The 487,587-nt window shown below is 32.8% G+C and overlaps 1 protein-coding gene across 2 annotated transcripts; it reads right to left on the reverse strand.

Moving 5' to 3' along the window:
- Positions 1-109,745: 109,745 nt before the first annotated feature.
- On the reverse strand, positions 109,746-482,197 carry LOC126865483 (SAM and SH3 domain-containing protein 1-like). Of its 2 annotated transcripts, XM_050618045.1 has the most exons (15): positions 479,921-482,197; positions 194,960-195,148; positions 190,613-190,773; positions 183,563-183,609; positions 161,046-161,185; positions 133,702-133,863; positions 133,288-133,344; positions 129,474-129,540; positions 126,891-127,056; positions 125,929-126,157; positions 121,234-121,332; positions 118,517-118,855; positions 116,354-116,569; positions 115,199-115,349; positions 109,746-114,717 (listed from the first exon to the last, which is right to left on the reverse strand). In XM_050618045.1, the coding sequence occupies exons 1-15, from the start codon at positions 480,416-480,418 to the stop codon at positions 113,981-113,983; spliced, it is 3,258 nt and encodes a 1,085-aa protein (XP_050474002.1). In that variant the 5' UTR covers positions 480,419-482,197; the 3' UTR covers positions 109,746-113,980. The 2 variants fall into 2 exon arrangements, with proteins under 2 accessions (XP_050474002.1, XP_050474003.1); XM_050618046.1 differs by lacking the exon at positions 121,234-121,332.
- Between the last annotated feature and the right edge of the window lie 5,390 nt (positions 482,198-487,587).

A 487,587-nucleotide genomic window follows, 5' to 3' on the forward strand; every position in this document is an offset into this window, starting at 1 on the left:
TACGTTATAACGTAATACGTTATAACGTTATACCATATAACGTAATACGTTATAACGTCATACCATATAACGTTATACCTTATAACGTAATACGTTATAACGTCATACCATATAACGTAATATGCTATAACGTCATACCATATAACGTAATACGTTATAACGTCATACCATATAACGTTATACCATATAACGTAATACGTTATAACGTTATAGCATATAGCGTAATACGTTATAACGTTATACCATATAACGAAATACGTTATAACGTCATACCATATAACGTAATATGTTATAACGTTATACCATATAACGTAATACGTTATAACGGCATACCATATAACGTTATACCATATAACGTAATACGTTATAACGTTATAGCATATAACGTAATACGTTATAACGGCATACCATATAACGTTATACCATATAACGTAATACGTTATAACTTTATACCATATAACGTTGTACCATATAACGTTGTACCATATAACGTAATAGGTTATAACGTTATACCTTATAACGTAATACGTTATAACTTCATACCATATAACGTTATACCATTTAACGTAATATGTTATAACGTTATACCTTATAACGTAATACGTTATAACGTTATACCATATAACGTAATACGTTATAACGTCATACCATATAACGTTATACCATATAACGTAATACGTTATAACGTTATAGCATATAACGTAAAACGTTATAACGTTATACCATATAACGTAATACGTTATAACGTCATACCATATAACGTAATACGTTATAACGTTATACCATATAACGTAATACGTTATAACGTCATACCATAAAACGTAATACGTTATAACGTTATACCATATAACGTAATACGTTATAACGTTATACCATATAACGTAATACGTTATAACGTTATACCATATAACGCAATACGTTATAACGTTATAGCATATAACGCAATACGTTATAACGTTATACCATATAACGCAATACGTTATAACGTTATACCATATAACGCAATACGTTATAACGTTATACCATATAACGTAATACGTTATAACGTTATACCATATAACGTAATACCATATAACGCAATACGTTATAACGTTATACCATATAACGTAATACGTTATAACGTTATACCATATAACGTAATAAGTTATAACGTTATACCATATAATGTAATACGTTATAACGTAATATGTTATAACGTCATACCATATAACGTAATACGTTATAACGTTATACCATATAACGTTGTACCATATAACGTTGTACCATATAACGTAATAGGTTATAACGTTATAACTTATAACGTAATACGTTATAACTTCATACCATATAACGTTATACCATTTAACGTAATACGTTATAACGTTATACCTTATAACGTAATACGTTATAACGTTATACCATATAACGTAATACGTTATAACGTCGTACCATATAACGTTATACCTTATAACGTAATACGTTATAACGTCATACCATATAACGTAATATGTTATAACGTTATACCATATAACGTAATACGTTATAACGGCATACCATATAACGTTATACCATATAACGTAATACGTTATAACGTTATAGCATATAACGTAATACGTTATAACGTTATACCATATAACGAAATACGTTATAACGTCATACCATATAACGTAATACGTTATAACGTTATACCATATAACGTAATACGTTATAACGTCATACCATATAACGTTATACGTTATAACGTCATAACGTCATACCATATAACGTAATACGTTATAACGTTATACCATATAACGTAATATGTTATAACGTCATATCATGTAACGTAATACGTTATAACGTTATAGCATATAACGTAATACGTTATAACGTTATAGCATATAACGTAATACGTTATAACGTTATACCATATAACGCAATACGTTATAACGTTATACCATATAACGTAATACGTTATAACGGCATACCATATAACGTTATACCATATAACGTAATACGTTATAACGTTATAGCATATAACGTAATACGTTATAACGTTATACCATATAACGAAGTACGTTATAACGTCATAAAATATAACGTAATATGTTATAACGTTATACCATATAACGTAATACGTTATAACGTTATACCATATAACGCAATACGTTATAACGTTATACCATATAACGTAATACCATATAACGTAATACGTTATAACGTTATAGCATATAACGTAATACGTTATAACGTTATACCATATAACGTGATACGTTATAACGTTACACCATATAACGTAATACGTTATAACGTAATACGCTATAACGTCATACCATATAACGTTATACCATGTAACGTAATATGTTATAACGTTACACTATATAACGTAATACGTTATAACGTCATACAATATAACGTTATACCATATAACGCAATACGTTATAACGTTATACCATATGACGTAATACGTTATAACGTTATACCATATAACGTTATACGTTATAACGTTATACCATATAACGAAATACGTTATAACGTCATACCATATAACGTAATACGTTATAACATTATACCATATAACGTAATACGTTATAACGTCATACCATATAAAGTAATACGTTATAACGTTATACCATATAACGTAATACGTTTTAACGTAATACGCTATAACGTCATACCATATAACGTTATACCATGTAACGTAATATGTTATAACGTTACACTATATAACGTAATACGTTATAACGTCATACAATATAACGTTATACCATATAACGCAATACATTATAACGTTATACCATATAACGTAATACGTTATAACGTTATACCATATAACGTTGTACCATATAACGTAATACGTTATAACGTTATACCATATAACGTTGTACCATATACCGTAATACGTTCTAACGGTATACCATATAACGTAAAACGTTATAACGTAATACGTTATAACGTTATACCATATAACGTAATACGTTATAACGTCATACCATATAACGTTATACCTTATAACGTAATACGTTATAACGTCATACCATATAACGTAATATGCTATAACGTCATACCATATAACGTAATACGTTATAACGTCATACCATATAACGTTATACCATATAACGTAATACGTTATAACGTTATAGCATATAGCGTAATACGTTATAACGTTATACCATATAACGAAATACGTTATAACGTCATACCATATAACGTAATATGTTATAACGTTATACCATATAACGTAATACGTTATAACGGCATACCATATAACGTTATACCATATAACGTAATACGTTATAACGTTATAGCATATAACGTAATACGTTATAACGTTATACCATATAACGAAATACGTTATAACGTCATACCATATAACGTAATACGTTATAACGTTATACCATATAACGTAATACGTTATAACGTCATACCATATAACGTAATACGTTATAACGTTATACCATATAACGTAATACGTTATAACGTCATACCATATAACGTTATACCATATAACGTAATACGTTATAACGTTATAGCATATAACGTAATACGTTATAACGTTATACCATATAACGGAATACGTTATAACGTCATACCATATAACGTAATATGTTATAACGTTATACCATATAACGTTATACCTTATAACGTAATAGGTTATAACGTTATACCTTATAACGTAATACGTTATAACTTCATACCATATAACGTTATACCATTTAACGTAATACGTTATAACGTTATACCTTATAACGTAATACGTTATAACGTTATACCATATAACGTAATACGTTATAACGTCATACCATATAACGTTATACCTTATAACGTAATACGTTATAACGTCATACCATATAACGTAATATGTTATAACGTCATACCATATAACGTAATACGTTATAACGTCATACCATATAACGTTATACCATATAACGAAATACGTTATAACGTCATACCATATAACGTAATATGTTATAACGTTATACCATATAACGTAATACGTTATAACGGCATACCATATAACGTTATACCATATAACGTAATACGTTATAACGTTATAGCATATAACGTAATACGTTATAACGTTATACCATATAACGAAATACGTTATAACGTCATACCATATAACGTAATACGTTATAACGTTATACCATATAACGTAATACGTTATAACGTCATACCATATAACGTAATACGTTATAACGTTATACCATATAACGTAATACGTTATAACGTTATACCATATAACGTAATACGTTATAACGTCATACCATATAACGTTATACCATATAACGTAATACGTTATAACGTTATAGCATATAACGTAATACGTTATAACGTTATACCATATAACGAAATACGTTATAACGTCATACCATATAACGTAATACGTTATAACGTTATACCATATAACGTAATACGTTATAACGTCATACCATATAACGTAATACGTTATAACGTTATACCATATAACGTAATACGTTATAACGTTATACCATATAACGTAATACGTTATAACGTCATACCATATAACGTTATACCATTTAACGTAATACGTTATAACGTTATACCTTATAACGTAATACGTTATAACGTTATACCATATAACGTAATACGTTATAACGTCATACCATATAACGTTATACCATATAACGTAATACGTTATAACGTTATAGCATATAACGTAATACGATATAACGTTATAGCATATAACGTAATACGTTATAACGTCATACCATATAACGTAATACGTTATAACGTTATACCATATAACGCAATACGTTATAACGTTATACCATATAACGCAATACGTTATAACGTTATACCATATAACGTAATACCATATAACGCAATACGTTATAACGTTATACCATATAACGTAATACCATATAACGCAATACGTTATAACGTTATACCATATAACGTAATACGTTATAACGTTATACCATATAACGTAATAAGTTATAACGTTATACCATATAATGTAATACGTTATAACGTAATACGTTATAACGTCATAACATATAACGTAATACGTTATAACTTTATACCATATAACGTTGTACCATATAACGTTGTACCATATAACGTAATAGGTTATAACGTTATACCTTATAACGTAATACGTTATAACTTCATACCATATAACGTTATACCATTTAACGTAATATGTTATAACGTTATACCTTATAACGTAATACGTTATAACGTTATACCATATAACGTAATACGTTATAACGTCATACCATATAACGTTATACCATATAACGTAATACGTTATAACGTTATAGCATATAACGTAATACGTTATAACGTTATAGCATATAACGTAATACGTTATAACGTCATACCATATAACGTAATACGTTATAACGTTATACCATATAACGCAATACGTTATAACGTTATACCATATAACGCAATACGTTATAACGTTATACCATATAACGTAATACCATATAACGCAATACGTTATAACGTTATACCATATAACGTAATACCATATAACGCAATACGTTATAACGTTATACCATATAACGTAATACGTTATAACGTTATACCATATAACGTAATAAGTTATAACGTTATACCATATAATGTAATACGTTATAACGTAATACGTTATAACGTCATAACATATAACGTAATACGTTATAACTTTATACCATATAACGTTGTACCATATAACGTTGTACCATATAACGTAATAGGTTATAACGTTATACCTTATAACGTAATACGTTATAACTTCATACCATATAACGTTATACCATTTAACGTAATATGTTATAACGTTATACCTTATAACGTAATACGTTATAACGTTATACCATATAACGTAATACGTTATAACGTCATACCATATAACGTTATACCATATAACGTAATACGTTATAACGTTATAGCATATAACGTAAAACGTTATAACGTTATACCATATAACGTAATACGTTATAACGTCATACCATATAACGTTATACCATATAACGTAATACGTTATAACGTTATAGCATATAACGTAATACGTTATAACGTTATACCATATAACGAAATACGTTATAACGTCATACCATATAACGTAATATGTTATAACGTTATACCATATAACGTAATACGTTATAACGGCATACCATATAACGTTATACCATATAACGTAATACGTTATAACGTTATAGCATATAACGAAATACGTTATAACGTCATACCATATAACGTAATAGGTTATAACGTTATACCATATAACGTAATACGTTATAACGTCATACCATAAAACGTAATACGTTATAACGTTATACCATATAACGTAATACGTTATAACGTTATACCATATAACGTAATACGTTATAACGTTATACCATATAACGTAATACGTTATAACGTTATAGCATATAACGCAATACGTTATAACGTTATACCATATAACGCAATACGTTATAACGTTATACCATATAACGTAATACGTTATAACGTTATACCATATAACGTAATACGTTATAACGTTATACCATATAACGTAATACCATATAACGCAATACGTTATAACGTTATACCATATAACGTAATACGTTATAACGTTATACCATATAACGTAATAAGTTATAACGTTATACCATATAATGTAATACGTTATAACGTAATATGTTATAACGTCATACCATATAACGTAATACGTTATAACGTTATACCATATAACGTTGTACCATATAACGTTGTTCCATATAACGTAATAGGTTATAACGTTATAACTTATAACGTAATACGTTATAACTTCATACCATATAACGTTATGCCATATAACGTAATACGTTATAACGTTATAGCATATAACGTAATACGTTATAACGTTATACCATATAACGAAATACGTTATAACGTCATACCATATAACGTAATAGGTTATAACGTTATACCTTATAACGTAATACGTTATTACGTTATACCATATAACGATGTACCATATAACGTAATACGTTATAACGTTATACCTTATAACGTAATATGTTATAACGTTATACCATATAACGTGATACGTTATAACGTTACACCATATAACGTAATACGTTATAACGTAATACGCTATAACGTCATACCATATAACGTTATACCATGTAACGTAATATGTTATAACGTTACACTATATAACGTAATACGTTATAACGTCATACAATATAACGTTATACCATATAACGCAATACGTTATAACGTTATACCATATGACGTAATACGTTATAACGTTATACCATATAACGTAATACGTTATAACGTTATACCATATAACGTAATACGTTATAACGTCATACCATATAACGTAATACGTTATAACGTTATACCATATAACGTAATACGTTATAACGTCATACCATATAAAGTAATACGTTATAACGTTATACCATATAACGTAATACGTTTTAACGTAATACGCTATAACGTCATACCATATAACGTTATACCATGTAACGTAATATGTTATAACGTTACACTATATAACGTAATACGTTATAACGTCATACAATATAACGTTATACCATATAACGCAATACATTATAACGTTATACCATATAACGTAATACGTTATAACGTTATACCATATAACGGTGTACCATATAACGTAATACGTTATAACGTTATACCATATAACGTTGTACCATATACCGTAATACGTTCTAACGGTATACCATATAACGTAATACGTTATAACGTAATACGTTATAACGTAATACGTTATAACGTAATACGTTATAACGTAATACGTTATAACGTTATACCATATAACGTAATACGTTATAACGTCATACCATATAACGTTGTACCTTATAACGTAATACGTTATAACGTCATACCATATAACGTAATATGTTATAACGTCATACCATATAACGTAATACGTTATAACGTCATACCATATAACGTTATACCATATAACGTAATACGTTATAACGTTATAGCATATAGCGTAATACGTTATAACGTTATACCATATAACGAAATACGTTATAACGTCATACCATATAACGTAATATGTTATAACGTTATACCATATAACGTAATACGTTATAACGGCATACCATATAACGTTATACCATATAACGTAATACGTTATAACGTTATAGCATATAACGTAATACGTTATAACGTTATACCATATAACGAAATACGTTATAACGTCATACCATATAACGTAATACGTTATAACGTTATACCATATAACGTAATACGTTATAACGTCATACCATATAACGTATTACGTTATAACGTTATACCATATAACGTAATACGTTATAACGTCATACCATATAACGTTATACCATATAACGTAATACGTTATAACGTTATAGCATATAACATAATACGTTATAACGTTATACCATATAACGGAATACGTTATAACGTCATACCATATAACGTAATATGTTATAACGTTATACCATATAACGTTATACCTTATAACGTAATAGGTTATAACGTTATACCTTATAACGTAATACGTTATAACTTCATACCATATAACGTTATACCATTTAACGTAATACATTATAACGTTATACCTTATAACGTAATACGTTATAACGTTATACCATATAACGTAATACGTTATAACGTCATACCATATAACGTTATACCTTATAACGTAATACGTTATAACGTCATACCATATAACGTAATATGTTATAACGTCATACCATATAACGTAATACGTTATAACGTCATACCATATAACGTTATACCATATAACGAAATACGTTATAACGTCATACCATATAACGTAATATGTTATAACGTTATACCATATAACGTAATACGTTATAACGGCATACCATATAACGTTATACCATATAACGTAATACGTTATAACGTTATAGCATATAACGTAATACGTTATAACGTTATACCATATAACGAAATACGTTATAACGTCATACCATATAACGTAATACGTTATAACGTCATACCATATAACGTAATACGTTATAACGTCATACCATATAACGTAATACGTTATAACGTTATACCATATAACGTAATACGTTATAACGTTATACCATATAACGTAATACGTTATAACGTCATACCATATAACGTTATACCATATAACGTAATACGTTATAACGTTATAGCATATAACGTAATACGTTATAACGTTATACCATATAACGAAATACGTTATAACGTCATACCATATAACGTAATACGTTATAACGTTATACCATATAACGTAATACGTTATAACGTCATACCATATAACGTAATACGTTATAATGTTATACCATATAACGTAATACGTTATAACGTTATACCATATAACGTAATACGTTATAACGTCATACCATATAACGTTATACCATTTAACGTAATACGTTATAACGTTATACCTTATAACGTAATACGTTATAACGTTATACCATATAACGTAATACGTTATAACGTCATACCATATAACGTTATACCATATAACGTAATACGTTATAACGTTATAGCATATAACGTAATACGTTATAACGTTATAGCATATAACGTAATACGTTATAACGTCATACCATATAACGTAATACGTTATAACGTTATACCATATAACGCAATACGTTATAACGTTATACCATATAACGTTATACCATATAACGTAATACGTTATAACGTTATAGCATATAGCGTAATACGTTATAACGTTATACCATATAACGAAATACGTTATAACGTCATACCATATAACGTTATACCTTATAACGTAATACGTTATAACGTCATACCATATAACGTTGTACCTTATAACGTAATACGTTATAACGTCATACCATATAACGTAATATGTTATAACGTGATACCATATAACGTAATACGTTATAACGTCATACCATATAACGTTATACCATATAACGTAATACGTTATAACGTTATAGCATATAGCGTAATACGTTATAACGTTATACCATATAACGAAATACGTTATAACGTCATACCATATAACGTTGTACCATATAACGTAATACGTTATAACGTTATACCATATAACGTTGTACCATATACCGTAATACGTTCTAACGGTATACCATATAACGTAATACGTTATAACGTAATACGTTATAACGTTATACCATATAACGTAATACGTTATAACGTCATACCATATAACGTTGTACCTTATAACGTAATACGTTATAACGTCATACCATATAACGTAATATGTTATAACGTCATACCATATAACGTAATACGTTATAACGTCATACCATATAACGTTATACCATATAACGTAATACGTTATAACGTTATAGCATATAGCGTAATACGTTATAACGTTATACCATATAACGAAATACGTTATAACGTCATACCATATAACGTAATATGTTATAACGTTATACCATATAACGTAATACGTTATAACGGCATACCATATAACGTTATACCATATAACGTAATACGTTATAACGTTATAGCATATAACGTAATACGTTATAACGTTATACCATATAACGAAATACGTTATAACGTCATACCATATAACGTAATACGTTATAACGTTATACCATATAACGTAATACGTTATAACGTCATACCATATAACGTATTACGTTTTAACGTAATACGCTATAACGTCATACCATATAACGTTATACCATGTAACGTAATATGTTATAACGTTACACTATATAACGTAATACGTTATAACGTCATACAATATAACGTTATACCATATAACGCAATACATTATAACGTTATACCATATAACGTAATACGTTATAACGTTATACCATATAACGGTGTACCATATAACGTAATACGTTATAACGTTATACCATATAACGTTGTACCATATACCGTAATACGTTCTAACGGTATACCATATAACGTAATACGTTATAACGTAATACGTTATAACGTAATACGTTATAACGTTATACCATATAACGTAATACGTTATAACGTCATACCATATAACGTTGTACCTTATAACGTAATACGTTATAACGTCATACCATATAACGTAATATGTTATAACGTCATACCATATAACGTAATACGTTATAACGTCATACCATATAACGTTATACCATATAACGTAATACGTTATAACGTTATAGCATATAGCGTAATACGTTATAACGTTATACCATATAACGAAATACGTTATAACGTCATACCATATAACGTAATATGTTATAACGTTATACCATATAACGTAATACGTTATAACGGCATACCATATAACGTTATACCATATAACGTAATACGTTATAACGTTATAGCATATAACGTAATACGTTATAACGTTATACCATATAACGAAATACGTTATAACGTCATACCATATAACGTAATACGTTATAACGTTATACCATATAACGTAATACGTTATAACGTCATACCATATAACGTATTACGTTATAACGTTATACCATATAACGTAATACGTTATAACGTCATACCATATAACGTTATACCATATAACGTAATACGTTATAACGTTATAGCATATAACGTAATACGTTATAACGTTATACCATATAACGGAATACGTTATAACGTCATACCATATAACGTAATATGTTATAACGTTATACCATATAACGTTATACCTTATAACGTAATAGGTTATAACGTTATACCTTATAACGTAATACGTTATAACTTCATACCATATAACGTTATACCATTTAACGTAATACGTTATAACGTTATACCTTATAACGTAATACGTTATAACGTTATACCATATAACGTAATACGTTATAACGTCATACCATATAACGTTATACCTTATAACGTAATACGTTATAACGTCATACCATATAACGTAATATGTTATAACGTCATACCATATAACGTAATACGTTATAACGTCATACCATATAACGTTATACCATATAACGAAATACGTTATAACGTCATACCATATAACGTAATATGTTATAACGTTATACCATATAACGTAATACGTTATAACGGCATACCATATAACGTTATACCATATAACGTAATACGTTATAACGTTATAGCATATAACGTAATACGTTATAACGTTATACCATATAACGAAATACGTTATAACGTCATACCATATAACGTAATACGTTATAACGTCATACCATATAACGTAATACGTTATAACGTCATACCATATAACGTAATACGTTATAACGTTATACCATATAACGTAATACGTTATAACGTTATACCATATAACGTAATACGTTATAACGTCATACCATATAACGTTATACCATATAACGTAATACGTTATAACGTTATAGCATATAACGTAATACGTTATAACGTTATACCATATAACGAAATACGTTATAACGTCATACCATATAACGTAATACGTTATAACGTTATACCATATAACGTAATACGTTATAACGTCATACCATATAACGTAATACGTTATAACGTTATACCATATAACGTAATACGTTATAACGTTATACCATATAACGTAATACGTTATAACGTCATACCATATAACGTTATACCATTTAACGTAATACGTTATAACGTTATACCTTATAACGTAATACGTTATAACGTTATACCATATAACGTAATACGTTATAACGTCATACCATATAACGTTATACCATATAACGTAATACGTTATAACGTTATAGCATATAACGTAATACGTTATAACGTTATAGCATATAACGTAATACGTTATAACGTCATACCATATAACGTAATACGTTATAACGTTATACCATATAACGCAATACGTTATAACGTTATACCATATAACGTTATACCATATAACGTAATACGTTATAACGTTATAGCATATAGCGTAATACGTTATAACGTTATACCATATAACGAAATACGTTATAACGTCATACCATATAACGTTGTACCATATAACGTAATACGTTATAACGTTATACCATATAACGTTGTACCATATACCGTAATACGTTCTAACGGTATACCATATAACGTAATACGTTATAACGTAATACGTTATAACGTTATACCATATAACGTAATACGTTATAACGTCATACCATATAACGTTGTACCTTATAACGTAATACGTTATAACGTCATACCATATAACGTAATATGTTATAACGTCATACCATATAACGTAATACGTTATAACGTCATACCATATAACGTTATACCATATAACGTAATACGTTATAACGTTATAGCATATAGCGTAATACGTTATAACGTTATACCACATAACGAAATACGTTATAACGTCATACCATATAACGTAATATGTTATAACGTTATACCATATAACGTAATACGTTATAACGGCATACCATATAACGTTATACCATATAACGTAATACGTTATAACGTTATAGCATATAACGTAATACGTTATAACGTTATACCATATAACGAAATACGTTATAACGTCATACCATATAACGTAATACGTTATAACGTTATACCATATAACGTAATACGTTATAACGTCATACCATATAACGTATTACGTTATAACGTTATACCATATAACGTAATACGTTATAACGTCATACCATATAACGTTATACCATATAACGTAATACGTTATAACGTTATAGCATATAACGTAATACGTTATAACGTTATACCATATAACGGAATACGTTATAACGTCATACCATATAACGTAATATGTTATAACGTTATACCATATAACGTTATACCTTATAACGTAATAGGTTATAACGTTATACCTTATAACGTAATACGTTATAACTTCATACCATATAACGTTATACCATATAACGAAATACGTTATAACGTCATACCATATAACGTAATATGTTATAACGTTATACCATATAACGTAATACGTTATAACGGCATACCATATAACGTTATACCATATAACGTAATACGTTATAACGTTATAGCATATAACGTAATACGTTATAACGTTATACCATATAACGAAATACGTTATAACGTCATACCATATAACGTAATACGTTATAACGTCATACCATATAACGTAATACGTTATAACGTCATACCATATAACGTAATACGTTATAACGTTATACCATATAACGTAATACGTTATAACGTTATACCATATAACGTAATACGTTATAACGTCATACCATATAACGTTATACCATATAACGTAATACGTTATAACGTTATAGCATATAACGTAATACGTTATAACGTTATACCATATAACGAAATACGTTATAACGTCATACCATATAACGTAATACGTTATAACGTTATACCATATAACGTAATACGTTATAACGTCATACCATATAACGTAATACGTTATAACGTTATACCATATAACGTAATACGTTATAACGTTATACCATATAACGTAATACGTTATAACGTCATACCATATAACGTTATACCATTTAACGTAATACGTTATAACGTTATACCTTATAACGTAATACGTTATAACGTTATACCATATAACGTAATACGTTATAACGTCATACCATATAACGTTATACCATATAACGTAATACGTTATAACGTTATAGCATATAACGTAATACGTTATAACGTCATACCATATAACGTAATACGTTATAACGTTATACCATATAACGCAATACGTTATAACGTTATACCATATAACGCAATACGTTATAACGTTATACCATATAACGTAATACCATATAACGCAATACGTTATAACGTTATACCATATAACGTAATACCATATAACGCAATACGTTATAACGTTATACCATATAACGTAATACGTTATAACGTTATACCATATAACGTAATAAGTTATAACGTTATACCATATAATGTAATACGTTATAACGTAATACGTTATAACGTCATAACATATAACGTAATACGTTATAACTTTATACCATATAACGTTGTACCATATAACGTTGTACCATATAACGTAATAGGTTATAACGTTATACCTTATAACGTAATACGTTATAACTTCATACCATATAACGTTATACCATTTAACGTAATATGTTATAACGTTATACCTTATAACGTAATACGTTATAACGTTATACCATATAACGTAATACGTTATAACGTCATACCATATAACGTTATACCATATAACGTAATACGTTATAACGTTATAGCATATAACGTAAAACGTTATAACGTTATACCATATAACGTAATACGTTATAACGTCATACCATATAACGTTATACCATATAACGTAATACGTTATAACGTTATAGCATATAACGTAATACGTTATAACGTTATACCATATAACGAAATACGTTATAACGTCATACCATATAACGTAGTATGTTATAACGTTATACCATATAACGTAATACGTTATAACGGCATACCATATAACGTTATACCATATAACGTAATACGTTATAACGTTATAGCATATAACGAAATACGTTATAACGTCATACCATATAACGTAATACGTTATAACGTTATACCATATAACGTAATACGTTATAACGTCATACCATAAAACGTAATACGTTATAACGTTATACCATATAACGTAATACGTTATAACGTTATACCATATAACGTAATACGTTATAACGTTATACCATATAACGTAATACGTTATAACGTTATAGCATATAACGCAATACGTTATAACGTTATACCATATAACGCAATACGTTATAACGTTATACCATATAACGTAATACGTTATAACGTTATACCATATAACGTAATACGTTATAACGTTATACCATATAACGTAATACCATATAACGCAATACGTTATAACGTTATACCATATAACGTAATACGTTATAACGTTATACCATATAACGTAATAAGTTATAACGTTATACCATATAATGTAATACGTTATAACGTAATATGTTATAACGTCATACCATATAACGTAATACGTTATAACGTTATACCATATAACGTTGTACCATATAACGTTGTACCATATAACGTAATAGGTTATAACGTTATAACTTATAACGTAATACGTTATAACTTCATACCATATAACGTTATACCATTTAACGTAATACGTTATAACGTTATACCCTATAACGTAATACGTTATAACGTTATACCATATAACGTAATACGTTATAACGTCGTACCATATAACGTTATACCTTATAACGTAATACGTTATAACGTCATACCATATAACGTAATATGTTATAACGTTATACCATATAACGTAATACGTTATAACGGCATACCATATAACGTTATACCATATAACGTAATACGTTATAACGTTATAGCATATAACGTAATACGTTATAACGTTATACCATATAACGAAATACGTTATAACGTCATACCATATAACGTAATACGTTATAACGTTATACCATATAACGTAATACGTTATAACGTCATACCATATAACGTTATACGTTATAACGTCATAACGTCATACCATATAACGTAATACGTTATAACGTTATACCATATAACGTAATATGTTATAACGTCATATCATGTAACGTAATACGTTATAACGTTATAGCATATAACGTAATACGTTATAACGTTATAGCATATAACGTAATACGTTATAACGTTATACCATATAACGCAATACGTTATAACGTTATACCATATAACGTAATACGTTATAACGGCATACCATATAACGTTATACCATATAACGTAATACGTTATAACGTTATAGCATATAACGTAATACGTTATAACGTTATACCATATAACGAAGTACGTTATAACGTCATAAAATATAACGTAATATGTTATAACGTTATACCATATAACGTAATACGTTATAACGTTATACCATATAACGCAATACGTTATAACGTTATACCATATAACGTAATACCATATAACGTAATACGTTATAACGTTATAGCATATAACGTAATACGTTATAACGTTATACCATATAACGAAATACGTTATAACGTCATACCATATAACGTAATATGTTATAACGTTATACCATATAACGCAATACGTTATAACGTTATACCATATAACGTAATACATTATAACGTTATACCATATAACGTAATACGTTATAACGTTATACCATATATCGTAATACGTTATAACGTCATACCATATAACGTAATACGTTATAAAGTTATACCATATAACGTAATAGGTTATAACGTTATACCTTATAACGTAATACGTTATAACGTTATACCATATAACGTAATACGTTCTAACGGTATACCATATAACGTAATACGTTATAACGTAATACGTTATAACGTTATACCATATAACATAATACGTTATAACGTCATACCATATAACGTTATACCTTATAACGTAATACGTTATAACGTCATACCATATAACGTAATATGTTATAACGTCATACCATATAACGTAATACGTTATAACGTCATACCATATAACGTTATACCATATAACGTAATACGTTATAACGTTATAGCATATAGCGTAATACGTTATAACGTTATACCATATAACGAAATACGTTATAACGTCATACCATATAACGTAATATGTTATAACGTTATACCATATAACGTAATACGTTATAACGGCATACCATATAACGTTATACCATATAACGTAATACGTTATAACGTTATAGCATATAACGTAATACGTTATAACGGCATACCATATAACGTAATACGTTATAACGTTATAGCATATAACGTAATACGTTATAACGTTATACCATATAACGAAATACGTTATAACGTCATACCATATAACGTAATGCCATATAACGTAATACGTTATAACGTTATAGCATATAACGTAATACGTTATAACGTTATACCATATAACGAAATACGTTATAACGTTATACCATATAACGTAATACGTTCTAACGGTATACCATATAACGTAATACGTTATAACGTTATAGCATATAGCGTAATACGTTATAACGTTATACCATATAACGAAATACGTTATAACGTCATACCATATAACGTAATATGTTATAACGTTATACCATATAACGTAATACGTTATAACGGCATACCATATAACGTTATACCATATAACGTAATACGTTATAACGTTATAGCATATAACGTAATACGTTATAACGGCATACCATATAACGTTATACCATATAACGTAATACGTTATAACGTTATAGCATATAACGTAATACGTTATATCGTTATACCATATAACGAAGTACGTTATAACGTCATACCATATAACGTAATATGTTATAACGTTATACCATATAACGTAATACGTTATAACGGCATACCATATAACGTTATACCATATAACGTAATACGTTATAACGTCATACCATAAAACGTAATACGTTATAACGTTATACCATATAACGTAATACGTTATAACGTTATACCATATAACGTAATACGTTATAACGTTATACCATATAACGCAATATGTTATAACGTTATACCATATAACGCAATACGTTATAACGTTATACCATATAACGTAATACATTATAACGTTATACCATATAACGTAATACGTTATAACGTTATACCATATATCGTAATACGTTATAACGTCATACCATATAACGTAATACGTTATAAAGTTATACCATATAACGTAATAGGTTATAACGTTATACCTTATAACGTAATACGTTATAACGTTATACCATATAACGATGTACCATATAACGCAATACGTTATAACGTTATACCATATAACGTTATACCATTTAACGTAATACGTTATAACGTTATACCTTATAACGTAATACGTTATAACGTAATACCATATAACGTAATACGTTATAACGTCATACCATATAACGTTATACCTTATAACGTAATACGTTATAACGTCATACCATATAACGTAATATGTTATAACGTTATGCAATATAACGTAATACGTTATAACGTCATACCATATAACGTAATACGTTATAACGTTATACCATATAACGCAATACGTTATAACGTCATACCTTATAACGTAATACGTTATAACGTTATACCATATAACGTAATACGTTATAACGTCATACCATATAACGTTATACCTTATAACGTAATCCGTTATAACGTCATACCATATAACGTAATACGTTATAACGTTATACCATATAACGTAATAGGTTATAACGTTATACCTTATAACGTAATACGTTATAACGTTATACCATATAACGATGTACCATATAACGTAATACGTTATAACGTTATACCTTATAACGTAATACGTTATAACGTTATACCATATAACGTAATACGTTATAACGTTATACCATATAACGTAATAAGTTATAACGTTATACCATATAACGTAATACGTTATAACGTAATACGTTATAACGTCATACCATATAACGTAATACGTTATAACGTTATACCATATAACGTTGTACCATATAACGTCATACCATATAACGTAATACGTTATAACGTAATACCATATAACGTTGTACCATATAACGTAATAGGTTATAACGTTATACCTTATAACGTAATACGTTATAGCGTAATACCTTATAACGTCATACCATATAACGTAATACGTTATTACGTTATACCATATAACGATGTACCATATAACGTAATACATTATAACGTTATACCATATAACGTAATACGTTATAACGTTATACCATATAACGTAATACGTTATAACGTCATACCATATAACGTAATCCGTTATAACGTCATACCATATAACGTAATACGTTATAACGTTTTACCATATAACGTAATAGGTTATAACGTTATACCTTATAACGTAATACGTTATAACGTTATACCATATAACGATGTACCATATAACGTAATACGTTATAACGTTATACCATATGACGTAATACGTTATAACGTTATACCATATAACGTTATACGTTATAACGTTATACCATATAACGAAATACGTTATAACGTCATACCATATAACGTAATACGTTATAACATTATACCATATAACGTAATACGTTATAACGTCATACCATATAAAGTAATACGTTATAACGTTATACCATATAACGTTATACCATATAACGTTATACCATATAACGTAATACCATATAACGTAATACGTTATGACGTTACACTATATAACGTAATACGTTATAACGTCATACAATATATCGTTATACCATATAAAGCAATACGTTATAACGTTATACCATATAACGTAATACGTTATAACGTTATACCATATAACGTAATACGTTATAACGTTATACCATATAACGTTGTACCATATAACGTAATACGTTATAACGTTATACCATATAACGTTGTACCATATACCGTAATACGTTATAACGTTATACCATATAACGCAATACATTATAACGTTATACCATATAACGTAATACGTTATAACGTTATACCATATAACGTTGTACCATATAACGTAATACGTTATAACGTTATACCATATAACGTTGTACCATATACCGTAATACGTTATAACGTTATACCTTATAACGTAATACGTTATAACGTTACACCATATAACGTAATACGTTATAACGTTACACCATATAATGTAATTCGTTATCACGTTATACCATATAGCGTAATATGTTATAACGTTATACCATATAACGTTATACCATATAACGTTATACCATATAACGTAATACCATATAACGTAATACGTTATGACGTTACACTATATAACGTAATACGTTATAACGTCATACAATATATCGTTATACCATATAAAGCAATACGTTATAACGTTATACCATATAACGTAATACGTTATAACGTTATACCATATAACGTAATACGTTATAACGCTATACCATATAACGTAATACGTTATAACGTCATAGCATATAACGTAATACGTTATAACGTTATACCATATAACGTTGTACCATATAACGTAATAGGTTATAACGTTATACCTTATAACGTAATACGTTATTACGTTATACCATATAACGATGTACCATATAACGTAATACGTTATAACGTTATAACTTATAACGTAATATGTTATAACGTTATACCATATAACGTGATACGTTATAACGTTACACCATATAACGTAATACGTTATAACGTAATACGCTATAACGTCATACCATATAACGTTATACCATATAACGTAATATGTTATAACGTTACACTATATAACGTAATACGTTATAACGTCATACCATATAACGTAATACGTTATAACGTTATACCATATAACGTAATACGTTATAACGTCATACCATATAACGTAATATGTTATAACGTTATACCATATAACGTGATACGTTATAACGTTACACTATATAACGTAATACGTAATAACGTCATACAATATAACGTTATACCATGTAACGTAATATGTTATAACGTTACACTATATAACGTAATACGTTATAACGTCATACAATATAACGTTATACCATATAACGCAATACGTTATAACGTTATACCATATAACGTAATACGTTATAACGTTATACCATATAACGTTGTACCATATAACGTAATACGTTATAACGTTATACCATATAACGTTGTACCATATACCGTAATACGTTATAACGTTATACCTTATAACGTAATACGTTATAACGTTATACCACATAACGTTGTACCATATAACGTAATACGTTATAACGTTATACCTTATAACGTAATACGTTATAACGTTATACCATATAACGTAATACGTTATAACGTCATACCATATAACGTTATACCATATAACGTAATACCATCTAACGTAATATGTTATAACGTTATACCATATAACGTAATACGTTATAACGTCATACCATATAACGTAATATGTTATAACGTTATACCATATAACGTAATACGTTATAACGGCATACCATATAACGTTATACCATATAACGTAATACGTTATAACGTTATACCATATAACGTAATACGTTATAACATCATACCATATAACATAATAGGTTATAACGTCATACCATATAACGTAATATGTTATAACGTTATACCATATAACGTGATACGTTATAACGTTACACCATATAACGTAATACGTTATAACGTTACACCATATAATGTAATTCGTTATCACGTTATACCATATAACGTAATATGTTATAACGTTATACCATATAACGTTATACCATATAACGTTATACCATATAACGTAATACCATATAACGTAATACGTTATGACGTTACACTATATAACGTAATACGTTATAACGTCATAGAATATAACATAATAGGTTATAACGTCATACCATATAACGTAATATGTTATATCGTTATACCATATAAAGCAATACGTTATAACGTTATACCATATAACGTAATACGTTATAACGTTATACCATATAACGACGTACCATATAACGTAATACGTTATAACGTTATACCTTATAACGTAATATGTTATAACGTTATACCATATAACGTGATACGTTATAACGTTACACCATATAACGTAATACGTTATAACGTAATACCATATAACGTGATACGTTGTAATGTTATACCATATAACGATGTACCATATAACGTAATAGGTTATAACGTTATACCTTATAACGTAATACGTTATTACGTTATACCATATAACGATGTACCATATAACGTAATACGTTAAAACGTTATACCTTATAACGTGATACGTTGTAATGTTATACCATATAACGTAATACGTCATAACGATATACCATATAACGTAATACCTTATAACGTCATACCATATAACGTTATACCATATAACGTAATACGTTATAACGTTACACTATATAACGTAATACGTTATAACATCATACAATATAACGTTATACCATATAACGCAATACGTTATAACGGTATACCATATAACCTAATATGTTATAACGTTATACCATATAACGTAATACGTTATAGCGTTATACCATGTAACGTATTACGTTATAACGTTATACCATATAACGAAATACGTTATAACGTCATACCATATACCGTAATACGTTATAACGTTATACCACATATAACGTTGTACCATATAACGTAATACGTTGTAACGTTATACCATATAACGTATTACGTTATAACGTCATACCATATAACGTTATACCATATAACGTAATACGTTATAACGTTATAACATATAACATGATACGTTATAATGTTATACCATATAACGTAATACGTTATAACGTTATACCTTATAATGTAATACGTCATAACGTTATACCATATAACGTTGTACCATATAACTTAATACGTTATAACGTCTTACGATATAACGTTATACCATATAACGTGATACGTTATAACGTTACACCATATAACGTAATACGTTATAACGTAATACGTTATAGCGTCATACCATATAACGTTATACCATGTAACGTAATACGTTATAACGTCATACCATATAACGTAATATGTTATAACGTTATACCATATAACGTAATACGTTATAACGTTATAACATATAACATGATACGTTATAACGTTATACCACATAACGTAATACGTTATAACGTTATACCATATAACGTGATACGTTGTAATGTTATACCATATAACGTAATACGTCATAACGATATACCACATAACGTAATATGTTATAACGTTATACCTTATAACGTAATACCTTATAACGTCATACCATATAACGTTATACCATATAACGTAATACGTTATAACGTTACACTATATAACGTAATACGTTATAACATCATACAATATAACGTTATACCATATAACGCAATACGTTATAACGTTATACCATATAACCTAATATGTTATAACGTCATACCATATAACGTAATACGTTATAGCGTTATACCATGTAACGTATTACGTTATAACGTTATACCATATAACGAAATACGTTATAACGTCATACCATATAACGTAATACGTTATAACGTTATACCATATTACGTTGTACCATATAACGTAATAGGTTATAACGTTATACCATATAACGTAATACGTCATAACGTTATACCATATAACGTTGTACCATATAACGCAATACGTTATAACGTTATACCGTATAACCTAATATGTTATAACGTTATACCATATAACGTAATACGTTATAGCGTTATACCATATAACGTAATACGTCATAACCTTATACCATATAACGTTGTACCATATAACGCAATACGTTATAACGTTATACCATATAACCTAATATGTTATAACGTTATACCATATAACGAAATACGTTATAACGTCATACCATATAACGTAATACGTTATAACGTTATACCATATTACGTTGTACCATATAACGTAATAGATTATAACGTTATACCATATAACGTAATACGTCATAACGTTATACCATATAACATTGTACCATATAACGCAATACGTTATAACGTTATACCATATAACCTAATATGTTATAACGTTATACCATATAACGTAATACGTTATAACGTTATACCATATAACGTTGTACCATATACCGTAATACGTTATAACGTTATACCTTATAACGTAATACGTTATAACGTTATACCACATAACGTTGTACCATATAACGTAATACGTTATAACGTCATACCATATAACGTTATACCTTATAACGTAATACCATCTAACGTAACATGTTATAACGTTATACCATATAACGTAATACGTTATAACGACATACCATATAACGTAATATGTTATAACGTTATACCATATAACTTAATACGTTATAACGGCATACCATATAACGTTACACCATATAACGTAATACGTTATAACGTTATACCATATAACGTAATACGTTATAACGTCATACCATATAACGTAATACGTTATAACGTTACACCATATAATGTAATTCGTTATCACGTTATACCATATAACGTAATATGTTATAACGTTATACCATATAACGTTATACCATATAACGTTATACCATATAACGTAATACCATATAACGTAATACGTTATGTCGTTACAGTATATAACGTAATACGTTATAACGTCATACAATATATCGTTATACCATATAAAGCAATACGTTATAACGTTATACCATATAACGTAATACGTTATAACGTTATACCATATAACGTAATACGTTATAACGCTATACCATATAACGTAATACGTTATAACGTCATACCATATAACGTAATACGTTATAACGTTATACCATATAACGTTGTACCATATAACGTAATAGGTTATAACGTTATACCTTATAACGTAATACGTTATTACGTTATACCATATAACGTTGTACCATATAACGTAATATGTTATAACGTTATACCTTATAACGTAATACGTTATAACGTTATACCATATAACGTAATACGTTATAGCGTAATACGCTATAACGTCATACCATATAACGTTATACCATGTAACGTAATATGTTATAACGTTACACTATATAACGTAATACGTTATAACGTTATACCATATAACGTTGTACCATATAACGTAATATGTTATAACGTTATACCTTATAACGTAATACGTTATAACGTTATACCATATAACGTAATACGTTATAACGTTATACCATATAACGTAATACGTTATAACGCTATACCATATAACGTAATACGTTATAACGTCATAGCATATAACGTAATACGTTATAACGTTATACCATATAACGTTGTACCATATAACGTAATAGGTTATAACGTTATACCTTATAACGTAATACGTTATTACGTTATACCATATAACGATGTACCATATAACGTAATACGTTATAACGTTATAACTTATAACGTAATATGTTATAACGTTATACCATATAACGTGATACGTTATAACGTTACACCATATAACGTAATACGTTATAACGTAATACGCTATAACGTCATACCATATAACGTTATACCATATAACGTAATATGTTATAACGTTACACTATATAACGTAATACGTTATAACGTCATACCATATAACGTAATACGTTATAACGTTATACCATATAACGTAATACGTTATAACGTCATACCATATAACGTAATATGTTATAACGTTATACCATATAACGTGATACGTTATAACGTTACACTATATAACGTAATACGTAATAACGTCATACAATATAACGTTATACCATGTAACGTAATATGTTATAACGTTACACTATATAACGTAATACGTTATAACGTCATACAATATAACGTTATACCATATAACGCAATACGTTATAACGTTATACCATATAACGTAATACGTTATAACGTTATACCATATAACGTTGTACCATATAACGTAATACGTTATAACGTTATACCATATAACGTTGTACCATATACCGTAATACGTTATAACGTTATACCTTATAACGTAATACGTTATAACGTTATACCACATAACGTTGTACCATATAACGTAATACGTTATAACGTTATACCTTATAACGTAATACGTTATAACGTTATACCATATAACGTAATACGTTATAACGTCATACCATATAACGTTATACCATATAACGTAATACCATCTAACGTAATATGTTATAACGTTATACCATATAACGTAATACGTTATAACGTCATACCATATAACGTAATATGTTATAACGTTATACCATATAACGTAATACGTTATAACGGCATACCATATAACGTTATACCATATAACGTAATACGTTATAACGTTATACCATATAACGTAATACGTTATAACGTCATACCATATAACATAATAGGTTATAACGTCATACCATATAACGTAATATGTTATAACGTTATACCATATAACGTGATACGTTATAACGTTACACCATATAACGTAATACGTTATAACGTTACACCATATAATGTAATTCGTTATCACGTTATACCATATAACGTAATATGTTATAACGTTATACCATATAACGTTATACCATATAACGTTATACCATATAACGTAATACCATATAACGTAATACGTTATGACGTTACACTATATAACGTAATACGTTATAACGTCATAGAATATAACATAATAGGTTATAACGTCATACCATATAACGTAATATGTTATATCGTTATACCATATAAAGCAATACGTTATAACGTTATACCATATAACGTAATACGTTATAACGTTATACCATATAACGATGTACCATATAACGTAATACGTTATAACGTTATACCTTATAACGTAATATGTTATAACGTTATACCATATAACGTGATACGTTATAACGTTACACCATATAACGTAATACGTTATAACGTAATACCATATAACGTGATACGTTGTAATGTTATACCATATAACGATGTACCATATAACGTAATAGGTTATAACGTTATACCTTATAACGTAATACGTTATTACGTTATACCATATAACGATGTACCATATAACGTAATACGTTATAACGTTATACCTTATAACGTGATACGTTGTAATGTTATACCATATAACGTAATACGTCATAACGATATACCATATAACGTAATACCTTATAACGTCATACCATATAACGTTATAGCATATAACGTAATACGTTATAACGTTACACTATATAACGTAATACGTTATAACATCATACAATATAACGTTATACCATATAACGCAATACGTTATAACGGTATACCATATAACCTAATATGTTATAACGTTATACCATATAACGTAATACGTTATAGCGTTATACCATGTAACGTATTACGTTATAACGTTATACCATATAACGAAATACGTTATAACGTCATACCATATACCGTAATACGTTATAACGTTATACCACATATAACGTTGTACCATATAACGTAATACGTTGTAACGTTATACCATATAACGTATTACGTTATAACGTCATACCATATAACGTTATACCATATAACGTAATACGTTATAACGTTATAACATATAACATGATACGTTATAATGTTATACCATATAACGTAATACGTTATAACGTTATACCTTATAATGTAATACGTCATAACGTTATACCATATAACGTTGTACCATATAACTTAATACGTTATAACGTCTTACGATATAACGTTATACCATATAACGTGATACGTTATAACGTTACACCATATAACGTAATACGTTATAACGTAATACGTTATAGCGTCATACCATATAACGTTATACCATGTAACGTAATACGTTATAACGTCATACCATATAACGTAATATGTTATAACGTTATACCATATAACGTAATACGTTATAACGTTATAACATATAACATGATACGTTATAACGTTATACCACATAACGTAATACGTTATAACGTTATACCATATAACGTGATACGTTGTAATGTTATACCATATAACGTAATACCTCATAACGATATACCACATAAGGTAATATGTTATAACGTTATACCTTATAACGTAATACCTTATAACGTCATACCATATAACGTTATACCATATAACGTAATACGTAATAACGTTACACTATATAACGTAATTACGTTATAACATCATACAATATAACGTTATACCATATAACGCAATACGTTATAACGTTATACCATATAACCTAATATGTTATAACGTCATACCATATAACGTAATACGTTATAGCGTTATACCATGTAACGTATTACGTTATAACGTTATACCATATAACGAAATACGTTATAACGTCATACCATATAACGTAATACGTTATAACGTTATACCATATTACGTTGTACCATATAACGTAATAGGTTATAACGTTATACCATATAACGTAATACGTCATAACGTTATACCATATAACGTTGTACCATATAACGCAATACGTTATAACGTTATACCGTATAACCTAATATGTTATAACGTTATACCATATAACGTAATACGTTATAGCGTTATACCATGTAACGTATTACGTTATAACGTTATACCATATAACGAAATACGTTATAACGTCATACCATATAACGTAATACGTTATAACGTTATACCATATTACGTTGTACCATATAACGTAATAGGTTATAACGTTATACCATATAACGTAATACGTCATAACCTTATACCATATAACGTTGTACCATATAACGCAATACGTTATAACGTTATACCATATAACCTAATATGTTATAACGTTATACCATATAACGTAATACGTTATCACGTTATACCATATAACGTAATATGTTATAACGTTATACCATATAACGTTATACCATATAACGTTATACCATATAACGTAATACCATATAACGTAATACGTTATGTCGTTACAGTATATAACGTAATACGTTATAACGTCATACAATATATCGTTATACCATATAAAGCAATACGTTATAACGTTATACCATATAACGTAATACGTTATAACGTTATACCATATAACGTAATACGTTATAACGCTATACCATATAACGTAATACGTTATAACGTCATACCATATAACGTAATACGTTATAACGTTATACCATATAACGTTGTACCATATAACGTAATAGGTTATAACGTTATACCTTATAACGTAATACGTTATTACGTTATACCATATAACGATGTACCATATAACGTAATACGTTATAACGTTATACCTTATAACGTAATATGTTATAACGTTATACCATATAACGTGATACGTTATAACGTTACACCATATAACGTAATACGTTATAGCGTAATACGCTATAACGTCATACCATATAACGTTATACCATGTAACGTAATATGTTATAACGTTACACTATATAACGTAATACGTTATAACGTTATACCATATAACGTTGTACCATATAACGTAATATGTTATAACGTTATACCTTATAACGTAATACGTTATAACGTTATACCATATAACGTTATACCATATAACGTAATACGTTATAGCGTTATACCATGTAACGTATTACGTTATAACGTTATACCATATAACGAAATACGTTATAACGTCATACCATATACCGTAATACGTTATAACGTTATACCACATATAACGTTGTACCATATAACGTAATACGTTGTAACGTTATACTATATAACGTATTACGTTATAACGTCATACCATATAACGTTATACCATATAACGTAATACGTTATAACGTTATAACATATAACATGATACGTTATAATGTTATACCATATAACGTAATACGTTATAACGTTATACCTTATAACGTAATACGTCATAACGTTATACCATATAACGTTGTACCATATAACTTAATACGTTATAACGTCATACGATATAACGTTATACCATATAACGCAATACGTCATAACGATATACCATATTACGTAATACGTTATAACGTTATTCCATATGACGCAATACATTATAGCGTTATAACATATAACGTAATTCGTTATAAAGTTATACCATATAACGTAATACGTTGTAACCTCTTACCATATAACGTTATACCTTATAACGTAATACGTTATAACGTTATACCACATATAACGTTGTACCATATAACGTAATACGTTGTAACGTTATACTATATAACGTATTACGTTATAACGTCATACCATATAACGTTATACCATATAACGTAATACGTTATAACGTTACACTATATAACGTGATACGTTATAACGTTATATCATATAACGCAATACGTTATAACGTTATTCCATATGACGCAATACATTATAGCGTTATAACATATAACGTAATTCGTTATAAAGTTATACCATATAACGTAATACGTTGTAACCTCTTACCATATAACGTTATACCTTATAACGTAATACGTTATAACGTCATACCTTATAACGTAATACGTTAAAACGTTATACCATATAATGAAATACGTTATAACGTCATACCATATAACGTAATACGTTATAACGTTATACCATATAACGTTATACCTTATAACGTAATACGTTATAACGTTATAGCATATAACCTAATAACTTATAACGTTATACCATATAACGAAATTCGTTATAACGTCATACCATATAATGTAATACGTTATAACGTTATACCATATAACGTAATACGTTATAACGTCATACCATATAACGTAATATGTTATAACGTTATACCATATAACGTGATACGTTATAACGTTACACCATATAACGTAATACGTTATAACGTAATACGTTATAGCGTCATACCATATAACGTTATACCATGTAACGTAATATGTTATAACGTTACACTATATAACGTAATACGTTATAACGTCATACAATATAACGTTATACCATATAACGCAATACGTTATAACGTTATACCACATAACGTAATACGTTATAACGTTATACCATATAACGTGATACGTTATAACGTTATACCATATAACGTTATACCATATAACGTAATACGTTATAGCGTTATACCATGTAACGTATTACGTTATAACGTTATACCATATAACGAAATACGTTATAACGTCATACCATATACCGTAATACGTTATAACGTTATACCACATATAACGTTGTACCATATAACGTAATACGTTGTAACGTTATACCATATAACGTATTACGTTATAACGTCATACCATATAACGTTATACCATATAACGTAATACGTTATAACGTTATAACATATAACATGATACGTTATAATGTTATACCATATAACGTAGTACGTTATAACGTTATACCTTATAACGTAATACGTCATAACGTTATACCATATAACGTTGTACCATATAACTTAATACGTTATAACGTCATACGATATAACGTTATACCATATAACGCAATACGTCATAACGATATACCATATTACGTAATACGTTATAACGTTATACCTTATAACGTAATACGTTAAAACGTTATACCATATAATGAAATACGTTATAACGTCATACCATATAACGTAATACGTTATAACGTTATACCATATAACGTTATACCTTATAACGTAATACGTTATAACGTTATAACATATAACGTAATACGTTATAACGTTATAACATATAACATGATACGTTATAATGTTATACCATATAACGTAATACGTTATAACGTTATACCTTATAACGTAATACGTCATAACGTTATACCATATAACGTTGTACCATATAACTTAATACGTTATAACGTCATACGATATAACGTTATACCATATAACGCAATACGTCATAACGATATACCATATTACGTAATACGTTATAACGATATACCATATAACGTAATATGTTATAACGTTATACCTTATAACGTAATACGTTATAACGTTATAGCATATAACCTAATAACTTATAACGTTATACCATATAACGAAATACGTTATAACGTCATACCATATAATGTAATACGTTATAACGTTATACCATATAACGTAATACGTTATAACGTCATACCATATAACGTAATATGCTAAAACGTTATACCATATAACGTGATACGTTATAACGTTACACCATATAACGTAATACGTTATAACGTAATACGTTATAGCGTCATACCATATAACGTTATACCATGTAACGTAATATGTTATAACGTTACACTATATAACGTAATACGTTATAACGTCATACAATATAACGTTATACCATATAACGCAATACGTTATAACGTTGTACCACATAACGTAATACGTTATAACGTTATACCATATAACGTGATACGTTGTAATGTTATACCATATAACGTAATACGTCATAACGATATACCATATAACGTAATATGTTATAACGTTATACCTTATAACGTAATACGTTATAACGTCATACCATATAACGTAATACGTTATAACGTTATACCATATAACGAAATACGTTATAACGTCATACCATATAACGTAATACGTTATAACGTTACACTATATAACGTAATACGTTATAACATCATACAATATAACATTATACCATATTACGTTGTACCATATAACGTAATAGGTTATAACGTTGCACTATATAACGTAATACGTTATAACGTTATACCATATAACGTTGTACCATATAACGTAATATGGTATAACGTTATACCTTATAACGTAATACGTTATAACGTTATACCATATAACGTTATACCATATAACGTAATACGTTATAGCGTTATACCATATAACGAAATACGTTATAACGTCATACCATATAACGTAATACGTTATAACGTTACACTATATAACGTAATACGTTATAACATCATACAATATAACATTATACCATATTACGTTGTACCATATAACGTAATAGGTTATAACGTTATACCATATAACGTAATACGTCATAACGTTATACCATATAACGTTGTACCATATAACGCAATACGTTATAACGTTATACCATATAACCTAATATGTTATAACGTTATATCATATAACGTAATACGTTATAGCGTTATGCCATGTAACGTATTACGTTATAACCTTATACCATATAACGAAATACGTTATAACGTCATACCATATAACGTTATACCATATAACGTAATACGTTATAACTTTATAACATATAACATGATACGTTATAATGTTATACCATATAACGTAATACGTTATAACGTCATACCATATAACGTAATACGTTATAACGTTATACCATATAACGTAATACGTTATAACGTTATTCCATATAACGCAATACGTTATAACGTTTTACCATATAACGTAATACGTTATAACGTTATACCATATAACGTAATACGTCATAACGATATACCATATAAAGAATACGTTATAACGTCATACGTTATAACGTTATACCATATAACGTAATACGTTATAACGTTACACTATATAACGTGATACGTTATAACGTTATATCATATAACGCAATACGTTATAACGTTATTCCATATAACGCAATACATTATAACGTCATACCATATAACGTTATACCATATAACGTAATACGCTATAACGTTACACTATATAACGTAATACGTTATAACATCATACAATATAACGTTATACCATATAACGCAATACGTTATAACGTTATACCATATAACCTAATATGTTATAACGTAATACGTTATAGCGTTATACCATATAACGTAATACGTTATAACGTTATACCATATAACATGATACGTTATAATGTTATACCATATAACGTTAAACGTCATAACGATATACCATGTAACGTAATACGTTATAACGTTATACCATATAACGTTATACCATATAACGTAATACGTTATAACGTTACACTATATAACGTAATACGTTATAACGTCATACAATATATCGTTATACCATATAACGCAACACGTTATAACGTTATACCATATAACGTAATACGTTATAACGTTATACCATATAACGTAATACGTTATAACGTCATACCATATGACGTAATACGTTATAACGTTATACCATATAACGTTGTACCATATAACGTAATAGGTTATAACGTTATACCATATAACGTAATACGTTATAACGGCATACCATATAACGTAATACGTTATAACGTTATAGCATATAACGTAATACGTTATAACGTTATACCATATAACGTAATACGTCATAACGATATACCATATTACGCAATACGTTATAACGTTATACCATATAATGTGATATGACATAACGACATACCATATAACGTAATACGTTATAACGTTATACCTTATAACGTAATACGTTATAACGTCATACCATATAACGTTATACCTTATAACGTAATACGTTATAGCGTCATACCATATAACGTAATATGTTATAACGTTATACCTTATAACGTAATACGTTATAACGTCATACCATATAACGTAATACGTTATAACGTTATACCATATAACGAAATACGTTATAACGTCATACCATATAACGTAATACGTTATAACGTTACACTATATAACGTAATACGTTATAACATCATACAATATAACATTATACCATATTACGTTGTACCATATAACGTAATAGGTTATAACGTTGCACTATATAACGTAATACGTTATAACGTTATACCATATAACGTTGTACCATATAACGTAATATGTTATAACGTTATACCTTATAACGTAATACGTTATAACGTTATACCATATAACGTTATACCATATAACGTAATACGTTATAGCGTTATACCATGTAACGTATTACGTTATAACGTTATACCATATAACGAAATACGTTATAACGTCATACCATATACCGTAATATGTTATAACGTTATACCATATAACGTGATACGTTATAACGTTACACCATATAACGTAATACGTTATAACGTAATACGTTATAGCGTCATACCATATAACGTTATACCATGTAACGTAATATGTTATAACGTTACACTATATAACGTAATACGTTATAACGTCATACAATATAACGTTATACCATATAACGCAATACGTTATAACGTTATACCACATAACGTAATACGTTATAACGTTATACCATATAACGTGATACGTTGTAATGTTATACCATATAACGTAATACGTCATAACGTTATACTATATAACGTTGTACCATATATCTTAATACGTTATAACGTCATACGATATAACGTTATACCATATAACGCAATACGTTATAACGTTATACCACATAACGTAATACGTTATAACGTTATACCATATAACGTAATAGGTTATAACGTTATACCATATAACGTAATACGTCATAACGTTATACCATATAACGTTGTACCATATAACGCAATACGTTATAACGTTATACCATATAACCTAATATGTTATAACGTTATATCATATAACGTAATACGTTATACCGTTATACCATGTAACGTATTACGTTATAACCTTATACCATATAACGAAATACGTTATAACGTCATACCATATAACGTTATACCATATAACGTAATACGTTATAACTTTATAACATATAACATGATACGTTATAATGTTATACCATATAACGTAATACGTTATAACGTCATACCATATAACGTAATACGTTATAACGTTATACCACATATAACGTTATACCATATAACGCAATACGTCATAACGATATACCATATTACGTAATACGTTATAACGTTATACCTTATAACGTAATACGTTAAAACGTTATACCATATAACGAAATACGTTATAACGTCATACCATACAACGTAATACGTTATAACGTTATACCATATAACGTTATACCTTATAACGTAATACGTTATAACGTTATACCATATAACGAAATACGTTATAACGTCATACCATATAACGTAATACGTTATAACGTTATACCATATAACGTAATACGTTATAACGTCATACCATATAACGTAATACGTTATAACGTTACACTATATAACTTAATACGTTATAACGTCATACAATATAACGTTATACCATATAACGCAATACGTTATAACGTTATACCATATAACGTAATACGTTATAACGTTATACCATATAACGTAATACGTCATAACGATATACCATATAAAGAATACGTTATAACGTCATACGTTATAACGTTATACCATATAACCTAATACGTTATAACGTTACACTATATAACATGATACGTTATAACGTTATATCATATAACGCAATACGTTATAACGTTATTCCATATAACGCAATACATTATAGCGTTATAACATATAACGTAATTCGTTATAAAGTTATACCATATAACGTTATACCATATAACGCAATACGTCATAACGATATACCATATTACGTAATACGTTATAACGTTATACCTTATAACGTAATACGTTAAAAAGTTATAAAATATAACGAAATACGTTATAACGTCATACCATATAACGTAATACGTTATAACGTTATACCATATAACGTTATACCTTATAACGTAATACGTTATAACGTTATAGCATATAACCTAATACGTTATAACGTTATACCATATAACGAAATACGTTATAACGTCATACCATATAACGTAATACGTTATAACGTTATACCATATAACGTAATACGTTATAACGTTACACTATATAACGTAATACGTTATTACGTTATACCATATAACGATGTACCATATAACGTAATACGTTATAACGTTATACCTTATATCGTAATACGTTATAACGTCATACCATATAACGTAATACGTTACAACGTTATACCATATAACGTAATATGTTATAACGTCATACCATACAACGTAATACGTTATAACATTATACCATATAACGTAATACGTTATAACGTTATTCCATATAACGCAATACGTTATAACGTTATACCATATAACGTAATACGTTATAACGTTATACCATATAACGTAATACGTCATAACGATATACCATATAAAGAATACGTTATAACGTCATACGTTATAACGTTATACCATATAACCTAATACGTTATAACGTTACACTATATAACGTGATACGTTATAACGTTATATCATATAACGCAATACGTTATAACGTTATTCCATATGACGCAATACATTATAGCGTTATAACATATAACGTAATTCGTTATAAAGTTATACCATATAACGTAATACGTTGTAACCTCTTACCATATAACGTTATACCTTATAACGTAATACGTTATAACGTCATACCATATAACGTAATACGTTATAACGTTATACCATATAACGAAATACGTTATAACGTCATACCATATAACGTAATACGTTATAACGTTATACCATATAACGTAATACGTTATAACGTTACACTATATAACGTAATACGTTATAACGTCATACCATATAACGTTATACCATATAACGTAATACGTTATAGCGTTAAACTATATAATGTAATACGTCATAACGTTATACCATATTACGTAATTCGTTATAACGTTATACCATATAACGTAATACGTTGTAACGTCTTACCATATAACGTTATACCTTATAACGTAATACGTCATAACGATATACCATATAACGTATTACGTTATAACGTTATACCATATAACGTGATACGTTATAACGTTATACCATATAACGTGATACGTTATAACGTTATACCATATAACGTTATACCATATAACGCAATACGTTATAACGTTATACCATATAACGTAATACGTTATAACGTTATTCCATATAACGCAATACGTTATAACGTTTTACCATATAACGTAATACGTTATAACGTTATACCATATAACGTAATACGTCATAACGATATACCATATAACGAATACGTTATAACGTCATACGTTATAACGTTATACCATATAACGTAATACGTTATAACGTTACACTATATCACGTGATACGTTATAACGTTATATCATATAACGCAATACGTTATAACGTTATTCCATATAACGCAATACATTATAACGTCATACCATATAACGTTATACCATATAACGTAATACGCTATAACGTTACACTATATAACGTAATACGTTATAACATCATACAATATAACGTTATACCATATAACGCAATACGTTATAACGTTATACCATATAACCTAATATGTTATAACGTAATACGTTATAGCGTTATACCATATAACGTAATACGTTATAACGTTATACCATATAACATGATACGTTATAATGTTATACCATATAACGTTAAACGTCATAACGATATACCATATAACGTAATACGTTATAACGTTATACCATATAACGTAATACGTCATAACGATATACCATATTACGCAATACGTTATAACGTTATACCATATAATGTGATATGACATAACGATATACCATATAACGTAATACGTTATAACGTTATACCTTATAACGTAATACGTTATAACGTCATACCATATAACGTTATACCTTATAACGTAATACGTTATAGCGTCATACCATATAACGTAATATGTTATAACGTTATACCATATAACGTAATACGTTATAACGGCATACCATATAACGTTATACCATATAACGTAATACGTTATAACGTTATAGCATATAACGTAATACGTTATAACGTTATTCCATATAACGAAATACGTTATAACGTCATACCATATAACGTAATACGTTATAACGTTATACCATATAACGTAATACGTTATAACGTCATACCATATAACGTAATACGTTATAACGTCATACCATATGACGTAATACGTTATAACGTTATACCATATAACGTTGTACCATATAACGTTGTACCATATAACGTAATAGGTTATAACGTTATACCTTATAACGTTATACCTTATAACGTAATACGTTATAACGTCATACCATATAACGTTATACCATATAACGTGATACGTTATAACGTTATACCATATAACGTAATACGTCATAACGATATACCATATTACGCAATACGTTATAACGTTATACCATATAATGTGATATGACATAACGATATACCATATAACGTAATACGTTATAACGTTATACCTTATAACGTAATACGTCATAACGTTATACCATATGACGTAATACGTTATAACGTTACACCATATAACGTAATACGTTATAACGTTATATCATATAACGTAATACGTCATAACGATATACCATGTAACGTAATACGTTATAACGTTATACCATCTAACGTAATACGTTATAACGTTATACTATATAACGTTATACGTTATAACGTAATACCATATAACGTAATACGTTACAACGTTATACCATATAACGTAATACGTTATAACGTTACACTATATAACGTAATACGTTATAACGTCATACCATATAACGTTATACCATATAACGTGATACGTTATAACGTTATACCATATAACGTAATACGTCATAACGATATACCATATTACGCAATACGTTATAACGTTATACCATATAATGTGATATGACATAACGATATACCATATAACGTAATACGTTATAACGTTATACCTTATAACGTAATACGTTATAACGTCATACCATATAACGTTATACCTTATAACGTAATACGTTATAGCGTCATACCATATAACGTAATATGTTATAACGTTATACCATATAACGTAATACGTTATAACGGCATACCATATAACGTTATACCATATAACGTAATACGTTATAACGTCATACCATATAACGTTATACCATATAACGTGATACGTTATAACGTTATACCATATAACGTAATACGTCATAACGTTATAGCATATAACGTAATACGTTATAACGTTATACCATATAACGAAATACGTTATAACGTCATACCATATAACGTAATACGTTATAACGTTATACCATATAACGTAATACGTTATAACGTCATACCATATAACGTAATACGTTATAACGTTATACCATATAACGTAATACGTTATAACGTTATAGCATATAACGTAATACGTTATAACGTTATACCATATAACGCAATACGTTATAACGTTATACCATATAACGCAATACGTTATAACGTTATACCATATAACGTAATACGTTATAACGTTATACCATATAACGCAATACGTTATAACGTCATACCATATAACGTAATACGATATAACGTTATACCATATAACGTTGTACCATATAACGTAATAGGTTATAACGTTATACCTTATAACGTAATACGTTATTACGTTATACCATATAACGATGTACCATATAACGTAATACGTTATAACGTTATACCTTATAACGTAATACGTTATAACGTTATAGCATATAACGTAATACGTTATAACGTTATACCATATAACGAAATACGTCTTAACGTCATACCATAATAACGTAATACGTTATAACGTTATACCATATAACGTAATACGTTATAACGTCATACCATATAACGTAATACGTTATAACGTTATACCATATAACGTAATACGTTATAACGTTATACCATATAACGTTGTACCATATAACGTAATAGGTTATAACGTTATACCTTATAACGTAATACGTTATTACGTTATACCATATAACGTTATACCATATAACGTAATACGTCATAACGATATACCATATTACGCAATACGTTATAACGTTATACCATATAATGTGATATGACATAACGATATACCATATAACGTAATACGTTATAACGTTATACCTTATAACGTAATACGTTATAACGTCATACCATATAACGTTATACCTTATAACGTAATACGTTATAGCGTCATACCATATAACGTAATACGTTATAACGTCATACCATATAACGTAATACGTTATAACGTTATACCATATAACGTTATACCTTATAACGTAATACGTTATAACGTTATAGCATATAACCTAATACGTTATAACGTTATACCATATAACGAAATACGTTATAACGTCATACCATATAACGTAATACGTCATAACGTTATACCATATAACGTAATACGTTATAACGTTATACCATATACCGTGATACGTTATAACGTTATACCATATAACGTGATACGTCATAACGTCATACCATATAACGTAATACGTTATAACGTTACACTATATAACGTAATACGTCATAACGTTATACCATATTACGTAATGCGTTATAACGTTATACCATATAACGTGATACGTTATAACGTTATACCATATAACGTTATACCATATAAAGCAATACGTTATAACGTTATACCATATAACGTGATACGTTATAACGTAATACTATATAACGTAATACGTCATAACGATATACCATATAACGTAATACGTTACAACGTTATACCTTATAACGTAATACGTTATAACGTCATACCATATAACGTTATACCATATGACGTAATACGTTATAACGTTACACCATATTACGTAATACGTTATAACGTTACACCATATAACGTAATACGTTATAACGTCATACAATATAACGTAATACCATATAACGTAATACGTTACAACGTTATACCATATAACGTAATATGTTATAACGTCATACCATACAACGTAATACGTTATAACGTTATACCATATAACGTAATACGTTATAACGTTACACCATATAACGTAATACGTTATAACGTAATACCATATAACGTAATACGTTACAGCGTTATACCATATATCGAAATATGTTATAACGTCATACCATACAACGTAATACGTTATAACGTTATACCATACAACGTAATACGTCATAACGATATACCATATAACGTAATACGTTACAACGTTATACCTTATAACGTAATACGTTATAACGTCATACCATATAACGTTATCCCATATGACGTAATACGTTATAACGTTACACCATATTACGTAATACGTTATAACGTTACACCATATAACGTAATACGTTATAACGTCATACAATATAACGTAATACCATATAACGTAATACGTTACAACGTTATACCATATAACGTAATACGTTATAACGTTATACCATATAACGTGATACGTTATAACGTTATACTATATAACGTAATACGTCATAACGATATACCATATAACGTAATACGTTATAACGTTATACCATATACCGTGATACGTTATAACGTTATACCATATAACATAATACGTCATAACGATATACCATATAACGTAATACGTCATAACGATATACCATGTAACGTAATTCGTTATAACGTTATACCATCTAACGTAATACGTTATAACGTTATACTATATAACGTTATACGTCATAACGTTATACCATATTACGTAATTCGTTATAACGTTATACCATATTACGTAATTCGTTATAACGTTATACCATATAACGTAATACGTTGTAACGACTTACCATGTAACGCTATACCTTATAACGTAATACGTCATAACGATATACCATATAACGTATTACGTTATAACGTTATACCTTATAACGTAATGCGTTATAACGTCATACCACATAACGTAGTACTTTACATAGTGTAACGTCATAAATATAACGTTATACCATATAACGTAATACGTTATAATGTTACACCATATAACGTAATACGTTATGACGTCATACAATATAACGTTATACGATATAACGCAATACGTTATAACGTTATACCATATAACGTTATACGTTGTAACGTCTTACCATATAACGTTATACCTTATAACGTAATACGTTATAACGTCATACCATATAACGTTATCCCATATGACGTAATACGTTATAACGTTACACCATATTACGTAATACGTTATAACGTTACACCATATAACGTAATACGTTATAACGTCATACAATATAACGTAATACCATATAACGTAATACGTTACAACGTTATACCATATAACGTAATACGTTATAACGTTATACCATATAACGTGATACGTTATAACGTTATACTATATAACGTAATACGTCATAACGATATACCATATAACGTAATACGTTATAACGTTATACCATATACCGTGATACGTTATAACGTTATCCCATATGACGTAATACGTTATAACGTTACACCATATTACGTAATACGTTATAACGTTACACCATATAACGTAATACGTTATAACGTCATACAATATAACGTAATACCATATAACGTAATACGTTACAACGTTATACCATATAACGTAATACGTTATAACGTTATACCTTATAACGTAATGCGTTATAACGTCATACCACATAAAGTAATACGTTACATAGTGTAACGTAATACAATATAACGTTATACCATATAACGCAATACGTTATAACGTTACACTATATAGCGTAATACGTCATAACGTCATACATTATAACGTTATACCATATAACGCAATACGTTATAACGTCATTCCATATAACGCAATACGTCATAACGTTATACCATATAACGTAATACGTTATAACGTTATACCATATAACATAATACGTTGTAACGTTATACCATATAACGTAATACGTTATAACGTTATACCATATAACGTGATACGTTATAACGTTATACCATATAACGTAATACGTCATAACGATATACCATGTAACGTAATTCGTTATAACGTTATACCATCTAACGTAATACGTTATAACGTTATACTATATAACGTTATACGTCATAACGTTATACCATACTACGTAATTCGTTATAACGTTATACCATATAACTTAATACGTTATAACGTTATACCATATAACGTAATACGTCACAACGATATACCATATAACGTAATACGTTATAACGTTATACCATATTACGTAATTCGTTATAACGTTATACCATATAACGTAATACGTTGTAACGTCTTACCATGTAACGCTATACCTTATAACGTAATACGTCATAACGATATACCATATAACGTATTACGTTATAACGTTATACCTTATAACGTAATGCGTTATAACGTCATACCACATAACGTAATACGTTACATAGTGTAACGTCATACAATATAACGTTATACCATATAACGTAATACGTTATAATGTTACACCATATAACCTAATACGTTATGACGTCATACAATATAACGTTATACGATATAACGCAATACGTTATAACGTTATACCATATAACGCTATACGTTGTAACGTCTTACCATATAACGTTATACCTTATAACGTAATACGTTATAACGTCATACCATATAACGTTGTACCATATAACGTAATACGTTATAACGTTATACCATCTAACGTAATACGTTATAACGTTATACTATATAACGTAATACGTTATAACGTTATACCATATAACGTAATACCATATAACGTAATACGTTACGACGTTATACCATATAACGTAATATTTTATAACGTTACACTATATAACGTAATACGTCATAACGTCATACAATATAACGTTATACCATATAACGCAATACGTTATAACGTTATACCATATAACGTGATACGTTATAACGTTATACCATATAACGTAATACGTCATAACGATATACCATATAACGTAATACGTTATAACGTTATACCATATAACGTGATACGTTATAACGTTATACCATATAACGTAATACGTCATAACGATATACCATATAACGTAATACGTTATAACGTTATACCATATACCGTGATACGTTATAACGTTATACCATATAACATAATACGTCATAACGATATACCATATAACGTAATACGTCATAACGTTATACCATCTAACGTAATACGTTATAACGTTATACCATATGACGTAATACGTTATAACGTCATACCATATAACGTTGTACCATATAAGGTAATACGTTATAACGATATACCATATAACGTAATACGTTGTAACATCTTACCATATAACGTTATACCTTATAACGTAATACGTCATAACGATATACCACATAACGTAATACGTTACAACGTTATACCTTATAACGTAATACGTTATAACGTCATACCATATAACGTTATACCATATGACGTAATACGTTATAACGTTACACCATATAACGTGATACGTTATAACGTAATACCATATAACGTAATACGTCATAACGATATACCATATAACGTAATACGTTACAACGTTATACCTTATAACGTAATACGTTATAACGTCATACCATATAACGTTATACCATATGACGTAATACGTTATAACGTTAAACCATATAACGTAATACGTTATAACGTTATACTATATAACGTAATACGTCATAACGATATACCATATAACGTAATACGTTATAACGTTATACCATATACCGTGATACGTTATAACGTTATACCATATAACATAATACGTCATAACGATATATCATATAACGTAATACGTCATAACGATATACCATATAACATAATACGTCATAACGATATACCATATAACGTAATACGTCATAACGTTATACCATATAACATAATACGTCATACCGATATACCATATAACGTAATACGTCATAACGATATACCATATATCGTAATACGTTATAACGTTATACCATATGACGTAATACGTTATAACGTTACACCATATAACGTAATACGTTATAACGTTACACCATATAACGTAATACGTTATAACGTCATATAATATAACGTTATACCATATACCGTGATACGTTATAACGTTTTGCCATATAACGTAATACGTCATAACGTCATACCATATAACGTAATACGTTATAACGTTATACTATATAACGTAATACGTCATAACGATATACCATATAACGTAATACGTTATAACGTTATACCATATACCGTGATACGTTATAACGTTATACCATATAACATAATACGTCATAACGATATACCATATAACGTAATACGTCATAACGATATACCATATATCGTAATACGTTATAACGTTATACCATATGACGTAATACGTTATAACGTTACACCATATAACGTAATACGTTATAACGTCATATAATATAACGTTATACCATATAACGCAATACGTTGTAACGTTATTCCATATAACGCAATACGTTATAATGTTATACCATATAACGTAATACGTTATAACGTTATACCATATAACATAATACGTCATAACGATATACCATATAACGTAATACGTCATAACGATATACCATATAACGTATTACGTTATAACGTTATACCTTATAACGTAATGCGTTATAACGTCATACCATATAACGTAATACGTTACATAGTGTAACGTCATACAATATAACGTTATACCATATAACGCAATACGTTATAACGTTACACTATATAGCGTAATACGTCATAACGTCATACATTATAACGTTATACCATATAACGCAATACGTTATAACGGCATACCATATAACGTAATACGTTATAACGTTATAGCATATAACGTAATACGTTATAACGTTATACCATATAACGAAATACGTTATAACGTCATACCATATAACGTAATGCCATATAACGTAATACGTTATAACGTTATAGCATATAACGTAATACGTTATAACGTTATACCATATAACGAAATACGTTATAACGTCATACCATATAACGTAATACGTTATAACGTTATACCATATAACGTAATACGCTATAACGTCATACCATATAACGTAATACGTTATAACGTTATACCATATAACGTAATGCGTTCTAACGGTATACCATATAACGTAATACGTTATAACGTAATACGTTATAACGTTATACCATATAACATAATACGTTGTAACATCTTACCATATAACGTTATTCCTTATAACGTAATACGTCATAACGATATACCATATAACGTATTACGTTATAACGTTATACGTTATAACGTCATACCATCTAACGTAACACGTTATAACGTTATACTATATAACGTAATACGTTATAACGTTACACCATACAACGTAATACGTTATAACGTCATACAATATAACGTTATACCATATAACGCAATACGTCATAACGTTATTCCATATAACGCAATACGTTATAACGTTATACCATATAACGTAATACGTTATAACGTTATACCATATAACGTAATACGTTATTACGTTACACCATATAACGTAATACGTTATAACGTTACACCATACAACGTAATACGTTATAACGTCATACAATATAAAGTTGTACCATATAACGCAATACGTTATAACGTTATTCCATATAACGCAATACGTTATAACGTTATACCATATAACGTAATACGTTATAACGTTATACCATATAACGTGATACGTTATAACGTTATACCATACAACGTAATACGTTATAACGTCATACAATATAACGTTATACCATATAACGCAATACGTTATAACGTTACACTATATAGCGTAATACGTCATAACGTCATACATTATAACGTTATACCATATAACGCAATACGTTATAATGTCATTCCATATAACGCAATACGTTATAACGTTATACCATATAACGTAATACGTTATAACGTTATACCATATAACATAATACGTTGTAACATCTTACCATATAACGTTATTCCTTATAACGTAATACGTCATAACGATATACCATATAACGTATTACGTTATAACGTTATACGTTATAACGTCATACCATCTAACGTAACACGTTATAACGTTATACTATATAACGTAATACGTTATAACGTTACACCATACAACGTAATACGTTATAACGTCATACAATATAACGTTATACCATATAACGCAATACGTTATAACGTTATTCCATATAACGCAATACGTTATAACGTTATACCATATAACGTAATACGTTATAACGTTATACCATATAACGTGATACGTTATAACGTTATACCATATAACGTAATACGTCATAACGATATACCATGTAACGTAATACGTTATAACGTTATACCATCTAACGTAATACGTTATAAAGTTATACTATATAACGTTATACGTCATAACGTTATACCATATTACGTAATTCGTTATAACGTTATACCATATAACGTAATACGTCATAACGATATACCATACAACGTAATACGTTATAACGTCATACGTTATAACGTTATACCATATAACGTAATACGTTATAACGTTACACTATATAACGTAATACGTCATAACGATATACCATATAACGCAATACGTTATAACGTTATACCATATAACGTTATACGTTGTAACGTCTTACCATATAACGTTATACCCTATAACGTAATACGTTATAACGTCATACCATATAACGTTGTACCATATAAGGTAATACGTTATAACGTTATACCATCTAACGTAATACGTTATAACGTTATACTATATAACGTAATACGTCATAACGATATACCATATAACGTAATACGTTATAACGTTACACCATATAACGTAATACGTCATAACGATATACCATATAACGTAATACGTTACAACGTTATACCTTATAACGTAATACGTTATAACGTCATACCATATAACGTTATACCATATGACGTAATACGTTATAACGTTACACCATATAACGTAATACGTTATAACGTTACACCATATAACGTAATACGTTATAACGTCATATAATATAACGTTATGCCATATAACGCAATACGTTATAACGTTATTCCATATAACGCAATTCGTTATAATGTTATACCATATAACGTAATACGTTATAACGTTATACCATCTAACGTAATACGTCATAACGTTATACTATATAACGTAATACGTTATAACGTAATACCATATAACGTAATACGTTACAACGTTATACCATATAACGTAATATGTTATAACGTCATACCATACAACGTAATGCGTTATAACGTTATACCATATAACGTTATACGTCATAACGATATACCATATAACGTATTACGTTATAACGTTATACCTTATAACGTAATGCGTTATAACGTCATACCATATAACGTAATACGTTACATAGTGTAACGTCATACAATATAACGTTATACCATATAACGCAATACGTTATAACGTTACACTATATAGCGTAATACGTCATAACGTCATACATTATAACGTTATACCATATAACGCAATACGTTATAACGTCATTCCATATAACGCAATACGTTATAACGTTATACCATATAACGTAATACGTTATAACGTTATACCATATAACGTAATACGTTATAACGTTATACCATATAACGTAATACGTCATAACGATATACCATGTAACGTAATACGTTATAACGTTGTACCATATGACGTAATACGTTATAACGTTATACCATATAACGTAATACGTTATAACGTTACACCATACAACGTAATACGTTATAACGTCATACAATATAACGTTATACCATATAACGTAATACGTTATAACGTTACACCATACAACGTAATTCGTTATAACGTCATACAATATAACGTTATACCATATAACGCAATACGTTATAACGTTATTCCATATAACGCAATACGTTATAACGTTATACCATATAACGTAATACGTTATAACGTTATACCATATAACGTAATACGTTATAACGTTATACCATATAACGTAATACGTCATAACGATATACCATGTAACGTAATACGTTATAACGTTATACCATCTATCGTAATACGTTATAACGTTATTCTATATAACGTTATACGTTATAACGTTACACCATACAACGTAATACGTTATAACGTCATACAATATAACGTTATACCATATAACGTAATACGTTATAGCGTTACACTATATCATGTAATACGTCATAACGTTATACCATATTACGTAATTCGTTATAACGTTATACCATATAACGTAATACGTTGTAACGTCTTACCATATAACGTTATACCTTATAACGTAATACGTCATAACGATATACCATATAACGTATTACGTCATAACGTCATACCATATAACGTAATACGTTATAACGTTATACTATATAACGTAATACGTCATAACGATATACCATATAACGTAATACGTTATAACGTTATACCATATACCGTGATACGTTATAACGTTATACCATATAACATAATACGTCATAACGATATACCATATAACGTAATACGTTATAACGTCATACGTTATAACGTTATACCATATAACGTAATACGTTATAACGTTACACTATATAACGTAATACGCCATAACGATATACCATATAACGCAATACGTTATAACGTTATACCATTTAACGTTATACGTTGTAACGTCTTACCATATAACGTTATACCTTATAACGTAATACGTTATAACGTCATAACATATAACGTTGTACCATATAAGGTAATACGTTATAACGTTATACCATCTAACGTAATACGTTATAACGTTATACTATATAACGTAATACGTTATAACGTTACACCATATAACGTAATACGTTATAACGTCATATAATATAACGTTATACCATATAACGCAATACGTTATAACGTTATTCCATATAACGCAATTCGTTATAATGTTATACCATATAACGTAATACGTTATAACGTTATACCATCTAACGTAATACGTCATAACGTTATACTATATAACGTAATACGTTATAACGTAATACCATATAACGTAATACGTTACAACGTTATACCATATAACGTAATATGTTATAACGTCATACCATACAACGTAATGCGTTATAACGTTACACTATATAATGTAATACGTCATAACGTTACACTATATAACGTAATACGTCATAACGATATACCATATAACGCAATACGTTATAACGTTATACCATATAACGTTATACGTTGTAACGTCTTACCATATAACGTTATACCCTATAACGTAATACGTTATAACGTCATACCATATAACGTTGTACCATATAAGGTAATACGTTATAACGTTATACCATCTAACGTAATACGTTATAACGTTATACTATATAACGTAATACGTCATAACGATATACCATATAACGTAATACGTTATAACGTTACACCATATAACGTAATACGTCATAACGATATACCATATAACGTAATACGTTACAACGTTATACCTTATAACGTAATACGTTATAACGTTACACCATACAACGTAATACGTTATAACGTCATACAATATAACGTTATACCATATAACGCAATACGTTATAACGTTACACTATATAGCGTAATACGTCATAACGTCATACATTATAACGTTATACCATATAACGCAATACGTTATAATGTCATTCCATATAACGCAATACGTTATAACGTTATACCATATAACGTAATACGTTATAACGTTATACCATATAACATAATACGTTGTAACATCTTACCATATAACGTTATTCCTTATAACGTAATACGTCATAACGATATACCATATAACGTATTACGTTATAACGTTATACGTTATAACGTCATACCATCTAACGTAACACGTTATAACGTTATACTATATAACGTAATACGTTATAACGTTACACCATACAACGTAATACGTTATAACGTCATACAATATAACGTTATACCATATAACGCAATACGTTATAACGTTATTCCATATAACGCAATACGTTATAACGTTATACCATATAACGTAATACGTTATAACGTTATACCATATAACGTGATACTTTATAACGTTATACCATATAACGTAATACGTCATAACGATATACCATGTAACGTAATACGTTATAACGTTATACCATCTAACGTAATACGTTATAAAGTTATACTATATAACGTTATACGTCATAACGTTATACCATATTACGTAATTCGTTATAACGTTATACCATATAACGTAATACGTCATAACGATATACCATATAACGTAATACGTTATAACGTCATACGTTATAACGTTATACCATATAACGTAATACGTTATAACGTTACACTATATAACGTAATACGTCATAACGATATACCATATAACGCAATACGTTATAACGTTATACCATATAACGTTATACGTTGTAACGTCTTACCATATAACGTTATACCCTATAACGTAATACGTTATAACGTCATACCATATAACGTTGTACCATATAAGGTAATACGTTATAACGTTATACCATCTAACGTAATACGTTATAACGTTATACTATATAACGTAATACGTCATAACGATATACCATATAACGTAATACGTTATAACGTTACACCATATAACGTAATACGTCATAACGATATACCATATAACGTAATACGTTACAACGTTATACCTTATAACGTAATACGTTATAACGTCATACCATATAACGTTATACCATATGACGTAATACGTTATAACGTCATATAATATAACGTTATACCATATAACGCAATACGTTATAACGTTATTCCATATAACGCAATTCGTTATAATGTTATACCATATAACGTAATACGTTATAACGTTATACCATCTAACGTAATACGTCATAACGTTATACTATATAACGTAATACGTTATAACGTAATACCATATAACGTAATACGTTACAACGTTATACCATATAACGTAATATGTTATAACGTCATACCATACAACGTAATGCGTTATAACGTTATACCATATAACGTAATACGTCATAACGATATACCATATAACGTATTACGTTATAACGTTATACCTTATAACGTAATGCGTTATAACGTCATACCATATAACGTAATACGTTACATAGTGTAACGTCATACAATATAACGTTATACCATATAACGCAATACGTTATAACGTTACACTATATAGCGTAATACGTCATAACGTCATACATTATAACGTTATACCATATAACGCAATACGTTATAACGTCATTCCATATAACGCAATACGTTATAACGTTATACCATATAACGTAATACGTTATAACGTTATACCATATAACGTAATACGTCATAACGATATACCATATAACGTAATATGTTATAACGTTATACCATATTACGTAATTCGTTATAACGTTATACCATATAACGTAATACGTTGTAACGTCTTACCATATAACGTTATACCTTATAACGTAATACGTCTTAACGATATACCATATAACGTATTACGTTATAACGTTATACCATATAACGTAATACGTTATAACGTTGTACCATATGACGTAATACGTTATAACGTTATACCATATAACGTAATACGTTATAACGTTACACCATACAACGTAATACGTTATAACGTCATACAATATAACGTTATACCATATAACGCAATACGTTATAACGTTATTCCATATAACGCAATACGTTATAACGTTATACCATATAACGTAATACGTTATAACGTTATACCATATAACGTGATACGTTATAACGTTATACCATATAACGTAATACGTCATAACGATATACCATGTAACGTAATACGTTATAACGTCATACCATATAACGTAATACGTTACATAGTGTAACGTCATACAATATAACGTTATACCATATAACGCAATACGTTATAACGATACACTATATAGCGTAATACGTCATAACGTCATACATTATAACGTTATACCATATAACGTAATACGTCATAACGATATACCATGTAACGTAATACGTTATAACGTTATACCATCTATCGTAATACGTTATAACGTTATTCTATATAACGTTATACGTTATAACGTAATACCATATAACGTAATACGTTACAACGTTATACCATATAACGTAATACGTTATAACGTTACACTATATAACGTAATACGTTATAACGTCATACCATATAACGTTATACCATATAACGTAATACGTTATAGCGTTACACTATATCATGTAATACGTCATAACGTTATACCATATTACGTAATTCGTTATAACGTTATACCATATAACGTAATACGTTGTAACGTCTTACCATATAACGTAATACGTCATAACGATATACCATATAACGTAATACGTTATAACGTTATACCATATACCGTGATACGTTATAACGTTATACCATATAACATAATACGTCATAACGATATACCATATAACGTAATACGTTATAACGTTATACCATATACCGTGATACGTTATAACGTTATACCATATAACATAATACGTCATAACGATATACCATATAACGTAATACGTTATAACGTCATACGTTATAACGTTATACCATATAACGTAATACGTTATAACGTTATACCATATAACGTAATACGTTATAACGTTATACCATCTAACGCAGTACGTTATAACGTCATACCATATAACGCAATACGTTATAACGTTATTCCATATAACGCAATACGTTATAACGTTATACCATATAAAGTAATACGTTATAACGTTATACCATATAACGTAATACGTCATAACGATATACCATATAACGTAATACGTTATAACGTTATACCATATACCGTGATACGTTATAACGTTATACCATATAACATAATACGTCATAACGATATACCATATAACGTAATACGTTATAACGTCATACGTTATAACGTTATACCATATAACGTTATACGTTGTAACGTCTTACCATATAACGTAATACGTTATAACGTCATACAATATAACGTTATACCATATAACGCAATACGTTATAACGTTATTCCATATAACGCAATACGTTATAATGTTATACCATATAACGTAATACGTTATAACGTTATACCATCCTACGTAATACGTCATAACGATATACCATATAACGTAATACGTTATAACGTCATACGTTATAACGTTATACCATATAACGTTATACGTTGTAACGTCTTACCATATAACGTAATACGTTACAACGTTATACCATATAACGTAATATGTTATAACGTCATACCATACAACGTAATGCGTTATGACGTTATACCATATAACGTAATACGTCATAACGTTATACCATATAACGTATTACGTTATAACGTTATACCTTATAACGTAATGCGTTATAACGTCATACCACATAAAGTAATACGTTACATAGTGTAACGTCATACAATATAACGTTATACCATATAACGCAATACGTTATAACGTTACACTATATAGCGTAATACGTCATAACGTCATACATTATAACGTTATACCATATAACGCAATACGTTATAACGTCATTCCATATAACGCAATACGTCATAACGTTATACCATATAACGTAATACGTTATAACGTTATACCATATAACATAATACGTTGTAACGTTATACCATATAACGTAATACGTTATAACGTTATACCATATAACGTGATACGTTATAACGTTATACCATATAACGTAATAAGTCATAACGATATACCATGTAACGTAATTCGTTATAACGTTATACCATCTAACGTAATACGTTATAACGTTATACTATATAACGTTATACGTCATAACGTTATACCATATTACGTAATTCGTTATAACGTTATACCATATAACTTAATACGTTATAACGTTATACCATATAACGTAATACGTCATAACGATATACCATATAACGTAATACGTTATAACGTTATACCATATTACGTAATTCGTTATAACGTTATACCATATAACGTAATACGTTGTAACGTCTTACCATGTAACGCTATACCTTATAACGTAATACGTCATAACGATATACCATATAACGTAATACGTTACAACGTTATACCTTATAACGTAATACGTTATGCTGTCATACCATATAACGGTGTACCATATGACGTAATACGTTATAACGTTATACCATATAACGTAATACGTTATAATGTTACACCATATAACGTAATACGTTATGACGTCATACAATATAACGTTATACGATATAACGCAATACGTTATAACGTTATACCATATAACGTTATACGTTGTAACGTCTTACCATATAACGTTATACCTTATAACGTAATACGTTATAACGTCATACCATATAACGTTGTACCATATAACGTAATACGTTATAACGTCATACAATATAACGTTATACCATATAACGCAATACGTTATAACGTTATTCCATATAACGCAATACGTTATAACGTTATACCATATAACGTAATACGTCATAACGATATACCATATAACGTAATACGTTATAACGTTATACCATATACCGTGATACGTTATAACGTTATACCATATAACATAATACGTCATAACGATATACCATATAACGTAATACGTCATAACGATATACCATATAACGTAATACGTTACAACGTTATACCTTATAACGTAATACGTTATGCTGTCATACCATATAACGGTGTACCATATGACGTAATACGTTATAACGTTACACCATATAACGTAATACGTTATAACGTTACACCATACAACGTAATACGTTATAACGTCATACAATATAACGTTATACCATATAACGCAATACGTTATAACGTTATTCCATATAACGCAATACGTTATAACGTTATACCATATAACGTAATACGTTATAACGTTATACCATATAACGTGATACGTTATAACGTTATACCATATAACGTAATACGTCATAACGATATACCATGTAACGTAATACGTTATAACGTTATACCATCTAACGTAATACGTTATAACGTTATACTATATAACGTTATACGTTATAACGTAATACCATATAACGTAATACGTTACAACGTTATACCATATAACGTAATACGTTATAGCGTTACACTATATAATGTAATACGTCATAACGTTACACCATATAACGTAATACGTTATAACGTTACACCATTTAACGTAATACGTTATAACGTCATACAATATAACGTTATACCATATAACTCAATACGTTATAACGTTATTCCATATAACGCAATACGTTATAACGTTATACCATATAACGTAATACGTTATAACGTTATACCATATAACGTGATACGTTATAACGTTATACCATATAACGTAATACGTCATAACGATATACCATGTAACGTAATACGTTATAACGTTATACCATATTACGTAACACGTTATAACGTTATACCATATGACGTAATACGTTATAACGTTATACCATATAACATAATACGTCATAACGATATACCATATAACGTAATACGTCATAACGTTATACCATCTAACGTAATACGTTATAACGTTATACCTTATAACGTAATACGTTATGCTGTCATACCATATAACGGTATACCATATGACGTAATACGTTATTACGTTACACCATATAACGTAATACGTTATAACGTTACACCATACAACGTAATACGTTATAACGTCATACAATATAACGTTATACCATATAACGCAATACGTTATAACGTTATTCCATATAACGCAATACGTTATAACGTTATACCATATAACGTAATACGTCATAACGATATACCATATAACGTAATACGTTATAACGTTATACCATATACCGTGATACGTTATAACGTTATACCATATAACATAATACGTCATAACGATATACCATATAACGTAATACGTCATAACGTTATACCATCTAACGTAATACGTTATAACGTTATACCATATGACGTAATACGTTATAACGTCATACCATATAACGTTATAACGTCATACCATATAACGTTGTACCATATAAGGTAATACGTTATAACGATATACCATATAACGTAATACGTTGTAACATCTTACCATATAACGTTATACCTTATAACGTAATACGTCATAACGATATACCACATAACGTAATACGTTACAACGTTATACCTTATAACGTAATACGTTATAACGTCATACCATATAACGTTATACCATATGACGTAATACGTTATAACGTTACACCATATAACGTGATACGTTATAACGTAATACCATATAACGTAATACGTCATAACGATATACCATATAACGTAATACGTTACAACGTTATACCTTATAACGTAATACGTTATAACGTCATACCATATAACGTTATACCATATGACGTAATACGTTATAACGTTAAACCATATAACGTAATACGTTATAACGTTATACTATATAACGTAATACGTCATAACGATATACCATATAACGTAATACGTTATAACGTTATACCATATACCGTGATACGTTATAACGTTATACCATATAACATAATACGTCATAACGATATATCATATAACGTAATACGTCATAACGATATACCATATAACATAATACGTCATAACGATATACCATATAACGTAATACGTCATAACGTTATACCATATAACATAATACGTCATACCGATATACCATATAACGTAATACGTCATAACGATATACCATATATCGTAATACGTTATAACGTTATACCATATGACGTAATACGTTATAACGTTACACCATATAACGTAATACGTTATAACGTTACACCATATAACGTAATACGTTATAACGTCATATAATATAACGTTATACCATATACCGTGATACGTTATAACGTTTTGCCATATAACGTAATACGTCATAACGTCATACCATATAACGTAATACGTTACAACGTTATACCATATAACATAATACGTCATAACGATATACCATATAACGTAATACGTCATAACGATATACCATATAACGTATTACGTTATGACGTTATACCATATAACGTTATACCATATGACGTAATACGTTATAATGTTACACCATATAACGTGATACGTTATAACGTAATACCATATAACGTAATACGTCATAACGATATACCATATAACGTAATACGTTACAACGTTATACCTTATAACGTAATACGTTATAACGTCATACCATATAACGTTATACCATATGACGTAATACGTTATAACGTTAAACCATATAACGTAATACGTTATAACGTAATACCATATAACGTAATACGTCATAACGATATACCATATAACGTAATACGTTACAACGTTATACCTTATAACGTAATACGTTATAACGTCATACCATATAACGTTATACCATATGACGTAATACGTTATAACGTTATACCATATACCGTGATACGTTATAACGTTATACCATATAACATAATACGTCATAACGATATATCATATAACGTAATACGTCATAACGATATACCATATAACATAATACGTCATAACGATATACCATATATCGTAATACGTTATAACGTTATACCATATGACGTAATACGTTATAACGTTACACCATATAACGTAATACGTCATAACGATATACCATATAACGTAATACGTTATAACGTTATACCATATACCGTGATACGTTATAACGTTATACCATATAACATAATACGTCATAACGATATACCATATAACGTAATACGTCATAACGATATACCATATATCGTAATACGTTATAACGTTATACCATATGACGTAATACGTTATAACGTTACACCATATAACGTAATACGTTATAACGTCATATAATATAACGTTATACCATATAACGCAATACGTTGTAACGTTATTCCATATAACGCAATACATTATAATGTTATACCATATAACGTAATACGTTATAACGTTATACCATATAACATAATACGTCATAACGATATACCATATAACGTAATACGTCATAACGATATACCATATAACGTATTACGTTATAACGTTATACCTTATAACGTAATGCGTTATAACGTCATACCATATAACGTAATACGTTACATAGTGTAACGTCATACAATATAACGTTATACCATATAACGCAATACGTTATAACGTTACACTATATAGCGTAATACGTCATAACGTCATACATTATAACGTTATACCATATAACGCAATACGTTATAACGGCATACCATATAACGTAATACGTTATAACGTTATAGCATATAACGTAATACGTTATAACGTTATACCATATAACGAAGTACGTTATAACGTCATACCATATAACGTAATGCCATATAACGTAATACGTTATAACGTTATAGCATATAACGTAATACGTTATAACGTTATACCATATAACGAAATACGTTATAACGTCATACCATATAACGTAATACGTTATAACGTTATACCATATAACGTAATACGCTATAACGTCATACCATATAACGTAATACGTTATAACGTTATACCATATAACGTAATACGTTCTAACGGTATACCATATAACGTAATACGTTATAACGTAATGCGTTATAACGTTATACCATATAACATAATACGTTGTAACATCTTACCATATAACGTTATTCCTTATAACGTAATACGTCATAACGATATACCATATAACGTATTACGTTATAACGTTATACGTTATAACGTCATACCATCTAACGTAACACGTTATAACGTTATACTATATAACGTAATACGTTATAACGTTACACCATACAACGTAATACGTTATAACGTCATACAATATAACGTTATACCATATAACGCAATACGTTATAACGTTATTCCATATAACGCAATACGTTATAACGTTATACCATATAACGTAATACGTTATAACGTTATACCATATAACGTAATACGTTATTACGTTACACCATATAACGTAATACGTTATAACGTTACACCATACAACGTAATACGTTATAACGTCATACAATATAAAGTTGTACCATATAACGCAATACGTCATAACGTTATTCCATATAACGCAATACGTTATAACGTTATACCATATAACGTAATACGTTATAACGTTATACCATATAACGTGATACGTTATAACGTTATACCATATAACGTAATACGTCATAACGATATACCATATAACGTAATACGTTATAACGTTATACCATATAACGTTATACCATATGACGTAATACGTCATAACGTTATACCATATAACATAATACGTCATACCGATATAGCATATAACGTAATACGTCATAACGATATACCATATATCGTAATACGTTATAACGTTATACCATATGACGTAATACGTTATAACGTTACACCATATAACGTTGTACCATATAAGGTAATACGTTATAACGATATACCATATAACGTAATACGTTGTAACATCTTACCATATAACGTTATACCTTATAACGTAATACGTCATAACGATATACCATATAACGTAATACGTTACAACGTTATACCTTATAACGTAATACGTTATAACGTCATACCATATAACGTTATACCATATGACGTAATACGTTATAACGTTAAACCATATAACGTAATACGTTATAACGTCATATAATATAACGTTATACCATATGACGTAATACGTTATAACGTTACACCATATAACGTAATACGTCATAACGATATACCATATAACGTAATACGTTATAACGTTATACCATATACCGTGATACGTTATAACGTTATACCATATAACATAATACGTCATAACGATATACCATATAACGTAATACGTCATAACGATATACCATATAACGTAATACGTTACAACGTTATACCTTATAACGTAATACGTTATAACGTCATACCATATAACGTTACACCATATAACGTAATACGTTATAACGTTACACCATACAACGTAATACGTTATAACGTCATACAATATAACGTTATACCATATAACGCAATACGTTATAACGTTATTCCATATAACGCAATACGTTATAACGTTATACCATATAACGTAATACGTTATAACGTTATGCCATATAACAAAATACGTCATAACGATATACCATATAACGTAATACGTCATAACGTTATACCATATAACATAATACGTCATACCGATATAGCATATAACGTAATACGTCATAACGATATACCATATATCGTAATACGTTATAACGTTATACCATATGACGTAATACGTTATAACGTTACACCATATAACGTAATACGTTATAACGTTACACCATATAACGTAATACGTTATAACGTCATATAATATAACGTTATACCATATACCGTGATACGTTATAACGTTTTGCCATATAACGTAATACGTCATAACGTCATACCATATAACGTAATACGTTATAACGTTATACTATATAACGTAATACGTCATAACGATATACCATATAACGTAATACGTTATAACGTTATACCATATACCGTGATACGTTATAACGTTATACCATATAACATAATACGTCATAACGATATACCATATAACGTAATACGTCATAACGATATACCATATATCGTAATACGTTATAACGTTATACCATATGACGTAATACGTTATAACGTTACACCATATAACGTAATACGTTATAACGTCATATAATATAACGTTATACCATATACCGTGATACGTTATAACGTTTTGCCATATAACGTAATACGTCATAACGTCATACCATATAACGTAATACGTTATAACGTTATACTATATAACGTAATACGTCATAACGATATACCATATAACGTAATACGTCATAACGATATACCATATATCGTAATACGTTATAACGTTATACCATATGACGTAATACGTTATAACGTTACACCATATAACGTAATACGTTATAACGTTACACCATATAACGTAATACGTTATAACGTCATATAATATAACGTTATACCATATACCGTGATACGTTATAACGTTTTGCCATATAACGTAATACGTCATAACGTCATACCATATAACGTAATACGTTATAACGTTAAACTATATAACGTAATACGTCATAACGATATACCATATAACGTAATACGTTATAACGTTATACCATCTAACGTAATACGTCATAACGTTATACTATATAACGTAATACGTTATAGCGTAATACCATATAACGTAATACGTTACATAGTGTAACGTCATACAATATAACGTTATACCATATAACGCAATACGTTATAACGTTACACTATATAGCGTAATACGTCATAACGTCATACATTATAACGTTATACCATATAACGCAATACGTTATAATGTCATTCCATATAACGCAATACGTTATAACGTTATACCATATAACGTATTACGTTATAACGTTATACGTTATAACGTCATACCATCTAACGTAACACGTTATAACGTTATACTATATAACGTAATACGTTATAACGTTACACCATACAACGTAATACGTTATAACGTCATACAATATAACGTTATACCATATAACGCAATACGTTATAACGTTATTCCATATAACGCAATACGTTATAACGTTATACCATATAACGTAATACGTTATAACGTTATACCATATAACGTGATACGTTATAACGTTATACCATATAACGTAATACGTCATAACGATATACCATGTAACGTATTACGTTATAACGTTATACCATCTAACGTAATACGTTAAAAAGTTATACTATATAACGTTATACGTCATAACGTTATACCATATTACGTAATTCGTTATAACGTTATACCATATAACGTAATACGTCATAACGATATACCATATAACGTAATACGTTATAACGTCATACGTTATAACGTTATACCATATAACGTAATACGTTATAACGTTACACTATATAACGTAATAGGTCATAACGATATACCATATAACGTAATACGTTATAACGTTACACCATATAACGTAATACGTCATAACGATATACCATATAACGTAATACGTTACAACGTTATACCTTATAACGTTATACTATATAACGTAATACGTTATAACGTAATACCATATAACGTAATACGTTACAACGTTATACCATATAACGTAATATGTTATAACGTCATACCATACAACGTAATGCGTTATAACGTCATACCATATAACGTAATACGTTACATAGTGTAACGTCATACAATATAACGTTATACCATATAACGCAATACGTTATAACGATACACTATATAGCGTAATACGTCATAACGTCATACATTATAACGTTATACCATATAACGTAATACGTCATAACGATATACCATATAACGTAATATGTTATAACGTTATACCATATTACGTAATTCGTTATAACGTTATACCATATAACGTAACACGTTGTAACGTCTTACCATATAACGTTATACCTTATAACGTAATACGTCTTAACGATATACCATATAACGTATTACGTTATAACGTTATACCATATAACGTAATACGTCATAACGATATACCATATAACGTAATACGTTACAACGTTATACCTTATAACGTAATACGTTATAACGTTACACCATACAACGTAATACGTTATAACGTCATACAATATAACGTTATACCATATAACGCAATACGTTATAACGTTATTCCATATAACGCAATACGTTATAACGTTATACCATATAACGTAATACGTTATAACGTTGTACCATATGACGTAATACGTTATAACGTTATACCATATAACGTAATACGTTATAACGTTACACCATACAACGTAATACGTTATAACGTCATACAATATAACGTTATACCATATAACGCAATACGTTATAACGTTATTCCATATAACGCAATACGTTATAACGTTATACCATATAACGTAATACGTTACAACGTTATACCTTATAACGTAATACGTTATGCTGTCATACCATATAACGTTGTACCATATGACGTAATACGTTATAACGTTACACCATATAACGTAATACGTTATAACGTTACACCATACAACGTAATTCGTTATAACGTCATACAATATAACGTTATACCATATAACGCAATACGTTATAACGTTATTCCATATAACGCAATACGTTATAACGTTATACCATATAACGTAATACGTTATAACGTTATACCATATAACGTGATACGTTATAACGTTATACCATATAACGTAATACGTCATAACGATATACCATGTAACGTAATACGTTATAACGTTATACCATCTAACGTAATACGTTATAACGTTATACTATATAACGTTATACGTTATAACGTAATACCATATAACGTAATACGTTACAACGTTATACCATATAACGTAATACGTTATAACGTTACACTATATAACGTAATACGTTATAACGTCATACCATATAACGTTATACCATATAACGTAATACGTTATAACGTTACACTATATAACGTAATACGTTATAACGTCATACCATATAACGTTATACCATATAACGTAATACGTTATAGCGTTACACTATATCATGTAATACGTCATAACGTTATACCATATTACGTAATTCGTTATAACGTTATACCATATAACGTAATACGTTGTAACGTCTTACCATATAACGTTATACCTTATAACGTAATACGTCATAACGATATACCATATAACGTATTACGTCATAACGTCATACCATATAACGTAATACGTTATAACGTTATACTATATAACGTAATACGTCATAACGATATACCATATAACGTAATACGTTATAACGTTATACCATATACCGTGATACGTTATAACGTTATACCATATAACATAATACGTCATAACGATATACCATATAACGTAATACGTTATAACGTCATACGTTATAACGTTATACCATATAACGTAATACGTTATAACGTTACACTCTATAACGTAATACGCCATAACGATATACCATATAACGCAATACGTTATAACGTTATACCATTTAACGTTATACGTTGTAACGTCTTACCATATAACGTTATACCTTATAACGTAATACGTTATAACGTCATACCATATAACGTTGTACCATATAAGGTAATACGTTATAACGTTATACCATCTAACGTAATACGTTATAACGTTATACTATATAACGTAAAACGTTATAACGTCATACCATATAACGTTGTACCATATAAGGTAATACGTTATAACGATATACCATATAACGTAATACGTTGTAACATCATACCATATAACATTATACCTTATAACGTAATACGTCATAACGATATACCATATAACGTAATACGTTATAACGTTACACCATATAACGTAATACGTCATAACGATATACCATATAACGTAATACGTTACAACGTTATACCTTATAACGTAATACGATATAACGTCATACCATATAACGTTATACCATATGACGTAATACGTTATAACGTTACACCATATAACGTGATACGTTATAACGTAATACCATATAACGTAATACGTCATAACGATATACCATATAACGTAATACGTTACAACGTTATACCTTATAACGTAATACGTTATAACGTCATACCATATAACGTTATACCATATGACGTAATACGTTATAACGTTAAACCATATAACGTAATACGTTATAACGTTACACCATATAACGTAATACGTCATAACGTTATACCATATACCGTGATACGTTATAACGTTATGCCATATAACGTAATACGTCATAACGTCATACCATATAACGTAATACGTTATAACGTTATACTATATAACGTAATACGTCATAACGATATACCATATAACGTAATACGTTATAACGTTATACCATATACCGTGATACGTTATAGCGTTATACCATATAACATAATACGTCATAACGATATACCATATAACGTAATACGTCATAACGATATACGATATATCGTAATACGTTATAACGTTATACCATATGACGTAATACGTTATAACGTTACACCATATAACGTAATACGTTATAACTTTACACCATATAACGTAATACGTTATAACGTCATATAATATAACGTTATACCATATAACGCAATACGTTATAACGTTATTCCATATAACGCAATATGTTATAACGTTATACCATATAACGTAATACGTTATAACGTTATACCATATAACGTGATACGTTATAACGATATACCATATAACGTGATACGTTATAACGTAATACCATATAACGTAATACGTCATAACGATATACCATATAACGTAATACGTTACAACGTTATACCTTATAACGTAATACGTTATAACGTCATACCATATAACGTTATACCATATAACGTAATACGTTATAGCGTTACACTCTATAATGTAATACGTCATAACGTTACACCATATAACGTAATACGTTATAACGTTACACCATATAACGTAATACGCTATAACGTCATACAATATAACGTTATACCATATAACTCAATACGTTATAACGTTATTCCATATAACGCAATACGTTATAACGTTATACCATATAACGTAATACGTTATAACGTTATACCATATAACGTGATACGTTATAACGATATACCATATAACGTAATAAGTTATAACGTTATACCATATAACGTGATACGTTATAACGTAATACCATATAACGTAATACGTCATAACGATATACCATATAACGTAATACGTTACAACGTTATACCATATAACGTAATACGTTATAACGTCATACAATATAACGTAATACGTTATAACGTCATACCATATAACGTTATACCATATAACGTAATACGTTATAGCGTTACACTATATCATGTAATACGTCATAACGTTATACCATATTACGTAATTCGTTATAACGTTATACCATATAACGTAATACGTTGTAACGTCTTACCATATAACGTTATACCTTATAACGTAATACGTCATAACGATATACCATATAACGTATTACGTCATAACGTCATACCATATAACGTAATACGTTATAACGTTATACTATATAACGTAATACGTCATAACGATATACCATATAACGTAATACGTTATAACGTTATACCATATACCGTGATACGTTATAACGTTATACCATATAACATAATACGTCATAACGATATACCATATAACGTAATACGTTATAACGTTACACTATATAACGTAATACGCCATAACGATATACCATATAACGCAATACGTTATAACGTTATACCATTTAACGTTATACGTTGTAACGTCTTACCATATAACGTTATACCTTATAACGTAATACGTTATAACGTCATACCATATAACGTTGTACCATATAAGGTAATACGTTATAACGTTATACCATCTAACGTAATACGTTATAACGTTATACTATATAACGTAATACGTTATAACGTCATACAATATAACGTTATACCATATAACTCAATACGTTATAACGTTATTCCATATAACGCAATACGTTATAACGTTATACCATATAACGTAATACGTTATAACGTTATACCATATAACGTGATACGTTATAACGTTATACCATATAACGTAATACGTTGTAACGTCTTACCATATAACGCTATACCTTATAACGTAATACGTCCTAACGATATACCATATAACGTATTACGTTATAACGTTATACCTTATAACGTAATGCGTTATAACGTCATACCATATAACGTTATACCATATAAGGTAATACGTTATATAGTGTAACGTCATACAATATAACGTTATACCATATAACGCAATACGTTATAACGTTACACTATATAACGTAATACGTCATAACGATATACCATATAACGTATTACGTTATAACGTTATACCTTATAACGTAATGCGTTATAACGTCATACCATATAACGTTATACCATATAAGGTAATACGTTATATAGTGTAACGTCATACAATATAACGTTATACCATATAACGCAATACGTTATAACGTTATACTATATAACGTAATACGTTATAACGTTATACCATATAACGTAATACCATATAACGTAATACGTTACAACGTTATACCATATAACGTAATATTTTATAACGTTACACTATATAACGTAATACGTCATAACGTCATACAATATAACGTTATACCATATAACGCAATACGTTATAACGTTATACCATATAACGTGATACGTTATAAAGTTATACCATATAACGTAATACGTCATAACGATATACCATATAACGTAATACGTCATAACGATATACCATATAACGTAATACGTTATAACGTTATACCATATAACGTAATACGTCATAACGATATACCATATAACGTAATACGTTATAACGTTATACCATATACCGTGATACGTTATAACGTTATACCATATAACATAATTCGTCATAACGATATACCATATAACGTAATACGTCATAACGTTATACCATCTAACGTAATACGTTATAACGTTATACCATATGACGTAATACGTTATAACGTTATACCATATAACATAATACGTCATAACGATATACCATATAACGTAATACGTCATAACGTTATACCATATAACGTAATACGTTATAACGTTATACCTTATAACGTAATACGTTATGCTGTCATACCATATAACGGTATACCATATGACGTAATACGTTATTACGTTACACCATATAACGTAATACGTTATAACGTTACACCATACAACGTAATACGTTATAACGTCATACAATATAACGTTATACCATATAACGCAATACGTTATAACGTTATTCCATATAACGCAATACGTTATAACGTTATACCATATAACGTAATACGTCATAACGATATACCATATAACGTAATACGTTATAACGTTATACCATATACCGTGATACGTTATAACGTTATACCATATAACATAATACGTCATAACGATATACCATATAACGTAATACGTCATAACGTTATACCATCTAACGTAATACGTTATAACGTTATACCATATGACGTAATACGTTATAACGTCATACCATATAACGTTATAACGTCATACCATATAACGTTGTACCATATAAGGTAATACGTTATAACGATATACCATATAACGTAATACGTTGTAACATCTTACCATATAACGTTATACCTTATAACGTAATACGTCATAACGATATACCACATAACGTAATACGTTACAACGTTATACCTTATAACGTAATACGTTATAACGTCATACCATATAACGTTATACCATATGACGTAATACGTTATAACGTTACACCATATAACGTGATACGTTATAACGTAATACCATATAACGTAATACGTCATAACGATATACCATATAACGTAATACGTTACAACGTTATACCTTATAACGTAATACGTTATAACGTCATACCATATAACGTTATACCATATGACGTAATACGTTATAACGTTAAACCATATAACGTAATACGTTATAACGTTATACTATATAACGTAATACGTCATAACGATATACCATATAACGTAATACGTTATAACGTTATACCATATACCGTGATACGTTATAACGTTATACCATATAACATAATACGTCATAACGATATATCATATAACGTAATACGTCATAACGATATACCATATAACATAATACGTCATAACGATATACCATATAACGTAATACGTCATAACGTTATACCATATAACATAATACGTCATACCGATATACCATATAACGTAATACGTCATAACGATATACCATATATCGTAATACGTTATAACGTTATACCATATGACGTAATACGTTATAACGTTACACCATATAACGTAATACGTTATAACGTTACACCATATAACGTAATACGTTATAACGTCATATAATATAACGTTATACCATATACCGTGATACGTTATAACGTTTTGCCATATAACGTAATACGTCATAACGTCATACCATATAACGTAATACGTTACAACGTTATACCATATAACATAATACGTCATAACGATATACCATATAACGTAATACGTCATAACGATATACCATATAACGTATTACGTTATAACGTTATACCATATAACGTTATACCATATGACGTAATACGTTATAACGTTACACCATATAACGTGATACGTTATAACGTAATACCATATAACGTAATACGTCATAACGATATACCATATAACGTAATACGTTACAACGTTATACCTTATAACGTAATACGTTATAACGTCATACCATATAACGTTATACCATATGACGTAATACGTTATAACGTTACACCATATAACGTGATACGTTATAACGTAATACCATATAACGTAATACGTCATAACGATATACCATATAACGTAATACGTTACAACGTTATACCTTATAACGTAATACGTTATAACGTCATACCATATAACGTTATACCATATGACGTAATACGTTATAACGTTAAACCATATAACGTAATACGTTATAACGTAATACCATATAACGTAATACGTCATAACGATATACCATATAACGTAATACGTTACAACGTTATACCTTATAACGTAATACGTTATAACGTCATACCATATAACGTTATACCATATGACGTAATACGTTATAACGTTATACCATATACCGTGATACGTTATAACGTTATACCATATAACATAATACGTCATAACGATATATCATATAACGTAATACGTCATAACGATATACCATATAACATAATACGTCATAACGATATACCATATATCGTAATACGTTATAACGTTATACCATATGACGTAATACGTTATAACGTTACACCATATAACGTAATACGTCATAACGATATACCATATAACGTAATACGTTATAACGTTATACCATATACCGTGATACGTTATAACGTTATACCATATAACATAATACGTCATAACGATATACCATATAACGTAATACGTCATAACGATATACCATATATCGTAATACGTTATAACGTTATACCATATGACGTAATACGTTATAACGTTACACCATATAACGTAATACGTTATAACGTCATATAATATAACGTTATACCATATAACGCAATACGTTGTAACGTTATTCCATATAACGCAATACATTATAATGTTATACCATATAACGTAATACGTTATAACGTTATACCATATAACATAATACGTCATAACGATATACCATATAACGTAATACGTCATAACGATATACCATATAACGTATTACGTTATAACGTTATACCTTATAACGTAATGCGTTATAACGTCATACCATATAACGTAATACGTTACATAGTGTAACGTCATACAATATAACGTTATACCATATAACGCAATACGTTATAACGTTACACTATATAGCGTAATACGTCATAACGTCATACATTATAACGTTATACCATATAACGCAATACGTTATAACGGCATACCATATAACGTAATACGTTATAACGTTATAGCATATAACGTAATACGTTATAACGTTATACCATATAACGAAATACGTTATAACGTCATACCATATAACGTAATGCCATATAACGTAATACGTTATAACGTTATAGCATATAACGTAATACGTTATAACGTTATACCATATAACGAAATACGTTATAACGTCATACCATATAACGTAATACGTTATAACGTTATACCATATAACGTAATACGCTATAACGTCATACCATATAACGTAATACGTTATAACGTTATACCATATAACGTAATACGTTCTAACGGTATACCATATAACGTAATACGTTATAACGTAATACGTTATAACGTTATACCATATAACATAATACGTTGTAACATCTTACCATATAACGTTATTCCTTATAACGTAATACGTCATAACGATATACCATATAACGTATTACGTTATAACGTTATACGTTATAACGTCATACCATCTAACGTAACACGTTATAACGTTATACTATATAACGTAATACGTTATAACGTTACACCATACAACGTAATACGTTATAACGTCATACAATATAACGTTATACCATATAACGCAATACGTTATAACGTTATTCCATATAACGCAATACGTTATAACGTTATACCATATAACGTAATACGTTATAACGTTATACCATATAACGTAATACGTTATTACGTTACACCATATAACGTAATACGTTATAACGTTACACCATACAACGTAATACGTTATAACGTCATACAATATAAAGTTGTACCATATAACGCAATACGTCATAACGTTATTCCATATAACGCAATACGTTATAACGTTATACCATATAACGTAATACGTTATAACGTTATACCATATAACGTGATACGTTATAACGTTATACCATATAACGTAATACGTCATAACGATATACCATATAACGTAATACGTTATAACGTTATACCATATACCGTGATACGTTATAACGTTATACCATATAACATAATACGTCATAACGATATACCATATAACGTAATACGTCATAACGTTATACCATCTAACGTAATACGTTATAACGTTATACCATATGACGTAATACGTTATAACGTCATACCATATAACGTTGTACCATATAAGGTAATACGTTATAACGATATACCATATAACGTAATACGTTGTAACATCTTACCATATAACGTTATACCTTATAACGTAATACGTCATAACGATATACCATATAACGTAATACGTTACAACGTTATACCTTATAACGTAATACGTTATAACGTCATACCATATAACGTTATACCATATGACGTAATACGTTATAACGTTAAACCATATAACGTAATACGTTATAACGTCATATAATATAACGTTATACCATATGACGTAATACGTTATAACGTTACACCATATAACGTAATACGTCATAACGATATACCATATAACGTAATACGTTATAACGTTATACCATATACCGTGATACGTTATAACGTTATACCATATAACATAATACGTCATAACGATATACCATATAACGTAATACGTCATAACGATATACCATATAACGTAATACGTTACAACGTTATACCTTATAACGTAATACGTTATAACGTCATACCATATAACGTTACACCATATAACGTAATACGTTATAACGTTACACCATACAACGTAATACGTTATAACGTCATACAATATAACGTTATACCATATAACGCAATACGTTATAACGTTATTCCATATAACGCAATACGTTATAACGTTATACCATATAACGTAATACGTTATAACGTTATGCCATATAACAAAATACGTCATAACGATATACCATATAACGTAATACGTCATAACGTTATACCATATAACATAATACGTCATACCGATATAGCATATAACGTAATACGTCATAACGATATACCATATATCGTAATACGTTATAACGTTATACCATATGACGTAATACGTTATAACGTTACACCATATAACGTAATACGTTATAACGTTACACCATATAACGTAATACGTTATAACGTCATATAATATAACGTTATACCATATACCGTGATACGTTATAACGTTTTGCCATATAACGTAATACGTCATAACGTCATACCATATAACGTAATACGTTATAACGTTATACTATATAACGTAATACGTCATAACGATATACCATATAACGTAATACGTTATAACGTTATACCATATACCGTGATACGTTATAACGTTATACCATATAACATAATACGTCATAACGATATACCATATAACGTAATACGTCATAACGATATACCATATATCGTAATACGTTATAACTTTATACCATATGACGTAATACGTTATAACGTTACACCATATAACGTAATACGTTATAACGTCATATAATATAACGTTATACCATATACCGTGATACGTTATAACGTTTTGCCATATAACGTAATACGTCATAACGTCATACCATATAACGTAATACGTTATAACGTTATACTATATAACGTAATACGTCATAACGATATACCATATAACGTAATACGTCATAACGATATACCATATATCGTAATACGTTATAACGTTATACCATATGACGTAATACGTTATAACGTTACACCATATAACGTAATACGTTATAACGTTACACCATATAACGTAATACGTTATAACGTCATATAATATAACGTTATACCATATATCGTGATACGTTATAACGTTTTGCCATATAACGTAATACGTCATAACGTCATACCATATAACGTAATACGTTATAACGTTAAACTATATAACGTAATACGTCATAACGATATACCATATAACGTAATACGTTATAACGTTATACCATCTAACGTAATACGTCATAACGTTATACTATATAACGTAATACGTTATAGCGTAATACCATATAACGTAATACGTTACATAGTGTAACGTCATACAATATAACGTTATACCATATAACGCAATACGTTATAACGTTACACTATATAGCGTAATACGTCATAACGTCATACATTATAACGTTATACCATATAACGCAATACGTTATAATGTCATTCCATATAACGCAATACGTTATAACGTTATACCATATAACGTAATACGTTATAACGTTATACCATATAACATAATACGTTGTAACATCTTACCATATAACGTTATTCCTTATAACGTAATACGTCATAACGATATACCATATAACGTATTACGTTATAACGTTATACGTTATAACGTCATACCATCTAACGTAACACGTTATAACGTTATACTATATAACGTAATACGTTATAACGTTACACCATACAACGTAATACGTTATAACGTCATACAATATAACGTTATACCATATAACGCAATACGTTATAACGTTATTCCATATAACGCAATACGTTATAACGTTATACCATATAACGTAATACGTTATAACGTTATACCATATAACGTGATACGTTATAACGTTATACCATATAACGTAATACGTCATAACGATATACCATGTAACGTATTACGTTATAACGTTATACCATCTAACGTAATACGTTATAAAGTTATACTATATAACGTTATACGTCATAACGTTATACCATATTACGTAATTCGTTATAACGTTATACCATATAACGTAATACGTCATAACGATATACCACATAACGTAATACGTTATAACGTCATACGTTATAACGTTATACCATATAACGTAATACGTTATAACGTTACACTATATAACGTAATACGTCATAACGATATACCATATAACGCAATACGTTATAACGTTATACCATATAACGTTATACGTTGTAACGTCTTACCATATAACGTTATACCCTATAACGTAATACGTTATAACGTCATACCATATAACGTTGTACCATATAAGGTAATACGTTATAACGTTATACCATCTAACGTAATACGTTATAACGTTATACTATATAACGTAATACGTCATAACGATATACCATATAACGTAATACGTTATAACGTTACACCATATAACGTAATACGTCATAACGATATACCATATAACGTAATACGTTACAACGTTATACCTTATAACGTTATACTATATAACGTAATACGTTATAACGTAATACCATATAACGTAATACGTTACAACGTTATACCATATAACGTAATATGTTATAACGTCATACCATACAACGTAATGCGTTATAACGTTATACCATATAACGTAATACGTCATAACGATATACCATATAACGTATTACGTTATAACGTTATACCTTATAACGTAATGCGTTATAACGTCATACCATATAACGTAATACGTTACATAGTGTAACGTCATACAATATAACGTTATACCATATAACGCAATACGTTATAACGTTACACTATATAGCGTAATACGTCATAACGTCATACATTATAACGTTATACCATATAACGCAATACGTTATAAAGTCATTCCATATAACGCAATACGTTATAACGTTATACCATATAACGTAATACGTTATAACGTTATACCATATAACGTAATACGTCATAACGATATACCATATAACGTATTACGTTATAACGTTATACCTTATAACGTAATGCGTTATAACGTCATACCATATAACGTAATACGTTACATAGTGTAACGTCATACAATATAACGTTATACCATATAACGCAATACGTTATAACGATACACTATATAGCGTAATACGTCATAACGTCATACATTATAACGTTATACCATATAACGTAATACGTCATAACGATATACCATATAACGTAATATGTTATAACGTTATACCATATTACGTAATTCGTTATAACGTTATACCATATAACGTAATACGTTGTAACGTCTTACCATATAACGTTATACCTTATAACGCAATACGTTATAACGTTATTCCATATAACGCAATACGTTATAACGTTATACCATATAACGTAATACGTTATAACGTTATACCATATAACGTAATACGTTATAACGTTACACCATACAACGTAATACGTTATAACGTCATACAATATAACGTTATACCATATAACGCAATACGTTATAACGTTATTCCATATAACGTAATACGTTATAACGTTATACCATATAACGTAATACGTTATAACGTTACACCATACAACGTAATACGTTATAACGTCATACAATATAACGTTATACCATATAACGCAATACGTTATAACGTTATTCCATATAACGCAATACGTTATAACGTTATACCATATAACGTAATACGTTATAACGTTATACCATATAACGTGATACGTTATAACGTTATACCATATAACGTAATACGTCATAACGATATACCATGTAACGTAATACGTTATAACGTTATACCATCTAACGTAATACGTTATAACGTTATACTATATAACGTTATACGTTATAACGTAATACCATATAACGTAATACGTTACAACGTTATACCATATAACGTAATACGTTATAACGTTACACTATATAACGTAATACGTTATAACGTCATACCATATAACGTTATACCATATAACGTAATACGTTATAACGTTACACTATATAACGTAATACGTTATTACGTCATACCATATAACGTTATACCATATAACGTAATACGTTATAGCGTTACACTATATCATGTAATACGTCATAACGTTATACCATATTACGTAATTCGTTATAACGTTATACCATATAACGTAATACGTTGTAACGTCTTACCATATAACGTTATACCTTATAACGTAATACGTCATAACGATATACCATATAACGTATTACGTCATAACGTCATACCATATAACGTAATACGTTATAACGTTATACTATATAACGTAATACGTCATAACGATATACCATATAACGTAATACGTTATAACGTTATACCATATACCGTGATACGTTATAACGTTATACCATATAACATAATACGTCATAACGATATACCATATAACGTAATACGTTATAACGTCATACGTTATAACGTTATACCATATAACGTAATACGTTATAACGTTACACTATATAACGTAATACGCCATAACGATATACCATATAACGCAATACGTTATAACGTTATACCATTTAACGTTATACGTTGTAACGTCTTACCATATAACGTTATACCTTATAACGTAATACGTTATAACGTCATACCATATAACGTTGTACCATATAAGGTAATACGTTATAACGTTATACCATCTAACGTAATACGTTATAACGTTATACTATATAACGTAAAACGTTATAACGTCATACCATATAACGTTGTACCATATAAGGTAATACGTTATAACGATATACCATATAACGTAATACGTTGTAACATCATACCATATAACATTATACCTTATAACGTAATACGTCATAACGATATACCATATAACGTAATACGTTATAACGTTACACCATATAACGTAATACGTCATAACGATATACCATATAACGTAATACGTTACAACGTTATACCTTATAACGTAATACGATATAACGTCATACCATATAACGTTATACCATATGACGTAATACGTTATAACGTTACACCATATAACGTGATACGTTATAACGTAATACCATATAACGTAATACGTCATAACGATATACCATATAACGTAATACGTTACAACGTTATACCTTATAACGTAATACGTTATAACGTCATACCATATAACGTTATACCATATGACGTAATACGTTATAACGTTAAACCATATAACGTAATACGTTATAACGTTACACCATATAACGTAATACGTCATAACGTTATACCATATACCGTGATACGTTATAACGTTATGCCATATAACGTAATACGTCATAACGTCATACCATATAACGTAATACGTTATAACGTTATACTATATAACGTAATACGTCATAACGATATACCATATAACGTAATACGTTATAACGTTATACCATATACCGTGATACGTTATAGCGTTATACCATATAACATAATACGTCATAACGATATACCATATAACGTAATACGTCATAACGATATACGATATATCGTAATACGTTATAACGTTATACCATATGACGTAATACGTTATAACGTTACACCATATAACGTAATACGTTATAACTTTACACCATATAACGTAATACGTTATAACGTCATATAATATAACGTTATACCATATAACGCAATACGTTATAACGTTATTCCATATAACGCAATATGTTATAACGTTATACCATATAACGTAATACGTTATAACGTTATACCATATAACGTGATACGTTATAACGATATACCATATAACGTGATACGTTATAACGTAATACCATATAACGTAATACGTCATAACGATATACCATATAACGTAATACGTTACAACGTTATACCTTATAACGTAATACGTTATAACGTCATACCATATAACGTTATACCATATAACGTAATACGTTATAGCGTTACACTCTATAATGTAATACGTCATAACGTTACACCATATAACGTAATACGTTATAACGTTACACCATATAACGTAATACGCTATAACGTCATACAATATAACGTTATACCATATAACTCAATACGTTATAACGTTATTCCATATAACGCAATACGTTATAACGTTATACCATATAACGTAATACGTTATAACGTTATACCATATAACGTGATACGTTATAACGATATACCATATAACGTAATAAGTTATAACGTTATACCATATAACGTGATACGTTATAACGTAATACCATATAACGTAATACGTCATAACGATATACCATATAACGTAATACGTTACAACGTTATACCATATAACGTAATACGTTATAACGTCATACAATATAACGTAATACGTTATAACGTCATACCATATAACGTTATACCATATAACGTAATACGTTATAGCGTTACACTATATCATGTAATACGTCATAACGTTATACCATATTACGTAATTCGTTATAACGTTATACCATATAACGTAATACGTTGTAACGTCTTACCATATAACGTTATACCTTATAACGTAATACGTTATAACGTCATACCATATAACGTTGTACCATATAAGGTAATACGTTATAACGTTATACCATCTAACGTAATACGTTATAACGTTATACTATATAACGTAATACGTTATAACGTCATACCATATAACGTTGTACCATATAAGGTAATACGTTATAACGATATACCATATAACGTAATACGTTGTAACATCATACCATATAACGTTATACCTTATAACGTAATACGTCATAACGATATACCATATAACGTAATACGTTATAACGTTACACCATATAACGTAATACGTCATAACGATATACCATATAACGTAATACGTTACAACGTTATACCTTATAACGTAATACGTTATAACGTCATACCATATAATGTTATACCATATGACGTAATACGTTATAACGTTACACCATATAACGTGATACGTTATAACGTAATACCATATAACGTAATACGTCATAACGATATACCATATAACGTAATACGTTACAACGTTATACCTTATAAAGTAATACGTTATAACGTCATACCATATAACGTTATACCATATGACGTAATGCGTTATATCGTTACACCATATTACGTTATACGTTATAACGTTACACTATATAACGTAATACGTCATAACGTCATACAATATAACGTTATACTATATAACGTAATACGTCATAACGATATACCATATAACGTATTACGTTATAACGTTATACCTTATAACGTAATACGTTATAACGTTATACCATATAACGTAATATGTTATAACGTCATACCATACAACGTAATACGATATAACGTTATACCATATAACGTAATACGTCATAACGATATACCATATACCGTGATACGTTATAACGTTATGCCATATAACGTAATACGTCATAACGTCATACCATATAACGTAATACGTTATAACGTTATACTATATAACGTAATACGTCATAACGATATACCATATAACGTAATACGTTATAACTTTACACCATATAACGTAATACGTTATAACGTCATATAATATAACGTTATACCATATAACGCAATACGTTATAACGTTACACTATATAATGTAATACGTCATAACGTTACACCATATAACGTAATACGTTATAACGTTACACCATATAACGTAATACGCTATAACGTCATACAATATAACGTTATACCATATAACTCAATACGTTATAACGTTATTCCATATAACGCAATACGTTATAACGTTATACCATATAACGTAATACGTTATAACGTTATACCATATAACGTGATACGTTATAACGATATACCATATAACGTAATAAGTTATAACGTTATACCATATAACGTGATACGTTATAACGTAATACCATATAACGTAATACGTCATAACGATATACCATATAACGTAATACGTTACAACGTTATACCATATAACGTAATACGTTATAACGTCATACAATATAACGTTATACCATATAACGCAATACGTTATAACGTTATTCCATATAACGCAATACGTTATAACGTTATACCATATAACGTAATACGTTATAACGTCATACCATATAACGTTATACCATATAACGTAATACGTTATAGCGTTACACTATATAATGTAATACGTCATAACGTTATACCATATTACGTAATTCGTTATAACGTTATACCATATAACGTAATACGTTGTAACGTCTTACCATATAACGTTATACCTTATAACGTAATACGTCATAACGATATACCATATAACGTATTACGTTATAACGTTATACCATATAACGTGATACGTTATAACGTTATACCATATAACGTGATACGTTATAACGTTATACCATATAACGCAATACGTTATAACGTTATACCATATAACCTGATACGTTATAACGTAATACCATATAACGTAATACGTTATAACGTTACACCATACAACGTAATTCGTTATAACGTCATACAATATAACGTTATACCATATAACGCAATACGTTATAACGTTATTCCATATAACGCAATACGTTATAACGTTATACCATATAACGTAATACGTTATAACGTTATACCATATAACGTGATACGTTATAACGTTATACCATATAACGTAACACGTCATAACGATATACCATGTAACGTAATACGTTATAACGTTATACCATCTAACGTAATACGTTATAACGTTATACTATATAACGTTATACGTTATAACGTAATACCATATAACGTAATACGTTACAACGTTATACCATATAACGTAATACGTTATAACGTTACACTATATAACGTAATACGTTATAACGTCATACAATATAACGTTATACCATATAACTCAATACGTTATAAAGTTATTCCATATAACGCAATACGTTATAACGTTATACCATATAACGTAATACGTTACAACGTTATACCATATAACGTAATACGTTATAACGTCATACAATATAACGTTATACCATATAGCGCAATACGTTATTACGTTGTTCCATATAACGCAATACGTTATAACGTTATACCATATAACGTAATACGTTATAATGTCATACCATATAACGTTATACCATATAACGTAATACGTTATAGCGTTAGACTATATAATGTAATACGTCATAACGTTATACCATATTACGTAATTCGTTATAACGTTATACCATATAACGTAATACGTTGTAACGTCTTACCATATAACGTTATACCTTATAACGTAATACGTCATAACGATATACCATATAACGTATTACGTTATAACGTTATACCATATAACGTGATACGTTATAACGTTATACCATATAACGTGATACGTTATAACGTTATACCATATAACGTTATACCATATAACGCAATACGTTATAACGTTATACCATATAACGTAATACGTTATAACGTTATACCATACAACGTGATACGTTATAACGTCATACTATATAACGTAATACGTTATAACGTTGTACCATATAACGTAATACGTCATAACGATATACCATATAACGTAATACGTTATAACGTTATACCATATACCGTGATACGTTATAACGTTATGCCATATAACGTAATACGTCATAACGTCATGCCATATAACGTAATACGTTATAACGTTACACTATATAACGTAAAACGTCATAACGTTATACCATATTACGTAATGCGTTATAACGTTATACCATATAACGTGATACGTTATAACGTTATACCATATAACGTTATACCATATAAAGCAATACGTTATAACGTTATACCATATAACGTGATACGTTATAACGTTATACCTTATAACGTAATACGTCATAACGATATACCATATAACGTATTACGTTATAACGTTATACCATATAACGTGATACGTTATAACGTTATACCATATAACGTGATACGTTATAACGTTATACCATATAACGTTATACCATATAACGCAATACGTTATAACGTTATACCATATAACGTAATACGTTATAACGTTACACTATATAACGTAATACGTCATAACGTTATACCATATAACGTAATACGTTATAACGTAATACCATATAACGTAATACGTTATAACGTTATACTATATAACGTTATACCATATAAAGCAATACGTTATAACGTTATACCATATAACGTAATACGTTATAACGTTACACTATATAACGTAATACGTCATAACGTTATACCATATTACGTAATGCGTTATAACGTTATACCATATAACGTGATACGTTATAATGTTATACCATATAACGTTATACCATATAAAGCAATACGTTATAACGTTATACCATATAACGTGATACGTTATAACGTAATACCATATAACGTAATACGTCATAACGATATACCATATAACGTAATACGTTACAACGTTATACCTTATAACGTAATACGTTATAACGTCATACCATATAACGTTATACCATATGACGTAATACGTTATAACGTTACACCATATTACGTTATACGTTATAACGTTACACCATAGAACGTAATACGTTATAACGTCATACAATATAACGTAATACCATATAACGTAATACGTTACAACGTTATACCATATAACGTAATATGTTATAACGTCATACCATACAACGTAATACGTTATAACGTTATACCATATAACGTAATACGTTATAACGTTACACCATATAACGTAATACGTTATAACGTAATACCATATAACGTAATACGTTATAACGTTATACTATATAACGTAATACGTCATAACGATATACCATATAACGTAATACGTTATAACGTTATACCATATACCGTGATACGTTATAGCGTTATACCATATAACATAATACGTCATAACGATATACCATATAACGTAATACGTCATAACGATATACGATATATCGTAATACGTTATAACGTTATACCATATGACGTAATACGTTATAACGTTACACCATATAACGTAATACGTTATAACTTTACACCATATAACGTAATACGTTATAACGTCATATAATATAACGTTATACCATATAACGCAATACGTTATAACGTTATTCCATATAACGCAATATGTTATAACGTTATACCATATAACGTAATACGTTATAACGTTATACCATATAACGTGATACGTTATAACGATATACCATATAACGTGATACGTTATAACGTAATACCATATAACGTAATACGTCATAACGATATACCATATAACGTAATACGTTACAACGTTATACCTTATAACGTAATACGTTATAACGTCATACCATATAACGTTATACCATATAACGTAATACGTTATAGCGTTACACTCTATAATGTAATACGTCATAACGTTACACCATATAACGTAATACGTTATAACGTTACACCATATAACGTAATACGCTATAACGTCATACAATATAACGTTATACCATATAACTCAATACGTTATAACGTTATTCCATATAACGCAATACGTTATAACGTTATACCATATAACGTAATACGTTATAACGTTATACCATATAACGTGATACGTTATAACGATATACCATATAACGTAATAAGTTATAACGTTATACCATATAACGTGATACGTTATAACGTAATACCATATAACGTAATACGTCATAACGATATACCATATAACGTAATACGTTACAACGTTATACCATATAACGTAATACGTTATAACGTCATACAATATAACGTAATACGTTATAACGTCATACCATATAACGTTATACCATATAACGTAATACGTTATAGCGTTACACTATATCATGTAATACGTCATAACGTTATACCATATTACGTAATTCGTTATAACGTTATACCATATAACGTAATACGTTGTAACGTCTTACCATATAACGTTATACCTTATAACGTAATACGTTATAACGTCATACCATATAACGTTGTACCATATAAGGTAATACGTTATAACGTTATACCATCTAACGTAATACGTTATAACGTTATACTATATAACGTAATACGTTATAACGTCATACCATATAACGTTGTACCATATAAGGTAATACGTTATAACGATATACCATATAACGTAATACGTTGTAACATCATACCATATAACGTTATACCTTATAACGTAATACGTCATAACGATATACCATATAACGTAATACGTTATAACGTTACACCATATAACGTAATACGTCATAACGATATACCATATAACGTAATACGTTACAACGTTATACCTTATAACGTAATACGTTATAACGTCATACCATATAATGTTATACCATATGACGTAATACGTTATAACGTTACACCATATAACGTGATACGTTATAACGTAATACCATATAACGTAATACGTCATAACGATATACCATATAACGTAATACGTTACAACGTTATACCTTATAAAGTAATACGTTATAACGTCATACCATATAACGTTATACCATATGACGTAATGCGTTATAACGTTACACCATATTACGTTATACGTTATAACGTTACACTATATAACGTAATACGTCATAACGTCATACAATATAACGTTATACTATATAACGTAATACGTCATAACGATATACCATATACCGTGATACGTTATAACGTTATGCCATATAACGTAATACGTCATAACGTCATACCATATAACGTAATACGTTATAACGTTATACTATATAACGTAATACGTCATAACGATATACCATATAACGTAATACGTTATAACTTTACACCATATAACGTAATACGTTATAACGTCATATAATATAACGTTATACCATATAACGCAATACGTTATAACGTTACACTATATAATGTAATACGTCATAACGTTACACCATATAACGTAATACGTTATAACGTTACACCATATAACGTAATACGCTATAACGTCATACAATATAACGTTATACCATATAACTCAATACGTTATAACGTTATTCCATATAACGCAATACGTTATAACGTTATACCATATAACGTAATACGTTATAACGTTATACCATATAACGTGATACGTTATAACGATATACCATATAACGTAATAAGTTATAACGTTATACCATATAACGTGATACGTTATAACGTAATACCATATAACGTAATACGTCATAACGATATACCATATAACGTAATACGTTACAACGTTATACCATATAACGTAATACGTTATAACGTCATACAATATAACGTTATACCATATAACGCAATACGTTATAACGTTATTCCATATAACGCAATACGTTATAACGTTATACCATATAACGTAATACGTTATAACGTCATACCATATAACGTTATACCATATAACGTAATACGTTATAGCGTTACACTATATAATGTAATACGTCATAACGTTATACCATATTACGTAATTCGTTATAACGTTATACCATATAACGTAATACGTTGTAACGTCTTACCATATAACGTTATACCTTATAACGTAATACGTCATAACGATATACCATATAACGTATTACGTTATAACGTTATACCATATAACGTGATACGTTATAACGTTATACCATATAACGTGATACGTTATAACGTTATACCATATAACGCAATACGTTATAACGTTATACCATATAACGTGATACGTTATAACGTAATACCATATAACGTAATACGTTATAACGTTACACCATACAACGTAATTCGTTATAACGTCATACAATATAACGTTATACCATATAACGCAATACGTTATAACGTTATTCCATATAACGCAATACGTTATAACGTTATACCATATAACGTAATACGTTATAACGTTATACCATATAACGTGATACGTTATAACGTTATACCATATAACGTAACACGTCATAACGATATACCATGTAACGTAATACGTTATAACGTTATACCATCTAACGTAATACGTTATAACGTTATACTATATAACGTTATACGTTATAACGTAATACCATATAACGTAATACGTTACAACGTTATACCATATAACGTAATACGTTATAACGTTACACTATATAACGTAATACGTTATAACGTCATACAATATAACGTTATACCATATAACTCAATACGTTATAAAGTTATTCCATATAACGCAATACGTTATAACGTTATACCATATAACGTAATACGTTACAACGTTATACCATATAACGTAATACGTTATAACGTCATACAATATAACGTTATACCATATAGCGCAATACGTTATTACGTTGTTCCATATAACGCAATACGTTATAACGTTATACCATATAACGTAATACGTTATAATGTCATACCATATAACGTTATACCATATAACGTAATACGTTATAGCGTTAGACTATATAATGTAATACGTCATAACGTTATACCATATTACGTAATTCGTTATAACGTTATACCATATAACGTAATACGTTGTAACGTCTTACCATATAACGTTATACCTTATAACGTAATACGTCATAACGATATACCATATAACGTATTACGTTATAACGTTATACCATATAACGTGATACGTTATAACGTTATACCATATAACGTGATACGTTATAACGTTATACCATATAACGTTATACCATATAACGCAATACGTTATAACGTTATACCATATAACGTAATACGTTATAACGTTATACCATACAACGTGATACGTTATAACGTCATACTATATAACGTAATACGTTATAACGTTGTACCATATAACGTAATACGTCATAACGATATACCATATAACGTAATACGTTATAACGTTATACCATATACCGTGATACGTTATAACGTTATGCCATATAACGTAATACGTCATAACGTCATGCCATATAACGTAATACGTTATAACGTTACACTATATAACGTAAAACGTCATAACGTTATACCATATTACGTAATGCGTTATAACGTTATACCATATAACGTGATACGTTATAACGTTATACCATATAACGTTATACCATATAAAGCAATACGTTATAACGTTATACCATATAACGTGATACGTTATAACGTTATACCTTATAACGTAATACGTCATAACGATATACCATATAACGTATTACGTTATAACGTTATACCATATAACGTGATACGTTATAACGTTATACCATATAACGTGATACGTTATAACGTTATACCATATAACGTTATACCATATAACGCAATACGTTATAACGTTATACCATATAACGTAATACGTTATAACGTTACACTATATAACGTAATACGTCATAACGTTATACCATATAACGTAATACGTTATAACGTAATACCATATAACGTAATACGTTATAACGTTATACTATATAACGTTATACCATATAACTCAATACGTTATAAAGTTATTCCATATAACGTAATACGTTATAACGTTATACCATATAACGTAATACGTTACAACGTTATACCATATAACGTAATACGTTATAACGTCATACAATATAACGTTATACCACATAGCGCAATACGTTATTACGTTGTTCCATATAACGCAATACGTTATAACGTTATACCATATAACGTAATACGTTATAATGTCATACCATATAACGTTATACCATATAACGTAATACGTTATAGCGTTAGACTATATAATGTAATACGTCATAACGTTATACCATATTACGTAATTCGTTATAACGTTATACCATATAACGTAATACGTTGTAACGTCTTACCATATAACGTTATACCATATAACGCAATACGTTATAACGTTATACCATATAACGTAATACGTTATAACGTTATACCATACAACGTGATACGTTATAACGTCATACTATATAACGTAATACGTTATAACGTTGTACCATATAACGTAATACGTCATAACGATATACCATATAACGTAATACGTTATAACGTTATACCATATACCGTGATACGTTATAACGTTATGCCATATAACGTAATACGTCATAACGTCATGCCATATAACGTAATACGTTATAACGTTACACTATATAACGTAAAACGTCATAACGTTATACCATATAACGTAATACGTTGTAACATCATACCATATAACGTTATACCTTATAACGTAATACGTCATAACGATATACCATATAACGTAATACGTTATAACGTTACACCATATAACGTAATACGTCATAACGATATACCATATAACGTAATACGTTACAACGTTATACCTTATAACGTAATACGTTATAACGTCATACCATATAATGTTATACCATATGACGTAATACGTTATAACGTTACACCATATAACGTGATACGTTATAACGTAATACCATATAACGTAATACGTCATAACGATATACCATATAACGTAATACGTTACAACGTTATACCTTATAAAGTAATACGTTATAACGTCATACCATATAACGTTATACCATATGACGTAATGCGTTATAACGTTACACCATATTACGTTATACGTTATAACGTTACACTATATAACGTAATACGTCATAACGTCATACAATATAACGTTATACTATATAACGTAATACGTCATAACGATATACCATATAACGTATTACGTTATAACGTTATACCTTATAACGTAATACGTTATAACGTTATACCATATAACGTAATATGTTATAACGTCATACCATACAACGTAATACGATATAACGTTATACCATATAACGTAATACGTCATAACGATATACCATATACCGTGATACGTTATAACGTTATGCCATATAACGTAATACGTCATAACGTCATACCATATAACGTAATACGTTATAACGTTATACTATATAACGTAATACGTCATAACGATATACCATATAACGTAATACGTTATAACTTTACACCATATAACGTAATACGTTATAACGTCATATAATATAACGTTATACCATATAACGCAATACGTTATAACGTTACACTATATAATGTAATACGTCATAACGTTACACCATATAACGTAATACGTTATAACGTTACACCATATAACGTAATACGCTATAACGTCATACAATATAACGTTATACCATATAACTCAATACGTTATAACGTTATTCCATATAACGCAATACGTTATAACGTTATACCATATAACGTAATACGTTATAACGTTATACCATATAACGTGATACGTTATAACGATATACCATATAACGTAATAAGTTATAACGTTATACCATATAACGTGATACGTTATAACGTAATACCATATAACGTAATACGTCATAACGATATACCATATAACGTAATACGTTACAACGTTATACCATATAACGTAATACGTTATAACGTCATACAATATAACGTTATACCATATAACGCAATACGTTATAACGTTATTCCATATAACGCAATACGTTATAACGTTATACCATATAACGTAATACGTTATAACGTCATACCATATAACGTTATACCATATAACGTAATACGTTATAGCGTTACACTATATAATGTAATACGTCATAACGTTATACCATATTACGTAATTCGTTATAACGTTATACCATATAACGTAATACGTTGTAACGTCTTACCATATAACGTTATACCTTATAACGTAATACGTCATAACGATATACCATATAACGTATTACGTTATAACGTTATACCATATAACGTGATACGTTATAACGTTATACCATATAACGTGATACGTTATAACGTTATACCATATAACGCAATACGTTATAACGTTATACCATATAACGTGATACGTTATAACGTAATACCATATAACGTAATACGTTATAACGTTACACCATACAACGTAATTCGTTATAACGTCATACAATATAACGTTATACCATATAACGCAATACGTTATAACGTTATTCCATATAACGCAATACGTTATAACGTTATACCATATAACGTAATACGTTATAACGTTATACCATATAACGTGATACGTTATAACGTTATACCATATAACGTAACACGTCATAACGATATACCATGTAACGTAATACGTTATAACGTTATACCATCTAACGTAATACGTTATAACGTTATACTATATAACGTTATACGTTATAACGTAATACCATATAACGTAATACGTTACAACGTTATACCATATAACGTAATACGTTATAACGTTACACTATATAACGTAATACGTTATAACGTCATACAATATAACGTTATACCATATAACTCAATACGTTATAAAGTTATTCCATATAACGCAATACGTTATAACGTTATACCATATAACGTAATACGTTACAACGTTATACCATATAACGTAATACGTTATAACGTCATACAATATAACGTTATACCATATAGCGCAATACGTTATTACGTTGTTCCATATAACGCAATACGTTATAACGTTATACCATATAACGTAATACGTTATAATGTCATACCATATAACGTTATACCATATAACGTAATACGTTATAGCGTTAGACTATATAATGTAATACGTCATAACGTTATACCATATTACGTAATTCGTTATAACGTTATACCATATAACGTAATACGTTGTAACGTCTTACCATATAACGTTATACCTTATAACGTAATACGTCATAACGATATACCATATAACGTATTACGTTATAACGTTATACCATATAACGTGATACGTTATAACGTTATACCATATAACGTGATACGTTATAACGTTATACCATATAACGTTATACCATATAACGCAATACGTTATAACGTTATACCATATAACGTAATACGTTATAACGTTATACCATACAACGTGATACGTTATAACGTCATACTATATAACGTAATACGTTATAACGTTGTACCATATAACGTAATACGTCATAACGATATACCATATAACGTAATACGTTATAACGTTATACCATATACCGTGATACGTTATAACGTTATGCCATATAACGTAATACGTCATAACGTCATGCCATATAACGTAATACGTTATAACGTTACACTATATAACGTAAAACGTCATAACGTTATACCATATTACGTAATGCGTTATAACGTTATACCATATAACGTGATACGTTATAACGTTATACCATATAACGTTATACCATATAAAGCAATACGTTATAACGTTATACCATATAACGTGATACGTTATAACGTTATACCTTATAACGTAATACGTCATAACGATATACCATATAACGTATTACGTTATAACGTTATACCATATAACGTGATACGTTATAACGTTATACCATATAACGTGATACGTTATAACGTTATACCATATAACGTTATACCATATAACGCAATACGTTATAACGTTATACCATATAACGTAATACGTTATAACGTTACACTATATAACGTAATACGTCATAACGTTATACCATATAACGTAATACGTTATAACGTAATACCATATAACGTAATACGTTATAACGTTATACTATATAACGTTATACCATATAAAGCAATACGTTATAACGTTATACCATATAACGTAATACGTTATAACGTTACACTATATAACGTAATACGTCATAACGTTATACCATATTACGTAATGCGTTATAACGTTATACCATATAACGTGATACGTTATAATGTTATACCATATAACGTTATACCATATAAAGCAATACGTTATAACGTTATACCATATAACGTGATACGTTATAACGTAATACCATATAACGTAATACGTCATAACGATATACCATATAACGTAATACGTTACAACGTTATACCTTATAACGTAATACGTTATAACGTCATACCATATAACGTTATACCATATGACGTAATACGTTATAACGTTACACCATATTACGTTATACGTTATAACGTTACACCATAGAACGTAATACGTTATAACGTCATACAATATAACGTAATACCATATAACGTAATACGTTACAACGTTATACCATATAACGTAATATGTTATAACGTCATACCATACAACGTAATACGTTATAACGTTATACCATATAACGTAATACGTTATAACGTTACACCATATAACGTAATACGTTATAACGTAATACCATATAACGTAATACGTTATAACGTTATACTATATAACGTTATACCATATAAAGCAATACGTTATAACGTTATACCATATAACGTGATACGTTATAACGTAATACCATATAACGTAATACGTCATAACGATATACCATATAACGTAATACGTTACAACGTTATACCTTATAAAGTAATACGTTATAACGTCATACCATATAACGTTATACCATATGACGTAATGCGTTATAACGTTACACCATATTACGTTATACGTTATAACGTTACACTATATAACGTAATACGTCATAACGTCATACAATATAACGTTATACTATATAACGTAATACGTCATAACGATATACCATATAACGTATTACGTTATAACGTTATACCTTATAACGTAATACGTTATAACGTTATACCATATAACGTAATATGTTATAACGTCATACCATACAACGTAATACGATATAACGTTATACCATATAACGTAATACGTCATAACGATATACCATATAACGTAATACGTTGTAACGTCTTACCATATAACGTGATACGTTATAACGTTATACCATATAACGTGATACCTTATAACGTAATACGTCATAACGATATACCATATAACGTATTACGTTATAACGTTATACCATATAACGTGATACGTTATAACGTTATACCATATGACGTAATACGTTATAACGTTACACCATAGAACGTAATACGTTATAACGTTACACCATATAACGTAATACGTTATAACGTCATACAGTATAACGTTATACCATATAACGCAATACGTTATAACGTTATTCCATATTACGTAATTCGTTATAACGTTATACCATATAACGTAATACGTTATAACGTCATACCATATAACGTTACACCATATAACGTAATACGTTATAACGTTATACCATATAACGTAATACGTTATAACGTCATACCATATAACGTAATACGTTGTAACGTTATACCATATAACGTAATACGCTATAACTATATACCATATACCGTAATACGTTATAACTCTATACTATATTACGTAATACGTCATAACGTTATACCATATAACGTAATACGTTACAACGTTATACCATATAACGTAATACGTCATAGCGTCATACCATATAACGTAATACGCTATAACGTTATACCATATAATGTAATTCGTTATCACGTTATACCATATAACGTAATACATTGTAACGTTATACCATACAACATAGTACCATATAACGTAATACGTTATAACGTTAAACCTTATAAAGTAATAAGTTATAACGTCATACCATAAAACGTTATACCATATAACGTAATACGTTATAACGTCATACCATATAACGTTACACCATATAACGTAATACGTTATAACGTTATACCATATAACGTAATACGTTATAACGTCATACCATATAACGTAATACGTTGTAACGTTATACCATATAACGTAATACGCTATAACTATATACCATATACCGTAATACGTTATAACTCTATACTATATTACGTAATACGTCATAACGTTATACCATATAACGTAATACGTTACAACGTTATACCATATAACGTAATACGTCATAGCGTCATACCATATAACGTAATACGCTATAACGTTACACCATATAATGTAATTCGTTATCACGTTATACCATATAACGTAATACATTGTAACGTTATACCATACAACATAGTACCATATAACGTAATACGTTATAACGTTAAACCTTATAAAGTAATAAGTTATAACGTCATACCATAAAACGTTATACCATATAACGTAATACGTTATAGCGTCATACCATATAAAGTAATACGCTATACCGTTATACCATATAACGTAATACGTTGTAACGTTATACCATATAACGTAATACGCTATAACTATATACCATATACCGTAATACGTTGTAACGTTATACCATATAACGTAATACGCTATAACTATATACCATATACCGTAATACGTTATAACTTTATACTATATTACGTAATACGTCATAACGTTACACCATATAACGTAATACGTTATAACGTTATACCATATAACGTAATACGTTATAACGTTATACCATATAACGTAATACGTCATAGCGTCATACCATATAACGTAATACGCTATAACGTTATACCATATAACGCAATACGTTATAACGTTATACCATATAACGTGATACGTTATAACGTAATACCATATAACGTTAAACCATATAAAGTAATACGTTATAACGTTATACCATATAACGTAATACGTTATAACGTTATACCATATAACGTAATACGTTGTAACGTTATACCATATAACGTAATACGCTATAACTATATACCATATACCGTAATACGTTGTAACGTTATACCATATAACGTAATACGCTATAACTATATACCATATACCGTAATACGTTATAACTTTATACTATATTACGTAATACGTCATAACGTTACACCATATAACGTAATACGTTATAACGTTATACCATATAACGTAATACGCTATAACGTTATACCATATAACGTAATACGTTATAACGTTATACCATATAACGTAATGCGTTGTAACGTTACACCATATAACGTAATACGTTCTAAGGTTATACCATATAATGTTATCCGTTATCGCGTTATACCATATAACGTAATACGTTATAACGTCAAACCATATAACGTAATACGCTATAACATTATACCATAGAACGTAATACGTTACAACGGCATACCATATAACGTAATACGTCATAACGTTATACCATATAACGTAATAGGTCATAACGTTATACCATATAACGTAATACGTTATAACAGCATACCATATAACGTTATAACGTATAACGTAATACGTTATAACGTAATACCATATAACGTTATACCATATAACGTAATACGTCATAGCGTCATACCATATAACGTAATACGTTATAACGTTATACCATATAACGTAATACGTTGTAACGTTATACCATATAATGTAATTCGTTATCACGTTATACCATATAACGTAATACGTTATAGCATCATACCATATAAAGTAATACGCTATAACGTTATACCATATAACGTAATACGTTATAACGTCATACCATATAACGTAATACGTTGCAACGTTATACCATATAACGTAATACGTCATAACGTCATACCATATAACGTAATACGTCATAACGATATACCATATAACGTAACACGTTGTAACGTCTTACCATATAACGTTATACCTTATAACGCAATAGGTCATAACGATATACCATATAACGTATTACGTTATAACGTTATACCATATAACGTGATACGTTATAACGTTATACCATATGACGTAATACGTTATAACGTTACACCATATAACGTAATACGTTATGACGTTACACCATAGAACGTAATACGTTACAACGGCATACCATATAACGTAATACGTCATAACGTTATACCATATAACGTAATACGTCATAACGTTATACCATATAACGTAATACGTTATAACAGCATACCATATAACGTTATAACGTATAACGTAATACGTTATAACGTAATACCATATAACGTTATACCATATAACGTAATACGTCATAGCGTCATACCATATAACGTAATACGCTATAACGTTATACCATATAACGTAATACGTTATAGCGTTATACCATATAACGTAATACGTTATAACGTTATACCATATAACGTAATACGTTGTAACGTTATACCATATAATGTAATTCGTTATCACGTTATACCATATAACGTAATACGTTATAGCATCATACCATATAAAGTAATACGCTATAACGTTATACCATATAACGTAATACGTTATAACGTCATACCATATAACGTAATACGTTGCAACGTTATACCATATAACGTAATACGTCATAACGTCATACCATATAACGTAATACGTCATAACGATATACCATATAACGTAACACGTTGTAACGTCTTACCATATAACGTTATACCTTATAACGCAATAGGTCATAACGATATACCATATAACGTATTACGTTATAACGTTATACCATATAACGTGATACGTTATAACGTTATACCATATGACGTAATACGTTATAACGTTACACCATATAACGTAATACGTTATGACGTTACACCATATAACGTAATACGTTATAACGTCATACAGTATAACGTTATACCATATAACGCAATACGTTATAACGTTATTCCATATTACGTAATTCGTTATAACGTTATACCATATAACGTAATACGCTATAACTATATACCATATACCGTAATACGTTATAACTTTATACTATATTACGTAATACGTCATAACGTTATACCATATAACGTAATACGTTATAACGTTACACCATATAACGTAATACGTTATAACGTTATACCATATAATATAATTCGTTATCACGTTATAACATATAACGTAATACGTTATAACGTCATACCATATAACGTTATACCATATAAAGTAATACGCTATAACGTTATACCATATAACGTAATACGTTATAACGTTATACCATATAACGTAATACGTTGTAACGTTATACCATATAACGTAATACGCTATAACTATATACCATATACCGTAATACGTTATAACTTTATACTATATTACGTAATACGTCATAACGTTATACCATATAACGTAATACGTTATAACGTTATACCATATAACGTAATACGTTGTAACGTTATACCATATAACGTAATACGCTATAACTATATACCATATACCGTAATACGTTATAACTTTATACTATATTACGTAATACGCTATAACGTTATACCATATAACGTAATACGTTATAACGTTATACCATATAACGTAATACGTTGTAACGTTATACCATATAACGTAATGCGCTATAACGTTATACCATATAACGTAATACGTTACAAAGCCATACCATATAACGTTATACCACATAACGTAATATGTCTTAACGTTATACCATATAACGTAATACGTTATAACTTTATACTATATTACGTAATACGCTATAACGTTATACCATATAACATGATACGTTATAACGTTATACCGTATAACGTAATACGTCATAACGATATACCATATAACGCAATACGTTATAACGTTATTCCATATTACGTAATTCGTTATAACGTTATACCATATAACGTAATACGCTATAACTATATACCATATACCGTAATACGTTATAACTTTATACTATATTACGTAATACGTCATAACGTTATACCATATAACGTAATACGTTATAACGTTACACCATATACCGTAATACGTTATAACGTTATACCATATAACGTTGTACCATATAACGTAATAAGTTATAACGTTACACTATATAACGTAATACGTTATAACATCATACAATATAACGTTATACCATATAACGCAATACGTTATAACCTTATACCATATAACGTGATACGTTATAACGTTATACCATATAACGTAATACGTCATAACGATATACCATATAACGTAATACGTTACAACGTTATACCATATAACGTGATACGTTATAACGTTATACCATATAACGTTGTACCATATACCGTAATACGTTATAACGTTATACCATATAACGTTGTACCATATAACGTAATAAGTTATAACGTTACACTATATAACGTTATACCTTATAACGTAATGCGTTATAACGACATACCATATAACGTTAAACCATATAACGTAATACGTTATAACGTTACACTATATAGCGTAATACGTTATAACGATATACCATATAACGTAATACGTTACAAAGTTATACCTTATAACGTAATACGTTATAACGTTATACCATATAACGTGATACGTTATAACGTTATACCATATAACGTTGTACCATATACCGTAATACGTTATAACGTTATACCATATAACGTTGTACCATATAACGTAATACGTCATAACGATATACCATATAACGTAATACGTTACAACGTTATACCATATAACGTGATACGTTATAACGTTATACCATATAACGTTGTACCATATACCGTAATACGTTATAACGTTATACCATATAACGTTGTACCATATAACGTAATACGTTATAACGATATACCATATAACGTAATACGTTACAACGTTATACCATATAACGTGATACGTTATAACGTTATACCATATAACGTAATACGTCATAACGATATACCATATAACGTAATACGTTACAACGTTATACCTTATAACGTAATACGTTATAACGTCATACCATATAACGTTATACCATATGACGTAATACGTTATAACGTTGCACCATATAACGTAATACGTTATAACGTTACACCATATAACGTAATACGTTATAACGTCATACAGTATAACGTTATACCATATAACGCAATACGTTATAACGTTATTCCATATTACGTAATTCGTTATAACGTTATACCATATAACGTAATACGTTGTAACGTCTTACCATATAACGTTATACCTTATAACGTAATACGTTATAACGTTATACCATATAACGTAATACGTCATAACGATATACCATATAACGTAATACGCTGTAACGTCTTACCATATAACGTGATACGTTATAACGTTATACCATATAACGTGATACCTTATAACGTAATACGTCATAACGGTATACCATATAACGTATTACGTTATAACGTTACACCATATAACGTGATACGTTATAACGTTATACCATATAACGTGATACGTTATAACGTTATACCATATAACGTTATACCATATAACGCAATACGTTATAACGTTATACCATATAACGTGATACGTTATAACGTTATACCATATAACGTAATACGTCATAACGATATACCATATAACGTAATACGTTGTAACGTCTTACCATATAACGTTATACCTTATAACGTAATACGTCATAACGATATACCATATAACGTATTACGTTATAACGTTATACCATATAACGTGATACGTTATAACGTTATACCATATGACGTAATACGTTATAACGTTACACCATAGAACGTAATACGTTATAACGTTACACCATATAACGTAATACGTTATAACGTCATACAGTATAACGTTATACCATATAACGCAATACGTTATAACGTTATTCCATATTACGTAATTCGTTATAACGTTATACCATATAACGTAATACGTTATAACGTCATACCATATAACGTTACACCATATAACGTAATACGTTATAACGTTATACCATATAACCTAATACGTTATAACGTCATACCATATAACGTAATACGTTGTAACGTTATACCATGTAACGTAATACGCTATAACTATATACCATATACCGTAATACGTTATAACTTTATACTATATTACGTAATACGTCATAACGTTATACCATATAACGTAATACGTTATAACGTTATACCATATAACGTAATACGTCATAGCGTCATACCATATAACGTAATACGCTATAACGTTATACCATATAATGTAATTCGTTATCACGTTATACCATATAACGTAATACATTGTAACGTTATACCATACAACATAGTACCATATAACGTAATACGTTATAACGTTAAACCTTATAAAGTAATAAGTTATAACGTCATACCATAAAACGTTATACCATATAACGTAATACGTTATAACGTTATACCATATAACGTAATACGTCATAGCGTCATACCATATAACGTAATACGCTATAACGTTATACCATATAACGCAATACGTTATAACGTTATACCATATAACGTGATACGTTATAACGTAATACCATATAACGTTAAACCATATAAAGTAATACGTTATAACGTTATACCATATAACGTAATACGTTATAACGTTATACCATATAACGTAATACGTTGTAACGTTATACCATATAACGTAATACGCTATAACTATATACCATATACCGTAATACGTTGTAACGTTATACCATATAACGTAATACGCTATAACTATATACCATATACCGTAATACGTTATAACTTTATACTATATTACGTAATACGTCATAACGTTACACCATATAACGTAATACGTTATAACGTTATACCATATAACGTAATACGTTATAACGTCATACCATATAACGTAATACGCTATAACGTTATACCATATAACGTAATACGTTATAACGTTATACCATATAACGTAATGCGTTGTAACGTTACACCATATAACGTAATACGTTCTAAGGTTATACCATATAATGTTATCCGTTATCGCGTTATACCATATAACGTAATACGTTATAACGTCAAACCATATAACGTAATACGCTATAACATTATACCATAGAACGTAATACGATACAACGGCATACCATATAACGTAATACGTCATAACGTTATACCATATAATGTAATACGTCATAACGTTATACCATATAACGTAATACGTTATAACAGCATACCATATAACGTTATAACGTATAACGTAATACGTTATAACGTAATACCATATAACGTTATACCATATAACGTAATACGTCATAGCGTCATACCATATAACGTAATACGCTATAACGTTATACCATATAACGTAATACGTTATAGCGTTATACCATATAACGTAATACGTTATAACGTTATACCATATAACGTAATACGTTATAGCATCATACCATATAAAGTAATACGCTATAACGTTATACCATATAACGTAATACGTTATAACGTCATACCATATAACGTAATACGTTGCAACGTTATACCATATAACGTAATACGTCATAACGTCATACCATATAACGTAATACGCTATAACGTTATACCATATAACGTAATACGTTATAACGTTATACCATATAACGTAATGCGTTGTAACGTTACACCATATAACGTAATACGTTCTAAGGTTATACCATATAATGTTATACGTTATCGCGTTATACCATATAACGTAATACGTTATAACGTCAAACCATATAACGTAATACGCTATAACATTATACCTTATAACGTAATACGTCATAACGTTATACCTTATAACGTAATACGTTATATCGGCATACCATATAACGTTATACCATATAACGTAATACGTTATAACGTTATACCATAGAACGTAATACGTTACAACGGCATACCATATAACGTAATACGTCATAACGTTATACCATATAACGTAATACGTTATAACGGCATACCATATAACGTTATACCATATAACGTAATACGTTATAACGTTGTACCATATAATGTAATTCGTTATCACGTTATACCATATAACGTAATACGTTATAACGTCAAACCATATAACGTAATACGCTATAACATTATACCATAGAACGTAATACGTTACAACGGCATACCATATAACGTAATACGTCATAACGTTATACCATATAACGTAATACGTCATAACGTTATACCATATAACGTAATACGTTATAACAGCATACCATATAACGTTATAACGTATAACGTAATACGTTATAACGTAATACCATATAACGTTATACCATATAACGTAATACGTCATAGCGTCATACCATATAACGTAATACGCTATAACGTTATACCATATAACGTAATACGTTATAGCGTTATACCATATAACGTAATACGTTATAACGTTATACCATATAACGTAATACGTTGTAACGTTATACCATATAATGTAATTCGTTATCACGTTATACCATATAACGTAATACGTTATAGCATCATACCATATAATGTAATTCGTTATCACGTTATACCATATAACGTAATACGTCATAACGTTATACCTTATAACGTAATACGTTATAACGGCATACCATATAACGTTATACCATATAACGTAATACGTTATAACGTTGTACCATATAATGTAATTCGTTATCACGGTGTACCATATAACGTAATACGTTATAACGTTATGCCATATAACGTAATACGTTGTAACGCTATACCATATAAAGTAATACGTTATAACGTTATACCATATAACGTAACACGTTATAACGTTATACCATATAACGTATTACGATATATGTTATAACCTTATAACGAATTATGTTATATAATATAACGTTATATGGTATAACGTTATAACGTAATTCGTTTTATGGTATAACGTTATAACGTATCACGTTATATGGTATAACGTTGTAACGTAATACGTCATATGGTATAACGTTATAACGTATTACGTTATAAAGTATAACGTTATGTGGTATAACGTTATTACGTATTTCGTTATAAAGTATAACGTTGTAACGTATTACGTTATATAGTATAACGTTATGTGGTATAACGTTATAACGTATTACATTATGTAGTAGATCGTTATAGTCTGTTCCGTTATATACTATTTCGTTACATGATATTACGTTGTAACGTATTACGTCAAATATTATTATGTTACAACGTATCATGTTGTATAGTATTATGTTATGTTATAATGTATTACGTAAAATGGTATTTCGTTATATAGTATTACGTTGTTTAGTATTACGTCTTGACGTATTGAGTTACATGGTATTGGGTTATGTAGTATTACGTTATAACGTATTGCTTTATATAGTATTGCGTTATATGGTTTTACGTTATATAGTATGACGTTATTTTCCTTTACGTTATATTACATCATAAGATGTTATATTATGTTACATTATAATATATTCAGTCTACCTGCCTATATATATCTTACATATGTATCTTATATATGTCGGAGGTAAGAGGATACTGACGCCTGAAACTTCGGGAAAATCCATAAAAATTGTAATTAAAATTTACAGTTGTAATTAAACAATTTGCCGTCATTCTACCTAATTGTATTTGTTTGTGATTTGTGACAATGAGCATGGGCTCAAGGCGACAATCAGTCGCCGACCGTAGCCGCGGTCAACGGGACGAACCCTCCGTTTTACAAAGTTATGGAGTAATTTTATAGCTCTCCTTAAAAGAAATATTTGTAGCGGCACGCGACAGTAAACATTCCAACGGTTTCTGTCCCGTGGCTCGCCACACGCAGATCCTATTCTTCGGTATGATGGTTACCAGATGCCAACGCGTCTCCACAGTACGTAATCAACTAGCCCGAGGGCCGTTATAAACACTAAGATCTAGTTACCAAAAGTCCTTCAAACAGACAAACAGTCTTTGCCTCAACTATGGGAAGATAGGAGAGATCTATTGTTTTCAACGAACGATGTCTCCCACTAGCAACTTTCCGTCAAGGACGGCTAGCATCTTTTTCTAACTACCGATATGGAGATTGACCAATTAGTAGCAACGTCAATTTCCCTTACTTTCCGAACGTAGGCTATCCCCGACGAATCCGATGATCTCGTGCCCTTAGACACACCCCATCATAGTTTTCCTCTGAGGTATCGCCGGGACGGAAAGTCATTCTCTCTGGCGATCTCATCGACGAAAAGGTTAACGCCTTACGATCAGTGAATATTAACAAAGAATCCGACTGAAATTTTGTGCCCAAGACCCCAAGACCATTGTCACTAGTGTCGCGAGTGCGTGACCATCGTGAGTTTGCGTCAACTTTGTAACATCTTTGTTTGTGTGAATAAAAATCACTTCATTGGTGTAACTAGATGGATAGCTGCAGTGAAGAATCATTACCTATCCCAAGCCCTCACCATGAGAACGACTCCGGCCCGGATTCGGATCGTTATTCGACATATATAATATACATATATATGATATTTTGAACCATACTCATAATTATTTACATGACACATATTTAACATAAAAACCATGATAAATTCGTTTTTTTTTGGGGGGGGGGGGTCCCATTTTTACGTTAGCCGGTGGTTAGAAATAAATTGTCATCGTAACACGAAATTTGACGAAATTATTTGGTATAATCGATTTTCTTTACTATTGGTTAATAATTGTTTGCGTTTGAAATTTGAATTATTCAAACAACGTCCATCGACATCTGAAATCATTCGAATAATTATGAGTGACAACCTCGTATATGTATAACGAAGCAATCGTCTTACTTTTCACTTTGTAGTATCTAGTTGCGTATTATTTGATGTTCTATTGATCACTGGTAGAACATGTTTGAGGATATTGTTAAAGGATACTTGTTGGTGATCAAACTCCTCTTAACTTGAATAATTATCGATAGTGAACTTGTTGCGTGTAAACTGGACAGGACAATCGTTATTCAACAGGCTGTGGTTTGTTGTTAAACTTTAACAGGATTCTGCCTTTGAGTATCCAATTAATTGACAAGCCAAGTAGATTTGCTGTAATATGAATTCGTTTGACGCTGTAACGGGGGTGAAACTCACTACGAAGATAATATGAATATTTAAATAACAAAAATAATTATTGTTCCTTATGAAATTGTGTGCAAGCTTCAAAAACTACGCTTAAATATTTAATTTGAAATACTGTTCCTTTTACTCTATTCTACATATCCATTTTCCTCGATTTATAATGCAGTATTTGACGTTCCTTATTTTTCAAGACACTCAACCCTGCACAAATATTTCTTGAAAACTCACAGCTATATGTATAGAGGTTTATCCAATCCTTTTGTGGAATTATCTCTCGTTATTTGAAAAGATGTTTCGACAGGAATATTTTTTCTAAGTATTCTTGAGATTTCAAACTGACTATTAAACCGATTCATTTTCTAGCGTAGGTGTTCGACAATATTACTCTTTAAAAAGTTTTTATTAAAATTTACAATTATTAATTGTCAAAAGTGAATATTATCAGTTTCTTACAATCTGTTACAGAACATTTTATAAATTATCTGGAATCCTATAATCACAATAAAAGTTAAGATAGATTTTATCTTCACTGAATGTCTTCTTCACTGTATCTTTATTGAAACAACTTACAAACTCTAAAAGATTTGCAGGCAAAGTACAAATTCTACTGAAAGAAGGAAAAAATATATCCTCATCGAATTAAGATAGCTTTCTTCTTTTTCGAAGTCGGTATAAAAATATTCATGAACATTAACAAGCATTTGTATTGATCTGTGATAGTCTAATATGAATTCGTAACTATTGAAAATATTACTAAACGCTCCTGATGAATCTCTTTTAGAGTTCTCAGGGTAAACAATTGCTCTTTTACAAACATTTGTCGTCGATTGATAGACAGACGATGGTCTTCAGTTTCTACCGAACGCTATGAACAACAAATATCGTTTGAAGTACGGAAACTTCTCGGAAACACTCGTTAACGTTAGTAAGCATTTATACGTACGTCTGCATTTCCATCGACTATACAGAAGGCTCGCAAATTGTACGGACGCCGTGAACCACTTACATGGTCCGTGGAGCGCGGCTTTAAGTCTTAGGAACGCTTGAGACTGCACTACTATTGTTGTTCTGCACATCTGTTTTATGGCTGACGATGTCACTTGACCGCGGCTTTACCCAGTTCTAGCTACAAGCGATGGTCGATGCTAGTGTCCGACAGAACTCAGTTCTCCAGACATGTCCCAGTCTTACTGCTGTTAGTGCTGTTCAAATTTTAGGCACACAAGTCGGTTGTTACCACTTGCGGGTACTGTCTTTTGTTTCAAATGGAAAAACAGGAAAATCTTATGAGGCTCTTTGATTTTTCTTTGAGTACAATTTTTCTTGGGTGAAAGGGAACTGAAATATGTAAGAAGCTTCATTTCCTTGGGGTAATAGGGGGTGAGTATTTACATTGCTTTGAGATAAGAAGTTGCACTAATAACTAAGATATTAGTGTTGAACTTAAATGTTTTATAAAATAGGATTTTTCCATAACATGTTACTGTACGCTATTAGAGCATATAACGAGAAAGATCATCATCGAAGATGATTCTTAAAGTCATAAAAAATAAATCATAGAAAACGAAATAGAGGGTGATTATCTTTCTCTTATGCATAAAGGATAGTAGAATATGATCATCCAAAGTTATATTTTTCAATTATTTCGGTGGTGTAAAAGTAACAGCTTAAAAATACTGCACATGAAATTAAGATCAGGTAATTACAGAATGAAGTTAAGCATTTTATGCGAGCACTATAATACGATGAATGTTTTAGACGAAACAATAAATAAAGTATTAATGCATTAGCAACAAACATTATATGGTGACTTGGAATTTACGAAATAAAATATATAGTGGTGCGCCAATAAATACATTTTATACTGACTCAAATGAAATAATATAAAATGTTCACTTACTTTCGTTACATTAACATGTCATCTTTTGGACGATGTTTTATTAATAGATGAAAGGAGGACCGAGATGATTATATTCATAAATTGATATTGTCTCCTTTTTTAAATTGAAAATAGAATTATATTGCGAATACATAATTTGTACTTAACTGTATTTCATTGTGTGTAGCAAAATTAGCGTCTATACTTTCTTCAATATTAAGTTAAAAATTAATACTTAAAATAAAAATCCAGTAAAATAAAACAATCCTTTTCGTTCCAGTGGTGAACGTTTATGTATTATGTTTTTAAATAATGTAAAACGACGCAATATACAGCAGAAGGTAATATGTGGAAAGAAACTCGACCTTGCTGGTATCGTGTGAGATTTTCAAGAGTGTTTTGTAGTAACGATAACTTTTGGAAACTTGAAAATATTAGCATAATTGATAGAAACGTAAAAATATTATTCGTTATTTTTAGCTAGAGAATCTCAGTTTTATTAATTTCTACCGCGCCCAGTTTGATTTAGAGTAAATTGAACATGAGTGGCTAGTTTTGGTGTAAAATATTACATTTTACGATATTTGTAATAATCCTGATCGAAACGATGCGGCGCATGAACTCTCGATTTAAAAGAATGCAGTTTTGAACTCAGGATTCCATAAAGGCTACTGAAATAAATCAGAATACATGAAATTTAATAATTACATTCCAGAAATAGTCAGATGAAGCGTTGCGCTTCCGAAGTTTAAAGCAACAACAATTCCCCCCCCCCCTCCGTTTTATAGTTAAAAATTGAAACAAACATGTATATTTACAAAAGTATTTTAGACACACTTTGTCTATACCCGTGGTTCAATGCGAGACTCCAAACATCGTGAATCAAAATTTTTGGCAAGCATCAGCTTTTTTAAGAATTTTATACTATCGCGTATTTATAGGGACGAAAATCGCAGTTACACACAAAAGAGACTAAATTCACAAATCATGGACAATACAACTATTACGTATTTCACGCTTAATACTAACTATTTGTAGATAAATTTCAAAACCATAGTTTCCTTTACTAATGATTTCTTGTTAACATATTCTTTTACATATCAACAAGGACGATAATCAGTTCTTGAGTTATATACCAAATATTTAAAAATGAAATTCCATTTTTCCGAGAAAATCTCGGAGAAGGCTGAAGATATTTCCAATTATTCGTCTCATCGTTCGAAGAAAATTGGCGAATAGGGGGAAGTTAAAAAGTTACACACACGCGGCAATCCGGTATTGTCGGAAATCATTGTAATTTCGCCGGGTGACTTTAAAAGTTAAATTAGATTTCAACCCCAACGGGCAACGAATTTACTTACGCGGTAGCCGCCGTTAGCGTGGAAAAGAAACTTGTCGGGTTATTACCGCCATAATCTACTATACTAAAAGTAACTCGAGTTCTCTTACGGGTCTCAAATAAAGGTTACGAATAGACACGTACATGCCGTAACGTTCGAAATGATTCTCGGAGGGTGCATTTACATACATTACTAAACGCTTTTTATCGCATTTTCTTTGAAAGTTCATTCGACTGACGAGCATCCCTTTTATGACACACTTTTCGGTGAACGAGCCCCATTCAAAAGACCAACTGTGCACTCTGACAGCGTATTTTCTGCATTTCTCATCTCTAAAAGCTCGCACGTATAATCTGAGAAATGTTTTTTCACAACCGAGTGAATAACGAATGGAAACACTACGACTAAATTCTTCTGATTAACTTTGACATCGTCTGTTCCTAATTTACTATACTCCGTGTACTCTGTTTTCATCTGAGTTTCGAATGTTTGCATTTTTGGCAGTTTCTTCCTATCTTTGCTCCAAAAGAATTTGCTCCAAAGTTATATTACGTGATCACTTATGCGATTACAAAGTTGTCAGTTCTTGATATTCCATAAAACAGTAGAAAAATTCATAATTTTCATAATGTCCACTACATTATGATTTATGCGGCACATTTTACATGAAATTCTAATAATGAATTCCCTAATGTATTCTGATAATGGATTAAATGCAACAGATCTTTTGCAAAATCAATCCTACCCACCTTGCACATTGACATTCTGTGATATTTCGCGTTTTATCAATATTTCTGATAACAAATATAAATATGGATTTATTCACGGAAAACCATAAACCCGTAAAGGTACTAGAATATCCCAGAGAATATTACACAGCTTTGATTATTTTATTTTCATTTATTTTAAACCCTTCTACCGGAACGAGGTACCTACGTATTGGTACATTTTCACTTGTTCATCTCTCCATTCTTCATTTGATCTAATGCTTTTTGAATAAATTATGAACTTACTGTCTCCTCCGTTTCGTACCATTGTTATATCACTCTTGGAAAACCTCTCTATTATCCCCATTAGATACGTTCTTTATTTATCATGGTATACTTCAACTGTCATTTTGAATCAATGGAATAAATGAAAATGTTATTGCTTTTTGATATTTTTAATAAACACTCGAATTAACCAAAATTATGAATATATTATTATTATTAAACAATATATTATAACTTTAGTCTAAATATATAAAATTACAGTAAACTGATATGATAAGTTCAAGTGGTTTTATACTCGAAAGAGGGAAGTGCATTGACCAACTTCCAGCAAATATAAGCATATTATGTCTTAATTATAAGACGGTTGATAATCGAATTGCCACTGTCGAGTGTAATACAAGAAACAACTTCATTTTCAAGAGTTTCCACTTAGAGAGAAACCCTTGTAAAGATCGAGGCAAACAACCAATGTATAAAGTTTGTTCAGTTGCAAGTAAAGGACCAGTAAAGGATGAATCATTCGTTACTCGAAGCTTCCTTCTTCATTGTTGGGCCAATTGCTGATATAATTTATAATACAGCTCAATATCTAGCTATTTGAAAAATTATTTTCTGAACATAGAATTCTGATTCATTGCCATTTGGTTGGCAATAGATTAGGAATTAATAATATACTTACATGTGTGATTGTACCTATAAATACTGAATTACATAGAATTATACTTTTATATACTCTGCAGCCTGTGGATGTTTCTGCAAAATCATATTTTCATGAATATATCGCTAGATAAAAATTTGTTTCATTTTTTGAATATAAGAAGCACTCCACTTTGAATATTTTATATATTTTTCCATATTTTCCAATTAAATTTCCTATAAATGCATGAACATCCACGAACTAATTATAATAATTATCACATATAGAAGCGATAAGAGATTGGGGAGCAAAAACAACGTCGTTCGTTTGAATCTTCCGCCATTTTATTTCTATTCACAGTCAATAAATTAACACTTGTTGGAAACCATACAAGAACTGAGAGACGATAAGAATTACGAATTCGTTACCTCTATAAAACCCGCAATTAATCAATAAATATAAAATCAGCTTATAAAAACGTTTCAGCAACTCACGCCGACGCGATTGCCATTTCCTAATTCTGTTTCCTTTTTTTCATTTATTTCCTTACTTTATGTACATTATACATATATCGCATCAAATTGTAAACTTTGCAAGAAAAAATGGACTAGACCGCTAAGTAGATGCTTAATAATTTTTATTTTCATTTTCACTAGCGATTTAGCGACTCTCTTAAACCACCGTGCTTTCGTCGAATTTCCTCACGGTGACCACACATTTTTCTCAATTAATCGATCGTTTAGATCAAGATGGATACCGTCCGTTCGTTTCACTTCACATTCGTACGAAATCCGAATCGCAAACACACTTAATGCTTTTACTAAGACACCTTTACCCTCACGTATCTATCTCTTCAAATTACTTATTTCGATTATAATTCACTGCATCTATTTTTATAACGAATCTGACTTTTTTACATCAAATGTTGCGTACTTTTTCTCGAACTAATAAAATTATTTGTATTGCATCTAATCATACTCTCAAAACGTTACTAATTTTAACATTTTTTCCATGCACTCTCACATTCTCTCTTTTTTCCTCACTCTCTTTCTTTCCATTTAGTCTCGCTCGTCGCCACTATTCATTCTGCTTTACTGTTTCGTTCTTACGTTTTTTATTTTTTTATATATTTTTTTCTTTTTTTTTTTTTTGATTCGTCCTCTACACGTAATATTATTCTCGATGGAACGGACAAACTATGCCATTACCGTAATTTGCGTACAAGAAGTAACGAGGATTTTGGCTTCATAATTCGTTCTGCAAAAATTCGTAAAATTGTTCTCTCTTTCTTCGTATAGCGTCTCCGTTGGAAATATCAACCTCACTTAATGTCATGTTCAAGATCAACGTAAATCAACTTTCGTCTCGTCGCTTGGACACGATCGAACCTTGCAATACAAATCACTTAATGCGGTATATTGATAAAGTACGTATTTAAACAATCGCTATTATCATGGAAGCAGCGTGTGTCAACTTATTTATTCTCCGGGATCTCCCCGAGTCAAATCATGGTTTAGAGTTTCACGTATTCCTAGAAAGTTTCGTTTCTACGTAGAATCGATGCTCTATTCGTCAATGGTCGTACGAAAAAGTGTAACAGACTTGTTACAAAAAGGGATAAACCTTCTAACAACTACCTTGTAAATCGATAATAATGAAGAAGATAAACATGCATCTTAAAAGCCTATATAAAGATTTCCTAACATTTGCTCATCAGTCCGCTATTTTGGATAGTCATCGAATCGCTTTTGTGTGTTTCATTTATCCTTTCGAAACGAATATATATTTTTATATATTCTATTTACAGTATAATAGAGTTCTTAGACCGTATTTTGATAATCGTACCATTTTGATAATTTCTTGTTGTTTTCTTTTTATTCACGAATTCCCATCGGTTTTCATTCCTGATCTCGTACTGCGTCGCTTTATACTTTTTTTAAATTCGTCTATCATTTTACACTATACAAAAGATATACATAAGAACCAACGGTATGATATATGTAACATATGTATATTTATGTATAGAGATTTGTATAGTCTAAAGTTTTGGCAAAGGATTGGATCAATATAAAACATCGTTAGGTTTCTATGCGTGCTGTATATGTACATACAAAAACTTTATAACTTTGAACGTCTCTTTTTTCTCTCTTTTGCAGGTATAGTCAATATACACATGTACAGATTTACCATCTTGTCGAAGAACTAAGTTGCATCGATGATGGGGATTGTCGATCATGTACTAATAATGTAGTTCTTTCAAATAAAATATTATCATCGAAAGAATAGAAAACATCGATGAAGTCAATTGTGTTACAAGATTGGACAAAATATTATTGTACAAGGAACTTCGATAAATAAACTTTCGATTTAACAACTCGTTATACAATTTCACGTGAATTGACTATCTTTTTCCAAAGATTCGAGTAAGTATCTCTAAATAAAATTGATTATTTGTTTGAGATAAGAAGAAGAAGAAGCTATACAATTTACAACAAAATATCATTACTATTATTATCATTATTATAAAAATTAGAAAATTTAATTGAAGGAAGAAAAAATGTCATTTAAATTTTGTAAGTACCTAATACTCCACTATTTTACCCAACTTGATTACACTCGAATTTCAAATATTTTCTAGTTAAAAAAAAGCTATAATATATATATATATATATATATATATATATATATATATAGTAGCTTTTTTTAATATTATATATATGTATAAAACTGGCAATAAAAAAAAAGTTTCTAAATTATAACATTTAACGACAGATCATTACGATTATCACTTAGCTTTCTTATGGCATTAAAGTAAGTCAAACTCGAACATAGAAAAAAATGAATGAACACCGTACCCCATGGGAAAGTTTAAATTGTGTTGGCAGTCTTTAATCTAGATGTTTCTGGCTAATAATCAGCCACTTCTTATAGAAAAAGATTAAATAGCTGACTAAAGCCCAACGTCGAGTAGGATCGACGGATCAACGTGTCTTTTCTCGTTTAAACATCTCCTTTAGTCTCTGTTCTCGTAGCTTAGTATTGTATACAAATTGCAAAGACGAATCTTTCTATTGCATATTTTTACCTATTTACAAATTATTTAGACGTAAATGCAATCTTATCACAATATTATTATTAGTAATTATACGAGCGTCGAAAACGATAGACGAGATCATGAAATGACTGGCAGTGACATGGCAAGCATTTCATTTGTTTCCTGTCGAACATTACTGCCAAATTCTTTCCATTCACGTACAAGTACAAACGTCGAAACACTTTGCTCACTTTTCTCGTCAAAGATGCTTAAGTTTTCTTTTTGTCCCATTTTGCCTTTTTATATTTTTTTCGTCGATAATGAGAGTTATGAAAATTCAGAACGAGAATAATCACGTAATATTCTAATCTAATATCGAAACAAAGTTGAAATTCTCGTTTAAGAAGGCGAGCAGTGCGGCAGACTTTTGATTATAAAGTAACGAGGACAAAGAATCGATAAGGCAATAAAAGTTAGCGAAGCACCGTGCTATTTCTTTCGACTCGAAGCTCGAATGAAAACGAAAGAAACCCTGCACTGTATCATTCACGGAATATATTGGACGTCGAGCAGCATTATATCGCTGATTTCAAGCAAAACAATAAAAAGATTCATATACGAATCACACATCTTGCGTTTAAGCTCGTTTTTCAATTACAACCATTTTCATGCTTTCCGATATAAATCTTCGCTTGATAAATCAATTAAAATGTTAAATATTATTACATAATCAATCTCATCATCAATCAGTCATATTCAATCATTCAGATCATAATCAATCAGTTATATTCAATAAGCTTCAACAATTCACCTTTCTGCAAAGATTTCTCCTTTAAGCTTCGATGAGATTAGTCGAGTTGTTTAAATTCAAGTTTTAACATCAAATTACCTGACATATAAGTAGTAACTTGAAATCTTTCAATCAGTGTGAATTTTTGTTTGACTTAAAATCCCCTTTCAAGTGAAATCGTTTGCATCGGGTAGCTTCCTTGCAACCAGGTTGATTAATTGAAACCGGATTTTAGATAGATAATTATTATCTTTTACAATAGCTTCGGTATATTACAGGAAAGCTACAACTTATCAAACGAGCTAAAACAAGACGTACCGATATACCAATCTTTCTATTGTATTCTACTAATACATTGTACTTACTCCACATACTTTCAATAATTATCTCCATATATCTTCGAATACTCATCAGAACATTCGAACCTACAAAGAATTCTGATACCAAAATTGTTTTTTATGGTATATTTGCTATCAGTCCACCTATCTAAACTCGTGTCGAATATCCTAACCCCTATTAAGTGTAGAGTACTTATGACGCGGCAGAAGAACTCTCTCCAGTCGCCATTGTACAGTCGCGTTGATGTATAAAGTTCGTCCAAATTCCGCGTGAAACGGCGAGTAAGTCATCAATAATTTGCGAATGGAAATTTACAGAAACACGTAAGAGTGCAAAGTATGAAGGCAAAAGGAAATTTCTATAAGTCTCGTTCGAACTTCACTCGTATTGCGCTCTACTGGTAACTAGTCTCACCGCTTTGACTCTTATTGGTAGCTGGCTGGGAAGTCGGTGATGCCCTGGTGAAATTACTAAAATTCTTGGTAGGTGAGTCCGATGCAACATTGGCGAGAACTTTATCTCTTGGTGGCGGAGCCGAGCTGATGCTGGATGAGCTAACACCGGAATCGCTGGACTTCTCACTGAGGCAACCCCTCTGGCCCAAACCGGTGATATTGCCGGTACCTTCGAGGCCAAGGTCACCGCTGCCAACCACATACTTCACCATGCCGCCGAGTTTCTGCCCGCTCTCGCAAGTATCCTCTATCACCACCGTTTCGCCGAAATTCCCTCTCTTCGCGATGAACCGGACGTTGCCGCTACGGAGCAACGGCGATTTGTCGAACTGGCCCTCCTTCTGGCTGGTTACGTTGCTAGTAATTGGTATGTTAGGATGAAAGTCGTCCTTGCTATCGGAAACAGTGCTCCCTTCTGTGCTGACACCGCTGACGTTCTTCGTGGATGCTGTAGCGTCGAGATTGTTCTCTCTGGGCAGCTTGGTAGTCGTGGTCGATTCCGGGCTTACGGTTCGTCGACTGGTAGAATTCTTGTGAGCGTCGTAACAACCGGAGTCCCGCGGGAACTGGCGGCGATTAAACGGTGAACAATGGCCGGATGTCTGGCCAGAGGTTAAGACCAGTCGACTCACCTCGTCGCCCTCCGAGCTCGAAGCTAAATCGCCTTCGCTTCCGGCTATTAGGACAGAACAAAAACCAACTTACAGTTTCGGATTTTACCTTTGGTTTTGCGCGTTTAGAAGTGGCCGAAGTACGGGTGTAGTCGTAAGTGATCGGGGTAAGTGACTTTGGATTAGGTCGGAGTAATGTCTGATTTTGGACGAAGTGCACGAATTAATGATGAGTTAGCGAGGAGAAGTAAATTATATAGTGAGAGATGTGGCGATGGTGTACTTTGTTATCTATTATACAGCAGCTACGAAAAGTATTTATTGTAGAATTTAAGTCGAAGTATGTTAAGTTCTGTATCATTCAATACGGCTAGAAAAATTTCGTACTACGAAAATAAAGTATATGAAGCCTGATGATTATGAAACGCTTCATTGGAAAATAATGGTGCGTGTCCTTGTATAAATAAAGAAATAAATAAATAAATATAAAATAAAAACACGATCTACAAAAATAAAAAATTTAAACGATCTGATATAATAACTTACATTGAAGGTCATTTAATAGTTGCACAGCTGTGAGTATCTTCGCGCGATGTTCTGGCTGATGTATGCGCAAGTAATCAAGATCCGCAGCCTCAATTTCCCTGAAGAGCTCCAAATCCTCGTATCCGTTAAATACAAATACAGGAATGTGTTCCTGGAAAACACATTATTCAACATTTCAATATTTTTAGTTTGTCTTATTTAATCAATGTCTTTGTCTGAAACAGGACAATACTGTTTCTTTAAACTATTTACATTTAAAAGTTAAGCTATTATAAGATTTATGATATGCATACTATACTACTATTGTTATATATTATTATTAGTATACTATATACATGTTTTGATATTTTATATATATTTTTTCCACTAAATGGAAAATAATGCTGCCAGCCCATAGATATTATATATATTTATATTTTAATGACATATATTCTTATTGCGATGCACTATACCGTTTTCACTAAAAGTATTATGTTTTAATCATTTCGTACCGTTCTTAAACCAAACGTGACATCTTTTTAAACATGGACCGGACTTGAAATTTGAAGCCAATCCAATCTTCCTACATCCAATTCATCAACAAACTACTATATTCGCGAATGTAATACGTTTTAATCACACATATTCTCCTTGCGATATACTACTATACTCTTTGCCAAACAAAACCACTATATCTGAATCATCTCGTTTATTTTTTTAAAAATCAACGTAACATCCTCTTAAAAATGTACCAGATTTAAATCTCGAAGTCAATACAAATCTCCTAACACCCGCCATATCACCATTTACGAGGAAAGAACGTACACATTTATCACTAAAAACACCGACCAATAAAAAAGGAGGAACAAGGAAAGGGGAGAAAACATGAAATCGATGAGGTAAGATAAGGATGGAAAGAAACAGATGGATATAAAAAAGGGAAGTGTCGACGAAAAAAAGGAACACGCGACGTTTCAGTGGTGCTGTGTATTGTACGCGGTATAAAAGGTGCACGCAAGAAACGAGGGGAGCGGGCGGGCGAAGGTTGGATATGGATGAAAAGAGAGAAGTCCAGGAAATAAAGAAACGTATAAAAGCAAGGTTCCCTGCTTTGCATTCGAAGCGATGCAAATGCGAATCAGTTTGTTCGAGCCGTGGCAAGATATTGCTCTCTACCTGAAGATTCATTCTCTGCAAGAGCTCTTGAACGGAACCAGGCTTCTGCCTATACCTCTGGCCCCACTTCCCCCGGCCTTCGGGTTCGCCGCGCCTTGGAACCCTGTCGTTTAGTATCTCGACGTTTATGAACTTGAAGTGGCCTATCCTGTTGTGCAAAACACCCTTCCATAGGCCGCTCTTGTTCATTTGTACCACGTCGATGATGTCTCCCTTCTGCAACAAAAACCGTGTTGCAATTTGCTTGGTGCTTTCCACGTGAGAAAACATTGAGAACTCTTGCGCCTTCTAATTCGAAGAAACCAACAGATTCGACGCTTTGTATTTCTGTTCGCACTAGCTGGTATTATCGTGAAGTCATGTAGGACTAAGGAATATCGAGGAAAAGAGAAATAAGGGTTTGTTTTCACGAGGAGGTAAGCGTCGAGTTCTGGCAGTAACGATACTTTCTAGTTCTGGCAGGGACTCTTTTCAAGGGTGTACGTATATGGTGCGATCTATAGTTGATCAATATGCGTGTTTCAGCTGGTTTTGCTACTTTGGTAAAAATATGTTCCGTATCTACAGTAGTTGCAAAAAATATCCCCCCCCCCCGCCCCAGTGCATTTATTATTGCATCTATTTGCCAATTAATTCGATCCGATTATAATAAATTTCATATCGGTTAGTAGTACCTTTGGATCATTACAAACATTTGATACTATGAAAATGATATGTGGAACCTAAAAAACACTTCATGGGAAAGTAAGAGTATGTATAAATACTTTATATAGTCACTGCATATAAGTCGAAACCATTGGCAGACAAATATACCTGATTGCAACTAAGTATCTATGATTTTTTTCTTTATATGCATAATAATAGCTCACGTTTGGATAACTGGGTGCAATAAATAGAAGATCATTTAATTGGAGACGAATTAACATTTCGTTGGAATAAATGGAATTCTACTGTAAGTTTATTCTTATTGAAGTAGTTATTTTATATGTTCTGTACGAAAGTTTATTCGTAAAGAACGTATGTATTGTCAGAAAAAGAGTTTCATGAATATTTTTGTCTCATAAAAAGTTGAGTTTTACATTATACGTTATCATCGATTCGGTGTTTTATGATATAAAGATATAAAAATAAAAATATATATCGTGGATTCTAAATCGTGGTACAAGTAGGGTGACGGAGATTCTACGATTCAAAATAAGAGAAAAATCGAGGAAAGTAAAACAATGTTGGAGGTTTTACTATCCAATGTGTGCATTTGACAGTTACAAATAATTATTGTGAGTTTTATATCGAATGCAATCTTTGGGTTTATTTATTATCAATACTTACTCATTAATACGTTCTTAGGGCGTGGAAATGAACATAATGAACAAAATAAGGGACAAGTAATAAACTGCTCATTTGAAGTGTCCATTTTAGTTTTAATTGAGTCTAATCTATTATTTGCATTAAAATATTGTACGTTTGCATCACGAAAGTGTCAAATGTCAAGATTTTGAACAATAGTGAAATGATACTACATAGTGCTATTTAATATATATGGCGATTTAACATAATGCGTTATAATACTTTGATCACGCAATAATTGATTACTTGAAAGCCATTTAAATTAAACAAATTAATTGAGATATAATTCATGAATACGTGCTTGTTCAAGGATTCGTATCAATCACAGACATACAGGCGCGCACATGCAAACATGTCTGTGATTAAACTAATCTGAGAGTTATTGTGTATCATGAATATTTGCGTGTATATAGAATGAATATTATGATGTATTCCTACAAAATCACTCAACTGTAAATTTCTTTTTCTCTTAAATAACCCCAGATATGCTCGAATTTTTATTATAATAAGATAACAAATATAATTGGACCTCGGATGTTAGCATAATAAAACTTATAAATACCATATTAAAAGCTCTACATTAGACATTTTATACATTTTTGCAAATTATACACGTTGTGTAAAGAATTTTGTTCCTAAAAATTCATGAACATCCATAGTCCAAGATATAATGACATGAATACATTTTATATTTGAAAAATTACTAGCGTAAGATTATAAAAGCTACCTGTATAGAAATTATACTATAATATAGAAATAAGCAATGTAAATTTCTGTAACGGCTAAGTCATTTGTGATAATAGTTTGCAAACAAACCTTAAACTTTAGTGCTTCCTTGTCATAAGGGCTAGGCGTATAATCGACCAGAGCCCTGGCTCTGCAAAGTACAGGCCCGATAGACGTTGGACTGATAGCATCCCTGTCTTCGCAGGATATCGAGCTGTGATTGCTTCCTGCACGCACAAGTGCCTGCGTGCTCGAGCCACTTCCGCTTGGGAGACTTTCCACGCTGCTCGCGCTGCACGGGAACGCCTCGGATGATGTGCGGTCCTGACGCAACCTTGAAATCTTCCGTTGCACGTCGTGCCTCAAATTTCGTGCTCGTCCTGCGATCCCCGCCCTCGTATCGCCCTCAAGTAAAGCACTAGCTTCCGACTGGAAATTTTAACGAACGATTGCATAATATTGAAAAATAATGAACATCGTTCCGACTTTTTGCTTGTATCGATGGAAATGAAAAGAGGTAACACAATGGTAATAAGTGAATTAGGTCGAAGACTTACACGCAACGAATGCCCGTTTCTTCTTCTTTTTTTCTTTTCTTTTTTTTTTTTTCTTTCTTTTATCGGATATGAGATATTAAATAGCGTACTTTTGGAGTTATGGGGAAACGAAGATTAATTTTAGCATTTTGCTTTTCTCATGATATGGTAACGTATGACAGCATATTAACATCCACATTAACATATTTTGTATAGATCGTATAAAGATATGTCTTTTCCATATTTTTACTTTTCCACTTCATTTCGGATTGCACGGAAATGCCCGTATACATTTTATATGATTCTTTTGAATTATATAAACTCTTTACTCATTTATTTGAGTTACATCTCTTGTCGAAGTACTAGCGAACGCTATTTTTATGTACACATATATATCAAATTTCTATATTTCGATTTATAATTACTTTTTACAAAAAATTCTATACCCGATGGAGCACACAACATATCAATAGAAAAAAAGACACATGTACTTTTATATAACCAGTGGTCGAATAATAATATGAAAAGAACGTATTCTTAGCTCTTCTGGTGTAAATCAGTTTACGAACAGATTGCTCAACGACCATTTAACTAAACGAGCACAATCAGACGCTCTCCCTCTGTGTCTTTGCTCGTTTGGTCTAAACGCACCTTACTCGGCCATACGTTACGAATTCTAGGCAGTTCGTTTCGCGTAGTTCCTCGATGATCGATGCAAAGTCTGTCAATGAAATCTTTTTACAACAGGGACTGAGATCTGGATCCTTTTTCGTGATTCGAACGAGATCGTTCTGTGATACTGAGAACATGCAACGATTATGCGTAAGGCACGACCGTGGAAGATTCACAGAGTCTGACGGACCTCGAGCTGACGTCGTTGTCGACTTGTCGGTGGAGTAGACGCACTTGTGTAACTGTATATCTTGGTGATAATGTACAAAAGCGTCTACTTTTGTGTTTTTCGATATGTGTACGTCTTTAACGAAACGCTAGCTACTCGGTTAAAGTGTATCTGGCAAGTAATTCAATGAAACAGTACGAATTCGAATGACAAAAGCATGCATGCAATCGATTCTACTTTGAACTGATATCGACTTCACCGATCTGGTTTGAGATTTAAAAGGAAGTGACTTTTTTTGGAGAGAGTAAACCGAACGTGTGTTTTACAAAAATTATTGCAGAGAAGTCAAACGTGACTAAATGTTATTGCCATGTAAGCGTTGTACGAGAGATCAACCAGATGAGTGAAAATGAATATTAATAATGTGAATAAATTACTTACCCTAGAGGATAGGTAAGATACAAGAAATTAAGGAAGGAACTATCCTAGATGTCTATGTATAGTAAACATTAGAATAACCACAATTATAGTATGTTGAGTTAAAAGAAAAATAATGTCGGTTTCATTTTCATTTTTATAGACGTTTTGACCCATTCAATTCATTCTTAATTGTTGATTCTTAAAAATGACCAAGTTTCATATTGGTGATATGGTTGGATTTCAGAATTCAAAATTTATTTCAACTTGTTCAATAAGAATTTTCTTCTAAATTACTTACGACATAATAACAATTTATATTTTTAAACATATTATAACAAATAGTTTAATATTTATTTAAATATTGTTTGATCATACATAATGTTGAATTATCTTCTGCAGAGTACTTCGCGTCATTGATCCCCTTATTAATTAGTAGATTAGTAGATAAATATATAAAACATTCAATGTGAAATGCTTATTATAATGCTTTTAACACTAGAACTGCCGATTAAATTTGTACCAAAGTAATCGAAATCCGTATATTTTATCAAAAATTATTCGAATCCTCAAACATACACTTCTATAATTCTTTACACAAAAATCTAAAATATATTTACGTATTAACCCTTCTCGCTATTTTGGTAGTTCTAGTGTTAATCATATTCATAAGTACATGAATTCGAATAATTAATCACAGTCCATTAACCAATATAAAACCAAACAAGAAAGAAAGAATAATTACTACAAAATAATCTTCCCTAAAATAACTAAAAACGGATAACGAACAAATCATCCTTTCCTACAAACCCCTTGAACATGCATCAGTTCAGCAAGAATAAACATCGCTGGTTAGTGTTATGTACCGTACATTTAAACACTCGTTCTAAGTACAGCCACGGATCATGCAAACATACTGATGCAAAAAAAAAAAAGAATGAAACGACAAAGGACAGAAAATTCGAGAGAAAGGAGACACTTTTGTGAAAGGAGGACTTGTATATGTCACGTACTGTGTGTACGGCGGCCGAGTGTTGATTCTCGAGTTCTTCTTGATCCTCGTAGTCGCTGCTTTGGCTCGGCGATAGTCCTTCCTCGCCGCTACTCCGGCTCTAAAATGTTGATACTCGCAGAGACAGTTCTAATTCATGGATATGTAAAAGGAGAAGCGGGCTCTATTTTTGTCTAGTAGCACGTAAAATGCTCGTTAGAGAAAGAGGAGATCAAGAGTCGTTATGGAAAGAAAAAATGCTAGTTCAAAATCAAACGTGAAAAGATACCATGTAATATATAAATGTAGATCGAGTAGTACAGCAAAACGTGTTACAATATGTGTCGTGAATATAATAAAGTAGTTGCTATACGTGCATATACGAGGGTCAGCCCAAAAGATGTGCATGCCATGAGCTTCGTAGAAGATGAAGTTAGGTCACATTTAAATTGTTTGTGTCGGTTTATTTTATCCATTCGATGTATCCTGATTAGTATTAATATTGAAATTTTCCAATTTTAGTAAGTTACCTATTCTCTTGGAGATTTCTTTTATTATCTTTGAATTTATTTATTGCTTTTAAGAAGAGTTTTATTTAAACTAATCATTTAATATTATTTCGTGAATTATTTTAATTGATTTAAATTAATCGTTATCAATTTTATTTAGAATTACAGAAATACTAACTATTCAATAGAGTCAAAACATAATTTGAAACATAAGTTGGTTTATTATGTAAGCAACGCTGTTGTGATTTTAAAGAAGAAAATGGAAGGGATTGGTGGACCTGAATTCAATGTTTTAAATTCCGCGAGAGAACGTAAAAAACTGTGCTGATAACACCAACAAACGTTTTATAGATTTTTAGAACGATCGGACTCTTGACTTTTTGAGTCGCAGTTGTATAAAATTCATCCAGCATTTTGACATTTTGTTATTTATACAAATTATTCAATTTTTAATTTCTTCAATTGCATGAAAATATTTTATTTTATTAAAACATTATTTCAAACCGCAAAACACTTTTAGAGGTAACTGTTTTTTATTAAAATAATCTTCGTGTAAAAATATAATTGACGTATTACATGTACATGTAGAAGTGTGAGAACCTAATCACTTTAAAGTATTATAATAGCAAAAAATAAAATGTATCAAATTTCCATCGAAACATGCCCCAAGGAAAACTTAAGATAAAGCATTCTCTTGTGAATTGAAAGTATGCCTTTATGTACAAACTCCTGATATATTGTTAATATCGTAGGGCCGTACAACTTGCGATAAGACACCTTAATACGTAGCAGAAACTGAGAGCAGCGCACTAGATGTTCCAAAACTTTGAATTAAATTTCTGAAAATTGCATTCTCAGCCATTCACCGTGAAGTTCATGAAGCACTGCTGTCAATTAGTCTTCGTATGAAAAAACTTTCTTTTCCATTGAAACACACTCAAATTTTACTTTGTCTCGTTGGTAGAAACTAAAAACGTTAAATTTGATATGAAAAGAGATCTTACAGGCGTTGCATAAGTTCTTGTGAAATCTTACGTGATAAATTGTAAGTAGCTATAAACATGATATAGAATTATCATTCTTGATAGATTAAGCCAATTTGATAATCATTGTCAAATGTTTCGTGCGTTATTCTTGTCTTCGTATAATACTTCTATTATTTATAACAATAATACTAGTACTATACACAGCACTGGTTATTGCGATGATTCGATAAAGATCCAATACTTTGACAGTAACAGAATTATTAAGAAATCACACGGCAATCGATTGTTTGGATTTCGAATATGTCAGACTTTTAAATGCTTAGATGTTATTCGAAGAGTTCACTGAACAAACGACAAAAGTAATCTTTTTTAAAGACGGAAGCTAAATTAAGTTCGAAAACAATTTCCAGGAGCATGGAAAAATTACAGTATGATAAGAGGTTATTTTAATCCTAAAAGGGTATGAGAAATCTTCATATTTTGTTTAAATGATTAGCACAAGTCACTCCTAAAACGTTTGAATTAAATAGAAATAATATTTTCTTACGGGAAAAGGTAAACAATTACACACATGAGAAATCCATTTTGTACAAATGATTATGAAGTGAGAAAATGATTCCTAATGGCTTGTTGCATTTTTATTTAATACCTCTAATTTGCATGATTTACCGAAGTTGCTTGTAAGAAAGTGTAGTTGCATTGTTTAAAGCAGTAAAACCGTGGCGACCATTTAGTACACTAATAAAAAGAAATTGCATGTTACACAAGTAGATAGCAACTGCAGGCTACGCATATCTACATGAATTAATGATACACTTAGTATTCGGCGTGTCAATGTATGAGTATATGTATGGAAAGAAATAGAGAATGAGGTTGTCAGTTCTGCCTAGATGTCAGAATAGGAAACAGGGGCTACATATTCCGCTTCCACGGTCAGATTATTCATCCCAAGGATTCTGCTTAAAGTTAATCACAACTCAAATTCATTAATTTAATAGTATAAACTTATAAATTAGTTACGATGATAAATAGATAATTGACCTGTATTAACAATAAGAAAATTGGATTTTTTATTATAATACTAATAATATTAAGCAATATCAATAAAGTGGGTTTTTTAATTACAATATTGTGCTGTACAAATGCAGCGATGGACGTCAACAATAAGGAGGTCAAGATGAACCACTTGTGAGCCAACTTTACCAGCAAAAAGTTTGTTGGAAAACAGTTTGGTTGAGATGAAGATAAAAGATTGAAATTCATAATTCGTAATGCATTCATTGAAATGGGAGAAAATTAACGATAAATTCATAAGAATAGGTAACACTTTAAATTAAATGTTACATGTTAATACAATTTGAGGGAAATCTAAGAAACTGTGTAGATCAAATTCTTTGCAATAAATTAAATTTGTAAAGCTACAATCTCTGCGAGGTTATTATAAAAATTAATTATATTGTAAAACACCTTCCTACCCTTTACCTTTGCACAAATCCCAATATTCCATATTCCACATTCAATAATAACCAAAAATACTGAGTACAAAATATCTGATATCCGTTCAAAGAAAAATATTCCAACATAGCTTTAGTTGTGTAAAAATAAATACGCACAAAAGGTACCAAAGCCTACTGAAAAAGAATGTTTTTCGTTAAATGCATTTTTTACTTAAACAGTGGCATCTGCAGTTTTGGAATATTCGATTTGCAAAATTTCAGAACATCCAATTCGTTATGTTCGGTTCGTTAAGCGAACTCAACGAAAAGAGTGTTGCGAGGACGGGACGTATCGTTTGATTCGCATAGATACACATATAACTGTGTTAGTTTACACAGTTATCTATTTGTACGTGAATGCGAGAGAGAAAGAGAGAGAGAGAGAGAGAGAGAGAAAGAGAGGCAGATTTGTTAATAGATAGTACCAGCGAGACCATACTAAAGACGAAAGCCTCGATGGTGCACAGCTAACTGGTAGGAAAAATCCATATTCATGAATACTAGACCCGTCTGCTTAGCTATGCGTCTAATCTGCAGAAATCTCCGATTCTAGACTCCAAGATGTTGATGCTTGTTCCCTGGATGTGTACGTACTGCTCGCGTAAAAGCACCACGCTCGAAACCTATCCGTAAGTTTCGACAATGGTATTGCGTATGCGAAGTAAATGGAACGGTATGCAGTTCTGGTTCGGTTTCATTAAGTAAACGAGAAGGTAGTGGTTAGGAAAATGTAATCACACCTCGATATTAGAAATTGGCGAATATTGAAATGATCTTGTGTGGAACTGAATTTTTTCACCATTTTGTGTCTCTATTTAGATAAGATTGAAAATTGACATGTAATATATTGATTTTCATTCTTATAAGTTATTGTTCGTTTCTCGTGTCCACCGACACAGTCGACAGTTTTAAATTCATACGCTGCATTCTAAAAACTGAACGATTCATGTAACACGGCGTAAATATTAATGATTCTGACATCTCTTAGCGATGACAAAGACAGGATGAAGATAATATTATTAGACGTATAATTTCCCCTGACACGTAAAATTTGAATTTAACGTGATATTGAAACGTGGATTTATTTCTGTTTTGTGATAGATTTCCAACATATCTACGATGTCAATATTTGGAAATAAACGCAAAGTAAATTTAACATACGTAGTAAGCTACTACAGGAAAATTTATCGAATCGTATATACTCGTATGTAGTAAAACAGCAAAATTAATAGATAAATCTCTATCGTTTGATACGTGTCTTATTCGATTTACGTATCTGTTCATAACTGATAAAAACTTTCTTCATTTTACTTAATGTTCTAGCAATATTTGATTTTAAAGCGTTATAGTTCTATGTCATATATTTACCAATATGTTAATAATACATCTCTCATAGTATGTAATAAAGTACAAGAGGAATATATACAATCTTTTGATGCTATTAAACCAGTTGTAACACAAATATGTAAATTTTATATTTTTTAAAATACTGTAATATAGGAAAAAATTTCTTGTACAATATTTTACCAGAATCCTTTGAATTTGCCTCTAAAATAAAAATTTCATGAACTGCTTCACGAAGAGTGCTTAAGAATACCATTTGCGTTATCGCGAGCTACATATATGTATAAAGTGCTTGAATGTCGCCTTAGAGTTCACACCATTTGTTGCTGTGATAAGACTATATGCAATATCTTTCGAAAGGGATTTCTTTATGCGAACTTACCTGGACGTCGCTACTCGCGTAGTCTCCACTTTCTCGAGAAGCTCTCGAGTGCGTAAGTGGTATGATAGCTGGTGGATTATTATGACCTTGTGGCACAATAAGACCTCGCATTGTCGAAGTTGCACCTTTCCTGGAACGATCTCGCGGGAGACTGATGTCTCCGGCAGTTCGAAGCGAAATAATTCCCTCACCTCTGTTTTCTGGCCTTAAATTCAGCGTGAAACATACTCTGAAACAAAATACAAGCATTTTCTCAAGCTCTCGAAAATTTCTTCTACATACTATTAGTTTCAAAATTGTATCCTTAAAAATGAACTATACTAAAATTTTATGCTTTATGCTATCATTAATCACTAATCATTTATTACGTGTCCATTTAGAAAAACTAATATATGAAAGTAATATATTGTGAAATTAAAAGCACTATACTTATATAAGAAATTTATATTATTCAATACGTCGAAACTTTTTAAAATGAAGAATAAAAGAAAATATGTAAAATATTATTTGTAGCTTATATTATTTAATAAAGGTGTTGCATTATTCAACATCATACAAAAATTGTATTGTATTTAAAAATAATTTATAAAATATGACGCAAACGTTAAAGAAGAAAAGTTGGAAAGGCCGCTTTCATTAAAACTTATGTTTTATATTTGAACAAGAAACATAAAGACAATCTGGAGAAAATACTTATTTTCTAACTTTTTAGTAATTTCCTTTGATTTCGCGCAATAATACTTCATGTTATGTATACGTTAATATTGAAGATCTAATACTTAGTTGAATCAAATATTATGAGAAATTTACATTAAAATTTTCAATAACGTGAAATAATCTGCAAGTACGTTTTATAGACATGTATGGTTCTTATTCGTTTTGTTATTAAACTATAAGACTAGCACTATTCATAAACTTTATGTATTTTGTTATATATGATTAAAAATGTTTGCGGGCTTCACCTTCCATTTTGAATAGTCGCTGTTGGTACAGGACCACCACTGGCTCCCATGAGGAAGTCTTCGGGGTCTGACTCATATGGAGGTTCGTCATACCAGTGTTGACCTCCAGGACCCAAACCCAGTCCTCCTCCGCAACGTGCATCCTCGTCGTACATGTAAGTGTCATCTGAACATTAAAAATACATTTGTCATTACTTTGAAATATTACGATAAATTCTTTTACTAATTTCTTAATATTAATATTAGTGAATTTGAAGTTAAACGACGACAATAAGTATTTATTTTTCTCTACATTTAATTAAAAACACATGTTCGCTGATATCGAACGCAACATTGGCCAAACTTCATTTAAAAAATATTTATTACGTTTAAAATACAAATATACAAATAAAATAAAATCTTAAATATATAATAATATAAAAATTTTAGAATTTCGATCTATTCAATGAAAATACAAGATTTTAATTAACTTTAAATATAGAAAAATAAGCCTATCTCTACTACCATTTTTTTTTAACATCATTAAGCATATTTTTTAACATCTTTAAACATCTGTTAAGCATATAAATCATTGACAAGACACATTGATCAATTTCATAAATTCTTAATTTATCTCGTAATTTGCTATTATTTACGTCATACGTTTTTAAAAAACGATCTCACGAAAATAAATAATTCGTTTTCTCAAAATTGAACGTCAATCGAGCACTTATATAAAAAAAATTGAAAAATTGATAAAAAGTAGAGCTTTTCAGTTCGACCGATATATAAAAAAAATAATGTATGAAATTGATAATTCAACAATAATATTAAAAAACGAATTGAAAACAAATATGCAATTTAATAAAGCCAGTCTTACTGCTCTCTTCCTCTCAAGCAATTTGAACCTCCATTCTGTTTCTTCCTATTTTATTCTTACTCCTAAAGAGAAATTCTATCAGCATCAACTTATCAAACGGTTTTTATCGTTTCGCGCAGCAATAGTGGATGGTAAAAATTCTTCTCGGAGAAATTGCACGGTGTTTCGTTTGGTAAAGTGTAGCATGGCGCTAATGCGTGGTAATTCGAGACGCGAGAAGACCTCGAGTGCCGTTGCTGGTGCGAAAGACTGAGCGAAATCAAGCGTCTGAGGATCGTGCACGTGCGTGTGGGCGCGAGAAAAAATGAGGGGATCGGGAAAGCGAGCCGCGGAGAAAGCAGTCGACGGTTGTTGACGATAACGAGATTAGCCAGAACATAGAAGGGGCTTCGTGGCTTGGTACCATTGCCTTCGTCGACTACGTGATCGCGAATAAAACTCCCCAAGTCAGTGATAAATCGGTAATAGGAAATTTAAAGGATCCTGGAAACATTACTCTCGATACTTTATTTGATCTTCTTTATGACACCCGATATATGTTATTATATTTGATCAAGTGCTTTTTTTGATATACCTTCATAATGGAGAAGATAGGTTGATTTATAGGATTTATAGGATCAAGTAGTAAAATAATGCATATAAGTAGGAATAAATAGAATCGCTTAAACAGAGTATTATTATAAGATAATTAGGTAGTTAGAAATAACGTCGATTTAGCTACAAACAATTTATAGATATAATAAATATACTCACAATTACTACATAACTAGAGATCAAACGTAAAAAAGATTTTTGTGATTTAAAAAGGAATATGAATGTAAATAAGAAGGTTTAACATAAAGCTAGCAATACTTAGATTTCATATAAACTTTATAAAAGTACAAGAACTAGGAGAAAGAAAAATAACGACGAAAGACTGTTAAGAATATCTTTGAAAATTGTTTTCATAAATAAAAAAGTATTCAATGATGTAATTTGTCTGAAAAAAAGTGATACCAAAAAATTAATGCAACGTTATAAATCTTCGGATTGATAGTGGATTCTTAATGTTTCACACACGTGAGCTACTCAATATTTATGCTATTACTTTACTGAAAATAATTACAGCGTGTTATCTGATTGAAAACTATTAAAAGTCAACAAAATCCTAAATGTGCACACCAATTTTGATTCTTAATATTCATTTATAATACGAATAAAAGCAGATTGAGAATCCTAGAAGAGTTGCAAGGTATTTTACAAAAGATTCAAGTAGAACGAGAAGAAAGATATACATATCGTCTTTAACATCTCACAACAAGATTAACCTAAACTTCCATTCGGATCCTAAAACAAGCAGAAGACATTCCTTCAAAAGTTTTTCCGTTTAAGAGAATTTTTGTCTACGGCGACAATTTCGTTTCAGTGCACTGAGATTTCTTGAAAAGAAAAAGAAAGCGGGAAAGGGACAGAAGAAGAGGCATCGTAGAACGAACGCGTTAAATGAGTCCCTAGAGGGTGCGGGTGAAACGTACGAAGTGTCAGGCGTTTGGGAGTCGATTCTCAGACTGGCTGGCACGTGCAAGTTCTGCTCAAGGTAGACACACTGGTCGTGTACTATAACAGAAGCACGCACACAGGAACGTACCAAGGACGTGGCCTGGTTGGTTCGAGGAGACTGGGCTATAAGTTGCAGAGAGACAAGGCGACAACTAGCTAGAGGTTACACTCCTTGACGTACTTACCTCCAGGGAGCTGACCCCGTCCGTCTCGGCCAAGCTGCATTAAACCCTGCCGGATGTCCCTCAGTATCTGAAACAGGACAATAACGAGGGCGTGAATGAATCTCCGTTCGACTACGTGATTAGAATATACATTAATTTACAATGGAAAATTTGTTGAAATATTTTGAAATAGACTGAACCTGCAGCACGGTGACCCCACTACTCTGAACTCTTATTATAAAAATCTTGGTCCGCCACTGCACTATTATGAAAATATATTTATTTATTTATAATAGAACATTCTTTATCTGAACTTCATTTTTTTTTTAAATTTTTGAACTTGATTCAATCTGATTTAGTCGTGAGCGATTTCGTTTGTTGGAATTTCTTTAAATTGATTGAATCTGAACCATCTATAGACGGTTCCATCTATTGGAATTTTTTGAAGTTGGTTGAATTCTAACCACGAAGAAATCAGCGAATTCTTATTATATAAATTTTTTGCCTTTCTATGGTGACTATATGGTTGTTCCTCGCATCGTAGAAGGAAAGGTGCTCAAATATCGATTCATCGATATACATTATATAGAATTTAAAATCTACAAATCCGTCAAATTGTAAAATTGTAGATAATCGTAATTTATATATTTTATTACTTTTCTATTTGTTTTCCTATGCTGTTTACCTATATCACGCGAAAGATTAAAATAAATAAGTTAAAAGAAGCACAGAAACAAAATATAATATTATAAAAAATACCAAGTTCCGTGTACAATAGTCCATCCCAGAGGATACATTGTTACAACGAAACATTGCCAACGTTCATCAGGAAGTTTGTAACGGAGAAAGAACGAAGGGTAGTCGTTGTATCGCGTCTACATGTACAGTTTATGGTAACGGCAGGCGGGGTCCGAATTTTAATTACGCGAAACTGACGATTCCATACACGCATATGCGAGAAAAGTTAGCCTGGTCCTTTCAGAGAATTGAAGGGATTGAAAAGGGGCCCCCCAGAAATTAGCCGAAACTGACTGGCTTCTCTTGGCCCTAGGCTACTCAAACAGGCAGAAAAAGATAGGAAGAAATAAAACGGAGAGTTTCCTTTGAGGTTGCGAACAATATGGAAATAAAGGTCTGTATCCGTGTAAAAGTTTTAGTGTCACTTCTACCTTCGAAGGTTTACTGCTCCCTAGGGAGGATCTTCTTTTCTTCCCTCCCTATTCCCTACCTTCTATTTTCTCCACCAACCGGTTGACTTCTCCTTTGCCACGCGAGAAACTGCGGGATAATCCCGTGGGCGACCACCTCGTCAACTATCCTCGTCATCATTCTCCCCTTTCTCCACTTTCTGCTTCTTTTCTTGTTCCAAGTATTATACACGTCATTGATATGACATTTTAGACGCGTAAGTTCAACTTTTACGCGGATAATTCGTGTCATTTGTTTAGTGTGAGAAGCTATTTCTTATTTCAGGGTTATTTGCGATTATATAGTACATACATAGTATACAGTTACATTACTATAGACGACCTTCCGGATAGTAATTCAGTGAGAAGTTCGAAGTTGAATCATTGTTATTTTCTTATAATACTTGCTAATAACAAATGGTGGATGATCGCTAGACGGAGTTAAGATGACAAACGATTAAAACGAGATAAGTGACAGAAGTTAAGATTTCCAATAGAAATAAAGCATTTCTGTTAATCTCCCTACTAATGTCATTTATTGTTTGAGTAGTATTCATGGAAGAATATATATTTGATGGTATTATATTCAACGAAGATATGTTAGTACTCACAAACACGGATTAGTATCTTAGCTCTGTTTCTATTTTTATATTCCCTGATAGCTATAATTATTATAAGTAACAGTATATGTAATAAATACTCAAATATTTTTCTATGTCAAATGGAACTACAAAAAATATACCTGGATTTATTATATGTTTCATAGTAATAAGTACAATTATTCTTATTATAAATATTTGAATACAAATTAAATGAATAGTTATAACGTAAATGGACACGAGCAACACTAAGAACCCATGAGGGTAACACTTGATGATAATGCTACAGCATCGATCATACATATGTGATTCGCAAGCGTGATAATTATAGTCGGACGCATCGAATTCACACCTGTGTAGGAATTGAGGTGTTGAAACATAATTAACTAACCTGTTAACTCGAGAATTACTTGATCAGAAACAACTCCTATGCATGCAACTCCCAGTCCATACCAGAAACAGTTCCATTATTTCGTAATCTATTATTGAAGTGAATGACGAATCTACTTTTAAAAATAACTAACGTGTATAAAAAAACAGCGATAACAATATAGAAAAGCGAGATAAAATATCAAACCAATCTGAAAATGTATAGGTATAAGAGCGATGAAAAAAATGTGTAAAAAGCAAAGTCAATCAGTTCTGAGAATTTGTTTCTCAGATAAATCAATAGTAATAAAATGAGATAATATAGTAAAGAAATTTCGATAAAGTTCGTACTGAATTTTAGTCAGTAAATTGGATGACAAACTCTGCTATTACGAAGCAGCTTAGAAACTTTTGTCAAATAATCCCAGATGATCCAGTTGGTCCCTCACGTTGCCCGTTCCAAATCTTGACCAGTCCTTTCCGCAAACTTCAACGATACCATTCCGACTTCCCTCTCGAGCTACGAGCTCCTTTACGAGTTTCAACTTCCTTCCACATGTGTTTCGTCCATCTCACTCGAACAGGAGGAAAAGGGGATTAGTGCTTTTAAAAAGTTATCAGTAATCTTCTGCGAGACTGGCCTTATTACTCAAGGTGTACACCAATCTTATCTCCATGTGATAATTTTGATACAATTATCACAGTACTTACTGCTTATTATATTATTACACATAATATTATATATATTATGTATACATGTATTGTATACAATATAATATGTAATATATTACGTATAATATATTATATATAATAATATAATTAATCAAGATATATCAAAATATTTTCATCACCAATTTAGTTGAAATTTTGCATACTCGCTCTTTCTTTATACAAAAATAGCCCGTTATAGTATTATTATAAGAGTATACTCAATATTTGCGAAAATATGTCATATTTTTCGAAATCTTCATGATTCAAGATTCATTATTGTATTAAAGTAAAATAGAAGTATTTAAAAATCAATATGTTTATGCAGGATTTCAAGTCTAAAATCTCAGCTAGATTATTTCTCGCAATCAATTTCAAATAAAATTAGTAGAGAATTGCGGAGGGCAGATTGGGTTTTTAATAAGTTCTATCACCCTCTGCCGTCATTTATTGTGTAAATTATTTTTAAATTTATTCTGTTCTTAAATTATTCGACAATTAAATTATCCTCGTTTTAATTGTCTCTATATTATTCCCAAAATTTATTCGATGAAATTGTGAGAAAGATATATACATACGTTGCATTCGCAATATGCTGTGATTCGATAAAATAATTGTCTTTATATAATACTTTGTTATATCATTTATACGATTGCGCTTTAATTGTCAATTGCTCATTAATCATTACAATTAATTATATCTTATAGATAATACTAATAGCAAAATATATAACATATTTAGAGGAAAATAATATAATTTTCAAGATATAAAGGTTGATAAGCTTTTGATAAGAACGATAACAAAACTAAAAGCTGAACCAATGCACCATTAAATTGATCATGTTTATTGCTTTTATTCGTTTCTCTTATGAATTGAATCTAACTCACTTCCTTTCTTTGGTATTCGTACAAACAAAAATTCATTAGTATATAAAAAAAAGGAAGAGTGAACATTAATTTAAATTGCACTCACCTCTTCGTGTTCTTTATGAAATCGTTCCTTCTTTCTCAGCGCCTCTTGAACCTTCAGCTGGAAAATATAAACCAGTAAAGTCTTCTCTACATACCGTATTGACCAAAAATTCAATAATAGTACGAACAGATATTTCAAAACTTTTGAAGAATTTTATATAAAACAAACGTACCTAGGTGAATCAATTTCAATTAAGATAACAAAAGACGTGGATAATTAAGATAACAAAAAACTCGCAATCTTTTTTTTTTTTAAGAATTACAATGTTTAATAAAACGAACAAATTAGACAAAATTATTAATTAAATTTTATATTTCAATTTTCCATTATCTCTGATAAAATGAAAACTGTAACTTATAAGTTATCATTTAATATTTATAAAATATAAATGATACATATAAATGAAAATCATACCCTATGTATGGTTTCCTCGAAGCTATTTGGCTGACCACCGTTCATTTGCAAATATCTTAATCGATCGTAATCTCTTGGATCCACCATAGAACGTAAAATTGTGTGTCCCATATCTGGTCCCAAGCCTAATCCACTTTGCAGAACACTATCTGGTGTGTCCACCTATCATTAACAAATCGAACAATACAAAATTATTTAAAGTTTATATACAACAACATTTTCTTACATATAGATTTTTATAACTTTGCCTTTATTTAAATATGAATTATTCTACGACATTTGTGACAGTGTAAGTAAAAAATAAACTATGAGAGGATATAATCGTTTTACTTCATTACTCTACAGAATGGTAAATTCCAGGAATAACCGAATGAAACCAAAATACTGTGTACGAAATTATTTAAGGAGCGTGTAATTAGGAATCATAATGAAAGTATGAAATAGTGTTTCGTTCTGCACATCATTAGTCGAATAATTAAGACAGAGACTGGAGTATTTTGACAGTGATAACTTGAGGCAAAACGTTCTAGGCGTTTGTAAAGAGCGTTCTGCTGCGAACGTGATTTTAACTAGAAAATTCATCTCTGCCGCGAAATTATATGGGACATTAAATAATAAATGTCATATACAGAATATTTTAAAAAAGAAAGGGTAATGAAACATCATGGTGAACATAATAATAATGATTAATAATTATCAATAATGGAACACTTTCTTCATCAGAATATCTTAATTTGACAGTGAAAAATATCATAAATATTTTAGTAATAGAATTAAAAAATCCGAAAACGGTAATAATTACGAATGGAATATAATTGGGTAAGGTTGAACAAAAAGGAACAAATGGCAATTGCAAAACAGGAAATCAAAATTTGTGAGGTGTGACATGGACGGAGAAAAAAATCATTTTCACGAACGCAAAGGTTATTATCTCCTGGCTGAAATTTAATTAAACCGCGTGGCATTTATGTTAAACGGATTAAAACCATTTGTTTGCGTTCACAGGCTGAACTTCGCAAATACAACGGTAGAGGTACAATTCCTAAGACTGAATAATTCCAAGAGACAAGACTGGGAATTTACGTGATTGTTCCCTGTTTACTGGCAGCATGTTGACTTTTACCATACTACGCCATATGTATAGCTAAGATGAAGGAAAAGTGAATATATTATGCAACCAACATAGAAGCTACTATTGAAAAATCTGTCAACTCTTGTCAAAAACAAGGTACGTAGCGATAAAGCTCGGAACATGACAAAACGAATCTAACATAAGTACTATATTCTAAAATATACTTCATATCTAATATAAGTACTATATTTCAAAATATACTTCATTAAAATTTACATTCTTTCATTAATATTTACATTCTATGTGTTTTTTTATATATCATCTATAAATTTTACTTTATTTATTTTTATTTTATGAAGCTAATATATAAATTTATATTCTATGCATTTCATAAAGGTATAGTTTTCGCTACATTTTTTACTTTCATTAAATTTATTCGTCTAAAAAAAATCATTTTTATTGTAATGAAAAGTACTACAAAGTTAATGTGCTTTATACCGAGATAACTAAAATTCTGTTTTATTAGATTTTTGTTATTTAGTATAGTAGGAAATATATATTATTATAGGACTTTATATAAATATGCCTTATTTAAATACAAATGGTCTTTTTTATGAAGTCTGTAGACTTCTGAGATTAATTATAATAAATATAAAATGCTCAATAATAAATCCAGTTGTCTGAACTCGACCAAAACAAAACTATGATATTAATTAATTAAAGAAATCATTTATTCCTTGCAATTTATGAGTTTTCGGTTCTTGGAGGTGAATAAAAACTAGACGCCAGTGGGCAACGACAGTTTTATCATGCGGTTCAAATCCATCAACAGGATAATGCCCGTATAAATCCGTCATAGACATGCACCATTAACGAGCATTTAATTCTAGGAATTCGAGCCGCAACGGACGAAAATCACGGAGAAATCTGTATATTAAAAGAGGGTTTGTCTTACCCAGCACTGGAAAATCTGTTTAACTTTTAGAACTCGCTATTAGACGCAGTATGGCCAATGAGCTTTGACTCGAGTAAACCAACAAACTCTGTGTGTTACGAGTTTATAGCACACCTAAAATTCTTCCGGCGAAATTTTATTATTGAACCGGAAAAGTGCAGCACTAGTCGGTTACGTAATATTGAAACATTTTGGTTCGTAAAGTTGATATTAACAAATACTTGGCAACTTTCGATTTGTGGAATTTCCTTAGCTTATTGTTAAATTAAATTGCTGAGATAAATATAGAGGGTGAGCGAAGACACTGTAGTATGTTATGTTATAAATATTAAAATTTATATACAAACTGTATGATTCTAACAAAAATTAAAATTAAGATATTTATAGTCACCGAAGTATCTTTTATTAATTTCAATGATTGTCTTTCATTTTTTAGTCATTCTGTGTTTCATTAGTTCCTGTCGCCCTTGGATCTCGAATTTTATTTCTAGAAATTTTCTATTATTTAGAGTAAACATGGTAGAGATGGATCAGGTTTTTAGAAACACTCAAAAATCGAGCATTTTAGGAATATTATATATTTTTCACTCGTGGGTTCATGTGGTGAACGATCCTTCTTGAAGTATGTAAGAATCGCAGCATAATATTTTCATAAATAACTACAGAAAGAGGAAAATAAAATTTTAGCTTCTGGGCTATTCCTTGCACTACGGGTGAGATGGGCCATTTTCACGTAAGTTATAATCGCTCATGAAATTGGTTTGCGGTAACTACTTTTATTGGAAAAGCTTTTTTAATAAGGAGAAAAGAAGACTCTCTATTATTATCTACTATCACAACTACTATTATTACAGAAGTACAAAATATACTACTTATAAAAATAAATAAAAAACATTTTTAGATACTATGAAAGTTATTTATTAAACACTTGTTTTTTTTTCCTTTTTTGCCACAATGCTCAGACATAATGTTAAATATCGGACATCCTTCAGGAATACATCGAGAAAAGACAACACATTTAATTCAATCATCTTCTTTCGTCGAATCATTATAGTTTTCACCGTATCTGATGCATACATCTTCGTTCCAGTTCTCAAAATCATTATCAATTTGTTGTTTTGTTTGAAGGATGTTTAATTAAATTTAATTAAAACACCTCTAATTAAATCAATTCAAAAGACGTACGCCTAACGGATATTTTTTAAATTAGATACGTACTCCGTTTTTTCCGGACTCACTTATATTGAAAAAGCGACTGAAAATAAGAAGGTAAGTAAGGAATAAAATCGCTTGAAATTTTCACAAAAGGTATATTGAGAGCATTTTAATCATTTAAATAGAATAGATTAATTTATCTTCTATCACCAGTTCATCCAATGGTCTTCGTACTTTTTACTTCGCAACAAACTTCTAAATTATTCATTCATTTCATAGTAATTATGTATAAAAGAAATTTTTAAGGAACGAGTCTTGCAATATAACATTAATTAATTAGTTGCAAAGTGAAATGTGTATAAAAGTAAAAGCGAGATAAATAAGTTATTTATGTACTATGTAGTGCATTCTTCTCGTCACTATGTTAATAATGGACTATCATATTTTTATGTAAAGCTTTACTGAAGTTTGAAAACAGATCACTAGTATTTTTATATTAAAATTGATACAGAATTAAGAAATAATTAATCAATTTGACCCGTTCCAATTGTTAATTTTCCAATTAACGAGGAACAAGATCCCTTTTGGAAATATTATTCGATTATAAATTCGATGTTGAAGTTCGTAAAATAAATTTGTAGTAACAACTCACATTTTTATCTCATTTCTTTGGCAGTATCTTTTACGAGACTACACCAAGAAATGATAAATTAATGAAAGTGGCGACAATTTCCTTCGCTCCAATTTACAATAATTAGTGTAATTGTACGGTATCTAATGCCATGATATTAATCCTAAGACCACTGTAATACGAAAAGTAGCTAATTTTCTGCAGTATATTTAACGAGTAATTTTAGCTGGACAAAGATATGCGTATATAACACTTGCTATTCTTTTTGTCGGAAGTAAATGTACAATATGTTATTACAATAAAGAAGTTTCATTTCTGAAAAGTATCGAGTAGGCTGAAGCGATAGAAATAAATTGTGCAATCCAATCACACAATAAAATTGAACTTATCAGTAAATAATAAAAATCAAATAAAATCAATAAACGTAACGATTACCAAATATGTTCAGCTCTTCTAATTCAAAATTCATTGTTTCCATGTGTATTTTTATGGAAAAAAAATTAATTTAAATTTCATAAAATTAAATTGAACTCATGGTAAGTATAATAAATGGAACGAAAAAAATTAGATAGAGCAAAGTTATGAAAATAGCGGGAGTAGCAAATTCAAGATGGAATTCCACCAAACGTACACCTAGGTCTAAGCGTATGTTCTTCAATATTGGAAGCTGGCACCGCAAAAATTCTAGTCAGGGCTCTAAAATAAAAGTGCTTGTCAATAAAGAATCCAGTAAGGGCTTTCATGGGTATTGGGTATCGTTCCTATACAATACAACAATTTCAGAAAGAAAATAACTGAAAAATAATGTATTTATACGATATATTAAATAGCATTATCATAACAGTTTTAGCGCGTTTATCATCTTTCAATACATATAAAATTATTTTATTATTTAAAACATTTAAAACAGCACTCTAAATTGTTAAAAAAAATAATCTTATTATATTCTAATGAAATCAGTATATAATATTCATTTTTCGATATTATATAAGAAATTTATACAATGTTGTAATATTATAAAAATAAGACTGCAAAGAATATATCTGGAAAATTGAAATAAAAATAATGACAATACATGTGATAGTTGTGATATTTGATCATTATGAAACAATTACGGTGAATCGTTCTATTCAAAAACGCCATAGAATAGAATGTTACTACATGAAAATTTTCTTAAAGGAACACGTTATTCGAGGCACGCGGTTTCCAGTTCAAAATTACAAAAGCAGCGACCGCACGAAATGCACGTCCTTCGATATCCCAGGCAGCTATTGCAAAGAGATTCTAGTCACGAGCCTCGACATGTCACTCAGGTAAAAGCGTTTTGCAGCGAAGAAATCTGTGGCTTCCTTAAATCTGATGAAGGTATTGCGACAATGTTGTAAATTTTACTTGAAATTGCAACTAAATGTAAAATGTTTCTTGCTTGTTTAAACTTTTAAAAAATGACAATACATATATAATATAACATTCAGATACATATAAGAAAGATACATGTAAGATACATATATACTATAAATATTTTTATATCAAGATTTTATATTAATATATTCTTTTATAAGACACTGAAATTTTACATATTTTATATTTATCATTTTATTTACTTAAACAGAAATTAATGAACTAGACAAAAAATTGACCGATACGATAATATAAGGTATATTTCATTCTTTATTTTGTTTCTTATAAGAAAATTCGCGAAGAAACTTGTTATTTTTGAAAGAACAAGAAAATAGCGAAAACTTCATATGATACACTTATCCGACATAATAGTAAGTTGTTCGAAAAGTGTCTTTCTTTTACAGACACGTCTTTTACAACGACGCATCTTTATACAAACATGAAACCTAATCTGTCAAACACTATGATCTTTATTTTGATAGAACAAAATGGATCACACGTAATTCTATAAAATAATATAAAACGAAAAATGTTGTGCATCCGTTATCTCCTTATAAAACGAAACAAACATTTCGGACGACCTAGTAGATCTACAATTCTTACATATCGATAATGTTATCTTATCGAAAACTTTTCAGCTCTCTTTTTACATCAATCAATTTAGAATTTTATCAGCTCTTAGGTCCATCGCGAAATTTTTAATCTGTCAGAACATTAATAATGATCATTTAGTTTATCATATATCATTTTTGATTTAGTTGTTTGTCTATTGTATGATTTAGTAATTTGCTTCAGTATAAAATATCGGTCGCCTCTTGTAAATTCGGTTGTATCCTACAAGGTTGATCGCATAACTGGAAACAGTTCAATAATTCGGAAACTACGCCACTGCCTTTAATCTTTCTGGGCTCAAATTTTATAGGTCCTAGGGGCCTTTACATATGTGTCAGAGTTGATTCATATTCATACCCCGTAGGGGCTGAAACGAGGGTCGACTTAGAAATTTCAAATGGGAGAACCTATATAAATTTGTTTGTAAATAGTATGAATTTACCCCGTCTTAATTTTTTGATTTTATCCTGCATGAATTTCCAAAAAGAATGAACTATATTAAAGACTGGTGAATCTGAAAATCGATGAAATTCACAAATTTTTTCACGACTTGATTATGCGCATTCCAGAAAATTGAGAAAATAAGATAGTCTCATTTAAACAGTATTTATTTTTCCTACAGGACGATTCTGTTAATAATTAAAATGTATCGTGCAACTTCTAGTTTTGTGAGACTATCATATTATAAAGAAAAAGAAACGAATACGTACGTTCCATAAACAAAAATGATAAAAAATAAATAGTTACACAAGCCAGATGTTAGGAAATAAAAGTGGTACGTGGAACATAAGGTGTACGAGTTATAAAGAAGCTAGATAGTATGTGAAGCCAAAACCGTGACAGTGGTTTCTGTTTACCGAAAGGATGGGGGTAATCTCTGCAAACGTCACCAAAACTACGTACACGTCGAGGACTATGTGTGTATATCGTAACTACCTAATAAAACTCGAATCTACGACGTGGCGTCGCGACGGCTCGCGTTAATGTCTCGCGAGACAGGCAACGAGTTAGGCCATGTGACGTTGACACGCTGCGGGGAAAATTGTTGACGTGGTAACGCGGATTTCCACGTGATAAAACGTGTGCTACACCACACCGAAACAAATCCTTATTGAACAGTAAAAATTTTATTTTCTTTCGTAGAAAAGTAATCTTAACATTCGTTTCTACGGAAAATTAAATTCTTTGCAAGGTATAAGATTTCTTGCAAAGTGGTTAACTCGACGTGTATTATTCATCCTTCTATTGTCACATTTGTATCACGTTTGTGTCATTCGTGGTATTAAATGTCTTATACATTCATCAAAACACTGTCCCCATTGATAAGTAGATTACCGATATTTTTAGAAATTTGTATTTCTATGAATACAATCTGTAGAAATGAAAAGAATAGAGAAAAGAATTGTTTGAGTATAATTTACAATAATATATAGCCGACGAATTTTAAGAAATAGAATATAAACGAGAAATTTAAAAAATTGAATGTGAATGGAAATTGTTTGATGTAATTAAAAAGAAATTTTCGCATTTTCAAATTACCCACAAATGAATAAGAATCCGCAGTCTACAGATAAGTATGAAATATTTTTCCGTGCATTTTCGAAAAAGCGAAGTAAATTTTTTGTGCGCAATAGTACTTTACTTTGGGTAATATCTGGACATAGAAATATCACACACATATATACATCTAGGTATCTTTCAACCGATACAGAAAATCGTTCAGGATACATCGATGCAAATGAAACGGCGTGGTCACGGAAAGAGCTATGGTTCTCGTCAAAATGTTTTACGCGATATGGAAGATATATGTCATGAGTATGCAATCATATTTCATGCAAATTTAGTAAGCTGTCTTGCGACAAGTAGCTCACAATGCCGATTTCAGTACGTTTTGTCACGACAATTGAACAGATGGTACATATATCCATTTTGTCGCTCTTCATTCTTCTATCTGTCCTGATATCAATGAATTTGTTAATATATTCCTGTTTGCATATTCTTATTAGATGTCATTTTAAACTTTTATTAACGAATTTTTTACAGAATAATATTAAACATATTTTTTCTGTTTTCTTTGTCTGTGCAATTAAAAAATTATCCCAACAAAATTGTAATAAATATCGTATGGTATAGATTAAACACAGAATATAGCTAGGATAGAATTTTGAAATTTATTTAATCTTACTGATGTTCAATATTTGGATTGATTCTTCCTGATTTCAACTTTGATAGGTTCCTTTTAAATAGATTACTTGTTAACACTAAATATAGTATACTATAATTACAAAAGGTTGAATTTTTGAGACTATATTTATCGAGGCAACGTATATTTTATGGAAAGGAAGATGGATTGTTTTAATAATGCATGAGCGATGAAATACGTAGATTTATCGATAAATCATCAGATGTAAAATTAAAGAGATATAAAATATACCAAATAAGTGATAGAATAAGTAGATTTATCCATAAGCGATCAGAGATTAAATAAATATAGAATAAGCTATGCTACTCTATTATTTGATAACAGCTTTGTTCGCGACTGACACAAGTAAAATACGAAATATAACGCCAATACACTTTTTCGTTTCAACTGTATTGTTCATTGTTATTTCTACCTCACAATCTACATAAATAATTAGTTTAGATCGCATAATAGAACTTTCAGATTGTAATATGGGTTGCCGCAGTAGCTGCAACTCGTTTCGAGGTTATTTCTGTTGGCAAAACAGCTCTTTTGGAATAATATACGCGTAATTGGTTGTAACCAATTTAATTAAAGTTGAACCGTTTAAACGGCACGCTTTCCTGTATGAAACTTCAGATAAGCGAGAACATAGTTAAGCAAGCAGTTAGATGACTAAGCATATTATCGTTTAGATTCTTTATAACCATAACTGCATAATGTGGTAAACACTGCGGAACTTTGATTCTCGAGTTAAAAGCACATTCTCGTAATGATAATTAGATACTCTATACCAATGTGTGAACTTAGTTTGTGAATTACTTAATATACTTCATACTTTTATATTATTGCGAATTTGCCTGAAACATAGAATTAAGAATTATAGAAATAAAGTATTAACACTTTGGAAGATATTAATCAGATAGTTAGACAAAATTATTATTTTGTTTGAAATAACAGGAATTACAAAGCTCGAAACCTACAATCAAAGTATAATTGAAGGAAATACATATTAGCAAGATAGTTTGAAAAAAAAAAAAAAAAAACATAATTGCTACATAGAAAATAATAGTATCAAGAAAATAATTGAAGAAGTCCAATAAATATATTTTTGCGAATTTCAGTAACCGACGACATTATAATAGTGTAAATTGTATTTCATGTCTTGTAGACAAATCTATTTATTCCCATTACTCTTTCAATTAGTATACTTAATTGCGTATATTTATTGCTTCAGAGACGTAAGGTTTAATCAATAATGATTTATATTATTCTCATGATGCTGTATTTTAATATCTGTTCGTTTTTCTTTCTAAATATTTTAAAAACGCAATTTTTTGAAACTATTTTTAAGAGAAGGTCAGCTAAAAGTTAAAAATCTAAATATCCTGCAATTTATTGGTGCATTTTCAAAATCCACTAGTGCCAAGTAATTCCTAAAACATTTTTTAAAAATTCAAGTCACAAATATATTTTCTCAGTTCGATAGTCTATAATTTATCAACGTGCACTGGCAGCAGTTTTCAGAGATCAATTCTAAACCTGGCTGTCCATGCGCGCCTGATCGACGCGTAACATTTAAATTGCACGTAATTCAGTAATGAATTAACGCGTTGAATCTCGACCGTATAATTTACGCGCAGCGGTTCATTTTCGTTCTACGCTTTTATCGGGAATCGGCGATTTTAAACACGAGACACAGGAAATGCACAATCAACGAATTATTCATCCAAAATGTATTGTTTTTTACATGTTAATCGTGAACATTGATTTATTTCGATAACGGTTTAGTATTTAATTGCGATTCTCTTAATCGTAAACGTACAGTAGATTCTCTTATCAAATAAACACAGTTTAATTTATATTTCTGAAATAAATTTGCTTACTGAGGTATCTGATAAATTCGGTTACTTTCGTTTAAAAGCAATATTTCACCACTTATCTGACAATGAGTCATCTCAGATTTATAGACCGACCGTTCTATGGTTTGGACGTTTCTCATGATAATTTTCTTATTACATTCTCTTGATGGTTCGCGCAATTATTGTCAAAATGTTAAAAGAGCTAGCTTATTAAGGACGATGTTGATTATTGAGTGTCCAGTTGAGAATCATGGTGCTGTGACTTATTGCTAGTTCAAAATAACTTGAGTTGTATTATGATATACTATGATTGAGTCGTATTGACATTTTTCATAAAATGGTGTCTTGTATTTCTTATCACAGAAGATTCGATATACTTCTTCAAATTACATATCTTGACCGAAGATAAAGTCATAATCCAGTTAAATGAATTGAAGGCACTCGTTAACTTACATTTTCGGAATTTTCAATCGCAGACAACTAAATATTCAAGTACACATGAAATGTTTTACGAGTAGTTGATATCGTCTTTTATTACAATAATATTGAGCAGTGCAGTATTTTTTGGACACGTAATTTTAAAAATAGAACGACTTTGTAGACTGCTTTTAGTCGTAGAAAGTTGGATTTATAAAGGACCAGCAATAATCCTGGAAGTCATGTCCTGGAACAGCACGTGTTTGTCACGTGCAGTTACCAACTAAATTGTATCCATTGTTCACCACTAAGTTACTGAAGCGAATCAGAAGGGCAAGAAAGTGCATTTTGTCTTCTTCCATCTACGCATCAAAAAATTGCACCCTCGCAAATACATCGAACAAAAAACTATGACAGCACAAACTCACCGACATAAATACACTAACATTGACATAAGACATAAGATATTTTCAGAGAAACGAACGGAGCTCCATAAATATTTCTTAATAAATTCACATCATGTAACTTATTATTAGTACTTAATAAGTTGCGCAGCACCGGTCATTTTAATTCACAATAAAATGATCAACTTTATTCGAAGGTCGCAACTGCTCCCAAATGGTTGCTGATTTGAAACGATTGTTATTTCGTGCCACAACAAATACACTTAAAATGTTTCACGTCCAATAATCCAATATTCTAATTTGTATCGCATATTTATGATACGCACGTAATTAAACATCGTGATTCATACATTTCACACAATGAATTGTATTACTAAGTGCAAAAATAAATAAAAATTATTGAATATGTAGAAACACTGATAGAAGACAACTGCATAAAATATCATCGGTACGAATTCATAGTAAAATTAATATAAACGTAAGTAAAAGGAAAGAGATAAACATAACGAAAACTACGCCAAGTTGGAAGAAGAGCGCAAACAAAAATTAAAATCGAGCTTAAAGCGAACGAAAAAAAAGGGAAGGGAATAGAGAGAAAAATATTGAAGGAAAAGAAAGAAGTCGTCATTAAGGAAACGAACACGTGGAAAGAGCTGGCTGAGAGTTCGGGTTGAAGAGTTCGATAGAGAAGAGTGGCAGAAAGCAAGGGGTAGCGCAAGAAAAAGGGCGAGAAAAAGGGGAAGGAAACGAAAGGATTGAAAAGGACCTTCGCCAGAGGCCCTGAAGGCTAGCACTGATATCTTGTTTAATTAAGCAGACTCGAAAGTGCGGCCCGGCGTCTTGTCATGGTAAGAAGCCGACCTATTGTGAAACTCAAAGCTTCCATCGGACGGCACTCGCCACTAAAGAAACCAAACTACCCTCTTCTTTCTTAGACTCTCCTTTAGCTGTTCTTGGTCATCTTACTAACGAATACCGACGCTGAATTTTGCATGTGTAAATATACATCCGCGTGATCACGGTGGTTTTCACGTTTTTTATTATATTTATACGTGTAGATAATAAACATAGTAATAGCGATAAAAAAACAACATATGAAAAATATATATAAATAATTGGAAAAAATCATGGATGGATTATACTGTAAGAACTCATTTAATATAACATTCTATGCGATAAAAGTGAAGTATTAAGAATTTTATTTAGAAAAATGCGTGTAATTTAAAATTTATAATTTACAACAAATATCAAAACTTCATCTATCTTTTATACATACTGTAAAATAAAGCTCTCGGTAAGCATCTGTGTATTCGGGCTAATCACGAGAACCACTGGACGGATTTTCATGCGGTTTCCATCGCAGAGATTTTAAAGAGCATTTCTCGAGTAAGGTTTACGTGCGTGACTTTGGGGCGGTTTTAAACCATGGATCACTACGATATGACCACAGGGGGCTGAGCAGGAACCAAAAATACGAACAAGAAACAGGATATTCGCTCGGGTGATTTTTTCCCTACTGTCGTGCTTTGTTTATAATCCCTACGAACTGTATCTTTCTCTTTTCGGCTTGCGGCATGTCAGAAGCTTAACAACCTCGTTGTTTGACAATCGGCACCATTTTACGGATTTCAGCACGTTTATCGAGTCGATCGAAATTCAGCCGATCAATTCAATTCGAAATCGTCAGCCACATTACTAAAAAAGATTATACATATAAGATTTCGAAAAATGGAAGATGTTTTCTAAGATTTATCAACCAGAGTGAACTTGTGTCAGAAAATGATTAGCATAAGGGATCAAATAGCGAAATATACAACTATTTGTATTTGCCAACCTTTTCGTCAATCTCTCTTGAAAAAAGAAAGAAAATGATAGAGGAATCTTCATTTACTAAAAATCCTAAAATCTAATGTACATTTTCTTATAAAGTACTTATTTATAATGCTTGCTTTTACACTATTTGTTTTCAATGCGCGAATCGTTAAAAGTAGTTCATTAAAAGCATCCTTGTAAACTTAGCCACGAACGTGGTAGAAAATAGGAAAGATTGGAAGCTCGGATTTCTCTGCAACTCTCACGGAAATTGCTTATCGGCGCTGCCCATTTTCCCCGCAGAAAAACCGTTTATCCCACACTTTTCTCAATCGCTCGTGCTCCATCTCCGACACGTAATCAAGGATCGACACTTATCCTTGCACACGTCCTAACAAACTGACCGGCGAACCATATTGGTCATTAGCGCTCACACTTTTCGTTAGTCGTTTTAGCCTTGCCATTCTGCTGTCTGCAGATGTTAGCACCAAAGACAACAATGTCTATACTATCGCAATTAGAGCACAGTATGCCTGATTTTCTTTCAGTTACTTATTCTTCTATTTTTATCATTTCCAATAATGATTTTTTTCTACCATTTTTTTTTTTTGCGATTACCGGTTCTTTTCTATATACCTTTCGTATATATTTGTTCATTTAAATTTGAGTACCATCGTCAAAAGGATAATCTTTGGTAGAAAAATTAAAAAAATAGAAAATAACAGTTTTTTGTTTAGGACTACCTCGTTCGTTATAATATCGCCTAGAGAGTAAACTTTGTCGAAAAAATGTAAAAAACGAGGAATAACAATTTTATTTCTTTTTAGAAGCTTTTTCATGAAATTTGGAAAATAGTTTAAAATTGAACGAGAAAACGTCTCTTCGCTCCGTTGGACTTTATGACGATACTATAGTTTGCTCCAGATTAGAATGAAGAAGTTCTACGCAGAGATGAATTGTTATACAGATACAGCAAGGAGATATGTAACCGTAGCCAAGTAACTCAAAATGTTAGATTCTTGAGTTTTATGTAAGCAATTCTGTCCTAACGAGTCCCGTTTTTTATCCAGCAACGAAATGAATACCGCCGGAACTTTTCCTTTTAACAAAGCAAATCGTCTCTGCTCCGGCAAATTGTATAAATATCTTGTACAACCATAACGTTTACACACCTCATGAAAGAAGAGGGATCTGCTGGAAATTTCTTTACCGAGTGAAACGGAACAAAACTACGTTCGTAAATACGAGTAAATGAAAATTAAACTAGCTAAGTTTGTTTCTTCGGACTAGAAGAATTTCTTACTTATGTAAAGTGTTTTATTTATCTTAGATTGTTTATCTCAAAATTATTTACTCTTATCGATACAAAGAACTGCGTCAAAGTAAAGTTGCTTAGTTCATTCAAGACCACCTTTCCGAATTTTCAAATTCAAACACATACGTGTGTGTTATATAAAACATTTTGAAATTTCATTAGCAATATGGCGAGACATGATTGCCATAATTATATCAGTAAAATTTGAAACCAATCTGAAAATGTAATTAGAAGTTACGAGATATTTACTACAAACGTATATTTAGTAAAGAATTAGTATACAATACGAACAATCACTTCAAACATATAATAAATATTGTGTATTAAAAGTGGCTGCATATTATAACTCTCAGAGATTTTACACTACTATATCTCTACCAAAGAAATTTTGCAAATTACGCTATAAATTTTCTCATGCTTCCATAACATACTTTCTAAACGATACTTTACATGATAGAATAATAAGGGCCAAATAAAAGATAGCAATTGACTACAGTAACAGCGACAGGTCAAAATTTATTATTGACTGATAATTGATCAAATACTTTTGTGATCGCTGCGAAATATAGATTCGCATCAAATTTCCAAACCTGTTTCAAACTTTACCAATATAATCACGATAATCATGCCTGTCCCATTACAGCGCTAATGAAATTTATAATATATTCATAGAAGGTCCAAATACTTTCGCGCAGCCATTGTATATTCATGATCGCAACCGAATTAAGAAGAACGACCGAAACGCCGCATAAACGGGTTTTCTGGTCATTAGGAGGCTTTGTTGTCCGGCTTAACTAATTTAGGAAAATTCGCCTTTAACGGCGGCCACCAATTTGTTCCGCTGATGCGATTCGACGGTGACGCGCGTTGAAAAGAGCACGAACGCGTTCAAACGAACCGTCTAGACAGTCCGCAATCGATCAACCCCACTTTAGAGAAATCTCACCGTGGAAACGACGACGACGTCGTATGAACTGCGTGCCGCGTGCGTGCGATACTGTGGAACCGTGCGCAACTGCACACCGCGAGGACACTAGACACAGCACGAATCTCCACGCACAAGGCGGCACAATTCTAACGTTTCTTTCTTCTATCATCCTTCTTTTTTGTTTTCTTTCTTTTCCTTTATCGATGTTTCATCTGGTCGTGTACATTTACTAATTAAAACGAAGCTGCTCGAAAAGCACGTTGGATACGCCTCCGGTTTCAGCTGTACGCGCTACTGCTCAGACAAGAAAATTACAGGGACCGTGACATTGAGACTTTCATTGGGACGCAGCAGGCGAAGACAAAGAGGGCGTGCTGCTGCACGGGAAAGGACGGAGGAAGGATTCACGCCGAGGCTGAAAAGAGAGGCTGAACAACGGCCATTCCGTAGGCTCGAAAAAGGTGACGAAGACACGCAGATCCAGAGGAAAGAGAGACAGATGCAGAGAAAGGAAAAAGAGTTCAAGAGACGACGAGGGTGATGTACTATATCGATCGCACCTGAAACACCCACCTTTTGCTGTCGCGGTCTGGTTGCGTCGCTTTCCTTTCCATCGTCTCTCTTTTTTTTTTTTGCTTTTGTCTCTTCCTTTTTTTTCTGTTTCTTTCTTTTTGTTTCCGACCCTGTGCAACGTGCATCGATAAAAAAACACTGGAGGGCACCGGATCCTCTTAGCGCACTCCGCAACATTTTTCGATATACCGTAGTTTGGGATTATTGGGAAGAAACAGCCACGGAGTAACCATTGAATGGACTGAGACGTAGGGTATGTTTACATTTTCCATTAATGGCTTTAAGAAATTTGATCTTGGAAACGATGACGGAACATTTGACGCGATATATTTCGATATATTACTTTTGAATTCATCAAGCCAACGTATATTATTTACATATGGCAATATAGTATTTGAACAAGTTCAATTATGGCAATCAACAGCTGGCTTGATGTAACCGATCGTAACCATATCATAGTTTAACCATCCCGAGGATGTAAGATTAGTCTAGAAACAGCGTGAAAGATTAGGAAGACGAAGCAGAAGCGATAAAGCGTTACGAGGATGCGATGTGTAAGCGCAGCAGGGTGGTAACGGTGCGCGGCCAATGAATATGAAACAGTCATTAGCTCGCCAATCCGGAATCACTTAGAAACGCGCAGCAGTCGGCAGACAGGGAATCAAGCGCAGAGGTTGTCGGTGCATTGAAATGCATTGCCTCGAGGTCGTTCGTAGATATTAGAGGCTGGTATTCGTGTGATTATCGTATCCTAGGAATACGAGCGAACCTGGTATAGGAACATATTCTGCCACTAGGACGCTAGGACGATCTCTCGAGCGATAAAATCGACGGCTGCATTCGCGCGTTCGTCCACTTTATTGGCCAGTTGTGGATCACTGATAACAGTGATAACGCAAGATTGTGCCACGGCCGTAAAGCGCATCTCGCCGTTGTTGCGTGAAGCCGTTTCGAGCATGCGTATCGAGTGTTTTCAAGAGCTGATCAAGGGATAAATGGAACTCTCGCTGCCTGTACGCTTCCACGCTATACCATTTGGTTAAACAATTTCGTTTTACGAGTAGAAAATGCCAACTTCGCGATAAAAACAGTCCCAGTGGACGGAAATTGTTTGATTCGTATCTTACGGGTTTGAATGTACCGATGGTTGCAGATCGAAGTGAATTCGGGATACAGAGTATGCTTATAGAATAGACAAACTTGATTTTGCAAGGAATTTTAATCATTTCTGTCAACTATGCCATTTAGGATATTGAATTAGTATAGGAAATAGAATCAGTATGAATTACACAATTAGCTCAAAATAGAACATAGTATTTTGGGGATTTGGGATTTGCAGCGATTATTGCAGAGAAAAGTAAATATAGAATTTAATGTTTATGGGATGGAAGAATTATTTTTATAATTTTCAATCATTTGTTGGTGATCTTTTAAAGGATTTTTTTTCTATAAAGCAAATAGAATAAATAAGAATTGAAATAAAATTGTATAACACAACTTACGAATTCTTCTGTGAAAGAAATATATTCCTCGTTAGAATAATAAGCGCATATATATATATATATATATATATATATATATATATATATATACACAATATTTTATAAAAATTTCTGACTGAGTAAATCTTATAGTTTTCCTTTTAACTAATATCAAATATAAAGTTATATTTTCGAGTACAAGAAAAGTAGTATAAGAATGCGTTTTATTAAAACGCCTACAATAAAAATCGTAAAACGACTACAATAGCCTAAAATAATATCTGAGGGAAAAAGAAAGAAGAAAGCGAGGGGGAGGGGAGGACGAATGACATCGCTAAATAATTCCTACTATCTGGTAATTGTGATACAGTGCCAACTGGTGTGGAGCAGCCTCATGGCGCTATTTCGTGCATATCGGCCACTTAACTGAAACGTAGGAGAGCCAAGATAGCGTATACATGTCAAGAAGGCAAAGAAAAGAAGTTGAAGTACAAAGCATAAGCTATAGTATCATGGAAAATACGTTTCAATGAAGGTTCTCATTAGTTTATATAAGGAGACACAAACAAACGGGCTTTTATTTTAATGATGTCACACAGTTTTACACTCAGATAATTTGTTGGAAATACCATACAAAGAACGTACAGATAATTTTAACGAGGAAATTGATGGACTTTTATCTTAAAAATGATGCAAATACGTCAAGCACAGCTGGACGTCAGAAACCAGTTATAAAGAGATCCCATTCAACCATTATTAAGATGTATAATAAATGATATCAATGAACAATAGAAATCATTGAATTTCATCCTCTGACTTCTCAGTCTTCATTCTCATCCACATAATCTGTGCAAATTTATATATCAGTAAAAGTGTAAATTTTCACTCAAGCAATCGAATGGTGCTAGTATCATATTACATAAAATACCTATATTTCGAATCTATTTTTTTGTAAGAATATTTATTTATTTATTTATTTATTGAGAAATTAATTCTATTGTCTTCGAAAAACGTTTAAGTAGAGACATTTAAGATTGGTAGTAAAGTAAGAATTAATAAAACTTAAGTATATGAAGTTCCTAACAAAGTTGTTATACTTGCTAAAGTTAGTGACAAATTTTATGACTGAATTTATTCTATGAAACTGCAAAATGTCATTAAATGTACGACTACGTATGATTATATTTTATTTCATGAAATGACAAATTATTTATAACTTTTACAACTTGATTTGATTTTAAATTGATCAGAACACTAATTAAACGCTACTAGACTTTTTAAATGTTTACGACAACTAAACTAATTTGCTACGCAAATAAACTGCATTTGATGCAAGGATAGAAATAAGCTAAAATTTAATCATCAATCTCAGTTAACGATTGTTTCACACCGGACTACAACAGTCTTGAACTGGAATTTAGCACGTGGAATATTTAGCGACGATTCAATGGGGATCGACAACAGGTCCTTAAGACGGTCTAAGCACTGTTCGAGTATCAATCCAAGTTTTGTTATTTCAACAAACTATCGTTTGGAACTCGGTGCTCCCTCCTGGCTTCATAGTCATTCCAAATTCTCTTGCCCTAAGTTAAACGATGTTCTACGAACTAATGAAATGTACATGATAGCAATCTTCGATTCAAGCCGAATTCATCGATTTGCTACTACGGTTCACAATTAACAATTAATGAAATCATCATGAGAAGTAACAGTTGAGTCGAATTAAATATATCGATTAAAAAATATCCCCATCGTTTTCAAGTTATAGTCTTCTTTCCCATTGGCAAATATTTTTATTCTTTATGATGCCTTCTCTTTTTCTGTTTTATGTAAATCTCTTCTCTGGTATAAAAATTTCTAACAAACTGAGGAAAAAGCAGAGATCTCTGATTTATCTGATTGTCATAATATGCTTATTTTATTAACAATGTTTCCCTCGTACATTTTACAAATGTTTATTATATGTGACTTCAGTATTTCTTTAAAACTTATAAAGCGGTATAACATTTTATTAACTAGCCTGTAATACTTTTCAATAATTTTCCTAATTACACACTAATACTTCCAAGAATTTAGACAGGAATTCTAATATAAATTTGAAAAAGAAGGAATTAAAACACTAACAATAACCAAAATTATGGAAACGCAAAAGCTCAATTATTTTGTGGTCAGTTACACGAATGTATGCTACATACAATAAAACGACAGAAAGCAACAAAAAGTCTTTTACTCAATCTAATAACATTTTAGTTGGATTTTAAAGTTATCCCTCTCTGTATTTTGAACGGGGATATCGAATACGGAAACGATTCTTCTAATGCAATGGCTTGGGTAACAGGTCAACAACTGAGTGTATTTTACGCCCTTACGAACTTTAGTATTAGCATATAAAGCGATCTAGTGCATTTTATTTATGTTTAAGTACATTCTTCCATAAATTTTTTCGTTTGTACAATCTTTTATGTAAATCTTTTTATTATTCTTTTTAATACAAGCTTTAAACAAATATTCCTTGATAAAAGCATGTTTTAGAAAACATTTATTTTATCTGACATGGCATGACACATTGAAATTATCATAGTAAAAATATATTTCATTTTATAATGAAGTAAATAATGCATTTATAAATAATTTTTATACAATTCCGAAATATATATATATATATATATAATATATAATATATATATTAATGATCAGAAAATGAGGTTTCTCTTTAATCATATAGTTTAAATTTCGTTTAAATGTTCCTCCGCGAAATGTAGACATCGAAAGTTTGAAATAATTTCCACTTCTAAAACTTCTCCGTCCGCACAGTACGTCCCCTGGTGAAGCTGCTCCGTCGTTTTCAAAGTTAATTTCATGTTGAAGGTAAGCTAGTGCGCACAAGGGTGCTACTTACATGTGTACATTTTAACAAACTGTAAATAATAATAAGCTTGTATTTTTAACAACTGTAAATTCCGCGTTTACCTCTATTCTTAAAGGATTTACTTGATTCATTTCCTTAAGAATAAAGCATTAAAAATATAATCTATGTCATACTTGTCGTAAAAGTCGATAACTTTGAGTATTTGAAAAGTAAAACTGTGAAAGTAATAAGTATGTAAACAAACACATAAATAGGCAAATAGATATACATCGTCCACTGATAGTTCACCTGTTAACCACGAGTTAATTCCTTTGGACATAATATCTTCTTTTAGAAAACCTCTACGTACCATTTCATTTCATTAAAAATAAACTATATAACATTTGTAACAATTGAAATTGATCTTAGACGAAACACTCACTTTCCCTCTTCTCTCATTGTGTCTAAGGTATAGGTCTGTTAGGTGAGCCTTACTGAAGAGTCCATACTAGCAGCTCTTGGACGAAACACTCACGATTGAAATTAATTTATCCATATTAATGCTTAATTTTCTATTTATAGAAAACTCTGATTACCAGGTTGACATTAACATGACGCTAGTGTAGCTATGATGTTATGAGACCGTCATGTTGCTAAAACTAATTTTATTTACTGAATAATATTACTGAATATTTCTGAATCGATATCTTTATAATAATATATTTCAATTATTTTCGAGTTAATATAAATGAAATAAAATGTTGCATAATTGCAAAATATTAATCAGTTTCTACGATTTTGTTTTTACTTCTTACGTCTGTAGATTTTGTATGTCGTTGAACAAGCAAAAATTGCCACAAAAGTTATTCTTCGCACAGCAAATTGCGACTTCAACAATACCTTATAAATTTAGAAGTATTCAAAGGGGAATTCACGGTTGCGTAGAATTTTACGAATTCGCAATGGCCCGATATTACTGGCTTTCAGAAGTGCTTTACACAGACGTAAAATATTAAGCACTTTCTTCTCGATGGTAAACCTGTGTTTCAAGTTTTATGAAAACCATGCCATATCGGCTTGGGTTACGCGTTAAAAATTTATAGAAACCATTATTGCGGTTACGATTTACAATTGCAACTGAAATTATTCTGTAAAATATTAAAAGAGCCTCTGTTATCATCAGGCTAATCTTGCAATTTCCCTTTTTATGGATGAGTTGTTAAAAAGAAGCACAAGAATTAATGCGATTAAAGTGATTTCCAAGAAGAAGTCGAAACATAGTAACTTTATTTTCATTTGGATTTTAGAGGAAAACAATTTTATGAATATTAAATTCCATAAGATTTTAGCCTTTTTTTTAAAACCAGACCAGAATTTATAAAATTATTTTATTTTTTATTATCAAATTAACGTTCTTTGTTACGTGGGACTGTGTAGTAATGTTAAGAGAATCTTCCGCAATGGATAGACGTATTTACAATGTCTATGAAAGTAAATGTACATTTTATCATTGGATTTACATATGCGCCATTGAGTTACTGGCAGCAGTCAGGCCAAAACAAGACGAATGGCAATGTGTGGTCAGTGGCGTGGACAAGAGACAGGCGTATTACTGTTGACAGTCCACGATATTCTGCTCTGGGGTCAGAATCACGGTTCTGCACGTATCCTCCGAGAACTCGTCGGTTGCCTTCCATTGCAGCTACCAGGACATCCTGCCAGCCAGCGAGACGTAGCGTGGACTGTGGTTACGATAGCGAATTCATACACGGGTTGTGGTTGTCCTGTCTATATGCTATTTATGATAATAATGCAGACTGTATAAATGTATAAAACAAGCTGAAAGCTACATTTAATATATATAAGATATATACATTTATTTATTTATTAGAATGCTTAAGACGAGGTTTTGCTTTAGTAGATAAGAAGTGCTCTATGATACGAAAGTAATTTTTAAAATACTAAAAAATGTTTCGAATGAGTTTTATGTAACAAATACGTTATAATATTCTGCACTCTATACTATAGAAATATTTTTAATTTAAAAAATTGTGAAGTTTACTCTTGTGAAATGAATGCAAGATTAAAATATAATACGTGATAATGTTTTATTTTCTTTCTTCTATTAACTTTTCATTCAATTTTATTCAATGTATCTCCAATTTCATTCAATTGATTTTGATGATCAATTTATGATAGTTGCACGATGTCTGAATTTTAAAATTAAGTTTGAACTGCTTTAATAATGACGAACACATACACGTACTAACTGAAAATTCAATATGCTATATACAATATAAGATCAAAAAGGAAATTATAGCTCATTATTCGTTTAATGAAATTTTTTGTTAAATTAGAGGCAATCACGTTTAATCAACATTAATCCTATATAATTAGATTTATAATCTTCCTCTGTCTTTCATTCTACTTTATGGCAAATTAATAAAAATGCAAAATAATAAACGCTCAGACATAACTACGTCTAAACTATACTCGGTAAAATACAAAAGTAATGTAAAGATAAACAAAAATGTAAAATAAATTCAAAAGGAAGTAGATAGTAGATGAATTAAACGATAAAGTGCTTCTACGATGGAGAAATGGTATGATCAACTCTAATGCGCCGTCTCCTTTGGCCATCTGATAGAAACCACATCCCCGCCGCGGCTTATATCGTGATTCCTTTTATCATCCGAGCATGATTCAATCTTTGCGGTAATGCATAATCATCATAGACAAGTTCTTCACTGTGCTAAGTCGTGGAATTTGTGGCCTAGTGTAGAGTAGTCTGCTGATCGTACGATGGTCAGTGGTTTTGGAGCTGAGAGTCCAAAACGAGCCTCTGTTCGCGTACAAGTGCTTTATCGAGGGCTCTCGAGGAAATTTCATTCCAAGTACTATCATGGTTCGTGATACTTTGTACCAAGGTCAAAGCGAGAGGAATGTCTTTGAGTGCTCGCTAGGAGGTGTGCGAGCGATCTTTGTATGTGAACCACACGATGTACCTGTCGTACTTTGCTTCCTGGATAATAGGAGCCTACTTACAGAGAGATATTGACAAAAAAATGTCCCACAAATTCTTCGGCAAAAGCATACAGTTTTAAAGCTAGTTAGTTATTAGAATTTATCAGAACTAAATTTTGAGTTTTGAAGAGTCTAAGATTTTTTGAAATTTGGAATTATTTGAAACTTGGTTAATATTTGGTTTCATATCATATCAGCTGGAAGAACCTTGTTCTTTGTAATTTAAGATAATTTACTCGCGTGAAAACACAAGATTGTTATTTCGTGAGATATTCATGTCAGTGAATTTTGACTTTAATAAAATAATTCCATGCTATTGGATTATTTTCTTTAGTGTTAGTAATGAGAACTAAGGTGTATACCAATAGTCCTTCAACAGATTAACGATTTAACAACATTTTAAACGAAAATTTTGCACATTATTTGAAAGATCCAATAGTAATTCTCCTTAATCCTAGTATCATGGGGTATTTTGAAAAAGGAATGACAGTCTATTAGAAAAAACACAGCAGCTATTTGGTTGACATTATTGTCTAACTATAGTAATACACATATAATAACTAATTATAGCGCGTCAAAATTTAAATATAGAATACGTTTCCTTAATTCCAATTAATTATATCCACATAGCAATTAATTTCCAAAATTGTTTCCTAAAGTAGTGTTAACTTTATTGCTGGAAAAAATATTTCGAAGCTTTTAATGAAAATTCTCTATTTGTACATACATAGTTGAAGATAAATTATTAAGAACATACAGTAAAATCTACTAGTATTGTATAACAGTGCACTATTTAATTCAACCGTTTAGAGAGAAATGGGAACAATGCTAGTAACGCTCGAATAAAGTATAAAGAACGAAATAGACAAGTTTTATAGCCGTTTGAGTAATACGATTCCCATTTTTTCCAGTTCTTTGACCCAGTTTGCGATTCTGGCGAAGAGCGCGCATGGAATTTCATATGTAATACAATATCATGCAGTTTCAAGCATATATTATTCTATTGTAATTTTTTATGTTCGGTTATCTATTTATGAAAAAAGATTATGATTGGAACTTCATTTACTATTTTAACTATGTTAATTTTATTACCTCCCTAATAAAACTTTCATAATAAAATTTTAGAACCATAAAAGAATTACGTAAGTATATTTAATGCTTCATTTAAACCAACTTATACTTAGAAAAAGAAAAGATTTTATATAATCTTTTGAAGAAGCATAATTTAAAAGGTATTAAATAAAACTAAATGTCAGCGTCGTATTGATGAATTGTATTCTCAAGAGTCTAAATTGTCAGCGTCGAAGAATTTAGTAAATCGACGGCACATGGGAAATCTTGGAAATTTTTAATTCTCTGAGGCTTCGGAGCTGACTCACTCCGTTGATGGGCACCGATCTCTTTATCAATGAACCGGAAGGAACGAATATTCGGTTCTGCCATGTGCTAGTGCATAATTCTCTCGTCTGACGTTGACATCGGCTTTTAATCACATTTTGTAAACGGAGAGAATTTGATGAATGAAATTATCATACATAACAAAACTATACGTGTACTTTAAACAATCACAAAATAATATAACAATTTATAGGAATATTAAATTTTACAGGGATTTCATTCTGCTCTTGAAATAATTCTGAACTAATCTTCTTTGAATCCTTATCTTAATAGAATATTCAGCATTTGTACTGATTTTAATAATATGGAAGAAAATAATCGTAGAATCTAGAAGAGAAGAGAAGTAAATAACTGAAAATTGGTCAAAGTAGAGAGCGGAAAGGATACGACAGAAAGAGAATAACTACATCGCGCAGGCGTAGGCTTTAATTGTAGAGGCAATCGGTTCTGAAAGTGAATCAAAAAATTACAAGTTTCAGCACGGGAGGAAAATTACTTGCACAGTAATTTTCCGACGTTTGATTAATGAAAGGGATGACGATGAAAATTACTGGTTGCCCCGATAAAACGTTTAACGCTTTTCGTGTACAAAATATAGTATTCTTTAAAATAAAGTCTTTCAAATTACTTCCAAAATATATAATACAATCAACCCATATATCCACTAAATTTCTTATCTTCTAATCTATTACAACATTAGACCAAATATTTATTTATAAGTTGTAAAGAATTAATCTCTCTGCTTTGTAAATAAAAGATTACAAGAATTTTGATATTTTCATATATTTTTAATATTTTTTTTTGTTTGTGGAAGGATATTATATAATTTAATATGTAATACGATCCACAGGTTGTATATTAATGTAGTTTGGTATAAAGCAGTTATTATCAGTAGATATATTGACAACTTTATGAAATGATAACTCATATAAATTATGGACATTGTCATTTAAGTACCATTGACATAAGTTGACACGTTTTGTCCTTGTTTCTATACATTTATCAAACACCGATAGCAGAAACTATATCCTAGAATCTACAATATTACGAAGGTTCTCATTGATTGGATAATAAGAGTTGAAAGTTTCTGTTTTAACTTTTCAAAGGGTATAAATTAGAAACCAAGATCAGAATATCATAATTACAGCTTTACAGTGTTACACGCTATATTTATCCTCGTATCATGGCATTAACATGAACACACAAGTCCTTTCAACTATACGAAGCTCTTCCACGTCAACTACCTGACATCCGATCTAGCGATTATCTGTTAACTTGATCAATTTACGGTTATCTCAGCATCAATAACCGTGTACCAAACAAAAAAAAAAAAAAAAAAAAGAAAATACAACTAAATGTCATTAGCTTGACGTGCAATGCCGAGAATATCGTCATATATCGTGTTTCAGTGTATTGATATCAGTTGTCGATATTCCTGTTCCAGAAACTTCATATGATATTCGTGTCGGTGTAGGTATTCTGTTTTTCAAAAAATGCGAGTTGTGGTCCCTGTTGTGTAAAGTAAAAAATCGAATCTAGTATATACAAGCGTTTTTCTCTTTTTTTTTTATGACGAATTTAAAATCACATACACTTTCCAAGGTTATTAGTAACCACGATGAGAATAATCAATGACACCAACATACACACATATCTATATATAATAGTAAGTAATAATAAGCAATATTCTTCGGACAAAGATAAATTGGTAAAATGATTTTAAATAGTCGAGAGGTAACATTTCAGTTTCAGTGAGGAGGTTCCGACGCATTGCAGTTAGGATAGATATATGAATTCGATTTTACGGCTGCGTAAATATAAGTTACCCGTGAAATAAAATTAAAAGAGAGTCGACAGGTCGTGCTCCGTGTTTCTCTGCCACGGCTTCGTAGGTAGAATTACAAATACTAGTTTAACAGAAGAAAAGAAAAAAAAGAAAATGAAAATAAAAAACAAAATTTTCGCGAGGAAATTTTACGTACTTCATGCAAGCTATCGCTTTAAACGAAACTAACGATCAAAATTCGGTGGTGAGCATCAAAAAAGAAAATTTTTTTTTAAATATGTAATACGATTCGTATACACCAATAAAATATTTAAGTGATATTTTAATAGTTGTTTTCAATTTTTAATAAAGTAACTATCTGATAAAGACTTGATTTAAAGTATAATATAATTTTATTGTTAAAAAATGATCGGAATTACCTGTTAAGTAAGCTTTCTTAGTTGATATTCATTTATTTTCAAGTGTATTACATTTCTTATAAAACTTCATTGCTTTTAAAAATATTTTACTAATATTTAATATATTTAATCATAGAAAAGAATAAATGGGAAGGAGTATTCACGTGATCATGATTCTTAATACTATATCATTATTATTAATCTTCTATGATTATGTTAGACATTTTTAGATGATTCTTTCAATGATCGATTCATTTTACTATGCAAATTTTATTATGCACAGAAATGGTAACAAGTATATAATAGAGAACACTGGAAATATGAAAATATAATAATTTTGTTATAAGAAAACTTAAAGAGTAAGATAGAGTAGGATTAAGAAGATACATTCATAAACATGCATATCAATTATACTTAAGTCCAATCAATTATAATTTATATGAAAACAAAAAATTTATATACAGGGTGATTGGTAATTAGTGGTACAAGCGGAAAGGGGGTGATTCTACGCGAAAAAAAGAAGTCGAAAATATAGAATAAAAATTTTTCGTTGAGGCTTTGTTTTCGAGAAAATCGATTTTGAATTTTCGCTCGGTACGCGTGCGGTACGTTATAACGGATCTCACTGTAGATCGTTGTCTCGATGGAAAAATTTAAAAAAAAAAATAAAAAATTTTTATTCTATATTTTCGACTTCTTTTTTCGCGTAGAATCACCTCCTTTCCGCTTGTACCACCAGTTACCAACCACCCTGTATATGCATTTATATCATTTCAGTTAAGAAAAAGAATAATATATTTCTCTTAGATGAAACAAAATTTGTTAATATTTAGAGTAATTTAAAAATTAATTATTCAGCTAGAAAGGCATGAATATTTTTCTGAACCCTATTATTTGTTGAACATTTTCAGTGAAATTACAAATCTGGCATATACAGCAAGGTAACGAAGTTTAAATTGCGAACAAAGGGTGAAATTGTAGTTAGGTGAAGAATACGCAGGAAATCTGAATCGACAGTAGTAAATAGCTGCTCCTGTGCATCCCTAGCCGTGAAGTGGGATTATGGTTCTCTACATAGATACACACTTACTCTTTGTGGTACTCCTATTCTTGCGCGTCCATGCCTCGGGGAACCTTGAGCTTGTGCTTGTTTCTCCTTCCTGTGCGTCTTTAGTCCTCGAAGTAGTCGCGAAAATGTTGTTTTCTTCTTGCTCGTAGTTTGTCCTTGTTCTGCAAGGATAAGAAAAGCAAACATAAACATCGTTATACAATATTTTAGTATACAATACGAAAATATTTAATATACAAATATTTAAGAAAATGGGTGACAACTTCATGTGATTATTTATTTTAATAATAATATAATCGTTTATTTGTTTTATAATAGCATAAAGTTTCACATTTCTCCTACTATCTGTAGTCATGAATTATATTGCGTATATCATAATATCGATCATCTAGCAAGTTTTTCATTTTTCTCTATAATATCTCCAGATTCAGAACACCTCTTCCAATCTTATACAAATTTTTCATTTACAATTTTCAAGAAGATAAGTTTATGAATTTCTAAGAAATAAAACACTTTTGTGAAAATTTGATCACACACTTGGAAAGATACTAACCATCCTCGAGTCTGCTGTACGAATTTTTCATCAATCAGAAAGATGGTCATACAGAAAATTGAACTTGACGTTCAGTAATAAATTGTGACAAAACTTCCAATATACCAAGAGAACTTCTTTTTTCGACAAACAATGCCCCTCGCGAAAGCAGGATCTCTTATTTACGAAATAAAACTTCAAAAAGGGGCGAATAGTTTCGATAAAACTTCTCCGTCTTCTCTCCGTAAAATCACTAATTCATAATTTCTACGCTAGATTACGGATTTGAATACAGCTAAAGAAATGAAATACAAATTTATGTCACCTACTAATTATAACGAATACTATCTCTGCAATAGAAACGCGTTTTTACATTTCTCAATTTTTCAGAAATTCATTCGTAAATAAACGTTCGTAATCTGCTCGCGATAAAATGAAGATTTATAAGTTGTAACACCTTCGTCTTGGAAATCCTCGTTTTCTGCATAGTCTCTTATCTTTCAAAGTTAAGCATCTTTCGCTTCCATTCAGTTCTTTGCTATTGTAAAGGTAATAATATTGATATAATTTGAGATGGTAATTCCAAGCACTTGAGTTTGTATACTTTTAACGCGACGGCACGTTCTGCTTGTATTTCTCAACGCGCAATTGAATCACCGGCTGCAATCAAGTGGAATTCCACTAGAAAAAAGAAAAATCGACTTGCATACCATTATGGAGCGGCCACGGTAACGCGATTTTACCGAGTGCGATTCACAGTTCTGTTATCGTTGGTGACGCTCTAGCAAACCATTCATTTTTATTCTCATTGTAATTACTTTCCAGAAAATACGATGTAATACTGTTACGTAATATTGTTCAGTCGTATAATCTTATTAATCCTCTTACAGCCGAATTTGTTTCGAGTGCCGGTAAAATTTTTGTTTTAATTAATTGCCACTAATAGTATAAGCTATATCGAGAACAAATGCATTAATCGCTTAGCTGATTAATAATTTGTCGAATATAAAATTGCACTATCAATAGTGTATATACCGAATAGTGTATATAATATTATTCGTGAAGCGTCAATGAACGCATTATATGAATAGAAGGAATTATTTTATATTTTATCAAGCACGGAAATAAAAAAAATCCATTATGTTGTATTTTAGAACTTAAAATTATAAATCGATATCGTAAATGTTGTGGATTACATTTTAAACTTTCTAAATGTACCATTTGTGATACTGTTTGTAACAAATTCAGCACTTTTACGTTGTTATTAATTGAGAATGAATCAATTGGTCACGTTTTTCTTCTCAAACAAGTAAGAATGATAAATATTAGTCAATGCATTCTCAACTATCTATCTATTATAATCAGATGTTACAACAATACACGATATTACAATAAAATTGCAGTCATGTTTTACGTTAATAGATACGTTAATACATAATAGTTTAAAATATTTAATTCAGTCTAAATGTAGAGTAATTAAATTAAGAAAGAATTAAGAAAGATTGCCCAATTTCTTTTTGTTGTTTGTTATTTGACAAAGCCATAAATAAAAAACCAAACTGTACTTGTTCGGAATATTTCTTGTAATTAGAAACTTTATTTATTCCCTTGATGCATATGAAATACGCAGGATCATAAAAGATTTTGAGTATCGTATAGAATTATTGATGGTAATTCGAATCATAAATGCATAGCCGCGATATTTTATAGCGTAAGTACTCTGAAGCAAGTAAAAAATTAAGTCTGCTATATTGAAGAAAAGACACAATCCATAACACGATGGAGACGATAAAGCGGTCTCAGCTTAACTTTCTTAGGGGTACATCAATCGAAGATGGTGGTAATAAAAAGATACGAGTATATGCTTTTAACATCATTCTTTGCCACTTTACAGCTCGTGTCGGTCGCCTCTCACGTAAGAATCATAAAACAAAGCACCACAAATGAGAAAACTTGGAACTTTTCGATGTTCTAGTAAATTTTACTTTGCAAGTAATACTGGTTCTTCGCTGCGACTCTCGCGAGATTTGAGAGAACTTCTTCTATGGTAAAGAAACGAGCTATGACATATTTTTACGCCCTATAGAAACACCAAATAGAGTTCTGTCTAGACTGCTGTTACCGGAATATTGCAATAAAATGTCTATGAAATTCACGATTATTATAAATGTAGTATTCCTTCCACTGATAAAATTCATTTTTCGTTTTGTTCACTTATAAAGGAACAAGAATATTTTTCCTTAGTATTCGATTTTCTAAATGCGGATAGATCGTGTTTACATTGAGCAATCATTAAATACGTTCCTTGCAAGTAAAATTCACTCTTCTTCTTGTTGGTTTAAAAAACGACAAAGATACTTTTATTTAGTCTCCGATTTTCTACGTGCAAATGAATGAATAAAACTATTCTTATTGAACTTCAATTTCCTAAATGTAAATCGCGAATGATATTCACATTAAATAGGATGAAGCGATTTGATTCATTGTCGTAAATATCCGTCTTCTATTGCAAATAAAACTAATTCCTTCTTTTTATTGAGTTATTTAAGAACAAAAATATTTTTACTCGCCCTTTGATTTTCTAAATAAATCACGAACAATATTCCCAATAAACAGGGACAAGCAATTTAATTGTGATATGTAAGATTACAATTTCGTTTTCAATTATTAAAATTATATCACTAGCCTGTTTTAAAATATGATAATAGTATGATTAACTAAATTAAACAACAAATCTGTTATATCATTTTATACAACAGATAGCAGGTATTACTTTTTCTCGCGTAGCGTGGAAAGAACGGCGTCCAATTATCATGAATTCATAATTAATGTCTGCACATCGAGTGACATTTTATCTCTGGCATACCGTAATTTCTCTATTCTCCTTCTTCTACGTTTCTCTTTTCCCATTGTCCGCCCCTTGGCCAGCATAACAATACACGTATGCAAATCGTGCCGGCTTAATTGCGACTGTTTTGCATGCGTGGGACATCCGGGTGACAATCGTCGTATCGCGATCGCGCGTGATATCGTTTGCAACCGTAGGGACATATCTGCATTCCGCGCAATTTTTCATCTCCTCGCGTGACTCTACGAGGGGAAAAGGATAGAACGAACTGAAGAGTGAGATAAGTTACTCGAGTCTTTACGTAATTGTACGGTTGCAGAACTAATTAGGGTGACGCGGACGTAGATCGCACAGCCAGCGATCTTTGTTTGCACGTCATTGGTTTCAATTAATATTAGATAAGCGCAATGTGCACCGTTTCAAGACATTTTCCTCTGGTAATAAAGATATCCGTCAACGTTACAGATATAATAACTCACTTATCTAGCGATCTTCTGGCTTTTAATGACTCGTTTCGCTTCTACTAAAACTAAATTGTGGCATATCTATGTACGTTTGTTACCGTTTGTTACGATCTCGTGACTTATATTTCCATACGAATTATGTGGATTTTCTCATACGATAGGAGTATTAATGATGTAATTTTTGCAAATTAAATACCTTGAGATAATAGTAACAAGTTTAGAAATAATAAAAAATAGTATTTTATAAGATAGTTTTAAATGTTGCAAGTTTTGTGACTGTAATATTTAATAGAGAATTGCCAAATTGTAAAGAAGAAATTTATAATCCACAACTTGTCAATTTACGTTGAGAATTAATATCCTCAACACTCTATATGTAAGAAACATCTCAACGCTAATATTCTCTTTTAATCTGATTCCCACGCTACACGCATTCTTTCCCGCTTTAAATTTAGAAAAAAGATCTGGATAATTTAAAAAAACTAATATAGACGTTCATCAAATCGAATATACAGTGAATTGCTTAAGCCATCCATCCTTCGATGTATTCTGCAAACGTATAATTCTCAGGATATGAAACGTTGATCCGCTACTAATCACGTAACAGCTTTTGCGACGAGTCGCGCGAGAGCTCAAAGTGGCTATTAAATAGAAAGAAACACAAGAGAGAAGGAAAGAGAATAGAACGAGCGATGGAACAAAACCGAGACAGCAATAAAGAGAATGAGAACTAGACACTTTTCACTTCGTGCGAACTCGTGACGTTACACTTCCGCATAGCTCACAAGTGCTTCTTCCCCCGAGCCGACTCCCTCGCTCGTGTGAGAATGGGGGATGAAAAAACGCCGTTCATGGCTATGTACATACATACAATGGGTCAGAAAAGTTTTTTTACGTGTTACTCGCACTGCACGGTGAGCTTTAAATCGAGAATAATCGACTAAGCAATTAATTGAGTAAGTTAATAGGATAGTTAGTGAGGTAGTTAACTAAAACGTGAAATTAATTTTAAACGACTCGGCACATAATTTATATATATATATATAATGTATATATAGATTCGTACTGTAATTAAAATATAATACACATAAGATGAATGTAAAAGAATGATATTATAGAAAATAATGTTTCTTCGGCTGACAATTGGATGAAGTCTAACGTGGAGATATGTTTATATATTTATGTCTGATATCAAGATAAGTATTAAGAAATATAAACGAAAATTATAATTCAGCGAAATTTCGCAAGTTATCAATTAAAGCATCATAAATTGTCAACTTATTGACGAAAATTAAAAACTTTCAACGCGAATGGAAGAAAAATAGTCTTTCAATAAATTTCTTACGTAGATATAATTTTAACTTCATATTAAAATTACATTTTGCAAATTGCTTGATAGAATATTTGGATATGTTTCATTTTATTTTTTACATATTCAACATTTTACATCCTATTCAACGAGATATGATATTTCCTATCAAACAAGAAGAATTGGAATATTTTTTCCTGTGTAATATCTAACATTCGATTTATCTCTTAAAACTATTCCGTTTTCCGATATTTTCTAATTCAGTTCTATATATTTAGTTATTTAATATTTGGAAATGATATATTTACACTCGTGTAATATATTACACTGTATACGTACATAGGAGCACTCGGCGTGGTGTCGTCATGGCAACAACACTGGTTTACGCGTGGTATCAGCCGCAAAAGCAAAAGCGTGACAAATAGGGAGAAGAATAGACAATGACGATGTTCCAGTCTCTCGACGGGACTCTCAGCTTCACCGAACTGAGATCGTTCGTGCCTGTAACATTATCCGTTCGCACGCTTTGGAGTTCATCCAGGTTTCACCCTCGTCTCATCTCACATCCCTTTCCAATCCTTATGTTACTTTTTGGTGCGTGGAAAGTTAAACGTCAAATGGCATGATTAGTCATAAAATTTCGAAATTACCGAGAACCTAGAAAATAGAAGAAGGGAAGGAAATAGAACCATTGCACGCCGATAAACCTCTATAGCAATGAAATTCAGACTTTCACCTAGCGAAGATCGTAAAACCTATTTTTGTATAAATTTGGATTGGAGTTGATATTAGTCAGTTTAGTATCAAAGGATTTAAAAAAAAGTATCGAATTAACAAAGAAATATTTGGAATAAAGTAATTAAAAATTATTTAAGAAACTTGATGATTTAGGTCAGTATTAGAGGAAATGAAGTTTTGTTAATGAAGCACAAAAAAAATTAGATATATTGTAAATGAAGAAAAGTGAAACAAGTCAATTATTCAGAAAGATAAATATAAGAATTCCAAACGTAGTTTTTGATGACAAGAGAGATGAGAAAAGTCAAGCTTGATCACACTGGCGATTGTCCATATATGTCACGCTCTTCAAGCATGCACCTTGGAGCTCATCCAGACTTTACACCCACTGCTCTTATCTCCTTTTTCATTTCACGTCCCGTGTGCCTTGCAAATTGTGTGCTTTATTCTCAACACCTGCACACGAGCAGTTGTGTATTTTTCAATTAGTAATCAAACAAGCGATTTTGAATTCAAAGTATAATACATCGCTACAACACATGAAAATGTATTATTAGTATACAGTATAATTCCAAATATTACAATTTCAGTTTATTAACAATGAAATAAAATATGAAATAGTAAATTTTTATCAAACTTTTCGGACGAATTGTAACATTCTATTCTGAAAAATTGTCACAGAAATCAAAATTTATAACCACGTAATTTCAAATTTCAATAACAAAACAATGAAATATTTTTCAATATATATATACGTCATAATTTCTACTATAAATTATTACACGAGGAAATAAAAACCATTGGTTTCTCAAAAACGTGTCTTAAATAAAAAGCGGAAAGATTAGTTTCTTTGTTGTGCCTACGTGTTAGTTTAAAGCAACAATGTAACTAAAACTATTTCCCTGCCTGCCTTGGAACTCATCCAGCTTTCACACCCTCCTTCTATACTCCATCCTCCCCTCTGAACTTCTACAGCTCTTGCATCCTAAGTGTCACGTGCTGTGACACCCACGCTGCGAACTTACCATATACCCACTCGCAATCCAAACTATTCTGCTAATAATTGCTAGATCAACCGAAAATAAATTGCGGATTCAATACTACGATATACATACAACTGTCTACAGTAGATCACGGAAGTATTATTTGTTGGAGTTCTATAAACTTTTCTAAAGTATAATACAAGTGGTCACAGAAGGAAGCATCCAATATTAACTAAACGCGACATATATGTATATACATTAAGAGTCAAAAGAAAACATACACCATGAAGGGATGGAATATATTCAAAAGCTTCTGCGCGTCTGTAGACCGAAGATTTTTATGCATTTGTGGGAAATTTAAAAATGCACAGAATTCGCATAATATGCAAAAGTACATAAAGTATGCAAAGTCTAGCAGCTGTTATGATATTTAGTAGGCAAAATAAATTTCTGCCTAGGTTCTACTCCTTTATTTGTTTTTACAAAAACATGATTTTACATAAATATCCACAGCCTACACATAGGCGTGTTAACTGGAAAGTATACCAAAGCTTCTCGCTTTGCATTTTCTAAAGTAAACTATTCATTAGGCGAGAGAGATTTATTGTAGGTTCATGCTAATTCAATTGATACTCTTTGCTCATCTTCTTAAAGCTCGAATAGTTTTCCATGAAATCTATCGACCGTCGTCGTATATTTCTACTCATTATCGCGTTATAATTAATAGCACGATTTCCACTCAGCTACCGTACCACTGGTGCGATATCGAGAAAGTGAAAAATGGATAGTCCGATAATATCGACATACTCTCGTCATTTATCTCTCTGTTCATTTATTCGATGTCGTTGAAGGTGGCCCATTTTAAGCCGGTATTAATCTGACTCTCGCTACGGCGCGGCTCGATGAAGTTCTTAAAAAAGCCACATTATAAACTGCTAAGGTTACTTTTTCGATATCAATGCATCTTTCCCATTACTGCAAGATAATTTTTAAATTTAAGTTCCGTGAAGCGACCGAGTTAAAACTGATTGGCATTATTCTACTAAATCAAGAGGATCTTTATCCTTATATAACTTTTCCTCGTAATAACGAACCGAAAGGATATATATTTTGTTAATTTTTTACACTTCGAAAATTTTCATCATACTATCGATTAAGAATTCTAATACATTTTTATAGTAAAATTATGTAAAACCAAGAATTTTATTTGAAAAAGAAGGGTTAAATCTCGAAACACATCAGATTAATTAAACAAAGAATATTATTTTGATGGTTAATAAATATCTTTTTAGAAGAAAGATTTCATAAAACAGATTTCCTAGCAATTTTGCATTTTTCTTTTCCACTTATTGTTTCATTGAAATTCTAAACGTTCAACGTTGATGTCACTAAATTACCAAATTTCACAGCGTAATTTGTTCATAGTATACGATTATTTAATAAGAGTGTTACATCAAGTATGAGGTGGAACGCGGAAGAAAAAGAGGAAATATTGATAATAATGAAGCAGTCGAAATGACTCACTGGTATGGCATACTTTAACCCACACGAACAGGACACAATTTGCTAAATTTGCATAAGCGGAACATGAACAATCTCAAAACGTGCGCGCTGATAATGCAGACTCTACAGGGAAAGAGAACAAACCTGTTATGAAAATCCTCGAGCGGCGAAAGCGGGGTTATAAGTATGAATAAATAAGCGATATTAAGATTCACTTCCTTTTTTCTTCCCTTCGTCGCAACGCTTTCTTCTTATGTAGACACAAAGTTCTATTACTTCACGGTTGGTGTAATGTCATTCCTCTTCTCCTTTCTCTTCTTCTTCCTCAACAATTTACTTCGTTTCGCGGCGCACTTTTATCAGAACCTCGGGCTACTTCTTCATTTTTGCTCATTTCTTCCTAGACATTATTCAAGCTAACACCAAATAGATATTACCCCTTTTCGCGAACAAAAGAAATTTGATCCGAGAAAGCTTGAGCTATGTTCTAATGTATATACAGTGCGCTCAAGTTACGTGAAAAAAGTTATTCTTAAAACAGTAAGTTTGCTTTCAAATACTAATTAACAAAGTATCTGGAATATTTTAAAAAATTCACTATGTATATTGGAGGAATAAGTCTACTTATTGGATATAATTAATAAGTATAATAATAGTACGCAGTGTCTAGAGTATTAGATTAGATCGTATTAATTTTCAACAAATATCTTTAACGTCTTAAAACTGCTAATTGTTTCTTTTAGGTACGATTTAAATTATTTAGCTTTTACGTATATAAACGCATTTTCTCCAGAATTCAGTAAAGTAAGAATTATTAAAATAGGCATTTCATATATACAATCTGACATTTTAGATGCTTTATTTTAAAATTATTAAATTCCAAGTATACAATTCATTTTCTAACGCGCACATAAACAGTGAGTTCTTAAATCTTAAATAAATAAATTCTTTGACTTGTGTCTAGGAAGGATCCTATAAAAAGTTGAATATGTTTTTTGTATCTAATAACAGAAACGCAAGAAATCTTTTCCATAAAGAAATATTTGTTTTTTTAATTCTGAATTCCTCGTTACTTTATTACACTGTCAAAGGGTTAGCTAAGCGGACTTGGAATTTTTTTGACCACATGTGTGTAAACCTGAGTTTGCAGAATACATAGGAATGCTTCTTGACCTCGTCCTTCTCATGATCTCGTGGTGGCACGTAAGTTTGGAAACGGCTGGAAACTTTCTTAGCTGCAAGTTGCTCTAAAATAATTCAGAAAAGTCGAGTAAACGCAAAAGTTCGATCGCAAAAAGACGCGAGGAATAGCGTATGTGTATGCGTGTGTGAGAGGGAAAGAAAGAAAGATGGTAAAAGAGTAAAGAGTCAGGGAATAAGGTTTAATAACCCGTTTTCGTCAGCTCGGAGAATTCTTCTCGCGTTGAGGTACAACGCAGAAAATCGAGAACAGCGGTGAAAAGGGCGTACGAAACTCTGCCCGTAATTTACGGAGGAACGTGCCGGGGGTCGAAAATCGGGAGCAAATATCATTGCCAGCTTCTTTTTCCCCGGTGGTCCAGTTATAATCAAGGGTATACCCGTGAGGAAGCAATTGAATTTGTTGGCCACCGTTCCTACCATTTTCTGTTCTCTGTCTTCCTCCCGATGAACTAATTATCGGAGTCTCAGTTACACGTGCGGTTACTGTCTAAACTTTTATTGCCGACTAAATGAAAAACCAATCGCGCCACAACACCGGATGAGTCTTTCCAAACTGCGAAAAATTTAATTTGATCGTTCGGTGTCATAACAAACCGAATTTTAACTATCTCAAATGCATCATGCTATGAGTTTGTACATATATGGTATCAATATGTAAGACAAATAGTACATTCTTTCTGTACAAACCGTTAATTTGTTAAATATTCAATAAATGTATAAATAAATTCATGAAAGATTTCAATATACCTTATTTCACATCGGTATTGCAACATTTTGGTCAACTCATAAAAGTAGTGTGTGAATTTCACATAAGTGTACCAATTAGTGAGAAATTAATGACTAGACGCGATACTTATTAACATTTTAAAGACTCCAGATTTATTTACTATAATATTATTTACTTATTAGTTTCTGATCATTTTCTTTTCAAATGATATACAGCGATTTTTGCATAGAACACGAAATTCATTCCAATTATTCGAAATTTTATGCAGATTTATGCACGAGGTAGTAGATTTTGTTTCTTTTTCAACGGAGAGATCATGTATTTATGAAAATCGTATTGCTCTCGGAAATATATCAAACCATTTTTGAATTCTTATTTCGTTCATTTATAGTTCTTTATTGTTATAGTTATTATAGCGCAGTTCGTGGATGTCATATACGCGAAACAATACTAAGGTACGCCATGCGTGAATTATAGGAAATTTCTTTGACCATTACTCAAGAAAATGCATTTCGCACCTCTGGTAAGGAATCTCTGGGAATTGGATAATTTTTCACTCAGCTACACCCAGGTATTTTAAGATGCGGTAAGGTAGAAAGTTCGGCGGGGGCCAAGGCGAGACAAGGCGAAAGGTCGAAACAGCCACGAACAACACAGGAATATGAAGTCGAAATTCAGGGACGCCAGGATGTCACGAATGCAACCAGCTGTAACGCAACCAACTCTTCTGCTGTATTTGTCTTCTTACGCAGCCATTCTGCAGTGTCTTGCTTGCCTTCCATTCTCCATCTCGATTTCTACTTGCGTTTTAGAATTTATGATACTAATTTAACAACTGAAAAGGTTTAGCTGAGATACAAGTAGTTTTTATATTTTATAAGGATAAATGACGATCTATTTATTTTTTTTTAGTACTGATTGTAGTATTTGTAAGAGTTAGATTTTATCTTTGAGTTGTAAGCATTGCGAATTATGTTAGTTTTATTTTCTACTTGTCCGAATTGAAATTAGTTCACTTGAAAAGTTTCATTTCTTATGATTAGATGTATAATATGGGCTTGCTCAGAAGTTTAAAGATAAAGATCGCTCAGTCTCAGTAGACTGAATAAATAATCGAGCATAGAAGTTTCTAAATTACTATCTTTTATTGCAAAAAGTGGAAATTCTTACAGTTACTTGGAAGTATATAAATTCATTCTACAATATCGTAATATTATTACAATTCGCACACCTTAATTTAATTTTATTTCCTATTCTACAATAAAATGAAAAGTTTGTAACAACGACATTCATTACATTATTACATAATTTCTGATATTCGAGCTTCTGGTGGATTAAGAATATTCTATACGACGTGGTATAATTTATTTTATAAGACGGACGATTGAAAATAGAGAATGATATTGATAAAAGATTAAATTTGTAGATGATGATCATTCGACACACTATAATGTTTCTGCATAAAATTACAACATGCATGTAACATTTAACATCCTATAGTTTTATTGTATTTTCTAAATCCTATCATTTGAGTCAAGTATCGTTAAAAAGAACATTGGTCCATTTCACTATCTGTTCTCACCTAGCATACGTATACGTAAGAGCAAGTGTTCTCACCTAGCCGTTTACCAGTTTCTGCTGCATTACCGAAAAGAAAGGTATAATGAGAGCGTTGCAAAGAATACACTGCGATGAACGCTCTGCTAGAAAAAAATTCCGTCAGACTGTAAGGCAGCATCATCCACTGCTCGTTCCTCTCATTTTCTGCTTTCATTTACCTTAATTCCTTTTCTTTCGCTTGGTTTAAGGGCTTCTTTCAACTTTGATGTTTCGTAAAATTCCTATTTCTACGTATTAATTGTTACTTAACGTTAAAAGGTCTACTTTCTATTTATATAGATAATAAATTACCTCTAATAGTATAATAAATATTTTTATTCTGACTTAATTACAAATGATTCATAAGGGTTTCGACTAAATTATTTAATCTTAATTTTCATATTTTAATTTTCGTTTCAGATTATAGATCGTTGACACATATAATATATTTTATTTCACGTATTTTTCAATTTTCCTATCAGACGACTGTCTTACAATGCAAGAATATTAAAATTATTGATCGAGTTTCATACTAATTAAGTTTTTATCCATTACTTACTATCAGCGATCTGAGAACTAGTTAAAATGACAAACACATTTCTACCTTTACTCAAAAAAGAAAAAGAAAGAAAGAGGAAATCTTTACTATTCTAGAAATACAATACAAATCATTCGAATATAAAAATAAAAAAGTAGAAAATAAAACTATAAAAGATTATTCTTTTATAGAGAATTAATAGATAACAGAAATTCGATAAAAGACAAAACTGAGTGATTCTGTCGTTGCTTGTCGCTGAGCAAGCAGGCTTTATTTCTCACGCAACTTTAAGATTTGATGCATGTGTCGGAGAGGAACATTTGTTCGAGCCCCTCTACGGCTTCTCTTAGGTTTTTCCTTCTTTCTCTTCTCGACCTTTCATTTTGCCTTTTGCATTTTACTCTGTTCCTCGACGTCTCTTCTTCCTTCGCTGTGTTGCTTCCCGTTCCGGTGGCCCCCTGCGATAAAGAAAACGGTATTGGACCTTTCGTTTCCGATGGGCAGGTTTATTTTTATTCCATACGATTCATTCGATTGAACATGACTTGTGGTTACAGGCACGGCTATATATTTTCGATATTACGAGTCGACATTCCGACCCCATAGTCCCGCGAGTCTCTTGTATTCTTTACATGTATGGTTCTTGCCTGCCTGTTCGCTATCCACTTTGGTAAAATAGGAACGATCCTCCTCGGAATAGTAGTGGCTTCTGGTGGATTCGTAGCCCAGTAGGCGGTATTGAGGATAGGTCAGACGATTTTTCGCAGTCTACTTCATTTAAAAAATTAATGTATGTTTTCTACAACAGATACGGACGACACGTTTATTATAAATAAACGGATAAAAAATTATAGTTCCTTGAAAAGTACTCCATTGATTGTCAAAGTAAGAATAAAAATTATTGTTAGAAATATGATACAGCATTCAGTTTTCTAATCAAATATTCTTATTTTTCCGATCAAATTTTTATTGCTATTAAACATGCAAATTTTTCGCGAATAAGTAAAGAAGTACTCACTTTCGTTAATTGATCTTTCAATTGTCTAAAAAGTTTAAAACCAACCTTATTGATATTTTATTAGAAATTTTTCAATATTCACATAGCTCTAATAACATTATGAACGACATTCTTCAAGAAATATACATATTTATTCCGATAAACCTTAAACACAGAAGTAACACCTATTAGAATTACTAAAGGTTTAATCAATTACTGTTACAAAATTAATGAAAATTTTGTGAATCAAGTTGGAGTCATCAAAAATAGTAAACCTTCCTCTGCAAAATGCTCTTTGTTCCATTTCGATCATACTTTCCGTTATTGAGATATCGTCGTTAGGAGTACCGAATTGTTCAACAATTCTCTATCGCTGTCTCTCTCACATGCTCGGTCCTTTCACTCGTGCCGCGTCATTAACCAATCACAACTTGCTTAACAATGCGTTGGTCAGTGACAGACAGCGTCTACTGTCTTTTTTTTTACTATTGCTACTATTAAACATACGCGTTTCCTGCAAAAGATGTTGGTCAAACTACTGCGGTCTATCATTCATAGTTCTATAGACTTGCAGTTATACTTTAAAGTGCTAATATATCTTCAGAACAAATTTTGATATCGACTTAGATCAGAATGCGTTATCGAGGATAAATTTTCGACTATCCTCTGGATAAGTAATATTTAAAAATTTTGTGATTGTTCTAAGCGTACTGTTTATAAAATTTTGATGTATTATTTGCTGACACTTGTTGATATAATTATTTTTTTCATTAAATACAGAAGAAAAAAGCTCCTCATAGAGAGTTATATGGTCATATTACATTAGTTTTTACATAAAATTCTCACATCATAAAAATTATTAATATTCTTTGAAACTCTATTCAAGATAGAGAAATTCTTTCTTTAAAATAGTTACGTGAAAAAAGAACTGCAAAAAGAGATTACAGTTCGATGTAAATCTAGCTTTCTATACTTTTTCGTAGCCAGAGGAAACAATATTCTCTAACTGTGCTCGACGAAGTGCACATAAATTGAATTGTTTATTTAGTCTCGCAGGTCCGTTAAATCAAATATTATTTTTACTTCGACCAAATGATCCTCGAAATGAAGCTAGAGACATTTGTTATGGAATTATAACCGGCCGACAAGTTTGCAACAGCTGGGAACAGGCGATTTAAGGAGCATAAAGTCTGACTTAAAAGTTCTTTATGATTTGCAGCGAGACTCATGCACTCGCCAAACCGTCATTCGTGTTGATACAATGGTAACTTGCAATTCACGAAATACACGCCTGGATTATTACATGGAAAACTCATTTGTTTTCTCGCCTTATGCAAATAATTTCCAAAAAAAACGCGAACGCGCGTTAATTATCCTATCGCGCTGTTTAAATAAACGTATGAACTGTATATTACGCGGGAAATTTAGAAAATTAGAATATATTCGCTATCTAGATAGTTCAGTACATTAATTGCATATATATATATATATATATATATATATATATATATATATATATATATATATATATATTATTAGTTGTATATTTTTACGAAGTCATAAGAAAAATTATATAGGTATAATTATATGATGATAACTTTGCTACTCCGGTATCCCAAAATTGACTAATCCAAAGATTACTACTTACAGATACATTATCAAAATCGAAAGACTCAAGGAGATTGATATCAAACGCAGATATTGCTACCGATTTAAATATTTGCCACGCTGTTTAGCCAAGTTTCTCATATATCCATATAGAATCAAGGATTTTAGATGATCAGATGATCAGAATATGCAATGACAATGGCTGGGGCATTACCTAATTGCGCAGCGACTGCTACATGACAACCAATTACTACTAACGTATTTGACCATTTGACCGAAACAGATAATTATGTCGATTAGGTAATCAAGTGAAGTAATAGACGTTAGGTGTGTCGTAAGAGAAGCAACCACGAGTATCAGAGGTGTATTTGGCGTATCTGGTGAGTTAGCTTGACGATAAGCATCGAGTTGGAAGCATGATAATTCGTTCCAGCTAACATTCATGGCGCAAAGGTAGCTAATTAGGTGGTGCTGTTGTCGGTGCTAATAAACGGATGTGTTGACGCTAATACAATATACTGTCGCAGCATAGAGCGAGAGGATCGGGTAGGTAGAGTAACTAACGGCACGCCTGAATTATCCATTAATGGACAGCGATGTTGCGGCCAACTCCGATTCATTCGATTATTTGCGACACTGTAAATAACAGTTGAACCGCCCTTGAAATGAACGATTTCTGAAATATTCGTATTCGCATTCGTTTAACGCGTTGATTCGCACGGTAATCATCGTAACCCATTAAACTTTTACTAAACTTTTTATTAAACTTTTACGACTGATAAAATTTCATGCACTATCGAATTTTTAACAGTAAAAATGACTGGTAATATTGTCAGAAAACAAGCGCGCAAATGTGATATTTTGCAGAAATTAAATGTTGGTGCAGTGTATTTCAATCTATCATGACTTCCAGGGCAAAATATATAAAATTCGCGTGACCGTTTACTTTCTTAACTATAGCGTGCACGAACGAGTATCTAGATATAAACATTTTTTTATTTTCTGGCGCAAATATCATAGAACGATTGGATATTTTTTCTTCGTGTTCTCTAGTTTTTGAATATTTTACAACGATTTTAAGCAAAAGTTTCAAATATTGAAACTTTACACTTATTTCAACATTAGTTGGATAATCGTACTATGTTGCCTACTTATAATCCTTTGTTATATGAAATCCTTTTGTTTCAAATGTCGCATGGTATCAAGACATAGATACAGTGTAACAACTAGTTTCGTGTTGTTTTACTATTTCATTGAGATACGAAGGTTATCTTGAATCTTATAAATACAACGTGTGACATTCGACTCTGTAATTCGAAGGAATACTGAATATTAACTAAAAAGTATATATATATCTCCGCGTTTATTAGTGATTAATCATGACTATATGACTGACTACATGACATTTCTTTTTCTGCGCATGTTTGTCATAGAGGTGAAAATTTCTTCAAAATAAAGCACCTAATCGTTTTTTTGATTGACACGGTCACACTGACCGGGATGAGGTTGTATTGAATTTTGAAAATGTTCTTCAAGGGAGGGAGGTGGTTTATGACAGCATTGTTCTACCAGTTAGTTGTACGTAGTGGTACCCGTGATTGCCTAGCGTGCCAAGCGACTATGGAACAAGTTGGAATTTCCCTTAATTTGGGCGTGCAGATATTCACGCCGCGTTGGGTGCCAAAAACTCAAATTAAGCTTTACAGACATTTACTCCTCTATCAGTTAGTATAATTGCAGATCATTCTACATAACAAGTAAAGACATAAATTAAGATTTTTTAACTTTTATTTCGTAATTTATTCGGTAAAATATTTTTAAAAACCTGAAGAAAATATTACAACATTCCTTGGCATTTTCTCTTGAAGAGAAATGGATTGGTTCGATCGAGATTAATCGTTTTGGATGAATTAAGCAATAATTATGTACTCTGATAATCTAATTTAACAAACTTCCAAGAAATGGAATAGAAGAATTTGATTTGGAAATCGCTCATATATATCGATGCTTTGCTAACGAAAAGATGAATAATTTATTTTATTTAAAACGAAAGCAGATTGCATCAAAGATAGATCAAAGGTTGATGGTACTTCCTGCGGAGTAAACGAGGAAAACCGAAGACGAGAAAATAATCGAAAAGGGGCCTTTACCAACGAAGAGAAATATATAACCGGTTGAGTGGTTTTCAATAGATCGTTCTGTAGAGACGATGAAGCTTCCGATCAATTCGATATAAGTTTGAGACAGAAATAACAGAGAACAAAGAAATTACACTCGCAATAACGATTCCATCGACTTTCGGTGAATTTTTTTGTATATCTTGTATATGATTGCTAAGATAACGAGTTTGCAAGCGGATTCTCTTCTCTCCGAAACTTTCAGACGTACGTTCAGGCTCACTGGTACAAAATAGTTTGTACTATATATAGATACAAGGCAGGCTTTTCTACTTTCTTCAACAAACAGAGGGACCATATTTTATAACGCGTTTTTACAAAGTTACAATGAATACTATATCTAACGCAACACGGAATATGTATGTGTATATGCGCAATAAATAAATATAGAAAAATTTTTTCTAGTTATATATAACTAATATTAGTTATATAGTATTAGGTATATGGTAATATTAGTTAGTTAGTTATATAGTATAGTTACATACTAGTAATATAAGTTATCATTAAAATTATAAACACGTAGTTATAAATTAAATGTATAAAGTGAAAATTCAAGCTACAGTGTAATTTTTGTATACAATATACGTGACGATTCTATAATGTATTTGTTATAGGGAAATTATGGTCCTCGAGGAAATACATGTTGGCTATTTCATTCCTTATTTGAACAGCTGAACTTCCTTGAACAGGTGCAGAAATTAATAGCCCCAAAGAGCATTGATGTGTTCACTATTAAAACGCACATGTAAGAATAAGCAGTTTATCAGACTTGCTTCCGCGACAAGACTATACCACCTGCACAATTTCGCAAGAATTCATTGCTCATTGATATTTTTTAAATTATTCACGAACAGTACACTCCTCAAAATGATTAGAGGATCGTTTTCCATCTCACTGAAATTTTTATATCAACTTCTTATATCTGTCCTTTTTTAAAATGGTTGTTTTAAAAATCAATATTTTTTGCATACGAAGTTGATATATACGAATAAATTTGTAATATATTGTGAATAATTGCAACGTAAATAAATGTAATTAAACGCAAACATATTGAAACCTGATTAATACAATGCAACCGTTCAAAGTAACGACCCTTCGATTATTCCGTGCAGTGTAGCTTCTATAAAATATTTTAAATTCTATGAAAAATCAATCCAATAGATTGTTCTTAGTCTTTCCCTGCACAGTGTTGTTGCAATTAACCATCTCTTGGATTCCAGTTAAAACAAACACTTGCTTTGTCGCAGTTGAAGCATTTCGCTCAACAAGCAAGCAAGCTGAGCGAACGTGTTTGCGTACTCCGGCAAGCTTCGCAAGTTTTGGTCTATGCTTGAATTCGGTAGCTTGCTGTATTCGGTGACAGCAGCTAAGGCCTGTAACAATCCGACATCGACGCCTCTTACATGAAATTACTGTTAAACGCATACCATTTAGAGCACGTTCTTAATCTAATCTGATTTATCTTTGTCGAACTGTCTACGTGAGAGTAAAACAGAACTGCTAGATCACACGTTTCTCCAGAGACTTTGGAATTACTTATTATTTATTTGACGACAGTACACTGAAATATTTCTGAAGGAATAAGCGAAAACTTCGCGAGAGCATTTATGTATCTGGATATTTATTTTTAATGCATATTATGCAAATATTCAAAATAGTTCTACTGTATGTATATTTTGATGGAAAGTCACCTTAATATGCATCAACTGCTAATGAAATTAAAATATTTGGATTGAATATCATTAAACAATATAAACCGATATCGATATGTTAATCAATTACTCGATGTACATCTCATGAAAAATTTCGAATTATTTCGACGCATATCTATTCACAGACTCTGAAAAAGCCGACAGATATTCAGTCCAACATTTAACTCAATACTTTCCAATATAATCATAACAGTCGCGCCTTATTATTGATCCAATGAAATTTTTAAATCTTTTATATAACACGTACAATATATATATATATATATATAGATAAACGTTTTCCGTGGCAAGTGTTGAAATACCTTCGTGAGCCACTGTACGTTCACGAATAGTACAAGAGGACGTTCCTCTTAATTATATATTCATAGCAATGGAAATGGTGAGGCCGAAGGAGCGAGGATAGAAAGTAAAGTCAATAGAAATGAAATATCAATGCTAACCTCCTTGGCTTGCGCGCCAACTGCCTCTCCAATATGGGATCTAAAGTGTTTTTCGATATCTTGAAAAATTCCAATGATACGACGCGGCCATTTCGGCCCTTCTTCTTGATTTTATTTCTCGTGCTCGATGTCTACCTTCGATATTACTACGTTCCAGAGCGTTCCTGCTGCACCGCTGCAGCCGTGGAAATCGACTGTGGATTGAAGTGTTTTTATACACCTAGGATGATGATAAGACGTTTCTTCCGCTCTTTTTTCTTCGATTTTCACTGATCGATCCACTTTGAAATGTGGTAAGAAAGGTCAGGAGTCCGATATTTCCATAGTAGCCAGAAAGTGTCACACTTTAAAGTTTTCATGAATTACTTTGAATTTTAAGTAGTGGATTTAACGTTTATCAAAAAATTTACTTCTGATTTAGTTCTAACTGTCGACCATGAGTCTATTTTGATATTTCTATTTTATGTTTCGATTGTGAAAGTACCTGATGAAATGCAAAAAAATTACGGACGTAAGGAAAGAACTAAAATTAATTTTTATAATTAGCATACTCATGTCGAATACGACACTGTGACTTACAGTGCATCACATCAGCGTCTAAAGATATTTCGAAAAAGAAGAACGTATACGAACATTCTTGTGGTTCACGCTAAAATTATATCGTATTGCTTTGTCTGTTAAACGCAATTCGTGCGCACCGTTATAAACACGTAGGTCCGTGGCTATTGCTATTCGCATAATCTGCGAACAGATAAGATACAGGACATCATTGTTGTATAGAGTAAAGACACGCAAGGGTAGGCATATGCGGAGGCAGCTGCACGCATAAAATGGACCGATCTCCGCTAAGCGGAGAATTTCAAAGGCGCGTGGCGAACTTCGCATAACGATGCAGTCTCCCTGGAATGGTAGCACGGAAAGAAGATGGCCGAGTACCATCGTGAGCGCGCTAGCCCATTGTTGCACCATTTAGATATATTTCATTGGGAGTGACGTGCACGAACGAGCAACGTTCCTTCTTGGAATAAGCCTCTATACCGCTTCGGTGAATGCATGCACCGTGTAGAACCTTAGTCAACGCATTAAATAACTCCGGGACTGTATTCAGACCAAATATTTCCCCTCTCTCTAACCTCCCTCCCTCTCTCTCTTTCTCTCTTGCGGATGAAAACTCCGCCTCGCGACCACTTATTGTACCTACTGATATCCATAACTGTTTGCTTTACAATGCCACCGCATTTGATAATACGATACGGATTATGCTGTTCCATTAAAGAACATCGCAAAACTAAATTGAAAGGTCAACCAGAACGGACAACTTCGTAAAATAATTGCGATTCTATTTAAATGCCTATATTCAATTATAATATACTTTAAATGGCGAACATATTTCTGCCTGAATACTTTTCATTTTAGGAATTCTGAATAAAATGAAAGTTAGTTTTTTTAAATAAAGGTTGCAGCGTGTATCCCTGTTATTCCGTTCTATACGAAGCAATTGAATATATATGGATTTAAAACTGATTATGAATTTGTTCTTTTTATTTCGAACGACGGTATTTAATAGTTTGATATAACCGATTTTGAACAATAGATCTACAAGTTTAACGAAAATTGTTTGTCCTTCTAATGTGTAATATATGTAAATTGTTTGTATGTACGTATTCTGGAGAAACTTCTTGCGTATTTGACGAAGTATTGGCTATATTTTTGTTCTTCAATTTCCTTCTTTGTTTGATTTTCAGTTTTTGTACAACGTTGCGCATTAAGTACTCATAAAAGGTTTGGGATGTGATGTACGTTAAACAGATTGATAGATGTAAAAAACAACACATTTAAGAGAATACTACATACATATGAATCGTTACAATGACTGCTCGCATTTCAATTTATTTCGAAAGTCATTGTTTATATGAATATACGAGTATTAGAATGGTGTGCCAATTTGAAATGTTTTATACACCAACCAAAATGAATTTAATATTTCTTTGTATGAAATTATTATATTTCTTTCTTATTTCCCATGCAAGTGATATGTATAGGATATAATAAACTAGATATATCTTTAAATATAAGGGAAGAATTAAAAACAAGGATGCAGGCAATAAAATAAGAAAATTAGGAATATATTGCTTTATCCTGATATTTAAATCTGTGAGTCGTATTCATCGACCAACGATCCCGAGTTTTGACAAACATATTTCGAAATCACGCAGAGGCAATCGAAACAAGGGAAACGGTTCATAAAATATATATGCATTTTTTGTTGCTTCGGTTGTGAAATATAAAGCCCAACGAATTTTAAAAGTGCGTCGTTTGAAAATCGAATCAAAACGATGAGTTGTAACAGAAACATTTTTGTATAATCGATTGCTACCTGAAACGTAAATGCTAATGCATGTACCATATTTCAATTCAGAAAAATATTAGAACATTTCCTACCTTTTCTTGCTATAAAAACTTTAAAAAGTCTTTTACTTCATAAATATTAGGTTGTAATATACATTCGTCCTATTTGCATTATTCTATTGTATTAATCGGAGAAAACGAGACGAATATATATTACAACCTGATATTTCTACAATTCGTTGTCTCGTTGTTTTTAATAGATATATACAATTAACGTAGTTTCACCATACTTTAATTAAAAATAAATATGGCTCTCAGAATATAGCTCCAAACCAGTTACTTATGAACATATTATGCTTAACCAACTACTTAACAAGTTTCTGAAACATAAATCGACAAAATATCTTAGAGCACCTATACGTTATCAAAAAAGATAGACTAACTTCCTAAAAGTTTGTTATTATCATTGGAGTTTCGACAAGAATTTCTATAAACATCAAGGAAGCAAGATGTTATCCTTTCACATATACATTCTCAAATTTCCTGTTCCTTGAGATATCTCAGTCTAACGACATCCTGAACTAAGATTCGTTTGAAATTTATGCAACACGAATAGGGCCAGTCTGTTAATAATATGGTACTCTCATCCAGTTGCTTGTCTTTGCCGGTTGAAACAATGAATACGTCCTACTTTTACTTGGCAAATGAAAGGCACTCGTAGAATTACTGAACTGGAGTTTTCTCCAAGTCTCTTTTAAATCTTAAACAGTGACAAATGAACCTACGAAGTCCATGCAACCAAGCGACTTACCGTTAGGCGGGAACTCGTAGAACAGCGCAGACCTTGGGCTCAGACAACTGGAACAGAGGAAAATTACGGTTAAAATATGCTAACAATTAAAGCAGGGATACTGTTTGCGTCCTAATTTATTGGTTACTAACCGAAGTTCCGCAATTTTCATTTTAAAAGCGAAGAAGCGATCGAAAATTACAAACATAGAAAGAAACTTTGGCCATTTCTAATTTTGGTATAGCATACCAATTTTTTCCGGTCAATTTCTCTTAGCTTGAATTGTCTGTACATAATCAGAGATTCATTATACATATATTAACACTAGAACACTATCGACTTTTAATTTGGAGATGAATACCACTGTACATGACCAGTTAGAATTACAGTAATATGATAAAAATAAATATTTAAATATTTGCAGACCACAAGAGAGAAATATGATAAGTACATTTTTGCTAATTTTCTGGTTTAAATATTACTTTATGATCGAACAGGAGGATTTTAATATGACGTAATTGAGAATAGACAACCTGTTAACTCAAAAGATGCAAGGTTTTCAAAAATATCTAGAAAGTTGACACGAACTTTTTTAAAAGTTGAAAACGTAATTATTAGAACAAGCATTGTATCTTAATATTTTCAACGTTCTAATATTACAATATATTACAATATATTCAATATATTATATATACAATATTACAATATATTCAAAATTTTAAAGAGTACAAAAAAACACATATTTAGCTCCAAAATTGGACAAAGGAATAGTTGCACTAATATGAAATCGATTAACGAATTTCAACATTGCTTATCATATCTTTTGCTCGCAGTCTCCAAATTTAAGTTCTTCCACAAGTGCATGAAAAACATCTACGAATAAAATATTAAAAGAAATTTTCCAAAGCCCTATGCTAATTTCGGTTCTATGAAACCACTTAGATTATTCAATAAAACAACCGTATCTACCTCGATGCGTAACCACACGTCATAAAATATTCCGCGCTGACAGAGCAAATAACATGGCGCGAGAAACAACAAATGGCAATGGCGGCTGTAGCCAAGGCACAGGCCATCTTGTCCTCTTAAGCCACGGTATTTGTCCAAGTATTCCAAGTACTCAGCAGAGTAAAGGGGTCTCGGTGATCTCGAACGGTAGATCATGCTGGAATGCGAGGTACAATGATTTCCGGCTAGCACCAAGGATTGTGTTCAGCAAGACTAATCGTCTTATTGGTCTGATCGACAAAACTGGTCCCCGATTCTATCGATCGTTCTACAAAGAGATCTATCGTTGGGAACACAAACCAAGTCTCGTAGAGGGCACGAACGTATGCGTATGGCTAAAGGAAAGGGAGAAGATGGAGAGCATCGGCTAGATCGACAATCCACATGCCAGAGAATTGGTAATAGATGGCAACGTGGCATCCATGTGTCCCGATACAACGTTCTGTAATACTAACCGCATACTAATAGCGCCCTTTGACGAAAAGCTAACATCTCAACAAACAAACCATGTTGCGATTCCTGTTCAACCCCTCTTCGAACCACTCTATGATTCTCTCTTCCTCTCGCGTCTCCTTTCTCGCTCACTCACTAGCTCTACTAACTCTACCGTTCTCTTCCCTTTTGAGTCGAGCAAGATGTGACGATTACCTCGAGTGACCCCTTGTCCGAACTGTCCCTGAATCGCTTATGTGCGAGCGTACAATGTTCGTTACACCATCTAGTTTATTGCTGGTATCTGATCACTGTACTACGGATTTGTGGGTGTTTCTGGGGAATTCGAAAGTACAGCAATTTACAGAATACACGTAATATGCAGAAATATGTAAAATATTCAAAAAGTAATTGGACTGTAGATGTTTATGTAAATTTATATTTTGATGAATGGAACTAGACTAACGGAATCTAATAATGATTCATCCAGGAAGTATTCTAACGAGTTTCATTCTTTGCATATATTATATATTTTTACGTATCGTGCGCATTTTCTGTATTTTTGAACTCCCAAATTATCTTATAGATGCAGAAACATCTACGGTTTAATATAATAGTTAATAGGCAAAAGAAATTTTTACTTCTAAGTTCTATTCTTTTAGACGCACAAATAAAAATACGAATTTGTAAAAGATCGTTAATTCTCAACGATATGATCGTAATTACTCGAAAATAGTAATATTTTTTAAATACATATTATATTTATATCACATATAGATTTCGAAAAAGGAAATTTTCATTCCAAAAGTCGCACGTTAATTTCATATCTGGATTACACTCATTTTCTGAAATTTATTTTAAACTGAAATTTAATTAGAGATTCACATTGAAATTTTCCTATATAATTTCCTTACACAATAATCTATATACATAGAAGTACGTATATACGAATATTAATTAAAAACGGAAGGACAAATAGATTTTCGTTTAGTAATTAATATTTTATTCGTTATATTATAATTTGTTGAATAAAATTTTTTAATGGACGTACTTTTAATTTTTCCAGAGAAAAGCCACGTATATGGTTAACAGTGCAGAGGACATTTGGATAGAGACGTAGAAACGGCACGTATTCAATATGCCGCATTAACGTGATTCGAGTATAATCACGCGCGATACATTTGTAATAACGGATGAATTTACGCATAAATCGTAGCTTCCATCATTACTTCGTCGAAAGCAGACGATCGTCCATGGAATTCCTGACGATATCATAGTTTCAGTCACGACAACCTGACTAATGAAAGAATAATATTCGTAGATAATTGTAACCTTTAATAAGATCAAGATCATTACTATATCATTATATATATTCACCACCGTTATAAAATAATAATTTTCTTATATCACTTAGGCTTCAATGCCTAATTATCGACATTAAATCATAACGGTTTATCAACTTCTTGTATAACGTTTTTAATAGTCACCGAAGTCAGTATTAATTCCGTGCTGCGATAATATAGTGAGAAATACAAAATATTGAAATAGCATACATATTTGAAATATAGGAGAAAAATACGGTAAGTCACATTTTCCGCTTTTTACAAGAGAACAGCTTCGAAATTCAGTAACAGGTTTTTCGTTTGTGGTTTTCAATTGTAATAAGTGATATTGAATCTGAAGGATTTAAAATAAATTTAACATTGAAACCAAATTCTGCTACACACGCGTATAAACTTGAAAGTACAAAATTCGTTAAATTAGAATCCTTCTATGTATGAGCTGGTCAAAAACCATAATGATCGATTTAACATAAATTATAATAAAAAGTATTTAAAACATAATAATATTACAAACAATATCTTCTTAAATTTACCTTGTTAAATTATTTAATGAATTGTTAAATTATTTAATTTATTATTATTTATGACATTCTCTTGAGATAAATGAAATTTTAGAAGTAAACAATTTGTTCTTTAAAGACTGAATATAAATCTTGTATCTATGTAATATCATCTGTGTAATGGAATATAAAAATTCAGCACTAGTAGATTTGATCAATTTGGTTTTTGAGAGCCTCATATAAAAAATAGGAGAAAGAAAATCAAAGGACAGTTCTCGCAATTAGTAGCAATAAGAACAGGCGTGTATATCTCCCAATTGAACAGCAATTATGAATAGTAATGTTATAGTTGCAAGCAAGAACTGAACACACATGGCGACGATAATGGACGATCTCCAGTAGAGAACTTCATAACTATCAGCATTTGAACAATGCATACCTGAACTTTAATGGATAGATGGTCCCAGAGGGCGTAGATAATGCCCTAAGAGACACTGTCCGAAAATTCATAACTTTTCTGGAGTGAATTTCTCCACTTAATAAAACTTTTACAAGAATACATCCAAAGCGGGAGAACAAATTACATAACGTCGAGACAGTTAGAAAAAGAGAAGAATTTATTGAGACTCTGTGGTTCAGACTTTTAGATATTACATTTTTCCGGAATATTTCGAATTTTTTTTACAGTTTTTGGTACTTTAAAGACCTTTAAATCTTTAAAATTCTTACTTTCAAAACTGTAAATGTGTTAGATCTACCTTTAGCTATTGAGACCCGAAGAAACGTTTTATATAAAGATCGTTTGATTTCATGGATTTCACGTGGAGATTTGATTATTAGTAAAAAGATATTATTTCTGATTTTCAATACTATCGTCATTAATCTAAGTCGAAGATCGGATATTACAAAGCAGAAAGTTAGAAACACTACGCTTTCGCCTAATTTTTATCGTAGACGGTTTTAGAAATGGAACATGGAAACATCGCGATTTAGTAACGGTTATAAATCTAACTGCGAAAAAGGCTTTAACGAAACGTAATCTTTTAAACATGATGAAGTAGCTGGTGTGCAATCGCGGAATGCATCATTAACCGTGTGACAAACGAAGATCCCACGCTCGTATCTACAACTATAAATTAGTAAACAGGATCCATCCGTCAATCGGACACGTGTATCTTGACGCTAATGAATTCTATGATCATCGTTTGTATTACACTGAATCTAATAATAACGTACAAGACATTGTACAATACTTCATCTACTTAAGAAATAAATAATTAAGTACTGCAACAACGAAATCTATTTGTGATTACTATATTATTACAGCTTCATTACATTAATTCATATTGTTATAGTTAAAAGGACTCAGGAATTAGTATTCCGAAACTAGTTGGTACTTGACAATTAATTTATATTCAGATTTAGGTGAAAGTTTACGCGTTTTAGGTGAATTTATAGTTATAAGAGTGCTGTATAACACAGCATGGATCATTAGGTATGTGATACTCAGTGGTTGAGGTATTTTATGCTCCGTCTGTTTATGCTATTGAACAATTCCAATCATTTGATTTGACAAAGAATTATACAGACTGCGAATAATATCTTATGACAAATTACATTATATTTGAAACTTCATATTCTTCATTATTTTCCTAAATAAGCAATTATAAACATTTAATATTCAAGAATTCTTGAGTTCAAGAATTGTTACATTTCAATATATTAAGCTTAAAATAGAATTTCTATAAAATTGTGTAATGTTTTATAATCGATTAACGAATAGAAAAGAAGAAATACGAAAGATATTTCTTTATACAAACTGATTATAGTAGAAAAAGCAATTTATTGCAGCTTCTTTATATTTGGAAGTATTGAAATAAAATTTTAAAATATCTAACGCATCTTGTGAACAATAAAATGATCGATCTATACTCCATTATCGTATATATAATAATAGCACATCACATAACACTCCTGGAACTAAGGTACAGAATTATATAATTAATTCAGTAAAATGCTCGTCAATCGATCGTCACCGACGAATAATTAATTACACGCAGGAATTGGATGAACTCCGATGCCCACTTATATAATTATTCTACGAAATAACATCTCGTGCAGGTTTATATTTCATTAACTCCTTAAATTAAAAATACGCTCAGGCAAAGTTATGGAAAATTCTCGAGACTACATCAGACATTAATTAATTTTAAATTAAAATCTACAGATTCCACAGACACTGTATAAACAATAACATTCTTGCTTTCAAACAAGACTTGTGTATAACCTTCATGTAATATTATGTAAATTTTTTTATCTTTGAAATATAGGAATTTATTTTCACAGCAACTTCATTTTTCGTTACAATTTACAATATAAATAGATACGTAGATAAAACTATACTATAGATACTTTAATACAAATTTTTGTGAAATATCTAATCAATGTATCAATTTATTGAAGCTGGTAAATAAAAATCATTATGAACGGAGCTATTTAGTACGATATGTTTATTAAAGAAGATAATTTTCAAGATTAAAAATTACAATCCCTTTCCATAGAAAAATTGTACGATATAACTTTAATATATAACATTAATATAACAATTAATTACAAATGAAACTGCAATAAATCACAGTGGATTGTTTATAAATCTAAATTTATTTTGCTAATTAATTCTAAATTAAAATGCGATAAATCGCCTAAATTCTTTTTTGATATTTTTCTATAGTAATTACTTTTAGATTAAAATGCAATAAATCGTCACATGGGAGTTTATATAATAGATCTAAATTCTTTCCCTTATATATTTTTCTACAATGAAAGAAACGAGGCAATTATATCAAAGGATTATGAAAATGCGAGAATTAATTCGGTATGCACAGTAATTGATTCGGTAGTGAATGTCAATGTATTTATGAAGTAAATAAAGTCTGGAATCTTCAGGAGAGCAAATCGTCCGAGCTTATCGTGGTTTAGCAAAGTCAGAGAACTGCCTGAGGTAAGTGTAGCTGAGAGAGTCACAAAAACACGCTTATCGTGGCTGCAAGAAGAGAATAATACAGGTTCACAGGCTCGGGACCATGGTTATTCGCGCGTGCACGAAAACAGATAATGCCAGCGGCAAGATAATGGAATTTAATAACGACCTCCTTTGTCTCTTTCTCTATTCACGATTCTGAACTACAGAAAATGGAGAGTGTGCGCAGCAGTCTGTTGGTTAATTAGCAATTAAATATCAAGCAGCTGGCGTAAAGGTGCGCACAGATGGTATTTCGGATCAGGTAAGCCACTTAACAATGGGCAATTATGTATAATAAAGAGGCCATACCAGTTAAGCATTGTTCGTGATTAGTTGCTTGGATGAGTATTCGGCTAATTCAATCTAACCGTAGCTTGTAAACAGAGCTCACAAACATACAATTTCCAAATTTCATCGAAAATCCATATACGTTATCGTTCGTAAGTATTCGGACACTTTGGTCGATTCGAAGCTGTAGCAGTATGTGAATTTTACCAGAAGTCTACAAATTGGCGACGAATTAATAATTAGAATTAACATTTACTATCTTTTTATGCAGTCGCTAAGACGGAAATTGAAATTTTCTATTAAAAAATATAGCAATAATATACTTTACTATTTACTAGAATTTGCTACAAACTTACATTCGATGTTTAATTATCGCTTTAACATATCGCTAAGACAAAAGTCTTTCTATCCGTTTTCCTTTCAGAATATATTATAGATAAGAATGGTATCTCTCAAATGTAGAATAATCGTAGCTTACCTTTGATAAGGCTGTTGATGTCCACCTGGCGTTACTGCAGTGGTGTTTTGTGCGGCAAGAGCAAGTTTCTGTTGTCGTTGTTGAAGCATCTGCCTGCTGAATACTCCGTATCCAAAGCCATAGATTTCGTCCTCTTCCTTATCGCTCAGACAGCTCGAGGGCTGGACAAAAATAGGGGACATTCTTTAGTTCTGGCTTTTTCTACTGAAAGAATTTTTGCTTGCGCGATACTAGAATTTATAGTGGGAAGAAGAAAAGGAATAGTATCATTCAATGATTCTTGTTATAATTCTTTAATATTTAGTTAGAAATTGCTTTCAAATTTTCCAAATATTTGCTTTAAATTAATAATTCTATATGTTCGCGTATATTTAAGTTTCTCATACAGATACAAATATTTACCACAGTTTAATAATAATTTGAAAGACAAATAAAAGAAAGTCCAATAGATCTCCGTTATTAGAGCATGTTTTCGAATACACAAAGATTTTATCAAGGAATACTTAATTACTCCATAGATCTCTGAAAAGATTAGCCTTAATCGATAATCGATAGAAAACTCGATTAACCACGTGGAAACCCTGAGCATCGAGCAATAACTGATTTAAAATAGGATCAATGGATCTACACGGTTAATCCCCTTAAACCAGTTCGGCAAGTTGCCCCCGGAGGACTTTCAATTCCACGATGGAAAGTGTTTAGTTCTTGTGAACTACTTACCGCTAAATCCCTCTTACAAAGAACAGAACTTAAGTGCTCGGTAAGTGATTTATTTTTCTTCCAAACCTTTGCTTCTTTCCTTCAAGTATTCTTATGTAATTCTTCTTTTTGTTACAGTAAATCGAAGAAATTTAATAAATAAAAATTGCTCGTCAATTAAGGAATTAATATTTAAAATTGTACAGTAACTAATGATAAGTTACGCAACATATCAGTCAATTGTAATAAAAAAGGAATTGCAAATTAGCTAAGTGGTAATTGTATTTTTGTTGCGAAAGATAAATTTCATGTATAGAAGAAATCTACATATTTAAACTGATTTCTTATGTCTCATTTAACAGCAAGGATTCTTACTTCTTGATCACATTAATAAGAAAATCCAAATAAGGAAATCCCTGGATATATTAATTACAATAAATAACCAAATAAGACTACATCGATGTTAAGCGTTATATAAAACGTTCACCTTATCCATTAATTGTTAGTTCACTTTGCATGTGCACAAGCGAAATTGTGCGGCATATCATGTAAAACTATTACAACAGAGTACGAGAGATGTAGCGGTTAGCTTTTCATAGCAAAAGTATTAATTTAGCGGGCAATATTCGCAATTAGAATGGCACACTACTTGCCATTCACAACTTGGGATTCACAATTCCAGCGAGGAAGCAATCTGTGCCATTTGGCTTGTAATTTTACAAAGAGAGCCCCAATTTCTACATACATTTATCAATGACTGCGTTTGAATCAATTTTCCTCATAAGAAGGATCGTAAACGCTTAAAGCATAATTCCCACCTATATAGCCATAACAACTAGAAGAGCAACAACAGAATTAATTGTTCGTTCTGAGATGGAAAACAACCTCATACAAATTTTACTTACAAGTTTTACTCATTTTGCTATTATTTGTTACATGTTTTACTGTTACTTATACTGTATGCGCATGCTGTAAAACTCGATAAAGAAGAACGTTATTGCCAAATAAAAAACAACATTACTTAAATATCGCTTAGAATTTTTGTTTACTTTGTTCTGATTTTATGATTAACATCTCTCTATCTCTTTTAAAAAAGCTAATACGTAAGTTCTACGGAACAAATGTTAATCTTATTAAGATTTATATTAAACAAATATTGAATGACATTTGTAATCTCATGTCACATAAGAATCATGAGGATAACTCAAACATAATCTCTCTTTTGAATGACGCGTTCAACTAATGCTGCACGCAATTAAATACTACGATATTACACATGAAATACGTACATGTATTTAACACGCAATGCTAAGCCTAATCGAGCGTGTATTAGCGATACCTTAATACAAACACCGTATATTCCCTGGCGGTGCGTTACATTATGCAGTAATGTCAAAATTCAATAAGCAATTCGGTCGAATTACAGTCATTCACCGGAAAATCCACCTGTTGCGTATTTCTGCAATAATTTACTATATGTCCTTCGTTTCAGATGAAACTATTTAAGGAATTTATCCTAGCATGCGGTAGTTACGCTAAAACGCGTGTTTTTCATTCCTTAGTAGATCAACGAATTCGCTAAACGTGTTTACGCTAAATATAGTGAAATTTTTTAATTTGTCAAACTTCATATGTATTTCTATTATTATTTTATGCTGAGAAATCTTTGATCTCTGTTAACATTATTCTAGTTGAAGAGTAAAAGAGAAGGTATGTAATGTCACTAGATTATTCCCTATCGAGTGATAAGTGTTTAATAAATCTTTATATCTTAAATATATTTTCAATCCCAATGACATGGGAAAACGCTAGAAATACAAACGACACTTCGAATTAAGTGTCGAACCCTTTAACATTTCTGTATCTTCAAGATCAGCGTCTGGCTTATACTTGATTTATATCACTGAATTTGGATAAAATGCGTGTATACTACTTGAAGATATTTGGATAACTACACTAAGTAACTTTTGAGAGCGGTGTTTAGAATTTTTATAGTTTCTATTACGTCAGCCGACTCTTTACCTAAACCAGGTCACACACCGCGGGCAAGATGGCAGTCAGATGTCTTCAGATCCTTGCTGCGTACCCTCAATAGTCTCAAGTACCCTCCATAAATTTCAGGAATTTTCTAGTTAAGGTCCTTCAAACCGAACAAATATTCTTTCACTGAATTGTTTTCTAAAGTTTATTGTCCACCACGGCTTGACACGGGGAAGTTGCCTTTTCTCACATATGAGGCCTCCCACTAGTAACTTTATCTCGAGGGCGGTTAGCATCCTTCCTCATCCACCACCATAACAAATAACCAATTAACAACGAAGCCTATTTCCCTCACTCTCCTAGCCAAAATTGTCATCAACAAATCCGATAGTCCTGTGCGCTAGACACACTCATCCTTAGCTTTCCTCCGCTACAGCATCGTCACCGAACTTCACTGATTTTCCATCTTTCAAACAGTTAACATCTTTTGACCGGGTTTCCACCCTAAAATCAGTCACTCACTTAACTTATACATACGCGCCAGCGTAACTATCTTCTTTACAAAGTTGTTGGAATAAACTGTGATTTATAACTTGTTATATCAGTGTCATATTTAATTTAACTACCTCTATTATCCTAATCGAAATTGGGGATCGATCATTTCGTGGCGTCGATTATCGAATCATAACGGGAATTTACGACTCCCGTTGACGTGCTTCTTCCTCGCGATCGCGTCTCTCCGCGAGTGGTCGAAGCAGTTTCTTTAATTCTTTTTTATCCCTTTTCTCGAAAACAGAACATAATATAATAACGTACTTGAGATTAAATCGACACGAAATTATCTATGCAATAAAATCTCATAATTTTGACAAATCAGATAGCTTCTTTTAGTATTTTCTATTGCAAGATACAAATTCATATATTTCATAAAGGAACTAGTATTTTATATTATAAAGGACCTCATAACTCTTACCGTTTCCTTCTCAATTAATTTCTTTCAATTACGATAACTCGCGCAACAACTTTCACAGATTCTTATAAAAATAGAAATAACTATAATTACAGTATATAATTAATGTACTACGGACTTTCATGTATTTATGGAAAATTTGAAAGTGCAAAGATATATAAAATATCCAAAATATAGCATTCGTTATGATATTTAATTTATGTATTACATTTAATACAATAATATTATATTTCGTACGACAATTTTCTACATTATCTCTATTACAAAAATACGAATTCGCATAAATATGCGAATATTTATTAATATAATTATATTATTATTATAATATTATTATATTACTATTAATATAGTATTAATATAAATATATTAAATGCAATTAGAAAATAGACATTCCTACGAAACTACATGAAGTTGAGAAAAGCTAAGTCAGCCGTAACATTTTCTTTCTCTTCCTACAGAAACGGAATGCCCCGTATTTATCGCGTGATCTTACATGACTAAAAACTATTATGCACTTTAGAACGAGCTATAATTAACGGTGAAACGGAAAAATAGGCGTAATTATAGTGGCATATGTAACAGGGGAATTCGTACAAAGCGAAGAAACAAAAGCGGAAAAGAAAGAGAGAGTCGTAAAAGATAAATAGAAAGGACAGGATGAAAATCAAGAAGTGAAAGAAAGAGACGGATTTACTCACCGAGTATTTTCCGGGCACGTAAATGGGCTGTGAATGACTGGTAGTGAGTTGAGTGTTGGGCATTCTGGGAGAAGCATTTGTTTCACGGCGGCGTAGCTCCTCAAGCGGTTCCAGGACGTCTCCGTAATGCGTTCTGAAGAGGTCTGCATACCTTGAAGCCAGTCCCTCTAAGTATCCCCTCTCACCTTCCTGAAACAGCCATCCGAAAAAGACGAAACATCAAGGAGCGTGCCTTTCAAATGTACCTATATGATACGCTAATTGCTACGAATTTAATTTCTTCGAATCTAGCGATGTTAACTAGAACAAAGTATCTTTCGAAGGATATTTTCGTAGTACAATATGAATTTTCTCATGATTTGTTGCAATCGAGAATATTGAGCTTTTATGGTTTTTAAATTTATAAACCACGTTTGATGGACATTATATATACTGTCATAAGTAGAATATCAAAACATCTCATCGTTACGTTTATTGGCAACGTGTAACAAATTTTACTTTACTTAGTATCTTATATTGTATGATACCTACGATGGGAATGAAATTGCAGATTTATAATGAAATAATTAGAAAATAAAGATGGCGAGGACAAGTATCTTAATATTTATTGCTGACAGAATATATCCTAATATTTCGTTATCTTTCTCAAGAGTCGGAAGACACATTGATATCATATCTTATAATTACCACAGTCATTATTAATGTGTCACTCGACCGTTGATGAAGTAAGGTGAACAACGCTGGTGAAACATAAAAATGTACCTTCTTAAATGACACGGTTTACACCTGAGAGCATGAATTCTGGAAGTTCTGATTTATACACCATGGTTCATAATTCCCAGAACTTCGAATAAAAATACCTTTTTCCTTCTACAAACTGTCCACTCTTGTCTAATTCGAAATTAGTCTAATTCACGTATATCCAACAAATTTTCAAAAAGTAAAACTTCTAATGTGCTTGTATTACTCTTAATTTTCTCCTTATTTTGGACCATAGAATCTCCCTAAACTCTGTTGTGCCACGCATTACAAAAATACGCTTTAATTGTATATTGATATATTTGAAAAACCTATCTTTTTATAATATACAAAATATAGCGCAAAAATACAGTAAAGTACGAGTTTCAACTATATCCCTAAAACATAGAAATCTTTGAATTTCTTTTCCAAGACGATCGATTTACAAATTCATTTCTCCGGACGGAACTTTCTGAAGACCTATGTACCTGGTGCACACGGAAAGCCGGTGATATTCGTTGTTCTGTGTGTCGGCATGTTATACGATAAGGTGGAAAAGGTAGTCATGTGTGCAACGAGCACCAACGGAGTCGCGGGAAATGCTAAAGTACGAAGGAAAGGAGGAAAACAGAGCGGAGGAAAAGAGAGGTAGAGACGAGAGCAAAAAGAAAAAGTAACAGAGGAAGATGAAGAAGAGGAGGAAGTAAAAGGAGAAGAAGAAGAGCAGAGGATCAACGTACAACGCTGGAGGAAGTCGCATTAATATTTCACAATTCCACTTTTGCTGGCTCTCGATTTGGCTTGGTACCGTCCATTGAAGGGTTGGCTATGTTCTTTCCTTTCATAAGTTTAAGAAAGAGAGGAAGACGGAGGAGGAACTGAAAACGCGGAGAAAGAGATGAAGGAGAATACTTTGTCTGGCGTGAGTCTCCTTTTATTTACACTCGGAGCGTTGCCATCCATATGCTCGACGTTGTCGGCTATCTTGCAGACTGTCAAATATTCTTCCGTTATTGCGGATATTCTCTACATTTAAATACTACAATTTGTACGTATTAAGAATATCGTAAAATTGCCATCGTCTTTTTTCGTATACTGTTCCTGGTTTTATATTAAATCTGTTCGGATCGATTCAATGGATACTTTGAAGATTGTAGCCATATTGAGAGAACTGTTGGTAATATGAAATTGGAATTGAGAAATATTTAGCAAATGATATTGATCGTAAATATTTCTACGAAACAATTGCATTTTGAAATTTTAGAATTTGTATTATCTGCAAAGATGAAGAGAGTTTATATGCAATCATTAATTTTGTTATGCGAATTTTTTTTTATGAAATCGCTACATTTTGATATTCGTTTGAAATCTAAACCATCTCTGGATAAGTATAGCATCTCAAAACTAATCGAATTTATCAGCTGTTATCCTTTTATATGCTTTTTAATCCTACTCTAAAATGTTGACATATATGACAAAAACTATTTTGTTTTTACATTGATCTAATTAATAAATATATCATCTTCCCATAAAAATTGTGATCGATAAATAAGTTTACAGTGTGACTCAAAATTACGGAAAATAGTTATTCGAATAAAAATTCGCTACAAATATATTGGCTGACGAGCCAGACGATACTACTCGCGATAAAAATACCAGATACAAAATTGTATAAGTAGCTTCGAGCACGTTTCGTTTTACTCGGATGCTGAATCAATCAAAACGAGAGATCAAAATATCAAGATCTAGCCTCTTCAATATTTACGATCGTTACTGTACTGTCAGATAAACGCAGGTGTCAATAATGCATACAATGGGATCTGCAGAGCGTACATTGGTATATACCATGCAATACGTATTGGCTTATGGACGTTCGATGAATCGAGAGCGGAATGAACTCGTCAAACACAAGAGTGTCAAGTGTCAAGATTTTTCACTGCAGTACAATTTATTCACAATGTTCCTCAAAACGTGCTTATCAGAGTATTTTAAGTTTCTATTGGAACAACTATTCGTTTTATTTAATCCTAGTACCTATCAAGAAAAGCGTTGACTGAAATTGAAGGCTATTGTCAATGTTGCTACCACTAAACTCGAATGTAATAACTAAAATCTAATGAAAATAAAAATCTCTAGTGGTAATGCTCAGAACATAAAGATGCGTATCTTCAAAGACGAAAATAATTAAGATTAATGTAAATCAGGTTATTAAAAGATACTTTGTACAAAATTGATTTCAGAAAGCGATAACATATTTTATTTCTTAATTTCATTTATCAATTTGAATAGGTTTAAATGGTAGTTTCATACGATTAAATAATTCTTGAAATAACCATTACTTTAAAAATTTGATACAATTAAGATATTAAATATGATGAGTCCAAGTGGCCAGACAATAAAAATACAGTATATAGAAGTAGATAATTTACAGTAAAATGACTTTTAATTTATTTTAGTATTCAATTGAACGGTTATAATATTGTCACGAAAGATTGCTAAGCAAAATCAAACTTATAATTTATAATTATTTATAAAAGTATGTAGATAGAGAGGAATATCTTGCAGAAAATAGGAGATTTGTGAAACAGTGATTCATCCGGAGGATTAAGTTGGCAAGTTGAAGAATGTATTAAAGGGACGACGAAGAGGCGTGAAAGATGAAAGGGACGAGGAACGAATCATAGTTGTACCATCTTTCCTTCCTATTTCACCTCGATTCCTCTCTTCTCGCGTCCTTATCTATAATCTGCGAGTATTAATTAGAATTCCAATCTACCAGTTTGATACGACGAACCCATTGCCTCGTACTTCTCTCTGGGCTCTTGTTCCAGTCCCTCTTCCCCTTTTCACTCCCCTTTGGTTTTTCTCTGTTTCCCATTCAGTCCCCGTCGTTCTCCTTCGGGGGCTTAACGGTCAAACTGAAACTTTCGAGGCGCGAGCACATAAAGCGAACGAATTTTCCGCGGAGAGCGTAACTCTTTAGAACTTTCCTGCCTCGTAAATTAAAATTTCATCCATGAACGGATAATCGAGGGGTGATTAAAACATTCATTCGTTTATCAACTCGGCCGATCTTCCCCGGGATACGAATCATTCGATTCTGTTTCACGTCGATTTGGTATTTGAACAGTCTTTGATAAGTTTATCGTTGATACTCTTCATTACTGAGCAGGAAGACCAATTCTCCGACTATTTGCTCCTCTTCAAGAAATATTTTTAAAATGACCTTTTAGAAGTGCTCGGCGAGGAGTTGAAAAGGACGAAGGTAAATACGAATTTTGAAAAGTATTTCAGCTATTACAAATATTGTCTTTCCGATAAGATGTATAAGGTAGGCGAAATTATATGTAGATATATCGAACAAATTCTTTAGAAATTTTTTTTCACCTGTTTGAAACTATCTTAATAGCGACAACTGGTGAATTCATTATTTCGTTCATTCTTCTCTTTCGGTGCTACGATTATAGCGGAGATAATGTTTTAATTCATATTTTCATGAAAATAATAATAGAGAAATGTAAACTAGGAATAAACTGTATTATAAAGTATGCTGCACCTTGAATATATTTTATATTTTCGTATAGTACTTGCGTTCTGTACATTTTCTTACTTTCAAATTTCCCGTAAGATTATAAATATCCGCATTCTAATGATAAGATTAATAATATTCATTCAATATAATCATTTTCATTTAGTTCCATTACAATTTTGGCAATAGATTCCTACTCGAAGCTTCACTATGTTAGAAATAATAACATGAGGAAGCTTTCGGGGTAAATGTCGTACTATCCCTCAGAATCCTCTTACCCAGAAGCCATATCGTTGCCATCACTTCGTGGCTAGATCCTTGGAAACATTTTTAGCAATATGGCGATAGAACGAATGCCATCTTAAAGAACTTTTCCATTTCCTACGACCATCTTTCAAAAAGTTTCATAATATGACACTTTCAAAGAAAATAACTGTATAATAACTTAATTCCCATTTACCTACTTTTTAATTATAAATACTACAGCTTTACCTGAAGTTTTAATTATACTGCAGCCGATCTATCTAATTTTCTAGTTGTAGATATGTACCTGGAATTTCTAATTACATAGACTGTATCATAATAAATTTACCAACTTGACAACAAAATCATCATCGGTAATTAGTAATTAAAATTGTAGACTCTTCAGACAAACTGATGGTTGCATAAATAATGGATAAATGTGAGTCTGTATCAGAAATGTATGTACATGTATGTATGTGTGTAAGACAATACTGAAATGATAATTTCTTGTTGAGTTTCATTTCCTCCAGGGACTAATAGTCCTACTTTAAATCCCAATCGTTACAAATGACAAACGAACAAGTCCTGTTCACAACCAACCCAGTCAATTAGCAGTAAGCAACGTAATTACTGTTCGACAAGTCCAGCTTTGTATTCGACCGATCCGGATTTCATACTTCAGGGCTGTCTTCAGGCGTAAATTGAATAAACTATTTCCTGCCATAACCAAGCGACAAATGTACGCAACAGATAACTTTATCAAATGCACTGATTAGAATTACGTTTAATTTTTATAGAAAATACACTTAATGGCGATACATGAATTTATTAGAAATCTAGTAAATTATAATATGAACCATACGAAATATAAAATTATCAATTCCATCGAGATTAATTGTTTGGTTTTTAAAAAATTACGCACTAGTCGCGTTTATTGGTATTAAGATTAAAAAATTCTTAAAATATGCAGTTCACTTAATTTAACTCTTAAATGTTTCAAAAGCAGTTTTTATCTACGAAAATAAAGAAAAATCGGTAATGTAAGGGCCAAATATAAAAGATGACATTGATTACAATACGCCTGAATGATATCAAATTGTTCCAATAGAACGGAGCGAATCTAAGCTGATCACGATAACCTTCTCAAATACCGTCAGAATTTTTCCAGATATTACTTGTCTGCAGGCAAATCAAACTCTATTGACTAGTTGTGATCGCTTAAATCGGCTGGTTGCTAAGAACTTGGGGAATAGATACGAGAGAAAAGTGGAAGAAAATTGAAAAGTCAAGAAGCTACCCCTCTGCCATCTACCATTCCCTCGCTCACGAAGTTTAACCGCGCACTGTAAGACCGACTTTACCCATCTTCTCTTTCATCGTTTCTTCGTCCTTCCTTTGCTTCTCCTTGCCCAAGTTTCTCTATCTTTACATCTCCTTTTCACGGTCTTGCTGGATCGTCATGCACGTTCCAAGGCTGACTCGCTTCAAAAAGTTCCATCGCATTTATATATGCAGTAGTGATTGCGCGCAAAGTACCACGAAATACTGTTTCCGTTAAACTTCTGCTGATTCAATCCTCGAGAAATCCTTCCTACTGTTGCCTTTCTGTACACTCCAATACAAGTTTCCACCTATAATGAATCACGTGAAAAGAAGAAATCGGGACAAGAAAGGGTGACAGTCACCGTATTACTTGTTACGTTTAGATACACTGGCTGACGGAAGTTTTGGAACACTTACTATAGAAAAGCGTTCTATTGTATGTGTCTTCTTGTGTGTATAAATATTTCTATATTTTATAGAAATTAATAATTCTATTACAATGTTAAGCGAATATAAAATAATATATAATGTATAAAGTACATATATAGTGTTACCGCTCATAAGACGGTTCAGTCTGCAACAGTTGCGTAGTATATCAACAAATAGAAACCTAAGGACTACCCAGATTATGAGTTTGGGAACTAATAATAACTTTAGTCTATGATTAATTATAACCAGGAATAAGTAATAGAATTTGAAACAATTATAAACGTTGGTTGCTTTAATCTACACGATAATTAATTTACAACTTTCCATATAAATTACTTGACGATCGAATTTACGATCTTTATACGACCGAATTCTCTATTTAACGCGTAATTCGAATGGGAAATGTTTCTGCATCCTCGAGTTTCCAAGGTATTTCAAAAAAATAGTTTCAATCCCCGATTTTGATGGTTGTTTTCGTCCGACCGATGTAAACGATAAAAAAAAGCATGTGTCAAATATTTTTCAAAAAATTACCTCCCATATAAATGTTACTAAAACTGTGTATAAATTCTCGTATAAAATTTTGTAACCAAAAATCTGTATACAACAATTCCCGAACAGTGTATAAATATGCCGAATAACAATAATTGCAGAGACAAGAAAGAAATTAAAATAAAAATGAAATACGAGAAATAAAAGATATTAAGAAAGATCAAGACAAAAGTTTGGCGAAGAAAACATCGATCCTTTTTGCTTTGTTTTAGCCAAGATTTATCGTTGGTCGCATTGTCTAGGGACAAGCGTCGCTTTTCATTTGCTTAAGCCTGAAGCGCGAAATAGTAGGTAGGCGTTTCACGATAATTGGGCGGCCTGAGGGGGATTCTCTTGGTAGGATAGAGGACGGAATTATTTTCGGGTGGCCCTTCAACGGCCGTTGCACCCGCCATTAGTGCAGCCACAGTCCCTCCAACGTATTCATTCCCACCCTCATTATTTACATATACTTCATTTGCTCTACTCTGCTTGACTCTTTCTCTCTCCCGTCCTCTCCTCAATTACGAAATGTAATTCGCGAAAATCGAGGTGAGCCGAAAATCGGGATCTTCTGCCGCCAGACGTCATTCAAATTCATCGTTAATCGAGTACCACCAGCCCGAAACGTGTAAACAACGGACTTCAACGAACCGTGCATTTATTATTTCCCTCTTTTTCGGTCTCTCTTTTTTCCCGATTTTATTGCACGGTACCAGAGACAGGAAATGTTTTAACGGGACGAGACAGGTGGAAAATCGAGATCGCTGATACGTGTGGCCAACTTTATGAATACCGGAGAAACTTGTTTCGAACTTCCAAGCCGGTTATTTCTCTTTTATGAATCGTAAACTGTACGCCACGTGTCAAAAATCTGTCAACTTTTCTTTCAGAAACTTTTTGGCTATTTCAGGGTTACGACACTTCTCAGTGTACCTCCGTTATTAATAATAGAACGATAATATCACGTTAAGCTTGAAAACTCTCGTCACGATGAGATTAGTTGATTTAAGATTCATTTATTCGGTTCCTTAAGGAGTTGTTTCAGTTCTATGTATATACTGGAGCACGTAATTAACAGAAAAATTTCGTATCAAATTTCGGGGTATTAATTTTACCATGGCACATTTTTTTCGATCTATCAAACGCATTCGGATTTGAAACAATTTTAAATATTAAAAATTCCGCGGATATTCGTACAAATGCTTCCAGTTACGAAAATCAATATCTTGCAGAGAATATAGTATTAACGGTATGAAATGATTAACAAAAAGCTTTCAGGGATTTATATCTGTTACTTTAAGCTGATGAAAAAATTATATAAATCTCATACTCGGCACATAATAATATTTGCCTTCCACGCTATCCTGAACCTTTTATTGTACTAGAATTTAACTCACATCCTGTTACCATATTTACCTAAGTTATATGTATATGCATGTGTATCAATGAATATATTTTTTAAAAAATTAATAAATAAACCGCAATTTATATACATGCATAGGAAATAATGCTTTAAAGATTTGTAATAATGTTTAAAGCAAAGAAATCCAAGTTCTCAAAGTTTTGATCTACACCACCATCATAATCAGCTCACTAATTCTTACACAGAAGGTAATCTAATTCAACATAATTAACATTACAATCAGTGATTCATTATCATCATTTCAGTTCTTCCTAACGTAACTTAATAAAATAAATATCTACGTTAAAAACGCTATATTTTCAATGATATATATTATTGCATAAAATTTCTGGATTACTCTGCGACGTGATATTTCAGGCACGAAGACCATTAGTCCAAACGAGAACGGCCTGACTCGTGATTTTTGGCAGCAAGGTGACACAAGGTAAAAGTAAAGTCGGAAGGGTACGACGAGTTAAGAGGGCAAAGGTCGGCGAGTAATGCGAAGAAGCAGAGACTGGCCTAGGAAAGGCATACAAGGGAAAAAGGTGGTAGGTATTTCATTCCTTTCGAGCTCTGCGAAAAGCTTGTGCCGTCAGGATTTTTGGCGCCAGGCTTAGGAGTGGCCACCTTAATCTCTTGCCCAACCAACCCTCTATTCTTCGCAATCTGTCTTCCTTCTTTCCCTTCTTAGGTCCTTCTCTCCTCTTTAACCTCTTGTCCTTGTGTTCTCGTCTTCCCCTGTCTCTACTCGCCTTTACTCGTGGTTCCTTCCGTGTTTCGTACCCTTCACAAAGCTCGAGGCCTCTATTCCACCTTTCCTCGAGCTTTCTGTCCATAGAGGCTGCGTGGCATGTTTGCGAAACCTGGAAGTTAAGGATGTTCGAAAAAAAGATTTCGCAAAAACAGAGAAGCAAAGAAGAAAGTTTGCTGATGCTGCGATGCGATAGAACCTTCTTCTCTTCGCTCTAAACATGCTCGCTGACACTTGCATTTTAATCAAAGTCTCCAGTATCATCTTGCAATTCTTTGAGAATACTGAAAACGTACATCTTATGGATTTTCGCTTCTTTTCTAAAAATGTATAACGTACCACCGTAAAATGATTCTTTTTGTGTCACAATATATCGATGATACCGATGGAACATTGAATTAATGCAAAATTTTGCAGTAGTATCAGATACACGAATATTAATAACAGAGAAATAATGTTACGTTAAATAAAAGGATTATCGTATTTCATCGGAAAGTTGAAGCTGTAATTACATTGTTCTGAATTACGAACAGATACAAAGAATCGCATTGATGAAACTTCTATGGGTACATAAAATATTTAGAAAATATAAAATCAAAATATCGATATTACTAAATCGTCAAAACAATAATGAGACAAAACATTAACTATAAAACGATAAACACACATACGTAGAAGCAATATCGAAAACTCTATTAAACATGAAAAAAGGTGACTGTACAGAAGAAACGATTGACACAGAAGAACGACGAGGAGAATTCGTTTTGTCGTGATTTGTTAACAAATTATTTAATAAATAGATATTACAATATATATGTAACTATGGCTATACAAGAAACTCTTCACAATTATATAACGACTAGCAAATTTTTCGCTATATTTCAAAATTGTCAATACCACAAATACCCTAATCCTATCGGATCGAAAAGTCTATCACGATATTTCATTGTGTCAGCGGTACTTTCACCACATCTCGACACACCGCGGTCGCATCGTTAAATTTTAATCAGAAAAATGCATTGCCCATTGTTTGGAGAGCCGTTTCGAAGATAGGCTGAGTCCCGTGGTCCCGAGAAACTGTCACGGGGTTTCTCCGAGTGGCGAATGGATGATCCACCGAGTGAAAGCGCGAATGAGTATACATAGAAGGGATGCGACGCGAGAGGATAGTTTGGACGAGTCGTTTGAGTGTATACGACTGCGAAGAACGGTTAAGAAAAGGAAAAGACAGCGGGGAAAATGAAAAGTACTGAACTGGTAGAGAAAGCGGCATCGTGCAGGCGTGGATCGTATCATTGTTAAATGTAGCAGCGCACCTTTAAAAAAGTGCTATTGTCAGTTTAGCGCTCGTTCCCCTATTCTAACCGTGCTAAAGTCTACGTACAGCCCGGAAAAATCCCTTTTTTCCCCCGTCCCTCTTTGCCTAACAGCTTCGTTCCTTTCTATCTCTGTTTCGTCTCTCAGTTGTCTCTTTCGCCAGTTTCTTCTATTCTTTTCCTTCCGGCTTCTCGCGCGAGATTTCCGCCATTGTAACTTCTTCGGTAGAGAGTGTCCTGTCGCGACACGATAGTTCCGTGCGACTGGTCCACACGCTCAAAGCCCGTTAATACCAACTAAAAGCGACGCGGTTCTCTACGTTCAGAAAAGACGCTGTCAGATTTCTGGACCTCGATTTTCCTTCCTACTTTCTTGTCCATCGTCGTCTTTCTTTGCTCTGCTCCTCCAGATTTTTCCTTCTCGGCCGTCTGATCAAAATATCACCGTGCCTCCACGATGCGATTCTTGAACAAAGAAGCTTTTTAATTTTTATAAGTGGCAACGACAAGATCGAGATGGACGAAAATTTTGAAACTTTTCGGCGATTCGACTTCTTTCTCTCATCACTGTGTTTGTAGACGTGATGAAAGAGTTTCTGCTTCTGTTTATTTTAGTGCATAGCTGTGCCTCGCGCGAAGAAGACGTTGTTAAGGAAGACCACTGCCTGCGTTTGTCATATTACTAATGCACAACGCCTCTTGCATATGTTATGAACTCACAATCGTGAAGATAAAAAGAAATGGTGTACTGTATATATTAAAAAGATGTAAGTGTCAAAAACAGTTTAGTCTTGAAATTAGTTATCTTTTTCTTCTCAGCTTTTGTGATTTTTACTCCAGTTAATTACTTAACTATAAATGTATTAAAATATATCTTGGTTCTTCTTCTCTTTACGTATGAAAATTTTTTAATAGTTTCTTTTTAGTTTTAGTTTGTCCTATTTGAATTGTTCAAACACCTCATTGGCAAATTCCATATATTTCATACAAATATAAAAAAGCAACGATATTATAAATATTTCTGTCATTTTTTTTACGTATCTTGGAATTTATTTTATGTATATCGTATCATTTTCTCGTCCCGCATGAATTTATGGAAGGAAACCATTTTTCTTTCGTGTATCAAATATTAATCGTGTACTCGTATAATGCAATTAAAAAATTAACAAAAAGTGGGGTTGTATAAGTTTGACTTCTGAGAGACTCATTTAGCAATTCGAATATTTCGAGAATAGATTTGCATTTTTTCTAATGACAAAGATACTACTTTAATCAGAGAAATATTATGTTTCTTTCTTACAGTTTACCAACATTTACGCTATAATTTTCAAATATACGGCAAATTCGTTCAACAGCAACGTTTCATGGCAAGGAATTGTTTCATTGAAGCATTAATAAGAATTCTTTTTCCCCTTGTGTTGAGGATGTGGATGATTAAAGGTCGTAAAAGCAGATAAGATCGGGCGAAAATGTAATTCTACGGAATAGAAATGAAAATTGAACCAGCGTCGACTTGTTCGCAGTTAAATGCCCTTCTTCCCTTATTCTTCTGCTTTTAATTCTCGGACGGAATATGAAATTAGTCGCAAGCCCGTCTAGCGCTCAGAAATTGATTGCGTTAATTATGCAGATATTGTTCGAAGCAGCCAGCGAGCATTTCTTCTGGCCTCGGAGTGTCGTTAAACCTATGCATGAATTTATATTAATTCTTGCGAAATGTGCCATTTCAATAATCTTCCTTCGCTTCGAGCAGCCAATATTACTACGGGACCTGGTTCGATGCCTGGAACTAATCCGAATGGCTTCCTTAATATATTCTATTACATCTTCGAGTTTTATGAAAGTGGTAGTTTTACGAGAACTTTTCGCCTTCACTTGACTAAATGCGCAATTCGATGCAGTTGTTTCTCAACCGTCTTAAAGATTACATGCAAAGCGACTCGTATTCTAAAAAATCAAATGCAGTGTCGTATATTTTTATTATTATCTTAGTATTGAAATTATTAACGATTAAGGTTTAGAATTTATACCAAAGAAACCAAACTGGAAGATCAAAAACCTGAAGGGAAAAGAAAGAAGTTTGCAGTTATATGTACATATATTTTAGAAAGATAATTCAAATTTCAAGAAATGCATCGGTGACGCGTAGAATATATGTGAAGACAATAAAATAAAATAACAAATTTATAGTGGCTTTATTTTCGGTAATACAGAAGAATATAGAATGCCAAAATAAAATTGTCGAATTTAATACGTCATTAGAATATCCGAATTTTATCTACTGAATTATTTGAAATATTTTCTATTGTATAACGTTAGTTATGTATTATACAAATTCCCTCAAAACGATTTAACGATCGTAATACTAGGAACGTGTATGGCAATCGTAGACTCGAATTTTTATTCACTAGGCAAAATTAAAACTTTTATCTAGCTTGCCTGGTATGTTGCAGAATTTCAAAATTACCACTCTCTGCGTAGGCAAATCTACACGTAGCAATATCTATTATTACAAAAAATAGGAAGTAAGCTGCAAATGTTTATATATTAATTAAAAAGTTTTCAAAAACTATGACATTTTTCATTTTGTGCAAAATCCTATCGAAATCTAATATCCTTTGTCACTAATAACAGTTATTTGTTCAGAAAATATTATTCTTAATTAAGGATCGAGTTCTCAATTTTAATAATGTTTATAAGTTTGTCACAGATTTCACGTTAATTTGGATACTGCATGAAACCCTGTCTCATTTATAAATAAAGAAGATATCTTTTTTATCTATTTCTAACATTCTTTCCTTCATTAGATATTTAATAGCATAACTTTGTTTCTAAAAGATTAACGTATGATAAAAACTTTTCTTATCGGGAAATGTTTTCATTAATTTATATGATGGAAATTCGACTATATTTAATGTACCTATTATACACACTTAAAGCTTGCAAATTATATTTTGAAAATTTTGAACTACATCATGAAATACAAAATTGAACGTTAAATATCAATTTAAGCGAGAGTATTTAATGTGTTTTGTACATGGTCACGTATAATCCACTACTGGATTAGCGTAAAATCCATGTCAGGCCTACAAGAGGATATACACACATTACTTCACAGTTTAAGAGATCCATTGAACAATTTCTATGATTCACGGTCATTAAATCATATAATTACTATTAATTCTGCCGCAAGGCGAAACTGTAAAATTACATGTTACGCAAGTGATAAAAATCCGATTAACTTCCCCTGTCAGTTACAAAGAGTAAATTTGTTCATTAACAGTAATTGCTATAATTAATCAATTGTCACATATTATTACGTAGAAACGTAAACTGTGAGGAATTTAATCATAAGTTTATAAAAGGAGAACGAATGATACATATGATACAAGTCAGAATTGTAATTCCTTTTTTTCATTCAGGCAATTTGAATTTCACTGAATAATTGATTGTGCATTAAATTATATCGACAATGATTTTAGCTTCAATTGAAACGAAACCATCTACTAACTTAAGCATAATGTTGGTCATAATTATGCTTTATAATCAAATATTCAAACTTCTCTTAATTGTAAAATCAAAATTTCGATTTATTGGAACTGTAGAAATTTCACAAATCGAGTATCTTTTATAAAGCCGAATCGTTAAGAGGAAGAAGTAAAACGTTATTTCACGATTATACAACTTTCAGTTTGGAAAATTATCAATATCGGAGCGGAATAACAGAAGATGTGGCGGAAATTTTAGTGCAAGCAATTTTTTTTACTCAATATCAGAGTCCACGTGCAAAACAAAATTGACTGTTGTATACAAGTTGACCACACGTTCCGTCACATATTGTGTGAAACGAAAGCAATCCACAATGCACGGACGGCGCCATCAAAGGATATGGGGATGCACAATAGAGGACAACGGTGCACCCTGACAGTGTTACTGTTGTTCTGTGGTTGGTATACACCGGCAATTTTATTGAATGAGTAATGAAACAAGGCGTTTCGACGCTGTCGTTAGCCTGACAACGTCAATGAAAACGTTAATTTGTGTTTCCACTGCTTAATCCAGAATTGTATTCCCATTGCCTCTATATTAATATACGTAACACAGAAGAGAATAATAAATTTGACCACATAGAATATATCTGTTACCGTTAGAGGCATTGAAAAATATTTACAAAAGTTATACAATATCGAGTATAAAAGCTTCTATTATATTATACATTGTTTCTGAATATGTATATCACTTCATGGATCCAATAATCCAATAGAATAAGAAAAAAAGGAATGATCCATGAATCCGATAAAATAAGGAAAAATAATAGCTCCACTAAAATAAGGAAAATATAAGGAATAAATAAGGAAAGAGATGGACGACGTATTGATTCTACAAACGTTCCACTGTATTTATTCTTAAACCAAGCAATGGTTTATTTCTTGCAATAACTTTTAACGATTCCTATTGAAGTAGAAACAATTAGAATTAAAAATAATATAATTACTGCAGGTTTTTATGCGTTTATGAGAAATTAAAAAGTGCACATAATATGCTAGAAAAATATATGTATAAAATATCCTCGTCGTTACAATATTTCGTGTATATCTTTTAAGGATGAAATCGAAAAAATGAAAGAATCGATAACTACTAGAAGAAGAATATTTCTCTGGTTTAACCGAAGATAACAAAGTACTTTCGATTGGAAAAACGATTGACTCGTAACGACGAGGAAGAGTCATTAAAAGACTCTTGAGATTCGAATCGGGCGTAGACTTACGTCATTTGTATTCAGGTAATAAGATGGGATTACGAGTACTGGCCAGATAATTAGCTACAGACGCGAGTAACGCAAACATTAATTAACCTACACAACGAGAATACGCGTCATTACCGTTTACACGACAGACCTTCAAGTGTTACTGCAATCTTGCGACTAGATTGCACATTTCAGCCCTGACAATAGAGACGTTTCCTTCTGGAATAAGTTCACTTAAGAACAAATATAAATCGCTAACGAGTCACATTACGTAATTCTAGACATATTTAAACCTACTCTTCTGTTTTCTTTCAAGAATTATCCCCTTATTCTGATTGTTCAAGCGTCTTTTTTAAAAAGCTGACGTTTTCTTATGTCAATATTGGAAACTCTGCATGTAATTATTTTCTGAGTTATTCATTATTTTAAAAAATACGTTATTTTGAGTAGAATTTACTCTGTAAATCTTGTAATAAGTATAATTTCTTATGATGATTAATATAACGTTTATTTATATATTGGTTAGTTTGATTGGTTTCGTTTGTAGAGGTTAATATAACCTGTTCTTTGCTTTTTTAATGGAATTATATTGATATTATTATTCAGATAAGCTATTAAGAGACGAATTTATAGATACAAATGATGTTAGCTTATTTGTTAACCTTGATACAGATTTATACGTATGTGTAATTCACTACTTCTTTTCTAAAGATATAAATATGTATAAATTAAAATATTACTACAATTAGACAAAATATAAAAAATCTTCTAACACGCATCGTATCTCATATGAATTTTCTGTCTCAGACATCTCCTTCAGATATAGTAATACAAAATATCTTTCGTTCGCTAAAATGAGAATAAGGTCGAAATTAAACATTTCAAGACTCGCAGCAGATCCATAAAAACATCGTTTTACCTGAGGTAAGTCATAAGTAGTTGAAAATGTGTCAGAGACGTCTCGGATCGTAGACGTGCGAGCGTTAAAACATGAAGTTGTAAGCTTGCAGGAAAAACTGATCAGATCCGGTGGTAATTGAAACGTTCGATGGTTTGGAGAGCTTGAGGTGGAGCAGTCGTCGGTCGCTTCCCAGGAGCGAGAGAAAAAGCAGAGGAACGAGAAAGGGTTGAGCTAGACGCGACGTGGAATTGGATTGGTTTTTTACTAATTAAAATTTCAAACTTGACACCTGAATGTGCCGTCTTTAATGAGACGCCGTCTGGCCGTGGGTTTCTCTCTCATTATTCTCACGGGTGCGGGTTACACATTGCCGCCCGAGAAAAAAGGGGATCGAGGGAAAAGCGGCGGCGCAAGGGACAAAGTACGGAAAGAGAGGAAGATGGAAACGGTGTTAGTCACACAAAGTAATTTCGCGCGCGTGCCTACCCGTTGAAATTTACTTGCCGACACGTTTGATACGATCGAGCAAAAAGGAAGAAACGAGATCCAACTATCTAGCCGTTTCTGTTAAGCCGTCTGAAAAATTATTACCTTAAAAAGTATAAATTAACGTGTCCGATATTTGTAAAAGGATTCGGATATATTTTATTGAATAGATAAATTGTTAAAATTTTTGGTGGATGTTAGTGCGATTTTTATTTTTCCTTCTTATTCATAGGATTTTTATTATCGATGGGACGTGATGGATTGTGGAGTAGATCTTGAGATTGTACGATAAAAAATGACGATACATATAAATCATTCGCTTCCAAACATTCAAACAATTATTGCGCAAATACCACGCGATTAAAGTTAAAGTGTTTGTTTCCATTTAACTGAACTACTACTCGTTAATCGTCAGTCCTTCCTAATTGACAATTATATCGTGATTGAACGTAATCAGCTAGCTTCAATATTGACAAGTTCGTGTTACAATTGAAGTATTAAGAGAAACAGACGCGGCAAAATATTATCGATTGATGTTCAGCCAAACTTTATTCTTGTCTCGCTTTGATATATCGGTCACTCAAAAGCCATGCCAATCAAGTCTGCAAATAAATCATTTTTCTTTCAATTTCACCTTAGAATTGACGATTATTTGTGACATTTTTTCATAAGTAACTTATACTGGTAATATATTTCATTTATGTTAAATTGAATATTAATCATGTATATGGTTAATGAAATTGAGAAATTTGCTAAAAGAATACATTTAGTAATTTTACAATTCCCTCCGCAAAACACTTTAAAGTGTTAACAACACGTTCAGATAAACAGAAAATTAATAATCAAATAAGGTGATTTAAGATTCAATTCGCGATTATTTTTCTTCTTCACAAATTGAACTTTTGTTGGAATTGAGTAGAAAGAATTTCCTGAACGTGAAATTCAATAGGGAAAAATTTTTCCAGTCCGATTACGGGTCACGGAACACAAGTAGTGTGAGTGGAGTTGTTGCGAGTCAATGTCTGCGACACGTAGGTATTCCCGTATCACGATCCTCGTGTAAAGAGAATAAGATCAAGGTAGTAGACCAACCGAAGAAGAGAAGATAGGGCGATAGAACATCAGAATCGAAGGGAGAAGGAAAATAGGAAGATAGAGGAAGCGTGTACGCGACGAAGATGTTTGGGTTTGGCCTCAGACGCGATACATATCAGTCGACACTGCAGCGTTATTCAATTTGCAGCTCGGTCCTGTTGATTGTGCACGTAATGCCATTACCACGGCCTGGAATCCGTTTTCCTGTTGGTGTTGCGCTCAGACAATGTATTTACAACAGCAACATCGCCAGGATTTTAACGCGAAAGCGCGAATAACCAGACCACAAAATGTGAAACCTTGTATGTATGTACATTATGTATATCTACTTTTACTCTCTTTTGGATGATGAATTTATGTATATGAAGACTAAATATAAATTGTGAGTAGATATAGCGATAGAGTTTCCAGGGGATGCTTTAATTGTAACGAATGGAAGCTTATTCATGAAACCTTCTATATACCTACATACTTATTTTTCAATAGTAAAATTCTATGTATTCTCTTTTGAATAGCAGAATTGCAATGAGCGAGTTGAATTTTATTGATGAATTAATCTACCAGCCTATGAATAACAATTAAAATGAATAAAAGTATGTATATGAATATTAAATATGGATAATGAGCATAGTTTTCAATTTCTAGGATATTTTATTATAATAAGAACGTTGAGTTTTATTGATGATTGAATTAATGGCTAAAATTAAATTATATATTTTTAGGTTATTGGGTCAGACGAATAGCGTTCAATTCCAAAGGGTTCACCTGTGACGTATAATTCAACAATCAAATACGTCGATGTATTATAAATTCACGATAAACTGAATAAACGAATCTTGCATTCGTTCAATATTTTTCAACTGGTCGTTGCATGACAGATATTTTTAACCAATACCCAATATATTGAACCAATTGTTTGCATTTTGTACGTTGAGCATATTGGAAAGTAATATCTCCTTTAAATACTGGCATGGTTTTAATAATTTCACATCAATTTATATTCCTTCAAAAGAAGTTTAAATTTGTTAAGAATAATATAACATTCGAACGATGACGATAAAATGTGCGGGTGATATATGTATCACCTAATCAAATTGATACTTGTATCTGCATTTATAAATTAATACAATTACTTTGAATGACGGACGATTATGTTAGAAGTACAACTCAGAAGTTGCTTGGCGAATTGACTGAATGAGCGAAGAGGACTAGGCACGAGAAATTTAACTGAATGGCTGAAACAGAGCATACGTATGAATGAACTAGTCACGTGATGTGCGTAGTATGTAGTACGTTACGACAACGATGTGTAGATACTCTTGAATGAGAAGTGCTTATAATAAATGGAATTATACAAATGAATTAAAGTATAACTTCGAATATTTTACGACGCAATGTTACGTTATGATAAGGCATAATAGAAGGCATAATAATGGAACATCGGAATAATGGATATCAACTAAATAAAATATTAAAATATTCAACGCACCAATACATACATTTAATAATAAACCGTTCTAGGTGATATTTTTGTTAATTTATATTAATTTTTATATTAAAGAATGTACAATATTAATGGGATAAAATAAATCTATATTTATTATTATTATCTAAAATATTTCTATTTATGTTTCATTCTTTCAGTTGCGTCTAGAAAAATATTATATAATTTTCATAAAAATGCACGGTCTAGTGATGACGTATATAGGATACCATATAAATGACAAAACTACAATGACCATGATTTAAGGTATTTCACGCAAAGTCGAACGAAAGGGTGAAAAACCAAGAAGAGGGACAGTAAAGAGCAGAACGAGCGGTTGAACAGGCATTTCTTTCTGTTTTTCCAGAAGAAACGAGTGTGTCTGAAGGTTCATTTGTTACACGACGGGACGTTTAAAACGGTTAATTTTTACGGCCGCGATTTTTGCTTTGCACTGGTGTTCGTTCTTCCCATTGCGTCCCTGGCCGCCGTTTTAATGCGAATTTATTCCTCCGAGTTAATTACGCGACACTAATTTTTGCTCAACTTCGTTCGCTCGTACAACCCCGAGTCCGGCCATCCAACTTCCGTTTCCCAACTTTCCCACGGGTTCGCCTTAAACTTCTTTTCATGCCCTTTTCTCCTGTTCTTACCGGCCAAAAAGAAAGACTTTTCACGGTCCTTCTTACGAAATTTTAAGATTCGCCAAAGATTTACTGGATTGGCCAATTAGTGGACCAGCTAACAATTTTTTCTCTGTCGTTCAGTACAGCATACCAGCCTCTTTCTCTCTCTCTCTATCTGTCTCTCTTTACCAGACTTGTTCTCGTGAACTTTCTCACTGAATTAATCCGTACGCAAGAATTATGAAATTATTGCTTTCCGGAAGTTTGTTAAGAGAAAAGTCTAAAGTACTACGCGGAGGGCGAGACTCTTCGTTCGATGAATTCTTTCCACTGTCAAGGAAATTCTATTCATTCTCACAGTAAAAAACAAAGATTGTTTCTTTCAAAAATTTATTAATATGTAATTTTTTACCATATCTTTTAGATTAAAATCTTTTTCTTGTTTAGCAGCTATTATTATTATATGACAGGAATAAATCATTGATTTGAAATTATATTGATTTCGTCAATTCTATATTTTTTTTTTTTGTTTTAAAAAATATTTAGTAGCTAATTGAAAAATGTTTCTTAATTATATTGTATGTTTTCAATAATTAATTCTTACGTTCCTAAAAAAACTCATTTTAATATGCTCTAAAAACTGGACTTAATAATACTCAAGATCAATCTGTTGTCATGATTTTGACAAAATCTCAATTTATTACAATATACTAAACTAGAACTATGGAATATATATATGTATTAATCAAATTTGACTTTCATCTTCCAATCTTAATTTAGTTTAAATTGAAAATAGTTTAAAAGTAAATATGTATTTAAATACAAAAGTATGATTTTTAATCGGCAAAAATGTACAAAAATGGTTTACATAAGATAACATAGAAAAGGAACATTTTCAGCGATTTTTCTTGTAAGATATTTAGATAATTTTGTTGTTCTTCGTTATAATGGTGTAAAAGTTCTTCGTCAAACAATAGCTTCACAATGAATAATTACAAATTAGCTCGGTTGACGTGATGCACTTAGGTAATGTTTCGACGCGTCTCTTCTACGGTCATTTGTCTTTATTCCCTACGACAGAATCAATGGAACGAACTGGCTAAAGTAACGCTCTCGTAACAATGCACACAACGGAGACATATATCTTGCGTGCAATTGAAAATAATCACGGTTTGTTTAATTTTTTACAATCAACCATTTGTTGCACCTTGTCTGAAACATAAGTTTATATCAATGAAACTGTTCGTAAACCAATCAACAGTATTGTGATACAATCGATACTGTTTGTACTTGGTTACCAATATACGCTAATATATGATTGATATTTTTATTTTCTGTAAAAGATACAAACTGTTTCATATTATAAATTGAGACACCGAGAGTATAAATCAATTAAATCTCTTTAGAAATATATTCATGCAAATTCATAGCTTCTTCTATTGTATTGTAACACTGTAAGAGTGAGGATTTGGATCAACATATACTTATATTTATACTTATACCTTTATTTATTTCAATATATTTTTCTATTACAAATTCATCCACTCGTTATTCTATCAGTCAACCTCAACAATTAATCCGCTGCCTCTTTTCAAATTTATCAATTATCAAAGCAGTTCTAACTCATTCAAACGATAAAAAATTGTTTTCTAGAGAATAACTCTACTTTGAATAATTTACACGCCTTTTTACATCCTGTAGATTTTTCCACCTTTAAGGTTCCCATAAATGCATAAAACTCCACGTCCAATCACGTCAAACATCAAATATAAAACGCGGAATCGCAGTATGTTTCGGACCTGCATATTTCCGTGAAAATTCAAAGAAGCCGGTTACGTACGGAAGCATAGAAAATGTGGCGATCTTATATTTCGATCCCGCTCGAAGGTTCTGCCAGCTCTTTCATAAAGAAATTCCCATCACTCACGAATGGTGCACGTGTAACAGCGTCGATAAGCAGAGTCTGGCCATTGTGTACGCGGTTATCGATTCGTCGAGTCTCTCTTCTTCGCTGGCGGATATCATGCATTTTCAAGGTCTAAAATACTTTCCCGGGAGAGGAAACATGCACGTGTGTGATCCTGTGTATGTACACGTTGGTCCGCGACGTTGGTGCATTTTTCAGAAAGGCTGAAGCCGTTTCGGCCTGCGCCGACCGGCCATTTTCGCGTCTGAGACGCGATACCGTGGCGAGAAAGGACGAACAAGATAGCAAAAGAGTGGAAAAAGATGAAAATATGACGAGGCCAGGGGAACGAGAGGCCCGTCTCTTTTGGCTGTTCCTTGGGAAGGGGTTTAGAAGACAGGGGGCGAACAGAGTTGAAGAGGGTCGAACCCGGTTGCAGACGGGAGCGATGATACGTGCGTGGAATAGCCTCGGTGTTTTCAACTCCTCAGAGATTTGGTTTACCAAGCAAAGGCTGCCTTCTCTTTACCTTCTTCTACTATCCTCCTCCTTTTTTCCTTTCTTGCGTTTCTCCTTCTCAAACATCTTCGATTTCTTTAGAAGAAGTCGCTTCCTGATAATTTTCGTCTTTTTGTAAGGCGCCTATGCAAAGGAGGGTAAATTATGGAGATAAAGACAGAGGTAGTTCAGAAGCACGTGTAGTATTCAATGGACTGATAATACGCATATATATGCATCATAAAAATATATAATATATAAATGATATATGCATACTACGAATAAGGTTTACCGTGTCTTGGAGCAATGGAGAATTTAGAACAAACGCTTAGAAGAGAATTATTTACATGATTATTTCTTTATAATGAAGATGGTGTTGTGTGCAAGGATGACATATTACCAACTTTCTGACGTTAACTCGTAAACTTATTAACTTTTCATTTTATTAATTTTAACAGATATTGTTGGAAGACAGATATAATGGAACGTACCAGGGTTTAGGTGTCTATATGATTTTTCTTGTATACCTTTATGACAAATTATTACATCGGCAGGGGAAAACCATCGATTACCTAACAGGAATACAAATCCGGTTTGCTAAACGGCTTTTCAAGTAATCGGTTCAAGAGGATTAACACTGAAAGTTTGTTATAAAAGAACTATAAATAAAACGAGTTTGAAAAATGCATGTGTACTGTGTGAAAAAAGCATAAAATCATTGTTCAATTTCACTGGAGAAACTTATATAGAATATTTGTTCTTTTTCAATTGTTATTTACAGACTGGAATCTTTTTGGATATTGTTAAAACCGCAAACATAATAAAAATTCCCATTCAACAACATGATTCCTAAATCAATTTCTTCGTATTAATTTAATTAGTTTTGCGAGTAGATATTCAAAAAAGTTCATAGGAATAACTCAATATTTTCTTTGTCACATTCTTTTCATTCTTAAAAACATGCAACTATCTTGAAATATCATCTGAGCTATGTCGTTTCCACTGCGAACTCTGCGAGTCCATTTTGTTTTTTTATGTCCAACCGTTTTCTTCGCCACTTTTCCCTTCGTAGTTTCCAACTTCAGTCGAAACACATTTTCGGCTGGTTTCTTGAGGATTGCGTCCAAGGTATGGTGGCTAACGACCCTTTGCTTCGTCTCTTTTTTGGCCAAGTAATTAAGAACGTTCAAAAAAAAGTCTGTTAAGCGAGACGCGGCGTTTAAAACGACGTAGAAATTGCGTGCACGTATTCGCATTGAAGAAATTCTTTCCAACTTGATTTTATCTTTTATTTACATTGAAGAAAAATTACTCGGGAATAACAATTTTAAAACCGAGTCAAGTAAGTTATATATAAGTATAATTCTCGTATTTGATTTATGATCGTCTAAATTGTCTTCTTTCTCTATCGTATTATAGTGGATTTTCGAATTGTTAAATATCGAAATTTTCTAACAAACAACAGTTTTAGTGTCTCCATGGAAACGAGCGAAAGAAGAGAAAGGAAAACAGCGAAGTATTTGTAGTCGATGGTGATATTTAACTTTTATCGGAGACAGTGTTCTAGGCAGTGTTCCATATCGGCTAACGCTTTCGAAAGCTGCTGGATTCCAGATTCATTGATATTAAAATATGGAAAGAGCGTATGCTACGAATACATGGAAATATGTATAGAAAATTGAATACATCACAACGGATAAAGATATAAGCCGCTTATACGAACATAACTTTTTACAGGCGCGGATTCAGCCAACGAAAATACTCTTCCAAACAATCAATGGGTTTCAACGTGACACTTATTTGCAGATTGCCATGTTACCATGTTTGCCCAGGTTTTTTAACGTTCACTCGAGAACTTCAACGAACTTTTTTGCATCGCATGTTTGTTGAATTCACGAATCTTCGTAATGCCATCGTCTCTGACACGTGATATAAAACTATAAATATTGGAACTGCGTGCTTCGTCCTCAAACATGATCCACCGTTTCGGACATTCGTCACATTGCGGAAAAATATTTGCGCTCAAACATCGAAGCTTGACAATCTGTTTCGGACTTCGGTTGAATCGAATGCATTCTGAACGCTCATTATTAGACATGGATTTTTATAAATTTTTTTTATATACATTTATGAAAAATTTTAAACAAGTGTGAGTAAATGTATAGAAAAAAGTAAAGTAATCGCTATAATACTCCACGTAAGTACCATTTGTGCCAATAACATTGCAGTTTATTCGTTATTTTTGGAAAATTGATAAAATTTTTAAGTGGAATAGCTGGAAATACGAAAAATCTTTATGGAAGAGTACACTTTATAGTTATTTAAATGAATATGTGAATGACTGATAAAATTCTATTATTTATCTTAGTCATATTTAACTAGTGGAAAATTAGATTCATTTAATATTTCTTAAAAGAACATTTTCATTAGATATAACGTAAATTCTGTTGCGAATATCAAAGAAGCAAACGTATGACAATTTCTCTAAAAAATTTCAAAAATGTAATATCCGAAAAGGCAGATAAATATTTTACGGAAGAACATAATCAATTAACAACTGCAAATTTGGACAAGGAGCTTTTAATTAAATTTATAACGAAGAGACTAATAGTAATACTTTGTTTCAATTGTTTGAAATTTGTATTTCAATTTCTATAGCATCTTTGTTCAGATATATGTATTACTGAAAATGTCTATGATATAACTATAAAGCGTAAATAATTTCATACAGTTGTATTATATGAAATTTAATAAAATTCGTACGTTGTACATATTACGGGTGCGTCGAGGAAGGAAAAAGTAAGGGGAGGAAGGAGACTATGAAGGGGAGGTAATCCAACGCAAGTAGATTCAGTAGGTATACTGCTTCATGACAAGATTTCTGGGGAAATCAGGAAATCGTGGTGGCAAGTGCCGTCAAGGGAGTTTGGCTTGATGACCGAGTAAACATGGTCTCAAAATATACACTCGAAGTCGATGTCGTGCTAGTCACGAGCTTCCTCGAGTACCTGTGGAAAATCCACGACGACCGCGTCGTACGTATGCTTTCTATTTGACGTTCTTGGCGATCGTTTTCCAGTAAAAATACAGATCACGTACATACGTCGCGTTATTAAAGATTTATATTGTTCCAGCTTGAACAGATTTTTAATCGAAAGACTGATTTCAATTAAAGATATAAAGACAGATTGATAATGAATTAAATTGTTTGACGGTCTTACTAGATACGGACTCTACTAGATACGAGCTTATGGTAAATAAATTTTAAAATATATTTAAATAGATATCTTCATTTCATTCTATAACGTTCTTAGAAACTTTCATTTATTATTAACGCTCATTCTGTTATCTTATTCTATTCTCAATAGAATCATTTGAAAAGAAAAAAAACAATAAGCAGTGCGCTAAATCAAACATTGTTACTTGATATAAAAATATTTTGAATAAAAAAGAAAAATAGGCGAGAAGAGAGTAGCTATATTTTAGTAACAATAAATGCTTCAAAGGTGAAGAAAACGATCAAATTATAGGAAGTCATCGCTAGTTATTACTAATATTAATAGCAAAGTTATCACTTATGCTGTCAGAAATAGAATAATATTCAGAAGTTACTGGTGAAACTTTATTTCAAGATAGCTAAATTTAGATTGACGTAGATGATGAAGCACGATTTATTTGTACTCGGTTAAAAATAAACAAACTGTTTCTTGTAACTATGATATTTCTCTTTAATTACTCGCTAATCCGAGAGTAGTCTAAGTGCTTTGGAAATAGAATGATTAACTAGAGATTATTCGAAACCTGGCTGCCCCTTGTGAAACTGACTTTGGAAGTCTAATTGATTTCGATTTCAACTAATTCTGCTTAACAACTTGAAATTCTCTTAGAGAAATCCGATGCTTCAAAAGTTAAATTGCAAGTTACCTACATAGTATTGCGCTTGAAAATATTATAAACATGCTCTTTATAAGCCATCAAATTCGCGCTACATTTAAACATAGCGTTGATGAAGACAGTTAACATTAGTTAACAACAACCATAGTATACATTACGAATAAAAAATTTCGAGTCATTATAAATTCAATAGAATCTACGAATTTTTAAATAATATCAGTTTGTTACCTCAGAAATTTCTTTGGTAAGAAATATATCGATGTAAAAAGTTATTAACGATATCTGCAGTAATTAATTTGGGGTCAATACTAAGATTAGTAAAATATTATATTATAGATGAAATTCAGAAGGTAGTTTTAAATGTTTGCATACATACAAAAACATTGTATTTCTTCTCTCAACTTCTAGCGAGTAAATTCAAGATATCACCCAGATTATAATTAAAAAGAACGGAATATCGAAAATATAAGATTCCTAAAAATTAATTTCTATAAAGGAGACTGTTTTTAAAAAGTTGAATTTGAAAAATAGTGGTTTAGAAAACGGAGACGTTTAGAGTAAACCGGATTGGATTCCCTTTTTCGAGAATGAAATATATTTTATTTCTGTTAACCAAGTGCACACAGGGTGAAGCTAAAAATTCTTTCGACTAAAAAATAACGGATACTCTGCCACAACCATATCATAAACGCCGTCACCTGCAACCGGTGTACGGCCACGATGAATGATGGTAAAAACATATACGCAAGCAATATCTGCCTTTTACGTTTCAAATTCGTTTCGGCGAATGTAGCCGTTTTACTATAAAACGCATTTGCCGATTGCAAATGCAGTATTCCGCCGGTTTTGAAATCTCCATTGTCCCTGATAGGTATCTCGTGCAAGGCTGTGGAACCCTGTAGGGTCATCCAACGAGGTAGCTATCCTCTTTTCGGCTCGTCTATCGACGAATCGAGGGATCCTTCGCAAAAGTTTACGCACCGTCGAAATAGATGGTTGAATTTCCCCAGTGAATTGCGCGAAAGTACGTGTACGTTACTGAGCTGATCCCCTAGAGACAGTATGGAAGTGTCAGGTCAGTGATTCAACTGGAATCAAATCTGGTGCTGTGAAGAATAAGGAAAGTCTAATGCTCTGTATAAGCGGGGTTGATAATCCATTTTCATTCATTCATTCGCAAGCAATTATACCGATCTGTTCACTTCGTTTCAGAGAAATGCATATCTGGTACTACATCGTATCTTATTAGGATCAATTCAACCATATCCTACGATTTATAATCAGCATCTCTTTTATTTTTTCTATAACGTTATACAACTAGTCTATTTTATTTAAAAATGTATTTTACCTCAGACTCGTAACTGGAAAGTTAAAAACTTGTGCCTTGAAAAATGTAATTGCAAAAATTTCGAATCGATCATTAATTCGCAAAGTTTCAAAGAAAATTAAAGAGAATATATAAGACATGAGATATAAACGATGAAAAAATATAAAACGTTCTCGCGTCGACATATTTTTGCACAGAATGAATGACCTCGTTCGGTCGGGCTTTGATTTTTGCTTAAATAGCATCAGACTGCAGGCCATCGTGAAAATTGTCAATACTTTCTAAATGAAATTTCAATAACGCCTTGCTGAGTAAGAAAAAAGGTAGGAAGAGGGAAGATGGCCGTGTTTCTGAGAGATAAAATGGATCACCTTCCTTCTGCCTTTCCATCTTGCCAACCGGTAAACAGTAGTGAAGGAAACGGTAACCATGTCATCGATACTTCGCAACGAAATCTATCTAGAGAAGTGGAAACGTTCGTTTCATCTCCAAAGGTGAAAGTTTCCCTCTTTTACTAAAAAAACAGAGAAATTGGATATTCAGGTAAAGATACCATTGAGCACTTTCAAAAGAAATTACGATCAAAAGAGAATTTCTTCCGTGAAATATCTCCAAAGGGACTTTTGCCCTTAAAGTATCCCTATTTTCGTTTGCAGTAAATTAACGTCTTTCAACGCATTACGTGTAATATATTTTTAATACGCTCGTCGCGTAGTAGCTGAATGTACAATGTGTAATACATATATATAATAATATGTTAGCGAAAATAGTTTAAGACTTGAGTAAAGAATTTAGTAGCTTAGAGAGAATGGCAAGGGGTGCTTAATTAATACAGAATTGAAAGTCAATTTTGAAATGTAAATTATGAATTATAAGATTAAAAAATGTTTAGTTGAAAGAGTGAAGGATTGTTTAGTAACAAAATATGATAAAAATGCAATCATATCGATTGATGATTTAATAACATTATTGTTGTATGAAAACGCAAGGGAGATATTTCGAATAGAAGCTTTCGTGAAATTTAAAATAGGTCTACATTAAAGTCATTCATTTTCTAGGCTTACATCATCAATATTCGATGCTTTCGAAAAATATTAATAATATTATTTTTTAGTATTAGAAAATTTACCACCTATTAAAAATTCTTGTTATCGGGAAACTTTAAGCTACCGTATCCACAGAATATCAGAATAACATTTAATCGAAAAAAGAAAAAAAGCTGGAACATTCATATCCATATTTTCACGTTGATGTTGTTTTTGTTAAATTATTTGTTTCTTATTACAAACAGTATAACTACAATAACTTTGACCCATAGTCAGATGTACTAACTTCTAACAAGCGCCGCGTCATTTTTCTGCAAATTATAATATCAACTCCCGAGTTTATTTAACGATTGCTTCCCTATTAAACTGGAATAACTATCAAAATATACATATATAAGGGAGAATTTAATGAATAATCTAACGACTTCGCCGTAAGCACGTAGATACGTGCTATCCATTCTGGCCGCAACCGAGTCGCCTAGATAATCTGTTTTGCATATTTCGAGCTGCGTACAGCAGCGGGTCGATGTAAATGCGTACGATGCTCCGCCAAACGTTACACGGGCCTGGCCGAATATTCACCGAGAGATACTAATTAAGTCGAAATATTCGTTCATTTGAATGCAGCTGCAACTGAACGACGGTCAACTTAACGACAACACCGAAAAGGGGAATATATGTTAAAGCTTAAAAAAATACTCTCAGAACGAAGTTGCTAATTTATTTTACGTCAGACTATTCGACAAATATTTTGTGTTACTGGAAGAAATATTTTTTAATGGTTGACTGAAATAAATGTCCATAAATCGTGACAGCTAGAAAGAATTTCACTATTCTACTACTCGACACCATTATTTTCTATATCTTTACATTACATATAACCCTAGAAATTTCATTTTTCCTCGGAACATGTCTCAGAATAATTTATCTAGATACATACCTGCATTTTTGATTTGGTTTCGAAAAATTTATATACGCAAACTATTCCTAACATTGAGTTTAAAATCAATCAAAGACACAAGGTTTTCTTTCATCTATTAACCTAATCCAAATCTAAAACGAAGTCCAAAAATTACTGTTTCCCCTCAATTTGCTTTTAGGGGTAAAACAAAAATTGTTCAATTTTTATACACGATTTATTCCATGTTACTTTTCAACGTAAGGGATTAAACGATCTAATTGCGATATTTAATTTTGTGTAGCCAGGCTATCAAATAAAAGCATTTGTTTGGTCGGAAAGTGAATATATATATATATATATATATATATATATATATATATATATATATATATATATATATATATATATATATAGTGAATATAGTTCAGCTGTCTAGCTGTCGACGATGCATGCATATAAACTAGGTGTATCGTAGATCCGACAATTTATTGAGAACAATACATTGTGTACACAAATTGTGCACGACGCTTCATTATAATAATTAACTGGAGCAAAGGGAGAATCCTGACCGTAGTTTTGTGCTCCCAGCTCGTGACTGTTGCTTTATGCCCGGTCTCTTCTCCGTCCCGATTTGCATAACCACCTCAGAAATTACAGAGTCGAACATTAAAACGAAAACGACAACGACGCTTCGTATTAACTGGATCTCTTCTTACCTCGGACCATGCTGTTTATTCTCGTTACGTTTCCGACTTGGAGCAAGTTGATTGGATTCGCTTTAAATTAGCTCAATTACAGTATTCCATTTTATAAAAAGAAAGCACAAAATATGATGTAACAATAGTCTTCGTTTCATTTAATAATAATAGCCTTCATTGTCACTATTTACAGATAGTTTTGACTCCTCCAACTCCTAGTTATTGCAACAAACCTAGTTAGCATTTGGAAAATATTTTACTTCATTTAACCAATTCTTTAATGCATCGACTATTTTAAAGGAAACTGTGACAGCTCCGTTTCAAAGATTTTTTAAATTTTTGATTTAAGACGTTTGAATAATGAAAATAAGTTTGAAAATCTGAAGAACACGTGCTATTACGCTACTGTATTAACAAGATAGAAGCGGAGGGTTAGCAGTGTTCAGAGACGAGAAGTTAGCTAGCGGAACAGAAGAAAGTAGAGTGGTACTCTACTCAACTCTGACTCCACCTTTGATGCTTCCGAAGCCCCACTTTTCAGTTCTTCGCGGCACGCGTTAACGTAATACATAGTACGGTAGGTCATGCTGCCGCAATTTTTACTTCAAGCTAATTTGTTATAGCCACACTTAGAATTTCTGCGAATTGCCTGCTGAGCCTCATGATAATTCATACTTTTACGGAAAGTGCACTTGGTTCTTGGCTTCTCGGCCCTTCAAAATAAACCGACTAAAACGTAACGTGATACAGGTCAAGTAACTCCTGCCAAGAAATTATTTAGTCACCTAGGAAATTCATCCAACGCCGAGCTTTTCAATAAATTTTTTCAGTGAACTGCTTTTCTAGATTTTAAATTTTTACGACGATTATTTCGTGGCATATACCGCTAGCCATAAGTGTTACGACTGATAAGTGTTACGACAGCTGATAATTGGTACAAGTTATACATTTTTCTCTGCTTCTATTTTCCAAGCATTTTATTACAAATCTGTTCTCTCACTCGTATTTCATTCGTGTCATCATACACCGTGGAATACCAAGATTCAATAAATATTAAGACTCAACGTTTATGTAGCCGTAAGAAATTTTTCTTCTAAACCATCTTCGTCGAAGATTTTTTCAATATATACAACAGCAGAACGGATTCATTCAGAAAGTGGAAGAAACCAAGAGAAATCATTATTATAAATTATTTTCTGTTATTATAAATAGAAACTTTTATATCAGAAAAGTATAAAACAGCGCGAGTAAGTGCTAGAACAAGAAAAAATTCTAACGTGTTAGTCGTTTATATGTGTCAACTGTCCATGAAGTCCCAGTAGTGGAATCCCTGTAATCTCGCGCTCGGTCCAAGAGTTTTATCGTGTTGAGTATCTCTGGACGCGAAGAAGTTCGTCACGTAAAGTTTGCGACGGTAGTAAATGTAATAAGTAAACTGTCTTCGCTCTGAATAGAAACCACCGTGTGTATTTCGACAGTAACCAATCTTTCCGTGTCGCGAATTGTCGTATAGAGACAAGTGACGTTTCCAGGTCAAGTTACGAGCAGGGATGTCAATAGCAGTAGAAAGTAAGACAGTGAAATTTGTATACGATCGTCAGGATATCTCTGATGCATCGTCATTATGCTGCGTATTTTTATGTATTTATAATAAATATAAAAGCACAAAAATCTAGAGAATGCAAATAATATAAAAAAATATATAAAATATTTAAAGTGCAACACTCGTCATGGTTTTCTATAAGCGAAACAAATTACTATGTTTCACAGAAATATGAAATTCCGCACAAAAATCAGTAGCTTAATTATCATGTTTAATATTTATTTCAACCGATGTTTTTAAATTTTGTAATTATATTGTGCTTTATTATTTTGTAGTTATAATGTGTTTTCAATTCAAACAGAACAACTACGACATTTGCAATCGTTTTGTACGCATACAACGCTCAAATTATTTTCATGATAGGTACTATTCAATATTTTTTATACGCGTTTTACGTATTTTAGTTTTTACAATGATTTCCTTTTTCATTCTCTCCCAACAACGCAAATGATACGAAGCACAATGTCACTAAGTTACCATATACCGTGAAAAAATCTTTTGTTCGTACATTGCAAGTTTCCCACGTGTTTTAACGACCCATGACTATCTGTAAATTACTGCAACACTATTTTACAGGTTTTACCGTAATTCCTCGGAACACGAAAAATTTAAGCGAACATTAGCATATAATGAGTTTTCACAGCTTATATCGAGCTATTATTTCTAATTTATTTGTAAATATACAGAACACATACGTATCACTTATTTTTCCTATTAATACGATCAACAAAAAAATGTTATTTACGTACAGTCAATATCTTTTTTACGCTTTTCCTCCAAACGAGGTAAAACAAAATGTTTGCTAATATTTTCAAACAGAAGAACGGAAGATCACAGTAATTGTTTAAATTATTACTTGAGTAATTTATATCGGATAAATACTTTTTAAAATTATTTGTTTAACTAAACTCAAAGATATATACTTAATTATGGTGCAGTCTTCTCTGACAACGAGTATCAAATTTGAATTCTTATTTCAATTTTAGAACCTCCAGTAATATGAATAGGTATCTTCACTTATAGATGTATATAAATATTAATAGTAAACATAATATCTGAATGCATATTATTACACAAAATAAAACTTAATACAATTTAAATTAATTTGAAAACAACTACAATTTAATAAATAAAATTACCAAATAATCTGAAAGAGTACATATTTATGATAAAAGCGGACATCTTAATCATCTTGCTTTAGTTAAAAATGATCTTTGCTATTCCTTCGTGTCTGTACGATCCCAAATATATTGCAACAGACATTATCATAGAATATAGACAATTTTTAAATATCTGGTATTCGATATAAATTTACCGAAAGTATAAATGGTCTAGTATTGAAAAAACAATTAATCAGATTTTCAGGCGACTAGATAATTAATTAAATCTAAATACATGTACAACATGACACTATCGAAAGTTCTTAATAATCTTATTATACGATCTACGAACACTAGTAGACCTTTCCGTATTACCGGAGTTTTCGACTATTCGTGATAGACCCGGTGCACATCACCTGGGATAATCAAGCTTCTGTATCTGTTTCTACCGTATTCCAAAGAAAGAAGATATTTAAAAAAATAAAAACACAAAGAAGAAAGAAGCACAACAGGGTTAATATTGCCCACATATGCCTAACGAGCCGTACAGTTCCAGATGTTTGATTGTAATGTGATTTTTATCCGCGCGTGCATTTGTTCTTCCTCCTATTCTTCCTTCTACCTTCCATTCCAGTTACAATCGAATCTATTTAACTATCCATAGGTTTCTCTTCCTTCTATTGTTCAGCTAAGCAGGAAACGACAGGCCTCTTTATCCTCCCCGATGTCTCGCGTTATACCGGTGGGTCTCTATCGATGGATTCACATTACGGTAGAATAATAGCTCAATAAAAATGTATAAGGAGGCAACTTCTTGCTCGTCTTTGTCTGTGTGCGGGTACATAGATTAACAGGTCGCCGTGTGGTCGTAGCGAAGTAAACGGTACGAAGAAGACAGTAAACAGGATAATAAAACCGCAGTAAAGTCGATACTTGGTAAATTGATCCTGCTTTTGGTTTCGAGGTGACGACAGACGGATCCAACGACGTCCCCATCACCCGACTGCCTCGACACAATCCCGAGGGACATGCCTGGCTTGTTTAAATGCAAATCGCTTCGCCACCAGCAAAAATGACTGTAGTAATTCGGCAACGACCCTACTTCGCCTCCGGTGATCCCTCCTTCGCCTCACAGGATTGTGTCACGCTGTCAAAATTTTTCCCTCGGCTACACATACTACGTAGTTTTCGTCGATAATAAACAATCCATATGAAGAAAAGACAAATTCCTGTCGAATGTTATTTGTATAGTAGCGGGTAAAAGAAAGTCTGAAACTTGTACTTATGTATTGGGAAATTTTGTATTAGAAATTTTCTGTTCTGCTTATTTTGGTTTAACAAGGATATGCGTAGAATAATTCGAAATAAATAATTTTTCATATATATTTCATACATTCACAATTCTTATTTAATATAATATATTTCTATTTTATACAACAAAGCTTCAAAATATTTATAATACGCGCAATATATCCGTAAAATATTTCTATAGTAAATATTCAAATATTTTTATGATTTATATATAATACCCATGCAATATTCTCATTTGTATCCGTGTATTAAACACACAAGTCCTAAAACAAGTACTGACACTAATTACTAAATCGAATCTATACGACGATTTAATAATAAATGATCCTTGTTATTTTTTTAGATGGTCTATGTATTTTTGTTAATTTTTACTTCGCGTAAATCGTATTAAACAATAATCCTGAAAGTTTTCGTTAGGTAAACTAACGGGTATTCCATGATGGTATACCTTTGCCAGTGGAGATATGCTAGCCGATAGGAGGTTACAAGGTCCACCATCCTTAATCCAAATTGCTCCTAGTGAACGTGTGCCATGGGGTTGGCCCACGTTTTCCTCAGTGGTCCCCAGTGTTAGCCATACACCGGTTCGTCGACGGAAGCTTACCTTGTGGCTCTCAGTGATCGTGTGCCACTGGTACATCCACGTTAGTCTATCATTCGGCTTCCATCGTTAGCCATACACGGGTCCGTACGATCCTCCGCTACAATCCTAGCTTATTCATAAACCGGTCAACGCAACCGTGTTTTGTCCATGTCTAACCTCCCTAGCGATGACATTTAATTTATAGAACACGTTTTTCACTGTTTTAATAAAATTTGAACGTTCACTGATATGTTATCTATATTTGAAAAAAATATCATTAATCTTGAACTGAATTTATTGCATATTGTTCTCATATGTAATGCTTAAAATCAAAATTGGGTAACTGACAATTATGTTTTGCGTGTCACGTAAAAATACGTATCATATAACAATACAGAATATAATAATTTCCAATACAACTTCTTATTTTATATTATTTCATTTTTACAAATTTTTCGTGGAAAATAAGGAAGTTTCTTAATAAAGTATTCTCTAGCAGCAATTTTCAGTATCTATAATATTTTAACGTGGAAAAACATGCATGAAAGATATATGCATAAAAGCATGTAGGAGTTAGGAAATGTAAAATGTAGGAAAGATCGAGGTAGATTCGTTTTTATTCCTATGTCAAATGTTCATCCTTTGCCACTTACGTCGTTTACCTTACATTTCAACTCCTCGGTTATACTCTTCAATTTTATAACTTCCATGCGGAATTAGATCTTAATTTTCGGAATTATATATATTATATTAATAGTAATTATATTTTGTTGCAAAGTAATTACGGCAAAATAGTAATCGCGTCGTTTTAGCAGTTTTTCTAATGAGATATTAATTTAGCTGAGGTATGAGCTGTATGTTGAAATGCAACTTCAAAGAATCTAGGTTAAAGGTTTCATGTTCCGTTCCACCGAAGGTAACATTAAATTCTGGACCTGTACCTTTGATGCTGATTCACGCCCCCGCAACACGAGTTACACTATCGAACACGATGCAGAGTGTTTCATTATCACTCTTACACGTAAACTCTGTTTATACGCCTCTGTTTAAACGGATGTACTTCCCTATCCTTTATGATAGTAAGAATGTCAGGAAGATACTAAATCAAATATATTTCAATTATTCTTCATGAACAATTGATAATTGTTTTTATTTCGTTCTCATTTTTTTATAATATAGGAAAATTATATCAAGGAAGAATATCTTTATTGTCGCAATACAAACACAAGTAAACTTAATTTTAATAAGTTCTTTCAATAAGTACGTCCTTATGAAAAATTACGCAAAGATTTCAATTAAAAAAATACATCAAAAGACTTTTTCTTAAAACTTTAAATTACATTTATTTTACTTGTAAATAAGATTTATATCAAACCGAATGTTATCCATAAAAATTATTTATCTTGAAAACAACATTAAAGAAATCCTGTCTATAGTGAATTTTCTCTTTGCAAGGTAAAACTTATTCGATATAACAATGAAAAAAGACAAAGAGTCATTGAAAAAATATGACGAGAAGTAATTGTTCTATAAAATAATTACGAAACCATCCCGAAATGAGGGTTTTACAAAAGAGAAAAAAATTGAATTACATCTCATTTAATTACTTCGACATTTTCATGTTATTACATTCCATTATTCGAGTAGAGAGTAAAGAATTCGTAAAAAAGCAAGATTCTCGAAGATTACAGCGTTCCACTCCAACTGTGGATTTTATCATTCGATTTCCAATCAATTTTGCCAAAACATGGGAGTAGAAATCTATATGGAATTGTTTGTTTCCTCTCGCAATATCGTTTTACAGTAAATGCATACCCGTGACGCGAACTTTTCCATCCAAGTAAACAGTTTTAGTGCTGTACTGCTCGACGAGCAATTCGTAACGATTGTTCCACCAAAATGAAATCGCATACACTACGAAATAACTATTCATTTAGTCACGCTATACAAAGATCGAATTTTATTTTTTGGAAACTTGTACTTGTTTAAACAGAATTTTGCAAAATTGTAGAAAATTGTTCTTTCGGAATATTAATCTCATATGATACATATCATAAATTACGAATTCACCGAATCTTTACGTATTCTAATTCTATATATTTCAAGATGATATAATAATTAATACATTAAGTGAAGTTAAATCATTAAAAAAATGCTTCCAGATACTTAATATCCAATACTGCATCAATGTACTGGGATTACATGGTTTACGCTATATATTTATATTTCATAGAAAAATTGCAGATAGAAAAGCCCTCAGAACTACAAAATATTTTTTTGCAATAAGGAAACACAACTTTGTAATCAACTGCTAAAAGATTATCAACACTGCGCGACTCTTTTTATCAAAAAATATTGTCATATTAAAGCATACAATAGTGATACAACATACTTTTACACTCGTACAAGATAATAAAGTTGGTGAGGAATTATACACTTTTCTAAGTGCATTATTTTATACAAAGTTCACTGAATGTTGCATGCAATGCAAGTAGATGCAACATATTTTCAAATTGCATCCCAAATATTAGCTTAGAACTTGCAAAGTGACCGCACAAAGTTAAGTTAGGAAATTCGAGGTCTCAAGCTGCACGTTCTAATTCGTTTAATTATCTTAATGTGGAGTTATGGTCTTGACACACGTAGCGACCTGTGAATTGAATACTATGTTATCCTTGTTCACACGATCCTGCACGGGAACCTTGGAATTCGTTTTTGATTTAACGATAAAGGCATGCGAAAAAGTATGTAGGAGATAGAGTTTAAGTAGTAGAAGATCGTATATAGTCGGATATATACTCGTACTATGTATTTTCTACGAAGCGAATTCAACGTTTTCTAGCAAGTAGCAGGAGATTATCTATAGTCAGCCATATAACGAATTCGCTACGCTTTGATTTCATGTTACTTTCTATTAAGTGATAAAAGACTGTCTATGATCAGGCGCATAATGTATTCCACATACACTAGTTTCGATACTTTCCATTAAGTAGTAGAGCATTATTTATAACCAGACATACTACTCTGTATTTTTTAATATATTTCTTTATATGTCCTTTGTATTTAATTTCAACTTTGTATTAATTAAAAAATGCTTTAGCATTAACTTTAGATATCTATAATTTCTTAATGTAGATACTGGCGTAAGAAATGTAAAAGACAGAAATTAAGTGATATAGCGTTGTCTATAGTCGTATTTCACAAACGTTAGACACTGGTTTCTGATACTGCTTCCTATTTTATATTGATTTCATTACGTCGAACACAATATCGAATGTAAATTAAACAACTGTTCTTGACTAAAAATATCTATAACAATAATTTTAAATTATTTTACGTAGAAACGTAGAAGACGCGGTCTAAGTGATATAAGATCGTCTATAGTCAGGCATACTCCACATACATTAGGTATTCACATTTTAATATTACTTTTTATCTTCTATTATTTAATTCTCTCGAAAACTATACACCAATTAAAAAATGCTTTAACAATGGCTTTAAATATCTATAATAGTTTAATGCAAATATTTGCGTTTTTTTAGATATTTGGAAACATTTTATTTCACAACGATATTTAAATAGAAATCATACGTATCAGTTTACTATTGAAAAAACAGCAATTTTGACGTAAAAAATAACACGGGTGGTAAATATTTACTTAATTAAAATATAATTCTATCGATATGATATGTAAACTCATAGTATACCTGCGCAAATTCGTGAAACGAGAAATAATTACTTGGCGCATGGATAGTATTGGTTGCAGTTTTACGCGTTTTTCAACATCGGCCAGTTCCAGTCGATTGACACCAGGGACCATGGAATCGATGGACGGCCATTAATGGCTTTGATCCGGAACGAAGTGCTAATAAAATGTTCGACTGTGTGTTAACGATCTTTTCATCGTCACGCGGTGCGTTTTACGATGCTTCACGGTAACGAGTGCACCGATCGTGCTGGCTTGATCGTTTTTCATATGTACGTGTATATCACAAGAAATTCTCATTGGATCTTCTCCCTTTCGGTTTATTCATTCCTTTCAATATATTTTTTTCAATTTGTTATTTTTATGAGATTTCTCAAGCTGTTAAGTGAAGCGTTCTTTCGTCAGAAATTTCTATAGTCACGGAAATAAAAGATAATGAAGATAAATTAGTTTCAGGCTGATCGATTTTCGTCCTTGTAATTTATTTGTAACATGACGGAAGAGAGACTTGTAAATGAAAAAATTATTATCCGAGGTCTAGAAAAAAAAATAATAATAATAAAGATACAAAATGAGATATATGTACCATTTCGGTGTTCCTGAATTTCTAACATCAATCTGCTATTTTCATACGGAAACAAATTATTATTAAGAACTACGTGCACATATGATGACAAATCCATAAAATTTACAGAACGTACTAGACGTATCTCTTTGTTTGAAAGTATGCATTTCGAAATAACCGAACAGTATGAAAACTAATCAAATGTAGACATGGAACAAGAAAACACGAGTTTCAGAACTCGATCCAAAGGAAATCAAACCATATGTTTGGAATGCTGAATTGCAAACCTAAGATCGTTACCGAACTGTTCACGTTTGATCGAGACATTCGTCGTTAGTAAAACATCGTCCAACTAATTATTCGCGTTGCAGTTTTCCTTTTATCTCCTGGTGCGTCGTGAAAAGAACAGAAAGAGAACTTAAGAAGGATGAATTAAAACCGTGTTTAGCATTTGAAAATCGTTGGTAGTTTGTTGGGACGGATGCGTTAATATACATAGTCCCGCGTCTACCTCGTTCGTGGTGTTCTTGTTACACGGCTCCCTGAGTTCATCTTCAAATTCCCTTTGAACTAGACAGTCATTAATGCTATAACTACCGCAGCCGCCAAAATTCACACCTCTCCTTTCTGACTCAACCACCCTTTTCATCTCTTTCATCGCCAACCTCCTCTTTAACCCCGTGGACGAACACTGGAAATCGAATTTCAAAGGTACACTGGGATACGCGCCATCTAGTGAATATGAAATTTTTCGAATTTCAGCCGCTTGTTTTTCAAGAAAGAGCATGGAGAGAGAGAGAGAGAGAGAAAGAGAGAGAGAGAGAGAAAGGGAGAGAGAGAGAGAGGGCATCGAGGCTATACAATTTGAAATAGCACTAACCAAGGAGATATCGTTATTTGAAAACTATTGTTCCGATTTATGATTTTTACACGCCTTTTTGTGTGCTCTGAAACTCGATTGTCCCGATTTGCTTTCTCTAGTAGAGAAACTATCGAGGGCACAATGGAATAGAGAATCGGAATGGAAAAAGTAAGCCGACAAAGTAGACATGTATTTTGGTATATTTATATTTTTGACTATGTTAAAAAATATTATCATATATACAAAAGCAAAATGTTAATTTATAGTCCACTGTAAATCTGTTTTAACGTATTTATGTTAAAATTCTTAAAGAGAAATGTAAGCGTCAAAAGATTAAATCAATATGAAACTGTTTCTATACTTTCTTAAATTTGTTAAAAGGAAAACTAAAAAGACTGTCTTTGAAAATCACTGAAATTATTATTATTTGCGTATATATAATGGAAAGTGTGTGATGCTTAATATATAGGTATATTACTTTATTATATTACTTCAAAGTGTAGAATAAATAAAATACCGATAAAAGTTACAGATATTTTAGATTGCACTGTCTGAAAAAATACAGCGATTTCTTTTTCCGAGCATGCTGTTTTATCGATTCAACATTCTGAATAGTGCAGAGATTTATTAATTCCAAACAAATTAGTTCATTAATCACTTAATCAAGAATCCCGCAATTTATTCGGACAGATCAAACATCTTTGTGCACACGTGTATCTCATATTTCTTAAATGGATTGGGGTTAGGATGTGCGTAGTATCATTATAAATTCACGCTGTTCTTCGAGTTCGTCACCGGCCACTCGCACTGAAAAGTCGGCCCTTTTTATAAAATAAATTTAATGGAGTCAACGCGAGAAGAATAAATTGACCGAGGTTTTATCAAGCGCTAGCGTGCATAGAACACAAAATAATATTGCAGAATCCGCGGAAAAAGATACAGACATTATACGCGTCAGCGCGTGAAACATTTATTTTAATTATTCAAAAGCGAGCGTGCCAGGCCTCCGTATCGCACTTCAATTCTCTATTTTGCGTCGAGTGAACTGCACAAACTGTCTAGAAATTCGATAATTTTTTATGAAACTGCCGAATTCCTCTTTATTTACAATCTACGTATAAATGATTTTCCGGACACATTTCGTTTACTTCCGTGGAGTGTAATTTCAATGTTTCACTAAAGTAAATATAATGAATGAGGCATAGAGTTTAATCGAACTAGTATCTATTAATGTTACATATTCAAGTTTTATTCATTATATATCCGTGTATCACATAGATTGTGTAATAAACAATTCAAATTAATATTTACATTTGTTTATAAGAAACAAGTCATACGAATCTTCGCTATTTCCACTATCTGTCCACTTACTTTTGTCCCCGATTGTATATTCAATTTATTTTTTACGAGTTGTAACACGATTTCGGAATCATCCTGTATATATTTCGAGGGGCGTTGACACGAGTCGCGAGATCCTTTCGAACGGAAGATCATTAGATCGAAAATCCTTATAGGATTTTCCGAGAGCGAGTCCCTATAGGATCGTATTAAATTTTGAATGATGCCATAGAATGGAACGCAGTTCCGCTGCACGCGCATGTTCTTCCGCTGCGTTCCAAATGCGACTACATCAACACGCTTTGCACATGGCATTATCGTAGCTGTCCCTCTCTCTCTCTCTCCCCCTTTCTCTCGTTCTGACTACTTCCATGGATCATGGTTACGCGGTAGACGTGACCCATTTGTTATTTACCACGAGCGCGCGGATTCGCGCGATACGCAACGCTACGCCTGCCCCAACGAACAATGGAAATTGCCATGGACCGAGGGAAACAATCGTTGAAGCTACGTACACGCATGTAATCGCGATCATGTGTTGGAACTGGCCGCTCAGTTAAGACCGATAAATCATTTTTGCATCGGCGTTCGATTTCTGCAGCCGGTATAGTGGTGTAATTATTTCACGGCTGACCGGCGACTCTTTTTCGGAGTTTGCTTGCTCTACCTGACCGTTATCGAGACTGGATTTGTACCATTCCTTTCTACGATCCGATTATTTTCACCGCCGTTTCATGTAATGACGTAGAATGGCTCACGAATGTATTTGAAATATTTACTGTACATGAATAAACTTTACGTATATATCGTATTATATAAAATATCTTGAAATTTCATTAGCACTATAATGAAATACAAATATCATGATTATATTGGCCAAATTTGAAGGCAATGTGTACATTTATATAGAAGTTAAAACATATTTATTATTAAGTATATATTAAAGTTAGTATACAGCGTGATCTATTTTAACTATATAGTAAGTGTTAAAAATCTTATCGAATATTGAGTTTCATTAATAAATAACCATTTAATAAATTGACTGTTAAAATGAAAACGACGTACAATGCTTACAAAAAGTACTTGCACATACTATCATTTCTTTACGAAATGAACTTTTGTGAGGTATACGAGATATTTTCTAGCCCTATTACTAGACTATACGAAATTTATTATACTTTGGCCTAATTAATAGTCTACAGATGCTACAGTAAATGCAATGGTATACAAGTATCTATCTTTTGTAGTCACTGTACAATATATCAAAGTATAACATTATTATACATTATAAAAAAAAGTATAATAGTAATATACTAAACTAAAAAAATGTATAAAGACAAATGTTCAAAATATTGAAACTACAACATTCTACATCCAAATATTTGAAATAATGAAACAATATATTTAGGAAAAATTGCAAAGAAAGTATCGCAAGACATATTTATGAAGGCATAGAAGAAATGAAATCGGCGAGAAGGCGGCGGTTCTCGTTAAACTTTTATCGGTCCGATCTACCGCAGATTGAGAACAGCAATCACACTGGCGAAAAGATTTCCACGTGCTAGAAAATCATTTCATTGCAGCGTTGATCTAGTAGACATGAACTGGTATAGGTGCACGTATTCGGCCAGGTTTCGCAACAGAATCCGATTCAAGTCAATTTCAATGGTAAAGGAAAATCGTCCTCGCATGTCCTCCGACTGTTCAATTTTAAATTTTCGATGCAATCTACTCGCGAGGAAAGAAAACGACAGAGTTCATTTATATTTTAGGTTCTGCTATGTGCGCGTTGTATAACGTGTAGAGAGAATGCAAAAACATGAAAGTAAAATGTCCAGATATAAACGAAAGCATACTCTTATAATAGCAACACAATGTCCTAATAATATTTTATATTTTTGGTAATCCAATAATTCCTTATAATTCTATTTAATTTAACGTTTTCAATTTCGTACATTAAGGAATGAACAATTATCGTTTCACAATGATTAGTTCAAATATAATAAATTCGGTAAGTGTGTTATATCTTTGGTCCATAAAAATCATTTAATATCAAACGTTTTAATCCTTTATTAAATTTTATATTTAAAAGATTTTCAGCCAGATCAGTTATTATTTTATTAACATTAATAATGTTTCAGGTGATGTAGTTAATTCTTATAATTTACTGTTATTACTTTTCTATAACAATTTACACTCCCTGTTTGACTCCACAGTTAATTCTTTAACAGGAGCTAAATACTTTAGCAAGAAAGAGTATTTTATTATTCAATTTTGGTTTATCGATTGCAGAGTTAATTATAACCTGTAAAATTTATCGATCCTTTGCAAAATTACGATGGTAAATGAAAACATAATAAAGAAAGAGAATGTTTTATTGTATTTCTACAATTTCTAATGTTTTTATTATATATGTAATAAAATTTGTATTTCTAAATAGCATACTTTAATGTAATGAACCGATATATGTTTAAATAATATCGAATTAATAAATTTTAACATAATTAGTATTTATAACAAGCTTTATTATTTTTGTATAAATTCATATTCTTATATAACTGAAAAGACAGAGGCACCTAAATAGGAAATTGTCTAACTATTAGGCATTATAGAAAACGCTATAAAAATCTATATTCTATATGTTTTTGCATTCTATGCGTTTTCACACCCTCAGATTTCCCATAAATGCATAAAAATGGTAGAAATTGAATTTTTTATAGAAAAACATTCGCGATGTTCAATACCATAGAAATTTCAATTCGTCGAAATAAAGAAACGATAAATTTGAGGAACTCGGGAAAATGTTGATAGCGAATAACTGGCTGCAAGTGATCGGAAACGATTCTTGCAACGTCGAAGGTAGTTCAGTCCGCTTGCAATGAATTTCATATCGTTTGCTGGAACTAGACGTTAGTGGGAAAAGAAGCTTTTTCTTTCGTGGAAAAAATTGCGGACGTAAGGACTTCATTCAATAAACGATACTCTCTCTTGCAACTGCCGGTTGTATGTATACATATGTACGCGTTAAGAAGACTTCAGGAGCGGACAAAAACACAGTTGGTACACCGTAGACTCCTGATGCAGGAAATACGTAACAAAAGAACAAGGCAAGACAACCGACAATGAATAATGGATAGACGAAATATGCTGAATCTCTAACGATATATAAAGCGTCTGTTCTCTCTCTTCCCAGGATCTTCTCACCCACAGAGTTCAACTTTTAAACAAGAAGGAAACAAGAGCAAGAAGAATAAACTAGATTTCTGTGCTCCGTTGACAGGAACCAGTCACGCCTGTGAAACGTTTTACTTGTATCGATTCTTTGCAACTTTCATTTCACGCAATTGCATATTATGTAACAAAAATGTACATGTTTCTTTAATACAGGAAGAAAGAGTTAAATCGTTTAGAAGAAGTTAATTTGTTCGAGTAATGTAGATACAGAAGTTCGGAAAGTAATTTTCTCTTATTCTGTTCAAATTGCTAGTTGATATTTGTTTTCCAGTTGTTTATTTGTTATAGATAAGCTTTTGATAATATAGTATAAAACTTTCTAGAACTTGAAGATCATATTATATCCCATATAGCGTGCATCGCAATTCGTTAATCTGGTGTAGAAGATTTAATTAATTAAATCGAGACATTATAGTTTAATAGTATAGCTATCTAGTAATAGTTTTATCTATTAAATGTTACTTCAATTTTACTTCAGATATTTTATATATTCTTGCAATAGTTGCATATTACGTATATTTTGTAAATTTTTGCACCTTCAAATTTCCAACAAATGCATAAATATTTACAGCCGAACCAATAAGAACTTCTATCTAACAACAAGGAAAATATAAAAAATTATTAACAGATGTAACCGGTAATAAATAAGAATAATAAAAAAGATATAAAATAACCATGAATTACCTATCCGCAGAGAAGGAAGCAAGCCTATCGTAACCAACGAATAATCTCTAGCCGATGCAGAAATATAAATAGGGGAAACGTTATTTTAATTTACCTTAAAAGACACGCACAGAATTGTCGTCGTCGAAACGTAATCTCTTAATTCCCAACTGAATGCCACGGTAGCGTCAAGAAGAATTCATTATCTCCTTTATCCTTTTTCCAAGCGTACGCACCTTTCGCTCTTCTGAACTCTTTTCTCCTCTTCTTGCATCCCGTGACCGGGCAACGACGTGGTACCCGAATCTGTCAGCGGACTACTAATTAAGTGGCTAACGTTTTGCGCTCGTTCCCTTCGTAAGCGATGGTGGTGCCTTTTGCCAAGCAAATGAGAGTAATTGGATAATAAAATAACCTTCGCGACTGGGGACAATATCGGCGGAGGAAAAAGGACAGAGGCCCGGAACGGGAGAAGGTAGAAGGAGACGAGGGAGGAAAAGGCCAGGACGAGGAAGAAGCGGAAGCTGGTGGCAAAAAATAAGAGCAGAGGCGGAACGAAACTGCGGAATAAAAGGATTTGCGCTTTATAATCGTGAGACTGTCTGGCCGCGATGAATGAGTGGGGCGTTTAAAAAAGATTGGGTCTACTGGATGGCTGGTTGGCTGGCAATGTGCCTGCCACTTCTGCTCCTTATTCCATCCTTCTCCCCTTCCTTACATATCTCTCCTTGCCTCTTTTCCGCTTCCACTCGTTTCCTTTTGTCTCTGTCTGTCACAAAGCCTCGTGGACATAATCGTTGCATCCAAGACTTCTCCCATTTCTTAATGGATCTAGTAGAGAGGCTTCGAAAGGCCGACTCCCTCTCTGAGAATACAATTAGTTCGATCAATTATTCGGAACGGGACAGCCGGCAGAGGCCAACTTGGCTCAGCAAACTTAGCTATCTTTCTATTTTTGTTCCTGCGTCGCGCTGACGCGGCACGTAATCGTTCTTTCGATTTTTGGGATCGCCAGCCAACGATAGCAGGAAGTTACGAGGAAAGAGTCGTACCTAAAGGTAGCTTATGAGGGGTTGGAAACGGTTCTGAGTCTTTTTCTTGCTGTTGCTAAAAGTACAGTAGTTGAAATTTTATGGTAGAATGGTTGAAGTATTTCTGGAAAATATTTATGGAAAAATAATATTGTGATAAATATTAATTCTTCGTCCCCCTATAATGTATGCTATCTCTTGTAACTTATAACATAGACGGTACATTATTATTTGTTAAAAAATTTAATTAATCCGTCAGTTTCAAATACGACTATTTAAATTAGTGGTAGAAGTCTTTCTACCAATTCACAAGAGCCTTTTATTATTCGCTTTTTATCCTAAAAATTAAAAAAGATTTGAAGATAATCAACTGTTCAAATAAAAATATATTATAGTTCCAGAAAATTTGACAATTAAGTACATGAATTTTGTCATTGTATATTAGCCTCCAGTAATATTATTCTCCATATAAATATCATGATCATAAGGAATAAAATATTTGTAAATTCATTTATCCGTTTTCTTATAATCTAATAGATTTCTGTCCAAAGTAAACAAGTATTGTGAAACTATTAAACGCTAGTAAACCGTAATAACGTACGTATCACGATACGTGTAATCAATTTGTCTACGAAACAGAACATGCAATTTCATTAAGAAAATTATTTAACTTTTTACTACACCATCTTCCAATTGTACCAAGAACGCATAGCATGTGCTTCATTTCCATGAATTACTGCATATATAACAGGGAACTGCATCGTTTTTCTTTCACAGACATCGTTAACGTGATCCGTACAGGAAGTTTTAAAGCTCCTTGAAAGACTCGTTTTATCGCTTTCGAAAGTGATGCGTCAATAAAAAAACGAGGGAGAAAGATTGCAACAGCCAGCAGGTTTCGTGAAAATCGGCGAGGATAGAGGGGCAGGCGTTCGTCCTCGAACTCGTTGCCATTGAAACGAATGTCCCTGCCCGTGAAATCCTTCGTTTACGGGGACATGATAGATGCGTTTGATGCGCGCCAGTTTGAAAACACACTCGTTGAAAGAGCGATAACGTCATTCCAGTTTTTCACCTACGGAAACCTCTACCGGAGCTTCACTCGATATCCATTCAATCGCATCCTTTTACGTCTAACTACAATTTCCCTTTACGAAATACATTTTCTTAATCCACTGTTTAATCGTTTATCTTCTAGTAAGCTGATAGACGATTCCTTCGCCATACATCTCTAAGCATTTTATTTTCTAATAAGTTTATCGCTATATGTGTTAAAGTAAAAGCGCAGTAAAGTATGCACTGACTAGTAAATGTATACAAACTTAATCCTCGTTTTTCGTTTATAGTTTACATTCTACTGCGACACATATGCTATAATTTTTATAATCCACTTGCCCTGCAAAAGCTTTCTTGATCAATCATTTCCCATTACGAACAAATCTTCCAACTATTATCCACTACTTTCATCTTTCTCTTATCCCAACTATGTATTGCTACCCGAAACTTTCAGACAATCACGAAAGGCAAACATGACTGCGTATAGTAATTATTCCACGCGTAAGGTCTAACTCCGTATCTATCATTCAGCAGGTCTAACCATGTATGCTCATTACAGGAACTGTCCGTCTGTAGAAGCTACAGAGCGATATCAGATGGTGGAGAGGCCTCTATCCGAGTAGCACTCGCGATCGATTTTCCCTACACGCTAGTCACCGTGTACCCTGTCGCGTCTGTTGTACTTTACCTTCACATGGCCGACTCCTGTCTGTCTCTGTCGCACTATAGAGCGTCTCCCTCGTGGGGTGAAACATAGGAGAGAAGTGGGTGCTGGCTGGAAAGGAGGACGAGGGGGCCAGAGAGGAAGCAAAGGTCGGTGTAACGATGAATACGATATTTCATAGAGCACCCCTCTTTCGGAAAAAGCCTCCGGGCAAGCTTTCGAAAGCACAAAGACGTCGCGGAGCGGTTGTCGCGCTCGTCTACACGTGTATTATACGCGAAAAGCTGGGCCTGCTCGCGCGACCCATGGACAAATGCTTTCTGCTCTCGTTGTAGGGCAACGTTGCGTAGGTAAAGGTGTGCATCGTGAGCAGAAAATAGACAGGACGGGGACACCATCGACATTAACAATGCATCGAGACTGCGAGGGTGACGGTGATCAAGGCTGGACGATCATCTATCATACATGAGGCCTCGGAAATGGAGCGGCCCGCTTCCAGAGTCGAGGGATCTTTACGGGTGCAAACGTCGCGGTCACCGGTTTAAACTTTCATCCCCTCTCGCATTTCGCTCTGCCAAACCCTCAGACTTTCTAACTACTTCAATATTGCATACTACCGGCGAATCTTTCGATTTCGTAAAACTTCTTTCAATCGGTCCCACCTCCGTCCGATTGTCTATGCCTGTTTTCATTTATTATATCGGGTTTCGTTTAAGTATTCGGTGGTTCCATTCGTAAATAATTTATATTACTCGTGTGACTGTCGCACGAAGTGAGAATATCCTTAGTAATTGATCAAGTAGAATTGAACATTTCTAAAGTATAATTTTAAATGAAGATTATACTGACAATCTATGAGACGAACATAATAAGTCGCACGTTTCATGCTTTCCAGAGAAACAATTTTAAAAGTCAATACGTTAATCAATTTTTTATTAACGGATGCTCTCTTCTTACTTGATTTTGATATTAGAATATACTCTCATTTTTATCAGTTTCTTAAACATTTCACAAATATTGTCATGATATTATGCCATTGTTGTGTTTTTTAACGAAAGCTCGTAGAAAAGGAAGGTGATTTTCACTCGAGGGTCCTTCATTCAAAATCAAGGCAGTAAATATCAGTGATGGCGAGTGGACATCGTTAAAATCGAGCCGCAAGGGCAGCACTTAAAGTTTCCTGACGTCACCAGGGAAGGATATCTGCGCGTACATGTTCCTGAAGCACAGCAGCTCCTGGCCTAGCTGTTTGCCAACACGCTGGTAATTACTGATACCGCTTTAACGCTTACCCTGTGTCTAGGTTACAGCGGAGTCACCGCCGCGAGTAGAACCACCGCAACCTGTTTATATGGAAAACGGAAACTTCGCCGTACTCTCTGGACCACCCGTACACGTTGGCTGACCACTATCATGCACGTCAACGCTTCCTCGAAGCAAATGGGCGCGACGTCCTACCATCCTACGACGAATTATTACTCGCATCGTCATCCTAACACACATCAGAAACCAAAGGACAAGCACATATTTTCCCTGTAAGAATCAATGCATGGAATGTTTTTCAATCAATGAAAGATTTTCGGTAATTTTGTATAACACAGGCTATTGTCGATTCACTATTCACAAACTTTTATTCAGAATCTTTTTGGAAGATTAGCGGAAGAATTTGTGGAATTGTAGCGACTGTTAAGACTGAAAAATTTTTTTGCGATATGTATTATACTGTGTGGGTCGGAAAGTTTGTTCCAATTTACATTTCGAACCTCTTCCAGAACCTCTCAGGTCTTTCGGCGAAAAGCTTTTGAACATAATTTTCTTTGTCGACCAAATTCTTTCAAAATTTGAACGAAATTTGAACGAACTTTCCCAGCGACCTAGTATATCCAAAGTTATTTAAAGATGTTAAGAAAGAAAAACTTTAAGGATTGTAAGTCGAAAGTAAGTAGCATGTTATCGTCCATAAGTATTTGGACAATGAAAAGTATAGAAGATATAGAATTTCAGATTTGCCATGAAATCAAAATCAGAAAATCAGAAGTACGAATATGTCACCTAACAAACAATTAAAAATCTAGAATATATAAAAAGTGATTGTAATTATTTTTGTCTTCAGTAAAAATCTACTCAAATTCATTGAAGTGAGTTTTGCTTTTTAATAACGAATTTTTTAAAATATACATTATCTTTAAGGGCTGTTGGTTATATGTTGGAATTTTTTATGAGATTTTAATGAAGTTTTATGTAGCAAGTCGTGCGTTTGTGCTGTTTCGTCGTCTAGTCGTTTAAATGTTAACAGTAGATAAAGTTATATAGCCATAGCAATCTAAACATGGCAAAACGATTCAGCGACGCTTTTACAATGTTCCTCATAATTTCAACATCTATCAATGTAAATCTATAAATTTCTATAATTATTCTCCTCTCATCTAACATGGTTTAATCAACTAAGTATCTTTCACCGTCATTTACAAGTTCTTCCCAAGATTCATTTAATTTTTGAACTAGTCGCTTCAAGATAACTTCAGGAGAACTCTAAAATTGTTTTTTATCATTTCCGAATTTCTCACGCGAATGAAACTAAAATGTTACTTTCTTATGATATAAAACAATAATGTGTTATTTAAAACGTATTTCGTGTGGAAATTTTTGCCTACAAAACTTTATTGAATTCTTTCCAGAAATTAAGATTACTATACGCTAGTGTGTCTATTATTTTGCATGCTTGGAAACAATTCTTGATCAGCAGTAGAAGTATCGACCATAACGAATGCTGTATGAAAAGTATAAATGAATATCTGCAGGTTGAATCTTCGCACATGACATACTTTGCGTATTGGCAATCACACTGAGCGGGTCGTAATATTTCTTCGCAAGGTAAATTGCCAGTGGTGCGTGGACCTGTTATCGTTACGGATCGCATCCCGATTGTATACTAGCTGCGATCATTGTCAGAATCGAGGCACGCGGATGAATGCCTGAATACCAGCGTATCTTACTATTACAGAAGTATTCACCAAGCAACAAAATGTACATCATGCCACTGGATATATGAGGATAGACGCGTATAATGACAGGTGAAACGTATAAGCTATGTCCATAGGTTATGCAAAAGGAAAACCAGAATGCATCGCGTTTTCTCCTACGAGATTATTTCGAGCACTGACAATATCTTAGTGATCAGAAAATATACAACTTTCTCTAACGTTTTCTTTACTTCAAAAGTAGTTCAGAGCTATTATCATTCGAATAAAATGTATTTGTCAGTATGTTAAAGAAATAAACGAAATAAGTCAATCTATACAGGAATTTGTAGATAATGTACTTAATTTTACAGTAATTTTTATTTGTATACTTTTACATTTTCTAAAACATATCTTTTTCGTTGTACGTTTCGTACGAACAATGGCAATTAATTTAAATATATAATAAAAATTAAAGTTTATTACTTTAAATTTGTTAATTTAATTAATTTGACTCAAATTAAACACAAATCTTTGTAGTACTTATAGGTTGAAGAAGATTAGAAAATTGAAATTAAACATAAAAGTGAGAAACGTTTGAAATAGAACATTTATGTTACTTTATTTAAAGAGAAACGAAAATCGATTGAAAATTGTGAAAGATATCCGAATGCAGCTTCTTAAAGCTAGTTTAAATAATTGAACGGATGAATCGTATTGATAATTAACTAACTGAGTGCGTGCTACCTAATGAACAAATTTCTTACAAAAACTCAGTGTCTTAACCTAAAGTGTGCCTCTAAGAACATAAATAGGAATCAATTCATAACTTTGCTAGAATTTTTCGCTGATGCACAGAGAATTTCATTCTTAAAGATCCATTCTTTTAAAATACAATTTCAAAAATTCCATATCGGTATACTTGCTTTCATCGAGAGAATTTTTCCAATTCTTCGGTTATGCGAAACAGTGACGCTCGAAGGAGATCTCTTGATCAAGAAAACGTAGAAGTTAAGAAGAAAACGAATATTGGGCACAGCTGTATAGGAAAAGCAAAATCGAACATCGAGGGGAACTCTCTTCTGAATCATCGGCGGCGTTGCTTTTAATTTGTAGCCCTCGATTGGTATACAGGGGAAGCTAAATAAACATTGACTGAATCGACGGATTCGAAAGAGGAGCTAGAAGAACGAAGCGAGGGAGGAAACGCAATCACCGTGACTGGATCTGGTCCGAAGTGGAAAATCGCCCCAGAAAGCTGCTAAAGCTTGTTTAAGCTTCTTGAGACTGATTATGTAACAAGTAGTTACGTTGGGCCTCGTTATTGCAAAATTGATCATATAACAGAAATTAAGCTGCAACAATAATTAAATAACGTATAACGATATTCTAATAAACGTCATAAATTGAAAGATTGAAATTATGAAAAACCAAAAACCTATTCGGAATCCAAGATATCTTTATTTCGGAAATTTTAAGAAATTTGAGATATCTAGGTTATAGTGATTATGAATGTTTGATAAGAGTTCCAGATGCAAAGAAGCTAACAGATTTAGATAGATTTAGATAGAGTATATCCGTAATGTAGTATTCATACAAATGCTTGCATAATTCTGGAATTAGAAATTCTTCGAAAGTTTTAATTTGATTATTATAATTCCTTTAATTCGTACCAAGAACATCAACTTTGGAATTTGGAGTTGAAGCGAACTTGTGTGAATTTAAAAATTTGGATAACTAACTAATTTCAATATTATTAATAACGTCAATTGCATTCTTTTCTTGAATCTCTGTTTCTGAATGTCGTAGAAATGTCTAATTTTACTTGAATCACCTTATAAGTATTATAAAGCTTAATAACAAATATATATATATATATATATATATATATATATATATATATATATATATATATATTTTATAAAACACGCTTAAATGTTACGTAATATGTAAGAAAAACATTTGAAGCAGAGACCACGTAAACCTAACAACGTGTTCTGAATTCCAATTTTTTTCTCTTGCCTCCTGGGTCAAGAGTTATCGAGTAAAGTGCACTTCGCATTTTGATGCTACTATCTCCATCATGCGTATCTCCATCAATCCGTATCAAACAGCCACGCTTCTCACACACATTGCGCCATTTCATTCGAATGAAAACCTATTGAAGGTTTGGTCAAGGTATGACTGCTGGAATCCATCTACGTTCTACATAAAGATGTCACAGATACTGATCTTTTATATCTCTCTTGCTTCAGCCTTGGATAAGTTATTGCCAGTAATACTTCAACCATCCAATGTTACTTTAATATTTAACAAATTATTAAACATTGTTTCTTTCTTTCATTATTTCATATTTTTATTAGATTTTATTTTACGTTTGATTTAGATCTTAAATTCTGCTCGATAATACAAAATCTCCAATATGTAAAAGTATTAGCAATCAGATATAAACACAAGAATTGAGAATTTTTTCTTTTCTCATCAACAATTTTTCCAAGCAGTATAATCAAGTATTTGCGGTCACTCACATTCATATTCAAACGCAGTACTATCCCGATATTTGTTGCTTTATACAAGAGAGGGTGATTTAAAGATCGTGTTGCATATTCCACAGAATTATGAACCACTTATTGCAGCTTGAAAATACCTAAACGATTTCCTCTTTCTAACAATAATATTTAATTGTACAATAGATTTCAAATAATACGATATTTAAAACAACACGATATTCATATCATCCGCTGTTGTAAAGCAACAAATAGCGAGATAATGCTGTGTCCAAATTAATATAAGTAGCTGTATATACATGAAAGACCTTAAGCTGAAAACCCTCATGTCCTCACCCCGATTAGATTAACTTTCATCCTGAAAGAAACCTTCATCCGTGTATATGTACATTTTGGAGCTGATTCGTAACGCAAAACACGGGGGTCAATTTGGTACAGACGAAAACTAAAATTATTCAATTAGCTTAAAATCCCGGTCAGCGGTGGCCTCGTTAAGACCGGAGCTAAGAGGATTTCCCAATGAAACGGGTAGCCAAGAACAGTTCAGGCAGGAAAGTGGTACCCGCGGTTACAGAGAGGCAGAATTCAACCTTCCTGTATTTTGGCCAAAGGTTAAGATTCAGATGCCAGGAAAGCAGCGACTTTGTTCTCCATAGAGAGAGCCAACCTTTTCTCTCTGTCTCCTGTCTTTCGGGTATAGCGTCTGCGGTAACTGGCTCCCATAGTTCCGAGATTCCTTATGTAAATGGTTATCACAATAGCTGCGAAACGAGAACAAGGAAAGACGAAACGTATGAAAAGGGAAAGAAGAGAAAGAAAGAAAGTAAGAGAGAGAGAGAGAGAGAGAGAGCCTGAAAGTGGTGGACAGATAAGAACTCTTACCGAGCTTTTCCAAATCGTTCTACTGCCTACTGCGAGGACTTACGGAGCTGCCGCTATCGCAAACTCCGTGTAAAAGGTGCAGTTAGAGTTTATTGGTTACGACAATCGCAAGGAAACGGGACACGATCTCGAGAAAAGATTTTCCTGCTCGATCCACTTATGCTAGCGCAGAAGAGATCCCCGTTGAAATATCTTGAAACTGCTTGAACGAATTCTGCCGAGATACGTATGGCTTTCAACAAGAAAGTCTACGTTTTCTTCTACGTATATTTTTGAGGGCTAATTATACCGTTGTCGAAATAATTAAAATTTTCAATTATATATTAATATTGTATTTACTTTGTATTTACATTTCTTTACTACGGAAAATAAATGAAAACTGTCAGTATAAAAAACATGTGGGTTATATTATATCAGATTATATTATAAAAAAGTTCGATTTTAGAACAAACACAACGCAAACAATAACCATCGTTGCCTGACCTCTACTAAATATGGAAGTGTATGTAACTCAGATGCTGGACTATTTCTCAGTGTCTACAAAACAGGCCGAGATGACACATTGTCTATTTTCTTGCCCCAATACTAAGCTATGCAACACAGAAAGCTCCATCAAAATCTGTTCAATAATTTTTACGTTACGCGAGTATGAACAGACAAACAGACGGACAAAAATTCCAAAAACTAATTTCTTCTACACGGATGACTGTTTTATACATTTTTATTCAGAAGGGACAGTCTTCTACCGTTTTAATATATGTATACAGTATATTTGTTATTAGTCTACCTCCATTTATTTTTATTTGTTCGATTTATTTTAATTAAATTTCAATTTCATTCTGGTAGTTCTTAAAGTTTCTGAGATTTCTTGAAAACACTTTAAATCAAGAGGATATTGTTGTATTTAGTTATGCATATTATAAGTTAATTTTTCTACGGGCATCTGTCGGAATTCAAATTTACAATGAAATAATATGTTGTTGAATAATAAGAAGCGTGTAGTTTCTTATGTGGACAAGCAATAAAAATTCGATGAGAAATAAATTTCAGTCAATAATAGAAAGGAGAGAGGTTGATGAATAATTATCTGTGGTTTTCGCACACGAATTTTCCGCAAACATTGCTTTGACACTGGAATACAATTTCGATGGACGTATTCAGGTGAGTGGAGCGCGCATATCGTAAACAAATTACCGAGGTGGCCGCGATTAAACACGGTACGTTATCGTGGTTACGGTCAATAACACGTTCCAATGCGGCTTCCATCGAACAAGTATATTTTCTCCAAATTTCTCCGTGCACTGGGAAATGTAATTTCACGCGCACACGCCCCTTCCCCTTCATAAAGCTTCGACATTCTACAAGATTGTTATTCACCGATAACAAAACTATTTGTAATTCACTCGCACAAGTGACTATTCCAATCAACATTATTTACATATTTTTGTTGTTGTTAATATTCCCTGTAATATAATGACGAAGTGCGTTCTTCGTTTTATTGGTAAATCAGATACATAAAATTCGATTTTCGTAACTGCCTGTATATGTTTCAATATTATAATATTCTAAAAGTTTATAAAAGACGTTCAATGAAATGGTGCGCACAGTTTTCTAAGCACCTGCGATGAAGTAACAAAAAATATTTCAAACGGAAGTTGATCTGTCTTCGATCAGCTATAAATTGCAATACTTAAAGTAGCCAAAAAATGTTTCTGTCTATATAAAATCAACCTTGACTTTTTTAAATGGCATGATGTGTTTTTGTTTTCATAGCATCGTAGTTAATGTTAAGACGAGTTCAATGATCTATAACAATACTATAACCTTCAGATGACTAAGAATCAATAAAATTTGTACAGTTAACAAATCGTATCAATGTAATTCAATATTTTTAAATTCATGATCATCTGAAATTCATACATTTACTATAGGCTGTTGAAATCATCTTGACATTAGCTACGATTCAATAAAATCATAAATACATAATGCTATTTAAAAAAGTCAAGGTTATCTTGATCTTGCATAGAAAGGAATTTTTTGATAATTTTTAAGTATTTCAATTTATAGCTGATTCGACACAGATCTTCTTTTCTTCCAAAACACTTTTCTTCCAAACATTGTTTCGTTAGATTATCAGAAACGCTTGAAAAGTCGTGCACCTTGTTTCGCTGAACACCTTGTATAGATGTCAAATTTCTGCATAATATTTATTAATTTGTGAGATAAATAAAGTGCGAGCACTGGCACATAATGAATTTCGACATAAATTTATTCAGAAATAAATTTTCATATAAAAAACGCAAGCCCATATTTTCATCTTACTTTTTCATATAAAATCACCCGCTCTTGAATTTCATTTCACGACACTATATATAGTATTCGTTAAAACGTCCAAATACTACACCAATTTTATAAACAAACAGACTTTTAAAATATTTTATCCGCAATAAAAACGCGAATATCAAATTAACGTGAATATGAAATATAATATTTGAATACCGCCGAAACTCGTCGGAAATGATTATCTAAGGCTCAATTCACACGAACGCGTAACGAGTGACATTCCCGTTTAACGATAGTCAAAGGTCGTTCTGTTAAAATGTACGGGCTTCCAGCGTGACAATGAGCAGAGGAATGCATCGTTCATAATATGCTTCAGTGCATTTAAAACAATGCAAAAATTTTTTACTGACAACCAACGTGATCGTCATGTGAGCGTTACGTTCTATAGCAGTACAGAAAGCGTTTCTCGCAATTAGGGCAGCGTTAAAATGCTACGAAATAGAGAAAAATTTTACTAAGCAAAATTAAGTGGTTTCGAGTGATGCGTCACGTGATTCATACTTTTGCTTCAGAAATGTAGGCGAACTAAAAAATGTTAAAGCCATCTAGCTTTTTTAATTGAATTGTATATTTTTAATAGACCAATCAACGCGATCTTTTATCCTTTATAGAAAGAGCTATGGAGATGGATAATAATTAAACCTTTGACAAAATTACGAAGAATCTAGAACCAACAATTTAAAAAATAATTACGCATTTCGGAAATATCAATATTTTTTTGCATTTCTAGCAAATGCAAGAAAAATATAGTACAAGAGAAAGATATCTTTCCGGCTTTCTATTGCATGGAGATATAGCGTAATGATGGCGCTATATGTTACGGCATTTAACATACTATATTTAAAACAGTTAATTTAAAATTCTAATCATAATTTTGCAAAATTTATTGTTTGGAAGGCAGGAAAAATATAAGAACATGAGTTTTGTGTCTTCCTTTTGATTGTTTACAAGAAACAAATTAACAATCTTAGTATATAAAGAATTACTCTTTAATAGACTAATATTACAGAAAGCGGAAAATTATTTACACTTTTTATCCTCAATTGGGAAATTATATCTTACTATCTTCAGATTTTCTCACACATTTATTAACCGACTGCCTTCACTCAAATTGGTTAATGTTATCTGGTCAATTAAACCACGAGAAGTTCAATACGATGTCAAACTTTCATAGAGACATGTTGGATATTCATTGTGAATTGATATACATAGAAGTTGATATCCATAGCTGAAGAACACAAACTCGGATGTATTCCAATTGCTGGTATGCATAAAAATTCATAAAGAGCGCGACTCTACATTATTCAGGCTGACTCTGGCACCGAGGGATAGAACAGGAAGAAAAGGGGGAATCGTTATAATTTTGGTGGTTGTGAGTCGTGACATTCGTATGCCAGTGGAATGCCTTCTTTACCGTAACCTGGGACGTGACTTGAACTATTTCTTCTTTTTATTCTGTTTCTGTTGCATGACTTTCATCCTTTCACGGCTAGAGCCAACATTCGCGGCTAACTCTATTTTCAGGAACAAAATAATAATTCTCAATTTTCTCAGGTATACTCTAATAAATGGTTATAATATAACAGATTATAAGAAATCATATTTTTTATTTTGTATTTTACATTATTGAAAAATAATTATTATGGACAAAATCATACATTTTCGGTATTATTTCTCATTAATCTATGAAATATATACAATAAAATTGTATTGTTTGTATGAATGTAGGATTGAATTGTAGGATTGTATGTATTGATTGTATGAATTAAAAGCTGTTATAAGAGCTATAACTAAAGTTAATGTGCTCAGACAAGATAAAACGTCTACTCAATTTTGTTTATCCTTTCTCGTTTATTTCATTTAAAATCTATTTATAAATATAAGCTGTAGTACAATAATAAATAAAAAAAGTCTCATTGATATTGCAACCTTTTCATCTTCACAACAGCCATCTAATTCTATACCCGACTGTGCAAACATGAAAACCTTCCATACGCAAATCAGATATCTACATATGTACCCAGATTCTCATAACGAATGCAAGACATTGTTCGAATAGCTGAACGAAGTAAGTGGAAATGTAATCGGGAATTTTTCTATATGAGGCGAAATCAACGATTACCAACACGAAGGGATAGAAAGTAAAGCGTGTAGCAGTCACGTTCGCTTGTCAAATCTCGCTCTGGTAAAAACGAGCCACGAAGAAGTAGCGTAGAAAACGGTGAGAGAGAGAGAGAGAGAGAGAAAGAAAGAGAGAGAGAGAGAGAGGAGAAGAGATACCGAGACGGGTGCAGACGAAAACTGCGAACGAGGAGAAAATCCGAATAAGAAGAACGACGAGGGGGACACGGATCGCGAAGGAAAGCATCGGCCGGGTTTGCCACTTGGAATTCCAGGCGAGGGTGACCGAGCGAGTGAGTGAGCGCGTTGGAATTACATTTTGACGGCATCGTTTGTCAGAAGTGACCAAGATTATTAGGTTTACGATTGGCCGCCTTCGTACGTCCATCGAGATAACGATGTGGGTTCAGACAGCGGAATGGAAGAGGCACAAGAGGCCAAGAGAAAAGCAGCAGCAACCACGGAAAGGAAAAGGAAGCGGAAGAAAGGGAAGGAGGAAGATGGACAGCTGGCTGGTCGAGCGGATAAGCTATTGAAGGATTTCTCTTTTGCCTTCTTCGCTCGCTGCCGTTGACGTCCATTCCATGCCCTTTGGACGCTAAATCTTCTAGCATTTCGACGTTTCCTAACTTTCGTCTCTCTTTTGTCCGATATCTCTTCCCTTTATCGTTACGCGTTGTATCTATTCTTGGTCAACTTCGCTGAAACACAAGCGCGATTCTTCCTTTCGTCGGCAATTAATTCTTTCAAAGTGTTTCCTTTGTTTGTCTGAAAAAATGTTTATAAATTTCGTATTAACCCTGGAACACACTGACATATTTCATGAGTTCAGCAGAACACCGATTTGGTCACTGTATCGTAAAATCATCGAAAATGAAAAAATTCTTTCAACTTTTGCGAACATTTCAATTTCATAACGTTAAACACACATCCTTGCAAGTATTTTAGCGAATTATTATGAAGTGTGTTTTGTAGTTGTTAAACCTGGAAGATTAGCGACAATTACTATTACATATTTGCTTCGAAACTGGAAAATGTTACGCGATAATTAAAAGATGTGAAGAAATATGACGCCTTATATGACAAAACTCGTGTATAATAAGTTTATTAAACAAATGCGTGCAATTGGATAAAACTTACATGAAAAACTGATTTCCTGCTAAAAATAAGAGGTGCCCGATAATTTTCTAGCATGTAGATATGTAGAAACAACATGAACTGATTCAAGTAATACCATCTCAGCTTCTTCACGATAAATTGATTGAAACAAGGAATTATCGTTTAAATATTACAAGTATATATAGTTACATCACAACATAAATCGACTGAAATGAAATGATTTCATTTAAAAGCGATGCAACATATATTTCTTAAACATGAAAGACGTATCGTTTATTATTTGTACAGTGGTTGTCGTGTGGTTCAATGGATCTTGTCAACCCCTAACGCGACATATCAAAAGTTAGCTTGTACGAGTCCGCGACCGCTAAATTGTTTCGCTAGTTTGCGTCTAGTATAAGAAAAAGACGACAGGCGCTGTCACCGTAGGATTCGCGACTTCAACCGCAACAGGGAATATTCTCGTAGCCATTTCACCCTCTTCCTCCTGCTAGATTTTCTGAAAGCCACGCTGTTATGCCGTGGTTATAATTCATGGCATTTCGGCCGCGAGCCGACCAAGGGACGGACGTCCGTGTGGAACACGGCTTCCGGTCCTTGCTAGTCCAGTCAAAAGCGGGAATAGAAAAGGAGGAACGTAGGAAGTCGAATACGGCATGAAGGAACGAGCCTGTGCAATCTTGCGGGGTGTGTAATTTACCCAGATGAATGCGAAATTGCCTGCTACCGCTTTTTTCCTCTGTTATTAGCTGAAACTCTCAGTTAACTCACGTTGGTCACCACCGTTCCTCAAGATTCTACGATAGAGTTATATTGTTCACCCCATTTTCTCTTTTTTCTTTTTCAGTCTAACTTTCCATTCTTAATTTTCGAACGTTTGAGTTTAATTAATATGGAATCGTAATGAAAAACTGAATTCTTGTTTTCTTTGATTACAGTAGACGTACCTTCGGTTTCTTTTCTTTTTTTTAGAGAAAGGTAGGTTTGTTAATGGAAACAGTGTTTGATTGCAATTAATGTTGTAACAAATAAAAATTTGGTTGTAATAAAATGAAATTCGTTAACAAAGCACAGTAGATTGTCGAAACATGTTTCTATATTAGATTTTGTGAAATCACTTTAACTTCATTCCCAAGGCTAATATTGGTTGAAGAAAATTTAGAAACGTACGACAAGTAATATATTCATTGGTAACACCTTGTAAAATGACTAATAACAAGTTTAAACTCGTAAAGGAAGATTTATTATACTACTGCAAAGGGAACACTGACGAACTTCGAATATCATGTTGACGTTGATATCTACGGTCATTTGTCAACTTCTCGAATTATTCCTAGGTTATCGCACAGCATATTTGATAATTTATGCAGCTCTTAATATGGTTGTATAATAATTCATGTTCGCATTGGCTACAGTCCTTCTTACTTACATCAAAGCATAATTTGACCCTTTATATTATTGACTGATTCTAATGTCTTTCTCAATTCACCTATTTTCAAACATTTATTTTTACTTAATGATATTAATTTAACTGTAGTAAATGTTTATATTAAGAATAGTTATTCTTTTGTCTTATTATCACTGCATGTAACGAGTATCGTCATTGTTCTGCATATCTCTCGCCAAAAAGCGTCATATCTTGCAACAGAAATTATAGCGTGACAAAAATGAATCATTACAATGGGGTATACATTTAGGTAAAGATAAAAGGCGATAATAAGAAAAACTAGAAGGTACACGAAGAAATTGAAGGAAAAATGCACGCATATATTCGAATAAGAAATTTTCTCTTATGTTTGTTGCTGCTCGCTTTTTTCCATTTAATGATAAGACACTGCAATAAATATACTTCCCTTCACGAACCTCTTCCCTCGATCTTACATATAAGATACAGATCGAGTTGCAAGTTACAGTGCCGGGCAATAGAGCTATAACTACCGTTGCAAAAGCAGAGATGGCCTGAATTGATTCGGTATCGTAGCATACTTTGTTGCCTGCTTCCGACTTAGTTTGAAACGAAGAAAGGTATTACCTGTAATCTGAAGTCATGTTTAATTAGACAAGGCGATGAGTGAAATGGTCTTACCGTGACTTATCGTATTTGCGTAACGCTAAGTGATTACTTCTTACACCTTATTTTCAAATAACATGCTATATTTTGCTGTTACTTAAGATCACAAGAGAAAAATATAAATAAATTTTTCTCGTCGCTTAATGTTATATTAACGCAATTACTATCTTCCTTATAAAATCTATTCTGGACATTTCTAAACTGTACACATATTTTGTTTCTTAAAAAGGTTTAAACAAATGAAGTTCCACAAAGTTATCGTTGAAACTGCCTGCTAATGAATATGTTTTACGCTCATAGTATATCCAACTTAATTACTTGAAAGTTTTCACCGTTGTTAGGAAAATTCTTTGTCAATTATCAATCCACTTAAACGTTTTTGCAACGTTTTACAAATATCATTTAAATCGTCCATCGCCTTTGACGCTTTTCTCGATTACAGCAAGAATTCATAGTATTCGGAGAATAAAAGAAAACATAAAAGAAGAGAAGAAAACGACGTATAACGCTGTGTGGAGTCCTTGTCTTATTGTTGCGTACGAAGATACACGAAACGAAAATGTAGAAGTTTGCGAGGATCATGGGACGGAGTATCGGTTAGAGCCGAGGGTACGAACAAATTTTCAACGCATAATGATACAATTAAAGTTTCATGCGGCAGTGTGCATACGATATCACGCGGACAACGCGGAGCAGAGGGTGGCTCATAGACGGCAGAAGCTAAGTGCGAACTCAGCACACACGAGGCCGCAAAAGGGGCGTAGCACGGCCATTAAAGTGGAGAGGTAGGTCCGTCGAAAATTAACTATAAACTCAATTAATCCAGCAAAGGGCGTCACGCTCTTGTACATTAACGTGGACGTTATTAAAAAGCCACACTTTTAAATCACTGTCAGCCGCGGCGCGAGCACGAAAATGGCGCTTTAACCTGGCGGACAACATTTACTTTTTTACGAAAATCTCTTTAGATGCCCGTAAATTGAGAACAATTATCCTTCTCTTTTATACGCCTAGCTTTCTCTGCAACATTTTTGTAAATTCGTCTCGCTGATGAACCCCTACGACCCCTTCATCGTGAATATCAAAGTGAAGATTACGAGACTTTTAACCCTTTTGTCATGGTTAAAAGCACCGTGCCATTTTATAGTGCTCTATATACACAATACGATATAGATCGAGTTAACGTGAAACGTGTAAAGCAGAACGACTTAATTAGCTGTCATATGACAATATGACGTTACAATATGTCACATTTACCCAATCTGAAAATATATCTATAATATGATTTTGTTGAATAAGATTCTATAAATGCGTATTATGTACACATATATATTCAATGTAGAATGCATCTGGTGACGACGCGTGTAGTTTATTCACGCATTAGCATTATCCACAATAGCAGAGAAAAAATAGTTTGGAATCGGTATATTATGAACATTGATAACATTTATATCAACGATAAATATCAAACATAATGAAAACACCCATCTATTCTGGAATATATATTATCTATATTTATTCACTATTCTTGTTAAATATAATTTTGTTTTATAGATCTTTTTCATACCGCATATTTTTTAATCCTTCTTCTGTTCACCATTGTGTATGTAGAAAGTAGAATCGTCCATCGAATAACACGGAATCAAATAATTGAACGTAACATAATTTAATAATCAGCATAAACAATTAAATAATACTTCAAACTTTAAAGTAATCGTAAAAATTGACTATTAAAAAAGATACTGATTGGTCCATCAAGTTTCGTAAGAAACCAAGAAAATGCCTAATAGAAGGACGATCTCTTTGAAATTTTTCAAGAATGTAAGACAAATTTTATTTTTACGAAAAGCAGAAAATTTTCTCGTTTAATACATTCTTTTTTTCGAATGACGAGAGATTTGAAATAAATAAATAAAATAAAAATGTGACCACCCTAATTTCAAAATATCTGTGTTCCACGCGTTTCAGTCAAAAATTCGCCAAAGTTCTCTTTACATTCCGCTGCACTTTTTACCTGGTATCTCTTTACAACTCCACCGCGTTCCACTGTTGCAATTCAGCGCATGAATAGCGCATCGCTACTGCATTTTGTCGACACTAGTTATCGCACAGGCAATATTTAAAAGATAAGAGACAGGGAGGAACGAGAGTAAGCAATAATGATCGGGAAATATGATGCCTATGCGTACTAAACATGCAGATGCTCGCGGCTAATACGTGTCCCGCGATGGCTGTATCGCCGATTATTCTATAGAGAAGATCGTCCATTCGAGAATCGGCAATCGTTAAGTCGCGGCTCGAGTGTTCTTGCGGCTTTACCCCAAGGCTTCGAATGCCTCGCCAAGTTAATCTCTGACAGGTAAAACGATTTTCCACTTTACACAAGATGCTTAACCAATATCCAGTTGTTTTATGAATAAAGTTCCCCTGGGGTGTATAAACACTTTATCAGTCAGCTTTGCATATCGATAGCGCTTAGACTCTTACTCCGTCTCTGAAACCGGAGTAAGAATATTTACCGTAGCTACGTTATCTAACAAGATTATTTATCAGAAAATATAACCTGTTTGTCTAACTCTTTTATTTCTTATCTTTTATACTGTGTCAATACTGTCACAGTTAATTTTACTATTAACCTGATAATGATATTGCGTATCGTATTATAGAAAATAATTTTCTTTTCGTACTTTTCTTTTTGTAATCTGATCTACAAAATGAGCTACTTGTTAACGTTGTTTTCTAGAAATCTTACATTCAAACGTTCCTTTAATCTGATAATTCTTAGAAAATGTTATTTTAAAGAAATCTTACTTTATGGAACACTCTGTATATCAACGTAATATTGGAATAGAAAATTTCGTGTGCCTCTATATCACTCAAAGTAATTTTTCATTTTTTACAGAGATGTTACAGTACATTTATTATTTAAAACTCTGTAGATTTTCGTCTGAAAATTTTGAACGCCGCAAATTTATGATATATACGAAAACATAAATCTGGGTCAAATTGATATTCTATTTTCTCTTCAGCTTTTAATTAATAGATATATGTATGCAAATATTTCACAAAATATCTTGTTCCTTTACTCTTTATTAAACATCATTTGTTAATTACAATAATCATCGACTAGTCTGCTAAGCACGCCGGGTATTTAAATTAAAATCAAACACAAAATGTTACTTTTTGCTTTCCCGTTTCAATATTTTAAAAAACATAGTGTATCCATTTACCCATTTTTTTATCTTTACGTTACCCATGCAAATAAGAGTAATTGCCCATGTGTTGACCCAGAATAAGAAAATTATACTCCGATTTATTTAACGAAGAACCACTATTTTAGTAATTACACCTAGAAATAAATCTTTTTTCCCAAGATTAATCAACGTATACATTAAATAATATTCCAGATAGACTATCGATCGAACGTTCAACGAACGTTTAACCCTCGTAAACCTGATACTTTCCTATCCGATAATAATTAATCTTCATCCGGTTCATATTAACGACTAATATACTCAAACGAAATGATCATTCTTGGGACAAGAGAGGCGAAATAAATTTCTATTGACCGCTTGCTATAGCCTACGTTCAATATATCAGGTCGTTCATTATCGGTCGTTCCGTCGCGAAGCTCGCACGGTGCGGCACTTAATCGAAAATTAAATTTTCAAACCGAGGAACTAAAACCGCTCGTTCTCCCATCCAGCCATTGACTGCAGATAGAACTCGATTTCACGCGCGAATTGCCTCAGATTTTTCGCTGGAAAGAGATAGCCCTAAAAGGAGGGATAGAGATAGAGAGGACATGCCGATAAGGATAGAGAAAGTGGGAAGGAAAGGAGAGATATACAGGATGTCTCAGTTAAAATAATATATTGAAATAAGATGAAATTTCCACTTAATTTTTTTATTCTGTCTCATTTGTTTTATTTAAAATAGGTTATGTTATTTTCTAAACTCATTTATAATTATAAAATGTATTTGTGGATAAACTATGTTACTTTTAATTTTATCCCCGGCTCTATAAACTAACTAAATTTTCAATACGCGAAGTAGATCATACACCGTTGCTCACAAAAATATTCAAACACTTGTGGAAAGCCTTTATGAATATATTATGCATACAAAATACAAAATATTTCACAATTTCATTACATCTGTAGAGAGACTATTGCAATGAACATATTGTTAAAATCTGAAACCAATTTGAAAATGTACTTGCAAGCTACAAAATATTCAGCGCATGTTTCGCAGAGCATATATTTAAATAGTCAATTTTCTATTGTATTAATAAGCATGAATATTCATTGGGACCACATTTGACGCTTATTAAATGTTCCAGATGAATGTTTATACTGGATACTAATTTCTTATTAAATGTATGATGCAAGAAGTATCTTGCAATTTCTATGTACATCTTCCACTCGATACTAATGAAACTTCAAACTGTTTTATATAATACATACAATATATGCAATGGCCATGCGACTTGACTTTATACGGAAAATAAAATGTGCACCGATCGAGTACAAAGAAATATAAGACTCCATATAAAAGACTACGGATGTCTTGAAAATTTGATAAAGAAAATTATCTTAAAAAATTCTTTCCACTGTTACATGTATCTTCTGATATGATGCCACATTAACATTCTTCCTTTTTTCTTTTTAGATGATCCTATTTATCCTACATGAAACACCCTGTAGAATGCTTGGAAGAGAGAAAGAGAGAAAGTAAGAGGGAGAAAGGGAAGAGTGATGCGACCGAATGCGTCCCTTTGAAGGCGAAAGAGGGAAGTGCGACAGACCTTTCTACCGGCTGACTGGTAGGTCTGTAGGTATACCGGTAGTTCGTTAAGCTACGACCGCCTCTGAATGAAGGTAATGGAGTGGGTCGGGCCGGTAATCTAAATTTCTCATGTCGCGAACGTGCATCTCGCCGGTAAATGTCGGCTCTTCATGAGTCTCGCAAAGAGACGCGAGCGGGTGGCGAAAGAGGAAACAGAAGGAACGATCGACGTACATGTATACACGTACGTACATATATTCTTAGGATTATCGTATGTTATGGGATTGCGTTTCGTATTGACCCTCCGATTCCCATGGGCACCTACAGGTACTGCCTTTTGTTCGTTGTGTAATGTGAGCAAATCGATAGCGTGTTGGTTCTAATGCATTTTAACGACTGCATAGTTTAGTACGTATTTCAGTATACGAATTTATGTAGAATACTGATGGTGGGATCTTTGGTTGCGTTCATTTTGTACATTTTTGTAGCTTTTTCGAAGAGTGTTTTAATTTAATTTTGCTGTTGGAATTTCGAAGAGAGGCAAACATAAATTGCGTTTTAGGTTTGTAATCGATCCTTAGAGGAATGACTTGTATATTTTTAATATTCGAGTGTTTGTAGATATTATCGGGATGTTATTAAGAACACTTGAAACTTTAGTGTCACTGATAAAAATAATAAATCATAATTTAGTTTAACTACTAGCACTAAGAACTTAATAACCACTAAAATATTATTATATATTTAATGTAAGTAATGGAGACTAAGTTCTACGACTTCAGCGTCATATACTAGAGTAACGTCAATTCTTATTACTTCCACAATAAAGAATTATTACTGGAAACTCCTAACAATCCATCGTAACTTCAACTTTATGAATTCCCTAATACTTCTCGCGTAATAACACGAAACATGCTTCAATATTCTCCTTTAACAGAAAAATTCGCGGTAAGTTAACCGCATAAGTTGAGAAGAAAGCGCGTCCTTGAAGGATAAGTCTAACATGAACAGGGCTGCAATAAAAATTCAGTCAGGTCAGCCATCACGCGACCGACACGCACCCCGTATCTTTATGGTGGCCCATAAACCCGCGTAATTGTGAAATATTGCTGGGCATGGCAATGCTCTCGTGATAAAAAAAAAAAAAAAAAAAAAAAAAAATGGAAACCGAAAGAAAAGCAGAGTGGCAGAAAACAGAAGAAGACAAATAGCGCCGTTCTCTTCTTCTTCTTCGAGCCAAAAAAGAAAATTTTCGCTATCTAACATAGTAGTTGAGTGAGAAGTGCAAAGAGGTCGAATAAATCAAACTGTATTACGTGTCGGGATAATGGAAGAAACCGGAGGAAAAGCAGGATGCCTAGTACAGGCAGTGGATGAGTGGAAACGCGACGAAAGGAACAAATAAGGCGTAAAAAAAGGAAAAAGAAATAAGAAAAATACGATGAGATAGCGGAGGGAAGGAAACGCACGATATAACCAGCGACGGCGGAGAAAGCGCGAGTTGCTGCTCGTTTGCACAAGCTCTCCTTTAACGGCCTCTATGTGAACGTGTACAACCTGGTGAATTACTACATCTGTTACCGCGCTCACGTTATGCGCCCGTATTTCTATATATGCTTTCCGCGTGCTTTAATGATTATTCTCGGGTGTACGTGCTCTATGAATCGCAGCTACGAATCGGTTTTAGGAAAACTACGTCAATCAACCGACTCATCGCACCGATGCAGTTACCATCGTTAAATCTGTTTCGAGGATTAATATTATACAGTTTAGATAGGATTATTCGTTTCTCTCAAGCTTCAACATTTACATATTCAATTTTGCATTTTGCACAGAATAACCAAACGTGTCTTATATCGCAAGACATTATAAATCTTTAAAGTAACGAGAAAATGAAAAAGAGTGTCGTGTATTATAGGTTCGATGGGAAACAATATCAGAAATGAGAATATAAGTCGAATAATCGTGTGATAGGGATTAGCGTTATAGAAAACTAAAGATATAAACAGTATGAAATAAAGCTCTATACACGCTACAGAATTATGATAATTACAATTGGGAATGTTAACGTTAGTTGAACAAACTTCTTAATTTTTGCCGAGTAGAAGTTATATCTTGTCGAGCTATAAATGCGCATGATATATTTCGTGTTTATTACGTGATCAATAACGAGTTAGATGGTCTACTTCCAAATGTAGATCACTTTGAAATTGTTCAAAATCGAATCTGCAAAACGTACAATCGATCGAGTCAAACGATTCAAAGTAGATAAGGACTTCAACAGACAGAGAGACATATTTATTCAGATGTTTCAGACGTTAAAATATTAGGTAACAAGAAATACTCATATACATATACAAACTCGGAATGTTCTTTTAAGATTAACATTTTACAATTAATTATTTATGGATTAATAATTAAGTTCATAAATATTTTTTAGGAATCTCTCTGTATTATAACATAAGCATATGTAACGAATAAAAGATGTACTACTAATAAGAAGAAGCTATACAGAAATACATTCAGAATTTTCTTCTAAAATTAACCAATTAGGTTAATAAAAAATATTCGTTGGAAACTTCTTAATCAATTATTACGCTAACCCATAGAACATCGGCGATTAAATGCGGGATTGCAGGAGAGTAACTCGATCCTACGGATGAAGTGGTAAACCGACGATCGTGTGATTCGCGGACTAACCAGGATTAGGATGTAAAAACATCTCAAAGCAAGAATTTGCGTGAATTTGTTTTCCACTTCAAGCGAGAAAGGAGAGAAAGATACACCGTTGAACAAGGGAAAAAAACGATCGTAGGGGGAATTGTAGAAGGAATGGCCGATGAGGGTGCTCGAGGCTTTTACACGTGTTGCCATTATGCATACACTTTCCTCAGGGGTAGTCTGGATTAGAAACTTTAGCCTTAGAAAAAGCCACGGCCGTGAGGAAACCTCCAGCTGAGGAAACGGATTTACAAGCTGGTTCTTGACTTCCTGCGCTAAACGAATTCACAGTTCAACCTGGGAAACCTCGGAACGCAATTGAAATTTACGCCCCCTTTACCACTCGGAATTCATCGATAATGAATTGAAATTTTATGACTTGGTACAGTAGATTTGTAATAGATGAGAATTTGAAAGATAAAAATGTAATTCCGTAGCGTGGATAGGAATTTTAATTTTTTGAGAATTTTAGCACATTAAGCTTTTCAAGTGTGGGGATTTTATACAAATTCTTGTAAACGAAATGTTAAAAGCCGCAGAAAGAAACATTCGCAATGGCTTTGTGATTTAACAATGTGTGAAACTGAGCAATGCAAGATAATTTAATTTAAAAAGATACGTGGAGGGATTGCAAAAATATAGAAAAAAATGATTATTCAAAAAATATAATAATACCAGTGGACATGAACTAATATTATTATTATGTACATATAGAAAATAGTAGAATATAAATTTGTATATCCACTATAATTATAACAGAAAATGAAGATTATTCGATAAGGTTAAAGATAAAATTAAGACAGAACTAACTGCAAAGTAAATAAAATAATCTAGAAAGCATTATGATAATTTAGTAATCAAATACTGAATGTTTTATCCAAAGAAAAATAAAATAGTTGAATAATACGTTTATTTGTAGCACATGATTTTCTTGAAATCGGATTGTTCGTTTGGTAATCTAGCCATCGCTCCAAACGTGACGACGAATGTTGACCACGATTCGTTTGCATGGTTGTTAGTAGGACTTCCACGTATCCGCAGGCGGGTTTACACTTGTGGTCACAGTTAGAGGAAGCACAGGTGCAACCTCGTAGAATTTCACGAAGCGTGACGTAGGCGTCCTCATGGTTAACCAAGTTAATCCGCTCTTACATCGATCTACCATTGTCAAGTAACAATATATATATATGTATATATATATATATATATATATATATATATATGTATATATATATATATACACATGTGTGTGTGTGTGTGTACACACATTTACTGTTTATCAATCGATTTTAAAATACATTACGTATATATTTTATTATTTTACGAACCACTGGCGATATAATAAAATATCTCTTTACAAACGAGATTCGATAAAAATATTTTACAGAAAACAAAATTGTTCGTAGGTGTAATAAAGAATTGAGATTGATAATTGTTGATACATATTAACTATAAGTTATATAAAGCACTTTGTATTTATATTTAACATTTAATTTACAGTAGCTAAAAGTTTAATGAATTTATTGCTTATTTTTTATAAAGAGGTACAGTATCGAATTACGAGTTCTCTTTTAGTCAATGGTCATAAAATTTATCGTACATTCATTTATAAATTATGTACGATATGTATTCTAGAATGTAATTTTTTCCAATTCGAAATTGATGTTACAAATTAGTAGGATATTACTAGAATATTAGTTAGGATATTAAATTTTTGTATAGAAATAATTACATCTAAAATTAATCACAAGAATTAAACACGAAATTTTGCTACTTTTCCTACTCACTTTATCATGCCCTCATTTTCATTTTTACAAATATCCACAGATTTTTCCAGCAACTTAATCATTTCAAAACGAAGAAACTTTTTAATTCCAGAACCTAAATTTGGAAAAATGTAAGCAGTTATTTCGCAAGAAATAAATTTGCATAGAATTCATTGCGTAGAACCATTTGTAAATCATAAAGTTGATTCGACTAGAAATAATATTTTATATAAAACAACCTGACGTATTGTTAAAAATCAATATGTGTCGTTGTACAGCAGCGAGTTAAATAAAAATACTATCGATGGCGAAAACCACAAATGGTAATCCGAGTGAAATCTGGAAATAGAGGAAACCCGAAACTCAAAGTGGACTTTGATGAACAAATCTGGAACCGAAACATCGAACAACTGGAGATCAGAGACTTTCCCCTCGATGTTGATAGGCTTGTTTTCGATACTCGAACAGTTTCCAGTAATTTGGCGAAACTGGTCGACCACAAATTACACGCACTTTATCGGGAGTGGCTTGAAGCGAGGCACAATCGGTCTTGCCGCCACGTAATGCTTCAACTTGTGTATGCGTGTTTCAACGACAGTTAGAAGTGTTCATATTGGCAAGTTATGTGATGCTGCGGGCTCGATGCGATCATCTCCAGTTGCCATCTAAAATTTCGCATCAGAAATAATCGTTACGAGTTCCGCCGCGAGCTATCACTCATCACCATTTTCTTTCTACTCCTTCTGAACGCGCGCGTCGCGTCGTCTTCTCTCTGCATTTAGATTTACGACTGCTTCTCCTAAATTGTGTCGGAGAAAAACATTTTATCACGTGCATTAGTATCTGGAGCATTGGCGAAGGTAACGACTTCGCGTTACAAGTATAAATTACCGAAATAAAACTCATTTAGCGATGAAAAGGAATTGAGAGGGCTTCTTTAAAAATAAAATTTAATTTGATACTGCAAGGAACATTGTCAAAATTATTGAAGTTTTATGCAAATTTATATCTTTGAGAGTATAATTGAAAAAATAAAACGTAGCTTCTTCTTTTAGAAATTGTTTAATTTATTAAATATTATAGATAGTAGATATACTTCGGGCATATATATTTTTTTATATTATGTGCATTCTGCGGAATTTCACACTTTCAAATTTCCTATAAATGTATAAAAATCAGTAGCCTACTTATTAAAAATTTGCATTGAAGATGCTGGTTAATTAAATTTTAGAATCATATTGTTGCTATGAGATATAGGTTTCGATCTATAGCTGTTTTATAAAAACAGAAAAGAATCAATATAAATTATTTAGCTACCGAATTTTATATCTAACGGAATCAAATAAAAGTTGTATGAAATGCACGATAACAGAAAATGACGTCCAATAAAATACAAGACATATGTATATAGGGTATCATATAATCGCCAATGGAGGCAAAATATTAAAAAATTCCATTTCTGGCTACAAAGCCAAACGTTTGAAATGTTATGTTCTACCACGTCAATTTGTCAAATCTGGAAAGCGAAAACCTATATCTAAATTTCTTCGAAAAGTTAGACATTAATTTTCAGTTTTGTTTTATTTATTTATTTCATTTCTCTTGGTATGCGTTTTCAAGTTCTGTTTTGTTAAATATTCGATGAGTCGACAAAACACGTGAAAAATTGTTAACGTTGAGATTAATTACATACACAACATGGTTGTTCAGAGAATTCCAATGTACGATAGTTTCGCATTAGTGAACACAGTACAGGTCTGTACGTGATTACTTAACCCGGGGGATGGTATTGTCTTAATGAGATTTGGTGCAATGAAGAGGGTGATCATGCTATGATGCGAGCAAGCGAGACAAATATACGACATTCGAGTTTCATATAACCATAACCATTCGATAACAAGTAGGTAATAACCATAATTTCCATCATCCCATCAGTCATCTACTGATGAGGATTGGAATTTTCATATTTTATATTAAAAATACTAAAACTATTATTGAAGGTTCGTTAAAAATTTGCTTGAAGGAAATACATTTAAATATGATTTAAATATGATTTCCATCGGATAAATCTATTAAAAAAGTATATAATAATTAATTCATCTGACAAAGAATATATTATAGGGAAAAGTATATTTTATGAAAAATTAATCCGAATAAGATAATTACATAGAAAAATATCGAATAACATCCTGCATGTACTGTACCACAATGTTATACGTAAAATATTTATTCAGTTAGATATTTCACGTTTTATGCAAGTAAAAATCAAATAATATTATTAATACCACTTAAAATAATGTTTGAAGAATTTCCTCTACCTCAAATTTTTCAAATTTAGGTATCAATGTAACCAACCGTATAGATAATCACATTATTTGAAATATTAAGTTTTACGTTTATAAATACACTTATAAAATTTATGGATATTTATAAAGTTATAGTATAAAACTTTTATAATAATAATAGTTATTATTATTTATTTTATTTGAAGTCACTTTGACTGTTATATCGTAATTTCTTTACAAAAGTTGATAATCTTTTATTGGGGCAGGATACAATTTTACATGATACGAACAAAATATTATATGACACAATTTTATTATATTTTCAACTTACATATTTACATACAAATTTATTACCATAAATTACGATTGTACCTACCTTGAATTATATGGGACAACTAAATATATTTATGTATATATACTTAATATAGTTTTCTAGATGTTTTTCAAGCAGATAATTTAAGACACAAATGTAGATCAACAGTAATAATAAGGTAACGATGGTTGCAAGCTACAAATACGCAAATTTTTCCATTGCTGTTGCACATAGTTTATCGTAATGGAAGATAATTATACCAGAAATTTTTTCAGTTATGTTTAAATTTATATCATTTATTTATACATCCTAGGAATAACCACCTTTGCTTGACCTGCGAATTATTTCCCACAGCTCCTACTTTTTCATATAAATTGCATCGGATAGAAGCTTGATGCAAGAAAAATATGTATATTACATACTTTTACCGTGTACGTAATTAAAAAATTGTATGTCGTTGTATTATGTTTCCACTTTTCCACTTCTTTCCGTTTTTGTACAAGAGTATACGGAATTCCGACAAAATTCAATCTTTCATGAAGAAATAAATTGAAGTATCAAGGAATTTAAATATCCATCAGATATTTGTTCTATCTAATTTTTGTATGAATATATCACGAACGTATGATCACGAAATAGTAGCATACTAGCATTAAACAGAATAAAAAATATTACACTACCATCATTGATTTTAACTAGAGTTTGATAAAAGGCGAACTCTAACAATGATAGATAAGTATAAAGGCGGCAAAGGCACTAAGAAAGAAAAATCGAGAGAAAATCCATTCCTACTCCTGCGATGCCACATCTGTACTTTCGAGGTGACGCAATGTAAAGGTAAAGAAAAGATCCTACAAAGTAGAGAGGTCAATAAACAGGAAACTGGAAATACCTGAAGAAATCAGGAAACAGAAAGTTTGAACGAAAAAGAAACAAAACTTTCAACCACGATAATCTGCAGAAATTCAGGAGCCTCGATTAATTTCACTATAATGTAAACCATAAAGTCTATCGACAGAAGTAAAATCCCATTTCAAAAATAAATCATCTAACCCACTCGTACGATCAAACCCTCCCAGCTAAAGCATCCGACACGATCTCCTCTTGAACGAGAATTTCTTAACAAATTCCTCTAAAAGACAGAAACGTGAACGGAGAAATCGAAAAGGAAGATAGCGAAGAAGTGGCATCGATGTAGTGACACACAGTTGGCAGGTTCTTGAGAAAAGAAGGAGGAGGGTGTGCACAAGATGCAAGGGCTAGTAGCGTACGAAAAGGGAATAAAAGGCAACCGCTATAAAGCCATTGATAGAGGTCATTTCAGTCGGTTGTTAATGGCATGGAAAAATGGCTAGATCCAGCTAACTTTGCTACTGCTTGCCGGGATCCGTGGCAGCTGCGGCGCATATACACTGCACGTCGCGAATAAGCAATGCACATTGCACGGTTTTACTCGCTTTATCCCTTTCTCTCTGCTTCTTTCTCTCTTATTTACCCAGTTACTTTTTCTCCTTTTCTCGTACTTTTGTCCCTCTTCTCCTCCCTTACATACACCTTTCGCTCGACAAAGTTGGCTAAACGTACGAACCAGTGATGGCATCAGTTGCGGAGAATAAGAGTCTCGTTGGTCCTGATAGCGAAGCTAGAGAAAAAGATCGCGGTAGCAACGATCACGTTGAAGTTCGCCACTGTACGAACAGGTTGAAACTGGGATGGGTCGAAGATCTCGTAGCCTAGCCCTGTTAGGAACAGGGGGGTGGGAACGGTTGGAAAAGCAACGACGAAGTTGCCGGTGTATGTACACTCTTAACTTTCTGCCGAGGTTTCGAATGAGACCTATTTCAGTCCATCACCTGGACAAAGTGTACATAGAAGACGGAGGAAAGGGAAGAGACGAGACTGGCTGAGGGAGGAAAGGAGAATCAGCCGCGTCGACATCACGTCGAGGATCAACGTGCCACGAGAACACAAGAAAGCTGAGGGCAGCGCTTTTCGACGCAGCCACTGGAAAGATACAGTCGTGCTGGACATGTCCATGACACTGCACTTCATCGAATGACACCACCACGTGACCGGCAAATGAAAAAAGATCTCTCTTATGGATATTGTGTTTTGCGAACACTTTTTGGACGACCCATTTTGTACTTTTGATTGATAACATTTTATCTTTTAATGTTCGATATTCAATTAGAACGAAATAGAATACACAAATAGTCGTTATATTGTAATATTAGAACATTATCATAGGATTCTTTAAAGATTGAAACATTTTGAAGATGGAAAACTTGTTTTTTTACTTTTGATATTTTGCCGATTAGTTTAACAGCCACGTAACGCATACCACGTTATTGAAATATACTTGCTGGCTAATTCTATCGTTCTAAGTTGTCAAATTTAAAAAATATGAATCGAAATTTGTCTGGTATCCCGTGTATTTGATTGGAGTATATAATAATAGTAGAACAATAGCATTGTTGAAACATATGAAAATAGCACAAATTTTAATCTGATTACATTAATAGGTTCACTAATAAGTACACTGGTAAATAGTAATTATAACAGCCAAGATGCTGATAAAATTACCATATAATATTAATTTATATCCTCAGTAATAATATATATCAAATATTTTATTGTATATTAATTTTCCACTTAATTAGAATCTGAAAACTTAATCTAGAGAATATTTCGAAGTATCGGTAGTTTCAAAACTCTTCGTAAATGATTCTTTAGTTCATAATTATTTTATTATTTTATTGATAAAATTAACGATTATACATACACGAATAAGATACATTTGGCATCCAATCAACAAACAGACTTTGACCAAACACTATCGCTCGTTAAAAATGCATGTTGAAGCGAGCTATTAGTCTCGAAAACTGATGAAAATGTTATAACACGGCACATTATGCTTGAATAACGTTAACGTTGGCGGGATAAATCTGCGCTCGTAATTTCCGCTAATAATAATTTATAAACACAATCCCCTAACGAAACGAAAGGTTATCAAGAGCCGACGTATCTCTAGGATAGTGAAGGCTTTCTCTGTTCCGTCATTTTTGCCGATTTCCGCGGTGCTCTCCCATTTAATTAGGAGATTAATTATAACAAAGACGTCAGGCGAGAATATTTAATACCATGGGCGAACGCAATTATTCTCAGGATTTTCTTGTATGAAATTCCGCCCTATTGTTTTTCCCACAAAAAGAGCAATAGAAAGAAAGAAGCTTCGTTTATTATCAAGGTAAAGATATATGATATTAATCTGCTATCACCTATCGATAGATCGCTTTCGTTTCGTAAACTATCAAAAGCTCATGATTAAAATGATAGATAAATGAATATAGTTCTTCTTCAGCACTAAATATTTTATAAAATTCTGATATTATTTTCAAATTTCTTCTTTTACACTCTTCAAAATGTAATTTATATGAAACACAATGCTGTGTCCATTTTCCCTTTTATTCTTGCAAATAATATTACACAGAACATTATTAATTAATTGATGCCTGGACTAAAAAATTACTTGTTTTAATAACGACGTATTAAATAACTTGCGTTGTTATGTGATTACATTAAATATTTATAATAATAATATAGAAGTTTGATCATGAAATTAACGAACACGTCACTGCTTCGTGTTTCTCAAATGCTGAAACACGTTCCTCGAATGAAATATTGTTCTTGAAAATATTACAAATATAAATAGTACAGAGAAATGCAAATGCTCAAATCGATTAAAAGAAGTCATTGATTGAATGCGTCATTTGAAGCATTTCCGTTGATTGCGCTTTCGTGTCATTTGAATGCATTGAGCAAAGAGAAACATTTAGCTGTTTATAAATTTCACAGAACATTCTGCCATTAAGGATTCCGTCGAAATTTTAGATTTGTTTTCGGCTCAAATGTTTTTGAAATTAATAACTGACAAAATTGTCTATGCTATACATATATCAAGAGAATATTCTTTGATCGGTAGTAGAATTACACAACATAATGTTCCTCATTTTCTCATCCATTTGAACAAATTAAGGAACATGACTCGGGAATGGTATATTTTGTATCTTCAAAATCTTTTTTCAAACGATATTCATCGCGTAAACAAAATCAACGAAGAAATTAATTGTAGACTTTAAAAAATATACAGAATTTAACTTGTAGCATATATGCATTGTATTGATAAATACGCAACAACAAATAAATAAGAATTTCATTCTGGCCATCAAAGGACTGTCGTTTAAATGTCATGCCAAATGTGCAAGATAACTTTTGAGTGACTTCACTATTTAACGTGACTGTCCATTTTAAACGCCCATCCTCGACATTTTGAAAATGTCTAAACCAACAAAATGTCTGTGTACGTCATATATCACCATCTTCATGAAACTCTCATTAATTATGTCCTTCATTTTGGGTTGCGATTTGTCGCAGTGCTAGGTGGCTGAGTAACATTCGTAAAACAGTTTTATATGGAATATTGTCCCAATATTGACTGATATTTACTAATATATATCTTGGATCACGCTTCAATACGTTTAAAACCTTAATAATATTATATCATGTTGACAACTATTCACCTTTATTATTCTACACGTAAATAACTATTTTCTGTATTATATTTCTATTATATTTAACTATAGAATTCTCATTTGTGATTTTTAATTAAAGAATCTTCGACGCATTAAAAAACGTACCAACCACATATTCAGCTAGGTATTATTCTTTCCAGATTCTCTTTTATTGTTCGTTATAATTCACGCCTGAAACATTTCGTAACTTTCCAAGTGAGAAAGGCTAAAATTTGTTTCGCGCTAACGGTTTTCACAAGCGAAACCGACTGAATTTCGTGGGTGGTCATTCCTCGAGTATTTTCGACCTAATTAATTCATTCCCTCCTTTGCTGGCTCGATTTAAGGAGGTAGGAAGAAGATGAAGAACGCCCGAAGCACAAGAGAATAGATACATAGAGTTCCTTTGTGTGTAAATCCTTTTCGATGCGAAGACTCGCAAACCTCATCGCGAGAATATCGCGTGCGATTGCAACGAAGGCCAAACTCTCGCAAATTAAATACGTCAAAGGAATGGAGAAATTCGAAATGCCGTGTCTATGCTATATAATATTTGATCAGAATTAATTAGAATTAGTTTTGCTAGAGAAAATAATAATAAAATTCTATTTATCAATTAGACTGGAAATTACATATAAATATCATATGAGGGGAAGATAAATCGTGTTGATGTATTATATTAAAATAAATAATCAGTGAAATAACAGGAAATACGTAATGTAACGTACGTTTTCGATATAACGATATTTTTTTGACAGGATAGGTTCTATATTCTATTTATATTCGCTAGTACGATTAGAAAAAAAAAGAATACAACGAAATGAATAGTTTCAATCTGTAGGGAGATCAGGATGCAAAAGCTTGTAAGGCATATCATTTCGATCAGAACGGAACTGTCAATTTGTCTCGCGTGACAAATCCCCTTTTCTATACCGGCGATGAGGCACTGATTCCGAGGAAAAAAAATGTACGGAAGGCGAAGCGGTACGCTAATTCGTGTTATCGGGAATCCGGTAGCATCTGGGCGTAGTCGGCTCAGCGGCGGACACGACATTTCAATCCGCAAGCAGTGAAAGCGGTTTACCGCTTTTTTTCGCCGGCGCGTATACACGAGTTCCGCGTGGATACGCTCGTAAAACGGTTATTCCCGAGTGAGCAGGTGGCGATGATGGCGACAGGGGCTGGAAGAGAGCTTTCGAAACGGATGCAAGCGGATCGGGTCACGGAACAAACGATGCTCGTGTGTATTTCGACAAAATCGGCTGGCAAGAAGCTTTCTACCTCGCGCTGATGGACCATTTTCTCCTGGCATCTATTCACGCTTTGTTGCTCACCATTCGACACTAGCAGATACTTTAACCCGTTCTTATTGATTCACATATGTTGTCGACAAATAACAGCGAGAATGAATATTTGGTACACTAATTGGTTAATTTAATAACAATGTGCGTGATTTACTTTGTTTTTAGCAAAGCTATATAACGTTGTAATAAGAGACACGTCATCGAATGAAAATGATATAGTCTTCGTAAATTGAAAGATGTGTTCACACGATTGTAAAGTAAATAGTTAATATAGTAATAATGTGTGTAGTGTTCCTCGTGTGACGTGTGTGACATCAAATTATTTAAGAACCACATTTGCCTACAATTTTCCTAGCTCTTGTACACAAAATTTCAATCTTTTATTGTGTTCATAAACATATCAATTTGCATAAGAATCCGTCTAAATTTACATAAACATGTACGATCTACTTATAACAACAAACCCACAGCCTATTTCAAAAGCAAATTCTCATCAAACCTGATCTTCCTTCTTTAAAATGCAAATATGCGTAGAATATATATAATATGCAAAAGGTATATAAACTATCCAAAGTATAATACTTGTTAGAATATTTAGCACATGAAATGAATCCTCGCACGATTTCAATGTCTTCGACTGAGCCTGTAAACACGCGAATTTACATAAAAATCGCGCAGCCAATTCGTAACCGTGCAAATCTATATATAGATATCCACAGACTCACAGATCCGTCGCAAAATCCAATTCTCATTAAACCAGATCTTTCCAGTGGCTGAAATTAGCTTGCTTACCTCGGCTTACGATCTATCCTAGTGTATCGGGGATTGGTGCCGCGATCCTTATTCGGCTATCCCCCTGTCGCGACTATCCTTTCAGCGATCGGCCATCCCGTTATAACCCCGACCGAAAATAACAACTGGCAATAAGCCGTTGCTATATCCGGTCTAGCTTTTCCACATATTAAACCTGGCTTTACCGAAATATTTGCCGGGCAGCGCGAAAAAAAAGAAGAGAGAGAAAGAGGGGGAGGAGATCCGGTCTCCATTGATGGAGACGAGGGTGTAGTTCTATAACAAGAGGAAGAGAGCAAGGGGCAGAGGAACGAGAAGTAGAACAAGGGACAGAAAGCCAGCGAGGAAAGAAGGAAAAGAAAACGCATCGGGAGCAATAAGAGAGAGAGAAGTTCGGTTAGGTTCTGGGGTATACGCAATGCGATATTGAGGCGAGCACGGCGTCATTAAGCCATGGCGTTATCGGAAGGGTGGCCAAGGCGGGGGAGGTAGGCGATGGAATTGGAGGAGAGAGTGGAAAAGCGAAGAGGGGGTCGAGACGGGGGTAAATTGTCGAGAGTGGCAGTCAGGGGTAGGAAAGCATGGACGCGGGGGTGTGAGGAGTGTCTGCTACGCGGTCGGAATAAAACAATGCCCTTCCTCGAGAGATGCCGCCCGACGCCGACGCCGACGTCGTCTCTCTATGTTACTGCTACCGGCGCTGCTACGGTGCTGTCGGTGCCGAAGCTGCCTTCTCAGGGAAGAGAAAAAAGCGGAGTGGCTGCTCGAGACAGTCTATATATATGTATACGAACACGTATATATGTATTTCGTTCTGTATATATGTATATGCATGTATACATAGGTATGTACGCACTGAAAAGATTTTTTGGACATGTACCAGTCGAGGATCTTCCGGATAATGCTAAGACGACAATTAGTCTGGATGTTGAAGATGGAGTAGTATAGACCCGGCTGCTACTTCTTCCAACCCCAGACAAAGGTGTTTAGGATAAATCCTTGGATTCAGATGGGAGAGATGTTACTTTCTGCGTTCTAGAGAAGCTACGGATATTTTAGAAATAAAACCGATATGTCAATTATTGGATATACGCAGGTTTCTATGCACGTATAAGATATTTATTGTATTCATTGTACTTAAAATGTCAGGTGATGTTTAAGAAAAATCCTTTGACCGCAATAGGGAATGAATTTTCTATATTTTATAGATTGTGTCGAAAATCATTCAAGTGTATTATTTATTAGGTTGCGAATTCATAGTTAAATATTAATGAAGCTCAATTGTTAACTATTAGCAAAGTTCAACGAAAGTTTAAAAACTCTGAATGTTCGTTTGAAATGATAAACATGTCTACTGCATCAGATTTTTAGTATACAATGCCATATAAATAGATCATTGTATCGTATAATTATATCGTTATAATATTCTAATAATTAAATTGTATTGTAATTTGATCGAATTACGGGAATAAATATTTTTAAATACCTATTGCCACAACGGAAACCAATTTGAACGAATAAAATGAAATGGACGTTCCGTTTGTATCGAAGAAACATATAAACATATAAACAACGATAAATACAAGCAGAAGTAATTAAGGAATAATTTAAAAAGTGAAGTCGTAAATTCCAATTTTAAGGAGATATCCTCCAAATACGATACCAATTTCGATATCTTAATATTATCCTGTAGAACGGCTAAGCACTCGAGGTCCCGCCATATTTTCCTTTTAACTGTTAGTACCAAACCAATTTCATGAATTCCGGTATAAAACGTGGAAGATTGCATGCGCTATACATAGACAAGGACTACGCATTGAACGCCTGGAAAAAGTCGTCTATGGCGCCGTTGTAGACGATAATACCAGTTGGATTATTTCCGTGCTTAGAAGCAGCCGGTATCGCGCTGATACCGTTGCAAATGGATTAATAGTTTCTTCTTAGCCAAAGGAGCCCAAGAGACATTTCCCTTGTTCTTCCAGAAACATTCTTTGTATTGTCAGGCTTCATCGTATTGGCTCACGGTTTGGTTTATTTCCTTCTTCTTGGCAAAGGAATTCACGCTTCTATCTATTCTTCCAAGAAGAAATGCCACCGACAGAAACAATATTATTTCTCTTCATAGGCCAAGTATTGGCATGGACGCGATCGTTTCTACCGTCTGATGTTGGATATCATTCTTTTTTTTATGTCGAAGAATTTTATTGGTAGAGGATCGCAATGACGTTATTTCGATTAATATAGTACTTACGGTATTATATACTTCATTTGAAATCGATATAGTGATTACGTAATAATTTAATGTTGATATTATAAGGAGTATAGAACAATTTCTTGAAATTATACTGAATTATGTAAAATGATCAACAGTATAATAATTTTAACTATGATGAAATATTAATCAGGAATTGTCTTATTATAACAAAAAGCTTGATTATTAAATTGATGAATTTATAAATACTGTATATCGTAGATTCTGTAGAACGAAGTGAAGATGGTGTACAGAAATGCGCTGGAGAATCAAAATTCAGTTCCCAACCAAATTATTTTACCTTCTGTTTGTTGTCATCCGAAAAGTCGTTGTCGAATGTCGGTCAGGAGAATACAACTTACCTGTAATATAAAAAAAATAGATTGGTTTATATTAGTTAATATATTATTCAACTTAAACATATTATCAATGTTATTCATTATTATAACATCGATTATAAAACCAATTATGTTTTACATTTAGAAGAATAAATAAAAAGAATAGCAATCTACAATTTAAATAGGCAAAAAAAGAATCTAATAAGTTTCTGTGTCGGTATACAAATATTCTTTTTAAACGAACTTGGACATAATAGCTTCAACGTAATTAAATCTCAATTGACAATAATAGTCTCCTTTCTTCAATTTTTCTGAGACTTGCTATTCTACTGTTTCTCATTAGTTACAAAACATCAAGAAGTGTAGAAAGGTCTGGCGTCAATTTGTAAAAGAACTGTTAATTATCCGTTCGTCACTTAGAAGCGCAATTCGCTTCGACGAGAAAAGGAGGAACATTTCGAATTGAAAGACGTTTAACCTGACCGTGGCCAGAAAACGGAAAACCTACGTGGCTTCTTTTGTGTACTTGGCTGAACGATTTCGAGCACACTGGTGAGCGACAGGACGGCATAGACAATCTGACGGAGATCGATTACCCAGCTGTGGCTTAGTCATTATCTTTGGAAAAGGGACTCAACTTAGCTACGGAGAAGTATCCGTGAAATTGCTTCAATTACACACCGGTGACTGAGACAGCTATCACGAGTAAGTATCAGTTATTTTACATCCAACAAAGAAATTTATTCTTCTCTTGAGCTTGTATTTTTATCGTTGTTTAAATCTTGGTTTTTCGTTGTTTTAGTTACCTATATAGATTCCTCCATAGGAAAGTGTACGAATTTAGGAATTCCTAGGGCAAATTTTAATTGTTTGTAATTCGAAGAACGAGTCTTAATACGATACTTGTACCTATAAACATTTCTTATTTTGTTGGTATCTTGAATTAACTGTATAAGCACACATTTATAATAAAGCCACATAGTATATATTACAGTACACTCACATATTTATATAAACATTCCGTATATAGAATAAATCAATTAAGAATAGTTATCAACAGAATAGTTATCAATAATTTTCTGTATAAATTATACGATGTCTAAGCCTAAAACGAATGTCGTTATAAAACTCTCTTTAATAATAAAATATAATGCGTAAGTAGAACCAACTAAGTTCACTGTCTAAGATAATAAAATTTAATTTCCTGTGAATTAATAAGCTGAACAGATAAGTGCAAAAAATCTGAGAATAGGTAGGTACACGTAGTCGTCGCTTTTTGAATAATTCCCTTTCGCTCTTGATTTTATCAAACTGTAAGAATCCCAAGATACGATAAATATATCTTCTCACGATTCAGAAATTGATCGAGCAAATATCCGTAAAATTGGTGCGATTACGAGCTTAGGTTCCAATCTACGAGCGCAGCGTCCTCCCTGGAAGATTCGCTTACTCCTATTCGATACACTTATTCCATAGGTCTCTAAGAGATATTTCACTCACTCAATATATCCCGGCTATATTCTTTATCTCTTCTTTGACTAGTTCTAGTAGCAAAAACTCAAAAGAATCTATCAGAATCTCATATAACGCGCCATTAACCGATATATGATAATTCTTCGAGTGTTTAAAGGATTTCTTTTGCTGAAATTGGATGCTTTCATCTTTTTTGATACTAATTCACAGCAAAAATATTACAAAACAACGCAGAAATAAGAATTTTAAAATCGTTATGTAATTGCCTGGTAAAATTAACTAATCTTATTGATTTTGTTGAAGTCGTTTATATTTTAAAGCAATACAGCTATGATTATTGTCACATTAAAGTTAAAAAAATTATCAATCAACTTGTCTTTTACTAAATGTTTATGAGTTAAAAACACAAGTCCCAAATATAAAAATTCCAGGCAGAGAATATCACTTTTCTACTTGTTTAACTTTAATTTTTCATAGCATGATATTCAAACTTGCTCTGAAAGCATTTGGTGTAGGGTACGTTCAATAGTACAGGTACCAAACATCATGCAATCCTAATCGGACATTAACGTCTCCTAATTTGTCGTTCATTGTTTTCGACAATCGGGAAATGAGCGTCGATTATCTGCAATACGCTAATCGCAGGGAGAATTGGACATCCATAAACGTTATGGATGCGGTTTAACACGGTGATATATCTAGCTCTAATCGGCAAATATCGCGGAAGAAACGAGTTCTAGCTGCATGATAGGATACATGAAATCGGGCATGGAAGATCATTTTACTCGACATCGATATATCGGCGGTGACGGACAGAGCCACAGCCTCGCGGCTTAATTTAATGCTGCAGCACGCCGATTTACAGGGATGCATTACGTCGAATTTCGTTCGTTAAGGTAAACATAATTACTGAGATTCCGCGGTTTCGTAATTGTACGAGAATATATCCAACAGAAGCACCCCATCAAATTTTCTAATTACATATCAAATGTTACGTTTTTATGGATATGTATTTAAATATAAGCGATCACAGTGTAATTCCACTTCTATGCAAATTAACGAAATTCTATTAATTTTAACTCTTCTTACGATGCTTTATCCGATATGAAAATTAAAATCGTTGGCTCGGCTTTATAATACAAACGTTATGTTTGCTTTATATTACATATAAAAAGAAAGAAATGTTAATTGTTTAAATAAGCGCGAAGATTATAATGTTTCGTAGTAAGGAAATTTGTCTTTCAAATAGAAATTTATTTAGGATGCATTCTCAACATTTTGTAAAATATATAATATTCTATTTATAATACTCGTGGTCATGGTGTAGAAATGGTATTGAAAATAATCTACAATGGTTAATAGATCGTATACTTTTTACCCATCTACTAGTAACATATGAAAACGTTATATTGATATTCCATATTTATACTATATTTAATTTATATCATAAATTTTAATTGGCGGTTGTATATATATCCTAATCCTAAAGATATCGGACAGAAAAAAATAGATGCTGTTAATAAAAGATGTTCATATATATAACTAAACAGCTCTAGTGTCTCAACTACAAAATTGATTAATTTCGGGGATAACCTCTATTTAGATATTTTCACTGCGGGTGCTAATTGCGAGTAGTAAATGGAAAACAGCGCAGTACTCACTGGAGTGCCTATGGCACTGGTAAAACAAGTTGGATGGTTTACCTGTTCAAAGAGCAAGATTTAGAGTTCCTAATTATCAGAAACGAAATAATATATTTAACAATTAACATGCATATATCCTGTTCAAAATATTGAAGAAATTATTAAAATTGTTTTTTGGACATTCTGTTTAACATTTAATATATATAACTATATAATATTTGTTGAAGTGGTCACCACTTCTAAGAAAACTCTACATCTGGTCTTTTTAGTTTTCTCAAGCACTGAAGTCATCGACAGTGTATAGACAAAAGACTGGGACGAAGGCAGACCATAGACAGTAGACAGGCGACGATGGCTTCGGGGTTTTCAATTATAGGGTAACACTGCTAGCGTGCGGATCTGGACCAGTTCAAATTATATTCCTACTTGTACTTACACTTCTGTATTAAAATATATTTTCTACTTTACAATTTATCCACACGTTTCTCTGCTTATACATCTAATAACCCCAACAATATTAAATTTGGGAGATTGTTAATAGTGTAACAAATGTTACTTGAAGTATGTCTAGAATTAAGTTAATCAACAGGTTACTTGAAACGAGGAAGAGATTTAAATTAATTGTCTAACAATAACAAGAACTTTAGTTTTCTTTTTTATCGTCATTTTATTCAGTGAATTTACTATATCGGTTTATGCGATTTACTCATTCGTTTTTTAAAAGTTTGAGTGATTTTACAGGATAAGAAAATAATATATTCTAATTGTTGCTCTAATTTGTCTGATAATATACAGGGTGGTTGGTAACTGGTGGTACAAGCGGAAAGGGGATGATTCTACGCGAAAAAAATAAGTCGAAAATATAGAATAAAAATTCTCTTTTTCATTTTTTTTTTTTTTTTTAATTTTTCCATTGAGACAACGATCTACAGTGAGATCCGTTAAAACGAGACGTGATAAAGTGCACGCGTGCCGAGCGAAAATTCAAAGTCGATTTTCTCGAAAACAAAGCCTCAAACGAAAAATTTTTATTCTATATTTTCGACTTCTTTTTTCGCGTAGAATCACCCCCTTTCCGCTTGTACCACCAGTTACCAACCACTCTGTATAATGTGGAATGTACTGAGAAATAATATCTGATTATTAATTGAATAGATTTTAAGCCTCTCATTCTACTTACGCGCACCTGAAGCTATCTCTTCATTGTTCTGTACGTTGTTTCAGGTTATTGGAAAAACATTATTCTTTTCATGAATTTAGAAAAATCAATAAACGTAATCTCATATAGAGAAGATTTAATATGTCGAAAAATAGAAACAACGATAGTACATTTGAAATCGATAAACCACATATATGTATTTTGTATACGTATTATATATACGATTCTGTGCTGACTGCGAAAACTAGCAATATCAACTTCATTTCCATATAAAATATCCCCTTTTCAATAATCATCGTTATTTTTATCATCACCATAACGACGCTTTGCGTGGAATAATGTTTTTTATTCCTCACAAATCGCTTGACCAAGTAAACACGGCTAACGGGCTCATAACGTAACATGCTCAGCGAAAAAGAGAGTTTTATTACATTACAAACAATACACTAAACCGAACGTGTTCCACAAAATTATTAAAGTTGCACCAGATAATGCGATATGGAACGGAATGAACGCTGGTGCACCAGGAATCGTAAATTCACACGGCAGCCGTGTGCACGTTGTACGGTTTTATAGCAAATCGTTAAAAATTTCTCGCGTTTCCGCTAACCGATTAATTTAAAAAAAAAGTAACGCAAACTCGTGTCAAAATCGAGGGCAACAGCTGTATGAGGCGATCCCCGGGTGTCGAACTCATTGCCGGCGACAATTTTGTTTTCCAGATTAATAAGAACGAAACGCGGAAACTTTACGATGCTCTTGTGTTTCGGGGACACACGAAGGCTATTCCATTTACTTAGGATGGTGTGCTGTTTACTTTGCTTTATGATCGCGCCAACAGAGTTGTTAGCCCGAGGTGTGACACACGTATATATATAGATATATATGTCTATATACATCATGCACTTGTATATACTTCACAATACCACACACCTAACGAGCTTATATGAAACGCGCAAGAAGTAAGTGGCAAGCTTTGGCAGGGCGAACGTGTCGAGGTTATTACCTTGCGGAATCAAATCCCTCAGTGAAACGTGCCCTATGTTAATACAAGCCCAGTAACTCGTTAGTGGTTCATTTTGCGGAGGATTGAAAATTACGTGCCACCACATCTCCGCCTCTTTCTGCGTCATTTCCTCAATACTAAATGATTTTGCGTTGGAAAAATATTTAACAGATGCTTAATCCGGAATGACTAACGAAAGTATCGTAAGATTTAGCACTGAACATTTTTATGAATATATCATGTGCGTTACACGAAACTTTTTAAAATTCCATTAATATTATAACGAGACCGTCGTGATATTTTTGATAAAATTTAAAGCGAGTACGAAAAGAGTTACAGGGCATTTATTGTGAGCGTACACTTTTAAAAAAATTAGTATATAGCACGAATATTAATCTGAAACATATAATTAGTGCTAAAGATAGCCTCAGTAAATTTTGTGATTTATTAATATACTGAATAATTGATCGTCCACATATCTCGCTGATCTTCGCGAAATGTATGCTTGCAATATATATTTTCTAATTTTTATGTTTGTTTCAAATTTTATCAATAGAATCATGAGAATCGTGTTTCATTACATTGTTAATCGAACTTCTAACTGCTTAGTGTTACGCATACAATGTATTTGTGAAAAGTTTTTACAAATGTTCAAATACTTCGACGAGTCACTATGTGCGCTCTATTGATAGCAAAATCGATTGAAACCATCTATGAAAATACACGAAATTTTCAATTAAATATAGTTATCTTTCAGAGTATTTTATAGATGATAGAAATGGATAAATCAAAAGATTGCAAATAACACGGTCATGCAAGTATTTTATACAACACTGCTATGTAAATGTCATAATTCTACAGACTACTTGTGGCCTGTATTATAAAAGATAAGCATCGATTCTCGCATTAATATAATTTTTTAATATGAACACCACTTTCAAATATTCCTTCAAATGGAAAATTCAAGAAGAAAATGGTATACACCGATAAATTTAAATTTGGTGTACACTATATAAAAGCTACGAAAACTAACAAAACAAAATCCTCTGATTGCAGAAGTTCTCCAGTTAAGTACACGGCTCATGAATTCTTACACACGGGCTCAAGTGTATAGGCGCGCACACATTACTATTAGTGACTTAATTGTAACCTAGTGTGTGTACATAAAAGCAAGCTAATCTGGGAAAGCATGGCTGACAGTGTTAATTTCAGATGATAGATACCGAGAGTCTAGGTGCAATGCAAATGAGTCTCACGCGATAGCTTTGTAGGCATGCAAACTTTGCATCGCTGCCTGTATTTACTATTAGCCAGGCCTTCTGTCTTCCTTCTCTCTTACGTAATTGCCACGCTACGAAAATTCTCCATTCTGATACATACCATGTACTCATTTGTCCTATACTTTCTTAAAAATATTTCTCCCGATACAATCTCATCTCTGGGGAATAATTCTTCACACAATCTAAGCACCACGAACATATTAACAACGTTTATTAACGAATAATTAGACTATGTTATTTCTTTGCGCGAAACATCGTCTCAACAGCAAACAATACCAGATATAAATTCCTGTATCTACATTTCTGAACGTGTAAATATGTTTTCAACGAGCTATATTGCAGATGTCTCATTAACGAAATGAAAAATTATTAAATCTATTCGCGTGTAAAAAAAGAACAATTTTCAATTAAACACAATTGGAAATTTTATACGTTTCTAACTAATATTGGTGCATGCTATTTTACATTTTAATAGTATGGTAACATCGTTCGAAGAATTTGATACACTCCATTCAAATAAATCACGAAGGATTAAAGAATTGAAGAATTAATTACTTGTTTCTTAAGACTAAAATGTTACAATAAGGAACCTTTTTTTTGTAAACAAAAAATTATATTCGTGTGTAATAGAGTTTAGCTTATTTTACATGCAAGACCAGATGTGATATCATATTCACGTTATACTCTTTTTCTCTTGAATCTATATAACACTATCAGCTTTGAGAGAGCGTACAATATTCTAAGAAGTAATTAACCGTACACGTTCTAATCGAGCGAATTGCATATTCGATCGTATCTTTCCTGTTTTACTTTCAAATTACTTTTAAATCAATTTTTAGTCTATTGGAATTTTTTCAGGCCGACAGCGAGTTTACATAAATCATTTAACAGTCGATGTATTCGCGGAACGTCTACGAAGAAAAAAAGAATAACCTGGTTCGATACCTCTGCAATTTCCCCGTAACTTTATGAATATTCCGTACGATTTAATAGGTCTTTAAACAAACACGTTCGCGTGCACATAAATTAATAGTAAACGGTTCACACTCCTCGTAATTCCCCACCCCAATTAATCGTTCGTCAAACGTATAACGCGTTCTTAGTGAACAATATTGTTAAATATTCGTTTATACTTATCGAATTAAGAATCTAAAGCTAGAAAGACATGGAAAAAAACAATTCTTTATACACATACTTTAGACGAAATTACTCAAATCTTCCGACATGGATTATATAGTAAATCAATAAGATTTAAGGAAAATTATAAACTGGTTGTTTTGATCATTTCAATAAATTCTGGTTATTTCCTTAACTAACATTCGAACCAATACAATGATTAACACACAACAGGTATAATATAAGATACTTATAGAATGGAAAATATAGGAACATCCTTTGAATACATTTTCCAGATCTGTTGAATATCTCTAAACATAGCTGTAAATCAAAACAATTCCGGAAATTGTTATGATACGTTACTATGGATCTGCAAGTAATTTCAACATGTGCATACAGAAAATTAATTAATTAACTAAATAAGGTTGAACAAGTGTTATTTTTCGATTAGTAAACATAAGTTTCGAAGAGGTGGTTCCAACTCATCGTTGTTTCCCTATATACGTGGTTTTGCGTGTGTGGTAAGTCAGTATCGCTTAGGTCCGCGTTGCAGGAAACGCTGCACACGCTGATTTCGATCAGTTCGACCAGGGCACGGAATATTCGTTACGCCGGAAATTATGGGGTAGTACCTTGGGAACGTAAAATTATGATCCTGAGAACGAGGCTATAGAATTGCATGTATGGTAATTTTAACGTAGACACTTTATTGGGCCATACTCCGAAATATATTTATTTCCAATGTTAATACAGGAAAAACATAATTTTATAAACGATAGAAAAGTAATTTTCCTGCGAATATATTATGGTCTGTTATTTTTAAACGTGTATGTTCTAACGCACAAGTAACTTGGAATTATCACGTTGCTATTATCACGTCATAAAGAAGATGATGTTTTCAGAAAGAAAAATATATATATCAAAGATCGATGTACAAATAATCATTTTTTCAGGGTCAATGTTAATGCTCGTACTACCGTACAATGCTAAACTTTCAACGTCTTTTTACATAGTTCCACAGTAGAGCTGTGAGTAAATTACGATCTCAGTTCACGTTCATTAAGTTTGGCTTTTCATGAATTTGTGTTGACTTTTTTGTTTCATTGTTTCAGACAAATTGAATCCAACTATATATTTGAATACAATTTTTTGACTTTAAGCTTCTTTTTGCTTTACAAAAAACATGAACATAATTGTTTGGAACATATACATATCGTAAACACCTCAGCGAAAGTTAATCAATATGAAGAGATCGAATGAATTTGTTACAGCAACTTTGAAATTATTTTAGTGTTGACTAATTCTCCATTTGCATAACACTTTGTGTTAAATTATATCTAAGTAGTCTGTAGAAACAGTTGCTTTGTCCAAAATATTCTGAGCCACGGCCATCTTCCAACAGCAAACGTTTAAATGCAGCTCCAAACGAGCACGTTTTCTTCATCGCGTGTAAAAGTAGCTCGAAAATTTCTTTAATTTATTTCAGTGTTTTGCTTTTGTCATACCAGAGCTCGTTCATTCAAGCTAAAAATATTAAATTTACTTTCGTCAGCGAAAATTAAATCTTTCCATCATTTCACTTTACAGCTAAGCTGCATCGTAAAATTCACACTATTCGCTTCAATGATGAATGGTTCTTTTCCTAGAAATTGCGCCACTATACCAGTTTCCTTTCAGTGTTTACTGGATTGTTTGAAAATACGCTTTCCTGTTTCTTCAGAGATTTCCATCTTTCAGAGATCCAACATCTTTTAATATAATTATCATATAAAATTCATAACACAGAACGAGTCCCACAAATATTCGTGTCTCTTAATTGCAGATTTTATACGACTGATATATTTTTATAACACAAAATCAAAATTCTAGTTTCTTACAATACAGCTTTTAAAATTCGTGCTAATGATAATTAAGTTTAATTAACACGATATCAATACATTTCACGTAAGAATATTGAAAAGTGTGTTTTAAAAAGATATCAGTTGCTCACAATTGTTGTATACAATGATTTGTCTTTTGTCTCTAATATTGAAAATTGCTTCAACATTCATTCGTTGTATATATACATTTCAATATAATTAAGTCAACCATTCTGTAGAATGGATCCTTCATTTTAATTCGTTTAAACATTCTTACCATGCCCATGTCAATATTCTTACTTAAATTCAGTATTTAACAAGTGTTCAGAGTTCCATTTTCTTGATAACGATACTACGAATGAAACAATTTCATTCTATAATTTTGACGTGCTCTGCAAGCAGAGTATGCTCTTTCCAACAGACCACACCCTGTATATGTTGCAAGATGTTTGACTTTTTGTAGTAAGAAGTTTGACTTCTATGTTGAATGCTGTAAAAAGCTAGACATCCAGGAGATTTAAACTGTATGCGGAAACAGGCTTTACTGTGGTAAGCAGTTTAAGTGTATGCGTCGAATGTAGTAAGAAGCTTACCTCATTTGACATCGTCAAGTTCTGCTTCTTTCTAGATACTGTGTGAGTGAAGTAAGTCTATTATAGGCTGTCGCTAGAGTCTTATTCTACTTGTTGTTAGCGATTCGCATTACGTTCCGTATAAAAGGTTTTGCAGAAAATGTATGGAGGAATGTGTAGAAATATGTAATAATATAATGGTATAGTAACATGCAAAAGGACATAGGTAGATCTTTTTCAGGCTTTACACAATTTGCAAGTACTAATTCACTTTAAATTTGTTAAGTGCTTAGTGATTTATGATTGGACTGCAGAAGTTTATGCAAAAATCCATGTGATTATGGATACCGTAATATTAAAATATAGAAATGTGCATATTTTGCAAATTTATCTTTCTTCAAAAATTAAATAATTTGTATGAATTAATTCCATTGTAAATCTCCTAAGAGTCTAATGATCTGGAAATACATTCCAAGTATTTCTGCAAATTCAGGTTTTTATCAATACGATTACAAAAGACGGAACCTTAATAAAAATTTATCTCGCTCTCCAAATAATGCGACGATTAATTAATTATTAAATATCTTGCATATATTCGTACATTATATGCACTCTATATATTTCACACTTTTAAATATCCCACAAACGCACAAACATCCACAATCCATCCACGGCAATAGACAATAGACGACCTGTGGTAACAAATAATCAGCGATAATAATCAAATTACACCGTAGCTTGGACGCGATATTAATTCGCACGAGCGTAAACCAATCCTTTTTCCGACTCTATTGTGCCGATTTCCCCGCAGGATGCGAATCGATTACTCTCTGCACGAGTTAATTTGCTGGAGAATTATAGCAGAACAGCTTTCAGAAACGGAGCAATTCGTTTGAAAGACTCTTTGATCGCTACCACGTCGTCTCGGTACGCGACGAGAGACTTGTCAAATAGAAAATCGAATAGGAAAAGGCGAAGAAAATGGGGAAATTGATTGTGTATGAAAAAGAAAGAGAGAACTGCAGCCAGAGAAAAATAGAAAGAAGTGGGACAAACAATGTACGCGTACGATTGAAGCGAAGAGTGACTGAGAGGAGCGGAAAGGTTGCACAAATGGTTTAAACTGGAATTTCGGGTCAACCGTGTACCTATGCGACAAACAGGGAGCGTGCAAACACGTGCTGATTTATGGGTCAGGCTAGCTAGTCGAATGGAGTGGAAAGAACCGGGAAAGAAGGAGAGGAGTAAAAAGTGTGCGCGTGAAAATACCGGTAGAAAAGAGAAAGGGCTAATTAATTGCCATAGTAGTGCTGAAAAATGCGCAGGTGCACCTAACCTCCTCGTCTCTCTTCCTCTCTTCACGTCTGCGCTAGTTCTCGGTTGTTCGTCCTAGTCCGACACTTTTTCCCTCTTTCAATCTGAATGTCGTACTAACAGCCGGTTTCAATGCAACAGCGATTCGAGAACATACGTATACACATGTGCCCGATAACAAATACGGAAATGATCGGAACTGTTCAATCGATCAGAGGATATAAATGTCGAGGCATTCACGGATTTTCAGATACTCGCCCGTGCAAAATCTAATAATGGTTCCTGGAACACAATCGACTGTATCATTTCTTTAAACGATTATTTGTTATCGATTGTTCATTCCTTTTTCGATGTTTCGCCCGTTCTAAACACATTCATATTGTTTCCTGATAACGATGTTTTTTTTTGTTTGGAATAAAGTAGTCTATATTTTATTCGTATAGTTTTTGAATCTTTTAGTCCCAAAATATTAATCCTTCTATATGTACTTATTTGTATTGCGCTAAAGGTAGTCTATTGTTACGGAGAATCTCGCAGAAATTCCGTTGAATAATACCGACAAACAAACGCATACTGTTATACGATCCTGGATTTACTTTTCTTGTCAAATAATTTTTGTTCGCGTCTGTGTCTTTGCTGTGCAGCAGTTTATACCTTACACATTTTTATTGCTCTATGTGTGCGAACTGGAATCAACCTTAATATGAATAACAAAACATGTCGATATGGATAATGTATTTCATTTCGAAACACTGTCGCAATTCCGTCGTTATATCAATCGAATCTGTATTAAAAGGAACTAATGTGTTCCTCGTATTTCCAGTAGAAAGTAATATATACGATGAAACCTTTTGTATGTATTATATAAAACATAACTGTCAATTATTTGTCTATATTCATTTTCACTAATAAGTCAAGATATTCGATCAGACGACATTTAGCATTTAACAATAACTGTTCATATAATATATTAATTTTTGTATATTATTCTATATTTATAGTAAATTTCTTGTAATTTATATTTAGATATATTCAGATTAGTTCCAAAACTTATCAATTATAATCGCGATACTCGTTACAATGCTAATGAAATACCAGAAACACACTAATATTTATGCAAATTCATATCTTTATGGAGGTAACTGGAGTAGAACATAGACAGCGATCTATTTCACTTACCAAGCATTATAATGAGTAGATATTAAATTTTGAATATTTCATATATTCTTGCATATTATCAAATACGTCAAAATCCATTTACAAAAGCAAGTGTGTAGGATACTTTTAAAATTAAAGAGTCGAAGAAACTTCGTATTCCTATCATTCTCTATACTTTGATCGGATTTGCATCGGTATTTATCACTCTTCTTAAAAGATCAAATTGTGTTGGTGAAACGAATTTCGTGAAACAGAAAGGAACTGGAGTTCGGAAACTGTCTGACCATATAACCCCCCCCCCCCCTCCTGAAAAGGAGTACGAAGAGGAAAAAGCTCTAGAACAGGATGGAAAGATTTCCTAGTGGGAATACAAATTGCACTTTTACGAGAGTTAATCCCAGTCCGCGGCGCCGAGACGAAATCAAAAAGTTTGCTGATATCTTTTCAGGCTGAATATACGTTTTGCGAAGTATGGAAATACTTTCACCGCGGCGACGAACAACAGTGGTGTTGGCAATGTTGGAAAGACCTCTCGAGAGGTCGAGAGGTCGGAGAGCTGGCAGAGACGTCGTCTTCCGGGGCTTTTCCCTACGGCTGTAAACGTCGCTGACAGAATCCTCGTTTGTTTCTACTTGCCGCTTACCTACGCGTCATCGTTTCGCAAAATTTCTCGATACTGTCACACTCGACGAATGCAAATCTCTCCTTGCATCCTATTGCTACATTCTATCGGTGCATCTTGTAATTTTACTTCATAATAATTGTGTATTTTAGATATTAAATTTTCAAAATGATTGGACGATATACTTGTGATTCTGTAGATTTTAGTCACCTTTTTATTAGTACATTGTAATGTTCGAACATTCGTTGAACGTTTCGTAAACATTATAGTTTACTTCTTAAAAAAAGTTTCGAAAAACTGAAAAAAGTCTGCCCTAAAATTCGCTTCTCGACTATGTAACTATGTAGATATATTTGAAGGCAGACTATTTGGACTCATTCGGGGTTATTTTAGCTACTTTCTCGTTTCTGAGAGCTACTCTTACTGTACTGTACTATACTTACTTACTGTTTATTCTTTCGTCAAATATAATAATATAATGTAATATTATATGTGCGAAATTTGGGGTTGAATTTAAGGATATTGAAGATTAGCTGTCTCAACTTTTATGCATATTAACGTTTTTGTTACAAAATAATAAATAATCATTAGTTGGATAAAAAATATTTTCTATATTTAATAGGATGTATACTATCGTATAATATAATAATTTGAAAAAATACGTGAAATTACTAATAGCTAAACTTGCAAAAGCAAGATGTATACTTGTTCTGGACGCTTTTACACGGAAGCAATAATTAATTAGATGGCTAATTACGTAATTAATCACGCGAGAATATTCCATTAGTGTTAATAAAAACGACAGCAAATCTCCGTTCAATGATAAGAATCGAAGTTACCTTTCCTAAGATAGAGGTCTTTGTAAAAAGCGGTCGCCCGTGTGAACATCACAGCAGGAGAGCCGGACGGCGAACAAGATGAGGGTCATGCTAGGTAAGCGAACAAAGAACAGAGACTACAAACTTCCACGTTAATTAATCCAGTTCTTTTTATGGCGAACTTGGCTGTAGCCTTCCTCATAGCTGCACTTTTTCCATTGTAAGAATTCGTTTGAAATCGGCAGATAGAGTAGATCATAAATTTTCTTGTTAGTTGAACAATTTTTAAATTAAACGTCTTATTTAATTGAAGTGATCAGATAACTAAAGATGTATAGTTAATGTATGATTTCTTAATATAATATTGTATACTAACTACTATTTTTCTAACTACGAACTGTTCAAAATATTAGGTTGTCCGAAAGGTGTCTTTCTTTTACAGACACGTGTTTTACAACGACGCATCTTTATACAAACACGAAACCTATTCTGTTAAACGTTGTGATCTTTATCTTGATAGAACAAAATGGATCATACGTAATTCAATAAAATCCATTATTGTGCATCCATTATTTCCTTATAAAACGAAAGAAACTTTTCGTACGATCTAATATATTGTTATTTAAGCTTAGACGCAAAGACACAATGAAAAAATCAACAAGAAAATTAGGTACACGAGTTGTACGTCTCTTAAGCCTGTAAACTGCACGTATTGCGTCTCAAGTCTATAATACATCAATAGCTGTCGGAAATGAAAGAGCATGACGTTGCTAGAGTACGTGATTGACAGAAACGTGAAAGTTGAGCAACAGTCGTGACATCAAAAGCAATATTTTTTCACTACGTTTCAGACCTAATAGACCTACAAACGTTACAAATAGAAATTCCAAAGATGTCGATATTTAAACGAACGAAATTTTTTGATTGACCGTCATGTTCGAAATAAAACGAACTGAAAGTGATAAAATCGAATGTAAATAAAATGTACGAAAGAAGAATTTAGAGTGAATAATTTCGCCTGCAAATTAACATAACCTTAATTGAAATACGCTGCTGTTTACCTTAAATCAGGATTTTAGCAAAACGTTTCTCGGTACACAGACAACGCGTCTGTGCTGTAGCAGCAAATTTCGAGAAGGGAAAAACGAGTACACGAGCATATTGCAGGAAGTATAAATGAAATGCAAGGCTGGTAAAGACAGCTGCAGTGCGGCGTTCACTTGTATCGTAGTATCGTAGACATAACTGATAGACCGCTGTTTTTGTTAATTTATTTCTCATCGAGAACAAAATTCGCTTGTTAAGTCATATCTTTGACTTAGTAATTTAGTTGCCCAATATTACATACGAAAGTCATATAGTCGCAGAGTCACAAGAAAGACAGCGTGCACGTGTTGGAGTCTTCTATTTTCATATTTTATACCGTACGATTGTAATGCTTCTTTCGAGTCCTCTCGAAGGAAATGAAAAACTATCTCTAAATTTTATGAGCTGCACGGGGCACGATTTGTTGTCACATAAATTAATTTCTGAATTAGTTAGTCTTGTCGCATAAATTAATATCCTTAACTTGACTTGTTATCTTGTAGCAATCGCGAGAAAGTGATTTTAACTTTCACCCATGAAAGGCTGGATCATTGTTGTCGCGAGCGTGAAATATCTTACTTTATATTCATAAAGCTAAAAATATATGATAATAAAATTTGCGTAAGAAATAGAAGTTTCATAGACTAATAACACACAAACGTGACTTGAGATATATAATAAATATGAAATATCTGCATGAGTCAGAATTCACCCGGCAAATTCACAATCGCCGGCAAACAAAAGTTAATCCTTGATCTTTTTAACTTAATTTTCTATTATATTATCACCAAGCCATAAATGTCATAACCACAAGATGTAGATTACACTTTAATCACTATTCCAATAATTAACAATATTTAACTATATACATACAACGTTTATTACAGTATATATAAAATAAAATTGGATTTATGTTACTTACTAACGGTTCATGAATCTTATTCTGTGACACTAATATAACGTTCTGTTCTTAGGCCGTCGCAATTTAATTTTCTATTATGGACAAGCCATAAACGAGTTCCGTTGCAGAATAATAGCCACTAGTTAAGAATATCTTTTTAAAAAACATTTTTATTTTTATTTAACTTTTAATACTTATACCAAGGACCGGTCGAATCCTACTACTCGATTCGTTCGCGTGTTCGTCTTTTCTTTTGCATTCCTCGTAGAATGTTTACCGATGCATGCACAACCAAGTCAAAGAAACAAGTTTCTTTTAAGATATACGCTGGAATATTCCAGTCTGTGGCGTATAGATTCGAAAAGGAAAAGGAACCAGGCATTTGTCTTTCCCTTCACGAGATATTGGAAAAACAATTGCATCACCGCTGCATATTTGACTTTCTATTTTCTCCGTTGAATCCGTTTCCTTGGTTGCTCCTTACCGGGATATATATAGCAATATGGAACTGGTTTAAACCGCGTCACACAATGCCGCAGATTTATTGTTATTATTACTACTATAATTTTATAAAGAAGCGCACGACTTTGTTGGTTAGAAAAAAAGATCGAATAAATTTCTTCGACGTGTTGCTTCCTAAGTTTAAGCTTCATGCGTCTAAAATATTGGGGCAGGGGGATTTTTTGAAATTCTTATAAATGGCAGTGTTACACAGCCTGAAAATGACTACACGTTAAGTCCGGTATTACTGCTCACTTACAACCTTAAACACATTTTTCCGGGAACTTTGCTTTTTGACCTAGTCGGAAAAGCAGATCTTTGGAACTAGTTCCGCCATAAACTTTAAAGTTTCACACACTGGAACTTTATAAAATTATTTAAAATCTAGAATTTGATATTTTTAATATTGCAATTCTTATCATCTCGTAAATCTAATTCCCTTCGACGAAAGAAGAAGAGTCGCCATTTCTTTCGCTTCTAAAATAATTCAGGTAAGAAAGAATGTCATAAATAATCACCATGAAGAAACAATGATAGAAACATTGCAAGCCGTACATAATTTAAGATTTCAAGATTTCAAATTTATCCTAACGATATGTTAGAAATATAGCGTTTTCGGTGATATAAAAATGTATCACAAATTCGGTTAATTCGATATTAGGACTAAACTTGGGATAACCAGTGCTGTACTCCTCAGAAGATGCAGATACAATGGACAGACACTGTAATGATAGGGCGGTCGCGAGAACAGTGGACACACTGATTGGTTATTAAGTGGTTTAAATAGCAACCAGTAATTGTGTAGTTGGTAGTAGAATTAGATACTCAATCGGTATTAGATAATTAATCGGTTGACATTTAATAATCAGTGAGCTAACATTTAGTGGGTTCTAACTAGTCGGAAATTAAGGGGATGAAATTGATTTATCAATTTAATTACCTAATTAAAAGCGGCCTCTAAAAGCTATATCTTGCTATAAACACTATATCAATTCCAAGGGAACAGAAATTTTGTTTTATTGAAACTTTTTATATTAATATAGAACATATAACTAATAAGCTATACAAAGGAATACAATAAAGTCAAATCACTTGAAAAATCGTATAACGATACAAGAATGAAACTTTTAACGTAACAATTCATTAAATTTTTGTACTACATCATCGTAATATAAGAACGTTCGTATATAATGCATTCATTTAAAAACAAAAAAATTAATTGTTCATTGTTTTATATGTCTCAAAGCATGAGAGAAAATGACTTTCTAAAGATGTATATTTTTATCAACCTTTCTCAAATTTATCAACCATTCGATATTTAATCTTAACTGATTCGATAGTGTATTCGGTAAGCTATTTCAGAAACTGTTCTTAATTTTGCTTTATTTTCATACTTTGCAATCTTACAATTGAACGACGCATACGTGTATGGAACATTACTAACAAATTAAAACTGACAAAGATCAAAGCACAATATTCTGTCCAACTCAACATACGATCGCAAATGCCCAATACCTGTTCAAAATAATATGTTTAGACACATGTAATCCAAATATTTACTCAACGAAAAATTGTTCAAACGTAGTGCCTCTTTTTACTCCTATAAATTCGAACATGAAAACATTGTAGCAAAGAAGATCAGAGTGTAGCAGATGCGGCAAACGTAATAAATAAACGAAAAAGGAAGGAAAAAAGGAAACATGATCGAATGATATCGAAGAAGAGAGGTACAACGAAGGAAAGGAGAGCAAGGGATAGCAGTACGGGAGGAGAAGTTAATGAGGAACCCGTTTACGACGGACGATACAGTTTGGGGATTGGCGAGATCGACGGCGGTTGGGCTCCTCTCTGATCGCTAGCGACCGAACCGGAAGAGAGTGGGGCTGTCGCCAATTAGCCGGCTAGGTAGGTTTATTGCTTAATGAGCTAATACCCAACCTAATGAGCCGCGATTATCTGCAACAGCATAGGGTAAGCAATGTATCATGGTTCCACCCGAAGCCCATTTTCTCTCATCCATCTACGAACCATTCGTTAAGTACAGGTCCTGCTCTTTTTAAGAACAACCGAATTTCCACTTGAAAAGAACGCTTCTTTTCAAAGCTGATTCTATTCAGAACCTCGCAGACTCGTGCGTAATTGGATATGGTCTATTCTAAATACGTAGTTGCATCCTTGCTGAGAAATTGGAAGACTTTCTGTAGCTTTGAAAAAATTTTAATGTTTAGCGAGGGTTTATATGATATTTAAGGATTATACATTTTGAATTGCAGGCACAGTTTTTAAATATGATCTCTACTATATTAGCGATTTTTATTTAAATACGGTTTCTTGGTGTCTTTATCGTGAACTTATTTTTTTCAGTTTTGAAGTTATGTTAATGAGTTTCGAGTTGAAACATAGGTATATATTGTATCTTATACTTATCGACTTCATTAGTAAGACGAGAATATACAAGATCTGCAAAATTAATTTTAAAAACGATTGAGAATGCATATATCATTTATCATATGATATTTATCAAATAAAAAAGTCATTTTTATTTTATTGGTGAAAGAATTGGTAGAAAATTTCGAAATCAATGTATGACTATCATTAATTAGTCATGGAAAAATGTTAATCTTTTGGCTAAGAAATTCAAGAAGTCTGTGTGCTTTCTAAGCCTTACTTCCTGGTTTCGGTATCAGCTATAAAGAATACGTTTTCAGTATCACTGCATAAATAATGTAAACATACGATACACAAACACGTTCGTAGTTGTTGAAACAGCTGTAATATTTCACTATGACTAACAGGGAACCTTTATCTTATCTATTAATTCACCCTATGTTTTTATAGTAATTATAGATTTTTATTTATACTACAATAGGGTGATGATAAGGATCATATTTTATCTACAGTGTTATTGACACCACTGTTTTAATGAAAATTGATTATAAATCAATTATTTCTGATCAATCAGATCTAATATTTTTATCCAATATTTCTGTAAGAATGAAGAGTGTATTTGTTCTACGTATTACAAAAAAAATACGTCATTCAAAAACGGTGTAACAGTAAAATGCACATGCACTTGCAAAAAAAAAGTATGGTTCTGAAAATATTGCCATTTTCGAATCATTCATCTTTCTTCTGTAATATTTTTTTCTAATTGCAACCAGGAAAGATTTATGATTTGTTCCAGTTTCGTGGATTGCTGGTCTGTATGTATGCATATTAGATATACTTTTTAAAAATACTTTAATAATACAGAAATAAATCATTGATATAGATTTGACAGCAGAAAACATCAGTAACGGAAATCGAGGCAAACTAAAATATTATTTTTGCAAAATAATTTCTTCAGAAAAATTTAAATTGCCTGAGCAGAAGAGAAAATGTCTGATATTGATAAAGTAATGCGTTCAAAGCTATTCTTTAAAATTTCAAAATTTTATAAATGAAATTGCTATTTCTAAAGTCAGAGGAGTAATATCTTATTTGCACAGGTATTGATTTTTCAACACGTTTTTTCAGATTATATAAAAGTACATTAAATTAGCATTATTTTACATACCGCATATATTTTTCATGGGATTTACAAGTATCTCTTATCTGTGCCCGGGGCCAGAATGAAAAAAAAAAAAAAAAGAAAGAAACAAAGTCGAATTTAATATGAAATTTAATTAATAATACACTAAATCACTCTGTCTTTTTCTATAACTTTATCCAGGTTATGGGATGTTATTTCTCTTTACGTGTTTTAGATAAATCTTAATATTGTTTTAATTAAAGTCGTTTTTTAAAATGCTTTGACCAAAAACAAAATTCAGTTAAAATTCTTGATCTTTCTTCGCGTATTTAGTTTGTGACTTCTTTTTCACTTTGCTCCTACGTAGATCTCATTTCGCTTCGCTAATGGCATAAAACGAAAAAGTGATAACAGATTTTTTAGAGATATATTTTGTCTAATTTTAAAAAGCCTGATTTTGTATCATGCATTTTACAAAAGGAAAATGTGTAATACGATAGAATAAAATAATTTAATCATTTCTATGTATTTCTAATAACGCAATTATTTTTCTAATTTTTATGTGTTATTGAAGTATTAAATGCTGTAACAAATTTAGGGAATCTTCCATATTTTTCACATTAATACCGACTGAATACAATTCAGTGGATGTTGCTTAACATTGATAATATTATACATTACTGTGAAATAATCGGTTTACGTTTAATTATACATATAACAATATGTATTGTACATAACATATATAGGCATGTTAAATTTTGTGCATACATTACACTGATCTCATTTGAATGAATCCTACAATACGAACTAAACGATGACGACACTTATACGCATTGCGTATAATTCAAGCTATCATAACTTAATACCTAATTATAAGAATTACGAATTTGCAAAGATACATACACTAGACAAAACGTAGTATAAATTTTACGATTTTAGTAGAAATTTGGCTCTAATAATACAATTTTGTATATTTAAAAAATCTATCTTTAGAAATTATACATGTATGATGTGATGAACATTTTCAATGAATGAAACGCAACAAATTTAGAAATTAATCGTATGTAGTAAAATAAATATAAAAAGATAGATATTAGGAATAATATTCTCTATAAAGACAGTAAGTATTCTAATAATTATTATATAGAGTAATGTAAACAGTATTTGCAAAACATTTTTTAATTTTTATAATTTTTGCTGGCTATTGAATGGAGACAGATATTCTGGCAAAGGAATTCGCCAGCTGCTGCAGGAGGCACTGTTACAGGGAGCGCCTTGACGATTTGTGGAATCGACATTCCTGAACTGCTATAGAAACAGTCCTTACGTTGATTGCAGGAATACCTCTACTATGGCTGCTATGTCACAAAAGTCTCGAACGATTACTATGTCTAGCCAATATGCAATAAGAACTATGTATATACTGAACTTGCTATTCATACTCTATAATCTATTCATTAAACTTCAAGTAACTGTGCGAAGTTCCAAATTTAATATTTAACAAAAGCTATATAAACGATTATAATTGATGCTAAATTTATAAACAGGAAGTTAGCTAAATATTTTATATTCTATAATTAATTGGTATTAAAGATACGTGAAACCAATTAATGCGTCAATATACAGAGTAGAAGAAAAACAAAAAAAGGAAGAAAGAATAAATGTATAGATCAGAAACTTTACAATATCAAAGAAAGCAAAAGAAAATCAAAATACGAGCTCTTTATCGATTTTGTGACGCCGGAATGGACTTACATTTTTATTAGATCAGAACGTCGATACAATGTTAACAGTAAACAAAATTCACTTTTCTCCTTACTTCTCATTCGACAAATAATCACGAGCGGTAGGTCAACAAAGTGGATGGAACGAGAGCAATAACGAAAGTGGAGCAATAAGCTATATCAGCACAATGAAAATTGAAAAGAAAAGTTCTCAGAATCCTTTCCACCGGACAAGTATCGACACTTCTCACGTTTGAACGAAAGTTTTACGTTTTCTTTCGTTCTCTTCAACTTCCACGACTTTTTCATCTGCTTTCTTTTGTAATTAAGGAAGTCCGTGAACTAGTCGTCAGGTCTAAAGTGATTTCCTTTTTCTCTTCTGCACGATTATACTTCACCACCATCCCAGCACAGAACCAAAGGTTTCCCTTTAACTTTGTCGAACCTTTAAATTCAAACATTAACACGCAGATATGGAATTGAAATAGGGATTAACATAAATTATGGATAGAGATTAACATGGCAAGCAATATCTTCACCGCTAAGTTTATGAGAAACTTCTTTTAAGGAATTCGAATTTACGTGAAATTAATTTTTATCTAAGTAAACTTAAACAACATCTAAGTAAATTAAACAACATAGATCACTGTGCAAAAAAAAGATAAAAAAAATGGTATCGATCTTTATTTAACATGAATGAAAAATTAGAAATAACACAGATATCATCATCCAAATACAAAATTTGGAAAAATTGACGAGGATTTTATATTATACGAAGAACGCGTATAATTAATATAATCATAATATGTATTAAAATCTCACAATTCCAAAAAACCCAGAAATAAGATGATAAAATTATGACCGCAAAATATCCAAGAAAAATCGTGTTCAAGTAAAATACCTTAATATGTTTTTCAATTGTAGTGAGATATACAGATCACGTCGTAGAAGAACAGTTTCGGTTTTAACTTTAGATATACAGCATTTTTTCTGCTGAGAGCAGAATGAGACAGACTGGATATGCTATTGCAAACTGGCTTACTGAGGACGTCGGCCGTTGAATGCCCGTACCTGTACACGATTCCTCGATTAAATTGACTTTGGGCAACCGCCACCTGGATCGAGGAAATATGGCCTAATATCGAGTCGACATCGAGGGTTCTTGATATACGTACATTCTCCAATAGATGTGTCGTATTGACAATTTGTAGGTCTGTCTATACGATGTATTTCACAATTTATAAACGATACACTAGTATATGTGGTTACGTGGTTGTGTATTAGGCTTACGTTAAAATTAAAACAAAGAAAATTAATGGATATATGGAATTATATTTATAGAATTATGGAATATATGGAATTGATTATCAAAAGTTTCAGACTGTTTGATATTTGACAATCGACTGCTGGCCCTAGTTTGTATTTGAAGTTCTTTATGTTTGTTGAGAACGAGGTTGAAATAAACAATTACTTTGGATATTTATTATGAAAAAAAATTCGAAAGTTTGTTAAGACATTTTGTTAATTAATTATACGTTCTTTAAATATTTTCGCACAATTTATTGCCCTCTTGTTTCTAAATTCCTTTAACCCTGAATATCTTTGTTATTTTTAGAGATGTATAAAAAGTTAGATTTATCTAACGTAGTGGACATCTACCAAGTGTCTATATCATAACTTTCTAATAAAACTTCAAACGATCTATACAACACTTACGTAACATGTTTTTCTTATGTATGGCCGTAGAATATCTTCATAAAGTTTGGCCGGAAAATCTTCAAGCTCCTTGTATATCTCAATGTACTACACAAACAAACCCGTCATCTTGAAATTTCCGCCTTAAATATTCTTATACAATCTGTCACGAAAATATTTGGAAAGTATAATGTTCCATATATTTCGCTTCATATCTTAATTAAATTAAATATAATTAAAAACACTTGTAGGTTATGTTATAACTATACTTCGTACGAATATGTTATCTGTTTCTTTATCGCGTACAGTTCTTTAAATATCGAACTTGGAACAGGTATTTTACTAGAGCGTACAAATAAAGATAGACATACTTCACTTAAAGTAAATGGATAAAACGTTCCTCGCGAAACTTCGTTAATGTTCGTTCGATGATATAAACAGAACGTTTTGAAAGATGCACGAACGATAAGATAACTAAGGAGTAGTATAAATTTTTAAATCCTAACCTGATTTATTCTATCTTATTATCGCAAATGAAATAGACATTTCTTCCATCAAAATGCTATGAATCTCGTTGGTACAAAAGGATGGATACTTAGACGGAAAATCGTGTCGGTGGAATAGCTTCTCTAAATTCTTCGCGTGGAGAAGAGGGTCATAGTGCTAGACTAAAATAGGTTACAATTGTAGAGGACACAGGGTCCTCCGTTGGACACTGAATTCCGTTCGATATCACGATGCTGAGTTCCGAGCACGTTCTTCCAACAAAACGCTATTTCGTACGTGGAAAGTGTCGACTGTAAAACTGTCAGGATATCTCAGAATGGGAAGCAGCTCTTTTCCGGCGGGACAGGAAGTTGTCGAATCCGCGCTGCTTTCCTACAAATAAGTCCCGCGACAGATCTACGAGTATTGGAGATCTTCCGATATCTTCATACTGTGATTTTCATCCTATGATTTTATATCTCTCAAACTATGACACACTTTTGGGTTAGCGTGTTTCGATTTAACTTATAAATGCCACGGTTACTTAGCAAACAAAGTAAAAGTACATAAAAATATATGATTAATCACGGCAAAATGGATTTACAACGCTTTCTTATAAATCTAGAAAAATTTAGGAAAGATCTGCCTAAATCTGCATTGTAAATATACAGCGTATGGAAAAATAGAATATTTCGAAGAATAAAACATATTTTTATTTAAGATAGATTTAACATAGACATTAACTAGGATATTACTAAGAGAATTAATTTAATTAAGATATTGATTACTTGAAAAAAGAAGATATATATGCTACAAAAATATATTGTATTAAATTTTTTGCAAAAAGTAAAATTACTTAAAGTTTGTATTTACCTAAGAGTTTAGTTCCTTATTACACAGTTCGTCTATGCAATTTATTCTTTAGTGAAGCTCATTTTCTTATTCTTATTACGGAAACAATTGCACTCTTCATTATCTAGTACACCATTTAATAACTTGGTTACATGAAAAGTTATACGTATAAGCCTTTTTGTACTATATTTATTAAAAAGGATCCTACCGAGAGAAAATGGCAGTTTGCAATTTTGTTACTTTAAGAAACTCGTTAAGTAAAAATTCATCAGATAGAGTCAATTACTATTAATAACAATAATTTCTAATTAATAACAAAATTAGCAAAGATATAGGTCAATAACCAAAGAAATGAATCTAAAGATCTGTCTGATAATGTACATTCCCGTACTACTCCCCAGTCTTATACAGTAGATACAATGACTGGATACTAATCAATTAAATTTCATTCGAGAATAAGGCTATGTAAATGCAATTATATACTTTTTCTCGCCACCGTATATCTTCATCTAAAAATTCTCCAACTCTGAGAAATTCCAACATACACATACTCACGAGTCTGTATTCACGCGACTTTTTTATCAGGATAAAGCACGTTTCTATGACACTAGAGCAGCATCTTGTACGGACCAGGAGCAGAGGAGAGAAACTCGGCAGTGGAAAAATGGAGGATAAAAATTCAGTTACGTCGTTAACGAGGCGGAAGAACGGTGAGCGGCTTGCATGACGATCTACCATTGCAGCTCGTGATATCGTATTCCTTCCTCGACACGAATTGCGCAACAAAATCACCACTCGAAATTGGAATTATCCTAGAATTACCATCGCTCGCGGCTGATCCTACCCTGGTGTGTGTATCGATACACGAAGGTGGAGAGGAGTGGCGGCATTAATGGCCGCGAAACACGCATAGGTGTCTCTCCTCGTTTAACTGCTGCTGGGTGCTAAATACTTTGGGCTTGATCGCTCCACGTCGATCGTCCAATCAGCAAAAATACTCGTTTAGAAGATTTTTCGCGGTATTACGAAGCGGATTAAACGATCGAAAATAGTACTTATAACCGAAGCTAATTTTCAGAATTACAGGAATCCGTGTTCCGACGCGATCGCGGTTCAAACACCTTCCTTTTTCTCGACGGAATTCTGAAACGAGATTGTCCAACCGTGCACGTGTATTTTCATTTATATTCACAGACTGGGAATTTGTAACGAGCATGAATCGTTATCAATTTTTATTATGTACCTTGACCCCGATCTAGAATTAAATCACGCAATCGGCTTTTGTCGATGCCAGTAACATTCAGGGAAATTTGAATAACGAGCAGATTTATCGTGCCACAGAGGGAATTTGCTTCCGGTTAAAAAATCGAGGAGAAAATGCGTCGTTTAAATTGCAAATTAATACCGGTATATGGTATATATCGTCGGTGTTGGCGATGATTTCCATTGCATCTAATAAACAGAGCTGCTCGTTATTGATGATTTCAGCCAGTGTTTCTCGTTTTTTATGGAAAGGTTTTGAAACGGAAAGTTTGTACGAATGTATTATATATCGCTGAGTGATAGAGCTTCCATCGATATAAGAGAAATGTATTTCAGAAAACGCAATATGCAATACTTGATCTAGAATATTTGATCAAATGTTTTTTGAAAATTTCTACAGATTGCTAGAATCAAGTGAACAAGGTAAAGAAGGTAAAGAAAAAAGTAATAAGAAAAGTTAGAACAATCTTGAATTTGTAGATTTTGACTAATTTCAGTTTTTAAGATACCGATTCTTAGTTAAGAGATTGCATTGCTATTTTGATACTAAATGGCGTATTGTCAGTTGTATTCGTCTTTTAAATATCGAAAATGTAAAATGTAAAATGTAAAATGAAATTCGATTTTGAATTTTTAATTCCACTTGAAACATGTCAATACCTACGATCTAGAGTCATTTCCTTTCGTCCAACGATTGCTTTCACATAGTCATTCGTATTCGTACAATTTTTAAATTGTAAGCGAGAAACAATGAAGAAGTTTCTATCATAGTATACATTAGAAGCTCAATTCAGACAAATTTAATTACTCAAAGCTTATTAAAACTGATCGTCAATTTCTCACTGTAATAACTGTATTATTATTTACAACCTTAAACATACGCCATTTATTTCGCGATTAGTGCTGTCAATATCACGTTATTATTACCTATAAATAGTAGTTTTAAACCGTAAATTCTTCCTCATTAACCAAGTAACATGGAACTTGTAATTACCTTTAAATCCAGCCAATGCGCAGTTATCTTAGCTTTAATAACCATCCAGCGCGCCAAATATCAGGTGCACTTCATTAGTTTGAAGTGCAATGTATCGAGAACATCGTTGGATCGCGTAATATGTCGGTAATTCGACTCGTGTTTTTGCGTTTAACGTTCTTGCAAAATAAGAAACTAAAATGATAAAACGACTTAAGCATTACAAGTGAAAATTTATAACGAAATTAAGAAAACTTGTTTCTGCTAATTTCACCACTTACTTAATTTGTCACATGAACACCATGACTTTTCAGCATTTAGAATCTCTGAAGATTCGGAGGAAGAATAAGTGGTGAAAAATATATCTAACAATTTTAAACTACCTATTTAGTTATATTTTAGCTCGTTCGATTACAATCTGTATATCTACCAATTATAGTCACTGTCTTATTTTCTGATACATCTAATAGGTAAAATAAATTACACTGTTTTTACATCAGTTATATGTTTCGCATCGCTGTTCGAAGCATTAAACGCAGTTAAAAAGTTCGATATTCGATAACTGTATGCAGAATCAATTGTTACTCCTATACCGAGTTAATTGTTTCGTAATAGTTCTCTAAATGTGTTTTACAGATGCAGTAACTGCTTCTATATTCTACCATGGTCGGCTCTAATTGAGCATTTTATTCTTTCGTAGCCCACGTTTCAACTTCGTATCTCACAAAATCGATGTAATTTTTAAAAAATCTACTTTCAATAATTTTATATTGTTCAAGATATATATGAACAAAGTGAAAGATTTGAAGTTAATTCCATATTTAAATCTATCATTAAAAAAAAAAAGAAAACGAGAATATTCTATATTAATTTCGCGACAAATTCGCGTTTTTTGAACAATTTTTTGAGGCAAATATATTTTTTACCTAATTCAAACGTTCTCTCTTTTAGATGGAAAGTGTCCTTTTTTTACAAACATTGTTTTTACAACTAAAAAAAAATCGTGCATTCTTTTGGGAATCCCCCTTTGCCATCCTTCCTCACCTTTCTTATTCTCGCTTTTTTTGTCTTATATCCACTTTTCATCTTAAGCGCAACAAATGTTCACGCACTGTACACGTCACAAGCCTCTACAATTAATTGTACCACAAAATTGTATAATATCTTACGCACACAACCGTAATATTACGGTCTGGTGAACATAGCTTAATGAATGTTGAATAAAATATGGAAACTGCATTATATAATGTTGGAACGTAGTATTACTGCTAAGAGAGAATTTCGTTATACGTATTGCAAAGAGAAGTTTCTTCTTAATGTTTCATGGAAAACATTTCAATTAACAGAACTGTTTTAAACTCATTTGTTACGAGGGTTAGACAATACTAATTGTCATTTGGTTCAAAACGTGACTGCATCGAAGAAACTTGTAACGATTTTGATAAACGAAAGTTACAATTCGTGTTTAAGCGATCGAATAGAAGCTTTGCGATTCATAATGTAAAATTATAATGACTTATAGAGAAAATGTTACGTTGTCTAAAAAGCTCGTAGCATTTTTTTTTAAATTAGTCGAAGATCAAGAACATTCTTCTTGGGTTTAATATAAACAATTCACGTAATAATTCTTTTTACCAATTCCATTACTAGTTCAGAATAAAAAATACACATTTGTTAATATCAAGCAAATGAAACGTAAAGTCGATAAATAATGTTCTACTAAATATTATTTCAAAGTTACTTACCACCATAAAATTCATCTATTAACGTGGAAGACACTTACCTGAAACAAATAAAGAAATAAGTATTTAAGCACGTCTTTGTTATTTCTATTCTAACTTTGTATTGTGCTATCCTATAATATTTCATATTTATACGTTCCTTCGTATCTCTCTATTCTTTATCTACATTTTTCACAATTTCATATAAGCGTGGCCAATTTTCGCATATATTTGACTACAAAGCCCTCGAAAATCTCAGTTACTATCTCAACCCGTTTTTCATATCTTTTCCATTTCATTTTCTCCGTTCTCATTTTCCTTTACTTTCAAAAAAACAAAAATCATACTTTTGTAATCCATTTATATCTAGATTTAAATAACATTGTACATATATATACAATAAATCTCTTTCATATTTATTTCTGATGTATTTCTTAATCAGATGTTATTGTATCTATATTAGAGTATCCTTTACCGAATATGTAATATGAAAAATTCACTTCGCATGATCACGCTAACACAATATACGCAATAAACACGACAAATGTCTAAATCTCTGAAAATTAAGTGTGCTACGTCAAAATGGACGATTGAACGAAACAGACAAGACGAACGATAAATCCAGGCTATATTTTCCTTCTGCGCGTAGCTTGATGCCTGAACGTATCAGTCTAAAGGTTGGCGACAACCTATTCCCAAATCAATTTCAACGACAATGCAACCACATCAGAAGCCGCGTCACCCAGACGAGAGAGAGATTCCACCCTCTCAACGGGGTACAACGATATCCCTCATCCCTATATTTTGAGACATCATCTTGTTGAATTTCTGAAAATAAAGTTAAACCACTTGTCCCCCTCTTCTTCGAGAAATTGCCTGGCACGGCGACGATTTAAATGGAATCAGATCCACTAAGCATTAAACCCAGTGGTATTTCCATTAGAAAACCGAGGCGCGATCTAAGTAGCTTCGGGTCAAGAAGCTGTCTTCGACAGTTGTTGCTCGGTAATAACGTGTTGATTTCTGTGTATTTTCCGGAAAGGGATATGTTATTTTTATTAAATTGCTTTCTTAATTATATTTGGAAACCTATTATACATTTACTTTGATACTGGTGGTAATCTATGTTACTTTTATTAGAAATATATTGTTTCTATTGAATTATTTTCTTAGGTATATTTGGAAACTTATACACTAACTTTGATAGAGATAACCTATGTTACTTTCATTAAAGATATATATTGTCCCTATTAAATTACTTTCTTAATTTCACTTGGGAACTTATACATTCGAGATAGGCGTGTTATTTTTATTAAAGAGATATATTAATTTCATTAAATCAGTTCGATGATTACAAATTCTTATTATTTATCAATTGTTTATCAAATTAATATTTAGTTCTTTATCCAATGTTTAATCTCCTAGCTTTTTTATTACATTTCAAGGGATTCATATTTGTTCGCGAAACGTATGAACGGAAGGATAGACGCAACATCGTTGCGGAAACTACGAAAGAAACAAATGTTCCTGATGATCGATTTGATCATAAAGATTACTCGACACGGATAATAATGTAATCTTTATTGTTAATTGAATTAATTGAAATTAACTGGTCACGACATATTGGCGTTTACAAAAGATTTTATCGCAACCAATTATATCATGTTAACAAAGTACAATATGGAATAACGTGACAGGTGGTGTCGACTAACGGAGAAACGTAAATTTACGATTAGTAAACAGGTAATCAGGAGGACACGAAATTGTTTGAAACGTACCTATCACGATTTATTTGCGACGCTGCAATTAAAAATTCAACGCTGGTTCACGTTATCGCGCATTTAGAGTGAAAATACGAGGCGTGCGTGTGAGAACCGCACCTTCGGTGAGCCATGAATCGCAGATAGGCTATCGATTAACCGGCAGCATTAATAGCTAACGGCATACTCCCGTTAACTGCTAATTGTTCAGTCCGGTAATCTCGATTGTTCGCGACAATGAGGCCGAAAAAACCGTGCAAACCGTTAAGTAAATTTCCCAATAGTAACAGCGGTATCTGTGTTAGATATTTACGCGCGATTGCACGTTACAGGCATTCGTAGTTTCGCTATAGGGATCGATCTAATGGCGGTGGCGGTGGCTCGGTTTCATTCCCAGTCAGAAGAAAGCAATATTGTTTGAGAAACGAACGTGTGTTTGCCATGGGTGAAACCAAAAAAAGAAAAAAAGAGAAAGAATAAAATAAAAGTTGAATGCCGTGTGTATGAATATCGATCGATAGTTTTCAACTTGTATACGTAGACCACTGGTATAGATTCTGAAAACGCGCGACGCGCATTGTTGTCTGATGCAACGCGTCAACGATGAGGACAGCCGGTGAAGAATTAATCTCAGTGATAGAAGACTTTCCGCGGCTGGGAAATATACGCGAGAAGGAAGAAAAAAGGATGGAAAACAGATTGAGAAATAAGCGGATAGTTGGATTGAAAAACGTACAGATGTGAACAAATACGAACAAATTGATAAATCTTAAACGAATGAAGATTTTGGAAGCATCGAATGTAAGTAAGTATGTCGCTCGGTATTTGTGCAGAATTTATCCTAACGTTGGGAACTATTTAAATACTTATATACCAATCTGTATTTGATATATTAATATCCATAAAAATTTCGGTATAACGTATATACAAATATGTATATATGTATCATTGTACTTTCTTCTAAATCTCTTTTAGTTTATCAGAAATTTCCATTATATGGAAATTTTTAGTAAAAACGTCTTAGATTTGTAAAACGTGTAAGAGGGAAAAGAAAACCTTAAGGGTAAAATAAAAAAAGTACACAAATAATTTCGTTCAATTTAATTAAATACGATTTGATTTATATTTCATCACAATCACATGCACGATATGATTCCTTTGTCTGCAAGACAATCCTATAATAGCACAGCTTTTCTTGAATTCTATTTCCACTCTCAGGCTAACAGTTTACGAGCGATTGCACTTTTGCCGCCGTCTATTGGGAAATCAGACAACGCTTGTACCGACCGGACATCAAAGAGAATTTTTATTGTTTCCTAGGTTCGGAGATATCGATATTTAATGAAGAATCGTTAAATAGTGAGAGTTCGTGTCAGATATAAAACGAATCATCCATATAAGTTCTATAATTCTTTGATATTTCCCTTCTGAAAAAAATTGCAATAAAAGGAAGTTACCAATGAAAGATTAAATTACAATATACTGAAAAAAAGAAAACATAAAGGAACACATCTGAACTGGTTCTCAGATTATTATGTTTTCTATATACACATAATATCACGTGTATAATCAGTACACGAGGCTCGTCACGCATTTTTTATTTAAATATGACCCGAATTTTGTAAGTTTAATGCTAGACCAGCAATGGAAAAAGAACGATCAGGCAAACCAACGATACATTATTACTGCGCGTTACTCAGAACAAGCGTTTTACTGTTTCATTACACACACGCTCATGTGAAATTATGTAAAATGTAGACCGTGAGGCAGTGACCATCCCTTCCGTGCTTTATTCCTCTCTCTCGCTCGTTCCTTCCTATTCTCGTTCGTTTCTATCCCCCTCCCTCCCTCTTTCTCCCTTCATCGTTCCTTTGCACCCTCACTGTTTTTCTCCATCTCTCTATAGGGCTGTCGTAGCATACGTGACATCATGGACTACAAGAGACAAAGAGAGATAGAAAGTGGAAAACAGAAGTTCGTAAGAGAAGGGCTGAAAAGAGAGGCGAGACGAGGCAGCCACCTGTATAATTTCCTGCGTTCCACGTAAAATATCCCACACGGCATTGGGCGTGAGGCGCATATTATAAACGCATTTATAACCGATCGCAATCGACGTTAATTGATGCCGCCGGCAATGATATCGTGCCCTTTTTTTTTATCCTCTGGCCTAGTCGCTCCTTTCCTTATATTACATTCTTCCTGCTCGCTCAAGATTATGACATTCCTTTTTACTCCTATTTCTCGATCTTCTCTCTCACGCTGCCTGCGTAGCTCCACTACACTTTTATGGCTAAGCGATCAAAGAAATTTCTAAGGGCATTACGTCCCAAGACTTTGCAATCTATGTAATTTCCTCGTCATTTTGAATTCATGCGATTTCATCCGTAGACGAACCGCGTGTATGCTCTGCGAAGAATCACATGCAACGCAAAGTCATGTACTTTGAAATCTTGTGGAAATGTTGAATAAAAAATAGCAACTATTAACATTTTCGATAGATCCGCAAAATTTATGATTCCTTGTTAAAGGTCCTCGCGAGATATAATTCTCGACACAAAAGTTGAAACATATTTACACACATGAATATATAAAATATGTACGTACTTCGTACATAATATATGTACAGATAAATAAATGTATCTGTCCATTATTATTCGTTATCATTAAACAGTTGTACGATGAATTGTTTTTACTGAAACACAGCATTCCAGTTGCTGCAAAGTGGATAAGTATCGATTCTGGAATTATGTAATCCTAAAATAATTATAGAGATAAAGAAACATTGAAAATTCATATATTAACTACACTTTCAATACTTTCATCTTCTCTTTTTATTATCGATTGAAACTTAATTCGATAATGCAAACCGTCACAAGTATATACAACCTTTGATGTTTAAGAAACATAATCGTTCCTTTCAGAGAACGCACATAAGACTGCCAATATAACGCATTCCTTCCTTGGAATTAATCAAACTGTTTAGATATTGCTTCCTGGAATTTTATAACATAACCCATTCCTATGTGAATCAAAAATATGCAACGCTATATTTATACGAAATTCATCCAGCAAATACAATAATTACATGAAACATCGTATCAATTATTAAATAAATTTTCTAGTCGATGAAATTTGGTTGTATAATTGTATACAGATGCTACAGCAATATTTGCTATTATTATGAAAAGATTCTAATGGAAACGTTTTATTACATTAGCAACGATATTCATAATCTTCTGGCGTATAGGTGAATGTAGTTACATAAAGTCAAACATTCGCCGTATGCCAAAAGCAACTATATCAAGTAAAGTTACCGTAGACATTAAAATTTCACGTTAATTAACAACTCTTATTCAACATGGAATAACTTGATATCTTTGGGTTAATTCACATTTTTCTGTACTATTGTTTTATTCAATGCGCTCTGTTTAGGAACAAATTTCTTTTATTCTAATAACTTTATAAGGAGAGAAACTAAGATAGTCATGCTTGACCCTTTCAGGATCAAATTTTTCGTTTTTAGTCTGTGAGAAAAATTATTTTTTATTTCATTAATAGCGGTAACGTGCCATTCAGGTGGTTTTGTAAAAAGAACATATTGTATTCCAATTCTAGACAAGTTTTACTGGAAACAAATAAACTTACTAATCAGTTTAGTATATACTTTAGTCTTTAGTATATGATTAAGAGAACTTGCTAAATCAAGCGTGAAAGAGTAAAAAAGAAGTATTAAAAACATTACATTTATTAAAATTTAATACCGTTTGTAATATGCTACTGTATAATACATAGATTTTATCAAAAATCACTATACAATTCCAGTCCGCATTGCAAATGACACTTAGTATATTTCACATTATACTGCAAATTTGTTTGACATAAAGCGAAATTAATAAAATTCAGTAACTGTATAATATTCTAGTTTTCCTTAACTTAATTTTCCTTAGCTAGATAGCAGAAGATAGATTCTCTATTTTAACGAATTTAGAAGAAATTTAAGCACATACAACTTCTATTCAAGAGAGAGAAAGGAAGAGAGGGAGAGAAAGAGAGAGTACCAATTTTTTGTTCTATCTATACTTTCTTGTCTACAAAGTGCTCAGTTTTAATGGATCGTGCAAGATTTAACATCAAAGAACTGTGAGGCCCAATTCAGTCTTAAAATATCTACTCTTTCGGTTACTTAAGGCGTAGTCACGTCAAGAAGCTAGTCGAGCACGGATATAGTTCCTTATCACTTAATTAAGACATTCCTATTAATTAAAATTTTATGCTCGTACTAGCGTGTACTTGCTTGCACAAGCAGCGGCACAAAGTTATCGACACTAGGTATCTATGGAGTTACTTTTACAGTTTTAACGATTTGCTGATAAGTCTCTGCTCTCAGGTTGTCAAAGCAAGTTTTAGTCCTCATGGACTTCCGCCAACTACACGAATAAGGGACGAAGAACGAATGCCTATCTTTGTTCGGAACAAACGTGATCACGTAGAATCATATACGCGCAAGATTTACTTTTAGGTAAATCTAGAACAAAAGATTTTGTAGCTTATATTTTATAAAGTTGCGAAAGTTTACGTGAAAATATACTGAAGCTGGGGTCCAATGTACGTTTAATTGTGATTTGTTTAATGTAGTAATACAAGGAGACACGAAGAAAATAAGATTAAATGAAATTAAAATGCTTTCGGGAAAAAATATGGAGGCAAACAGTAAGATGACATATATTTCAAAGATTATGGACGACATATGGTGGGTAATAATGGTACAATATCTGGAAAGAAATAACGAGGAACTTTCTCTTGTGTTATATTTCTCAATACCGCTACTTTCATCACTATAAAGTAAATAATTTCATGCTTGGTTCACAAAATTTCAAATTCTTCTGATGCAAATGCGAAGAAAATATTAAGAGAGACGCATAATCATGAAAAGGGAAGATAAATTAAATACTTTCTGAAGGCTTTAATAACATGTATCTAGTTAACTTCAAACATATTGGATTTTGAATTTTCATTTTATATCTCAAGATCCGATACAGAACACATGTTCGACAGTATAATATTCTATCTTATAACTTTAATTATAATAAATATAAAACATGTGAAATACCAATAAATATTTGTTATTTGATGCATTTAAATCATCCTTCGAATGGTACAAAAACCTGAAATTGAAAATCGTAAATAGCCTATCCTTGAAGTTCAACTTTTTTTGAATAGAATACCTGGAAAACTAGGAAGAGAAACGCTTTTAATGCGATTGCTCTCGACCGAAATAACTTTATAGGTGGTTCCGGTACGAAAGCCTAAAACGAATGGACGAACGAGAAAGTTAATCGACACGCCATCGAACTCGCTGGTAGAGTTAAATTATCCATTTTTCATAAGAATTCAATTAAAATCGGTCGTCTGATGGTACAGATTTTCGAATCTATTTCAGATAAGGAGCCCGAAAGAATTGTCTATTAATCATTCAATGTAGAATGAGTTCGAGACAGAAGTTTATTTATTGAATTATTTCTATACTCGGTGGTGATCTAGATTCTTCGGTATTTGGACTTCTGCTTCCTTTTCACTAATACTAAACACTGTTTTGTTATTTTTAATCTACAATACTTCATCCGTTGTGCTGTATTATTATTATTATTATTATTATTATTATTATTATTATTATTATTATTATTATTATTATTATTATTATTATTATTATTGTTATTATTATTATTGTAATATATAATTCTTATCGCTTAATCCATTGTTCTGTGAATTAAATTTACGCCAATATCAGATATAATTATTATCGAAAAAATTGTTGTACATAAACGTAAATGACGATAGTGAAGACACGTTATTCTGTCCAAAAACGAATTTCCTGTGCCAAGATTGGTTGAGGTTAACTAAATAATTAAAAATAATTTATGAAAGAGATTTCATACATTTATTCACAATTGTGATTAACGCATACTTTTAAATCGTCCCTGAATTTAAAAAAAAGTAAACATACACACATATGATTATCTGATCTCAAATTGATCATAATTCATAATTGATCATAATTCAAGATGTAACGAAGATTAATATCTTTCAAGTAGTTAAAGAAATAAGGAAATACTTTGTAAATTACATTTTTTATTCGAAGAATTCATAAGTGACTTTAACAATACAAATGTGAAACATAAATTTTAAAATCTTTCAACCCGTAAGGAACAATTTGTCCATTGAATTAATATCTTTTCCAACATTTTTGCGTAAACTACATTATTTTTATTCGAAGAATTCATAAATGACTTTAACAATAGAAATGTGAAACATAAATTTTAAAAGCTTTCAACCCGTAAGGAACAATTTGTCCATTGAATTAATATCTTTTCCAACATCTTTGCGTAAACTACATTTTTAAGTCCGTAAGTATTTCTGCACATTGAAAAATAACAAGAAAAAGTAGCAAGTGCAAAGAAAGTACAAACTATTGTTGCAAAACTTGTACAAAACTTCAAATTTGTATCATTGTTTGAAACTTTCTTCCCGGCAGTGTTATAAAGTTTACGAGTTTTGACCGTTCAGGGTCATTCCCGCAGTAATGGTGAAGGAGAAATCAACCCCCTTACAGCTGCTCGACCATTTACCGTGTACAGTTGCAGAATTCCCGAGGGGCATGATGAGCTAAATGGAATGCTCCTCGACTAGATACACAAAGTTGAAAAAAAGAGCATTGAGACAGACGAAACAGTAGCGGTTACCCCTCAACAGTTCTGATTAGTGAAAACTCGTGAACTCGGCTGTTCTCTTGTTCGTCACTTCGGTCAATAATGTTTTAGCCATATTTTTTTTTCATCAACTTTATACGATAGTTTGATTATATCTCGCAAAACCGAAACGAAATTTGTTACAAACGCTTTTCTTAAACATGAAAATATTTGTATCTAATAAGGACAATGAGGGGAATGGCTTAATAAAAGCTGAATTATATGTCGGGTTTTCGTTAGAATTTAGGGAGCATAACAATTCTTCATTTGAATTAACCATCGTTTTGTACAACAGAGATTATATTTACAGGTACAAGAATGACTTTTACAAAGTTTAACGAACAACCGTGGTGTTCAAACACGCAAGATGCAATTGACAATGTTCTTGAGTTCGATAACGAAACCACGGTTAACGGGATAACTTTTTACTAAGCGTAAAATACTTTTAAGCACAAAATACGATTGCTGGAACGCTCGGTATAAACTGCTCGATGTGTAACTTTTCAAGGCGATCGCACGAATAACAGACTGATGAAAATTTTCCTCTCTTTACAATTGCGTTCGTTTGCTTAATACTCGTTAGAAGCACCGAGAAAGTTCCAATCGCCGTTGCTAGGTAGTTTCTGCCTGGAGTTTGATTATTAATACAACGTGTGTCCCATATTGGCACCTCCGAGGTAAAACCACACGTGGCTATGATAGAATGTAGGCTAAAGTATTAGAGGATCTTTCCAAAATTTCAAAGGAAAGGCTTCGGTTTCCTTCCATCTCCGACATATATATGAAGTGAAATTAACCTAATCAATTCGATTTTTTATTAATTTCTGAATTTCATTTCATAAGTAACTGTTAAATTTAATCTTTGGTCGTAAAAGAATAATTAACTTACTTGTATCAGTTTATTTGTCATGAGAGAGTGATATAACTAGTAGTCAATTCTACGATAAATTTAAAAGATAGTGTTCGTAATATTATCAGTTTTCTCTACTTTTCAACTTATGAAATCGATCAATATGGTGTTTAAATGGTTTGTATTAAACCATTGTAGGTTCATTTCACACACTATTTCTGTAAACGAATTGTGTGATTCCAAAACTAGAAAATTTAAATATTTAGAAATTAAACAGCATCTGAAGAATAGGGTAGAATTGCGTACACAATTTTAATTTATTTAGTTATTACGCGAGGCGTAGAGGAATTAATCTTTTTGATGTTAAAATATGTATATTCTCGCAGTGAAATATTTTACGGTACGCGCTACGTAATGCTACGTACTAATCCAATTGAATCTTATTTCTGCCCTTCGACGATAAAAATGGACACGAGAAGTCACATTTCCTGCTCTGTACTGGGAAACAATTTCAAGATTCAATACATTGTCAATCAATCCCAGATTACCAAAATTGTTCTTATTTTTGGTTCTAGAGTATGTAAAACACGTATTCGTATATCTATATAATTAATAATCAACATCTTAATAAAGAAATCTTATCTTTATAAGTTTATTTATCACAAGGAAATAGCATAAACAATTATAAATTGCAAAGAGAATTTTTTAAAAAATGTGTATAACTGTCATTCTTTTAAGCATTCTAATCTATAGAGTCGATCCAGCATGGGTTCTGGTCACAGATATACTAATTAAATCTAATATGTATCAAGCTATGATCACATACAACTTTATGTATAAATACAATTATCTGATATAATCATTATAAATTACTTCGCACACCTCGATACTTCTTACTTTACTTAAGATTCCACCGGATGAATCGATTGCAAATACTTGAAGTCAATGAAAAAAAAAATTACCGATTCGTATAGAACATTCATACTAGACGCCAGGGACTGGAAAATTTGTCAAAGTGGAAGTCACGCTGTTTCGGAAGGAAGACAGAAGAAAAAGAAAAAGAATATGATTTCTAGGTAACTTTGGAAAAGGATTGGAATGAAAACCTTGTAAAAACTTTTACATCGCGGGACGAAAATTGCATTGCGATGGGAGGCGAAGAGGAAGAGGCAAGATGAAAGTTGAAAGCTCCCAGAGAGGTAACTCATCCCGTTTCGCGTTTTCGCTCACTCGGTTGTCCTTAACCATCCTTTTCGCTTCATCAAACTCGCCACGCATTCTCGAACTCGAGAATGAGCTCGCGAACTCTCGAATCCGATATTTCGTCGCGTTACGGACTTGACTGGAGGTTTTCCATCCCCCTGCCACGAAAAAAGACCACTCACTGGTCTCTGGCTTTCATTTATACCGTTAACCGCTCGCAGAATTTGCGGTCAGAAAAAGAACGCTTGAGAAACGAAAAAAGGGACGAACGTTGCTGCTTCCTGGACTAAAACCTGTGCTTCTCGTAACGGTAAACGAGCAATTCGATTTATTTGGTAACAACTGGAAAACTAATGCTGTATATACTCGAGTCTCTATTAAATGGTAGAATCTTGGTCTTGTACGGCGAAAGAAAGGGATTATTTTCGCGTTAGAGTACAATCTTGTACCTTCGTACAGTAAATATTAGCAGGTTTGTGATGTATGAAACGTTCGATTTTATTATTAATTTTGAGAATCTCTTCTTTCGATATAACAAATTTGAAGCAAATATAACGAATGCTATAATTTTTAAAACAAACAAATCTCTTTTAGAAATGATAGAAAATTCGATCTATAATTTCAACTGAATATGAGTCACGGATGACAATCTATCACAATGGTTGATGTAATTGCAAACAAATGCATTGATGAGCCAAGAATCTTTTCTTTCAGATATGATTTCACAGTGAAATATGAATCGTTTCACGGTAAAGGAATTCGCGTGAGCGTTAATGAAGTACAGCCCTGTGATAATAAAGCTGAACGATAATGTAATTTAAAACCACTATTAATATTCGATTGCAGTAAAAGGATTAAATTCACTTTGTAATTCATATTACGACCACAGTTTTCTTGAATCTATAATGCAGCTTGAAGCTAGAATCACGAAACGCAGCTATTCTTGTACGTACAAGGATTTAGTTTTACGACTAATGCATACTCATTATGGCAAGCTAAAATTATCTCCACATTATAACGTTAGTAATCTACATTTTTCTTAATCAACAAAACCAAGATCTTTCATTTCGAAAAACATTTGTCACCCAGCAAGAAGACATTTAACAAAGTTGAATTTCTCCAAAAAGTAATCTAAAAAATGGAATTTAGCGTTATTTATAGAAGGCCAATTGTCAAATGATAGGACGAAACCCAACACTGGATTTGTTATTAAAATATACGCGTATCATGTAAAAATATAGAGACTAACATAAGAATTCTCGTCTATGGCGTCATGTAAACGAAATCGTGTATTGTGAAACACCTTGTTTGCGAATGCAAAGGTATTAATATTTAAAAATTATGAATTAACGACGAACCAAATTCTATTAGTCTAATTAATCTCGTTTATAACATTTCAACAGCGATATATAACTTCAATATGATCCTCAAAAAAGTTCAGTAGCATTGGAAATGATTTAAACGATCGCAACTCGCTTCAAGACCTAAACATCTTGCACTTCGGGATATTAGTAAAAAAAAGTGACATTCTAACGATCATTCTACAAAAAAACGAAATCTAATTACACCGCCAGCAGCCGTTAAATCGCCGCAAGTCAAGCTGCAGATGCATGTTTTCGCTAGCTGATTTATTCGGCCCCTGGCAAAGGTCGAAGAAATCAGCAATTTAACAGGAAATCTAATTGTGTTGGTTGCCCGGTATAATGCAAAATAGTCTACATAGTTGGATAAGGGAAAGTGAAGGAAGTAACGCGCGGATAGGAAGCATCTTTCCGGAAATGTTTTTCCAAGCGTGATCCCGCGTCGCTTGGTGTCCCCACGAGCGAGATAAATGAGCCAATTTTCCAAGGCTTAAGTCACTGGCAATATTGCAGGCTGCACAGGAAGCTCCGAGGGCAACCCTCCGTCTTCTTAGATCGGTAGCGTTTAATGTGTCGCGGGATGCGATGTAGATCTCTCTTTCCGCGATGCACACACTGCGCTGCAGTGAAACCACGAATGCCTAGCACCCACGTAATCTATGCTCGCCTGAAGCGCGAAGATGAAGAGCGCGGGATAATATTATAGTTTCATTGGAGCACCTGAGTCATATTATGGCCGCTACCAACCGACTCCTGACGCTGCTTTGTTCCATTATTTATCTGGATTGCATACTAGACGATCTTTATTTTCATATACATTCGCTACTTGATATCTCGCGGTTTTGACCTTCGCTCCTTTGCTCTATGCAATTTCGTAATGTCATGTGTTCGTTCAATTTTTCTGGATCTGGGTGCAAGTCACTACGAGCTTATAGGAAAGCTCGAGGACCGATACGTTCGAAGTGGCGTTTTGGAAGAACCGGTAACAAAATGAAATTATTTTAAAAGTATGTATTGCTTGTCTTGATACTTTTAGTTTCTTACAAAATTTACTCGGACTGTAATTTTGAAATAATTGTATGAAGTATAATGAAAATACGTAGAACGTAGCAGTTTTTCCTTCGCTAAACTTGATCACTACAAGATAAAAATGATAAAACATACATTTTTTCCTAATTTGTTGAAAGGTATGTCCCATTATCTGAAGCTATACATTCGATCTCTATTCTTCCAAGTGTTATCAGCAACACATGAAACACTTCTAGTAGCTTATACTTTATCTTTTTTCTCTTTGTTTCTTGCTTGCTTCTGTACTTCATTTCCATCCATGAAAATATTCGAGAAATTGTCTCCTCCTCGCAAATAGTTTCATATTATCGACAAGTTCTTTGAACTTTGTTACTAAAATTTCTGGTTCACTACTTTATAAAATTCTTGCAGTCGTATAATTATATTACGATCATTATAAATTGATTAGTACGAACTGAATATTATATCAAGGAAGAAAACTTTTTCTTTGTTTTTGTCGATGAAAATACTTGAGAAATTATCTCATCCCGTCAACTTTGTCCGTAAAATTCCTGGTTCAGTAATTTATAAAATTTTTGCAATTTTACAATTGTTATCTAAGGAAATGATTGTACTGAAACTTGAAATTACTACAAGCGTTCCAAATTGATTAATACAAAATGAATATTACATCAGGGAAGGAAAATCTTTCTACCTGTTAGGCGCTATGTTTCCTTTGGTACAGATTGCGTTTATCTGTATCAACTTGAACAAGTTTCCTTTAATAAAATAATATGAATTGCACCATACGTTCCACGTCTCTAGTTATTCTATACTACAATTTGCCCGCTTATCTTTCCACTTATCTCGAGAGACCCAGGCTCTTCGTTACGTTCATACCGGTACATGTTTCGTTTCGTACAAGGATTATTATCCACCAACGTTCGCTTCTCAAAACGAGAAGACGATGAGTGTTGAATAATGTTATGAGCTCGTTGAATCACCCGAGTCACGTTACGCGGTACTTCAGAAATCACCGAGTGCTTTGTTTTGCCGCTCTGTTGCATTGCAGTTCAACAATTTATTTCATTGATCTACCTACTAGTATTTCGTTTCGTTAGAAGAAGAAAAGATACCACTATTACTTTCTTCCGAGAATCCTTTCCACCGTAATTTCCAATATTTTCTAGTTATTACGTTTGGACCGTAAGTACCATACTGTTATATAGCTTAGTATACGTACAAATTGCAGAGAATCGATTTTTATACAACGGTTATACGTTTTCCTTTTTAGGTATTACATAAGAAAATGCAAATTCGATAAAAATATATCATCGTCAACTCTCAAGTATCTAAATAAACCAAACCTAAATCCAATAACTTAGTACATGACACGAATTTCTTGATCTCTATATACAATCGAATTATTGATAAAATTTTACAAATTATTACCAAGTACCTACAAATTCCCTTACACGATTGGAACAAATTTACTAATAGAACAAACGACATTTTTTACACAGTATTACAACGTATTTGACGTAACATTGCAAAAATATGAAACGGAAGTTTACTACCTACAGCTCGTCATTCGTCGATTCATTAACCCATTGAAGGCCAGGTAATACAACAGTTTATTTCAATAAATCAAATCATAGGATAAAATCGCAAAAGCCATGGAAAAATAGAGACGAAGAAATTATAAGGCGAATCCTCGGAACTCTCTGTAACAGTCGCAATGTTAAAAAAAAAAATAGCATTCGATGATACAAGTTGATTGCGAAAAATTGAAACAAAATCCTGCTTAATAGGCTAATATTATTAGTTAAGAAATTACTGTATTCTAAAAAAAACCCTGGTTTTCTAAAAAAAAAAAAAAAAAAAGAAAAAGAAATTGGGCGATTGTGTGGAACGTCATAGACCAGAACCTAACAGATGAATATAAATAAGAAGGAAGTATTTGTCACTAGGAAAGACCCACTTAACATTCTTCGAAGTTGACTTTACGAGGCCGCGGTTAGCGTCGGAATTCCTAGGGAATCGTCAAGTCGCTTCACGTAGAACTCGATTTATTTCTCTCATATAATCGAGCCACGAGGTTGCTGCTAGCATGTAAAAGTGCAACGGAGGGAAGAAGAAGACGGAACGGTGAAGGACGAATACACAGGTGGAAGGAAAACAAAGTGGAAAGAGAGAAAGCCTAGGAATACAGAGATTGGATCGAGAGTGCGTCCTGGTGCGTACGTGTTGGTTTGCTCTTTATGAAAGGCGAGTAGCTAAACCGCTTTCGATTTGTAATCCGGACAGAGACGCATTCGTTCCTAGATTTAAAGACGAACCTCGGCAAGTAAGAGAAGAAAATACGGAGGGGCGAGAAAAGAGGGGCGAAAAGTCAGAATACTAAAAAGAGAGGTACAGCGGAGGAAGCGTAGAGCAGCCGAGAGAAGAGATATCACCGTGGCATTTCGATTCAAAAGAGCAATAACGGTTGAATCCGATTTGCTCGCTGCCTCCTACAATCGACCACCTTCCTTTAACTAGCTCTACGTTTATCGCATAAAATATATCGTTTTCCTTCTGCGTGTAAGAATATATCTTTATACAGACAGGTACTAGTACGTGCATATATTATAACATTATTGAAATTTATCATCAACCTTGGTTATTATTCGAACGACGTGGCAACTACTACAGAAGAATTTCTGTGATAAAGTTAAAAAGAAAGTACACCGGTACAGGTAGATATATTTGTTATATTTCATTTCATTGGATTGAGTATTTAAAATAAGGCATATATATTAAATTTTAGCGTTATATATACAATGAGGAATGTGATATAGAAGATACGAGATATATGAGATATAGAAACACGGGAGATCTGAAACAATAAAATAACGAACCGAGATACATCATGATATAAAAATGCAATGAAATCATAAATTTAACAAAAATACGATGAATTATCTGTATTAGATTAATGCATTTGATTTATTTTATGGATACAGTGAGAATATGAAAAGTAAAAGAAAGAAGATTTACAATACTCTCAAAGAAATACCATTTCAAATTTGTTACTATCTCTCTTAACCTTCATTAATAATAGTACAATTTCTGTTTATCTATAACATTGACTATATATATCGTTTCAATCAAAAGGAATATTATCCTCCGAAAGAAACGTATATTTGTTAAATATGTACATATCAAAATTTTTATGTCCATGGCTGCACAACGATCGTTTTTCTAGACCGAAAACGAAAACTAAAAATATACAGTATAGTTGCACGATATTAAATCTTGACGGGACGATAGCACACGTCAGTGACATAAAAGTTTTTTCAACGTACCACTATCACGTACAGGCTGGTCCTTCCGTGAATTAAAATCTCAGACGTGAGTGAGCTTTCACGCTGCATAGTATGTGCACTCCACGCGTCAGAGATGCGCATCGCACCTAGACCAAGTGTCATCGACGCGTCGTGTTATACGTCTGGTGCATTCAGTTGAAACTATATATCGTCGTACAGTTTTGTTTCCTTTTTTTTTCTTTTTTTTTCATTTTTTAACAGACAACTTCATGCAATTTTTCGCTCAGTGGAAACAATCGTCTCAACATTTTTCCTCAGATTGCGTTTTAACAAATGAACTTGCTTATTATCGAATTATAGTTCCTCGTTTGCGTATGATTAAAATTCTGACAGAAATCGTGGTAATTCTTTTTAACATGATTTATGTAATGTTGTTTTAATTACACGAAAGGATTGCCAATTTAATTTCTTGCTTCTGAATACATTAGTTCGCAATAAGAAAAGTTGAAAACCTTCGTCGAGCAATATGAAAAATCACGGCAAATTAGAAAATAAGATATTCAATATTTTGCGTAATCGTGTTTAACAGTGAAAGTTTATAGTTGGTAAAAATGCAAAGAAATATTCATTTCGCTTGAGCCATAAACCTAAAATAAATATGTCTGATAGATCTAAGACAATTTTGAAAAAACTCTAGAAAATTCCATATAACGTATTCTATCGAAAAAATATTCTATCAATTTCCACCAATTACGCTATGAAACAATTTCTCTGTATTTTGTAATTAAATTTGCACAAAAATTTAATTTATTTAAGTTTATCGATCTGTGTTACTTGGAGACAAAGCCTCCAAGATGTGCTTCACTACACCGTACGTGCATATCGTCAAAGACTATAGCAAATCGACGACTCAATCCAACATTCTCCGTATTTCACCGAATCATAAACGAAACTTTCGCAATGAGCTCGTATTGGAACAATTGCCTTCCTGACTTTCAACCTCGAAGGTGCACGTGCGCCAATTTGGCAACCAAACAGAGACGATGAGAAAGGAAAAGAATCGTGAAAAATAGATACATCTAGCTGACCAGACAGAGAAGGCAGAATGTGATAAACGGAAAGTTATAAGTAAGACAGAGAGAAAGAGACAGACAAGGGAAACAGACATAAGGAACAGTAACGTTACGTGGAATAAAATGGATGACAGAAAGCATTAATCAAAAAAAAGAAGACGATGATGTTGCATAGGTTCGCAAGAAGTAAATAAATATCTCATTTAATGATTCTCCGTATCATTAAATCTCCGTTTCTTAGCATGCGCGCTGCTTTATTCGAAATTGAATAACGATATCTTATTGTTTAGCAGCGTCTGAAATGAAATATAAAGATATTTAGAAAAGCTGTTCCTTTGAGATGGCTGATGCGAAATGATGATCAATTAGCCAATCTAGCTGTTTAAAATATTCATTTAACCTTCGTCTACAGATATTTGATATAATATGAACTTAAATGTAAACATTCAAATCAATTATATTAGTGAATTATTGTAATATTAATCTAGGAATATATTTCTATTTATTATATTTTATAATCCACAAAAATCTGTCATTTTTATCGTTTATATAGAAATAAATACATTACGAATAACTTTACGAATTAAAAAATCACAGAAGTCTAACATTGTGATGAGAAATATAAAATTTATCTCATTTGCTCAACTTGCCAATTTAATTCTATATTCAAATAATATAACTACTACATATAATCGAAGATATATAAAAAAAAGGAGCAGAGTGTTTTAAATAATGAAGTATCTGATAGTAAAGCAACACGAGACAGATTTTAATCTTGCTACAACAAAAAGCTATCAGTAATGAAAATTCGTAGTGGTATTCAGTGAACAATAATTAGCACAGAGGTTGCAACTTTAAAATTAAGTGTCGTAAATTTTAATGAACTCGGTTCTACCTGCTCGCATACGCACGTGACTTTCCGCGTTTGCGCCGGTATCTCGAAAAGATTGCTCCTCGAGACAGGAAGCTGGGAGTTGCAGACGTGCTACACTGAATCTGCCGTCACTATTTCCACGGCAGTTTTCCATATCTTGTCGTTTTTTAATTTATTTTCCACAATAGTATGCATATCATTTTAATATTATTATAAGTGTGTATTATAAATGAAGTAATTTTGCTATAAGCAAATTAATAGGTGATATACTTGATAATTATTTAAAATTATTATCAATTTAAAACTATTTTAAGTCTTACAATTTATTATGTTTACTCTTATATCTTTTATGGGTTACTTCATGTGAAATAATAAAATCGATACTTTATTCTTTTGATTTCATTCACTTTATTTCACTAGTTAATAGCGTTCTAATTAATATTCCATCTTCCTAAATTTCTATTAGCTTGATTTCTGTTTGTTGATTTCTGTTAGCTTGATTTACCAAGTACCTCTAACAGTCTCGTTAATATTTGATTCAATACGCATAATCAAGTAGCATTACGCCCTCAATTATCTCTACAGCACATTACCGATTCTGTTACATACTATAAAACACACGCTTTAGTATTACGTGTACCCAATCCATCGTTCGTACATGATCGAGACAGCTAATCTATTAATCAAAGTTGGCAAGATTAAATTTTATTGAAACATTTTAAAGCCCAGCTTGAATGACAATATGGAGAGATAAAATCAATTGGCTTCTAGAGGTATCAAGAAAGAGGCACTGTCCTGATAATATCAGGAGCTTGGAAATTATAGATTATTGTATATTTAGTAAGCATGTGCTACCTTACCTATTGGCATATCATAAACATGAGGTTATGTCACGGTAATTAACGAACGCGTTAGTCACATAGGCACCTGGGTCCCTTTTGACACCTCGTAATTGTTCCTGTGGTCAACGCAACTTCTATATTGATTATAGATTTCTACATGTGATCATTTCGATCAATTAAAAAGGGTATAGTCTATTCTTAAAATTGTGACATGGAAAGTGATTCTGTTATGTACACTATGAATTAGGCACATATTTCTCATAGTGGTGAATTTTCTAACCACGAATAGTATTTCACTGTAGACAGTGGTTGCAGAACAGTCAGAACTGCCTACAGAGATTCCAAGGAATATCATTCCACCAGTCATGACACCAACATCCTGAACCGAATTAATATTTGAAAGGAACGTCAAGCTCCGTAGAATGAGAATAAAGGAAGTGAAAACGTAACACAGAATCACGCTTACGATTGGAAATAATTGACGTGAATTACATATTTTTATTTCGAATGGTTTATTCTAGAGTAAATTTTAATTATAAATTAATTCGCGTCTAATATTTCTCCATTCGTGCCTGGAGTTCTACTTCATGTTGCAGTAAATAAATTAATCTAATGGAATTAATATGATGCAACGAGGGAGCGGTTCTGGTCCAGGAGAACATTATTCGTGTAATTTTTCGTACTAATTGTGGATGATTGCTTGGTTTATGAGGTAAATGGGATGTTAAAAGTCCAGGTGAAACGATACTTTAAAAGGACTTAATCTCGTAATGATCATACAGAAGATACGCGAAATACTATTTCCTTTTTAGGATTGATAAATATGAAAATATTAAACCTTAGGGTCTAAGAACCTACATAAAAGATGTTGTCTGATCATGTATTTCTAATTCTACTGTATTCGGAACATACGGAAAACTGAGAATCATAATGGTGTAAGTTAGTCCACTGCTATTTTTCATAAAACAATATTTTCTGTTGATTATTATATAGAATTAATTATGTTTTCCAAGCTATGAAAATGAATCGTGGTAGAGTTCTACTTGCTGGAAAGCGTATTTAAGCTTCGTAATGACGAATAACATTTTTAATCCGTAAGTAGGTTAATTACAGCGTCTCTCCTTCTTTTAAATTACAGTATAACCACAGAACGTCATCGTGTTGAATTATTACGAAAAAACGAAAGATTAAATGATCTCTCGAATATATCCTTCAACTTCTCTTTACTTCTCTGTTTGTTTATTAGAGGAATATGGCTGGATGCACATACAGAAATGAAGAAAGTGCGCAAAACGCATCACGGTGAAGCTGCTTATTCGCCAGGACAACTCTTCTTGCCGTTTCGATCGGTTGATTATCACCTGGTGTATGTGCAAGCGCGCTTTAATCACTGAACCGATTTATGAGTCGCGGTCATGCGAGGATCCGCGATAGAACGATAGCAAACGCGCGTGTTTTGCGCAAGTATGTCTGGCGTATGCTTCGTTTTTCAATGAGGTTTATACCGAACTTGAGCTCGTCATTCGTTTTTTATATGTCGTCTGATTTCACTTGTTAAAACCTGCGTTTAAAATGTATGCCATGAATAATATTTTTGATTCGTGAGTAGATTAATTATGTCAAATGTACTCTTTTTCTACACTACAGAAATTACAATTCGCAAAAAATATTTCTATGAACCCTTAAAAGATATGATGAAATAAAGTCACCTTAATACTGTCAAAGAAGAAAATATTTTTATTTTCTTATTTTAGAAATCACTAAATTCAAACAAATACAATCTTTATTATCACTATATGCAATATTCAATGAAAAGTAAGAAAGTTATTGTTTTCAATGATTGAAACAAAATTCGCAGGAGATGCAATGTCACCCGTGATAAATTTTAACTTAACTTTCACTTAACCTTTCGATATTATATTAGAGAGATGGACGCTTTATTTAGTTTTTTTTAGACTTTATAAAATATGGAAAGTAACAGGAACTTCGAAATGTTTGTAATACTTGATCGAAATTAAAAACGTCCATCGAATACATAACTGCAAACTTTTTAGAATAATCACCACTGAGAAGCAACCAAAAAAATTTGTATCTAACGAATACACATATTTTAATATATCATTATATACTTAATTTAATCTTTATTTAAAAAATAGATACACAGATACCTGAAGCTTTTTCATATCTACGGAGAATATCTATATCCCGCGATATTTTTGCGAGCAGTATTTATTTTGGTTTGGATTAAACGGACGTGAAACATCGTTAGCCTATAATATTCCCGGAGCGAAATTTTTTCATTGTCCATTGTTTCCGCGGAACGATGAAAATGTATAGAACAAACATAGCCTGCTAATAGCCGTCGTTCGTGTGTGCTCTTTTTAAATGTCCACTCTGAAAATTATCCGCGAACAAAGGCCTCGTGAAAATAGTGGAAAGAGATGCGAGTTTGTATTTTTCATTCGGCGAGCATCGTTCCTCTGGACTTTGTGTTTGAACGCATCGTTGACCTGTTACGAACCACTCTTGCGGAGACCGCATAATAAACAAAACTGCAAATGAGACTCTCGACTCGGCCCTTTTTTCTTCTCACGATGTTTCCCCGCCCTCTCTTACGAACGAGTGACAGGGAGACTGGCGCAGACAAAAGGAAGAAACACAGCTCGAGGATACGTGTACCATTTGATGCAACGTTTCTTTCTTATTCTCCGTCATCATGCAAATTAAGTGCACTAGTTTCAATGAGCTTCGCGATAAAGCATTTCGTTACTCCAGTGGAACTTTTGACTTGACTGGTGCGCGCTAAATTTTCTTCTCGATTTCAAGATTTGGTCGTGGAGAAAAGAGAATTTCGTCAGAGACGAATGACCTGACACATTTGAAATCTCACTCAGGTCTACTGGAAGATTTTAATTTGGCAAATAGCAGCATGAAATAGCAATAAGGGAGATTCATAGAAGAAATGTTCTAATAAAGAGACATTACCGAAGTGTCTTACGCTGATTTCGATCATATGCCAGATATAGTTCTAGTTACGTCGATATATGTGACACGTACTCTTTCTATTATTAAGGGTGAAATCTCAAGTCTTCGTAATTCAGGATTAAAGTTACATTTTGGAGCATTTTAGAAATTAGAAAGTGTGTGTATCTACTGTGTATCATCATTTTCTAGTTCCTTCGTCATTCCTTTCTGTTCAGCAGCCGCTTCTTTCCGTCGTATTTCTTTGTCTTTCGGCCGAAAACAAGAAATGTATGCTAAACTTATGCGGGTTCGCCGATAAATTTGCATACCAGATACTAGGTATTCGTAGCCGTGGAATAGAGCAAGCTGTGCGGTTACGATAACACGAGACTACCGGCGAAGATATGTACGATGTCTACATACGTAAACGTATCGAAACTCATGGTTCGATCGACATCGGTATATAGACTTCTGTTTTGGCACCACCGTTTTCTATCGTTTCGTCCATTTCGATTCACCAAACGTTTAACATTCTTCTCGATCTCTGCTTATCTGCATTAACATTTCCATAAAATAATTCTGGAAATACGTAGTTTCTCTCTTTCTCTTTCACGAATGATATGTTTTATTTCATGCACGCAATAACGAGGAATTCCTTTCCAAGCAACCATTACTATTATAAACGCGACACAAATATTACAAATACGTATCCAACAAGCGTGTACTGTATGCTTGTACATTTGACAAATGACTTCGCTGATTGTTAAGAAATACCTATTACTTTATTTACAATATCTCACACGCAAAATTGTATTATTTAAAAAGGAAACGTTAACCAGGCAATTTGAATAAAACACGTTACAATGTCGTTAATATGTATGTAATTATATCCTTAATTATTAATTAGCGTGCGTTTAGGGAGCTTTTCGTAGAAAGGATATATTTGAATATTCACATATACAAAAGGAAAAAAAATTAAGCTGATTTCTAAATGAATTTTATATGAGCAACTGAAGTATTTAGTAGACGTATTTTATTGAAAAATGGCTGGAATTTCCTCGTGTTTGAATTGTTTTAGTCGTTAACAGTTATCGAGTTAGTTAAGCGTATACAATGGCTGGATACTGGTAATTATACTTTAAGACCAGAACGATAGGTATTATTAATTTGAGCACCAAACAGCCGCATTGCATTACGATTAACATTCATTAGTTTCCCATGCTCTTCGTACCATACACTAGAAAGTCGGATCTTGTTGCCATACAGGATATTGCGCGATGATATCAATCTATATCATTCGGTTATAAGTATTTAAGCTTTTACTGTGTACCTGTTGTAGTTCGTATAATTATAAATTTAATTATAATTTGAATACATATTCCAAATATTTGGCAACATAAGACCTTATAAATGAGATCCGATGTTGCAGTCAATTGCACTAGCTAGTCGAATATTATTTTGCATCCATTGCGTCCTTTCCCATTTTTTCATCCTATTTATGCCATCTCCAAAATCGTTCTACGATATTAAGTATATAGAAATTCTTACAAATTTGCAATAAAAAATATTTTATGTTACTTCCAAAATTATTCTACAATATCATCATATAGGAATTCTTATAGATTTGCAATAAAAAAAGATTTTACATATCCTAGTTGCATATATACTAAAAAAGATCTTACTCAAAATTCCAGTTATATATGCGATGAAGAAAGACCTTATTCCAAATACAAGCTATTTTATCTTACTTTAATCTATTCTGTACTTTCTGTCATTACTTTGTAATGCATTTCTGTACTTTCAGTTATTACTTTGTAATATACTCCTTCTAAACAATTGAGTCACCACCCTACTATTCTATCCTTTAACCGGTGTTATCTTTATCTTACGATTCTTGAGTCATCATGTTCTATATCCTAACATCTTGAGTTTGGCCATTCTTATAATTCTCGCCCTTAAGTTTCGTTAAACACGATTTGTTCACACAAAAATGTGTAATATTAATTTCAATTATTTACTAAATAATCTATGTACTAAAAGAATGTATGTAGCAAATAAAATTTTAATACATAACACTAGTACCAGTTCGACTAAGCTTCATTGTCCACTGTCACTGTCCACTTACTTCTGTCCCCAACCGTACGGACATACAAAGTTAGCTATGTTAACACCTATGTATCTATTGTTAGAAGAAATTGCAACGGAAGTAAAGATAGCAGAGAAACAATGGCGCGAATATCGTAGATATTGCGCACGGTCAGTTATCGTGGAAGTTCGATACCATTCGAAATATATGATAATGGTAGACGAAACAAGCACAATGGGCATAAGCGGTTGGATTGGATAAGTGTACAAATTCAGCGGGCCGTTCATGATTGTCACTAAGTTTTGTTCCTCTGGTTTGGTACAGTCACGGTGTAACAACGTTCGTGTTACCGCATCTCGTACAAGCTGTTCATTCTCGGTTTAGTCCTTTTGCGGGGAACATTCACAAGCAGGTTCTAAATTATTTTGCTTGAAACGTGGCTGCGTTCGGACATCTTTACAATCGTTTGATATTTAAATGCGTAAAATGACCAAAATTGAATCGGCATTTCAATTTATTGACATTTAATTTCGATATTTCACGTAAGAGAATTAATCGAATAAAACAAGACAAATTTGTCTGTTCTACTACGTATTTATGTCAAATTTATAAGCTCGATCGCTTTAGTTATAAATGAATAAATATGAACAAATATAATAGAAGAAATAAAAGAAGGACAGGTATGAATAATAAAATAGTACGTTTCGAATTAATGCGCATATCTGTAAAAGAGTATCAATTCCTTCTTAAATGGTATAATGCGTTGATTTATAATCTTCCCTGAAATTGCAACATGAGAAAAGAAATGAAATTTCCAGATGAAAATTCTACTAGGAATTACGAATAACCGACGATAAACACGGAAATGAATCCTGTGAGTAGCAGGTGGTGAAAGAAATCGGAGATTTAGTTCACCCTACTTCTTCTATAGAATTTCTAGGAACATAAGCCTTTCCTTGAATCTTTCATCTAACGATAAGATAGAAATATTTCCACTATTTTTCACCCTTCACTGTCTCTATCTTTTATAAAAAAAAGAACAAAGAAGAAAATTTAAATTTCTTTCTTTTTTTATTTACACTTTATTTAAACTTTTTTTATTTTAACTTGACTGTAAAGTAATATTTTACAGAAAAAGAAAATAATGAAAAAATCGTAAATTTTACAAACATGTATCAAATTTTATAAAAAGATCTATCCCTATATGTTTATCTACTTTTCTACTTTACGATTTGTTCCTCTTTATAGCGAAAAGTAGAATATAACACTGGTCGAAGTTAAACGTAGAACCAGATTTTTACGGGACGATTTATCACAGCTATATTCCAATTTCGAGGACGGCTATCAAAGGAAGATCGGTGACACAATCGCAAGTAGGAGCGAGGCAACTCATTTTCCAAACGCGGAGAAGTCGTTCGTCAACGCGAACACGTTCAATTTCTCTGGTTCGTTCCGGCCGTAGGACGAAGATTGGCAAGCGGCAATTTCGGGCCGATTTCCATCGTACGTTACAACGAAGGGGCCAATCGAGGAGAATCCACTAGCCGATTCCGATTTTGCAATCAGCGGGCTAAATCGTCGAAATGGCCAACTACATTGTGCTTTTGCACCATCGTTCCAAGTACACCTGTACCTGTCAATGATCCACCAATACTTGACAAGATATACGTTCGAATACATTAATCAGCTTTAAAAGTCTTATCGTGTCCGTTTTTTGTTCTAACTTTTTAGAATTTCTCCAAAATATTATTGTAGAATCCATACATCTTTAATGACAAATAAATTTTTATCAACGTTCCTTAATTTGGCTAAAAAGAATTCAAGAAGGATTTTGAAAAAACAATAACGGCAGAAAACAGGTACAGATGTTAAATTAACTTGTTATGAAAAATTGTTCACGTTGCTTTTTCATGGTTGTGGTAAGAAAGTGAGTATTTTTGTAACTAATGCTAAATATTATTTTGAAAGATATGATCTTTTGTATTTGTTAAACATTTTTGCCAAAGAAATACCGTGTGTTTAAATCGTACTAAGAATTTTATATTTCATTCCATTATTTCTAACTGTAGCAAAATCGCATTTCAACTCGATTTGGCGAAGTAGCTAAAAATAAAACAATTACAACAGCTACATTTGTTACAATCCACTTTTTAAAATAGAAGCTTTTAACGTTTCGAGTGCTCGTTGAAATAACCAAAAAAGATGGCTATAAATTTTGCGAAATTGCAAAAACTGTAATTGTAAAAATACAAAGTCAAGTGGTTGAATTTATTATTCATTTTGCAAACACGAAAAAAAACAAAATTTTTTAAGAGATAATCATCAATATTACATAACTAAAAGTTCTCAAGCAATTTGCTCGATTCATCATTTTGTCGTATGGGTCCATTTTCCGGGAAGCTATCCCATTATCGCGGTGATTATGAAATTTTTCAAACATGTGTGGCCACGAATAATTAAAAGAAACCAAGAATTTTCTCGGCCAGTTCGCTTCCATCTATAATTTAAGTTTCAAAGTATGAAAAAAACAGGTTTCTCACCGGTGATATCCTCATCAATCAATGACTCTGCCAAAGTTCTCTATCCTCTGCCAAAGCATAAAAGAAAAATCAGGTGAGAAGGAAGGGGAAGCAGGGGATAAAAGCTGGTAGGTAATTTTCCAGGCAATCGTCGAAGCGCATTGGAGAGTGAAACAGTTCTTCAGTGTCACTCGACTGATCCCTCTAGAGTTCAAACAGGAACAGGAGATGAATCGAGGCGAAACGTGATATCTCTGTCGCCTACGAAGCAGAGATTATTCATGGTTATCGTTCGCAACATTGCAACGCTGATATGAGAGACTCCCAAGGAGGGGCCGACTACTTGGCATGACAAAGGGGTTGGTCGATTTCTGAAGACAGTTTGTGATATACGATATGATCGGTGAAGCACGATCATCAATAGGCCACGTACTCTTTTTATTAGTTACTTTTGGAATCCGTTTTATGTTGCGGCAGGCTTTAGAAATTCCACGTAGGTATCGGATGCGATGAACGTATTAACTGGCAAGAACTACGTACGTAGTTCGATACCGTACCCTATTGATGGATTCATCGGGATGTGAATGTATAATTCAGTTTTTAAAAGTTTTGCTACGTTGTAAACGTAAAAGAATTTTTTAAGCGCGTGGACCTTTTACATTGTATATTAAACTCAGAATTTGTTGTAAAATATGTCAAAAGTATTAAAAAAATACTGAAAATATTGATCCTTTGACGAACAAAGAATTAAAAGGCAGACTAAAAGAATTTTTAAGTGCAAGGATCTTTTTCATACTAATTTGTTGTTCGCCTGACTTCAGACTATTGATATTTTCAATGCTTCAAGGTACTCGGCAAAACAGATCAATAAGAGATATTATCAACACAATTTTGTTAATATTGTACAATGATGTTGAAAACTTTGAAATATTGATAACATTATTGATTGTTTGAGGGCACCTCTGGATTATGCAGGTAAAAGCTAGGAAAAAAAACTGTAAGAGACAACGAAGGATAAAACGGGAAGAAAGAAACAATAAGACTATTGATATTTTATTACTATAAATATTGCGACAAAAATTAAAAAAAATATACTCAGGATTTACTGAATGTTTTTAATTCTACGTGTGTGCATGTTATCGCATGTGTTACGCACAATATCAACACTATTGACAAAATTACATTAAAGATTCCAGAAGCTTAAATATGACTGAAAGTTTTAGGTGTATAAGTTTGTCGCAAAAGTTTCTTTCGTTCTATAAAGAAATAATTTATTCAAAAGAAAATGGATTATACATAATTCAATAAAGACGAAAGAACTTTCGGAATAATACATACATATTGTAACATCTGTATCGAAAAATATATTTTGATAAAAAATAACAAGTGATTACTCAACAAATACCAACTATAATATCTACGAGTGTATCAAAGATACAAGACATATCAAAACTACGAAACAATTCCGTTTAAATTAAAAGAAAAATATCATTTTTACTACACACAACAGTGTGTAGCAACCACTAATTAAAACCAGAACTTCGCTATTTGCCAGAAAGAATCAGCATCTAACGGAAAGTTCATTACTCGCCAGAGTTTTGCCACGAATATTCTATCTATTGTTAATTTTCGACAATTTTGGAATTGGGATTCATTCAAATTCGACTGAATCTAAAATCTCCTGCTGAGTAAAGCCAACAAAGGAAGTATAGGAATAGAACGAGGCCGAGAGAGAAGGAGAGATTTGTCGATTCGATTTCCACAGTCCAGTCTGGCTCTTTCCTCTTTTACCAGGACGATCAGCGAGGTTATATTCGAATCGTCGATAATAGTATTGGTACCAGGAACTCAAGTCACTGATTCGTTTCACCCATGCTGGCCGACACAGCCAGAGGCGCGTTTGATTACCGCGGGTTTAACGGCTGTACTCGAATGCCGGGTTTAGATTACGTTTAGATGGCTCAGGACGCAATACTCTTCCCTCGAGCCGGCCGATTGCGTGGCAGAATATATCGGTGGCCGGCAATTTAGCCCTCGGATCTAGATTAGCGTCCGGGTACAGGTGGTTTCGCATTCTGACTGTTAATTCTTCCGACGTTCCGAATCTCTCTTTACGAATAGCCGGGAGAGTAGATCGATCACATCGCCCATCATCGTTGCCTGCGCTTCCACAACCGAAATGGACAACTTGCAAGATCAATTTGCCTTTGGCTCTCGAACCAGGCCAAGCTAATACCATAATAGAATTTTCGCTTATTCCATTCTACAACTTTCGACTCTCTACCTTTTAATCTTTTAACTAGACCGAGATAGGTTCTTGAAAAGCGCAGAACTATATCGGATACGTGATACAATCGGATGAAAAGATATTTAGGGAATAAGCTCCTTTCAAACGCCATTGTCGGGTTCGACTTTTGCCGAGATCTAGCCGTATGCTGCGCGAAAATTGCCAATGCTTTGTTAAATGTAGTCGCTTGAGATTTTTAACGCAATTTTGTGGATGATAATGCCTTAATGAACAAGTTTAACATATACTTTGGAGTGATATATAACAGGTATATGATATACAGCGATTAAAATATAGTTAGCTTATAGTCGGTGCGCAAAATTTTGTAAAAAGGTTCTCTTGGACTAAGTAGGAAAAACATGTTATATGTATAAACGTAGGGTCGATTATTTCGAGAAATATGGATGAATATTCTTGCAGTTCGCGTTTCATTTCCTCTTCGTCTTTGAACATCCTGATGTGATGGAATCCGTGGTTGAAGTCGTATCACGTATTTGGGCGTAATAACTACTTTGATATTAATGATAAATTTATATTTAACGTTCCATCCAGAAACTTACGCCATTCTGAATTACCGTGTGTTGTATATCATCGTATTTCACGTGGTTATTCCAACTAATCGAACGAACATAAATAATCATAATGCTCACGAAGTTTGCTGATATGTCTTATCCTATCTATATAATATATGTCTTATCACTGTTGATATTTATGATTACACTACTCTGTAGCTCGTACATGTACATATTTCATTAATGAGTTCTTTCCACGTAAATAAATAAATAAACAAGAGAAAAAGATTGATCGATTCGAATCACGATAGAGAATATCAACGTATCATATCGCTAAAGCGTTACTATTTCGATAATGTGAAGAAACATTTAAGTCTTCTTGCTTATCTGTACTAAAGGAAAGAACCATAATACTACGCCAATACACCTTAACCATATTTCATCCATAAAATCACATCTTCAAAGCCAGGAAAATATAGTTAGTATATAACGGCAGCCTATGTTGCTTCTTCGATGGTCTAGTAGAAAATGCAGCTACAGTGGTGTGCTCGTGCTTGTCGCTCTTTTCGTGTATTCAATCTTCGAGTCAACACGATACGAGTTTGCGGCGAGCTTACTCGCGATACCAAAGTCATAGAAGCACGAGCGCGAGGATCAGAAAGGAATCGGACTCTGAGGGCCGGGAAAAGATATTGATACGAGGGAAAGAGGCGAAAGAGAAAAAGAAAGAGAGAGAGAGAGAGAGAGTATAAGAGAGCAAAGCGAAAAATCACAGCATATTGCTGTGAGATCAAGAGAAAGTGAGTGTGTAGAGGAAATGATCTGTATATGTGCATATAAAAAAAGAGAGAGAGAGACCTCCCTTAAACCGAGAGAGAGAGGGAGAGGGAGAGAGAGGGAGAGAGAGAGAGAGACCTCCCTTAGAGAGAGATCCCCGCTCAAGCGTTTCCTATTTGCTCTCGTAAAATATGGATCGTCGACAGTCCTACACCCCTTCTACCTTTTCACGCAAACTCCATTTCAGCTTTTTGCGCTTGGAAATCGCGCCCGATATATACGAATGCGAGAGACAACTCTGTCTCCTTCTCTCGTTTTTAACCATTTTCTTTGTGGCCACGGTCACGTGTCTCTACGCTTCTTTAGACGGTAACCGGATGTACCGACACCAAGAAACTCCGTGTTTCCGATTTGTCGAAAGGGAGCGCTTTAAGATTGTTACGTCCAGACCGATAAAATGCCGCCTGTTACGGAAGTTTAGCTGTTGGGGCGTTCTATTTCTTTGGGTAATTTCATGTTATCGTATATGATTGAAAAACTATTTTTCTTTCCTTTCGTTAAAAGGAAAGGAACGAATCGTGTATCAATGTTACACTTGCGATAAATAGAGGATGAACATGGTAAGTCACGTTCTTTTATCCTTCCGAGCAAAACAGCTTTAATATTCGGCATGTCAATGAACTTCGTCCTACGAATATCTTTTTATTTTTATTTAACTCTAAAGCTGAACATATAGTTTCATGCTCCTCAGAATGTTCAAAATATTGCTCGATTAAAATATTAAAGGTATTAAATTGTTGTTTGTTAATGTAGTGATGTGATCAAAAAATTGCAGTTAAACACACGCACTTATATTTCAGCAGTTAAAATGTCAATAGACACGTACACTTTTCTCCTTAGTTAAAATGTTTAACATGTTTTCGTTTCTCAAGATACCTTGAAATATTTGAATTGCACCGCACTCTTTTACATACGAGTAAAGTAATTATAGGATAATTAAGAACAAAATCGAAGGCGATGCAAAAATATAATAAAACTTTTCTTGGTTATCTCGAAATGGAATCTTCGATGGACGGTATGGCGAACAAAAAACTTTTCAACACGTAGTTTCAAGACTTACATCCATAGAGTTAGCGATTACTGTGATATTCTAGCGGAACAATGTTCAAAAATTGAATTGTCCTGTGTTCCAATATCTATTTCAGGTTATAACTCCATTTCGTAGTAACCACGCGTGAGAAATTGGCGACATTTAGAGATTCAATTCTGATTCACGCAACAATGTAAACTGAAAGCAGTCAATGCATCGAGCAATACGCGAATCGAACAAATTCTTGCTGTTCTGTTTTGATCATGGAATCGTGTTTATCGATTAAATAGCAAACAGAGCTTGTCATCCGAATTTACGTGGTCGAGGCAGACGTAAAACTAATACAGCTGCGTCGATCAATTACGTATAATTAGCATTAATGCGTACAGTTACTAGGAAATAAATTCATCGTTAATAATAAATCGTCATTTAATAACCTATGATCGTGGCCGGATGGAAACGATAAATGTTTTACTGACGGCTACAATGACGTTCGAGCTCGTTAACGATACTCGTGATTAATGCAAACGTCAAATTTTCTATGAAAACCTGACGTTATCGCCTGATCGTTTTGACCTTTTGTTTTCTATGATGCCTATCTAAAAAAAAGTCCACTAAAACTTGGCTGGAAAAGACAGAAAATGCGATCTAGATGATTTCTCGTGTGAAAATACTTGGAATTCTCTAGTATGTTGGTGTTTGACATTTCATTTGATTTGAAACATTTCTAAATTGAAAATGGTTCAGGGTGTTTCTGCTATCAATTTGAAGATGGTTTAGGATCGTCATTAAGGTAGCGAGACGATAAAAACAAGAGAGACAGATATTGATTAGATGTCATGAAAGCCAGATCGTGAAGAGTCGTTCAAAGTGTATTACCTCAAAAGAGATTCTAGCGTTGTTTCATAAAGCGTTATATTAACGGAGATCTGTTTGTTGTTACTTCATCCGAGAAGTAATTAAGTATTTTTCGTAGGATACACCATCGTCAAGATTCAAAGGAATTTCAACAACGAGAAGAACTTATTATAGCACTATATATAGTACAGCATACTCGAAGGTTCAAAGTTTGAAGAATCTTTTATATTTTAGGCGAAAGAAACTTTTTTATAGCATTTTTCTAAGAGATAAGAATATTACACATATAGAAGAATAAAATATTCATTTATTTTAAAAAATCATCATTTCTTTTGAGATCTTAACATGTTTTATATTTTAACAAGAATTTTCGTAGAGTGCACTTAAATTTAGTAACTAAAATCAGACCTAGAAATAAGAGAAAAATCAAGAATTATAAAATTTCATCGAGAGCTTCATATTTGAGGAAATCGAGCTTGAAAATGTGTCAAGTGTATACGTGAACTTGGCTAATACCCAAATGGAGAAACGTGAGCAATTCGCAAGAAAAATATTTCGAAAACATAAAATAATATTTTCTCGCGTAATGCCTCATTCTCGAAAAAAAAATTAATTTTCAATAACATCGCCTCGCGCTCTTTATACATGGAATAAATCAAAAAATCGATTCGTGAAGAAAAATTGTATTCATTGGTATTCATCAGTATTATATCACTTAAAAAAAAAAGAAAAAGACGGTATTCTTTACAGGTACATCGATACTTGCAAAAAAAAATATTCTGTGACAGGATAGTGGAGCTCGTTAAATCATGTAAAATTTTCTTTTATGACTTTTTCTTTACTTTATTTGGAACAGAGCTATAACCTCATTCATTTTACTTGAAACGGATCATTGCTCCTCTCGTATCCATGCACGTTATAATCCGTATATAATAAAATATATAATTCCGTACGTTATATATATTCTTATAAAAATTCTACGAGAAACTTGAACGTTAGAATAAAGTGTAAGAAATAGATAGCGTATGTGGAGCGAAATCTTGTGAATTGTTGCAAAATTTATGGAGTAAAATATAAATGATACCATGCAAATAAATTTATGACTAATACGTTACTCTACTTAACAAGTTGATTTAGAAAAAGACTAAAAACAAGATACATATATATATATATATATACTATCTTTACCGTTTGTTACATGTTATTGTATTTCCAAAGTATATATTTGGTCAAGCTATACCATCGTAATAAGCAACAGTCATGAAATTTGTTAAGTAGAATTATAATAGTTAAAGAATTCTGTATAAGAGTTTCTTATACCTTTTTTTTTACTTCTATTACAGTAAAACTGACTTAACGGCTTAACATATTTATCACTTGAAGCCGTTTGTTTTTCTCTTCAAAAAGGCCAGCTATATTTATGTAAAATACCTAAAAAAAAAAAACATATAATCCTATCGAAAACAAAAACATAAATAATCTCGAAGATTTTGTAACACTTCCATCAGCAGCAAAAACAAACGTGCTCATTATCTATACGTGTATAATGCTTTCTGAAACTGAAATGTTAAGTAGCTTTTAGACTATTAACCACCAGTATGTAAAGTCATACATATACCATTAGCGCTTCAATATTTTAAGCTGTGTTACTGCACACCAGCTCGAATATAACGAGCTTAATGCTTCGATACATCTTCTGGGACTTCTCGTTGTCGGTATAATAAGACAGTTTCAAAGATTTTAAGCGTTTCCAGCATTCATCCCTTTCAAATCTCAGCCTGCTAAATTTCTCGAATTAAACATTCAATGTTAGCTACTGCCGTGAGTTTTTCAATATTGATATCTATTTGCACAAACGAATTTTTTTTATATTCTTAATATAAATTTTAATATAGAATTATTTTTGTCGTTTGATCATTTTATCATTTCTATATAATAGCTTCCCTTATTTAACCTGTTTATTCGTTTAAAGAGGAAAAATTTCAAATACCATTGTACTTCTGCACCTTATCAACAGAGCCTGAGATCTATCGCAGACTATGATCGTTATTCAATTAGCTTTTGAACGAATTGCACAATTATCTGATCAAAGAGAAGAAATGTAGAATAGCGCTGCAGCTCTGTAGGCTACCGACAGTGTCTGAGATCCATTACAGGCTCTGATTGTTACCAAATTGTTTACCGAATGAGCTGCAAAATTAATACACCGTCACTGCAGCGGATATTACGAATTCGTAACGCGAAACGGTGGGGAAACTGAAAAATCCTGGAAAATTGGAAGTGGACGTAACGTATGGACAAATGAATTAGCAGAGGGGGTATTGACAGAAAAGAATATTGTTAACATTTCAACTGGCGATAGATCTGAAGAGCGTAAGGGGATCGCCAGGGGAAGAAACCAGACCAGGGGAGAGATGGTCTCGACTGTATGGTTATTACCATCAATAATGGCAATTTGGTTTGCAAATGGCTCGAAACGTCGGGCAGAGCCCGTTCCTACCTACAATTTCCCTCCATTTTGCGGCAGGAGAGCTCTCGCCCCTCCACTCGTGCAGTTAGCCACATTGAAATGCCTTGAGTCAACATTTGCCTACGCTCCTGCAAATTGATTTTATTTAAATGCCAAGTATGAGAGCAGAAAGATGCCTTCGGTCCAGGCAACTTAATTGCGTTATCGCGATTCCTTCGTGATAACGATCGATTTTTCGAATTGCGAGAGACTATCAGACACAGGGGAGGGACATTAGGTCCGAGACCCGAAGTGAAAGGCAACACGATGAAACGTGTTCCCTATGGTATGTCCACGCTTGAACGACCTCGATCGATTAATATATGACGTTCCTGCTTGACGTCTATGACGGAGATATTCATGATGCACGCGAAGAAATGTTATAGCGATTTATAGGTTAACGATGGAATTTATGATTCTTCACTTGTTAGCCAAGGAAGTAGTTACAACTAACTGACAGTGAATACCAACCAATTTTTTATTATAGTATCGACATGGCATCAAGCAGTAGGCTATTAGTAGACTGCGAATATCTTTGCGTTTTTATAATCCTACGAATAGTACGTGTAAAGATATAGATACTAAATCGAGATTTCTTTTTCTTATTAAGCATTTGAAAATTTCTGTCAGCTTCATTTCATCTGTACATGTATCTGTTAATTATTATGCAGTGACTGCAAAAAGTAATTGTACATACCCATATTATCGTAGATTGAAAAGTATGTATTTGTATGGTTTTTTTAATCGGATTCCAAGTTTCATTTTCATAGTATTCAATTTTATAATAATACGAAAATAGTATAGATGAACCAAATATATTTTGAACAAAATATACTTGAACCAGATTAATTACTATGCAAATGTTATAATAAATAGGATGGTGTGCATATTTAAAAAATAGTAAACTTTCTGAAATTGAACAGAAGAATAAAATACTTCCTTCCAGAAACCTTTCATTTTTGCATTTCCACCTTAATATTCGGTAAGTACATCATCCGGTTGAACAAAAATCTCTCGACTTTGTTTGACTCGTTTATTGACCATAAGAAAATTTCCATTTTACATGGCGACTCAGCTCGTCGTCTTCTTGCTCTGTCCCACATTTCGATGATCTAATTTACCTGATCGTTTCACGGGAAACCAGGCTTCGCTGCTGTTTGCATTTGCTGTTGGAAAGGTCGTCGTCGACGACGTCCTATCCGGTCGAATCGTTTTTAAGTAGGGAGAAGCGCGCACCACGAGCCCCGACGAAAAAAAGAAAAGAACAGGTCGACGAAAGTGGAAAAAGAGAAAGGAGGAGAGGGGAAGTGAAGGAGAACGAAGAAGTCGAAGAAGCAAGAAGATTATAGCTGGTGTGGTTGTAGGTGGTTTCGCAGTGGTTTCAGCTTAACGAACCTCCGGAAGCGAACTCACCACCGTCCCAATTTCTCGAACGGTCTCGAAAGGATACTAGCTCGGCTTCAGGCTTAATAAGGTTAAGGGGTTACATGAAGAGAGAGAGAGAGGGGGGGGGGGCGTAAGCGCAAGTCACCAGGCCCTGGAGTCGAGTTAATCTCACGTGTTGGGAATAAAGTTAGCAGCCAGGAGCCGTTTACTCGGTGCACAGGCACAACCGAGCCATTTTCACCAGGTACCCGATCTTGGAGTCCTTATAGGAGAGACTGGGGCCACCAGCCGCCGCTTTAACTGTCGGTTCAGACAGTTATTTGCCGCTTAACCATCCGAAGACGCCACAGAAACCTTGGATAAGAAACGCTGTGGCTGTTTCCAAGGTTGATTCGGCGACCATGAAACGATTAAAACGCTTCGACGATACCCAGAGCTTACGGGATAACGACTTTCGTAGGCTTCGCCGCTACAGATAAGCGTGTAATTAAACGTAACCGTCCCACAAGAATAAATTAGAATATATAACAACATATGCCTCGGAAGTTTCAACACGGAGAAACTGTTACTTTATTGGCTGCAGGCTTCTTGGTCACGTTTTTTGAAGTTCAAAACTTTTTATTCTGGAGGATTTTATGTACTGGTATCTAAAGTTGTATTGTTCTCATTGATGGTTATAATTAATTAGCACAGATACTTGGCTTATGCTAGCTAGCATAAGATGTTTTTATATGAATCAAATAATATCATTACGAACAAAGAAATATGTATCTTTGAATAAGATTATGTTAAACATTCATAAATTGTTGCTTGCATCCATTATATACAAATTTCTTGGATCTGTTAACAGCTGGTGAATGAATTTTAATTATTCGTCGTATCTAATAATATATAGTAATATTGCTAAGCATTAATATTAAACATAAATGTTTAAATTTATATGTAAAATTTTAATTACGTTTACCCGCTGCTATTTGCCTCTAAAGTATGATTAGGTGCTGCGACTTACCTGTAACACACAAATAATTTAATATTAAATATGTATTTGTGGATGAATGTAAGTATACAAGTATACATACAAAATTTAAGTAACAATGTCAACAATACACAAATTAATAACATTAATAAATAAGAATTTCCATTACGGTAGTAAATTTAAAAAGCAGGGAAGGAAAGAGATTGGAATCTCGTAGATGAATGTAAATGTATAAGCATAAAGACAAAGTTTAGATAAGAATCTCAACGACACACAAAGTAACAATAGTCTAGTAAACAAGAATTTCAATTACGACGTCAAATTGCAGTTTAAAAACGGGGGAGGGAAAACATTTGAATTTCGTTGGAAAATATAACAAAATTTCATTTTTTAATTTTAAGCTTCCTATGCGATGACTAAAAATCTTCGTGCTGTTATTTCAGATTCTTTGCTCTGTATTTTTTTTCACAGCTTTTTCTCGGTGGAAGGTTAAACGATGTTACCGCATCAAATGTACTTTGTTCCCGAGAAGGTTGCTCTACCCGTGCCAAATTGCGAGAGAGCATTAACCTCTAACGGCCAATAGTCGACAATCAACTTGTCTGACCGAAAATGTTGTTTCGAATTCACCTTTAATCAGTGCGATACAGCAAGTCGCTTAACGACCTAAGCCAAACCTAGATTTTGGGAACTTTCGTAATCACAGAATTCCGCCAGAAATTAGACATTCCAGATTGCTCAAGGAAATCCATTATATTGTTATATTTTCGACAAATCTGATAGAATAATCGTTCGAATAAAAAAGGAGATATTAATCATTCGCCTATTATGCGTATGCCTTTCATATGATAACGTTCATAATTTAAGAAGATGGATGTTTCATTCGTAGAGGAATTATTTTCAACTTTTCATTTAAGACGTAGGTTAAACGATGCGTTACAATAAAAACCATGTCAGTGAATCATAAATAAAAATGAATAAAAGAGGCGTAACGACGTCTGCGAAGCATTGTTAATAGTTTTAGGAAATAAAAAGAAAATGTTGTGGCGACGTAGTTAAACGAAATAACCTACATAATGAAAATACTGAAATAAACAGAGTGAAATGAGAGTAACCGTGAAGGAAATGCGACACTCGCCCCTTCATCGCGTGTTTTAGGCGAAGGCGTCGAAGCCTACGAAATTAAAAGGGGTAGCAGCTCGATCCTCCGAAATCCTTCTACTCAAAACACTTGAAACTTCGCGCTACCGAAGTTGCCAGCAGTCCCTTATGCCTCGATAACTCCATCAAAAAGCTTTTAATCCATGGATAGTTGAGTGTGCCAAAAAGCGCGCCACTAACCGTACGTACTGAAAATTCTTGAATTTATGTAAAAATTTTTAAAAAAATTTTTTACTAACCCTCTCTAGGTGGATTTTTTTCATAAATCTAAAGCGGCCTAGCAATTCTTCACGAAGTGGCATGGATTATTCATGGTAGATAAATTACGTTAAAAATAATAGCATTAATATTATAAATTGAGAGGTTAAAATGGTAAACTTTTTAGAAGTTACAAAAGTTGGAAAAGGTTCCATTTCTCTTCTTATTTTTCTTATGTTGTTTATGTGAAATGTGACATAGATAAAAGAATTTCGTGTTTTAGACAAGAAAATAGCAAAGCTTATTAAAGAGCTAGCAGGCATATCTTCCTATTAAATGCTTCTCAATTGGGAAACTTATTACATAAAAATTTTCTGCCGTGACATCAATAAAACCAGAAATTTTGTAATCACACACTTGCGGATAAAAATATTCGATATAATAATTGATTAAAATATTTAAATCGTGAAATCTGAAAATATTGAAATATACCTCCTTGGCTTTTAGAATATGTAGTTGTGCAATAGATAATAATCAAGGTGCTCGGGAATCCAAGAGCCATCTCATGCCATCATATTATCATGGAAAAAGTATTCTTCACATAGGGGAGATGTAATAAAGTCCCATAGGAAAACGCACCGTTTCCCATATTAAAATGGTCGAGGGATGACTTTTCTGCGCTATTGAATTATAGCATCTCTACGTCGTCGATGCTATTACATCTCCCTTTTCTTCGTATATATCTCCATTAAAAATACATGCTGCAGTCATTTTCGATCTTCTGTTATCACCTTATTTCATGAATGAAATATAGTGGTTTCTTTCAGACCAAGCGCCACTATGACGGCGCGTTTTCTGAAAGATGAATTGACCTTCGTTTTTCATGTCGTCTCTTCAAATGTCACTTGAATTCCTAGTACCTGTCATAAAATGATATACTCCTACTATATGTTTTATGCTTTACAATTTAATTATTCAGTTTCATTTTGAATTTCGATCATTGCTTTGTTTGGAAGCTATGGATAATATAAAAATCAAAGCAAGTTCATTAATATGATCTAATACTAACATTTTTCTAGAAAATAATCGAACAAGTTACTGAACGATTTCTTAAAAGTTTTTATTGCGAAGATAAAATTTATGAACGAATTGAGGTAAATGAGGTAAATTTATCACTAAATTACATTATCAATATTCAAAGACTGTTTATTGTTGAGGTTGACTGCTAGAAGAACGAGTGGATGAATCTGTAATAGAAAAATATATTGAAATAAATAAAGGTATAATTATAAGTATAATGTATGCTGATCCAGATCTTCACTTTTATAGTGTTACAATACAATAGAAGCGATAGGGAACACGTTCATATATTTATAGCAAAGGACATTACCAAAAAAGTTAACTTTGTAGCTCTAGCTGAAGGTTACAAGAAACAGCAATACAAATCTACTTATAGCTCTTTTATTTCTAAATCTTGTAATCCAAAACATAATTTATATTCAAGGGCACAATAATATGGACCTTTCCTTATTTCGAATTTTTTTGTTTCACTAAATTCTATTCTTTTCGTAACAGCGGTCTCCAGGTCACGGATATACAATGTAGAGTTTTTCTTGAAGTAATTACTTCAACATTTATAACTTTATTCGACTGAAATTGACTTTATTTACTTTGTTAGATTAAACAGTTTGCAATTTAAATTATATGACAATTGTATTCCTATTTTATAATTTCCTATATATGTATATAAAACGACTATTAAGCTACAAATGTTTATTTATTAACAGTGAAATTTTCAGAAAATCTGAATACTTATTTCTTTAAAGTAACTTTTCCGGCTGCCTCCATTCATCTAAACTTTTGTATATCGTTTAACTCATGAAAAGTCCATTTGTCCATCTTTCTTACTTTTCGTACTTGAGCCAAGCGACGAATGATGATAGAATGATCTATCTTTATTTGAAACTCCATTTTTCTTGCTGTTTTTCGTAAATTATTGTAATCTTCTAAAACATTGTTGTGAAAGGCATTTTCATTTTTTTAAATAATTTCTTTCATTTCAATCTGACGAGTAAGAATTCATTGTGAGACCTATTAGATTTAAATTTAACTAGATTAGCTAAAATAAATTATAGAAATCATAAACTATTATCACCCAAAATAGAATTCTTGTCCAATCCAAAGAAATAATTTTCTTTCTTTTTAATTCTTCAAAAGAATTATTACACGAAGTTGTAAATTAAGAAACGCATCACCGAATGTTAGAATTATGTTTAAAAACTTGTTCCTTTTATGTTGAAAATAAAGGGGAAATAAATCCACCCTATAATAGATGTTAAAATTTATATTGCAGGAAAATCGAAATTGTACTTATCAAGGTGAAGATGTTCGAATGATAGCAGTCGCATTCGAAAATATAGCTTATTGAAATTCGCGCCACCTTAGGCTCACAGTTAGTCTTGGCGGCAGTTTTGAACGAGTTTAAATTAGTTTAGTTTAGTTGGCAACGAGTTTCGCCAACACCTCCATGCCACGATTAATCCGGCGCACGCGGATTTATGGTTTGGCCTGGCCGGTCATTTCTCTTCGTCAGCTACGTACAAACACAGACCACATTCCCACATTCGACTGCGTGCTATGCTAGTTGCGTGTATTCGCATTACCAAGTTCCCTAGTCGATCGGTGGTAACTTTCTTAACTTTCTGTACAAAAAAACATGATTTTGAAAGAACTCTTGAGGATAATTGAAATATCGAGAGAACAGTGATAAATGAAGGATTCAAGACGTAGAGACATAATAGAGTTATGTGTAACGTACAAGCAGATTGTAAAATTTAATTACCCAAGTAGCAAAACTTCAAACTTTAAATATAAGAATTGCATCATTAATATAATAAAATTATTCATATTTTGCCCTTTAACCAAATCCATTGGAAATTGTTATACGTTCGTTGAAAGGTTAAATTATGGAAGAGAATTTCTTAAATTTTTAATATATTATATATTATATAATATATTTTTGAAAATATGTGAATTTTTTGTATAGTTACAAAAATAAATTTAAAAAGCTGATATAGATATTTATTTATGTCTGCAAATATCTAATTCCTGAACATTTTACAATTTATATAAATACTACAACATTGTTTCTGATTCGTAAATGCAGTCTATGGGATGCAATTTTAGCAAATGAATTATCGCCGTCAATTGGAAATTCATTTAGTCAATTTGAATATGAAATGTGAACTGTAAGAGATGCAACGAATTAGCATAACTTCGACCGTGCAAAAAGCCGGTACGAATAATTGGATTTGTCGTCTTACTGTAACTACATTGCAAATTGACTTCGTTACGGGAAAGAAGGCGCTACTGCCGCCATGATGTAATTAACGAAGCATTTTTCTGCCAAGCACTAACGAATAACAAGACATTCGAATCACATAAACATTGTTTCGTCTCCCAACAACTTCCAGTTATTATTCAGTGCCGTAGCGCGAAGATTTTTCCAGGTAGAATTTTGTTAAGAAAGTTCTCACACTTTTAACGAATAAAATTAATCTGCTAGTATAGCTACACAGGCAGAAGAAAAGTTCATTACTGTAGGAAGAAAGAATTTGTTAAATAGAATAAACAGACGGTCATCTGATTATGACTATTCAATCTACTTACTTATCTACGATGTAAAATCATAAAATAAAATCAAAGTACAGCAGAAAAGTATTTTTTTCAAAGCTATTAAATATAATTGAAAAGGAAGATTAAAGAGATTTTGATGTAAATAACAAATAATATAAAAGGGAAAGTCATTTGCTAATATCATTGAAGATGATGGATAAAGTTCATCGATCAATTTAATCACTGACAGATACTTAAATTTGTTTACTAATTTTACTGGACATTCGTTAATTATTGAATACATTAAAATGTATCCAATTGCCAATTACATGTCTCATGAAAATTCATACCTTATATTATATTAAAACATCATACTTTTGATATAATATTATTAAGATTTGCATTACCTATATTTTAATTATTTAATGTATCGTATCAAAAAACAACACAAATCGAGACAACAATCGTATTAATAAATTTCCTTTTATGTATCTCATGTAATGTTGAAGATGATTATTTTCTGTATGTATCTGCCAGCAGATGTCATCGATACACCAGAATAACATTTATATTTGAGAAAAGAAACAATCACAGACGAAACAGGAGGTACTTGCGATTTTTTATTATAATGACAGGTAAGTTTGACGTCCAGACGATCTTTTTAAATATCAGTCCGCATTCTTGACAGCAGAATTTAATCCGTCATTGCGAAGACCAAAGCAAATGTAAAACGCTTGGGGACAACAAACATCTAGCTTTGTTCTGTTCTACGATTTCGTTACTTTGACCAACTATACCTCGCACGCGATATTATACTGCTGATATAAATGTATATATATATATATACATTCACATCGTGATTTAAATATTTTCAATACAAAATTTGAGAAAAATATATCGTTTAATATTATATAAGATCTGAATTTATATTTTGCATAAGGACACAAATAAATTATTATAAAAGTTCTCACTGTGTTTTAGTGCTTTGTACGTACCATAATTTTTTATATAAAAATAAATAATAATATTATTAATATATAGTGATGTAGAAAATATAATAGAGGAACGAACAGTAATGTGTTTTTTTATAACTAATTCGCAATTTTCCAACGAACTACCGATAAATTGTTATAACTTTTTTATTTGTTTGTATTTGGAAGTTCGAATCATTATGAAATCATGCCAAAAATTATAAATAATTTCCACTGAGACTTGAACTTCTATTCATATATACCTTAACAAGACGTTGCACGTACGAAAGATAAACCCTTATCGAGCAATCAGCATTAAATCTCGGCGCGTTTAAGCGTTTTCCCTAATTTTATTTGAGCATTCCCTTCTGTCAAGTTTTTAATGATCCCTCAGTCGTCAAACATAAAAATCATGCAACCCCTTCTTGGGCTCCCCTTTCTTTATCGTATCTTCCTTTCTCATTAAGAGCATCCATTACCCGCAGCCCCTATTTCATCAATTCAGACGAAATCAAATGCGACACGCGGCCAGAAGGAGAGGTGACAAAAGAAAACGATGAGCAGAGTCAGAGAGAGAGAGAAAAAGAAAGAGAGAGAGAGAGAGAGAAGGAGACAAGAGTACGAAACGCGAACAGACGTGATTCTCCAGCCAAGGACAATTTGTTTCCATTATGCACACGGGAAAACGGCCACCCCGTAGAGGAAGCAAATAATCTAGTTTGGCTGCTGGCTTTGCCTTGCCCTCATGGTGAAAACATTTTTTAATTGAAGAAAGAATACGTAAGGGGAAAAGGATGAATTTTCTTCTCATTTACTCGAGCACTTGTAATTGGAAATAATTAATCAGCATACTACAAGGGTTTGCTATTCGAGAATATGACTTGAAAAATATATCTTGTTTGTAAATGATGCCTCTACGTTTTTCTTAACTTACTAAGATACAAAAAGATATGCTTTATATATCGGTTTTAAATTAAACTTGATAATATACGATTAATTTTGACCACGTTTATCGCTCCGTATCCAAAGGATTCATTACGAAGAATGATCGTAAAGCGTAAGAAAGAAGAATAAACAAATAAATGTATAGTGGCATGAAACTTATTGCACGAATTTAATCTATGGTATTTTTGCTTTTGTGAATTTGATACTGTATTAACAAAAGTATTATTTTTTCTAATTAAAAATTTCACTTTGATTCTTAACGCGATAAAGAAAGATCATATTCGTTTAAAATATTCCAAGTGATCTTGGCCCCTAAAAAGGAAGTATCTTCTAAACGTTATCTTTCTTAAAGAGTACTTCGAAAAGTTCGCTGCATTCAAACAAGGGAAAATCGATATTTTTCTGTTTGCAACGATTTGAGGAAAAATATCTTGTAACATTTGAAGTGGCTTCACATTATATATATATTATATTTTATTATATATTTATTGTATTATATATATAATTGCATATATATACACACATGCATACATACATCTCCATTTGTATCAATTTCGGGGAAACCGTAATTTCCCAACGGGTAAATTTCTTCAAATAATTAAAATAAAGCAACAAAGAAACATTACAACAAATGTATCCTGAAAACACGATTTATCAGATATTTTGTACGTAGGTATTGTTATTCATTTATAATCTTTAAAGCTCGCAATTTAAGCCGTACACTCCATTGCGGTATAATAATAACTTTGCAAAGCAAACAGATGCAGTTGTTGCTACCGTACGTGGAAATTTCAAATATTAGTTTATAATCCCATACAATGGAAGTTCTCGACAAACTATAATTTTGAGTATTATCTAACATGAACATATTCGGTGATATTCACAGGAGTTCCGTACGTTTATAATTCCCAACACTGATCGCAAAAATAACGAAAAACGTCGTACAACTAATTTAAACAATTTCGAATATATAATAATTTGTTTCAAAGAGTATCAATATTTTCGTTTTTTGTTCCTAGTTTTGCAAACGTTTTACGTATTAACTAATCCGCATGTTTCACGGACAGAAAACAGACAGTTCCCTCGTGATATTCGGTACAACTGGTTCTCACCGGAAGAGAAAATTTTAAACAGTTTCCGCAACAACAGTCAGTCTAGTACACTTTTGTTCCGTTATCCGGCTTGAAAACTGAAATCCGAACAACTTTACACATAAGCTGTTTTCTAGTTAAGCTTCGCGTACTTCTTGATAACTTAATCATTCTTAGTATTCGTTATCTACACCTAACCTCGTGTAATATTAATATAACGAGCGACGAGAAAGAGTTCTCAAGCTATGGATCGGGCATGCTTCCATTCATCAAATTTTCAAACTTCATCTCCAACAAAACGAACGTACAGATTTAGTTTGGCAAACGTAGAAATATCAGGAAGAAAAATTTACTCTGCGCTTCGAATATATCTCTCTATAAAATATTGCGTTATTTTCGAGCAAACAAAATTTATGATTTATTTCAAGAAAGTATGGTTGTTATGTATTGTATATTTAGATCGCAATATAAATCTCTGTTTAATAATAAGATTTTTAATTTGAATATAAGAAATATCGCTACTAATTAGTCATTAAAGGCAATAATCGAGAAAAAATATTCAGAAGTTCGTTTCTTAATCTTTCTTCTTAACGTTAGCTACCATGAATTCGTTGACCATAAAAGGAAAGTCGTGAACCTCGTATGAAGACTCTTTTTAACTCGTTACATGTATATTTGATACTCCAAATAAGTATATATATATATTTTTTTTAATCTACATACTTATTAAGTATGTACTGTTTAATTGAAAATGTTCAAATGCCTGGGAAAATACGAAAGATACGATAAAATATTTCAAACAAAAGTTATTTTCAATTTTAAAATTTTCAAATGGATACCGTCATCCTTTGTTCCATATTCTCGTGACTGACACTCAGATGTTTTCAAAACACTAGAGACTCGTATCTTTTGTATCACCCGCTATCGAGATACGAACATTAAAATTCGGTGCGTATTACCCTTTACCCGATGTATCCACGATGTATCCACGGGGGACACGTAAAAATGTTTTTCATAACACTACTATACTCATGCGACATTGTCGAAATTGCAAGGTCTCGATTTTTTAATATTTCTAAAACCGTCAGTCAATTTCTAGCTGTCACTTTTAGGTAATTCCTTGTATTGCTCTGTCAAATTTGAAAGTTCCTATCTCGATAATGCGAGTGGTGCGAAAGATACAAGTTTATAGCGTTTCGAAACGTCCGAATGACAGCTATAAGATGTATAATAATGTAACAAGAAATGGCAGTGTCTGATTAAAAATTTTAATGTCACTTTTACAGGACGACCCAAGGGCACGGCGAGGTCAAATAGATAAAACCACAGTACGTCCTCTTGATATCATACAATTTTTGTTTGAAACATTTTTGCGTATCATTCGTATTTTTCCAGATATTTGAACGTTTCCAGTTAAACGGCCATACTGCAGGGAAGCAATATCCGTGAAAACCAATAGATGTACGAAATTTAATAAAAGATATTTGACGAAACGTTGTATGAATTTTGTTTCAAATGTCACAATAAGCTTTCTGGATAAACCTATTAATCAACACTGTTTTACAGATAATGATATTTTTATAACTATTTGTATCTGCTCTACGATCCTATTTAATTCCATTTTAGTGTCTGACTGAAATTTATCGGAAAACTCATCGTGTACTTGTTACGTTCACGCGTCTGGTTACGCTCCATCGCCGCGGGAAATGCAGAAAAAGTAAGAATAAATTTCCAAGCGATTCGTAATTAATAATTAGACCGTGGATTTTATATCCAAATTCGCGTTTCCGAGAACATAGTTAAGAAACTAGTATCTCGGCAGAAAATTATTTTACTCACCAAGTATCCTAGAAGACGCTGAACCTTGAGTATTTCATACATTTCTTTCTACTTTGCGCGTTCCGTATAATCTTGCAGTTGCAAATTCCCTGTAAATGCCTAAAAATCCTCGGTCCGTTAATATTTGAAGGAAGGAATTGGGTATTGGCCAGCATGAATGGTAGGTTTCCGGTAGACGAGGCCCAGGCACCACGGCGTTCACGATGAAAATTGATCACGTTTGTGGAATCGTTAGACGAGCCCACGCATGTACACCGATGTAAGCGGATAATTAATTGATGTATTATTAATGCGATTTTGACAGAGAATCGGACGTAGCCGCGTGTAAGTACTCGTTCGTGTATCTTCGCGGCCAGCTTTCCCCGTATTATAAGCTGCGATCCGTGAATATTTTATGAGTAACGCCATTACAGTCTGTTACGGACAATGTGTTAAGCTCAGACCACTAAATCTATGAAATTGCTGGCTGAGTCGCGATCGATAGAACCGTGCAAGGCTGACACGCGAGAAATACGCTCGGAATGAGTAATCGGTTACGTTCGAGAGAGAAAGAGATATAGTGAGAGGGAGGGAAGAGGAGGGGGGGGGGGGGGGGAGAGGTCGATTGGTATAATAAAATTTTATCCATATATCAGGACTAGATTAAATGTCAGTGCAGAGATACGGGTTCGGCTCGTTACTTTCAGCGATGAAAATATGCCCTATATTGGGATTTTAACGTCTATCTATCGACGCGTTATAGTTTGCGATATTACGAGGAACTCGTTGCTGACCAATATTTACAGGAAAAGTCATATTTTTCGACCTGCTAATATGAATGAACGTTTCGCAATGTTTACCGTGATAACAGGCGTATTTCACCGTACGTCGAAATCCGCTTACGAACATTTATCCTGACCATGAGAATCCTCACGCGTCCGTTAAAGATACTAGTCCGCGTGACTCACTTGTATCTTTTCAGTTAGTTTGTGAACTCGCGCTAGCCCTGATGACATCGCGTTTCAAAGCAACTTTCGATTACATTCTCCGCCAAACGGATTGAAACACGTTCCGCGAATAGTTTCAACCAGGCAGTTAAGAAGCGCGTTTATCGCAAGTCATCTGACTCGGCTGTGTTTCCACCTCGCGTTAAAAAGGAAGAAAATCAATAACCTTTACCGAAACGTTTATTTGATCGATTTATCAAAAATTACAAAATACTAATAATTTTATATGTAGTTGGTAATGGGGAAACAGTTGCTGGCGTCCAAGTCCGAGTGTCATAACTCAAAAAACATGTCATAAAAACAGGTATGTTTACAAAATCTTCTGTATAGGATCACCAATTCAAGATGAAGCCGTTCACAGACCAAGATTTTTTGAAATGGGCGTTTCTTTCTTTTTTATTTGATTTTCTTGTTTCATTTTAATTTATCTTTCTGTTGCAATTCATTTAGGCCATCAACAGTTGTGTTGTTAATTATCCCGTATAACTTTAACAATTTTTTCTACCTCTTGTATCGTGGAGTTAACCGATTTGGTAAATAAGCGACTCGATTGACAATAAACGGTCCTATTTTGTAGATAATTTTTTATTTTCAGCTAGGTCTTCCCGCTCAAATAACACTTTTTCACGTTATTTCGCAAATTAATATCTTCGAATCGCTTCACATTCGAAGTAAACGCGCGCATTTCACTTCGATATTCGAATAGAACCAAAATTTCACTTCGATATTCGAATAGAACTAAATCTACCTATTTTCAGTTTCGAATGAGACATAAAACAAACGTTGCACGAGTAAATCGGAGACCAGTTGGCAGCGAAGAAACAAACCGTTGCCGATGATCGTTTGCAAAAGCCTAAGGGGAAAAGGAAAGGCAGGAAGGAGGAGAATCGAACCGGCAGAAATCGCTGCGGCGAGATAGGAGGTTGAAACTTGATTTGTGGCATCTAAAGCGTGCCGCTGTTGCGAGGATTACTCGCAGTTTCTCCCAGCCATTGATTTGACATTTGTTAATGCGTTTCTGATGCCAGATTACACCGCATGTCGCCGTCCGATAAGAGTGCCTGCTAATTTATGCGCATAATCGAATGACCGCTGCGCCTCCCGTTTTCCAATCCTATCTCCTTGTCGTAGATGCATATGCAGACATTGGGAAAATATGCGGTCTTCTTGGTTGTTTGTCTATTCAGGACACATCGGAGACTCAGAATTTTTTTTAAAAATGTCAGTGTTTATAGGATGAAATTAATTCGACAAGCAGAAATTGTGAATGGACTGAATGGTGACGTTTAATATACTTTCGTAATAAATATGCGCAGACAAATTTAACTTCTTTTTCTGAATTTTATCGCAGCACGAATCGCATTGCAATTCAGATATTCAGATGTTAATAATGAAATTAATTCAACAACTAGGAGCTGAGAGTGAAATGAAAAGTGACGTTTAATGTCTTTTTCTACTAGAGACTCGGGTAAATTCTATTTTAGTGAATTTTATCGTAGATTTACATTATAAGTTCAACTCTTCTAGAAAATCGTCGATTTCGAGACATTTGTAAAAATCCATTTCATGTCTCGTAGAATTGTTTTCTTTTCCAGCCTGTGAAAAGAACTACTTTTAGTGTGTTAGATACTAGTTTCTAGACCTTTTAATTTTGCTTCTCTTAATAGTGTCACCCTTCTTGATTCTATAAACTATGAAGAAGAAATTAATGATTACTTAAATTTGTTCAAACTTGAAGAAAATATAAAAATATAATAAAAGGTACAAATGCCAGATCTTTCCAGGAAAGATGCACTCGACGAAGACTTGAAATAAGGCAAGCTATTCGAGGAAGAAACGGCACGTAAATAAAATTTTTAAGATACTATCGCTCTTTGTAAGGTCTTATGCAAGATTTAACAGCGTTTTCGAATAAAAAGCGTTTGCAAGAATTGCTCAAAGCGTAGTAGCTCAAGAGTATGCTCGAAATTCTTCCTATTTTGAAACTATTTACATTCTTCGCGGGCATATACTTAGAAAGAAAACTGTAAATTAATGAAGAACGAAGTCAGTTTTAACCGAGATTTGAACACGTACACACATACAACACACACGCAGAGTTCCCTTTTCCATCTTCATCCCGTTGTTTAAAACTCTTCAGAAAGAGGCTTCGTGCTCGAGAGAAGAAAAAAAACATCTCACGTAAGAAATTTAGACGGAAGTTGGAGTTCGAGGTCCTATCGGCGTATGCAGAAGAAGAAAAAGTTTAACGCTCTGGATATATCTACTTCGCTTTTACGATCTTACGCGTCCACTTTCGTGCAGCTAAGGTTTATGGAAAATAAAAGCTTACTTTCGGCATAAACGTGCGAAAGAAAAATTCGTCGTAAAGGAAAGAGTCCTCGTAAAATTAGAATATTATAATTCCTATAAAAGAAAAAAAAGAGAAGGCGGAAAGAAAGAAAGAAGATCGGCCTGTCGCTGTTGGTAGACTAGCGACGTGAATTTTTTTCGTATTCTTCGAACGCCGCCGTAAATTTTCAATCGAGTGCTAGAAGAATCTATCGTACTAGAGGAATCGTTTATCGTGCATTTTAAGCGCACGTCTTCAGATTTGTTCGATCGATCTTTATCGCATGCGCAAGCGACTCTTCCAAGCATTCGAAGAACCCTCAAATTAGGAGGTGTGATACCTTGTGCTTTTTATCAGTGTCAAATAGCGATTATTCCAATAGAAATCGAACGAGAAAGAGAGAAAGAGAGATTATTTATAAAGTTGATTCATTTAATTTTTCTAAGAGACAATAAGACATTGAATTATAAGATACGGTTAATTATAAGACATGGCATTCTGCACTAAATACATACATAGTGATTCGATATTAAATACGTAGGTCCAAAAGCAATCTGATGAAATCTGTGGACTATGACCAAAGTAACGTAAAGTTTCGCTACATCGTGGATTTTGTGAGAAACTTTACCTATTTAGCTAACCGAGATAGTCAAAAGTTAGGCAACTGTTTTTACCAAAAATTACTTTCATGAATTTTTGAACCAGTTCTATAAAACCAGTACGTTATATTTGGTATACTCATATTATAAAATTATCTTTTGTGTGTGCGTCTACGTAGATTTTCCTAATAATATAAATATGTATCTACAAATTCAATTTGATAAAAATCAAAATAAAAAATTCTATTAATATTATAATAGCCATATATGTCTTTTAATACTTAATAGATAAGTACTTTCAAGAAACGTTCGAATGATCAATATCATTGTCAATATTCAAGGTTCTTAACATTGTAATGACAATATACGTATACCTATTGATCGTTTAGTGTGTCTCTTAACCATGATAATGTTGAGAACCTTAAATATTGGCAATAATATTTATCGTCTGAACACTCTTACAATACATAAATTCATATATAAAAATATATATGAATTTAAATATATTATTTATATTAGAATACGTTATTTATAAATAGCTTAAAACTATTATCGCATATTACGATAAGTAGCTTAACAAGATTATTCATCTGCTTGTTACTACACATATATTCTATATACGCTTCATCTAGCAATAAAGTAATAAAAGTATGGCATTATTCTAATATCAAGCTTTATTCCTACAATAAATAATCTAAATTACGTTCGAGCATAGCTGCACAACTAATGCAACAAGAATGCTTTACTACGTGCATATAATTTTATTATATACTTTTGCAATTCCGGGAATTCCTATAATACAGCGAAGGAAAGCCAAACCGATTATTCTAACATGAGCTCACGGCCGCAAACAGGAGGATTAATGGCGCAGGGTTAGGTGTTAACGCACGGCCAAGTGTTTTATAACCTGAAAGAGGCATGCGGCTTGTCTTGTCGCGAGCTCTAGCTCATTTATTCCCCGTTCGAGAACCAATGGCGAGTACCAAGAAACAGGAAGATGAGAACTTAAAGTTTACGTGAAAACAGCACCGCCGTGACACCACTTAAGTGGCTACGCTGTGTCCCGTAAACGAGAGGGCCACCAGCAATTTATCACTAATAATAGCGAGCTGTGTATCGACTTTAATTTACCGTCGTGTCGACGTTAATCAATTTTATCGGGCAAGATAAACCAAACTGACGCTTCCTTCCGTTCATACGCTCTGCACCCATGGATTTTCCTAATAAATCAAGTTCAGGTTCTCGTTTGAAGGAACGTTCGTTGGTTGCCAAGAGCGATGCCGGTATTCAATTTTAGCTAACGGAATTAGCTGCTCGTGGTTAACCCTAGAAAAAACATCGAATCTTAATTGGACGAGTTACTACGCAGAATTTCACATGGCCGTGTACGTGAATAGATAATTATAGAAAATATACATGTAGCGTGATAGTAGAGTTCTTAGATTTATGTTAATTAATCGTGAAATAACCAATATAAATGTTAGTCTCCTAACCTAACCCTTAATTAATGCCCGAGGGAAATTTAAATTGAAGAGTATATTTTAAAATTCAGCTTTATCTGTATCATGTACTGTTTTGTTACTAGGTATCCGGAGTTTTTTTAATAATGGATAAGTGTGTGTTTTGAAGGAAATGTAGCTTTCTCCTGATTCTAAAAGGATATTCACTTTTCAAAAGATAATTACAATTGCGGTATCGTTAGCGTAACATTAAAGGATCGTAGCAATCCTTAATCCTTAGTTATAAATTTTATCGAATTTTATCGAATTTACATTTTGACGAATCAATGAGATTTCATAGATTTGACAAACTGTTAAAATAATTTCCTTCCTATTTTGGTTTTATATTGGTATAAATGAACATGAATATATAACCTTGAATGATATGGACAAACGACCTTGGATGACCTCGTTCTAGGACAATGAACTCGCATGAGATCGGGCTGAACGTTTGACTAAAGAAAGATACATGACAAAGGTTTTCTTGAAATCTCGAAGGAAAGCCCCACAAACTTCGGACAAACTTCTTAAACAAACTTACAAACCTGTTAGACAAACTTTGCATCCATTATAAATTGTCTTTCGCGCAACAGAGTAACTTATGTTTGAAACATTTTTACGTGAATAAGCGTATGTAAAAATTGGACCAGTACAATGTGTCTGATTGCTATAAATTTATTTACTTCAACGAGATTACTATGTTGATAATATTGTAGCGGAAAATCACTATTACAGTTTATGTATCTTGTATTATATATTATTATATGGTATATATTATATTTCAAATTTAATTTGTGAAATATTTTTTAATTAAATTTTAAAGGACCTGACGGTTGAAATATCCCGATTTATCAGAGTCTGACATTTCTTTTGGATTTAGCTTTAACACAATTCCATTTATAAAATAAAAATCTAATAATAAATCTATAACTGGAATTAAATAGCGGACAACCCATTTAGTATGACAATTTCTAGAAAGAAGACGATTTGCACGATCGAAGAAAAGTAGCGAAATACAACAACATGGAGTGGCGTATCATCAAACAAGCATTGCGAAGCAAAAAGCCGATAGCTTCGATTGAAACAAGGTGATAAAGACGATATTCCACTGTTCCTTTGCCTTTCTCGAGCAATTGTCTCTTATTGTTCCATCAATATAGCCATTTCTTTCTTTACTTTCTTCTTCAGAAGATAAGTTTCTACGGAAACAATCTTCTATGTCTTATTTATCCTGGCTTTGTACTTTAATTATTTGTACTCCAATTGTTTACAGATCATAGGAGAGCAGATATGTGTGTATATCGTTTTTATGTTGTGCACTGGGAGACATACACGCACAAACATTTGTTTACAGCTAAAAACTATACAAACATCATTTTGAGATAGTACAAAAGAAACTGATTTCATCATTCTCCTCTTTATCATTTTTATGCAATGCAAATTGACAGTGAAAAGCAATGTACATAAATAAGCATTATTAAATTACAATCTTCTATGTAACTTATCCACTGACAACTAAAATATATTACAAGCACATTTCTCACATCATCAATTGATAGGTAGAGATAATTCACTGACACATACATTTCATATATACGAGTGTCAAAAATAACGATATCCTGTATATTAAAAATCCATTTACAAACAATACATATACAAATACACATCCATATACAAATACATATACATACATTAAAAAGATTAATTCAAATTGGAAAGTCTAGTTCCTATATATATTAAAGATTCACATATACATATATTAAACAACTTAATTCAAGGAGAAAAATATAGTTGCTATATATACTAAAGATCCACATATACATACGTTAAAAAACTTAATCCAAAAGGAAACTGGACTTGCCTCTTCTCCAAGGATATTAACCTCGAAGAATTCTTTCAAATGCAGCTCGTCTCACCTGCTCGAGCAACCAGTAGTTACTGCGACAAAAATCTGCGATCCTCTCTCGTTCGTCTCTTTACTTAGCACATCTCTATCGCTCATCCATTAGTTGCTTCGCACGATCCTGTTTATCTTTATTACTTAAGCTGGTAGCAGGGTCTTGTCCTCGACGGTGGCAGCAGACCCGTGCACCTTCGGCGCAATTATCAACTCCCTTTCTTGCGAGGTTGCGCCACACGTACACACAACAACGCCTGTTACATCGTGAGACAATGTTTACAGTGCAAACACGAGCCACTCGAGAATTTGAATTCAATTCCAGACTCGGGTTCTAAGGTACACTGGGGCTGAAACGAGCGCGCCCACACGTTTTAACCTCCGTCTTGCCACGTAGAATCTCGGAAAGCCTTCATTATCGTTTCACAAAGGGAAAGAATATAGCTGTCTGGATGTCTGACGAGTGAGGAATTCTTTATTACGCTACTAAAGTAATTTCAAGGGGAGGGAGGCGGAGACAGGAGGAGATTTGTCCTGGTACCAGTCATCCTCCTACGTGTCCCATTCTTTAGACGTATTCGTAGGAAACACTATGGTTAAAAAGGCGTCATGTATTTTCGTAATAAGTGTAATAATATAATAAATCACATGGATGCGCGTAATAAATAACATTCGCAACAACGTAAAAATACTCGATGCGTTGTCTACTTTCGAATGTTCCTTTGCCGAATGTTGGATAATATATTGGTAGATATTTGTCTAAGTATCAGTGGAATATCTTTTACAAAGAGAGATAGAACTTTGAGCGAAAGGAGCCCTGCAAAAATACGATATACATGCATATTCTTTTATTGTATAGAATATGTATGAGATGAGAATATATATCGTAGAAGTATTGGCAAAGGTAGTGGGAAAATATTCAGAACTGATTTTTTAGTGTATTTTATATCGTAATACTGTTTCAAGAATTTTGTTATAAATTTTGTTTGTTTACTTACAATGCGATATGCATTAAATAAAAATTAAATGACAATTGACAAATTGACGAAGATTCATATGACGATGAAAATATGAATGTTTGGCCAAAGAATTACTTAACAACACATGTTTAAATACTGTGCCTCTTTAAATTTATAAAATTTTGATTACATTAAAACAAAACGTTTTCATTCTTCTGCAAATATTGCTATATGTGACAATGTATAACTCCTATGTACATCATAAATTAATCTAGACTCGTCGCACCGCTCGATGTTTAACGAAAATAAAATCGTTGTACATTCGCATTGATATCCCTACAAAAACGGTAATTGATTTTTATGTATTATTTATACCGTTAAAATAAAAACATTACGATATTATATATACTATTTTCATAAATTGAAGCGTGAAATATTATACAATAATGCTGGAAATACGGTTTTATTGGAATGTGAAACGAAAAAACATAACAATAAATTCACAAGTACTTTCAGTTATTCGGTCCATTAACCGTAAAGAACGGGTTAACGAGTTATTCGTATTGCCAATATCTTGAATTTAATAATTAATTCTTACGGAGATCTTTAGTATTTTGAAATATATGTTTATATAAAAAATTATATCGTTGTATTTTTAAAGTTCCAACGATGATTAAAAATTATTACCGCAGAGAGATATTACTTTCAAGTAATATTGATAGGCAAAGTTCATTTTCTTCTGAGAGAATCAACTTACTATTGCTTATTATTAACAATAAGTCTTACATATATACAAATATATATATCTTTTTCTAAATTAAATAGACTGATCTACCAAAATCAACATCCTTACAGAGATGAATTAAGTTGAACAATCATGTAATTAAATTTATTTGCCAATTCTCAGGTAACGCGACTCAACTATGTAAATACATAAATTTATCGGATTCCATTAAACTGTACGTACGTGGAGAAAGCCAAACTTTACTCATAATTAGTTATACACGCTTAACGGCAAATGTCGATAGTTCTTGCGTAAACTGTAGCTGAGACTCGTCTCTCAAATGGAGAAGCAACTTCCGTTAAGTGAGAAGCGATATTACACAGTTACTACTCATGAAATTTTTCTTTCTTTCCTGTACTTTTTTCATCAGACGTTCCGAAATCTTTTCATAAAATTAATTACATTTTACTCACAAAATAGTAACCGCGCAGACACTTTTAACCTTCCATAGTATCGATTTCTAGAACACGCAACGGGATTTCACGTTGCAGCACAACATACTATCGAATTTCGCGAAACGAGGATTTTCAATTAGGAAGAAAGTAGGCAGAGGGCAAAGGTCGAGTAACAAAGTAACCGTTGTTCCGTTGCGAAAGGTGCAATTAACTCTGGCCGTTTTTGTTCCTATCAAAGATACCGACCAAGGGAGGTGCAATACCAGGAAGTTACCTGTTGATACGAGATGGCTTTCCTTTCGGCGTGGCTAATTGCAAAAGTGGGACAATAAAGGCTCGAAACAGCGAGCGCCCGGGGCCTTCGCGCAACATCACCTGGCCCAGATGCAAGGTTTGCAGCTGTGACAAGGGTTGCAGCTGCGAAACACGACAATCTCGAAATGGCGTTTACGTTTCTCTTTTTTTTTTTTACCAATGATCCTTGATAGCGTATGCCGCCTCCACGAGATCTCTCCATGGTGCCAAATGCTACCCCTTTTCGTTTCTTTCCTTTTCTCCCTCTCCATCCCTCTCTCCCTTTTTCTATTGGCACTTCTTCTCGCTTCCTTTCTAAAAGGGGAGAATTGAATGGAGGTATGGTATAATATCTGGTGTTCTTTTATATCGCTCGTGGTGACTTTCAAAGACAGTTGTTGTTTGATATGGCTTTTTGATTTTACTGCGTTGATCAAGACACGGTCAAGGTTTGTATGTTCCACTTGACGTTGTCGAGCTTATATCAATCTTACTATCTTTTAAAAGAATTGTTTGGAGTTGCATCGACTATTGTAATGGTTTATTAATAGACTGTGGATGTTTATGTTTATTTTTAGAAAATTTAGAGATGCAAATATTTGCAGAATGCACGCAACCCGAAAAAATGTATAAAACATCGAATGCGAGGTGCGTGTTATAATTTTTCACTACGTGAAAGGAATCTGCATTTAGTTTCATTTTTCTTAACCATGTTGGTAAAAGTATTTGTTTGCATGAATATCCGCAGTCTATAGGTATCAATGACTCAGATTTGTCTAGTGGACTGACGAATTTCAGTTGCGAAACATTCGGAAAGACGATGTTAGTTCTGTGACGTGCAATAATAAACGAATATTGAAGTTTGCAGAAATTCATACGTGACATCGTATTATTTTGTTCACGAATAAAAATAGGAACTTTTAAACGCGAGACGGCAGAGTATCACAATTACACTTTTCTTTTGAAAATAAAAGAAGATTTAGAAAAACGTAAGAACGACTTTGAATCTAGAGAGAATAACAGAAAAGACAAAATTAACATAAACAAAATTTTCGACCTTGAAACGTTCGATAACCGATAAATCTGCTATAGATCAACGTAAAAAGTATTCAGATATTGCTTGAAGTTACAAAATAACTTCCACGAACGTTCCGATGTGCACTGATCTCGAATTTCAATATCTTTGGTTCAGAAGTATGTTAAATCTCGCTTGGTTGAAACTTGAGTCTATCGATCATGTATTGGAACTTCCTGTTTACACGGAGTCGGTACGATGTGAGGCGGATGTGATTGATGAATGGTATTGGAGTTGTTTATAATGGTCAGTTTCAAATGTGGTAGTTATGCTAGCTACATATGGCGAATCGGAGTAAAAATGTACAGCTATTTGTCCATTTAGAACTCATTTCCCAAGAAGCAAGAAACATGAAAAAAGAATGAAATAAATCGTTCAAATCATTTTTCTACAGTTTTGTAATGTATATGAACTGACATTTTTTATATATTTTATTAAATATGGAAAAATAATGCGTTTGAAGCACATGGTTATAATAGAACGTCGATTATTGTGACAAGTTAAGATACATATACGTCAATTGGTAATAATATACCTTTTATCATTAAACTTCAAATGAAACGATTTACGACAATAAAATTGAAACAGTGACTTCGCACAGTCGGAAATATAATGATATCTTTGCGTTCACGTAACTCGAACACGAAAACGAAAATAATTTCTACCGCCTTCTACTTACATTGAAAGAAATTACCTGTTGTTTACTCGAATAGTAAATTACGCCACTTCATTTTCTACCCAAATCGAACAAAAACAATCAACGTTTCTCCCCTTCGCTGCCAATTCCGATGCACGAAATTCGTCGTAAATATACGGTACATTTGTTAATCGGATATTGGGCGGGTTCGATAGGTAGATCAGTTTCAAACTATTGCAGTGGGTCGGACGGAGTCACAATAGAAATTTCACGTTCGACGAATTTCGCGCAATCGAGAAACGATGTTATAAATTCCCATTAGGAGCACCTGCCTGAAATAACTTTCTCGTTCGAAGGGGCAGAAAATTTCGAAATCTCCAACAGAGAAGCGCGAGTTTCTCCTCGTTTTGGTCGACTATCAAACCCTTCCGAGTGAGCCATGCGTTGGCGTTCTGTAAAATCAAAGGTAGGCTTGAAGTTCGAACAAGCGCGGAGCCAGGCGAGCGCGGCACATTCGTCGAAAGGGAGAGTGAAACAAATGGATGAAGGGATGGAGTACAGAAAACGGGTGGAGACGGAGAATCCTTTGATAATTTAGGGCACGTTGCAAGAAGGAATAGCAAGGGGGCGGATGGTATTATTACGGTAATGTTATTAAAACTTCGCTTCTTCGGCTCCGTCCCAGCCATCTCTCGTGCACCGCCATGCTTTCGTCCTTAATTAACGAGTTAAGGACGAAAAGTTAGGACCTGTAAACCTGAAGGAACAACGTGCCAGAGCCCGCGGGATGCGACGAATGACGAAATTAACGACTCGTCCTTTCCACTTGAAGTCTCCTCGCACGTGAGCTAGAAACTTTTGGTCAACTTCTCCTACTGAGAGCCCGAGCCCCTTGGCTTTTGGAATAGAAAAAGTTCTCGCTAAATTCGAAACGGCTCCTCCTAACTTTCTCTTTCCTTTTTCTTCTTTTTCTTCCTTTTTTTTTTTTTTTTTTTTTACAACGAATTCAGAGTCCACCGGGCCGCGTCGCGTCGGTCACAAGATAAATAGCAGGTCGCGTTTATTTCATTGAACATCCGCTAACTTATTACGAACTGACGAAACGAAACTTTGACATTTGAGCGATGCAGTACAACACAGATATAGCGTGTATTTTTCATGCACTTTACTCTTTCCCTGTTAGAATGTTGCATTTTTCATTTGATACAATTTAAGGCTAATTAAGTAACTCAGAAGTTAAATTGGTCAAATCTATAAATTGGATCCTACATATTCATCTATACATCGAGAAATACAGAAAAGTGATGATGTTACGAACGCTTCCTTTTTCATTTGCTTTAGAATTTACTTACTGTATATGTATGTCATGTTTTTGCGACGAATAAACTTATGGAAGTACCTAAGTAATGTGTTTCTTGAAAATTCAACATGAATGAATACGATGAAAAGCTTATCAGTTTCTCTCCTGAGAGACTTACTCTTTGTTGTAAATTTGCAAGCCCTGTAGGTATCAATCCTGTTTGTCTCTAGATAACTTGTATCAAAACAAAAAATATATTTTTTCAAGATATCCATTTTATTTTTATTACAAAAATATATTTCATAATGTTTGGAGTAAGAATTGTTATAAAATTGATGATATTTATTATCTACGTGTTCAAGCATATTCATCGCTTAATAACACTTACATTGTTTTATATAAAGGCGATGCCGGCATCATTTTTTAATGCTATTAGTAATAATTTACAAATGCAAATTGCACTTAAATTACCACAGTGTCCCCATTAGCATATAGGACATACAAAGCAGCCTGTAGACATATAAAAAAACATTTTTTTATTTTTGCAGTTACAATATTGCCTACCAGCAATCTTCGATTAAGAAATAAAAAAAAAAATAAAGCATTTAAAACAATCTGTTAAAATCATATACTAATATGAAACAAGTCGGGTGTCTTTGGACAGAAATATTACATCTCGATGTATTTCAATTACAAAAGTTTTCAATAAAGCGATCGTATATCTGAAGTCCCCGAAGATTGTATGAATCGCAGCATATTCTCTGTGAATATAGTTCTAAGAGTAACTATAGTAAACGAATGAAACGAGATATTTCATAGGAATACCACTACAATATGCAAGACACGATATCATGTTTAGAAGAACTGAATAGGAATCGTACGTGAAATAAATTATTCCTTGATCCTGTGCAACTTGTATTCAAACCCGCGGCACAATTTGTTTTAGAACGGATTTCCCCGAATTTCAATGTTCGTAGGTTATAATACGGGATAAACGATAATAACAATGAAAATACAGGAAGAGTGTACGACATGGAATGTGTATATGTAACAATAAAATTAACTGTCGAGAAGGAATTCCGGTTGTTAACTGGACAATGACTACTTTAGGCACGTAGTGTGCTGAAAAAGTTCGTGTATTAATTTATTACTTATATTTATTAAAAAAATAATAATAAGAAGAAGATATTAATACTGAAGATAATATTAATATGAAAATATTAATGAAAGAACTAGGAATACGTACATATATATCTTTAACATTCCCTGTACGCGATTTGATCTGTCATGTCGTTTAGATTTATCGTCGAGCGAATCGTTCATCTCGCACACGAGGAAAAGTATCGAACCGTATGGCAGTATATAACTCAATATTTTGCGCCTGGTAAAGTTGTCGAAATAGAGCGTAAAATTCTCTGGTTTAGTATGACTGTACCAATGCGTAAAAAACGGTATACTGGGATATTATAACAAGAAGGAAATATTTCCAATTAAACGAATATATTGTGAATTATTCAACGGTATTATACATTGGCGTAATTACTCAACAAAATACATCTATTACTAAATATACGTATAATAGAGATACAAAGAAATGTAGACAATAAAATGACGTTTAAGAGACCAATGTCATTTATGTACAAATTTAACGGGCGATTTGAGATTTTACTTTAAAAAATGGCGTAGTTACTTCAAAATAGCAAATATGACAGATTTAGATTAATTAAATACGAATAACGACCAGTGACTCATGACTGTGTACGTACTATACTGAATCTTCTGCTAGCCAGTGTTGTGTATGAAACAAAAGAAAAATTGGATGATACCGTCATACGCGAATGATCAGCCAAGCAATCTGATTTCGATGACGGATCGTGGATGATATCTGACCAAACGCCCTTCTGATTTTTCACAGATCGTGTGACGAATAAAATCGTTGATAATTTCGGCGCACATGTACGTTTTATTTATCATCCAAATTGTGAAATACCTGTAAATGATAGAAAATTCGTTTAAAAACATTTCATTTCCCATTTTCGCGCAACATAAAATTTATTCTTCTACGGACAATCGCTTTTTATTATCTCCGATAATGTTGCAAACTATGTATGGCTACGGATACGCTGTTTGTATTGCAGATTCATATATATTCGGACATCTCTACATTATTATAAATGTATAAAACATACTTCAAATAAAACTTTTTAATCTAATTTTCGTCTCTGATAATATTAAATTAGTATAAATGAAATTGTAACAATTGAAGTTGCATGAGAATTGCTCCCGCTCCTCTTCAATGCTAGAATCTTCTAAAGAACGAAAAATAGTTTCTAAAATCTACACAGACCCATTGAAACACATCTATCATTCACTAAAAATAAACAGGAAGCTAGACGAATACAGCCATGTTCGACGTTTTAGTTTAAAGTTAGCAATACATTTGATGTTCTGCTATGGTCGAAAGTAAAAAGAAAATTAACAGTAAGGAGACAATCTTCTATCATAACACTAACGATATGACAAAATATAAATCCTTTAATCAAATTTCGCTACGTGTCGAAATATTTATAGTATTACAGTAGTGTGTACTAATGTCGAAGTAGAAAGAGAGACGTGGAAGGAAGAAGTGAAAAACAGGGAACGATCGGTGGTGTTAAAGAGATGAAACATGAAACAGAGGAAAAATAGCAGACTGCGCGTTTCGTGCTACGTTCGATCAGTCATGGGAGGTACAGCGTCTAATTAAGCTCGCGTTAAAATCCCAACAGTAATCAGGTCGACGAGTCATTTGTCAGCACCGCTACGGATGGGAATTGGGCAATACGATTATATCTTCGTGCTCGGCTCTTATTCGATTGCACCGCGAACATGGCTGCTATTAACTTTGCGCTTTCATCGGACCAGTTTTCAACCGTATTCAATACACCAAAGACGATTTTTATTCGCCGAACTTCCTTTTATCAAATGTTTGCTCTAACAAATATGAGAACACCATTCTAATTCCAATATCCTCAAATTGGATTTTCGTGTTTGATTTCCATTCCAATGATTGAAGTCAGACTTGATGTAGGACAGAAAGAAGGAAGGAAATGCATTTGATAGCATCTCTGCTAATATTGATAATCGAATCGTGTATAACATCTAACGAGGTTTTATTGCTTATTAATTTTAGGAGAATTGCTGCAATTTATTTGAAAAGCATTTACGAAGTATCTTTGCCCGAATATATAAATTTCAATGATAAAATTAACACATAGTATTCAATTATTTTTTAACATAATTAATTTGAAATTGGAGAGCTTACGTACCACAAAATATTTCGGAAATCTTATATGATCAATATGTTATTAATTTCGTTAATTAATTTCTTAATGATTATATTTAATAGCAATTACGTTTTAAAATGTAATATGGTATTTTGAGTAAGCCGCGGGATTGATAGATATTGCACAGAGAACGAGAAACAAAGAATTTTTGTAAATTTAAAAGTAGAACACAGCATTCGTGCATAAAACATCAGTTAGTCCGATTCTGTACAAGAGATACAATTCCTTCTTACAAATTTTACACCATGAATTGCAAAATATAATTTGCATCCTTGAGATGATTGTAAATTATACATTTATTTCTATTCATTTTCACAGCAAGTACAGGAAAAAACGATGCTTGATCGTGTTCTTGATAATTCATGATATCTTTCTCTATTTTCCATGCGCCACTTCAAAAAACCATTTCTCAAAAATTTGTCATGCCGACTACGTCTACGATTTTATAATTACACAATTCAAACAATTTTCGAACATTCAGCTTGTAATTTCAAAAAATTCCCAATTTCTAAAGAATTTTCTTATTCGAATAACTCAACAATTATGGTCTTGTGTAGCTTTTCCTTCCTAATTCGAAGTTTCAACGATTAACTATATAATCATTTAAAGAACAAAATCTATACGAAACTATAGTGATTGATATGAAATTGAAAACTACCTTTGTAAATTTTTGAAGCTGATAAAATGAAATTCGTCCGTTTGTAATGTGTCAAACAGTGTATTAATTTATCATACATTTTTAAAAAGTCATTAATATGTAGTTAAGCGTTTCTCTTTTTTTCAGTATCGCAACTGGGATATGGATTTTTCATAAAACACTTTAAAAACTGCTACACATTTACGTTGCGAAGTGCTTGTATCTACGTGAAAATATTCTGCACAAAAAGCGGCTGACGATGAGTGGTAATTGATCTGGCTGTCGAATACTTGGCGAATTTTTCACGTGACCTATTTTATAACAAGGAAAGATTGACAAGGTGGTATACAAATTGTGACATGTACAAACAAAATGGTATCTACCAATGAGAAGCTACAATTTTTCTCCACGCATAATCGATACACGTGTACGGTTATTAATAAATACGTATTAAGCATGATATGACTTCATTTAGAACCAACTGAATTAAGATATTGACGCATATGAAATCTGTTCGTCAGAAACCCAATCAATAGATACATAAGTGCACAATTATTACATTCATAATTGACACGAGAATAATAAAATATGAAAATCGAAAATCAGTAATAAAATTTACTCATCCAAAGTAGAATATCATGTTCCAAATCTAATTTTCTTGCGCGAATCTATAACATATCTTATAACGATATCTAATAACAAAAGTATAAGAAAATCTAAGGATAAAGAAATAATAATTTTCTAATCTAAACGGATCATTCCAATTTTTCTATAATTTCCTTACACTGTCAAAAAAGGATTAACAATTCCATATACCAAATCATTTTGAAAATATCTAACAATATTTCCAAACCATAAGTTTTCTATGCAATTCGAAAAGGGAAGAAATTATAAAGGAAAAAGGAGGAAATGGAAGCAGTCGTTTCCCATAAATGCATATCCACGCTTCCCAGGTTTTAATTGCTTTTCGCCGGGCAAGCTCAATGGCTAGGTCCTGTTATGTGTGAAATTAACCCAGTTTACCCTCGACGAAAAAGGGGAGTGGAAATTCCCTTTCATCCCCCGATCCCCTTGATCGTTATATCTATACTCTTCGTCGAAACAGCATTCGAAACGATAGAGAAAGAGGGGAAGATTACATTACCGTGCATACACACGTAGACCAGGATGGACCCAGTGCGACAATACTTCGCATAATTATTATTGATCACGAGTTACACCACCTATGGGAATTTGGCAATCTCTCTGGTCCTCCAAGTGCCAATCTGCCGGAATATTCATTCCGCCAGGAAATAATCTCTCTCTGATAATTATGTTTAACGATCATTATGCTTGCAGCGGAGTTCGTGTTGTTTTTTAATCACTTTAGTTTCCGTTATATTGCATATGTTATATTATATTACCATTCTATATGCAAATTATTGTACTACATATAAAATCAATCTTTTTATCCCTGATACTCTATCCTTAATAGATTTCGCAAATTCGTGTTGTAAGTAACGTAATAATTATAGATTACTAGACTGCGCACTCTTTTATGTATATTATGTATATTTTTTTTATTACGCTTAGAAATTTATTCCATTCTCTAAATGTTATAAACTTTACGATATTTTGTATATTTTCGCATATTTAAATTCTCTACGAGTATACACGAACGTCTCTGGTTTGCGAATTACAGATATAATACTTCGATTAATAATAATTAATAAAACGATTATTTGTTACATAACATATAGCTTGTTTATTTTTATTGTAAATTAGCCACGGATGTATTAAAGCAATAATTTACTAAAATTATTTAAACATCAAAACACAGCAAAAAAAAGGTTTTTTGATAACCTATCTGTTCTATTTATAAGCACGATGAAAACGAAAAAAAAAAACAAAAACAAAAAAATAGAGGTGATTCGAGAGATCGGTACTTTTCAGACTCTCGCGAGCAACACGATCGACGATTTGTAGGGTGACCTATTCACGAAATGCACACCGGTCACATGGGAAATACATGGCTGCTGCAAACACAGAGGCTCGTAGAGAAAAGGGCGAGTACACGAGCTGTCCGGTGCAGTTTGTGTGCCTCTCGATTATTATCCTCGAAACCCCAGCATAGGCAGCGCCTGATCAGGGGGTGGCATTCATCCCTGGATGTTGCCAATTAGCACGAAGCGTTCGAGGGTCAAGAGATAATGTTTGCACTTGGCACAATTTCGGTAATAACTGAACTAACCTTTGTGAAACTTCAATTGAAATCGTTCGTGAACGTTTAACAGTTTCCAGTCTATAATCTCTCTTCTATCCCAAATTCGGCCATCATTGTCTCTGTAACTAATGTACGTAGATAGTATGTCGATAGAAAGTTTCACGTCTCATTCGAATTGCATTGTTCGCGTTTCTGAATTCTTCGATTAATCGTTTCTACATTGCGGTTTTTATTGTGCTTTCACATCTCTGTTAATATAATTAAGAGCATGAAATACAAGATTTATTTCACACATTAAACGTTCTATTTAGTTAGTATATTTTTTCACGTTACGTGCACTTTGTACAGTTTTGTACCCCTCAATTTTCTATAAATGCATGAAAATCCGCGATTTGATTATTTTTCTCCGAAATTAGTTTGTATTAAAAATCCCTAAATTATTGTTTCATTGTGCTTGCTTTCATGTTCTAATAAAGAAAAACACCCGCCATTTTTTTTAAATCGATTTTATGTTATTCTTTAAAATATTACGAGAAAGAGAAACATGGAAAAGTAATATTTGGATTTTAGAGTTCATTAAGTTCACTATTATTGGATTTAGTTAACTTAAGTGTTATCCTTGAGAAATATCGATAGAAGCATTTGCAAAGTAGAGTAAATATTCCATCGCTATTTTAGATGTTTAATATTTTCATCGTTATTTCATTAACGAAATTTCATTCTTCCTACGTATCGAATATCTTAACGCAGAAATTAAAAGTTTCTACTCAGATAAGAGGATTCTAAGCTCAGTAAAAATTCTATCATTTCCCTGAATATTTCAGATTTACCAGGAAACACAGGTCCCGTCGCATGAAATCCGAACAATTTCCTTCGATGTTGCAATAAAGAATCTCGCCGATGATATTAACCCTCTTTGCCAGAATAGAAGAACATCGAAAGAGATTGTCTAATAATACGATGATTCTCGACCGGCAACTTTCATTCGCGTATTCATCGGTGGTAATTAAAATTCGATAATTTCTCACGCGAGCACGGGGAATGAAGGTTGAGAACTCACCGGGAGAAGGTTCACTGAGCGACAGTTCGTTCTACTTACCTGAAACAAAGGAAATGCAAATCGTTATAATTTGATCGTTAAGGTGCCGCGATTATTCAGCACAGTTATGCAAAACAGGGTATTTGATTTAACGACGAAGAGAATCAGGAGACTGAGAAAGGCTAGATGATGTTTACCTGGTCACAAACAATCATCAAACGCAGAATACGCGTTAAATAGCAGTAGTCAAATCACATTGGTGTGGAAATTTAATTAATGATCAAGTAATTAAAATGCTTTGAAAGTAGGGACGAAGTTTCTCTGCACATAATATGTACGAAAAGTTTTTCTTTTCCGATGTATTTGTACCAGCTGTCGTGATAGAACTAGACGGATGATTCCTCGCGTCAAAATATGTCAGAATGTCCTTGCTAGTTAGAAACTTTGCTTTCGAAAAAGCGAATCTAATCAGCCAATTTTGAAAATCAATCTACTACAGACACTGTATTACGACAGCTATTGTATTGTATTTCCTACAGAGGCTACTTTCTATTGTACTCAGGTTTTAATTGAACGTTGAACAGACATTTAATATATTTCTATTGAATTCGGTTTTTAATAAACATTTTAATTAGAAAATAGAAGCTAAGGATGACGGTGCTAATCTGAAACCAGGAATGTTACAGCTGCTCAAAGGGACTCCTTTATTACCAACTTCCTAATTATCGTGAGTTTCATAAATCTATTATCAGCGATCCCTTTAACTAGATGAAATTAGATAGTTTCTAATATTAAATCTATGTTCTAAGACAGCGTCGCATCAGTTACAACGTTTGAAATTCGAAGAATTAAAATCTAGCTTTATCATTTCGTTTCTATATTATTTGTCGAATATAATAAAATTCGAATATAATAAAATTGATTAAGTTTCGTCAATTGCTATATAAAGTGAAGCACACATCATGTAGAGCACACTTCAAATAATGGAAAGGTTTTAATGAAAAATATTTCACATAAAAATTTAATGATTTTGAACATAATTTTTACCCTTTTCTTATACGTGGACGCACGGAGAACATACAAAGATTAAACTTCTTCCTTTTAATAGAATCATATAATTTTTATTACGTAAATCGATTCAGCTCGGTATTCGCTATAAAAAAAGTATTACCTCTTTATGTCAAAAAGGCTATTAGCGATATAAACTATAGAAACGGTATATCAGAACACATTGATCTCACGTATGAGCCATTTCAAGACTATATTGATCAATTTTATAAGTTGAAAAATACAGAAATCTTAAATATGAACCGCGTTTCAAGTAGATGAGCGAAATAAGTGTATTTATTAGAAAATTTACTCAATGCTGTACAAAATTATTAATAAAAAGTACACCTTTGTTTAAAACACGAATTCTTGGCGCGAGATTTCAAATTGTGACTTCGAATTACTTTGAGCGACTTACGTGCATCAATGAATCGAATTCTACCAGTGAAAGCAATTGACTATTTGACGGTACAATAAAATGACTAAAAATTCAGAATGAACGATTTAAGAAATAATTGTCTCAAGATTCCCGCATTTCTATAGTATCACATACAAAAATACATAATTTTTTTTTTTTAAATATTAATAACTGGGTTACGTACGATGACATTTGAGAAATGAAACTAGGAATACTATATTTGATAACTGGTATATTAGTAGGTAAGATAGTAATAAGCAATTATGATGTAGGCCGGAATCCATCCTAAGGCGAAAGGCAATCGTTATAGTAAATAAATACATAAATAATAAAATAAATAGTATCCGACAAGTTGCTCGAATCTCTGCTAAGGGATTAAATATGCCTCAGAGCAAAACAGACTTCTTCCCTTCTAGTCATCATATATAACCGATTCTTCCATTCCAACTCGAATACCTAACACATCGTCGAGTAAGAAATCGACCATGTCTGTTGAGCAGAGAACGACGACGATCGTTTGCAGATAGGAAACGAAGAGGTAGCCATGCAAGAGATACCGGGCGGAAACGGAGTGAGAATCAGCGAAGTAAGAAATGACCGTGCTCGAGGCACTCGAGTTGATGTTGCGGTCAGGAATTAGGCGAGTTTATTACCAGGAAGGGAAGTTGCTTCGAGATAGCAGTAGCGGGTTTCGTTATCGCGGATTTGTGCGACGAGGCGACGCACGTACTCTCGACTCCTCTCTTCCCTTGTTACTACCATCTTTTCTCCTCGTTCTCGTTCGGGCCCGCTGTCGCTGAAAGGCAAGAGATACCGAACGAAGAATGGGAGGCGAGCGGAGCAACGAAAATCCACGCGCGGAGAAAACAGCCGGAAGGATTGGAAGACGAGAGCAGATAGAGAGAAACGGGCCGAGGATAACATTACGAGCGGCACGAGCCATAAAACTATTCAAGACTCATTGCAGGCGCGCCAATGTCTCCAAACTCTGCAAACTTCCTCCTCCCTTCGAAGAAACACTTAGACGTCAGATTTGCCAGAGCCATCTCTCTCTCCCTTTCTCTCTTTCTCCTCCTATCCACTTTCACCTCTTCCCACAACGTCTTAGCGTAATAGCGTTCAAATTGTTTGAGAAGCCCTCTTAAATACAATGAATCTGTATTTGTGTAGCGACCAAGTACTCGGCCCTGTTAGTATATCAATCGTAAATAGATACAGACAGTCACGACAGATTACGTTCAGCCTGTAACGACGCTATCTTTGTTGGAGTAAAATTCTATCAAGTTTTACTTTAAAATTAGTGTATTTTACCAGTAGGACACTTAAGATCTATTTTAGAAACAACTTAGATCTTCGTATAATGTCAATATAATCTGTAATCCATAAAATAAGACTGCACAAACACAATGCATTTTTTCCTATATTTTCAAATTGGCTGACTAGCTTCCCAAGGAATTACAACTGTTTAACGTGCCATTCTTAAATTTCTCTGCAATTTGTTTATTTGCACATATAGTTGAAGATAATGCAGATCGCTTTATCAATTGAGTGTGCAATCTGTTCCGATGCTTTCGAGCGGTAATCTTCGCAACTACGTTATTTTCTTTGTGCATTTTATTTAAACATACGGAACAAAGAAGAAAAGCTGCGAGCGGGGTTGGAGAGAAGGAAGCTTAATTGCCCTCAGTTTATCTGGCAGAGCTTTCCCTAATCGTCTACGGACGGTCTGCTTGATCGAGCAACCGTGTCGAATTTTCCGCTCGAGGAGATCAGTTCCGTAACCTCGCAGAAATCTCCGAGGATTTCGCAGCCGTGATCCACGCCGAAAATTCTCGCGGAAAATAGGAGAGACACGAACTTTCGATCTGATATCTAACCAAGCGTATACGGCGTGGCTTTAGGGCACGCGTAACTCTTTGGCGGAAAGGTTGCTCTCTAGCATTCGAGTTTCATTTTAAACGTGTCGAAAACTTTCGCCAATTTCTACCCAACAGGATGCCGCGTGTTCCTCGCTCTATAAATCTTTTCGCAATCCAAATTAATGTGCCTCTTAGCAAAATAATTCCAAACGAAACGCTTAAATTATTACCTTGCTCGCCTGTTATACAACTGATATAGTTTGTATATCGCGTTTGTGAGAAATATTAAGTCGTTCGTGTGCTGGTTCTACTATGAGAAATATATTGTTTGCATTGGCCGTGTATAAATTATTGATTTTATCGGAATAAATTCCCTTTGCGTAATCCAATTGACAGGAAAATAAAAGCAAATTAATTAGCAAGGAGTTGATACGAGGTAAAATTCAAATTAAAAAAGAAAAATATCTTTTATGTAATCGACGTATGTATCGAAATATATAGTAAGTTACCGAGTGATATATGTCGTCCACATATATTATCCGGACGATATAATTACCATTTGCTCGGTACAAAATATTTCATTCTTTTTAAAATTACATTAAATAACAAAAGCATAATAGTCCAAAAATCTGATATGTCTCGTGAATAAAAATACTTTATGCTCGTCGAAACAGATAGATTTCATTACTTTCAAAATTCCTTTCTTCTCCAAATTCAACTGCACAACACTGCACCAAAGGTCGTACATTACCAAATTTTTATTCAACGATGTAGACATAAACGAATAACTGTATAACAATGTTAACGAGTCGACTGTGAATTTCTATGCATTTACAAGAAATTTACGGATACAGAAATGCACGCAATACACGCAACAGATATGTAGAATGAGCAGATATATAACATGCCCAAAGTTTAATGTTGTTTCCAAAGTAGATAAGACGATTTTCTACCGAGAATTTACTGTATCAAAAATACGAATCTTGTGTGAAAATCCGCAATCTACTAACGAGCTACGATATTGAAGCAACGTTAAAACTAATTTAAGAAAGGATAAGAAAGACATTCTTATTCTTACGTATGGCGAATTGCCGTTGAAATCAATGAAATCGTTACGACAAAGGGATCTCGACGCATTACGCTTCTGTAACAGCTGCGATCGAGTTCCGTAGCACAAATTCCATAGATCCTGAGGAGCAACCGACATGGCCTGTCCATTTCTCTTGACAAGCGAACAAACAAGCATCGGTGTTGGGAACGAAGAAGGAATTCTAAAAGACGTTCCACCGTTCGGGTCACCGAGATGTAGGATCGGAAGGAAAGCAAATGGAGAATAAGAGTAAAGGAAGAGAGGGACAAAGTAAGAGAGCGAGAGAGGGAGAAAGAAAGAGCGAGAGAAAGGAAGAAGTCGGAAAGGGAATAAGAGACATGGAAGAGAGTCGGGCCGAGCACTCGTATAAATTCATCGGACGTATCGAGGGTCGACTTCATCCTGACAAGGGTGGGCTTCGCGAATGTTGCAAGGGTTCCCCGAAGCTGAGAATGAATGTCGCTCGCCTCTGGGCTTGGTCAACGATAGACGGTACTCGTGCACCAAACTGATATTGCAAATAAAGGGACGACATTCCAATGAATACGATTTCGAGAATGTTCCTCTTTCTAAACTGCATTTATGGATTTATGGCGGAACAAGAATTCCTCCATCGAAAATGCAGAATATCGAGCAATTTTGCGACAAATTGAAAAATCTATTTTGCTCGCGTAAAAACGAACGATGGCAAGGAATGGATGTCAGAAGAATAAAATATGGAAATTTCCTTCGATTGGAAGCTATTAAGTAGATATATTGGATGGTTTGAGATTTACTTTGAATGTTGTTTTATATTGCAATTTAATTATTGTTACATCCGATGACTCTGTACGTAACCCAGAATCCATTCCTCGGTCAAGGCGGCCACTGGCTGTGCAAATATAATTAGTTGGACCGCAATAATCCTAAAGAACTGCAATAAAACTGCAACAATTTGTATTTTATCATTAGGGCCTTTAAGCGTTATAAAATATATTTAAGTTGAGACGTTTCTTACGGTTACTGCTTCTTCAGGTAAAAAATGGGAAGGTCGAGTTTTTCCCATGTTCAATGGACATTTCCACCTGTAAGCGATCGGTAGTGGGGCGACCAACACCCAGCAATAGCTTTCCTCTGCGACAGCATCGTCACCGAACTTCACTGGTTCATCTTCAGATCAGTCAACATCTCTTGACTGGTTTTTTACCCTTAGATCAGTGATCTATTTATTATTCGTATAAAATATTACATTGCCTTGTAACATTTTATACAAATTCCTGATATTTTTATTATTACATTATTTTGTAAGTAACGCGCTATATCGAAAAATTTACCAAATTTAAAGGTGTAAGGAACTGACTGTTTTTATTAACGAGTAATGTAGTAGGATTTGTTGTACGATATTTCGACTTTTTAGAAATTTCTAAATTTTCCTTTTAAAGGATTCTTAAGGTTTTGATTAGAGTAAGTCATGTTCCGAGTAACTCTACTGTGTTAATAACATCTTATAGACTTTTTTAATAATCAAGATAAATGGAAGTTTGTCCGGGCTAAGTTTAGGGAATAAAGTACACGTATAAAACAATTTTTATTTGTATTCTTTAATTTTATTCAATATCGTTCCATTGCGTACATTCATTTCCTTTTCTATTTCATTAGCATAAATCATTTCTAAATTAATTTACAAGTTTGCTGATAACTGCATTGACAGCTGCGAACATTAGCAATTACTATTCGATTTTACCATGAAAATTTAATGTACAAGATAAGAAACATTACTATATTTCATATAGAAAATGATGTAACACTATGTTCAAGATGTAAACACGAAATTTCCTCGATAAGTCAATATCATTGTTTTAGATGTCAAACGTTAACATATTTTATTAATTAATATGAAATGTATATCCATTCGCGTTTCTCGTGTCCATTAAACGCGTTATCGAAGAATTGGTTCGTTTTAATTTCTCCGAACATAAAATACGGCCTGCACGTTTCGACCGTGGTGTAATTTTATCGGCTATCTAATTTAATTCACCAGGCTCGATTATAACACACTTCGAATCCTACGAATGCAACGACGTTCGTTTTCAATTTACAGCTCGATGTTCAAACGAGGAAAGCGAATTTCTGTTATGAAGTTTCGTTTGTGCGCATATAACCATTTCAATTTAATCTGATTTACAGAGCCACACAAGCACGCGGTGATTATCAAAGATGTAATGCGAACACATTCGTAACTTATCTAAATTAAATTCCACCAATTCTAGAACCATTCTCTATCGTATATTTGCTCCGCGAAAAGCAGAATGCTTTAAATCGCCTGGCAATTAACTTTTTCCCGTTTAATTACCTTTATAATAAAGTTTTGTTTTATCTCCTTATCATAGAAACGATAAAATAAGCAGATTTTATCGCAGTTTACCGCTCAAAGTTTTCTTAGAACTTAGATTTATTCTAGGAACTTAGATTTATTTGGAGTTAATAAAATTTAATTATTCGATGATTTTCAAGCTTTATTACAGCTACGATAGGCATTTTCAATCCTATAAATGTAATATCGAAGAAAAATGAAAAAAATAAGATTTTTACATTTCGTCTTTAAAACGTCAAATTTTAAAATCGAATAAATTGTTAATTATATCAGAATTAATAAGCTTTAAATTCGAGTAAAGTAACGTCTGTAACAGACCTATTACCTTAAAACCAAACTTTTAAATCCGAAAAATATTTTTGAATATTCTAGAACTCGTTTTATACGTCGAAATGTTTCTAATATGAAATATTTTCCAATAATTAACCATTTTAATTTCCAATTTTCAACATTGCATCCTCTTATGTGATATTTTTACATCAATAATTGATATGTAATATTCAATATTAAATTTATTAAATTACGTTACGTTAAAAAGGCTATTTTTCATTAAATATAAAATGAAAATTAATAAAAGAAAGGATGCATAGTGTAAGCACGAATAATAGGTTCCACAGAGAACTATTATCGCGGCGTAATTAAAGCGAGAGTATTTAGATAATAATTGCTTATCGGACCGCTTTAAAGGATAATTAAACACCGCGAAGTGTGGCAATCGTCATGATAAAAATCGTGATGGAACTGCGGTCCTGCGGTAAACCGCAAATCTAGCTACGGTACGCACCTCGACGACCTTCGTCGAATCGATAAAGAGCGAATTTGCAGGGGAACGCTAGCTACCGAATATGCAAGTACGAATGAAGTCAAATACAGCCGTATTAAAGTCGATAAAAGCAAATCCGTGTTGTAATCTATTATGGTTCAGATCAATTTCCAAAGGAACCAACTTTGAAAAGCGATGAAGTGCCGTGAGAAATGGAAAAACTCCAGAAGTGAAAAATTATTTCGTATCGAAAATCGAGAAGTTCATGAAGAAAAAAGTACAAAATTATGATTAACGATAGTTACTTGTGCATAACTTAATGTACAAGGCGTGCATATTAGCTTGGATTAGGATTGCACATATATAAATTTTAATTCCAAATTTAATCTCATTTAGTTTGTAATTATTACTCGAAATGAAAGTTAGAAGCTCTATACAGAATATATGCGTAGGATTTTAACATTTTACATTACAGAGAGAGACAAATTGAATCTATGAAAAAAAGATAAATTAAATGAATAATGTAATTGTATAATATAAAAATGATGAGACTCACCGTAGTAAAATGAATTGTAGTTCACCACTCGAATAATATTAGACAATTAAATTTACTTGCTCACACGTCTTATACGATTGCATTAAAGCAAAATATTTATGTAAAACGAATAACGGGATTTTGATAGACGTTTTTATATTAAGTGATTATAAGTATAATACAAACGAGTCATTCTATACAAATAAACAATAGCTATGATCAATCCTACTTATCGGTATACAAGAAATTATTCATTCAGAAATAGTCATTATTATCCAGTTAATAACTTAACACATTAAATATGTGAATTCAGGTCATCAAATTAGGACCACTTGCAAAAATCGCAGGTCTCTGATTATAGTTATATATATGTAATTATATTATATAACTAAAAAATTGAGATTTTCGATGAGATTGAGACACTGTACATTTAAAACTTGGTAGATTACATTCAATATAATAACTAGATTGTTTATGCAAATTCGCATTTATAAAGGCCATTAAAAAAAAAAGAAACTAAATAAGCATTGATTTCATTATTTATGCAAGGCGCATTCAAAAAGTAACATCCGATTAGTTATTAAAGAAAAGCAGAAATTTATTGCCAAATGCTTTGACATTCATTGCATTCTCTATGCATTAAACTACTTTGCTGGGTAATTTTTGCTATTAAGACACTTGTCGTAACCAGGTTTTGAGCACCAGCTTTCGTATTCCCGCCTCATAGAATGACGCCTCCTAAACGTGTAGCTAGGATCTGGGGTAAGGCGGCATCCAACGTGAGCGTATCTTCCGAAATTCTAAACAATGTGACACAACTCCGTTACTTTTCATTCATTCTCCACAAATTTTACGGTTATTTCTCCACGAAATTGTGTCTAGAACCGTTTGGAATTTCGGAAGTCATGTTCACACTGGGTACCACTTTAGACGGCACTGTTCTATGAAATTATAAGGGATACAAAAAGTGGTGTCCCGTTATGACAAGCCTCAATATTGATAAAAACTATGTAGCAAAATAACTCGAGGTATGTAGAATGCAATGAGCACGAAACGTTTTGGAAACACGCTTCTGCTTTTCTCTAACAGCCAGTCTTATATTCTGGATACGCTCTGTACATTGCAATAAGTATTCGACTTTGGATGTTTCAGGTATTTTCATACATCACATGCATTCGTCTCATTTTTCTACGTTTAAATTCCTCAAAAGTGTATAAACATTAAGAATCTAATAATAAACCTGTACCATCTGTAAAAATTACTTTAAGATACATCCAATCGAAAAAAGAAATAAATACCTGAGCGCAGTGCACCTCTAAGTTACTCCAAATAGATATTCAATGCATTACCGAACCAATGTAACGCGTCTGATTGTGCAAGCAGTATCAAGCGTGTCGAGAATCGTGCCAGTGTCGCCGAATACAGCGAAGTAACATATATCGAAGTGGAATCTCAATCGGAGAGGAGATTTGTAAAAGAGATTGGGAACAGTTTTCGGTTGAAATCGTGTTTCTTGCGGATTGAGGAAAGAAGAACGCGATGAATACCAATGCGCAGAGCTGTGCACGAAGTGGAATCAAGTGAAGTCAAGTCGTGTTGTGTCGAGTCAAGTGAAGTGAAGGAGAGAGAGGTGTGGGGAGGAGCAACCGGGCGCTGGCAATACATCATATTAATGACGGTACTGGGTTCTACGTTAATTCGACGGTGTTGAGTGCTGCACCAATTAAGTCCTATATCATTAGTAAGGAAAAGGAGAGAGATGCGTCGCAGTGTTAGTGTTTCCAGGGCGGGCTTTCAATCTTCACGGGAAGGACGGAAACCCATATTTAGTCGTAGGTACCCTATAGAACATCGTATTCTCTTGAACCATCAGCTTCCTCTTGCAACAGTTTATTCTCCAAGAGTGAGAAATTCACCGTTGTGCCTCTGACGCGTTGGTGTGAAGCGATACCTTAGTATCGCGTGAAACTTCTCCGTTTCATTCCTCGGTTTTAAGACTTACCAATCAAAGCGGAGACGACGACGACGAGGACGACGCGCGCTACTTTCGAATATCGCATATACGTGCATACTTGGTAATTGCAAATTGTAGCCGCACGAGCGTGGTTATGAAAACTGTGGGGGCACTAATTAACCTTTGTTGCGCTATTAAAGCACGCGCATGTTTTACTTGTATATTAAACGTTTACTCGGAACACCGTGGTATTACAGCTCGCAGTTGCGATAATTTGACGACTTGCTGGTGTTTAGAGCGCTACACTGACGATATGGTTACACGAACCTACCTTGGCTCGTTATTATATGAAAATGCCAGCTACACGTTCAGCGTTCTACAACTATTTGGATGCAGTTCCATACGATACGTATAAATCGATTGAATTCGAATTAGAAACAATTTGAATGTATACATATGTGATATATGAACTTATAAATAAACAAATTAACAGCATGCCTTCTAATTATTCTAATCACCGATTACTTAAACGAGACGTTCGACTTGAATCTTAGTTATTGTACGGATGAAACGAATGAATAGGATTTAAATCTTAAATTACTTATCTATTTTGTAGAGAGTAAAAGATATTTGAATATTCCGATGCACGATGTAAATTTATTATAAATTTATAAATATGGTAAGCAATTGGGTCATTTCTAATTGTTGAAGCCATTAATTACTCAAACGAGTGAACTTGATTTATTTTAAAAATAAGACAAATGTGCGTAATCTAAATTTTACTTCTCGATTTTATATAGAGTGGGAAATATTTGAACAATCTGATACTGAACTGAATGTAAATTATTTAATACAAGCTCGTATATACGAGTATAACACTAGATATTTTACATCGATTTAAATGTTGAAGGTAGTCGGACACAGCGTGATCGATGTTCTGTTAATTATTTCTTTAAAAACTGGCAGCTTGTGAACTATGCTTGTGTATTGCTTGAATAGTGTGTATCTTCCGATCACTTTTCTTTTTGAATATTAGCCTAATTTTTACACCACACTTTTATGAACACGATATCCATAAACATATATGAAAATAAACTTCTTCTTATTCTGCTTATTACACGTTCCGACTCTACTTTCATTGAAAATTTCCTTCTTAAAACGAATTGTATTTATTGTCCATTTTAAAAGATTCATAACGGGTGAATGTGATTTGATCCACCTGTTCATGAAAGCGATTAATCCTGATTACTGTCTCAAAAACAGAATTTATTATACAACAACATAATAGAATTAAAAATAAGCATCGTTCCACTTTTAAACAATCCTCGCACACTAAATATCAAGACATTTATGAATATATATGAACTATATTTAATTATCTTATAGCAAACAGAAAAATTATAGCAACAGGAAAATGTCTTTGACAATTAAAGAACAATTAATTGTTAATTGTTAATTAACCTCCATAGCAAACCCAATATAATTATGGATAAACTGTAATCCATTTCTAAATATCCGAAATATACATTATACTAAATATAATAAATATGCATTATAAACATCAAAGTACAGCGAACGACAAAAGAAAGTTTACAGGATAAGCAGTGCAAAAAATGTCACAATTTTAGAAAAAAAGGCGGTTACAACTGACAAGATGAATTAGATTATGAATAAATATAAAACGCATGTTTATCTTCAACATGGTGAGAGATATTCAGTGTAATAAGTATATGTGTCATTTAATTATTATACTTGTGTATAAATTTTTAACTTTCCTTTTGTCCGCTATTGTACTTCTGAATCATTTAGTCATCTTATACCAGACAGAAAAATTACGGACGAATGTTCGTGACTGTTAAATAATAATGAACGATAATACGCATTTAAACGTTTTACAAAGAGAAAGCAGCTATCAAGAGGAGTAAAAGGTTAATCGTTGAAAGAGTTTAAAGCAGAATGTTGTAAAGGCGTGCAACTCATTTTCCGATAGCGGTGGGGATCGAATTGTCCCAGCACGTCCATTAAACCTGTCGACAGGCTTAATGCGACAAAGGAAGAGAGTGAAAGAGAAAACAAAAGCCGGGGGAAGCTGTTGGTAGCCTCGGAGACCACATCCACCTGTTCATGAAAGCGATTAATCGTGGCAGCCGTTCGTGCGTCGGAAACGATTCGAATTAGACAGCGTTTCTCGCGGAGCCACGTTCGCCGAATGAGAATCCAATAAATCGTCCGTGCGCGAGAAATGAGCGCGCCGGTGCAGGTGATTCAGAAGAAAACGTCGGGCCGATCGCTATGGCGAAAACGATGCTCGAAGAAGAAGCTAGATAACGATAAATTACCTGTGGAATGGATTCGTATTCTCTTTGTATGGTTGTCCAGTGTTTGTCCAGCCGTGCTGTTGAGTATTCGAGAATTCAATTAATTCGAATAACGATGTTCAACGTCTACAAAGCACATCAGATGGTTACTTAACAAATAAAGATGCCACTTGCCCATATGAATTGAAACTCGTTCAATGGAATGAGCTTCAATGCATAGACATATACGCATTGCAATCTGGATAAGTTTAACAAATAGAATACGGAAAAGATTTAAAGATGTATAAAATGTACACAATATTGTGATATTTGGTAAATAGATAAAACGTATCTGGTTGTGTTCATAAAAATATAAATTTGTATAAATACCCGCAGTTTATTAATAAATATTCGGTTATAGGACTATGAGATATACGAAACGTTATAAATGTAATATTTTCGCAGTATTACATACAGAATAGAACATGTAATTGTTTCAGGTTATAACTCCGTTACCGATGTTTGATTAAAGAAATAATTTTGCACATATATCCGAGATGCTTGAAACAAACATGCTGCTTACTAAATGCACTCGATTTGTACACGATTGAGAAGCCAAAATGTAGACTTCATTTTCTCCAGCTTTAGCTTTTCTCGCGCGAAATATACTTTCATTACGAAACGATATTCAAATGAAACGCAATTAATATAATACCGTTGAAAATACTTCCGCAGTAGATATATGTGTTTTCTACAATTACCATCGCCCGTCAAACAGTATCGTTAACCTGTTTAATTGCTCGCTTTTACAAAATTTATATTGACGTAATTTGCTAACGTAAAATTATTATTAATTCTGCGTCATTATAAAGTTAACTAGGTGTATGATATAAATTACTGGACTGCAAACAAGAGCAGCTTTTACGTCGACCATACCCTGGCTCAATACGTTTCATTATTAAATTGCATTATTATATAAAATTGATATTGCCATGAACGACTTATTACCAAATCGTTTTGATATATAAAATCAATAGCACGATGCATCTATTTTTGCCATATCTGTAGTTTATCATTTCATTGCTCAAAATTTCTATTATTCACCTCTAAATATTATATCTACTATATTTATTTTAGTCATTTAATACATTATTTATTTTTACATAATACGCATACTATATACATTTCTCCATATTGACATTTCTCTGAAACAGATACATTCGCAATCCAATTAAGAACATTCATTCTTTATTACAATCTTGTATACTGCGTACAATATTACACGGTTGCAAGATTTTCGATCTGTAAGAATTAAGATACATCAAGTTTAGCGATCGACAAGAATCTATTTATTACATAGAATCTTAAAAAACGAAAGGATTCGATACGTCCGAAGAATAAGGAAGGGTTAAATGATGTGTGTTATATATGGCGAACGCGTAAGGTTGAGGAAGAGAGTATCTGGAGAAAACGGCGAACATAAGCACAGCTGCGTCGTACTAATGCGATTGGTTCGCAACATAGGAATTAGAGCGACTACTGCAACAGTCGAGTAGCGTACGGCGCATTACCAGATTTACTGCTAATTACATAATGCTCAACGACTTACACCGCTACATAAATCACGACTGGGTTGTGACACCACTTAACCATCTGCATACCGAGAACTTTCGTGCGTCTTTTCCACAGATAAGCTTCTCCCTTTTGGCGATTTACTCCGGCACGCGCAACTTTCAGCCAACTTTTCATCGTGATTAATTATTTTTCGGCACGCTGCGCCGAACCTTATCGATCTTACGATTAACGTATTATAATTCGTTTCAGCCGGCAGATGAGTGATATTTTGTTAGAAAATATTAGCTGAAAGGTGGGAATGGAAGAAGTCAACTTGCAATTTTCTATTCGGTACAGGGCAGCAGCTCCTCTTTCGTTAAAATGTTCTATCACCTTGAAACTGAAGGAAGTTGAAGTTTTATCTTTTTTTTTTTTTTGTTCCGTGTCTGTTTTTCCTCGTTTAATTCAAAATACTTTCAATTTAAAATATTCGTAATTTTAAATACTTCTGATGGAGAAAGACAATTTGCGACCCTTCCAAATCGGAGAATAATCCTACGTATACATTTTTTTTAAACATTTTCTCCTCGACTTTCCATTAACCTAGTTAGTATTAACACCCTGACGAAATGAACCTTGCACCAAAATTACTTTACCTTCTTTATATCTAACACTCTATAATTTTACCAGACACGATACCGGTTATAAATTCACGGGAAAAACGTCAGAATGCAGAAAATGGGAAAAGTGAAGGCAGCAAAACAAAATCCGTAATTACGAACGAACATTTACGCGTAGAATTGTTACTCTGATAACATCGATAGATCAGCTACCACTAGCTAACGACGTAACCCATTTTGCAATTCAAACGAGTCTTGAATTACAAGCTCGAGAAAGCCTGTAACTGTTGAAATTGTTCACGACTGTACAATTACGCGAACAGCTTTTTTAACTGGACTGGAGAATGTTCTAAAGAAATGAAAAACAGAAAGAACTAATTTGAAATTCGCGAACCACGATGTGGCATAATAAAACGAAAGATCCTAAAGGCGAGGTTAATAGATATTTGCGGAAAAATTCTTGCAGGTTGTTCGAGAGAGGCAGTGCCACGTGCAGGGGACCGAAACGCGTTAGATGCAATAATGTCGGCTTGCCGTGCGGATGCCCTATACGCTGGAAGAACATTAAAATTTCTTCATACATATGTATAAATGGAGCGGGAGAAGGGCAATATTAAAAACGAGTTCAAGGAAAAACGATGAAAAAAGAAAGAGAGACCAGACTGAAGGAGCCATCTGGAAGTTCGAGCACCACGGTCAAATTGAATTCTTCGCCGCCATATCGAAAGTGTTTCCTTTCGCGTATCTCCGCGTCATTAACATCAACCGAACGAAGAATTTCATGCGCAGTAAAAAATTATGACCGCGTAATACGTACTAAGATATCTGAGGAACTGATTTAGTTTTACGTAAAGTATTAGTTCCATTTCGGTTACGTTAAAAATTTAATTCTGCGTTATACGTTACATTGCTGCACTTAGATTACTTAAAAAGCCATTGATATATTATAGAATTTCAAACTTTACTTATACAATATATATTACTTACACTGGAACGCATAAATACATATTGGAAAATCTGCTGATATTTAATACAAATTAAACGCCTTTTATTACTTTTACTTTCTGATTATTTTATAATAAATCCTGATATTTTTCGATATATGCGTGATAATATTTCTCATAATGTAAAATATCAAATAAGATGCGTTTGTGTCAGGGTAAACGTAACGACGTGTCCTTGCAGCTGATAACTTATATAAAATTTAAAAACGACAGATCGACGCTTTGCAGAAGAAAACAATTTCACCTGCAGTAAACCATAATAATATCATCGTTAAAGTGTTCTTTTAAATCTATGGCGTTAGATAAAGACGAGGCGATCCGATGGAAAATGAAATTACCACTTATCTGTTATTCAGTTTGCACGGCAACTTTCATTCACAGATAACACCAAGAACGGTCGGATCTTCAAATAGAAGCACATTCAGGCAGCAATACTACGATTGCTATCCTTTACCCGTTAAACCGCAGTTGCCTACAGCGCGTATGATAACAGCTACAGCATGATGACTTTGCTCAGAGTTTGCCTGCGGGTACTTGAACGTTCGAAAGCGTCACAGATATAAGCACACACCACATGTTTGCAACTTATTTGTTATACTTTATACGCTTTCTGCACAATATACCATGTTCTATACATGTCTGCTATACAAGTTAAGAAAAATATTAGATACAGTGGAAAGTTTTGCTCTTCTAGAATCGAGCTACATGAAAGCAAAGTTACGGAGAAAAGACGTTTCGATATTATACTATCTTGAAAAATAATGTCTGTGATTATCTACGATCCATTGCAATCTTCCTCACTTTTAAATCTTCCGGAGTTTTAAAATGACGTCTCTGTGGAATTACTAAACTCGTATAAAATCTTATTTCTCTTCAGACGTATAATTCACAAGTCTTTTTTATTATTGTTAGGTATATGATCAGACTAGAAACAAACTAATATAAAAAATGTATATGAATTATTTATTCATCGTATATACGACTCCATTTCCACATTCCATCTTTTTTCTTAAAGTTTATCGTAAATTTACATTTATAAACTACTCTATATAAACGTTTATAAACTACTATAAATTTGAATAAGTTCGTATTGAGTTAATCAATGTAGAAGTATTTCACAGAGAATTACAAAATTTGTTCTCTTAATTGTAACATTGATAGGTTTCATATTTCGAAATACATAATTTATTTGTCATCGTATTATATAAGTATCGAATTGTGTTGGTTAATCTGAAATGAACAAGAGAAGTATAGGAATTGAAGGTATAGGAACGTGATTTCGCGTATTCTAGATTTATGCACCGTATTTGTATGAAAAGTAGGCGATAATAATGCTCGTTACAGAAAGCTGCTCGTTACCGGTTTGATAAAGGATAATGAAACGTAAACACAAACAAGAATAATGATGCTCTATCGGTATTTCCTTTGAAACGAAGTAGAAGATATCGTGTTCTGAGAGAAATAATAGCTTCAAAAACCGTTTGCCTTAATAGAGTAACATTGCTATGGCTGCTGGTCCCAGATACAGTGTCAAATTCAATATCTCGTAGTCGAAATAAATAAGATCATTAATAAATTATTTTGATAATACGCATATCCAATTGACATTAAGCTCTTCTTTTACCTTTCTGTGCCGCTTAATTTTTTTGTATAATAGACAATCATAATGCCATTTTCCGCATAATAATCGCGTCAATTCATTCTTGCAATATTATTTCACATTTATCGAATTGGAAAATTAGATTTGACAAGTTAACCTCTTTATACGCTCATAAACACTTCGATAAGTCTTTTTACTTTCTTGTAAATAACCAAAAATAAACCTTCGTTTGGATTTCAAATATTCGATATAAAAGAGACAAAAATTATATTTCTTGAAATTCCGTGGTAATTCCTTTCTATTTATTTTATTGAAAAAGTTAGCAATGACGGAAAAACACGTAAATATTTTTGCCGCAGGAAACGTACGAAATAGGAAAATACTAAAATGTACTAAACATGTTGGGTATTCTGGCGGTTTACCTCACGTGATACAAACGTAGGCTGAGCCATGTTTCTTGCGCGTTTTTGTTCTTGTAACGTTCCTGTATTTACGAGGGAAACTGATTCCAAGAAGATGCGGTTGTTTTCTTCCAACGGCTATTTTAAAGAACAGTAGCGACCGTAGCGACGTTTTATGGGTGTCGTTTATCAACTTAAGGGAACCACGAATGAAATGTTCTTATTTGGAAGAATAAAAGTCCATGGCTTAGTGACAAACAGCCAACGTTCAACGTATAAAAATAGAAAGGTGTTAAACGATATGTCAATTCTTTTTGTTAGTAAAGTCAAGTACAATTTATCTTTTATAACAAGTTCGATCAACACCACGATTAATATTCTAGGTATAACTAGATCATTATATGGCTATGGAAGAGATATACATCTATTTATAAATGACTTGTGCATGGTATAGAATAAAAGACAATTGCTGACACGTACGATCAATCGACGACAGACATATAATATGGCGCATGTATCACTGTGTTGAGTCTCTTTAACAAATACGCTCAAGCTATATAAAATATGTACCTAATGGTAACAAATTTCATTTAATGTCATAAAATCTGTATACTAATTAATACAATAATAGCAGCATAGAAACCAACCATTTCTGCATTGTTATCATTAACAGTTATATTACAAAAATAATAAAAGGAATTTTAACATTATGTACATTAAAAAATTCCTTTGAATATCTATTATACCAGTCCACAAAGAGAAACTTAAAGCCCAAGTGAATTAAAAATAAGGATTGTATTCAATTTGTATAAATTAATTTTTTTCAATTTCTCGAACCTATTAGAAATTTATATATTTTAAATTTTGTATTAAATAAATGTCAATATATCACACTAGAGAATCACGTTGTAGTTTCATACCCTTAGTGTCACATATAATACCAAAATTTCTATAGGAATTTCTTCGTAATACAGGGTAATGCTACATAATTATACGTTCACATAATTTACGCATTGACTCCGTACATATATGTATAGAAGGACGTTGTCGACATTCCATAGCTAAACCGTTTAACTAAATTTTGGAATGCCAGTATTCGCAGTACAGATTGAAGTACCCAACTATAAAGGACTAGCTAGAACCGAGGGGAACAAGTATCTGAGAGTATTGTTTCACTTTAGAGGCTTTAGAGACTAAAGTGGTATTAACATAGCACTAACGACAAGCAGTGAATAATAGGATACCATGTAAGACTGTATAAGAATTTTGAGATAAGTTATACAGTTTAAGATAATCTGTATTTTATAATAAACTTGTCAATTTAGTGGCATCGCTTAAATTCTCTATCTTATATAAAGTAACAAAGTAAAAGACAATTGTGTTCACCTAGTTAAAAATAAATAGTAAAAAATAAATAAACGTTAACTAAGATATCATTGTACGAATGAATTCGTTTATTAGTATCAGATGAAAATCAAATTTTCATTGTAACGATATAAAACGTTTTTTATCCTATGAAAATCCTGAATGTTCTTACATGTTGGATGAGAGACAATATTACGATTTTTTGAGAATAAATGGTAATTTCAATTTCCTGATATTACGACTCATATTATACCTTAGCATTTGTAAGAAAGAGAAGAAATATCTGACCCCTAAATAACCGACTTTTATCGACATAACCGCAAAAGTTGGAATAACATAGTATGCATAAATATCCCCTCGTTCCGGCACACCGAAAATGCAAGAAGGGGAAAGGATGGATCAAAGCAAATGTTCCGAAAAGAGCACAGAAATACAGGAAAATTCACTGAGAGTGATGGATTTCCATAGTTTGAAACGCTTCGTGGGTTTTCCAATAAAATTTTCTTGGCCCGTCGAACATTAACTCTCCCCGCATTACTTCCTGCTGTAGTATAAAAGACCAAGGGCTGATGCACGGTGTGCTTAAATTTGGAATATATCTGGAATATATATCCGGTTTAACCCCAGCTATATCACCGAAGAATAACCTACCAAACAAATAAACTTCGTAATAATCTTTTTCAGTACATCCTTGCTTTCCAACGTTCCTAATTTTTTTCAGTTGGTATTTTCATAACCGAGGTTTTGCCATATATGTACATAAAAAGAATTAGATTCTGAATCTTGCTGGGCAAAAATTCGTCCTTCCGACAAAATCCAAAAATGTACATCACAGTACCAGCTAAATATCAGCAACATACCCTACAATATTCACCTGGAATGTTCCTCTTTATCACATTTTGTGAGATATTTACACGTTTCCAGATAAATTAGATATACTGTAAGCATATGCAAGGAAAAAAATTCCATTGTTATGATCTACGAACATTTCATTAAATAACATCGATATCCATCTTCTTTCTTTTTGAAAAAAATGAAAGTAGCAATAGGATTTTATTTACGAATGGTAAACCGAATAGATTTTTTATAATTTAGTAGTCTTATACCGGTTGGAAAGAGCACATTTCATTTCAGGCTTCATACAACATTGTATTTATCATAGGATTTATATATCTGCTAATGAATTAGGTTCATATTAGATTTCGTGTCATGTTATTAGTAATTTTCACATGACAACAAAAACCTGGTACTATGAAAATGAAATGTATAGAACCTGATAAAAAATTGTTTCATTGAAAAGTGAGACTGAATAATTGTAGCTACCAATTGCCAACGTTTTCCGTAGCCTTGCATTGTTCCTGACACATTTTTCTCAGCTTTTGCATTGTTCCTTCACCATCGTGAAAAACGCACATGACATAAAAAATAATCCATACCGAAAGGTCTAATCGATAATAATTCAACTAAACAGGTTACATAGTCGAATCCGCGTGGGAATGAAGTCTGGGCGCCTAGGTCGGTGACACGCGAGAGTGTAATTATAAATATACATTATGTACGTATGTATATATATATATGAATATAAACATACAGATCTAGTTGGTGAAATAATATCCATTCGTTCTGCTTATAAAGGCATGCATCAAGAAGGCAATAAAAGCGGCGCACGCAGGGAAAGTATTTGTTTTCATTTACATGGGCGCGATGCCAAAATGGGACGCAGGGAAAACGTACGTGCGGAAGGAGAGTAAATCGAGGGAGGTTTTTACCAAAGATCTCGAAATCCTGCGCTCTATTTATGGGATGGTTATTGAAATCTCACCGACAGTTCCACATTTGCAAAACACGTTTTTACGCTCACGCGACTTCCTCCTTCGCGGCAAGCGAAGGGCGGAGAGAAGAACCCCTTTGGCCACCCACCAGCGGGGTTCGTTGTTGTTTTACGGCGGATCGAGTGGTGCTCCAAGAGGAACGAGATTTTTTTCGTGTGATTGGATTTGTTTTGATTTGGCGAAATCGAGGAAAAATATGCACGGATAAGCATCGACTTTTATTACGCGAACTTCCCCTCAGTCCCGCTTTTATCGAGCCAACTAGAACAGAGGGGACAAGATTTATTCGATGCCATTGGAAGTTTTATGTAAGTAATCCGAAAACGTAGCCAATTTACGGACAACTACTTCGATTAGAAATTTCCCTTGTGAACGGACGCATTTGAATTGTAAAATGGATAGCGAAGCTTGAATTCTGCAGATAATTTATAGATCGTTAATGGCGCATATATTATAAGAACAAAAGGAAAGTGTATGCGCGTGGTCGTTTGAAGACACGTAATCATAATATTGATGTGTTAAATGAAAAAGTGGTTGGCACGGTGTTGCAAGAGGAATTTTAAGACAATGAGAAGCTCAGCGTTTGTTTATTGAGGAGCCGAATTCATACTGTGTGTGTGTACCATGTTAACCTTTCTTTTATTTCCCAACTATTATTATTTGCAAATAGATAGCTATTGTAATTTTTTTCATTTACTTGTGAATCAAATTTTTTATATTTCGTAGAATTTATGATTTCGGGTAGGTGGAATGTACTTGAATATAAAATTATAGATGTAATGTGAAGAAGATATTAAAAAATTACGATTCACAAACGATTCTATTGCTGAACTATCTACTCTCTTTTCAATTTTCAATGATGCAACAATTCTTATAGATACTAGATACGTCATATCATACATATATTCTTGTCTTGTGCTTCCAAAGCTCCACGTGGTGCACGTATTCGCCAATTTCCACACGCGTTCCACGAATCACTCTTCACTCGTTATCGACATTTTAATATAAACGTACCCACAGGTTCCGATTGCATAAAATACTGAGAAAATGGAGTTGAATAAAATAGCGTTTCAAATATTCACGGTTCATATCTACGTCTTAATAAAAATAGTGCCTCCGTGACACACGGAATTACACTTACACGAAAATCCAAACATCCACGTGAAATAAATAATTTTATTTAATTCGTGGAAAGCGATAAAGTGACGCAGCGATATAATAGAAAATAATAGAAAATAGAAGATTCTATCAAATACGATACGTTGCTGTCTAACGCTGTAATATATCGAATTAGAGATTGGAATAAATGAGACACTGTTACGAAATCTTCAGGAAACTTTCTTCCAGAAATGAACATGAATTATTCCTTTCCACGTTTTCGCGTTTAAAACTTCCATTTAATTAGGCAGGTTCGCCATGTACATTTCGAGTACGTGACTTTGACTGATTGCATATCTCGCATCTACAGGTACCAACGAGGTGTTTTTTTTTTTTATAAGTAGCCGTCGTTAGTTTCGCTTCACATCACCTCTCACCTTTGAGGCGAGGCAAGAATTGAAGAAATATCGCGATGCAAATGGCGCAGCTTTAAACATCAAGCTCAAATGAGAATGTAATGTTTGTAAATGTCAGGACGTGACGATGCTCTTGGGCATAAGTCTCATCGTTCTCTCGTCGCAGACCACCCATACGAACGTCACATTACACCGCTCTATCTCGGATCATGAACCTTCTGTCAGGAACGAGGGAGAAAAATCCTGCCTTGCCATCTCGACCTGTACAATACGTGGGCGCATTTCCCAAGAAAGAGAAACGTGTGTTATGCAGGTCCTTCGCAAATGAACACTGCCACGCGAATATGAAACCACGGGATAAGCATTTCTCTACTCTGTCGAATCAAAGTGACGAATAACCCCGTAAGCATTAAATTATATGCAGTTAATATTATAATATTTGGTTAATATGTGCGTATAATACTAAGATATATTAATTACACAAATTATGACACACGTTGTTTGCAGAATTCATATTATGTGCGTATGTTCTTGGAATATCGAAATAATTCTAGTTTCATACGAAATCATTCATTTTTAACTATTTTATAAATGTAGTTTATTAGGTGGAAGCAAAAATATTTGAATAGAAATGTATTAATTTCTTTCAGCTACTATTCTTGGCTTCTGGTATTTCTTACAATGGAAAAGATCCAAATTTATTCAATTGGTATTTCGATCGTCCTCTTAAAATTTGCGTTCTGGTAATTGAGATTCTACATCTCCAAATAATTACGTAAACGCAATTGTAAAAGATATCACCGATGTCGAATTAAATATTTGAAATATTTTTTCTATATTCGATATGTTCTTATATATATATTACATGTATTCATAATTTATGATTTCACCATAATTTTTCAAGTTAATTAAATTGGTTCATCAATATTTATTAAATTTCTTTCACTTCGAATAGATTAAATTTTGTAGTAATATATTTCCAGTTGTAAAGTGTACACTACACAAAGAATCATCCCTCGAACATGAAATTCCACATGTTCGTATTTGTCGGAAAAATATGGTAATAAAGCCGTTCTTTTTCTTCAAAGAATTACTCAGCATGGACGAGCACCAAGAACGGGAAGAACGTGAAAAAATTATAGAAGCGAGATAATTTCAAGTGTAATAAGCGAGAATCTCAAGGATTTGTTGAAACAAGAAAGTAAATACCATCCTTTATCCTGGCTCCTTTCTATGCGACACGAATAATTTAAAAATATTCCGAATACCAGATGAATGGAATGTTATCTGATAGCTCGAAGGGAATCGCATACTTTGTTTACAAAACATTTTATGTAAAAAGTGTGACTTTATGCAACATCCTTTTTCGATCCTTTAAAAACTATTTTCAACGCCTTCTAGCAAGGATTATCTCGCGAAAGAATTTTATCACAATTTTATCATGTAAGTATCGTAGAATTATTTATTTTTTGCAAATATTGCAAAAATTTATAGATTTAGGAAGATATATATATATATAAATTATTATAGTTTAGATGTTGTGAAAGTATAATGTTGCGCATACGCAAAAGGGTGAAAGGGTTACATAAGTTGACCTGAGTTTCCCGGTTGGTAAAAGAAAGATGGAAAAATGTTTTAACAACGTAACATCTACAGAAGTATTTTATGAGTACGCTTTGAATGTTTTACGACATTGTTTTCCATGAATGAGAAAAAACATAAGCGTTTCATGTTTATTCTTGGAATACCAAAGAAATCAGTGGTTAATGAGAAATAAGAAAAATGTAATTTTGTTGTATTTAAGTGAATTACTACCTTCAATGTTTGCATGAATATTAGGGATAAAAGCAAATTCTTTTATTAAAAAATTGAAAAGGAACGGAGATAAAATAAATAGCCCGATTAGATGTATTTTTTCTTTTAAATAATGAAAGAAGTTTCATTGTGTTCATGCAGAAAAGAAAAGGAAAGAAACCTACGTATATCTAGTTTAAGTATATATACTTAAACTACTATATATATATACTTAACATTTTATCAAAATTTGTATGAAAGCGAGTCGAATGATTATACCTTCTTGTAATTTATTGATTTTCCACAAGAACGATCTGCAGATTGCAAGTTACAAGATTTCATAAGTCAGAAAAATACAAGGTACGAGAAATCGAGAAATATAAGAGTTTTCAGCAGAAAAGTTCAGTTAGTTTGAAAATTCGACCGATTCAAAAGTACGAAAGTTCCAAGTACGAAAATTCTATCAGTTCAATTTCCAAGTTTAAACAGATTTTACGTCTATAAAAAGTCGGTTAATTCTCATTCCGGAATTGATTGTAAACTACTATAAATTCCCTATTCCAAACAAGTTTTACAAGGTACAACGACGACAATTCGATATTACGAGATATCACTTTAATAATGCGCGACATGCTTGTTTTACCGCATGCTTGATTTTCAATATATAAACATGCGAATAAAATGGTAATTTATCAACTGTATATCTATTGTATTGGAAATATGAATTGTAACATTACTTGTAATAATAATAAAAATCATTTGCATGAAAACTCATTTTAAAGGATGAAACGAACTACATATAAACCTTCCTTGACATTCAAATAAGGAGTGCTTCAGCGAAGTGAATTCTTTGTGGTAGAAATACTGTAACTCAATTATGTTCTATTTCTCGGGCGTAAAGGGGAAGATGAAAAATTCCTGTAATTTATTCTATTCGAACAAGATCATCCTTGATACTTAGACGTTACACTTTAGACGTTATACTTTAGACGTTATTAAGGTTATCGGCAGAACAGACGGCAATCCCTTTGCAAATTTGTCCGGACGTTTAATTACTTAACCGAGTTTTTACGCGCTATCACATTTTAATTCAAGGTATTCCGTCCTCCGAGAAAGTTTAATTAAAGTTCCTCGGACGTTTTCTCTAACGTAAAGTTCCGACGGCAGTTAGAAAAGTTTAAACATCATTAATTGTACCGTCTTAAAGGAGATCGAAGGCAAGACGCAGAACTGTACTAATCTCTTAACGAAGTAAATCTCCCTTGGAAGTTGAAAATGATGGACACGGCCCTTTCATGATCCTTTTCGTGATTACTTCCAACACTATTGGAAATAGTCCAATTTTATCTTCAACCTGAACGATACATTTGCTACGTCTATGTTTCCTGCTTAGATATATCTTTATTCCCATTATTTTATTTATTTCTCATTTCGATGATGTGTTTCGTATTTGTCGAATGTAAAAAATCGTCGTTGACAGCTTTGAGTCTAAATATCTTTGTAGCGGCAGTCGACAACAAAACTTTCCAACGATTTCGTCGGTACAAAGTATATCACCGAAGCGTAAGTACCGACAGACCTAATGAGCCCTCGATATCCCTACGGTCCTTCCGCCGAATATTTGGAAGAAAGCGGTCGCGGAGGCCTAACGAACACGCGCGTAGTGGGGAAATTGAGGGGCGACAAAAAGAAACGAATTGGATGAGGAAAACAGTTGAATTGTAACCGAGAAGTGAGAATCGTCAGTTGGAATCGAGCGTTGTACGTAAAGAATTTAAAGCGAGAATTGTTAATAAATATACTGTTAAACACCGCCGACTATTTCTTTGGCACCCTACACGTCCTACACCAAAATCACCTCATCTTTATGAATTGAGTAAATAGCACTTCTGGTCATAAAGCGCGTGCACAATTATAAGAAGTCTCATTTACAATATTTCGTTGACAATTAGATTTAGGGTTGATAAAAATGACAGGATTTGTACTTCGAATTCAATGCGCCTTCTTTCAAATTAATATTTACTATAAGAACACGTTTTGTTTTTTCTACAAAGTTACATATATGGTAGATACATATATCGGTGCATTTACTATAGCAGATATTAAAATGTAATCGTTATAAGCACACGATAACTGGAGACTGTGAAATATCGATGTTGTATATTAAAGTGGGAAAACGCTGTTGATAGTTGGAATCTTTTGTTGTTTCGAATAGTTTGCTAAGTCTATTGGGGTATTACAGTATTTGTATTCATGAAAGCGACTACTAAGCGAATGTAAAACTGGTCAATTTCACAGCAAACGTAAAAAGAAAATTATATGCACAACTCTCTAATTTTACTCTTTCTACCTCCTCGATTAAAATTCAATTTCGATCAAAGACATATTTCTATATATAATCCTTATGCTACTTTAAACAATCGATAATTTAAAATTGATTCAATCCACGACAAAGAAAAAGAATCAATACCACAAATCCACAGAATAAAAAAAAATCGATTATACAATACACACAATTCTCTAATTTTACCGTCTCTACACCCACAATTAACGTTCAGTTTCCATTAAAGAGAGAGGACGGATAGAGAGAGAGGACGGATAGATAGAGAAAGAGAGAGAGAGAGAGAAGGGAAAGAAGAAGGCGGACAATCGTTCACGATTTTCCTGCTCCGAATTCTTTGATGCTGCGCAATTGTTGAAGCAACTTTCCTAAGAACTTGACAGAGCAAAGGGAGAGAGCGTACCCCTAGCGAACTCGTCCTTCGCGTAACTATTGATTTCCGGAAGGTCGGTCGGGGAGGGAGGGGGGGGGTGTTCCCTCTGCTGGTGCGAATCATTCTGTTTCGAAGGGAGAGGAGGGTTGGGTTGTCAGAGGGGCGGAAAGAAACTACCACCAATACGGCAGGCGTCACGAGAGAAGAGAGGAACGTGGTTTGCGATGGTACGGCTGGAATTCCGAGGGTAAAATCGAGTCGAACGAATCAGCTGTTTTGGACAAAGGAAACGTCGAACGCTTGCCTCTAATCGACTTACTAGCCGTGACGCGATGAACGCGATATACCGCGGCAAGAGGCAGCGATGCATTTTTTACGAGTTTTACTCTGCATCGTATCGAATTGTAACAAAAGGTGGGCCACCAGAAAATGCTGCCCAGTTCGAATGGCTAATTCACTTTATTACGTTACCTCTCTACGGCGAGAGAGGGGGATTGATTCGCGTTCCCATTTTCCGACCTGCGATTGTAATTTCGCTTTATAAATAATTTCGTACTCCACAGCCAAGTTTAAATAACGTTTCGACGATGAAAATTTTCCTTCGATTCGATTCGGTTGATCGTTGAATTGGGTCGCACGTGCAAATTTTGAGCATACGTATATAGAGGTATGCATTACGCAATTTTCTTTGCTGCCTGAAATCACTCCAAGGAAGTGAAATTGACTCCAGAAAATCCAGCTATTTTCCGATTTTACCTTATAGCTCGCTACGAAATTGATATATTTTTCACGAAATGATGGTCCTAATTGAAAGAAGCAACTTTCGTCTAAAAACTTCTCTCTGTCCTTTATAGTTCACGAGTCATAATGCAAAGTCGGCAAATAGCAGGATTTTCAAGGATCAATTTCACCCCCTTAGAGTGAATTTGGGTAGGAAGAAAAATTGCGTAGTACATACCTACATATCCTCTACATATGCTCCAAGTTTAATAATAGCTAAAATATAATTTTTGGATTTGTGGGTTGGGGATCTACCCCTGTGAGAAAGGTTTTTTCATATTTTAGCGATAAAGAACAGTTTATTATATTCTACGCGATTGTCTGTCTTTACTCGCAATTAATCTCTTATTAGTTAGACTATTACATTGGTAGGTTTATTTTTAATAATTTGCTAGTAAATGGTGTTTTATAATAGCCAAAAGTACGTAGAGCTTTAAACGTTATGTTACAGTCCTGTTCTTTGTCCTGGATATTCGACTCAGAGCGGTTTATTCAACTATATAAATAGTTACTTATATGTTAATGTTTAATTAGTCAGTAGTGTGTGTAAAACAAACGAAGCACGACAGTGAAAACAATTTCCTTAATTAATTTCTTGTTACATCAAGCCTTCGTTGATATTTACAATATCACCACAGTTATTCGTCTGCTACTTACAACAAGCAAAGGTAAACATGAATGTTCTGGAATTTACACACAAGCTATAACTAGGTATAACGACTGTGACATCGTAAACAAATGACTGTAAATACTACTACTGTTATTAAGGCAAACATATATCGTTTCAGATTAAAGATTATACCTTATATAACTTATTTTGTATTATGACTTCCATATACCGTACTGTTATAATTCACCGTATTTTTAGGTATATAAAATATTTGGATAATCCATTCATACTTTCAAACGAAACGTAACAAACATTATTAAAATTTATCTCTATAAAAACACTTTCGTTAAAGGCTATTGTTGCTGAACACTCACTTGTCCCTCTGACTAAGAAACACAGAACAATACTTCATAAATAAACGATCCATAATGCTTGTAAATCTAAGGACTCTGATTTTAAAAAGCAGAAAACGGAAGTACATATATCGTAAGAGAATACGGGAAGATCTTGATCACGTTTTGATGGCCGAGACAGAATCCCTATCACTGATCTCTTCATTCCTTTCTACGTATAAACGTAAACATTATTCACATTAAAATATTGGCCTAGTAGACATCGTATTCAAGTGTGTATTCCATGTAGAGTAGTGTTGCCTGGATACATGTAATGGGAGCATTAAACAGGCCAAAAGAGACGAACAGGTAGACGACAAAACAGCATCCAAAGAAAAAGTCCCTAGTATCCTTAGTATACATAATGGAGAGCTAGTCTTTTCCGCAATGGCTCTTGCCTATGGAAGCAGGTGGTCCAACAGCGTCTTCTTTGTGTGCACTGCGTAACACGTGTTCGTCCGAGAATCCTTCTAAATTTACACCAGCTTATTTATATACAGACTAATGTCTTTCGTCGTGAAGATAGTATGCTAACACGACTTATCTCTCTTCAGACGTTCGAATTGCTTTCGACAAACAGAAAATAGGATTTTAGCGAAGTGAAATGTATCGAGATTTTGGTAATTGTACAGGTTATATTTTTTGGCTGAGACCACATTCTCTTTTAAATAAATAACAAAAATATATATATATAATATATATTTATAATTATTTGATTAAATGAATATACTATATATATTTATATATATTTATTTTTCTTATATTTATTAATATTTATATAATCATAATGTATATATACGAATTTGAAACTAGCTGTGATAGAGATAGAAAAAAGGGAGACCTTCTTTGTACAAGTTTCAGTATATTTTTTGCAGGACCTGTTTAAACATAATCACTTTAAACGAATCAATATTATCTCTGAAAATTGCCCAGTTTGGAGCCCCCTTTCATGTAGAAAAGAGTTCATTTATCGCTTAATTACATCTTGCTAGTTTAAACTAATTAAATCTTCGTAATTGAGTTAAGATAAAGAATTCCTAAGAAAATCAATTTTCTATGTTACAAAACTTCCGTCATATTTTTCCAGTATTACTCTACACGTATATATATTAAATATTTAATTAATTAATTATCAAGATATCTGTAACTAAAATTAGATCCTTTCTTTATTCTGAATATTCAATTAATATTATTATTCTTTTTACTTGTTATTTCAATTATTTCAGCATGTTAAACAACATGTTTGATCGAAAAAGAAAAGAATGTAACAGATACGCACATTGACGGGAAACAAATGACGAAAGTTATACCATTCGAATGGAAATATCTACGTAATTTAATTTACAGAAATTCTAAACACTAAAAAACAAGACTCAAATCTTCTGGTACATGTCGTGATCTCTGATGCGAATTGATTTAGGAAGAAAATCAAAAGCTGCTGTAGATATCAAATATTTGTACAGACGCACGGTTAATGTCGTCGATGTAAGCTACTTAATTTCTTTTGCGGAAGGAAAGCACAGAGACAAAGAGCGGCAAAACTTTCGTTTCCTACGTGGCCGGAATAGCAGCTTAGACAGAAGATCCGCTTGTTTCTTAATGAAAGGGCCCCCGGCCAAGGCTCAGTCCTTTGCGACGGTGCTATTGTGATTACAAGAACCTCTGCTCTATCGGCTTGCCGAGGCAATTATAGGAGCGTGCAAAAAAAGGGAAGGAAGAGTTGCAAGAACGGGACACGGAGGAGTATGCAGGAATTACACACTGGCGTACCGTAATTATGTCTGCTGGTAACTATATTCATCCCGTACAGCCATATACGTGGACAGGATGTATCCAATATCTTAGTTAAACTTTTCGCCTTTTATATAGATATTGCATTTTTCGCTCGTTTATATATTTTAAACAATTATGTAATTTGTGGTGGAATATTAGTTTTGCAAATATAGATAATGTTATAGCCTGGAGTATGCAAGACACGTTGAAAAATTATATAATTTCTGATAGAATGTTAATGTGACAAATATGAAGAATATTGCAGTCACGAGATTAATATACGTTAAAATTTGTATAATTAGTAATGTTAATCTCGAGAACATAAAGGATAGTATAATCTCGAAAATGGAAAAATATAATCTCCTTATACAGAGCTTGGACGAAATATTTTCATAATTGTACAGTAAAATAAATATTTCCTGAATTGTTGATGAAACAGGCTTCGATAACTTTCTTAAATTAAATTTCCACTGAATAGGATCATCATATTATGTGATTCTATTTAAACGTATATATTAGGTGGTCCCAAAAGTTTTTTGGTTTTATAAGGAAATAATAGAAGCACACTTTGTTTTATATTATTTTATTAAATTATGTATGATCCATTTTGTAGTAATAGGACAAAATCAGATCATATATAAGATCATACATAATTCAATAAAATAATATAAAACCAACAATATTGTGCATCTATTATTTCCTTAAAAAACCAAAGAAACTTTTGGGACAATCTAATATTTTAAGTTCTTAAGTTCTCCAGTTTCGTAATGAGTGACTAAAGAAAAGTTTAACCTACAAAACAATGGTTGTCATCAAGATTCGATTTTCCAATTGGTATACTCAGTACACCACATAATTGCATGTAAGCAATATGGTTGGTAATCCGATTTACTGTTCGAAATTAATCGCAATTGGAGTCTGTATGAAATAACGCGAGATACTGAATCGATTAAACGTTTCACCGCGGTGGTCCACTCATTGAGAATTGTATCGGCGTGCAAAACATTTCATTACGACGAAAACATAGCCAGACTGGTTTCGTCCGCGAGCATATCGCTCTTATACTTGCTCAATCTATACAAAATCTGGTTTTCAAATTTCCCAGATTATATCTATTGAAATTATTATGTTGATATGTACATATTCATACTATTGCGAAATTGATCTATATCACTATATGTATAATTATAGAATATGAATTATTATTAGGATAATCCCTTCGATCTGTTTGCTCAATAGAACGTTTCGGGAATGACTGTCTATTTTCTTTATTTAATTAATATTTCGGAAATCGATAGAGACTGATCCATCTTTTGAATTTCGACCATATACAGGAGGCAGGCTTTGGTATTACACGCTGTAATTATCGAACACCCCGAACAATATCATTGCACAAGGAAGTAACTTTTTTCTGCGTGTTTATAAGAAAAATAGAAGGAAAGCATGTGGCCACGCTTTTCTTTTTCTCTTATCACACTGAACGTGGGAAAACGAGATATCGAAACTACGATACTGACGTAAGCAATATAAATTTAATGAAATGCAGAATATTAACTATATACTATAGGAATGTTCTGTTGTCGAGGAGCAAAGAATTAATTAAACAATTACAATAATTGGGTTTCTTGCTTCTCCATTGTTATACAATGTTTCATCTATCAAAAATTTACATTCGCATTAGCGATTCGTAACTTTTTGTATTCGGATTGCAAAAGATTGTAATCTTATACTTTGACGAAAATTTTGTAGCGAAAAATGTGCAATATATCTCAAAATATTCTCCATAGAAATTCAAGCTGTTTCAATAAAAGAAACAAACAAAAAGGAACGTGAATGTTATATATTATACTTTTTTTGCAACGCGCAAAATATCGATTACATCAGAATGTTTAACTGTGCTATACGCTTCTATCTTTTCCTAAACAAAACGCATGATTAGATTTCATGTTATTATGCTGCAGTTTAGGATTACTTATGCTCGATTATGCGTATAGCGTAATACGTATTGAAATACGGGGTAGTGCAACTAGTTAAGGGATGAAATGCATATTGCTACTCATGGCGCGACGTATCGGTTGATTAATGATTTAAGCTACGGGTTTCTCGTTTTCCAACAACAGCCATTAGAACACAACTCATGGTGTAACAGGACGGACATCATGAAAGCGAGTATAAAGTAGTTAACCAGTTTTCAAATTACAACAGTTTGATTAATCTACTCGCACACTCTACTACTTTGTTCTAACGATTATTTAGTTTCCATTGTCTAGATTAACAAAGTTGTTATGTACAGAGAAATTTATTGTTGCAACGACGATTGTTGTAATTGTATAGGTATACACTTGTTCTCATCATAATTCAAACAAAGTACTATTTTATAGATCAAAAGTCAAAATAACCGCAATCATTTCTGACAAATGTATGTAACATTAAACATTCAACGAAATGCAGGAAACAATATGACAAATGTATCTACATATGTTTTAGTACCTTTATATTGTACTATAAGTTTTCCAAATTGGAAATAAATTTTATGTCAAACGTCAAAATTAAATTCAACGTGAGCTTTATGTCCTCCAATACAGAGAACCATTAAGGTATTTGCTTAGCCTGTTTATCAAAATTCGTTCTACGTTCAGCTCTATAATAATATTCGGCATAAACCGCATGGCCATTACTATCAACAATCTATGCGTATTATGTGTAATTATGTTTAATCGATGTACTCTCTCGGTCTTCTCGTATTACATACGTATTAAAGAGCCATTATACCTTGCCATCTGATAATTGTAGACGCAATATTTATTTATTTAAGAATACGTGTATATTTTATTAAGTTGGTGTATTCAAATAAGTTATTTTTTCACAAGCAACAGATAAATAGATATTTACAGTCTTCGCGGAAATTAAATTCCAACGACCAATTCCACGAAAATTTCTTTACGTAGCCTATAGGAAAACTAAAACTCCTCAGACGCTGTATCGAAATATCGTATGATAATAACAATAATAACAAATCATCGAGAACAAATAAAGCGGGATCGCGTGACACGAATAAGCGAGGTTGGAGTAAATCGAGGGACGATGGTTGAAGGCAGCCCGTCCATTATGATGTTACAATCACGCGGAAGAAAATGTTCGTGTATCGAGAGGAAAAGAATGGGAAAAGAAAAGGGGACCAGATTGGAACAGGGGGGAGGGGGAGAATTAAGCTGACGATGAGAGCGGCAGAGGCTTCGAAAATGGATCCGGAGAAAATTCAGGGAACGATAAGGCGCGCGCACCAGTCCACAGATCGCCAGTCGTTTAGATTCGCATTTCACGCAGCGCCGGCCCTCTAGATGGCTTGCTATTGTGCGCCGGATATTTTATACTGTATGAAGATGAAAGGCAATAAAGATTGTGGCCTATTGTGTTGCCTCGGTTAAATTCAAATAGCCGTTGTTTTATTTTTCAAAAAGAATCCCCCAACACTGATGCTTCTAGTTTAGGCAAGTTATAACAGTATCTTGTTTCTATTTATACTTTGATACTTTTACAACAGAAATTCGATACGTTGTAACGAGCCTGCAAAGGCTGTGGCCTGGTTGAGTATAAAATACATACATATGCAGTTTCTTGGAAATTTTAAACGCCCTTCTAAAGCTTATCACGGCAGAGACGTTGCAAAAATGAAATAAATATGTTTACAATTGGTGTATTATAATTGACACGATACAAATTTTATTGTGCGGTTATGGTTGTATACTTGTAAGTATTAAAATGATCTTAGTAATACATTACAGAAATGCTTTTTTTTCTGTGTATGTTATAACGAAGAAATGACTATTTGTACTTCTTGAAAGTAAGAGGAAAAATTCGAATACTAGTGCCTTATCTTTCAGTGTTGTATTTGGCATTTAAAATTTCAAGCCAATTTGTTGATCCTTTTAAGTAAACGATGATGGCATTCGTTTCCGGTAAAATTTTAATGCATTATATCTTCTTTGACTTTCAATACATTTTATAAATAATCTCATTAATAATTTAACAATTAATGACGTTCGTGTTCCAGCAAATTGTAGGAATACTATAAAGTACAAACTCGAAATAATACGACGATAATACAAATGATAATCACGTAGGTACTTATTAGTAACGTTACATTATGGCATACATATATTGATTTTAAGCAATAAATGTTGGCTTTCACGGTTCTAAAAACACAAACGTGATATATTACACGAGGCACACGTACACGAATCGCAAGCGCATTTCGCGGTAAACAATTTCTGTAAATTTTCTTCAGCATGTTTACAATCTAACCGAGAATGTTAATGACAGTCGGTACCCGCGGACGTCGTCATAAATTGCCCGTAGCGATGCCTATAAATTATCTTTACGCGTATTTCGCAATAAATCATAATAAATAAGATGGAGGTACGTATTTTTTCGGAAATACGGCTGACCATTTCATTGCTTGTCAGAGGAAATTAATAATAAGCTTCACCGATGGCTGTACAGCTTATATTTCTTCATTTTCGACTAATCGATCTCTCGAAAGGATATCAAGAGCTCTCACTACGACGTTACAAAAATAAAATAAAACAAAGTAAAATAAATGAAGAGGAAAGGGGTTTGCGGTTTTGTCATCGTGAAAATCATAATGCCACCCACGTGGATCACGGAGTGGCTAATTTCTGAATCCATTAAAGGCCGAGTGAATGTAGATAAAATGAGTTGTCAAAATGCAAAAGATATGTTAGGATAATAAATGTGTTATAAAAGCGTACAATATAAACCACAGGTATAAAAAGTATCATAATTTTATGAAGCGATAATCAGTATCATAGTATTATAAAATACTTAAATTTCTCCAAGCTTTATAAAATTTGGGGATCCGAGTGGGAGGAGAAATAGTAATAGAAAAGTAGGAAACAGTTAGAGAAAAATGTGGGGCAAGTTTTTGAAATTTATTCTCATGATCGCAATGTGAATTCAATAGAACTCAATGATTGAATAGAACTCACTGTGGACTGAGTAAAATAAAATTATAAATGAAACACGCGTTAACGCAACGTTGACGCTTAACAGGTTAAAAGGATTTGCGAAAATAAAGAGAATCAAATGGTGGAAAGATGTTCAGAAACAAGAAGGGGAAGTCGCTGATTGTGAGTTAAGAAAGAAAAGGAACTCAAGAAAGTGCACAAAGAAATTCTATCGATGTACCCAGTACTAGATATGGTGTGATCCTTTTATATCACGTTGCCTTTTACTTTCTATTATTGAAGTGTCTCAGCGATTTAATCCTTTATACTTGGATCTTTTCTCGTTTGGAAGAAATTGCAGTTGATTACAAGAAATTGTAGTTCTTCGTTCCGAGTGGAGAAGTAGGAAGTAATAATTGATATAAATGAGCGGTTGGTAGCGACGTAATGATGTTATGATAAAGCAAAATATTATAGTAATAGGTATACGACATAATAAAATAGTACTTATAGAATACAAATGAAGAGTACGTATGGTGTTATGGAAGCAATAAAAATTTATTACGGTATCAGAAATTATCTTCATTGCCATTATATGAATTTTATTGACAATATTTTCAATTTACAAGCTTTGTAATACCATCATGATAAATTACTAAACTTTTTAACTGTCTTTTCTGATTATTGTTATAACTGAATTTCATATGTGATTATTGAAATTTATCAGGCAGATTTAGCGTTAGTTTAATGTTAATATTAGATAGAGAAATAATAGTCGAACACGATTAATGTAATAACTATAATAGTTATAAGTGTTAAAACCGTAATTAATGAAAGTTTGTATTTCATTTTTATTTACATTTTCTAATCGTTCTCAATTAAGTTGTCTAGCAAATTATACACTTTATATAATTAGGTCGACCCAATAACGCCCCTCGTTCACACATAAGAACTCTACGATAGTAGGTTTTGATCGATTGTACTAATTCGTGCTAATTACCTAATCCTAACAACCATGCTCCTCGGCCCATTTTGGAACACCCCATTGTCGCACGTAATAACGTGACTCAACGCGTATCCTCGATTAAGCAACCTAGTAATTATGGTCGGACATTAGGGTTAGTTGTATCATCGATTAAGTAATTTCTGATCTGCCTTTCGATAGATGTCAGATTTTTACTAAAAATCAACAATTAGTATTTTATAAAAATAAACAATATTTATAGGAAAATATTTCTTTATATCAATATAAAAATATAAACATTTCAATAACAGTTAAAAACAACTCTTTGTTTTTGTATGAAAATTAATAATCAAAATATGTGTAATTAAAAATATGTAGTCTTATATATACGTAGAAATATAAATATTATACGTAGAACGAAAAATAGTTTGAAACAGCTTCTACGACTGATTATATCCGGCACTTTCATTCTGAGCATGAATAGCTTCTGAAGGGAGACTATTATCCTAAATTTGCGTAACTTTCGACATCTCCGAGAATTTTTAATTAAATTTCTTCTACAATTTTGTGTATAATTATCCTTGTTCATTATATCCCTGTTACATCAAATAATTTTAAACCAACATTTTTATTAGTCACATCAAGAGAATTCCTAATATATGATTGTTACCTTTCTATTACTATACTACAATCTCTACAGTAACCTTTTCAACTAAGGCATTTTATTTTAAATTATTAAAAAAATTTAAATTACTTTAACAAATTAGCTTTACATGTAGGTGATTCTATACTGGGAAATATTTGATAGCGATTTTGTACATGCACTTTTTTATTTAATTTATGAACTGTAACAAACTTCAAGTATGACGGAAAACATATTGGTATTGCTACGAAAGCAGCACGACAAATAAATAACTATATTTGATTTATTGGAATATTTTTAAAAACTATGTACAGAGGACTGAGATTTCAATAAACGTCTCGTGCATTCAAGTGTATTTAAAACCTTTTACTTGAAAAAACAAACGTTTCCTCACGCCTTTTATCACAAAGAATTAGTTAAAAGACAATTAGTTTTCTCAAGGATTATTTACAAAATTTAAATATCCAACATCGTACGTCTAATACTAATTTCTAATCGCGTAGGTTATAAACGAACTCAATACCAGTCTTGATAATTGTCAGTCGAACATCAAAGTGAAAATAATAATAATTAAATCGAAGAAACAGAACTATAAACGAATTAGCTGTCAATCCTGTCAATAAAGCCTTAAAAAAGGTTTAAAAATAAAAATGAGAGTCGCGAAAAATTCCCACTTTTGTGGAATCACCCATATAAGAATACACGCTTTTATCTCGATCGAAAACCAAAACCAATATTATACGAATTATATTTCATTGCATTCAGGATTTACGCATTTATTTCGACTGCAGAAATTTTATTGTAAAATTATGTGAAAATTATTTCAAACATCATAAGCACATCCACCGCATTAAGGTAGAAGATGAGGTATTCATGGCGAAGGAATATCAAGTACTGTGGGAAAATATTTTTGCTTGATTTCAGAAGCTTTGCAAGATATCATCTTAATTGTGGTCACTTGAGCGATCCTTAAGAGTATCGCCTTAAAGGAAAACACGACAGCCATTGATGGATCGAGAAACGTGTCGTTAGCACTGGTGAATCCCGTTATTAGGATGGTATGCAGACAGACTGGCTGGTCCACCAGACTAAAGAGCCTGAGAAGTGTCCACTGACGCAAAAGCAGCAGCCGAGGCGGATGGCTAAGAAGCTGACATTGACGCATGATGTACAAATTAAAAGAATACAAGCAACCATACGTTTACGTGCATGCTGTGAGTGTGCTGTCTACGAAAGGAAAAGCGAGTTCGTTTTGCGAGGCATATCCATCAAATAATCCCTGTAATGAGTTAGTCATATTTTTCTGACAGTTCGTTGCTTTTCAGGAAATATGAAAAGCCCAATAGAATTTACTTCTCGCGTAATATAGCTAGATTGTAAAGGTTTATAGAAGTTCATATTTTAATACATTTCTGAACACCTATATTCTGAATAATTTTGCACTTTTATATTTTACGCCTAAGTATTTACGAGCTATTTATTTCCAAAATATTTGACAACAGGTTATTCACATAGAATTGAAATAAAAATTTTGAGTTGAAAACTACAATTTATGAAATTTTCACGAATTATAAAGTCTATTACAAAACGAAAAACTAGTTAAGAACGGGAGATTATTAGGAGAGAAATAATAATTTTTTTTTCTTTTAAATTAACATCATCATTGCGATTCTATTCTGAAGCTATTATCGTTTGTTCTACTTCAGTGACATTCAATGACATTGCTGTTTCGATCGAACGAATATGTCTGGGCGTAGTAGTCACCGGCAACTGAAAATAAGTGTCACCCATCTGAAAAGGTCTCGAGAGGGTGAGCGGCAGTCGCCATCCGAAAACGATAAGACACGCGTTAAGATGAGTCATCCTTTTGATTAAACGTCAAGTCCTTCTATCTTCAACTTTACACTTAAAAGACCCTGTGCAGCGCATTAGACTAATTCTACTTCATCAACTGAAACGTGTCGTGCCTATTGTGTAAAGTACACTTCATAGATGTGACGTTATTTTTTATTTAAGATGTTTTATCGAGTTATAGCTCGACTAGTAGCATCAATTCTTAGAACAAATCGTCGAATATAGAAAAGAGCATTTCTACTCTCATAACTACTATATTAATATTTAACTCTTACAGAGTTGATATAACGTTGAGAATTATTACTGTAAAGAAAGATTATCTTGAATGATTTCTGTTTAAAACTGTATTTTTGAACGTCTGATGGCTCTTTTATGTTCACGGATTCCTACTTATTTTAATATGATACTAATAACTAATATCGTCATAAAATCGATATGACCGTTTTAAATTGTTAATGTCTCAATTTCAAACTGCGTTCTTGATTAATCAACGTTCATCGGTCGTTACATTTTAAACTCAATTGCGATTACAATCGATAAATGTCTACTTATTGTCTAATTATTCTTCTTGCTTAAACTCGTTGTACGCATTCTGAAAGGATTTAAGACATACGATATAAATAATGCTTTAACGAGAATAAAGGAAGGACACTCAACGAACACGGGGCAAAAACCGAATTCTGTTAAATGAGAGACAAATGCAATTCCAAGCTTTCGTTTTTATTCGTTCCATGTGCTTTGAAGACAAAGGATTACCTCATTACATTCCTGCCTTATTGCTTATAAACCGCTTACTTATGTACACATTGTTCTGCCATTTTCCACGCACATTTTATAACGGAAAAGTACTTTGATAATTTAGCGTAATATTCGAAGTAATTATACGTAATCGCAATTTGTGATTATTTAGTTATCGATAGCAGCAGAAGTAGGAAAGTTTTTGTTCGTCTAAACGTATGCACCGATATCATGGAACGGCGTAATTAGAAACCATTATTCGGTTTTTTGGCCTAAGTAAGAAGTTGCATTTCATTCGCGTATCAGCATTCCCCATTTAACATGAGGTTGTAATGGAGCAATGAAAGTACAGGAACGACAAGTAATAATCGTTTTATACGATGGTACGAGCGGCTATACTGAACCTTCGCTCCATCGTAGAACGTTTGAAATCGAGCGTATCAAATGGCAGCACGTAAGAGATTTCGTTTAGCCGCTTACTATACTACTCGAAGGTGGTCGCGCCTCATAAACGCCCCCGCAAATTAAAACGATCGACGAAAGATAATCCATCGTATACATGAATGTATTAAAAGCAATAACACTGAAAATATTGTCCTCTAAGAATGACGAACTTGGTACAATCATTATAGTCTATTCGATGGACTAATTTCCGTAACTAATTTCATTGAAACGCATAAACGTAAATTCTACACCATTCAAGGTATTTACTTCTATTCTCTCCTGCGTGAAAACATGTTTACGTTTATGCATTGAAATAGGGTCTTGTGGTCTTTGTCGTATAACTATTTTTAATTTTATGTAGGAGAAATTTGTACAAATTTGTATAGTTATGATTCTACGTCTAAATAATTTCCTACTTTATTGGGAAAAATTGTGAGATTATTTTCCTTAAATCTATCTAGTCTGGTTTATTTAGTTACCAACCTTCGATTATTAGTTATTATTGCAAAAAAATTAAAAAAAGTTCAAACGTCAAGTAAAGGATCAAATTTCGTCGCTTGATCAAGCAGTGTTGAAAAATACTCGAACCTAAACGGTAGTTGAAATTTAAAATTGACACGCCGCTAGTTAAAAGTGAAATAAAAAACAAAGGAATTCGTCGTTTGCAAAGTTTTCTGTAACATTTTGTCTTCACGCGAGCAGTGCACTATGTTATTTCTTAATATTTGAAGTAGCATTTTAAAATCTATAGTATGTAAATTATTTTTGACGATGTGTAGTATATTGCTTTTATTTTCGTGTTCGAAAGCGGCAATCTCGTCTTGTCACTTTCCTGTCAATTACGTTAAAAGAATGGCTTTGTGTCTAATTACGCTCTTCTACGTACGTCGCCAGAGACAGAATTAGGAACATGTTTTCCAGAAAGAAATTCGAAATAGAGTCATCAAGTGAAAGTGAAGAAAGCATCCCTTCAACAGATGATGAGGATTTAGAAGATCAAGATCTGACCTGTTTTATACGTGGCAATCAATTTTCGAACGATGTGAGGGGAGAAAAGTATGTTGGATGCACCACGTGCTTGAAATGATACCATGAGCTGGCACATCTATATCACAAATGATATATGTTTGATTTTTCTATAGATTCATGGTTTGTCTTATAGACATATATATATATTATTTATTCTATTCGTATGAAGTTTTATAAAACATTCATTATATATCTTCGTTACTAAAATTCCAATATAACTATACCAATCTTTTTAGATTACGAAATTGATATGGTTTTGAGTATGAACTAGAAAAATTTTCATGAGACGAAATTCGTGCCCCTTACATAATCTATTCTAATTATATATTACAATTAAATATTAAGATGCAAATCTAACATATAATATTAATATACATTTTTATTTCTAATAATTCAGTATATTATAATTCACTTTTGTGTGAAACGAAAATAAAATGAAAATACTTAAAAACCAAAAATAAATTCGACAATTTATTAAAGCGTGTTTCGTGATAAATCTCTACTGGCAAACATTTCAATACAGGGAAATGTGATTCCCGAATGCCCGGGGGATTTTTGAATTAGTTATACAAATTGGTATGGCGTATCTGTTACAGTTTTGTTCTGAAAAACGAGTTTTGTATAGATCTTCCCAATATTGTTACAATACTCGCGACATTTAATCAAAAAATTTTCAATTCGGATCTACAACTACAAACGATATTTTACAACTAAATTTAATTTTTTCTCGCGTGAGAATGATAGCCTTATCCAAAATATTCCCATTCTCAACTATATTTATAGAAGGCCGCATTAACGTGACTCCTTCGTCTTTCCAATGACATAATCTTGTGAATTTTAATTTTACTACTGCGAGTAACGTCAGTACCGCACGTTAAAAATCGCAATACAGATGTAAATGAGTACCTATAAATTCATGTTGCGAATTTAATGACGGTGTAATAAATTTACTACGTTTCGTAATTTTAAGAGAAAACGACGAATAGAAACGAATTCCCTGCCGTGCATTCGGATTCATTAATGATTTTTCTCTCCTATAATATTCGACTTTACAATGCTATCGCAAACAATGTAATGCTGAATCTTTTTTAAAATTATCGCTAAAAAATGTTACAGTAGCTTTTCACAAGTTTTTTTGTAATAATTTCGAGCTGTGTGCTATAAATAATACAACAAATATAAAGTGATTTTATATCTCAATACTGATAAGTGTTATATAGTTATTAATTTCACTGTACGTGTATAATTCGAACAAGGATAAATCATATGGATATCGTGTGAATAAACGTTAAGTGCCCTTCGAGGAAAGCCTTGACTGGTTTCGCAGACTGTCGCCAATCAAACGTACATTAACCACACTGTCCTTCGCGAGTGAGTCATGAATATTAATTAGACCTTGCCGGGCTGATGCATGACCGATAAGGCTTCGGTTGTTAAGGAAGCAGTACTACGACGACTAGTTCACGGACACGTAAACTGACAAACCATAAAATACGAAGTCTTCTGTTCCTATCGATTTTAATTTCTCCTCTATGGCTGTCTTGTGAAAAGCACAGCTTTACCTTCTTTCAGACAGCTTTTTAACATTTTTAATACTTATTTTTCACTTTATGATTTAATATGTTTCACATACCTTGTTCCTTGTACCGTGTATATTTTCATATTAATTTCTCTGGTAGAAGTTTTACGCCATTATCGTAAATAGTTCTGGTAAACATCGAATATAATAAAATGATAAATGGACTTTGCAAGCGTGAAAAGTATTGATTATGTCGAGTAACTTCGTGAACTTCGTAGCCAAAGCCTAAGATTGAGGAATAATTGTATCTTGACTTACCGCAGTTCTCGAAAATTGGGTGGATAAATAGATATTGGAAGCTGTTGCAACTTACCTGAAACAAACGAGGATTATTATAAGCATTTTCGTATTTGAAAAATTTACAACAAATAATAGAAAACTCGTGAAATTAGATAATTTTAAATTATTCCAAATTAGTAAATTATTAAATACGACAATTTTATGCATCATACTATAATCTATTCATATTTTTTTATGAAAAGAGTTGTAGATAATGATATTTCGAAAAATGTTGCAATGAATCTGAAAGCATGGGAATTAATTATCGAATTTAAATATCACCTAAAGCAACAGTTCAAGAAAACATCGAACATCTAACGCAGCCTTGAGGTTCGAATTAATGAGATCATAAATCATCAAGCTTTCGTACAATTTTATAATAATCGACATTAAGTCATTAAGTTAAGTGCGTGTCTGATGCCAAGTCGTTTTAGTAATTTAATGAACTGCCTTCAATAATTTACTATCACAAAATATTAGCTTGCCGCGAACGAAGAGAAACATGTCAATTAGTTACAAGGAAACCATGTAGAAGGCGAATTGATCGCTATAAAAAGATACCACAAACCTGACCAACGAGTTTTGTTAATCGGAATACGATTAAATTCCTGCATTAAAAATACCAAGTACGTGTATCTTCATATTGCGTGAAGTCAATTAAACATATAGATACATGAAATTGTCAATTTTATGGTTTGTTAAAACGAAACAGTAATTATTAATTAGAAATGACCATTAATATTAATATTAATATAATAAACCATTAATATCGTATCACATAGTTTGACAATTATCTACAATGAAAATCTATACACCGTCAGTCAGAAATTTCAGAATCACTAGGCCTTCCATAAAAATTGGAAATAAAAATTGAGAAAGGGAACAAGATTACCATACAAATAAATTTTAAAATATTTAGGTGTAACCTTTTTTTGATGTCGAAAGCCCGTTCGATCCGGTTCGAAGAGGTCGATCGCGTCATAAAAATTTTCGAAAGGATACGTAAGAAAATTAGGGAGGGACGCGATTCGGTTCTATAGATTCGAAAATAATGTATTATCTATAAAAGGAAATATATAAATATATATATATTAAAGAACTGAATCGAGAACAAAAGACCTAAATACGATCGCTTACGTTGATTACTCCCGAACACTATAATTGGAAAATCGATTCCAAACTTTTGGCAATTGGCATATATAATAATGGATAAATCGTGACGATTAAAAAACGATGTTTAGTGCTTTCCATTTGTCTGAATATCAGTTGACATTCATAACGGTGAATCATCTTAATGGCAAATTGCACGATAACGAACTTCCTGTAAAAAAAGCCGCGATGTCAATTGAACATGTTCCGATGCATGATTGGTCTCGAGATAATGGTCGGCCTTTCTTTTGCAGAATAAAAGTGGGGGATGCCGAAGGGGAGCTGAGTGCTGTTATTGTCATTAATTGGTTCACCGAATGGCGTGACCATGGCGTGAACTAAATTAAAATGCCTAGTTGTAGGCATGCAATTCTCACGAAGAAAAATTCTCGAGATGATAGCACACATATTTCTGCCGATAGCCATCACTAGACTGAGTGTGTTTATGCAAATCCTTATTTTTATGTGCATTAGGATGTAACTAAAGAAACTGAGATACGTTTCAGCTACTGAATATATTATAGCAAATACGTTTACTTTTGAAATTTTTTGCATATCATGTGCATTATAGGTATATATCTTTGCAATTTAAAATTTGTCACAAACGGAATTTATTTATGGGAAATATTGTAAAATGATTATTAATCAATCAATACGAATAGATTCAATATTTAAAAGATACACAAACTGACTTTTATTAGATATAGATACAACAGATTATGAAACCCTCTAACTAATGAAATATCGATTAATAGAAAAATTGGGGATGGTTTCCTATAGAAAAAAAGTGAGAACAGAAGTTAGAAGAAATTGTACATTACACTACGTTTTCATTTAAAAATTGTTATTACTATTTGATATAAATATTGATAAAATAGTTGAAAATGACCGATGCTCTCTCTTATTAAAAGAAAGCTACTCGATTATCCAAAGAGTTCAATTATTGAAGCGGCTAATGTCGCGATTAATTCGAATAATTACATTTCTACCGCATAGGTATTGATGTTTTTGCGACTTTCGTGGAACCCAAACGCTAAAACCGGCAAAAATAATGACCGTTTAATGTCTATCTCCATGAACTACCCTCACTAAGAGGGGAAAAGCTCAAGAAGTTGGTTAAAAAATAAAATGATGAAGATTAATACGATCACCTTCTAAAAATAACTTCGTATTTACGACTAACATCCTCTCTTAGAACCTCTTAGCCTAGACACTAACTTTTTACATAAATCCATTATTTCTTTATGAGCTTCTTAAGAAGTATCAGAAGAACTCGTTGCAGTATTAAAAGGGATTACTGCCTAGATCATTCAGAAGTTTCATTCGGATAATCTACTGAAAGGATCAAGTAAGATAAAATTAACTATTAACTTCTCATATACATATTAAGATTATGACTCATCGTTTTCTGGCCATGAGCGCTGCACTCGAAGAGGATCTCTTTTCTCATATTCCGTGTTACTTTCAATTGTCGACAAGGAGGAAGATTCGATAATTGTTAATCCCGAAAATTAATTAACTAGCAAATAATTAGCAACTAATATTTAATGGAAAATTCATAATATTTAATAGAAATTTGATAGATTTCGCATTTTGAGGAATTTGAATGTTTTTTTACAAAAATGCAAGTACATCGTCACATACTTTTTTCTGTTTATGTATGTTTTTATGTAGTTCCCATTTTTATTCTTCCAATATAAGACCTATATTTTAAATAATTTTACTAAAATTATTATCATAAAAAATGCTATCTGTTTTCTAAGTAATTTTTGACGAATTTGTTGAACAGGGAAAATTATTTTCCAATTACATTTATACATTACTCGGGCTATAAACAAAATTTGAATTCTGTTTGAAAAGACGTCGAATTAATTAAGAGAAAGCGGGTCGATATCACATTTCTCTTATCATAAAAAAGAAAACTATAATGAAAAATCATTAAAAAAATAATGTCCAAAAGAGACACGAGATTAATATCATTTTTCCGATATCGATAGATTTTTATTGTTAGCGTAAGCTTTGAGGTTGTAAATAAAAAAGAATATACAAAACAAGTTTTATTTTCCCCGGTAGATATGGTTACACAAGATCCGCATCAACAGATTTGTAATTAAATTTTCTACCATTTGTCAATTGGAATTTCTTGCTTTCAACTGTAAAATTTTACAATTTCCCATACAACGGAGAGAAGAAAATTTATTTTACCCACACGTTTTAAATAAATGAACGGATAACGATTAATCTGCAGATATCTGTAACGAGTTATGCCCGGAAATATAAGGAAATTTACGATTGTCTACGGTCGAGTAGTTACAGGTTATTCGCATTCCTCTGAAACGCGTAATTATACGCACGATTACTAGAGCCAGAGCAGTTAGATCGTGGCTGTGAGCTGTAACACGTGTGTCGCCGCGAACACGTGCTACATAACATGTAAAGTGACCGATCGTTTCTCAATGTGGCGCTTTCAATTGTACGACATAATTCGAAATTCAACTGCATGTATACCTCTCAGGTACACGCGATATCCGCGCACGCATTAAGCCTATTTTCCATGACACCCACGCAAACTGGGTTACCTACAGTAACGTGATATCACAGAACAACGTTGCATTTTGTATTATATTTCGCTTCGAATCGAATCTTAAAATTATTTTTATTTATATTTATTTATACCAAAGTACGCGAGAATAGAATTCATCAATTTTCAAGTATTTGCAAAAGTTAACTTTAGATACGAACGTATTATTTCATAAGAAGGATAAAATTTAAAAATTATTTGGACGCTTTCTTCGATAATAAGCGATATAAATTATTAGAAATTATTCATGGTCATTAAGTATTCATGAATGTATAGACGGCATGTGTTTTGCTGAGAATACTAATCGATAGCATGCAATAGGTGTGTCTTCCGATTCTCTCGTAGCAATGAACTTGCTATAAGTAAATTGGACAAATGTATTTATGTATAACAACTAAATACTTTGTTACATTCTTATCGTTTATACCTGCTTTTACGGCATTCGATAACTAAAAAGAAGTATTCTAATATGATACAGTTGATGGATTCAAGTCTTTTGAAAATAGGTAATACATTCAGGACGTTTTACAAGAAACGAATAATATTAATTTAATTGTTACTTATTAATTTAATTTAACAATTGATATTTTGTATAATCGATCTCGTTAATATTTTTCAAGTGTCCAAGGGAATGGGAACAACATATTTAATTCCAACATCGAATGAATCAAAAGATGATATGATATGGAATTTTAACATTCCATAAAAGACGTGAAACGTGACTTTAACATGTTTGTCATGTAACCTACGGCCTTCGATTGATTATATTCTATTAAAAAATGAATCGATTTCAAAAATTAAGCACATCTTCCATCATTATAATAAGAATTAATCTCTCAAACACATTGTTCGATTAATAGTCAGAGAGGAAGCATTCTAATGGAAAATCCTAAGTGTCGTTAGACGCGTATTTGGTTGCCCGTATTACGCACGAAACTATTTTATCGATAAATACCGTGCCACTGCATAGTTGGTTACAAGTATAGTAGAATCGTCGCGTCAACCAGTAATTAATTTGATTGTTACGCACGTAGAAAATAGTTAATGAGATAATTCCATTAAATTCTCGTTACCGTGCATATAATCACTTTGTTTATAATACGCAGTCATTCATACTGCGTACTGTCATGAATCATTCAAATAAAATTCCCGTGCAAATATAAATTTAACTCGTACCGTTTTGAAACGTTTATTACCTCGAAAGCCAAAAGAGTACAAAGTATTCTTTGTATTTAACGTGGCCTTTGTTAAACCGCTTAATTAGCAGGTAAGCTTTAGCTAAGCCGCTTACTAGCAGGTGGGACTAATACTTCTTAAACCGCAGCTACGACGACCCGTATAATGTGAATTAATATTTAAATGCTGTTCGTAGAATTCGTCGTAACATTTCGCAATCACATATTATCAATCAATAAAAATCAGTAAAATCAGAATTTTATTTGTGGCGAATCTGCATCTTTTTCTCTCATTAAATATGTAATAATTATGCGTCTTTATGTCAATAAACATTTACAAGAATTATATTTAGAATTATGTGTGTATATTTCCCAAAATATTTCACGTGACACACATAATGTATTTGTAAAAGGTGTTTACGCGTATTCGAACGCTTTCGTGTGTCAATGTATGGAAATTGTAACATATGTTTCTCGTTACTTTCGCCGATGTTGGAGCACAAAGCCTTTTAGAATTTTTAACTGCACAGCGCACGATCATATCTATACCAGATTAGATAAAAGTTAACACCTTGATGTACGATTTAATTGAGATTAGCACGTCATCGTACGTTTTGTGCACAATGTTATTACTAAACTGCATGTTTATATATATAAAGAAATTTTGATGATGCAAAAATACACACTACAACATCGAAAGTATAATACTCGTTATAATTTTTAATGGGTAAAATGATTTTCTACTTAGATTACATTTTTTAACTCTACTGCGTTTTTGTCACTTTCGTGACATTGTCAATCATGTTTTCATATTACTAAAAGTGTCTTAATTTTAAAGAAAATACAAAAATACGGCTGCTAATATTTATAGGTCTTAATAAGTCTTTTTGCTGGTTGAAACAACGATAAGATTGGGATATAAAAATTCGACGAATAGAGCATGGTTGAAATATATTCATGAAAATACAAATTTGCATAAATACCGACAGCCTGATTATTAGATATCATAATTTGTATAAATTAAATTACCATAACGAGTAACACTCGTCATTTAATGGCAAGGAGTTAAATTGCCATGACAAGCCAAAATTGTTATTTCGCGCGAATAAGCAAGCACAGAATGTAGCATTGTTCTCAGGAGGTCAAGGCTTCCTGAGCGTTCACCTGAGGAGCGAACACGCTGCTCCACAATGCGGCATGCAATGGACAAAAATCGAAATAATCATTGCTCGATTATATCGAGCATATTGTCCAATAATATTATCGGTCTGTAGGTAAGTAACATAAATGTAAATAATAATTTCCCTAAAAATTGATAGAGACATAATAAGAATTGTTTGTACATCAACATCTTATCACTTGAAAATTAGCTCACTCGTTCATTACATATTCTTGTTTGTCAATTTTTGTTTAATGGTGTTTGCTGTTATGCTTACCGAAACATGGAAAATTTGAGCAAAGATACGTATCATTTCAGTATCCAAGTAAAAAATTTCTTTCTTTCTTTAAAGAGTAATTTGAAAAAAAAAGAAATTGTTAACCATCCTGTAATTTTGATCATTCTGTACCAAGAAAATATTCTTTCGTTTTACAATTTTGACGAAAGAGACTTTTGCAACAACCTAATATTACATTGTTATATCATTTTTATCTGCTATTAACTGTTACACTCTACTTTTTTAGTAAAATGTACTCGTATTCGCGACTTGCTTGAAGAGCGGATTTCTGAAGGGAGGATAAACGATTTCTGCATGATACGAAAAAGTAAGAAAGTTGTTCCTGGCATCGGTATTTTTTACTTAAACGTTACTGTTTGTGGTCACACGAAGAAACAAGAAGTCAAGATATTAAATATTAACAAAGATTTGGTAAACACACTTTGCGTCGAATCTGCTGATATCAAGTTTCAGGAAAACTGTACATTGCAAACATATTTTAATCTTTTTCTCGAATCCTCATTCAAATATCGTACTGTGGAACGTGCGAACGTGGCCAGCGAATGTGCGAACATGCACTGCGAACCTGATCTATGAACGTAAACTACGAACCTAGTCTACGGAACGTACGAACGTTGTCCGTGAACGTGTCCAGCGAATTTTGATTTTTGCCCCGAGTCCTCATTCAAATGCCGCACTGTACGCTCGAGCAATTGACAGCGAAGGATTTTGTTCGAATTGTCGATTTTGAGAATCGCGATTCAGTTTCAGATACTGAGCTGGCACTGGTACCGACTCGAGGCAAGAGCATTGTTTTCAGGCCATGCATCGCTCCGTGAATAATTGCGCATTCGACGGGAATGCAAGAGAACGGTCCACGACTGTTCGACCACTGTTCTCGTTGCGGCTGGATTAGGTACGTATACGCGGATCTCACGCGTTTGCTATCGTTGCATCCAAAATCGGCCAGCTGACCGCATCGATGACCCTAATTTTCCCAAATAATTCGCACCTCTGACCACACGCAGCTGCGGCATCAGACGTCAGACGTAATTTTCATCACCCTCGTAATTTATAGTTGGATATAATTGCGATCGAACTGCAATACCACTTGATTCCCGATAAACATCATGTCCGTCGCTGATCACGCGAAATTTCAAGAGGAACCTTTGAAATGGTCAAATGAAAGGCGTCGATTCGATTGCGTGGTACTGGTAGGTGTGGTTACAAAGAGCACCAAATGTAAAGTTGACCTTTGAACAACGAGATTAATCACTCCTAGAAGCTTAACTCCAAGGTTAACTCCAAGCCTTATATGCTAATAATAATTTATAGATTTCTTTTTTGCAATTTCTTCAAATTAAATGGGATAAGATTATTGATCTAGCCTTGTAAAATCCATCTTCACAGATGTGAATTACAATCCGATCGACATTTAGAAACATGTTATTGTCTGTATTTAAGTTCCAATCTGTCCAACAACGTTCAAACTCCATTAAACAGTGTATCATGCCCTAGAAAGCTCACACTGGTCATTAGAAAAAGTTCAAAAGGTTTACAGTACAAGATCCATTGAAAGTTCCTAGCAGTCACCCGAGATGGAAAAGCATTCAAAATAGGGACATGAAGGGTTTACACGATAGCCAGAGGTGTATAAGGAATACATATATGCCGGTTGTTGCCACGCTTCTCAAGAATGGTGATCGATACGGTTTGGTAAAGTCGTGACGCCAAGAAATTCCAAGCTGTCGTCGAGGGTTTATGGTCGGTTTACGGAGTCAAGACGCTGCGAAAAAGGAGAAAGCAAAGGAGGGAGTAAGAGAGAGAGAGAGAGAGCGAGAGAAGGGGAGGGGAGAAGGAGAGGGGAAAGGAGAAGGGACAACACAAGGAAGGAAAAGAGGTGAAGCAGACGTCGGTACCAGAGAAGAAAACGAACTCGACCGAGTGTATAGACGCTTAAGAGTCAGATATTACGACGTGCAGGCGCGTGCACGATGTTCCTTTTTACGGGCGCACCCACACGAGTTTCTTCTTCCTCCTCTTCCTTCTTTTTTCGTCATTTTTTCTTCGACCAGTACATCTTCCTCTTTTTAGCTATGGCGCGCAGCGTCTTTCTCGCGGAAGGTCCATCCTCTGCCGGTTACTTGAACATTATGTGGAGCTGCCTCTATAAAACCACATTTTTACAGCGGCGCACTTCATTCGTTACGGTCTGCCCGTTTGCCACCCACGTTTTACGGTTCGTTGTTGCATAAGAGACCGCGTATCGCGGCTTTTTTCGGCAGAGCGCAACCACTGGAAAAATATTTGAATTCCATTTGCGTTCCGTCCGATGGAGACTTCGATGGTTTAACGCCCACCGGAATAATATTATAAACTCCGCGGAAATACAATAACTAATAACACTGTACAATGATCATCCTGACTCGAGAAAAATATCCTAAATATAACGGACATTCTGTTAAAATTGAATATGTAACGAGTCCTAAATAAAACGTTTGTTTTAGCATTTGGAGTTTTAGAGGATGGAATCTTTATTTAAATTAAAACAAAAATATGAATTCTGCATTTTTCAGCCTACCAATTTTCGGTCTAGTAATTTTTTAGGTTTCAGATCTTTGCTGAAAAATCGCATAAATATTTTTAGGTTAATATGCATCGAACTACGTTTTTAGAACTCCGAAGATATCGCAGATTTTTGAAATTACTGCATCACTTTCTACTTCAACAATTATTACAAAGTTCGAATGTTTGAATGATAGATGATTCGAACAATAGGACATTTGGATAGTAGATGTTCGAACGATGAATGGTTCTTTCTCTACAGGTATTAAAGTATCCAAATATTAACAATAGCATTTGCCAAAAAATAACGAGAGATACGATCACGACGATGTCAAAAAATATTTTCTTTGGAACAGAATACAATCTCGAAGAATTTCACATAAGAGGAATCTGCAGTAGTTCATATTCGTCCGAATATACTCGTTCAACCGGGAAAGAATATTGACGGTATTTGGCTCGGAATGGACGATTTATCGAAGTCACGTGCTGGAATCATTCTTTCACCGAGAACCTGCAGACGTCGAATGCATTCCAAGGAATAGAGGAATGTAAGAAAGTTTGTATTTTAGCATCGTTGAATGTGACCGCGATGCATAATGAGTTTTCAGCTTCGAAGCGATTTATCCTCCAGCAAAAATATCATTCGAAATACGATTGAATTTCAATTTATTGCATGTTCAGTTCTACGAAAATGTTATCTCTATATCAAAGGATATTGAAAAAGATATATTCACGATATTTGTCTGCGGATAATACAATAATCGTACGACGTTATTAGCTATTAGGTAATTTCGATTTATCAATTTCGTATAAAGTAATTTTATATTTTATATTAAACGAATATCGAAAGTTTCGTTGCTTAATTTATTCGTATTGCAAATAGACGAGTTAAAATTCCTGTTCAAAACGTCTCCGAGGGTTTAAATCAATCTCTCAACCTGTATGGTGCCGTGTGGATTGTTTCCTTCTCAGAATTGTAACTCAAAATTTAATCAATCTGATATGAGATTCTCTCGCTGGGAGGTTGTTCCACAAATCAATATTAGGCAACCGGTTGGAATTGAAGAGAAACTGACAATGATCGCTTGGCAATGTGTTTCGTTGCAAACGATGAACTATAAGCGTCGTTGTACTGCATTGTTTCGAATGATCGCTCTCGAAAGACTTGTGTTCCCGAATACCGGATTGCTGTCGAGAGACTATTTTCAAACGATTGGTTTCTGTGACTGATGTCGAACGAGTACCTACCTTGATCAACCAAAGACTTTTCGAATGAGTGACATCGAAAAAAACAGGTTTCATTCAACCTATTTGATTGACCATTGCCGAAATTCTAATGAAAAGTTTGGAAAAAAAAGAAAGAGCATCGAGTTTGTTTCTCTATCGGCAAAGCTAAACAAGAAGAAGGGGGTGATGAACTACGATAAAACATATCGAGCTCTTCATCGTAATTAAATACAACACTTGCCATAATTATTCGAAGGATAAACTTTCTATACTTAACTTTATCTTCGTAATTTTCTCATATTTTCTGTTGTATGATTTCTACTACAAAAACTAAGTAAACGTTTCTTGCTATTGTGAACAATTCAATGCAATGATGAATAATGTTTGAATAGTGTAATTGTTTAAAAATCATACGCGTCTTGAATCTAAATTATTCAAGCAACGTTTATCAACATATCAAGTCATTCGAATAATCGCAAACTATAGCGCACACGTGATTTCACGATGTTATACTTTGTCATCCAGTAAACATTCGTTTTGAATAAGTAAAATTTAAAAGGTTCGCCTACAACGTGATACATTAACAGAAAGTGTGAGAGGGCAAGTGCCGTTTGATCGGGTTTTCATAAACGTCACTTTCGATAGTTCGATTATGCATATCCGGCTTAGCAGAGGGTATATGGAAGCAGCATCCATGTGCAGTAGTAGAAAATCCAACGGTCGTTGTCGGTACGGAGACAGAAACAGGGAAGCGAGAAGGGTCCGTGGCGAGCGTGCGAGAGGAGGATCAGATCGGGGTGGTTTGATATTAAATCCTGGTGACTGGCGCGGCCTAGACGAGACGAGAGGTGACGAGAAGCCTCGCAACACCAGATGGTACTGACGTGCTGAGTGACGTCAAATTAAAACACGTAGCAGTGACGCGACGATTCGGTGACATCCCATACAACTTCGTTTTTCCTGCTTTAGATCGTTATGTATTCGATTCTCCTTCGAGAAATCCGCGTCCTCTACAATTATTCTTCTTCTTCCCGTGCACGTGGTTTCCTTACACACTGTTATTTTCCTTTTGATATCGTCAGTTTGCCAGAAGAGCGACGCAACTAACAAGACGAGATCGTTGAGACAGAAATGTCGAAATAGAAAATTATTTAGTTATTCGATCACCTGTGACCATTAACAAATTTTTTTCCTTTACAATTTAGTTCGTTTAGGTTTCAGGAACTTTTAAACATTTTCAGAGTGCAGAAGATTTATAAAATATACTTCATCGTTATTTCCTAGATATACAGAGTGGGCCGTAACTGATGGTACAATTGGGTACAAGGTGATTCTATATGAAAAAATGAGTAAAAAATATAGAATAGAATTTGTTGATATGATGCTTTGATTCTGAGAAAATCGAGTTTGAAAATTTATCAAGTATTTATACCAATCAGTGGGAGGTTATTATACATGCGAAAATAAATAAAAGATGTAAAATCAAATTTTTCTGTTCAACATTGTCAAAAATGTTATTCTACATTTCTTATTTATTTTTACATGTAGTTTAATTCCTGTCGATTCTTTATTCTTGTTCAGTCCGGAATAAGCCGTTTAAGTGCACTTGTCAAATTTTCAAACTCGATTTTCTCGAAAACAAAGCGGCAATTTTCTATTTTTGCCTTACTTTTCCTCGTAAAATCGCCTCGTACTCAATTGTACCGGGCCATCCTGTATGTGTTCAAAATCGAATGACTGGTTTTAAACAAGTATCGGCGTGTAAAGTTCACGTGATCTATTCTGAATTTATTTATACCGTGTGTAATATCATCGCAAATAGATTAGGCGAATAATCAAATAGCAAATAACAATTCATAATTATTGGAGTAATTATCATAGTAAACATTTGGTATTTAGAAAATATTTGATATTTACGGCTGAAGTTGATTTCCGGATCTATATTGTTTACATGAAAGGTAGGTCCAGATTGTTAACATTATTGACAATCATATATATATATATTAAATATATTATTCACTATACATTAAATATTATTATTTTATACATTTTATTCTACATTTTGTACTCTTATTTGATGTTATATCGTATTTTATGTTTTATTGTTATTGTTATTCGCTCTGCTATTCTATCTATTATTTACTGTGAAATTGTTGTAGTTGATTATCTGAATGTCTCTGTTAGTCTCTGTTCGTACCGTATCTTTTTCGAAGTCTTCTAATCCTGGTACAGCTCTGTGCAGGTACTGAACGCACAAAGTGCTACAGAAACGCACCGATAACGACGTGACCGCCTAATTCACCCTTGCCACATGCCCATTGTCCATGAAATACAGAGCAATCCCTTACAAATATCGACCGCGGTCCACCACAGTGCGAATGTATCTCGAGCACGATAAAACCGAAATGCGACATACGATCGTCTCGATTAATCGACACGTTGAATTCCACAATATCCGCGCGATATTCTTCCACGAAGACACGTTTATATTCGCATATTCGTTTAGAAAAATTCTTCGGAAAGATTATTGCAAAGAAACGTCGACAAGAAAGAAATAGTAATAAAACGAAATATAAACAATACCAACGGACAATATTCTCCGATTATTTTTCTCTAAATGCATCGATATCTCAACATTTATATTTTCAAAATAATGCAAATTTGTGGAAAATAGATAACTTTATAAAAGTTATGAATACTATATTCATCATGAACGAATATTTTTTTACAGAGCATCTAAGCTAAATTTATTATATCGATCTTGGCACACGAAGTCTAACAAGCAGCAAAGGTGTCGTAAAGAATTTAAAAAAAGGAGAAAAGATTTAAAAAGGTATTTCATGACGATGCGGCACGCCATTCGAATGAGAAGCGTCGTACTTAATTTCGTGTAATCAGATTGTGGTGACAAATAGTGTCGTGTTTACACCACTTAATTCAGTTTATTTCGTTAATATTTCTTCTTGGGCTCCTATATCCGCCAGGGTTTCTACAGGGCTACATATATCCAAAAGATGGCATATACAAGATAGCTTGCTTGCTATAAATAATATTTATGTAAGAAGCTCTAAAGGGTAGTTCGATCATCTTTTTCAAATAACGAAGTTATACTTTTCCACAAGAAATGTTTGGATCATTTCCTCCTATGAATATACCATTTATTCAAACTGTCACCGAAACGACAAAGACACGAATGCATTGCTTTTTTAAAATTCCAATTGAATAACTACGAAAATAATATCTTTGTAATTCTTTATTTCTTGTATCGCAAAAGATTCTACAAAAATCAACAGTTTATATTACAATCGGAAAAAGAATGCAATTAAATAAGGATAATACTGCCTCAGATTAAAAATTCCCATTTCAAAACAAGTTATTTTTATTAGAATCTTTTATCTCGAAAGCGACTTTCAGTCAACAACCTGACAACGTAGGACGTTTACATACATTTCAATAGTAAAACGCTTTAATAACGCATGTGTATCCAAGAAACATGGAATTTACTATATTTCCAAAGAAATTTGTACAAAAATACGTTTACCAGCGATAAACAGCAATTGCGCTCAATCGAAATCAAACGTGTATTTAAAAACACGATAGGAGAAAAATGGAGCGATACATATTTGAATAAATTCGGACATATCTGCTTTTGCTAGAAATGTTTCGTCAGCAATCGACGGAAATCGAAGTTACGTCGAAACGTAGCTTCGATTACGTGCATTTGCATTGCGCGAATTTAAAAAAGCAAAGCAAATAGTCGTTGGAATAAACTCGATTTGGAAAACGTTTCGACGGCGGCTGTCAAAAGTTATAGAAATGTCTTGACACGCGTAGTAAATGTATGCAACGATTCCGGCTTATTTTCCTATGCGTTGAGAGAGAGAGAGAGAGAGAGAGAGAGAGAGAGAGAGAGAGAAAGACGCACACGCACGCAGGACAAGGACGGAGATTATAGGGAAATAACGATGAAAACGCGACATAGACTGGGACTATGATTGCCCGGGATGCGAGAGTGGTCGGAATGACTCAGAAAATCCCTGATCACGCTTGATCCGATTATTTATCGCTGTCAAAAAGCTTCGACAAAAGCATCGTCCAACCCCTCGAATATCTTTCTCCCCTTCGTTCCTGCTAATGTGGAAACGTTAATCTTATTAAGAGACGTCGCTCCATTGAAAAGCGATTGTTTGTGTTTTGACACTTTAAGAAAGGTCCCACTGCAGAATTATTTTTCAACGATTTAATCTCGCTCCAAACAAATTTGGTACTTTAATCGATGGAATGTATATCGCTCTATTTTGCAGCTTTATAACGTGAAATTTTTATTAGCAATAACAGATTATTATCGCCGATTAAATGAACTTCCGCGTATTAACCTCACTTATCTGAATGTGAACATCCTATTATAGGAACGAAACATTACGGGTATTGGAGAGAATTAATGAATTTCCATTATACGAACACCATATTATAAGGCCGATTTGTATTGTATTTTTAATACTTGAACATCTCCCAATGGATTCGGATAAATACATTCGTTGCTACACATTCACTACAATACTTACATTTACTGCTATACATTTGCTGTCTTTCGTATGTATGGCTAATGAACGATTTTGTTATATTTCGTGTATTACTTTTGCTAATTTCCATATATTGATAACATTCTGTGTATTGTCGTTCTTATCGGATAAAGCTTTCTTTATGGCTCTTCATAGACCTAGATCTTTAACAATATGTTACAAGAGAAATGAGTAACCTCGTATGTATTAAATATTTATACGCGTACCTATGTGTGTACCTGGAATAGCCAGATGGATATAACGTAGCTTATTTTTTCGTAAGGAAACGGTGTGCGTAAAAGAAAAACATGTAGATAAGCAGACGAAATTATATCTTGGTAAAATAAAAATGTGTTTTATCTTCTTACCTTTCACTCGATCCCACATTATTTTATATAACGTATGTGATAAAATATGATTTTAAAACATGGTTCTAAAGCATTCTCGTGTATATAAACACAACAGGAATATCAAAGTTGAGAACCAAAGACTGAAATTATAGCATAGAGGCCTTTAGAGCTATCCTAAGGAAGCCCTCCCACAGTGCAGTCATCGTTTCATTACCATATATGGTAATTCTTGTAACATAAATTGCTTGATTAATTCCAATAGAATATTATAACGCAAATATACGTTACATCTCGTTTTTAATAGAAAATATTTTGCCGTGAATTGTAGAAAATTATGCGTAAAATTTGTTTAACACTTGAACAGCCTAAGCGACTAAGCCACGTCAAACACGGAAAGATATGCTATTTTGAAAGAGACATAGATATTAGCTGATTACATTAGTAAAATTTTTTAGTATCATAATCTTCTTAACGAAAAATTTAAGATTTGCAAAATTTACATACGCGTACGAATAATTTTACGATATATTTTATGAATTCTGTGCTTACGATACGATCTTACGTCTTCGTTAGCTTTGAAATTAATGAATTAATTAACTAACTAAACGTTCACATAAGAATTTCGAATTACACATCGAAGCTTTCACAAAAATATTTTATCGTTTTGTAGATTTATTTCTTTCTCATCGAATTAAAAATGATTTAAATAACAAAGTATATAAAACTTAATAACAAATTTAGACTCTACCATTAAACTCTGCCGTATTTCTAGATTACCGACTTCGATATGATCTAACATTTCTACGAACGAAACCATTTTAATATCTGTGTCGTTAGTCGACGATTTTTTAATAACGATTAATCCTACTTACAATACGCAATAACTCATGGAATTTTCACGATTGATTACATTAAAATTTCAAATGAGATGGATAAACGAAATGAGTAATAATACAATGTTGATCGAAGAACAGCTTGTTGATCCGAATGTACCAAGAACCTGAGCTCACCGTTCGATAATTTGAGAAATTACTGAGTGAACGGGAAGGGATGCGGTAGCGATCGCTTAAAGCGCGACTCGTGTTTGTAGTTAAACGAGAGCTTAATTAGTTTTCGCCGGCAGCTGCCGCCATCAGCTTAAAAAACGCCACGGCGATACGGATCCGGGGTTATTACACCTCGCTATGTTGAAATGAAATTTTAATTAGAATTCGTATAAATTTGTGCGAACGTTGTCAGTGCGTAATTAGCGCGCAACGTTCAACTGGTAACGCACGTGCGTGCACGTATTAAACGTGCTATTTCCGGTCTCTTCGTACGTATCCACATTGAAGTCTCAGAAGTGCAACTTACAATAAGAATCGTATAAGAACGATATATTACGATATTTGTACAGCTCCGTACCAAATTACGTGTATAGACACGAAGTGAAATTAATCAATTTCACTTTTTGTGGATTTTCTAATTACATTATTCTAATGTATGATTAGTATTCAACGTCTTGAACAGCAAACGATTTATTTCTATAAAATTATTCGTCAAAAGGTATAAATAATCGCAGATTCTAAGGCGAGCCTAAAAAGAAGTAATGTACGTAGTCGTCATTCTTCTCTAGATCTCCATTTACCGTTAAGTAAGTAGCCTGTCTACCGAGCAACTCATATCTATACTTATCATCTTTCCAGAAGGATAATTACAAAGTAATTTTGTTAGGACTTTTATAAGTTACAGATTAATTTAATTGCCATATGCATTATTAATCAAATAGTGTTATTAGAAAAAAACGAAGTAGATATGTGTTTAAATAATTGCTCGAGTAAACATTTATTGCCGTAGAATTCAATTCTAGTTCACGATATATCAACCAAACTCTCTCAAACAGAAAGATCAAAGATTCCACAAAACTTCGAACCGTGAAAATTCCAAATATATTCTCATTTGGCTGAGTGCCCGCGAGACCTTAAATTATTTTACTGGAAGCTCCTCTCAAGGAGGATTCATCGTGGTGTGACCGTGTCGATAACTTCGTGACTACGACTTTCCATCTCTGTGTAGCATCGCGTTATGCCAGTGGAAGAACGATTTCCGAGTCGTGACTTTGATCCTTGATCCGACAATGTTGGTTTATAGCGAACGTAATATCAGCTCGCGGGAAAAGGTGCTGCCTTCCAACGCTGTAGCTGTTACGAATAATTAATTTCCAACGCATATATCTATACAAAGAGAGAGAGAGAGAAAGAAAGAGAGAGAGAGAGAGACAGACACCAACAGAGACAGAGACAGACAGACAAAGGGGGAGAGAGAGAGAGAGGAAAAGAGAAAATTTGCATTTTATCGGGATAAGCGTTTCGGGTGAAACTTCTAACGCGCACGTTAAGGCACATAATCGCATTATGCCCGGCCCGGATACCAAAGTTATGAAATCATCAATTACGACCTCATACACATATACACATACACGATATCTCCATCAGAACGATACGAAGCTCAAAACGTCGATCAATAGTGGTAACATCAAAAGCAACTACGAATTGGCTACGTAAATCTCACGGTTCCCCAAGGTTTCGCGTCGAAAGTGGAATCGATGTACTTAGACGAGTTGGTAGGGCAAGCAAATAAATTTCTGGTAAGTTGCCAAGCGGTGCTTGGCCCTCCGGCGGACCAGAGAGGCGAACATCGCGACCAGAAACCGGTATTGGATTATTCGAGTATGTAAACTGACCAGATGCGGATCTCGAATTATTGTTATTTCACCGACGATGTTACGGCCCGTGATATTTAAATTTTGCTCGTTGCGTCTCGTTAAAGAGTTTGGTACAGGATCGTAACGCGCTTGGCCCGTATAAAATTGGAAGATTTCCATCTTGGCGGTATCTCTTTGGGGAAACGATTAGCGTAATCGAATTGTGAATATTTTTCTTGACTCTTTATGTATTGACTCGAGTAATAAATTTGATCGTCTTTCGTTAGCGTACGAATTTCGAAGAATGTTATAAAGATTAATCGAAAAATGTGAAAATACACTTGCTTGACTTTTTTGCTAGAAGATACGTATTTATAAATAAACGAGATAAGTAAGTGGATTTTAGCATATTTATTTAACAAAATCCGAATGGGTTTATGACTTAAACTCGGTAAATAGAATATCGGTATCTGACGTAGATTATGAACAGTCGAGTTATATGCACTTAGTCTTTACCGAAAGCTGTTACTTCGAACAAAAACAGTCGATAAGATAGAAAAAAATTATCGCAAAATTAAATCGTCGCGAAAAAGGAAGAAAGCATCGAAAATTCGGGACAAAGAAAAAATGCAGGACACACGGATGTAGATCGTGAATTTCTCCGGTGGACCTTTTTGCAAGTAGCGCCATGATTTTAAACCATGGCATTACCACTCGAAGCAAAAGAAATAATTCTCTCAAGGGGAAGAAAAACACGACGTTCACGCGGGGATATGTAAAACGTACGAGCGTGCAGGGGTGAAATCGATAGTATCGAGGAAGGCGAGTGTGGCTGAGAGTCGCCAGTGATATTTTTGCAACGTCGCCATCCTGTCCCCTCCCCCTCTCGTCTTTCACTCGTGGCTGCTTTCCGCGTGACTTCGCGCTTCCTCCCCAAAGAAACTTTAATCTATCAGATTAAAGGTTTTTCGTGCCACGGACAGATAAATGTTTCGGCGTGTACACGCGGAAAGATTTACACAACGCGAGCACATCTCACCGATAATTTACGCACTTGTTTGTGGCAACTTTAACGTAACGTTCTCCGCCAGAATTCAGAATGGGAAAGATGCGCATTTATCTTGTCCCATCGTCATCCGTAAAATGTTTTTCAATTCTAGTCCGAGCGTGGACATTTTATTGTTTAAGGTAGCTAAAAATGATCATTATTGTTTAAACTTGTTTAAACTTGTGATGATGGAAATTGAATTATTATTTTAATTTTGTTTAATGAAGATAAGGGGTTAAACGTTTAGGAGTTTGCAATACTTAGAGAGTTGAAAAATGCTTAATCGATCATAGAATCGAAAATTAATCTTGCAAGAGCAAAATATAATTCTGTTATTCATAGTTGGATTCCATCTTTTGGTTTTTATTTAATTAACGATATCTTGTCGGGACAGAATATTGTAGCTAACACGAAACCATAGTATAAGGTACGAAACTTTATATCCACTTTCGTAAGAAATGAATTTTATGTCTTCCTTGCATTTGAATACAATATTCATGTATATGTAAATTATGAATCACCCTATATATATATCTTGGAATATTCCTACCATGTTTCGTATTTTCTGACGTCTATCTACATTTTCTACTTAATGCCGTAATTCAATCACGTGCGTATTGAACTAGCTAATTAAGCGTTACAAAAATATACATGCAAATTACGATTTACGCTGAAAGTATCGGCTTTAGAACCTAGATTAATTAAACACTTTTTATCTTGCTGCTACAAGCCTTTAAACTCTCAGGTACTTTTTTATGTCACCCTACATAAATTTAAGGTAAAACGTTGAGAGGATAAAGCTCTTTGCTCCTTTCCTACACACAATTCGTTCCATATATCCATCCACGGCACTCGCGAGTTTTTCTCTCTCTATTTTCGTACATTTCCATTTCTATTTTCTTTTAAATCGAAGTAGGAGAAACTTGGTAAATTCAGTGGCGCGAGTTTTAACGAAACGCACGTGGCGGTAACGATAGAGAGGAGGGCGGGCTAGAAAGCTGGTTGAGGGAGTCGAGTTGGATCGAGTCGAGTCTCGGAGTTGATTCTCGAGGTGAGCTCAGACGAGACAAGACGAGACAAGACGAGGCGAAGCGAGGCGACGCGTAAAAAGCCCAGAAAGCGATTTATCTTTCGGCGAGATACGATCGCAACGTGACTCCGAATCGCGGCCGAACTTTCTTGACTTTTCTCGTTACGTGGGTTCGCGAAGGCGAAGAACGCAGCAAGAAGTTCGCGGCTGACTAAAAGACGAAAATTCTTAGGTCCGATCGACGCTATGCCAACGTGCAAGATCCTACACACCCTACGCTAGGAGCTTGGATAACTGAAATACGTCAGTTGCATAGCGAATGAAACTGTCAGACAAAAACTGGACCGCAGTTTTCGCGGTTCTATGGAATGAGAAAAGTTTCTAAGCTGGTTAGAGGTAAAAGTCATCTGGCCGTGCCCGTAATCCCTTGTTAATGCGAGTCATTCGAGTGTGACCCAATTGTCTTCGCCAGTCAGGATCTGGCAACGTGTACTTTCTCAAATCAATTAAGCTTAGTTAATATTCTACGCTGCTTGTTCCACTAACTTTAATTTCCCGAACTTTAAAAACCTTCTCGCTTTACTCGACGAAAGTTACATGCTAATTCTGTTTTAATCGACGAATCTGTTTTTTATTCCTATGCAACCATATGTCTTGTTTTATCTATTACGTGTTAGGTTACTTTTAATGGATATTGTAAAAGCTTTTGGAGGTTTTTAACTCTGCCGCCGCTTCAATCCCGTTCTTCTTTCAACAAGCAGATTTTCAATGTTTTTAAACCTCGTAAGGACGTTTTAAGTGTCATATTTCGATCTTACTTTTATTTCAACAAACGAAAAAGATTTACAAAAAGGAAAATGTTTAACCTGACGTCGTGCGTATTAATAAGAAATTTTTCATATTGTTTTTGAACTTGGGAAATGAAAAATCATGCACAGTAACGATCTTTTCATACTTTCCTCAAATTTAAAATAACTTGTTAAGAGTAAAATAACTCGATCGGATCTAAAATAATCCGAGGAGCGCAATAGGGTTAAGAAGCGTTGAAACACAATGATGGTAAAACAGATATTATAAATATAAATAATATTATAAAATCGCACAACAGATTAGTGTACGTAAAGAATTTTTCATGCTTGTTAATGCAGCGTCCTAGTTAAAAGGACGATATTAAGTACACTTTTTATTATAATTTTCATATAATGATACGTCTCTTTCTTATCTGTTACGCGTTAAAACTACTCTAACTAGAGTTTATAAGACGTTTCTGTTAGTCATCAAAGAAAATCACAGCAAGTTTCTGAAAGACATTGTCGAGCCACGATGACAAAAGAAATATTTTTCAGAATCACGTAACACGGACATTTAGTGCATCTAAAAAGACTCTCTCTTGTTAATGTAGCGGCGTAATTTGAAAAAAACAATGTTAAGTACTGCAACACTACGTATATATCGTAATCTAAAAAACCTGCCTCTACATATACAAAAAGTAATGAAACATCAAGATGATGGATGTTCCGTACATTATTCGTTGGGTTGCAAGAAATGAGTCCCATGAAGAGTTTCTCAAATGTGCTGGAACGGACACGGACTATCTTGTACCGTGATCGGACCGTTCCTCGCCTTTAATTCTGCAGAATCTTCAGAAATGTGAGAATTATGCTCTCTCTAAAAAGTGATTGCCTTCCAAGACCCATATCTATGAATGAGAATTTACGGGAAAAAATATTTTCATTAATTTAATACTTTATTGAAGTCATCATAAAAAAACATTGATTTATTCTATTAATTCAAAACGATACTGCATCGGACTGCACCACGATAAGTAAAAAATGTATCTGACGAACGATGAGACAGAGAGTTTTTCAAACAGCGATATAAAAGTGGGAAGTTAAAGAGGTCGTAATTCGCAAAAAAAAAAAAAAGAAAAAGAGAAAGATAAATCATCACGCACATATAATGACACGATTGATATTATTGTAACGGGAAACTTATTCGTTGCATACCTGCTATCCGGAAATAATCACGCGTGGAGCAAGGGAATTTACATTTTTGCACATAGTCACACACGGAGGGTGGAACAGGAGACACGAAAATGTAGTTTCGGCGAGACGGGAGAGCGCGAGTTAGCCTTGAAGGCACAAAGCCTTCCCCTGGTCGTCCTAACGAGCACACCAACCGGTATCGTATTTCACGGGCTGGTGCATGCATAGTAAAGCTTATTAATTCCATTTAACGGGCTTAAGTCTGGCTCTCCCCTTTCGTTGGCCAAGTGGATCGGGAATACGAGTAGGTATATACTGGAAGAAAGAGGCCGAATCGGCCGATGTTGCGATCAGCCTACCCATCGGCGAGCGTGAGAAACGAGCCGAGCCAGAACACTCTGGAACGAGGCAACCAGAAAGACGAAAAAGAAGAACGTGGCCGGCCTGAACGGAGGAAGAAGAGGATGAAGACGACGTCGACGACGATGCCGCGCGCTCGCTCCTCCATGTGTATACGCGCGCAAAACCAGGTATCTCGTTGACTCGCCCACCGAACATTCAGCCAACCCGTTCCCCATTTACGGCAGCGAACAGACGCGCGTTTACGACCTAACTTGCCCCGATTTAGAGCTTCCTATTAGTTTCTCTTTTCTTCTTAGCCCTTTCCGCCCAACCATGATATAGACATAGACCGAGTTTGCAATCCAATATTCACTCCACAGCTATGAACTAGTCAAAATTCGCAACTTACTTCGGCCCGGACAAAACACGGATATACAATCGCGTTTATACCGCCTCACGTCGGCTCTGATTGTCATGCAAATGCGACTTCGAACCTGTTTGCTTCAAATACTAATTAACTAACTCGATCAGAACCGGCTGTCGAAGCCTGATTGTTTCAAGATGCTAAACGATCGAATTTTAAACGAACATTGTTTCCAGGGTAGATAGAAGGAGCTGGTTGTTTCAGATGGTGAAATCGCGGAGAAGTTCTGAGCATTGATCAACTTCTTGCATTATGAAACTTTTTGTAGATATTTGTTGCTTTGTGGTTTGCAGTAATAAATTGGTGTTGCCGTTGCCAGATCGTATTTTATTTTCGTTTGTCGTTATTCATTTGGAATTACTATGGATTACTATGCCATTGTATATTCTACAAGAATTATGAAAGAGTTATCGAAAAGTATATTATCGTGTCAGTATCTGTATTAGTTATTGTCCATTTAGATGTAGTTATACGACTTAAATTAGGGTGCATAGTTATAGTGAAACTACTAGGCCAAGTCATTCTTTCGTGTAGTCGCACTAGATGATATATATGTAAAGTATCTATGAGAATTGTTTATTTTATTGAATAGAATTACCAAAAGTTTTATATATCAATGAATATACATGCACTCATATATACTCTTCTGGACAACGTCAAATGAGAAAAATTAAAAGAAAACTGAAGATCAATGGAATTCGGAAGTACGTACTTGTTGCAAATGCGACCAAAGAGTTCAAGATTCAAGAAACGATATTATATCATAAACAAGCGATCAATCAGCTAAGAGGGTTAACAACAAATCAGAAAATGAAAGCCATATGGAAGAAGTATTACGTCTGTCGTTTGACCTACAACGAACCAGTTACAAGCTAAAATTAATTTTACTCCCAACCCATGCAACCATTAAGAAAGCTAATAATAAAACATCTCGCAAAGGGCTAAGTGCTCAATTACCATTTCTTAAATCCATTCAAGCAAAAAGAAAAGAAAAGAAAAAAACAAGGTGACCGTGTTACGTTGGAAGTTTGAACGTTCTGTAACATTAGCACCTTATCTTTCTTTCTCAGCCAACTGATGAAAATACTATCTCGAGAACGAGAGGAAAAAAGATAAAGGTTCGTGCACAGCGAAGGGAAAAGAAAGACGATAGAAGAGAAAGAGAGAGAGAGAGAGCAATTCTTTGCATCGAAGCGAGATCGTAAGCGCGATTCTTTAGGCGTCCAGTGATTTATTCGAAGCAGAGTCGGGAGTGGCAACGAGAAGCGAGGGTTCTCCGCGGTTGCTGCTGAGAGACTCGATCGTAAACGAGGAAAAGGGGGTGGCAAGGGGGATAGTGGTAACGACTCATCCGCGGCGGAAAGGAACGAGACCATAGTTCAAAGTAAAACGTGGCGTGATAGCTCGCTACGGTGCGTGACTATTGCCACGTTGAATCGAGCGTACACCCCTTGTACAATGTCATCTATCACGAGACACTGTCACTGTATTTTCGCCAACTGATTCATGCGAAACGGTAACCTTGACAGGATAATGATGTAACTTAGAATTCGCTCGCGGTGAATCGCTGCTTTATATCCTTGGCCGAAATAAGTGGTCCCTTTCCACGGAAGAATAAATGCACCTTTTTGATCTTTTCGAAACTTTATCCTGAGATTTCCTAATGGAAACGTGAAAGCGTACTTTCTGTGGAGCGATGAAAATCAACTATTCTTTCGTTATGCGTCCTTTTAAAAGCTTTTGTTTCTGGATCTGTTGGTTTCCTAGAATTTTATATGTAGTTTTGCTGCATATGTTATCTTTCGTTTAATCTTTCTGGCGACTTTAAAACTATAAATTGGAATGCCTTTCAAATTATAAAACTCTGATCTACAAGATGACTTAGCCAATTTTCATCTTACGTAACGAAACACTTTTACTTCATGTGGCAATCTTATCGCACGTATCATTATTCATAGTGTGTCACTTCTTTTAACAAAAAATAAGTCTGGTCTTGCCCTTCAAAGTTCGGAGTTCGTATTTCAGGTCTTCCCCCAAGCTACGTAAATTACAAGTGAGTCTTTTTTGACGCGTCCCAAGTTCACAATGCAATTTAAATCGAAGTATCGTGGACGATACTTTCTTTATTTAGATACGTGTATCAGTTACAAAAGCGTTACTAAGAGAAATCTGTCTATATTAATAATTAGGCTGCGAATTTTTATTTATTTATGAGAGATTTGAAGGTGCAAAAATACACAGAATGCATATAACATGCACGGATATATAAAACATCCAAAGTACAGATCAGAATATTTAATACGTAAAACAAACTGGTTACATTTTTTTAATATTAATATTTTAGTGTTCATGAAAACATGAATATCTGTTAATATGAATGTCTGTTAATAATAATGAATAGCGCGGAAAATTTATACTTCAAAGTAAATTTTATCTGGACTACCGTGAAACAAAAGCTGCTTTTAGATTCTTAACTGTGCACAACAATGAGTAATTTTGAAACGAAAAGACACAATATAAAAGAAAAATACTTAAGTTATCAGCACTGAAAATGTTTATTAAGAAAATAATACTATTTCTACTAGCATTAAAGCATGTCATATTTCAGCAACGGTTACCCAAATACTGTTTCTTGTTTATTATTTCATTGCAAAGGCGAATTCACGAAAATTGCAAACAAACCAGCGCCCTTAGTACAATATTTCGTTACATCCATCACATTCACGAAAATCCAGCGTGCGTAAATAAGCTTGAACCTTAAGCTGCGACAGTTGGAGCCCGTTTGTTCTCACGCGTCGGCGCATACCGTCGAGCCTGTAGATCCGAAGATCCGGAAAGAAAAATCGCGATACCGGGAGCAACCAAGGTAAAAGAAAAGAGGGAAGAAGGGCAAAAGAAGCGATCACGCCGAAACGAGCTGCAAGTTCTTCGAGGAAGCGTTCCAAGGTGCACCACGAGCTTGGCGACCAATTAAGTGTACTGTGAATCGACGAGACTCCGCTCCGACCCATGTGTTTCACGAGAAGCCTGACTGCAACTGGAATTCGAAGTGTGGCCCGGTCCGAATACCATTTCGTTTACGTATATCTTCGTTGTCGAGTGACAAAAGTAAATTGACGCCCGTAGAAGTTTCTATTAAACTGATTACCATCGTTCGAAAGTCGATTAACCTTCCAAGTGTTCGATAGAATTAAAGATCATCCAGTACTGTGATTTTTCTCCGTTAATTTATCTTATAGTTAATTTTACGATAAAAAGAAAAGTAGAAATGAGAAGTACATCATTTTTCATCAGTTAAATTTCCTTCTGCGATAAAAAAAGAGGCGTTAAGCAAATAATATTTAGAATAAATTCTTCAAATAAAAGAATATTCATATAATAAAATAATATTGTGTCTATTTTGTACACGCTCATTTTCCGATGAAATTTTTTCTTATCAGATTCTGTTATACGTTTCATTTTCGTAATGCCAAATTTCTATAATTACATGAAAATGCTACTAAATAACAGAAAGTTTAACGCAATTTTAAATACATATGTATGTAGCGCACATAAAAATCAAGATAATATTTTAACAGGAGATATAACTTCAAATTAATAAAACGAACTTATTTCAGAATAATGAATAGTTCTTTACTAGAATAATGGCTTAGCTAGTTACAAATTTATTCGAATAAGACTGCAAATAAATATACCGTTTGTCACCGACATTACATTTGACGCGACCGACGCTATCCACGTAAAAATGTGGCGTCTTCTTCAACCGTTTGAAGTCTCGATTCGAGACATGTTTATTTCTGTTTATGTACCAAGTTCAACACACAGATACCGAAAGCGTTGTGTCGTTTAATCCTACAATTTATTTGTCGCGGAGATATTTCAGACAATCAACAGCGAATAAAGATTTATTCTCGAATAACGAATCAGCTTTCACCGAATAAAACGATTATTCATTATTCCAAATAAAATTTTTCTAAATCTGCCTGGGGATTATTCGAACATAGTATTGTCCAAGAGTTGGAAGATACAAGGTACGAAATTCTGTTTTATTTCAGTTTTCAAGCCCTTCATCAACCTGTGTTCATGTATTTAAAACAATTCTCCCTCTTGCAATAAAATTCTACTATTTAATCGAAGCAATGAGAAGAACTTAACTCATATTTTTTCTGAATATGAATTTATAGCATTGATAAATCGTGCTAACCATACAGACGTGACTAAATTCACCTTTTCCAAATCAAAGCCAGATACTATAAAGAAATCAGCTGCATTGAACATTTTTGTTCACACCTATTTTAAATAGCAAATTTACTCGCTTTATCGCATCGGATCGATTATCTAAATTTATTATGAAGAATATTAAAATCCACATTCGCCAGTTAGCAGAATTAACCAGTTAGCTAATTTTCTCGAGTATACTCGTCATGGAGAAATGGCAATATTTTATGTTATGACGAACCCGTCAGTAATAAAGTTAAAAAATAAAACAGCCATTTCAACTTAATTCATTACAGTTTAATTTTATATTATAACAGTCGCGCAAACTCTGTGTTTTACGAGTATACTCGTCATCGCTTACTTTTTGCGACTCATTTTAGGTACATACTTTTTAAAGAGATCGCAACAGCTAACGGGTTAAAATACCGAAAAACCTCTTACAACCTTCACTATCCCATATATTTCAACGAGATTCACGAAAAATTGGACAACGCTATTTTCCAAAGCACGTATTTTTCGAAATACTGAACCGTTCAGCAGTATCATGAAAAAGCTTAATCTTTTCACGCGTTTCTTCCGGTTTTCGGTAGTTCTTCAAAATATCCTTTCTCTTTCCATCGAGCCTTTTATTGCCGATTCCACACGCACGTCACTGATGGCAGACATTTAACCAGGCTACCAAATCCCCGGCGCATACCGTGGCTTCTCGATATTCATGTGTGCACGTACGTGAAGGCACGTACACATCGGTCGAACGATATATCGCCGCAGACTCGAGCATAGGCAGCTAGGTATTTTTGGACCGGGGCGGGTATACATGTTTTTCCATTTTTAACGAATCACCGTTGCGAGAACAGAATAAGAATGTTGGCCAAAAGCGAGAAAAAAGCGACATGAAAGTGAAATTCGAACGAGGGATATTGCGAGGCATTAAAATCTACAAGTTATAGCTTTACCTACGTGCTTGTTTTTAATAAAAACGTTTCGAAGAGCAAGATGCTTTTAGCTTCGTTCTGTAAAGTCCCACGTAAGTCCTAAACATATATACGTGTATAGGTACAAACAGAATTCTGAATCCGGCAAACGTTGAGAAAATGAGAAAAATCAACCCGAATCAAGGGACAGAAATGAACTGTATACATAAGCGGTATCTTGGAAAGCGAAGTCATAAAAGAAGCATTTGTAAGTTGTATGAGTTGTGCAATAGGTAAAAGATGGAATACTGGTAACCTATAGAAGATGCTAATTTCAATGTATGAATTAGAAAATTAAACACTGGAAATCTAAAAGCACCTGCTTGCGCAATAACTACTAATTAACAATATTAGCGAATTGTAAGGTTACGGATTTAAGATAAATGAGTAAACTAGAATTAAAATTGGTTGACAATATATTGAATTTTCAAACTGCTCTACAGTAAAACACGGGGAGCGCGACTTGTCATATTCCTTCTAATCCTTTGAATTATCGTCGATTGTAAATTTTGAAAATTTCCACTCTATTTATTTGTAAAAATCGAAACTGCTAACTAAGAAGTGACGTGCCTCGTACAACAGCCCAATAGATAACTTTGTAGAGAATTGCCGCGGGAAAGCAAAGCAGGAGAAAATCTTTAAAAGGTAGAAGAGTGGGGGAAAGAAGATTCTTTTGGTTAGCAGGAGCTGGCACATGCAATTGCAACCGTAATTGGAACTCGGACATTGAATGAATATACGAGTGTGGAGTGCGTTCGGCACGGCCCGTTGGCCGCGTAATTTTCGTACAGACGCACTGCGCCAGGATTTTCAAGGGATTATTTTTTTCGAGGTTGTGCGGTCCCAGTGACTCGTGTTCCATTAATGCTTCGTGACAAGTCCGCGTAACATGCACTTCAGAAGGCGGAACTGGAGAGAGAAAGAGGGAGAGAGAGAGGAAGTAGAAATGGGAGCAAAGAACGGTGAAAAAGCCAGGGCGAAATGAATAGTCAATCAAGAGAAAAATGTACTAGTTTCAATGCCTGTATACCGTGTTCAGTTACAGGAACGGAAACGAACCGTGGAACAGAGAGATGTATCATTTGAACGCGATTCATGAATTATTAAAACTAATTAATTTGGGTTAGTTGATTCTGGCAGAATCCACCGTGAGCCAAAAGGGAAGAAGCTAGATACACGAGAGGGCACCTACTGGGCTTATTTAACCGCTAGCTGTAGCGATGGTTTAATTGAAAAAGTCACAGGGCACGAATATATATACACGGTGACACAGACGTGATTCACCAATGAGGATTTTACTTTTTCCGCTTTACTAGCTTATTTACTTTGCTTCTAACGTATTCGCCAGCACAACCTCCTTCCTTCCATAGCTTTTTTCCCCAAGTGTCAGCTATTAGAATATTAAATGCGCCTCTGTGAAATAGTCTTATAACGAAAGAAAAAATAGACAAGGGAGATTTTTATGCACAGAATGTGAGAGTAATGAACTTTAATATTTCTTTTTAAATCGAAGCAAGCGAAAAAAAGATAATTAATGAAACTAATTGTGCTCGGTTATGAGATTATGCGATATATTTTATATTTCGTAATTAAATGCGTATAATTAAATGATGATAAAACAGAAATAATAATTTCTTGAAAGGCACGTTCTTCTTACGAAAATTCACGGATGTTTGACCGCAAAAAAAAGAAAAAACAATTTATCGATATAATTATTGTACTAGTTTACCAATATAGTTATGATAGTCGTGTCTCATTATAGTATATAATATAATTAATATATAATATATACTATATAATATATAGTATATAATATAATTAATAAATAATATAATATATAATATTATATAATTATAGTATATAATATAGTATATAATATACTAATAAAATTCAAAGATATTGTACATATGAACACGATGTGTGCGTAACAGTTTTTCATGATAAGCGTTCAAATATATTCGCAAAGCATTGTACCTGTCTATAACCTAGCAAAACAGTATTTCGATATAGAGATACGTTCAATTTCACAAACTTTGCTAAGAATATTCGTGGAAATGAAAGGGATTTGAAAAAGAGGAGTTTAAACAGGGGAAAGATAAAAGGATCGAAAAACATGACACACACGTCGAAATTCGCTAGCACGATAGCGACGACTATGATTTAATTAGTGTGATCCGACCTGGTCCCCAAGGCATCCGCACGAGAGGTTTCTGCATGTTTGCATGCTCCTTGTACACGTATCTTCGCCCTTTTCTCGTTCGTCCTCATTCCCTGGCTCCGTGAGCGAAACCACTTCACCCTCTAACTATCCTTATGCCACGCAATCGTTCTTTGCATCAAGGGATCGTAAAGAAGAAGGAGGTAGAAAAAGTTCTACGCCTGGTTAAAAAAATAATACGAGCCAACACACCAGGTAAACGTTGCTCGTGCGTTTAAGTAGCAAGAACTCTCATTAACGTTGTTACGTGACGACAACGTGAGTCATGTTAGATGCAACGCTGATAAAGTTTTCTACCATACAAAACAAAGGAGATCTAAGGTTTCTTTAACTGAAAACGTCAGTTAACCAACCACGGTGAAATTTAATTTCAAGCTTTTTAGAGAGCAATAGAGCGTTTCATGTGAAATACATCGTGCGTAATATTGCTTCGTTTTACTACGCTTTTATAACATATTTTACAAAGTGTTCACCTGCTTCATTATCTGGGTTACTGCATATTAAAGAACAAAATATCGAGGAAACTACTAGAAATATATTCTATGCAGAAAATAGTTCGTAAAAAAGAATTTATTGGCATGCTATCAAAGGGAGCTGAGGTTTTAATTGATGATTATGAAGCGGCAGACGCTATATTAAAAGTAAAAATTGTAGAATCAAATATTTAAAATAAAGTTCGTTAACGTTATACTGCTGAATGAAAATCTAACATTTTTCGTGTATCATGTGTATTGAATAATGATGGGCACGCAATGAAACAGGATATTCATAAATTTTACTACTTTAGAAATTTTTGAATATGTCCCTCCATTGTAATTTGAATAGAGAATTTTATTCCCCATACTGAGTTTCGATGAAATTCGTTATTATAAAGTAATATTGCCCTGTTTCATTATGTGTTCTCCATTATTCAGCATATATAATAGGTCCAAATATAGATAGAGATTGAGCTGCGCAGAGGTTTTATTAAAATTTATTGGATAAATATCAATTTACATACATAATCAATTTTCCTAAATCATTAAAAATCTTGCGTGAATGAATTTCTCACATTTACGAGCCTGTGTATAACATTCATAGCTGTTATATCAATTATAACCATCGAAATTTTTCTTACGCCATATTTTCGTCGTCTTTTTCATAAATTTTACTAGCGATCGTCAAAAGCAGCAACACTCTGCGTCGACCATCTTCACTTTACGTAAACGTTATTAACGCGGAGCTAAAAATCTTGCTTTTAACGCGCGTGAAATACGTACTGAGAATTGTCGGTAAATTTTGCGGCTAAAAGAAACGGGTCAGCGTGTACACGAAAGAGCCCGACAGGATGCAAATGCTTCATTAGGCATTGCATTTTCAAAAGAATCGCTCCCACCTGTCTGAATGCCGATTCGACTAACACAGGTTTCCATCCTCTCGTACTTTATACCTTTCAACTGAGAAAAACAGGTTAGTGGGGAAAAAAAACAATCGTTTTATTATGAGGAAACGTTCTGACGCGTGTTTAATGCACAAGCTTTCTCCTGCGCGTAGGCGTAATGAAAAAAAGCAGGTCAATCTTTAAATGAAAAAGAAGCAAACGAACGAATCTTGAACAAAAAAGGAGAACAACGTTGAAAAAGGATTCAATGCAGTCTGCGGATTTCAAGACCCCATAGAAAAGACAGTAAGCGCTTTCTTCAATAAATATCACTTAGCGCTCGATTCAATTGTGTTATCGCGTGTTCCATGGTAGCTAATAAGACAGAATGCCAGAAGATATTACTTGCATTGCTTCGACAATATAGGGTGGTCTATTTGGATCCAAACAATTTAACAAAATGAGAAATATTCGTGTTTTTCATTGTACGATTAAAAGTTAATCAGCTTGTTGGAATATTAACATTTGAGAATAATTTTGTATGATTTACGTTGGAAGCTAAATTGAATTTTTTTATCGTATTTACGAGAATAAAATATCCACGGCTCTTAATTTACCAACTAAATAATCCTTGTTTCGATTTATCGCTTATAATTCTTTTTTATCAGAAGTAATATCGATATTCGATTTCATGACATCATGATGACGAGCTATGTCAATACGTATTTTTTACCTTGCTTTGCCATGCTTATGACGCATGATTTAATTTCTAAATAAAAGACACATCTTTCATCATTACAAAATACCTTTCAAATTATTTGAAATAATTCGTATGAACCAATTAACATAACATTAACGAAAGTGTTACTGCACGTTCGATATAGTTTGTTGTGTATTTAAAGTGGAATCTATTATAAAAGATATTGCTAATTCGAAAATTCGTAAATAGGAAAAAGTATGTATTTCCTTTTAGCTCGATTAAATTAACACATCGTTTGATTAATGTCTCTTAAATACCACTGATATTTCGTATCAAATAAAGAAGATTGAGATTGGTGCAAAGAACAGAAAAGAACTGAAGGGTTTGGAATTGTTGCGAAAGATTTGTGCTGACAGGCTTGTCAAAGAGATTTCAAAGAGATGGGGCCACCCTGTAGCAAATCTGCATGCACCAGTGACGAGCAATTCTATCATCACTGGTCAACGACATTGATTACGTCAGTTTACTAAGAACAAAGAGCATTTCGAGACAAAGGAAGATCACAGATTACTCGGTTGCAAGGGGCTCTTGGGGCGTTCCTTTTAAGCGTGACTAATGTCCCCGGACAGCGAGCTCACGGCTCAGGTGTTTTCCAGGTCCACGATGAGATGCGGCTTGTCCTAACCATTTACGCACGTGCGGCCCCCGAAACAATCTTCCACCTGCTCGATAAAGTATCTGTCTGCCAGCTGGTAACTGCACTTACTAATCGCGTCGATGCGCGCTCAAGGCGATCCGAAAGGTGGAAATCTAACGAAGTCAAAAATTTCCTTTTGAGCCGAGAAGAATACGATTCCAATGACGAGTCTTTGTATTTCGTTCCATTCCTTTTACTTTCAGCACATAAAATAGACTCTTCTATATCAAAATTTAACTTAACAGAAACGTGAACGCGGACGTGTTATAGATTATGGAAATATATGATTGTAGCGAAATTATAAACTTCGCATATAATATATAAGTCTTTGAATTTAGCGAGTATGGCTTAATCAGGATGAAATATCGAATGTGAATGGGACTGAAACGGAAATAGTCATTAGAGTATAAAAAATAAGTCGTCGCAATTTAAAAATTCTTTCCAAATTGTTAAGAACGTGAAGGTTTGATTATCGTTTAGAAAATACAAATTTCCAGGATACGCATTTTAATATCGATAATTGAAGATACGTGGATCTCGTTAAAATTGCAAAAGTGTTGCATGGTCACTTAGGATAACCATCGAGCAACAAGTCACGTATGGGCTATCCCATACCTGGTCCTATAAAATTGGAGTCTGCTGTTTATCGAGAATCTCAAGAAACACATTGCTATAAAAAGTTAGCCTTTTAACTCAAAGTGTATCTGAAAATACAGATTACCAAAATTGTGAAGAAATATATAAAATAACATAATAAAATATTTAATAAGAAATTACAAACAAATTTGTATTGAATTAAATGTTATTTTTCAGAAGTTGACAAAAATATTTAGACGAAAATTTTTTAATGTATCAAAGATTACTATGAAATTATTTAAACGATAGTCGAATGTAAATATATATAATATGAATGTAAATATATATCGTGATCTCTTGTCGTAGGGAGGTCAATACTTTATGAAATCGCGAAAATGATCAGCTTAAAAATTTAATTTATTACTGTTAAAAATTCATAAAGGATTTTAAAATAAGTTGTAATATTGTTTTAAGAAATTATTACAAAATGTAAACAGTTCTTCACTGAGTTCTTCGCCGAGGAAAGAGATTTATGATGGTCAACAAAAGTGTAAATAACAAGTGTAGCAAAATAATGTTCTTACAGCTAACAACAAATAGCGCGCGTTTGTAAACCTAACGAGCAAAAAATATCGTAGAGCAACGTAAATAAAAAAAAGATTAAAATAAAATATAAAACCACGTTCGACAATATAGCTTGAAAAATTTCATAACGTCTAGTAAATATTGATGAAATTTTTAATAAAAATAAACATCTCGTTTTTAGAGATATTTAATAAAAGGAAAAATCCATATAGCAGCAATTCGAAACAAATTTCGGATAGTTCGATGACAGGATGAATTTAGATATCATTGGAAATTTATATCAGATCTAAATTGAAAAGTAGAACAATATAGTTAAAGGAAAATTGCACATTGTACAAAGCTATTGTATTTCGTAAAGAATCCGAATGTTAGTGCGATGTTATATGAATATGATATAAATATTTATGTGATTTTATTACCTGTGATTCAAATAAATAATTTTATTTATATTCAACAGATGGCTTTAATCTAGTAAAATATATCAAGCAATAATTTGTGAAATTCTCTTGTAGATCGCGAGATTTACATGCATGACGGTCACTCTGTAATTAACAAGCTAGTGGTACAAAATAAAAAGTGTAAAAATCCAATTTCAATTTGTTTTTTAGCGTGCCAAGAAAATTTTCAGTACAACAGATAACATTCTGTTCCCAAATCGATTCAATATATATATCTTTGCTTTCGATATAATTATCCAAATAATAATCCAAATATGGAAGGTAAAATTTTATCACATCGTTTTATTTCGTAAAAATTTAATGAAACTGGAGAATTGAAGTCAAGCGGTTGAAATCATATCGAAATTGCTTACTCCAATTACTGAGACATGCATTTTAAAAAAGAATGAATTAATTGCATACTATATATGTGTGTGTGTGTACTGCAATTTTTTATTTCGTACAATTTAAGATGCAACGATATCTGTTGTCTCTTTCTTCCTCCCTTTTAATTGACAATAAATACGAACATTTTTAACATACCTGCAATATCTTTTCATTTTATATCAAATACAGTTAAGGAATGAATGTAAAGAAATCGTTTTATTCGGTTTAAGAGCCATCTTTTATCTCTTCTTTTCCTTTCTAATTGGCAAGAAATTTCGAAATTTAAACATTCCTTCAATATTTTTCCATTTTACATTAAATAAAGTATAATTAGAGAATGTATTCGAATAAAATTACACAACGTTCGTTAATTAAAATTTCTTTTTGTACTTCGTATATTTGATCGAAAGTAAACCGCAGAAGAACCACACGTATAGCTTCATTCTATTCCCACAGGAATATTTCTTGACAAACCACGTACAAATTAAAAACGCATAAATAGCCGAAAGTAAAACATATTATACGTACAAATAAAACATTGGCGTGACAAGCAAGTTTTTATTTTAATAACTTTTTATAAACAACCATGGCGAAGAGACATAAAGGTAACGTACAATACAGCTGGGCATTTTTCTCTGATGCTTCATCATGATCTCAATTAAGACAGGATGGCAAGTTACAAAAACGTAAGAAGGAAGATGGCTTTTTCGCCTGTACCGAATTCTTCCATCTTTTCTTACGAAGTTTGTGCTATAAAGCACGTAATGCTTTGATGAGCTGGCTGCATAACCGTAACATCTGTCTGGTACACCGGCGAATCGTGCAAGCTGCTTACTTGCACCTGCTTCGCTATATACCTACAGCCTTTTCTAAAGACTTGATCGTCAAATAGAACAAACTTTTTCTCCTTCTGTATCTCTATACACAAAAATATCTTTTCCAATTTCCTAATAGTGCGTCTATAAAAAATTTCTATACGTAGAGTGTACATAGTACGCAGATATATAGAAAATTACTCTGCTAATGCTTATAAAAATATGAATTTGTATAATCGTATACTGTTAGTTTCTTTCAATTAATTTATTCAATAGGATAACTAATTTTAAAGTGAATATGTATACACATATGTGATACAGAAAGAAAGAAAAGTAAGACAATAAACATGATGTATGCTATTGTATGTATAGAGACGTATATTATAATAGGGATGTATGGACACCGCGGAAACGGAAGCTTCAGCTTAGACTAACGATGAGGAGAAAGCAAAAAAGAAAATAAAAAGCAAACATTGATAACGGAAACCATAGGCGTGAAATCGTTGAAACTATCCAACGTAAACACTCACAGTCTTCTTATGAAATATTGTTTCCAATATGGACTTTATTTTTTCTTATCTTTTTACCAGTAAACCATGCCGATATCGTTTAGAAATGGAAAATTTCTGAAGCACCTTGTATATTGCTTATGATATTATTATCAAAGAAGTTCGAGTGGAAAGAATTATTTCTTATTATTAATACTTCTACTATTCTGATACTTCCTGCTTTCCTGGTATCGGCTTGTAAATATTGTATCCGATATCATTTAAAAATATAAAAGTCTGGATGCAGTAAGTTCTAAAGAATATCGTTATTTATAATACTTCTATTATTTGAGACACGTTTCAACGTCTTTACTTTTTCTGTTTAGTAGTCCGTAATTAATATCGTTCTCCAAATATTGCTTTGAAAATGTATGATTATAGATAAATTCAAGTGAAAAGTATTAATCTGAATGCATCTAACTCCAGAGAGTATTGTTATTTGATAATTACTATCCTGCAAGCATAGCCATATTGGATAGTTATTTAGCTTTTGGCTTCTGTACAATAGCGCAAAATCAACTATGATATTCTGATGTAGATACACTACGTCGACCAATCGACTTCGGTTATAGTTATTAAATAGATAACGAGAGACGTTGTTAACCATAGATTACCATTTATTGCGAGAAATTGGACTATCAATCAATCTGCTTTATAGAAGCTACCATTACAACGAACAAGAATGTCCAACTAAATTACAGATTTTGTGCATCCATTGGAAAATGATAATAAGTAATGATCACGTGATACGACTATATTACACTTCATTCCAGTACATTCTATGGTCTACAATCCATAATAATGTTTTTCGTCAATAACAAATTTGAGTACTGTAGAGTTGTAATCTAAGATCATAAATTCCACTACAACGTTACACTAAAAAGTCCAAAATTGTAAATACATTAAATTATCAGTTTAGCGAATCTGTTAAATTCTCAATTTTACATATATCGATTGGTCATTGGTCTAAAGCTTTTATGGTATCGTTTAAGTCACGCGAGATCCATTTGCTTATTTTCTTTATTTCGCCTATGTAACTGAAATGGCGAATAATGATAAAGCGATCTATTCTTAGTTTAAGTGGTATTTTTCTAAAATTCGTTCTGGACTAGGTATATTCAATAATTGAATGTTAGCGTCGAATTTCATCAACTAATGTTGAACTATCAAACGATGCATTTCTGAGGATTTGAGTGATTTTTTGTAAAATATGCAGATAAAATCTTCTTCGTCTGCTTGCATTATATATTCTTTTATATGCCTTTCATTATACTTTTTCTTTCATTATACTTTATTCAAATTTTTTACTTTATGCGTTAGCCTTACGATCACACAAGATCCTAATCACACAATTTGTTTTCTCGCATAAAATGGAGTTAAACATTAAATCTATAATTATACAAATACATTAACCCATAGGTATCATAGTTGAACAAATTTTTTAATTAATCAGACATTAAAAGCTGATCTCATCTCCGAGTTGATTAAATTTTCCATTAAGATTGCCAATCGTCATAACAGTTGGGAACGTGATTAAAAAAGGGATAGGTATATTTAATCAAAAAGCACGACGAATAAAAAATATGACTCGAAGAGGCACCTTAATCGATAATCAAGTCCTTTAAGTCGTTAAAAGGAGTGACCTGCGGTTATCATGATATAAAAGCAGGGAGGAACGAGTGGTCGTAAAGAAATTAAGGATGCGAATAGTAAAACTCGAGAACAGGATGAAGGATAGAGGCGTGGTAAGCGAAGGGTGAAGAGGTCGGTGACATTTTCATTCGAGGCGTCGCCGCTGATACGACGGTGAATAATGAAAGGGCGAAAACGCAGTCGAGAACGTTGTTAACGTTCCCATCTAACGAGAAATTATGCCGGTGCTTAATTAAATTTCTAGATTTCATTGCATTATCGGCTACCACTACGGTATTCAAACAACTGCTTTCACCACTATACACGTTGATCAAAGTACAGTGATCGACGTGCTCCATTCACAAAGTACGTTTTGTAAAAATATCGTACTGAAGACGAAAAAAAGAGATCTTTCTTTTATATTAGTTGTGTAGGATATTCTGTAGTTAATAATTTACTGGTTTGTAATTAATTAGTATAAGAAGCAAAGGGACTAAACAAATATTTAAAATTAATTCTTTCGAAAACAAAGGTTCGTATGAAAATAAACTTATTCCATATTTACGAATTATTTTTCATGTAAAGTTATACTGCTATTAATTAAATTAATCAGGCAATACCTGATATATGAAAATTATTTATTTCAATTATAAATAGTTTTACAAATTTATAAATCGTAGGACAAAGAGTGTTTGATAAAATGTGAAGTATCTTTTAGAAATTCTATACTTTCGTACATTCTGTGTCCAAAATCAATCGACTATTCCAAACCATTTACCTAACAGTGAACGAACTGTTCCTCCGTTTACAATCTCGATGTACGTTTCAAGTGTTATCTGATACAGTTTCAGAAATAAAATAGCGCTCACAGATTTTTATTCCTTCTTTAGAAAAAGAATTTAAAGTGGAATAAATGTGAAGAGAAGGAATAAATAGCAGAATATCGTGATAAGCAAATAGCAAATAATACAATGTTATTTGTTCCTAAAGAGTCAATTGCAGTTGAAAGCTGCTTAAAATTCAGGTCAATAATATGTGTGAATATTATGTTCGATTAAACGTCTGAAACCAGAATCGAGTAATATTCATACGAATAAATTAAATTTATGTTCTCTTTATCAATAATTAATTAACTTGATTGTTTTTCTTTCATATATTTTTGTTGCATATGAAAATATTATTCACACGACATGATGAATTTTTTATTCTAATTGCAAGATTAATTCGTTCGAAGCTATAAGTTCCACAATAAATACATTTGCAATAATATATAGAGTTAAACATATTATATTGAGTAAATTCATTTTATATGCAATTTAATTATTCCAATAAAGCAAATTCCATAAACATAAAATTATAAAGTTACAAATATTCCTTTAATCGTCATTTTAATAAATGGACTTGTTAAATAAGTAATCATAATATTAATGACAGAAGATATAGCCATTATGTTCGTAAACAATTCTCATAGACACTGTACTAGTAACACTGACACATGAAATAGGCCTTTTTGTTTTATGCCGATTTTATGACGATGTTTCGCAAACAATGAGTATCAATCTCCGTACCCGTTCAAACAATCCGTACAGTCAGAAACATCGACATAAACTCACAGTCCTATCTCGAAAATAATAGTGCTCGTAGTAATGTTTACGACATTCACGAAAGCTTGGAATCTTAGAGTCAAGATAATTCTTAGAATCTATTCGTACCAGCAAGCTAAATATTTAACTTTTTAAACAGTACGAAGATTGAAAGAGAAAATAAATAAAGCAGAAAGAATGATACTTGAACATTTCGTATTCGATTCAAGTATCTCGTTTCTTGAACAGCCAGAAAATATTCTTCTTTTAAGTTAATGACAAGACTGGTATTTCAAACAAGTATTGATTCTATATACCTACCATGTAACAGATGAACATTCGCAAAAATATAAGAAGAAATCTCCATTAAAGTTGATTGCCACGATTCTTCATTATTCGCTTAATAATAAAAGCAATAAAATAATAATTAATGCTTTCATTGATTTGAGAATACAATATCGGCAGTATCTATCTTTGAAAATATTATTTCCCTTCCTCTTTATTTACTATTTATCACAGTTATCACGCTCGAGCAATTAGAGGAAAGGTTAATATGTTTAAAAAATCACGAAGGATATGTCACTCGTCTATTTCGCTCGGCAAATTGAAATTCTGCGAAACGTTTCGATTACTAAGAGAAATCGATACAAGACTCGCTGTGTCGTGCCGGATTGAAATTGCATAGCGTTGCATAGTCGTACAATCATTAGTATGGAAGATACTCGACTCATCTAATGACATTTTCTTGTCTTGACCCTGTTTCAAAACCTCATTTCGGCTTCTCGCTTCGCTATATAATTATAAACGGTGAAAGAAAATTAATAAAAGTACATCCTTATTTGTTTTTCGTCGTTAAAATTACTGTATATACGTCTTATTCATTTGTAGAAGCTATTATTTACTAACCTTAATATTTGACAATAATATGTATAGTGAAAAAACAACCAAAACTTTTCGATATAGCCTGAACACAGTGTTCTATCATACACCTTAGGTATGACTTTACTATTTTTCCAAATAATTATCCCTGTTTGGATTTTTACTTTAAATTGGATAACACGCGATGATTATGGATATGTATGTATTCAAGAGATTTGATCAAGCTGCACGGATTTTCAATGGCATTCAAATCCGATGAATTGCATAGCCATGGGAATACGAGGATGTTCTTGGATGAAAGCACCTCTGTAACTGATTTGGCCTTGTGACGTGATGCAGGGATAAATTAATTGTTATGGTACTCGATTATCTATCCATTGAATAATAATTTAAACAGTCAAGGACAATTTGCTATTTACGATATAATATTGCAATTAAAAAAGTGAAATTTGTTAATAGCAGTCCCTTAATTGCTTTGAATGGCGCGTGTAAAGCTGTCTTTCACAATCTCACTTTTCTGCCATATGAAAAATAATTAACGATAAGAAAGGAAAGTCGTATCCGGTATATAGAAAAGAGAATGGCAATCGCTTTAATCGAAACCTTTCAAAGCTTTCACACCGTAGAACATAAAATTGGAGTATCAAACTCGTGACTTACGACTCATCGAAATTACACTCGTTCTACAATGAAAATACTAGAACACTAGTCAGCTGTTCGTATCGATAGTCACGACGGGTCATCTTGCATAATGACTTCAGCTTGTTTCGTTGCTCCACCCCTGTGGTAAGTGTAGCGATCGGGAAACATAAAAGTCGTCACGTTCGAGTGGTTCGGTTAATCGGGTTCGATGATGTAGCACGAGAACGATAACGACATGGGAACGGGATCGACAGGTAGCACAAAAGGTTGTTACAACATAGCGTGCGAAAGCATCAACGGATCAGTTCGTTGTATTGATATTAACCCGGGTACAGTGTACTTGGTTACATCGCAGGTAGCGGAGACCGGAAGAAGCTATCTAGTTAGTACTAAATCTTCGTGGTAGCAATGAGTCCCGACAGACCTGTAATTTTCGGAAAGCTACACGCGGAGCTCTCGCAATTACAAATTAATAAACGGTCTGCGGGACCTTACTACCCTTTTCCTCTGTGATTTATATCGACCGTATACCTTAATTACCCCCGTGGCCTGCTGAATCCCGTGTATGAAGTGCAAAGTTCACTGGACAGCTGAACTTCAGAGCCTGGGATACGATATTATTCTAATATCTATCTTCTCGAGCATTCCGTATGTATGCCTCCACAATTATATAGTTATTCCTTGCTTTAACGAACACTGTATTTGTTTGCAACAGTATAACGTATATTTTTCATAAATAATTTCGTTTGCCAACGGTATAACGCGTATCTTTGACAAATAATTTGGTAAATATGTTTGAATCGGCGATGCACGCATTATTAAGACAGTAAATTTAAAAAATTGGATTGTAAGCGGATTTTATTTTTCAACGATGATATTCACTAACAAAGTCTTACTTATTCTTCTTCCATTTCATTTGCATCAAACCCAATGTTATTCTCCTTCTCGTGACCCCACAGAAAATTAATGTATACTTCTATTTCGCTGTAGCAGTTACGGGTTGAATAAACGTTGTTTCTTCGTGAAGCAGAATACTTTGAAGGTTCTACGGCTATTAATTAGCTAATTAAACTAAATTCGCTGAATATTCGACCATATCGATATCGAGTGGCTCGCTTCGTGGAAGCTAAATTATTAGAATTCTAATTATTCTAGTATTGGATTGTTCCATAGACAATACGGTATTTGTCATTTTCACGAAAAGAGTTCGAAGAGAATGGAGCATCGGTAATTTACAGCTCCTCTCATCTCTGTCAATTGAGGAAAGTATCATTTCTCAATCGAATTGTTGGACGAGATGAGAAATGGATCGCGTACGAGAATGTTATGCGGCGCGGACAATAGGTTGACAGCAACGAGATATCAATTCCATAACCAAAGCAAGAACTCCATCCAAAGGAGATCTAGTTTCTCGGTAGAATATGAATGAATTATCTATTGTAAAATGTTGTTCTATCGATCAAACAATTACGAAAAATATACAGTACACCGCCAAAAGTTGAAAAGATTGGTAACATGAAAAAAAAGATCGGTACTAACTGACAAAAGAAAAAGATTGCAATGATTCATTCAAATAACCATACTCTTCTGGCATATCAAAATTCATAATCAGGAACTGAGAAGCTATAATTTATTCGCTATAATTCATCACTTTATCAGCACATTATATTCACAACACATTCATCATATCAATTCATTTGCTATAATTTATTCACTATAATTTGAATCGGGAAATTATGATTACTTGAATATAATTATTTTTATTTAAATTGGGAGTTATAATTTATATAATTATATTCTTTTAATTTGGCAACATCGAACTATTATATTTCTGAAAATTTTTGATGATATTGTGAGCGAATCACGCGAATTAATCCCTTCTCGTGTAAATTTTAAGTGCAGCGCACATGGTGTATGATTTTCTCGTGAAGGTTGCCTACCAGATTAACCCTTGGCTGATAACATCCTCTGAAACTACGATACGATTTACGAATCAAACGTGAAAAGCACAGACTTGTTCGCCTGTAGATTCAACGCGTAACTAAATCGTTGTTTGTTCTGCTGCATAAAAGCTTTTGTTACTACGTCACTTCGATGGTTTAAAAATATAATACATTTTCAACTATCGAAGTAATAGAATCACAATTTATGTGACGTCTTGATACTCAAATACTTGATACTCACTTAACAAATATTTTTTTAATTCAACATTTAATGCTCGATCGTAATTGCGTACATAATTCATGATATTACAAACGAATATGAATATAAATAAATGAATATATGTAAATGAATTCGTTATAAAAGTATAACATAGTTAATAATAATTGAAATAAGACCAATATAGACATTTTATCTGCGTGCAGAGATAGCTAAACGGTTACTTCGCGCGAAAAATCGTTACAAGAATCGCAACAAGCTATTTAACAAGCATTTTTCACGTATCGATAGGACGGTTGGAGCGATCGTGACGTACACAGTGGCTATAAAACGCAATTTATCGTTGCACGTCTGCAGCACGGCGATATCGAGCATGCTAAGTACCCTCCGGAAACGCAGAAAAGTGTTTACGCATACGTAACCAGATATATTAGGCCATTGTTCTTAAGATACGCATCGTAGCCACTATTCAGCAACCATCGAGCCAAAAGTTATCGCCTGCGAAACGTTTTATCGCGATAACATCCCTTCTATCCACATTCCGTTCGCGTAATTCATTGCTCAAAGAGTATGTGCTTAGTTGATCTGGCATACTGAGACTTTCAATCAGTATTAATACCAATGTCTGACAAGAACCAAGTGTTTCATAAATACAGAACATTGTTCGATATGGAATGAACTGATCGTAAACTGTGATTATGATTCATCTGCGTCTGACTTCCTTAATATGATCGAAAGTCAACATTCTTTCTCCAGCAATCCAATATTCAAAACTATGACAGACCTAGCTAATGTACTTAGATATATAATAGACCTAGTTAATACATCTTTTAAGAAATACATTTGATAACTCGAACGTACAGTTGATCTTTGTACAACATACATTAGAATAACATGGTTTCAGTCGTATGCGAATGTTCTTGAGAAAGCTCTCATCGATCAAGTAATTTTCTCAAAATAATTTATAGCGTACGATAGGATATATTTATAGGATAGGATTCCCACGAATAATCGTAGGTATGTCTGAAATTACGTACACATTAAATACCGTGTATCGTCATTGTATTGCACGAAAATCGAGCATTGAATACATTCTAAAATCTACTATCTAATAGTGAGAAATAATATAAACTTCCTTTTAAGAGGGGATCCAATTCACAGGATAGAAATATGTTGGTAAAAGATAGCGACATAAAATTCTCAGAAATACAAAGAAATTATACAAAAACGAAGGATCAAGTATATGCCATACAATACAAACATGTCATATAAACGTAAATCAGCGTAGATGAAATCAATATATTCAAAGAAACAACTTGAATTGCTTTTATCAGATTCGGAAGGAGATATACTTAAACAACGTGTAGTTAAAAATATGGGAAATATGTGAAACGCGATAGAGGATGGTTAGGGGAGAGTTTTCAGCTGGAGGCGATAGGTGAAGCTTCAAACCACATAAAGAATGCAGATAACGTTTGAACCGTGCCGGAAGCGACTCGGTTAACGACTAGAACTGACACAAAAGCGTGGCAAGAGTACAAGAGGGCCAGGCCATCGAGGCCTGATCTAAGGCAGAGGAACCGCTACTTCTTTAGCGCAAATTATTGTAATTTGCATCAGTTAACTCCGTAATTACTTGAGGTTACAGGTTAAAGGACCATTATCGTTTCCTCGCGGGCACAATAACGCGTGAAACCAGTCTCCACGTTCCTATGCCGAGAGCACAATCAACACCTGCCGCCGTATAGATTATCCTCACCACTTATGGAAAGCCTATTTAAATCACTCTGCTTCATTTATTTCGCGATACTACTACGCTTTTCAAAGAATAAAGGGGAAAACGAGGGACGTCCATTTTTTTCGTGGTAACATTTCCATTTTACAACATATTTTGTTTGAGAACTGAGACTGCAGAATTAACAATCACGACGATTATAATGTTCAATATGTCTGCGCAAGATAGCGTTAACGATTTGGCGCGTTGATTAAAAACAATGGAATGTCTATTCTGTACTGAAATAAAGCATAGAATACAATTACCGTAAAACAATAAATATTTTATTAGTCATTCTTTTTTACGATAAGTAAGATATGAAGTTCGTTATATGAACGATACAGTTAGATTCATTAGATCCTGTTCCTTTTCTAATGGACTTGAGTATCAAAGTTTAATTTTCCCAATAAAGCTGTTTTATGATATTTCTGGCTTTTCTTCTTAGCTTTAAACAAATACAGTGGAGCCTTCCTTATGCGAACTACTATCCGAACACCCTATTATCTGAATATTAATTCTACGATTCGATTATTCTGTTATCTTAACAGATGTCTGCTAGTAACAGATGTTCCTGTTACTCTATTATTGCAAGCAGATGCTATCATTTTATATGTGACGCGCTTCAGTAAAAGTAGATTAAAAAATCTCCGTATTATATGTATAATTGTAAAGTAGAATTCTTTAAATCAATTTAGGCACACTCGGCGCGGTACTTTTAAACATAAATAATTAGAAAATAAACTTCAAGTGTATTCATTATCAAGTAATCAGCATTGTAGCGTGTAAGATAATTGAACAAACACATATTCAATTTTTACGTACATTAAATTTCATTCAACGTCGGGAATTTATTCGGAGGCAAACAAGATAATCTAAAGGGCAACGACAGAAAAGCAAAGTTAATCAAAGTGGAAGAAAAGGCGATTGTTTCCGAATGACTGAAAGGATAAAAAACGACAAGAAAGGACGGGATCAATATGAAAATGCTAGTAGAACCTCCCTATCTTTGTTACGCTTAAGAACTTGAACGAAAACCAGATAATAAAGCTTGAAATCACAAAAGTTTATATGGCTGTTATTGCAATGCTACTATTGTTAGCTGCCGTATCGTTGTTGCGACGATTCTACAGGTTTTGATACGAAAAGAAATTATGTAACATTGTTCGCGTTTTGTGTATCACCGTCATAAGCTGCATAAATATAAAAAGATCACGTTCGATGGCGAACGATTTATTTTTTTCCACCGTTATGTCTCTCATTCTTCCCATAGAATAATCTATAAAGTATTTCGCGCTAATTAGTCATTCGCCATTTCGTCATATCGTTGAAATTAAGCGTACCAGTGAGACGAACGACATCAATTCGACTTGGAAGCCGTGAACGCGATCTACGAGAATTAATTATGTCCTTACTATACAAACTCGTTCGTAAGGCGAAGAATGAAACGGTATAAAACGAATTTCTACGTGCGCGGAATGGTACTTAGAAGTTTTGCAGCTAGAATTCGCGCGTTTGTGGCTTTCTATTCTCTCAACGAACTCGCCAACTTTCATGTGTCAAACTTCTCAGATATCTATATTTCTCGTACAGGTAGCCTGTGACATGCATACTTTATGTAAAGTCTGGTTCATACTGGCTGAATTATACAGCGGCTAGAAACGGTATCGGCACATCATTACGTTCGTTATGGTATTTGCATACTAATCAAATCAGTCAATACATACTTTTATATGACTATAGGTATTTATGAAAATGAAATGTGGAACCTGATAAAAGAATGATTCATTTGCAAATAAGGATATATGTGACGATAATTTTTATAATATAATAATATATAACCAGTGTGATTATACGGTGCAACTTAATTGAAGATCATTGAGAGCATGTTCGAAAGTGAATTATGACAGTGTGTGTGTTTAGAGCGTTTTACAATTAAATACTTCAATTTTTAATAAAATAAAATTTGTATACAATTACTACGACCTACCTTTTTTATTATCGCTTGATATATTAACAAATAAATGTCTAAAAAGATGTTTTTTTTCTATAAGATGTGACGACTTTCGTATTACTGCAGATATAGTAATCGAATATACGGTAGGTATATTACTGTTTTGGTCAATACATTGGTGATAAAACTAACAAATGAATAAATTTATATTGAAAAACAAATAAAAAATGTACAATAAAATGTTATCATTAAAGTTTTTGATTCTCTGAAAAAATTGAACTTGAATATTCATACGCATTCGCGTGTACACCTGCTTGACGAATTTCACCGTATATTAACTATATTGTATGTATTCGACTACCGTCACATATAGACGATCAAATGCACGTGTATCCAACAAATTCTGAAACTCGATTTCCTCGGAAGCGAAGCGCCAAACGAACAAATTTTATTTCGCGTTTTTGCTTTGCTTTTTCATGTAGAATCACCATCTCCGTGCTTATACCGCTTGGTATAGGACAACTCTGTTACAGGTTACCAAAAATATTTTACGAATATACATGAAATTTACGAGTTTAACCATCCGTCTATCCAATCTTGATCGTCAAAACTAAATACCTTAGTTCAACTATACTTAATAAATTACTAGCCTCAACTTCACAAAGCTTACTGAAAAACTAGAATAACTTTATTTGAAGACTACCAGAGGAATTTAAATTACTCAATAATCAACTCTGTCAAATAATCGAATGTAAATAACCAGCAAGAGTAATTTAAACGAACAAAAAGAAATTTAGGATATTTAGCTGACCGAAATAGCATTATAATTATGATTTGGAGTTTGAAAATTTGTCAAATGTACGATCTTTCAGCGACATATTTTCGTACAGATGAAGCACTTAAAAGAAACGAGATAGTAGAATCGAAGAGTGCAGAAAAAACGATCTTTTAACTGAAAGCTTTCCGCTGTGAGCCGCAGGGAGAACTCACGCGTGCCGGCAATACGTATTCCCTGTGCCTTACGATCTTCCAGTGAAGAAGATTATCAGGCAGGATCGATAGCAGGCGATAGATATAATCAAACCACGTTCGCGTAATGGCGAAATCGTGCCGCTCGTATATTATTCGATTGAACGAATCGAAAATTCGCGGTAATTCGTATTTTGTTTGGACATCGAACGTACACTTCATTCAGTTTCCTGTCGCGCTAAAATGCAAATACAATTTATACGCTGTGACATAAAAATAGGTGAACAAACTTTCATACTATATATATTCTATTTTTTCTATAGGTAAAAAAGAACACATTTTCATAAAACATATAATGATACTGATTATAGTGAGTATATTAAACTGTGCAAATTTTATGTTAAGTTGTTCTTTGTTTGTAATTTTATGTTTATGTGAAAGTTTATAGTCACTCCAAAACTACAAAATTATCGTTTAACTCTTTCAGCGTTAATAAACCCATATATGTATAAGCTTTAAAAAATTCTTCATTACACGCAATGAATCTTCATGTGTCTATATAGGTATACGTATCACAACCAATCCTAGTCGTTGCTGAATAAATTTGGAAAAGTAATTAATTGTTTAAGCATAAAGGATATGAGGTGATCGTCGGTGAAGGTGCCCACAAGAAAACTCTTGATTTTCAACAATAACGTTTATTAAATTCTTAGCAATTAACTAAAAATAACGATTAACCACAATTAACGATTAACAACGATTAACGATTAATAACAAATAATGATTAATACTGAATTATCAAGAGTCAGTAACTCGTTTCTCTAATAGTGTTTGCTTCGCTATGACGCTTAACCTTTCACATTTCGCAGCTCGGGGCAGAATAAATCTTTTGGTTCGAAACCAAACAGATTCTTTTCTTTGTTGCCCCTCGATATCCCCACTACGCGCGCGTTTATTAGAAGTCCGCGACGGTTGCCGCATATGCATTCTTCCGAATATTCGGCGAAAGAACCGTAGAGATATCGATGGTACATTAGGCCTGTCGGCCTTTCGCTTTGAAGGTATAGCGCTTTGTGTCGCGAAGCCGTTGGAAATTTCCGTGGTCGAGTGCCGCCACAGATATATAGTTGGTTATATTTTAATGTCTATGATAAATAATATAGAAGTGACGAATAAATAATTCAACGAATTATAATAATAATAATAATAATAATAATAATAATAATAATAATTTCACTTTTTGATTCCAAAATAATTTCTGGCGCGATCGATATATCTTGTAACAACATTAAAGTTTATTAACCAATATACGATACAATAAAATGTATTGTTACAGTAAGTAACCAGATTGTCGCAGATCTTAGTATTGAAGATGTTAACTTTTCCTCATCCCTGAAGAGCAGAATACAACATCAAAGATCGTCCTCCATTTATTTCAACACCACCCTGTATACAGCCTTTGAGGTTCCGTATTCTAAGAGCTAAAGAAATTTCTTTCTCCTTCGTTAAAGACGAAAAGGCGATTGACTATAAGGACGACAAAAAAAAACCTGACGGAAGTAATTAAACAGCCGGAGAACCTCGCTCGCCAGAAGTCGAGTAATAGCTCTGCTTCGTCTTCCTCTGGTTGTTGGAGCGATAAAAATTGCATAGACTGACGAGGGGGTTGTGCAGTTGCGCCGATTTCCACACTGCCATTTTTCTGGCGGGCCACGGCTCGGCAGGCGGAAGTAAATCTGCCTCGTTCGCAAATCGGGGGAAATCTTGCTTGGTAAGAGAGATATCCAGGCAGTAGCAGCTGAGTCTTTGGTCGATGCTTTGCCCGCGAAACGAAGTTAAAGGAGCTTGATATATTGTGTGCAGCCTCGTACGAAACTATCCCGGAAACGGTAATAATTCATGGCCGGTTAACGGAATGGCATTAAAGATTCCCGACTTGCTACTATTCTTACGCCGTTACGCGCCAATTCGATCCTCCTCACAATGGAGCCATTACACGTATATCTCGATACGCCTCGAACGAGACGAAATTTTCAAGAGTACATAATCTGACTTCATATCCCGCACGAATTGCCACCAGGCATTCCGTATCTGGGTCAAACTATTTAGGTTTTTTAAGCAATGTCTAATTTCGCTTCTACAACCAACCCTCATGTCTTTTGCACAAACGAGTTTATACACGTAAAGAGACAGAGTTTAGGTAAGATTGGAATAATCTACGGAAGACTTAAACAAATAACTATGAGAAGCTATACAGAAGTAGAAGAATTTAGGAAAGAAAATGTAAAATGTTTGCGAGTATATAATTTAATTATAGTTTAATCTCTGATACGTATTTACGGTTGTACGTACATTTCGTGCATTCATTTAAAATACTTTAAACGCTTCTAATTTAGCATTTCTAACAATGTATTGTAACAAAGCACGATTATAAAATTTCGTGTATATATAGATATCTTTCTGTTTTATTTTTATTAAGTGAAATGTGGTCAGTTTTGCACCTATTTCGGTTCTAAATGTCCTCTGTATTGTAAAGATATTCGGTATATATTTTCTGAATTAATGACTAATTGCCTTAACATTTTTAAAACTTGCACAATCTGAACAAAATTTTGCAATCATTATAAATATTTATTGCCTTGAAATATATGAGAAATATATTTATATTTCTACTTGTCTAACGATAAAATTAGTTAATAAATTTATAATTCCTTTTAAACTATAGTTTCTTTACAAAAATATTTAATTTCTAATGATACCAATCTCAGCTTAGGTTTTACATTTCATTTCCATGGGCTTGACTTCAACCAGAAATGCCTTTTGAATTTTATGACAGTAAAACGGTCTTATATCAAAGGTAAATTAATCCTTTGTTCTCGGATGTAGAGCTGTACTTGACATGGATATTTCTAATACTACATTGCATATTTGTGAAATATAACGTGCACTCTTTGTCTTCATTTCATACCTCAATGTGAATAGCAGCGTGCTGTATTGAAATAATAGTAGACTGTAGTTTTTACAATTCTCTGGATTTCTTACTGAGAATTTTATACTGAAAAATACTCAGCTTGAAGAATAATCGAAGATGATCTTTGATTACAATGAAAACAGGCAACCAGTTGATTTAGCAGACATTACTTCATACATAAAACATCGATATGATAGAGGAAATTATTCTTCCGGAGTTCTGAATCAATCATATCAGCATACAAATGATATGCACGAAACACATCGTTAGCAGATCATAATACAAAATTCTGATCAAATACTCGAAACAATTGTTTGAAAATTATCGATCATCTATACTGAAATTAAAATAAATACGCGCTGCCTCCATATTAAGTTTCAACTAGTATATTTATATATTATTGCGTTATAAGTCAAAATTTCCGTAAAAATGTCATAATTGATATTTCAAAATCTTATATTTTAAATCTAGAATTTTAGAATATTTTATTTTACGCCACATTCTGTGTTTTACGTGATAAAGGTCATCTATATTATTTATCGCGTAGAACACAATATAAATTAATCTTAGATATTTCAAAACTCCAAATTAGAACTATTTTAATTTCTAAACTAAAATTTAATATATTTTATACGTTAATTCTAAATATTTATATTTAATTATCGAATAGTTTAAACTATATGTTGAATCTCCTACAGGTTGCAAAAAGTTACAGACTCGGCTATTAGTCGACTCTTTGTCATCTCTTCTTCGCTATATATCGCAATCACGTTCGAAACTTGGAATCTTTGTTACAAAAAGATCTATCCATTGGCCATAAGATCCTCTTTCGTTCCGTTTTCCCCTTTTTCGGCATTAGTCCACCGAGCTTTTTGCTTCCTTACTTTGGGTCTCGCTTAATCCCCACTAACGAGACTATGCTTTTGTTTCACAGTGGATCCAGACCTCAGACTATCCTACCCTCTTGGACGATCGATCGGTCATTGCTGATAAGAGTACCATGTCTGCTACTGATTTTATCAGCATTCGGTGCGTAACGCTATTGATATACCGGACCCGATAACAGTCGACCACTATGAAGCCAAATCACTTAAGATCGCATTTCTTCCACTTCACTGAGCACAACTGTGAGTACAGTATGCACTGTTATATTTGTGTCTTTCCCAGCGCTAATATTTTTAATGCAGCACGTAGATACATTATGCAAAATTATTCTTCGCAGAAAAAATCTGGTTTAATTTATTCTAAAAGAGAAATTCATTTCAAATTGCCTAACTTGCTTTCATGAACATACTCCTGTGTAGAGACGTGTACCACTCAGATTTAAAAAAGTACTGACCCTATTTAAATAATGTCTGTGTAAAAGCTAGAAACAGATAAGTAATGTAATTCATAGGTATTCACGATAAATAGCAAGTTAAAAAGTGCCTCTATAACATATTAATAGATCTAAAAGAAACAATAATTTGAAGAAACCAACCAACTTTCTCTCTCGTTTTACAAAATTCCGCTAGTAGCCGTTATTTCTAATAAAGACGACCACAGTCGATAAAATGTTGAAAACTCGGTGGCTACGTTCTAAGTCTAGCCTAATAAAGCGTTTAACAAGGAAAAACGAAGAAGCGAGGAGTCAAGTACCGTTAACGAATATCGATAACGTATTAGCAAGGAAATTAACTTAAAGTTAACCGTAGTTGAGGAACACCTTTCACTTTCAGCGTGGCCACCAAGTTCACCGCAGCTTCTATCGAAACAATTATTGCCATCGTTACAGGAAACTTCCGGTGTTGGTAACGATCCACGAATACAAACACTCGACGAACCATAAACCCCCTCGATAACCGAGCAAACGTCGTGGTGGTGAAGCTTTTAGAACAAGAACGCAGTGCACCGATCGGTTTGATCGTATTTTCCGGTGCGATCGATCGCCCATAGAAACATCGACGAACGATGTCCCTCTCTCCTCCTTTCCTTTTACCAATAACGATGGCATTCTGGCGGAAAGCAAAGCCGACGCAATGGCTTTAGACTGTTACAGGGACAAGAGACTGGGCTACGCTCCCCGCCTGCACCATTAGCGTTGCAATTAAACATGTTTATTACCAGGCAACCGTAATACAACCCGGCGAGTCCTTAATGTTGTCTAGATAGCGCTGCATGCATTGCGTGCCAGCCTACCAACTCGATGAGGGAATAGTCCGTACGGTAATGCTTCTACTTATTGTTAGTTAGCTACACTCATGTAGATTCATGCAGGTGGAAAAAATGTTCTCGTACATTTACACTTAAATTTTGATGTTATCCCATGATTATCAGACATCAGATTCGTCTTTCTGTATAGGTACCATTGTGAATGCTCTACGTATTAGTATGGTGATTTAGGTGGTTAAAGTTAGTAGACCAAGACACGAACCTAGTTATATTCTACATATGCATGTCTTGAAGATTGTTAATTCGATCAGCTGTGATATTTACCTTATTGATAAGCCCATTCTCTCTGTTTTTTTTTTTTTTTTCTCTTAGAGGTGAAATATTCTTAATATAACACTACAGATATAATGCTTCTACGGTGTTTCAGCTTCGTAGATGTACGCAAGCGAAAAAGAATGTAACCATACGTTTGCACTCGAATTTCTACGCTTCCCTATAGCGATTTAAATGGTAAAGTTAGTTAGAGCGAACGCAGCTATACGTATGATTTGAGAATTGTTAATTAACGGAATTTTTCAACCTACTCCATTTTATAATTATTAAATAGAGACACGTGAATGTATTGCAGTTCCTTTATTATTGTTTTAAACATAAAGCTTCAAAAACCACGATATAAAATTACACAATGTCACTTATTAATGAACTTTAAGTAACAGTTAAGAAACAGTTTGTTGCTTTCTACTTTCACATAATTATTTCCTATGTCATCGTTAGTTAACAAAGAAAATGGGTGAAAGAATAGCTAGGAAACGAATAAATTCTATTAATGCACAAAGACGACGGAAGAACAAACTTCCTCTATCTCCCTCAGTGATTGCGCGTAATGCAATTTAATATACCTCAGGTTATTACTGACGAGATAATGCATTCGTAAATAAGCGTTCCGTTCTTACAGTACGTTTACGCGCTCTTTCCTCTTCATTTCCTTCCCTTTGTCCCCTACCTTTCCCTCTTATTATCCGTCTAATGTTTTCCCTGTCTTATTTTCAGTCCTATCTGATTTTCTAACTGCTGCAGAGCCCAATATCGGAATATCCAACGGATAGTGAACCACGATTCTATAAGTAGTCACTGCACCCAATTTACAGAGTGAGCAAATTGTTAGAAGGTATAGCCTATCCAGAACTGATGAGCATCGTGCTACTTCGATATACGGATTTTGATTCATCGTCGAAAACAAAGCCCAGTGAAATTGTTCCAGATAAAATGGAATTGGAAATTTATACAGCTATTTTTGATTAAACCTTTTGAATTTCTAACGAGATGGGTTACGCGTTTTATTTATACGCAAAAAAACTGGCTAATATTTTTAAATCATATTGTATACCTTGGTAGTATTTATAATTATTGTGCGTCATACAATACTCGTGAATTAATTTTCAATTTGCAACTTCAATATGCTATGATACATCATGTGGACAGTAATTCGCTCCGAGATTTATGGATTAATAAATAATATATCATGTATTTGTCAAATTTATCATCACAACTACACTTGTGCAGTGTTAACATGATAATCATATTAGCACAAAGATCGACATATTTAAATCTTTTTAAAAAAACCTCTATTCCGCCCAAAAGATCAGTTTCTTTCGTCGGATTATATTCCTTGTAATCGAAACGTTTATAATTTGGAAAAAATATTTTTCAATTATAAGAAAAGTGTAATTTAACTGCTTCTACATATACCATATATATAAAATATCGAACATATATCTGACAGTAATTACATAATTGACAGAAATGAAGTTAAAAAAAGCATGTAACAAATATCATCATACAAACGTGTCTCAAAATTTTATTTTTAATGTTAGAACCGAATAAGATTGAAATACTTTAAGGGTGAAGCGTGAAAACAGGTATTCGAATGTATGAATGGAGGAATGATTAACTCATTCTAATAGATATAAATTACTACCTGAATGTCTATTTAAATCGAGTGGTTTAAACGGCGCATAGGTGAGAAGGAATCTTTACTGGAGATTAAACCGGCAAGATGGACATCGACCACACTCGAGTGAAAAGCAAATGAAAAAGACAGAGAGATAAAGAGAAAGAGAAAGAGGATTCAAAAAAAGAAACATCAAAGAGGGTTCTCTGTCCAAAGGGATTTCTACTCTCATCGTGGACATTCAGAGATATACGCGCAACTCTGGCAAAGCACGCTCGATGTATATGTGTGTATATACACGGTTGACCTAACGTAATCCTGTTCTCATCTCCCTTCTCCCTATGTCTCGCTTCAGCATGCGAAATGCTTGTGTGTATGCACTACTTCGCGGCTGGATTATCATGAGAACGAGGCAGAATGACATTACGATGTTAAACATTTTTCAGACACTCGTGCGAAACTTGTGTCGTTGTCATACGCACGAATAAAAGGAAGAAAATGGCAATGAGAAGTGCATTGAAAGCATCACCAACAAACAGCGCGTACACTTGCTTGGGGAAAACGTTTTATCACGCAATTAAATTACCTCGAAATACAACAGATTTTTAAAATGCCAAGTAATGCTCATCTTAAACAAAAATTTCACCATCCCGTCTCCATAACGTTGTTTGTCCATTTTGTTGCATTTTATTACGACTATCCGGATATTTTTTAAGTTAGAGAATATATAATCTCAATAGCACGACGACTGGCTAGTTTCGATCGCGTCGGAAATTAATAAAACGTGGTTATTAGAAAATTCAATAGTACATATCGATGTCGTATAGTAATACTCATATAATGCTGATGTAGCGCTATGGATATAGTAGTGTTAAAATTATTCGTGTTGATACATATTTTCCTAATTTCGTTGAAAATACAAATAATGTTCGAACTCAATTTCATTTCATTGAAAAACTACTCTATCGTCAATTAAGAACAGATTCCCTATAAATTGAGGGATATTCATTTTGTTTTTTGCGAGGATATTTACTAATTTTTTTTTACAAAAGTATTTTTCAGTAATAAGAATTATTAATAATTTACAGCTGTTGATGTTTCTTATAATACGGTCTTTAACTTTTAGAGTAATTTACTACTTTGCTGCTTTTACAAATGACAATTACCTGCAGCTGTTACAAATGAAATTATTTCAAATGTTTGGATCCCTTACAAATATTATTGTACCACGTACGAAATTTCTTTAATATTGAAATAACGTAGAATGAAAGTTGCATATTAATTATTTGCTAATGAGATAGTATAATACGTTTGGCTGATTATACTAGAAGGTCAGTGATCTAAAGATCAATTATCCAGGCGCCAATTATCTGATCTCCCGATTGCAGAGACATTGATTTCCTGATCAATGATTATCAGGGTGTGTAATCGGAGACTCTTATATTTATGAGTGAGGAAGCAATTTTGTCCCGATAATTGAATATTTATCTCATTAACATATATAATAAGATAAATTTCATTTAAAATAGACTGACATCGTTTGAAAAAGATAGAGATAAAAAAGATCAATTTTACTGCTACGTTCTTTCTACTGTGTCCCTCTGATGTTCTCGGCAGCACGAAAAATAACGAAGTCTATACATTTAAATTACAGATGCTTTAATCAAGATCTGAACCACTCTGCTGAAGATTCGAGCCACTGATCGAAGTTCAATTTCGTGCTTCTTCGAATCCCAATTTCTGTTAGTTTCCTAGTCGAATCTAATACTTACAGATTAATATCTGATTAAATTCGTCTGAAATAAAATCCAATCGCTGTATCTGCTTAATTTATATTTGACTTGATTAAAGCAACGATTTTATTATCCATAGTTTAATTTATAGCTGCGCTTTCTTAATGGCCTGATATAAATGTAAAAAATGCTTTGTTAAATCTACACATGGGAAATAAAAAGAAATAGTAAAAATGAATACATATTGATTTTTAAAATGCATCATCCAATTTTTCAAGATAATTGCTAAATAATCACGAATTTGAGACTACAGGAAGTATCTTGGAAGAACTACTATCATTTCAAAATCTAAATTAAACGAAAATCATGGTAGTCTTGCATAAATATCATAAGTATCTCTATTCTTAAGGGACCCAGCTATCTAACAGAATCTAATTTCTCAAAGTAAAACCACCTTATAACTCTTTTACCAATACTCAAATTTGTGTAGCTAATGTGACAATAAAAAAAATACTACGTTTCCGCTGACCTATCGTAATATTATAACTGTTGGATTATTGTAACATTCCTAATAGATTTCTCTTAACGCGTCCTAATAACAATAAAAAAACGTTTCATGTAACGCTATAAACACCGTAGAAATCCAGCATCTAGTTTGAAACTAAATTCTCTGCTAAGCATAGTGTACGTACAGCTGGAAGGCAATATCATGCTTAATACTTTTCTTTATGCACCATTAAGATGCAAAGAGGACAATGTTAGTTATAATGAAACGGAACGGCTTGGTGCTTTATTAGGACGCTTTGCAGCGATGCTACTTCATTAACGTTTTGGCAAACTTGGCCTTTCGCAGGTGTCGAGGAAAGCTATGTTTCTTCCTTTCGACAGAAGAAAGGAAAAGAGGGAAGAGATGCAGGAGAGTTGCACGTATACGAGCTGAAGAAGAAGAAATCTTATCGTTAAATCGCGGAAAGAAACAGAGGCGGAAGAAGGAAGGCGAAGGTCGAGAAAGAAACGAAAGATTATTAATGGCTCTTTCTACGAAAACCATAAATTTCTTACTGTATGCCCTATCAAATATCCAAGATTTTCCTGATTACTTTCCTGATCTAGATGCGTGTTATGTATGCTTCGGGTGATATACCATAGAAATATTCATTTATATTTCATCACACGAAATATATCTTCCTCCTTCCAAGATTGGAATAGAATGGTTTCTCTCGTGTACCAGAATGTAATAAGAGCGTCATTAAATTTTTTAATGAAACGAGAGTACCGTTAAATTGTAGTGTTCTAAAAGTAGAACGTTTATCAATCTATAGCAATGGATTGTTATCTACTTCTTATGATGAGGTAAGGCAACGCCATATACATATACAGTTATCTACAAAAGCTTCGTACATACCATAAAAAAGAGCATATATATTAAAATAAGTGTTAGAAAATGTCAATGCAAAATTAGTATAACTATCACAATATCCTAAAAATAATTAAATAATTCTACATGTTCATAAAAAGGACTTCTTTTAAAAATGGTCAATCGTATCCTAGCTAAATTAATTCTAACGTAAGCAATCGGAACAGGCTACATTACAACATTAAAAAAAATCCGACAATTGCTCGTATCTATACTTTGGGATATCTATATTTGCATTCTCTATACAAAAGAAAAATGATGAATATCGATATTTGGAAACGACAAATCATGTCTTACCTAAATTCTAACGCAAACAACATTAAGAGATTACTTAAGAAAAAAATAAGAGAAATAATACGAAAATTCTTTGTGTCCCTATTCAAGGATAGCTATATTGCGATGAAAACTGGCATTCATTATCAAGAGCAATCGAATCATTGCTAGAATAATCGAAGTATATTGCTAACCGTACCTATATTCGGACAATTACGCAGTATACGGATATATTTTCATCGTCCAAAGTCTAAAACATAATGTTCCCTTCCTTCCACAGCCCTATTTCTACATAGAATAAGAGAATCTCATTCGTCGCGTTTGATATTTCATGGAAACGTATTCGATCGGCCGCCTACAAGGTAGAACGGGTTAGAAAGAGGAAAGGAGCTGGAAACGGACGGTTCAGAAAGAGCTGTGACGGGGTTGGCTAAGGGATAGGTATATCGATTGAACATTTGCTCAAATATTTAAACGCTATTACTGCTGGTCTGCGTACAGTTATACTATACGATGAACTCGGTCGCCGTACTCTCTCCTCTTGTCTGGAATAGCTGAAACTACTAAATTGCTCGATCATAGCGCATTTCTCCTGTTTCGCGTCTCAGCAACAATCACGCGTTATGCTATCCCACCATACAATTCAACATGACACTTCAACCACTTGATTATTCCATGTTTGGATTATGCATTAATACAAGCTGAGACAACAAAGCTGGATTTCAATGAAAGCTCTCTTTGTGCTTGCAAGCAAACAATGAATAATTCATAATAAATAGATGATTTTCATTTAGTTAGAAATTAATTGTATTAAATCCATGTTCCGTCTTTTTACAATTTGTTATTTGGATTTATTCTTCGTTCAGATCTTAAGAGACGTAGATCTTAGAGGAATGTTCATAATATTTGGTTAAAACGAAACAAAAGATATTTCTTGTTTGCAATTCTCAAATTTTATCGAACATTCGTAGTTTTTGTATAACGTTCAAGTATGCATTTAATGAAGATAAGTTCTGATTTAAACGACAATATTTTTTATGAAAACGATCTTATACTATATAAAACAATGAATCAAATCCTACACTACTAATCGTGCTAGATACATTTATTTACAGAAAATGGTACCTCGACTTCGGCTCTCCTAAACAATTTTTGACATGCAGTAAACTTATACAAATAAAAATAAAATAAGCTCTTCTGTATCTATGTTGTTTGAACAAATATGCAAAATGCACAAGATAAACAGAACTTTTAAAAACAAAATAAATTTCATTCCAGAGTCTTCAATTTTCACTAACTCTGAAGGAAGTACGTATTTCGTTCGTGACCTCTACAACTGTACTACACACTTTTGCATTATTCTCTGAGAATAAAGTTTTCTTAAATTGCCTTGCGGTGCTCTCGACTGTAGCTGCTAGTTGTACCATGAAAGAGCAGCTAACAACAAATAAATAGGCGCATAGTGGCACTGATCGTATCGCGGGTGCCGTGATTGACTACGTGGTCCCTATACTTGGAATGTTGATTGACCAGATATCCAGTTGAGGCGTCGAACAAATCGGACCTTCCGGATTGGACCAATAAATACGAAAGTATGCTTCCAAGCCGGAGGTAGTACCTACATATCACTTGGCCGAAGGTCGATATATTCGCGAGAGAGCCTTGGTTACACGCGTGCACGCACGCCCACAGGAACATGTGCGTTCTGCATCGAGAGGGAACAAGGAGCAGATGACGACCGGACCACCGTGCTCTGAGAGAGAACAGGTATTTTTATTGCGTTCCTTTCCCTTTTGCAATCATTTGTGTGCAAGCACCAGCACTTCCACAAGGGAAAATTTAATATAAAGGGTGTTTCTCCTTATTGTTCGACGTTATTTAACTATTTCCATTTATTAAATTTTTATTATTTTATATTATTTTTTAATATTTTTTTAATATTTCGAAACAACTTATTCAAGTACTATTTTCGATAACATTTACTTTGTATTAATGTAGAAAATGAATTCTCTCTAAAAATGGTACAGGGAAACCAAAAAAGATGTTTAGAACACTTTTCGTTTGCTCTTTTGAACACGGGTAACATGTTCTTCACGTATATTTTATATTTTAAAGATAAACTTGCGTTCTCAAATTCTTTTCGGAAATAATATTTATTTGTCTCACATCCTCGTTATGTATCAAATTTTGTATACGTATCATGTAAAGAACATTTGACCTATATATTAATCTATGTAATTTAGAATTTACACACTTATTCTGTTTTATTTCTCATCAAACTAATATCAAAATATTTGAGTTTGCACTATGCGTAATAAATATTTGTAACTCTGTGTATATTTAAATATGCATATTTGCAATACTGTCAAATTTGTTTTAAACCGACATTTGCTCACAAGCAAAGTCAATATTACATTTCAAAATATACTACTAATTACAAAACACGCAATCTGCGAAACTTTTCCTACCTGAATTTTCGTACAAATATTATCTCAAATATTCTCAGCTAACAAACTTTTTGTGATGTTCCTATCAATAATTTATTCGTATATTTATCTATCGATCAGCTGCACTCAGGGAACTCTACGAGCTAGTAACTTTATTAATGGCCGGATAGTAAAGATAATCTTTTTACAGTCTCGAGTAATAAAATCCATTTCATAAAACTCCCAAATATTTTTTCGTAAACTCGTAAAATTGATTATAATACTGGAATAACAGCGGTTAATCCATTGCGATGGGATTGAATTAAAATTCGGAAACCAATAGGAGAGAGTGCGGATGCGAAACGTAGCATACGTGCTCGTAAATTTTCGGCCGCGGTACAATCGTAATTGCTACGTAATTTACAGTCTCCGCAAAAGCTGGCCTTTTGTCATTCAAATTCGACGGCTGCCACGATTTGTTTACGCGGTACCTTTACCAATGCGCTAAGCATCATGACCATAAACCAGTAAAATAGGGCCCCAGCCATGTAAATACGAGGTCATAATGTCAAGAAACGGACGTAAGTAATGGCAGACTTATCCTCGACGATAGAATTACCCACACGCTTATACAGTATGTACCAATATCAGACGTACATTTCTTTTTTCAAAGTGCACTTAGCTCTTCTCGCGATTAATTAACACAAGCAGATACTGGAAAGACGTTGTCCAGCTATGTGAATCATTAGCGACTACGATCATATTTAAAGCTATTTCAAATCGATAATGTGGCTAGGCTTCATATTCATGACAGTGATACAACGCGTTGGTACAGTGACGTTCTAATAATCACTTCAATTGTGTACTTTGTCTTTAGCTCAATTTCAGTTTCATTAGTAGTCGGATTGGTAATACGTGGTATGACAATACAATTTATTAGTTTACGACACTATGATCGACGTAACTTCTGTTACCGTGATTGTCGGATGAATCTGTTATTTATTTCCCTTCCTTTTTCAATCAATTCAAACAAAAGATTCTAAATCTTCGCGCAGAGAAGTTTTTCTTGTACGTTTATACAAGTAGCTATAACATTAACGTCCATTTTGTAAATATACATATATCGCTTCGTTTATTACGTACTCTTTTACATTTTTGCTCATATTATCAGGACAAGAAAAGGTTTTATAAAAAATAACAAGCGAATTTTAAGTACATTTTAGGTAAACAAAATGCATAATTCATTTTAATTGAAAAATTTACAAGTTCCAGTCATTTTGTCCTATGAAAGTTGATGAGATAATAAGAATAATTTTAAGGAAACGATACCTACACAACTATAACTTACACATATACACTTTTGCTTACGACAAAAGTACAGATTTATAATTATCTATGTTTGTTAATCTAAAAATTAGAAGAAGGGACGATTAAAACATCGAAAGTTTGAATCAAACTGGTGCAATTTAATCGGACGTCATGTATATGGACCTGATAACGCTCAATGCGTAGTCTTTAGATAAGAAAATATGTTTCATATTCGTTAGCTGTTTTTCAATTGAAACTTCAGAAATACCGTTCCCAACTACTTCTGCATGAAAATATGATGCACTTTTTTAAAATTGTTTGCTTTTTAAAACGTGAAGCCTGTGGTTATTCCGGGTGGTTTGTATTCACAAACAAAAAATGTAATTACGCATGAGATGCGGTTATTTGTCTTTATCGTCGCATAACTTCAATTTTTGAAACAATATTATCGAACCACACACTTTTCTACTTTTTTCTACTTACAATTTACATAACACAAATGTGCAAATCATGAATAAAAGTTTAAAAATCAATACGACTACATTCTTCAAACTTTATTTTGTGCTATCTTATTTCTCTTTTAATTCCAGCATTCGCTATAAGACCTAAATGTAGACTATTGAGTGATTCAGTTAAATAGTTAAAAATGAAGCGATTATAAATATTAATTGGAATCGACTTATGTAAATGAATCTTCTCCAACGTTCAATAAATTTGTACTAGTTATCAAAATAAATGTATAATTTTGATACAGTATTTAGGGCGGCTGCACGCATTTATATTTATTTCATTATATTTAATTTTATTATATTTAAATTTCAAGAAATTTGAGACAGGCTTTTATCGCTAATCAATCGAGCTTGAAAGCCAGACATATTATTTATCATATATTAAAAGTACATAAACGATACGAACTTCAAAAACGAAGAATTTCCTTAATGAAATATATATATATTTATTTATTTCTAATCATTGTTATTTTGGTTAATCGTTTTCATAAAAAATATAAAACAAAAATATGATGAAACGTTTCGTTAAAATGTATAAACTACACGTTGTCTTCGGAAAGATATAATGAATACATATATACATCGTAGAACGTATAAAATTATAGTACGCGTCTTATCTGAAGCAGTGGGGTTACTGTAACGAAATAATGAATCAGTGAATTATCTACATTCTCAAGGCGTGTCTCTACAAGGGTTACGAGTTTTCTGCATTATCTTGCTTTTCTTCTGAAACATCCTCTTGATTCATATAGTTATTTCGCAATTTGATAATTCGATTCGTATTTCCGATATTGATCATAAATAACCAAAAATATTATGGCGCTAATATAATTAACGATAATTTATAAATCTACCTTTTCTATTAACTTCGATCATAGAATCATAGATATATACGTTAAATTTATTATTTTATCCCATAAATTATATTTATTGTTAGAATTATTCATTTCAATCCATTCAGAAAAATAGATTTATTATTTTCGTACAATTAATAAGGATGACAAATTCGGCCTTCCCTTATAAATTTACTTCTTTCGCTCAACATACTCTGTTTCTAAAGAATACGTCAAATTCTCTTTTATCCATTTGTAACAGAATATCTCTGATACGAGATTACAATGCGTATCATAATAATCTAATCTAAAATAAAATAACACATAAAAAAAAACTAGAAAAGAAATAAACTACCTCATAAACGTCCACGAAAAAAATCGCAAAGTTATTATTACAACAAACGGATAGATGTGCTAGTCAATGACAGGTTGGAATTAAAAATAAAAACGTGAAAGAAATTTCAGGGAAGAAGGGAAAGAAATCAAAAAGCGAAATACTTTCAAGGATGATAAAGTTCCGTGAATTCCATGTAACTCATCTTATATCGTACCGAGCTTCTAGCCGTAAATTTTTTCGCAGCATTTTTTACCATAGGAAGCAAATAACTAACTTTGTCTTAAACGTAATAGTCAGGTATAGCGATGAAGAAAATTTACGTCCATAAAGAGAAAGAAGGAGCGAGAGAAAGGATAAGAAAAACGAACAAAAAGGAAAAAGGACAAGCTGACTTACCGGTGTTGTGTAAGGTTGACAAGCCAGCCTGATGCCGTCGTGCCTCAGCTTCTCCTGCAGCAGCACCCGTAGCTGCATCCTTGGGATTCTGACGAGCTCCGCCTTTCCCTCCTCGTACTCGTCCGCGAACTTGGTTAATTCCTGACCACCGCTCGAAGAGCTGGCAGTCGGCGAAGCCCTCTGCGCTTCTTTATCGCTGAGCGGTCTCTCAGAAGACGTTCTAGAAGATTTTGAGCTGACATTGTCGCACAAACAATCGTTGCTTTCTTCCAAGGTGAAGTAAACGCTCGCAGCACCCTCTTCTCTCAGTGTCTTCACCGATTGAAGTAATCTAGCTCTATGCGTTTGATTGAACACTCCAATCGCATCCAGATCAGGATCACCGATTTGCTTACAAATCTCAAGGTCGTCGTAGCCATTGTCGATGAACGACTCGGAATATTGGCCTAAGTGAAGCGAGCGCAGCCACTCAACCACAATGTTGCTAGCCATCGTCATGTCTGTCGTTGGCGAGGAGTGCGAGGGCTTTATCACGCCCCCGCCGCTCTCTCTCTTCTCGTGTACACGTGTCTCTCCCTTCGACTTCCTTTCCGAGATCTCGTCCCGTTCTGTCCTTGTCTCCTCCTAGCCTATGCGCTCTGTCTCGAAACTACGCGCCGCGACATCTTCGAAAGAATGCGGATCGACGACGACGTCTTCAGGGAAAGAACGAAGTCACGTATGATATTCGCTATCGAATCGGCCTGAAACCGATCCCGGGTCCGATTGCTTTTTCTTGTAATGGGCGGTACCCTCGATTAACGGCTCCTTCGAGAATACCGATCGACTACGCGCGCGAGGGGGAGGAGGGTTACTGCACTGGTCACGTTCGATCTTCAACGTGCGGTGCCCCGGCTCATTACGAGGCGCGGACGATCGAACTGGTTCGACGCGCCGATACGATCTCTCTCTCGTTTCGAACGCTTCTAAGCGAGCCTCTGCTTTGCTACGAGTCTCTTTCTCTTTCTCTCTCTCTCTCTCTCTCTCTCTCTCTCTCTCTCTCTGTGCACAGTTAAGAATTAAAAGAAAAACGCGGGTAATTGTACTCCGTGTCCCTGCCTCGTTCTATTTCACGAAGCACGCTTCTCGGTCGGTAAGAGAGAATAACAGAGAAATTCAACCGATCCAAGGTATTAATCCTTTTAAACGCGATCGATTCAAACGCACGTGTGTCGATTCGGAACACCAAATTACAAGCGACGAATGTTATTGCGCGCGACCTGCTAGGTATTGGCTTTGTTTATAGCCTATATAATGTAACACGCGCAATAAGAAATCTTTTATTTATCAGATATTTACCACTATTACTTTATACGTACTTCGAATGCTAGGGATTTTTGTAGCACTTTTGTTCGAAGGATAATACAAACTTGCACGTTTTCAATGTATAGTGGCGTACCTTTCACAGAAGGATGGAAGACGTCAAACAAACAATATGGCTTTAATCACAGAACATACACTAATCTATATTCAGTCGAATCGTAAGAATTCTTTTCTTCCAACACTGTTATGATACCGACATGTCCTTCTTGTAGTTATTCCTTCCTGACCTTGAAGTCTCTTCTCACGAAACTACCAACAATTTCGCTCCAGTAATGTTATATCGTTAACGTAACTTCTCTTCGATTACCTGTTGGAAATACTTTCGTTTGCTTACAAGTAAAACTTCACTGTTTCCGATGAAATTCAACGAGGAACTAGTTGAATGGAGCAGTAAACAAGAAACACATCACGTATGTATAGATGGGGAAAAACGATACAAATTCATGAAAATATCAAGTTACGTACGTGAAATAGAAATCGACGAACGTTAAAATTACAGGAGTTAGTGTATTCCAGTTTCTTTTTTCTTTTTAGAATGGGCGACAGGGACACGTGAGTAACAGAGAGAGGACGACCGAAACCGCAGACAGAAACGGCGGTCTCCGGGATCGTTCGTGCCGGTATTGAAACCGTAACCTTGAAAACTCCGAAAGAGGAAAGGACGACACGGCCGGAAAGCACGCGGTCCAGCGTTCACAATAAAACCTGCGTGTTATTTCTATCGCACGCTGCTCCTTCTCACTGCTTTCAAAACATATCGGAAACAATATGCCGAACTTGATTTCACTGAATTCACGTCGCTCATAATCACGGTAAGCAAAGCGTCATCAGTGCTCGAAACAAGATACGCGAAACACGCAACTACAACACGACATTACCGCGACGCGATACACGGCTCGACTGACGCGAGACATTCGCCAGAGGGAGCTCCACTCGTCTCTTCTTCGTGCCGTGTCCCCACTCCATTAACCGGCATATCCCCACCACGTGTTCTATCATCCCCACTACTGGTAGTTGAAGCAACTTGGTCCAGCGAGATCCTGTTGATGCGCTCCTGCGCTGCCACGATGCAACAGCCGCGTCCTTCTTCCTCTCTTTCTTTTCTTTTCTCCTGCTCGTTCTTTCTCTAGTTCGACACGGGTACATTACACTGCAAAAACGGTAGCTTTATAGTCCAGCAGAAGACGTTGCTTTAAAATATGTTCGATCTGTGAGAATTCTATAATTTGAACGATGAAATTTCACGGAATAATATTGGATCGTTTTGGAAAATTAGTTATGGACTGGGGTCAAATTAAACGTAATATAGATAAGTAATAAAAGTGGTATTAATGGTCCTTAGTAGTTTGTAACTTTGTTAGCTATTGAGCACCGTGTGATTAATAATTTCGTAACAGGGTCAACGTAGGAATAGATGGCCATTTGTTTCTTGTGAATTGTATATTAATCATATACTTGTATAATGAAATTACAAAATTAATAAACAGTGGAATTGGTTTCTGATTCATGTCACAACCCAATAGATCGCGTAATAAAATTAGAAAACAATATAGTTGAATAAGTCTAAGGTAATTTTTCAAAATTATATATTATTTATTATCATTTATATCATTTATATCATTATTTTATATCATTTAATATTATTTATATCATAAAATTGATACGATAGGAAGTATTCGGTAAAAATCATTTTCTTATTTGTGGGATCTTCGTATATGTACGACTCCAAAATTCGTATTCGTATACGAATAAAAGAAAGGCTATTGTTTGAATTTAACGAGGGCGCTGAACAGATAGAGCGGTAAGTTGATTTCAAGTAGCGATGTTCGTGCCGTGCACACGCCCAGAACGCATTACGCTAGGGAGAAGGAGAGTTAGCATCGATGACTATCTACGAACATCGCAATCAGGGTCTTTGTTAGAATTGTGGCATTTATAAATGAATACCTAACAGAAATGGTATGAGACTCACGACCCGTCGAGCCAATAATCTATAACACCCTGCCACATAAATGGCTCGCACACTGCCTATTATATTACGTTCAAACAAAATTAAATTGCATCAAGCAGTGAATGTGACAGGGAAAGAGCCCATTATCCAACGTTCCACTGCATAGAAATATAGATTCTTTCTTTTTCAAAATTATCTATTGATGATGAATGATATTCAGAATTTGTATTATTGATACAGTTCACAAAAATTCCTTTGTGAATAACATTGTTATAACACGTAACGTTATAGGTCAAGAGCAAGGTATTACTAATAATAATATAGTTGTCATATTTAATACAATATTCAGTTTATAAAATGTATGAAAGTAACTTGCTACTTCGAAAATCTAGAAAAGCCTTTTAATAGAAACTCTTTCATAAAAATGAACTGATAGAATGTCAAAGATTCTGCTTTGCTGATTTTCATGTTTCATATTGCATATCAAACATATACATAGAAAAATTATATGTGTGGCGTAGTGAATTTAAGGGGATTGAAGTCATATTGCTTTTTAAGTGTATACTAACGTTTAGAAAATTATATTAATTTTATTTAAAATCATTCTTAAGAACATCCTATGTTATACATCACACACGACAGATTTCTGCAAATTATAAATATTATAATTATTATGTACATCAGTTAGCTATATTTGTCGTTTTTAATAAAAAATAGAAATAGAAAATGGACTAATTACTAGTTTCTAAAGCATTTCATATAATTTATTTTCATTTTACATATAATTAATGGATGCAGTCGTGTGAATAGTGATCCGTTAACACAAATGATATGTAGATGATTTCTAAATATCAGATATAATTAGATGCATTCGTGTTTAGATGTCTCGCCGTTCACATTCATAACATGGTGCTCAAATGACAAGTGACAATGGTAGACGTACAGAACTTTCCTACGGTTATCGTCGGTATTTATGCGAGTAAAGATGGAATTAATTGAATGATCCGCATGGACGTCCTGTCCTGCTATGACGCCAAAGCAGGGAGTGACAAGTAGCTCTCAATAACGTGATATGACATCGCGTGCCATGGACACGAAGGACCCCCTCAATGCAGACCTCGCTATTTCCTCGCTTCGGTCGAGTAATTTGCTTTTGGACCAGGGATGAGATTGAAAGATGAGTTACCTGTCAATATATTAACTCGTTTCCGCAATATGGGAAATTACTACGAGACAGACAATGGATTTGCTTCGTGTGACACCTTCGATGTGCTTATATGATCCTGTGATGACGTCTAATATATTAAACTTCCAAAAAAATTAACTAGGCAACTTAGAATTTACAGAATTCCATTGGTCTAAATATTTAATGATTATAATTTTAAACAATGATTCTTGTTGTAATTTCGAGACTTTGAAATGTTCGCTGATTATTCACTACGCGAAAAAAAAAATAAAATTTATATTAAAAATCGTAACAGTATAACTTGTACTAAAATTCACAATTATCGTAAACAGTACTTTTTCAGTGTTTCTATTGGAAGTTAGATAGGCTTACATTAGACTTAATGGTATAAATTTATTGACTATTCTGTGTTAAGTTATAAAAATTATAAAATGGATTATGTAAATTAAATTGAATGATAGGATTGCCAAATGTTAAATCATTTTTGCACAAATAGATGGTTTAATACAATATCTCTGTTTAAGTGTCCTCGTGGTTTCCTTTTGAATATATAGAATTCGTGCGCTGTTATAGTTGACTACGTATGATAAAATGTGACCTCTGAACCTAAGCAATCACTACATATGTATGGAGTAGGGTAAAACTTATATATTCCCCGTGGATTCTAGTTAAATGCTTGTTTTATCTCTAATCTGTACAATAATGGAGCGCAGTGGAAATAAAAGCTTATACGGGAGAAGTTTAATAGCAAAATCATAGTACAATAATAAATTAAATTTACCAGGAACGATAATAATGAGAAACAACATCCATTTCTCTACTCGTCCCCATGTTTAATAAATCATCTACATTTCTTTCACATTACATTAAATTTAATCCGTATAAAATAGTACATAATTAAAATATAGATAATATAAAATATTAATATTACTTTTACGTTTTCACGTATCAGGACAGAGAGCAGAAAATTGAAAGGTGATAAGCAGTGACATAATTTCGTCGATATTTCATGTACGTGCTCATTTCTCCCTGTGAGATTGAAATCAATTTTTCCGGCAGATTTTTTCAAGTGCACTTACCATTCTGAATTTGTATCACGTTACCTGTCACGTTCACGCATTCCGCACCACGCTGATTCCATTCGAAAATAAATTTAAACAGATTGGTTCGTCAGTCGTTCTATCCTGCAACTCTTATACGAATACCTATCTATTGTTTACGAGTACGGTGACGTGGTGTTTACGGTGTGTTTTACTGTTTCAAAACAATCAATAAAACCATGCGTCCTGTTCCCATGTGGCGTTATGTCGTTCGAAAACGCCTGTGTCCCTGCAACGAGATCTACAGCCTTACGTGTAAGCCAATAATAGTAAAAAACAGCTTTTTATTAGGCAGTGATAGTTTATCAATAACACCATTTAGATGTCAGTATTTGGGCAGAAATTACATAACGATAACATAGAAAATAAATTTATTAAGAATTAAAGCCACAATATGTTTTCGATAATATACTTTTGTCTTAAAGCTAAAGATCTGATAATTTCAACATCCTCACATATACATTACTTTATAAATTATGTTTGCGTATTAAGAGCTATTAATTGCACGACATGTTTTCCAAGTTATAGTGATTTTTGTTCTGTTTTAATAGTAACCGTTAATATGTTAAAAGGATTCGTCACTTTCACTTAATAAAATGTGGTTTTATACACACGCATTTTTCAATTTTTTTATCGAACCTTCCTGGATCACTGTACTCTTGTGTACAGCTGGCGACATCTATTGGTGGAAGATTTACGTTTAAAAGGTCAGAACAAATTATATGCAATCATATCCATCAATGCAAAAGAGTCGATCACGAAATAGAACTCTAATGGATGATACGTTATATTTTATTCAAATTATTATTTAAGATGTATTAATATAATTTTTATTGATTTATAATAGTAACTTACTCATATCTTATACTTACAATATTTTTATACTATTGAGCTTATAATTTGCTTGCGTTATTTATGCGTTTTGCAAACATTTCAACTGTCATTCTAATATATCGTCGACTTTAGATTTATATAACACGACGTGTTGTAAATAAATTTTATGAATATCCATTTTCCGACTTTTCATAATGAAAGTACAAGTTCATTCAATAAGAAAAGATTCAGAATCTTGGAATCATGTGATATTAACTGGTAGTAATGAAATATGCTTAATAGAGATAGAACTGGAAATCAATAGTTTTAGTTTGAAATGCGGAAACTTATTTTCATTTTCACAAGAGAAATTCGATATATTCTTACTCCTTACAGCTTCACAGAATACTCATAACATCATGAATTGATATATATTTTATTCAACTGTTGCGTATCCGATCTGTTATTCACTTCCACGAGCTGTTGAATTGTTTGTACAATAATTAGATTCTATTTTTCTTCCAGAAACTCATCACAGATTGAAAATCACATTTTATAAATCTCCAGTGGTATTTTACAATTAGATACTATCTGTATTTAAAGTTTCCCTTGAATCATATCTTCAAAAATATTTTTTATTTATAGTACGTATGAAAATGTTGTACTCGGTTCTTAGATAGAATTAATTAGACATCTATCCGTAATGAAATTTATGTTTGTCTGTTTGCCTATTCCTGTGACAATGAAGTAGCAGCCAATACTTCATTAATTCGACGTCGTAGCGGAGTATAGTAATTAGCTAATTCATTTCTACGCTCTTTCTCTCCTTAGGATGTAAACAGACAACATCTCCAAGGAAAGTGATTCACGCTGTCGCCAACTAAAACAAACTTAGAAAACAAGCTAGGGAACAACAGGGGCCATAAAAAATGAGTTTTCTTAAGTAAAAGTTAAGCGATCTAACTGCATTTCAGAAGTAATTTAGTTCATTAGTTTACAATCTACAAGGCAATTATCCTACAAGCAACTATCTTGTTAGTTTGTATTTCTACTTGCCTTTAATCTACTTCACGGTGTTCATTCGTACTTAATGAGAAAATAAATTGATATAAACGTAAAAATTACGCACAAATGTTGCAAGGCGAAGAATGAACCAATGCTTGAACTAAGAACAAAAGAACTAATAAAGTCCATTTAAATGCATATTAAATACACGTTTATTAACATATCCTTATTCTGATTCGTGTTATTTTAA

Source organism: Bombus huntii, chromosome 5, assembly GCF_024542735.1.
Source record: "Bombus huntii isolate Logan2020A chromosome 5, iyBomHunt1.1, whole genome shotgun sequence".
Taxonomy (NCBI): Eukaryota; Metazoa; Arthropoda; class Insecta; order Hymenoptera; family Apidae; genus Bombus; species Bombus huntii.

Excerpts from the sequence above, each read along its gene's own strand:
- LOC126865483 (XM_050618045.1), bottom strand. The coding sequence starts at position 480,418 with ATGACGATGGCTAGCAACATTGTGGTTGAGTGGCTGCGCTCGCTTCAC. Across the intron at positions 161,186-183,562 it reads CTACGAGTTCCCGCCTAACG|AACAAGGACAAACTACGAGC; the intron begins GTAAGTCGCTTG and ends TTATCCTTGCAG. Across the intron at positions 133,864-161,045 it reads GAATAGGAGTACCACAAAGA|GTGGACACACCAGATAGTGT; the intron begins GTAAGTGTGTAT and ends TGTTAATGATAG.